The sequence below is a fragment of the Camponotus vicinus genome, unplaced genomic scaffold, assembly GCF_025532165.1.
Source record: "Camponotus vicinus isolate PSW18456_S1 unplaced genomic scaffold, iyCamVici1.0 SCAF_4, whole genome shotgun sequence".
NCBI lineage: Eukaryota > Metazoa > Arthropoda > Insecta > Hymenoptera > Formicidae > Camponotus > Camponotus vicinus.
The window spans coordinates 21,541,851-22,079,183 of NW_028141976.1; the positions used below are offsets into that span (position 1 = coordinate 21,541,851).

Below are 537,333 nucleotides of genomic sequence, written 5' to 3' on the forward strand. Positions count from 1 at the left end.
GCCGGTCAGGTAGTCTGAAAATTCCCGCGATGTGAATTCGAACACAGGAGGTGGATAAAGATACTCGGAGCGCGATATTGAACTTTAGACTGCTATCAAAATCTTCATTTCTGTTAAACATTTCTTTCTGCCATCGTGAAATGAATCGTAAAATATTTAAATTATTTATATATTTCAGATTTTAAAATAAAAAGGAATTTCGAATTAGCTTAAAAAATGATAGTTACAAAAGAAAATTCCCTCTCTTTTTTCACATATTATACATAAAGTTAAATTCTATTTAATAGCTATATATATTAAAGATTATAAAATAATTCTAAACTATTGGAAAAAATGATATGCTGTAGGAATAATCATTAGTTAACGATCAAATATATTCGAGAATATATTCGAATAATCATTAGTTAACGATCGAATATATTCGAGAAAATGCTCAAGATATGAAAGCTTTCTACGCTGATATGAGAAGTTTTGTAACGTTACGTTTTACAGTTAAAGACAGTGCGCAATGTATTATACTCGTATTTATACTTGCATAACGATGAAGCTGCCGTGAGTACGACCGGTCGGAAAGCCGTGTATTCATACCCAAGTACGCTCTTATGTATTTATGTATGAACGATATGCTAAGTGAGATGGAAGCTCCTCGGAAACGTCTATTATTCAACATAGTGAATTTCGGTTCAAATCTCGCGGATCTGTTTCGCGAAATGGAATGTATGCTCGGCGAATCTTTATTTTTCAATTTTACTTAATACATAATAGACGGGTACGTTTAACAAATAATAGATATAATAAAGAAATAGATGCGTATAGAAATACAGATTCAACTTGAATCGCTTAAGGAGAGATATACTTGGTTACAATTTTTTAACAAACGCTTAAGACGGTAAGCTTTAGCGGCCATAATAATTATAGCCAAATACAACGCAATAATTATGTGCATTTTGCTAAGGACGATAAAAAAAGAGGCACAAAACTAATTTAATTAACCGCTGAATTTATGGGATTGTAGGGCTTTGATAAATTTGACGTGAAGACGCGGCCCGGAGCTGATAAAACGCGACCGCGCGTATTGAAAGATTACCGTAAATGTCGCGCGATAAAGTTTACAGCGCGCGCACGCTCCGCTGGCACAAATTGCACCGGCGGATTTACATAAAAATTACGCGCGCCGTAAACGTCGGCTCTTTATGATATTGCGAGAGCTTTATTGCGGAGCCCCGGAGCTCGTCCGCGTTTGCGACGCGTTGCCCGCTCGCGCGACGATCCACCGCCCGTGCACGCGCCGTTAATTAAATTCTCATTATGACCCCCTGCACTTCCTTGCCCTTTTCCCTGCTCCTTCCTCGACGCGGAGCAGCATTTTACACGGTAAGCTATGCGAGTTACACACTCGCTCGCGCCACGACGTGTCATTAATAACGGCGTACCCCGCCAGTCGGTTTACCGACCGCTTCCTGCGAAGAATACGTCATTGTGCTTTAATGAGCCGCGCAAGCTGTACCCCGGTGACCGATCTTCGCGCTCGCCTCAATACATCGGAGGATGAATCAAGGCGGGCGATGCTGTGTTGATGCCCGCTTTTTAGTCCTCGCCCTTAATATTTCCCGCCACGCTTTCTCTCGCATGCCTCGCGACGGAGATTTATGTTCGGACGCTGTTTAGGATGAAATCATTCCGGCAGAAGGCATTTATGCACGTCATTTTCTCGCGTAGCTTTCATACCTCATGCCATTACTCTGTTTTCTGCATTTTGTTCGACTATGCGTTCGACGAGATTATATTACATAATATGATTGTACAAATAAATCAATGTCTTTGGCATAAAATAAAGATTATCGAACGATTTAAACATTCTGTGATATATCATGATCACTTTCTGATGAGATACTGTAAAGTCGATACTATTGAATTGCATTAATAGCGTAACAGTCGCGAAAAAATTTGATTCAAGATATGACTCGACATTCTATTTGATAGTATGAATTTAGTTTTACAAGCGGGAAATGATTGTCTATCTAAAAATTCAGAGATTTAATTTTGATTATAATTTTTTTCATTTTCATAGTGCATACGATAATTATTTTCAAGTGTGTTAAAATAAACTGAAAATCAATTTTGTCATATTTATTATAGATTCATTATTTCTCAATAAAATTTAAACCATCATGTTTAATAGAGAATCGAAATGATCTAATTCCAACAGCAGATAGAGAGATAGATCTATTCAGAAATTCAGACAAATTAGAGGAGTATGACGTATGATTGCAACTCATGCAATTCATCATTGCTGTCCACATTGTATATACATTCTTGTCATTAAAGCTATCAGATATATCGTATAATAGATTTCCCCTTGCAATCTTTCAAACCGATATGTGCCGGTTATATGTCTTCCAATTTTACTCACTGCATTTATAACGTGAATAAAAATTAAATAGGATCAAAGATATGGAAAAATTTAAATAGTAAATAAATAAGCGAATCGATTACTTAGAGTTTTCTGATATTCTCGAAAATTTAATTTGAACCAAGAAAGTTAATTAAATAAAATCGGAAAAAGATTTTCAAGTTAATTATCTATTATATTATTGGTCAATTCGTTTATTCACTTTTCGTAGTGGTCTAACAATAAGAGAAAAAGAGAAAAAAAAGAGATATTTTTAAAGAAAGTAGAATCATATATTTATAGGATAAATATCAACTCGTTTTTCTATTAATAATAAGCATTTTATTATAAATAAATAATGTTAATTTGAAAAGAGACGTATTAATGGGATGCAAATATTCATTCGTTGCGATATATACGAAAAAAACATTCTCGTTAGACATTATCTTCATGGGGATAACTTTAATGTTACGATATCTGCGCTCATAACTTTAACACTGTTATAATGCTTTTTATAGAGAATATCTTATATTAAAAAAATTTTAAATTATGTATATTTATATATTTGTATATGTATGTATGTATGTATAAAAAGTGCAGTTATTGCAATAGAATAACTCTATTAAGAAAATTAACCGATAATTTTTTCCTGTAAAGATAGATGGTCACGCATATAGCCGATCTATCTCGCTTGTCTGATTCTATTGTCCGTTAAAAGTCATCGAACGGCCAGTCAATTAACCAAATCGTCGTGGTGTGTAACGCGCTGGCGAATCGCTCGAAAGCTCCCTGCCCGTCGCATGTTATTTCATTACGATCGTTGAATAGTGCTTGATTGACCGCGGCGTGTTTGCCAAACGAATTCCTTTTGTAACTCGCAACGCGACTTGCCCATGCAAGAGATTTTTCGCCGCTTCCGATAGATACTCGTGGACAAATCATCGATTTTTTCCTGTTATTGCTTCTGTAGACGGAGCGATTAGAACGATTGTAGATTCGATGGCTATTGTATTTGCCCCAGAAAAATTCGATATGTGGATCGATTATTAATGCTGACATTGAAAAAATTTTTCTTTTTTTGATTTACAGATTTCCAATTTCTATCATATAGGAGGAAATTTTATCCTGCAATTTACAATACTAAAAGAAAATATGCGATTGATCAAATTTCTGCGTAATTATTTAATATTAAATTAATATTAGAAAAGAAATTTAAAAAATATCTTTATTATCGATAAACATTCGATATACACTATGTAAAGAGAATTTTCTAAAAATCTAGAAATCTAGAGTGTATACAAAAGAAATTCAAAATAATTACATATAAACTTGCGAATGAAAAGATTTGTTACCTAGGGTCCAAATTAAATTTACTTACAATAATGCATATTTCTATTCTTGAAAAATGAAGAAAATTAGATATGCGTGTTCTTTAGCTCTCGAATTTTACATTTACAACAGTTAAATTTTAAACTTTCCTGGAAAATATTATTTAATATTATAAAATATGGATGTTCTCACGGAGATGCATAATATCTTATGCAGAAAATTGCCATAGAAATATCAAGACGGTAGCAAATATAAAAGTTTAAGATTTAATTCCTGATTCAGTGTCATTTTCTTCGACGTGATATTATCTTCGTAACATAATAAGATAAATTGTCTTAATTTAATCAAGTTTGCGCGACTGTTCGCGATATTCACGAATGTCTCCATCTCGCGGGATTGGTCGATCGAATTCTTGAGTAACATCGGTTTCAGATATTCCCATGCTGCTTTCGTTATCCGAACAAATCTGTTTACGCTCGCGGCTCTTCGTCTACTTTGCTGTACAAACATCGTGGAACCGAGTAAACGAATAACATGACCAGGTATGAATAGTAACTCGTCGTAGCCAGAAGCTAGTAATTTTTGAAAATAAGAGCAAGACTAACCACATAGCACACGATCTTCATAATTACTCCGTCCAATGCTTACACAGATGCTAGATCAAAGGCCGTTTCTTTATCTCGCAAAACATTTCCCGACCTCCCGCGCTCATCGCGACTCGTTAGAAATCCGAAATAAGAAAGAAAAAAATAAGGAAAGCGAGAGAGAAAACGGAAGGAGAGAAATATGCCGCGGTAAGCCACAAAGCGTATTCGCTCGGAGACACGCCTTTTGCGCGCTAATGGCTTCCGTCGAAAATTACTCTTGGCATCTGACGTGGTTTCCTCACGCTCCGATTATTTTACCTTCCAAACCGCCTTCCTGGACCGATCACGATGTGTCCTACAAACTATCATTCTCTACTCAAAATTAAAGCGAAAAGCGGAGATTTAAAATAATCTGACAGTAGTGTGAAGAAAAACGATCACATTTTATTTTTATTAATTTGTAAAATTTACAAAAGCTTAATAGTGCAAAAATTTGTTTGCTTTATTTCGTCTCGTTTTGTCGGGAAACGTTGAATTATCCCCGTAGACGTGGGGATGGAAGGGCCCACCGGCTCCCTGCCCTCCCCCACGCCGAATAAATCCACGCTGTGAGAGATTTAGTAACACTTAAGGCGCGTGTACTCGTTCGCCAATTTGTCTCGGGACGGAAAGGTACGAGCGGTGTGTATACCGGGGCGCGATAAGGCAAGCCCTGAAATGCCTCCCGCTATATTATCACTATCGGTCAGTCTTATTTATTGCGCCGTGAGGGGCAGGCGTACCGCCGAGAAGGGGACCCGTATGGTTACTTCTCTCAGCGGGCGAAAAACAAATGGGGCCGCTTCTCGGCCCATGTCGAGACGGAATTGCTGCGAGTCGAGGACGGACGAAGGCGATTTTGCTCTAGGGAATGGTGTATTCTTAAATTCACTAGTAGCTTGTACAACAAACACGATGTGTTGAGCAACAGTTTTATTTTAATTCAACCAAAAGTTATCTTGATGGAGTATTTAATATTTGGCAACGAAATTAGAAGTTTTTCTACGTTTGATCGATCTCGATTTTTTTAATTAATTTGAAAATGTTAGAATAGCGTCTTTGATCTCTATTTTTGTAAATTAGTATAATATTGAGATATAATTTAAGTAATTAATAAAATCTTCGAATATTTCCCATAGAAGTTAAATTTTTTGTTTCGCAATTTTGGAAGTGACAATTTGGAAATACCTTACGAAGGATCAATCGAAATAGTTTCGACAGCAAGACTATCGACTGTGGTTATTGTCACGGATACTCGATAGTCCAACGACGCAAGTAATGTCGCGTGAATCGACGCCTTGGGACTAGCCGGATAACATTTTCATCGTTTCACAAGGCGGAAGTAGCTCGTCGGGGAATTGCTCGTCGTGTAACAAAAGAATATTCAGAGATCTGCACAAGATCCTGTAACTTGCGAGCGTGAGATACCGCGAAATTGCGTAAACGAGAGCGCTTGTGTAAATCGAAACGACGGGTTCTTGTTGTATCATACAATTCCGAATGTATGCGCGTCTTTGTTTGCACGAGAATCGAATGGTGAAAGAGAAAGAAATTTCCGCAATCGAGTTTGCAAGGATAAAATCGTTGCTTGGATAATTTAGATATCAATGTCATAAATAGTACCTGTTATTGCTAGTGATAAAAATTCTCGTTCAATAGAAACAACACAGTAGAACAAGCGCGTCATGTTCAGACCAGCCACGTCATTTTCTACTTAATTCTCTCTACATCGTGTTTAATGTAATTAGTGCTGATATTGACTTGTTGCTTGATATTGATTTATTAGTGCAGGATTTATTACATTACCGAAAAATAAAAATTCATCTTTAAGAAAAGTAAAATAGCTTAGAGTGTCATAAATGTCTCTTATTAAACGAGAAATGTATGATAAATAAAATATCTTAAGTATAATTTAAAAAAAGATTTAAAACAAAATTTAAAATTTCGATTTGACTCGGTAAAAGAATATGAAATATTTGTATCGCGGCTCTTTGAGAAAGCGTTTTCGACACTATCTCTCTCTACAGTGTAGTCTGATTGTACATCACATCTCGAATGTCGATGTGTGTGTGTACGTGTGTCGTAGTTTATTTTGCTTGAAAGAATTCTATGGCTTTGCAATCAATGTAATTTTCGTTTGTTACTGCACGCTGCAAATACGTCAGTTTGTTTATATGACTGTTATATGAAACGTTCTCTCTCTTTTTTCCTCCTATTATGAATGGAGTCGCCTTTTATTAATTATATTTCTCGGAATTAACGCTGGAGTACCATTGAAAAGTACTCGTTGACAAGCTTATTGTGCATTATTTGCACGGAATAACGCGTCTGTATGTTTTCTCAAATACTGCTTCAATACATTTCAGTATTTGCAATATTGCAAGCTAGAATACAATTGAAATTACGCTTCACAAGGGTAACAAAATTGCTTTTGGTAATATCTTTTGACATATTTTATTGTATGTTTATAAATATTAGGTAAAAGTTGGTATTTTCGTCATAACTATTGTTGCTCAAACAATGGCATTTTTCAGATTTCGTTTAATTCTATCCGTTTATTTTTATTTTATCTGCTTGTTGCTTAGTGACATTTTCGATGATGTGATCATAATTACAGTATAATAAAATATTATCATGACATGGTTAATTGTGTGAATAAAAAATTGAGTAAATTATTTTTATTAAACACTCTATATAAAATTTGAATTTTTATTTAATTTATAGAAAATTTAAACTTATAAACAAAATTTAAAAAATTGCTTTGATAATTACATTGCTTTGCGTATACGTATCTCTTGGAAATACCTGTTTTTTTATGATTTTGTACGTTTGTAGCATAATTAAATCTCAATATATGTATGCGATATTAATCGAATTTGCAAACAATTCGGGTCAACAATTTGCCTAAAGATGACTCTACTGATAAAAATACGATTAAAAGCATCGAAAATAATTGTGCGGCAGATATGCAAGAGCGGATGAAAATATTTTAAGCGCGCCTGGTTCGTCCAATTAAAATCCATGAGCATCTCTTTATGCTCGCTTTTGATTCCACGGTGGCTGCTATACTGCCCCAATGTCGCTGCATCCAAGTGTACGATGCATGTGCACGAATGCGTGTCACATTTCTATGCGAGATCTATGCACTCGTTTTTTGCGTCATATTTCGGTTTTCGAGAGGCCAGTTTGTAAAATACACACGCACAGAAACAAATTATAATAAAATCTGACGACAAAAAAAACAACGATGTTATCATATTTATCTCGTGTATCTGTATAAATTTTGTGACTATATATACATGTATAAAATCGTCAATCATATATTATAATCATATATATTGTATGCATTTTGAAAATTGCGACATAAAATATATTTTATATAAGTAAATTTATAATATGAATTACAAGATTCTCTGATATTTCTGTCAGAGGGAAAGGAGAAGGAGGGATAGTTTGTTAAAAATATATGAATAGTTGCATATATTAATAAAATAGATGAAATATGTATATATGCAATACTGTCATAATTCTCTACTTTAAAAAAAAATGAAACATATAATTGATTTTACTTGCTGCAATTTACTGTTTTTCATTCTTTTAAAAATATTTAGAATTTAATTTTTTCTAATTCGTTTATCTATTTACATTTTGTAAGTTTGTTATAATTGACTTGAAGTTTTTAATTATTACAGATGTGTAGTATGTGTATACTTGCGTTCGAAAATTAACGTAAATTTTAAATATGATGTAGATTATATTCATATCGAAGATGTGCCACTTCATTTCCTCTTTTTTTCTCTTTTCATTTTTCTCAACTCATCAGGATATATACGAGTGCGCGAGTAAGAGTCTCTCTCTCTCTCTCTCTTTCTCTTTCTCTCTCTCTTTCTCTCGACATATTTTTGCGAGTGTATGTTCAGCATAATGAGCGTATTCGTTAACAGAAAGAAATAGTGGCGATAGAAGTAGCAATTACTCGCATGCACATAATTCCGGCGCGATTCATTACCGAATCTCTTCGCAAGTTTTGCCATAGTATAATATAAGAAAAAAAATTCATCGTGCGTTTTTTTCACATAATTTACGATATTGCCGCATTATCTAGCGTACACGCCCAACTTCTCCAAAAGTATCTTAAAACATCTTAAAACATAGACTTATTAATTTGTTCAATCTACCATTTCTCATCATATCTTGTTAAAGATAATATCTTGTTGAAGATTTTTGCAGTTTTTCGCGTATAATCAAGTTGTTGATATGAACATTTTTTTTATCAGCGAGCATTTATTTATTAAAATAAATAATTTAAATTTTATTATAATTATATATTTGAATTGAATTAATTTTAGGCGCCGATTTGTCACTGTTTTGTATTATTTTGTATTTTTTTCTGTATTTTAGTTTTAATTTTTTTCAATTTATGATACTATACTAGAAAAAGAGAGAGTATATTTTATTATATATGTTCTATAAAAAAATATATTTATAGAGTACAATAATATTTCGTATATTATATTTCGTGACTTTTTTCAACTAAAAATATCGATAGATGGACGTTGTGCTCGATAAGCCGCTTTATTGATAGGGAGATTATGATGGTAATATTAATTACATGAGCAATATTTCATGATAATTTCACTGATCCTCATTGACAAATAAATTAACGCGTATTCTGATGTGGTAACTTTGTTAGTCTCAAATTTATTGTTTCAATAATTATAATTAATAATATAACGTATGGTCGTTTAAATCCAATAGTGAACAGATGGAAATTAAATATGAGATAGATATCTCAATGTATAATATATGAAAATTATATTGATCCCAATCTTTCTCGTGATTATATCTTTCATTGAATAGATTTGAAAATAATATATTTGAAAAAGGAATAACTGTATAGCTTAATAATGATTATATTTTAATTATAAAACAATATACAATATGATTTGTAAGAGAAAAAGATAGCGTACACGTAATATTGTATACTTTAATTTATTAATATTGAATATTAGTACACAAAATATCATACTTTTAATTCTGTTTTTCGTAAATATAAACCATTTTTAGTGTGATATTATTCTCCGATGTATTCATTCCGCCGACTATCTGTCTCCGTGTCGAGAGCAGTTTCGAACAAAAGTTCACACAAATTCGCGTCATTTTCAAACTATCGCTCTTGGAGTCGTAGCAGCCAAACGATCCCGTTCGTCGGCGAATAATGCATGCGTCAAATGCGTTCGGGAGTCGGTTGTTGACGTCTCGACGTGTGGATGAAAATATGATAGAGCTTCGTGTTAGCGGAATTGAATAACGAGGAGAGGAGACGAACGTGCGGGTTGGCGCACCTATATTCGCGCATCGGATGGTAACACTTAAAGCGGATGCTGCCAGAAAGCGCATAGAAAGCCCCGAAGCAAATAATAGTTCGTTTCGTTATGTACGCTTTGTGCTCGATATTAATCCTAAGCATTAAAGTGCTTCTGTATTTTTTAGCTGGATTTAGAAACACGCGTTCCACGCCAATAAAATAGCGAAAAGCAACAAGCTCACACAATACTTCTATTATTTAGGCACTCACCAGTTTTTTTTTTTCGTTTTAAGTATACATATTAACATATATTTTATAAAAGTTATGATAAGATTCCTTCGTCTCTCACACATGGAAATTTTAAAAGTTATCCATTAAATTACGTTTGAACTTCCAACTTCTTTCCAAGCCTTCAGTAAACCTACTTATATAAAATCCCTAAAATATATCAACAAAATAATAGCAACATGTGTTAGTATTTTTTATTATTCTTTAAATCATAAGCATGTTATCAGAATTTATAATTATTCTATGATTATTATAATTATTTATATTTTTTTCTACAAAAATGTTAAATTTTATTGAGTAATGTTATATAGTTACTTCGTAAAACTAAAGTTAATTATAAAATATAGTATTTGTCTTAAATAGAACTTTGTTTCTCTCCATTCTTTCAAGAACCGAGAGGACTACAGGTGCATCGACCTGTATCCCTCGCGGCGTTTGTGATTGTCCGACCGCGCATTTCGCGCAGGATGGAAAGCTCGATGTTTCGCCTTGTCGTTTCAGCTCGATAAGAAGTTTCTTTTCACTTACTCGTTCAATTTAAGTTGGTATACATTCACTGCATCCACTCTTAATGCTCCTTTGCTCTTTGCGAAACTCGCCGCTTCATAACGAAAAGTTTCATTATTCGCGCTATACTCTCGTTCTCTTCCTGCATTTTTTCAACGTCTTTCTCTCGCCTCAGATTTAATTTAATAATTACTCGGCTTTGAGGATTGTCTCTCGTTATTATCATCGACCTGCTTGATATGTTTGTTCGCTTGGCATCGCTCTCGCGCAAGTTTTTCCTCGATTCCGCGAGATCGAGAGTCCTTACGTCACATTTCCCTCGCGTATGTTGGATGCGCCAATTTTTAACGAACATATCTGGGCTTTATTTCGCGATTCTGTCTGCCACCGGTTGTATGATCCGAGACTTTCGCAATGAAACGCGAGTCGGGATTATAAGAGTCAAAATAATATGAGGAATTATGCGCCTAATAAAAAATACTGGATTATTGACGTTTTTTTAACTAGAAGTTAAAGAAGGCCACGATCTATCTTATTGTTCAAAATTTAATTTAATTTTTTCCTGAAAATAATTTAATTAAATTTTTTGAATATTCTAAAAATAATTGTAATTTAACTTTTTTAATTTTCCTATAAATAAATTTAAATTATTTTAATATTATTAATATTATTATAACTTTATTTCTAGCATTCTTAATTTTCTAATAGTTCTAGTATCCTTAGAACTATTGGGATATTAAGAAAGTCCTAACAGCCCTCCTTACAGGCTAAGCCAGTTTGCTAGGAACTTGTGATTATCTGAGATTTGGATAAGATGCTTCCTAATCGCATGCTCTAATCGAATGTACGATAGCATTCGTATTATTGCATGATGATAAAATAGAAGCTGTAAAAATTTATATATTAATTTTTTTATTTATTTAAATATCTTGTTACGTCTTCTGATCAATATTCTAGTCACCACATAAATTTTAATACGATAAAATTTTAAATTCATATAAATTTAATCGGTACGTAAAAGTTTGAAATTAAAATTAATAAATTAATAAAATTAATTACATATTATTTATTATGCAATAAAAATATGATAAATTCTATTCTTCAAATTTCGATTTTCGAATTTAAATACCTCTTTTTAAAATTTTAAACTAATTTTGATTTTAAGTTTTGCAGGAAGAGATATTATCGAAACTACTAAATTTCGAAGAGCTTTCTTAATATTTCATAAGTAATACGTCAAATTCAGAATTTTTGGTGTCGTAATGAAGTTACACGTTTGACGGATATGACGACCTCGGCAGGTCAATGCATCGTTGAATCTTCGTGAATAGGATTCTCCAGGTGGCGAATGAAATATTAATCTGTTTACGTGAGACTATGTGTACGTCAATACGTGCACATACGTAGACAAACATTCTATTGAGGTATTGACATATATAGCGACTCGTCCATTGCGCACTATCAACCAAAATATTCTTAACTGATAAATTTATATTAATCTAGTCTGATATAGAATCTTAGATAATTTTTGTAGGACAAGAAGAATAAAAATCTAAGTAATATTCCCCTGAATAGCCGCGAATCCATCGTCGAATTTGAATGTTTTATTTTGTTTGCCATGTAATTCCAATATTCGTACGCGTTGCCGCGCCATATAAATATTTCACCGGGTCAAATTATTGCTTCACGCTGGTTGAAGCTGGCTGCAGGAAAAACTAATTTTAAACGAGCATGTGTTTGAACGAGCCAGAGAATATCCGAGTACTCGATGTTTTTTAAGCATACGCGAGCAGGAAATGTAATTACAATGTTGATTTTAGTCTTTTTGACGTAAATGCTTAATGCTAATTAATCTGTAACATTGATCTTACGGAAAGGAATCCCAAATGCTTCTGATGTTTGCAACGTATTCGTATAAAATTACTTGAGATGTAGATAGAGAAGTAGAGAATATCTTAAAAAAATATTTAAAAAGTTTTCAAACTCTCTAATTTTAATTTTACATTCTTTTTCGAAGAGTGGAATAATTTAATTTATAAAAGATCAATTGGAGAAATTTGAATGACCACCTTCTCTCCCTCTTTCTCTCTCTCTCTCTCTCTCTTTCATCTTCGTACAAGTCGGAAGTTCATAGCGTAAATTTAAATCAGTAGTCGGCACCGTCGAGAGTTCCTGGCATCGTGAACGACGCCATTATCGGTATTCCGGCTGTCTTGGAGAAAGACGAAACGTAGTCATTGATTATGCTGCCAGCTGGGCCCACGTGTCTCGGCAGTCGCGGCCACAGGTCGAGTTAACATGGAACCAGGTCACGATCCCAGGATTGGAATCGCGGCGGCGAAAAGAAGAAGAGTGAACGGACGGAAGAATCGAGATCCGGATGACCAAGCCAATCGGTTCTGTCGAATTCTACGATATTCCTTCCCAAGGGCACTACTTTCGCACCGTCGTTCGTTTCTCTTCGCCGGAAAATTACATGGTGAAGCTTAGAAATAGCTTTCGGATTTCATTTTAATTCGTATTCTCTCGTTCATTTCATTTGGAACTATGACGAGTATTAAAAAATTAGTGAAACATTGAGTATGTGTGAACTAGTCGTCGCAGTGTTTTGACAGTTGATATTATAATTTAAATTTAAATTTTTTATTTTTGTTCTTTAACTTTCTTTTGCTTTTTTTTAATCATAAGACGATCGAAAGTTTTGTAATCTCAATATTTTTTTTTTTAGACGCTTCTCATAAATTACACTTTTAAAAAAAGATCTTTATTTTCTGACTGTCTTTGTAATTGCGTATCCCAGTTCATCACCATTAACGTTTCTCATCACGCTTCAACTCCGTTGAAGCGCGGAGTCAACTGAATGCCGTAACTATAGTATCCATTCACATCATCACCATCGTCGCGATCGAGAGCAATCGTCGCGAAAACGGGTCGTGATCTTGCGATTGAAATCGTCGCGGGCGGTCGTAGACGACGGAAAGAAGAATCGTGCCAATCTAGTAGGTGGACCTCGGCTCTTTTTCTTCGGAATACTGCGACCACTTTTGTAGCGCGGCAAAATAGGTATTCGTCTTTTCTCGATATCCAACTCCTTTTCTTTCTACGGAAAACTCCAATGACGGATACTGATCATAATACATATATATATATATATATATATATATATATATATATATATATATATATATATATATATATATATATATAGAGTGTATACAGGGTGTCCTGAAACTAACGCTTGATATTTTAAAGGCAGATTCTCTGGCCAATTTAAAAACGATTTTTCCTCAGCGAAAATGTCGCGGCACTAATAGTTTTCGAGTTATAAACGATTGAAAATAAAGAGTTTTTCGCAAACTAAGGCTTATGGGAATAAAATATTAATAAAGTCAGTTCTTTAGTTAATTTTAGGTAGAGTTTACTTTAATAGAATTTTAATTTAAGGCTTAGTTAGAAAGATACATGATGACAAAAATTGGGAATATGCAAAAAATAATGATCTCCCTCGACATTTTCGCTGAGGAAAAATCGTTTTTAAATTGGCCAGAGAATCTGCCTTTAAAATATCAAGCGTTAGTTTCGGGACACCCTGTATAATATATATAGTTTATATTTATTATATACAATTTAGATATATGCATATAAATTGCGATACTGTAGCCATTATTGAGAAGAAAAAGTTAAAGCGACTAATTCAAATTCAATAATGATTCATTCATAGATATTTGCAAGCCCAGATGTAAGGCAATCTTTGCTAATGTGTTAGTAATATGAAAAATTATAATTATATTTTAGAAAAATTCTTTCCACTTTGAATTTTAATTAAAATATGCACTCTACATTTATTTGTTTATTTCGTGTTTATTTTTCCAATTTTATTTTTATAATTATCTGCAATCTCTCAGCATACATATACGATCATACATGTTTGTTTTTACGTTGAGTTTATTTGATTAAGTTAATTGAAATTTGTTTTTTCTTAGTGTCGCAGTTTACTCGTTATCTTATCTCAAAGCAAAATCCTTCTGTCATGAAACATTCGAGACAGATAAGAATGTTATCTTATTTGCTAAAATCTTATCTGCTAAAATTTACAGTTGTCTTACCTCATAGCTGTGTCTGGAAACATGGAGAGAAGAGAGAGAGAGAGATACATGTGAATTTCTTAAGAACAGAAGGAAAAGAATGCTAAAGAATGCAAATGTATAGTGAATCTTTTAAGATTTAATATTTTATATTTGCAAAAATATGTGTATAAAATTCTCACAATTGAAGTACAGTTTTATGAGAACGATAAAGTAACAGCTCTTTGAAGAAGTCTTATTAACATGACTCGTAATTTATAGATAAAACTTGTTTAATGATAATATCTGTAATAGAATAAATTATACACAATACAAATAATATAAATATTATAAAAATAATAAATATTCAATAAATTAAGTATTTTATATAAAGGTAATAATAGACTGACAAGTAAAATAAATAAATAAATTGTGAAATAAAAAATATAGAGAGTATACATTTTAAATTTTAAATAATTTTAATTTAAAAATTATTGTGCGAATTACATGTATAATTTTATCGTTAAGCTTCCTATTAATAATCGATAACTAATTTCCCAATTTTTATTTATTAAGGTTAATTTTAATTCTGTGTTATATGATGCGATATGACGTGATCTAAAGCAAAAACATTTCACAAACATTTCATCATTCTTCATCACGTGGTTCATCTCTCCACGTAACTTGAAATTCCAGCGTGCATGGCATATCTCTCCGTGATTTCATCTTTTTGGGGAGCGCGCTGCCCATGAAACACTAGGTATATTTTCATACGATGTATAACACAGACAGAGGCACGCAATCCGAAATTCTCTTTTTCTCTTTTTCCCTCGTCGGCAGTCAAGTGTTGAACCTTTGCGCCTATCCGCATGAATATTTCACCAAGGGATGCGCGTTGCCGTGTGCGGAGACATAAATCTTTTCTGCGTCACTGTTGCATCGCACTCCTACAGGACGTGATCCGCAGACTGTGCAAAAAAAGTATCACTCACCACCGTGCATTCGACACCGCGTGTTGCTACGAATGGACGATGTTACACGGTGTCGAAAATGGACACCGGACCAAATGGTAACCGGAAAGTTACGAGTAGAAAAACGGGCCGCGACTCAGGATCTTTCTCCGCGTTGGAATATTCCGCCGACAGTTGGCCGTCTAACTCGGTTCAAAATCTCGTACCCTGTATCCGCACGTAACTCTGCAATAAATCTTTGCCACTCTAAGCATCCGCGCCGATTTATACATGCCATGACTGCTGTTAGTAATACCGTGACTCGTGGTTGACCACATGCAGCTTTATCTACTGCAAGAAAGGACGCAATATTTGATTCGATATATGTGCGCAAATATTATATAAACAATTTGAAAATTATGTTAACGGTAACAAAATCTTATTATCCTACGTTATTTTTTCTGCTGAAAAAGGCTTATATATCTTTTTATTAATTAAATTTTCCCTTTTTCACAATTTTGTTGGATCCATCGCTGAAAAATATTCCAACCTCTATATTTATCCCGACGAAATTATCACGATTTATACGTTATTATATTTGAACCAGTTTTCGCCCCTTCTGGTTCGACCAATAGGAATATCGCACAGGATCCACGAGGGATAGAAAATCGCCAGGAGCAGCGAATCATCATTCTCTTGTAATTGCACAGGGGGCAGAATCATAGGACGAACTGGAATTACATTAACCATAGGAACCATCGTGGCCTTGGTAAATCCGGGATCGTTGGAGTTAATTACTTTAAGACGTCGGGCGTAATTAACGGACCGCCTTTATGAATACCTGAAACATATTCTCATCCCGGAAATGCTCCTTTCGCAAACGAATGCAAAATTCAGCGCTCGGAAATCGCTATCGCTCCGTGTATAATGCTCATTATAACGCTTTCTATACTGAACAGGGTCGGTGAGAGTTGTTGGCGTATTCTTCACCGCGAGTTTCTTCTGTGTGCGAATCGCAAGGGGCGATTCAAAGCGATGATTCGTCGCGTCGTATTTCTCGTGAAAAGAGAATTCACGCGCGAATGCAGCCCCCATGTCTCTTTGATGCCACGCGTGAATTAATTCAAGCGAGACATTAATGAAGTTATCGCTTTGAGTAGTTTTGATTTTTTTTTTATAAATATTATACGATCTACTTTTTTACGCAATTTGAAATTTTCGCGTATATAATGGAAAACGCAATGATACAAAACTATTGCTGCTTTTTGGATCCGACATTAAATATCGGTCAATTATCCACGCGTACTGCATCATCGGCGTGTGCGATTTTATTTTTCGCACTGACGCCCAGGAAACAAAATTTCAATTGCAACACTCAACCACGAACCGACGTTGCGCTCTTTTAAATTTGTCTCATGATCGAATGGTTTTGCCCGCGACCGCGATTTTCCACGCCGTTGAAAGTACCAGTAGCGGCATGTGGAACGCAATGTCTATAGCGACGGCATTGAACGTTAAATGTATTGTTAAATATTTATAGATGCGTATACTCGTTTATCTTTTTTTTTATTACTGGTCGTTGAACCGCGCAATCAGATATTTGTGTCGAATCATTTGTATCACATCTTTAAATAACACGTGGGAGAATAAAACTCATTCTGCCGGAATCGTGAAATATTTTTCAACCAAAATGTCCAAAAAGGAATAAAATTTATGAAATACAAATCGTGCACAGACATCACCGTCGATTAGTTATTACGACGTTATATAGCACTATTTCTCCGATCTTTCGTAAAAGAATGGACCATAAAATCGAAGCAAGCTTTTATATTATTTCTCTCTCTATTATTTTTTATTGGCGAAAAAGGAACGGGAAAGGAGGCTAACCAGTAAAATTTTTTTGTTTAGCTTCGCCATTTCATCGATAAGCGATCGAAATTTAATTTTTTGTAATATATAACGATTATATTAATTAATACAAATACTGTGCGTATTTCTAATGCGATTCTAATGTCCACTATTATTTCATGAAACATTGATACATATCTTCCATGTAATCAAATATTTAGCGTGAATACGCTCTGCTTTGTCGATTTTCGCTTTCCCTTCATCATTGTATTATTCCATAATTGAATACGCCATTAGACGGTTATAACTAACGAGCCTAACGTGTTTTGCGCAAAACCAAACTGTTTTTCAGTATTTTTCAGCAGCTCGCATGGATACATGTAAGCCTCGATATTGGAAAGCCATTTGGCCCTTCCATGCGATTTCCGCGCGTCAATGTTCGCGAAGGCGTACATGAAAGTATACGGGATGCCAGGGATGTAGCAAGTATTGCGGATATAAAAGTTTTCATACTTTAAATCTGTTCAATATTATTTCCAGCGTACGTTGAAATGATGATATATACGAATATAAGAGGGATTCAAGCTTATTTCATTAATAAAATAGAAGGAAGGGATTTTTACGCGCGTTAAATAATAATATGATGCGCATTTTTATCATGCTTTTATCATAAAAATTGTGCTAAGTGTCTCGGAGGGAAAAACAAGCAGTTTATTTAAGGAAGATGAGGTAGGAAGATCCATGCTCGCGAATTCAAGAGCGCTTCGCGATGACATCAAATCCATCCTGCGGGAAGGAATACTTACTATAAGCTTATCCGCCACCTTTGATAGCTTGGTTTCCCCTGTGGGAACGCTTACCAAAATGCCTGCGGGAAATGCATTTGCGCACGTCTGTAAACTTCATGGCGCGGCGAGAAACCGCGAGGCTTCCAACACCTCTTTCGCGGAAAACGAATGCATTAAGATTTCAATAAGTTGCGGTTGGGGAAGCTCGTTCTAATTTCCTACCGTGTATCTGTATATACAGTCGCGAATCTATTCGTTTAAACTTCTTTCGTGATATCATCTTGAAAAGTTTATTCTTTGTAAAAATGAAATGTTGATTTTTACAAATATGTATCTTTGCAATATGTCGTTATTATAATAATTAATTTTTTTTTAAGTCATTCATGATTTTGGTGTAAGAAATTACAGGTATAAGATAGATTATTTTATATGGTTGATATACTATTTGTAATTTGATTATGTAAGTCGAGGCCAATTGTATTTTTAGTTTGTTCTTATTTGTATTCCCATAGGAGACTTGAGTGGTTTGGTAAAATCCCAGGCATTGGGTAGCTCGGATATCTCGAGTTCACTATTGTGAGCCCCTAAGGGAACAATAGGCAATACAATGGAGAATCCTTATAGAAAATAAATTTCAATAATTTTGCCGAGAAGGCATAAAATATAATAAAAATACGATAGGAATATAATAATATAACAAAAAATATAATAATGTGTATATACATATATAAAATAGGGAGTAAGCAAAAATAAGGATTAAAATCTTTAACTCACATGACAATACGTTATCGGATCCCCATTTTAGCCACGTTCTTTGGATGCCCCCAACCTCACGATCTAACATCAGCCATGTATCGTCAAACTTCGTGCCGCGACCGATTAAATACTGCCCGCAATTTCCACGGAAGTTGGACGCAATCGATAGCGCAACTAGTTGCGGACTTGTCGGGAACACGCGTGCTCATGTTGCCGGACAGCTAACGTAAATTCATTGTGTACGTTTCCTGAATGCTTTGAACTTCTCCCCATCCTTTATGGTTCGCATTAATTCCGACAAACGGGGATCAATATTAAATATTAAATATTTTTACGTCATTTTTTTATTATTGCTAATATAATGAATATATGACAATAAATTATTTAAAGTTTATTGCTATATATACACATACATCTATATATATATATATATATATATATATATATATATATATATATATATATTTTGTATTTTATCTTTTTAAATATTTTTTTTCATGAAAACAAGTTACATAGTGTGTCGTCCGTTTTCGAATATGAAATTAATTTTTTAATCGTCTCTCTCTTTCTCTCTCTCTCTCTCTCTCTCTACATACGCGAAAAATAGTTATATCGTTAAAATAATGGTGAGCAAATCAGACCCAGAACGTCGATTTAAATATGGAAATTGTTTCGGGCGGATGAACGTGTTGAGAATAAAGTACCGACAATATTTAATAAAATTCGATCACACCAATGGATTTAAATATTACTTTATAATCTATCGCACTGAATAATCTATCGAATTTGATGTTAATGCAGCATTTTGTATTATAAGTTTTGCAGCAAATGTTAGCAAAAGGCGCGAGAATAGACCGAGAAGTGAGCGCGGCGCGAAAGAAAGAGAACGACAAGTCCCGATATATATATGTGTCTATGTACAGTCCTTTATTCTAATTCACAAATACAATTTTTAATATATTTACAGTTTCTTGACTAACGACGAAGAAAGATCGAAAAATTCAAGCTGAATTTTGAATCCGCAAGCAACGGAGAAAATCGATTTATTCCGCGAGCGACGGAAAGAACGTTTTTAATATTCGAGAGCTAAATGATCGCGTCGGAGACTTTTCGACAAAAGGCTCAGTGCTCCGTGATCGCGTCGATTTATACTCAAGCCCTTCTCGAAAGATCCCGATTTTTCGTGAACTCGACGGTTACCGAGACAATGTTTAAATTGAGCGATCTAACGGGTTATTTGTTGTTGTTGGATCTTTCGAGAAGGGCGAGCGCTGTTTTCGGATATTCGCTGACAAAGCGATATCTCGCTATCGGCTGCCAGGGGCGCCGAACGAACGGCCGGGCCCTCGACTCTCCTTTTTAGTCGAGGGCCATTGCGAGAGTTTTAATTAATTTTTTGATGTTTTTGAACATTCCGCCCGCCTCGCCGAAGGCGTTTGGCGAAATTAGGCTATTTGCGGCAGTGGATGCGCTGCACGCAATGGGAGAATTTATTTTACAGTAGGAAAAAATTTCAGAATAATATTCTATATCTAATTAAAAAATTCAGATCCGTTACTCGCGAGATCGGATCTATTACGGTTGAGGTCCGTAATCCTCGCTGCTGTTGACGGGTAGCACTACGAGTTTCACTACCGGTCGTACGAACTCGGAGGCTGCGGTGCGCACGGTGACGACGCGAACTTGGCCGTCCTCTCCGGGGTGGACTTTCGTGATTCGCGCGAGTGGCCATTTCGTTGGTGGTGTGAGTTCGTTCCGGAGAAGACATAGCCGACCGACCTGGAAGCCCGCCTCTTCGCGTAACCACTTAGGACGGTGAGTTATGGAGTGGAGGTACTCCTTCGACCAGCGCTCCCAAAAGTGATCCCGCATTTTTTGCAGGAGCTGCCAGCGGGATAAACGAGTCGCCGGTTGATGCAGCAAGGACGGCTCGGGTACGGCAGTCAGGGCGGCTCCCACCAGGAAGTGTCCGGGTGTCAACGCGGCGAGATCCTCAGGGTCGTCCGAGAGCGCCTGCAGTGGCCGCGAATTCAGGCACGCCTCGATTTGAGCGAGGAGGGTGCTCATCTCCTCGTATGTTAGAGTGGCGTCGCCAAGCACCCGTCGGAGATGATGTTTCAACGACTTGACGGCGGCCTCCCAGATACCACCGAAGTGCGGCGCGGAGGGAGGGTTGAACTTCCACTCGATTTTCTCGGAGGCGAGTCTGTCGATGACCCAGAGACTTTCGGGGGTGCCAGCGGTGAAGAGAGCCCTCAACTTCGAATCGGCTCCCACGAAGGTGGTTCCGCAGTCACTACGGAGACTGCGACAAATGCCGCGGCGAGAGACGAATCGTCTGAGGGCCGCAAGGAAGGCCTCGGCCGTATAGTCCGAGACCACTTCGAGGTGTACTGCCCTGGAAGCAAGGCAGACGAAGACCGCTACGAAGGCCTTGTAAGAGCGATGTCCACGCCCCTTGGTGGTGCGAAGTTGAATCGGCCCGGCGTAGTCGACCCCGGTGTGAAGGAAGGGCCTCGCAGGTACCACGCGTTCTCGTGGAAGGTTGCCCATCAACTGCTGTGGGGTTGCCGCCCGCCATCGCACACAAATGAGGCATCGCGAGATAGCTCTTTTAACGATGGCTCGACCTCGTGGAATCCAGTATCGCTGGCGGATCAGAGACAATGTGAGCTGCGCTCCGCCGTGCAACGCTCGTCGATGACAGTCGTCCACGATTAGCCGGGTGAGGTGCGAATCCTTTGGCAGGAGGACGGGATGACGCTCGTCGTAGGCCAAGATGGAGTGCTTAAGCCGGCCGCCAACCCGCAAGAGGCCCTTAGGATCTAAAAAGGGACTAAAACGGACGAGTGAGTTTGATTTGCTGAGCGTAAGATCCTGACTTATTAATTTTAATTCGGCCTTGAATTTTTCAGATTGCACTCGCCGGATCCAGGAAACTCGAGCCTCCTCTATCTCGTCAGCAGACAGAGTCGTTCCGGGGGAGCGCCGGCGAGTGACCGCTGCACAACCTGCCTTCACGTTCAGCCACCGTCGGCACCAGGCTGTTACGCGCAGGAGTCTCTGCAGGGAGGAGAAACGCAGCAACTCGGCGGCCTCGCTCGTTGATGCCTCTGTTGCTTCGACGTGGACTCGGGTGCGCTTCTCAGGCAGGTCCTCCTCGATGTTATGGCTGATGGTAGTCGGCCACGCAGCGGTTTCTAACCTTAGCCAAGGTGGACCCTGCCACCACAGTGGGTGACTCAGCAGCGCACTGGGAGAGAGACCGCGGGAAGCGCAGTCGGCTGGGTTGTCCTGGCCAGAGACGTGATGCCACGTAGCCTCCGGGGTTGTCCTCTGGATCTCGGAGACGCGGTTCGCGACATAGGTTTGCCACCTGGTCGGGTGACCTCGAATCCAGCCCAGCGTGACGGTGGAGTCCGTCCACAGGTGAAGCGGTGCGGCTACGTCGAGGATCGCCATGGCGTGTTTGGCTAGGCGGCAGAGAAGGACGGCAGCGCATAACTCTAAGCGAGGTAAGGAAATCTGTTTGAGCGGCGTGACCTTCGTTTTGGCGGTGATCAAACTGACGGCCCATGAATCGTTTAATTTTGTCCTCAAGTACACGACGGCGGAATACGCGCGTTCAGAGGCGTCGGAGAAGCCATGGACCTCCAGGTGCGTGCAAGAAGGGTCCAGATTGATCCAGCGAGGTACTCGGATTTGCTCGAGTACCGGGATTTCCGCATGGAAGTCGACCCAGTTTGATGCGGAGACGTCGTCGAGCGGGGCATCCCACTCGAGTCCTTGAAGCCAAGTAGATTGGAAAGCGATCTTGGCACGGACCACGACCGGCGCCAGCCAGCCGAGGGGATCGAATAGTTGCGCCACCAAAGACAGCACGGATCTCTTAGTGACGGACTGCAAGGCAATGTGCCGGGTAGCGAAAGAGAAGTCGTCCGTAGCGGGATGCCACTGCAGTCCCAAGGTGGAGTGAGCCTCGTGTGGTCGCCAGTCACGGAGTTCGCGCTGCAACCGATGCTCCATCGGGATGGCGGAGAGGAGAGCCGAGTCGTTGGTCGACCACTTCCGGAGAGGAAAGCCGCCCGCCATGCAGATGTCGGACAGCTGTTTGCACATCTCCTTGGTCTCCGCGAACGTTGATGCTCCAGTCAGAATGTCGTCCATGTAGACGTCCCGTCGGAGTGCGGCCGTCCCCAGTGGATACCGCTCACTCTCGTCCTCGGCTAACTGCTTCAGGGTGCGCATCGCCAGAAACGGCGCACACGCGAGACCGTAAGTCACCGTGCTCAGCTGATACTCCGCTGGACTGTCTTGCTCGGAATAACGCCACAGAATTCTTTGCAGGTCCCTATCGTCCGGATGTACCAGGATCTGCCGGAACATCTTTTCTACGTCGGTGGCGAGGACGTATCGGTGTTGTCGCCAGCGGAGTAGCACGTCGGCGAGAGGAGGCAGCAAATTCGGACCCACCATAAGATGATCGTTTAGAGTTCTGCCCGAAGTAGCTGGCGTGGAGCCGTTGAAGACCACGCGCAGCTTCGTGGTGACGCTGGTCTTCCGCAGAACGCCGTGGTGAGGTAGGTAATTCACCGACTCATTTGATTTGGCGGCAGGAGCTATGGGTGACATGTGGCGCAAGTCCTCGTACTGCCGCATGAAGTCTGAATAGAGCGCGTGAAATGGAGGATCCCGAGTGAAGCGCCTCTCCATGCTGAAGAGAACTCGCAGAGCCGAAGAGCGCGTTGCTGAAAAGTCTGGCAGAGGAGAAACGACCGGCAGACGCACGACGTATCGGCCGTCGGCGGTTCGCGTATGAGTCCGGCGAAAGAAGTTCTCGCACTCCTGATCCACAGGCGAGAGAGCTACAGCGGCGTCAGAGAGCTCCTCCTGCTGCCAGAACTTCTGTACGAGAGCGCTTAGACTTTCCTCGGCCAGGCAGTGGTGTGCTAGCGTGCGACGCGGAGTGGCTGTTGCGCCGACGGCCCCAGATAAGATCCAGCCTAATGCCGTTTTTTGTGCCACAGGTTCCTGTGATTTGCCTCGCCGAAGTCCCTCCTGGAGGATGGTGGCGTAGACATCAGCTCCCAAAAGGATGTCCACGGGGTCCGCAGCTGAGAAGTCCGGATCGGCGAGCTCCAGTCCCTTGATGTGCGTCCACGCTTGACGGTCGGCCTTGATCCCGCCTTCATAAAGGGTGAGCCGGGGAAAGACCAAGGCGGTCACGTTTATTAAAGGCCCGTCGCATAGAGAGCGGATCTGGAGAGCGACCTGACCGCGCGCGAGGCCCGTCTGCTTGCCGCCGACTCCATACACCGCGACCGAGGTAGGAGATCGCACCAGACGAAGACGCTGGGCTAAAGCTTCGGAAACTAGTGAAGACTCCGAGCCCTGATCGACTAGGGCGCGCGCAGTGTGGACGCGGCCGAACCGGTCCATTACGCGAACGCGCGCGGTAGCAAGGAGCACCGACACCGTCGGCTCGGCCTTGCGTTGCGCTAAGTGCGACGTCTTAGCGACTTCGACCGACGGACACGCCTCGTGGAGAGTCGAGTGATGACGCGCGCGACACAACGAACACGTCTTCTGAGAAGCACACTCGCTTACCTTGTGCTTCCCGAGGCAGTTAAGACACAGATCGTTCGCCTCGACGTGACGCTTCCTCTCTTCCGCCGTCTTGTTCTGGTAGAGATCACAGAACATTATGTAGTGGTCCTGACTACACAAGGAGCAGCGACCTCGTTTGCTGTCCTGCTTTCGCGCGTGTAGAGTGCGGGTTTTCTGCGTTGTACTCGAACTCGACTTGGAAGAAGCGGCCTCGACCTTGACTGGCTGCAACGATTCCAAGGTGTGCAACCGACGATCCAAGAAGAGCTGCAGTTTATCATACGAAGGTGGATCGTTTGAGTCACTAATAAAATTCTCCCACTCGCGACGAGATCGAGGATCGAGAAGGTCGACAACCAGGTGCACAAAAAGGTCTTCGCCCTTCGTGATAGGGCGCCCAATGCTCTCCAGTGAGCCCACGGTGCTCTTTACGCTGTGGTAGAGTTTGCGCAGATCAATCACCGACTCGCTCTTCAGTTTTTGAAGTGACGTGAACTGGGAGATGTAACTGCGCACCAGGAGACGCTTGTTCTCATAGTAGGCAATGAGAGCATCCCACGCGCGCTCGAAGTTCTCACTTGTTGTAGGCAGGCTTCTGACCAATAATTCTGCCTCTCCCTTAAGGCACGCCTTCAGATAATGGAGCTTCTCAACTGGTGTTGTGAGGGTGTCCCTTCCGATTAGGGACTGAAAAAGGTCGCGGAAAGCTGGCCAATCCTCGTACTTCCCGGAGAAATGAGGCAGCTGGATCCGTGGAAGCGTAGTGCGAGGAGCCTGAGAGGACGGCTCTAGCGTCTTCGTAGCAGCTTCCTCGGTCTTGAGGCTACGCAGAAGGTCCAACAGCAAACCTTTATTACCGAGGTAGGCCTCCTCAGCCAGAGCAGGTATGTCGAGTTTTAAATACTCCGAATCTGCGATTTGGTCTAGGTGGTTTAGAAGCTCATCGTTGTGAGTGTCAAATTTGGTCCAGTACCTCTCCAAGGACTGCAGGCGCGCCTCCACGGCGCCCACAGTGATTCTGGCAGCGCCCAGCTTCATCAGGTTCTCGTGAGTGCGAGCGATTTTGCCGTAGAGATCCGTTGCGGCGGTAATTATTAACTCTGCCTTACGACTCATGATGGCTTGAATTTCAGGTGACTGATCTCCGAAGCACAGAGGAAGCACACCACTTTTCACTCACACGGCGTCGTATAAAAACCGGTCACGAAGATCCGGCTCGAAGGACCAGCAAATGTTAGCAAAAGGCGCGAGAATAGACCGAGAAGTGAGCGCGGCGCGAAAGAAAGAGAACGACAAGTCCCGATATATATATGTGTCTATGTACAGTCCTTTATTCTAATTCACAAATACAATTTTTAATATATTTACAGTTTCTTGACTAACGACGAAGAAAGATCGAAAAATTCAAGCTGAATTTTGAATCCGCAAGCAACGGAGAAAATCGATTTATTCCGCGAGCGACGGAAAGAACGTTTTTAATATTCGAGAGCTAAATGATCGCGTCGGAGACTTTTCGACAAAAGGCTCAGTGCTCCGTGATCGCGTCGATTTATACTCAAGCCCTTCTCGAAAGATCCCGATTTTTCGTGAACTCGACGGTTACCGAGACAATGTTTAAATTGAGCGATCTAACGGGTTATTTGTTGTTGTTGGATCTTTCGAGAAGGGCGAGCGCTGTTTTCGGATATTCGCTGACAAAGCGATATCTCGCTATCGGCTGCCAGGGGCGCCGAACGAACGGCCGGGCCCTCGACTCTCCTTTTTAGTCGAGGGCCATTGCGAGAGTTTTAATTAATTTTTTGATGTTTTTGAACAAAGTTCCTATCGAACTCAATATCTAGTCGATATCTAGCTGCTTGAATCGTGAGTCAGCTGCGCCGACGTTATAGCGTTATTAAAGGGAAACACACGATTTTTCTTATTTTCCCGCTTAAATTAAACCTGTCGATATAGACCTGTTTTGTAATCTATGTGTATTTTCAATATTTATATTGTAAAAAAGTTAAAAAAAAGTAGTTAGATAATATTTCAACAAAATAGTTTTTTAAATAAATTAGACTATATGTCTAGATTAAATTAAAGTACTTTTACATAGATACTTTTGCTGTTTTTGAAATATTTCAAATAAAGATTCTTGGTCTTGAAAAATTAAGAAATTCAAAACACAATTGAGGAACAATATAGATCTTTAAAATATAATATAACTTTTCGTATTTAATTTCCCTTACAATAAATAAACATTTTAATTATTAATCATCGGTTTATAATAGCACGTACACATTCTACGTGATATTAATATTTCATTGCAAAGAGATTGGATTGCGACATTTGATCCGCTATATATTCGAGCGATCGAATTTTTTTTACGTCCGTGATACGCATGTATTCACGATGCATAGCTTTTTTTCGTCACCAGATAACTCGCGAGCAGATTCGCGACGACGGCGGCTGCGAACAACAGGATGCGATGAGCCGATATTGCGCAAACCTCACGTCCGCGACGACCACTCAAATCGATATCTACGATACAAATCAAGTTTCGGTCTTGCTCTCGATGACGATGAGAGCTATCGGCTGCCGTTATTTCCTGCGGCCGTCGTACGATAAAGCAGTTACAGGCCAGCAATATCGTAAATACGATATACCCGGCCGCTTGGACAGCCGCTCGAATCCCAGGCTGGTTGGCGTTTTCTCTTTGCCGTTCCCTTCTAACGCGCGTGCTTTGTATAGAGGTTTTACGGTCGCCTGATCACAATCTCACGAAAATTGGGTCGCGCCGCGAGCCTACCGTTGTACTCGCTGTGCAATCGTCCAACCCTTTGAAGCACCCTTTCAATCCGGCGATTTGGCGATCTATCGCGCTCGATCGTCCGTCGGAAAAATTGCCGTTCGGTTTTGTCACCGTTGCGCTAATTGTTCGTTCGACGTAACAGTGGTGTGGCTAGTGATCGTGCTGTCAGGTATTTGAATGCTGACAGCATTCAACTCGCTTTTTTGTCGGAAAAAAATATACCTGTATTTATATCTCTCATTTATTTGAAATTAGAGAAAAAATAATATATTACAATAAGATTGTGTCTTAAAATTATTTTCAGACTATAATATTGCGGGCGATAATTTGAAAAAGAGAGGAAGAATCTGATATATTAGAGCCTTTTCAGCTTTCAAAATATTGGGTTGGCAACTAAGTAATTGCGGTTTTTTTTTAACAAAACAAAAGACAATTTTTTCATGGAACAAGATAATTTTATTTAATAATGTATTGTCCATTTTTATCAATGACCTCTTGCCATCTTTCAGGTAGCATCATAAATTCCACGTTCATAAAATTTTTGGTTTTTATCGGCAAAAAACTGAACTAAGTGCGACTTGACATCATCATCATTATTGAAATTTTTACCATTCAAGAAGTTTTGTAAAACTCGAAACAAATGATAATCCGATGGTGTAAGGTCAGGACTATACGGTGGATGCATCAAAATTTCCCACCCAAGCTCTCTCAATTTTAGGCGGGTCGCTAAAGATGTGTGGGGTCTGGCGTTGTCGTGATGGAAGACCACGCCTTTTCTGTTGATCAATTCTGGTCGCTTTTCTTGAATTGCATTGTTCAGTTTGGTTAATTGTTCAATGTACACATCTGAATTGATCGTCTGGTTGCGTGGTAAAATCTTAAAGTAGACAATTCCTTTGTAATCCCACCAAACTGACAACATGACCTTCTTTTAATGAAACCAATTTTGACACTGCCGTTCTTTTAAGGCTTCGTCACCATGCACAGCACATAACTTTTTGTGATCTTTCGATGCGCTTTTTCCTTTGCGGAAGTAAAAAAGCAAAATATGTCGAAAGTGTTTGTTTTGCTTTTCCATCTTTCAACCGATGCCAAATAAAAACTATACAACCGATCAACAAAATTTTTTCATAGAATGTTAATTGAAATACGAACTGTCAAACAACAATATGAGTTTGACATTTCAAATACGTGAACATATCCAAAATTCAACTAACACTATCTATCAATGAAACCCGCAATTACTTAGTTGCCAACCCAATGTTAAGATTTATCAAATAGATTTGGCAATGATTGCAAATCGTAATTGCTATTTAAATAGCCCTGTCGACACGTGTATGAATGTGTTATGAAGCTAATATATGCCGAGAAAAGAAGCAAATCGTGGATTTCGACGACAGAAAAATGAAAAAATATGAGTGACGATTGTTATACCTACATCGCGGACTGACATTCGCGCGAATGTAATAAAAGCAACCAGAGTACATACATTTGCTTATCATACATCGCGCCCTCGGAATGCGGGCGGAACGCGAGAAACGAACGCGCGAGCGTGTATAAAATTACGGCTCCAGGAAAAGAAGACTCCCCTTCACAGCCCCATCCCCGTGCCCCTATTTTCGCCAAAGCCCGTTCCTTTTTTCCTGCCGCGGAATTGTTCCCGCGATGGCGAGCCGGCTGATTTATTGGGCCGTAAATTACGCTAATGCACACTTTTTAGTCTCATGAGCGAGATTTAAGTAAACGAGAGAAAGAGACACGGGGATAAGGAGAACGGTTAGACGGTGAGAAACAACGTGGAATTATAAATGTCAAGGAATCGTTTGCGAAATTTGCAGATTAATAACGCGAATAATGCATCTCACGTCGAGCGTCCGATATCATTTAGGGATTCTTTTAGTGTTTATATAAATTTGCATGGTACAAAAGATGTATCAATAGTCATCAGCACTGACAGTTTTGACTTTTGTGAACGAAAATTCTAACGAACATATATTTCCATACAATTATTATTATTAATAATTATTATCGAGATAATGAACTATACTATACGAATTTATCATAATTCGACGTATTGGAAGTATGTGATATTTTCCCCTGTTGTTCGCTCAACGGATCATGCGCGAGATGAACGCGTCTCCGGTATCAATTTATAGGCGAAAAGCCATCGATCACCGACTGTGACCCGATTTCGATGATGGCACTCAACGAATATTATTCCGCTAAAGTTAAAGTTATACACTGTACTCATAATTAATATATATTCTGATCCGCTGATTATTTTACGCGGAAGCGAGGACGAGAAAATTGGATGAAGGAATGAAGCATGGGAGTCGCTAAATATATAGATGAATCGTTCGTTAAAGTAGCATTAATGAAGCCCTGATAAAATTTCGTGGACATCAACGGGCAACTGCGAAATGACAGGCAGAGATTAAATGCCATTTCCGACATTGGTTATTCACTGGCCAGCCACGTACACGCTCTATCGCTCTGTAATCGCCTTTCTCACGCCGCGCAGTAATATCGCGGTGATATTTATAGGGCGTTGCAAGCTAATTATTTCGAGCGATAGAGACGCTTATGTGGTCGTTTCCGGCCCGTTAATTAGCAGAACGCGTTCACTCCGGACGCGGCCGTCGACGCTGCAGGGTGCAGTGTGTTAATGGTGCCGTTGCGGTGAATGCGTTGTGTCAAACGGACCGAACAGACCGAAGCGTCAGAGTGACGGGACAGAGCCAGAGATTTACTTCGGATTTTTGTACATTTTGAAACTTATAATTGACGTCCCTCGCTTCATATAACGCTCTCGTGCGGTATGATGTACCATTTACATTTCTCGGTTTCATGGCGAAAATCCGTTTATTTTCACCCATAAAGTGATTTAAATCTTATTGATCCTTCTCTCGTCATTTATTCGACCAATTTAGCATTCGATTTTATTTAATTTCAACATAAAGTTGCATATAGAGTAAAAAATAAACGCATTTTTTTGAAATCAGTTTTATAAACTACATATGTATACATTTATGAATGGGAAAGAGAAACTAAATATATTCGCATTGACAATAACGCTTGTGTAGCCCATTGCACCATTTTGCGCGCGACTCGCGAATACCGCGACTCAATTAAGCTGCGTACAAGCGTTTTGAGGGACGAGGTTATTATACTAACGTGCACGCTGCGCACAACGGAATGAGTATCGCCTGATCAGTATCACGTGTTTGTCGAATTCTCCCAATGAGCGTCGCGTTATACCTGCCTATGATCGACAAATACAGGACCGTTGCTGCGGCTTTGCCACGTTCTATGCACCAGGGATAAGCCTCCACAAATAGTGACATTAATTGCCTACGCTGCGCCCTATTTGCATGCCATTATTCAGAATAATTGATGACTATTGGCCAGCGTATGCGTTGAAACTCATTACCATACTTAACGTCCGGCGCAATGGCTCGTAACCTCACTCGCAAAAAGATCTCGGACCTAGTAGATGAACGTCTCGATTTTGCCGCGCGTATTAATGCGTAATTGCGAAAAGCGGAATGCAATTATCCGAGGTTTGTACATTGGCGTACGTCCAATAGGATACCTATTGCAAGGACTCTACATTCGCCATTCAATAAACACAATTATTCATGACGCAATATCTCGAATTCGGATCATTAATCGTGCACATCATTATTTGTAAAATAATTTTATGAAATATTATTAATTAATAAATAATAATTCATTAATAGTAAATTAAAAAAAACTTCTTTTAGTTAGTGGATCATGTGAGCCGAACAATAATATAAAATAAGTATTAATCAAGGAGCTTTTCGAAGACATGTTTTGTCTCCGAACTTGATTTCTGCTTGTTTTTTTCGCACGTACGAAATTTTGCGTCTATCTCTTTCTTTTCTTGTTAAAGTGCCGAGTTGGGCTTAGTTATTGGGGCAAGTAATCCCATCTTCCTCTTGTACAGACCGATGCTTGCAATTTCGTTCGAAAGTTTCCGACGAAAGTTGCCTGGTTCTCTCGGTTCGCAGAGAGTACCTTTAGTTGTCCACAGGGAGCCGAAGATTTATGCGGATCGTGTGAGCCGAACAATAAGCTAGCGGGGCTTTCCGGCAGGTAGAATGTCGGGATTTAACGTTATCAGCCCGAACGCCTATTCATTACGTCAGCTCTCGTAGAGTACCGTGTAATCAAAATTAAATTGACCACACCTACCGATATTTATAGTTATTACAACCTATCCTCCTTCCGTGATGAGATACGGGATTTAACGCGCGGTTATGAAAAAGGTATGCTATATGTATGATGGAAATTACTTCGAAGAGCATGTTGCACCTTTCTACCGTATCGCGATTATTCGATAATGTATCATTATATCGTGTGTATATTGAGGATTATAGCATCATAATTTGTAAATGCGAATCTCATGACGATATTTGCGATGATATCGTCGAGTGAGATTGCTTTAAAAACTATTTTTTTGAAATGTATCTGTCCTATTAGAAATTCTTTAGATATATTAATGATATTTCTCCGTATCAAAACATATTTATTTCAATATTCACAATTTAATCGGTCTGTCAATTTTCTTACATCACTACGTTATTTCATACATGTTCTATTCGATCAGTGTCATAAGACAATAATCGACAACGGTAACGTCCATTGGAATTTGTGACATACGAATGATGGATACCTAGCCTTTCAGGGTTGAAGCATGCTCCGATAGCGACCAAGTTTTCACTCCGTCGGAAACTTCACTAGGTGGTCTACATTCTCCCGAAAACTTTAATTAGCTCTCAGAACCCCTTATCTCACTCGGAAGGAAATCTTTATGCCCGACTGCCGGAGAGCATCCGGTTAACAAATATAGAACGCCGGATATTTATTTTCGTACCCCTCGAATTCGCCAGAGTTGAAAGAGTTTCCCCGAACCACACGTGCATCGAGTTTGCGAGTCGATATCGACGAAACTTAACAATATGTAGATATGTGCATTTTCTATAGATCGCATTTGCTTGAGAACTTTCGAGCGTCGTGATTGCCTCGCGAAACTCGTCACGCGATTGAATCTTGAGAAGTTTCCGTAATAAGGAGAAGTCTAACGCTCTAAGAAAGTACGTCTGTAACTTTCTTAGCATTTTTTCTCAACGTGAAAAAAACATCGATTGTCTAAAAGGCGTTATAAGTAAAGAATTAATAAAAATGAACAAATTTAAATTTTAAATCGATTTAATAAGAATCAGTTTTTAATCAGTTAAAGATACGAGAAATTGTGAGAAATATGTGACACCTTTTATCGATCGAACAAACCCTAGTTGCAAGGTTGCAAAGATCCAGCATTAAAATCCGGTCTGAATGTTCTAACCAAAGCTCTTTTGGTATTTGCGGCAATTCGTTTAGGGCTCGGAAGGGCGAGACTAATGTTTCTAATGGACTATGTTCATTTATCAGATGACCTTTTCCGTCACGAGGTGGTTATGGTCAAAGGTACCAATTAGCAATGTCTTATGTTCATCTCATCATTTGTTCTAGTGAAAAAGATTTCCTTGATATAGCAAATAAATGAAATTTTATAACGACAAGTAAATAAATAGACAGATTTTCATACTCGGGCCTTAAACGGTGGCAGCGGTCTGGCAAGCTACCTATTTTCATTTCATATAGGTAGATATCGCAAAACCGGAAGTTTGACCATTACGCCAGAGAGGCAAAAAAAAAAAATAAAGAGAACTTTCGGGGCTGACCCGGTTTCGCCGCGGTAATTACTATGCGCACCCAGTACGTCTCCGGCTCTGACGTTTCGCCGATCCAATTCGCAAATTCTCGGCAAAACCACGAGCATGCATTACTTCGGTTAGTACCTACTTTCCATTTCAATATTTTCCGCGCGAATATTTTTTCTGGTGATATAAAATATTTTAACAAATTTTAGAGAAAGAGAGAGAGCAAAAAATTGATTAGTCATTTAAAATGCTAATGAGTAAATAATAAAATAAATAAAGAAAAGTATTTTTATACGCTTGTTATAAGTTTTTTTTAATTGATATAAATATTAATCTTTTCGATATCTTGCAAAATATATTTTTTGCGAAATTCAATTGAATTTGATTAAGCTAAATATGTAATAAAAATAACGTGGAAATGAACGACCGCAGTATATTATCTTTGCATTATCAACAGCTGGAGCTTGTAAATTGACAGCAAATATTTCATGCGTCATTTTCTTGCATGAAAGATTAATTTGGCATTAGCGACAAAGCTCGTGCGGAATCCACGAGGAAATCACAGAATCGTCGGCGTGTGTAAGACATCACGGTTGGAGGATTAATGATAAATAATCGAATACAACAGTTTCAGCAAGAGGAGACGTTTATCTGTGAAGCTACATCTGCGAAACTGTTGACAGTTATCACGATACCGAGCAGAATAATTAAGTAAAAAAATCATTCGGTCGCCCGATGGATGAAGATCAGGAATTACCTACGCTCATCCGAGATATATCAGGATAATCCGTCGTGTACTGCGTTATCCTGCTGGAATTCGCCGTTCGTGTCACGGTTTAAATACTTCCTGGACTTGTGTCATGACCGATATTTGCATGGCGTTTGCGACCCTGATGCCCGTGACGTGATGTATGTGCGGAATAAGCAAGGAGTGCCTGTTCCCACGTTTGATGTCGCAAAATTAGGTGGACTCTAGCTAATGAGCTGGTTGCCCTGCCCTTCGACTTATGGAAATGATAAGGGCGCGTTTATGTCACGAGCATGCGATAATCGGCGAAGGCATTTTCAATAATATTATTTTTCAATATTATTATAATTTAATATTTTGTAAGAAATTAAAACGAAAATTAAATGCGTGCATAATTAACGTTAAATATCAAGTATCAGCAAAGAGAAAGAAAAAGAGATAATTGTAATATAAATGATAATGACTGAACTGAACCGGAAAAGCGAGATATAATAGTTAGAAACTGTACTTTGGGTCGTTTTTAGATAAAACAAAAAGATTCCAGCATCTAGAAAAATTTCTCGATCTCTTTCGAACAAACACCACATCAGAAGTTCAACCAAGCGACAATAGATAACGCTAAGTCCACGTTTCTCTAAATCGTGCGAAAAACAAAATAAATCAGACCGATATATCTTAAAATTCAGGATAACGAGAGTTACAATACGGAGTATTCTTTGCACGTAAACTCGGATATTTAATTTATTGTAATGTATGCATTATTTTCATTATGAGCATTAATTGATGCTGCTAAGTTCGATAGAATTATGATAATGCAGAATTCTAATCTCGTGATTAGTATCTTTTATTCGAGTTAAGCATTAATAAGTAATTAATAAGTAAAAATATTTTTATATTATTTTACAATCTATATATTTTTTTTAATTTTTAAAATATTTTCCTAGTAAAACGCTTTTAATAGAAGGAAGTTGGAAAGAAAAAAAATTCGCAGATGAAAATAATAATATGATATAAAGAAAACATACGTATACCTTTCAAAATGCTTTTTGCAATAGTTTTTCGCTTATAGAAGCGAATGCAGTTTTGATGATCAAATAGTCATGTAAATTGCATATTGTTTATACGCAAAAATATGCGCAGTGTAAAGTTAAACAAACGATTATTTTCTGACGTCAGTCATCATCAATAATGCTTTTACACTGATTTTGAGCTTAACACAAGGTTGGCGTTCCATGTTTCCTATTTTTGCGCACACGGTTATGGTGTGCCGTATAAATTTCGGTGGATCGTTGGGCAAGCAAAATTTAAGGAGCAGAGCGCGGGAAAATTGCGAACAGACTTTCTTCTTGGAAAAAAATTCGGTCCATGAAATGGGTATCGTCGGTGTCTTGTGGGCAATTTATACATTATAAATTATAAATATATATAAATTATAATACATATTTATAAATTATAAATTATATTTTTTTATGTTTGTTAAATTGTTGGATAATTATTATATTAATGACGTTGTCCGCTCGCGCGTTTGTGTGTTTCTAGTCACTTTTATTTGTCACCCTTAAAACGACGAACAAAGTTCACCCCGCTGCCAGAACATTTCCGCCGGAAATGGTGTTGCCACAGGCAACTGAGAGATTTCTTTCAATCGTAACATCTGTCGCGATAATTTACTAAAGCTGGCGAGCAGCCGTTCGGAATTACCCTTGGTTATGGAAATATGGACTGTGAACGGCAAAAAATGGGCGATGCGGCATTTCTTGCTGATCTCAGCAGTCATTTTTCCAGTCGATTACGAACCAATAATGAGGAACTTTCTCTATTTTGTTCATTTAATCCACTTCTCCGATTTAATCGCTAGCATATCGTGCGTATTAGCATACGATAGTTATTTAAACTGTCAGCGAGTCGCGGAGAGCGAGTTAATAGGGATCGACGTCACGATGCTTGCGGAATAAATTAACTCGCAGACGGCACGTTTGCCTCTAGAACGTGCCGTTTGGAAGAAAAATTACACGGCTTCCGATTCGCTGCTATATTTACTGCGCGTAACTTCTCACTTTTTTTCTTTCCATCGTCGCTTAACTTATCGCTTAACTGCGCATGAAGATGGTGACTCTTATCGCGCGTGTTAGTACTTCGTTAACATAACTAAATGAATCGAACAGCGTCTGCTCTCCGATTTTATTACCAACACCAGTGATAAACGACTCCCGGTTACGGCCGCGTGCAGTAGAAAACGCCGCGAGTAGTCAGACTGACTGCGAGTAGTCAGACCTGCTAACGTTTAACTACCAGCATCATTTTCTACTTTGCTGTATTGAATTTATGGCTTCTATTGCTGTATTTAATATATCGAATATATATTAAATATTTATATTTATATTATTAATAACATTAATCGTGATTAAATTGTAAAAATGTGATTGAAATAAATTTGTATATAAAATAGCAAAATGTGATGTGATGATTAAAAAAAATAAATATAATATAAAAATTACAATTATTTTTGTTTGATTGTCGTAGAATGTTAGTTATGTTTTTTAAGTCATTAATTTGACTTAAATAATTTCTTCTATAATTAATTTTTGTCAAGAATTTCATCTATTTATTAATATCATTTATTTATTCTCTCCTCTCATTAGCTGCGATTAACAAGAGCGAATTACAGTTGCAAGCGCATTATATTAAATGAAGTGTTAACAAGTGCCTTATCTCTCTACCGCAACTTCAATGATGAAACTGCAATTTTAACAAACCGTTTCAAAACGGAATATTTTCCTGTCGATCGCGCCGACGTTGCTGTATGAAAGTATTGAAAGCTCGTGCATCACTACGCTCACCTCGTTCGCCTTTTGAAAATTAGCGCTTTACAGTTCCATGAAATTTAATTCAACCGGCATTACGCTTTACCACTATACCATTTGCCTGCATAAATCGTATATGACTGTTATTATTCTTTTATGCAAATGGATTATAGCTCATATCCGTTTTCTACATATTAATTTTTTACAAAACATTTATCAATTTTATATCTCTCTTTTGGAGCTTAATTGTTCTAATTCTAAAAAAAATTAAATAAATAAATAAAAAGAAAAAGAAGATTTCGCTCAAGTCCATACAATAGTTTCCTGAAGCATCGGGAATATTAAATTACGGTTTGCACGAGCGAAATTATTATTCTGTCTGCTTTATACCATCTCAGACTATGGAAAAAGCGAGGAATTTGCGCGGCCTGCTAGACACATGAAGGGTTAAAGCCGTGGCTGCACGTGATAAACGAACGTCATCGTTAGCGACTCGTCCGCCTCGCGCGAACGCTAGACGGCTATTTATTATGCGACATTTTCCCTTTCCCTGCCTTTCTCCTTATCGCAGACTTAATATATTATCATGAATGGAATCGTCTGATGCTTTTTCTCGCTCATCCGTAAGAGTGGATCGTCATCACCAGCATCGAGCATTACTTTTCGATAGAAACGAGGAGAAGAGTGTCGTTGTTGTCGTTGTCGTTGTCATTGGCATCGTTGTTAAAGAGGCACCCGCATTCGACGTCCGTAAAAATCACACGTCTATAAAACACCGACCACGATAATCGTTAGAAATTTAAACGAGCGCAGCGCGACGAATGGATGTGCGATCTTTTTCGAGCGTTATCGGAAGCTGTTTGCTTTTTTTATACAGCAAGCATTAATGTTTCTTTTGCCATCGTTGCTTCGAAATATTCGACTTCATCACGTAGGGATATTGAAACGTTATCCATATTTTTTAGAAACTCACGTCTCTTTGAAAATTCAGCGTGCATCGAACGTGAACCAAAATGCGTTACAATGTTTTGCATTTTAATTTACGATCTCTTTTTACGTTTTATACTTAAAATATGAAAGCGCAGGGGTGCGCTTTGCTTTCGGAGATTCAAACAGAATCTTCATTTCACTGGTCGTAGTATCTAGGTCGTACTTCGTGGAACTAAACGTATTTCCGCGTTTGTGACTCAAAGAGAGAGAAAGGAGAGAAAGAGGAGAAATAGAGAGGGAGACGCTTACGCTCGGTTCTCGGAAAAACGTTCTCCGGAGAGTGATGTGGTTTTTTTACGTTTTACGACGTTTTTAATCGTCTGGAACTCACTTTCCGCGGCAGAGCAAATAAAGGAAGAAAAATATCCCCCTTGCCTTGGTCCCATCTGGACGGATTTCGAGGACGTCGCGCAACGGCACGTAGCATCGCTCGCGAGCCCCGGGAGGTGACGGGGTCCTGAGCCTTCAGCGTCAACAATTTCCGTCTACGTTTCTACTTTTTAATTACACGGTCGCCCGGCCGCAGGCATTCGCGGCGAGGGATACTGTTCGTCGCGCTTGATGAGGCGCCACCAAGCCACCCTCCGGGCTTCCTCCATTCATCCTATTTTTGCGATCTTCCCTATTACGGAGATTGCGTGTCTCTTGCTTGTATTCACCCTTCGTTACGTATCTCACCCGTCGCCTAGCTAAGTTAACCATTCAGTCTTCCCCTTTGTTGCTCGTTGGATTTCTCTCGACATAGCAAACGTGACGACGCGATTCTCAGGCCCGATGATGTTCTAATTTTGCGTGACTGCCGGTTTGAGTGCGTGTGTTCCCGTATATGGGGTAAATAATATGCGCCCCTGCACTTTGCGAATGTCGTCAGTCACCGTGATGTCGGCGAAATGTGACGCGGAGTGGATCCACGTACTACGATAGATGCTTCGCCAGGCCAATTTGTTGAATACATGCTTTTAGAATTTTTCATTCGTCACAAGGAAATTGTTCGTGGAAGATTATACGGATATATAACTGATATATTGTGCACTTATATCATTTACAAACTGATTCGAATTTAATATCAAGTAGAATTAACGGAGCTTGACGGGAATCCGCGTGAATGAATCAAATCGTAGTACTCGGATTGTCAACAGCGTTTAAACGGACGAGAACAAACGAGCGAGTGTGCGGGTAAAGCGTCGAACGTGGGCGACACGAGATTTTTCATTTAAAAAGCACGCTAGTTACTCGGCCGTGATGCATTCGTTCGTGTGTCGGTAGACGATCTGACGTGAGCTGTGCTCGTGTCTCGTTAAACACGGCTGGTCGGGTAGCCACAGCAGCCTGGACTTTGAGCGAACGGACTGATAACGTATATACGCTTGTATATGTACGCGATCACATATATATAGTGCATGTACAGACGTGTATATCGGGTGATTCAGAGTTGCTGTTTATTTATATAACTTTTGCACGCAGTACAGAAGATGAATTGCAGAGTAGGGCAGGATAATACAAGCCATAAGTAAAGTTGAATGAAAGCATTTTTGCATATACCAGTTTGCATGCGCAATTATTTTTCCAGAATATAAAATATCAAATATTTTTATTTATGGAATAGCAAACAGTAATGTGCAATAAATTCGTTAGATTTTATAAATTTTTTTTTCAAAAAAATCTTACATATATGTCTCTTTTGCTAATTGTTTAAACAACAAGTGAAAAGAAATTGGTTACGATATGTTTTGTGAAAGAATGGAAAATAATTCATTTGTTTTTTTATTCAAAAGAAAAGAGACGTGCAATAATTCCGAATCACCCTATATCTACATGTTGGTAGCGAATCACCCTTCTGACGGTTGACAGAGTAAGGGCGATGTGCTTCGATATTTGTCAGGGCTGCTCGTGATCTGCCAACATCGTGCAGCGATGACCCAGTTATGGGGGCGCCGACCCTCTGTGCATTTATCCACACCCCTCATCTTCGCGAAAAGAGTGAAAGGCGTAAGGCTGGAAAGTGTATGGTTGAACATCACAGACGTCGATATTTGGCCGATTCGATATTCGGATGACGGAGCACCGCGCGCATTAGATATTCATAACGCTGACATATGCAATTTGTAAGTTCAGTAAATGATGGATAATATATAAAAATAACATTATTATATAAAATTATATTTTGTTATCGTGCGTGCACATACATATGCTTGTGTTACTCTTAATTTAATATTAATTATTAAATAAATACCAAGAGATATGAATAAAATTTTGTAACGTTAAAGCAATTAATACATACATTATTATCAATAAGTAAGCGATATTATTATAGCGCCGCGGAATAAATTAACGAAATTTAATAACGAAATATAATGAATTATCGTAATAATAATTATGTATTATAGGGTTGGCCATTAAAGTTGATTTGCGTTTATGCGAGCCATTCGCTTTAAGGGCGATGTAATCGTTGTTGTATACCGCAGTTACTCCTTCGTACAAACAGATCAGACTCGACGGTAATCCCTTGGATCGATATTATGTCGAAATGTTGGCATCGTATCGCATTCACGACGTTGATGGTCTCGTACGTATATTTGAAGCGCCGCAAACTGCTACAACGAAAGCGCCGCGTTTATATCTCTCTGATTTCTCTGCTCGCATTTGATCTCGTAAAAACAACGATGGCTCGCTTTTTTCTCTCTGATGATGACCGATGGCCAATCTACCACTTGTATGTCGGTCATGCATTTTTCGTTATTTATCCGGCTAGTTTTTTCGCGTTGCGATGATTAGCTGCATCGTCAAAGCAAGAGAATCTCTTAATTGAAGTGCGAAAGAGTCAAATTTCCGCTAAATGTCAAAAATGATAGCTGCGACAAAATGAAAAAAAAGGGTAAACGTCAAAAGCGCCAGTTCTTCACTGCAATATATAAGTCATGATATATTTTTAAGTGAATAACAATTAATTTTGCTCGTAAAAGAATTTCGTCGAAAATTGCTGAATGAAACATCCGAAGCGCGCGTTTAATGAAAGCACTAGTCTTGAAAAACGAATGCGAGGAGTTAAATAAAACAATAAAATTGTTTCGCAAGAAGCGTTCTTTCGCTGAAGAACAATATTGCTTTTATTTTTTAGAGATCTGCGCCATTTCTCTCGCTGTTAGCCGCTTTGCAGGCGCCCTTTCTTTCGCATACTTTCAATTGAATGCGGGACGATACGCATACTCGATAAAACAAAGATACTGGAAGGCAAAAGATCCGTTACCACGTTGCTGCACTTGAGAAGATACGGGAGATGCGATGAATTATAAACGAGATGAAAAGTGGATTGAGCGCGGATCCGCCGGTGTAGCATTTTACAATACGACTAACGGCAATTCATTCCGAATCAAATGCGCGAAGCCAAGCGCATTGGAAGTACATAGTCGAAATGTCGGCGATTTTCCAGTAATCAAATTATATTCGACAAGAATCGAGAAGTAAGTTTGCTCGATCAACACGCTTATGCCGATTTCTTCGTCGCCTACCCGCCTCTCGCGGTTTCCCGAACATAAAATACAGCCGAAGCGTCGAATCCTCCCGGGATTTTCCGGGCAAGGGAGAGGTGAAAAAGACGATGGGGTTGGTGTTGGAAACAGCCGACCTGAAAATCGCAATTTCTGCTCTTTTCATCGCTCTTTCCCTCTCTTCCTCGCTGCCGCCGAGCGATTCTGGCAATGGCGCTCTCGATCGACTGCCTCGGTAGATCGGCAAGATCTATCGTTCTCGAAAGTGCCCTTTGATACATCGCATCATATTACCTTGTCATAATGCTAAGAGTCGGTTTTCTCTTTTCTCCACGACACCGGGAAAGAAACGCGAAGGAAACCGTCGGTGCGAGCTGTCTTTGATGCAATACGCCGGAAATGATTCGGTTTCCTTTCAGTGACTATCAGCACGCGCGTGGCTCGCGTTTGGTGACATTTCCACTTGTCCTGTTTAAGTTGAAGAAGAAGTGCAAGCGATAAAACGTATCAATGGAAAATGTTTCATTCTTCGTCTCTATAACATCGAGAATTTAAAAGTTGATTATTCCTTTGTATAATAATTTTTTATTTTTATTTTCTCAATAATCACATTATAAAATGTGTAAGATATTATAATGTATTGCATATTATAACATAACATAACGCGTCAAAGAGGAGGACATCAAATATGATTTGATAACTTTCACGATTATGCAGAAACTTTCTCTCTCTCTCTCTCTCTCTCTCTCTCTCTCTCTCGGTTGTCGCAAACTCTAATGCGCGTCACGTTGTGCCGCGAAAGAAGCATCAGCATCAACTATCATGGACGTAGACGGAAAACGCGATCATGGTGGATGGATCGGGATATATATTTCTTCTTATTCGACTGGTTCGGCGACTTTTGCGAGCTGCGAGAGGGAGTCGATGAACGCTATTCAAGTTAAATGGATTCCAAGCTATTCGACGCCGTTTTCTCGAGGACATCGCTGAGAAGACGATCGTTTCTCCCTTTCCTTTTCCCCCTCCGACTGAGAAGCTTGAAGCTTTGAGAGTCGCGTCGATCGAAAGCCACGAGCTTTTCTCAGACCGAGGACTGATGTCGCTGTTTGGCTTTCGCGTTTTGCCGACTGGAATGGCGCGAAAGGAAAGCTCTTTCTTTCTTGCACGATCGTCTTCGTTTCCTCCATCCGTATGTCACAAGAGCGGAGTTACGGAGGAGCTTTACGGAAGAGACAGTCGCGCGCGACGTCTTGTTCAGGAAATTCCGAGCGGAAGCACTCGTCGTCGCCTCTCTGCGCTTTACAACGATTATCGCCAAAACACGCGGCGAGCGTCCAGGAGCTTTCTAAGCGTTTGCCCTCGGCGATATCAACGAGAAAGTATCAGTAGTGTGTCGACAAGACGAGCATTCGCAAAATGAATCGCTCTTGCGAAAGTCCGGTACCTCGAAAATTCACTTTGACTTTAAAACTGCTCACTTTTGTGAGGATACTATGTTTAAAAGAATAGACATGGATATATTTTATAATATTGTCATTTTACTTTATCTTTTTTTTATTATCCTGTTATAATTGCATAGGCTAGTTGTATCATTTAAATTGTTCTGTTAAATTATAAAAGTTTGTTTCCCGAATAAAGGCAGCAATATGATACTTTTCGGACAACATTGTATTATTGAGATCTTTAAAACTTTTCGGAGCTGCGCGTTCGGCAAACTAAAAGTTCTATTCTGATCACTTACATTTTAACCGGAAGTCAGACGCAACGAATACAACGAGCAAGCAGGTTTCAATTTAACGTGGCTAGGCGCGGTTACAATGGAAATGGGATAGCTAGATTGAAAATTGAATCGCGAGTGAAATGATAAATTGCAGCGAAACTTCCGTAAAAATACAAATTGCAAATCACGGAATTTAAAACACATAATATAAATGACTAGAGAGATATGCGTATATTCTGGTTTACATAATTTCAATTGTGCATCACAAGAGATTAAAATTTAAAGCGGACTCTATATCGAATTTTGATCTGTCAGAAGCTTAAGAATGTCTTTTATTCGTGTGCCGATAGTAGACAATAAATAATTGCATACGGCGCCGCTGCTTTAAATCTTGAAAGCATAATGCACTTTGATATCATATCAAAGCAAAATTACGCGACCGTTATTTCACGACTATGTCCAAAGAAAAGCTGTAATGGAAGAAACGCTGAAGCCCTTTGAAACCGTGCGAATACTCGTCACTTTTGTCGCTCCTCTGTACTGCTTTATTACGAGGAACGAGAAATCGAATTTACGAATAAGAAGAGCCGTTTGACTTTGCGTTCGGCATTATATCCAATTCAAGAACGATCTTTGCCCTCTGTCAATTTCGCGTTCGCGTTTCTCTTCGCATTCGAAAGAAATATTATGTTTCTTTTTAAAAAAAATTTTTCGTGAAAACAGTAAAAATATAATTTGACATACATATATATATATATATATATATATATATATATATATATAAGATATATTAATATCTATATAAGATTCAATACATGTATTTTCCCTGCATTGTTGTTATTAGTCAGTTCTATAATATATTGCTAAAAATAATCATTGATTGTAAGTGATTTCGCATGGAAATGTAAGGATGATGAATGCTAATAAAAACTAGTCCACGAGTCATTCAAAAAATATTTATCTAGTTTGTCGGTTTTTCCGAACGAGTAACTAAAATGGCAACGCGATGCAGGTTTGATTGCCTTCCGAGTTAACTGAGGCGGTTATAGTTATCCTTTGTCCAAAGTCGTAGTGCCATAGGCAATATCAGGGTCTCTCTGTATTGATAGATCGGTATTTGTAGTCGATCCGTATTTCATATAGCTAGCCGAAACTATCGGCGCTTTGTTGGCGGATACTGGCCAGGCTTAATAGAGCTCTCCGTCCTCCTGATACCTTTTGTTTCTCTGTGAGGTGGTAACAGTGCGCGAGAGAGTGACCCTGAGATCCTGTGGACATGGGAACATTGTCCATGATAATCTCGTGATTGCCCCTCGAGCGGCAATTACACCCTCGACATGAGACCGTATGGGATCTCAAGATTACGTTTCCATACGTGACGATGTGACGACCATGACACACTATGCGTCGCTTGCCGGGTGCAATGTTTGTTTCTGGACAGGCGTAACATTCTGGCCGTTGTGTTAAACTGCCGTGCTGACGTTTGCGTAAAATAACAAGCCTCACGTTCGTTAACAAATCCCAACTTTGAAATAATAGAACACATCGATGCGAACTGAATTCCGCGCGGTTGCATGCGTTACTTTAAATTACACGAATTTTACGATCGCGTAATTTGATAAATAATAAAAAATAGATAGATTTTTATACTTTGTGTAGAGAGAGGAAGGGAAAGAGGAACGGAGGGAGAGAGAGGGGAATAAATGAATGAATGATGATTTATCAAGCGCTCTGGGAAAAAGAGGGAAAGATAGATGCAAAGTTATTTTAAAAAGTTCTTTCAATTTTTTTATGGATATAAAATTATTTTGTAAAGTTACGTAAATAGAAGAAACATGGACAACATATCGAAAATAGCGGGAAAAATATTTCTAGATTTTTTGTCCCGGTATCGCCGTTCTCAAATAATTCAAGCAACGCATTGTTCTTGTAGTCAGTGCTTTGGAACGATTGGCAGATATGATATTCGGTTTGGAAAGTGTTAGTTCCGGTAACCGTATTCTCGATGCGCTCAGTATCGGGGACTATGAGCTATAAAATTTTATTTCGCTCGTTTTACAGTCACGAACGTGTAGTCTCGTTTTCGAGGAATCAACATACATTGCGCACTTCGGCACGCAATATCGCCGAAGACGTATTCGTGATATAAATTTCATTTTACGTCAATATACCGACGAATTTACGAGTCGCGTTTATTCGCGACGAGCGAAGTCCATAAAGTCGGATTCGCGTTCCTCGCACAATCATTCTTATTATTTAGCTACGTTTGTGTATCAAGCACTCAGATGAGTCGATAAATTTTACATTGTTGCAAACATAAACATTTATAAACATACGGAAAGCTCGCTCAAGTTAAGATCTTGCAATCGTAAAAATGAGAAAAATACCGTAATGCGGCAAATGACGTTAAAAAAGTAAACTAAATTAAATTTTATAGACCGATAACGAGAAAATGCATGTTAAATATTTTTAAATAGCAAGCATAACAAAGTCGATATAATTTAAAGTGTTTATAAAAAAAGAGAAAAATAAGAATGGATAAATAGAACATTACGGTATTTTTCGATAGATTTCGGTAAAGTATCTACGCACATTTATTTTTTATTACTGTTAGAGTTTTATCTGTATCACACTAATTAGTCCTTTGACTTGCTCGATGGCAATTAAGACATTAATTGCGGTTGGTTACTGATTTCCCCGGCATTTCCGTAGATTCAGTGTCCGCGCGTCTTTACGCTTCAGTAGCCGGTAACGAGGCGACACTTGCCAAAGCGATTTCTTTACCGTCTCGTGTAACTTCGTTTGATCATGTCATAATGATAAATGATGCTCTCAGAATTATGAAACTTGCATAGAATGTACGGAGAAAAAGAGACAGTACAGAAGCACGTAATAAATTAAGATGTTATTAAAATGTTCTATGCGATTTTATAAATATCAAAAAATATCAAAACGAAAAATGAATGTGAAAAACTTCCTATTTCTTTCGGATAATAATGGCTGAATTGTTGGAACCGAAGTCCTCAGACTGCAGTCCTCAGAAAGAAGTCGTATATATCCTCCACTTGTCGAACAATGAAAACCCTTTCTGTCTACAAAAAAAGCTACGTCGTAGATGTGGAAGCTGCGTGGAAGTTACGCGTTATTAACGTTATTTTGAAAAAATTTATTCATTACAATGGTCTAAAAATAGTGAAGAGCACGAGCAATGAAAATGTGGAATAGAGACACAGATCTGTGGAAACGGACGAAAGTTGAATTTCCACCGGATAATCTGCTCCAAAATATATATGCTCTTCTCTTATTTTCTTAAAGTTATATATTACGTACAAAACAGGAGGGAATAAATTCGCTTTTCAAGAATTAAAAAAACTTTTAATTTCCCGTCCTGAAAATTCAGTATCCGAAAATTCGCAATCCTCTGAGAATTGTGGAGACTCCTCGATTCTGCGGTTGTCTACGAGATACACGCCGAAGCTGGCGTCTCGTTCTCCAAGATTGTCGGAGATTGAATGCGACGTCGGAGGAACGTTTAATTAACCGGTGCTTCGAGTCTCGCACTCGCTTCGTTAGTTTGGCGAATTGTCGGTGTCGGTTTGCGGGAGGGAACCAAGTTTTTTCGCCTTTTCTCGGCGCGCGGAGTTTCGCTTTGACCAATTTTCCCCGATTCTCTCCCAGAGCATCATCTTGGAGGTAAGAAAATGCGTCGGGCACTGTGCACGGTATGCCGGCATATATATTCCATGGATATGTATACGCGAGGCGCGGCTTGGCACCTGAAAGCACATTCATGAACTCGAATGAGCCTGCGAGCTAGAACGTCGAGCTTGTTTATCCAACACGGTAAAAGCGTACGCGGGGCACCAAACGGCGCCGGTAGTTGTAAACTTCGTAACTACGTGGCTCCCGGTGGTAGCGGCTCGATTATTTATGTGGAGTGAGGGTTCGTTTGCTCGGCGAAAGAAACGCTTTAAACGCGGCAACAGTTTGGAAAGTTAATAACTTCACTGTGGAAACAACCGCATGACTGCGGTCGAAATGTATTTTATTTAAAGAGAATGTTTCAACGATGACGAAATGGTACATAAGAGCGGAAAAATATAAGGACCACGTTGTTTATTCTTTTTACGGACGAACATTGTGTGTACAATTATTTATGTAGCGAAAATAAATATTCCCGCTCGCGAATATTCGCATCCGATGGATCTTATTTCTCGAAACATTTTTCCAACTTGAAGTTTACCTTCTCACCCCGATACTCAGAATCCCGATACCGTTATTGTAGCGAAATTTCTCGGTTATCAGTCGAGATAATTGAGATGTTTTTATAATCCGCTCGCGCGCAGATTCCGGGTGCGTTTGCATCGGCGGTTATTTTCTTATTTCGCTCGATCTCGTGCCCTGAACTGCAGCTGCATAAATTGGCTCGTGAAAAGCATACTAACGCAGCTGCGCACGTTGTTGAATTTGACTCGAGGCTCGTCTCGTCGAGGCTGACGCGCGGCAAACTATAATCCCTCGAAGAGGAACAAGAGGCGAATTCACTTCTTTTCGGGCTGAGTACGCCGCGGAATACACGGATAGGAAAACCGCTGCTGCCTCTCGACAAGTGAACCGCGAAATTGAGGATTTCTACGCTGCTGTACCAGCAGAAAGTCTGCTACGAGCTCGCCGCTCAACGGTCCGTCTTTGTCATCGATGTAGACATCAGACTGAAATTCACTCACGAAAATCTCGAGGTACGCTTTGCGAACCCGGAAAGTCAGTCGGCCACGAATATACAATTGACAATTGTGTCGAATTAGTTATGCGTAAGTCACAACGAGAATATATGCCATATCTTTCAATTTCCTTCCATGGGAATTTCAAGCAAACTTGATTAGAAATAATTATTGATTTTAGTCGAAAAAAACCAATAATAATGCAATTAATTTATAACATTAAGCTGCATATTTTGAATATGTTGATGTCTAAGAAAAGTCAAGAAATTTAACGAAATAAAATATTGCATCTCTTTTTATCCTGAATAATTTTTTTGAACGCTATATAGTACGAAAGCAATCTCAATATGCGTGCTTTGAAACATTTTCTTTGCAGTATAAAATTCACGGTTGCTTTTCTTCTTGCTATTATATCAAGAGTGCTTATTCTTTCCGCTTTTAAGGTAGCAGCGACTCGAGCGGATATAACGCGTTCAATTAAGCACGCGCGTAAAAGTATATCGTGATTCCTCGGCGAAGCGAGCTTTTCTCGAGAGCTCCTCCTTTGAAAAATGATTACTCTGTCCAAAGCGTTCGTAATTAGTACGCAGTTCCGTGAGACGCCCAGCACCCAGCATTCGCCAGACTGGTACTTTAAGTCGTTTGAAAATTTACAAAGTACCTTTAATGAAGTTCTCGGCATCGCCTTCTTCTACGTCAAAGAAAGGACAATGAACGGGGACGACGAGGGTGAATGGGAGGATCGGGCGGCGTCGATTTTCTGCACATTTTGCGTTCGCTACATGTATTTTTACTCGCATTGCGAGTCAGTAGATCGGTCATAATGATGTGCATCTGTTCGAAAATTACAAGCCAGAGGTAGAATCGCGTCAGGTAGGGACCGTGCAATCGGATGCAACTGTGAACCCACCCTCGCGAACTTCGCCGCCCACAGTGTCCGGTTAAGTGTGTGCCCTATGAAGCGAGAAACCGCTCGGCGATCCGTTGGATGGCGCCGTGAACTATAAATTGTCATCGGTAAAATCAGATTAAACGGCAAGTTTACGAGGAACATGATAGCGACTCGATTTTGGGGATTCACACTCGATTAAACTAATTTTTAATCCGATCATATCACACGTACACTGCTGTAAAGTATTTAGATATATGTCTTTCATTTGAAGACAAACATCTCTTATTCTTACAATAATTCGTACTATTACATTTTGACGCTAAAAGAATCCCTCTTAATCGCTAAATATGTCTAAATTTTTATAATACTTATAATTTGGTGCGTCCTTTGAAAGTTTAATGTATATTATACGTCTCTATCAACTTTGCGAATCTCCAAGTTTTGCTTCTATATATGTCCCACGCGACATTTCCTTTTCAATTCAAAACCAAGGAGGAGACAACACGAGAGCAAGACGACATATGTTTCACAACTAGCGTAAACGACGCGACGCGATTAGCGGGCGACGTCATCGGCATGGCTTCCACATCCTATATGTAAAATCTGATACAGTCGTACTGGGACCGACTTCTCGGCAAGAAACAACGCATTTCGCTGCGAGTCCCGGTCTTTGTTTCGTTAATCTCGACCATAGCCCGTAGATAAAGCCGAGGCCCGCCAGTTACTCCGGGGTCGTTATGTCGAACTGTAGTGCAACAAGGGAGACGACGTTGCATACACACATATATATATATATATATATATATATATATATATGTATATATACTTATATACGTACACATGTATAATATATCGGGTGAAGCACATAAGCCCGAGACGTTGTTATGCCGCTGGCAGCCTCCTATTCAAAGCACTTACCCTCCAACCTCGCCTTCGTCACCTTCGTCGTCTTTGGTTTGGTCGTCTTATTAACCGCGTCCGCACCATCTTGCAGCTTCGCGAAACTGTCTTAAAAGTTTCACGAAGCGTAACTCGAGTCTCGCTCGAAGGGTCGCGTCGATTTATGGTTCATGAATGGCTGATTCATTTCACGCGGAGGAGCCCATGCGAAGTTATATAATGGCATTATTGTCGAAAATTTCTAAATCGTTTAACGGAAAACTATAGTGATTACGATGTATTTCTATGGAGAAATTTACACTTTGCAAAAAGACTTCATGAAACGTCATAATCACACGAATATCATACGATTATTCTTCGTTAGAAGAGTACTAACGCCAAGCTCAATTACATCGTATTCCATTTTATATAATTTTCATTTTGAATTTGGCGAATTGCCGTTGTCGACGACTGACGCTGCTGTACCACCGAGTTCGTTGGTGGTAATATGCAAATGACCGTAACTCGATGTTCCCTTTGGTCGTTTTCGGCCGCAGCTTTATACGTGTACTCAACGTAATACTGCTGCTGCTGCTGCTGCTGAATTTTCAGTATTTTTGTAAGTAGTCCGATTTCTGGGATTTTTCCAGTCGCCCACGTGTATCGCCGAAGTATTTTATGAAAATTACAGTTTATTCTCGCGTGTGCAACTCGGGGGAGATTTCCAAGGAAGATTCGGGCGATCTCCCGGCCATTTCACTCGCATGTTATGGTACCCGCTAAAAGCCATCCAAGCCCGTGTACTTCGTCAGTCTCGGAATCGATGTAAAAGCCTTGTGCTCTGCCGAGACGGCTGTGACTCGAGTAAACACGAGAGCGAGCATCACTTTTGTTTGTTTTCAATGTTTCTCTCTCATCATTTTGCAAAGTCGCTTCACATTTGTTTGATTCCCTGACACAAAAGATGTTACATCTAGATCTTTCGGGTGGATGTTCCTTTTTCTTATTACTCAATTTTTTCTTTATAATTAAAATTTTTTTACTGATTATAGATAATTAAATTATTTTAATATTTTAATGTGCTATTTTGTCAGTATTTCAGAGGAGGACGCATATTTTCTTAAAATACAGGTAAGAAATAATTTGTGGGTTCGAGTTAATGACCGGATGCGTTTTGATGAAAACGACGTGGATGAAGAAAAAGCCGCCATCTCATTCGCGCCGATTAAGATTTAATAGAGCAGTCGTGCTCGCTTCTTACTGGCATTAATCGACTTCCTTTCACTCAACACGTAATTACGTTTCTTTGAGCCTCGTGAATCAGACGGGACAGAACTCATTGTCAGTTGTGCCGATCGCAGCTTTCCTTTCACGAAGCAACATCTCGATAAAACAGGCTGCGGAAAAAAGTTTGCCCAGCGCTTCGCATGCTTCAAGAGCTCTTTAAAGGACGCTAAAGAAAGCTTATTGAAAGAAAGTTACTTCTCATTTAAACCCAATCTCTTTTGCGCGCAGAAGCGCATTCATCGCGTGCATGAGTCCCGCAAATCGGATGCCGACGTCAGCGTCATCATCGTCTTCCTCGTCGATTTCGAGGATGAGGACGATACTTTTAATCGACGACGTTGGCGCGTTTCGTTACGGTAATCGATCTCCGATCGCAACTGCGACAGAGCATTAAGTTGCGAGAGGCTGATTCGCAATCCTCTTAGGCTTCAGGTTCACTGCGTCGCATCTCGAGAGGCTTCCCGCTTTCGCATTTTGTCGAACTGCCGCTATTGTTAAAATTTTTTTTACTCTCTACGTGAACAAAACACGCGATGCAGGGCAGTTTAATCGGATTCGTTTCGCGCGTTTGTACAAGTGGATCATTGCGATTGTTCTTTTTGCGCAAACAGCATGTGATGTAACGAAGATTGTTTTCCCGCAGCAGAGGCCGAAAGCATGGGCGAATTTAACGTCCTGCTTCCTCCCAGTTAATGAATCTAATGAAAATAGAGGAATAAAAATTTTATTTCTATAGCAAAAAAATATATGCGTTTATGTATGCGTACGAAACGAATGAAAAAATTATGTAATGATTGTTTATATTTATTCTAAATCGAATACATACTTTCTGATTTCAAGTTGCCTATAATTTGATTTTTATAAAAAGAAATTTGATAAAAATACAAAAAATTTTTATTAAAAGAAATTTTTATTCATTTTTATAAAAAGAAATTTGATAAAAATAAAAGAGAAAACGATTATCTAAAAATGATGAATGAATAATAATCTTTATATGAGAAAGGAATTGTATATATGCAAATATTAAACTAACGTTTTATAAGTACAGTGTGTATCGTAATATTTTATATATTTAATTTATGCAAAATGTAATTTTTTTTTATAATAGATTTTATATACTATCCGAGCTTGTGTGTAGCAGGAAATTGCCTTTTTCATCACACAGAAGATTTTATAAACGCAACGATATGTAAATGTGCTTTAATTGCAGAATATGTATATTATTTGAAAGTTATGAAAACAGAATTATTCTCTACTTTGATATAATATCATATTTTTTCATGGAAAGGAATTAAAAGGGTTGATTTATCCGTCAGTAAAATTATCGAATCTAAATAATTATGCCTATCATTATGCAAGCGTATAATAGCAGACTATAAAAAGAGTATAATGTATATTTTATAGTTATTATTATCCGGCAGAATAAGAATTCGCGATTTCTCTAAGCAGAAGTATATGTGTTTATATTTAAGGAGCGCCGACATGGGAGCAATTACGGCGGTCGCGGCTGTCTAATAATGGCTGTATCTACTTTAATGTTCGTTGCTTCAAGAGCGAGCAATCGGTGCTTCGAAACTAGGAAATGTTTGGCGAACATATCGCATGAATCTTCGTTTCTTTTGCATAATAATCGAAATCTGACATCTCGATATGTATCAATGATGATATTTTATTTCGCATTGGCGATATTTTTTACTATTTTAGCTATTTATGAATATCTACATTTTCCGATTATTTGACAAAATATTGTTATATACTCGCATACTCACATATTCGAATGAACTGTATCTAAAAATAATTATATTCGCGATTGAAGCGACAGGCCTTCTTGTGCAATTTACTTCCGTTGTTTTTTTGAACACTAATTAATATTTTTCTTATCTAAAAATCACATATATATTATAATTTAAAATATATTTTTATATATTGAAAATTATATTAATATCAATATTAAAATATATTCAACTAGAAAAAGCTTTGGCTTTTTACTGAACCTTTTTCTGTGAGAGAATCAGTAATTTTCAGTGCTTCTTACAAGCTTTTTCGGGACGCATGTCTCTCTTTTCCCCCAAACTACATTCGCCCGAGTATCAATCATGTACCCATCGAGGTATTCTTGGCCAGCTTTTCGCAAGAATCTCATGATGTGTGTGTGTGTGTGCGTGTGTGCGTGATTAATGGTTAGCGGATAATCCACCCCTTGAATAAGGCGTGCCATCGTTGTTATAACATAGTACTTCTCTAATCACGCACGAATCGCTCGAATTGTAATTCGAAATAATTTTATTACGTCCATTTTGATGCAAATGTAATGAATAAGTTGTAACTTTTTGTCATATTATTTACATATATCTTGACGAAAAATTCTGGTAATATTATTTTTATTGTATTTTAGAATATACTATAATATATAATATATTCTAAAATACAAACAAAATAATATTATACCGGAATATCTACATCCTATATTTTCAGTTTATAATACGGCAAAATAAAATTACATAGATATTAAAGCATTTTTTGCTACAAATAAATTATAACATAATATACGTGATCTCTGGATAAAAAAAGTTTAATTAGTATTCAAAAAATGACGAAAGTAAAATGAGGTAAATTATCCAACGAGATCTGTTCCATCAATCGCGAATATATAATAGTTATTTTCAGGTACAGCCCACTCTCGTTGCGTTTGTTGTGTTTCTAAGAATGTGCGAGTGCATAATAATATTTTGCGAGCACACGCAACAAAGATTGCGAGATAATGAGCACGTTTAGCAGGCCGAACGATCGATCTCGCGCCGTTAAGACACGTTAATATTTGTTGTTTCGCTACTATAATTATAATTATCATACAAGAATAATCTCTTATATAAAAGTACATCTAATAATCGGATAAAAATAATTATAGCATTATCAACAATCGCGTTACCTATTTTAGATGCATTTGAGACTACTCGCGTTTGACGAATTTTTAAATATTTGATGAATTTACATCTTTAAGAAAAAGGATATTTTATATATTTTATATACATTACATTCGAATTATATGAATTACATTTGCATTTGCAAAATATTACGATATATTTATTTATATATTATTTATAACAATGTTCTTTTTGTAGACGTCATAAAAATCGCCCAGAAACATTCTGTTTCAATTCTTGTGTCTAAGAAAAATCAATCAAGTATTTTGTTTTTAAAACTCCAGTCAGGATTATCCGGTCTGTATTATTAGCGATAAAATTTATTTAGAAATTTACGAAATCTATTCTCCGATCAAATTCGCGGAATTTTCGGGCATTTTTATATTAAATGCAGTGTATATTATCTCCTTTATCAGTCCTTTATCAGTTTTATTATCTCTTGTAGTTTTATACTTTTTTGAAAATTCGTCGATGAATATTGAATTTGTTTTTTTTTTTTGGACCATTTGTGTGTATGTGTGTGAGACTTTGGGAAATTATTAATTATTTTCTAGTATATATATTTGACAAATAAAATTTCAAATATATCTGAATGAGTAATTTTATATAAGATATCTCAGATTTATATTGTTTTATGTATTAATTCTGTTAATACACGTAGGAATCACGTCTGCGGATTACTGACGTGCTGTGAATTTGGCATTTATCCGGAAGCACGGAAAAAGGAGGGATCCGTTCGGTACTGCAGGAAGCTATTACACGGATAGTCTATTCGAAAGAAGCCGATAGATCAGGGGAAATGGGTTAGTGCGCCGAAAAAGTACATCTAGCTTCGATGCCTTCGGCTGCTTTGCGGCCGATAGATCACCCGTCTAAGTGCACTAAAGTCCCTTCTCCTGGTTCGCCGGTTATTATGCGGCAAACTGCAGTGGCTTTTTCACGCGGTGATACATTTATCATGCCCGACGCCATTGCCAGGAAGCGTGCGTCACGCTTGCTAGAAATAACCGCGTGAATGAAACAAGACACGCTTGTTCGAGCAATGCGTCGTATTATGCAGCTGCAAAGACATCACGAGTATATATGCAGTACTTATCCATTTGAATTCCCCATATTCTCATATGAAATGGACCGAATATAGCATTTAAATCTCAATGGCAAATGGCGCCCCGTGAAAGACCACAGGTTTAAAAACATTCTGCTGTGAAACGCGTTTCATAAAGTCCGTATATTGTATTTTCCAAAAATTAAGAACAAATTTTATAGAGAGTCGCGCTTGACAGAGAGAAAGAGAAAATGGAGAGAAGGAGAAAAAAAGAGTTAATTTGTAATATGTCCTGTCGCATAGCATACCTCATTGTGCGAAGTTAAGAGATCGTCGCGGTTGAACTTCCATGTCACCGGGGAAAAAAGTTATCATAGCTCCCAGGATAGATTTCCATACTGAAGCGCAGATGAATGACGTCCAAATGGAAGCGGCGCGGTGGACGGCTGCTTTATGCTATCTCGCGAGCTTACCGCGATATAGAGCAGCAGTGCGTGGTATTACATACATAATTGATGCCTGGCTATTTTTCCCGTCGTAATATATCGTGGCGTAGCGCAGCGCAACTCAGTCTGCGTGAGGCATTACATCGTAACTAATGCGCCGCGATTTTTAACGCGCGTAACACGACGTATATCGTGTGGTGCGACATTTTCTCTCAGCAGGGGAGATGCCAAGTTTATAATGACTTCGTTAAATACACTAAGAAGATCAGGAACCTGGAATTTTTATCAACTAATTAGTAAGAATAATAATAAAGTCAAGTTGGTCGCGTGAATTAAAAAAATGCAATTTGAAGAAACTATTGAATATAAGATTCACAAACGTGTTTATAAAGTTTGAGTTATATTTTTCAAAAATTAAGAACAAATTTTACAGAGAAAACTGCTCTCGACTGAAAGAAAAGACAGAAAAAAATAAAATAAATTTTTTTATTTATCGTTATTCGCGATATTCATTCGACAATTGTACGTTTTAATATCTTCAAAATAAACGCGATTCAAATTTTTGCAGTTATTAAAATCCGTTAATATTCTTCCAAGTATTTTTAAGATTATAAATATTCTACTTTTTACAAACTAGTACATGATGTATCAGTCATCGCTGCATAAATGCATGGAAATGAGGTAATATTTCGGTTACGCCAGCCGTAAACGCCAACAATCCGTATCGATCACTACAAACTTTTCTCTCAATGCATCGACAGAACTGACATTGACATCGAAGTTTGCATCGATTTATTCATACACTACACGTTTATAAAATCCGCCAAATTTCTGTCCAAATATCTTTGAATAATACATACCAATGAATGCTTATCATCTTTTCACCTCTAAAGAGCATGCCTGTAAAGATATTAACATTTCTTTTTTTAATATTTAAGTCAATATGCACATGTACAGACATACACATAAATATTGAAAATATTTTAATATCTAAATAATACTCTCACGATTTTAAATATTGTGATATAATTATTGATAATGATATAAAACTGATATACATTTAAACTTTTGAAAAGTCCATCGAAATTTGTTAGCAATCAAGGTGTTAAGTTTTCAGCATCACGTCATAATAAAACCGAAGATATTTTGCGAACGAAACATGTAGAACCATAGTTATGACCGTAGTTGCCACGGTGATCAGGTTTTATTACGTTAACGGAAGAAAATGTCAGTAATAAAGGAAATTGGTAATAATTTTCTTGTAACGTCAGGCGGAATGAAACGCTCGCCGATAATAAGCGTAGACGATACTTCCGAATTGCATAGCGCGTCTCCCTTTGTTCACGTAAGCGAACATATCGATCTCGATAGTTCGATATATCGATCTCATTGAACCTATCATTAGGGATAAATGCTCCATATTTCTTTGTAACGTTTACTTTCTCGAGAAATAAGTATAATGTTTCTAGTAAATACTTTGTGCTCCGATGTCACGATAATCTTAAAAATGTTAACAACGTTATTACGAGTTATAGTAATGTGTACGTATATATAACTTTCTATTTTCGATATAAATTTTTATCGATCGTAATGGCAAAACTACCCCATTTTTCGAATTTTCTAAAAATTTCGCGCTACCGATTGGAGTGAAGAATTTTTTTTTAAACGGTCAGCACACACAGCGACCCGACGTAAAATTATTGCAGCGAGAAAAGCGGATACGTTCGACGAAAAAAGCACTCTGGAAAAAAGAGAGTGTTATCTCTATCAAAAGTTTAAATTGATTTCGAAGTTTCGATATTTAACAACAATATTATGAAATGTGTATAAAAATCGTTAAAACAAATATATTTTTACGTTTTTTGTAAAGTACAATATATAACATATCTATGCCGGTATGGATCGTTAAATCGGAGCTGACAGCTCGCTATTACTTGCTTTCTGGCTAGTCGCTGTTGAGCATTTGTTACAGCGGAGATTAATGTGACGGGTCTGAAAAATGCATAAGTAGCTAATTGCCCGTCGACGGTGAATACTTCTTCACGCGAGAGAGACGCTCTTCATCCTTTGCCGACTGCGGCTGCTAATGAGGCGAACGATTACACCGAACACGGTGTTTGCCCGGTTTCTTGTTGTGCGCCACGAAGAAATCTCGCGATGTAAGCTATTCCTTGAGAAGACGTTTGTCTTGGGTGCAACGCGCGCGACGATTCGGAATGTGGAATGTACAATTACAAGAATAACAGCACGGTTGTTTGTCTTCCCTTTGGATTCTTAAAATAAGATGATTACAAATACCGCTCATTTGGGGAGAATAGTTGCAGAGGCGACTGGAAGAACGTGTATGGAGAAAGTGGAGTATGTTTTTCTTCACGTAATTAGCCAGAGAGATCCTTTTCTGACGTAGAGATACCGAAGGGACGATCCTACCGAGATAGGAAAAATAATTAACCTTACCGTTTTAGCTTTACCGTCACATGAAAAAATCGAGTCGCAACGCGATTTTCGCGCCGTTTAAAGGATGTAATTAAAAAAACTCTCGGGATACTCTCATCTCGCGAAGTGGAAGACGCAGCTTCCTCTTTTTTTTTTGTTTGTAAGGACGTACGGGAAGCGTCGGAAGGGCGCTCAAGCGGAATTTAATTCGACAAAACAGCCACGCATACCGAGCTCGAGGAATTCGAATCGCCGGCGATTTTCTCCGAGTACATTTTTACGGAGTAATATACGACGGAAAGCAAGAAGAAAGAAATAAATGCGAATGAATTATGAATACCAACTGTTGTGAGATTATTTCTTTTTCTGCGACGTGTTTCAACAAAATTACTAAATTAGATCAGAAAAAAATCTGCCAAAGTAGATACGGATACTTAATTGTGTTTGTAAAATTATGGAAAGATAAACGAGGAAACTTGGAAGAGAAGAATTTCCAGTATAATTCATTTGTAATGGATATAATTTCCATTTTATCTATGATTAATATATATCACGTAATCGAAAAATATATAAAATTTATGAGATAGGTGAAAATAATCAAATAATGATATCGAATCTTTCTATTTAGTTCGAAAACTATCGGGATGAGAGAGAGAGGGAGGGTTTAAATTTGACTTTAAAATAATTTCTGTGTGTGGTAGTCTCACGGATATTGCGGTTTCACGGATAGACATACGGAGTGATATTTAATTCATGACTATTCACCAAACAGCAGCGCGGCAGTTGAGAAGTTTAGCGACCAGTTTCGAGTTTATATACGCGAATGGGAGCAACGAAAGTCAAAGCGGAACATTTGGTGTGGAAGAACGGTCTCAAAGTGAACTGCGTGTAATGTGCGACTTTGCCGCAAATTGCATAAAAGTATCTTCAGCGATGTGATATTGACAGATACACAAAACTCCGACTCCGTCGACTTCGATCTTGTTTCCATTTACAAGAAGACACTGAATAGACGATATTACTTTATAGCATCAATATCATTAATTAGATTGGCACGTTTTCAAAATTTTAAAACTGCATTATTTAAGATTGTATTATTTACTAAATTTGTAAGAAATTGGGTATCTTTAAACCTATTTTATTTTATATTTATCTACTTTACTCAATTCCGCAATTGTTATTTCTTTCTCTTACATTCGATAAAAAAAGATTAAAAATATATTAAAGTTGTTAAGTTTATATGTTTCACATCTAGAAATTGCGATTATCCATCCAATTTATTCGACGATAATTGTTCCACGACACAGTACATGCTTCCAGCTCTTCTTTTCAACGCGAAATTCATTTTATTCCACTTTGGTGCAGTGTCGGTGCAGCGGAATTGTCGTTAAAGCTCGCAATTAGAAACCTCATCGTCCCTCAAGACACAATCATGCTCCAAGAGCTTTCGTATGTTTCTTTTTCCGGATTGCGCCAGCCACAGCAGTAAGAAAGGGCGGCCACGTAAGATCGGCGCGTGACCAGGATTTTACGGAGTGCAGTGTGTCGCAAAGTTAAAGCGGGCATTTCAATTCGAAACCCCCAGCACCATCGACCATCTCGACTTCACCGGTCACGCTGCGCTTTGTCTCTGATTTTCAGTGAAAGCGTTCTAGAGTTATGAAACCTCCGAGACAAGAGAGGAACTTCGTATTCTTTCCGGACGGTGATTCAATATCTTTCGTGGCCGGGGGAGGGGGTCGTATGAAAGCAAGAGAACGGAGAAAAAGAGAGGAATGAAGAAAGGTGGGAATGAGACGGTGGAACGAAGGGCGAGGCGAGAATTGGATTTTCGCGTCTTCCTAAAGCTGACGTGATATTATCCATCGAGGGGGCGGGCACTTCGGGAGTTACTAGGATCAGCTGCTAAGTCCCTCTACGACGCGCGAGTTATTGCTATAGTGGTACAAAATGATTTCTTGGTTGGAAATATATAGACTTCGATCTTTCTTTTCTGTTCTCTTCTTTTCGCGGTATTACGTTGTAACGTGTATTACGCGGATGAAGTGTAGCCATAGCACGTTGATTAAAGCTGCAAATATTTGCGGATAAAGAGGAAATTTGTGTTAACTGATTAAGCACTGATGGAGCATATTATTTTTGAAACGCGATTTGTTAAGTAACATCCGCAATAAGATGTGTCGTTTATGGGAATGAAATATATGTTTTTTACTAAACCTCGAAGATAAGATGTAAATCATATCCATCGAATCAGAGTTTTCAATTTTATTTAAGTTATTTCCGTTACTTCCAACAGTACTTGTTATAACTCCAAGAAGCAAATCCAGGACTGAAGGAATTCATTATGCACGGCGCATTATTCTAAATTGAAGGTACGTATTACTCAAAGTAGCAAAGTACCTGACACTTTAACAGATGCAAGATCTTCAATGTTACTTCAATTGAGATGTAAATGGAAATAGTAATGGAAACGAAAAGTTAATTATCATATTGAAGATCGAAAGAGAAAGAGAGAGCCATATCGCGTGTAAGACCCTTTTTTCATATACTTTTATATCTTTTTTATAATAATTCTTTTAGTTTAAATATTATCATTCAAAAAAGACAAAAGAAAATAAAATTCTACGATGCGCTTAAACCTTTACTGTATTATTTTAAACATATCATTAGATAGTGAGAGATACCGAAACGACGTTAAGCAACGTAACGTTGTTATTAAATGCGCGAATTGGTAAGAGAATAAGGGAAAATAGCGAGAATGCATCGAGTGATTCCAAAGGTAAAACCCAAGGCACGTGCTGTTACTGGAACAATTACGGTGTCTTTGGCTTCTCTATAGGATTAGAAATCCTGCGCCCGGCCGAGCTTATACTGCGTGACTATTAACCGACTTGCAAATTGCCCTTATCCAGTTTCTCCGTTAAACGAGCACGGTCGACGAGGTGGCGATACATTCGTTCGCTCGCTCGCTCGCTGGGCGATATCCGGTTGCGATTAGTTCCATACCGAGGTCGAGTGCTATAGACGGATAGAATAATCCGATAATTCCATTAACCCGCATTGTAATGCCATAAAGTTTCGTCTTAAACCGCCGCGCGACCACCACCCTCATCAGCGGCGACCTGTCGCGCTGCTCGTTCCGCCGAAAATTACGTCCCGTCGTGTCGTGAACCATGTCAACGCGCATCGCACACTACAAGAGATTAGTATCTTTTCCTCTTATTATCCATCTCGCTCTTCATCATTTTTCGTTACAGCTGGTACAGCAATGGACAAGCATGCTCGAGACGACACCTCCGTAATGAGATGGAGATACATTTTGTTACGTTCTGTTAAATCGAATTTGCCTCTGGAATTTATTTGTGATATGTCATTCATCTTGTTCTTTAATACTTACAATTAGCGTAAAGTACTTTCCTAAACTAACATCATTTATTTTGATAAATTAAAATGATTTTTGATGAATTTAAAAAGATAGTTACTTATGTATTATATATGAAAATGAAAAATTTTTTTTATTTCATTTATTTCTTCTTCATAATAAATGTATATGTATAATAAATGTATAATGGACTTGTAAATCGAAATAAATGTCAAGAAGAATATCTTTAGAAATAATAGCGTAAAATCAATAATATCATTTCACATTGTATTATTTTTAAAAATGTAAAATATTATATTATTTAATATTAATTTTATATTTACTTGAGGCAATTGGTTTACAATGTAACTTCAATGTGAAATGATCCACAGCGAGAAATATTAGACTTAGAAGAGGAAGTCGATCGACAATTTACTCACCCGCGGGTCACGAGTGAGCAATCCTGATTTATGACCGAAACTAACCGACGAGCTTGGCTGAATCCTTCCTACCTAATTTACGATTAAATCGGCGCCATTGTACGTGGTCTTTTTCCGAAAGTATTGCTCCAACAGACTGTCTTGACGAACGTTCAAAACTGATTCTTGCAGATATACTTTTTCTGTTTATTTCTTGCTCGCTTTATTGAAGACATATCTGCAATGGCTAACTCTAAATATTTAAGTTTTGTATTCGCAAGCTGCACCAATCCGGAAACAAGCTTCGCCTTCTTCGAGCGAATTCAACTCGGCCAACTCGGTAATTCGTTCCCGGTCCTCGATCTTGCTTTTACTTTGTCGCGAGAGTCGCTATTTCTCCCTTGTTAGCCGGCAAAACTCGACGAAAAAGTTGGACGCGAGCTTTTGGTCGCTTATCAAGCCAAACGCAAAGTGGTTTGTTACTGAAATAAATTAAAATATAGATAATATATTATTAAAAAGTTTTTTTTATCTCAAATTTCGGAAAAATCTAATTTACAATTATTGAATGATGATCTAATTTAAAATTATTGATGATTATATATTTTCTAATATCTAAGAAATAGCACAATAAATAATATAAATAAATAATAAAGTTACTTTAAATTAGAAAAAATATTATATATATATATATATATATATATATATATATAATATTTTTTCTTATTTAAAATAACTTTATTATTTATTTATATTGAAGACATATAATGTCTTTTTAATTAATTTTTTAATTAAAATTTATACATATATATATATATATATATATATATATATATAAATAATACATGTATAAATTTTAATTAAATGTAAACAATCTTTCCCATTATCGGCAATGATGGACGTAAGTGGATTTTTTGCTTGTCGAGGATTGCATTCAATAAAATTACATCGATTTAAATCCGTGCCGGATTCGCGTTACACAGCTAGTTGAATTGCGATATTTACTTATATATATCGATTGCGCTCTCGCAGTCGCGCGGAATTACGTTTCGTTGTAAGCCACTGTTGCGGCAACAGCACGTAACGCGAGAACGAACGTCATTACGCCGTTATTTCATCGCGAATGACATATCGCGGCTAAGGGCGGCCGTTATAGCTTTGCCTTTCCGGCATCCGGCATCGAGGCGTGCGCCGTCGACCGCTGGTTTCACCACTGCTCCCATTCGTGTAACACGCTCTTACACGGATAGAGAGAATTGCTCCTCTACTATGTCGAGACGCAATTCTCATATGTGGTAGGCCGATTATTCGCCTTGCGCTTTGTGAATCGCGGATATTATATCCATTTCTCCGTGCACGGATTACGTGAGAAAAGGGTCAACGAGATGATGTATAAAGGATACGTTCTGGATTATCCGTACTTTGTTTCATTCATGGATTTCTTTCTCAGGGGAGGTTTTCTGAAATATTCTTAAATTATTCATATCTTTATTTCTTTCGTACTCTCAAGTATTATCATTATTCAAATATAATCTCTTCTAGCAGAGATCCAACTTACTTACCGTTACATATGACTGTAGCTCACTTGATATAAAGTTACTAATATTAGATGAGCTACAGTTACATGTAATTAGGTGAAATGCACGAGTTATGCCAGGTACTTCTTTAAGCGAAGGGATTACCGGCGTCTGCACTGGATTAAGTTTTTCGACCAAAAACGCGCATTAGCTTAATAAACGTGACGGTGTCCATAGACCGCGAAGTTGTGTTTCAGTAATTTACAGCTATTTTGTTTGCACGGCACGTTGCTCGCCACATAACGCGGAGTGTCGTGCATGCGCAGCGAAATTGTAAGTTAACTATGTAATTCGTTTACTAATTATCGATAATACCGTGCGATAACAATACTTATTATCCAACATTTTTGAAAAGCAGGTGATAAGGTAACGTCTAATTGAAAAAGCTTGATCAGGCCGAAGTGTTTAAACTACGTTCATTAATGTTATCATAATTAATGGAGCAGTGAAAAATTACAAGATATTCAGTAGTTACAAGATAATCGATCAGTATTAGTCGAACTAAGAATTTTTTCATATTCCTTTATGACGGAACTGCTAAAAATTACTATCATTTTTTTCCGTAAACTGCGTTAAAAAGACACTTTCTTGTAATAAAATTTTTCTTTCTATATCAACTGCGACGAGAATGAATTAAAATATGTTTCCAATTCAAAGCTCGCGAGTCTTCGCTTAATCACCAACGCAAGATGACTTGTTTTTATCCTGAAATGTACATTACGGACCTGACAAGTAATGTTGTAAATGTTTGTGCAAATGTTGTTTTGCTAATCTCATTGCGCGTTGCGCTTCGAGACGCACTGCGTCGAGAAACGATACAAGGATACGAGAGAGCGGATTAAGTAACTAGCACACTCTCTCTAATCACCAAAAGTACCGAGAGTGCTTTTAAACTTTTCTACTTGCTTCCGCAGTTATATCTTTATTCATATAAAGGTTTTTTCCTCTCTTTTTTTTTCTTTCACTTTTTCTCTATTAGACCTTCCATTATTCTAATTATATAGCAAAAGAGAATGGAGCGGTAGAAAGAAGAATCTCGTGAGATATATTAGTTAAAATAGAATTAAGCAACGACCGAAAATCCCTGCCGAATCGTGCTGCTGATCCGTCGGGTTTCCCAGCCGACTCATTATAATCCCGAGTTATCGATAGTAATTGCTTCGCGAAAAGAGATTCAGTATGTAAAGCCGGCAACCGCGAACGAATCTCTCTCTCTTTCTCTCTATAATGGACTTATTTCCGTATTTTTTGGTCTCGGGATTGAAGAGTGAAGAGATATTTTCGGCGATGAGAAATACAAAGTGCGTTTAATGGATTTGTTTTATTATTTTGCGTTTCGTCGAATCGATGTAACGCATTTTCGCATGCGGTGCGCGAAAACATTTCATATTGGATCTCGCGCTGTTTTAATCCGACAGCGATAAAATATTGAAGCAAGATATGGAATTTATGTGCGGCACAGTGGATATGTGTATATGGGTTGGGTGAAAATAAATACGGTACGCGCGCGCGCGCGCGCGCGGAGAACGATGTCATAAATCTACGCGCGGTAAAACATGCTTTGAACGTTTATTTCCGCGAATTTTCACGCCCCGTATTTAAAGCATCGAAGGAGTCTGAAATTTGATTATGAAATTCAATTCAGGCGTTACGACGCTTTCAAAATTCTGATTTTCATTCTGAACATTCTATTCTAAATTCTCGAATTTCGCGATTCACTTTGGGAACATCGAAATGTATCGTATGACCTACTTTAGCAATAATTTTCTAATAGTTAGTTCCTGGCTCTTGGAATATGCCAGATATAAATTTTCAAATGCAAATTTTATCCTCTGTTTATCTATTTATAAATATTAGTTAATTTTTTATTTTATATAACAGAAGAGAGATATATATATAAAAATCTTTAATTTAACATTTCGCATATTTAACTTAAATGTTAAATTTATAAAAATATAATTTGATTTGATTTTTATGGTGTAAAATATGATCGTAATTCGTTCTAAATTCTACATTACTGTATATCACATTTTTTATTAAGGCAGCTATTAAATGTGAGTCATCCAAGTGAAAGCATATATAGGAGGAAATATATATATATATAATTCAACATACTATAGAACTTTTGTGATATGCGAAGCTTTTTACTCCTGTAAAACGCGTGTTTTATACCGAGATTCGCCTAAAAATTTTCGCTCTGAAAAGTTTCTGAAAAGTGCAGTCGTATGCACGAGAGGAATTAATAAAATATTCAACAAAATACGGACCGCTTGAATCCAACCGCTCATCGGCGATGACACGAACACAGGGATAGAGGAAGAAACATACTCGTGACTATACGATAGAAATCTGCCTGCACTGAATTCACACATTTCCGGCATACAAAATTTATGAGCTAAATCCTGCAATCCAAATCGGAATCGTCATAAAAATCTTCCGTACTATTCGTTATCGCTTGAGAAGATGTCCATTATTTAATTTCTACCCGACACGCGATATAAATTTCCTAAAAATTTTGAACCGAAAAATTATATTTAAAGATATTTGCAATGATCGTCGCAGAATTTCGCGCAAGACTTGAATTTTTCTCAAAAAGACAAGTTGAAATACAGCGAAAATTTATGCATACACGTATCGAAAAGAAAAATTAATCTGTGGACTTTACTTATTAGTGTTTTACTTTAACTTTTATTTAACATTAGTACTTTGCTAGTGCTTATAAATTGAATCAGCAACGCATAGTGTTTTCAGTAATTATTATAATTATCATATTAACGTGTGATGACAATTTAATTCGATTTCCATTCCCTTATCGCATCGTTTCATATGTGGGATCATTTCCTCCTCGTCTCACGTGCGTTACGAACATTAGAATTTGGCTCATGATAATGTCATCTGGATGAATTTGTCTTCAAGGCGTCATCGTTATCATTATGTCACATATACATATTTATGGCATGTAAATATAAAAATTACCTTATTTCATATTTTTTATTCACGATTATATGAAAAAATATATTCGAAAACATAAATAAATCTCTCATATAATCTATACACGTAAATGGTTATATCTATAATACAACTATAAATGGTTAAGCTGGTACGATTATTGGTCTTTCAATTATTGAATACAATTTTAAAATCGGCCAATGTTTATTTAGCTCTAATCGTTATATTTAAGCCACATTTTCCACATAACTGTGTAAGCTCAGGTCCTTCGACGAATCGATTCTCACACATGTAACAGATCCTAAAATTGTTTGCATAGTTCGTTAAACATATTACCTCGCGAAGAGAGCGGGGTGGACTTCTCGAATTAATTATCGACGAGGCATTTCGTCGAAATACACGGTAGACGTGCGGTCGCTCGCTATTCGCGGCCGTTGCACGCGAAATGAACGCAATTAGCCGTTAATCGAGTGACTGAGATATCGCCGGAGTCCCAGTTTAATTCCGCTCGAAGTCGAAGTCACATTACTGCCACCGCATGGAAGCGGACCGTAGTGCTAGTTCACGCGGGCCACGTCAGCTGTCTGATAATTATAAATGACGAGTTACATTGACAAATTACGATAAATCGCAGTAATTTAACATTGCTTGCTCGAGGACATTAGGAGAGGGAAGAACGTCGCGAACCAACCGACTCCCACAATGAAATTCACGTACCAAGATAAGAAGTTTCAATCCAATTGGAAATTGTCTCCTCTCTCGGCCGATCTGGAGAGGAAGAAGAGCGCGATGATGATTATGTCCTTACCATCGATCCATCCGCGCAAGGATGACGTGCTTGAAGTGAATGCTTTCGGACAACAATGAGAACGGCGTCATTAGCGGCTTGCCGGAATTCGGGTGCGGTGTGTTCGCGAATTCCTATACGGGCGCATGTTCCTGCTGTGTCCAAGAAACCTCAAATAGAGATCCTTTAGACTTAACGACCATCGCGAGACGGCACAGTAATTGTAGAGAGAAATGAACGAGGAGAGAGGGAAGCTTACTGGAAAATCAAGGCGAAAGTGGAAAGCGCTGTAAAGGTAACTTTCCTGAAATTAGTTGAGCGAGTAGCAAGACGGTTTTCATCATCTCGCGTGTTCTTGGGAAATTATTTTAATTTCTTGATGTAATCTTATGATTGATATTCCAGTTGATTGGGTGCTAGAAAGATGATATTAAATTATTTACGCGTCTTTAACGCGCTTTTACGATTATTAAGTGTCGTCATACATTTCCGCAATTAACATTAACGCAAAGACACAAAGTATTCCTCGGGGCGAGCTGCCAAGGCTGAAGGGAGAACTTGAGGAGCGGGGCTAAGTGCAAAAGTACAAGTCGAGAACGCTTCCATACTGTTAGATTGTTTGCGGACGATAAAGTTAATGCCCACTAACGGTAGAATATGTTGCCATTAGTCGCCGGAGAATGAAATATCGTCACTAATGTCTACCATTTTCTGTATGTTTCGACGATTAGGTACCGCGGCTAATTTAGAAGCTCACTCTCTGGGCGATATCACGCAAACAGATGGAACGCTAACGAGAGACCCGTGATTTTTGCTTTCTTATGGCAAGTAGTCTTTGTATAGAACTGCAGGAACAACTTTCGAGTAGCATCGCGGACTCGCTGCAACATTTCGTTCGATATTTATTACATCAGATAGATATTAGAGAGTTTATATCTCGAAGGTGCTCTTTTAACTAACCGGATATCTTCGATGAATGAAAGACGTGAAGATTTCAAGAATATTTCTTTAAATCTTGGATGTTATTTACATACTCTAAATAGATCGATTTTATGGCAAACATTATCACCTTTTATTCCTGTCATATAGTTTAACGACTGTTATGTGAAAATACCATTTTGTTCCAAGTCCTCGCGATCCTTTGAATTCCCGCTCGGTTGGCATTACTATCATTTCGCAATAAACGCGGAATTGCGTCGAAATCATCGCCGTCGCGTAATGCACGATATGTAGAACATTCTCGAATTGCCGCACGTGTGTAGCTCAGAATGGCTCGTTCGCTAAGGAACATTCACTGGCTGTACGAGGAGAACGTGTCGGGCGTTCTGTTTCCGCAACTACAACTTCAGCATAGATCAATGAGCCTTCTTGGAGAACTTTCGATTGACCGCACCTGCTTAAGTGGCTCGTTCGCACTATAAGTGCGACAAGATCCTGATAATCGATCCGAAAGAAGCGAGATTCTGCCAAGAGTTTGCTGTAGAGTGCTGCAAACAATTCTTCGCCATTGCATAAGAACATCGATGTCGAAGAAATCGAGCGAAATGTCCGACGAGGAATGAAATTTCTCTCTGGACGATCATGGCAATGCTTTACCGGTCTTTGAACTCGTTTGAAGAAAGTTACGAAGATCTTCAGGTACAATATTCGTGCGATAAGCTGCAATAATAATAATAAATGCGTTAGAATAATTCTATATATTTTTCATATGATATAAAAAAATTTAATTATAATAAGTCAATTTTCTCTTCTTTTGTGTTACACTTTATACATTAATTAATTTAATATCGGATTATCGCGAGAAGTCGCTGTCGAATGATTAAGAATAATATGTATTCATTTGCACACATTTCATTTCGCCGCAATTTCTCGCATTTACATTAAATTAATTCAGATATCCAGTATAAAAAAGGAAGAAACCTGAATTAATATCAACAAATTAAATGTTTAATTTTATAATAAAATTTATTTTATAATAAATATTATATTACAATTTAAATTGCCCGGACCAAAATATTATATTTTTCATAATACATTTCTTGCCTTCTTACGGAATAACAATGAGGCAGTTATTTCATTGATACGTGAATTTTAATTAAATTAACGGATAATATTTGATATCAGGCTTTTTCGAGTTGTATTAATATCACAATTTTTATGTATTTCATTTGACTTATTTGAAACAACATTGGCACTTTATGTATAAAAACTACGCTTTTTATAGAAAAATAACTCTTTATTTTAGGCGGAAATGTATTGTATTTTAAACAATCGATTGAATAGAATGGCGTGTTTATTACATGATTCCATGATTCGCGCTAATAATAGACGCGATTACGAGGTAGCGTAGGCAACAAAACCAAACTATGTTAATTATTCAAGGCGCACGAAAACATCCTTGCATTAAACATGTTTCGAGATGCTGCCGCGTGATATCGTTAACTCTTAACTGATGAAACAAAATTAAAGGTCTGATAATGAACCGCTAAGCGTACAAGTGCAAAAAAGTCATATGAGATCCTTAATTAATGTTTACTTATTAATCTTGTCTATTTTTTTATATATCAAAAGTTTCTCATTCTCATTATGTTTCATTTTTCATTGCAAAATTATATTATGACAATTATATCTGTCAAATTTCGTTTAGCTGAAATAATCTCTTAAGAAAGTTAATTGAGAAAAATCCTTGGTTTATTACATCAGCAATTTTCTAAGAGATCGCATGTCAATTAAAAGATGTCAAATACATTCTTATCGCAATTTTTAACTAGGTTATCGTTAAAAGAAGTACTTCAGTTAAAGAAATTGCGCAACATGTATTCGAAGTTGTCCATGTCCCAACAGGCGCCAAGTTTCACAAGCTTTTTCTTCATCTTTTTCACCGTTGTCTATATCTATCTTCCTTCGATTAGAGAGGAAAGTAAATAAGCGGTAGTGGTTTCTTGAAATTTGACGTCTTCTGACTATCTTTCCTTCTCCCGCGACCCCTCGATCGAGACGTTTCGTGATTTCATTAAATTAATTTCGCTTGGTCGACCGTCGAAATGTGACTCCACTAACAGAAGATCCAATTCGTCGGCAGATGAATTTATTCGAACTTTCCGGAATTAAAGTCGATCTACTCTGTTGGTAGCCACGACGAAGCCTGCTGATATTCTCTCGCATAAATCGATATCAATATCGGTCGCTTATAGAGATGCTTGATCTCTTTCTCTCTCTCTCTTTCTCGTCGCGACTTTGGAGAAATTAAAGACCGTCGATCCGCAATACGAGATGAATGGCATGAGAGGCATTTGGATTTTGAAGCCTAGCTATCTCTGCGGCAATGACATCATTATATCCTATAATCTGTGGGATATCTTGTGAAAGTCGAGAAAAAGACGAAGAATTATTATACCGCACCGAGAAATATATTAGTGTAATCATTGATATAATCATTTTTACACAAACATTTCAAAAACTTATCGTTTAATTTATCACATATACAATTAATTTAAAATATTATATAATTAATTATGTATAATATCATATGACATATCAAAAATCCGTGTACATAATTTAAACAGAGAATAGCATTTGTCAGAAAGTGATTTCAGATTATCAAGAAAGTATCAATCTGTGATATTTTATCGTAAGAAATAAATTACAACTTTTATCAAAATCTCAATTAATTGTACGATTCAATTAACAATCGAAAACATATCAAGGCTATAGATATTAAGATATACGATTCATTAATGCAAAATTACATTATTACTGCCAGTTTTTACAAAATTAATTGAATTAAAATTTTATACAGACTTAATATACAATATACATATGTAGTATATATATCTTTCTCTATCTTTCGTCTTTTCTTCTTCCTGTTTCTCCCTTTTTCATCTTCTTTAACTTAATTTATTTTCATTTTCTTTAATTTAATTTATTATAAACTGTCAAACTGTCAAACTATCAAACGACACGAGTGAAGCAAATCATTCGAACGAGTGCAGCAATAAACGCACGAACGAGATAATCAACAATGCAGAAGAGAAACAACAATAAATACTTCGAGACTTTCGAATATCGACATATAACATGCTTTTTTTAGAGAAGAAAACTCATATTGTATTTTAGAACATTTTATACTGATTAAACAAATAAAATTCAATAAAACTGTGGTACCTAGTAGCGAACATTTTTCTCTCACGAAGTACTGTTCAAATAAAGTTTTGCAATAAATTGTATTATTCCATAATATAAGAAAATATTTTTTTGTATTGTTTTTATAAATGTTAAAGTAGCGAGAATTCATTTGAATGAGCGAGAATTCTCGCTAGAGTCTGCTTAATGTAATATATCATAGAAAATATATAATGTTATTATATTATATTACATATTTATAATGTTAAAGTAGTCACTTGTCCGTGTTAGTTTTATGTTCTTTGATTTATAATTAAAAACAATAAAAATTGTTTTTAAAATTGTTTTAAAAACAAATAATGACTTAATAAACCTCTTGTCCACGTCTTCGTTTTTTATCCAGAGAAATGCTTTCTTGCCTTAATTTAAAACCGTCTAAGAGAAGATGACGAGAAAAGATGCAGGTAGCATCGCAGATCTTTCCAAAAAATTCACCAGTAGCAGGGGATGCGCGATCAATGATGCTTCGAAAAGCTGAACGAATATTTGAAGTAATCTCTCTCGCGCGCGAGACGTTTCAATTATCCATTTGGCAGATTGCGACTGTCCGGTTGCTGGGTCATTCCAGGGAAATTGATAGGGCTCGTATGCAAATACATCATCTTCGTAAAGCGCATTCGTTCGGATATCGTTTCGCCGATGATAATGGTCTTGCTGTATTCTTTCTGCTATTCTTTTCTCGGATAAAATCGAATAGGATTTTTCACAATGTATATATTTGATGTTCGAGTTATTGCGAATAAAACAGAAATATATCCGCAATCTTCCTTGCGAATAGCACGATATCAGTGTGTTAGTGTCTGTTCGCATTTCACGAGATCACTCGAAAGAGATCGTTCTCGAGACAGGTGATGGATTCCATTTGAAGACTCTATTGCCATTCTATTTTGACGATGAATGATTTCCGCCATTATTTTTGTCGAAACAAATGAGCCAGATGGTATCTTAATGACGGTTTCGAAGATTAGAGTCTGATAGCTTAAGACAGAATAAAAATGGAAATATAGTCTTGTGGATATGTGTATTCAATGCCGATTGTATTCTTCTATATCTTTATATTTTTAAATTTTGCATACATGAATTTTAAAATATATCTTAATGCCCCTTTAATATGTATTCGATTATTAATTGGATCTTACAATTAAGTGAAATTTTGATATTAGAGAAATTGAAGAATTTATTTCTTATGATAATATCACAGATTGATATTTCCTTGATGACGAAGTTGCTTTTTAATAAATGTTATTCTCTGTTTAAATTATATATGGAGAGTTGTAATAGGTCACATGATATTATATATATTTTGTTACAATATTTTTAATCAATTATTTATTTTAATAATTGGTCGAATTGTGAAAGAAGATACGGTTGTTTACGAAGTCATAGTTTATTTACAATAATTGCATTATTCAATGAAATATGAGCTTTTGTTTTGATTATTGAAGTTGAGTAGAGATCTCTCCATCATATATGTGTGCATATCTATATCATAAATATTTCAATTTACCACACAATCAAAGCTTTTTCCGTTAAAATCTGTCCAATGCATACAAAATATATTTTATTCAACTCGCTTCATTTTATCTGAATTAAAAACTCACTTAAATCACTTTTGTGTAACGTATCTCTCATATTTTTAGTTATGCAAGTATCAAACTGTGGTATGATATGCTGTAATATTGATTGAGTGACTGATTTTTTATTTAAAGATATAAAATATGACATTTTTATGTCATATTACAAAATATGATTGATTCTATTGTTTTCATTTATATAATAACAATATTGATTTATATTGTCAATTGACAGAAAGTAATCTCAGAGATTCTGGAATAAATTTAATCTGGGAAAGAGAGAAGAAAAAAGATATCAATGTTTTGAAAGTAAATTGATATAGTTGCTAAGTAGTAGTATAATATGTAGTTGTAAGTAAAAAATTTACTCATTTATATATATATATAGAATATGTATACTTTTAAGTCAGAAAGGCACCAATCAAATTCTAATTTAGATAACAATTAACGATTTAATCGACAATGCAATTATGCTTGATTTTCGAAGATATGGGCTATGAGGGTAAACCGTATTACAATCTGATTTATTCGAGACCGACGCAGGCCATTGTTCTGATGATGCAGTGCAGAGTCATATGGAGAAATGCCGCTGTAGCTTCGAATTATGTGGCGATTTCATGCTGGTCGAAGATATGTCGGCCTGGTTGATCGAGATTAACACTAATCCTCATATACATTCGCGTAGCTTAGGATAACGAAATATCTTTACTCCAACGTGTTGGAGAGTTTGTTGAGAGGTGAGTAGAGGAAATACGATCCGGATATTAAAGCTGTCAAGTATCGTGTTTAAAAGAAAATTCTTCCGTGATGACGAATAAAAGGATGAACGTAGATGAACGGGCGGAAATAGTGGTCTGCTATCGACGCTTCGTCCCGCATCAGCTTCAGAAATCGCGAGTATCGACAACCGCAGTTCTGCGATTAGACAAGTTACGCCTCGTTCCAACGACCGACCCGAGACTCTCTCTCTCTCTCTTGCTCTCTCTCAGCTCGCCAGGGTGATAACGGTGGCCATAATTCGCGGCGACGTAACGCCGATAAGCGCCACGTGCCCTACATGATGGATTTACGCGAGGAATTAACCGCGTTAGCGAGATTTCCCGGGCGCAATTATCGAGCTTGAAATGGTCAAACACCTGATTGTGTCGATTATATCTTTTATGTACTTCAATTGTACATTCTCGAGTAATAAAGATTCAAGCGAGATAATAGACTAAACTAAAATAATTTTTTACATTAAATAAAATTAACAGCTTTTAATCATTTTCTAGGAGGAAATACTTCACAAAACAATATATATATTTATATATGCTAAAAAATTACTACTAGAAAACAATTATTGATAAATTATTAAAAAAGGTTTATTTTATCTAATGGCTTATATAAAATATTTTATATAATGGTTTATCTTATTTAAATTTGTTTTATTTAATCCACAAAAATTATATATAAAACCATTAAAGCATATAAAGGATTATGTAAAATTATAAAAATACATCGAATACTTATCAAATATAATATATATGCTGTCGATAGCAAAAAAGTCAAAGCAAATTTATCTATAGAATATATCAGCTTTTGTAACATTGTAGAATTAAAAAAAATAATATGTGCAGATATTAAATTGTTAGATAATATTAAATAAAAATATTGGACTTGTATAAAAATCGAATACCTTTTGTATGATGATCAATAAATTTAAACAATAGAGCTTTATATGAATTATGACATTTCATAATAAGCTCCTCCAAATTCCTGAATATTCCAGTCTGCAGGCTAAAGATAATTCTGCTCTCCCGATTCTTTATCCTTTCATATGGATGGCTTTTTATTATTGAATTCTATATTCTACCCTTCTTTCCTAGAAAAATTTTAATAATTTTTTGTTAAATAATAAAATCACTTTTGATCTCCCTTTTAATTCATATTCAAATATTTAACTTTATGAATTTCTATCGAGTATAATCATATCAAGAGAGTAAAAAATATTATATATTTATAAATGAATCGTTATGTTAATTCTTATAATAATATATATCGAAAAAAATTGGTAAGATTAAATTGATTTCTTAATAATTAAAAAAATAAATAGAAATATATACATATTTTTTACTTCAAAAAATGTTGCATACAAATTAATTTTAGGATCCAAGAAAAATTTATAAAACTTTTCGCTTCAAAGTTAAATTTATATATCTATTTATATATCTATTAAAAAATTTGTTAATGCAACGATGATAATATTAAGATATAACCATTATTGAAAATAAAAATATAATAAAACATATATGAAAAATTCTCATCTTTTTTGTTTGATACAAAAGTGATTTTATTTAATGTACATTTAAAGTGATATAAAAAAGATTTAACAAGAGACATAAGATAGTGCACGATTTCCCTAATTTGTTAATCTATTTTCTGCAAACTCCATCACAAATCCAGTTAAGAGCGATTTCGTAGTGCGGTGGAAACTCTTCGATCCCTTTGGCGATGCTTTCAGTGATAATGGACGTACCGGTGGATGTTTGCGCCGACAAGCGGGTAGTTTTAGTCTAGTCTACAAGTAGAACATACCCGACTTTCAACCTTATCTCGATTCTTACCTTTTCGTGGCCGGCAAAGTCGACGACACTGTACGAGCGACGTGATCTGCCGAAGTCGAAGACGGGGAAAGAAAAGAGGGCAAACATTTGCGGTCCCTAGAGTAAGCGGCAAGGATCGCCCCTCCCTATATCCTATGCTCGAGAAAGCCGAACGTCGACCTTTATTGACCACTCGAATACAGCATGATGCACTGTGACCAATTGACGTGACGTCCTTTTGGTCAGCACCATGGGACCAATCCGCAAATGTCAAGAGATCCCTTCGATCTCTGAAGATGCCGAATCCAATTGTGGCAATTTTAAAGTTACTATCTAATTCAAGAGATATTGACGCATAAAGTTTTATCTTCAATACTGTTCATCTTTATTAGTCTCGGATGAATTTGACACTAAAATTTTAACGATCGTGTTAATATTAACATAAAATAGACATTCAAGACGGTAGATGTGAACAGACGAAAATGTACGGGAGAATTCTGTTCCTGATTAATCGAAAACGCTACTGCGCGATTGAACGCGGAATTTACGCGCCCGTATTTTTTCAAGGTAAATTTAGCGCCGCGCCGTAATTAACGAGCACGAGATAGCGCGTGTAATTAATGTTGTCATTAGCGGCAGTGTCCAGCGTTTCTTCTTTCTGCGTCCCCGAGGAAAATCAGAATGGCACGAAGATGCGCTACTTGCGCTCTATTGAATATATATACAGCGAAACTTCCTCGAAATATAATGAGGCAAACTTTTTTGCATCTAGGCAACACTTTTGAGAAGAAAGAATTTTGCGACGTAATACACATAATCTTGTTAACGATGATCTATGATTTTGTACCTATATTTTTTCAAGAGAAAAGCAGAAAAGTCATATATTTATCTGACATGTGAATATTATGATATGAAAGAAATATGAAAATTATAAAAGGTATATTATAAAAAATATTATAAGAAATATGAAAATTATAATTGGATATTCTAAATTAATTAATTATTCAGTAAATCAGTTCGCAATCAATATTGTCTCGAAACAAAATTACAACGACTTGATAAATTCATATCAGTCAAAACGATCAAGATAAAGACAATCGTTTTATTGTGTGATATGTACATACAATAAATTTATTTACAAATAATACAATAAATTTTGACGTCGTAAGTTATTCGTTCTTGATGATATATGTTAACAAAATACTACGCTCTTACCAATTATTGTGCCGTGCTGATATTTGAAAACTCTTTGGTCACGGAAGTTTTTTTTCTCTTCTTTTAATGTAAATGGTAATGTTCTGTTTACCCTGCACAAATATTTATCCAAGAAACGTTAACGACGTTAAATAGGCAAATCGCGCGATTTTCGGCGATCGCGCTCCTGGTTTCATCATGTGTGTCGGGGTAAGTGTGTTTCTGTACTTCTCGCCTTATAGAAATATTATATTAACTATCACTAAAATTATAAAACAAATCGGCCGTGTCTTGCTGTACGACGAGCTTCCGTCCCCATGGTGCATCGCGGCTGGGTGTTCCTCTGCAACAGAAATTTTTATCGATTCGACATGGTGATCTCGGTACCTGAGCAGTGTGAGAATCATACGATTTTGCATATTTTTATAAAATCATGACAGATAGAGGAGGCAACATATGTGTGGCAGATAAAATATATACAAGGTATGTCATATATATATATATATATATATATATATATATATATATATATATATATATATATCAGTGCTTAGCTTTTAAATTATTAGCTGCGATGAAAAGAGAAAATATGCATGAAATATAAAAAAATAAAAATTATATATCTGATTTTATATCTGATTTTATATTTTGCACGTGTCAACACGGAATTCAAATAATCGCAATTGATTTTTTTATCAATCTTTTTATATTTTTTATTGTATAAAAGCTTATAATTACTTTATTTTTTCCTGTAGTGAAAATAGTAAATAATTCATTTGATTTCACAAAAAATCAATTACAAATTCTTTGCAAGTCAGAAGCTAATAATGCTAATAATGCATTGAATTAGTTAGTTTAAATTTTAAATGATTAATTCAAACGATAGTTACTTTAAACGATAAGTTAAGTTACATCAATCGCTGCAACGTGAATTAAAATAAGCTTTCTATAAATTACGTAGGTGGTTTTTATATGTTCAAACATATAATAAAAAATGAAACATTTGTGTATTAATAAATTTTAAAAATTTTGAATATATTATATATATAGTTAAATTTTTAGCGCAAAACCAGGCAAATGCAAAAGAATATTTTAAAAGGGATGCAATTTATCGAATTTTGAAAAAAATATACATGGCATAACAACATGTGAGTGATGAATAATGCTGATGATACGTGTGATGACAATAACATATCATTCGCTATACGCGTATCGTTATATATCGATGGACCATCCCATCCATCAACTGTTGCTCTATGTGTAATTAATGCTTCAAGTTTATAATTAATGTGCCCGTTCTTTGATTATGGTACGCCAATCATTCGTCACGCATTATGGAACAGATGAAATAATTAATGGAAAGAGATAAATAAATGGAATGAATGGTTTCGCAGTGAAATAATATTTCTAATTCTCATTTCTAGAATAAAATTAATTAATTTTTTCATCTGCATAAATTAAGTGATAAATTAAATCGTGGGATAGAAATGCGCAATATTTAGAGACGATAAAACAATTTGCTCAATTAACTTGTAAGCTTTACGTGAAGTCGCATCGTGCACTTGATTGCATGCAGCGCAAGAGGCAAACTCGTAAATTCCATCCGCTTGAAAAATATATCAAGTTACAAGCAAAACGAGAAAGCTCCTTCTTTCAGAATAGACGAAACAATCTGTTTTCATTTGATTTTATTTCGCTCGTAACTGGACGCGCTTGGAAATTGTGCGAGATTTCGCGCGAAAATCAGATTTTAAATCGCTTTGTCATCGCGAATCGACGCATCTCGCGGTGAGTGAATCGCGTTTGGTGAGAAAAACGAATTAAAAAAAAAAGAAAAACAAGATTTCGAAATCCATTGCATTTTGCAGCTTCATGTGCGAGAGATTTATTCGCGGTGTTTCGCGTTCGAGCAATCGCCGCAGCCATCGATTTCAGGCTTAACGCGCGACTTGCCAGGTACATTCGAAGCTTGCAATATTTACAGAGAAGTCAATCAATGTTACTTCTCCGCAGCTCTTCACGCAACGGGCGCCATTTCTCTCGATTCGTTGTAATTGCAGTAAAGCCGTTTGGATCCGGAATTTTTTCCAATTTACCGAAAGCCCACAAAATGCTGGTCAGAAATTGGAAAAAAAATTTTGCATCGACATGCAAAATTGAAAAAAAAATTACGAAGAAAAACAGGCTACTGTAAAATATATATAAGGATTCACTGAAATATAATAATAGTTTTATAACATATAATATAATATACATACAAAAACAGGAATATTTTAACATAAATTGATTCGCATATCGGAACATACATGTGTATATTTTTATGTACGCTGCTTATATATGCCTAATATTGTGTGTGTGTGTTTCCGTTGCTATATCATATATTCGCAATGTACATAAACTTCAACTCACCGTTAACAACGTGCACCTTTATACTACTGGGATTTGCGTTGCTCGGTTCACATTTATAGATCCCGGAGTCGCTCGGTACGGCTTTCTGGATCATCAAACGACTCGTCGTTTCGGGTCCTTTTTCCGTAACAAGACTGATACCACCGCGCGGCGAATCGAAATTGATAACCTGGTAAAAAAATCACAAAATATTTGTATTTTTATTTAAAATTATGAAAATATATGCTTGTATTTGCGATTAATTGAGGGATAAAAACGCAGTGACACAAATATGTAGGAGCTAATAACGAGGTAGATATTAAATCTACATACGTAATATAAATTAGTATAATATAAATAGAATTGCTCGTAGTGATAATAATATCACTCCATGTGCAATATAATTATGTGACTGAATTACTGCTAATAAGGAATAAATTAAATTTGAATAGTTTATATATTTAAAAATTGATATAAACAAAAATATAATTTTTAAAAAATATTAATATATAATTTTAGAAATAAATTTAGAAATAAAAGCTACTTCTCTTTTGAAACTTAATAATAAAACAATTCTGTAAAAAATTAAATTGATGGTCATACTTTTCCTTATGATTCACATGTCGGAAGTGAGATAGCATCTATCTGAACTTTACTACCGTAAGTTTTTGAGGATTCTGAGCTCTGAGACATTGTAGCTCCGGGCGAACTAGTAATAACGGAAATAAGAGCTAACGCTTCTTTTGATTCGTGTCGCCTAATATTGAACATGTAGGCGCGGCGTCGTATGCGTCTCATCCGCAATCATTCTTTCAAAGAATCCGCGCCTGTTTCCTTATATTTCACTGGAATCCCCGCTCTTACCGACAACGCAATGAAGCCTCTTTGGCGAAAGATAAAAGGCACCTTCCTCCAAGGTATAGAATAGTAGGTACGTAAAGAATAGGAGGGAGCACATATATACATTTCTTACATGTATTCCCTTTGAGGATAGACACGCGTAGTGGCACGCCCTGCAAAGGAAAAATATCTACCGCGTTTCTTCTTTCCGTTTTTCTCTCTCTTCCTCTTTCCTGTTTTCTCCCTTTTTTGTCTATAGAAAGTTAACTCGCTTTGTACTCCTTCATACGAGATGGTAGAATCGTTTCAATCTGTGTATCGTGTTACGGAATAAATGATTATCTGTGAATCGAAAACCGCGAAGGATTAATTGAAAAATAATTTCGTTCCTTGGCTGCTCCGTGCGCGAGCGATCTTCTATTTCGCGTTTTACTTTGATCAACGTGCGCGATAGTGCCTTGCGAAAATTGCGTTACCTGCTGTTTCATTCTAGTAAAAGCACGTAGAGTCGGTCTAGTGTAGCGCGTATCGATGGCGTACCAATATATCGGCAATCAGCCGAGAAATTATTGTTTTTCTTTTTTTATCGATTGGCTTATGAGAATTTTTAATCCGAGAGTCGCGCATACACGTACGAGCGTCTCATTAATACGCGCAGAATCAACTCCGTTTATCGATATCATACATGGAATTGCAAATATCGGTATTGCAAAGGGGAATTTGTAATTATCTCATCATCATGATAAAACCACGCGAACGTTACGCTGTAAAATTATTTTAACGAGTTCGTCAATATTAAAGAGTTCAGCGGCATAATGCATTCTTTGTGTACTGTGAAATGCGCGTTTATCATGTAACTTTTGTCACACAAAATGGCATTAAAAGCAAAATGCATTTCAGTATCGCGAAGAAAATATGCATCAACAGACTGTATTAATCATGCGCGTCTGTTGTCCATAGATGCAACAAAGAACGCGAGATGAATTATGGAAAAACAGAAGTGGAATCATCAAACCCCTAAAGTTTAAAACTCTTCAAGTGTACGTCTATAAAAATCTTAAGATTAATATTTGATTACATAAATTAAAAGATAATCTTACGTGTAAAAATTAAATGTGTACGGAATTGAATCCTAACGTCAGACTCTCAACCCTTTTTATCGGGATTTCAATAGAATTCTATTCTAAAAGTTTTACTACAATCGAGTTCAGAACTCAGAACAGTTAAAATTTAGAGGTTTTTCGCTTTTGTGGAAAATCCATCATTTCCCAGCGGTTTATTTGCGAGGGTAACACTCACGTCCGCATTATGACTCCAAGTCATCGTCGGTGGTGGTTCAGGAGCGTATTTTACGACACACGTCAGGTTGATGGTGCTGCCCTTATTGACGAAGAGATCCGGCGCTCCGACTATAATGGTTATCGGCTCTAAAACAAGAAGGGCGGTCAGCTTGAGTCTGTAGCTACTTGATCGTGCAGGTGAATCGGTTAAATGACCGTAGCCTGGCGATATAAATCTTGCCGTATATTCGATATTTTTATCGCGCGATACACAACATCGAGCCCGTTCTAAGGCGAGCTTTTGGGTCAAGTCGTGTCGATAAGATCCTCTCTTTGCCTGTACGGCCTGTTTAAAGTATCACGAGGGTCATTAACGATATATCTTCAAGGATATATGACCTCACATACACGCTCCACTTGAATATAAATGCGCGACGCACTTGTCCTTTTAGATGCTTACTTATGAGGCACTTCTTAAAGAATGTATTTATATGCGTTATTATAATATATATTATGATATATATTTGATACAAATTATATTTTTTGAAATTTTTGAATTTGAGATTTAGAAATTTATAAAAGTATTTGATCTCTAAGAAATAAAGTATACATATGTAACATATATTCGATGGAATTTTTACTAATATCTGAAAAAAGTTAAACATTGATGAAAGATATTTGTATCATATACTTTTGTATATAGAAAAAAAATAAAGATTATAAGCTTCAATTATATTCTTCTTATTATGTTAATTAAACAAGGTTTATATCGCATGCAAAGCAATTACAGAGAAGCTTTGATGCACTTTCTTAAACTAGCGGGAAACTTTCAAAGTTATATTGCATCGAATGAAACGCTTTGAATCAAACTCACATGTTACTGAGAAATTTATATCGAAATTTATGTCCCCTCCTCCCGTCAAAAAATAAATACGTGTCTTGGAAGTACGATTTTGTCTAAGAGTTCTGTCAATAAACTGAAAACTTTACCTTGAAGAAAATTACAAGTTTGCGATTCTCGCAGATAAAATCGTTAGAGTTATATAATATGATATTCATCGACTATATAAGCCTTTCTGTAGATTCAATATTTTTATCCCGAAAGCAAATTAATATTATACAATTATAATGTTATAAAAAGTTTACTTGCTTACCGACTATTGTTAGATACACGGGGTGGCCGATGGGCGGGGTCGTTGATATTTGGCACTCATAAATCCCGGAGTCCTTGCGCTGAGGATATCGTATCCTCAGAGTCCAATCCTCCGTGTGAGGAGAGTGTAGTGCCTCGAAACGTTGATCGCTGGTATAGGTGTAACGACCAACCGTTAACAAATGTATATCTCGGTGCCTCACCCAAGAAACCTAACAGAAGAATCATCGTTATTTAATACAATTCTTCGTCTTATGCGATTGATTATTAAATATTTAAAAAATGTTAATAATTAATATTTTTTAATATTAGATTCTCTTTTATTGTATATTATTAAAAACAGTGTAATAAAATGATTTTTGTGTATTATCAATCAAATTGTGAAATTAATCAAATGCTTAATCAAATTGTGAAATTTTTAAGACATTAGCATATAGTGTATGCTACTATATATTATGTAAATATGAATATTAAACAATTTATTATAACAATATCTTATAAATAACATTTTTCAAATAATTTTTCTTTTATTAAAAGTACTCATCAAATAGTGTTCACAACATTTTTATCCATAAGTGTCTCTAATAGATTGTATTTTTAATTGCTCATTATCAATTATAATACTAGTTTCATTCAAGATTCATTCAAATGACATTTTAATTTTTTTATAAACATTATTTCTAATATTTTTGTTCGAGTAATTTTTATCTTTAATATTTTCTATTTTTAATATTTTCGTCGAGAAAGCAGCACGTTGCGCCGCGAGAGAATTTTGGCCGCTGCTCAACCATTTGATATTCAAAAAGCTGTCAAAATATTCAATCTTTTTGATGACAGCTTTTCAACATATTACAAACTTTATAAACTCGAGAGAAGTATATTTTTTACATTGTTTAAAAACAGATATTTAGATTTTTTCACATCAAATGATAACATTATTCATATTCTATTAATTTTTTCAATATTTAAGCAATCAAATTATACTGTCTTCGCTTTGTCGCAATTTGCATAATAAAGTATATTTATCTGTCTTATGATATTGTCTGTGGTTTGCATAATACATCTCGTTTGATAAATAAATTAAAAACTCATTTGTTTGGTTAATATTGTCTTGTAATATTGTCTTCTTGCTGGTGAATTTTGACTGTTGCAATCGCACAATACATTGTAGATTAAAATAAACAAATTAAATTTGCCCAAAATTTGATTTACTTTATATTGCGGATAATGAATTTAAGGCACATAAGTTTTATTAGAGTTTTAGTGCACTCACAGTAAAATGCTCTAATTTCACCATGTTCGCATATAGAAAACGAGAAGCCAATAGATCATTAATGAAACTTCATTGACTGCATTCTCTTGAGTAGCATTTACATTTGATTGACCCTAATTAATCCTGGAAATTGGCGACAACCGCAGAACGACCGACATTCGCGACCGACATGATTGATTTTATTCGTTATTGATATTTTAATGATTAAAAAAATTAAAAAAAAATTAAAACGAGATTTCAACGAGAGATTGAAATATAAGTTGGTCCAACAAAGTGTATAATTTTATCAAATTGAAAATATATATAAATAATTTTGCTGATTGCGTAAGCAATATATTAATTGTTATGCACAAGAGCAAGTTACTTATTACTTATTATACATTAACCATATCATGTTTATCACTGCTCATTAATTTTTAATTTGGCAAGATTGTTGAAAATGCTTTTAGGCGTAATGATATTATATTTCTGCGAAAAAGTTAATGAGTTGTTCCAAATTTCAACTTATCGATATCGTGGCTCATAAAATACGTATCGAATAAACGTCAGCAGAATAATTAACTTTTGTCCTTTAATTCTAGATGAAATTAACTCTGTCATCATGCCAGTAAAATCGATCAAGCTAACGAGGTGAGAGCCATCGAATTCTCACCTCGTTTCGCATATTTTATCTCTTATGGCTCGTCGAGAATAATGCTTTCACGAAACATATTTTTCGATGGCATCCATTTTAATTATGCTTGCGCGAAAATTTTTCAAGTCGCCACTCGAAATAAGAGCACTTCAAAGTCCGTTTGAACATAATCAGGAGGGATGGATTTAACAAATTTCGTCAGGTTAAAAAAACAATGTTTCTGATGTATTATTTAAGCAAAAATATTTATAATTAAATATATAATTGAAATTCCTTTCATGATTTTTTTTATAACATCGTTTTACACGATTCAGTATAAACATTTAAACATGCGGATTTTTCCCTTATTTTTACTGGAAAAGGAGAAAGTATATATTTGCGCGATTGCAAAATAAACCGGACAACGCGCTTTTCGGATCATTTTACGGAAGCTTCGATGTATTAACTGATTGCGGGTTGACGTCCTCTCGACGAGAGTGACGTCGCCATGGAGAGATTCGTTTTGTCCTGGTTCATCCTGCATCCGGCACCTGCACCAGCTGGAGCTCTCGAGATGACACGACCGTGTTATTGGCATTAGCGTAGCCGGCTGAAAGCCAAACAAAATCTATCCATCCGGACGAAACGACGGGGTTGCCAACGTTGAAGAACGGGACGAGGAAAACAGAGGCGTCGCAACTGTCGTGCTGCGCGCAACTTAACACACTATGCGAATGTAAAATCGGCTTTTGATAGTCGGCTATTGAAATCGATTCTACAGACTCTGCCGCTGTGGGATTTTCGGTCGCGATCGTTTCATTGTATCTGGATTCGGCTGAATTCTCCGTCTTCATGCAGCTTTAAAGCGCGGCTTTTGCAAAATCGAAGGATTACATTCTTTTACGGGAATGACGCAAATAAAATCGATCGCTGTGTAAATGAAATTGGAAACTACGATTATCTCAAGATAGAAACAAAAATTTCTAAAAATTATAGAATTGAATTAAAATAAAACTGTAATATTAAAACAGCACTGTACACAAGTAAAATAAACTAGAATGTGCATTAAACTAAAGATATATTTCTATCTTACAGAATATCTCGTTCATATGGTGACCCATTCTACGGCAATATTGCGTTCAATTCAAGTTTCATATCAATAATAAAGTCATGTAATTTCCTAAATTTGTTTATATAAGGTGACATGCAGTTATAAACTACGATAGAAATTTTGTATTGTCTTCTTATCTCAGAGTTGAATTTCAGCATTCGCGCTAGTCCTCGCGTACTCGAGATGATACGTATGTGTCATTGGCATTAACTCCTGCAATGTTTGGCGAAATTCAACCTCCACAATAGTATATGATACTATGCGTGGCAATATCTCTCTACATCCCTGCATACGACTTTGAGATAAGCTACGGGGAGCGAAAATACAATTGCGCGATGCGCCAGAGCTCAACGTTATATATGAAAATTATATCCTTAGAGAAGCGTATATTTTCTCGTATTTTTCACAGTTTTCGATATCAAATACGAATATTGGTTAATTTGTTAATTTTTAATAAATGTATCAACTGTTTCGTTACACATGAATGATTATCTATGTAATATATGCGTATACATATAACATACATTATATATAATTTACATTATATATAATTTAATATTTTAATATATGTTATTAATATTAATAAATATTTTAATTATATAATATTCATAAATTTAATAAACCATAACAACGTTTGACCCAGGGTATAAATAATTCATATACAATGTTAATTTGCAATAAACTTTAAAGTCAATAATTACAGAACATTGTAAATTTACATAGCCTTTTTATATAATCGATCCTTTATTCATGAGCTTTCGTTGGTCGAAGAGAAGACTGTGATTGATCGACGCGTTCACGATATAAGGATACGCCGATTCTCGCACCTTCGAGAGAAAGACAACATCAGGTTCTTTGCAAACGCGCGATACGCTTTCTAATAATCTTGAGTGCTTTGAAGCAGCAATGCGCGTGCATTTACTAGCTACAGTAATAGCTTTTATTTCAGAAAATGGATAAAAACTTCAGAACATACTGACAATAGTAATTTGAGTTAGCGGTTGAAACAAAGTGAAAGCGCGCAACGACGCTCACTTTGAACGACAAAATTACAGAGAGGATTTGTATGACAATTTATGAAAACCCAGAGACTTAACTGTCTGAGGATCGCGCAGAATAATCTTATTCAGAAATATTTGTTAATTTTTATCAAGTTACTCATATTATATAGAATAAGCGCGTATTCCTTTAACAGGCACATATATTTGTTCGCTTATGTTTGTGTCAGTGTGCACTCTATTAAATAATATAATAATTATAATTATTAGTTTTGCACTTTTTGAAACATCAGCATTTTCCTCTCAGAACCGCGCGTGGTGTATCGACATCATCAATATCCCTCGTTATGAAAGTGTATTCAGTATATGTTTTGTTCGTTCCGTTTAATTTTGCGATCAGAGCCGCACGTTGACGCAGCGTTTAATTATGTGTGGCTTGAATATCCGTAGGGAGGGAAGCTCTTATATAATGTTCGATTAATATTCATAAATCATTACGGGAATCATCGTGTAACATCGGATGGCACAAGCACGGAAAGCCATAGTCCCTGTTCACGATTATGCGCTTCGTTTATAAAGATTTTATATTCCTCGTCGAACCCACCGTTAATCAACATTCCATTGTGGATATTTAAGCCGCGTGTTTTCGAAACATTGTGCGCGATCGCGAATTGTATTTGCATAGCGAACAGACTGTGTGATCACTAATTATTATCGGAAGGCCACGAAATGGATATTTGAAAATGCAAAAGATAATTATGGTCTGCCAATGATTGGCTGTATTGTTATTGTTTAAAATCGACAGAGATTAACACATGAAAACTGACTGGAATATCATATTTTTATTAATATCAAGCGAATGTAAAATATTATAACATTAAAAGTTAAAATATTAAATAATACTACAGAAAAAATAATCAATAAAGTAAATATTTTTGCACTCTCTGTTTTTCCTTAAACTTAGTCTGCCTTTAGAAAACAAATTTGTATAACGCAGACGAAAAAGACATTGCGGAAAAAAAACAACGAGAAAAGCATTTATTTTAACATAAAATTCTTAAACTCTTGAATTTTTTTAGAATTTATTATTTGCATCATATACCATGGAAATTATTAACATCTGTAGCGATGTTGATTCACTTTTTGAAGGGAAAATAAGTCGAATTCAAACCAACTTCAACAGATTACGGCATCTATACGTTTGCTAATGAAGATGACTGGTAACTTCCGCGATGTATTTGCAGCGGCTTCTTAGCCTAGATAAACAGCCGCTAATTATGCATCTTTGCAATCGCATAGGCAGTGGCGCTTGATCTTCCGGAGCGGATGTATGAGAGTAACGTCATATATCATAACAGATCCGACGTCAACAAAGTAAGCTCGAAAGGACGGATTAAGCGCACATCACAAGTGTAGGATGTAACGGGGTTTGTATAAGCTCGAATGACGAATGTTGCGATATACTCGCACTTTCCTATCGGGAGTGAACACTTTGACCTAAATTCTGCGATAACAAACCAAAAAAGAACTGCAATTGATTGAGCGGTGCAATGAAATAATGTTCTATCATATCTACTGTAACCGTGATATCAGATGATATTCTTAAATAAAAGTGATCAGTGGGACGTTCGATTTTTAGAACGAAGAAAATATGTATTTCTTAAAAATTAAAATTATGTAGGTTTTATACAAGTATGTGTAAGAGATTTAGATGTAATAAAACCTAAATAATTTTAATTAAAAAAATATATATATATATATATATATATATATATATATACACATATATCGATATACTATGAATACTATCGATATGAAATCGAATTGGTAGCATAGCAGCGCTTCTAAAAATTTTCAGATCGATTAATCGTATGTATGTAATCATACTACTTTGTACTTTACATAGTCAAATTGCTACATAGTCATCCAAGTAATTCTTTACATTTCATTTATTCCGCAGTACATTTGACCTATCAGAATTAATTGCGATGTCTAAATGTGCGATGGAAAAACGGCAAATAATATAAATAATTGTTAAACTGAATACGCGAGTCCCGTATGTAAAGAATGATTTAATAATATAATTGGAGAATATTATACTAGAGTTTTCAAAGCGATAATTCGTACATGCGCTATACAAACGTCAAAAAAAATTGCTTCCGTTCGTTATATGAAAAGAGCAGTTAATAATGTAAGAACATAAACGCTAATATCGTTTGCCTTTTTCATGAGACGCCTCGCGCTCGATGAAGGAACAGTAATGTTTATTTAATAACCCCATTTACATTGGATGAACGACACCACGGACTTCACGTAAGAAGAGCAATTTTACATTTCATCAGCGAAGCGCGCGTCCCATAGAAATGCATTTTTTGCATTGTACGAACGTGATTGTTGCATCATTACAATTAGATTCAATATAACGATGGATATAGGTAAAAGAGAGAGATTGATTATCGTTAGAAATAACCCAATAATCCTTATATTTATATATATAAATGTTCAAGATCGATTTTAGCAACTAGTTGAATACTATCAAATCTGTTGCGTGCTAAAACGAGATCAATGTACATAATGTATTCTCATCAAAAAGAAAAGCTTTTAGTTCCAAAATTAAAACAATTTCTTATATATTTAATACATTCAATCTTCTCCTTCTCAGCGTGCGCTGGTGTGAGTGTTACTTTTTTTACTTACTGACTTTCATATTCCAGTCGAAATGACAGTTTAACTTTTCATCGACCATTGATCGATTAAAAAATCGTCTGACAAGTTTCTCGGTGGCGAGAGACGAGCGAGTGAGCGGGCGAATCTGGCGACGTGACGCGCCGTTAAAGTATCCGCTACGATCGCGAAAGAAGGGTCGCAAGGTCGTTTATGCGGCCCTACCCTTAAATTATTCAACAGCAACGTGGGGTAGTTGGCCAGCGCGCTGTCCGCTTCAAGCTAAGATATAGCACCTCTGGTCACGAACCAGACGATGGATTTTCCGATGGCTTACCGTTCGATTCCCCAAGTTCTTCACCTTGCACACGAGATGCACCGTCTTCCCTACCAGTCCGGTGAAGTTTGATTGCATAGAGGTGTCGAAGTGGGGCCCGGTGCCCGGCGTCGGCCATTCCTCTAGGAAATCGGTTCGAAAGTTTCTTAAGCATGACGCTATACCACCTGGAAACAGAAGAAGAGCCTCCTATGATTGCGTTAATCTGTCGGAAATTTTATGACAAATTTTAACCTATGGTAATAAATAAATTTTAACCTATTTTATGACAAATTTTAACCTATGGTAATAAATAAATTTTAAACTATGATTCAGCATAAGAATAACGCTAATTCGTGGATGCCTGATCCTCTTTTTAACGCGAGCAAGCCAGGTTACGACCCGCAACGGAATAATTGAATGTCCCGTAACTTTTTATAACACTCTCGTGGATATTCCATAAGGATAGTTTGGAAGCCGGCGCCCATGAGATTCCCCGAGTATCCGCCAACTTTCGGTGGATTTACGGTGCATCACATTCTATGAGGCCACTTGACTTTCGAAGCGTTAGGCGGAAACTCAGGCATCAGACCGTTAACGTTCACCTGGCGCGTCACATTGGGGATAGTATGTAACATCAACGTCACGGATTGTCGCGTCACGTCAGTCGCGCATGTAAAAGTTCGCGTGGCAGTACGTGAACGGACCCATTTAAATACATCACATTATATCTTGACGTGACGGTAACGTTCCTTTTCGTGACGGCAGCGCGACGTTAAAGCCGGATTTCCTCTGAAATCCGCGCGATATCGTGCACACGTATACCGTATGTGTATTTTCTAGTTACTAAGCATATCACGCGTGCTATTTGAAAGATATTTCTCTCTTGCGAATCTTTTATCAATGTTACGCAGAACGGGGGCATGTACGGGAGGATTATTCTATTGAAATTCCAGAATAATTCCATTGAAATTGGTTTAGACAACGGAATTGCTAATAATAGCTGTACGTAAATTTCCCTTTATGCCTCTATCACATTATACATTGTAGATTAAACTATCGATAGTAATATTAATATTTTACGCAAATACGAAATACAAAATTTATTAAATTTGCAACTAAATACACATCTAAAATTTACAATATAAGAAATGAAAATATTTCATCGAAGCACGATATAGTTTCTTTTACAACGTAACATGTTTTTTTTCCATACTAATTTACATAATATCTCTTTGTCGAGAAAGCTGTATTTTTGTATTGAATATTTTTGTCAGAAGAAACAAATGTACGAGAAAAAATGTAAATTGACGATGCGGAAATTTTGTTGAAAATGAAAAAAATTCGAAAAGAGTTGCAAAAGTAGTCCTAGTTTCAACCAATTTTGTTTTCAGTCACTCTGGATTTCGTTAACTCTAGCAACGGGCGCCTTTGATTAACTACAGTTTTTGACCTAAAGTCGTTTCGCTACGAAAAATAAAAATCGACAAACGTCATTTGCAAAATAACGAATGCGGAAATAACGACTCTCTGCATTGGTCCATGCTGTTTTTTTTCTATTTTGCAAAAACCATCATTAGCAGTATGCGTAGCTCTGTCCCTGCAATTTAAATATTTGATTAAGGATCACTTTTCTCGCATTATACAGTTTTATCAAGTTATCGTTAATGTTTCTTTAACCGAATGTCCGTATAAATATTTTTGTTAAATTTTTATTAGCGTTCCTATCCCAGTTTTAAAACGATGCAATGTTATTTACTGCACGTATGCGTATGCGTCACACGTCTGTGAGACGCATAATTATGATTACTAAATATAATTTAATTACTTATCTTTCTATCTCTGTAATAAATGCATTTCAAATGCGTCTCAGTGAAATATTCATGCTGCTGCTTTTTGTATAAATAAGTATTTGCATATTTACGTTGCACATAATGTTATATGGAAAGCATATTTTTCCAGAGAAAAATATAAAAGAAGATGCGAATATGTGAATCTCTGGCATAATTTAAAATAATAAATATTAATGCTATTGCATGGTATTTTAAAGTAACTCTAACATTGCTTTCCGAACACTAATTGATAATAATTCCTTCATTCTCGTCTCTATAATCCGCATTCTTACATTCGTGATTCTTGATTAAGACGCAGAATTATACAGCTGCAATAGCGTAGATACTCGCGATGCACGCACGAACTACCACCAACTCCGAATTGCATTTCCGGATCAGCCGCGAGTGCGGCAAGCACTTTCTCAGTTGCGAATTATATTTCGTCAAGTGCTTCACAAAGCCAGACAGCCGTGCGCCACGAATTTCCGACTATGCGATGTAGGGCGAGTTCGCGATTAGTACGGAATTGCGTGCACTCTTGCTCATTGCCAGAGTTGATTTCAACAGGGATAAAGATACTTATTCTACTTCCTCATTGTCCTTTGTCAGCGACGATATTTTGAGATTCTTGTTGAGTTGTCGTAATTTAATCAAACAAGTTCCGTACGCGTTCTTAAGCGTTTCAAATATTTTGCTGTTTTGCACAAAGTAATATTTTTAAAAAGTAAAGGAATATTTAATGAGATAAATAAATAAATATATATATATATATATATATATATATATATAAAGAATAGAAAAGTAGAATAGGATAAAACATAATTTTGTTCGATTTTGATTACAATTAATGCTTATTCTCTTTTTCCCTTCGAGCCATCTTCATTTTCTTTTAAAATTGCATTTGCGTGAGAAAACTAACGCATTTTTCACGTTTTTAACATCACCGCAAGACAATGGTTAAGCCACGGACTTTAACGGGAGAATAGCTGCCGGGCTTGTAAGCGCTACGAAGTTTAAAGACGATGTCGATGTGCGCGTAATATCAAACTTCATCGATGGCGGAATTAAGCATAATCGCCGCCGGCATCCTCCGTTACTCTTCATGCCTTCAATTTCGTCCAACTTTTCAAAATACCGACCGTGATGTATCGCCGCGGATAATACAAAGTTTGTGAACAAATGGATTTTTTCGGCGTCTGATCGCGGCCACGTGCGCTTATTGCCATAAAACAATACCCGTCTTTCAAGAACGTGCTTGGTATAAGCACTTTCGTGACGTTAAGGTTCTACCTAGGTTCGCGAGACTGCCACTCATTGAGTCGTGGTTTCTTGCTGATGGAAGGTGGTTCCCTCGAACATATTCGATGCAGGCGAACACACACATTCGTTCTCCGTTCGCGAAATTAATTTTTCTATTTTCTTCCATAGAAACTTTATCGTGCTTCACGCAAGAAAAGTTCTCCTGCGTGCCTTCATTAAAATGTTCGAGCAAAAAGTGTACACGAATTGAAGTAACGATATATTTATTTTCGTGTCGATGTATTCAATTAGGACTGATGATTCACTTAAGACGTAAATTACGTTAGCTACACAAATATCTTTTTTGCAATTTTATCTGTAATTATTTCTGCAATGAGAGAGAGAGAGATTATTTATATGTACATATCTAAATATATTTTTTTCTACAAATCATATCTACGTATATATTTTCGTATTTATTCTTTTGCAAATACTTGTGTAGATCTATATGTCAATAAAATAAATATCTTTATGCACACATCACACTGTTTAGGATAATTGCTACAAATTAATTTTATGCAGTCGCTATTGCGTTTTGCACTCAAAACAGAATGTTCAAATATGCATATGCATATGTGTTTGCGTGTTGATGGACACATATTATTATATATATTAAAGGAAAATTATTAATAATTTTGTTTTATATGCAAATTAGATTATACGGATGTAAAAGTTACTGATTAGACACGACATTTTATATTTTATATTTTACGATAAAATATACAGTCATTTCTCATATGTCAAAACACATACGTTTTCATCGTAACGATGATTGTTATAATAGTTAATGCGAGATAGCAGATATTATTGATGATTTAAATGAATTTTCTGACGACGCGTGAAAAGCGATCGGATTAAAATCTCCTTAGAAGGGAATTACGTTGTTGACGCAATGGGCTTGCTATTGATTCGAACGACCGTTGGTGGATCGAGTTTTATGGTCCTTTTAGCCGAGAGGGAGCTGAAACAAGTTCACCCCTGATTATCGGATCGACCGAGAGACATTCTGTTATACTAGAAATTAATTTTGTCTTAAAAGGTGCGAGCATGAATTTTCCTTTTGTTACGTACGTTACCATGATTTTGGAAAAGTCAATTTATAATTTCTCTCTTTATTAACATTTTAATAACCGTTTTACATCGAAATTTGTCGTCCGTGATTTCACTAGAAAAATATTTCAGTAATATTTTCTTTTATCCGGATTTCGCGCTGTCGATAAATCGCTCAAACTTTTTTAAATAAAGTTTGTTAATCTTCAAACATTTGCATTTTTTTCTTTTCTTTCCATGATCAATCTTTCAGCTCTCACTTCTTATCATTCGCATACAATCAATTTTATCTCTTCGATGTCACTTCTTGTCTGTCAAATACACTAGGTAAATTCAGAGATCTATCTGATCGATTCTCAAGATAAATATAGAGATAGTTGAGGATAAAGATGCGTTTGCGGGACAAGCTTATCATAGGCAACGGATTATCCATGATCCCTTGCCGGAAATTAATTTCGCGCTCGAATCCACAGGAACGATTTTTGCGGGGATTCAATCATCCGCCCGTCGCTCGCATCATCGTCGTCTTCTCGATATTCCATGATAGAATTTTGGACGAAATCGTTTTGATACTACGGAGAGAAGCATATCACTGCAAACTGATCAATCCTGAAATTGGAATTACTTTAGGTTGTCAACTAATAGAAGAGAAGATAGAATGTGGGAGCTCGTGTGTGGCGATAAATCTATTAGTAACTTTCGCTTCTTTTCGATCACAGAAATATTAAATCGATGTTGTTCTGAGCTTGTGCGGAAATTGTAGATAGCTGCTCCGACCCAACGAGAATAGGGTCGAGTGTGTGGACAGCTTTACACGAACGTTATAATTATTTCAGACCTTAACGTTCTACGAAAAGGATCCGATGGTCGCCACTATCACGGTTCATTCGTCAAGCCAGAGGTAGATTCTTTCGGACATTGAAGGACAGTGGCTGGTTTGGTTAGCCGGCCGCAAAATCCTATTTCCCGTTGACCGTCGTTTTACCCTTCCCTTTCCCCTACTACCGGCTTTCCTCTCGTGGCCGGATAAGCCAACTTTGTTTCCTGGCACTCGAATCCCCTGTTCAGCGTTTTTTTTTTCTTTTTTTCTTTGTTTCGATGGGCAGCTAGCGCGAGAATCTGCAGTCGCATTTCGATGAATAAAGAAGAGAAAGAACACGAAAGTCGTTACAATTGCACAAGAACCTTCATATTGAGTATGTCTTTAACATTAGTCAGAAATATTTGAAAACTGGATGGTAATATAAATAAAAAGATCAGAGCTTATTTGTTGGTTCGTTACATCGAGCTGTCTGATTTATTTAAAGATTTGTCATAGATTTACCGTATTATTGATAACGATTGTTAATTATTATTAATAATTATTATATTAAGATAATTATAAATGTATATTTTATTCTAAAAAAATATATATAAAACATTAATTATTATTTATTTTGTTATTAAATAAATTACTTATTTTACTTTTAATTATAGCATCAAAAAATATCAAATATTTGCATGAAAACGCAATTTAATAATGTAAACATAATGTAAAATAATGAAAACCTTTCCGCATTGTAAATTGCATTGCAGTGAGAGAATGCAATGTCATATCATAAAGTTAACAATCATCGTTAACTTTATTTAATTTCGCAAATCTCAAAGCACAATCATATTCTAACAAACTTTTGCCAAACAATTAGAAAATATTCGCTAAACAGTCCGCAATTGTAAGAGGTTTTATAAATAGTCGAGTAATTTCGTATTTCTCAATTTATTATGTTTTTGATGAATCTTTTTCACTAAGACTCGCATTCTTTCCTTCGAAATTCATTATATAGATCTATAGTGTTTTAATTAGTTTTTTTACTTCGATTTTCCTGAACCGAATCTTCGAGCTTTAACGAATTATTCGTATATCTACACATTTTTCTATCTACATGTAGCCAACTTTCCAGTTTATATATCTATCTACCTGTTTATTCATTTATTTGATGTACTACTTTTGCTCGCCTGGAAGTTAGTAGACTTTCCGTCTTCCATCGAGCGCAAGCTGCATATCCGGGAGTCCCGAGATAGGAAGAAGATGGGGCATAAATAACTATCGTGAGAACTCTTCATGTCGCTTTTACTCCCGGCTATAATATATCTCATAACGTAGAAATATGAAGGTAGAAGTAGCGTTCACTTATGTGAACTCGCTACAAATTTGTCATCCGGCAGCTGTCAGTGTCGTCGTTAATTTTAAATCAATGAATCAAGAGTAGATAAACAAATCTCATTCTACTTTCTTCCTCATTCTTCATAATTCTTTTCTGTTTAAATCTTTCGTTCATCCTTTTAATTGTTTACCTTGCGAGCAGCTTTGCAAATAATATGTACACAATATCGTACCCACACATTGTTATTATTTCTGTTAAACAGTTGGGATAATCATTGACAAATATATACTCGTATTTCGGTGTCATTTCATTATGCCAGCTAATTCCATTAACAAAGTAGCACTAGATTAGAGTAATATGGGAAAAGCGTGTAGAATCTCGACTCCATAAAAGTCCGCTGTAAATTCTACGAGGTCAATGGCTGCATAAACGCATCACGTACACTGACACGTAGAATTTATGTGGCGTCGTTTCTACGCGAATGAGAACGAACATATGTCGAGAAATATCTACAAACATCGTCCTCGTCGTCGCAATAATCCGCGGTTACAGCGACGTTCCGGTTCGTTAAGTTTTAACATAACCAATATGTCTGCGTCGTGCGATACCTCTTCTTCCTTATAGAGTTAATAACGATGCGTCGTGTTGTCGCGAATCGTGAATCAAAGAGTGCTGCGAGTGCTGTTAATGAGTCGTTAAAAATAAATGTCTGAAGGGTGATGAACGGAAGCGCGTGGGCGCGACGTTTCTTTAGCGAGATCGTCAAAGCTCAAAGAGCGAATCAATTAATAGTGAATCAAGTAATTTATTTTTAATGAGAGATAATTGAGAAAACAACAAATATATTATAAAATTAAACTGGTATTATTTGTGAATTGTCGACGTCCTTTTATATTAATTTAGCTTGTCGCTTAATTTTTAAGAAAATTAGAAACGCGTGTTTCTCGTCACGCTATACATTATTCTCTTTTTTTTCAACGCGGTAATATAAATTGCACTATGTTCCGGCGCGGTTGAATTAAAACTGCATCTTTCGGCTTGGTGCTACAGTAGTTAACTGAAATTTGAATTTTAACGGCAAACTACGCCGCGATACGCGATTCATTGCCGTCGTTGTTTTTAATTACTCCATCACGTGTGAAAACAGATGAATGGACGCATGGCCGAGGAAAAAATCACGTCTCATGATGGAAAGTGCATAGAGTGCGATGGCATTAAATGGGGTTATGCTGTCATGTATTTTTCTTCTTTTCTTGTTTTAATCGAGCTGTGACAGTTGTCGCGAATGCGAATACGTTTGCGACATATGGGAGAATTGCCATGAATTTTCTCAACAATGTTGATTTCGTTCAAGAGACGTTCAAGAAACTCGAGCATGAATTCAGCGGCGAATAGGGACTGAAATTACATCTACGTTAATCCGCGTGTAATTCTATAATTCCGTCTCCTCGAAACTTTACCGATGAATCTAGTGCTTAAATTCGATAAATCTCAATGCAAGTCTTACGATTCGATAAATCTCAATGCAAGTCTTATCTCGACGATCTTTTGAATCGATTCATAATCGCTACTATGAGGTTTCTGTGTTTTTTAAATTTTTCATAGCACTAATATGCATAGAGTAACGTTTTAAATGTGCAGCGATAACTTTGGTATAATTTAAATGTCACTTTGTATTATCATTCAAGCGTTAACGACACCTTAATATAAATGCATATATATGCGTGACATTATCAAAACTGTGACTTGCAGATCGATTAAAGTAATCCATTATCACTGTAAAGTCGGCATTTTCATTTTACATATAATCCTAACAAGATGTTCACTACGCGTATTCGAATGAGATGAAAATTAGATTTGTCGCAAAATATCGACAAAGCAAATCTCATAAAACTGAAAATAACTTGGATAATGAACAATCGTATGCGTACGCTATATCGACTATAATAGGAATTTGATTCAAATTTTTATCAGCTTTGCATTTATACGTTTTTGCATGACCACTTCGAGGATATCTGATTATAGTTCTCGAATGAATGGTTTGCAGAATCCGTTCCTTTTTAAAAGTACTTTTTTATCGCTAGCGTACTGATCGTGAACTTTGTGAAATCATGCCTCTTGTATTTCTACGAGAAAGTTTGAGATATCTACGTCGTTTGCGCCAAGTGCCAAGTATTGGCGTATTTCCGAGAGAATTCTCAACCCTCCTGTTTCTAGCAAAACGTGCGGACACGTGTGCTCAAAGCGATATGGAATGTTAAAATAAAGAATATACAAATTCTTCGAAAGAAAGACACGTATGAATGATATCACAAAGAAACTCATAAAACATTTAAAGAGAAATGGTAAAATTAAAATAGTAAAAAAGTAAAAAGTATTATGTAGATTAAAAAATTTATATATATACATGAAATAATAAAAAATATGTAGAATAAATTTTTTTCTGCGTATAAATAATTTGCAACAATTACGAGCATCTTTATGATTTATTATAATGTTAATATTTATATCAAACAAAGGATAGCCAAGGACTGCGACAATTGTCTGTACTTTTCTCTCTACAATTATATATTTTATTATGCAAATTAATTCAGCCCTTGCCATTCCAAGTATAAAGTCTGTTATTATCTCGACATAAAATTCTGTTTATATTTTGTTAAAACTGATTATAATATGTATAACTCATTAAAATTAAAATTGCATATTGCACGATAGTTTTATGTTTCATTTCTCAATTTTGTAAATATTCAGCAAGTTTCATAATGTTTTTAGATAAATGCAAATAATATTTGATAACTGTTTATGTCAAGATATATATTTCCCGGAGATACACCATTATAATCTCTTGCTAAATTTTTCATTAAAATTCGGGTTAAAAGCAACGTATATTATTATATATGTGCATATATGTGTATGCAGATTGTTGTAGACACATCGCAGTCATCAACAAACCCTTGCTTTTGCATAGATGACTTGACTGCATTAAGTCACGAAACATTAATAGGGACGTACGTGCATGAGACTTGAACGTAACAACGTACAGGCGCTAAAGCCACGTAATATATCGCCGTTATTAAGTGCCTCAATAATTGCGTGTGCAATTAATGCGAATGCATCGGATATTAGCGCATCGATAGCGATCGAGAGAATCGTGATCTGTTTGATGTAGTAGTATTGTAAATCTCGATTTTCCTGATACATTTGAATACTCACTTAAACTCGTACGTAAACATGGTTAAGATATATATATATATATATATATATATATATATATATATTTTAACCATGAGATTACGTACGAGTTTATATATGTATGTATGTATATTTATTTATTTATTTATTTATTTATTTATTGTACAGTTAATCAATCTCTAGTACTCTTAATGTTTGCTTTTAATCGGAATACACAAATACAGATTTTATGTTAAATGCACGGATCGAAGCAATCATGTACAGTGTAAAACTATATTTTATTATACATAAATTTGTGAATTTCTAAAGTATTTTCTTTTTGTAATAACTTATAATTGCTTCGATTTTTAATTGTTTATAATTTCAACATGAAGTATAGTGCACTTACCAAAACAAATTATAAAACAGACAAATATGGGAAGAGAAGTAGACATCGCTTTTCCCCGGCGTGGTTCATTCACATACTGACTACTATACTATCTCAGATTACGCATTTCAGTCGTATTCGGGAAACGCTAATCAGCGATGATAATTTCACTGACGCATTTCACGTTTCGTGATGACTGTGGCATTCCCGGAACAGATAGAATCACTTCGTATCAGCGAAGATACATGCACAGCCACTCGTGCGCGAATGGATATCACGTAATTTCGCCTTATTATACTTTAAGCAGAGCTTTTTAATCAGTTCTCCCTCGTCGATAAAATCTCGTTAAGTCGAACAACGACCACTGCTTAATAATTCGCTCACTAGCACAGATTGATTCCACGACGATACCACATTCTTCCAATTATGGAGCGTTGTTAATAATGGCGTAATGCGGAAACGGATCGTGGTTTCGCGAATCACGTATTTCGCGCTAACAACCACATCGGTTAAACCAGAAAATCGGAATTTAACTAATTAATCTTTTTTTTTCAATTTTGTTATATTATTTCACGTGCACATCTCTGTCGGAAATTGTTATTGAATGACTGTGATCTTCGTGGAACAGCTTGTTTTTCACATCGCGGTGTCCCAGTCGCAACTTCTATTTTAATCGCGTTATCGGCCTTACGCGGCCTTAGATGACCCCCGTATCACTGTTATCACTCGCTCTTTTTCGATGCAGATTACTCCTATGCGATCCATATTGATCGATACAGGGACTGTTCTGTCCGACATTAGGCAGCGTCTTCGTGCTTCTCGCTACATCGACATCCATAAGATCGCTCGCGATGCATTAGACTGATCGTCGTTATTAATGCAATCTACACAACGCGACGGACGTTCCATCCATCATTCCACCGTGGTTATTTTCCCCGAGTACGCGGTACCACCGCATTTTTCTAAACTCGTAATTTCTCTCTTTCTCTCTCAAAGGATTGCCTTCGAACGATGCTTCAATAGCGACCGCAAATGAAAAACTCGAGAGAACTCTGCTTCCTTTTCCTTTATTTCTTTTATAGGCGTTCCTTGACGATCGGTGTATACGATCCGTTCGTTTTCACGACTGCAATTTTACGCCGTATAAAACGTTTCCGTTCGTCGGCGCGACGAAAGAGAAAGAAAGAATCCACCGTAGATTTTTACTGGTCTTTCAATTCTGCATCGATGCCGAGATAAACAAGGTTCGCTTGCACAATGGTAACGTTGTAGCACCCGCGAGACGAAGAGTTTTACGAGCAGCTTTTAACTTTAACATCTCCCCATCGGCTGCAGTCGTACAACTCTCAGTCGTGCTAGATGTGGTTTTTTCTACTGCGCCTTCCTCTCTCGTTGTCTGTTTCTCCTTCCGAGACTTTAGAGCGCTTCTGCACGAGTCTCACCAATGCCGCTGATAATTAAATGTAGATCCTCGAGAGACTGTCTTTAAATGTTCAAAGCGGTCCTTTCAGCATGAAGTTGAAGCTGCTTCACGCAAAATTTGCTTTCAGCAAGGCGAAGCGTTGCGGGACGGAATTTGCGATGAAATTTGCATGCGCTTCCGATCGATAATCTATCTTCTTTTTTCTTTATACCGGTTTAAGATTTCTTCCTCTATCTTCTTAACAAACTTTGTTATAATTTTCCAAGTGGGCAGTGATGGATTTATTGCTGGACAGTTATTGAACCATGATATCTTTGTGGTAATGAAAGACTTATTGTTTGAAATTTTGTAAATTTTCTGGAATTTTAGAATGTCAACGATACTTTTCGTTCTCTACTTTGATTTTATCAATTTCGATCGAACGGCACACACGAATTTTGGACGATTCTGTGGATTGATCATCCGCTCGACACCATCATCGCTTTCAGATACCGCTTCACTGTGTTTGCTTCAATATCACACTATCGCGAAATCGTGGACCATACGAATCCCACGGGACACTCATGCACTCTCTTCTGCCTTCTTTCCCTGTCTTCTAAAGTACGCGAACGACGGAATCGTTCAAATCAAGTGGAGCCGAAGAGAACGGAATAGTCGCACGTCAACCGATTCCGTCAACTTCGGAGAGCAACGCAAGGACGGAATTTGCGAGGCTGCGGTTTCATGTCGTCGCTATGCGATTTCGCGCACTCGTTCGTCGCGAAAAAGAGTTCGCGGATGAGAAGTCCTCGGGATAGCGAGCGGGCCCCTCTCGCGCGAACTTCACCCCCTAACACCACCGCCAACCACGGGAACGCGACGCGCGCGACGCAACGGGGAGAAGGTCGCGGCTCTTTCGAAACGGCGATGCTCCCGCTTCGAGGATAGCCGAGGGACTACATTGCGCGAGCGCCACTCAGGCGTCGAGCACGCAGCCGCCCCGTACAGCCCGTGGAACTGCGCCTGTGTGTTGCTCCGATCGTTTGTGTGGGTGGCCGTACGTGTGTACGTGTGGTCCGCGCGCCTGTGCGCGCGCGAGTTCCTCCCATATCCCTCGGTTGTATATCAGAACGTTTCCCCACCCCCGCGGGAGCCGCCACCCTTTTACCCTGTCGCCTATCTCGCGCGCATCCCTCTTTCCTTTTTCTTCTTCTTCTTCTACTTCCACTTCTTGTTCTTCTTATTCCTCTTCTGCGCCTTGTTCCTCCTCGCCGACTCCTTCCTCATTTCTACTCCTATCTCATTCTCCTTTTTTCCTCTTCTTCTCGTCGGCGCCGGAGAAAATCGCAGCTCCGGCCCGATAAGGACGCGAAAAAGCGCGAATCCGGTTATAACTTATGGCCGAGATAATTAAAAGGAGTTACAGAACGATAATGGAGTGCCGGCCCTGTCATCTTCTTACGCGACCTGCGAGCACCGGCTGATCGTCTATCCGTGCTGACTGGTGGTCGTTGAGGGTCACTCGTTTCTCGGAGCAGAGTCGCGAGTTTCAACGCGAACTTCCTGACCATTCTCTCTAGCGTACACATCTGCGATTCCGAAGACATATCGTCATCGGGCGCATTCGATGGGGAGGCCATTGCACGGATAACGATGAACGAATGGAAAATATATCACACGAATTTGATAATGATAAAAAAATTAAGTTGCTATCAGTGTATATAAAGTATACATAAGTATGTCTTTTTTGTACTCAGACTTCGATTCATTTTTATTCTCATATTTTTACTGACTTCCATCGTTTCGATTTTTCCCATGTGTTCGACGATCAATTTCAATCGTCTCGCCTTTTCTTGACTTTGCGGCAATCTTAGATAAAGAAATAGACACGATGTCGTATTCCTACTCCGAACGCCACATTGAACAGACGAGCGGAAAGCGGAACGGAATTATCGTGTTAAGGACTCGACGCGATCTGTTCAGCCGTGTTCGGCGTACCGACTGCAGTCACGTATCACCGACTACTTCGGAAATCCACTGCGGAAAGATCAATAGGCATATCCCGCGTGTCTTCAGCATTCCGAGAATACGCCAAGAATTCCGAGGATATTCCCATACTGTGTTCGAGGAAAATTAACCGCTTCGCGATCTTCGTCTCCTTATAATACGTATATTGACTAATGATTACGGGAGGATTCGTCTTCGAGCGAATTTCGTAAAAGTTCCATCGAAGGTTCTTATTAGGGGTGCGAGAATACTCTTTCATGAATAATGAATCCTCGTAAGAATCTAAGAACAATGAAAAAATCTGTCGTGGACGTAGGAAAATAATAAAATTTATGAAGCAATCGCTCAGGCAACCCTTGTCGCGAGGCACGAACAAACACGTATCTTGATATCTGTACTAAGTCTCGTATCTTGATCGGCTTCTATCGGGTATCGATTAGTGACCTACGACGATTCGATGCACCACGCGTGCTAAGATTAATTGTTATATCGATTTCCCATGAATTTTAATGCGTGCAGAACTCCGCAGAATAGTACTACTTGATTAGCATTCGCTTTGTCAGAGCTAAGAGCGCATTATAGCGCTTCCTCCGACGTGTTGTGAATATTGTCATCGACTTCAAGTGGATGTACCGCTTTTCTACTTCAGCCATTTTCTTTCATATCTCGCAAATAATTTTATCGTTTTGTTTTATTGAACCATTGTCTTAATTATGTTCTTAAATTCACCATGATTAAATCATTTTATCGTGATAAATTAAAGAGATAGATCGATTAGACTCATAGTTAATTTAAAGATAGACAATATAATTTTATAGTATATATTAAAAAGAGAGTGTATGTGTGTGTATGTATATTGTTTCCACTTTATTATCATAAACAAGTGATTTAAAGATAAAGGTATTTTTTGAATTTTTATAATGAAGCAAAAATTTATTTTGCTTTATCTTTACAGATTTTGTAAATAAAACTGTAAAAAAGTTTAATACATTTTAATAAATTTGCATGTTTTCATATTACTGGGTATCTCTTTGCGTTTATATTAATCGTCTATATTTTTAAATAATATAAACTTCGAGATTATGTGAGTTATTTAAATTCGTCTGCCTATGTATCATATGATACATAGACAGACGAACTTAAATAAAAAATATAAAGCTCCATGACGGATTTTCTCGTGAATTTTGTGTACGGCTTTTACAGTTCACACGGCTCGATTGTTGTCAATAGTAAGCTTATCGTTGACAAAAGCATGACCCATACGGACAGATCGATGGTTATATTTCCACGCATGTGAATTTTAAAAACGTTCATCACGATTTATTATTTGACACGCGATAACCAAACTCATTTGAATCTGCGAATACTTGCAATATTTAAATATACAAGCATGCATATCATTATATCATTCGCGCGTGTTATACTGTAAAAACCGATATTCGCAACAGAAGAATGAAAATTTGAATCCGCAACTTTCATAAATTTCAATTGACTGACGGATTTTGGTCGCCTGATGAGAAAGTATTGATAATCGTGATTTCAAGATGCAATTTTCACGTCCCTCACAAAGGACCTTCAGTATGGAATATCAATCAGTATGGAATTCACAATGTTATCCGTGTCCAGTTCAATAAGCATTTATCCCAAATTTCTGAATTCCAAGGGTATGACTGACCGACGACGTGGCAATGTACGATCGTCCCTTCCGTAACTTTCATACGGGCTTCTGGTCAAGGATCCCTGCGATAGACTGGCGAGTTACGATGGCGCGGTCGTAAAGAGAGATCAATAGACAGCGCACATCTGTGTGTGTTCCAGATTCCGTGAATGTTCCGAACAGCCGCACTGTTCTCTGCTTTCTCTCTCTCCTCCTCTGTCTCTCTCTCTCTTTCTCTCCTCCTCTCTCTGTCTCTCCTCCTCTCTCTCTCTTTCTCTTTCTGAAGTGGGCTCGTCAAGGGAACGTCTGCTAGCTTCGAGTTGCAGACAGGACCTCTTGCCGCCGATTCCGGACTATTATCGTCGATTCTAATGCAGCCCTTAATGCGACTCTAATGCTTTAGCTGCCTCTTCGTCGATGCCGAACGACGTTGAATTATAAGCCATTCGTCAATCGAGGCTTATAATCTATTTGCATAATCAAAAGAGATGAGCCATCATGTTTCGCTAATATAAATTTTGTTCACGTTACTTTATCTTTTTATTTGCTTTGCGAAAAATAGCAATGTGTTTATATGATTATATTTTTTCAAATAAAATAAAATGTTAAATGTAGAAATTTTTATAAATATTTTATGAATTAAATATTATAAAATTATATTTGTTTTTTGCGCACGTAAATTTTTAATTATTGCAAAATACGAGGCTGAATCCTGCACGCGAACGTAGCACGAGTTTCTCGTACCGTAATGTGTCAGTTGTATTTTGCAGCTATCATATCGGGCCATCTGGGACATTTAAGGATGATTTTGGTCGCTCTCGGGGAATGTTAATGGAATATCTCAGAGATGTCTACATATCGCAGCGCAATGTGCTCCCGGTTAATCTTGGACAGATTTTGCACGTCTAGAAACGTGCCAAACATCTCGTATCTTTGATCACTCTCTTACTTGCTCAGAAATCTCTCTATTTTTCGTAGAACGAGAAATGTGAGAGGAATATGTATGTATATGGTGTGCACATCAAATCGCGCAAATCGAAATCCAAAGGTTTTTGTGTGGAATGAAATATCTTGCTGGTATGCTCGTGTACGTGCCAGTAGCTAAACCGAGACTAGGTATAGAGCACGTACGAAAACCGCAAGGTTGACCGCAAGTTTCTCTATCAAGGAATTCGAGCATGCGTTTATGTAATCTATTTTAGAAGAAATGTATTTTATTCCGTATGTCATTAATCATTTATATGGAGGCAAATGTGATTGTGGTTTACGCTATATCTCACATGACACGATACATTAGCGTCGGTTGAATCGAAGATGATTGAAGAAAAAATAAAGTTTAAATAAATATGATATCAAATCATAAATATGATTACATAAGGATGTTTTTAAGTAAGATAAGAATAAGAGTCTTGCGATGCGATGATCAATATCAAAGAAAGAAAAATTATTATAGATGCAGATAGTATACGAAGTATATTTTGTCGCATATTTTTGATATTTACTTGATTAATAGCGTATTGCAAATATAATGAAAACATTGAAATAAAAACAGAATCTATTAAAAATATTCATTTTCTTGATTATTCAAGGTTTACGATTATTTAATGTGCCAGTTTCCCATAATATTTTTGTTTTTGATATATTTTCAATGGCATTTTATACATATTATTATACACTTTACTTCCGTCATTATGAAAACAAAAACTGTGCAATTTTTTTATGTGATACATGCTCATCCATTATCATTTGCACGTCCCATTAAGTATTTACACTGCTCAATATTCGTAAGTGACTCCGTTTTAGACCATTGGCACTGAAACGAAATCTCGTGAATCGTTTCGCAAGAGTTACCGTATATACTCCCCCAACATAGATCACTCATTTTTCTTATCAGCGTCGTGCACAAACTGATACACCCGCTTCCGCCGAATGTCGCGTAAACGTAATCCGCAGTCTCCATCCATTGTGACAAAATGCGTGGGCCAAAACGGGGCGAGGGGGAAAGTCACAGGCGAAAACCATCATCGATCGCGCTCTGCATTGTCGACGAGCGGCACAGTGAGCTGCTTAAAAAGAAAAAAAAATCGGGGGAAAATACGCCAGCCAGCGCGAGTTGCACCCTCTGCTTCGGAGACGACAACGACAACGAGGGTGCGCATGTATCGAGAGTCCCTGCACGCGATGCACAGTTCTCATGCCAGGAGGTAGATAGGTATGCACGAGCAATCGCGTGTACGTGATGCGTTCAATTTAAATTCAAGACACTGACGCGTATATCGTTCCGGGCGACGTGTACTCTACAGAGATCCGCATAGTAATTCCGCGGCGTTCATGATAAGGCCGGGTGGTCCTTTAAAGAAGTTTGCGAAAGATACTTGGCCAGTGCAACGGCTGGAGCTAACAAACTTGCGCTGTTGGGTCGATTTTCTATCGGGTCACGACTATTCGGAGGTCTGCCTCGTCTTGAGAATGAAAGCATCTTTCACCGGATAATTAGGCTCGCGGCACGCGCGACAGTGAAAGGCCAGCTTAAATTTGACTGGAGATTTGCGGTATCGTAGGTTAAATTGCGGATTATGCCGGATAATTAACGCTGAGTAATTGCGTAATGTAAAACTCGCGAATGCTGTGATTGAGACGCTCGTGTCTCCGTCAATCTTTGATGAAAACATGAAAGCGATAGTGGGTGTGAAGTTTTAACTATCATTATGATTCTAAATATCATACATATCAAGTATGATTATCCACTGTCATTTTATCGAGAACAATTGACATTAGGAAAATAATAAAAAGTTGATGCAACAATGATTGTCTTTCTATCTAATCTTATCCATCTATCACTTCCATTACCCGATAGAACTTCAGCGTACATCAACAATTAAATCAAAAGATAAATTGCGGTTTAAAATTCGCAAGCAAAAAATGACGAATAAATAAATTGATGATAATCGCTATATTCGATTGCGTAATTTTTAAAATCAAAACAATACGTGATATAATTATTATCGCTTAATACTTTAACAATAAAAATGTTTGCTCCGATGGAGCATTCAGAGCTTTTCACAATTGTGACTATAAATATAATGTGCGTGACGAATCGAAAGCGGATATGAAACCTAATGGTCGGTAAAAATAATCACGTTATCCCCACGCTTAATGGAGGATAACTAGCCCAACGATTTGACCAGATTAAAGTCCTTCCGCCGTGTGACAATTATTTTATTGACACTCTGAAATATTTAATATTTATTGACACTTTGAAATATTGAACACTTTATAATAGAAATTTTTTAATAATAATTTTAATGCTGTCGATTCTGTAATTTATATTTTAAATTAATTAATTTTGCGATATAAATGAGAAATCGTCGTATATAAGATCTAACATTTATATTTGACGAATAAAATTTATTTTATTTTGATAAAGACATTATTTATGTAAATTAATTTAATTATTATTACTTTATGCCAAATTTTTGTTTTCTGAGAAGAATTATATGATGAATTATTTTTAATTTACCGATCGCTACAATTATACATGGGTTAAATATTGATTGTGAATGAATATTTAATTTATCATTGTTTAATTTTACTTTGAAATTCTGCAACATTTACGTGATAAATAAGTAGGAAACTGAATATAGCAACATTATTTATATATCGCTTATTAATAAATTACTCTTATTTAATTTTTAATCTAAAATACTTATTAATAAATTAGCACCATGTTATCTAATTTTTGTCAGTTCAAGGCATTTATTTGAAATAATCATCTTTATGAATATTTTGTCGTCACTTACGATAAGAACTATGTCATCGTCTATTCAACTCGGGTGATTGACGAAGCAGCCTGATATAAGAAATATGAAATCTCTGATATACTAGCTAGTCATATATAACGAGTCAACGACACATAATATACAAATGCACATACCATATGGTCATTATGTCTCGAATAAGCAGCCACCTAGTTACACTGTACATATTGTACAGTTTATAATAGGCTTACCATCGATCGATCGATCGATCGGTCAATCGATCGCTCGCTTAGGACATAGGAGCTTGTGCCATAACCGATACCGCTTGCCGTCCGTAGAACCGCAAAGCTGGCTCGTGTTCGCGGTGAGAGCGGTGTCGTCTATCCGCGTTGATTCTATTTGAAGAACATGTCTCGCGCGCCGTGAAACATGCCGACGCTTTTCAAGCTGGTTCTTCCCCGAGATTTTATATTGTGTGTTTACCCGGTAGAATTTCTCTCCGCGCGAGGAACATGCGGAATTCGAAGCTACGCGTGGGAAGGCGAAGATGAAAACGGAAACGAAGAAAAGAAGACACTGGAGTAAAATAGAGCTTACATGTTCTAGGTCAGTCTCCTGGCATCTTGTTGCGCGAATAAGAAAGGTAAAATAACTCGTGGCAATAGCAGACGAAAGATTATGATATTTTATCACACTTATTTCGAAATTTTTACCGTTGCTAATATATCTCCATATTAGTATTGCTATTAAATGTGTCACATATCATGGAAATGTAATCGAAGAAAAAGTAAGATATAATAGAAGAGACACATACATACTAAGCATATATTTATAAAATAAAAATTTTCCGAAACTGGTTTGCGCAAAACTAAAAATTCAATAAGAAGAGAATTTCCTAGATAAGGTCAAATCTGTCTATCGAAATTCTAACGTAGGATACGCCATGATATCCGCTCGCGTATGCTACTATGTTTCAGTTGACGGCACGTATCCTTAGTTATTCTATCAGCGTCCAGAGGCACTTACCTCTTAGAGTTGAGGGCGCTACCCTTATAGACCTTTTTTTGATCCCGCGATTCAACGCCGAAAACGGTAATCTACGTAAATCCCTGCCTTAAAGTGGACTGGACTTGTGTTGCGTCTGGTTGTGTTCGTGAGCACATGTTCAGGCAATGGGTGTATGTAAATGTGCTCGTTGAATCTGGATAGAGCAATCTCCGTCATAGAAATCGATATTTTTGGAGCTGAAGATTGAGGTGACGCGAAGAAGCGAGTAAAAAATGAATCAAACTTTTACAAGTAATACATTTGTAAAATATTTATAAAATACACACACAGACACACAAATACATAATTTTTCTTTATTTTAAATTTCCAAGTTGTAACTGCTCGATATAACTTCTTGATTACTCTGTTGTTGAGAATTTTTTAAAGTTATCATTTTGAAGCTTCGGGAAGTCCTCATCCCCCCTTCGGGAAGTCATCATCCATTTCTAACTAAGGGTTGTCATGATGGTGGGTAGAGAGCAAAAGAAAACATCTTTTCCCCAAGAAAATGTACGTCGCGGTTAAGTTCCGAGCTTGAACTTCGCCTATTATCGTATATAATAAAGGGCCGTTATTTCGCGGCGTTCTTATCTACGTGACGGCGGCAAAATAAAGAGGCGTTGCTTAATTTCGTCCAGTAAAAAACCTCTGAAGGCTTTCATAAAAAACAGAGCAAAGTTACGTTGATTAGACATCTTGAGAATATGAGTTCGTTAAATTTAATGGTTTGTTAGAAATATAGAACTATGCATTTGATTCTGCTTTCTCTCCCTAATCATTCTAAATTAATGATTTAACTAATATATACATAATTATCTTTGAGACATAAATCATTATAATATTTATAAATTATTTAAATAATACGTCTCACACATGTCTACTATTTTATGGTTTTATTGCAGCTTCTTTTGGATATCACATATGTTTTATAAATTACCTATAAAACTCATTAAAATTGCAAACAATCACTTGATTAAATGATATCCAAAAATAATTGCTGTCTAATGTGAAATTATGATCTATATAGTACAATAACTTCTATAGTTATTATAAATACATCACTGGATTATTTTTCATTTCAGTACTGACTTCTATAAAGCCTTTTTATAAACATTAGTTAAATTAAATCTTTATAAAACTAATATTTATAAAAAGATTTTAGAGAAATCAAAATATACCAACAACAATTATTTAAAGATTATTAGGATATCTTTTTAATGATCAGAGAGAAAAGGTACTTTTAAGCGCTTTACCAAGAAAGGAATGACGCAGAGGTACGCGAGCGTAACTCCATACATTTCCGTCTTGTCAGAAACGCCCAGGGAAATTCGTCCGACCGCTAGCGGTGCGGCTTTTAATAATAAGATACGATATATTGTAAGCGTAATATAATGGCGCTCGTTGGATTAAATTAAAGAACGTAGCGAAACGTCCGACATCGAGTGAGCAGTGGTCACGACCTGGCCTGTCGAGGACATTACGGCGTCGTTTATCATCCGTCGCCCTACAATCGGAATCCACACGTATAACGTAGCCCGATCGATCGTTCAAATGGATCGCTTAAAGTCGGATCGCCCGGGATATTCGAGTGCGGGTTAGACAGGCAAAAAGCATGGAAACTGGAAACCCTCGGATCTTTTAAACGTAAATGCGGCAAAAAATTCGCTACATTGCGATCCATTCCTTCGAAACGCGAAGGGGTTTCTAGTTTGAAACTTTCCAGCCTGAGGCTAAGACAGGGAGAACAAGCTTTCTCAATAGATACTTGTTTCACTCCGTCGTTACTAAAAATAAATATAAAGTTACGACGAGTTAATAAAATATTCTAATTAAATTTTAATCTATTTTTTTATTAGTTGATAATTTTTTTCTTAGCGTAAATATTGAGATAAAGCATTGCATTTGCATTTTTAATATCTAAAATTTAATATCTAAATACTTTATTTCACGTGATAAATCAGTTGTACCACTAGTGGATTCTTTTAGTCTCTTATGATAGATGATAATACTTTTATAATGTTAAAAATTATTCGACACACATTTATTCATAAAGAAAATTTCAAGACATTTATCTTTTTTCGCAAAATCTTTTCCATGGAACATCGAGATTTCCAGGGTTTGGATAAAAAACTATAGAAATGAGGATAAGTAAATAATCCCTCAATTAAAGGACCTTTTTCTTTGTGGGATAGAGTCCGGAATCAATACGAAAGACTGTCTCTCGTGTGTGTTAAACCGAGCGTGTCTAATTTCTCCGTATGTCGAATACAAAGCCAAGCGCTAATTTTATTTCTGTGGTAGTGAAACTTTGATATATTCTCTCTTTATTTTTCTTCGTTACATTAAAAATAATACCGTTTATTTTAAAGAGAATTAAATTTTTGACTCAAATAATATATATCGTGCGTTCAGTAATATGCCAGTAATCTCGACAAAATTCCAAAAGCCTGAGAGTTACCGAGAGAAATGATATAAAGCTATTGAGATTGCTTCCAAGCTAGCACAATAGCGACAAGATGCTCCAGAAAGCATTCAAGCGACTGGATCCTCGCCAGCTCATCAGTAACTGCGTGAGGTAATGTTAAATCAAAAAGTTCAGCTCGTTCCTGGGCGAAAGTCCGGAAAAATTTCACGAGAACGAGCACATGCTGAAATTTCGATTCGCTGTCATATTTTGAATACAATGTTGCACGCGACGAGCTGGTTTTTCTTCCGTGCCATGCGCTGCGTTAAAAAGGCATCCCATATGGTTTTTCCGTTCCGAATTGCATCGGTTTATCGACTGCCAGCCGATAAATAGGCCGACACGGTTTTATTTTAAAAACATCGACGTTGAATAACATGGAAGAGGATATATAGTCGCTACGCGATAGTTTGAAACAATCACGTTAAATACGAGAGATGTGCGACAATATAGAATAACAGCTATTTATTGTGCAAAATTCAAATATTTACGCGTAGATGGATATTTCATCGTTACTTGATGAAGCACGCGACTGGAATAACTTGTATGAAATATTTGTTTTTAAATTGGCGTACACAAATTGAATGTACATTGGATAAATAGAATTCGCATGGAGAAAATTATCAACGAAACATTTTGAACGAGCAAAGTCTCTTAAATAGGGATAAGATGTGACAGCAAATTTAACTTAATCAAACTTGTTGGAATGTGTTTTGAAGAGATCGAATTAGCAGAATTTGTTGGAATTATTCGCGAAAAACGATTTGCGCAATATCTCATGCTCATATCATATTTCATGTCTTCATGTCTTGAATTCAACACGAATATGATCGATAATATTCACGCTCGGCACATCTCATGAGTGTTGAATTTTATTTCTATCTTATTTTTTTCTATATGTTTTAACTTAAGAATTTCAGAATAATATTGCAATATGAAATCTCTCTGAGACTTCATTGAAATTTTTGATGGAAAAATTAGCTATAAAGAAAACTGACTCGTTTTTTACTCGTGTTTCTTTAATATTATTATAATTTTTAATTTTTTGTTAAAATTATACACTTATATATAAATATATATAAGTTGCGTCCTCTTGTTTTTTATTAAAAGATAAAATTCATAGGATATAGAAGGTCGCAAAAATGCAATTCGCTAACTATATCAGCAAGCTGGAGGTAATTTACCGCATGTGGCTGAAGTTTTCAGCCCGTGCACCCTGGTCTAGTTGCGGTGACGGTTACGTCACTTCTCGAAAGAAGGACGCAAGAAAGACGGATCTCTCGCCCGTTGACTTTGTAATTTACGCCGTGTTTTCCTTCACGTCGCTCGCTTTTCACCCGTAGCGAAATAAATATTCGCCATGCAACCAGGACCCGGCGAGCCCGGTTGTTGCTCCTCGCTCACTCTCTCGAACCCGGGAGTTAAGGGTGTCACGGGGCTCCTTTTTATGCGCATCACGTCGCGGCGACCGAAATTTCGCACTCCTGTGCTCACCATCGCCAGCCAGGATTCGCGGACGGTTGTTTCGTACCGTATGAGAGTAGTGAGATTTACCGACGTTGAGGTTCGTCGTCCGTAGGCGATCTCGACCGCGACACGTTCTTGGGATTTCTCAGCTACCGTACTTCCGCGCTTTCTATATTTCTGCAAACACGTCTCCAGCTGCGCAAATAGAATTTTAAATGTCCGAACATATCGATAGTCCGAGCGGTCATTATGAGTATAAATTAATTAACGAGAGCAAATTCAGAAACTTATGATTTGGCAACTTTTATATCGAGACCATTGCTATATTTGATGGAGGTTGACGTTTAAACAGATAATTAATTGAGTCACAAAATAAGTGATTTGCTTCTACTATTCTTTTTTGAATCCGCTTCAATTTTTTTAAAGATTTCTTTATAATAAAAAAGATCTACTCCTTTTTCCTCTCTAAAGATTTTTAAAATTGAAAATATTTTATTTTGCAGCGTAGTTTTTTTGGAAAACAGATTACTTTTTCTATTAGAAAAGAGGAAAAAGAAAAAAACTTTTTTGTAAATGCAATGATGATACATGCATCTTGTTAGATAAGATTATTTAAAAAGCTTTTAACAAAGCATTTAACCAAGCTTTAACATCTCATCTCATAATTATTTTATTATATATAAGTAATAAAAATTAAATAACATTTGAAAATGTAAACTAGAGACATTATTGAAGAAATTGATTTAGTACTGACGTCATTAAGATTTCATTAACTCTATTGAAAGATGCCTCATTTAGTCTAATGATTCAAATTGGGTTCATTGGGACTCACCGAAAATCACTCAAATTGGGTACACATTGGGCTATTTGCTTACTGTAGATAATGTGTGTAATCCAATGTAAATTCTACACAGTACAGTTTACAATGTAAAGTAAACAAAAGGAAATGGCTGTTATCACTGCAACAGTATCGACGCAGCTTCTCAGTTGACTTGAGCAAGTCTCGCTGTACCATGGCGCGACGAGCAAAATTTTACGTTATTCTCGCCGTGAAATTCCCAGTGGTTGTTTCGCGTATGAACTGTGAGATTTGCGAATCGCCCGCGGTGGCAGCTCGTACCTACACATTTTCGAAATTTGCGACAAGCTGACTATTGCATGCGAACCTGGAGAACGAGACGACGGAGTCTTTCTGCAAATTGAATTAGGTGATAAGAAAATTGCTGTTTCTGTCCTTCCCTACGGCCAATTCTTTCGCATTCTTTTTCCCAGTCAAAGACACACATTGCGTTTCTCAGTTTTGTCGCACGTATTCAAAGATTTTGAGTGAACATATTGCACGACATATGAACAGACTAGATCGCACATGATTTTTTCCACAATCACGTGATTCTCATTTTATTGATTGTTTTTATTAACTATTACAATTAATTTTATTGACCGTTATTTCGCAAGAATAGAAGAACTTTTCAACTTTCCATAAAGTTTCAATTTTATTCGCTAGATTATTTTTCGTATATAAAAATAAAAAGAAAAGTAAAACAAATGTCAGTTGCGTTAACATCGAGCTAACTCAAATTTCTATTTTCTTTATTAGTATGCTTTACTTTCATAGCGATATAATTTTCAGAGAGAAATATTAAATTGCTAATTCAAAGCTTGCCAATCTAGATCGTCAATATAAAAATTTAAATCAACTGACTATCTTGTTTTTCTGGATTAAAGTTTCGTTGCAAAATACGATTTTCCGTACTCCCGATCAGTAAAACCATAGTTCCTTTTTACGTCGGCGTCACGTTTAGCAAAAAGGGACGTTATGAGACCAGTACGTGGAGGTATCGCCCCTAAGTTCGCACCGTGATCCGTGAATGCACCCGTAATTTCCTCGCTTTGCCTCCACGTTCCCTCAAAGCCGAGCTGCAGAGCGAGGTCATTCGATTTCCTGGGGTATGCATCCTGTAATTTCCACGCGGAAAGGGTGGACGTTATCGGCTCGATGGGGTGCACGCGTCGAAGATGCAACTAACGCCCACGTATATATAGTGTATTTCTCGAAAATATTTGAAATTAATATATCGATGTGAAATTAGATGAATAATAAATTAAAATAGAAATTAATGTAATGATGTAATAAGTAAATAAATGCCGCTGGCATGCACGCAGTTGCATGAATGCCGATAATTTTATGTCGATTAACTGTAATCGCATTAATCGTAATCAGTTTTCGGATGAATTAACAACGATGACTACCTCTTCAGCGGCAGCTTGCAAAATATTCAAATTCGATATTTGTTTCGCAAATTTGCGTAATGGCTTTACCGGGGAAAGAGCGTGCTTTAAAAATCGCCGACGTCAATGGATTTACGATCCTATGAGTTTCAGCCAATCAGTATTGCTTAAAGTCAACAATTAAATGTTACACAGCATCGACCTCGCCGGAGAATATTTTGTGCAATTTTATCGTTTCATGTGTTTTAGGAAATAGTCGAAAATGAGCTCGTTTGTGAAAAGTAAAATATGAACTATCGTTTACACACTGAGATTGTCAATACTGCGAGTATGTTTTACACAAACTAATTACAAAACGATGAATTTTCTTTCTACGATGAATTTTCTTCCTAAATGTTATCATTACCTCTTTTACTTTAGAAATAATGTGTGAAATATATAGAGCAAAAATCTGTATACACACAATGTCCTCTACCTGCAATTATATTGCGCTATAAGGTGCATTAATTTCAGTGATACAAGAGCTTCTGTTGAACGAATTTATTGCGCATGTCTCGTCTTTTGTATCTCTCGAAAGGATTATTTTCCGATTGCCTGTCTAGAAGTAAGAATCGACGAGAAAGAAGCGGCGACCTCGACGGACAAGATGAATGGCCGCTGTCTTGAGAATTCCTAGAAAGGAGGTATTATCCCGGAGCTTCCTAAGAAAAACATTATCCTGAGGGATGACGGGAAAAAATGTTGATACCTTGAATACTAAGCCCTGTTTAAATATGATCTATAATACTCTCTTCATTCCCACTTTGCTCGACCAATCCTCGTCGTCGAGGGAACGTGGTGATTTCTTCCTTTAGATGCTACTCGGATATCAGAAAGTCGGCAATATAATCCTTTCGCTGATGCAATAATCTTGAAAACACTGTATTTTGTCGCATCTTCATGTTTCAGAATGTTAGGAATATTGCTACGATATGTCATTGCTTTATTATTTTAGTGTCGTTGATAGTAGTTTATATTTTATTTTTCGCGCTAAAAGAACTATCGAGCATAGGTGCTTGTTTAATAAAATTCATGGCTTGTTTCTCTCGTTTAAAAGATTTAAAAGAGTTGTAAAGATTTATATACTTTACGTGTCGAGAGAATTAAATTTCAACGATTAATATTTTTAAACTGTGTGCAGAGAAAAAGATGAGTCAGCGCTCTTCTGGCCGTTTTTCGCACCCAAAAGCTAAGAGTAGATTTACCCTTCAGAGTGTCTGTTGTATATCTATTTAATGGCATCGTACATTATTCACAGCAAAAAATATACGACTTTACGCATTTTTTCTTAGAGGAAAGAATAAACGAGGTAAGAGGATACGTGAAAAGAGTATGGGAATATCAGTTCGGCTACGTCATCAAGATATTAATTCGAGGAAATTCTTACAATATCAATCGAGGATAATTTTGCGTTCCTATTGCGTATATTTGCAAAGCGAAAAATAGTTATATATCATTCGTGAGACACGCATCTTTACGATCCGGTTCATCGGTATGATTAATGCGTCGCCCTTAATCGATTCGGAATATTATTATTCCTCGATGCCTGCTCGCGGCAGCTTTTTCACCCTCTAATGTAAGAAGAAAAGAAATCGTGGAAGAAACTTCTTTGTTCGCATTGGATGATACTTCAAAAATTGTTTCGAAAATACCAAAATTGTTTGAAATACATCTCGTCAAAAATTTATAATAATTATAACTGTAAGTCCATTTCTTTTAAGGTATCGCGATCAACTATAGAAATATTTCTTGTAGAAAAAGAAAGGGAAAAAAGAGAGATTGGGAAAATATTTAATCCTACAGATTTTTCTACTCTTAATTGGCCAATATCTATAAATTTACGATGCGTAAAACATTCTATTGCGCGATACATTGTTTGCGACTAAAAATGTAGTGCTTTTATTTTAGTAAACAAAAAATACATGTGCCTCGGTAGCTTCAGTGGGCTTTTTTTCCTATCTGTCGACAGGTCGGCATCCATAAATCTGGGACGTGTAAAGCGTTTGCGATATAGAAGCTTTAGGTTGGCGCGTGGAGAGGAATATTTTGGTTTAAAAGAATTTGTTAAGCTTAAATTTCGTTTGTTGTATATCCCGAATGCAAAATGATAACAAGATAGACAAGTACAAAATGGACAAACTATAAAATAAATCTAGATATTCATGCTATTTGCCTAGGATTTTATAAATAAAAATTAACGATAAATTTAATACACAAGAAATATTTAAAAATAAATTTAAAATTTCAAGCGCAAAAATAGATTCAGAAATCAACGGAATCATTTCGTTGATTAACCGCGAGAATTAATTTTGCATAGAAAGGAATTGTTTCAAATGGTATATAATTATGCGAAAGATTCGTAAGTTGAGCCTTCGATATCTTCCTAAGATAGCAATTATGTAAGGATGCGAAATTGTATACAGATCCGTCCGAAATGGAATTATTCAAGCGACGAAATTGCAGTAACATTAGGATATATGTAAATGGATATGTAAATGATCGTTAAGGAGCCTATATGTTTGCGTAAAAGAGGTCAGAGGGTAACTAACTACGATATATATGTGCGTACACATTTGACGTACAACGAAACGTACATTGCGATGTGCATTAAGGGCTCCGTAGGGGCTCTCTACACAAGCTAAATTCCATAGAATGATCGATGTAATGCGTTCCGCTAGGCAACCACTGCAATGGATATCAATATTAATACAATAATTAGATACGTGACAAAAATCAAGAGACGATATATACAACATATGATAAAAATTTTAATCAAAAAATATAAATATTCTTTTAAGATCGTATATCAACAATACATGGATTATTAGAATTATTCGCTATGTATGCATTCAAGCAAGGTTTAAATTATATTGACATTTCGGCATTTGCGGGCAACAATCGGCTATATTGAACGAGACGTGAAGGTTTATGCGCTCTAAGCTGGAATAAGACCGGTAGGAGATATTGCTTGTATCCATGAAGCAAGAAAACTGAGAGCGAATAGTACATCGACACGAGAGCACGATTTCTATAGGGGTAAAGCAGGGAGAATAAAATTGCTTAATCATTCTTATGTTACATCGGCTCTTTTCGTTCTCACGCGCGAGAAAAACATCAGCAATGAAAATTCTGAGAACGCGTTTGCCCGACCGAATAAAGCGCTCTGTACGATCGATGAACGGCACGCTAACAATATTTCATACAACTATAGCGAACTCGGAGATGCTTGAGAACAGCCGCTACTCAGTGACCAATAACTACCTAACCAATTTCGAAACTTGCCTAATGCCCCTTGATATCAGTCTCCACGATATAGAGCTATATATAGCGTATCGAGTAAATCGCATCGGACGTGGCTGTATTGCTTATCGTATAATATTATACAGCAAGCTAAACACGTACGTAATCGGGAAAACTATATATATTATATATTCGAAAAAAAATTATTCAACGTATTAATCAAAACGCTTTTGATATTAAAAATATTTTCGATTTTTTCATTCAATGTTTGCTTTAAATCTCTTCTCTTATTTAGAAATGTGTTCGATTAAAACAACATGCGAACTATTATTGATTGAAACTGCGTTATTTAAATGTCTGACGAGCTCCCCAGTATATCTCTATACAAATTTCAGAAATAAACTCTTCTTGAAAGCGAGTAGAAACGATTCCGTTACGAGGCGCAAAAATCCGGTCGGAGAGTCAGAAGAAAAATACGGCCTCCGCCATTTTCGCGATTTACGCAGCACCCTGTATATCGGTCCCGGGAGAGACTCTCGCGAGGTACTCTCGTCGACGAGGATATACCTACATCTGGCAGTCGAGGAAGTGAACGAGGGGAGTCGTTTTACGCGCCCTCCCCCCCCAAGTTATTCCCCCGAGACCCTGTAACAAGGCTGCTATCATAAAGCGATCGATGTAATCGGCCTCACGGGGGCGGAAGGCGTTAGGCGCAGCCACCCTTCGCCGAATGGGGAGGGAAGGTACACCGAAGGATTCGATAGAACGAAAAGGAGAAGGTGATAAAAAGAGAGAACGTTAACACTGCTGCTTTTCGCGCGCCAGCCGTACCGCTTGGACGCTACTTTGCCTGAAATATCGCCATGATTAGATGCGAAAAATTCGTCCACCATAAATAACAATCAGGGGTTCCTCCACGACGTCATATCTCATTTTCCGAGCCTATTCAATCTATGATAGCGACGTCCGCGATGATTCTCGCTCCAGATCCTCATCTCCTGGTGATGTTCTTACTGTGTTGACAGAGAATCATTTTCACAAAATCATTATTTTCGCAAAAGTACTATGAGAATCGTGTTCTCTATCCACGCTACTGCTTACTTTGCAAGAGCACTGGAGAAGTTCCTGATAGTGCAAACTTCTCGTAGAAAAAACAGAGAATCTAGAATGTGTCGGAATCACAACAAGCAAACTATGTATTCCGAAAATTTCCTTAGTTTACGATAACATATATGTAGGACGAATATATTTAAAAAAAGTATAAATTTTTTACGTAAAGAAAAATATATCTACCTACTTCAATACTTCATTTATTAAGTAAATTTTTCTGATATAATGTGATGTTATTTGTATTTTATGGGTAATTAAAAAGATTATCTCTTTGATAGTATATCCGTGCAATATTTGAATAGCCAGTATCACTTTAGTTGTGCTATTTTGGCAAGGGATCGAAAATTGTTCCGATCTCCAGAGTGCTCTCGACTTTACGGCCATTGATCTGGCGTTACAAGCACATGTTTAAGCTGAAACTAGTGCCTCGGTTACACATCCAGATACATTACAAAACTCCGCGTGTGGATGGAAATTCGGGTATTACCGAGTTTCGTGTCCTCGCTTGGCCAACTTTGCGAGCGTGTAACCTATGCCTTTATTTAATCAAACCTTCTACGTCCTCGTTCCGTTTTTGTCCTTACCTATCGCGATACGAATCGTTCCTAATGCGATTATAAGGATGACGAAAAGAATGAAGCTAGCGCTTCGTGTTTCTTATGCAACTGCTGAATACGTTTAGATGCACGAGAGGACAACAAGCCGCTTCAAAACTTTGTTACAAATGAGATTGTCGAGCGAAGCGTTTCTCCAGATTACTTGGATGAATTTCAGTCCCTTCATCAAAATATCCTGCTTGTAACGCTTTCGAATCATGGCACAAAACTTTCCTTAGCCTCTAACAATCTAGCTCATTCATCATTATGAAACTGTTAAGTTAACGACCAATTAAGCGATCGTAGACGCCAAGAATATCAGGCACGTAGAAATATCTGCATTTAAGAGGAATAGTACTTAGGACTTTTGGAAGACGCTTCTCATCTCGTGTGCAACTTTGTATTCCAATCCCACTCAAGATTCAAATGTAGGCAATTAGAAAACAATATTGTCACCGTTTTATTAAATAATGTTTTTGTTTGATCGATTAATGACAATTATTAAATTTTATATCGATGATACATATTATTACTCAATATTGTTGTAAAATCTTATATTAAATCTTAACATTTGTGATTGCGTTAGCTAGCATTTATATGTATCGTGCACATCGGATACATCGTATACATGTCAATTTTGATATCATATGCGCGTATTCAACATAATTACGAGCGAGCTGATTTCCGGGAGGAAATACTTAACATCTTCACGCCGGTTGTTCATCTTATTTCGATCCGATGCAATCTATGTAAATATGCTCTCGTATAACCGAGTCGCGCCAACCTGAGACAGCAGTATCCGATAAGCACTGCCGCTCTGCATCCGATTCCAAATGGAAATCAATACCGAAACGAGCCTCACGCATCGAACTGTTCCGATTTCCCTTCCGGGCGCGGGCATTCATCATTTTACTACGGCGTCGCAATAGACTTTACGAATGAAAGATCTTTGGAATGAATCTTGGAACGTAATTGAAAGTCTGATTGCGAGAAACTGAGCGATTCGCTTTCTCAAGGGAGAGAAATTAAAAATTGTCCGAGACATTCCGACGTTTTAAATCGTTACGTTATTTTACTAAAAAGTAGATAACGCAATAATTGCGCTTTTGCGATTGTATTCCCGAGAGTTGCAATTTTTCTTCTATTTTCAACCCCAATTTTCTCACGTTTATGGTTTTTAGAGATTTTTCGATAGGTTTAATTTATATAGGAATTAAGCTTCTATTTTTTGTACTACATAGATAGTAGCAAACAATTTTCCATTTAGAGATTTAAAAAAGGAGTTTTCGGTAAAACTAAATAAAAGATTAAATTATTAAAAATGGATTTAACTATTTAAAGTATTAAAGTAGATATTAAATTAAAAATTGAGATTGAAAGTAGAAGAATTTTGACAAATTTTGACTCCATTGACAAAATAATAAAAATTAATCATATTCAAAGATTAAATTACAATTTTTTCCTAACATCATTAACTGATTAAATGTTATATTGAAAGTTATTGCAATTGATCAACAATTATCGCGAAGTAATATCAAAATGTGGGAAAAATAATTCATATCTTGAAAAAATAAAAAACAATGTTTATCTTTGCCTCTCGCACCATCAATTGCATTCTCGCGAGACCGAGCTAAAGTACGAAGGATATTTATACATAACGAAATTGCGTAGTTTGTAAATACGTTCGTCGCGATAAACATAACAGAGATAATTATTCGGCAATTTTCCTTCCTTTTCTGACGCTCTTATCGCGAAGTTTTAATAGCGATTATCACGCGGCGCATTTTTCCACCGATAAGTTGCTCGTTGCGTATTCGAGCACCGTTCTTCGTGCCGACTCCGTGACGGGAGTTTCGGCACACTAAACTAATATTTGCATAATCGCACTCTGAGCGAGCCTCTCCCACCGTTTATTCTCAAAGTTTAATTGTGTTCCTTTAATAGTTATATGACGGCGGGTGCGGCCGCGATATTACAACGAAATAATTCACGAGTGCGGTAAACATGGGCGCCGGCAGAATTACTTTTAGGGGGGTGCACTCAAAAGAAGATGCACTGGAAAAACGGTTTTTTCCCAGTTCATAATTATATTTTTGTTAACGTCGTTTATGTTATTTATTGAATTTTAATAAAGATTCATTACTGTGTCAGCGTTCATAGAAAAAGAGTGCAAGAGGAGACTGAATTTATTGATAATGTGACAAATGAATTTGGAAAGCAACCAAGACGGCTCAAGTTTTTGTTCAAACATTGATTTTTCTAAAATTGATTTCCCAAAGGCTTATTACAAATGTTAATTAATATTTAACCATTGCATTTTTGTTCAATTGAAAAAATTATCGATATTATTCTATATTACATGATTTTTTTATTGAATTTTTTCTCTGTCTCTTCCCCACTTATTTCATAGGCCAGGGCCAGGGGGGTGCAAGTGCACCGCTTTGCACCCCCCTCCCGGCGCCCATGGCGGTAAACACTTCCACGTCGACTGTCAAGCAAGAGTAATAATAGCATCGCGAACATAATATTCGCGATGCGCGTCGTGTGGAGTCCTATTAGGCCGGTTATCGATTAGCATCTGGCGGCGAATAATTCTCGACAGAAATTACGCCCGAGAGACGCGAGCTACATTTTCTACTCGATTTTATGCCTCTAAGCTCTTCTATGTTTCCGTAATTAACGTTATTATCCTCAGCGTGTACTTGGAGCGAGCGTCAAGTCGGCTTCTTTGACGTCCTTCGTTTGTTTTCCGAGCGGTTAAATTAATTTATACATGAATGTCACGAATGTGTCACATGCATGTTTCATGATGAATACATCTGACGAATGTAACTATCCGTTTTACGGACTATCCGCAAAGACGCGAAGCTGCTCGTTTTCACGGATATAACGTTAAATGCGAGTACTCGTTCCTCATACCAGTTTAACGAGATGCAATTTTCATTGCAGACAAACAAATCTCAAAATCAACGAGTCGTATTTAATTCTGAATTTACACGAAAAAATGCGAGCAATAAACTATTATATTTTCCATTCCATAAAATAAGACGAAAGCGGCTTAATGGCAATTTTGACCGATTAACTTGTTTAACACGATCAAAAACGTCAATTTAACAAAGTTACCTTGGGAAAGAGGTAAATTTCTCTCAATAAAGAAATCGACAGATAGATATAAACCACTGCCTCTCTCTTTCGTCGTTCTTTACTCTATTTCTCCAGGGTCAGGGACCCTGGAATTCAATTCATAATCCGATTTGGCGTCCGATCGTAAGGAGCAGAAAACTTTCGATTTATGACACGCTTAGGACAAAATCTTCCGAATCCACTAACCACCGTTCATTTCCTCCTCGCTCTTTTCCTCATCCGCGCGAAATATATCCTGCGATATGAGTAGAAATGCAATTTCCGCAAGAAAAATAAGGTTGCAAAGCTAAACTAGTTTTTAATTCTTTGTCCTGGCAATTACGGTAAAGAATTGAGATTATGTGGATGGCACCTGATCCACAATTGCACAGATAGTCTCAATTTTTCCATACTTGCTTTTGTGGTATTACAGTAATGCCTCGAGGCTCTTGCAAAGCTCGAGATTGTACCGTGTAATAAAGCAGCTCATGTTATTAATTAAATTAAATTAAATGTCATTAAGGTGCAGCGCGGTGAATAAAAAAATATTTTGAGTGAGTGAAAAAAAGGCGATGACAGAAACTTCGATCGATGACACTCCCCCCTATTCATCCGAGATGTATTTCTCAATAATCCCCTTCGCAACTTGGACGATTTATCTTTGATGTTTGTTGCCGGGCCTCGGTCGCGTACCCGGAGCGGGCAGCGTCGAGCAAACTCTGACGGGGTGGCCGATCCATTAATTAAGTTAATTAACTCCCGACAGGTAACACGCCGCCGCTATGGACGCCAAGTAAACTCTAATGTCGGCCTAGAAACTGGCTAGTTCGTTGGCGTTATCCCGCGCGTATATGCGCGATTACACAAGATTACACCAAATCCACCGCGGGTACACGCGTACTTTTGTACGCGCGTACGATAATTAATGCGCTCGGCTCTTTTCGCGCGGGCCTTACAGGCTCGAGGAAACGTCGGCTCCGATTATTCTGTGTTGGCTTTTACATATCGCTGTGGAAAATGCACCGTTATACATGGTTGAGCGTCAACACGCTATAGGGTACGCTACAACATATGATATTTTAACGCTGGGAATTTTGACGCTTTACGCATTTCACGTGTAATGCTACGTAAATTTTCCATTAATCTCCAAAAAACAGAATAGTTTCTGCTCATAAAGTGCACATTGCCTTTGTAAAAGTATTATAGATTATACATTTTCGTGATATTATTGACATAAGTATTTCGATAATTAAAATTTAATTTGAATCAACTGATTAGTCTTGAAATTGACTCAATTATCATTTAACTTTAATTTAAAACTCTGTTGTTTCGCTACTTTACGTAATTACACACGCCGCTGTTGTATTCGTGAGAGAGCCCGACACTTACGATCCACTTCCGCATACAATCGCGGTAGTATCGGTTCTTAGTTTCGGCAACTCATGGACACGAATTTGATCGCACGCGAATTCTATAGCGGTCGCGGTTCTCACGCCGAAGTTTCGCGACTCTGATTATTCGGTCGTGAAATCCTATGCCGAGAGATTGCGGACAGTTTGCGCTCGCGTAGTAGATATTTAAATGAGGACGCGTCTGAAACTTAGTCGACTTGACCACATCGGAGATCAAGGAGTTCTCAAAGGGGAGACGTGATTGTTACGCCAGCCAGCACTTGTCTGTATTAACGGCGTAGATATCCTCGCATAATCGCGACAGTTTCTGCGATAAGGTATAACATCAAGGCTAATTTCTAGTAGAACGGTGCTGCGAAGGCAATTGTCATTTGAATATGCAGAAAGTTACTGATTACCATATACTATAATGCAATTAAAATGATATGCAATAATTAATTTTCGTACTTCTTGTTTAAATAAATCCCGATGAACTTTGATAAACGTTAATCTTGAGAACAACTTTATTACATAAATATATATAATAACTTTATTATATAAATATATAATAAATATATAATAATTTTATTATATAAATATATATAAATTTTTAAAATGCAAACTTTCTCAGATTACAGATTTTAATATAATCCTAACTTTTCAATAATTTTTCAATAATTGAATTTTATTGTTCGGAATACTTTAAAATGTTGATTGAAATATATATTATTTTATTTATTTTTTACGTGTAAAATGTATGTATAAAATTTATTAAAATAAATTTGGAGATTTTATAATTAGTTGTTTACTATCAATAAAATACGACTGTAACAAAATATAATCTTTGATAAATTTTTAACGAATTGTATAATCAACGCATTTTGATTATGATTAAAAGTCTCAAATATTACCACGAAATCAATCATAACGGATTTTTGTACACTGAAGATGTTAATGAACTAACCGAGTCCTGCTGAGCATACAGTGTGAACTCAGTCGTGCGGTATACGTGCGATCGAAGAGCGATGGTAATCAAGCCTCGACGGAGTTAATCGCTCCGAATAGCTCGCTACTTCATCAATTTTTTACAAAAAAGACCAGTCGATCGATCGATCCTTTCGCGCGCGACAGGAACGCATTTTCGCACCGAAAAGCTGTTAATTTCTCGTCGTGTCACTTCGTATTAAAACGTGCTGCCGCGGTGCAATATCGCCGATTTATCAAATTAGTTACAGGCGGACGGACGCCGATAATGCCGCAAGATAAATATGTATGAACGCGATCAAGGAGAGCATTCATAAACAAATCGGTCCGGAGGATGGCGATGCAACTAGCAGCCGTTGCGTTGTCGTGCGTGCGTCGCGCGTGCAATTTACAACACAATGGCGCGGTCTAAACTGCAACGCATCGATGTTACTCTCTCTTTGGCCCGCTCCCATGTACTTGACCTCGTCACGCGTCACCGTTTTCCATCACCGAGCGTTTGTCAAAGACAAATACACGTCTGCAAAATTGTACGTGCATGTGCGTGCGTACCGGAGAGAATGAGCTAGCACGCATCGCGCGTATACGATCGTGCACGAACGAGAGGAAAACGCTATACACATTATTCGTACGCAACCAAATGATTCTAGCGCGAGATCCGCGCTTTTGTCTATTGAACTAATTTGTCGTATTGCTCAACTTTTTTGTTACGCTCGCTCGCCCGCTCGCTTGCTCACAAATTTATCGCGTCCTGCAAACGCGCGCGGAATATTCGTATATTTACATTGACGAACACTGACGAACGCGAGCGAAACTGAAGCACCTCATCGATCGGGTTTTGCATATCGCGGCTAGAAACGCAACAATTTAAATATGTCAAGAATTGTGTTTCCCATGCAAAATTAATTCAGTAAATGTTTACATTAGCTTACGCGGCACGGATCATTTTCATTTTGATATATATTGTAGAAGATACATGCCTAAATAATAAATACACGCTTAGAATTTGGTGGCGCTCTCTTTTGGTTCCCGAGATATCATGCGGTTTTTTTGAAATATTGTAAAAATAATATTTTTAGGAAAAGAAATTTAGTCCCAATGACCTTAACCTTGATATATATTTTTAAAATCATAATTCTCAGTAACTTTGAAAAAGTTTTCATTATTATTAAGAGCATTCATTATTCATAATTAAATATTCACTTAGAGATTGAAATATGCAAGTATATCGAATTCATTTATTTCAAACTTTCTTTTGTGCGGAAAATTCTGAACTATGTCGTAATTTTACTTTATTATAAAGTAAAGGAGGAGCGGAGTCTCTATACGTTTATTTAAATATTTATTTTTCATTTTTAATAATAAATACTTAATAAAATATTTAAAGCACTTGATTTCATCACGCATAACATATGTTGAAGTAAATAATCAATCAAGTTTATTTTTATCCATAATAATGGCTATATAGAAATTCGTAAAACTGTGTTATTACACTTATTTCCAAATTCTTAAAATTAGACAATGATTCAAAAACATGTTTACAATGACACAATAACGAGAAAGTGTTAACAGCTAAATATAAATAAAAAAAAAATAGAATATAAAAAGATAATATAAGTATATATAAAAATTATGATATTTTAAAATCGCATGTTTCAGGAGCCAAAAGAGAACGTCACAACATTCAAAATATATATTACTTATTATAGAAATGTATCTTCTACGATATATGTTAAAATGAAACTGATCAATCCTGCAAGTTGATGTAAATATTTATCATTAATTCTTCTCTAATTTATGAGAAAATCCTTAATTTTACTTTTCGCACTTTTTTGATCATCTCTAATAAACCTACATTTATAAGTCTATACAACAATTATCCAAATTCATACAAAGACATTCACGGTAATTGATCTCCTTCTCTACGTTTGTGATCAACATGCACAATTGATTCGAAATTCTTCATACTTGGATCAAATTCGTGACATTAATGCGTCAGTTTTTCTTTTTTTTTTTTTAACGTCCGGCCAGCAACGAGATATCACATATTTTGCTTGGATGCGAGCCGGGAGGCATTTCATTTTACGCGCGTGATCGCTCCCATTGATGCGTATACGCGTCCGCTGTCAATTTATCATTCTGAAATAGTGGGTCGTGATGCGGTGCAGTGCCGCAGTCGCGCCGTTCCTACGGGACCTGGCCTCATGACGAGAGACGCTAAACATGCGATTATGCGGTTCCATTATTATGCTGCCGAAATACGGGATCCGCAAAGTACGCATGCGGGCCATATACGGGCCGCCGATGATCCGTTTGGGTGTTTTTCATCACACATATATTGGATACAAGACTTGCTTGATAAATGAGTTACTATACGCTCGCGAAAATAAAATTAATATTGCGTCGTGGAATAGAATAATTGATGAATATGATTGAATCAATAATTTGTTCAACGATATTTAATTGACAAATATTTGTCCGTGTGAAAATTGATGCAAAATTATTAACGAAATTATTAAAAGAAATTGCACATACCAAGCATATTTTCGGTGTATCCATTGTAATTTGTATGAAATAATTTATTTGTAAAAACACGATAAAATATTTACCATGTCTTTTGCGTAAAAAAGATATATATCAGATGTATATTTTAGATGAATATTATGCATTATAAAATTATAGTCCGACAGTTAATAATTATAATAGAATCCGACATTATTGTCCGACGAATTGCCATTAATTGTCATTAAATTTATCGTCGATCTATCGCTAATGTTTTATGGCATTTAATTCGCAGAACCGATTAAGGCTTCCATCCGAATTAATCGCGTTCGGAAACGAGCGTCGTCGTTAGCCACTACGACGATTGCCGCCATAAAATTGTTGTTGTCCAATATATACGGTGCTCATGCAAATGTCACGATCATTCCAAGACGACCCGATATTGCGTGTAATGCGATTTTACGATGGAGCATTCTTTTTGCCTGACTAAACGCGACTCGATCTGCTTGCTCGATCTCAATATTGATTTTTTTCCTCAAGACAAAACGATTTACAACTCGAGTTATTATAGATGTTTTTATTAAAGAAAAGTTTATTGGCTTATTATTTTCGCAGAATATTTCTTAAACAAGCAAATTTTTACTTTTCTATGCGTATTTAGATTTAAAGGACGGATCTTTAATAATATAAAATAGGAATATATATATGGTAATAACAATATATAATATATTCATATTCCTTCTTAACAAAGAAGAGATCATTAATCGTAATTAAATTTAGATTATCCTATTAATTAATGCATCCTATTAATTATCATAAAACGAGATCGTAATAATATTGAATAATTTTAGAAATATGAAACGCGGGTCTATTTTGAAAAAAGAATAATAAATCAGCATAATTAAAAAACGAATGCATAATAAATGCATGCGTATTTTCTGAATTTGCAAAAGTAATATTTGCACATACTTTATTATTGTAATAATTATAAAAATTAATTATTATAGTAATAAATTTGCAATCATTGCAAGTTTCTCGATAATCATGAAAGAAGGTAATGTGATAATTGCTATAGAAGATATGATTTGCTATTTCTGGCATTTCCTCGATCAATCTCGAGCTTTGGAGAGAATACGCCAAAGATAGGCTTCATCGGCAAGTGGAATTACGAAGAGCACTTCTTGAGTAGATCAATTATTGATCGTTTCTCCAGAAGCGCGCTATACGAGCCATCTTGGTTGTAACGAGGTATACGTTACATTCATTAGCCCGTCCTCGTACATTCCAGCAATTTGCCGTTACGGCTTTCCGTAATCTCATTGGACGATTATGCAGCATTAAGAAGAAAAATTTACCGTTGCCGAAGCTGAAGGACTGAGAGAGGAATCAAGTTTGCCGAAACTTAAGAGAACGGGTTAAAAAACTCTTTGCACAACCCCACGAAAATCCATCTTTGCCCACCGCTGGCCGACTCCGAATCTCCCAGCTCCCCCTGGGAGTCGGCGTGAACCCCCGGACTGAACCTAGCCTAACCCAGTTCCCAGGGAACGTAGAGAATCCGCAGCACTTGAGTTTCAACCAACGAGGTAGATTTTATTGCGTTTGTGTTCAAATCGGATTATGAGTCTTCGAGTCACGATGGATTTAATCCTCGTTTTTTTCTCTCTTTGATCGATTAAAAATAAACGTAAACGATTAAATATAGCAAAACTTCGATTATGCAAACGAAGATTATTTCTCAGCGTAATGGTTCATTTACTTTTGCGTCAATTTTCGATTATAATGAAAAGTATATAAGTTAAAATTAAATGGCATTTTTATTACGTTTTTCTTTTTATTTTCAATTTTCATTAAAATATAAATATGAAACGTTTAATAAAAATGAATATTTATTATCTTTTCTGCGTAGACTGATTAAACATGTATTTAATATATATTTATACTTATATTATTATAAATTATTTACAAAGATAAAGATACATATATTTTCATAATAATCAAATAGAATAGAGAAAGATCAGTTTTTCTAATATAATGTATATATCTTTCAAATAATAAATAGTTTATTCTAATAATGATGTTTAATTAATAGGAATTCTCGTACATTATCAAATTGTAAATAAATACCGATATCATTCGTTGGAAAGCAATATAATAGATACCGAAGAGTCGCTCAAACTCGATATCGATAGCTAAATAATAATGAATATTACCAATTGTATTGCGTACGATGAAATATAACATGCCCTGTGTTATTGTAAGGCATATATTAATCGATGAATAATCAATAGAATATCGAAACCTATCAATGTATATTACTTCATAATGTGCGTTGCAAGGACTTTGTTCTAATTACCGTTCATCATTGCTCATTAATTTGTCAAATTAATTATTGAATTCCATTGTCTAATGATTATTTGTGCTGGACATTCAATGTAATGCACCGATATAATTTCCGAGAATAATAATGCGAGTTTTATTTCAAAATTTATCAATCTATTTGCCGTAATTTCCAATCTATTTCCACAAATTCCAAGGGCTTAAGAGTAAGTTTCGAGAAATTGAGTTAAGATCGTTACACGGCCGAAATCTTAAGATTCGGTGAATAAGATATTCTTGCTAACTTGATCGTTTCTATTGTTTCTAACAATTCAAAGTATACACAAAATACTTTAAGCTTAAGAAAGCTTCATTATAATATACATAGTAAAAAAAAAATTTGCACGTACATAACAATAATGGATATAATAAAATTATTGGATTTTGTGCTCTGCATGAATAATATATATAAGTTAATCTGAAAATGATGTTCCTTGATTGGACCGCAACACGAAGAATAAAGCTTTTATTCGATATGCACTCGCGCGTGAAGCATTGTGAAGCATTCTGATTATATCGAATACCTTATTTATTTCTCCGCATATAAAGCAGCATCTTGAAGAATTGCGTGTAGAATCTCTATAAAGTCGAATACGCTCGGCACCTTTTATTGTCGCGCATTGAACTTGCTCGTGTGTTTGATATAATGGAGAACTAATATCTAAACGTTAACTTGATACAGCAATTGTCGCACGACAAGAAACAGTTTACTCCGACAGTAAAAGTTTTATTTGCTTTAGAATTCATGACGATATAAAAGTGATTTGATTCTCCTAGTGGGAGATTCCCTTAGGAAAGGAAGGAAAGCGGCGACGCGATGTACTAGTGCGAAAGTGCCCGAGCTATGTAACTGCTACTCTGCACTTTGTAGCAGAGAGAGAGAATTACGCTGCGAGTGCAGCTGGAAACGCGAGAATGATATCAAATAAATTCTCTCAATGCGCTTGTAGAACTATTGTTCTACAAGCAAGATCTATGTACACGGCACGATTCAACGTTCATATGTTGTGTATAAATTCTTGTGTCATGTAATAAAGTAGTTCGCAATTGCCAATCTCCAATAAATTCCTTTTTCGCTACATCGAAAATTTAATGAAAGTAAAATAACCGTTTTGCGATTGCCGTTTCTGCACCGTTTGCAGGTAGTTAGGTCTTCAAAATTCAAGAATCGAGAAACTGGTAGAAAAGGTTAATACACGTTATATACATACATAGTAATCTGCACTTTGTTCGCATATTTTTATAATAAATCGATATAACATAATTGAGTTTTTAAATACTGTAACCTTTACTGAGAGAATTCTCATCAGTATCTCTCTCTATATCGTTATTTTATAAAATTGTTGCAATCAAAGTACGATTTTCGCAGTAACACTTTAAAGAGTATCGATATCATAATACGTATAATACGAAATAACGAAGAGCTAAATATGGAAAAGAATCATTTTCGCTATTAAATTTTATCGTCGATATAAAATTCACATTACTCCCACATGTTCTCATATCTGAGTTAATGTTATTACGAGATATAGTGTTTCTATGTGGCTAAAATCGATTTATCCTCGATTTCACGATCGCACCGAGAAAATGGTTGTAGAATAAACTGCAGTAAATTCCACTTTTGCCTGTGTGAAGAGTCTTTCAAGAGAAAAAAGTGATGTCGAATTGGCCGATCGGGAAACAAACGGACAATCCAGTCGCGCTTGATGGGCGACAATCGTCGTTGTTGTCTGCACCATCACTTTTTAGCGATGCAATCGTCTCTCCTCTTTTTCGCTCAAAGCGGACACTCTTTATTACGCTCTGCATCACGGTAATCGTTTGGTTTCATCATTCAGTTTCGATCAAAAATGCTCACAAAAAAGTGGCGAGTAAATACGATACGTTTGGCAGATATAGAATTGCACAATTTGCTTCAAATTATCCGTAAAAATCTGTATCATATTTATATATCTGTATTTTTATATTTGTGATATACTTATGTATGCTAATATTTTATTAAGTACATTGCAGCTAAAAAAATATTGGGAAGAAAAATAAAGGAAATTGCGAAGCGATCGAATCACTGTCACGAGTATATCACGATATTAATGTAAAAGAAGAAGGATTATTATTGTATCGTGATTACGAATATAATCCTGATCGTGTCTCAAGAAATGACGCTATTGCCATTTCTTAGAGGAATGATCGTCCTTCACTTCCCATTGATACGGGCGCCACATTCTGATTATATTCCATTATCGTTCGATGAACATAGATGACTGCCATCCACTCGACAATTCGCCATTACCGTCCCTTGTTCGATCTGCTTAATGCGTCCGTTCGAATCGCATTGATCTACATTACGCTATAATCATCGCGAAAACTTCAATCAACTCAGCGATTGCACTTAATTAGCTCATTTTGACAAAAAATGATAACATTGAGCGTGGCTGTGATTAACGATCGATTCGATTGCATTAATTCAACTTCCATCTCGGAAGTTATTTGCATAAATGTCGGCTTATACCTATTTCTCATGAGAGCAATAAAATAAATTCATATCATAATATCATCGATCGTCACATCATCGATTTATCGCGATTTTGATTGATGTATTATTATCGAATTAATTATCGAGCATTCTAGTTTCAATACGATATAATATTAATAGGATATAACTCTATGTTCGATATTTAAATTCATTAATTTATATACAATGATCACATGACCATATGAATTAATTTGCATTATAATTCCCATGTGTATCACGATAATCATAAGATGAAGAATAATATATATATAATGATTTCTTATTATCTATAATTCTTCATTTAAAATATATATTGATGGTCAATTTATGTTAATCATCATTACAGAAGCTGTACATAATTTATACCGTAATAAACGTATAATAAATTTGCTACATAAAATATTATTAAATAGTCATAAAAAATGAATATTATTTCATTCAACTATTCTTCCTCTCTGTTTTTTTTCCTTTTCTTTGTCTCTATAAAAACATAGATCGAATCTCTTTTGACGAGTATCGAAACCGTTTTGCCCGTTAAAGTTTTATACATAGAAGTTTGATAAGCGATGCTCTATAAAACTGTCTGTATTTTTCTCTTGGTTCCTCAGACTGAATACGCATGGTGAAGCAATGTATACTTTTCTTTCCCAGGTGGTTCGAAATAAGTTCGAAAGCATCAAACTGGCTCGACAAGTCACTTCGCCTTCCATAAGGTACGAGATGAGCACGTAGCGAGCGTCTCTGTCAGCGGATCTCTTACCTATCGGTCTCGTTTCCAGTCGTCCGGAAGAGGACTACGTTTTATGCGTTTCAACCGCGGCCGCCACGCTACTTAGGATGCAGATGCGTTCGATTTACGGGGATTCGATTTTTCCACACAACTTTGCGTCCGATAAATCCGCGATCTCCGCGATATTGGATCTCAGTGTTCGCTTTTGTGGTTAAACGCATTCGCCTCGTATTCCTCTTCCATCCCAACATTTACATACATTCTTATAGCAAAATCGTACAAGCGTATACAAGTTTCTACAACTTGAAGAACTTCAAGTTGAGGTGGATGATACCAACAACCGAAGCGGTTGTCGAGAACGTTTTCGAAAGTTGATATTACTCTTGCTCGTGGTAATATTATTTTATTTTTATCGCGTTTGTGAAAAAAGGTGAGGAGAGTAAAGTAAAGCAAGCGAAACTGCTTAACTCTAAGAGGAAAAATGTGGAAGATAAGTACATAAGTATATACTAAACTTTTAATTTTCGAGTATCTAGTTGATTGCAGATAATATTTTGAAACTAATTTTCAGTATTCAATAAAATTAACCCACTCGTATAACGAAGAAATATTTTTCTGTCGGTTTTATTTCGTTTCTTTACTAAAAAAATTATGCACAAAAATATACATGTTTTTACGCGGTTCTCATAATGTCGCATGTTTTCTTTTACGCGGAAGCAAAATAGCATTGTTATAGGAGTAAATTTCTCCTTGTATATTTAAGTAATGCAAATAGATAGGAATATGCGATGTACAGGATATGATATATTTTTATTGTACAGGATAGAAATATATGATAATTGTGTATATGAGATAGATAATTTCAAGCAATATCTTCGAAAATTTGTCTACTATGCTCCGTTGAACATCGCATTAAAATTTGGAAAAGGCTACAGGAAAGCTAGCATCGCTAATCTTGCTTTCTATCAGGTTTCGATAATAAACTTTCATAGGAGTTGGAAAAACAATTTTCTAACTAAAGATTATTTTTTTATTTCGAGAAGACTTACTCTTCATATGCACGATAGAAATTCTTCAAACACGATAGAAATTCTTCAAACACGATAGAAATTTAAAAAGTCATTATGCATATATTTATATATCACGAATAAAAATTAAAATATATAAATTAAAATATTTAAAATATTTAATAAGATATTTAGAATATTTTATTAAATAGAATTAATATTTTTATAAAATTTATGGGTCTTTATATTTCATAAAAATGTAAGTTTTATAAATAATATTCTTTAAGATCCTCTACGATAGAGAAAAAAATATTTTGTCAAAAATTAAGATCTGATGCTATCGATACATAGTATCCTGGAATGATCAAATTTTTGATTATTGTTTTCGAATACTAGAAACTGTACTAAAGAGATGTCAAAAATATATTTTTACAATTAAAAAATAATATTTAATTTTCTTCTTTGATTTTACATGACTTGTGATTGATTTATATTATTGAAAACATAAAGCATAAATTCAGATAAACACGCAGTTTAATAATAAAGAAATAAATTTTTCAGCAAGCAGGACGAATCGGATTGCTGAAAATCTATTTGCATTATAAACTTAGAGAATCTTTGGAGAAAAATGCTCTTGAAAAGACCGAATGTAGTAGGAAAAGAATGTCGCGAAACCAGCTTGCCAAGTAACTTTATAACGTTCTCCGAGTTAGCGATGCTTTGTCAACGAAGTTTCTAGTTTTTTTTGTTTTTAGGGCTTGTTTCAATAATATTTTTAACAAAAGTGACATTTATTGTCATTTATTTTTTAATCGTGATAATAAATATTTGACATCTTGAAATTTGGAATGTTCTTGAAGCGAAAATTTAAAATTTGCTATCAACAATAAATCTTCAGAAACGATTATATAATTTGCTACAATTAAGTAAGTAAATTCTTCTTTTTCTTTTTGACAGATGTAACATCAAAATCTTTGGCGAATCTTCTTTTCAATAAATAATTGTATGAAATAAAATTTTATATGAAACAACAAGAAACAGTCTCAAATTTTGAAGAATGTATTTAAGAGTGTTCGAATATTTTAGATTATAAACAGAACTCTTTTGTAGATCTTGATTCTCGATAAATTTCTTTTCTTCTATCACAAAAGCTTTTACAGAATATCATATAGTATTTTTGTTTTTTTGCCAAAAAACGCACAGAGACAACTAAAAATTTTTAATAGTTCACACGCAGTTTACGAGCCAGAATTTTGAATACTTTTTATTATGATTAATCAATAAAAAATATATAAATATATTTTTATTCTCTCAAGGCCCAGTTATATCAAAATTATTTTAAACAGAATAGATCACTGCAAAGGTTACTTATTGTTAGCGATGAATTCTTTGAAATAATAAATTAAATAAGTTATAATTTACTCACCTCACGATTGCTCCGCCATTGCTTTTCCAAATTTTTCTTATGTTCATTCCATCCTGCTTCTTCAAACACTCACGTTCACTATAAAAATATAATTACGATTGAGCACTAATTAGCAAAACACGACGATTGCGCGAAATTTTGCACGACATTTCCGATAATCGATTAGCGTAAGTAATGCGACGATACCGAGCGACTATCTGTCTCGTTTGACTCTCGACGCGTGAATGACAATACAAGGACTGCGTGTCAACAATAGCACACTATGTTGATATTCACACGAAACTCGAGCGCCGAATTTTATGACATACTATTTGTATATGAAATCGATTTATCATTTCGTATATCGCAACCGTGATTGTGACAAATACTACGAAAGATCTAATTTTTTATAATTATTTTCGAGAATTATTATAATAATACAATATAATTATTACAATAATTATTTTTTATAATTACTAATGCTTAACGCTTTTTGTCGAAGCATATCAAAGCACAGTTTAATCATTTAAAATGAAACAAAGCGATAGAGATTTGTAATTATAAAAATTATTGTTTTATTATCTCCCCGATAATTATTTCTTAAGATTCGGATTTAAATCGAGTTTTGAAATTTTTGCTGATTTAGATATAATTTGCTTATATTTTTTAGTTAAATGGTCATCGCTATAACATGTTATAATCGTTTATTGTAATAATTATTGTAGAAATGATCGCATTTAGAAATAATACACCGTAGCCGTTGCCTACTCGCTCGACTTTCGCAACACGAATGACAAGGTCACGTATGTTGATAGATGTGTATGTAAGAATAGCGACTCGTTTTTTGATGAGATATCAGTGCGACATAGTAGGCCTCACTACAACAAAAAGTATCGACAAAGGAAAAACAGGATCAACGCGTAGAGATGAAAATGATTATTTTTTTTTGCATTATATGCTACGAAAATCAAAGGCTAATATCGATTAATTGCTGCTATAATGAAACATTTAAGCACTATATAATTTTATACAGAATATTCTGCCCTTTGAAATTCAAATGAATCATTAGTAAATAATTAATATACACGATTTATCATTTCACACTTTAATCATTCAATTTTATATTTCGTGTGTTATTGTGTATTTTTAATTTCAAAAATAGCAATTTATATTTAAATTAGCGAAAAAAAATTTTAAATGAAATATGAAATATATTTGCATCCTAACATTAAAAAAATAATTATAATTCTAGATATGAGAATTAAACAATAATTTATGGTATAATCTTCTATCGTTTCAATTTCTATTTTAAATAATTGAATCACATGTGTGAAAGTATCTGCTTTGATAAAAGCAGTCACTTTGATATGTTAATAACCATGGGCGCCGGCAGAATTACTTTTAGGGGGGTGCACTCAAAAGAGGATGCACTGGAAAAACGGTTTTTTCCCAGTTCATAATTATATTTTTGTTAACGTCGTTTATGTTATTTATTGAATTTTAATAAAGATTCATTACTGTGTCAGCGTTCATAGAAAAAGAGTGCAAGAGGAGACTGAATTTATTGATAATGTGACAAATGAATTTGGAAAGCAACCAAGACGGCTCAAGTTTTTGTTCAAACATTGATTTTTCTAAAATTGATTTCCCAAAGACTTATTACAAATGTTAATTAATATTTAACCATTGCATTTTTGTTCAATGGAAAAAATTATCGATATTATTCTATATTACATGATTTTTTTATTGAATTTTTTCTCTGTCTCTTCCCCACTTATTTCATAGGCCAGGGCCAGGGGGGTGCAAGTGCACCGCTTTGCACCCCCCTCCCGGCGCCCATGTTAATAACACTAATTGTAGTAATTATAGAAACAATTATAATAAAGATGATTATAATAATTATAATAATTGTCAAAAATATAAGAAAATTAAATAGCTCTTAATAATTAGAAAATTAATATTTATCGAAACTGTTTTCAAAAAAGTAATGTAATGATATGCGAGTTGTGATAAAGCGACGCATATACAAGATAACGCTTTATAAGTTGTTAAATTTAGCCGTCACGCTATGGGTAGTTATTTATAGTCATCATAAACAATGATAGTAACCATAAACAATCGCATGTATAAAAGTATAAACACATAATATTACGATATAAACAAATATATGACCAATCAAATAACAAATATATAATAAATTAAACAACCCAGACAGCACACATGTCCAAAAGACATCTAAAAGACGACTTAAAGACGTCTTAAAGTCTTTTAGACGTCTTTAAGACATTTTTTGACCTTTTTGTGCTGTCTGGGAAGCTATAAATTACTCACATCGTTCGCGAATCTTTAATCTCTCATGTTGCTTCTTCATGGCATTCACTCACAAAAAATACGACTAATTAATTCGCGCGAAACTTTGCACGGCACTCCCGACGTTAATCGCATACATACGTTCTGTTTATATAGCAATCCACTTGACATTTTAAAACTTACTTTATCCAATTTTTACTTAATTCAACAATATAACGACTACCTTTTTGTTCGAGCCTAGACGTGCGAATGGTAACAAGGTGACGTATGTCACAGTAAACAGCGCGTTACGTCACAAGAGTCGTACGTCTAACCTCTAAGCTAGTTTGTCATTCGTGCGTCTAATCTCGAACGAGCAGGTCGAGCAGGTAGCCGCTTCATATATTGTTGGATTAAGTCTTTATAAACGTGATTATTCATTACGATTACTATAATTAGTGATTCATAAGCATGATGGCTATTTCGAAACATATACATATTTCGTACGATTTTTGTATCAGAAATAAACATAATACATTGATTTCTCGGGATTTATGTATTCGAAGTGTATCGGGTGCGCGATATTGAGACTCAATTTTACGATCCACCGTATCTTAACTTTATTTACGTAGAATCGCATGGTGTCAAGTGTTAAAATGTCAAGTGGATTGTTGTATAATAAGAACGTATGTATGTATGCGATTAACGTCAGGAGTGCCGTGCAAAGTTTCGCGCGAATTAATTAGTCGTATTTTTGTGAGTGAATGCCATGAAGAAGTAACATGAGAGATTAAGGATCCGAGAAGATAGCAACGGTGAGAAGCTATTGCAATGTGAGTAATTTATAACTTATTTAATTTATTATATACTTGTTATTCGATCGGTCATATATTTGTTTATTTCCATGGCGTGATTTCTCTGTTTTACATTATTATGTAATGCTTATGAAAAATTTAAGATTTTATTTTAAAATAACTTAAATTAAACACTTAAATAAAATATTTAAAATATTTAATAAAATATTGTAAATATTTTATTAAATAGAATTAATATTTTTATAAAATTTATGGTTGTCTTTGTTTTATAAAAATGTAAGTTTTATAAACAATATTCCTTAAGATTCTCTACGATAGAGAAAAAAATATTTTGTCAAGAATTAAGATCTGATGTTATCGATCTTTCGCTCTAAACTTCGAGATGATATGGCGTTTCTATTATTTCGCTTATATAGGAGTAGTAAGACTATGAGGTTTCTAACGCAGGGGCTCCGAGGGGGGGTGAGGGGCGAGGGGGAACCGCGGGCGGGGGGGTGACGTCACGGGGGGGGGTGACGTCACGCGGGGGGGGGTGACGTCACGTGCGGGGGATGATGACGTCACGCGGGGGATGATGACGTCACGTGCGGGGGATGATGACGTCACGCGGAGATGATGACGTCACGCGGGGGATGATGACGTCACGCGGAGATGATGACGTCACGCGGGGGATGATGACGTCACGCGGAGATGATGACATCACGCGGGGGATGATGACGTCACGCGATGGATGAGGGGGTCCGCGCGGGTAGGGGGGATCCGCGGCGCGAGCGATGGACGAGAGGGTCCGCGCGGGTAGGGGGGATCCGCGGCGCGAGCGATGGACGAGGGGGTCCGCGCGGGTAGGGGGGATCCGCGGCACGAGCGATGGACGAGGGGGTCCGCGCGGGTAGGGGGGATCCGCGGCGCGAGCGATGGACGAGGGGGTCCGCGCGGGTAGGGGGGATCCGCGGCGCGAGCGATGGACGAGGGGGTCCGCGCGGGTAGGGGGGATCCGCGGCGCGAGCGATGGACGAGGGGGTCCGCGCGGGTAGGGGGGATCCGCGGCGCGAGCGATGGACGAGGGGGTCCGCGCGGGTAGGGGGGATCCGCGGCGCGAGCGATGGACGAGGGGGTCCGCGCGGGTAGGGGGGATCCGCGGCGCGAGCGATGGACGAGGGGGTCCGCGCGGGTAGGGGGGATCCGCGGAAAGAAGACGGTGGTGTGAGAAGAATAGCGCTACGTGTGGGAAAAGGATAGCGTAAAGTGTGTGAAGAGGACAGTGCGACAAGGATGACACGTGACATCATCAACATGTGACAAGGATGGCGTCAACGTGGGACAAGGACAACGCATTATAAGATGCCACATAGGTGGGAGCAGGACGACGCAAAGGTAAGTGAGTGATAGCGACGAGCTTGTGAATGAGAGAGAACGATAATAGCGCGAAGAGAACGCATACGAAAGAGAACTATAATATCGCGAGAACAACGTGTGCGAGAGAGAACGATAATAGCTAAGATAACGCGTGCGAGCGAGAACGAAGATATCGCGAGACTTACAACTAACGCGAGACTTATTGTTAGAACGATAGCGCGTACGAAAGAGAGAGAGAGAACGATATTGCTATACTTACAACTAGCGCAAGAGAGACGCAAGGGATGGGAACGCAAGGAGAGGCGCGTAAATAAATACATTTCTTTTCAATACTAAATATAACATTTATTTTAAAATGTGTGTGTGTGTATTATACAATTTGTGTGTGTGTGTGTGTGTGTGTGTGTGTGTGTGTGTGTGTGTGTCTAATAAAATAATAATATAATAATATAAAATTTAAAATTTAAAAAATATAATAATAATAAGAATAGTAATATAATAATATAAAATTTAAAATTTAAAAAATATAATAATAATAAGAATAGTAATATAATAATAAAATAAAAATATAAAAATATAAAATACATGGGGAGGCCGCTCCTGCAACAGAAAAAGAGACATTTCATTAGCTTTATTTTAATAATTAATAATAAAAATTATAAAAAATAGATATACCTTAGCCCCCTGGGGCTACTAAGTCCTCCCACTCCTCCTCTTCTTCCCAATCTTCCTCTTCTTGGACCCATATCTCTTCTTCTATTTCTTCGTAGGGCTCTTCCCCGAAGAGCCGCCGCAGATCAAATATATCTCCATCTAGGCCCTCCGGGGTGTCGCCCCACACGTCTCCAAAATTCTCCCTCTCGGCCCGGCGCACCGCCCGCACCCACTGGCGGTGCTCTATGTTCATGAAGCCCGGTATGCGGACTTCATCCTGGAACTACATAAAAAGTATAATTAATATAAATACAAAATTTTTTACACTTTTTCACAAAATAATCACAAAACACTACTTACGTTCCACGTGAAAGTCATGTTGAGTGCTACGATACATAATATGTCCATCAATTTCGTCTTCCAGTCCTTGTACAATGATGCAAGATGATCCATTGTTTTTTAAACTTTTACACACTTCTTACTCGCGCACTTCTAAACTCTTTCTGATGAGAGAACGAGGTCTCGGCACGAGATTTTATAGCAGAGATGCGACATTATCACCATATCAAAAACGCGTCGTAAGACAAAAGTATACGCGGTCCCATGCAACTCTCAGCGTGGTATATAATATAATATTAATATTATCATATCGCTACTTTGTGAGGAGACAACGAGGTCTCGACACGAAACTTTAGAATAGGGACATATCATTATCGCTTTACCAAAAACGCGTCGTAAGACAAAAGTATGCATGATATAATATAACATTATAATGTGTCAACCCTGCTCGAACGGTCATCGAACGCAAACGAACGCTCGTCGAACGGTCATCGAACGGAAACGAACGCTCGTTGAACGGTAATTGAACGATCATCGAACGGAAATGAACAGTCATCGAACGGAATTGAACGGTAATTGAACACCCGTCGAACGGAAACGAACGCCCGTCGAACGGTAATCGAACGGAAACGAACGGTAATCGAACGGAATTGAACGGTAATTGAACGCCCGTCGAACGGAAACGAATGCCCGTTGAACGGTAATCGAACGGAAACGAACACCCGTTGAACGGTCATCGAACGGTAATTGAACAGTAATCGAACGGAAACAAACGCTCGTCGAACGGTAATTGAACGGTAATCGAACGGAAACGAACGCCCGTCGAACGGAAACAAACGCTCGTTGAACGGGAATGAACGCTCGTCGAACGGTCATCGAACGTAAAACTATATTCAATTATCAAATATTTAAATGTTTTATCATGTACCACAATGTAGTATCGAAATACAATATCTGTGGCAGCTGTGTCGCGTACGGAAACACGATACTGCACACGTACATAGATAGAGATGAGGAAAGAAAGGAGAGAATAAGAAAGACGATAAAAATATATTGCATCATCAATTTATTATAAATATGGATTCGATGAATCATGATGTTTCAACCACCAATTATAAATCTTAAATACATTTTCTAAAGCACAATTTTTTACATGATTTTCACAACGTACAGTATTCTTAACATCTAACTTATTTAAAGAAGCTACATCCTCATAATCTGCATCCAAAGTTTCGATAATCACATCGTTTCTTGCATCATTGTCCAGTATATCGGCTAGCCATTGCCGTTTTTCATGCCCTTTAACGTACACGAGAGGTGACGCATCATCATCCTCCCCCGTTGCACCCATCACCGCTGTCGTAATTAAACGTTTCGATTTCCAATATGAAACGTGTCCATCATTCCACGATAATCCATGGTGATTTTTCATCAACCATAAAACCTGACATCTCTCAGATTTTGTGAGCATGTGCCATGGTTCGGGACATGTAAAAATATAATGAGAAAGTACGGATCCCTTTCTCAGAACAGCAGCTTCCTTCACGACAAAATTTTTCCCAACGATAAATCCTTGTAGATCCACAAACGTTGGCACAGCCATGATGACAAGATCCGATCGCAGACTGATGTCGATCGTCAAACATCTCAATCTTTTATATTTTTTCATATGCAATGGAGGGGATATTTGCTGACTTATGTAATTTTGCGGACTACATTGGTCAATGGATTATATTCGACAACCCGATCGTGCAAGATGAGACAGTAGGCGGTAGTATTCGCCGGTATATTTTCCCTGCATTCAAACTCTATTCTCACGTCCACGGTAGCAGTTTTGACAGACTCGTTTTGTCGCGAGCAATCAATGACCGCGAGAGGACCGCAATGTAGAAACTTTGAAATGGTTAATAGCGTTGCATTATCATCGCATCCATAATAAGATTTGCGAAAACGAGAGTACATGTTGAATAGAACGGCGAATCTATTTTTTTCAAAATCTAAATTTAAATCATCATAGGGATAAAATTCCGAGTTTAAATAGAGTTTAACGTTGGTTAATTTGCAGTCATCGAATAATGTAACATCTTGTGACACTGAATTCTTTTTACCAGTTTGCAATGCAAAGATCACGTATCGTGGTTTCTCTAGCTGGGAGGCGGCTTTCACGGTCCATGAATGCTTAGTCGTGCTATGCAGCAGAGGAAATTCGTATAGATCCCAAGATCTGAAACTCATATTCAAGTATCGTCCGCTTTCCAACATTCGCAACATCGACAATTTATTAATCTCGTTCAATATTACATGAGGCATACGCCACTGTATCTTGAGTAATTCAATCTCTGCCTCCGACGATGGGTGTCCGAATAGACAATTATTATCGTTGCGCGAACGTATCAAAATCAATTCGTGACGAGCGTTAATCACAACGCGTTTATAATCTTCGCAAAATCCCAGCAGCATGTTGAGCGGTACACAATAGTTGAAATAATTTTTGTCACCATTGTACGTCAAATCCCACGCAGCGTTCTTCAAGTTTATACTTTTCTGGTGCGTTAGAGAGACATAATTTTTGAGCGTCGAAGTTATTCCAACATTTCTGTTGCGATCAATCTCTACTCCGTCGAGTTCGTATCGAAGCTCATCAAACATGAATGCGACGCAATTGTTTCCCAATACAACCTTCATTTCGTCATTCGCTTTACGCACATTAAACCTTCCCTCGATGTAAAGAAAGCTTTCGCACGGTAACGTGTACAAATCCTGATGTTGTATAGGTATTCGTATCTCGTCGCTGTATCCAAGCATCGTATTGGCGTACGGATTGTATGTATGAGTCTCAATCTTGACGATGCGATCGTCAAAGACTGGTTCACCTCCGATATTCAAAATATCAATCATTCTTTTCGTACGATGAATCCCAATGATTTTAAAAATTCACGATTCAACGCGCTCAGCTTCTTCTTAATGGCTATCTTATTATTGTCACCCGATACCGCAATAGTATTGTCCCTCGTAAAAGTATTGTCTCTCGCGTGCTCCGTTTCGTTCAGCACGAGCATACTATGTTTGTCGCCGCCGTATATGCAATCTTACGGTAATTTCCTCTCCTCGAAAATCGAGCAATCGACCTCTTTGATCCACAATACGTATTGTTAAATCCGTAATGCTCCGTACGATGATCGGCAGGTAAATGATCTGTGCCGGCGTTTCCGATATCTTATATCCTGGTGGTACGCTCGGTGAAAATTCATGTATTGTGTGTACGCGCATGCCATTGCTGTACGCACCAGTAGTCATGTTACATTCTATACGAATAATATTTACGTTTATAATATTAACTGGTTCGTCCGATTCGTACCACTCGCGAGGTTGCAATATACGATTCGATGAGAATCCAAGCAAGGATCCTACATTGTTGGGTTTGGTAAAGTTTATTCTGTAGGCACATTTGATTTCGCTCTTTAGCGTGCTATGATTGGCGCGGAGCGCTATTGGATATTCCTCATCATAATCGTTTTCAACATCTCTGGAAAGGTGTTCATCTTGCAAAATTGCACGTTTGAGATAGTCATTTATAGCGTGCAATTCGTACGATCCTTCGGGAATCGTAATTTCCTTGTCGTCGTTGCCAAAGTAAAATTTATTATTCAAAAAATTTACGTTTGGAATCGTATGATAAGTTTCAAAATCCGTTAATCCAAGCTCGTAATCGGCATCAGTCAAATCTATAGCGGGAAAATAGCTTACAGCGAGAACGCTGCTTCTGCCAGTCAACGTAAGTGTCAGTGACATGTCGAACGAATACTGAGTCATGACGATGGATTGTCAGGCTTTAAATTGATCGTCGACTGTTTGAAGAAATTTTAAACACAACTGTCCACAGATGCTCTGATTGTAACTTTGATAAGATGCATAATTGTATTCAATTTTCACTCGTCCGAAATATCGCACAAGTTCCTTGGGTGGTCGAAGGTTTCCAAAACTGTCGAAATATACGATACGATCTCCCCTCTTTGCGTACGCTACCCAATGAGTACCGGGACCATCAACGTCATCCAAATTGACGATACCGCTCTCGTTTCGTCGTACACTGCTTATTGGTAAATTATTGCGCATGAAAACACCTCTAAAGAACGGTATGTGCATACGTTTCGCCAATTGTTCCAATTGCACGTTAGTTGTCGCACCCGTAGGCATTTTTAATGTTTTTTCGACGTTTTTTTTTTTCTCTTAGACTTTGTTGAGAATCCCTGTCCACGCTTGTACGGAGCGAGATAAAGTCCGCGACCTTCCATAGCGCGATTGTGACGCTGCAACTCTTCCAGCTGACGTTGCGCCGCCTTGCTATCGTTTACCGCCTTTGCGATTCCCGCCGCACCGCCGGCCAAAGAACCGACAACTCCCAACAACGGTAAAAGTGGTAAAATACCACCGCGTTTCGCTACTGGAAGTATTCGTTTTTTCCTCCTCTTTGTCGTCGATGACTTTTTCATCCCCATGCCGAGTTTTGTCTTTGCCTTCATTGTCGCCCAAACAGTCGTAGCGGCTGCTCTTTCACCAAGAGTCGAATCCCTCGCGGTAATGCGTTCTCGCGCTCTTGCAGCTAGTATGCGATCCGCGACGTGTCGTTGACCGAGGTCGTTGCTTCGCGAGTAAGCAATGTCGTGCTCGCGACAAGCGGTGTCCAATGGATTGATGCCTCGATCGCCTCTAGCCAATCGTTTCTCTAATCGAGTTCCCGGGCCGCAAAACTGATAACCGGGAATATGTAATTCGATGGGAAGAGCGTTTATCGCACGATTTAAGAGACCGCTACCTCTTACGATTCTCGCTGACATTCGTAGCAATTTTTTATTAACGGTGGTGGACCGTCGATGTGTGTTCGCATCCACGGCTGATTGTAATGTCGCATGCACGAACGATATTGTCGAACCTCCGAATCAGCCTTTATATATTCTGGAAGCTTGTCCCACAATCGTTCCACGTAATCACCAAAATTTTGTAGTAAAACAATCTTTGGGATATACTGCAGTTGTTCGGCGGTAAGCCGGAAAATGTCTCTTTCATCCGACAGAAGGAGAAACATTTTGATACTGAACGGTTTCGAGTTGAGACACCTCTATAAATAGGTCTCCCCCCTCGTGATCATTCGCAAAATTGATTCGAAAGAGAAAACATGCGGTTCGTGCGACAAGCGCGGATAATCAAAGTATCAAATTTCGACGATAGACTAATATCGGAGAAAAAAGTACGCAAGCATGGAAACATGCTACCGACTACTATACGCGGTATCGTTTGCGGCCCTTCAAACTGCGGTAAGACAAACGTGTTGATTAGTTTGATAGAAAGTCCGTACGGTGTACGTTTCGAGAACGCGTACGTATACTCGAAATCGCTTCAACAACCGAAATATAGATACTTGGAAAATTTATTAGCACCTATAGACGAAATTGGCTATTTCACATTCTCTAATAACAGCGATGTCATTCCACCGAGCGAGGCGCTTCCGAATTCCATCTTTATCTTTGATGACGTGGCATGTGACAAGCAAGATACGATAAGAGAATACTTTGCAATGGGTCGACACTCGAGCGTCGACTGTTTCTATCTTTGTCAAACGTATGCCAAGATACCTAAGCATCTTATACGCGATAATGCGAATCTTTTGATTTTATTTAAACAAGACGGCACAAACTTGAAACATGTATACAACGATCATGTAAATACCGACATGTCTTACGACGATTTCCGCGCATTGTGTCAGAAATGTTGGCAACGCAAATATGGCTTCGTAGTCATTGATAAAGACAGCACGTTGATCAATGGACGATATAGAAGAGGATTTAATGATTTCGCGATACCGTAAAGCGATCAGTCGTCATCGACACATTGATCAAGCATCATGAACGACGATCGTGAAAAGATTGCGATAGAGATTGCAAAAATGAGCGAATCAATTCGCAAAAAATATCGCGCTTTGAAAACTGGTAAAATGGAGGAAGACGTTGCATTGGAAAGACAATTTAAGCCAATTACCGAACCTTTAAAACAGCTTATCGAAAATACTGTGGAATCTGATGCGCCGAAAATTGAACCATTGAGTTTAACGTTTGGAGAGAAGCACGAGGAAAAAATAAAAGAGTCGAAGCAAGGAATAAAGCGAGCACGGATAAATATGCCGATAAACGATTCGCCGATATATTCGACACCGAATCGATCGAAACGAAGGAAACAATTTTCTAATATGGCTACTGTTTCTACTCCGATAAAAGTACAACCGCGTCAAACAATACCATCCCCGTCCGTCGAAGAAATTTATGAGACCACGCCCGATTCGTTTGTAACATCGGTCCGACATGAATTAGAAACGTCCGAAGGTCAGAAAACGTTCCGAGATCATTTTGGTCCACTAGCGCAAAAATATATAGGAGCTATCATGAGTGTTGATAAAAATAAGAGTATGGATTACGTCTACGGTGTTAAATTTACCAGCGAAGGAATGATGCTCGGTGATAAACGTTTCGATGTGGACATGGAAGATAATATAATTATCGATGGAATAAAATATACGGGATCCGAAGGTATCTACGATTTGATTTTTAGAAAATTTCCCAATCATAAAAAATACACTCAAGACGATTTGTATAAATATCAAAGTATATTAAAAGCAACAAATGCGCATAAACGTGACAACAAAGTTAATAATCCTATTAAAAGTAACAAAGGATACAAGTACAAATATATAATTGCACCATTATTCCCCGATAGAAAGGTGGGAAGAGGTATAGACGCGCCGCACACCATGACGCTAAGCGACAACATGATCGATTACGTGCATTGGAACGATCCCAACGAATTGGTAGATCGTTTGCGATTGCTGGACGCCTCGCGTCGAGCCGGCAACAATGCTCACGACAATGAAATCTTGTCAATTATCGAAGAACTTCGCGAGGCTGGCATTATTATAAATTAAACTATGCGTCAACGATACATGTCATTCCGTCAAAGTTCTCGGTACCGAAATGTCGATTAATAAATTTGGATTATCGCTCGGAACGTCGAATAATTTGTACTATCAATGGAATGGATTATTGAGAAATTACGTTCGCGATAATGCTCTCTGCCAGACTACTACCGGCTTTGACGCAAGGTCGCGCAAGATTCAACGTGTAGCGCAACCGGAAACTGATACTGACGCCGTCAACAAACGATATGTGGATAAACTTTTGAGAGATCGACAGGGAGAAATTGAGCAAAAAATTATCACGCTTGAAACACACGTGCAGGCGCTACGAATAATGATGGATGAGATAAAGAATGTGCTGAGATATGCAACATCTGACTCGACACAGTAAACGAGACATACTAATATCGCAATATTAATTATGCCTCGATCAAACGTGCGAAAGAAGATAAACACCTCCGAAAAGCGACAACTTGTCGAGGAACTACATGCTCCGGCGAGAAGAAATTTTCCACGAAGACGCGTCATTGTATGCGGATACGACGATCTGTGGCAGGCGGACGTGGTCGACATGCGTTCGTATTCTCGACTCAACAAGGGTCATAAATACATACTCACAGTTATCGATGTGTTGAGCAAGTATGCGTGGGCCGTACCGCTCAAGAGCAAGAGCGGAAACGAAATGTCCGAAACGATCGCAAAGATTATTGGAGACGATAAAAGGTGTCCGAAAAATTTTCAAACCGACAGAGGAAAAGAATTTTACAACGCGAGTGTGCAGAAACTCATGAAGAAACACAACATTAATCATTACTCGACGTATTCCATTATGAAAGCCTCGGTCGTGGAACGATTCAATCGTACTTTGAAAAACAATATGTGGAAAATGTTTACGCTCAACGGAAATTACAAATGGATCGACGAGCTATCTCGACTCGTTGCAGAGTACAATACGCGAAAACATCGCACCATCGGTATGAGACCTGCCGACGTCACTCCAGCGATCGCCGAAAAACTTTTAAATACGGTGTATAGCAACGTAAAAATTGCGGCTCCGACAAAATTTAAAGTAGGCGATTCGGTACGCGTAAGCAAATACAAGACCATCTTTGAAAAAGGTTTCACACCTAATTGGACGACCGAAGTTTTTAAGATTGTCGAGGTGCAGAAAACTAATCCCGCGACATTCATACTCCAAGATTCGCGTGGAGATCCCGTCGCTGGAGGATTCTACGAATACGAATTACAACGCGTCGCTAATCCCGACGTATATCTCGTGGAAAAAATTTTGCGGGAAAAGGGTGATGACGTATACGTGAAATGGTTGGGAATGGATAAATCATACAACTCTTGGATACATAAAAATAGTGTATTATAAATATTTATTAAAATAATATACATATAAACTATATAAATAATTTAATATATAAATATTTAATAATATAAAAATATATAAAGTGTATTAAATATAAAAATATATACATGGTTATGTACAAAATATACAATTAATAATAAATAAAATATACATTTATTTACAATGGTATTCTATAATGTCCCCACGGTAACGTATCGGTGGTTTCGGGTACGATATACCGCTTATCGTCGTACGGACTCAGAGCAATTTTCGTCTCGCAGATCGTGTATACTTGGTGCAGTTTAGATCGTATACACGACTGCTGACGCGTCATTTCAATTTCTTCTTTCAAACACCGCATGTAGTCGTCAAACGTTATCGTTCTCGCAACAACGTTACTCTTGACACCTTTAACTTTCTTCGTGTCCTTTTTTCCATTCACTCGTAACGCGTACATCTTTGCTCTGAGCCCGACGAATTCGGTCATTATGGTACCGTTGTTTTCGTCCTTCATCAGGCCCGGTACCTTTTTATTTACAAGCGGTATACCATACGCATTATCCACTGCATAATCGCTCGTGTCGAATCTGATGATATCGCGCTTCATATTCTCATACACATCCGCGCACTCAATGTGATATATGAGACTATCCGTATCGGTGTACATTACCTGGCATTTGTCGCGATACATTGGCGTCATATACTCGTGATGAAACTCGTACAAACATGTCTTGGATATGTCGAGTATGCACATACCCACGTAAATCGGTTTGTAGAATTTCACCTCGAGTTTGCGCAATTCCACAGCGATTAAGTTTTCTGAAAAAACGCTTCTGCTGTGGAAATTTGGTTTCGCGATCATTGCCTCTGCGCCATACCGACCATCCCACTTTGTTAACAATTTAACATCGACACGATTGCGCACATTTTCCATCGTTTTACCAAACACTGCATTGTTCATTAATTTATATAAATTTTTTTCGAAATCATTTTTAGCCAATGTTCTAAAATGTGTATTTAATTCTATGTAATTTCGAAGCCACGGAGATTGTGAAAACTGTAAAATTCGATGTATTTTTGTTACGCGAAGACCGTGACGCGTACACTGCTGCAGGTTGCGATAGTGTATCACGTAACGCTTCTTATCGTATAGCGTTGCAAGCAGTTTAAATTCCCGCTTGCCAGGTGGTTTGTCGCGTGTCGGGCAAAACGGCAGGTCAGTGTGCGCATCGTGAAGATGTTGCGGGTACTCGAGGTCCACTTCGAGGACATAGCCTGTAGGCGAATCTAGCGTGATGGATGATACATCAAAATTGGTCACATCGTCGACCCATTGAAAATTGGCGTAAGGCAACGGTTGACACATTGCCCATCCGTACAAATTATTTACATCAAAGTACATCAAGTACGATGATGGTTTCGATGGATCGTACGACTCCATGTACTTGTTATTAGCGCGAGCGTATCTACCCGAACATTGACTCAGACCGCCGCGTATACCACGTTCGATGAACATAACCATGTCGATGTCAGTAAGCAGCTCGAACGTGATCTTGGTATGTTTCAACATGGCGTCCCACGTGTATCCGGGGAGAGTATAGTAATACGCGGGGTCGAGTCCGTAACTTTCGATACATTTATCTCGAAAGTTTTCGAAAATGTCGGCTAATAACAAGACATCAATTTTAAGATATAAATCGCTATATTCTCCTAGCGTTCGAATGGAGAATCGCGTCCAGATGTTCTCGGCGTGCGCGTAATCGCTCTCGGATACAGTGTCACCGGTCAAGGAACTGTAAAACGATTCGCGCGGTGGTAAACACGTATCTTGCAACCTCTCTACAGAGTCGATGTATTCGTACGGAAATACACCTTTTCGCGTTAACAAATTGAAATTTTCTGTTGATAAATTTTGAAATTCTGATTTTAAAATTTTGAGTTTATCTTTGTCCAAAAACGATGCCAATTTGTCGAGACTCGATGCGAGAAATTTGAATGAATCGATGAAACGTAATTTTACATGATTTTTTGATTCTTCATCCATACAAACATCTTTTGTAAACGAAATATATTTCTCTTTTGTTATCGGAAGTAACTCGATTTTCCCTTCGAACGATGTGGCTATTTCCTCGATAATGAAATGTGAATCATAACCGGATAAATTGTGAAAAACTATGGGAATACAAAAAGATTCTTTATAATTTAAATTGCAATTTGAGTGTGCTGGACCTCTGTACCGCCCGGTCAGATGGCAATGATCGCGAACGCGTGTATCGTCTTGCACGAACGGTTTTTCGCATATATGACATTGAGTGGCGCTATGGAATTTCTCCCACTCTTCGGACGTCAAATTTACCATGGGGACATTTGTTTTTAAAATATTTTTTACACGTAACGCTAAATTTTTGAGGTCTGCGGCGAACCATGCTATACAATCGGCGCTACGACGCGAATGATATGCCGATAAAGATTCGTCGTATGAACAATGTACATAATAAGCTAAACTAAATACTTGGTGATGTTGATATGCGTTTTTCTCTTCTTCCGTCTTGGCCAGAACGCATTCCAGGTCGGCGTAGACCACAAATGGAAGCCGCTCCTTCCGATTAAAGTTGTTGAACGATAACCACTTGTCCTTATCGCTCGGCAATCGGACAGCGCAATCATTCATCTTTCCACAGTCGACCGTATGCGACTGCAACTTGGTGTCCGAATTAAAATAATGCAGGCATCTGTAAAAGAAAAATTTTTTTAGATTTATATACAATTTGCTACATAACTTATAATTATTCAAATTAAACTTACCGATCGCAGATATATTTTGGATTCTTGTGTTTGCTCAATTGTGAGCTCACGAGCCGGGATAAATTCTTAATCCAAGTGAAATGTCCGACGCTGTTGTCGTCTTCAATGTACAGCAAGTTGATATGCTTATCCCGCTTCTGCTCCGTAAGACGCATCGGGACAATGCTGTTCTTGTCTTCGATGCTGTACACATTTATAGAAATGTCATTGGCAAGTTCAAAATTTTTTATTTGGTTCACAGTCACTGGAAACTCAATGTTCTGGAGATTCAGCACTGTCGTGTAATGCGGGTACGATGATTCCCGATTCGTGTCTCTTTCGGCGGGGTATAGGGCGGCGACCACTGTCCACGCGAAACACGCATTGTCTTTAGATTGTACATTAATCACCGCTCTTTTCAACATAATCTCCCGCGATAATTTGATGTGACACCCCGCACGCATAGGATTATACTTATTTATATTTACAGTTAAATTTAGTATTCGCGACAAAGCCCACCCGCTATCGCGTTCCTGAAACTCTTCCAGAGACGCTAGGGTGGGTTCGATAACACGCCGTTCGTACCACTCGCGTAAATCGGATGTGCGAAAGAGTTCATAGTTTCGCGTATTGATACTTTTGTTGGCGTGTTTATCCCCAGCCACGAATTCACCGTTAAATATAGTGTTCACTTTCACATTACAGTGTTTTTTCATAACGTCCTGCACATGTTCTATCACTATGTCTTTGGCGTCATCGAGAAATTGGCGAGGTTCAATGTGATTATAGTTTATCACCGCACCAGTCGATACGCGACTCTCGAACGCCGTATCAATCTCGCGCCACACAAGTCTATTTTGACGCGCGCTACATCCGGCACCCGCGTGTACGAAACGTCCACGTACCGAATTTTTCAACCCTTCGAGGCGCGCGATCCGAGCAATCAGCGATTGTCGATTTCCGATCGATAATCGCGGTCGCTTGATGCGACTTTGCTCTTCCAACGACTCGATGTATTGGTCGCATCGTTGTTCCCACACAATGTAATCTTCCAGCGAATCAATCAATGTGGATTGCTCTCGCAAATTTTGTTCCTCCATATTGTAACACACTTGCGAAATGCGCTTCCCAATGATAGTTCCGGATGTACTTTAGCAAAATTACTGGCGGGGCGTGCCTCTTGATCATGATTTATATACTGTCTCGTGCATATCATCGAACATTCTAGAATGATTTCATCTTAAAAAATTCCCCGGAATAGCGTGTGCAATTTAACCTTGATAATTTCATGTTTTGTCACGTACATTTGAAAAATCTGATGTGGTTGCATCGGGAGCAGCCGTAAAACGGCGCTTGATTTTAGCACATTTAGCTAAATCTTTGTCTAGGGGTGATGTGCGTTTTAACCTTGGCGGTTAATCTTTGTTCCGATGCACATCTTAACCTTGAAAATTTCGCGTTTTGTCACGTACATTTGAAAAATCTGACGTGATTGCATCAGGAGCAGCCGTACATCGACGCTCGATTTTAGCGCATTCAGCTAAATCTTTGTTCTGATGCGCAATTTAACCTTGAAAATTTTACGTTTTGTCACGTACATTTGAAAAAATCTGACGTGGTTGCGTCGGGAGCAGCCGTACATCGGCGCACGATTTTAGCACATTCAGCTAAATCTTTGTCTAGGGGTGATGTGTGTTTTAACCTTGACGGCATGATTTATATACTGTCATGCATATCATCGAACATTCTAGAATGATTTCATCTTAAAAAATTCCCGGAGTAACGTTTGCAATTTAACCTTGATAATTTCGCGTTTTGTCACATACATTTGAAAAATCTAACGTGGTTGCGTCGGGAGCAGCCGTACACCGGCGCTCGATTTTAGCGAATTCAGCTAAATCTTTGTTCTAGGGATGATGATGTCATCGCAGCCGTATATCGGCGCGACAAAATTTTAGAGGAAATTAAAATGTCGTGTCAGCAATAATCCCCTCTACATTGCAATTTGCGATACTATTTGAATTGATATTAATTCTAATACGATCAGTATTGCATCAATCGCGCGTGTGAAAGGTTCACTGAAGAAATCAACATGAATTTTTACGTTCCGATTCGAAACGGTGAAACTCCACCGTGTAAGAAGCAAAAATGTGACACGTAAGTTTCGATCTTTAAATATTTAATTATTTAATTTTTTTAAATATTGATCTAATTTATATATTTTTATAGCATTCAGCCTCGTCGTGCGACTCGCATACTTGGAAGAAGATACGCTCTAACCCCAACGTCGTACAAGTATTTGGACATTGGAATAAGCGTTGGAGCTGTGTCGTACGTGGAACTGATTCTCGGTGATAATCGAGGCAATCAAATAGTGTTGCCTTTTTCAACGTGGAATTTGTTGATGCAGAAGCAAGCAGACATTGAACAATTTCTACAATCGACTGCTCTCGCATTAAGGATTGGAGATTTATCGATCGAAATGTATCAATCGAAAATTGTAAAACTCACATTATGTGACAATTCTTTGTACATGAAACCACCGACATTATTACATTTATTTAATTTTGAAAATTGTATCGATCATATGCATAATTGGTTATGCGAGAATACGTATCTCGTAAATGAAAAATTTAAACAATTTGAAACTGTTTTACGACGTAACAATATTACTACTGTATGCGATGCTGTAAAAACGATACGTGATAGTGACGTCTTTAACAGCGAATCATTAATCGATTGCGAATTATTAACATGTGCTGTAAATGATATTCTTTACGATGCGTGCAATAAATAATTATTTTTATTCCATCTATGATTTTAATTCTTTCCTTCCATACGAATAAGAATAGTTATACTTTTCTCAACACGCTCCGCTAAAGATGTAGAGAAATGCTGAGGTAGATGAGACGTGATGCTCTAGTTGGAATGAGACAAAAGATATTAAAAGATATATAATGAAGAGGAGCCTGCGACATTAGAATATTATTTCTTTCGTTGTTCTGTGCTTGTCACAAAGTTGTGGAGAGTGTGTGAGGAAGAAAAGTGAACAAAATTATGTGTATTCCTAAACCATACAAACCGAGGTCCGATCCTCGCTTTTACTCTGATCTCCCGAGAATACACATTGCAAAATGTTTCTGGACCGAATCCTACCAACGTCGAAACCGACACTACTGCAAGGATTGTCGGTACGGATTTTATCGAAATTATGCATTAAAACATAATTATTTCCACGGGTTCTTCGAGGGACCGTTTACACCGTTTAGGTGCTGTCACTGCGGCACGGAGGTAACGGTGATAAGATCTGTCCTAGACTGCAAGGATTGTTACCAGGAATATTGTCATACGTTCCGTACCCTCAAGAGACAAGGATATGATGTAGATAATATGTCCATCATAGTATATAATACTGACCGAATGGAAATATGGAAGATACATTTTTTACCATCTGAACCTCCTAGTATAGAAGAGCAACGAGAGGAGTTGCTGGAACCTTATTACATGCTGCCTACTCAGAGCGAAAATTCGGCGACGCGTAACGAACTCTTCTTTCAAGAAACATAATTTGTAAGTAACTTTCAATTTATAATATATCAAAAGTTCTAAAATAAATTATTAAAAACTATTCAAATGTCTTTTTCTGTTCCAGGAGCGGCTCCACTCAGCCCGGCACATCGACCCCTTAGCATTCTAGGAGCGGCCTCCTCCTTAGCCCGGCGCACTCCCCCCAAATATATTATTCTTATTATTTTATTATTATATTATTATTATTTTTTTTTTAAATTTTAAATTTTATATTATTATATTATTATTTTATTAGACACACACACACACACACACACACACACACACACAAATTGTATAATACACGCACACATTTTAAAATAAATGTTATATTTAGTATTGAAAAGAAATGTATTTATTTACGCGCCTCTCCTTGCGTTCCCATCCCTTGCGTCTCTCTTGCGCTAATTGTAAGAATTTATCGTTCTCTCTCTCTCTTTCGTACGCGCTATCGTTCTAACAATAAGTCTCGCGTTAGTTGTAAGTCTCGCGATATCTTCGTTCTCGCTCGCACGCGTTATCTTAGCTATTATCGTTCTCTCTCGCACACGTTGTTCTCGCGATATTATAGTTCTCTTTCGTATGCGTTCTCTTCGCGCTATTATCGTTCTCTCTCATTCACAAGCTCGTCGCTATCACTCACTTACCTTTGCGTCGTCCTGCTCCCACCTATGTGGCATCTTATAATGCGTCGTCCTTGTCCCACGTTGACGCCATCCTTGTCACATGTTGATGATGTCACGTGTCATCCTTGTCGCACTGTCCTCTTCACACACTTTACGCTATCCTTTTCCCACACGTAGCGCTATTCTTCTCACACCCGTCCCCCCCACCCGCGCGGACCCCCTCGTCCATCGCTCGCGCCGCGGATCCCCCCCCCCCTACCCGCGCGGACCCCCTCGTCCATCGCTCGCGCCGCGGATCCCCCCTACCCGCGCGGACCCCCTCGTCCATCGCTCGTGCCGCGGATCCCCCCTACCCGCGCGGACCCTCTCGTCCATCGCTCGCGCCGCGGATCCCCCCTACCCGCGCGGACCCCCTCATCCATCGCGTGACGTCATCATCCCCCGCGTGATGTCATCATCTCCGCGTGACGTCATCATCCCCCGCGTGACGTCATCATCTCCGCGTGACGTCATCATCCCCCGCGTGACGTCATCATCTCCGCGTGACGTCATCATCCCCCGCACGTGACGTCATCATCCCCCGCGTGACGTCATCATCCCCCGCACGTGACGTCACCCCCCCTCCGCGTGACGTCACCCCCCCGTGACGTCACCCCCCCCGCCCGCGGTTCCCCCTCGCCCCTCACCCCCCCTCGGAGCCCCTGCGTTAGAAACCTCATAGTCTTACTACTTATAGGATTAGTTAATCATGCATAATAAAATATTCGACTATTAATATTTATTTAAGAAAAAACATAATTTTTCAGTATTAAACCGAAAATTATGGTTTCATCTCTTCATATTTCTGAAAATGCGATTGCGAGAAAATGTAATCGTTTTGAATAAATATTTTCTGTTAAAAATGTATTGCGCGTCGGTTTATTTTATATCTTTTTATCGATTTTATATCCGTCGATATTAGTTGACGTCGTGCAAGAAAACGATGAATAAGGAAACCGTGTAATCTTCAGCTTCGCGCGGTTTACAGTGTGATAACGGCGGATAGTTTTTCGGGTTCTCAATTTCCGCAGTGATGTGTACCTTAATGTCACATAAATCATTCTTCAAAGTAGTATTTGTAACAAAAAGTACGAACGCTTCAGATACTCTATATCCGATATCACATGCCGCGCGTTGTTTTCTTCATCCTTTACATATGATAAATTGTTCGCACGAGCAAAATAATTTTGCCTAGTAACATCATACATATTGCAATACAATAAATGTATATAACACACATATATATATGATATTTTTGCATATATATATTTTTTTTGAAACAAAATAAATTTCTAGGTTTTCTTTTATATATATCTTATAAAAATAATGATGAAATCGATCTTTTCATATTATATTTTCATAAAATTCTATCTTTAAAAATGAAGAATATGTGTGTGTATGTGTGTATGTGCGTGTGTGCGTGTGTGCGTGTGTGTATGTATATATACACATATCATTGTCATTTAAAAATTGAATTTTTATCTTGAGCGAAGACCAATTCTTATAGACATTCTTTGAAATACGGTTTTTATTAAACATTATTCCTTTAAATTTGCATAAATACATATTTAAAATAATCTTTATTTTCTTTGCTGAAGATTCTTTGTCTCTCGGTTATTCTTGCAGTATTAAATTTTCTGTATAAGTGATATGAGAGAAGATCATATATTGAATTGACATTTCAAAGTTTAGAAATGTATATAACTTTGCGAATTCGTAAACGGTTTCAGTTGATTTACGTGAATATGATTTATTTATATCTTTTTCGTACTGGGCAATTTGAATTTTATAGCGTCTAAGTTTATGAGCCGTTCAAATTTGCGATCTTTTTCGCGGCCATTCCAAGTTTATTAAGGCGAATGATACGTCAGTGACACTTTACCTGTAGAAAATTTCAAAACGCAATCCTTGTGTCAGATTATTTTCTGGTTCCGACGTTAATAGAAAAAATAATGTTGCAACAAATTTGCACCGCGCGTGAATACAACTTTTTAATTGTTTATTCGAGTTTTTTGTCACTGTCATGGAAATCCCTTGACTCTTTGTAGTGAATTTTATTTTTATATATTGTCTCGCAAATTTTCTCTCATAAATACTTAAATATTTATAAGAAATGTGATTTTTTTATCGATGGAAAATTACGTACGATATTACAAAAATCTAGTTTCAAAATTACAAGACTTTGACATAATAAAGATTAACTAAATTCTCTAAATAAATTATTATAAGCGTTCAAATAAAACGTCATTTCTTTCGTTCTTTTTCAAATAAGAAGAAAGGGAGAAAATTTCTACAATTTGAACAAGAATGAAACCGGTGTTCAATATCGATTCATTGAAACGATGATCCGAGATTCAATGCGCTCGACTTTCGATGGATGCAGCCGTCGCCGAGATTCGTAGCTCGTCTCTGACAATCGATCGATTTGCATCGCACTTTTCGAATCGTTTTGCTCCGCGATCGAGCTGGCTCTCTTACGTTTGGCGATGCCGCTCTGTAGGGATAGAGATTTCAGGAGCAGCGGAAGCGTTTTATACGCACATCGAAAACCGAACCATCCACCCGCCCTCGCAATTCTACTGCTCTCTTCGCTCTACTGCGAGTGTCAGTCCTCGGAACCAGCCGCGTCTAAGCTCTTGTACCGCTCTCTCGTTTAAGCCGTTCTCTATCTACGTTTCTCCATACGAACGCGACCGTCATTCTAAAATGAAACTTCAACCCCGTGCGACGAACTTCTGTAATTCGCTCTCTTGCCGTATTCCTCTTGGGAACGTACCGTGTCGAGAAGGAGTGGGTCGCTTGTCAGAAAGAGACGGGAAGTTACGAGTGCGATGCTGTCGGTATTCATGATTTAATTTAGGCATACCGATGTCTGTAACGCTCTCGAGACGAAAATACGATTATGCACGTAAATGTACGCGCATTAAGGATCAAACTTTTCTTCTTGTATCCTATTCTTCCTCTAATATATACACATTATATATATTATATATATATATATATATATATATATATATATATAATGCTTTTAATAAAATTTATTGCTGTTTCTCTCTTTCTCTTGCGTTGCATCTTTCTCTTTTCTGCCTGACTAGCATTTCCATGTTTGCCCGTAAAAGTCCAGTTTATCTTTTCACATCGCCTTTTCGTGTCTACAATACCGCTCTCGCTTTTTTTGGTCGCGTTTTCGTCGAGAGATAAAATTTCTACCTTCGCGAGCCACAAAAGAAGAAAGAGAGATAGCGAGGTGAATCTGCAGAGGATTCCGTGTTAGGTGAGGGAGGGACCGAGTACACGTACAGTGGGAGAAAAAGGCGATGCCGAAGATACGGCGGTGGTAATATCGCCGGTGGCGGTTTAAGGGTGTGGTACTCAGCGAAATGATAGAGGGGTCACGCGCGAGAGGAAAGCACACCATTGCACCGACGTTGCAACTCGGGGCCGCACGGGGACGTGGGTAATGCATACTAGGTACACGGCGTAAAATTTAATCCAATGAATTAATTATAAACTACGACGGAGACGCGTCTCGCGATCCAGCCCCGGCAATTACCATGAATATGAAACGCTTGTCCTTCCGTGCTCTCGCGAGAGACAACGCGCTCCTCGCTCTCTTTCTCTCATAATATCGATAATTTCATTTTGGGCGGGAGGGATGACGTCGCGCTTTCGATTAATTCGCGAAGGGCTGCGAACGCAGCGCGAGTTAAAGTTTCGCGTACCTGCGGCCTGCGTTTTCGGCCTCTGTGAAGACTCTTGACATGCGAATAAACTGCACCGGTTCGTCTGGCTGTGGAATCCGTTTGATGTAATTCGAAATTTCGAGCAATATGAGCTGACGCATTGATATGAATTCGAGTGGAATAATTGGGATTGTCGGGTAAATGGGTAACATAATTCTCTATCAAATTTGGACGAAGAGTAAGTTATCATTCCGTTAGTGATAATTGATGATTTATATGCAATTCGCATCATATAAATAATCTAATAGGCACCTAAATAATATTGCTTTATAATTATAAAATTTAGAAAGACGGTTTATAAATTAGTTTTTAATCGCGCTTTATCATACATCGTGGTGCTATCGCAGACACAAATATATTTATATTCTGTGAGAAAAATATACCCGATCGTAAATCGCGGTGAGTTTTGACATCGACGATTATTTACAGTTCAACCAAATGCATGCACTGTCGTTGAATTATATTCGTTGTTGGCTAAACGATAAGTGCGACGCATGCATTTCAAATACATCGTTCCATTTTTCTTTAATTATCTTTCTGTGTTATCAAGTAACACCCAACTGTGTAAAAAAATATAATACTATATTCTATATTATATCTATATATGATAAAATAAAACAGAATAAAGTCTCTTTTTAGATACTTCAAGATTAATTTAATAGTGTACTTCTATTATCGAAATTATGGGATGAATATCGAACGGTAGATTGAGAAAACAGTATATAAGCTAGCTATGTATCTAAAGTATACATATATATTTGTATATATTTCTCGCGTGCATGCACGTAGTTTCCGGGCTTTACATGCAATCGGCGTGCGTCGGCATGCGCAGCGTTCACGCGAGTGCGCATTATTTGCACACGCGAACACGTTTGTCGGAGTAGTGTAGAGAGTAGTTGCTCACATCCCGACGGAGTTTCACCGGCGGATATCCACGTATAATTGCATCTTTCGGGTGCTACGTGCAAGCCACGTCCTGAAAACCGCGTAAATCCGGTCCGGCAATTCCAATGCGCGACATACGCTCGATGCTATCTTTAATTGAAGAGCTACATTCTAACCGGCTGCATTGCTTCCTGCGAGTAATCTTCCCATTTGTACCCCTGTTTTAATTTTTTTGCGATACTTATGTACGAGTATTTGGAAACCTAGGAATTATAATACAATAATAAATTTTTGTATATGAATTAATAATAATTTAATTTATTAGGTATAATAGCATATTACAGATATAATAATTTATATTTTTTATAAGAATTAGTATAAGAGAGAAGGAGGAGGAGGAGGAGAGAGAGAGAGAGAGAGAGAGAGAGAGAGAGCTTCAAGATTATTATATATAATATAAACAGAAAGAAATACGAATATATATAATTTTATTCTAATTAAACTCTTCTTTTATCTAAGTTGTTTTTTTAATACTATTACGCAAGTTTGAACGTGATTTATCGATAATGTAATACTGATTGCGTCAATTTAAAAAAAAGTACAGTTTGGAGCTTAAAGAGAAAGTAGCAATTTTTACATTTTAGACATGATTAGCGATCAGCTTCAAAGGACGAAATCACACGAGCTGTCATGTGGTTTTGCGTCGTTGGTGCCATCTTTCTCTTGTGTAAACGTGCAATTTAAAGGAACGTTCGCGTTTATGCGACACTTTGAGAAAGAACCGTTGAGCACAAGCTACCCTCATACATGTTAGACTTTGTACCTGTAAAGGGAACAAATTTCAACATAAAATTGCCTTCAACATGACCCGCTGCTCGTTACTAAAGTGCTTTGAGCTGTACGCGTCGGGCGCAGTAATTTTTCAGGAATTTAATTGGCGTAATCGTGGTTCATAAATCACAATTTTTACTACAAGAAAAACAGCGAGGAAAATATATATAAAAGAGAGAGAAAAAGAAAAAGATAGAGAAGATAGAAGGAGAGAGAGAAAAAAAAGTTCGACCTTTTTTTAGCGAGATCGTATCTAATTTTTATCGAACATCTCGAATTAAACGAATTATTGCGCGCACAAGCTATATTACGACTATTTATTCTCTTTTTCTTCGTAAATCTGCTGTCTGCAATTTAGAATACAACACTACGAATAAACTATCGTTACCGAGGTTTCGTCCAAAAGAGAGTTGCAGTTATCGCGCAATTAAATTCTCATTGCAGTTTGCAATTCGCGATAAATTAATATCGAACACGACGGTCGTTAAAAGGCAATCATAAACGAAATAACTACTACATAAATTCAAAAATAAAAACAATGAAATATTTAAATATGAGATATTTAAGGATATTTAAAAATGATTCTCCGGAGACTTCAAATCAGTTTCATATATTTATATTCATAATTGTTTCTAGAAAACAATAGAAATGAAATAATTGCATAATAATAAAAACATATACATGTACTTTATATATGGAATGCATTTCGAGAAAACACTTCGATAAAACTATTCAAGATTGATCTTATAAAAATCATAATATGTTTATTATATATGTACATGACAAATGATATGTCTGTATCGTCGTTAATAATATCATTGAATGATATAGCTTGATAAAAAATCTAGAATGAAAAAGATTACAGTAATCGGAATCAATGTATTTGATTATTGAAACAATTCACATGTCATACATATGTACGTAGCCATCGATAAATTTAGAGAGATAATGTAACGCTGGTTATTTCTGATGAAGGTACGATATATTGTTAAGAATTAACAGATTTAAAGTGCACTGCAGCATATTTAATTTGATCCAACATTGGCTATCTCTGATTTTATATCTCTGATTTCATTCTGAGCTTCTCTCGGATAGATTATCTCTAATCGTCGTATCTTCTTTCAGCAATGACTATTATAGGAATAACTAAAAAAAAACCGTATCTGAAAGAATGTCACGAGTTCATCGTTTTTGAATGGAGACAATCAAAATTAACCTCTGATGACGTGTTCATTTTCTTACGTTAAGATGCGACATAGATATTTGCATCGTCGATTCAATAATTACATATATAACATGTATATATATCGATACATATACTCACACACATATAATCATGTGAGAAAGAAGTTATTTTTCTAAATCACGATCTCGTATATTCTGAATAAATTCCGGTAATTTCGACTCTTCTCTCTTAAATTATGTATACTTCCAAGCACGGTTTTTCTTAGCTAGCTACCTACTCGTTGTAGCGGTGGTTAAATGAAAGTGTGCTCAATCAGAGACAACCGTATACCTGATGCCACAAACGACATCTGCGTCCCATCGTCTCCACCGTTGCCTTCGGCGATATTGGGGAATCGCAGGGGATCCCGCAGCATTTCGTGATATTTATAATTTCCAACGCGCGGGCTAATTTTGCCCGGTCACGTAGGCGATGCCCATTGGCTGACGTTCCCAGATTAAATCTGGGCGTAGAACGCGGGAATATGGCATAATTGATAGTGGAGAGGTGTAATTCCATATCTACTAATTTGGTATGCTTCGAGGTATGCGCTTTTTATTTCGAGAATAACAAGCTGCTCAGGATGTTATGCCAAATTCGTTGCTATATCCGATAGCAGGGTGCGATTAGAAAATTAAATACACGATAATTAATATTTTTTATGCAAGATATTTGCATTCGAAGGAAAACGTGTGAAGTAGAGGGAAAACAAGAGAGATGTTGTCATAGTAACCTGGAAATTGCATTGCGGAAATATTCAAAGGGTGTTATTCAAATTTCTCCTTTGAACTGAAACTTACATGGTTGATAATGTATCGGCTTGTCGATATTATTGCCCAGCATTATACTAATCCATCTTATAATTTACTTCGCTATACCGCTCTATAAAATTTTAGTATAGATATTTTAGTGACTAAGAATACACGGATATTTATCGAAACATTAATAATTTGCAATATTATAATCTTATTAAATCTTATTAAATTATTATAATCTTATTAAAAAATTTGTCGTATTATGTCGTTACAATTACTCCGAAAATAGCCACGTGTGATGTTCAGTATATTTGGTGCGCAAACTATTTTTTGGCCTTATTTTTCCATTGTTCTCTACGAATAATCTAATTATTATATCATAATTGGTTTAACGATCGCGAGCTGATAGCGATGAGGTCCACTGTGCGGTCATGCAAATGTCATTAATTATTGCACTTGCACGAGGAATTGCAGTGAATTTCGTTAACAATATTGTTAATGGGGACACGGTTGTTGCACGCTCTGATATTTCGCTACCATAACTATTATTAATATTATCGTTCGAAACGCGCGTCGTTCCGGAGTTCACATCGGTGTTCGCGCGAACCACGATATCGATCCTGTCGATTTAACGAGTCTTCATTAGTCGGATTTTCAGACAACAAAGCAGCCGTCTCGTGGAACGGCACGTGATCGGGTTGACGAGCGCGACGGTCGCTCGGAGCTATGGAATTTCTTGCAACGCGAAATTTCAGAGCATCCGGTAACGAACTGCCATTATCAAAATTGTTTCTATCGAATCAGCTCGTGGACGATAATAGTAATTAAGTTGGTAGGCGCGTGCCGGAAATAGGATGTCGGTGAAATTTGTGGCACGCGCGAGTGATCGACTCTAATGCGTAAATTTCAGTAATGCTAATCAATATAGTAGTAGCCATTAAGTGATGATTAGTTAAAGAGAGCTTTCGATAAAAAAAAAAATAAATTCTTTGCATATTTGTAATATTAATCAACACAACTTTTCGTAATCAATATTTAAAAAATGGAAAAATTTTTCGATATCTGAATCAGATTATTTCTTTCATATCGCAAAACTCTTTTTTATCACGAATTTTTCATGAATTAACGCGCGTGAGTAATATTATGGGCATAAATAATCCAACTATAAAAAAATCCTATTAACAAATTTTTTTTATTGATAGATTTACATTGAAAATATGTACATAACAACCATCTTTATTTTCGTATTTCAGTGGATGCTAGTAAATAGACACTGCTCGCGCATATGGAAAATGCAAAACACACATTTTCCATATTTGCGGGTATTTTTCGTATGGTCTATATTATTTTGTGGAATAAAAGTAATCCATTCCACGCGCACGATGACCGTAGCCTCGGGTTATATTATCCCATCAGACATTGCATAGAATCCCATTTAGATTGTTACGAGTCATTTGCTTGAAAACGCGATCCTCAAAAATAAAGACAAAAAAATCGCATATTTGCATCATAAAAAATGCATGTCCAATAACGGGAAATCATATTCTCTCTCGCATGCGAGCTTTATCTTAAATTTTTATTTTGAATATCGAGATGGAAAAATTATGCGAAAGAGATGCGTAAAAATTTTAGAAAAATAATTCAGAAATTTATTCAGCTTTGTCAGTTCCGTGAATACAACATAGTGGTAGATATTTCGTATCGATTTTCGGAGGATATTAACTGGCTAATTTAGGTGTGACGTCAAGATTCGCAATGTCATTGTCAGTACGTTTGTTGCATAACATTTCGGTTAACTAGAATAAATATAACGCACATATTTCTCATTTTTGAGCATATTCAAAAGTTCTCGTCGATTGTTGTTCATTGTTGTGACGTATTTGTGCGAAAATAATTAAATACATTTAGTCAGTATTGATATTAATTTTTGCGATCGATATAATTCGTTAATCTTTGTATATAATATTAATTTTTCTATAGATTTTTTGATATTTTTATTACAAATATAATAATTTCCTGTATTAATATGTATTGATTGAAATTTGAATATACCATTTTAACAATCGAAGAGAGTTAAATTAATTGTGTACATCTGCGCTAATTCATGGTTTTTATAAATCTAACGCGCAAACATTTAGAGAAAAAGCTGTCAAAACTAGAATAATTGTACACTGAAAATACATAAACACGAAACAATGCATTTTATTTTTGTGGGGAATTTTTAAATCAGCGGGATATATTGACAGGAAATATATAAAATAATATTTGTTATAGATAAAATTTTGTTATAAAAATACGCGTGAGGGATAATAGATTTTCAAATCATAAAACACATGGTAGAACAATTCTCAATAACACTATAGTTATTTTACGATATTCATATAAATAAGAGAGTTCGATATTTAAAAAATATTTATACTTTGCCAATATATTTCTTATATTTTACGTTTTGACAGTGAAAATATTTATTGATGTTTGTTTGAATATTATGTCGGAATATTTGTGCGTATCACAAAATACATAACAGAGTTTAACTTTTTAAAAAGATTACGTAGACGATATCGAGGCACATCGTGAAACATACAATAGTAGCCTACAATCTTTGGTTGTCTACCAAAAATACTTTCCTTCGAAAGAATCTTCGAGTTTGGCAGACTCAAAATATTTTATTAACTATAGGTTCTCTCTCTTTAAAAGATATCTTTCAAAGATCAAACAGTATATTTCATACAATATGTATTTTCCTTACTTACAAATATTTACATATTAAAGTAAAAGACATAACTTAAGAATGCATTTTACGAAATAATTCTTATCCTGCTTCTCTCCGTACCACTTTATGAAAAGTACAGGGGACACAATTTGAGTTTTACTCAAAAGCGAAGGATAAACATCACGACTCGCTTTATTCCCACGAGTGGAGACAGTATTTTTCTTGGCCGATTGCACGAATGTCGACATGATTTCTCTTAGGAATCTATCAAAAATTAAAGACTTTGTTTTGTGTTTATTTCTATAAATAAATGTTTCGGCGACAGAGATATAAAGCAAATCTTAAACAAATGTTACGCTTATAAAATATTGAATTCAAGTTATTATAAAATATTCGATTTAGTTATATTAGATAATAAATAATCGCGTGTATGTATGAACAATAAAAAATTTCACAACAATTTTTCGAGTAATAGTTTTTTAGATAATTATCTTTTCTTTCGTATATGAAAAATGGAAAAATGGGCATTGAAAATGTATCGCGCTCATTTTGATTCGAGGAGGGTGTGGTTCTCGAGCGAAAAGATACTGTTTAATCGCAGTTAGAGTGCAATGACACAGTACGCTATTTTGCAGAAATTTCGCAGCGCCGTGTAATTTCGAACTGATTAGCGATTGCGTGGGGCGTTATCGCCGGTTATATACAACGGTGTTGCGCGGTTGGAAATTTTCGCGTTTTTCCAATAGTCCGTACCGACTAATGCGCTGTTTCTGCATTCGCGGGTATCGTTGTACTGGTACGAGTGCATACTGGGGTGTTCGCTGAGGTACAAGCTCAAGTGTCAGTGAACGTGCATTCGCAAATTTGCGGTTCTCGCACTCTGGAGTGCGGCAAATACGCGTCATCGAAAGTACTTCCGCCATTGCGTTCTACTCCCTAGCAATTACGGTTCCCCGTTATTATTATTATTATTATTATTAATATTATTATTATTATTATTATTATTATTATTATCATTATTATCATTATCATTATTATTATTATTATTATTATTATTATTATTATTATTATTATTTTAACGATATCACGATACGACACATTGGAATAAGCATACAAATATTTATACTGCTTACGATTAAACTGCCTCTCAGTGTTAAGAGACCAATGTCAGATTCTAATAATTGCATTTAGCATTAACCGCAACAGCGTTACGTAATGCGCTTGATTATAATCACTATAGCCGCGACGGTCATCGACGATCGATCGCGCCGTTAAATGAGGATGTTCAGTGGATCACGTCATTAGCGACTGATTTATTAACGGAAAACGCTCGCACGTAGCCGCGATTTAACCGGCGCATAACAATGGAAATCAGCGTTCTAAAATCACGATTCAACACTCTCCTCATTTCCCGTCATTGCGTAACGGAAAATTCATTATGCCGGTGAACTCGTAATCGCAAACATTATTTTTCATCCCTCGACGTCGCGCAGTCGAGCTCGACCGTAAGATTAATGTTCCCTTACGACGGATTCGTCATTACCCAGGCACTGTGCTCGGCGACGGCCGTGTAATTGGCCGTGTCCGGCCGCCGTCTTTCTTTTGTTTCTTTTACATTTATTACGGCGCCCCTGACCTCGCACTTCCACGGAGAATGGATTAATGCTTTCCCGCCGGGAGAGTGAATCTAATTGAAGGAGATCTGGAAAATTGACATCGCACGCCTTTTAACTCCGAACCGCTCGTCAAGCGTAGTTAACAATCTCGTAATTTCGGCTTTTCTCTCTCAATATCCTCCCTCGAGCGTATGAATTCTCCAGTCGCGAATTAATTTAAAAGAAAGACCAAGGTATATTTGTAAAAAAAATAAAACTTTTTAAATAAAATTACTTATATGTATTATTTATTTTATTTCTTATTTTTTTTTAAATAAAATTACTATAATTAAAAATAAAATTATTTTTACAAATACACTCCGTTACATGCCGTTTTATCGAAATATCTTTATTATCGCGTCGCACTATAGAACATTGCCGGTTTATGTCGCAGTTATAGTATTACGATCGATATAAAAGTAAGAGCGAGTTGTTCATCGCGGGTCCCTCGGGTATGGCACGCTTGCACCGAACAGCGCCTGCTACCCCCGCGAGCTATATTTTCGTTTGCATAATGACGCGCGAAAAAAGCTATTCATTTTCGCGCGAATCCGCGTCGAGAATTAATCGTCCGAAGACGCGCGATCGACTGTTTCGAGAAACGTAATGCGAGGAAAGAGAAAAGGGGTAGGTAACGAGCGAATTAATTGCCAAGAAAAATACCGCCGGTTAATTTGCGGTACGCTTCGCAAATTAATGCGAAGTGTTATTAATGATTTATTTATCCGCGGAACATGATCGCTCGTGCGGGAAAAATAACTATATCGCAATGAATGAGAAAGAAGCGCTCTTTCGATTCGACGCAGTATGTCAAACGAGCGCAGAACATCGTGTACATATATATATATATATATATATATATATATATATATATATATATATGTACGGTACCTGTCAAAAGTATTGCATTATTTGTATAAAAACAGGAAAGTCATTACTTTAATTTATAGATATTGATTTATAGATATCAACTTATCTTTTATTATTATTATTTTAAGTGCTTTAATTCGTAAAAATTAAAAACAAAAATTAAAAACAAAAATTAAAAACAAAAATTATAACAAATAATAACAAAAATATTAAATTTTTAATTCTTTAAAATAGCCTTTCTGGCCCTTTCAATCACTAGATCTTAATCCGATAAAATATTGTGGGACAAACTTGATAGAAGTACTCAAAAAATGAAATCTATCAAAAAACAGTTGTGAGACTTCCAATGCTAGAATCAAGTATCAATAACAACTTTAAAAATACTGTTGTCAAGAATACCAAAAGTGCGATAGTAAATCAAACGGAGCTTTTTTGAAAAATCAAGAATTTAATATTTCTGTTATTATTTGTTATAATTTTTAGTTTTTACGATAATGAAACGTAAAACACAATAGTGATAATATAATATAATTTAACAATATAATTTGATAATATTTATATGTCTTTGTTTTCATTAAAGTAATGACTATTTCCATAAATGATACTTTTGACTCGTACTGTATATATTGCTGGGTATAAATTACCTTCCGACTGAGATTTATCGTCGACCTGTGCGAGTGATGTTCTCGCATGAGAGGTAATAACAAGAGGAGAAAGGCGTTCTCTTCTCCTTGCTTCTTACACGGAATATCTCGTCGCGTCTTCTCCTACTTCTATTTAAACCGCGCGGCGTTGATCTTGCGTTCGCGCATCCACCAGCTTCAATTTAAAGGTTGAATAATTTCAGATACAAAATCGGGGGATATTACAAGAGTGAGAAGCTGTCAATACGCGTCAAGATAAATGTTGATTTGGGTTCTCCTCCTATTTATCGTTCTATTCTTGTTTTTGATTAATGTTTTAGAATTAAAGATGATGTGTTTATAAGATGATTATTCTTCAAAATCATATATATCCTTTTTAAAAAATTTGATATCTAAATATACGATTTGATATATAATAAAAGAAACAATGCTTCTAAGTGCTTTTGTTTGACGGATCTCAATTTCATTTTAACGATTGTTTATTTTTACAACATGGCAAAATAAACAATTATTTTAGACGAATGATAGATACCAATAGAGAGCTTCTACCGTGCTAAAAAATTTTTTGTTGTTTATTTGTAGTTTCTAAAAAAAAAATAACAAAAATATAGAACGCGAAGAATAATTCGTATGTGTTTTTTTTATATTGTTAACGGTGAATAATTAGTAACGAGGCGCATTAAGATCTTTCTGTCTCCTCCATCTCTTGAGAAAGTGGATATTATAGAAAATTGATCACGTCTGAGACTCCGAGCCAAAGTTTCCTTACTTAAAGTTTAAATAGGGTCTAATGCGTAACTTAGTGTTGGATCGAAAACAACGATTGGTCGAATCCAAATTTAAGACCGACTTTAAATTTAAAGTGGCCATTTAAAATTTAAAATAACACGTTGTTGCAGTTCTTTGGAATCTAGAAGTGCTTCGATGCGTCTTCGATAATTATAATTGATAGTTGATTTGCTAGAAACTTTTATCGAAATAAATTGAATGAAGAATAAACATTTCAATAATTAAACGCTATTTGACTTTCTTTACATGTTTTAGAATATATAATCATACGAGAGAACATATAATAATACCTATCATCTTTATTCAATTGCTAGATTCACGTAAAAATTTTCGAATATACAGGATGGCCCATGTAACTCTTAGCTTGATATCTCAAACATTATTATCGATTTTAAAGGTTTCTTAAATTGTGTTTTTGGGGTCTTGTATGGGTTCAATGAGCGCGGATAGGTCTTCAAAATTGAAAGGAAGTTGATCCTCAAGCTTCAGTTGTATGGGTCAGGTGAGGGTTAATTTTAAAATTTCAAATGGAAATTTACAAAATTACATATTTTGAATTTGAAAAAGAACAATTTAATTTTAAATTAAAAATTGTTTTTCCAAAACAATTTTTTGTCAAATGTTTTAAAAAATATAATGGTTTTTCTGAAGTTTCAACTTATAGCTACTTGAAATACTCGGGAATAATCACACAAAAAATCAAAAAGAACACTCTTATTTAATTTACTAAATGTCCAAAATTGTTCATTATGCATTCGTAAACATTTATTTATCTGAATTAATAAAGTATTCCCCCTTAATTTTATTTCATATTTTCTTTCGTTATCTGTGATTTAAACATAACTTTGTTTTTTATAAGAAATAAAAAAATATTTTTTATAAAAATATGCTAAGCTTCAGTGACTTCAGTGACTTATAAAATATTATCAAGTGTTAGGAATATTTTGTTAATTCGAATAAATAAATGTTTACAAATAATTATTTTTAAGCAGTTTTTAAGATATTAATCTGTTAAGAGTTATGGCCATCCTATATTTGCCCTTCAGTTTTGGATATTCTCTTACACTCTCTTTCTCTCTCTATTTCTGTTTTTGTTAGAGTATTTATAATGTATTTAAATTATTTGATTATTATTAATGTATTTAAATTACAATATATATATATATTTTTTGAAATAAATAAAAGTTATTTTTATTGAATGACGGTTTGGAAATCGTGCTCAACAGGAAATTGTTTACCAATATTGAATAGTTGGAAATAATAATGTGCGAGACAGGCGTATATAATTCCCAACGAAAAAATGATCTAAAATAAATACGTAACAATTTATTGTATTTCAAAAATACGAGGATAATTTTTCGATGTCTAGATTTTTCTTGAAAAAATCGAGATACGTGTACGGCCGTTGGTTTCTCGTTTTCATCGGTATCTTCATGCATTTTACAAAGAAAGAGAATTCTCGCATCGCGGAGAATTCGTCGTAGACATTGCAAACTTCTTAGCGTTTTTCGAGCGAGCGATCGTTCTGGAGCGAGTACTCGTTTTTCAAGCGAGTCGTTTTTCAAGTGATTATTATTATTAGTTATTGTATGTAAATATTAAAATAATTTAATATTTTAACAAAAAAGAAATAATTCTTAATAAATTTTATGCGCGGAGCAAGAAATTAAGTCGGCATATAATAGTGCAAGTTTTGATGAGCGTGATGTTTTGATTTCTTTATCGAATATCATATTTTTGATGTCGACAAAATGGGATGATTAATTGAAACAACGCTAGGCAATAATTAATGAATTTTTGATATTAATTACTTTAGACATTGTTGTAATTTGAATTCTGTTTGTATGTTACAGATCAACGTAGTTGACAACCTGAGAGGAAGAGGCTTAGGAAGAGTATCGGACATCAGCGGAGCAACTCTGTAATTTATTTATTAGTTATAGTAAGCGTACGCATATTAATTTGGTTTGTTTATTTGATTGAACAATTTAAAGGAGCGAAAATCAAAGAAAGAAAGTACTTTATATAAATTCTGAATCTAGAAGTTTCTATATACTATCTACTCAATAAGAAGTAATCTTTTTTCAGAATTTATAAAAATAATCTATTAAATATTTGCTTGCTATTATGAGGATTGAATATAAAATTTAATGCTTGCAATATTGCAATAATAATTCTTTGAATATTAATTATTTTGAGCGATATTTCAATTTAGATCTTTTATTTGTATGTTATAGATCAACTCATCGTATCATCAATATCATTAACTCCGCTGTGCATCGATCGGTGAGTGATAAACTTTTATTTTATTTCGAGGTAACGGATTCATAGATATTATAGATGTAGATTATAAATAAATTACAGATAGATCCATTACCTTAAAATAGATGGCTAGAACAAATTAGATTGAACAAACTTTAATAAATTCAATATTTTCGATATATGTAATTAACTTTTAATATCTTGTTTCAATATATATTGCAAGAGTAAATTAGAGCATAAATTTTAAAAAAAGAATAAAAGAATAATTAAATTTATTTAATTCATTGAATAACAAGCATATTAATTATTTTATTAATTATAATGGTAATAAATTATTTTTATAACACGTGCAGATTTTATCTTACTAGGCTATAAAGCCTATCTATCTATATTCTGAAACTATTTCTGAATCTATTTCTAAAACTTGTTTAGTAGAAACTATTCTTAAACTTTGCTATAACTGATGCAAAACTATCAACTAAATAAATTATATGTGATAAATAACATGAACATTTTATTAATTTTGTTATTATAAATTGTATACACATATATAATTCTAAACTATATTATCTATTAAAATTTGTAAAGTAATAACTTTAAAAATTTTAATCAATCAATTTTGATTGATATCTTGGTTTTATCAGTTAGAGCAAAAAGTTATATTAAAATGAAATGTTCGACAAACGATCATAAGATCTACATTATCGTAACAATGTTTACGTTTACGCGCCTGCCGACGATGATATTTAGTCGTCAAAGATAATTTGGTAAGCCGGTAATAGAGAAATTTTTCTTCTTCTCCCATGTCTAATAAAGATTCAAGTGGTTAGATTTAGCTACATAAATATGACAGAATCAACAAAAGGTAGATCTAATACTGGTCCGAAGAATTAATAAATTACTCAAAATATTTGCCAAAATGCATAGAATATACACATCTTATAAAAGTAAAGAAGTGTCATTGACAGAAGTTATTTTGATTTTTTACATGCAATTTATATTATTCATTTCTTAATATAAATTATTTTAATTTTCGTGATTATTCTTTTATTATACAGGGTGAGTCAAAAGTATGTTTTAAAAATTTGTGAGCGTGTTCCTGGATAAAAAGGAAGAACAAATGTTCATATGAACATATGGTCGCAAATGCTTTGTTGTCGAGATAAAAAACAAAAAAGAAACAAAAAAAAACAAACAACAATAACAAAATTGTAAACGTTCAAATAAAGCATTTTTTGATACTGCTGATTTATGTCCATTATCTCGACAACAAAGCATTTGCGACCATATGTTCATATGAACATTTGTTCTTCCTTTTTATCCAGGAACACGCTCACAAATTTTTAAAACATACTTTTGACTCACCCTGTATATATAAAAGTGAATATATATATATATATATATATATATATATATATATATATACATACATATAAAATATTAATATTAATCATGTAAAACAAGTAAAATAATAGAATTATAAATTGTAATATAAAATAAGTAAAATAGTAGAATTTTAAGTTATGTTAAATTTTTAGCGAGAGACTTATCAATATTTAAGAGATATTATAGAGCCTCGTTACTTTAAGCGCACGATATTTCGACTATATAATCCGCGATATTATAAATTGTCGATATTTTGTTTGTATAAAAAATTCTAATATATAGAGAAAGCATTTCATGCATATATTGTGTATGCATCGCTTTTCTCTTTAATTCCCAACTATGCATGACGATAACATCGAGCACGAGCCAACGTCTGTCAAGGATTGGAAATCTTTCGTTCCGGCGAGCTTCGATTCCTGCGAGACCGATATAACCACGTGGCGTGACTTAAATGTGAAAGAAAATACGCTGTGCTCGCACATGCTGAGATAGGTGAATCCATGTTCCCCGTGGAGATTCTTCCACTAGCGTTTCTCCGTCAATCCGTATTTATCGGACATATGGTCGAAAACTCGTGTATCTCGAACATCAAATGGGGATTTCTGGTAATGACATTCGGTACACAAAGTCTATCCTGGCTCACTTACAAATATCCTATGTTTTCCTTAAAGACACACGAGCCATAGCTTAAAGATATATTAATCTCGTTTAAAGAATATAATTCTGTCACATATAAAAACTAGCCTTTATGTTTCATAACTAGAAACTTTTGAAATATTTAATAATAATAAAAACAAATTAAATAGTAATTTATAAACTTCAACGTTCTATTCAAAGATAAACAAAATGTATGTAAAATTCGTACGTAACCACTTCCGACAAAGTGATCGATAAGATAGGCATGGTGGTTTCTTGTCTCGAATTTTCCGACAGAATCTCGAGAAACAGTTTTAAGAGCTAACTTATGGCGAAAGTTTGCAGCCATAGCCAAAGTACCCTTCACCGCGCTACTCTATTTGTCGGTTTGGAAGTACTGTTTCCGCGATCGATTCTATCCACATTACTGACAGCTGCAACCATATCGATAGCATATAAAATGTTTGAATATGTGAATACATGAAAATTTGGTTAAATATATAGGATTGCACACAATATAAGTGCAATAAAGAGCTTATAAAGAATATTTATCATAACTTGTAGTGGAAAATAATCTTTAACTAAATGATATAAACATATTTATTCGCTTATACAAATATCTAAAATTTCTCTTTATGTTTATAAATAAAAGTAGTAGCTTTAAACAAATGTTAAATTAAGCATCTATTTTCGGAAGGAAACTAATGACGTAACGTGTAAATATTTGATGTTCAAAGAGTCAATTGATGACAGCAGAAGCGTTTTATTATGTAGCAATTAAATTTGTTTTGCGCAGATTTGCACACGTAATTACAATTTGTAATTATTTCGAATCTCGTATAGCACTAAGAACACTCGAATCGGCTAATAGAATTCCACTGTGAATAGCGAACTGTGTCATTTTACTGAAAGCCATTGTGTCGCTTGACATTATTTTAACATTAATGTTTAATGTCTTTTTTTAATGTAAATTATTCGGTGTAAAAATTATTTATAATTATTTACAAAATATTAAAATCATTACTTTTGTACGAGGTGAGTAAATTCCGATCGATACTGTTAACATCTCTTAATCCTAATAATAATGTATAGTCGCCCAACAAATTAATCTGATATTGTACCATGCATACTGCAAAGTCATCGCGGCATTTGAAGTATAATAAATTTAATTATCACAGCATATATATAATTTCGTAATTGTGTTTGTTATCGCATAAAATTGAAATGATTGTTAAGCGGTATTCGCCAAGTATCAGATATGCATGCAAAATTCAATTAAGTACACATGTAACAGTTATTATGTAATCGAATTAACGTCTGCTGCGATCGGCAAATAAAATTGTAGTGAATAGAATTTTGCTTTCGATGGTAGCTAATATTATTGCTAGTATTTTTGCATTTAATAAAATTTCACCAAATTGGCACGAATTTTTCTTCTAAAAGATTGATGTGTAAAATGGGTATTAGTTATCGTGTAAATCACACAATGAGGGTCATTTATCGGATTATTTTTTTTCTTTTTTTATTTTTGTTGAAAATTCATCGCTATCCGTTTTATGTTGAGAAGATATTTTTATGATTGCTCATGCAATATTGGTACATAAATTCTATCGAATGTTTGCATTCCATATATGTGGAAATTTTATCAAATGTTTATATTCCATATATAAAAAGCAAAATATGTAAAAACTTGTTGTTTATTTTATTTATTGTCGTATTGTTTTTAAGTAGCATAAATGATTTTTCAGCTGCTTGTAGAACAGCATGGAAGAACAACTATAAATCTTTCCATCTGCGAAATTTAATTATATTTTGTAGAGAAATACTTCTGCGTTATAACGATAATTGTTTCATTAATGATTCTGTCTTATGCTGTTTTCAGTTTAATTCTATACTTAAATCACCGAAATTCCGGGGGTTTTTAATTAATTTTTCTGCTCATACACACATACACACACATACATTTACGACGTTTGCATAAAGACTTAATAAAAGTTTGTAATTGCATTTTTTATTTAGCTTTAATAACAATATTAACAACGCAACGTATTAATAAATGTTTTTCGTTTTTACATTCACTGAAATTTGATTGTAAATGCCAATAATTGAAAGTTAATTTTACGACAAAGTTGCCTCTGTCAGACGTTTTCTGAATGATTCGTCAATGGAATTCGCGACATGTCAAACATTTAGCATTCTATCGTACAAACGAGTCGCAGAATTAAATAAACCGAGCAGTACGTGACCAACATAGTAACTCATTTAATTAGTCGAAATAGTCAAATACCTGGATGTATTTTCCGACGATGTATCGCTTGAAGGGAGATCAGTCCAGCTGCTGGATCGTGCTATTTCACGAGAGATAATTAATGGCTACTTCAAACTAATAGCAGAGTAATACAATCACATGGCAAGGTTACAACGCAGATGGCCATTACTAGATTTAGGGCTGTGGATTAAGGCGGTTGTCGATACGACTGCATGTACTTTTAGGGAATGAGACAAATCATCTCGCATGCGTTGCTCGATAATCGCCAACATCAAAGTTTCTTTCTCTAATCAACAAATTTCATTTTCAATTTATTTGTTTACTATCTCTTTTTCCATCGACATGAAAATTTCTCGACAATATCGATTCTACGTAAATAAATAATTTTTTCGTTCTGATTTTTATATCAAGAATATCAATAGCACTTGATTTTATAAGAAATGAAGATGTTGACGGAAAAGGCAGCACATTCTTGGAATTCTTGAAAAAAAAAAAATTGTCTTATAATCGACCGACTGTTTCGTATTCATACCCATAATTTAGTGCTTATCGCGTGAAAGTTGAAAAACAGATACCATTTTACATGTTAAGTGCCCGCGACGCGCTGCATTTCGGATATGCATCTTCGGGATAAGCTTCTTTCCGTGTACCGCAGAACATAACCCGGGGACATTGCCGCTCGGAGCGTTCCAGAAATGGTCGAACATACCGGGCGACTTTTTTCCTTCTTGCTCATAAGACATTGTTGAAGAAGCTGACGCCGCGTGTCCGTAATCTCGGGCAATTTTTCAAAATATATTAATCTTTCCCTCTCGTTCTATTTCCAGCAATATTATTATATATAATCATGTAAGAAGAAACTTCTTTTTACGCAAAATATTGATTTACAAACATGGAATCCCGTCTTGCCAAGTGAATAATATTCTTATACCGATTGTTATCAATTTTTTTCCGAAGGCAATCATAATTATTTTTTTAATTTTACTCTCTACAAGGGAAATAATGACCGTTTTTCTGATCAAATTTTTTTTAAATTTTATATATTTCTCTCTCTTTACTTTTCTTTACTTCTCTTATGACTACTAATTTAATACATTTTTATTTAATTAAAATTTTATTCATATTTAAAGATTTAAATTTGCAGACAGTACATCAGATGATGTAAAAAAGAGGCATATTTTATAGGCCCGATTGTGTAGCCAAAAAACTTTGCCGGATGAATTTTGAAGCGTTACTGCGCTAGTTTATTCGAGGTGTAATTTCTGCGTATCTCGAACTTTTACATTTCCGTTTAATTTATGCACGAAATTATCTTTTTGTGGTTACCCGGTTTCCTCTGACTTGTAGTTACGCCGAGAAGACCACCGATCGCGCGAATAACTCTAGTTCACTCGAGCGTAAAATTAATTTTAATTGTTCGTTAATTAGTTCTTAGCTGAACTATGTGCTATATTCGAAAGCTCGCTGTGCCACGAGTTTGCATCCTTGTCGGCAAACCGAAACATTAATTCACCGTTCTGCGTTCGCTTCGTTATACATATAACCACATTAGGTGTTTGAGAATCCACGTGACTGACAGAAATAAGTGACGCACATGACGACTTGGTTGGTCTATTACGTAATACAATAATACAGAGGGATCTAATTATTGCACTCTCGCGTATGTACGTGACGTAAGCTGAGTATGTATCAAGTAAGTTTGATTTAACAATTTGCTATCTGTCTCCAAATTATAATTTATCTTTTGACAAGTGAAGAGAGAAGAGCACTTCTTGAATCCTTGCATTAAGATCTCTCTACGATTTGTAAGGCGTGATAAAATTCAAGATAAAATTCTATTTATAATTTTATGTGTCACATATATTTTAATATGTATCTTAATATTTTTTATTTGTATGTATTTTACATTTAAGTTTTTATCTAAATTACACAATACATAAAACTAAAAAATAGAAATCTATTTGTCTTGAATTTTATTATGAATTGCAAATCGTCTAAAGAGGTTTTCACTCGAGAATATTTCACAAGATGAGAAAAACTTGAAGAGAAAACACTTAAAAAATTAATAAAAAATAATTTATTGACTTAGCTTAATATGATGTTAAGCACAATCGCCATCACTTGAATTTATAAAAATTGAAATAAATAATTTTCTAAAGATCTATGGACTTTTCTTGCGATTGTAATAGTTTAAGAGCATAGTAAAAGTTAAGATGTGTATGTCGTTGTAGTCGATTATGTCATCTTCTACGTTCTCTAACGTGTCGCAAGTTTCCTACAGAAGTTTGTTGACATAATTCGGGTCAATCTCGACGGAGATGCGACGCGTCAAAGAGAGGCGTGGAAGGAAATCAAATTTGTTCCAACTGTACTCGATGATCGTTTTTATCGTGCAGTCAATTACATGCGGACTGTCTTAAATCTATCACATTAAATTTTAATAATAAATTATGATCAACTTAAATTTAATCTTTTCTTTATTAAATATTTATATGTGGAATTAGTTTCTAAAATAAATGATTCAAGTTAAAGGTGTTTTCACGAATTAAGCTTCAGAAAAGAAAGTAGATAACAATTTTAATGGGCTCAATTTTATGAAAGTTTTATAATTTGTGAACGATTATTCATTGTAATGAGCCATTGCAGCATTCGATATAACTACGTTAAGAGGATAAATATTTGATGTCATTGATAAATTTTGATCTCCACTGGTGATTGCATGCTTGCGTACTTGCGATACATAATGGAATGTATGCAACGCAAGCAAAAGCAATGTCTTAATTAGATTTACTAGTGATCATATATAGTCTGTGAAAAAAGTTATTTCTGGATTGCATTATTATAAATTCTTATTCATAAACTTGAAATTTTCCGCATTGAGAACAAAAGACTGAAATAATATTGAAAAATTAAATATAGTAATATAATAAAATGCAAAACATATATAATATTTTAAATCAGTTTTTCTCTCTTTCTATAAAAATTTGAAAACAATGGGATGAATTGAAAGAGAAACAGATTATCAATTTTTTCATCTCTTTTTCTTACGCATGATTTAATGTGAGCTCCACATATCAGAATTAGAATTGAAGCAGATTGCATTACGTTTTTCCGGATTAATTGTTGTCTGCGATTCGAGATGAAAGCAAGGAGAGCAAGGAAACAGCAGCAGAATAATTTACGTTTTATTGAGACAGCGACGTCGCGATTTTCATTGCATTAATTGTTGGAACGAGATCTCCGGCATGTAACAGACGGTCGCTGCAGCAACTATTTAGATATCGGCTATATAGACTGCTGTGTAAGCAACAATCTCGATTCTCGTCTCTATCTACATCCCCTGCATTTCTCTATTCGTCCCTGTCCTCTCTGCTGTCGGTTTTCGCACACTGTTAACATTCGATTCGCCACTACCGGGAATTAAATATTCATGAGCTCTTTACACGCTCCGAACGGGCTGCGCGGAACGTTACATCGTCCTCGAAACCCTCAAGAGATTTGGAAAGTTTTATTGCGTTGGCCCGACCTGCGAAACACTTTCGAGCGTTACGCTTCGAACGGAATCTAGAGACGAATGCAACGAGAGTCGTTATTGGACTTTGGTGCTTTCATCGAGGAATTGGAACTTTTGCGTTTTATTATGTATTCGGTGGCGTATTAGTACCTGCTCAGAAAACCGCATTGCGTAATTGTCGACAAATTCTTGCGCTTCTCATTTTTCGCGTCGCATCGAAAAAAATTTGTATATCGATAATTTTTATACTTCTTGGGATAATTATGTGCTTCTTGCTCCTAGGGATAATTATGTGATCGATGTTGACGATATGTACTGTAAATTACTGATATAATATAGAGAAGGAGGATTTTCAGTTTATCATGATGTAATTTTTGCATGCGTAAACTTTGCCTGAAATTTCTGCCTACACAATGCTTTCCAGGAGAACTTTAAAATATGATATTACAGTTCGAAATTCGAAATCAGCAAGCTTGTGCAAAACGGGATTTTTAAACTTGCGTAATTCCTGGGGGGGTTCTTTATTTCACTGCACTTTCTATAGCACATTTATTCTTTTGCGGTTTTTATTTTTTTCGTTCGTCGTAATTTTATCGGCGGTATAACGAGTTACTTCATCTCGGTTCTAGAAATTTTCTATTTATATAGCCAACAACCTTCTCTCCTCCTTCTTTCACTTTACGAGAATTTCCGATAAATTTTTTTTATATTAATTCGCACGCAATACTTTGCAATTAAATTAAAATCTCTTCCTACTCTATCTTTATATAAATAGCACGACGATGTATTAGGCAAAGTGAGATATTTTCAATATATCCCAAGGATAAAATAAATATTGATACGTAATCGGCAATCCGCAAGATATATATGTATATATTGGTAATGTTTTGCGAAACTGTATTAATTAAATTTCGCTCGATAAATTTATCGTGGAGAAAGCGTTTAACTTTTTTACATTCGCAATTGTGTGCGCGGTAACTAATTTCCATACCTCTGTACGATGCTTCTCATCGAAGCGCTTAAATCTCAATAAGTAAATGCGGATTGAATGACGGATCATCTGTCTCATGGATCAAACTGTCACCTCTCGTTTTACATATAAGCGATGAGCGCATCGAGACATTCAAATACCACCGAGAGTTATCGAGCGTTTAAAACGGAAATAAAATTGAATCCGCTAACACACGTTCGCATTCGACGATTGTAACGAACGAAAATCACCGCGATCGCGAAATTATATTCCAATCAGTATCCGATCGGGATTAATTTCATCGTAAAGTCGGCACGTAGATCGGCTTCCGTCGAGAGATGCAGGGTGAATGAGAAACAGAAGGAAGATAAAGGTGGTGGAGCACGAGCTTCGCCGAGGCTAGAAAGTGTGGAAATGCGGCGACGCGTAGCCAATATCGTGATGTATGTGTTTTAATTCTACGGCCAAGCCGTCTTTTATTTATTGGCTTTAGTTGCAGGATATTGCGACAGACTTCGTCACATCGTGCCCCACCTTTGTCATCGACACCCATCTTCTTTCTCTCTCTTTTTTCCATCCTTTCTTCTCTATTCATATCAGGATTCGTTCTCGTGCAACCGTGCATTAATTTTCTTTCTGTCCTCTTTGTTTTTTTTTTCTCTGTCTCTTTTTCTCTCGATATGTCCGCAAACATGTTCGTGAAATTTGTCCCCCGTCCAATAAATTTGTAATATACGTAATGGGTTGAGCGAGTGAAAGTCGATGGCTTGGTTGTGGCGAACGTTGCTGCAGTTTTTCTCCTTCGCGACGCTCTCGCTTCAACGAAGGTATCGAATCGTGCATAGATTTGCAAACAGGTTTTCGCACATTATGGATGTAAATGTTGAACAATACGGTTGTGACCTCATTGATGCTTGAAATCAGCCCACTTGTGGTCTCTGGATTTATGAAATATGCCGCATGCAAAATCGTATAAATCGGAAAGGAATAATCGATAAGTGACATGTATTATTACATTTATCATTTTAAATGAGTATCTATCATTGTGATTATATATATATATATATATATATATATGTATATATATATATATATATATATATATATATATATATATAAAAATCGCAATAATTATAGATGAATCGTAATGTACACACACACACAAACTCGCGCGCACGTACAAGCGGATAAAAAGAGAGTGACTTATTAAAATCTATAAATAGATTTTTCTCCCGAAATTTTTGATTTTTCATACTTAACATATCATTTAATCTTTCGTTTTACCTTTGTTATGAAATTGAATTAATTAAAATGAACACTATTTGAGAGATTATAGTAAACACAATATAAATGAAAATAAATTTATTTTAAATATTTTAAATTAGTAGATATTTAAATATATTAAGTATATCAATACATTTTTAAATATGAATCTTTGAATCGAAATATCTTCTGAGCTATTCATTTTTCATATAATATAATTTACACTAATACTTTTATGTGTAGAATAATAGGAAGGATTGATTAATGTTAAAAAAATAAATGGTTCGTTTAATAAAAAGGAGTTGACTTTGTTTCCAAAACAAAAGCGTGTAATATCTGATGTCCGCTTCGAAACAATTTAACTTCTGTATATGCTTTCTTGATTTGTTGCACTTTCAGAGAAAAATCCATAGATTATAATAGGTCACTGTATATATATATAATTAACAAATTAGAATTACATTTTCTGTCTCTGTAATAATGAAATATAATTTCTTTACAAACGAAACTCAATTTGGAGTTTAATTTAAGTCCTTGTTGCTTATTGACGAAGAACAATTCTCGCACACAATCTAAAGTAATTAACGAATATCTCGCAGAAAATGTGGATAATAATGAAAAAAATCATAAGTAGATAACGTGCGCGATGCCCGATTTATTAAACATATTACAAATCTTATCTTGGTGCCAGAAACAGAAAAGACAAATAAAAAGACATACTCAGAAAAGTTTGTCGTAGAAAGAAAGTATCTCTCGTTTCCGTTGTTGTGTCTCTAATCACCAACCTTTTCCCAGTTTCTTCTTTTCTTCGTTCTCGAATAATTATACATCTGCAAAGGAAACATCATATAATCTATCATGTAACATTTATGATTTGAGGTTTCGCAATAGCTTTGTACGTAGAAGTTGACTCGGAGCGAAACCACGAAAATTATTTTTAGTAAAAATTTAAGGATACTTGTAAATTTAATCAATTTATAAAATAAGGGAGTGCAATTTACCGATGACACACCTTTAGCCGCTATCTATCAACGATGATAACATCAAGCACGGGTAGGAGAATACTTGTGAAATCGAATAAACCGTGCACGCTAATTCGCGATCTAATTAAAGTTTCCGCGGACTTGACGCTATGGAGAGTAATAAGGCCGGCAGTGTTTACGCGATCGTGGCTGCCATAAAAGTTTCAGCGTTATGGATTAGCATAATAATATTCGTGCGGTATTGCGAAGGATAGGAGGGGGCTCGAATCGTCCAAGGGTAGCGCATAGTAATTCGCTTAACCACTTATATTTAAGTGCCCTCCGATGCATAATCCAATGAATTCTATTAGCTCGGGGTACGAGTCACGAGAAAAGGGGTGGCGATATCACGGGATGGATGAGCACTCTGTCGTTGTAGGAGAGCATGGTTCTTATTTCACGCATTCATTCGGCATTCATAGCCGACACATTGCCGCGCGACGCAGTTTCATTTAATTACAACGATAATAGCGCCCGTTCTCGTGACATGCTGTTATTAATCTTGGAAATAATAAGGTCGTCTTCGAACGATATGGTAATTCGGTTCAAGAGTTTATTGCACGACAAAATGCAGGAGTAATATTTTCTATAAACAAAAAAAATTAAAAGAATGATGACCGCGTGCATAGCTGGATTGTGCATTATTAGCATATTTTGAAATAATGTACAAACGTTGTTTAAAATCCACGTTGAATAATAATTTTCATTTCATGAAATTTATTCAATCGTGTATTATTTAATCCTGTCGAGCGTCAGAACAATATAGCGAATAGGCGATGCGCATACATTTGCGTAAATGCGCACATGTATTTAACAAAATATTGACGTTAAAAGACAGATATATCGCAAAAACAACATGGACGTTATTACATTTAGATTGCTCAGTAATAAAATTTAGACTATTTTGGCCGCAGAAGATTACTGGAAAATATGCAGTGACTGGACTAGGTTGATGGAAAGAAATAAATCGGCCGAGATTAAAATATGGAATATTTGATCGAGAGAACGTCCATTTTCCGTTCCGTTCGATATTGACGGTACTCTTTCGGTTTAATAGTTCCGTAATATAATTCCATTATGATTTTCCACACTACCGATTGCTTCAGAATTTCATTTTGTGCCCTTTCCGGTACTGCAGATCCGAATTCATTCCGAAACTATTGTTTTCGCGATTGTTTAATGGTAAAATTCGTCCTATATAAAAAAAGAAAGGAAAAATCGAAAAATACACATTTATTTGAAATCAGCTGATTCGAAAATTGGAGATTTTTGGATAATCGCTACACATTTTATATTTTATTCTACATTTTATTTCTATATATTATTAATGCTCTTTGAGCGGAAATTTAAAAGTAATTTCGCTGTTTAGTAACATGCAAAAAAAGAAAATTAAATTACATCGGTCAAATGTCGATATTGGTTTTTGAGATTCTTTTTATTTCATACAATAGAAACTTTCATTTACATAGTGGAGGGCTGCTAATTTCGTTAGTTTGATCCGTGGCATTACACGTATAGCGGAACCTGACAGACTGAAACCACTTCTAAGGCGGCTCGAGACCGTAGTGCAGCCACAACCACACACAACACACACACTTACATGTACACATACATACACATACATGCATAGTGACCGCATAAATCACGCTCATGCACGAGATGAAGCTCTGTGCCACGACTGACCGCCCCATTTTCTGATTTACGATCCCGAACTTCGTCCCTCGGCCCCTTATCTCGCTAGATATTTTCGGTCGGGAAAAAGTGCGGACCTGTATAAAGTCTAAAGTGCGATAGGATCGGAGAAAAATCTTATAGTGATCAATGTTCTAATAGCAATTCGTCGACCGTAAGGGATTTCGTCGTACGAGAGAGAAATCAGGTAATAATTCCTCAATTTATGTCTTCATGTAATTTTTTCCATGAGTTCTCGCGCATCAGGTACGACTCACTTAGTTATGAGCTGCGGTATATCATTTATTCTTATCGAAGAATATCTTATTGATAGCGACGAAACTGACAAATTATCGCGCCAAAATAACAATGTTCCATCTAATATTTCTAAAAGAATCGAGAGGTACACTGATAAATTTACATAGTACTTTATCGTTTTCATGAAAAAGTCGAGATTAAATTATGTCTTGACAGCAACATTTTGTAGCCGTTAAATAAGGTTGCGTAGCTTTTTTAGCGCGAGAATATTTTGCACACTGGCGTCATACATTTTTTTCAGGTTTATATATATATTTATTTAATTAATATTTTTTATTTTACACAAAAATTACGTCGGTATAATCCAGTCTAACGTTATGACGAAATAATATGGCGTTACGGCGAGAGTTATGTACGGTATGAAAGATCGCGTCTGTTTGATGTCACAAGCATTGTATCAGACTAATGCACGCGAGGCACGATACGTGTCACGCCGATGAATAACAAGATTAATGAAAATCTTAATCATAGGAACTTTGAAGTTAGGAATACAACGGCGCTTGTGCGCGCGAGTCTTTATTAAATATAGCCACGTAACAATGTATATATTGCTATGGAACGCTAGAAATTCAACCGAGCTGGTTATTACTCGTGCTGTATCACGATTACGTTTTCGGCATTGATATAAATTACAAAGCGAGTCACGCTCGCTTACTGAATATATAATTACAAAGATAATGGAATAAATAAAATATTCCATATATCATTGTCAGCAAGATTATTTGTTATTTTCCATAAAATATATATCGAAATAGACAAAAAGATAAGAAGCAAGAAATTGTAATGAGGAATAATAGATTTTTATATTTTTCACAATGATCTCATCATGGAAAAAACGCAACTTTAATTTCGATTGTTCAATCGATTTGTATGCATGTATCGTAACCGCTTCTCGATCGCACGATTCCAATTTCGCGGTAGGCGTATCGAAGTTGCGACAATATCTGTTCTGTCGGCGCCATATGGCACGCTCGTCGGATAACAAGACTAATGAAAATCTTAATCACCGAGACGTGGAATCCGGTCGGGTATGCGAAACGGTCTCATGTGCGTCTTCACGCTCGCTCGCGCGATCTCTCGCCCTCTCTTTCCGCCTGCGCGGTTTCCTTCCGGTTCCATTACTCCGGAATCGCGCGATTACGCGCCGCTTCCACGCGGAACGTTTTCCGGGACGACACTCGCAGCCAGCGTACAGGCGGCTTCGGCGACGGCGGAGGAGCTCGTACCAATTTGGCTGCCGTCGGTCCTTTTCCTCCCTTCGCGAGGAGTAAACGCGCGCGAGATTTCCGTCCTGCTTCCGTACGGTAATACTCTGGACAGAACGGAATCGCGCTTGTCAGCCCGGTTACCGCGAATAATGGATGCGACGGTAACTCACGTTAATGAAGCGTGCCATTTACATCTTCTCCTCCGTCTACCTTTGTCACCTCGCCTTCCTTCTCCACGTATTTCGTATCCGTTCCTCGGATAACACCTCGACTATCTCACCCACGCTTCATCCCCGTTCACTCATGTCAGCCGTTCCACGGATGAAACGTCTTCAGGGGTGCCTGCCGCGTTCAATTTCATCAGCCAGCTCGTACGCTGCTTCCCTTTCTTCATCGACGACAGCAACGACGGTTGCCAAGAGCTATGGCGAATTCGATTGGCGAGAAAGCCTATTCAGGACAATCGGCTCCGCAGTTACACCCATTCGTGATGCTCGAGCGGAGAAGTCCGAGGCTGAATGCTGACAGCGTTTGATGAGAGGGTAGCGCGCACTCCAAGGAATCACAGACGCCCGATGATCCTTGAATGCTGGCCCGCAAATTCGGACTGGTACGAGGATGTCCGCCGATTGATTGATAACACGCTGGTGGATATCGCACTGATGTTCGCATCGAGAAACGGGAAGAGGAAACGTTCGAGAGGATGTCTGTCGATCGACCGCGGATACGAAAGATGCTTGCCCTCTAAAATAACATCGTTGTATCTCAAAGCTTTTAACGCTCTCTTTATCGCACTTGGAAGAAATTTGATTACAAGAATATATAAAAAAATTGCGTGCTAAGTTATTTAATTCTATCATATAGTGTTTATCTTTAATTATATTTTTAACACTGGAATTCAAAATTAAATCAAACACGAGCTTCCATTCCATAAATATAACCGCAGAAACAGCGGGTTTGGAATCTATATCAAAATATTTATCGTCTAGTCTAGGAGTTGGACTTTTTTAAAAAAATCGAATTATTATAAGATCGTATCGAGTAAAATTCTCGAGTCTGTGTTAACACGTAAAACAACGTCTGGAATTGTACCATGGTTTTGAGAAATTCGACAGCAAGAAATGGGAGGACGCACACCGTAGGACGACCTCTTTAACTCTCGAAAAACCTTGAAAAGAATAGGAGAGAAAGACTACACAAAGAAGCCCTTCCTCGTTTCTTTACCTCGACTACGCCGATGGAGCGAGAAAACTTGCAGACTCGTTGGGTACTAATGGCGTCTCAGGCGTCGAAGTTTGATTCGAAGAAGGCAGTCCCTCGGGCGCAGGACACGACGCGACTGCGAAAATCCTTTCGGGCTGATAGCCGCGAAGAAGTTTGACTCGGACCAACGCGAAACGTTCGTGCCATACATAGAGACCGAGAAGCCGCTTCAACTTTTCGCGATTTATTTCGTTGCGATTGATGCTCTCGCCTAGAAAAGGAAAAACGGCGCGAAATTATTGGCGGTAGTCTCACGTCGCGATTCTCGATCAAGAGGAAAGAGCTTTCTTCGTTCGACTATCGCGAACTCGACCGGTTCGTTGCTTGCCGGAAATTTTGAGAACTCGCCAGCCAAGTTAAAAAAAAAAATTGGCTTATAAAATATATTTTTTTCTTCTGAAATAATGTCATTAATTTTAACATGTATTTAATATGTATTTTTACGAGATATATTATTCTTATCATAATCTTATATAATCTCTTACAATATTTATATCGTACATAGTTTCTTTACAATGTAAATTTGCTTGAAGTTATGATGACGGAAAACCTATCTCGATTAAAATAGATAATTCAATTTCCTTCGTCGGATGCTCAATCGGTTTAGGATTATTGAAATTCTATCCTTCCGCGTTTAATTTCCGTAATAAATAGTATAATATAGAGTGCTGTTTCGAGTATAATTTGCTTGCCTGAATATATAGTGGCAGTTTTGTAAAATTATTCGTCTCATTTAGTCGACACATAACGAATGAAAAGGCGAAGGAGGAATCTCTGTGGCTCGATGAACGACTTGGTAGATAGCATGGCAAATGCGACCTATACCTTCGATTTCAAACTATTCGTAGAAACACGCCGTCAGCGTGTCGGCGCCGCTCCTAGGGAATACTAATCAAGTTTTCCGACCATTCGTAATAGGAGAGAAATTAATTCCCCAACTCCGATTAATATCCGCGGAATACTGTGCGCCTAACAATTTCAGGATCTCTAATACGACGAACTGTATCCGTTGTTTCGATGACAATGATATCGAGATTATTCGGATTTCGCAAGCAAGCTCATTAAACATCTCATAGGAAATTTCAGAGGAAAGCAAGTGTAGTATCTGTTTATTAAAGTAATCCATGATTGTCGGCAAAATTAAAGAGACTTTTTCACATTCTATAAATACAGCGGCTCGTTTTAATTCATTTGAAAATCGAGTCACATCCGAGATTAATATGCGCAATGGTTCCTCTACGAAGTAGATCATTCGAAACATCGCGAGCTAATAATTAACGTGGAGAATCCATCGTTGGAAATAGCGAGCAATTCGATATTAATGTGAGTGATGGAATACATACATATCTTTTAATTAATATAACAGCCGAGTAACTACGAAATGGGGAAAATATAGAAATATTTATTTATTTGCTGTCTAATTAATGTGATATGTATGTTAAGATTGATGTTGGTAACTGTGTGATTCAACGAGACCATAAAAAATGACCAATAAAATCGAAATTTATGTAAACGACATTGCGACATTTACATAATTGGTTATACGTTGATATATCGTTGAAAAATTTATGAACATGCTGATTTTTTGAGAGAATTGTGCTTACGGCTATGCTTTTTTTCATATATTTGACATGCAGTAATTTAGATTGTCGAGCTTTTGCAAGCATATCGTAATTACTATACGTTCCGCAGTTTATATTAATGCTTATTACCGTTAGTAGCGGAGGAGCAATTTTCGATAATTAAGTCGACAATTCTCTATTTGCTTGCTGCATTATCAACGATTCATTCAGTTTCTAATAATTCAGTCCACATCTTTAATCAAATGTATATTCAGTATCTATATTTAAATTGGAATTAAATTATACAATAATTTCACTCAATTTTCAAGTTATATAAACAAATATATATATTATAAGCACAGTGCTATGTTATAAACGTGAACAGGGCAAATTATTAAAGGTAGCTAATAAAATTGACATTAATATATAAAATTTTATCTTTATTATTATCATAACAATGGGCGATTGTCACAAACAGGACATTTTTAAAATTTGGAAGAACTTGTTATGCAACTCTCGCGAGATCGAGAGAACTATACATCATTAGTTTAGCGAATGTCACGGGCTAAGGTACAGCAATACTCATGATCGCGTCTCTAAATGCAGTTAGGCCGGCGAATACATTTGTCCAGCTGATTGGCAGGTTGTAATTGCCGCTGAGTTCAATGAGCACACGTGGTCGGTATTGCAAACCAATCCGTCTATTGCACTTACAGGTGAGCGTTGCGCATATAGTGAAGCTAATAAAGCCTTGCAGTAGTCGAAGCTTAATCCTTTTTGCGCGCGCAGCTCGCAACGTGCCCAGCATTAAGAGCTCATCGTACCATGTACGCGCTCATGCGAAAACTTCGTTACGTAATCGCAATGTCAAACGCGTAAACCTGTGATCTTTTTTAAGTGAATATCTCGCATTGCCATTTTGCCCGACGTTGCGGAACGCGACGCGCTTTTAAAAAGCCCCATGAATCCCGTGGGAGAGATTGCCATAGCTAAAAATTGGAGATAGTCGAGCGTGAAGCTGTATATGTGTCTTCTATTGGATATCATGGAAGTATTACGAGAAATGTGTAACGCTATTGGACATCATGGAACGAAATAAAATACTACGTTTAGCAAATATTCGGATTTATCTTTATTATGATAATATTCCTTAAATTATAATAAAATACTCGAGCAGATTTTTAATTTTTATGACGTATTCAAATTTCTCATATCGAACATCATATTTATTATTAGAATGTACCTTGAAAAAAATATAAATTATCTATCATTGGAGAGAAAAGTGCCGCTAATCATAGGCATTCTGTACAGTTTGATTCTTCTCTTTAAAGCTTGGTTCGCGAAACAAGAAACAGAGAGAAAGAAAGAGAAAAAGAGAGAGAAAAAGAAAGAAGAGCATTCGAAGGGTCTTCCCCATCTTTTCGCCCACGACCAACTCATTTATCAAGTCGGCTTCCATTAATATCCAACAAAATAGTACGGTGATGCGACATCCCATAGAAGTCATACACGGTCATATCAAGGCGGGGATAAAGAATTCCACGCGCGGTCGCGCACGTGCGAGCAACCATCCTCGCGTAATCGTGCGCGTATCACGTGCGAATTTGTGATATTCGCGACGTGATTTCCATCGGAAGATTCGGCTCGCCTTTGTGTTGTTCATATTAATTTATATTAATATTTTATCGAGTTGATGCGATTAGTCTCAAGAGCGGTACGGCAAAAGCGGGTCAAGAACCGTATTATAATGCTTTAACGTCCTTTGAAAATACATACCATTTATTAATGCATACCATTTATATATACGAGCGAAAATACTTTACTCTTGATATTACGTTGTATAATATTACGCTTTGAAACAGAAAGGAAATATAACGTATAAACAAGCGTATATCTGAGAGAGATTTTTATGCGTTGTCGAAAATAAAAATAAATAAATTATATACGATTTAATATGATTACCAATTAGTAAAATGGTCGTCAATGATCATCAGATGACGATAAAAACTTAGCTTCACAGTTTAGCATAATTTTAATATTTATAGATTTTGCTCATATATAATATCTCTCGCTCAAATTTTTTAACTTTTTTTATTTGATTCATTATCCAATTTTTAAGTCATTATTTATTTATTCCTTTTTTTACAGTTGATAATATAAAAGATTCGTTAATTATAATAGGTTCGCGACAAACATATTTTAGAAATTTTTGGAAAAATCATTTATCTATTTATATTTGACATTATTATTCGATGATCCTATTTCATTTTATGTTTTATCTTGTAAATTACGAAACTAAATCTTGTTTTTCTCAAGTATCTTTATTCATCGGGAGTAAAGATTATTCCATACGATTAAAATCAAAAGGCTTTCCCCATCGGTCTAAAATATTTTTCAAAGAACAGCGATAATTACATAGATTATCGCTGAGCCATCATTAGCTCAGCGACACCGTTAAACTGTTTTAAAAAGACATGAGCGTGCGATGTTGGTACATAACGCCGAGATCCTGTTCGTAAAACGATAAGTGCAGCGCGAATGCATGGCCCGAGGATTGTTCGACGAGCGATAACTTTTCCCGATAATGGCTTCGATCGTCGTCGCCGTTCGGCCTCGTTCTACTTCTTCCTAGCGTTCAATCGCGGCGATGCGCCCGGGCGGTAGTTTGCGGATATTCGATCACGCTAATGCCCGACTATCGCGAGTTTTCCTCACTTAGAGAAGAGAGTAAATAAGATCGCGCCCGAGAAGACGAGACCAGACGAGACGAGACGGGGCGAGACGCGCAATGGGAAAACGAGTCTAGCGATTGACTTCCAAATTAGACGATGTGCCGCACAACACTCATCGATATTCGAAAGCAATTAAACTTTCCGCGGATTCCACTTTTTTTACTTAACCGTTTGCCCTTATCCCTCCTTCCTGAGTCGTGCCTCAAGTTTTTCTCTCCTTCTCCGCAAGACGGAAGAACGTCAGCCACCCTTTGAGAGGAGGATCTCGTTTAAAAGCCAGCATCCCTTTAGGTACTTAATTCGAACCACTTTCGCGCGAAGGTAGACGAGCATAGCCGATAAGCCAGGTTTCACGTAATCGCTCCATTCTTCCTCACGGATTTTTAAAGCTAGAGAGACCTCCGAGACGTTCATACGCGTGCGCCAGCACCGTCTCGAATGGCTTTTATGAATTTGTCGAGTGCCCTCTTGCATAACGAAATCCGATATCATTACCTCTTAGTAATCCTCTTCGGGTAATTTGATAGTTCCATTATCGTCATCATCACTATTATCGCGGTAATTATTAATATCGGAAATTCCTCTCATATAAAAGAGGTATCTAATTACAGCAAATTTTATTTGAAGGAAAAAATTTTATCGTAAGGACGAAAAATGTTTTGGAAAAATTACTCGACTCTCGTCGTTGTACAATCGCGAGAAAATAACAGGCATCGAAGATATACGATAACGATAAGGAACGTTCAGCTTCATTAAGCGGTCGGATAGGTAAACGAGAAGTTAATTAACGTTGTATTATCTAACAAAGTTTAGGAAACTCGCGGCTTCCCTCTCCAGTATCTAACGTAAGGTAAAGTCTACAAACTTCCGCGCGGATGGCTGCGGGAAGAAATTACAAGTAGTAGTAAGCGAGACAGGTATAGCATTTACCGCAGGATGATTGTACTGTTAATCAATGTATCCGACATTGCTAGTCGACTTTACGAGGAACTGCGACGTGTTGTTATGTAACGTAGAGAGCGAAAGACAGAGAGAGAGAGAGAGAGAAAGACAGAGAATGAGTGAACGTCATCTGATATACTCGAGAAAGGCGGTTGTGTCGAGAGCACGTTATAGAGCGGCTCTATAGAACGCGGCATCTTGTACATAATTGCGTACACATGGAAGTCGTACGCTTTCTCTCGTCGATAGAAAATGCCAGAGTTGAAATAACGAAGAATTTATCTTCATATTTAATTGACCACACACAAACGATCTACGCTCGACAGTTTCCGCATTTTAAGCGGAATGAGAAATTGCAAAATTTTGAATTAAGTTTCAAGCTTGTATGTAAATAAAAATTTTTTAATTATTTTCAAGCTACGTTTTATTATATAGCAGAGTTATAAATTGATATGCACAAGATATGCGCATATATCCATGTCCGTGATATATCTATATCACGTATGTTCACATTGCAATACTTTATCACACTGGTATCCTCGCGTCCAATCATTTGAATGTTTAAAAAGTTTCGATGTATGCTGACTATATAGCTTCTTTTAAAGTAAATTCAATTTGATCAAAAAATTGTTATTTTAAAAAACACCTGAATTTTAAATATATCATTAGAGCGAAACGTATGCGTATAGTTTATGTACAGTTGCATATATAATGCGACACGAGTGAATATCTCTCATTTTTTTAATGAAAATTCTTTCTAACTTCGTGTTTCTTAAGTTTATACAAGGTTCACACAAAAACTATTTTAAAATTTTTTAACATGCTTGCGCAAAAAGAGTGTAAAAAAGTTTGCAAAAGCGAAGTTACGCGAAAGTCTCATTAAAATAATAATATGTCTTGAAATCACTTGTAATGACTATAAAAAAAGCAAAATGTAATTAAATATTTATCATACAAAAAAATGTAAATTCTAAAATTTTCAATTTTTATATCAATTAATTTTTATTTCCTTTATATTATTTTATTTTTTTTATATTATATATATATATATATATATATATATATATATATAAAGAAAATAAAAATTATATATATATATTGTGTTTAATATATATATATATATATTTTTTTTTCTAGAAACTAAAATAGTTATTACAAGAAGAAAAACTGAAAATTAAAAAATAATATTATGTCTTTGGCACATTTGAAAAAATACAGGTATAATATTTGATTTGTCTATGCTATTATCATAAATACTTTTGCCTCTTATATCGCCCCTTTAACTCCCTGTAAATTTATTTTAAAAGAGAGACAAGAAAAAAGGATTCACGCAGCGCAGTTAAGAGCTTCCGTTAGTCTAAATAAAAAAACGACTCCCTATTATATACCTGTAGAAATGTATGAAAGACTTTGAAATATTCCAACAAAACGCGGATATTCCGGATACGTAATCTCGAGCGTGTGCACGACAAATCGAGTTTCTCCATTATGGTTTATCGTTTCACGAATCGAAATGGATCAATGGTACAGCACAGTTCGCCAATCGTCTTCTCAGTCGAATCGATATCACGGCAGGTTGAAATCGCGAACGGCAACGTGTACTTTTCTACTTCCGCCGAGCAAATGTTGACTCGCGCTTATTTTGAGTTACGTTTCTCCCGCGTCGCCTTGCGCACTTTCACAATTGCGAGCAAAGTTTTGATATTACTTAAACGAAAAAGAGTTACACAATCATTGTTTAGCTACTCATGATTTGCGATATGCGTTCTACCATCTCGGTATCAATTAATTTCTGTATTCAAGACGGGACTACAAAGAAATACAATAAGTCGATTAATTGATCAACTAAATAAATACAATAAGTCGATTAATTAATCAATTAATCAATATACATACATTATTTGCGTTGATCAGCGAGATATTCCATCTTGATAAAAGATAGAATGGCAAATAGAAAAAAGAAGAATTTTTGCAAGAAGTAACGTTGCAGTCAACGTTTCTTTAAGCCCTTAAGAGTTCTCCGAGTTTCAATAAATCCGTCCTTTCAGATTGTATTTTCAATTGCTCATACCGGCTTTCGGGTGGATGAAATCACACATATCGCTCTATTATGGTTTATCATTTCAGTATATTGATAAAATTGCAGGAAATTCGGTACGCGATATTGGCGGTCGTGCCATATCGGCCAATAGCGCTCACCATTGTTGCACCAAACTATACACGTTGGATTTTACCGTTTCCCTGAACCACGCAAATATGATCCACTTGTATTTTTCCCAGCTTCGTTATTTGTATATGTATATATAAATATATAGCGGCGCTTGTTCCCTGCGAAATATGCCAGTACATGCCAGTATGCGAAACTTTGAACGGATTTTGCGAGCATTTTTTTCAAACGTATCCTTCACAGAATAATGACACGCGTTAATCAAAATGCGTTGTCACGCATGCCAAGCGTATGTTAGCATCAGCTATAATTCATAATCCCACAGCAAAAGAGCAAATCAGCGAAATTAAATTTTTAAATTAGTTTGCATTAGCTCGTCGCGATAAAATAAGCTGCGAAAAACGTGTACGTATAAAATTAATTTCCTTCTTTTACATTTATTTTTTTCTGTCACAAGAAGTTTTTCTCGCCAAGTTTTTTTCTTTAATTTTTAATTCACGCCGTGATAATAATCCGTGGCGCAAATGGATCGCGATCGAGAACATGAAGCCAATCGTTGTAACTCGCCAACTAGTTCCGCAGTCAGTTTCGCCAAGGAATTAATAAGCACTATCGCGAAGCACCCCTCCGAGCCTTTTTGCTCCCCATTATCCAAGATAAACGGCAGTCCTTCGGCACGGTGGAGCATTCGATGAATAGAGTGAGGCAAAACTTTCGAATCGCTCTTGCATCAAATGTAATTCTGCGGGGGCGGACGTTTCTTATTCGCCCGTCGGGGTCCCCGTGCGCGTATTTCGCCGTTTTCTCAGATCACTGAGCAAATGTTGACCCAGTTTCGCCGTCTGATTGAACGTTACTCTGTCTTTCGAAAGTGCTGACTGGAATACACGATGAGCGAAAAGTTAGGGGCTGCGCCAGTCCGCAGTCTCTTTTTCTTTCGCGCGGAATCTCTCAGGATCACTGGACGCCAAGTACGAAATTCGATGAGAAATACCCGCTCGCGGTTGTTCGCTCGCGAATTTATATTTATATTTACAAGTAGCGAGCTTACTATTAGAAGATAAAGCTCGATAATGTGACACTGACATCTTTTTATGGAGCGTAGACATTTTACTTGGAAAATTGTGAGTAAATATATATTTAAAACTCCAACTTTCACAAATTAAAGCTCTAATTGCTATTCATTATACAATATTTAAATTTTTAGATGTTTGAAAATTGAAATGTGAAAAATAATCAAGCTAATGGTTTCTCTTCTGGTAGCACTGTATATATTATATCCGAGACATGAAAATATGTAAATTTCGAGAAGTTAACTTCACTTAGATGATTTCTATCAGCATTTATATGCTATAAAATGCATTTTACGAAGTAAGGTCGATAGCACTCTTGAAGGGTTAAAGTAGTCGCTCTCGAGGGAGCCGGCTAAGTTGATTCACCTCGTTTCACGAAGGTGCCTCTTATTACGCGTTACTGTACGAAGTCTTTACGAAGTTTCCGTAAACCCGTGCTAAGACACTGAGGGGAGGTCGCAGAGTCATCCGGCCGAATAAAGCCACGGCTGAATGAAATATAACAGAGTACTTACCCACACTGGCGAGAACCTGCAAGTAAACCGTAAGTCGGTGGACGATGCCGGGAGATGAATAACGTCCAAGCGTAGTGGATACGGCTTAATATAACTTTTTCCGTGTACTCTCGTTCTTCTTCCCGCGTATTCCTTTTCTTCTCATTTTGCCTTTTCAGCGTCATAAAGAGACGGATACGCGACAGCGCCTTCCTCGATTTAAGTAATTTGAACGCGCATCTGCGCGTCAAGTAATAGGATGCATCGCGTTTCTCGTGCCACCTGCCCGATATATTTCGCGTAATGCGATGAGAAAAGAAAATGCCAGTTCAGCCAAGATATATTTATTTACAAGAAAAATATATTTATTATAAATCCGACATGAGATATTTTTCTATTCTTAAAATTTTAAAAATTGACGGAATTACACATTACAGCAAAAATAAATAAATATTTATATATTGCACTATATATAAGTTGTACGTATTAAAATAAAAACTATAATTTTTGTCAGTTGTAGTGTTTTTTTTTTCAATTTATAATTAGCTAGATACGCAATATGATATGATAGATAGATATGCTTTATGAAATATGAATGATATGATAGATATGCTTTATGAAAAATGCTTTTTAAAAAATACTTTGTATAGTCAATATTGCTTCGGATAATAACTGCATAATGAGTTATTACATAATATTTAGTTTTTATTTCAATTTATAATTAACAAGAGAGATATGCAATGTATTTCTGTTATTACTATTGCATTTACTTTTAAATTTTATATAAGTTTTATATAAATTTTTAATATAAATTTAATATTTATTTTGTTTTGTTTCTTTTCAAAGAAATTATAGTCTAAACAAAATCACCTAAAGTGACTTTTAATTTGCAAAAGATTTGGATGTAATTAATTGGTTGATTTACATTTGAATTGCATGTCATTGAAATTGTGTCGAAATAATAATTAAAGATTCGTCAACAATTTATACTATTTCAATGTCAATTCGATCAGAATTTCAATTTCATTATTTAGTTTTCAACGTTATTTCGCCATCATATGAACTATAAATTTCGAACTGAATAAGAATATGTCGCGATCAACCGTTTGATTGCGATCGACAAGTTTGGAGTATAAAAGTAGAAAATTACAAAGTTATAAAAATAAATTTCACGTGGAATCTCGCCTTAATGATAAAACAAAAGCTTTTTATAAAAAATCCAAGATGGAGTTCGGTAAATACGTACTACATTTCACTTATATTTCTCTCATCGTTTTTCGTGTACCGTTAACAGTAACCACTACTACGCTATCGCCACCAACAATCGAATCTACCGTGGAATCCACTGTCGCCGATTTCGACACGACAGCGGAGGAAGAAGACAAAGTAGAAATGCCAAAAGTACCTCTGACTGAGCAGGTTATGGATCTCAACATACGAGTGAGCGATGTGCCTGACGTGGATCCGGAGTCGACGGACGTGCCGGATTCTAGCTTAGACAAGAACCGAGTGATTCGCGACGTGGCTTATTTTATTCGCGCCCACAAATTTCACGATTACGATCGCCGATATTACAAGAGCGCGGAAGAGGCCATAAACAGACCGTACGAGGAATTCCCGAGACCAGGTCTGAGATCCCTGCACTGGGAGGTGCGTAAACACTGCGAGGCGAGTTTCATCGAGTGCCTGAAATATCTCGAAAGGATCATTAAACTTACCGCCCTCAGGCGTGAGGATGACACCGTCACGATCATGAGGGAGCACAAATGGAACTCGGCGAACAATACCGAGCAGATTCTAGCCGCTCAAAGGGACTGTCAAATGGCCCAAAGGCGAGACAATCTCACTATGGTTCCATTTCAGGGTCCAATCGGCAAGTGTATCGATTTGCCGTGAGCATCCCTAATCACGCCGAAACATTAAGCTTAATTTACATATAGTGTCTATTCGTCCTAAATCGTCCTCTGGTTGAATAATCGAACTATGCGATTTGATCGTATCATTTACTCGCTCGAAATGGAGGCAAGATATTAATGTACATAGTTCTATCTTTAACGCTACGGAAGACTACGCATATCTTTCACATTAATTTGATGCGCTCGAGCTTTTATAAGCAATTAAAGTAATCTCGCTAATTAAGAGATTTCGTTCTAAATATCATAATCGCGATAAGCGTTCTAAATTCCTAATATTTATATGAAACCATATTTATTTTTTAAACTAAATCACACAGAGATATGTGGAAAAATTTTCTAAATTTTCGCTTGACATATATGTGTCACAAACATGCCTCAACAATTATAAATAATTTTCCCATGCAAAAAAATATATACGCTCAGTCTATACTATCAGTAAAATAATCGTTTAACTCTGATATAAAATGATAAGGCCAACGAGTTAATAAGGATAATACCTAATTATCTTACACGCACGTAAGAAGATCGTCGAATTTTCAGAACGCTTCCAATGGCGTACTACTGTCAGCTACTATATGTGCTGGTACACGATGTTGAGTGTTTCGGATTTAGCTACCTTTGGCGAGCCTTGCGACAATTACGCCAACTGCCTGGATGAATATGGCATTCATAACAAGGATCCACGAGCGGACGACACGAAACCGTACGCCTGCGCCCTGTACAGTTTCTGCCCGGACCATTGTTGCCCCATGAAGCACATCCGGTACATGAAAGACTGTTTCCAGTCGCAACGCAATCCTTGCTATGCTGAGAATCAACCAGGTGCGTAGATATGAATATCTGTCGCGTCCAAACATCTTATTTAGATATTTTATCATGGTGGTTGATAGTTAATTTCATATAATGTGCAATGATCATATCGTCTCGTTATATCGATAAAAACGTTGTTATTGAGCGCTAGATGTATCCTTGACATTAGAAATTAGAAAATGACACTTAGATTTTTATTAAGCACTTATACAGTTAATTAAAGACAAATAATTAATATCACAATCATAACTTTATAAAATTGTCCACTCGTTAAATGATATTATCGCACAATTATAGTGTATGTTGAGATAATCAGAAACGTTAAAATCACAAATGTGTTATGATGAAATATGCTCCGAAAGCATGTAACTCCACAGACGAAATTCTCGCTTTATGTACAATAAACATAACAAATCAGTACTTTAAATCTTGCCACACACCGAGCTTCATAAGCTCGTTTGCATTCCGTCTGCCATGCGTGCAATTAACCGCTTTTGGAGTCCTTCCGCTTTCAGAGATGCCGCATTTTGTTTGCAGCGCATCGAAAGTGCATGCTAAACCGGGACGAGAATCACGACTTTCACGCGCTCCGAGCGAATCAGATAAACGTGAGTTGCGAATGTCATCGGCCTGGGCACGAATGGTCCTCTAGATTTGGACTGTGTGTCGATGTAAATGAATGCATTCGCGGCACACACAATTGTACGCTGAACAACGAGAGTTGCCTGAATCTGCCCGGTCATTACGCTTGCATCTGCCGACTCGGTTATATTTATAATCCGGAAATGAAACAGTGCATTTACAGTCCGGACATTGACAGAGTGCTGAAGGGTACCGCGCGCGAACCGAAGATAGCAAAAGCGAAAAGTCTCTTCACTAAAATCGTTCAAACTATTACCAGATCCGCCGGAAATAGCTTTGTATATGTTTACAAGATCAACTTTTTATTAATTATAATCATGTTGATTACGCATAGTATCACGTAAACTTTTACGTAATTTCTTTTACTTATTTTAATTCAATCTTTTAATCCAATTTATTTTTTTTGCTTCCTCCAAAGTTATTCTTAAACTAAAAATATCTTTCACGTCTTATAGTATATGATACATTATTATGAATCCGTTGTGTTAATGAGTTATTGTTCAAGAACACGAATAATTTTGTCAATAGATATATTATACTTACACATTGCAACGTTTATTATAATGCATAAAAAATTTAATTTTTAATCGAGCTTTATCATATCTATAAATAATTTATAGAATATTAATTTCAAAAAAATTATAATTGTACATATAACTGATAGTTATAAATAAATAACATAAAAATATTTTTAAATATGATATAAATATAATAGAAATATATCCCTATATTATACATGTATATTTTCCTATATTATACATGTATGTATGTATGTATAAACATAAAATACATATAAATCTAAATAACGTAGTAATTGCAGTAAATATTTATCTCGCTTCTCCGTAATTTTAGTAATTTCTAAAAAATACATTAACATTAAAAGACTTTACTAAAGGATTAATTAATTACTTTCATGTAACAGTGGATGCAAGCTTTATTTAATCATTGAATTTTGTGTAGTTATACATAGTTATGTACGGAATTTTCGCGGTAATTAAATAGTTCCTAGAAAATTAATATAACACTATCATATCGGACGATAATGCATTTTGGTGAATACAAACAATTTGCAATATTGCGATCGCTGTCTTATTTAATGAAATTAGTGCGTAATTTACACAAGAGAAGCTCGTCAGTAATGTTATTGCAGTTTCTATTACCGAATTAACATGAATGCTACGAATAGTCGTTTAATAACAATGTGCATGATAATCTATATCAGCGCTATGAACTGTGCGGATATTACCTTTTAGAAATATCCGACTACTTACGATGCGCCACAACGTAGAAATTTGTATCCGTAACAACTCAAATTTTAATCTTGTTCGTGTAATAGCGCTTTTCCGTGTGTTTCATACGCTATCACAAACGGCTCCTCTTAACGGTTATTTGCTCGACTAAGGGAAAAACAATGCTCTCGAGTACGCCGTATCCCGTGCTTAGCATAACGGTGAAGTAAGCTCGGACCAGGCTAAACACTCGGAAGAAATATTTCGGGGAAAGAGAGAGAAAGAGACGAGAATTCTTAAAGATGTTAAAACTCGTGGAACAGCAATTATCTTTTGCATTAACACTTATTCTAGCGTGAATAATGCGCTACTTCTTGCTAATTCTGCAAAATTATTTCCAAAATTTATTTATTTATTATATTCCGCGGTTTTACATGGAACAATAAAAAATATTAATCAAATTATCGCGAACACGTGTATATTCAAATATGACATAAATATTTAAAATTCCGTCAAAACCAAATAATAAACAGCGATATTTGCTATGACATAAATGTTAATGTTACGTAGTTTTATTTCACCGCATTCTGTTGTACATGGATATTGTGTCATTTGCCAGTTTCGATGAAAATAAATCCATTGGTTTGTTAGATAACCTCGTGAATTAATTTATGTCGCGTTAATTAACCAACATTTAAGCAACATATCCCTGGAGCCAGCATGTTCGATGCTATGTATGTGTGTATGAGTGTGCGTGAGACATGTACAATCCAATTTTTACGGTATATGCATCCAGAACGAGATGAGTGACACGCGTTTCGTGCTACCTACTTTATCGTTTCCGTTACTATAAAATCCTATAACGTGAAAAAATATCGCCGACGAGGAGAAATCCGTGTGTGGAACATGTGCGTGGAATGCGTCCAAGTCGAGCGATAAAAAATATAGGCAGATCGAAACGGAAAAAAGGTCTGGCAATACTGTTTTATTCATCGACGCGTTCGAATGGCAGATTCGTCTTTTCGCCAAAGAAACTCCTCGCGCGATATAATACATAAATGCATAAAGCACGATGCAATTTTCTTTATTTTTTCAATTTTACATCATTCATCAAGGTACGACTGTCAAGATATAATCGTTGATTTTGATGTATTGGAACGGGAAAAATCGACGGCTGCGCATTCTGAAAAGCGATTGCCTTTTTGTATGCGAATTGTATAAATGAGAAATTGAGACGTAGAGCGGAACGTAGCGGAGAAAATGCGATTGCGTGGTCGAAAGGAAAGCAAGCAGTTAACGCAGTTAGCTGCTCGCGTTAACGAACGATTTTTTCCTGTTGCCCGTCTCGCAAGACAAAATGCGTACCAGGGGGATTAGGAGAAACAAACTGCCCGCAGGTTTACATAACTCGACCGAGTCGAGATCCCAAGAATCGCGATATCGCGAGCACTTTCATTCTATCTCGATCCCTGTTATATAAAGGCGCGCTAAACCGGTTCTATCCTCGTTCACTCACGCAAGCCGACGTTATGGTCGTACGCCTCTCTCGGTCAATACTCTACATCTAAATCCGCATATAGTTTCTAATTTACGCGTATTTACATTAATAATCATTAATAATAATTGCATTAATAATTTAAATCTGTCATGCACGAATTTTTGAAAAACTATCAAAGTACTTATTATTTTTGCATTCTATGCCTTATTAAAACAGCTGACTTTATATTGCCTTATTTGTTGCAGTCTGAAGAAAAAACTATTGTAACTTCGTGGAAATAAATTAACATATTATACATAGAAATATAAGAAAAATACATTGATCTTTTTATCATCAAGTCGATTGACGTAGTTATTCTGTTGTTAAAGTATTATATCTTGACGCTTACATGTTTTTATGATTATTTTAGCATGTATTATTATCATGCATATTAATAATACAATAGTTATAATTGAACTTTAGCACAGATAATATCGGGTGACTTGCTGCGTAACTCATCAGAAAAAGTAATTAACGAGACTGAGTAATTTGCGAGACTGTTTACGTTTTGCACGCAAATGGTATCATTACGTATATTAACGTTATTGATCAGTTTTTATGACATTCGGTAGCATCATCGTTGAAAAACCTGCGTCTCCTGGGTTTTCATCTGCGTGTAAAATTACGGTTTGTCCTAAATTGACTTGATTTTTCATTCGTAAACAGTGTGGCAAACGGCGCGATTCGTCGAGTTCGAGGATTGAAAACAACAGCGCGCGCGGACATGTATGAAACGAAACATGCGCCGAGACAAAAAAATGCACATATTCATACATGGAAATAGTGAGAGGAAAAAGGGGGAGACAGGAAGAGGAAAACGAAACCGAGTGCAGTGTAGCGTTACAGGGAAATCGTGCGTCGAATAGCCGGACGTGTCGAAAAACTGAACATTTCCCATGTCCTAGCTATTTACGCCAATTGACTATCGTAACATCAACGAATTACGTTAGCGAAACACGCCATTTCATCGCCGATATCACAAATGCCTTTATCTAAATAAGCTAATTTTCACAAAACAAATGTGTCCGACACTTAAAATGAGATATTACTTTGAAAGATAAGTGATAAGATCTCTTGTCTGCATAATCTTACGAATAATTCATAAGAAGGTAACTGTACTTTTTATGACATAAGCTTTAGGTTGTAACTGTACTTTTTATGACGTGAGTTTTTAAAAATTTTTGTTAAATATCTTAATGAATACACGTGAATAATTTATACAAAATATTCAATGAAAATTAAAAAATTAGAAATCCGATAAGAAAATAACATATCAGACACAAAGAAATAAGATCGCAGGTATATTGAGTTTTAGGCCATATTGGGTACAGTTACTTTAGATGAATATTAATGCGTTCTTTTTTTAAATACTTGTTTAATGAATGCGGAAACATTCGTTCATAATATTGATGATATTATACATCATTAAATCGCCGATAAAAAGTCTGCTTTTTTATGATTGTTAATATATCGATTATTATTTATTATGGGTCAAATATAAGATAAACAGATGCGTGTTGAAATATTTTTATCATTTGCTTATAAAGCAAAAATAAAAGGATATAACGTGATACTTTTATTTATTTCTAATGCAACAAGCGATCACAATTGAAGCTACGAATTCTATGCTAATTTAAGATCACGTAACTGACAATTCTGGTAAACGTTGCCCTCATTTACATCGTGATACTAGCGACGTCGATGAGGCGTCCTTGTACTGTCTTGCCAATTCGATCCCTTTGTCGCGGTTCATCAATCCACTTGCAACAATGAAGACACGTTTCATCAAATCTAATTGCCATAGTCTAGCCCAGCTTTATACATCAATGTTTCAGATATGTTGAAGATTGTTTATGTGAATGTGATTCATAAATATATAGTTTCAATTAATAAAACTAATTTTTTTTTAACTTGCACAAAGGAAACGATATTAATTACTCAAGAAAGTAATGAATTAATAAGACATACGATTTTTAATGTCATCACTACAAAAAAATGTGCACATGCATGTTAATGAAAAATGGTAACGTTAGTAAAAAATGCTTACTGTGCTAAACATTTTTACAGTGAAAAAAGCCAGCTTGGTATAAGACACATTTACAAAAAATACTTTAAATAGATATTATCAATTTTTATTTTAATTCATATACATATTATGTAGAAAAATTGAAAAATCTTGTAAAAATATTTAAAAGAAATTAATTATCAAGTATTTAAAAAGAAATTAAACCTGAAACATTCTAAATTTTAATGCGTCTAACATATTTCTTGTTGACATCTAATCTTGTATTCTATTCGTACATAATCGCAGAAGCTATTTTGTTGCGCATAACAAGGTTGAAGAATATTTTATCATCATATAAATGATCTCTGATTCATGTCATCCGACTTGCAAATTGCATGCCAGATCGAAGCGCAAATCCTTAACCTTTCTCTTTTGCGATACTATTATTATTATAAGTGGAATATTACTTGAGAGCGCCACGCGCTCCTCGCGGTACCGAAGCGGCTTCCTTTTCCAACTGGTCCCAGTCATTCACAATGTCTCTGTGCGAATGGTACGCGAATCGTGCGGTGCTCCTCACGGGAGTCACCAGCGAATTGGGACGTGTTCTGCTAGAGAAGATCCTGCGATGCTTGCCGAACGTCACGGTGTGCGTCGTTCTCAGATCCCAGAATGGTCTCAGCATCGAGGAACGCTTGAAGAAGATATTCGCGTCGCCCGGGTACGAACGGGTTATATCCCTCGCGTTCACCTCGTGCCTGTAAATCGCGCCGGTCGCTCGATATCGCCTTTGTGAGCATTAAATTGTGACCTGCGATTTCGGTCGAGGGCGTGCGCCGAATTTATTCTCGAGGACGTCGAACCGAAAAAGGCACTTCTCTTTTTCTCTCTCTCTCTTTACACCCGGTGGCTTTCCGCGGAAATTCCGGGAACGTGGTGTACCTTATGTCAGGAATCGATTGTGGAATTAGATTTTCGCGAATACTCATATGGCGACCGATAGAATGATATTCATTGGAAATTTTTTCCGAAAAGTTATTATTCTTATATTCACATAATTATAAGAAAACCGATGTGCATAAATTTTGAAAATTTTTATTCCGATTTACTTATGCAACAAAAATATAATTTTATTATCCAACATAATATCATTTACCATCCAAACATAAATTTAATTCTGCGTCAATATTAGTCGTTTCGAAGAGTGCATCATTGTATAACATATCAAAAATATGATATTCTCATATAAAGTGTCTCTCCGTTAAAATAATAAATTATGAATTCAAAATTAATATCGAAAATACAAAAACGAAATCTTTGACATCTGCAATTCGCATTGATAATTTCTTAAAAGAATTCTCTACTTGATAAACTCGCGACCGATATCAAAGGAGTGATTTAATTCAAAAGAGTGATGACAGAATCCGATACATTTAGCGGTCGTATTACGATCGTTCGGGCGAAATTACAACCGCAATAATAATGTCGAGACAAGAGAGAGGGCGAAAGATAGTCAGGCGCGTAAACCCGATTGCCTCGTTACGTGCTCGTCCATCGTAACGTGCATCGTTCGGATGCATCGCAAGATTCAACGCGAAGGCGAAACTCTGCACCGTTGCATCGTGCAGCGACTCCCTCGAGAGAAAGAGAACGGCTAAAACTCGCAGAGAGAGATTTATTTTCATTAGCACACGCCTCTGCGCTCCCTTTAGAAAGATTATGAAGTATACGCGATGCGGCGCTCTCCTCTCCTTTTTCTATCTTTTTCCTCTTTCTCGCCCTCGCAAAATCCGCGACCGCGCGGAAAATTCGTCCGCCGCGTTTTGAATTTCGCGAAATTAAAATCCACGCGAAAGGATTGTCTTCCCCTGGGAAATCGTAGTTACCATTGGATCGTTGCGTTCCTCTCCGCTTGAAAAAGAGGATCGCCCAGCGCGTAAATGAGAAAATGCAAATGGACGAGCAGCTCGAATGTTCAAGGTGCAACTACTTCGACGCTATTACGTTTGGCTGAAATCGCTCTCGGCTGCGGCTGCTTGCCGGATTTTCCACGTCTTATTTGCGACTCCTTCTATAGCCCCGTTTAAAATAGTTACGGTGCATAAATCTGATTGCATAAATCTCTGTGCAATGTAGTCGGGAACGTCAAGGTATTATGCTGTGTTTGCGTTTTTGTCCACCTAAATATAGCAAGAATCGGAGAGTATTCGAGAAATTCGCATATTATTTTTTTATTTCTCGAGTAAAGGTCACAAACATTAAAAAAACAAGCATTAATTATCATGCAAATGTGTTTTCATAATGAAATAGGATTTATAATGTTGTTCCTTTTTCACGATGATTAATTATTGTGTTTCATCATCCATAATTAATCTTCCTTGAGATCGCGCATCTTAATTTCTCTCGTTTATTTAATTAATTAATACGTTAATTGTATCTATACACTGTGAGAAAGCAAGGATGCGACTTCGCGTCGCGTAATTCAAAATTGCGTATCACTGGACCACTGCTTTACATTTTTTAACGGAGTCCATTCCGTGCGCTCTTTTCACGCCACGGCGCATCTCCATTTTGATAGCGTGGCTTGGCAGTAACTTCTAAAGCCGATTTACGTCACTAGCATTATTATCGCCCGGCAGGTACGAGCGACTGAGACAGGAGATGCCGGGCGCGATCTCTCGCGTGAAAACATTCGAAGGCAATCTGCTTTACGAGGAACTCGGCCTAAGCGACAAGGACAAAGCCTCGTTGAAGGAGGTTAGCGTGGCCTTTCATGCCGGTGGACCGTGCGAATACTTCATGGAATATTGTGAAGAATTACCGAAACTCAAGAGTATCTCGATAGCGTCCACTATTTTTAAGCATCGCGGCATGATAGCCGAGGCCATCCAACAGAACGAGAAGGTTCTTGAGTTACCAATTGCCTTAGTGCGCTTTCCTTTTCTCGGACCGGCTCATAAAGAACCTAAACCTGGCTTTATCGAGATTCTTCAAGGATCTACTGCCTTTATGGTTGGCGCAGGTCTTGCATACGGCAACTCGGAGTTTCAAGCTGAGATTATTCCGATGGACATAGCGGTGAACACGATGATCGCCGCCGCATGGGAAGTCGGCACGTACGTAAAAAAAGAAAAGATATAAATCATAAATTGATGTAAAAATATGTAGAGATAATTCCTATTCTTTCTTCTTGTGCGATTATAATTAAATGTTAAAAATGTTAAAATGTTTTAATTATTTTGTTCAAAATAATTGCATTTAATAATCTTTAAAGAGGGAAAGTTAATTTAGCAATTAAAATTTAAGATACTTTTAACTCTTGTTACTGCAAACTCTTTCCCTTTTATTCTTGCGTTAATCAAAGTTAATTTGCCGTTATATATTTGTGTGTTTCTTAGTAGTAAATTAATTTCTGCACTACTAATACATTAAAATATCCATTTACGTAAGAGCTAACAAGACACTCTTAAATATTACGTTCGTTTAATGTTTAATTAAGAAGAGAAAGTCACCGTTTACTAACGGTGCGCACGTGTAAGATGTTATGCAATTTTACGGAACAGCAATAATCAACATCGTCTAATTGCAAGACATGAAACAAGAATGTAGCGATATTGTTCTATTCTCTCACAATTGCGCAACCTGTGTATTTTCTTTCACTCTAAAAGCATGTAAAGGTTTTTACTCAGGAAAATAATTATCGATATTTGCGTTTCTCTTAATGAGATCTTGTTGCTGAAAGAAGATTTTTATTACCATGTATACTTTCATTACTACTTTATAGAGAAATATAAGTAAAGTGGTATCAAATATGAATAAAAAATTAGTATGTAAAAAGATAGCATTACTGTTATTAGTGTCGACCAGTTTTATCTGTCCATTTTTATCGGAAGCAGGGAATGCAAAATCAATGAAAATTAAAGAGCGTGATTCGATTCGAAAATCCGTACAAAATCTCATGCGTACGATGGATTAATACTCGATTTATAGAAAAAGATAACCGTGAAAAACGGTTAGTTTTATCAAAAAAATAAAATTGTTAATAAAAAAAGGGATAAAACCCTTCTCGCAATCCGTTGAAGTTTTTAACATATCACAATTGAAATTTGTTGTAGACACGGCTTATCTAGTTTTCCAATGCGAAATATTGGATACGAACAAACACGTTTTACATGTGCGCGCCGTTTCCGCGGTTATTACTGTTTTGCTCTCATCCAACGCTTTCGCTTCAATTGTCTAAAACGGAATTCGTTTCTTGCAGTTTTGTTTGAGATTCACCCTGCAATTTGCTAAAAGCATGGTTGCTTCTGTCTTGATAATATATCATAAGTTTCTCATATTAAAAAGATAAATTACCTTGAGCTCTAAGTAATAGTACGTTATATAACACGATTGTCAATTAATAGTTTAATAAAATCAATTTATATTAAATTGACATTTAGTATTTTTTTTTGCTAAAATGAAACAAATCAGTTAAACAATGTGCAATATCTAATCTATATAAAAAACTATATAAAAATATATTTTTTATTGCGTTGAAGATACAAAATAATCATTGCTTTCCAATTTTTTTATTTTATACATTATTTCTCTTTTGAGTTTGTAACGCAAACTCGGAATACGTAAATCTCGTAATTATTCGCTTTGATTTCTATGGCTTTTAACTAATCCATTTTAGCTGGAATTAATTTTGCACGTACTCTATTACAGCGCGTCGTTGAAATACTGCGATAGATAGCATTTTACTTAAATCAACGATTGAATAAATGAGAGTTTGAATTTACTACTAAGTTTTCAATGCTAAGAGCTTTAGAATCCCTGTTTTCTTTTGAATTTTTAAATCTTCCCAGCATTATATTTTCAGCTTTTGTAAAAAGTATGATAGGAAGATATATTTTTTATCCGAAAAAGACGGCTAATAGAAATTGTGCGCGCGAGGGCAGGTAATCGATAGTTAAATTGCACTCCATGCTCGGAAGGAGGATAGTTAAATTACATTAAATTGGTTTATCAAACCGAAGATATAAGCAGATTTTCATGTAAGATCATCGACGAGAAAACAAGTTCAGCGTAAAATGAACATTGAAAATATTTCGCAACGAAAATGTTGACTCATGAGAGAAAGGATTTCGATCGCAATCGCGCGCGATGTATCTTGTTGATAAAACTTCTTTTTTCTTTGCTTCATACGAGGTTTTAATTAAACAGCGCGCACAGTGAAATCCAAGTCAAGCTTCTTAAATTGCAAGTTTTATTTCAGTCAGCTTTTAACAAACGAATCGAATAAAACTCACAGCTATGTTTCTCTAGACTTTTTCCAGAAGTCTTACATTTGATAGTAGTGTCAATAGGAGCATCTCTTTGCTTTGTTTTAAGATATTTCCAAATGACTGAACTGCAAATAAGTTGATTGCGTTCACTTTACAAAAGCGAAGCGCTCTACATCTACCTCTTATACTTTTTCTTTCGCCTTTAGCGAAAGTACTGTATTCGTATTTGAAAGCAGTTACACTAGTCTAGAAATATGATTAATTATAATGATTAAAAATTATATTGTAATTAATTATAATGATAAAAATCATAAGAAAAATAAAAGTGCGCTATAGTCTTACTCTCTTTCTCCATCCGTATAAATTGTCATTAAATCGTTTAAAAACCTAAATTTAAAATGATTAACAATGCATACACATGCTTACACAATGCATATGAATAAAATCAAACACTCGAAACAAATTTTACAATATAATGCATTTTTTCATTCTCCGATTTCTGATTACTCAGATTTGTCAGATCGCTTACGTTTGCTTGAAAAACTTACTGGGAAATGTATACGTTAGCATCTTTATATTAAAATACAACAATATAAACTAGATGACTTGTAAAATTGATAATGCAAATACGTATAACAATTTACATACATTACTGCACAACTCTGAATAAAAAAAAAATATTTACTATACTTGATCGCAAATAAAGCGATTAATTATTGCGCATGCTGAAATGATTATACATGCCACACAGTGCGCTCTTTCATGTACGCTCTCGTTTTTGTTCAGATCCAACACTTCGAAGCCGGTGGTTTATAACGCGTTGACGTTGGGCTGCACGTGGGAGGATCTGATTAAGAATAACCGACGGGCCAGCTGGAGTTTTCCCTACCCGACTTTTGGAATTCGCGGAATGACATCCATCGGGCCGCTACACTGGATTTTGGTGCTGCTCCTCGAATGGTTACCATCCCTACTCTGCGACATAGTGCTCGGTCTGTGTGGCAGAAAACAGAGGTACGAGCGCGAAATTTATCGCGAAATTTCACGAGTCACGAATTTATCGTTATAGTTTCGTCAACGTCGTCGTTTCTGAGTAGTCTTGCGGAAAATTTAATGCAGCCTCATATTTTGACCATTGTCATAAATTTTGCTATAAAAATGTGAAAAACGTTTTGATAACGTCAAAATTTTTTTTCTCGTTTTTTTTTAATCGCTGTTTTGCAATTTATTGCTATTTTATGTAAATAAGCACGTAATTTGCTAGCTACTTATCTATTACGTAAATATTGCACTATTAGTCTTGTATTATGTGCTTCTTATATTAGATACTTGATCGCAGAGAGGCAAGGAATAAGCTACTCTTACACCGGAGTATTGTCTAAGTTTAAAGTTGGCTTCGCATAGCGCTTCTGCAACAGCTGGTAATATTAAATTTGCTTGCGATATTAACTTGTGCAGAGAATGCAACACTATTAAAGGCATTAAGTCATTTTCTAAAAGAACATAACGCGATATTACTTGGTATTACGACTCAATTTATAAGTTATAGATAACTTATATATTGCATTAAAATATGCAGCTTTAAATAGAAATTGTACGCTATTTCTCGCAACCATTTAACGAGAGATTTTAACTTCATACGACTCTATCTATTCTATTTATAGGAAATATTAGAATATTATTTATTATTAGAAACGTTCGTGTGATATATCCGTAGTTGAATATACGTTCTACTTTCAGCTTAATATCGCGACGACTATAAATTCGAGAGATCACGAAACGATCACAGCGAGTATTAAACCTCGATGCATTTCGGAGATAATCCTTCGCTGCATTGGCGAGCATTAAGAAATGGTTAAAGCCGCTCATACATGAAATTTCGAACTTCGCTGATAACTACTTTCACGATCGCGAGTAAGTTTCGACGAGGAGAGTTTGATCGCAATCGCGAATGCTATATTCGGGCTCTTCAACTTTCTGCGTTCACACATTCGCTTAACGCGCCGCAAATCGTAAAAGTAAAAGTTATCTGGAACTGAAATTTTAGGCACAAGCGACATAAACAAGTTCAGCGGTACTCGCTTGCGCGCGAGTGAACGTCGAGAGAAGGAAAATCGCGTCTCGAATGGAAAAACTCGTTTCCTCTATCGCGAAAGTTACGTCACTCGATGCCTGATTGCTTTGAGAAATGAGATTTGATGCCGCAATCGCGACGAGAAAACTTTCGGAAAACCTTGACAGAATGTCCCTTGGAAATCGCTTTTTATCTGCTCTTGGAAGATATTCGGACGTATCGACTACTTACTATTTACTTTGCAAGACCACCACATCCTCGCGATTATTTTTAATGAGCGTCTCAATAATGGACGGTGACCATCAATTAACTTTTTAACGTGCTTTTTTTTAGAAGAATTTTTTCGTCGATAAAATCTCAAGTAAATAGTTTTTATCGTTGTCATTATTTTTTTATATGCACAAGAAGATCAAGGAGGGGAAGAAAAATACTGCCGTTATAGATATCGTTCTAGAATTCATTTCTCAGATTGGTTTGCGAACGAAAATATTTTCCTTTTCTGCATTCAATTTGTCAAATATTCTCCTGATTTTTTCATTTACTCTCTCAGATGCGTACGTATCTTACGCGTTAACTTAACCCGAACTTTCTTTCTTTTGAAAGGCAGCTCTCTCATCAAGTTTGCCACGATTCTTTTATAATAAGTTGGATTGGATATTATATAGTTTGCGATGGGCGAAGAAAGTTTTTTATCATCCTGCTCGCGCTTAATGGTACTTTACGATCTTTTTTCTCAATTGTGATTGAATTGGCTATTTGAAAATCAATGTTGAATACATTTCACTCGTTCCACTGTATGTACTGAGTCTATATACATTCGCAAAAAATACGATTTTATCTAAATTGTAGAGAAAAAAATTATACTATGAAGGGAATGAAAAGAGATGCGAATAGTTGGGAGTTGAGAGGATCAGACGAGACGAGCATTAACGGTAGGAGGAAGAAAAAAAAACGATCGGTCCTGGAGATAAAACCTTTACTGCTTCCCAGGATTCTCGCAGAGCACGAGAGAGTTCGTAATGCACTTCGATCCCTGAAGCCAATTTCATCGAGACGGTGGTCAGTGGAGAGAAATCGCGTGTACCTGCTACAGCAACATCTCGCGGCGGCAGATCGAGATGTATTTCCGGTCATTGCGGAAGTCGACATCGAAGCTTATCTCCTCTGCGCTGCAGCTGCCACCCAAAAATCCTGCGTGAGCGAGGATAATCTCAAAATCATTAGGATTATTCATCAGTTCTTGTTATATGCGCCCGTAATATTCGTTGTTGCATACATCGCGTCACATACATTGCTGTCACGTGAATGAAATTTAAATATTTTTTTACATAAATAATTGGGATTTATATATATATATATATATATATATATGTATACAAGATACCTGAAATAGGCTTTTTAGTTTGCAAGAATTTTTAAAAACAAGATTATATCTAGACATCTTTATAATAGATTATTAAGATTAATAAGATTAATAATGTGTATTATGTTTATTAACATAAATTATGTTTGCACGATTATACTTATATACTGGACAATCTAAAGTTACATTAAGTTAGATTAAGTTGCTGTTCGATGGTTGAACCTTAATTTCCTATATTTTTGTTACACTGTAGTTTCATTCAATTTACTAACAGTATGCATCAACAATACTAATAATATGATATCTATTTATTCTATAAATCATTCACATTCGAAGTTTTTTCTGGTACAAAAAAATCGATAGTATCTCGGACCATTCATGAAGTATATAGATTTTAGAAATATACCCGGTACGTAACGCTTTGCAAATATTCGTGAAAGTTATGCGAAATGTCTACAGAGAAAATACCATTTGGGTGAAAGTTTCCAGGCGCCACAAACATCCACTTGCCTTCGCGCATATAGCAGTATCAATGAAGGCATATTTCTGCGCACGTTCTCTCTTATATAATATCTATGTTCTGACTTGCACTCATTTCATCGAAAATGATAAAAAGGAAACAAGGAATATAAATACATATTTGCAGATTTTGTATGTTTTCTCCTAAGAATACACACACACACACACACACATGCAGAAAAGAGAAATGAATTCTCTCGAAAACTTCTCGATGCACATAACAACGTGATATTAAGAATCTGTTTCGAAGATACATGCGCAAAAATGCAATATAATAATAATATTTTAATGCTTATTTCTAAAGCAATAATAAGAAAGAAAGAAAGATATATGTAAATCTTCGCTTTTATTATATATATTTTATCTGTACTGAATTTGATTTCACATAAAATCATAAAATATTGATTCACATAAATATGCGAAATTTACATTAATATATTAAAAAGAAAAATCTCGTAATTTAAATTTTCTTTCTTTTAAATTCATGCAAATTATCGTATAAATTCTTTTATCATTTTCGTAGTAATAATACAATTAGAGCAATGACCGTCTAATTCCGCGGAATATTCCCATCACTACATAATGTACGTCATCCGATTTTTTCCGCTTTCCGTTGTCAGCAAAAATTTCGTTCGCGTGACTAGCTCGTAGGAGCTTGAGCCGAGTTATGCTTTCAAAATCCTATTACGAGTTGCGAGCGCGAAATTTAGCAAAGAAAGTTGCGGATTAGTTTCGCGGGATATAATTGGACGTGGTGGGTGGAACTGTGCTTTCATAATAATAATTGGGAACGTCTATTCCGCGAAACGAAGTTTCTCGCTGTCGGCGAGAAGCTGAGCTGTGGATTGAGGAGCTAAAAAAAAGGTTAAAAGGGAGACTATTAAATAAAAAAGACAAAGTAATAGGAAAAATAGAAGAGAAAGAAAAAGAGAGAGAGAAATAAAATGGAAGGAATATAGCGGTATACATATTCAATTTAACTCTGATAGGTATGAATAAGATGTACATATCCGGGTAAATATGTACGTGATTGCTCCTCTGTAAAAGTGACTCATGCCAGCGTGTCTAGAACGATAGAATAGCTCGAAGAAAAGAACATCAAAGCAATCTTTGTAAATTCGTTCAATGTTTCTTATTTCCATAGAATTGTTTCGTGAAAATTCACAACTGTTCAGAAACATAGATGGAAAAACAATTTTTATTTACTCTATAACTATAGATAAAAACAATTTTTTACGACAACGTTAATAGATAAAGAAAAAACATTACGATAAATTGATTATATATATATATTATTGATAATACATATATGCTAACTATATACAATTTATTTTATATTTTATTAAACAATCTCTATATCTGAATTTTATAGACTTGTATTTTCCAATCGCTTCACGAATATTATAATATTATAATCGATCAATGAATGGTATATACTTTATTAATGTTTCTAAACTTTCTATTAATTATTTGTTATCGTCTCTAGTCGCATTTGTGCGATCAAGCGAACTGCAAGAACAAGAATTATCATAATTGGACCGTTTTAAGAAACGAGATTTTCTCTCTCTCTCTCTTCCGTTAGTGTCCCTTCACCATTTCGAGATTATTTACCCCAAAGGTCTGTAAAGTTTTCTAACAGCTGTTGCTGGGAGAGTCCTCTTCCTTTCCCGATCTTATTTCGCCTTCACCTGCTGCGCGAGCTCGAACAGATATCTTTCTTGCTTGCTGAAGTAGTTGAAACTCTCAAGCGGTAGTTATCCGATGTGTGCGAATTCCGCCGGAAATTTCGCCGAAAACTGAAAAGCCGTATTTCTTACGCGTGCGCACGTAATGAAGCGAGACTGGAATAAACGGAAGTTCTAAGACCACACAATGGTTCTATTCTTCTTTGCGATGATATACGATCGTGCTAATAGTAAAATAATTCTTTACGCGCAATATAATACAATATTATAATTTCCTAGTTTCTTTTCGCACGTTACATACTAATTTATATATGTACACTTGCAATATTTTTTTCGATGAATATCATTACTTTTATACATTGCAGAATTAAAAGGCATATATATAAGAAGTTTTAATAGACATAAAAATCATTTTATATTAACGATGTTTTATTACATATGAGCAAATTTTTATGTTGCATAAAACAAAGTTATTTCACTAACAATGATTCTTTCTTCCTATCAATTAATCGAAATTGGACTAGGAAATCGCAAGCGACAATTTATTACAAAAAAAATTATACAAGGATTATACGGCAGATACGTTATATGATAGACGTGCGCGGTAAACGTCATCAGCGCGAGAGATATTGCAGTAATAAACGTAAAGCGCATCTTCTTGGTCCGATTGTACCGCACGAGATTAATTGCAGCCATTCTATTTCCTTGGTAACGTCGGGGCTCGCGAGCTCGACCACGACGGGTGGATACAATGGTCGTGCATGGTTCTAGGATCAAGTGGAATAAGGAAAACGTAGGTCCAGCGTAGATCCGTCGAGGCATTATTCTCTCTCTTCTCGTCCAATTAATGGTGATATTTGTAGCTCGCACTGCGATGCGACTTAACCGTCCGCGATAAAATTCTCGAATGGGGGATGGAAAAGACTTGTCGCGAAATCGCGGCGATCGTGGAAACCGCGTACCATCGAGACTTGTTTCCCATGATCCAGTCTCTCGGTCCTTGGCACATCTCCTTGACTACGAAGCTATCCTTATGGCTATTGTACTTCTTAAAGAGTACAATAACGACGTCTATCCGGTGGCTCCTTCGAGGAGTTTTATCGCGGAAACGTATAATGCGGAACCGGAACGACCGTCCATAACGAATGCCACATACGTTTTGTTGCCGTTGCAGATGTACAATAATTCAACGTCGTGGATCTTCTGGTAACACTCCACGACAATCTGACCATTTTTACAGCATGGAACATAAAAACGGAGAAAGATTTTCTTGAAGAAATTTCGCATTCGTTTCGATACCATAAGAAAAGAATCTTCTTTTCATTGTAAACATCTCTTGGCTTGTTTTGCTTGGTTTGACGTTTCGAAATTTTTATATTAATATTCGAGAGTTAAATTCTTTTGGTAAAAAAAAATAAAAATTACAGCATCAAATTTTTTATCAATTATAAAACAAATCAATTATAGATGTAAATTAAATTGTAAAACTAAATTAAAATTAGAGATTCAGAATCGCAAAATAATTTAATAAAAATTGCTATTAATTATTTAGTAATTATAAAAGAATACACGGAAAGGGATGCATTGAACAATTCAAGAAGAAATAACATTTTCCAGTTGGAAAGCTATTTGGATATCTTCTTTGTCCACAGCGGAAGAACATTGTTAGAAGGTTGTAGAATTTATGTGGCGGTTAATTGGAATAAGGATACGAACAGGTTGCGATACAACCCGGCGTTGTTGTTGCACGGCTTTTCCTTTACAAGCGTACTCCAACCATCCTTAGTATCTTCCAATCTAGCAGATTAAAGGGCATAGATATAATCCGGAGCGCAGTAATTTCGTTGCCGTTTTCAGCGTATGCTCTCTCTTCGCTCTTTGAACAATCTTTATGCGAGCTTTAATAGCCCAAAACTTTGATAGAGTATCATAAATTCCTCGTGATGTTATTTAATCCAGCTGCAACTTAAGTATGAATCGTACATAAAACTTATTGTTAGTGTGACCAACGAGGGTGAAAGCAAATCGAGGAAAATGTGCGTCGAAGACGCAAACAAAGAACGACAAAGCGCGTACGCGAGGGAAAAAAAATGTGAAGGTATAGCCGACTGGACGGGGTATTCAGTAAAAAGAGCACGAGAGGAAATGGTTTTACTCTCGTAACAAGAGCGGAAAAGAGGAGCGGAGAAATGATTTACGTACGAGCAACAACTACCGTCCATACTTAAACATGAATGTGGTAACGATAAAAAAGAACAAAAATTACGAATGACAAAAGCATTTTCTTGTATAAAATTATTTCTATTGTGCTTTGAAGGAAAATATAAAAGACAAAGAATCCGATATTAATACAGTTCGCTATAAAAATCGACTTCAATACGTCAAAGTATGCACATACTCATTCATTTAAAAAATGATTATTATCCATAAAAAAATCCGTGAAATGCTTGAAGTGTTTTTGAATCGAACAATCGATTTTATTGTTGCCATATTTTTCAGCATGTCCGACTGTACGTGCAATTATAAAAGAAATATGAAAATCGCGATATTCGTAACATTAACGGTGTCGAATCACAGTTATTGTTTTGCATAATTATTATATGAATGGATGACATATTTATTATAACACTGATCACGTAAAATTTCAATTTATAATAATAATGGCCGGAGATATTCAGATTGAAATAATATTACATCTCACTTAGATAAATTTCGCGATTGTTTCTCTAAGTGGAAGTGCTTTCCTCAAATGAACATGCCGTGATAGCGTATTACGCTTCATCTACGCCGCGTTAAGCTAAGCTTTTCGATACTTTTTCCTCTCTTGCGATTCTTAGATAGTTTCTCCTGCCAACAACTTAGTCGAATGTTAATTGAAAATATTTTCTTGCGATATTGAAAAAACAATTTTTGCTATACGAGAATATATTTTTTTTTTTTTGATGGACACTACTTTTTTAGCAAGATTTACTGAACCGAAAGTATTTCTCGTAGCCTTTCTCGAGCAAAGTGAAAACTGATCTATCGAAGTTTCTAAGTAAACACACTATGATCACTGAAATGAGAACTTCCAAGACACTCGATTTGCGTGACTTTCTCACACGCGGCGATACCAGCTAGGGATATCCGTGTCGGTAGATAGATACACGATCTTAGTAGAGTAAACGCAGGGCGCAAGTTTGCCGGTACTTCCTAAGTAGCAGTTGATATACTGTGTACATACGTCGAATAATCTGAGATCTACTGACATTTAGCCGGACCGAAACATTTTCCAACAATCCAAAGCACATAGACGAAATTATCAGCTAGAAATGACCCTTTCGACTACCATTTACGAGATGAAATTTGAACATTATACATGGGAAACATTAATAATCAAATAATCAAATTCTCTTTTTCCTAACATGAGGAATAGGTTTTAATTTAATACATAGTTTTATCATTAAAAATATGCGTATTTATAGCGGTATTTATATTAGAGTGTACATAAAGTTTGTAAAAAAAATAGAAAGTATCCGTGTACATCATCATTATCGTTAATGAGCTCTTGTTAATGGCATATTAACATCTGGTTCTAAAGGAACAACCATAATATTAGTAATATTAGCATAGAAAGTAACCTGGAATACAACTTGGAATACTCGTAAATGTCTCAAAAATATTTGCAGACCTTTTCGATAGAAAGCATCATCCATAAGTGAAAGTTCTTTACAAATCACGACAAGATTATCGCGTAACTGAAACGTCCATCTAAATGCCGTGGAGATCTACCGATAAGGAATGCAATTCTTGTTTGAGAGTGATGTAAAATGGCAAGATATATACACGTAACAAGATATGTGATTTCCTGTATCACAATGCTCGATTAAAATATTACTTAGCTGCACGCTGAGTACAATTCTACGTATATTTAATCTTAACATTATAAAAATTATTAAAATCATTAAAAAAATACTGCGAATATCATGCGCAATATGTACCTATTCTGATCACATTCTGATCACATTCTATGAATGGAAAGAATAATGAAATTTTATTAAAAATCTTGGTAAATTATAGGCTTTAATACAAAAGTGGTGCAATAATGGTCATTAAAAAGTGCACTTTCTTTACTTTTTATTATGCGTGTGCACAAATATTTACGAAAAAACAGGTAAACATGTATATTACTATTGGCATTGCTTCGACCATTTTCGCGAGCATTTAACGTGCTTTACCGCTTCGCGTAATTCGCGTCCTCCGCATTTGACGAGAATTAATTTATTTCTATCCCACATTTCTCGCCCGCGGCTCAGGACGACCTTATGTAAGCGCGTTATGAGGCAAGTTTCCTCAACCTACTCGCGAACTTCGTGCGTGCGGCGAATGTCGCGGCAGTCGTGAGTTACGTCTGGCAATTACCGGCACTCCGAGCCATATAATTGCCATTATTGTATCTAGTATTATCCTTACACAGCTTGCCAAGAGAAACCACAGAACGATGCCTAACAGCAACGTGAGTCGTGAGTGGTTTTAGGATGGCGGGAAGTTCATCGTTGATGCATTAACAATGAGAATCTTAACAAACAGATTGCAAAATTATAATAGGATCGCAAGGATTTCAAGCTTGAAATTAAAATAAATAAATTCATTTTGTGGATTTTAAAAATGAACAAATTTGTTCCTAATTTGTAAATGTAAATATCGACAGTGCGTGCCAATTTCTTTTTATACAATTATACTGTCACTAATCATATGTTCAATATGGCTCTGTTAATTTTTTTTATATTGTTTGACTTTAAGAAATATTTTTTAAATAGAATTTCTTTCCGTGTTTTATCCATAATTCCAGAAAACTTTTTATTATTATTATAAATGAATAGTAAAGTTCAACATTGAAGAAATAATCAAAAAGATATAATAACGGAATTTGCGGGACATCTTGGTAAGAAGAATGGTACAAGATAGAAGCACATGTTAGTGATTTTCTTGTAAGGAAGTAGCAGTCGAGTACCGTTGCAAAGTTGTACAATAGAAGAACTATCGGCAGAGCGAAGTATGTGATTCGATCTCTCTGTGACATTTCTCAATATCCGTTTTATTTTAGAAGCGACCCCGCTGTCATATGGTAAACGAGAAAGACAGTTGGAAACTCATTTAAGCAATATCATAGAAACTGTCATTTATACTCGAGAGGAATTCACACATTGTATATCGCGAACTTTGAAATCATCGCGCGCAAGCTCGCAGTGAATTTCATCAATGTAAATTTATTAATAATATTAGAAATCGAGCATTTAAGCTTCATAACGTATGATATTAATTATTAATGTATGGAGTATTTTATAATAATATTTTTATCAAGCTTCTTTAAAAATATGCATGTAAGTTTTTTACATTTCGTTACATCACTTCATAGAATGTCAAATATAACGCTCTTTTTTTTTGCAATCGTAACGACTACGGAAAGCCAATACAATTTCGAACATTAAAGTCACCACGGCTTTTGTTTTTCACACTATTGCTTTTCGTTTGTTCTCTACATCACGACGATGCGAAATATAAAAATGCCGGCTGATGGCATACATATCTTGTTTTATATATAAAAATAAAAAGTGCATATTTATATTTATGCGCATACTACTATCTCATCGATACCATATTTCCATGATATCAACGCATCGCCGAGATTTGACGTAAATAAATGAAAAAAATGTGAAAAAAATATGGATGTATTGAGAAATCTTTGTATTGAGGATATTGATGATGCAGGTAGTAAACACGATAAAAAGTAGTTTTAATTAGAAAAATTCCTCTTTATTTAAAAATATTTAAATATAATAACACACACACACACGCGCGCGCGCGCGCGCGCACACACACACACCCACACACACACACACACACACACATATATATATATAATTAAAATATATATATATATATTTTAATTTATGATATTTGCTATCTGTTAATTCATCGCTTTTGAACGCATTTTACATCACATAATAATGCACAATTTTTTTAGATATATATAATTGACATGTTAATCGATAATGCTAGTGATATATATTTATTTTAATAAATAAATAAAGAAAAAAGTATATATATATATATAAAATATAAAAATAAAAAAAATATAAAAATATATATATATATATATATATATATATATATATATTTTTTTTTTTTTTCTTTATTTATTTATTAAAATAGATAGATCATTAAAATAGATATATTAAAATAGATATTACTACACTAGCATTATCGATTAACATGTCAATTATATATATCTAAAAAATTTGTGTATTATTATGTAATGTAAAAATGCGTTCAAAAGCGATGAATTTAATAGATAGTAAATATCACAAATTAACTCGAAATTCAGGACATTATAATACAGAATTAACAATGCTTCGCAATATACAGATAATATTTGTAGATAATGTCTAGTACATAAATGCAATTTTGTAACTCTTTCTCGGAGAAAATAGCGCTGCAAATAACCCGATAAATAAAGTGCATTACAAGACGCACCGTACTGGAACATCTCTCGCGAATAAATATGCGCAACAACGTAATCACAACAGAGTTAAATCTGCTTATAGCGAATTTGCAGTGAGTACGCGAAGAGCCCGTACTTCGTGGTGATTCATCATTCGCTACGGCGACTTCCGAAGGAGAATGATACGGAAAAGAAAAAGGGAAGAGGAGTCGGTGTTTATTGACCGTGGGGAATGCAACACGAAGGGAATGGCGGTGGCGGTGGAGCACCGGGCTCCAATTTTCACATCTGTTTGCCCAGCTCCGGTAGACGTTTCCTCGTTACGTAGGACGGAGAGACTGCCTTCACGCTTTGCGCCGCTTATGTACACTCTTACGATGCCAGTGTTTATGTATCATTTATGCGGTGTGCCAGCCGGGAAAAGCCATGCTTTCGCTCGAAGACGTCTTCTTGCATAGGATAAACGATACCTTTGCTTGCTAAAACATCATAGCCTCGAATATATTTTAGCTAAAAGATTAGAATTATCCTTTCTCACATGCGGACGTTAATAGAGATTCTTTCATTAAAATAGATTGATTGATAATTATTTTTATAATTATTCAAAAAAGGAAAAAATCATAGTACTACATTTAAATTCTTTGCGCGATGTTAAAATAACGATACATTTATGTTATTTACGTTATTTACTTTGACATTTCGCATTACCTCGAAGGATAATTAAATCATTCAACAATAGCACATCATAATAATGATAATAGCGGGTAAAAATTAAAATAATTAATTATTGTACATTAGCTGTACCATAGTCACACAATCGGTTTATTTAACGGCGACAAATTCAGCCAAAGGTTTAGTAAAAATTTAATTGAAATTAGTAATTTCGCTATTATACACGGCAAATGATTCAATTGTAATCCCCGTAGACTGCAAAACCGGTGCCGCGGACGTGTTCGAATTTCGAAGCCGCGTTTTGCGCCGTGAATCATTAACCGGTAACGTAACGAGGCGCATTCGACGCGAACGACGGGCATTACGGGTATCAAAATGCAGACCTTGTGACGCGATGCATCGCGCGTTATGAAACAAAATGAATCCGTTAAAAACGGAGCGCGCGACGCGGCGGAATCGCTCGGATAAACGGCGCGCGAAATATCCACACTCCGATGAAGCGTTAATGGCCCCATTGACACTAAGGCACGAATTAAACGACAGTGGCTGTTTCATCTCCGAGCGGAAATTAGTTTCGCCCATCTCGGTACGTGCCGGCGTCGTCGGCCCGGCAAGGGAGCGCGGATTGAGCGCGTTTTAACGAGAATGTTAAAGCGAAAATGCTTTATAGTCGCATTCAACGATTAACAGTCACGAGAAGCGCCATCGCCATTTGCTATTGCATTCTCGCGATTACGCGAGTGGTTATTGACGAACCGGATTTCCTTGCACCTGAATAGCGCGGGAGTATGCCGGATGTACATTATCCTCGTGAATCGTCGCCTGCTCGATGTGTCTGCGCGCAGAGGTTTTGGTTTAGGAATTAGTCAAGCAGAGAGAAGAGAAAATTGATAGGGAGAAAATTAAAAATATATAGGGTGTTTCTTAATAAGTGTGAAAAATTTTAGGAGATGATTCTTTGTCGAAAATTAAGGGGGGTTCTTCATATAAACATATACTCCTACATCCCTCCTTGTGGAGTTAATCTCCTCCAAAAATGGGGGTAAAAATTAGGTTTTTGTTTTTTAGGTTTTTAGGTTATTATTATAATTTTGTTTTTGCTCCAATTTTCCCAATATTTACTCTAATTTTATTTTTATTTTAAAATTGAACTTCTCGTAATTCGAAATCTATGCTATTTAGCATCATGCACGATAACGTATTTTATTTTTTTTTCTTGAAAACTACTGATTTTGTGAAAAAAATAAAAGAAATAAAAAAGTTTCTAAATAAATCAAACTTTTTAATGCATATTTTTAGATGATCATATTCCGGCCCATTAAAAAGTTCTAATAAAAAATTGATTAGGGGTTGCTAGTTTCATCTCCTTATAACAATACGGGGGGCTGAAAAATATATTAATAAATAACCTTTTTACTAATAGAAAATATCCACCTAATTTCATTTCTTTAACTTATTCCAAATTTGAGAAAAAAATAAAAACCTAATTTTTACCCTCATTTTTGGAGGAGTGTAACTCCACAGAGAGGGATGTAGGAGTATATGTTTATATGAAAAATTCTCCCCTTAATTTTCGACAAAGAATCATCTCCTAAAATTTTTCGCACTTATATTAAGAAACATCCTGTATTTACCATTCAAAGAACTCGAGAGAAATGTGGCGTGCTAATTTATCGAGGAAATATATTCTTATTCTAAGTTTCGAATGTGTATGTGTACAGATAGAAAAGAATTTCAAACAGAAAGTACAGCGCACAAACGCATAAAATAAAAGTTTCATCAAGTTTTCCACTTGATCCATCTTGTTAGATTCTACAACTTTTACATTGATAATGCTTTTCAACTGACGTCGGCAGCATAAAAGTTCAGGTTTAATGACGCGTGACATAGATAAGTATAAGTTGAACAAAATATCAACTGCAAAGAGGCGATCAAAATATATCGTTATTAACTTGTAACATTCAGAGTCAGATTAGCGATCCTCCAATAATAGATACATCTACAAACAAATCTGATGGTTTTATACTAATATTTAATGTTGAACCACTCATAAATTGTTGCTCTATGCGTGTACATCATTTCCAATGATATATACGCAATACTATTCCATCTGGTACAATAATTATTAACTAAGGGCGAGCAATCGATCGGGGCTTTCATTATTCGATGCCGTTAGCGTCGGCGAAATAATTACGTTCTCGATGCTAGCGACGGTGATGGTAAACGATATTGCTAGTCATTGTGTGACTTCCATTAAGAAAACTTCTTGTGCCACGTGAAATGGTCTTTTAATCATTAAACGTCCACCGATCGGCGGAAGAAAAATTACCGCGCACGGTCGTCAGTATAATCCGTGCATATCTTTGTTTCGCGTATGGCACGTTGGTAAAAAAAAAACCTGTAATATGTCTTTTTGCATTCAGCGGAATAACAGCGCCCTTTGTTCTGTAAGTACACGCGTTAAATTTTCGTGGCGAAGCACGAGGCAAAATTACAAACGCAAAGGCTAAATTAGCGAGATGTCGCGTGTAAATTGTCTGTGAATTTTCCTATTTAATGTAAAATGCATTTTAGTTTCTAGTCCACATTTGCCTTTATTATTACGCTACATATAATGAAAGATGATATGCGTATTATAATAATTAAACACGCGTCGTATTAATTACTTCAATTAAAATCACAAATTGCGAAATGATTCTCGATCGCTCTTATCATATTCGATTTCGCAAATGTGGTGCATCTAAAGGTTTACCTTCACCAAACGATGATTTTCGTTACTCGATACACCAGTCGAAGCATGTAACAAGGTATCGGTATTATCGACCTCATATTTCAATCTTATCTGCTCGATCGAGATTAAACCAAATCAGGCAGAGACAGGGACCACGTTAGCTCGACCGAGCAACCGTCGTTTACCGAGGAAATTTCAAGCTTCGTTGAATACTTTGAGGAATTTATGGGGCCGATTGGCCGATATCGTGGCAGATAAACATTGCTTATAAAATCTCCCTCAGAAATCAATGTAATTTTGGCATTTTCGGTCTTTTTCCCAGTCTAAAAACAAAATATGGAAGACTTCTTCTTAAATAGTTTTTAAAGCCTTGAAAATAATACATATATTAATTGTTTTTAATCAACGATATTATTAATTTGTGTAATTAGAATCAAATAATTCCATGAAATCAAATAAGATCGCTTCACGTGCATTTTTGCATCTAATTATTTTTACTTGTCAAACCTGACAAAGTAGCGATGTAATTCTCGATTTATAATTTAGATTGATATCTGACGCTGAGAGCAAGATAAAAAAGAAATAGGTGAATTTTAAATGGGAAATTTCTCGGAAAAACATCTGTTTTTATATCCACACTTTTTCATATTTTTCAATGATTATTTTCCTCTTCATTTCGAATAACGCATTCGAATAATAAAACCGGAAATCATTATACACGCAGATATATATATTAATAACGAAACGTATAATATTTTAAAGTAAATTTAAAGTAAATATATTTAAATCGATCTCTCTCTCTCTCTCTCTCTTTCTTTCTCTCTCTCTCTCTCTCTCTTGCAAGCCGCGTATGAGAGGGACGAGCGGTTAATTATGCCTAATTTCGGCAAAAGCTTAACGTACATGGCACACATACACAGGCACCTCCACGGTTATCCGCATAATATTGCTCTGTACAAGGAGAGCCATTTTCGACTATATGCAAACTGGTGGACGAAACGCTTAAATTTAATGACGCGCTTGCACCGTATCGCGGCCGTCTCCGCCGAAAATTTCTCCGGGCGTGCCTCGGGAACACGCGTGTAACGATAATAGCGAGACGCGCGGTTCATTCGTGCGTAAAAAAAGCTGCATGCGGTTTTTAGTGGCGCCCCTGGAGTGTACTCGTTCGCCGGAGGAGAGTCACGATGCGCATTTTGCCCGCGCGCTCATAGCAGTAAAATCGCATTGTTTTCGATATTGCGAGTACGAGAGGCGCGCCGAGCCGAGAACACGATAGCGCGAATCGCGCCACGCGTATAACGCATATATGCATATATACATGTACGTATATACGAAGTGTTATGCGCGCATACCCTACATGGGGAGCGTCTACACAATCCACGTTATGTACTCCGTTTCGCGCTATGCGGCTCGCTGCGTCTACCTGCACTCTCCCCTCTACAGCCTGTATCCCTCTCCGCATCCTACTCTTTGCATCGCCTCGTGCACAAATACGAATACAAATATAAATACGTACAGGCGCATTTCGCCTCGTTCGCTCCATTTTATTAATGGATTTTGATGGGAATGTTAGGAGAGGGTGTGGAGACACAGGAAGGGAAAACGATGGTAAACGTCGATGGCTCAACTTTTGAGTGTTTCTCCTCCAGAACGCGCATACGAAACATTTTCGCGATTTTTATATGTATGGTATGCACGTAAGAACCGTTTTGCGAATTATTCATGTAAGAAATTTTTCATTGCTACATCGATCGAAATTAATAATTCAATTTGCTGAAATTTTTCCGATGGTTACACGGTGTAAATAAAAATTAGCTGGAATGCAAAGAAAGCACAGATGCAGGGAAAGAAATTAGCTGGGTTTAACCCTATTCCATGATGATATGTATTCGCTCTTTAGAGTAATCAAGCGATTTTCATATATCTCGAAATAAATGCGACAGGATATTCCAGTAAAGTATTTGCAAATTAACCGTTTTCTCAAAGAGCACAAGCCAGAGCTTTTAAAGGTTCCCCTTTCAACCCGTCACTGCAAACCACCGGGAACCCACAGATCCGCGGTTACAACCACGTTCGTCTTTCGAAGAGCAACTTTTTATATTTGCGAGAGGAAAAGACGAGCTTAACCTATGTCGTCTTCAATGCTTTTACGTCGGTGTATGCTTGGGAACGCTTGGGAATATTCGAATAAGCGAAGCGTAAAGCTCGCGTACAGTTGCAGCAGGCTATCTAGGATCTTTAAGGCACCTCAGTTTAAAATGTTTAAAATAGTATATAAAAGTCTAAAGAGAGAATACTATTATTAAATAATGAAGACAAATAAGTACAATAATAATATTATTTTATTTATTTACTTTTAAGATTTTTCTCGGTTTAATATTTAAAAAATTGCTATTTGTGGATTAAAGCAAATAGTATAAATATCTAGATAAAATATAATTTAAAAAGAGATCATATAATTGTTATTACTTTTAATGGAATTTTAAAATGCATCATCAATATGAATTATACTCTTCCCAATGCAGATTTAAAAGTTTGTAGAGTTTTCTTGTAATGTGAATTTTTCGTTACGTATTATCGGAATTTAAAAGTTTTACGAAATAAGTCTGCCAAACTGTATGATGTTTCGTATAAATTTTGTATGCTACATTATATGTAGATGAGACTAGTGTCTTCGACCTTTATAAGAGACTCTATATCGTTCTCTTGTAGTAGGATCGATGAAGGAACGACGAAAGCGCTCCGGGTATCACGAGAACGGTACATGATTTATTAATTATGCGCGTATAAAAGTATAGCGGTCTTACATCATTCTTATACTCAAATTCATGATTTAAAATTAGTCGGAATGAAATGATTAAAATATTTTTTAGCGCAACAGATAACAATTACATACATCAAAAAGAGGAAAGTGAAAGGAAAAAACGATTGATGTAGTATAAATAATTTTGCTGCCAACTTTAATAGCGATTTTCGACATAGCTTAAGGAAGAATCGGCGTTAAATTCCACGAAATTTACGAGCATTTCATAGCAGACCATTAATAACGTCGTAACTACCGGAATCCGGAGTTTTAGTTTGGGTATGTAAGGCGTGTCCGATAAATATTTGAGCGCTGCGCCCGTTGCAACATTTGCGGAGGCAGATATCGAAACTACAGAAACTCCAACCGTTTCCACCCCCGCCCTTGCATTGCTCTATCTCTTACTCCTGTCGCTACTTACCGTATTCCTTGTATCGTTCTAAAGCCACCATGGGAATCCATTTAAATGTTTAATGGTCGTATTGCCATGAGGAAAGATTCGTTCTGGTATTAAGAGGTTCGTGTACATATATTCTCGCATTATATTTGTTACGACTCGAAGAAAATAATAATAGCCACGCCTGACTCGCTCTCGCCTGACTCGCTTGTTCAAAAGGGCGAGAAACGAGATTAAAAGACTCATTTGGCATTAAGTTTACAATATGATAATAGGATAATATTCAGCACTTATTTGTTAAAGTGTGAAGATACAATGCTTACTTTAAATAATGTATAAAGCTTTAAATAAAAGTATAATAAAAATCTTTTAATATAATTTTTTAAATCTTGAAAAATATCAAATAAAATTGTTTTCAAGATGTGATTTGTAATTTAATAAATTTCTACGAGTTCCTTTTATGAAACATTTGCTGCAAAAATTTTTTAAGGATTTAAAAAGCTTTTATATAATTTATTGCACGTAAACTCGTTGCGGGCATTATCTTGTTTAAACCAATCAGATTATGTGATAAATTTGAAATATTCTTGGCAGTTTTTAAATCATAAATCGTAATCAATAAAAATGCATTGAAATCGATTTTCCTCTTATGCGGTCGTGATTCATGTAACAATACGCGGAATTATTTACAACGTAATCCCGCATTATTCCCGCTGAGCGTGGAGGATCCTGTAAAACAAGGTAATATGGATTAATGTTATGCGCGTGGTCGGTTTAGGCACCGCACTTGTTATATATTCTTGTAACAAGGAGGAGAAGCTCTCGTGCCCACTGGTTAAACTCACGCGGTGAACCACACTTCAGATTTGTACAAGCAGTTCTCTGTTACCATTTGTTTGTTGGCTGCAAGAATAAATTGCACGTGTAGAAGAAATATTGTAGAAAACTACCTTAAAAGATGTTATTTATCCATATTTCATAATAAAAGATGTTGGACAGTAGAGTCGCGGTACGGTATGTTTTGCAAGGTTTGCCTTTTAAATTTTAATATTGCATTTTCTGATGAATTTCACGCGATCATACTTCTACAGTAAAAATACAGTTGGAATACACCATCTTTTGTCGTAAGTTCCGAATTTAAATACGAAACGTCTTGGTAACTGAGTCTCAGTTAAAATTCTATTAGAGTCCAGTTGAAACTTACTGTGCGGAACAATGTTTTGCTACTCATTTGCATTGTTAAAGACATAATTGGTTAGAGAATCTCTTAATCTTAAATAAATGAAATGAATTTATGCAAATGTCTGATACGTCACAAATTTATATCCTTGTCATTTCGTAAGATTTATGAGAATTTATTGCACGTAAATGTTTGTACATTTCTTAATATCTATTTTTTTTAAGACTAGACTTCCTAGGTAAAAGACAAATGATAAATTACAATCTAATGATAGATTAAATACGTGCAAATATTTCCTGATCAATCTATTTCAACTAATTTCAAAGGAGATCCCATTATTATAGCATTTTCCACGTAAAGCTTCTTTGTTGGCAATATACACCCTGACCAAATCTTGGGTCGTATCTTTGATCGTATCTCTGACGGCGCCCGAAAAGCCATGCGAGCAAATCGAGTGTCACCCATTTACGGGCTGCAGCTCTGTGGAAACGCTTAATTTACCGCCGGTGCGATCTCGAACGTTCGAGTGGTCCAGCAGTGTCGATAAATCACCGACTCGCGATTTGTCTCACATTCGAGAGAAAGTCCTACGACGAGATAGCGAAAAAATGAAAAAAAGATGGGCGCTGCTAATGCGAGAGACATAAGTGTCGTCTAGGGCCATCTTTTCTTTTTAACGAAGAGATTCGCCTCTTTAAATAATTTATTCTTTAAACAAATGCAAATTTTATAAAATGCCCGATAAATCATAGGATATTAAAACTTGTTGGGTGTCATTATCAGCAGAAATAATTTATTTCCAATATACTATTTGGAAATTTATTAATATAATCATTAATTAATGTTACATCTCATTATCTATTTCTTCTCTCGATCTGACTGAAGAAAATTCAGAATTTTCGCCCTCATTGATACAAATACAAAATTTTGTTAATTACGATAAGAGAGCCGCTCGATACTCGCGAGATTCGCGCAAACCGATTTCAACCGAAAATTCGAGAAAGGTTGGCAGCTTCAGGTCGCGATGCAAGACACACCGACAGGTAATTACTACCAGCTGATTACTACAGCACACTTTAATTAATGCGGTATTTTCGTTCTGCGCTACCGATACGACACGCGATAAACGCACGGCATACTGCGGATGAATGAATAAGTAACGCGAAGCGCTTCGTTTAACGAATTGATTATTTTGATTATTAAACGATACACATGCATTAAATTGGTATTTATTGAAATGCGAGCGGAACTTTTGTACGCTATTTATATTCATGACTTTCGTTTAGATTTCGTATACGTTACTAAGAATTAAAGCACTGGGATAAACCGTGGGAAATAAGATTATTCGGAACAAAAATTGGCTAGTAAAGTTGCACAGTGGACGAACGAGAGCCTTTGATCCTTTTCTTTAACTATAATTTAAAGGTGAAGGCGCCCAATTGGTAGCTGAGGCTACACTGAAACTACAGGACTGGTTCACTCTTATCACGAAAACCACCCTCTTATCGATCACTCGCTCGTATATAACCGTGCATATCTGGTCAGTAATTGCTTTCGACGATCGACTTGTTCTACGGTTCAGAGAAAACTGCGCGCGTTTCGAAAGGCGGACATTGTAGTAATTTATCTTCCAATTATACATTCCGTATTTTACCGCTTCAAACTATCTGGTTGTAATCTTTGTATATGGGTGCAATTAGTTTATGGTTTATCCGTCTAATGAACTATACAAGGTGTTCTCGAAAAAAGCGCTGATACGTAACTACATAATTTTATCACGCGAAGCAATTTGCATTTGACTTTTCTTGGCGGAAATTTAATTTGTACTCGTAGCTTAAAATCCGGTTTAGCGTAGAAACGAACGTAGGCCGATTAAGGTAATAACATGGCAAATAAATATCGTGGCACAGCAAACACATCTCCTTTCAATATATACTTTGATTAGATAGAGAGATATTTACTCTTCTACATATAATGCAATGATACATTCGTCTGTATTGCATCTGCTCTAATGAATTATAGCCATCAATATCCTACAAATAGCCAGATAGTTAGGTCATGGATAGTTAAATTTTTGACCATATTAATCGAACGAGACATTTTGGATATTAATCGATAACATTTAGTATTTCAAATAAAATATAAAAATCAAATCCAAATCAAGTCCTATATTTATAATAAATATAATCTAAAATAAATTGATAATAATTATTAATTAAATATCAATTAATAAAATTTAAACTTTGTCAAGAAATTAGTTAAACAAAAAATGCAAAAGAATGTTTAAAATTATTGATTTCAATTTTTTCGATTTTTGTCGAGCTCACTTTTAACAGACTTTTCTTTTTAATCCCGAGCCTTATTTCTTTATCCGATTCAACATTAACGGTATCAGTAATAGCCATGTCTCTACGATTCCCGCAGATACGATTTCATTACGTGTAATACTTTTATCCGCGACGGCCAATGGTTACGGTCACGTTAACGCACGTACCGGATCCCATGGGCTTGGGAGGGCCGTCGTTCGGGAATTCATCCGACGCGGCGTATGATCGCGTGCAAAAATCTCTCGCTCGATCGCGTGCCTGCACGTGCAACTAGCCGCTCCTGTCCAACTTTCCAGAAACTCGTCTCCGCATCGAGTGCTGGCAGGGATGGGTGCAGTAACCGTACGCCACCGACGGGCATCCCTTCGCGTGGATAGATTTCAGGATAGTGCAGGGACGCGCCCATTTCCGGCGATATCGGTTAGACGGCAGCGTCGAAAAGTGCATTTTTCTTTGGATTCTATTACACGTTTCTTGATGGAAAAACTCTGGATGGAGTATCTCGTATTGAATCTAAGTTGCAAATTGGTTTATCTGATTCAACGGTTTACTCCGTTCTGTCAATAAATCGATTTAGAAAATCCATTAAGTAATAATCGATCGATGTAATATGTGAATTTAACTAACATAAATAAAAGAATACGACCTAATACGTCACTTTAATTTGTTTAATATATATCACGATATGTCTGATCTGTTTAAAATATTACGATATCTATGACCTATCCGGCTATTTGTAGAAATATTTTTTGACTTCAATCTAACACGCTATTTTAATTTGTTTAATATATCACGATATGTCTGATTTGTTTAATATATCACGATATCCATAACTTAACTATCCGGCTATTTGTAGGAACATTTCTTGATATTTCCATTGCAATCATGTCTATCGCCGGCTAATCAAACTGTTCTCTCTCCAAATAGCGGTGCCAATAGACATATGTACAACAAACAGTTCCTGATCTGCATCATTAGCTAAATTGTCGGTTCATTAGGGATTTGATCATGCCTGCAATATAGACAGGTTTCGTTTGAATTGAGTCAATTATGAAAAAAAGCTATTTTACTTTTCTCTCAAGAGAAAATAAGTAATTTTGCTCCGATTAGATTTATTAGATGGATATTGCGAGCTACAACCTGGTTAGATAATGGTGGTATCGCAACGTTTAGCCATCACGATTGCTCATTAGATACGTGACCCGACGTCTATGACGTCTCTGGTGTCCGTGACGTTTGCGGCGCCTATAATATCAACGACGTCTATCGATCAAAGTGCAATGTCTAGTTAGAACTATTATGTAGATAACTGGCCACGCCAGGCTATCGTGCGTGTTAATTATGTATACCAAACGATTGATATACATATACATACATGCATATATATACATATATATATATATATATATATATATATGTATAAATTTTATATATACAGTAGCGCTCAAAAGTATTTTGACAACAAGAAATTCTTTGTTATTACGCGTTACATAGTGCTAAATAAAAAACGTTTTAGTTTATCGTTGAGTGTGATGTGATTGCAGGTCATAAGTAAACAACAAGTCTGAACTTGTTTGTTCACAGTAGGCGCTGAATGACAAACATTCCATATCTTGCGCTCAAAAGTATTTTGACAAGTCATTTTGTTTCGAGTTTTCCAAAGTGTCGGTTGTAGTATTACTTGATTTGTGTGTATATCAATTTATTGTGATTCTTTTAACATGCCGAAGCTTAAAGAATATTCCACTGACTTTAAAAAAGCTGTTATAACCGCCCTAAAACAAGGAAAAACACAAGCAGAAGTTGCACATAATTTTAACGTGTCTCGGCAGCTTGTTAGTATATGGAATAAAGTGTTCAATAAACGAGGGACTATCGAAAACAAGTCCCGAAGTGGCTGTCCGAAAAAAACAACTCCTACTATTGATCGCATAATAAAAAGACTATCCGCTAGTGATGTTCGTAAGTCGGCAGTAGCAATAAAAAACGAACTGAAAGAAAATTACGATACGGATATTCATGTTTCAACCGTCAAACGTCGTCTAATATCTTATGGATTACACGGCCGTCGACCCACAAAGAAGCCTCTTATATCTGCAAAGAACCAGAAGTTACGAATTGCGTTTGCAAAACGCCACAAACTGTGGACGAGTTCTGAATGGTCTAGTATTTTGTGGAGCGACGAAAGCAAATTTAATTTAGTGTCATTTGATAGGATTAAGTACATTCGACGTCCTGTTAACAAAAGATATGATGTTCGATACCAAGTGCCCACCATCAAACATGGAGGCGGCAGTGTTATGGTTTGAGGCTGTTTTTCACGCTATGGAGTTGGACCGCTAGTTCGCATTAAAGGGAATATGGATCGATTTATGTATGAGAACATATTAAAGACGCAAATGCTGCCCTATGCTAAAGAGAACATGCCACCTGGGTGGTACTTTCAGCACGACAATGATCCAAAACACAAGTCCAAGCACATAACCGAATTTATGAAACGTGAAAAAGTCAAGGTTCTCGAATGGCCAAGTCAAAGTGCTGATCTAAACCCCATAGAGCATCTGTGGGAGGAGTTAGATCGCAGAGTAAGATGTCAAAATTATTCGAATAAAGAGGCTTTATTTCAAGCTCTTAAGAAGGAGTGGGGAAAAATTCCTTTGGATCGAATACAGAAGTTAGTCGACTCGATGCCGGCTCGTTGTGATGCTGTTATAAAGGCTAATGGATATGCTACTAAATATTGATTCATTTAAAAATAAAGATGATGTTTAAGCGTTAAAAATTTTCATTTGATTACAGTGTCAAAATACTTTTGATCAATCATGTTCTTTATTTTTAGTTTGGTTTTGTAATTTTGTTATCAAACTACAATTTCTTTTACAAAAATATGTAGACAAATCAAGTTTCTTCCAATAAAAAATAGTTGTATATTTGTGTCTTCTATTTGTATTAAATTAGCCCAATTATTGTCCTTGTCAAAATACTTTTGAGCGCTACTGTATATATAGTTGTATACACATATATCAGAACGACTGCGCAGCAGCTTGCAATCTACTACTCAGCGGTCTCGTTAACGATCTAGATTTGAGCATAGTTTGGTATGCATATCCTATCGTGTTAACATTTCATCGGAATCTGAGTGTATGTTAGACTATGAAGTGGCTTAAGCAATCAAGCACTGTGATTGGTTACCAACATATTAGAGAAAATTGGAGATAATAACTATTTCATTAAAAAAATGACATACGTGTTATGCTTAGTGTTTTATCCATTTAATAAATAAATTAATAAATAAATTATAACATTTTTAAGACGAATTAATATATATATAATTATTTATTGTTTTAAGAATATATGTCATGTAATTCTCTTGCTCTCTTGCTCTCTTTCTCTTTTTCTCTCACTTTCTCTCTCTCTCTCTCTCTCTCTCTCTCTCTCTCTCTCTGCATAATAAATTTATTAAAAGAATTTTTAAGTAAATTTTTGAAGTAATTTCTTAATTACAATAAGTATAAAACGTAAGTATAAAAATAATCACACATATTTTTTTTTAAACTTAATATTTAATAATATATTTAATATTTATCTATATACATATACATACAATTAAGATATACGATAAATTCAGCATTATATTTTTGTATCATTCTGCATTATTACTTTTTTTTACACAAAAATTTATTTATAAGATAAAAATATAAATATAAAAATTTATTTATAAGATAAAAATATAAATATAAAAATTTATTTATAAGATAAAAATATAAATATAAAAAATATACAATATATCTATTGTTTTGCATCTCCTGCATTATAATAGTTAAAATTTTATTTTCTTAAGATCTATATTATTTTCTTAAGTCTATTTTTTTAAGATTTTTATCCGTAACTCAAACAGAAATACACGATGAAAAATACACTTACCAGCTTCTTCAATACATTTCTTTATAAGAAAATTCAAATTTTTATTTTGCTGATATCAGATACGTCAAATAAAAACGTGCATCCTTATCGAAATACGAATGAAGGATGTCTACGGATGTTTTCATCGAGAATAAGCGGGGATAAGAAGAGAGAAAAAGAGGGAGAGTGAGAGGACTATGCCAAGTATGGCAAATTTTGCATAACCCGAAGATACATTTCGTATACGTCTTCTGGTGCATAATACATGCATCAAAGTACATACTTTGGTGCCGAGGCGGCTCTTATAAGCCCCAGGCTTTCTCGAATTCTTAAGCTCTCCCGTAAAGTTGCGAGTTGTTACTGATCTCTTCTCGCACGACAGAGTTATGCCATCAATGACTATATTATCGACTATAGTTTGGTGCGCCTGAGCTGATTTCGTTCCGAGCACGACCCGAATTTCTTTTCGAGACGAATCGCGCGATGCTCTAGTGGATTTAGTATGCGCAATAAACTCATAATACTTTTAGGAGTAGCACACTTTTGCAGAAGTTGAATTTGTTTGTCTCTATCTCATGTCCTGTCGTAGATTTGTATGGTATTATATATATATATATATATATATATATATATATATATGTATGTGCAGGTTTCAGTTATAATAATAGCGTTGCAAACAAAAATCTCATTGAGAAAAATCAATTAGTGTAATACTGGTTTTTTAGTGAATTTACTATTTTAATCAGAAAAACTTAAGAAGCAAAACGCGTATTTTCATTAAAAATTGATAAAATACTAATCTTCGGTCATAATACTAATCTTGTCATTATTTTAATTAATGACATTAATTCAAAGAGATTTTAAATTGATTTAAGAGAAAGAGAGAGGAGAGAGGAGATAAAAAATATTTGTAAATGTTTGTGTGCATTAAATTATATAATTTATTATCTTTATAGCATAATGTTAATAATTGATGGATGTATAAGAGAAGTAAAAAACCTGTAATTTTACTCGGCGACCATCGAGTCCGAGAAAGTCGCAGTGTCAATTTTTATGGATGCACCGAGACAGTGTATGTACGTACGAGCGTGTCATCGAAAAGTGAACTGCATCGAGAACCAGGTTTTGCATAACTCGACTCCCTCGTCGTCTGGTCCATAATTCATGTGCTGGTATACATACTTCGGAACACTCTTATAAGCTCGCAGAGCATAAGCCTCTCCCGTGCACGAGTTCTTCGATTCTCGTTCTTCGAAGCTCCCCACAAAGTTACGGATAGTTACGAATCCATCTCTTTGCCTAGTTGTATGCAAGAGCTGCTCTGGGCAGGCAACCCATTGTGGCCGACTACATTATCGATTCTAGTTTGACAGTCGAGCTGATAGTTTCAAGTATGTGCTCGAGTCGGACTCGCGGTTGAACTGCAGCTGCTGCTGGTACTGGGGGTGGGAGAGAAGATATATACGTCTCAATTCGGAACATGAAACAAACCGACGGTTTTACTGAACCGTTGTAGCTACAACCGGCAGCCGCGCGTGTACGTTTCTCCGTATCAGAATATATACATACGATCGGCGGAGCTATGCAATCAATGGTGAACCACGCAACCGACGATGTGTTTGTTTCATGCACGAGTGATTGTGACAGTTGGCATGCACGAACTTTGGAGTGTTAACGCTCCGCCAGTATAACTCAAGACTGCGATTCGCGGTTGTTTCATCTTGTACTCCTACTATATCGAGATCTCTATACCACCAAATATAAACAGAAATAATAAATATTACAGACTACGTGTAAGAATTAGATTTGAAGATTGATAAGACAATTGTTCAAAAGCTAATCAAACGGAGCACAATAACTTACGTCGAGGTCTACTCCCTTTAAAAAATCTTGAAACTTGATTAAAGTCAAACTATGTACATCGAGAATTCAATATATTAAACAAGAAATATTTTCCGCAAAATTGACAATATTAACGGTTTTTTAAAAAAAGCATTAAAAATATCCCATTTTCTTCTCCTTCATTTTTTACGCCATACAATTAAGAGTTTAAATGTAATCTCGCGAAGGAGAGTTTCATCGGAAATTGCTCGCGCAATCAATCAGTTACAACAATCGCCGCAAATAATCGTTCGATGGAGGCATCGTATCCACGTTACAAGCGAATTATTGAGTTCGCTCGCGAAAGCGGCATTCGCGGCGGGAAAGTACACGCGTCGCAATGCCCGACCGTAATTTACCGTTTTCATGTTTTCCGGTAGTCATCGTAAACCTGTCAACCGCGTGCCAAGTTTCGACCGAGCGCGCACCCTATGACTTTCATAGGATACGTAATCACCGGCGTGATAACGGCTTTTGCCTTAACAACTTGCGGATCCAGCGCGAAAATTCTCGAAAAGAGAATGTACTCTTTAATAACTCTCCAATGATGTAATGGAAATTGCGATAACCCGCTTTTCAAAATGGCCGAGTGAAGCATACATTATGATAAGGTTGAATAAGGGTTGCGAACGCTATTGTTGATTGAAGAAAAACACTTTCTTGCAAACAATGATAAAATGGAACATCAGTTTATTTTTGAAAATGAATGCGTATTATTGCCTATATCTAGTATTCGTATTAATATCTTGTATAAAGTAATTATCGCGTTTAGTTCCACTCTCGTAACGAAGAGTTACGTGTTGAGATTATCATATCCCGTGACGATCAGCTTTTGATTGAAAATCACTCCGAGATTAGAGATACTTAAACACCTTGCCTGAGCAAATTAGTCTGATATCCCAGTGGAATTAAGGTTATCGTAACTTCCTGTGAACTATATTCCCAGGTGAAGGAAAGTTGCTTATTACACAGCCGACACTCGATCGAGATGCACGATGCTCCATTATTTCTGCCATAACAAGCCGCGCTCTGAGGATTTCCCTAATCCTCTTTAATCATCAACGGTATTAAATGTGATTAATTATCTTGATGTTCACGTTGGAAGCGAACGAGTAAAAAGAGGCATAAAAAAATCGCCGCGTACGACCGTAATGGTGCCGTTAAGCGCGCAAAATCCCGGTAATTAAAACTAGTGTTTATTATGTTCCAAATGAAAATGAAACACGTATTTTAGATATTTCCGCGAGCGCAATTACGTTAAGGAAGGAGTCGCGTACATTTGGTTTCTGTAAATTTCATCGTGAACATTTTGTCGGTAAAGTACAGCTCGTATGTCGACGAGATAAAATTATTTTATTACAGTTAAACTATTTTACTCTTTTCACACAAATTAAGCTGCGATACTAACTTGTCGTCTAAATTATATTTTAACATTATATGGGTATACATAATTGCGAAGTGCACTATGATTAATTTTCAAATTATTTTAATGCATGAATGTCGAAATCACTGCATATTACTTTGAATTTTATGAGTTGTGGCTGAAAGTTCCTTTGTAGAAAATTTATAATTTTCACAGAATTGGATATTTTATATATATATATATATATATATATATATATATATATATATATTTTTTTTTTTAAAAAGGTATTTCATATTATTTCATATTTTCCTAAAATTTGTATTAGATTATAGATTTTTTTTTTTTTAGAAAAAATGAAAACAAATTTCAAGAGATACTCAATTATCAAGAGATAATTAATTTTTAAAAATTGATCGTACATCGACGAGAGAGAAAGAGCCACCGCTTTTTCTCTCTTATGAAGAAGATATTTTTAATCTACTCTCTGTCGCGTTGCATGCGTCATTGACGAAAATTTCCAGTGATAACATTGAGAATTGGAAATTAGATTGATCCGGGACGCGCTTAAAAAGATAATAACGGCGATCGGAGCATCGAGCGGCGGGCGGACGAAAATGTTGAAGCGGCAAAAATGGGACGAGGAAATCGTCCGGTATTCTTCGAATTGTTCAAGATTACGTTCTGCAGCTCGTGCAGTTTCTACGGCTCCGTGGGCTTGATAAATGCTCCGGAAAAAAGGGCGGCGCGTCGGGATCTTTAATTTTTCACGAGGAAGGACCGAGGATTGCGCTGAATACAGCGGCCGAGTGGGGCTCGACAGGACGCAAAAAAAACGCGTATTCGATTTCTGTATAAATCTTGTTAATGATCGAGCATCGATTTCGCCAGCTTGCAACGTCGACAGTACGACGTGATGACTTATTGGCCGTAATATCTCCTCTGTCAAGGATGACTTTAGGATCGCACGCGAGCGGCAGTAATCTCGAGTTATTTCAACAAGGTGTAGAGAATCGATGTTAATGAATCTTGAAAGGGGACTTAATCATCTGCAAAATTATTCCAAAATGTTAAAACACTGAACTAACTCGTGGGGCGTTTGAAAATACGATACTAACGATTTTTCGATGCGCGAAACACATTTTCCGACGCGACGCGCGCAGCGGATTAATTCGTGCAATATTCATCGCAATTCTTTACGCAATTTATCACGCTTTGCGCGTTTTCGTTCGTTCGTAAGAACGAGTAACGACGCGACAAGACAAAAATGCCGAGCGAGAGAAGTTGACGGCGCGTTTCTCGCAATCGTGCCAATGCGACGATAAAGAAACGGGCGGAATGGAAAAATTCGAGATAAAGTGCCTTGAAGTCCGCCGGGTCCGATGGCAGAGGAGCGTCGAAAATAATGGAACAGAAGGTGCTCGCGGTCCAATCGAAACAACAATTTACCGGCGGCCGCTTTTATCTATAATAGCACCGGACGGAAACGCCGATAGAACGTGGAGGAGAAGGTAGTTCTATCGGCGCCCCAACCCCAACGGCCGGAGATTCCTGGGGCTTCCGGTACAAACGGATGGACGACACAGAATTACTCGGCGTTCCTCTCCTAAACAGGAGAGAATGGGGCTCGACGGCGAGATCGACGATCTCGAGAAACGGCGATCGTCCTGTGAGCTTTCTCAGCGTACTTCCAAGTATTTGCTTTCGAATCTGCTCCAGAGCGCATAGAGATCCCTGACAGAAGTAGGGCCACCAAGAGCATGCGTTGTATGTATGTGTATACATATGTGTGTGTGCACATGTCCTCACGTTCGCGATGTTTCGGGTTCGTGGACGAGGGATGACAGTGGGAAAACAAGCCGGTGTCAATGCTACGGAGCGGTGGGCGGTCATATGGTACGCGAGAAAGAGGGAAACAGATATCACAGAAGATTCGCTTCGTTTAACCGGAGCCGGCGCTGGACGACAGCCAAGCAGGTATCACACGGATGTTAGAGCTGTCCTTTTGAACGTCAGTTATGAGTCTTTCGAATTGCATCAAAGTTACACAATAGTTTCATCTTTTCTTTCCCTCTCTCTCCTTCTCTTTTTCTCTTTCTCTCTCTCGCACGCACGGCCGGAAACTAAAGGAAGACGTTGAACGACGAACATGTTCTCGTATCTTGCCACTTCTCTTTGTCTTTCTCCGCTTCGTCTCTTTCTTGGCTTCTTACGTACTGTATCGCGAGTCACTTCCGCCGTTTTCCCGTGGGAAAACTCAGTATTCTCAGCGTCCGACTCCTTCGTCTTTTGGCAATTTCTTTAAAGTACGATTTTTTTTGTACGGCTAAAGATTTATGAATGCCCGAACAAAGTTCGGATTTTTACTGCTGTATTTAGTGCAAAAAGTCGACCAGCATAATATATTATAATAGGATTTATAATTTTGACCGCGTTTTTTTATGGACTAGCAAAATCGCGACGTTATTATTATCATATCACTCTCATTAGGCGTATGAATAATATAGTGTGATTCAAAAGTATATAAAAGATAGTAAAAAAATATAACGAATATATGTATTGAAATCCAAGTATAACCAAAAACTCCTCTTTCTACTAAATAAACAATGATGTTTTCATGATGGTAGACGAATCAAAGGGAATTAATGTCATGCAAATCTATTTCAATAAACGTCTCTATCGGACCATTAAAGTTTTACGAGGATGCGTGTTACATTTATAGCGTGTCCGTGAGCGCAGGACGAAATCGGACGGCGAAATTCGCTCTAATAGATTCCATTATGCGTCTCTTTCGGCGTTTGATTCGATTTCGCAAATTTATTTTCGGTCGAACGCGATAGCACGGAGCACGTACAGCTCGTTACGCGCGGCAATATTTTCGATTCTCTCGCTTCCTGTCCGTGTCGCCAAACCCACCTCCACCAATTTCCTGGCTCGCGATGCATTCGAAGCATCAGGAAGCAGTTATGAAGCTACGTGCCAGCTTATCGAGACCACGCTTCGCCGCGGAAGCAATTCTCTAAGCCGCCAATTATTTCGACGACGGTAGGAGCGTTCATCCAGTCGATGAATTTTATACACAGAATTTGTGCCAGTGATAGACAAGACTCCCAATCTCAATAAAAATAAAAAAGTAATAGTTGTAATATTGATATTTGAAATTAAACTTAAAAAAAATATGGAATTTCAAAAATATAGAAATGTATTATGACTTTGTAATTGAATTATTGTAAAAATAAAAAATTTTTGTAACCTACAATACTGTTTCTATGTAACGTCAACATCGCAATGCAACCAATCGAATTCGGTAGGGATAAAATAAAGAAGGTACACTTCTAATAAAAAAAAAGGATTGCTGTCAGCAATCGCGATATGGAAGCTTGGATTTCACGCCGAAAACTATCGCGCTTTCAGGCACGATTGATTTCTTCCTCCGAAATCAAACGCCCTTCGCGCTCTCTACGCAAAAACCTCCCATTTGACTATCCTCTAGATTTTCTCTTTTCTTTCTACGATTGTCGGCCGTACAGGATGTACGTTCCACATTTTCTTTTTCTTTTTTTTTAGCCGACGGGCGTATGTCGATATCGGGAACGTGAATGGCACTGCGTTTCAAAGAAATGTGAAAAAAAAGGAAAGCCCAACCTGGTGAACGACGATTAACGAGCCGTTCCGCCGAATACAATCTCTGTAAGAGGGTTCTATAGAAAACGCGACTGTATAATGTGTCTGGCTTGTCTGTATCTCGAATCAAATTTTTTTTTTATTCGAGAGCGATGTGAGCGATTTTTGCTCGCGGTTTATAATGGCATCATTATCAAATCTAATCAGAAATATCTAGCACTTGATTATGTCATAAAAGTCGACCTTTCCAACTGCATCGAATTGATTGAAGCGAAGGGTGAAAATGTAAATATTTTTACGTGAAGAAATCGCGGAATAAGGAAATAAGATATTTAACACGATAATAAATAAGAGAATAATTTTTCAGTTACATTTTACGAATTGTACATGAATATTTTAAAATAGCTAAAAAAATTAAATAATATAAATTTAATAATTTTTAAGTTTTCAGGAAAGATCTTGTATTTAAAACTTTCGAATTTTCTATATTAAACACCCTACTCTACTATATTTTTTACATTTTATTTTCTAAAAGATCATTTAAAATTATGATCATTTTAAAATTAATCAAAATTAAATAATTTAATGATCATATTTTTACATGAATTAAAAATTTTATCACAAGCATCATGTATATATGTACATAAATTTTTCATAACTTTGCGATGATAAGTACACTGTGTATGCAATAACGAGATCTTTATTGTGTGTTTGCTCGAGAATACATAAGAAATAAATTGGCACTTAGCCAGATCTAGAAAGGAGATCGACGAGATAGTAATTAAATTTTCATCAAGAAGGAAAAGCGTCGCTTAAGTGCAACGTTACTCTTTTTCCCATACTCAGTCGTTCATACTTTATCCCATACTCATTCTTGGTCAACAAATTTTTGATTAGACAGCTATAGCGCAGTCTCTATCAGGGATAAAGAGAAAGAACTTTGTAGACTGATGCTTAGTGCTAAGTAGCACATACCTGCGTCGACTATTAACAGTAATCTGCTTTGAAACAGCGCTGTAACTTCTCTGCCGGCCGGTAATCTGGCGACATATGGCGTTTACCAAGAATGCTTGGATTTCCATGATCTGTAATATAATCGCCGCTAGCTTTCGGATGCACGTCGCAAATACAAAGCAGCAGCATTTGCACGAATAATTTCGACGTTATAATGCGCTCCCCTCGTGACATCCTACCGCAAGAGTCGCTATAGAAAATTCTAAAATAAATGCAGACGATTGCCAATTCAATGATTTGTGAGTTTTATCGAAAATCTGGATGCTATCAGAGAAGTTTTTATATTTTTAAATATTGCAATACCTATTTCAAACATCGTTTTTGTTTCGTTAATAGATACATATTGCGCTTCCATTTTTTAGTATTAATCAAATATATTTTTTTTCATACGCAGACTCAAGATATGAATTATATGATAGTGCACATATGTCATAGACATTATCGTGACATGATACGATATTGCCAATCATTTCGCTAGGCAAATTATATAGCCTTATTGACTTTGGGAACTGCAATAAACGTTCGCTCACGATTATTCATGCGATCATTTTCGCGCGTATTGACTAATTAGCGGAAATCGAATTGCACGTGGCAATTTTAAATTTTGCGACTAAATGCGATAATGCATTCAAAATTGAAATGTCAAAGGAGCTTCTGCAATTTTATATAAGCGCCAATATATAAATTGACTGAATTGCCTCGAATTGCTTAATGTATCGTAAAGTTTAACGACAGTAATTTGTATGCGTTTTCGGTTATCAATTTTTTTTAACAACACATGATTCAATTGCGCGGAACGATTTTACCGCGTGTTTGGGCAGAAAATAAATGTGCGGGTATTATATTGAGCTCTGATCACGGAGATAAAAGATTTGTCGTTATATCTCATTACCTTTACGTGACTCGAAGGCACAAAAACGAACGCTGAAACGTAAAATTCCAAGGCAGCGCGTGAGAGAAACGAGACTGCTCGAAAGATCGCCCCCGCGAAAGTACCTCGTTTCCTTTATAAATGAATTAGGTTACTATTGTCCAGGTTCTCGAAGATAATCCTATGCATGCCGTGTCGTGATCCAACGGTCACAGCTAGAGAATAAATCTCTCTCTCCACTCTAAATGCTAATGAGCCTTGCGTGAGCGATACTTTTACATCGTTTTAGGATAAACCGATGAGATGAGATAGCAACTGCACTTCATTACGTTTATTATTATATAAAAAATGCTCAAACATTGAGCGAGAAGTAATTCATAAATACATTTTCAGCGAGAATCTGTCTCACACTCTTTCTAAAATATTCAACAGACAGTTCAAATGATGATGAAGTTATGAAAAGGAAAATTCGAAGATGAAGCTTCATCCTTTGTTCAGATAAAGTTTTCATAATTTGCACGGTTGCCACAAATTATTTTTTATAATCTGTTAATATTATAATAATATTATAATATTATAATAGTAATCTTTACTATTATAATTATAGTAAAATGTTAATTATAATAAAAATTAATTTTTCACATGTTATGGAAATATATAAATTACTAGTTTGATGATTAAACTTAAAATTAAATGAACACTGATATTATAAAGAAAAGCGTTTTATTATAAGAATGTAACGCGAAAATGGATTGAAATTTATATATGAGACGCTCTATACATATCTTGTATGATTTATTTTAAGATGCAGCGAGAATATGTAATCATTGCGTCGAACATATATTGAATAACATCGATCCGAGTTTCGCGATGATATCGTAATTTATTTGTCAGAAATGTCGACAGAAACTACGTAAAACTTATTACATCGCACCATAATCGGCAAACATGTAAGCGATTTGTGCGCGCCGCACAAAAACTACTTAATTGTTTGCAAACTTGTGTAGCGTAACATTTGCATAACAACATTAAGCTTATTATGTTCGGAGCAAATCATCGGCTTGTCAAAATAGGATCTTGAGCTTCCGCTTCGTGTGATTCGTCGTCCTCGCAATTTCTCTATAGAGATATCGGCATAATCTTACGAGATTACAAGCTATTCAACATCCGCATAATTCTCCGGGATCTCGATAAATCCGCGAGTACGTGGCTCGATGATTAGTTCCAATTTGCTACTATGTACTAGCGAAAATATTAATTACTTGTGTCGACGTGCTTTTACGCATTTTTGCAGGGAATATTACGGAGAAAATTTATTTCAAATTTAATACTGAATTTTTTTCATAATATGTGACTGCAAGAATTTAAATAAATTAAAATTTAATGAAATGATTTTAAATTCCAGGATACATCACAGAATACAAAAAAAATAATTAATGTAAATTATTTTTAATAATTAATTCAATATATTAAAATATATATTAAATTATTATTATTAAAATATCTTTACTCGGATGAATTTTTCGAAATTAAATACAAAGTATAGAGGATCAAACAAAATTCATGTTATGAATTTGTCGAGATCACAAATGAGAAAAAATATGGATTCAGATCGTACTCTCAAATTACAGACAAATGATACTGAAGCGAGACTATTGTAGATAGTGGTAGCACGGAATGCGATGCCAAATTTGTATTGCACGATATCACCGCGTCCAGCTTATCGATAGTGTAATGCCGTTTGCCGTGAGAGGTTCAATCTGTGATCCGTATCCCTTTCAGCTGCGAGTATTAACGCGCTGTCGGCCTCATGATCCTCGCTCTCCCGGATTAGAGCTGTAAGTGGAATGTCCGCGTAAACCAGGAACAGTTACTGCCACAAAGACTAGCAACTAATGCCGCGACGACGGTCACTCTGACGACGGCATACCTACCGCGAAATTTCGCCATGGCATTTGCGGTGGTCGCACTAATGCGCTTAATTGTTACCGCATATAGGTGGACTGGATATCAGATTTCTTGGCAAAGTTAGTGGAGTATCGTGTTTACGTATTAAAACTGCGTTAATTGCCTCAAAATGAATAGTCATGTATATTATATTTGCGTCGTGTGCAAAGAAAAACGCGTGAGTCATAGTCACAAACAATCTAAAGGATTCAAAATTCCTTCGCAGTCATTAAAACTGAGCATTTTAATCTAACGAGTTTATTTCTAGGAGAAGAGAATGTATTCCGTTTCTGTCGTTACCTCGAGGTTCTTTTTACTTCTTTACTTTATTTAAAAGCTGAACATTTCTACGTTCGGGGTACCTACCCTCCTCACGAAGAGAAAAATATGTTGGAAAATTCAGTTTTGTTCAAAAGCTCGCCGATGATCTTAATACGAGATTAAAAGGCGTTTTAACGAGGTCGTCGTCAGGCGACACACCCAAGTGGCAAACACCTGCGAAGCGTGCTTCGCCTTCTGGGCGGGCCATACACAACCATTTGCAGCTGCATGAAAATTGCAAGATACGACGAAAATTGCTCCGTGCCCTCGCTCGAGCATCTTCTCGCGTATTTCGGTATTTACGAGCTTACGACTTGTGCGCTATGCCATGAACGGGGCATCGAAGGCAGCTGAATCGAGGCCTCTAAGACATCAATGATTGATACGATGTTTTGAAGGAAAGACATGCTTCTTTCTCTCTTTAATGCGCTATCTTTCTCGCGGAGTATTTCAGTGAAAATATCGTTCTGCATTTTACATTAGAATATCTTCGAACCGTATAAGAAACTTGCAAGAAACAACAAGAAAATGAAATAAAATAAAACGAAATAAAACAAATAATCGATGAGAAAGAAAATTTGGTATTCAGAAAATAGCTAGGTAAACTCCTAAGCTGGCTTTTGCGAAAGTTCACAGTTTTCTAATGATATAAATTGCAAATACAGTAAAAGAAAAAGGATAATCCACTTTGAGATTCAGAATGAGGCGAAATGTTCACCATAATTGTTGTAATGTCACAGAAAGAAACACAGAACCTTTACCATATACATATAATGATATTTTATTCAAAAATCCAAGCAGGAAAATTACAATAACAAGCAAGTAAATTTTCAACGATGGTAATAATATTATAAGAGGATAATAATCTTATAAGATGATGGTAATAATATTATATAAGAGGATAGTAATATTACGAGAAGGTAGTAATAAAACAAGAAATTAATGTTGTTTGTCATAAAGTTACACAAGATTGTAAGATGCTATCATAAAACTTTTTATAATGCATTTTAACCCTAATTATAATTTTTATACATAAAAAATTGCATGCTAATTGAACGATTTTAAAAATCAACGAGTGAATTAACAATTGTCATAAAGCGAAAACAGGAGTACAATCATAATACTTCCTCCGGCAATGCTTCGAGTATTAATATAAATGCCATCGCGCGTATATTGCCGACGCCAGCAGTAAATACCGTGGGTTTATTGGCAAGGAATGAAAGATTAAAAAGAGAACTGAAAACCATCGACTTCGTCATAATCGATGTAGTAATATCATATTAATATCCGGGCAGAATAGAACTTAAGTTTGCATGATATAAGAAAAATATTCTATAATAAAATCTAATCATAATGTTCAATCATCGATGATAATTTTGATTTATTCTATTAATAACAAGTATTAATTCGAAAAATTATTCTGCTATTTTATATTCTTTAATATAACATCGCTAGCTCTCATAATTTAATGTTTCAAAAATTTTTATTTCACAACATCAAACACAGTCGAACTATATTAGAATGTATTGTATGATAATCTCATGCTTCGGTTTTAATTTTGTAAACTAACATATAAATATTATCAACATATACAGCCGCTAGCAGCGAGCAATATGTATATTAAGCGGGATTATCAAACGCGCTAAAATGACAATCCACGAGTGGAAAAACATTACAAGCATTAAGTGCAATATCCGAAAACATTACAATGCTCGAAACATTTCTGAGTCAAGCCAATAAATTCTCCTTCAAAGCCACACCCGATGCCGTACGAGCGCCGACATTAAGTATCGAACAACATTCGTAATCTCGGGACAGGTTATAATAGTACTTTGTACTCTTACACATGCCCTTATCCTGCTAACAACTTTAATAATCCTGTAAACACGAACGCGTGACAACGGCGGTACAAAAGTCATCGACGGCAATGCTCGCAGTAGCAATGGAAATGCCGTTGCGGGCACCAACCCTTCTCACAATCAACCAGCCGACGACGCGACGGTGGGACTATGACAGCAGCGCATGATAGGGTGGCATGCGGGTGGGCGCGAGTCGGCATGGTTGGGCATCGCGGCGGGTGGGCGCGAGGGGGAGCGGTGGTGGTGGTAAGAGTTGACGTCGGTGGTCGGGGGCTGATATCTAGCTAAGCGCTGGCGCAGTTGGGTCGCGGTCTCCACCACGGCAGCATTTCGCCCACCGGTCTCTTTACGCACCTATCTCTCCCTCTTGCTCTTCCTACCCCCTTATAGATCTCTCGCCTGCTCCGCGATCTCCTCTCGCGACCCCTCGTGTCCCACCTCTCCACCTGCCGACCTTTCGCGAACGGTGCATACACGACACTGGATGCACGATACCCTCTGCACCCCCCTGCCCCTCCACCCTTCCTCCCTGCACCTGTACGTGAAGGTGTTGGCGCCGCGACGCGTTAGTGTGAGTGCGGTATGATGAATGAACGGCATTTTAGAGGGACGGAAGTAACGCGCGGTCCCACCTAGTCCTTTCGCACGATCGTACGTCATACATCGGCGTCGCCGGATCCTTGTGAAGATGCATCTCGCGCGAGAACTGTAATCGCCCACGTGGAAGTACGGACCAGCTGCTCTGGAAGGATTTAGTGGCGCGCCGGTTCTCTCTCTGTGATTACGGGAGACTTGTCGCTCGGTCATTCACAGCCCGTGACAGTTGATAGGAACGAAAAACGGTACATCCGCTGCTTGCGAAGACGAATTCGGGAAATGTTTCCTCTCGACAATGGACGATGCATTCCATAGTGTAATGGCAAAGTGCGACGAGCGACTTTAAACATTGCGGAGACGCGACGAGTGTGGGACTGATCGTTAAAACGCGATTGATTTATTAGGCATGAGTGTTTTATTTTTTACTATTTACTGAATGCATGTATGAATTCTTCACGCGCGAAGAGCGTGATGAATATAGTGAATGATAATAGAAATGAACACGTGGCCGCTTTCGCGTGGTCGATATTTTGTGAATATCTCGTGATGAATGTTATGCATATATAAAAATAGTTATTTTAAAATTTCAATTTATCGCGTTGATAAATTGTGTTTCTATCTCAGGTAATTTGACTATTTTTCGAGAAAATTCTTTTTGGTGTGCTATTTTTTTTTAAATTTATTAATCGTGTGAATATTATATTAATATTATGATATATACATATACATAACTAATATACATAACTAGTGATACAAGCGTTCCTTTATTAAAAATAATTATTTAATTAAAAATAACTATTTCGATCGCTTGTACGTATAATTAAGACAATATTGTCAGTATTAGCAAATTGATCTTACTGTCACTTCTTTGACAATGGTTCGACATTTTTGATTGGACTATTTATTCAACTTTATTGCAGCACGAGCAGTTTATATTAGTATCTATTTCGCATGCGGATGCAGATGCATTCACTGAAATTCAATGACAAGTGAAATTAATATCCCTGGTCGTGTTGTGTGCATACCAAATTAGTTCTGTCGATTATGATTTGTTGCCCACAGTAACAGCCGACCTGGTAATGGACGTGCGAATTCAATTGAAACCATATCACGTTCGTTTTCGATCGAGCATTCTGCCGCGCGTCACTTATTGTAAACTTAACGGGGAACCGGCAACATATGACGCGCATTTCGCACGTTGCATGCGTTTAATCCACATACTGTTGATTTCATTGCTCGTGCTTGACACGAAAGCAAATAGCACGTACACTTTTCAGTAACATACGAATAGAAGTACGATATCACGCGCGACACGATTAAACGTTCTCGTCTCTCGTTTTTGCTGCCGGCGCTTGAAATCGTAATCGCGGCGGAAGTAATTACTTTCCCGAGTAATTGCGCACACTTGCGCATGACGGTCCGTTGCATAATTTGGAAGAGTATCAAGTATATCGTTGCATATAATATGAGATGTTAATCTGATTGCTGAAACGATCATTTTCTCGCGTTAATTTATACGCTCGCGTGCTAAACTGTTGAAAATAATTAAAGATCCATATTTTATACAACTGTAGAAAATAATTAAAGACCCATATTTATGCACGGTTTTAATTAATCTGATGAGATTACAAATTTTATAACATTCTCATTTACTCTTTCATTTTATAATGCGGTTATTTTAACAATAATGATATTTTCGCAAAGATTATTATCAAGAGAAAAATACTCTATTTATAAATGTCGTCGTTATGCTTGTGAGATCTAATCGTTATGCAAAACATTGTGGATGACTGATAGAAACAAGTCGCCACCAAGTAATAAGTGTTGCAACTATTATAGATTGTGAGCAAAATGGAAATTCTTTTTTATCGTCAACTAGGAAGATACATCGCCTTTGTCGGATTGTTGCAACTTCGAAGAAGCAGTTGCTGTGAAATGTACCGAAAACGATGGGCTGTAAAAGCACTCGGAATGGATTTACAATATAACGGCAATGGGACCAGTCGGTACAAACCTTTCAAAATGATCTGCACTTTCTTTTTCTTCATGCTGCTGCACGGTAAGCAAGCGTTAAATTTTCTCTAGAAAATAATTTAATACGTATCAAATTGTTTACTTAAAAAGACCGACAAGAATCGAGCGATTCAAGAATCTTCAAATTCTTGCATAAAAATAATATGTATGAATATTTTTTTTAAATATATAAATGTGCAAATATTTATTTAAATAATCTATTAAAATAATTGTTATCACATAAAGAAAATGTAGTAATGAACTAAAACATCGCAAAACTTGATCGTGAAAGTGCATACATTTTGAATTTGACGAATTCTCAGTGCTCAGTTTCAAGTAAACAATAATCTGTGTAATGTAGTGTATATTATATCAGATACCCCATGTAATTTTTATAAAAATTCTTCCCCTTCCCTCCATCAAATAATGAATACGCGTTTCATCAAATAATGAACATGCGTCTCGTATAAACCAAAAACATAATTATTAAAAAATAAAGGTACGGAGTTAATGGTTGAAATGTAACACGCATACATATTTATTCGTGTAAAAAAAATGAATGCGCGAGGCAACAATGACTTAGTAAATGTTGTGGCAGAATAACAAGGTCGGAGAAACATGCGTGCAGCGCTTTAAAAAGCATGCATTCGACATCCTCTTTCGTATGGAGCAGCTTTTACGTAACGTCGTGAATCCGACCGCGACCATTAACAGAATTGCCACGAGCATATTTTTCCATTCGATAAACACTGTCTGGCAAACATGGCGAACGTTGTTGCGGCGCTGTGATAACATTCGGAGAAATTTTTTGTACGTTAAGGCGAGACAAGATCGATGTTACTGTATGTTCCGTATAGGATCATAAATCCTCCGCTCGACGGTTCTGTATTTATTCAACGTGATGATTTGTAGTAACAAGACGGATGTTCTAGCAGACCGCTTTTCAGGACATTCCATGTCGCCAATTATATTCCAATTAATACAAATTCGATTATTTCAATCGTGCCGGTGGAACAATAATTATTTATTAATTATTTGTTGAGTGCAATTCTCGACATATAATATTTTTATTACGTGCAAATTAATAATGTATTTCATAACTATTGATGAAATTATTATTGCACATCTGTTTACTACATCAAACTTCATAAATGATTCAAAGATTGCGGCATAACGTGCGTGAAGTCAGACAATTTTGCGAGCGTACTCTCTAAAAGTGAATCAGTGTATTATCACTGTAATCAGTGCTGTACTTATAACTGCTTGTAATTAGTGAGTATTTACTGTTTTTCAGTGATAATACACTGATTCAGTCTAGTGAAAGTAGTATATATACTAGTATATATACTAGTTTTACGAATTGAGAAAAATACTATTCGAAAAAGAGTAAAGATCTCGTCGCAACCGACTTGAAGATTTCAATTGCGTTATTTAGTCAGTTGCCATAAACGTGGACGTAGTAGTGTGGTTGCAATATTATACTAGAGACATGTCCGCGAAGCGACGTCTTTGCAGCCACGCTCTCCGGTCTGACTATTATCAGACTCCTACCACTAGTATCAGCGCGAGCTTTCCTTTGAGCTCCATACAATCTCACGCAAATCATTTTAATTACTGCATTTATATTATTTATGCGTTTACTAAAATGCATTATTTATGCGATTAAACTCTATTAATAATAATAATAATAATAATAATAATCTTATATTAATTAAAATAATAATAATAATCTTTAAATAAGTATACAGAGATAAAATTCGATATACAATAGTATACTGATAAATTGATCTGAGAATTTGAATCCTGACTAAGCATCTTTTATTTTGCAGTTTATTTTGATTGCATTCAATTTCATTTTTGTGTTTATATATATATATATATATATATATATATATATATACACAGGACGTTTATTTGAAAAGTTTCCACCCTATTTATTTGAAAACCGATTAATTTTTGCAAAAAATGTCAACAAGAATCAATTTTTTTCAAGGAGGATATATAAATGCAATAAATTCAATAAAGCCGCTTCATAGTTATCCTTCAAAAATCTTAACGTTGCATTGTTGAATTTATCGCATTTATATATCTCTTGAAAACAACATTGATCTCTTTTGATATTTTTTTGATAGTAAAAATTAATCGATTTTTAAATAAATAGGGTGTAGAAACTTTTCAAATAAATATACACACATGAGAGAGAATTTCTCTCTCTCTCTTTCTTTTCTCTCCATTTATATACATATGTGTGTAAAGCTCTTACTATATATATAATAAAGTATATAAAAGTACTTATAACAAAAAGTTCAAAAAATAAATTGACTTATCTACATTAATGCATAAGATTGTGAAAACATAAGATTGTGGATTATGATTATTTCAATTTTAATAATTTCCTTTTGCGCTGATTACACACACATCTTAGCTTGGATTTATTTTTTTTAATGAACCAATCTTTATTTTGTCTATTTTTATTTTCTTTTTTTTGTTGCTGATGAATATGCATATAATATTGATTTAATAATATAAAAAGATAATACTACGGAAACAGCTATAAAATGCATTTTAATAGCTTTCGTGTGTATACACGTAACATTACGTGCGTACATTAAAACTATATATGCTTCACTATATAAAGAAGTTGTAATTTTTTATTAAATAATGCACCATGTCGCGCACCATATTAAGTCTATTACTTCGTCTGCTATTATAGTACATATCTTCTTTAATGTTCTTTTGCCTTTTATTCATGTTTATGCGCTTCATCGCGCGTTATCTACTGTAACTCATACTTTGCGTGATCTGACATGCATTCGTTCCGCAGATATAATATAAAAGCGCGATAATATGATGTTCGCAACATCATATCCTTATTTTATGTAAAAGGAACGTTTTATGGACATTTAAAACCGAACCGAGATGTTGCTGAATATAATAAAATAATTGATTCTTTTAGAAAAAGAGGGAGAGAAGAAAATTTGCAGCTTTATTATGAAATAAATATGTCTAGAATTTTTTCTATTTTATATTATTTTTGCTCTTTTCTGTATTTTCTATAAACGTTTTAATCTAGAAAAATGATGCATATACGACATTGAATCTAATCATAAAATTTCAAAGCAAATTATACGCACATGTATATTCTGTGTAATATTATTACAAAATTTTTCCTACTATGTAAGCAACGCTACAAAAATGGATATACTGGAATGACTCAGTCAACATATCGATTCCTTGATACGCTTTGCAGCCGCAATTTTCAATCAGTCCAACTGAATGATCGCGGCCGAGTAACGTTAGTTACTGCACATATCCATTAGGAAATTGAAAATTATAGATGTTCCGCGTCCTGGTTTGGTGGCACGCGGCTTAAAATGAAAAAAAGATAGCGAATTTGTGTGCATGTGAGCACAAACACGCATACACATACGCATTCGCGTGTACAACATTCGGAATACTGTGCGAATAGTTGGTATGTCAATAAATTATTTTACATTACATGGCAATTTTCTGACTATTGTACGCGACAACTTTCAGTAATGCATCGGAATCACTTTCCTTCGCTATTTCCGCTTCCATAAATTGATTCTCAACACATCCGGAGTATTAAGCTCTCTCTCTCTCTCTCTCTCTCTCTCTCTCTCTCTCTCTCTCTTTCTTTCTCTGTCTCTCTTACAGATGATTCATGCTTTTGATCTGCTAAGAGACTTGCATTTATCGTGTCATCATAGTCGTCGAAGTTACCGACGTTAATTATGATCGGATGCTCTTTTTGAACAGCTGAGTCGGCTGTCGCTTAATACGATTAGCCATAATTTATACATGAGGCTGCGGTTAAGTATGCGGGACGTAAATTGTAAAACTCGATACCTCGCGACTCTCACATTTACTCGGGATTGATGTTTTATTCAAACGACGCTGCTTAAGATCGAAAGCCGCTTCGCTTCGTCGTAATCTGTAATTTTGTATTCACCTTCAATATTTGCGTCGGAGGATTAAGTTTAACTAACGACGTGATGTTTCCGTCACTGCGAGTAAAACGTTCGATTCGAGTTTGTAGCGTTCCGATTTCTTTCTGAGACTTTGAGCTTATATAGAAATAGCCTATGTGTACGATGCAATACACAAACTCGAGCTTGTGTTCAAGATATGAAAATGCGATTGCGTTCAAAAATTGCAAAATACATCATATCGCATGTGCATATATATATATATATATATATATATATATATATATATATATATATATTATAAAGATAATCTCAAGTTTTCAGACAACAATTCGAATGTATCATATCGACATCTAAATAATTAAAAAATGTTACATGTTATATGTAAAATGTAAGTATTATTTAGATAAATAATACTTCATTTTATATATGAAGGAAAGTTAAAATTTTTTTCTATGTAATGATTAATTAAATGATCACGATGCTTAAATACTCTAGTCAAATAGTTTTGTGTACACATTTAATTTAATCCTCTACACGGCTAAAAATCCCAAGTTATTCATAGAGTCATTACCAATCTTAAGAAAAGATCATTACTCTAACGGATTATCGGGCGTCGTCGGCTTTCGTCGTAAAGAGGCTAAATCCCTGGACTTCGCCACGATCCTGGACCGTGCTTTTTTACTTCTCCCGAAACCTCTGATCCGATCGGAAGTTCATTTCGAAGTAACGCCTTCGATAAGATCCTTACAAGTAGGTGCTTTGGTTAAGGAAGGAGCGACGGAAAAGAGAAGGAGAGACGATCTTTCGTTGACTGGTATTCAGAAATGCAAACTTTTTATTCGCGAGGCGTTTGCGAAGTCTGCGAATGTTCAATGTACGTTTTGATAATTCGCTGCATTCGTCAATATTACATCGAGCGCGTCGTGATTTGATGATCGATACAAACAATAGAATCCAACTTGGCGATTAATGGCGAATAAACTTGGAGAAAATTCGCCGCATTATATGAAAAGCGAATCGAATGGACAAAGAATCCTTTTTCCCATGCTATTAAGTTTTCTGAGTGGTTCTGCAAAGCCTTAGAATACGAATTTTATTCTAAGATACTTAATTAATGAGGGAGTCCGCCGGCTAAATGCGGTGCCGCAATTTAGCCCGCATATACGATCTCGCTGTGATCGATCTATTTCCACCATCGGCTCAAGCGCTGCAAACCCCTTCATTAAAAACTCATTGTTCGATTTTTAGTTCAAGTATAAGTGTGACACGTGTACGAATAAATTTTCTTTAGAGAGAAAGCGTTTTACGAGATTTTAATCAAAAGATTTATATTGCTTTCGACAATGTAACGCGGGACCCCTATTGTTTATGAAATTGGAACGGAAGCGGCGCGAGCGAAAGAATCATAAATTTTCACGTTAATAACATTTTTACGGCGCTGTAGGAAAAAACGAGACCGGTTAGCTGCCTAGGAAAACGGATTATACTTTAAGGTGCCTAATTAATTTGCGTCACTCGTTAATTAAATATGGTTTTATCAACTTGATTCTGCTATGCGCCTTTCCGAAATGACCCAGTTATGGACATGATTTTGTAGAAAGTTGATAATAAAACGCAAGATTAATCATCCCAAGGGAATCAAAACTGCAAGTTCAAAATAATTAAATCAACAGATTTGCATCGCAAAAAATTAACTGTTAAATTAATCACTTTATAAACTATAGAGCGTGATAAAGGCACTTTGCACGTTTGCATAACTTATGTTTGTAGAGAGTAACTCTCAGCAGCGAGAGATAACTGCACGTAATACATTTGCTTACAATGGTTAACCTAAGATAAAGGGAATTCCTAAAATATACGAGAGCGGGTAAACGTTCTTTGATTTATGGTACGACTAATAGATTTTCCGTCGAAGTGAGAATTCATCAATTCGCAGTAGCCGCGGTGTAGCACGTGGATCGATATCTGTTACATGTTATCACCGGCCAATCCGCCGTGCAAATATTTTTGTTTCCACCTTGTCAGGCGTTTTTCAAAAGTCCCGGCGGCGACGAGTGCACACATAGATCAGACTGAGAATAACGTTGTACGCGCAATATCCACCGGCCGCGTCATGATATATCAAAGCGCAATTTACGGTGCTGCTATATCGCCAATATCAAACGAGTTTTTTCTCCACCCTCCTCCGGCGGCGGACGGGGAAATATGGTTGCGCTCCGCCAACGAATCCGAAATTTATAACGGGATCAGCCGTGCGAGGCCGATGACGGTCTCTGATCGTAACATCCTTCATCGAAGGCGGCAAGATCACCAACGGGGAAAAATGTATGTGTATATATATATGCTTACTAAGAGAAAAGTGAATACCTCACATCTACAGTTCTAGCATAACTTCTCGCATTCAACAAGTGAAAGGACAGCACGATGCCGTGAAGCGATAAAACATTTCTATCTTCCAAAAAAGAGCCTTCATAATTGTAACCGAAAGTCCAAGAAAGTTTGCTGAAGCATTTCCTTGCGTTATGGACAGAGATGTAGAGAATGATTTAACGTTCTCCATTAAGCCATTGCAGAAGTTAATACGAATATTTTAGACACGCGGATAAGAAACTTGAAATATTGGTACTTGTACAAAATACCACTATAATATACTTTAGCGAAATGATTCGCGCTTCAAACCATCGGCTAATCTCAAACTGAATGATATCGAAGAAAGGACTCCATCATTCAAACGATACGAACTACTGTGCCATTAGTCTTTATAATGAGACCGCTCTTCTGGAAAGAAAGAAACTCGATTCTCTCGAATCGATTGTATTTTCCTTCCTCTCGATATCAATATTTTCTACTGCCTCAGAACATCTCAGTCTTTCGGCTTATAAGAAATCTCTCCATTTTATTTCCTTGTAAAGTTCTTCGTTCTTATAATTTACACGCCGATGTTTCATAATTTAAAATGCATACTATACTATCTATCATCTTCTCTTTGCAAAGTATAAATTTTAAGAGATACATTTTTTATATAAATTGAAATAATTAATTTTTAAATCATATCTAAATTTGTAATATAAACTCTATGGAAATTGCAATTGATAGTTGTCGATTATTTTATTACTGTTTATTCATTATAATGTATATTGGATTTTTTATAATATGTAGTTCTGGATTCATTAACGTTGTAATTTCGGATATTATTAGAATTGAAAGGAAAGCTTTTAAAGATATTTAAATATATGTGTTTTTTTTATTGAAGTACTTGATTTAAATATAATTAAAATACGAAATTGGAACAATGTTATAATAAATTAATTTTTCTGCAAGAGAATTTATCTAAAAAGTTTTATTCACGAAATATGTGAATAAAATAAATGGAGATGGAATATATGCAACATTTTTTATTGTCTTGAAAAATTTTAAATTAATAGATTATTAAAATATTAAAATTCACGTTTCAATCGCAATATAATTTCACCTATCGAAAACATGGATAAATAAAGATTATTTTTATGAATTTCGCATAAATCCTAACACATGGACACTAGATTGACATGATGGGTCGACGATCTTTTTTACATTATTTACGAAATAATGTATAATTCTATCTTTGCAAAGAGATACAATGCTAATGAAAACGAACAGAATTTGAAAAATGAATAAGAATAAGAGAAAGAATAGTCTAATGGAACGCATGTGCCTGAAAAGTTCCTTCTGATACTCATCGTTTTGCATAAAGTAAATTTATCAACGCATTTATTAAGATATGTGAGTAAAATTTGCGATATGCATTATATTGTCGGAATTTTTTGATGACAGGGAAATAGGCGATGCGAAAGGTAAAGCAAATCGATCGACAAGTAGAAGAGAAGAAGATACTTCATCTCGATATGCGTTTCTTTATTATTCTGTGAGGCCTGATACGAGCAGATGGAGGAAAGGAAAATTTACATGCCAAAGAGTTTACATCGAAAATACGATGCAATATTTCCTAGAAACGACGGATCTCCGTCGTCTCGGTCCCCCTTCGACGAAAATCAACGGTGTATATAGAAGTGGCTGTGCGTTATTCAAAAGAAACCGCTAGACTCTTTAGAAATTCTGCTGAAAAGTGGGAACGATATACTGCATTTAGCGTTAACTACGCGATCCTTTTATGAGCCATTCTCGAAAAACGAGCTTCCAGATCCAAGAAGAACGTTAAGCCGCGAGAGCCAAATTGCACTTCAGCAGCAACTTTTCAAAGTTTGTCCCGCAATACGTTGGATGTATATAAAATAACGGAAAGAATCTTCTTTTGTATTTCTATGCTCGCCCATTTAATTAAACGGCAAAGCTCTTAAGAAGCTTATGAGTTAAGATTGCCGGTACCTTATCGCGACGACACGTTTGCGGTTGTCAGCAATTTTCTTCGACTACCTACTTTCCAGACTACGTACCGCTTCTCAGTTCAGAATAATAAGGACTTTTTTCGACTTTCTAATGGCTCCTCGAAAAGATAATTTATTCACATCGTGCCGCGCTACGCGACACAGCTATTATTAAGAAAATTCTACGACGAATCGTCGAGACATGGATACGTCTCATGAAATTCTTTTCAAATCACCTTGGCAATTTTACAGATGAATAAGAAAAACATTCGATCTGTCGACGAAATAAGTCTCTGGTTAGAAAAGAATAAATGTTTAAAAATTTATAGAATATACTTTTATAGTAATAATATTATATTAATAATATTAATAATATTATTACTAATATTATATTATATAGTAATAATATTATATTAATAATATTAATAATATTATATTACTTTTTTATTTCTGTACAAGTTAGCAGATTTCCTGAAGCATATGGAAGCTAATCACTGCATTTTATATATTTAATAGGGTATTATAGAAAATAATTAAAATAAATAATTAAAGTAAATAATTAAAATAAAAATTTGCATTGACAAAATATTAAAATTTCAAAAAAACTATTACACTCTTTATAACACGCATGTAAATGAGCAACCAGACCGATCACATTGAATCACATGAATTTTGATTGAACATTCCTATCATCGAATAAAAAAAAAAGCTAATCATAGAACTATTCAGAAAATTATCGGCGTATGGTAGACAAATATCGATATTTCCAAATATCGATAATTAGTACTTTGTGCTGCATGTATCACACGGAAACGGTGACAATATCTATTAGAAATGCTAAAGAGGAAATGCAGGTGCACGTTCTTGCTTTCAACGAAGAATCGTTCCATTCATTTGTCTTTCTGATGAGGAAATCGCGAAGGAGCTTCCTCCTTCTTTTCTCTTACCTTCCTTCCTCTCCTCTGTCCCTCTATGCTATTCCGTCTAATTAAATCGGAGCTTCTTTGAGAGTCTTAAGCGTAACGTTTCCAATTCTACTTCGAGCTATTTGCTTCTGTTATTTAGTATTCTACTTCTTTGACGATGGCAACTTTGCTACACGAGTCGGATTATAGCCATGGAAATTATACTTGTTCGCTATTATTTAAAAAGGAATTTAAAAGGAATTCTGTCAATAATATACGGAAATGGCACGAATATGATATGCATAATTTGCAGTCTGTTATAACAAAGTCAAATAGACGACCAGACCATGTTGCTAAAAATCATTCCTTTCTTTAAGATTACTTTTGAAGACAAGAAAGTACGCAATATATCAATAATTGACAATTGAAGAAAGATATGATGAGTTTTTATTTTATATATTTTATATATTTTTATTTTATATATTTTACGTGTTACAAGTTATTTCTATATTATATTGTATTTTGCTGAATAGGCAGGTAAGAGATGGAGAGGAGAACGTATAACCACAACAGCGTGCGTTTATATAACATTCGTAAATAGCACTGTGAATTATCATTACTCTTCACAGAACAAATATTTGTTCTCGCGAGGCAGGCGAGGATCAAGGTTTCAGCATGCAACGGAAGCATACCTGTAATTGAAGAGGCAACGAAAGTAGTAATAACTGTGCGAAACACAGCTTTCGGAAACTTTGCTAATTGACACGACGAGCAAGATATTTCATTCGCGCACGCGTGTAAAAAAATAATAGCGCAATTATTTCTTTTTTTTTTATCTTTCAGCTGCAGCGTTGTTGTCGTGCCATATGAGTTGGAAGTTGGGGGAAAATGAAAATGGATCGCGCCTTCTGTTTTGGCACGGAGTAAGCTATTCCGTTGATTCGAAGGGACGGTGTTCGGAATGAAAATAGATCGATGTGCAAGACGAATATGCTTCGTTCTATCGATGAGTTCGCCGGTTAACATGCACCGTGCACTGACAATGATGAGTTGAGTATTTGAAAGTACATGGCGGATATCTCGCGAAAAAAAGGGGATTCCGTTGCGAGGCAGTTTCCATTGAATGAGCGACTATCGAGAAATACTCTGCTTCAGTGGAAGTAGATTCATGCGCAGAATTTAACAAAAAAAATTAAATATGAGTATTTTTTAATTAACTCATATAGTGCATATTTTGATTATTATTACTCTTTTTTCTGCATGCATCCTATATAACTTCTCTTATTCGTACCGGTTTTATTGGAAAAAAGATATATATTGCAATTTTATCTCTCTTTTACCGGATATAAACAGAAGAAAAATATCAAAACAATGTGAGTAATAACATGCCACAAAAGATTATTTATACGTAAAAAATCGAAATTTAGAATGAGAATGTACAAATAAGAAAAGCTTGCCATTATCTTACACGAATTATGTGTATATTTATCAGATATAGCACAACACGAAAAAATCGTTAAGCGCAAGCTCTCAATGATCTATTCGCGTGAACGCGAAATCCTTGATCCTTGATAAAAACCTCCCCTTGCAAACTTACCAAGGCACTAGACAATAGAAAGAAATTTAACAAAAGAAAAATCTCTCTCTACTTTATTTCGCGTGTAAAGAGAAAATCGTGATCAAAAGGAACATAACTTCCAGTACTCGATAGAATCTTCATGTTGCGGCAATTCCATTTCCGTGTACATAAAATGTCGTTAACATTGATGAGTTCCCGTCGAAAGCATCCATGTAAGTGCATTGTTGCGGCGAGGCATAAAACCGGTACAGAGATTCCAGCGTTCCTTCGGAAAACGTGCTCTGTAAGCTATGCTTTAATACCATTAACCGAATTTATTGAACAAGTGCGCGAGAGTCTCACTCCTAACCGAGATAACGTTATAACGACTAGCTATGTCACATATAGATCGACATCGATCATCGAGGCGAACGACAAAAATGCTACTATCGCATTTTATTTTCAGAACCGTTTGCTCTCGGAAGTGTTTGATTTATTTTTTATTGCATCCGTTTTATTACACTATGATGGATATAGAATATCCTTTCTAAGGATATTGATGGTATTGATCGTTCAATCAATATGTAGAAAATCGCATTTCGCATATATGCATGTGGTTCGCAAATATATGCGTAACAGTATTATGTAATTATGTAATTTGTGGAGGCTTTCTAATAGCGAATATTGCGCGCCATGTATAAACAGTGTGTATGTGTGGTGCATATATTCATTCGAAATATATTTCAATAATGGCATAAATAGATAATTTGGAATCGTGTGCGCCTTAGTGTTAATATTTTAGAGAAGACATTAATTTTCCATCATGTTTCCTCAACTTTTGTAAGATTAATATTGGAACTGTGCCAACAAGTGCACAGTATTTCTATGAATATGCAATTCTTGGGGAAAATTTTATAAAGAATGAGTTTTCTCGTCCTAAAGGTGACATTATATTAAATTCTCTTGTTTTTCTTTACAAATTATATTTATTAAATTTGAAAGCAATATTCACAAACCAATTTTTGCTCGCACTAACATTTTTTCATATAGTCATTCTTTCGAATACCGCAAAGCGAGATATCGTGGTATATTTTTCGTGGTATATTTTTATCAAGAAAAGCCCTTTGTTTTGATCGCATAAAAATCGTTTGTGATAATATCGGCGTGCGCGCTCGACATTGACGGGAACAAAATTAAATTTTCTTCCGTGAGATGAAAGAAGTAGTATGGAAACCATGTCTGCCGCAACCACCCTCCAAGAATTTTGTGGCAATGTCACCCTAGCGCGATAGAAAAGTCTCACAAGGATGCTATGTATTTCTCTATCTTATATTTCCTTCTTAAGAGAACGGAAATATATATCCACGCGAAATGTTTCGAGAGATTGGCGTGACTTCTCTTCGCCCTTCGTCCTCAATCCTTGCCAAATTAACTACCAACGCTCCAAATAGTGAGACCGGCGAATAACATAACAATATAGTGGAGGAATCATCTCTCGTCAGAGAATATAAAACAGCTTTATTCCGCAGTAAACGTCTCGAAATGCTTTTTAAGTTTGATTCAGAAACATTTTACGGATTTTTAAATTTTCTATTCCCTTCCATAGATTACAATAAAAGGAAAAAATGATAAATCTCTCTGATAAAACAATGTCGTAATCTGATAATTGTTCTCTCTCGGATAGCATGATAAAATTTTGCAAAAATGACTCACCGTATGTGATAAATGCAAAAAATAACGCTCTCATGAAAAAGTCCGATGTAATAAAAAGAGATGAATATCACTTAGCATGAGTACATGTTAAATATGGAAAAATATGCGCGCGAGTAAACAAATTAAATTAAGCGAAATATAAGCCACAAAGTATGCAGGTGATGTATGATATGTAGAATCAAAATTTTAATTAATTCAAGGTATTTAGCATTGAGAAAATAGAATTTGTTGTCTGTAATTTTTACTATATCTTAAAATTCTCGTTATAATTCTTGTTAAAATTTTAATTATTTTCTATCACATCATATAATGTTGAAATAAATATTTAGGGAAATAAAGCACGAGTGAACGAGATTTGTACAACTAGACAAAAAGCAAGTAACGCAAAAATCTCTAAAATTCTGCAGAAAAGAGAGAAATGCCAGGTTAGGTCAATCGATCCTTAAGTATTAAAGACGTATTAAGATCGCTAGACTCTTTGTTCACGAATGGAAAAAGCAAAAAAGTTCTTAATGAGAGACTCGTTTTATTTCTCGTAGGAATAGATTTATTTGATGTCTCGAAAGCTACAAACACCATCGCGATTTTTTGACGCGCTTATAAATGTAAAAGTTCATGCAATTATAATAATCGAGAAAAGCGAGCTTGATAGATTAAATAATACGTACTTATTTGATAAAAATGCGAAATTATTTATTAAGCAATATGTATATATATCCATTTAAAAAATTCATTTTTTTTAATAATTAGTATTCTTAATTTAGGTCAAAAGTAAAAATTGCTAACAAACAAAACTAACACGCTTTCTTTTTTACTGCATTTTTTCGCTTTGAATTTTTCATTATTAATGTTTGTTTTAACAACGAACATAAAAAATATACAAATAGTTAATGAAAATTATTTTGCTTGGAACATATCACGGTAATAAGAAGACATCGCTTACAAATATGTGCATAATTTACAATAAAGAGAATGCGTTCTTGTAAGAAATATGCATTACTTATACTAAACAATAGATGTTCATTTAAATTTTGTGAAGGGAATTTGATTACGTCGTCACATCCTATAAATTTTCCTCTAGATCGGCGGCTGTGCGAGTGGCTTAGAAAATACCTGATTGCCGTCATAACTCTAGGTAATTTTGCGCGTAAGGTATCCCCAAGGCGCGTAAGAGAGCTCGGGAGCAATTTCATATTAATATCAGCCCCTCTGTCTTCAGACGCTGTCTTGGCAAGCAACGTCACCTTCGTCGTCGGTTTGATTCAATCAAGCTCGGTCCTTTTCTAGATTACTCGTCGGCACTTTATGGCGCACAAAAAGCCATCCTCGTTTCAAGCACATGGAACGAGCGCTGAGTCAATAATCTTTGACCAACAAGCTCTCCTTTTTGTAGAAGAGATACATCTCTTTTTATTTTGCTGGAAGCTTCGGCTTTTCGCTACATCACTATGACGTTTCGATATTTTAGAAACGTCACTTATATTTTCTCAAAGTCGAGCTTGCCTTTAATGTATTTATCCGGCTCGAGAAATTTTCAACGTGACATCAAGTCACGAAGCTTTACATTGAATAACACGATATTTTCTTTAAAAATAAAGAAGCACCGATGTAATATTGTTCAGTATCATGAGCGAGAAAATTTTATGCAGAGAGAGATCAATATAAGTTCAAACAATAATAAATTTCGTGCTTCATCGAAACGTTATTAAAATGCAGACGAAGCATGTAATAGCGTTTTATTAGCAAGTACACGAGCATTGTTTACAATATCATTTAATAAATCGCTCTGAGTGCGAAATAAGAATATACGGAATATTAGAATGATAAACTTTGTTTTTTTTCTAATAGAACATTCATTGCTAAAAGATATTATTTGCCGTTTCGTCTATTTCTATTCAAGATTGAAAAATTGATTTGAAAAATTTTAATAATTAAACATGCGTATTTTACAGTATAAAATTTAAGAAAAACATATAATCAATTTTATTAAAAATACACGATAACGAAACTTAACATTTAGAAATTTATCTCATTACATTGACAGAATCAGTAGTAAAAGTCAACGTACAACAGACTGTTAGGTCGGAAACATGACAAGCTGCCTACGCCTCGCGAGATTATCTAAAATCTTGTTTTATCCAAAATTCTGGTCATTAAACACGCGATAATTCAGGCGGATAATGCACTCGTGCAGCAATTCCGCCGACTGCAATTCCACGCGTGCTGAACGTCTCTTCGTCCCCGCCGCCGCTGCCACCTCCGACCTGACAAGAAGAAGCCGCTGGAATAATTTACCAAGTACTCTCCACCTTTGTGAAGTGTAATGTAGAGTAATGTTTTACACCATTGCGGCTCACCCCTGTGTCGAGTCGAGGCGCGGCCACTGGGATAAAATGAATTTTGCAGCGTAAGGGCGTTCGTACATTCTTCATCCATCACGCGTCTTTTTGTCCCGTAAAATTGTGTAACGCCAATACAGTCAGGTGAATTGTACGCGAAACTCGGTATATTAACGACGGCATATAATCGACACAAACAACGAACATTATTATTTGTTGTTAATATATTGTGCTTTCTTTTTAATTGGTTTTTCAGTATCTTAAAGCTTCTTATGCAGATTGTAATTAAAATAAAAATTTCTCGAGTAACGATTATATTATGGTAATAGATTATATTATGAAATTTTATTATAATAATTAACAAAGAATATTCAAAGCAACGATAAATGTCAATTCGATAAAAACTCGCTTAGTTTACATTTGTTTTAAGTTAATGAAAGAGAATACAATTGAAAATTACATTTTAACCGCTTGTCTTAAGTCATTAATTTGTAACATATACAATTAACATGGCGATATACATCACGAGTGGAATGTATGATACGTTAATGGCATCGATAAAGACTATGTACCAAAGGAGGGAAACGTGAAGCAAATATCGATCAGGGCGCAAGAACGCCCGACAATTTTCCACACGCCCAATATCTTATATTTTCTTCTTTATGTCTTCGCGTACTTCATCGCTTTTCCATCGATATCGACGTCTTCTTTTTCTTTTTGTCCGTCGACCCTATCGACCGCGTTACACGTTCGACCACGACATGGGCAGAACTTTTAAAACTGCGAGTTAACTCTTTCGAGATCGTCTGTCTGCATTGCGGCCTGCAAAATATTAAGTTGCTTTTTTATGTTTGTCATAAGCTTAAAAAAATGCGTAGAATAAAACTTTGCGACTCTTACGTTACACAATTTCCTTGTACATTATCTACATATGTTACGTAATATAAAGTTATAAAGTTATATCATTACAGTTGAACTGTCTGCGTGTCAAATTTTCTTTTGCCATTTTTTTAAAGTTTTTCTCATTCTCTTGGAGTAAACTTCTACTAAAATATATATACTATAATTTCGTTAAGTGTTATCAAGTTAAGTCATATTTTAACTTCAGACATAATAATAATTTTTTATTGTTATTGATTGCAAATTGAAAGGTTTAATAATATAAATATAATTTGAATATAATAAAAATAATATATAAAATAAATTAGCGAAAAAATATTTTGTAATTAATTTTAAAAGTTTGTTTCGATTTTAATTCTTGTTAAAGTATAGTGGTCGAAATTGTTGTACTTAATGATTATAAAAATGAGAAAGAAAAAATAGCAGTCATTTATACATTTTTTAAATCGAAAATAATACGTTCAAATTCATCAGAGAATCAGACATATCTGAGATATTCTACACTCTATTATTGCAAAAGTTGAAATGAAATTACGCATGCGAGAAGTGAAATTATTTTATAACCATTCCACTCCGTTTTTCCGTGGTTCCTTTTGTCATAACTATATTCTACTTCGCTGAGTATATATTCCCGAGTGTGATTTTGGGGCTCTGCTCTTTCTCTCGTAAAACTGGGTTAAACCCAAACGACTGCGCTGCGTTTAGCTCGAATAAAAAACAAAAAAGTCGAGAGAGAAAGAGAGAAAAAGAGAAGGAAGATGGAGAGTAGTGCAGCGCAATCGGCCTATCCGTATGCACCATCAGGTCATTGCTTTTTAACTGCTTCGCGCGGCACATTGTGTTTCTTCCTCTCTTCGCAAAAACATGCGGAGAGTGATATCGTCGACGGTAATATCTCGTTGGTATTCTAAGAGATTAAGAGAAAGCGTTGTAATTGTCATATTGTCGTAATAATGCCGTCGTTATTTCGCGCGCGATAAAGCGCGCTATATCTCCACAAATTATGAATGATCGCTCAAACAAAGTTTCATCATGAAAATTTCACGACGTGTTGGAGAGAAGAACTATGAATCGAAGTAACGCTAATATTAATGTAATTATAGATGTGCCTAATGGCCGGAGATCGCATTTACTTTATGGTACTTCTCGATCGCGTTCGAAAAGCCGCAGAAGCAGCAGAGCCGCTGCTTGAAATTTCGCTTAGCATCGCGTTCGAATCTCTCGCGATTTCGGATGTTCTTCACAGTCGAATAAAATTCGTCGAGAGTTACGTAGAAAAGTTCGCGTCGTGTAAAGCGCGAATCACCACATCAGCCTGCTGGCGGTGTTATTTCCAGCTAGGGGAAACAAAAATGTGGTTTCGTAAACAGTCGACGCGTTACGAGCTATTCCTGCACATTTAGACTTGCATTTTATTTGCATTTTACTGTTAGTACGCTGCAGACTGCAGGAAATAGCGAGAAGCTGCGGACGATGTTGTCGCTTCGGACGCTGCTGTAAGCGAATGAGGACGATGATGACAACGACAAGAAGTAGAACGACGACGGCCGACTCCACTTTTGCGATGTACGTTTATTCCTAGACGCTCGTAAACATGCAAAGGATATACGAATATAAACGTCCAGATGTGGTGCGATGCGACCAAATAGCGCTGACGGTATCTCGATGCAAGGATTACTGTAATATCCGCGAGGTTCGAATTTGAGAATGCGACACGAGGATAAAATTGGATCGCCGTTGGCATTTTACGCTGAAAAGAACGTATTGATTCTCAATGTTGTTGTTACAGAGGAATTTTATCGAAACTGTATTTCGAGAAACCATGGGAGGAATGGTTAGAATAGTTTCTCCCTGCTTTCTCTCAGACTTTTTTATCGCTTTTTATTAGAACAAGATATCCGCAACGTGTCAATGAAAAACGACGATTGAGAAAATAATGCTTAGAAAATTCCGCGTATATTTTATATTGTTTTTTTTTTGTAAATAAAGAGCGTTTTTCTAAATTTTTAAATGAATATAAGAAAATGGGGAGAAATAATCTTAATAATTTTTATTTGGAGCAATGCGTGTCTTAGAATCAAAAAAGATTCAAATAATTTCCCTGATATGTCTGCCGTGCCGATATTACACATAGCTTTAGCTTGTTGGAAGTTTAATGAAATTCCATAGCATACTGTGCAATTTCGCACATTAATTGACATTAGACCACTCGCTGTAATAATGTCACGATACTCATACATCTCCTGAAAATATTTACATGTATATATATATATATATATATATATATATATATATATATATATTATATATATATATTATATATATATATTTTATATATATATATATATATATATATATATATATATAATATACAAAATTATGTGTACAATAATTTTGAATGCATTCTTTTTGTAACAGTTGTGGATAACATGAGGATGATAAATATATATAATGATAATATATATTTAAAGAATAAAAGCGCACAATTAGCGTATCATCTCTAATAACATTGCATACGTATCATGATTTATCTTTGTCAGACAATTCTTTGCGAAAATTTATTCTTCTCACTACTTGACTGAAAAAACTGCGAAATCTCCGACAAAATTCCTCTTATCGTTTTTTCCCCGAAATAAAAAATTCTATTATGTTTGCCATATATGCGTCACCGCCCGAGTAACTGGAGCATATTTTATAGACAGCAAAAACCGATATTCACCGATGTTACCATGACGGAACCGCGCGAGACTCGCAAGTGGCATTCGCTCGCGGTGCATTCTTCGCGCGCCCGGTTTCTTGCGGCGAGCCTTAAAATGCATACGAACCGGGAAAGAGACGGTGCATCCATCAACCTCAATCGTCGACGTCTGTTTTCACAGAATTTCTGCTGTACTTTCGAGGTCTTCGAATGTATGTACGTACATACATTCCGGATATTTCCTCGTACTTCGAGACCTCGCTTTACGACTTTTCCGTCTAGCCGCGCTTTTCCCATCACTTTTCCTTGTCGGCTCACAAGAGAAGAAAAAACGTAATTCCCGAGCGGCCCGCCAAGTCGTTCAACGACTTCTTTCAACGACAGTTTCTTCTTCCTCGATAATCTTTCATGATATAGCCCGCCAAGTAGTTTACAGATCTTCACTAGTCGACTATATGTAATTCGTTTAAGTTTCAGACAATGCTGAAATAATGCTGTCTCTGTGCATCATACATAAATATAATATGCTTCTAAAATATATTTCTCAAATATATACGTTGTTGATATACATAATGAAATTTTTTATTATATTATTTTCTAAAAGTTCTTTTAAAAATTTCGGAGAGTTAACCATGCGTGTCCCTCTTTGATATGTATGTTATCTTAAGAGAACGTTTTGTATAATTTAATAATATATAGTATATGATTTTACTTATTTCATTTATACTCGTGTTGATTTGTAAAACATTCTTATTTCGCTGTGACAGTTGTCATAAGCTTTGTAATCTTTTGGTAAACATCGTGAAAGAACATCACCCTTTCTCTTGGAATGCCATACTTTGTCGTGGAACATTCGATGTATTCGATGTATGTTTTGCTAACATCTTCTTAGATGACGCTCTATTGTACTCGAAGCTGTACATCTCTGACTTCTTCATTTTGCCTTTTACTTCTTGCTCATTTTTCCAACCACCTTTACTCTGCTCCTCGTCCTAGTTGTTTGAACAACGAGGGGTGGATATTATTCCCGCGAGATCTTTCTAGTCGTCTTACGACTTTTTCCGAGAGTAGTCTCTTTTTCAGGATGTAGCATGGTACTGGACGAAATACTTTTTGCTAAATCTTTCCTGCTGATATTTAATCTCAAAAAATGATTCGTCGACAATTTAAATGCTAAATTAAAATCTTTTTTTACATTTCCTTTACACTTCCTTTGCCGGAGAAATTTTAAAGCTTAAATATTAAATTCATATATATATAACGGATACATCTATTTATTTTGTTAAATTATTATTATAACATTCAGTAATATTCTTTATCAAGACATTAAAATGTTATTATGTTATAAATTATGTTATAGATTAATTTAATAGTATATTAATAATTAATTTGTTATTGTGCTATTATTCTCTCTACAGCGATTGTTTATATATTAAATAAAGCAAATTGTGCTTTAAAGTAAATTAATGTTGTTATACAGGGTGTCCCGAAACTAACGCTTGATATTTTAAAGGCAGATTTTCTGGCCAATTTAAAAACGATTTTTCCTCAGCGAAAATGTTGAGGGAGATCATTATTTTTTGCATATTCCCAATTTTTGTCATCATGTATCTTTCTAACTAAGTCTTAAATTAAAATTCTATTAAAGTAAACTCTACCTAAAATTAACTAAAGAATGTGACTTTATTAATATTTTATTCCCATAAGCCTTAGTTTGAGAAAAACTCTTTATTTTCAATCGTTTATAACTCGAAAACTATTAGTGCCGCGACATTTTCGCTGAGGAAAAATCGTTTTTAAATTGGCCAGAGAATCTGCCTTTAAAATATCAAGCGTTAGTTTCGGGACACCCTGTATATAAATACCAAATTTGAACAGACAAAAAGTGCACCCATAATAATAATGTATAACTAGTAAATATTACATTTATTTTTGTCCTTTGTTGCTTTTTGCCGAGTTTTTAATTTTTTAACTTAATGCTTTTTCCAGTCAAACGTGCCAAGCATGATTTAAAAATGATGCGAATATTATTTCAAAACAGCGCTATTAGCCATTATGAGAATATTTCAACAGGAATTATTTTCTCTTTCACAAAATATATTACTTCAAATTTCAGATAATGCACAGGAAGCGGAAGTTACTTCTTATAGCAAAATTTTATTAATTATGAATAGCATTATGAAAATTTTATATTAAAGGTGGTTCTTTTGTGTTCATTCAGTTGCTGCGATCAAAATACACAATAATAGTGATGCATATATTAATGTTACATAATGAAAAATTACAATTAAATTAAAAGTTTTCGCGGTTTTAACAGTTTCGAGCGAATGTGACTTCTCTCGCTCGAATAATGAAGTCGCGTCAATATGCTTCACAACGAAAACCATCTCATAGAGAACGTTTTCCACTGTTGGCAGCGAATCGTGTAGACATCTCTTTCCAGCGGCAGGCATTTCTCACGAAGCGCTACAGCCAAAGCGCATCGAAGGTTTCCAATTCGCGTGGTTGCCAACGCATAAGATGTAAATAATGTTTCGCCTCCGGTGCATTCTACATGCATCGAAAATCCGGGAGAAACGAGCGTCGCGCGCATCCGTCGACTCGGATCGTCAACGTCGGAACCGGCAGTCTGGCACCGATACATGCATTTCCGGAATTTTCAACAGCATACCGGCTCGCAAGAATTTTCACGACATATGTCTTTCGCGACGACGTTTCTTTCTCTTTCTCTTCTACTGTCTTTTTCTCTTAAAATGCATGGGACCACCCACTTTACCTTCCACTCGACCATTTTTCCCCTTTATTCGCTCCCGTTCCATCCAAGAGTTCCGGTTGTTTGAACAACGGCACGAATATTATTCCGCCGATTACGCGCGATTTTTCTGGCTGGGAAGTGCTCTTCGCGATTTTCGTCGCGCAGTTTGCCTATCGGTACTTTTTTTTTGGAGAATATATATATAACAGTCCAAGACAAATGGCGTCTCCAAATTCTTTAGTGCGAGATACTCGCGGATCGAGATTTTCATTTGAACGTTCTTTGATCTTTTTCTTGGACAAATTGGAAGATTTGATAAAATGTAGCGTCATATTTTGTAGAAGTGTGCATATATAATGCAGGTCAATAATAATTTGTAAAAATGCAGTTATGTAAATAATTCTCATGCTTTTGTTGAAGTTAATAATATATAACTATTATTAATGTATAATTATAAGATAAAATTTTGCATGAATTTTTGTTAATATAATTTAATTTGTTTTATCGCAGAAATAAAAAACTTATCGTTTAAAAGATGATCTTCGTTGGAAACAAGGGTACCGAAAAGTTCCTTCGCTTCGAAAAGATATATGCAAGTGAAAATACTTTTACAGCATCTCGAAATGGCAGAGGGATACGAATAATTCAACTGCTTGCTAAACCCCAGCTTTTGCCAAGTAACATAGAAATGGAAGGGGTTAATTTGCGAGTTTCATAGGATCTTCTCTTGAGGGCTCGCCAAGCTTATTACAGTAAATAGCTTAGACGAGGGTGCCCCGTTCGGCCTCCCCTGTTCAGTTGGGCCTTTCATTTCGCAAAACTCATTTCTATCTCTCTCTCTCTATCTCTCTCTCTTTCTCTCTCTGCTCCAGCCTAAAAGATACAGGGCGTAGAATCGTTATCACTTTATCAAAGTTAGATGCGATGCTCGCTCCGACAGAAGAAAGTGCTTTCAACCGACCGTATCGTTTATTAACGTTTTAACAGCCGCGCGCAACGTATATTGCATTAAAGTACGAGACACCGAGCCGATTAAACTGTTGCTGTGCCGAGTGAAAAAGATCGTTCTGCCGTGAACAACGCGAACGAGAACCACCCGCCTCTACGACATATTTAAAGTGCTCCGCGGTAATAGGATGGCGACGCGACGAAAAGTGAATTGGAAATAAACCTTCTTAACCCCTGCTTTCTTCGAATAAATTCGTTGGAAATTACTACATTCACTAGGTATCTCCTAATTTAATATCTCACTTATAGCTGTTTTCACGCAAACATAAAACCAGAAAAGCAAAAATCAAATATTAATTGAATAAGAGATATGTTTGGCTTAATAAATCTTAAATATTCCGCTATTCTTTTATAAGTACGATTACATCGTACTTATAATTCAGGCAGCAAAAGATTGAGTTAATAAAAGTTCACATTATAATTATTGGAGCGCGAATTTTTAGAAATGAATTTTGAGACCAGCACATCCGAAAAAATAAGTCGATGCGACGCTTATCGATTTATCGGAGTCAGCTAAAATTCACTTTAAAACGCGTTCTCTCAATCGGCAACTCGCGATGCCATCGAACTATCTTCACCCAGAGGGATCGTGATTTGAATAGTAATCAGCAGACGCGGTACGTAAGCCGCTAACATCTTCCATGCAAATAGACATGACTTCGCTCGTCCACGCATGTATGCGTTCCCGCGATTGTGTGTTAGACACATTCCCACGATCTGCGAATGCGGGAGATGTATCCACCCGGACGCGAGATTGCATTTGCCGCAGTGCGGGACGGGATATGTACGAGTTATTCAACGGTATATTTTTGAAGCTTTGTTGCCTGTACGAGACTCGCACAGACAACTGACTGCATCCTGTTCTTCTCTATTTAAAATTTCTAGTATAAATATATGTGCGTGACATAAATATACCAGGTGTATGCATTCTTTTCTGCCAGAGTCTAATTTCCTTTTTTTAACCTAGGTAGATGTCTCGTGAAATGATAGATAAGATAGATCAAGATTTAGAAAAATATTATATAATGCAACAGTTTTAATAGTTTTATTTATTCGAAATATGTCATTTTTGTATCCATCTTTGCATAAAAATTTTTTTAGAATGTCGGCATCAGCTGTAAAAAAATTAAAATGATCTTTTCAGAAGGCATCGCGTACGAATCGCGCGTTTCCATGGTGGATACTTTCCAAGAACGCATAATGCCGGAAATTGGTCCATACTTCGATACCACAATGACCTCCAGCATCACTGGCTTGGCCGGAGATACTGTTCAACTAGGATGTAGAGTAAAGAATCTCGGAAATAGAACGGTGAGTCTAAAATAGCTTTGCTTTTTTATAAATATTATACCTTGTATAATTTATTATGAATGCGGAGAGTGACGTACGAAAGAAATACACAAAATCAAACAATGTAATTATAATTACACGAAATTGATGCAATAAATTACGTATTATGTCGCAGCGTATTGAAATTACCACTCCGCTTATTCCAGAATTACATAAACAATTATGTTGCTTCCAAGAAGGCAAATCTTAAGCCTTACAAGTAGTAACTCAGATTTCGACACGGAATATCAGCAGGTGAACAGAACCTCTGACACGCCGCGAACAACGCGAGATAGGTTTGCTCGAATTAATGCAACGGATTCGGAAACGTGGAGGCGGGCAGCATCGACAACATTATCGAGATGCCGAGTAAGCTATATGTTCCGTTTGCAGAATTAACCGGTAAATTACAAGATGAAGATGCAACGAATATTGCGAATAATGATGTTTACACTGCAATTTGATGCGGAAAAGAGAACTAAGAAATAGCGGAATCTCCGACGAAAAATGAAACATCCGCGCTATTATTCCAGTTATGTAATTATCGCTGCGATTCCTGTAATATTGCAAACGTCAGGATCTCAAGTTTGCCTTGGACTTTCGTCGTTGATTAAGTTAAGCCAGCTTCGTCGCCCGTGCCGTAAGACAAATTTTTTCTCCTTCGCGGTTAAATCAGTGTGCTTCTAGTAGGTCGGTAAATTAACTTGAGGACGGACACGATCCTCGGAGAATTTATCTTCCACTCTAGAACCTTCGGGCGTCCTCGACCTCGAATATCAACGGTTCGTGGCACTACTCGAGGATTATCGTAGCGGTTAAGTAGAAAAGAACGATCTTTGTCAAACTACGTCTTCAAAGACTCGGTTAGGAGGTTACAGTTTTAATCCCGGAGCTCATTTCTATGCAAAGCTCGGTCTTTGCATTTATGTTAGCCGCAACTATGTGTGTACCGTTTAATATATTCGTCATCGTCGCTTTTCTCGATATCGTGTTTTTATTTGTAAAAATCCCGAGCGCGAAGGATGATACATTAGAAAAACATAACGCGAGTTTCAATCGCACGTTCTATTAAAATGGATGACATTAACGATACGATATCATACTAACGATACGATATCATACTAACATCATCCTTTACTGTTCAAATGTATACAGGCGTATCCATACATGCCCGCACACACATAAACGCGCATGAATTAGTGTCGCGATGGAATTGCGGTTGCTCGGTTGGACGAAATTACATCGAGGTTCTTTAGCTCGTGTGAAAACGCTTGGGAAAGGATTTGAAGAAGTCAAAAACGATGAAGCTACGTGAAAAAGTAACATCGCGCCGGCGGGTTGCCACGAAGAGAGAAATGGCAAGAATAAGCGCCACTTTAGAGATGATATTAACTCTGAAAGTCGGTCCCGCGCGTATGCAAAAAGATTCGAGAAAGAAGAAGCAGCAATCGTCGTTATGGCAGTCATGCGTCCATGGATTTTATCCGGTCGCATATTTTCACCGAAGCCGTGTTCTTCTCTTTCTCGTGCACATGCGCGCGCAAACGCGTATTGTTATATTTTATCACGCGAAAAAGTTTCCACGGAACACCGGCAAGCGAATAGACGATTACTTCTTTTTACGAAAAGCATATTAACTGTGACATCGGAACATTCGAGCGATAATCGTATTAAACCGGGAGCTCTTGCAGTTTATACTTCCGATTATATTCAAGCGCAAATGCGCATCGTGAGTTTCGACCTAGATTTAATTAACACTGCAATGATTAATCGCGCGACATATTATAATGCAGCGCGGAAAATATCATTATGCGCCGTTTCAATAAGTATTAATTAAATTAATAAAGCTTCGAATCCTTATATGTTTCTATATTTTTAGAAAAGGGTAGAGATTCACTTACATCACGTAGCCAACATTAATTAATGGGCATGACTTTCTGAAACATTTTGAATGCAGATATATAGACAAAGGTAGATTACTGAATGTTAAATGAATCACAAATTAGCATACAATAATATAAATTTATAGAGATAAGGGGTTAATTAACTAGAACTGAAATTATCTGCTTCCGTGGTTAGTTTTGCATAAATAAATGCTGGATATCTCTCGCTATGCGAAAATCAACCGACGATATTGTTTCCGGTTTAACCATTGGGAGATATTATAGCAGGTGCGATTTAATGAATATTACTATGGTATTCTCATTAAAATCGCATAGATATTATCCGTATGCCCGAATTACGTGCAGTTTGAAGACTCGTGTAATGTGTTAAATGGTAGAAGAAAAACCATTCAAGTTATTAAAGTACCGGGTTCGTCGTTACGGCGCAATTTCCGACACGTGAGGGAATTGCACTGATTATGGATGTTATGACAGCTTCGAGTCATCGGTCGGATTCTACTCTAATTAAAGGCTTCGAGAACTTCCCAGCGTGATTCAAACTTGGCAAATGTCACTTCGCACCCTCCTTTACTCGCACAAAGTTCGTTTTACAGTTATCGGATCGGTAACGATATAATCTCGTAGAATCAACAGGGTCAAATATATGTATTTTGATATAATTGATAACAGTGTAATTTAATATAATTTGATGATTTTTCAATTATATAATTAATATATTTTACATTATGATTAAACTTGAAACGTGTTTTATAACTTCTTACAGCTAAATAGAATAAATTTGCCCTATTTAATAAGTAATTGCAAAGTACGGGAGTCGTCGTTACGCGCCGAGATTGTAGTCATACATCACGAGGTTATATAGCATTAAACAAAGACATGAAGTATTCCAGCTGCGGCGAATCTACTGCACTCGTAAATTTCTCGGGGCTAGAAAAGGGAGAGTATAAAGTTTTATCGTCCAATCTTACGAGCAACAGGGCGCGAGGAGCGATGATAGCAAAACGCGTGGTACGCGATAACTCAAGATTTCTGCATTTAGATTGCAGAAATCCTGACATATATTTGCTAATCTACTATGAAATATGTAATCTGTAAATACTATAATATTTGAAGCACATTCATAACCATCACAGTTGTTTCTCTACTCGTCTTGACATTCTAAGAGAATCTAGAAATATATTTTGAAGATAAAGTAAGATATTTAAAGGCACTGATTAAAAATCGATGGTTCATTGCTTGTTTTAGGTTTCGTGGGTGAGGCATCGTGATATTCATCTGCTGACAGTTGGTACTTACACTTATACGAGCGATCAGCGTTTCGAGGCGATGCATAATAAACTTCATACAGATGAATGGATCCTCAAAATACGATATCCACAGCGAAAGGACTCCGGTATCTACGAGTGCCAAATATCCACCACTCCGCCCATCGGTCATCCTGTTCATCTCATTATAGTCGGTAAGTTATGACTGCTTTATAAAAAATGTCAGAGCGATAATTTCAACGATAATAGAGATGAATGAGAATTCGCATCGTAATTCAGCGGTTATCCGTTTCGATTAATACAGCGACTCATTTATCAGGATAAATTTTAAATAACGTTTTATTGTGTAAAATTGTTGGTTGCGCTAAAGCAATATTCTTTGCAAAACTACCGATTAAATATTAACCATATCATTCAACATGTGCGCAAATAAAAAACACTGATGGATAAAAAAGGATATTATTGACTTGTCTAAAATACTTTCTGCATTTACAAAGAAAATTCGATTTAATTTTTAAATCATTTTAATCAATCGTTTTAAATCATTTATGCGAATGATATAACATTCTTACATCATCTCCGAGTGATAGAGATATCTTTAAAATGATTTAATTATATGATTATAAACGTTTTTAGAGAAATCTGAAAAAGCATCGAACAAATTAAATTATTTAGCAAAAATAGAACACCTACATTATTGATAAAGATTTTATCAAATTTCCGAATAGCTATTTTATTTAATCTCACGATTTAGAAATTCGAGTTTAGTAACACGCGCATTTTTAGATTTATCACTATTAATCAAATTTGCAACGATCGTTGTTAGCATTTATCGAGACCCAATCATGTCTGAATAATTCAAACAGTGAAAAAGTGGTCGGAAAAAAAATGCAGAATCTCGTAACTTTTGATGCAAACTTTGCTAGCCGTTTTAAGTGCTGAAAAGAATAAAAGGCCGTGGCACGTGGCGAAAGTTACAAGTTAGTAGGCCTCGTGGGAACTACCAGACGAAAGAATTATAAATCAATGCAGGGAAGTTACTCCAAGAAAAATTACTAACGACACGTGTAGCAGTCAAACATGGATATTATCCACAACGTATGAGGTCGAGCAATCGCATTAATGCGTGCATAACATACGACGAGAAAAGTAAAAGTTTTACGATTCGTAAAGAGATGAATGTATATTTTGGAATATATAGATCTTGAGAAAAAGTAGATAAAATTTATTTTATTCATATGTGCATTACATATTAATTTTCCATCTAAAGCATTCTTGAAATGAATGGAACATTTATTCTTCCAAAGATCTATCTTTGGAAGAATATTAAAATATTATATATATAGATTATTATATTAAATTATTTTTAAAATTATTATATTAAATAATTTTTCGAATAAAGCCAAAAAATTTTTATTTTAGAATATCATTCGAACCAGATCTGTCGAAATTCTTGATCAAGATATTCTTTCGTTGATTCGTCAAACCTCAAGTTAGAGAAAATTCTATCGTGATTAGTTTTCGAGAGAAAACGTTGTCAAAGACCAACAGGCATTTCGCGAACACGAGTCACGAAAGTATCCAATTATCGTCAGGCTAATGAAGTCTTTTCCTCGAGAAAAGAGGGTGGGCTCAAGAAAGAAAAATCAATGGCTACTTTGCCAATGTACTTTCTTCTTGTGTCTATCTACCATCCATCACAATGCTTCTAGCTTCTTCTCTTCTCTTCCCCTCTGTCAGTCAAAGCTTGTCATTTTTTTGTTTCCTCAAATTCTCTGTACTTTCAACTTTCTTAGAGAGAAATTTTTAATATTTCTTGACTTCTTCAGCAACATTTCATGATTTAATTAAAACAATGATGATAATTATACACTTTATAGAACATCAAACTTAAAAGGCGAATTCAACAAGAATATGTATAATTTTCATTTTTTTTTAGATAGCCACATTTTAAAATCCGAAAAGATTGACGACTCTCTGACACTTCTGATACTTCTCCAGTAAAAAAGAGATTTTTTAAGTTTCCAGTTTTTTATATTTTCTTTCATATCTCCACCAGTCTTGAGAAAAAGACATCTAAAGATAATCACAGGATAGCCAGGAGTAAATGGCTGTCTAATTTGTTTGTATATGTATAGATATTTGAATAAAGATACATATGCAAGATAACAGCAATAATATAATCCAAAAAGAGGGATAGATTGCGTTCAAGCAATTGATCGAAGTGACGTGATAGAACTCTCACTCTATTTCCGTCCATTTAATAAAGACTCCAAGCGAACCAGACGACGCGAAGCGGATCGAAAAACAATAGTCGACCTTTCAACGGCATTCTTGGCACGCGATGTCCGTGAAATTGTGGGGACAAATTGAGCCTTTCCGGAAGCGAACGATTCTTCTTCAACATTGCGCTCGTCGCCGTTTCATCGCAATTCGCACCGACTGCCTGAAAAGGGACCGATCTCGCTTCCTTCTCGCAAGCCTTTTTTAACTGCTTCGTCTTTCTTTCCCTCTTCGTCTTCGGATCGCGTCGATGCTTCTCTGTCGCGATTGATGTCGTCGAGAACTATATCGTTTGACTTGAAAGCTCGATTTTTAAACGGTTCGACGTTTTCTGTGAGAGGCAACGGGTAAAGACCGTATCGAAAACTGCGAATGCTTGTCGGAAATTTCAAGAAAATACCAGTCGTGCTTACATCAATATTACGTGGTCTAGATTATTTTCATAAAACAATCAAATCACGCGCATATTATTTTTTAATAGAATTAAAACAATTTCAGAAAGAAATAATATTTTTATACACTATAAAATATATAATTATATAATAAAATATATAATTATATAATAAAATATATAATAAATATATTATAAAATATTTATAAAAATATATAATTATTTTTTAAATTATTTCTAAAAATAATACTGCCTTTTTGATTAGTAATATCAATTTTTCTCAACGATATTCCTAGAAACTAATTTTTAACTTGAATGTTCCTAATTGCACGAGAAGAAGCATTTATTCATTTTGACAATCTTCTTTAATCACTTGCGAGCGCGAGCGCTTCCATCATTTCTGTTATCAGTCGTATGACGATCTATATGCTGAACAGGCTCTCCGTTATCTGTATCAAGGCAGGAAACGGTTCGTTACGGATGCGAACGTTGTGCCGTTTATCGATGTTAACAGCCAGAAAGTCGTCTTTGTTGCCGGCCACCTTTTTTTCGCGGTATTACCTTCCTTTTATCTCGAGGTCGCTCACCGTTCCTCTTTATCTTCCTCTCTATCTTTCGCTTCATTTCATTCCCATCTAGGAGGGCAATAAAAGACATGAAAGTTTTATCTTTTCATTTGCGTCTTCCTTTCTCCCTTTCTTCCTCTCTCTGTCTCTCTCTTTTTCTTCCATCGAGTTTTTTCTATTAGACTGCAAGATCGTTTAATGACCAAACACAGATACTCGGTACGGAAGTACCACCGGCAGTGCTTTCGCTAAAATAACTTAAATAATTCGTTCGATCCGCAAATGAGTGATTTACATCCAGATCTGGTCTGGTTCTCTTAAGTCATCGTCAAGTATCGGCTTAAACGGAGAGGTATGTTCATTTTGCGAAAACAGAGAAACGAGTGTGGCAGTGTTCGCAATTTGCTTGCGTTATATCGATTGAACGACTGTCAACTTACAGCGATCGCGCCGACGAAATGCATAATGAATGAATCATTTACATCGAAAGTCATCGCGAGACGATTGTCTATCGTCGACATTTCAGCTATTAATATGATCATTTTTTTGAGCTTTTCCTTTGGCTGTTCTCAATCGGTTTTTAATCAATTGGGGGATCTATGATAATTCGAAATTGATTAAAATCAATGATTTGTAATGAATCGTCATTATATAATTGATCGATTATTTATTTTTTTCATAGGATAAAATATGTAATCTTTTTTGTAAGTCTTTTTAATTTAATTTATTCTGCTTGCAGTACTTCCCCGCAGTCATTTTCACGAAAGTCACTCACCGTAATATTGTAGAGACTTCCACTTAATTCTTTCTCTTTTCGCCGAGCTTGAGAATTTAATTAGAGATACTATTTTTCACCATAAGCTTCTAACCCACTATATTGTGCATCTCCCTTAGTGCTCATTAGAAACGCTCCAGAAGTGAAAATAATTCGAATGAATAGACGAAGATACTAGAAACTATTATCAAGAATGGAAACATCATCTATTTTGCTTAAAGTCCCATACAAAATTCATAAAATTTCGAAAATTTTATCCAATAATTACATTATTCCTTTTCTGCGTTATATAACTCAGGGACAATGATACATCGAGTATCGTTTTAGATTTTACTGTTATCCAAGTTCGGACGTTCACCTTCTTCTCTCGGTACCAGCGAGGCAATATAGCACTTTCGCCGTGAATCAATTTCGCGGCCGTCACGTACTCGGTCAAGTCGTTTCTCATTGACGTTAGCGGAAGTGAGAGAAAAAGGAGTCTCGAAATGTGGAGGAAAGTCTCAGCGAGACGAGTGGGCAGTAGTTTTCGTTTGTCGCAAACGTGCGTCGAAAGTTAAACCATGCACATGCAGCATAACGAATTTACGTTACCTCTAGTGTGTAGAAGTTCCTTAACCATTACTGAGTGGTCCGGCTAGCCGGGACATTAGACAGCTAATTAGTGTTCGCTAATTAGTTTTCGCGCAAACTAATGTCTTTTCGGCAGAAACCGCGCATTATCATATTGCGTACATGCTCAGTTACATGTTGTGAGATCAGATATCATATCGATAAAAATATTATACAGGGTGTTCTAAAAAGGTATGTCAAAAATGTAAGGAGATATAGTATTCCTCACACCTGAAGGATGAAAAAATGTTATATGGACATAGGTGCGGAAATGCTTATTTCAGGAGTTATGTTGAAAATACTGTTAGCTGTATTACTTACACAAGGAAAAATGTAGGATTAATTATTGTAGACGACAATCGTTTAATTAGGCTTATTTACATTTGGTTTTAATGTGACCTTGAGTATGTTACAATAAATGTTGAACATGTTCACCATTTTCCTGAATACAAGCAGTGACACGTCGACGCATCGATTCATGGACACGTTCAAAAATGTCACCAGTGCTGTTCAAGATCTTCGTGACCGTATCACTGCAGGTTGCGAGACAATCCGCTATACGCCAGGCATTTTTGAACGTGTCCGTGAATCGATGCGTCGACGTGTCACTGCTTGTATTCAGGAAAATGGTGAACATTTTCAACATTTATTGTAACATACTCAAGGTCACATTAAAACCAAATGTAAATAAGCCTAATTAAACGATTGTCGTCTACAATAATTAATCCTAATTTTTTCCTTGTGTAAGTAATACAGCTAACAGTATTTTCAACATAACTCCTGAAATAAGCATTTCCGCACCTATGTCCATATAACATTTTTTCATCCTTCAGGTGTGAGGAATACTATATCTCCTTAAATTTTTGACATACCTTTTTAGAACACCCTGTATAATAACTATCAACAATATTTTATGACAAAAACATTAATGTATTTTATGACAAAAACGTTAATGTATAAAAAATAATAAATATACATCGACCAAAATAATTAATGAACAGCGTACTTTGTTAAATGAAATTTCAAACACTTATAAACCAATATTCGTCATGTTGCAACGATAAAAAATGAAGTATATTAAATATATAAATATAAACTCATCATCGTCGTAATTCCAGCAAGTGATATTAATAACTGTAACGCGCGGTAATAATCGAGTATATTTCTTTACTAAGTTTCCGCCGTACAGCCACTGCGTCCTGAAAACGGTGAGAGACTGTCGCGCGTTCGTGCATTTATCGCGAGGTAAGTGCTAGAAATTGCGGCTCCCGAGTATGCGAGGGCCCTTTGAAAATTAAAGAGGCGCCGGCGAATCCATTAAACGCAAATTTATCCACCACCGTCCATTAAGAGACGCGATTACCAAGATTATCATGAAGCGCTGTCGCATGAAACTCGGTAGAGAAATAAACGCAGTTATCCTGGCATCGTGCAGTTGATTACACTTTCACATTTCTGGCGGACGCCACGTGTCCCAAACGAAGAGAACTCTTCAACTCAAAGAAGATGCTTAACAATCACTGACGGAAACGATTCGTAAAGAATGTATATTACTCGCACGAACAATAATAAATGCGAGCGGCTCATCTGGCTTAAATGATGCTCGTACATAATACTTGTCTCGGCGAGTATTCAATTTGATAAGCGAGAACTCGGTTTAGTTTATGTCTCAGAAACTTTGTTCTACTCTCTACCCGCTCCCGAATTAATGCCATCCACGCTGGCCGGCAATGCAAATATGGTTGGTGCTTCGTCGGTGACGAAGTAGTATATTCAATTTGTCAGAGTTTTGGGACGCTTCGGTCGCGTAGCTGCCGGTGGGTCAAACTACCGCTCGAAATCCTTCGTGCATACAAGTCCAGAGTGAAACCTTGTGCAAATCATACAGCAGGATTAGGAAATGAAATATATACGAGTGGAGGAGTTCTTGGAGAAAACTGGATCAAGATAATCCTATGGAGATCTATATTCAAGCACTGTACAGCGAACGATGATCGCGAGTACATCGAGATTCGACTCTCTAGAGAGTCATGAAATTTTGGATAGGAGACGTTTGCAAAATTTAATAGACGTTAAGTAGAGAGTGCAAAGATGCTCAAATGTAGCACGGAAATACTTCATGTTGAATTTCCGAATCGATATTATTACTTCTAACTGCGTCCAGTGCATGACACGTTAAATTATGTATATTAATTGAAAGAGAATTCTTTCATTTTATCTCGAAAACTCTCCTAGAAACAGGAGCGACAATCGCTCTTGCTTTTCTTCTAGCGAAATACTTGACAGCTTTACGCTCGTTTGTGCTAGTTTGTTTGTTTGTCAGCGTTACCGCGACTCTCAACTCCAGTAAGAGATATAAATTTCGCTCGGAATATTGTCTTCGTACGGTTTACCACCAAGTATGCGTACTATTAATCTCAATTTCAGTGTTTAGAGACGAGTGCACCGAACGCGCGGCGTAAGGTAATTTTTGTCGCGACGATAAAATCGTGATTATTGAATTCTTGCGTTTTATGTCACTCTCTCTCGCCGGTGACAAGCCTTAATCCTGGATGTTGTGCTCTGCGCGCGAACGCTCCACACGCCGCGGGATTGAAAACGCTTTAGAGTTTTGCTGGGAATTGCACGATATGTCGCGATACTTTCTCATAAATATTAATAAGGGCCTTGACAGGCTGCCAGACACGAGTTTTTCGATAGAATCAGCGTGTAATATACATATATTGTATCTGTATATTATGGAAAAGGATATTATGATGCGAAACATCATAGTTTTATTTCATTATTGATTAAACACGCATTGGAGCGTGATAAATATTTTGTTCCAGCTAGAATTTCGAATGAACGATGACTTGTCGCGCTAATGCATGTTTAAGCGGTTATTAAATGCGTGATGAAAAATACATGTCTCCCTGTGCTGCGTAATATTATAAAATATTCACCAGTAGTTTCACGGGGTTAAAGGAATCATTATGAGAACCGCCATATCATATCACGCACACATCGAACACAATGTCGGTTACTTGTATTTCGTTCGCGCGCAAAAATAGCACGGTGCACTTAAGTAACGTCCCGTAATTACAATGCCATGCATGGTAAGAGCCGAGGCCCAAGTATTGTTATCATGATGATCCGGCCGGCCTGTACTTTGTAATTACAGGCCGCTCTGCACGAGCTTGTCAGGAGCCCGGCCATAGCCATTAAAATTAAAGGTTTCGTATTTTCAACAGCGCCTCGTTAATTCGTCGCTATGATGGTTCGTATCGCGTATTACTAATAAATCGTTCGGCGCGCAATACATATTTCGCTTTCGCCAGGTTGTATCGACAACACGGTGATGTGTGTGATTGCGAAATAAGGGCGACGAGCGAGAACCGGGGGAAGAATCAACCGCGATTTAATTGCTTGCCCATCGGCATCCGTGCCGTCGACCTATCGCCCTGAATATTGCTCTTTTTTCCGGTTCGTAAGTTCGAAACTAATTAAAAGTCGACTGCTAGCGATTTCGTCGACCGTGTAGCTGGTAATTTCTCGCTCCAAGAGCAGTCGATTTGCTCCCATCCTATTGACAATCCCTATTATATTCGGATTTTTTCTCATCGTTATGTATTGATGAAATCATAGCCCAATTTTATTAATTTAAATTTTGTTTTTATTGAGCGGTTAGACTTCAATTACTAAACTAGTTTGTAAGTTACCAAGATTTTTAGAAATTGCAATGGGAATTACTGGTAATGATGGCTTTAATCATAGCAGAATCTTCGTACACACTTCTATATCGGTAAAGCTCTCTCTCCCTCTCTCTCTCTTTCTCTCTCTAGGAAACATTGCATAATCCTGTTTTCGTCGTTCCTTCGTACATTCAGGCACAAAATATGGTAAGAATTTCGCAGAGAAAGCAGAGGTTAATCCATATTAAAATGGATAACTATCTATCATACAAGACGATAGACACAAATGATCGATGCGTTTACGAAAAAGCAGAATTCTGATTTCTGAAATTTCAGAAAATAACTTGTCAGTTCGTGCAGCTTTTATTGAATTATAGACTCAGTAATATTAAAGAAGATATAAACTATATTACTCGTTCAAAAATTGCATTCGTCGCCGAATGGATTTTATATTTTCGTTCGAAATCTTTATGAAATGTGACATTCTAACTCCAGAAAAGTCATAACGATAAAAGCTTAGACTACGATCAAAAAGAATCGAAAATATCTGTTATCGTTATAGCGATATAATGGCAATGCAACTTTTAGTACAATGTTTAACCCGATTTTCGGTAATTCCTCTATCGTTAGACCATTGTAAGAACAACACAGTTTTAAATACTAAAGATAGATTCAAAAACTTGGACTTTATCTCAAAATATAGTCGGATAGTGCGGCGATAAACAAAAACAAAAGCTTGATATATTATGAGTATTAAAAATAAAATTCTCAAGATCCTTTAATTCTTTTTTATATTAAAATTTCAAATAAACTTACCGCAGCTGCATTAAAATGACACATTTGCCAATACCAATTTTTCAGAAACCGTTATATTATGATAAAATAGGCGGTCGAATCCACAAGCCGTAAATCGCACCTCCGTGTAGAGGAAAATTCATCCTCGCGTAATAACGGCGTTGAACTATTTCGAATATCCCGAGGATGGAAATATATCACCGCGCGAAAACTATTTGGCAGCGATGTGTGCCGCAATGATAATACCGATGACACTTTTATCGTGCTAAAGGTAACATAATCCTTATAGAGGCAATGGTATTTTTACGCTCTGATATCGCTATCTTCTTCATTCCTCCGAAGAAACTAAAAAGAAACTATTCCATGCTCTATACATAAATTATTTTCTGTTATTTAAATTATGCGATACAGCGCGATATTCATCTGTTATTTCATTTTTTTATTAATCTGCAAAAGATAATAATAAATTACATATCGGTGAGAAAAACACCATGAGATATATTCACAGTCGCACATGCATCTTTAGAGAAATAATTGCCGCTCGTAAATATTACGATAAAATAAATTTAAATTCCCATTTCCTTATCGTTCCGATTTCTACTTCAAATGGATAAATAGCTGTAGCGATATATCTGTTTGGTTAAATAACTGTTGCTTTTATACGCTTATAAATACGTTTAATATTGAGAGATAAGTAATCGCGCGAACTGATAGTAGTTAAAATTGTTTGTAGGGAATAATTACATTTTCTTTTGATACTTGGCAATCATGTGTGTGTGTGTTTTAAAAGATAATAACACGACGATATACGACTTGCTATATGTGGCAACTCGGGTCTCTCATTGCAATATTTATTGAGGTTTATTATAAGAATTATTATAATATTTCTATCTTTTAAAAGATCAGATTTTAATATTTATATGCAATATAATTTCGAAATAATTTATATAAAAAATTACTCTATTATACGCGATGAAAAAGTATTTAGGAATTTTATACATATAATCTGATGCCATTTTATTTTAAGCAGATTAAAATTTAAACTTAATAAAATCGAAATACAAATGGACAAAAGATTAAAAGAAAATAGCATAAAATTAGCGCTTTATAAAACAAATACGATTAGTAATTATTAAAATTACTTTTTAAAAATAATTAATAGTTATAATTATTTTTTATTTTAAAAAATAAATTAGTTAAATATGCAATATGCATATATAAACATATCTCGTGTTTCAATCTTCATTATTCATAAACAATAACTAGCACTGCATAAATGTTAATATTATTATTATATAGTATTAGTATACAAGGGAGATAATGTTATATTTATATAGAATAAATGTTATAATTATTACAAGTATTATTTGCATAAAATTCATAATTCAAATGATACACTGAGAAAAAGGAATTGTTGAATTAAATAAATAACTTTAGTTGACTTCTATTTTGTTAATTCAATGCTAAAATTGTCTAAATAACAAAAAATGTGTTTTAATTAACAAAATAAGTGATTGAGACACTTGAATCAATTAGTTGAATGGGTATAGTTGCATGAACACCATTATGTGTTACTGGAACTAAAAAGATATGTTGAATGAACTGAATCAAAATCTGAGTAACTGCACATATTGTTAAACTAAAAAATTTGGAAAAACAATTTTGATGGTTTGAAACAATCAAATATTCCATTTTATTAATCTTGTTCGCATGTTACGATGAACTAAATCTTCAGTTAGATACAAGATATATTACAACTAATAGTCTGAATCTTGATGTAACGAAATAATGATTTGAGAGAAATCATAAAACAATTAAATACAATTTATACATTTAGTTAATTGAATCAATTATTGTATTGAATTTTCTCGACATTGTTGTATCATTTCAAGACCAAAATTAATTGAATTAAATACGATAATATTCATATACTTCCACGAGCTTCACGCCTCGCCTCTAGATGGCGAAAAGGAAAACGCCTAACCCGAAAGTGACATTCATCTAAGACAATAATATAAGGCCGCGACACAGGTCCCACGAATCACGGCTTATCGATTAAAGAGTGATATTATAGCCGCATCTTCTATAGCTTTTGCAAGGAGCTCCAGAGCTCCATGTAATTAAGCAAACGGTTAATTTTTTTTTAATTCCATCATATATGTATCTATATACAGAGAACATTAAATCGATCAAGTTTTTGAGAAATGACATTAAAATAAAAATTTAGTAGTTAGCTAACTTGACGAAAAATTATTCTGTTTTTAATGGATATATTGTCATAAGGATTATATATTCGCTCAAAACATTGAAACATATACACAGAAGAACAACTCATTTACTTCGCCCAAACAGATTTCTAGTTCTCACTATATCTATTTCAGTTGATCTAAAATAATATTTAGTTCAATTAACTACTTTTCATTATTTCAAACAATTATGTAATCTTATTATTCGGCCTGTATATGCTGTTGGCAGCCCGTGACCGCCGGATTTAGTTAATTCAACAAAATTTTCAATGTTTTTACAAAATTTTTTTCTCAGTGTACATACATTTTTTGACATTAATTATAATAAACAAATTATTTAGTTTAATATCTTTAAATATTAATTACGATATACCTGGTATTGCAATAGTTAAATACTAATATTTGATATATATTCTATAATACATAATTTAAATATCTCTTTTAGTGTAAATTATTCTATACTTTAGGTTATTAATAATATATTTATATTGTAATATTTATTATATAAATATAAATATTGCATCACAAACATAATTAAATTAATTGATTTAATCTTTAATTGGTATCAAAATACGTCGAATTGTAAATAATTATAATATTATATAATTGTAAACACAATTATCGCAAATGCACATATAACCATAATAGGACATAACCCCCGTGCTGTAGCGATAACAAATTTCAACGTTTCATAATATATAAAAGCCTTAAATTACTCAATTTATCTAATAATTAAATATTTTCTCTCTAATTATAGCTTGAATTGAGAATCGATAAAATGAATTCGGTCATCGCTGCCGATAAAACGTAATGTTCGATAATCGCGCCGGTTATTCTTATGCGTATAACGACGAAGCAATTCGTAGGAAAGCATTGCTTAATCCGGTTTCGATAATCCTCTCATCATCGCCTGTACATTCGTAGCGGCGCGATGGCGGATAGACGTTTCCTAGAAAATGGAGCAGGATTAACGGTCCAGCGGAGGTGCTGCACGGACCGGAATAAAGTTTCGTTAGCTCAATATCGCGCCGAATGATTTCCGATTCTGGCCGGTAGCCAAGCTCCTTCCGGTCGGTTTAGCTGAAATAAAGGATGTCATATTGAGAATTTGAGGAAAGTAATGCTTGGCCGGCCGTGCCGGACACCATTGTAAGCCGCGCGCGGATTGCCGGGGGTCTGCTCGCGGCCTGGAAAACGCTATTCTGCGGGATTATCGCGGACGATAAAATCGGTACGTCCGTCGTCACAGTTGGGTATAACGCTTCCCGGGTTTGTTAGCTGATCGCGGTTTCAAAATAACCGCGAGCTTTTTTATCGAACATTCCCGTCGGGATTGTTTTCGCGGTCGAGGGGGTTCGATGTGTACCGCGAAACGTATCGCCCGATCAGTTCCATTGCTCGTTTGGTTTTGCTCGAGTAAATTGCCGATAAAGACGTCTGTAAAAAGCATTTATGGACGCAATGCCGCATGATCGTATAAATGTGATTCTTGAAGCCGCACGATTGATGAAAATGTATCTGAAAAAGTTTTCCTCTATAACATTGAATTGTATCTATTAGATACATTGGATGTGTATCATTATTCGAACAATGTCTTTTCTTAACGACATATTAATATTATAATGGAAAATTAATGTATAATTTGAGAATATATAAAACTAAACCGCATGCTTTTTAGGGACTTTAAAGCGAATAAAGAAAGTTATTCCTAGTATTAATATCAATTACAGGAGACTTTAAATTCTAAGACGGATGTGCTTTTTTCCAAGGATTCAACTATCTACTAGAATTGTTCCATTCTTGCCACGAGATAACACGATCGTTCCCGAGTCGAATTGGCAGCTACGAAAGTAATTAGAATTCCTAATGATCGCAAGTACGCTTAAGTAAGTGCCAGTAACAACGCATTATTAAGGTATAGATACTCGAGCAGCTTTTCTCCCGGGGGCTGAAACTTGAAGCAGCTATTCTAGTTAAGAATCTCGCCATTACCATCGCCTTTTGTGTAAATGGTTCTTGTTCGGTAGTTGAGCGGTAGTTCCCTTATAAGCGTGACGCTTGCCACGGGGAGTATCGTAATGCAAGTGAGCACCCTGGTTCATGGTTTCGAAAACGCGTTCCGATCGCGTTAGTATCCAACGGCTAAGGCGGAAATGTCGAGCTATCTCATCGTCGATCAAACATTAATCCATAAAATATACGTGTTTGGAATAGAGTAATAACTTATGTACTAAACTTGATAGTATCTTATCTATTAAACTTAACAGTAATTTGTCTGTAAAGAGAGATGTTGATTGCAGTGACATTAAATAATATTATGATATAAAGATAATATTACACATGTTTAAGAGGGAAATGCAACAAAACTTACACAACTGCAGCGTAATCTCCCAAACAATTATTTACTTCACCGCATTCGGACGCGATGTATATTCCCTTATCGTCGTTTTATCCTTCCATAAATGACGCGTCTATCGGGCACAATCGCACGCAACGCTCCGTCGGTGACATACTGGCGAGTGATGCGCAATCAGTATGACATGACGTCGGATATGCACGCGTGTCGTGCATACATATACTGTATACCTGGACACATGACATTCCGGACACAGTGGTCAGTGTCCACGCGGCCGACATCGATCGCTGAATTCGAGCGCAATCAATTTCTATCGGCAATGGCGCGAATGAAAGATCATTATCGGCGTAGGAATGCCGGACACGAAGGGATAGACGGGCGGGCCCAACGGCGACTCTCGCTCCTGACAATATGGCGTGTAACATATAGGATCGTAGTTCGTGTTACTGCGATTATTCGGTTTCCTCTCTTGGTCTCTCTCTCTCTCCCCCTCTGTTTGTCTGCTCCCTCCTCTCTCTCTCTCTCTCTCTCTCTCTCTTCTCTTGCTCCCTCCCTCTTTCGGTCTCTCTCTCCTTTCCTTTGCTGCAATCTCTTTCCCTCTCTCCCTTCATGCTGCCGGCAGTAATACATTCAGTGGCTGCACACACTCGTACCGGACTTGTCCCTTAACTTATAACTTATCCCTCGATATACCGTCAGCTGCGTATGTCTGTCAGATTAATGGCCTTGATCATTACAAACGTATGGACATCGGTCGGAGTGGTAACACGAAAAATGATCCGCGACTACGTTCCTGAAATGCACAGTTACCTGGCTATCGATGTAACTTATCGACTATTTGTGTTTTATACTGAAAAGATTATTATTAAAGAAAATAAATGCACCAATTGTAATGGATTGCATAGTCTGTGAAATAATACGGGTGATTTATTTAAAATAATGCAACATGCGATAATAATATGATTAAATAATTGAAAAATAAATTATGAAATTATAATATTAAACATATATTAAAAGGTGCGTATCATATTGTATAGTTTATGAAATAATGCGTATGATTTATTTAAAACAATGCAACAATAATATGCTTAAATAATTAAAAAATAACTTATAGAATAATATTAAGCATATATCACGTCAAAAGATTGTATCATATATTGATCTCTGAATTACAAAACAGAACGACCCTCTTTTATTCGATGTGAAACAAGCCATCTGGTAACGATACAGGAACGATAGTAGTATCGGATGACCCGCAATTTTCTTTTGGGAGGGGAAACTCTCGCCCTTTTATCCGAACGTATTTCGCAGAGGCAGAGGGTTTACTATCCCCCATGCTTGTTAGATTTTTTGCAGCCAACACGGCAGAGTGGTAATTCAATTGCGGACGAAATAGCGGTCAGCGTACGCGTGGTCCACTCTCGATTTATCTCTACCTTTCATTCAAAGGTGAAGCAACGCAGTGATCGATCAAAGATGGATCGATAGCTCGGTTAAAGATGAGCCAGCCAATTCGATTTAGCTTTTTCCGAAATTTCAGAATATTCCGCCGGCATAGCTCGCAGCTATCCGCGAACAGAGCAAAAGGATGCCAAGAGTACTTGAACGATCTTAAACTTAAGAGCGTTCTCGACGTTGAATATAATATATATCTTATGCATAACGCTCTGAATATATTTGCGCCGATGCTTGATCGTACGCTTGGATTGTCTTTTTGGTTAGAAAAACAAACTGATAAAAAAATGTCGTTTGTAACTATGTTGCAAATGTGGTATACAAAGTGATTATTATACAATAAATAGGCTATAATGTGATTATTATCAAATCTACATCGGTGTTGCTTTAAAAAAATTTTTCTAAGATTCTCTATACAACTCTGAAAATATTCACTTTTATAAAAACAAGAAATTTGTTAAAAACCGAAATTACAAATACAACTGCATTTAGTATTTAGTATATTTCGATTGTCTATGATTACGTGTTTTTAACTAACAAATAAAAAAACATTAGTTAAAACGATGTTTGATTCACGTGTCTTTTTTTGTCACAAATATCTTGATGATAATCGAAGGATGAGAATCGACGGTCGAATTTCTGGCGATTCTATTCAGCTAGACTATGTGAACTGTCAAAGTAACCGATCGTTTTCCCTAACAGGCGCTACCGTTTGTGAAGAGTCGTTGAATTTTCGAGATATCTGCAGCAGATCGTAAAACGAACGATGTCGCATTTCTCTTTAATGCTTGCAAGAAGCATTCCCCCAATTGTCCAGGGACGTATCTCTGGAAAGGAAATAAAGCTCTTTCGCCTAGAGCAAGTAGTCGACTGACAAATATGCACGACCGCGACTGTCCTGTACTCGAGCAGTGCGTCAACGAGATCTTCATTTTAGCGTAACAACGTTAACGTTAGTGTCGCAAAAACGTCCTCTCTTAACAGCTAACGATGAACTCCTCGTATTCTCGTTAACGTCGTATCTCAACGACGTTCGTGCTATATATATACCTTTCTCTCTCTGACTGCCAAATGACGAAACCAAGGAGAATCCACGACCCTCAGACCCGCAAGTTTGTCAAGTGGCGACGATGTTCTGCCAAAACCTGTACAGGCAAAGAGAAAATTACGCTTTGAAATAGATAAATTGAATTCGCAAAGAATACAAAGAGCAATCTTGTTTAATGAAAAAAATCAGCATCTTAAGAGAATTTATCTTAAACATGTTGGAAAATATGTACAATACCGCTTGATTTAAAACTTCAAGAACATCAAGATTTCTGATAAAAGTAACTCAAGGAAACGGAGGAAGCAGTTTAGCAAGGTAAACGCATAAGACTCCGAAATGGGTGTCGTACAAGCAGTTTTATTTAACGATAGCCTGTATCGTTAACTTGCAAATTACGTTTAACGCGGTAATCCTTCGATATATGATGCTGCAAAACGTTATTACACAGAATAATGCGCCACGCTAATAACACGGTGAGAAATACTTGGAATTTCTTCACGACGCAACCGCTTAATTCATTCGTTTTGTACTCCATCAGAGAAGTTAAATAGTCGGGGGCTTCGTGAGAATAAATGTCGACAATGCGAGCAACAAAAGTAACTCGTTTATGAAACAGTAATAAGCTACCCAAGACGATCGCGTTCGTTTTGGTATTCCCGGGGAGGAAATGAAGATCTCCCTGTGCCGCCGCAAACCGCCTGCTCGCAAGTCGGTCAGCAAACGGCAGAGGAAGTCTCGAAGCTGGTTTGTCAGATAATTGAGATCCACCAATGGGAATCCGAGAAACTCGGAGAATCTCGGCCGACAGACTGTAACGATCCTGTGTACCGCGGACGCGGAGATTCCGCCGAGGTAGTATTTCCAGCAACAAGATTTAATGGCGGCTCGTGGGAGGGATGGGATAAGGAAGAGACACATCGGCGCTACGTTTCTCGCTCGTTGATTCTTATGGAACGACAAAAATTCCAGACACGCAGTATCGCGCGGTATTACTTTCGCGGAAATTAAACCGGCTCTTAACGCCTCGAGATATGGTTAAGGCTGGTGGGGATATCGATATATCGGGTAGTTCTAACCGGTTCGAGAATAGGACACTTGAAAAGAATCCGTATATCTCGTGGTTCAATGATTTCTTCTCGATCGAATACAAAGAGAATTTCTCGAATAGAAACTCCCAGTCATCGTGAATTGAGTCCATAGGTACTTTTTTACGGAGGAACCTGTTTTCCGGGAAATAATGTGAATGCAATGCCGACCGCTCTTTTGCACGGTTATTGCATTTTATTTCGACAACTTTTTGCTCCTCTTTAAACGACCGCTCGAAAAAATACGGAACGAAGAATACACGAATGATAAGGGAAACAATCTCGCAACAATAACAAAAGTTATATTCAACTGTTGGTTTTTACTACAGTGTATTTTAAAAGGAAATATTAGTAAATCTTCACTACGAACATTCCTGTTTGCAATAAAATCACAATGAATGTTTGGAACATAAGTAAAACAACATTTAAGAACATTTTAGAAATAAGAAAATCTCTAGGAAAAATTAAAAATATTGTACATGCGACCCTACGCTTCATTGTAGAGCCTGTGACGGAAATAGCCGGTGGTCCAGATTTGTTTATCAACAAGGACAGTACGATAAACTTAACATGCTACGTGAGATACGCGCCCGAACCGCCGTCGACAATAATTTGGAGTCACAACCACCAGGTAAGCTTGACCTATGACCTGCAAGTAAAGTTCTTGTCGCTTGCTGAAAATCACCTGTCATGTTGCCATCAAGTCTGAAACTCACGTCATGAGAGACGTTTCAACTGAAATACATCAGAATTTCATTCAATGTTAGTTGTAGACCGCAAACGTCAACACAAACAGAAACATTTTTCATGTTTCTCGCGATCGTTAAAAAAAGTCTGTATTTCCGTTGGCCTGACGCGTATATCGATTATAGGTGGTAGCACGCTTTAGTTTCTTCGACCGTACGATATTTATGGAAGACGACGACAACGGCTTGCTTTTTCCCGTATTTCGACAAGGTGATGTATTTCTGTTCAAGCAATAGAATCACAATTAAAGGATTTGTTTGTTCGCGACAATATTCGTTTTATTCGTGGAATGAAGCAACTATTTTCGTTTGCAGCAATATACAAGTATCTGAATAACAGGGTTTCTCTCTCAATGCCACGAGATAAATCATTTGTTTAAGAGCAACACAAAAGTTCCTTGAGACGTGTATATTTTAAATCGCTTGAACTACAAGCAGGCAAAGACCTCGCGTTACGTTAGTTTTATATATTTTACTTTAAAAATCCTCACATTTATTTCTGTGAGCACACATATAACTGGAATAACCGGGACATCACTTTAAGTTGTATATTCGGAAAACTTATCTCGAAATGCGTTCTGCTACTCAAGAAAGACACCTACAGTCGCTCCACTTTTACTTCTTTCCGCAAAGTGCTTTGAATTTCATTTAGTCATGTCAGGAACAGATGAGACAACTCTTGTCTCTGTCTTTTTTCACAAGAAAGTAATTAACTTCTGCGTCGACTAATTATTCGTACTTATATTGTTCACGGCACTCGTCTTGAATGATAGATGTCGAATTATGTAGAGAAAAAGAAATAAAATTCGTAATATCATTTTGGCATTAATTGAAATTTCTCATTTATTTACACTAATACCTTTTATTCGAGTTCTCATAACTTTAATCTAGATGTTTATTTCAATTTTGATCTTCTAGATACGTAATATTTATTTAAAGATATTTTGTAATTACAATTAACTTAAAATCATCATCAATATCTTTTCATTAATGTGTGTATGTGTATCTTAAATTTATATATATATATATATATATATATATATATATATATATATATTGCATATACGCAACCTTTAATTAAACATAATTAATTCAATAACAAATTTTTCTAAAGTTTATTTAACTTTTTTATTTTACAAAATATTTCCTGTTGTAAAACCAAACACAGTTAGAAATAAAATTCCATGTCCATCTCTTAATACATTTTGTTTATATTTCATATATATCATATATTTCATGGATGTAGAAAATAGCAACAATTTATAATTCCCAAAGAGAATTCTTAATCTTCTTACTAAATTCTAGAAATCTTTGCAATATAATTAATGTGTATGCGTGAGACCTTCTCTCTTGCTTGCAGAATTATTGTAAATATCCAAATTTTAATTTGGACACAATATAATTAAACATGCACATTGTGTAAAAGTTAGTATTTTAAATGTTCCTGATGATATCTTTATAATTATATAATAATTATACGAGAGAGATACAACTACATATTTTATATTAAAATAGAAAGATCATAAAATAGGTATATTCTTATATTCAAAAAAGTCCTGGAAAAGGGGATTTCTGTCATTGCAGCTAACACATTCCTTCTTCAGCTTTTCCCACAGAGTGGCCTTATCCGCATCAGCTGGTCACGACAGAGGCAAGTAACCCGATGTGCTTTTTATACTCGTTCTTTCGCAGGCGATTAACTTCGACTCACCGAGGGGTGGCATCAGCCTGGTAACGGAAAAGGGGCCCGTGACTTCGAGTCGTTTACTCATTCAGAAGGCGATCGAGAGAGACTCCGGCCTTTACACGTGCTCGCCTAATAACACTCATCCTAACAGCGTACGGGTCCACATAGTCAATGGTAAAATGCCAATTTCGCTTAGGACGGGGGCTACGTGCAAACATCCAAATTCTTTTAAACTCTTTCTCGAGTAAGACATTCTTTAACCGAAGCAAACTAACATGTCGCAAGTAAACACGTTCGAAAGTTTAGCAATAAATTGTAATGACTTTTATCTTCTCATTGCAAAAGACAATTTATATAAAAAAGTTTTTAAATAATGTAAAATAAAATTTATAACGAAAATGATATTTATAATTCTGCAGAAAGCATATATATCATGTTTCAAAAATCATTTTTCTTGAGATTATCATGCTTGACGGATGGTATTAGTAGATACTAAAAGAAACACACTATCAAATGACTTTGGAATAGTTTCTAAGCTAGATCAGATGCAAATCGTTCTTTCGAGATACAAGCAATAGTATAAGAAAGGTGTCTTAAAAATACTTAGCCTGTGATCAGTCGAATAGAACGATGATAACTTTGTCCAAAGCGAGAGCCTCGCTCTCAACCCTGCGAAGAGAAACGTCACTTTAAATACCACCTGCTAAGAACCGCTTGAGCAAAGCGGCGTTATAGCATGGCGTTTGTTTCAGAAGAACAACCAGCGGCGATGCATCACGGGAGCGGCGACAGAATGGCCGCGACGTTGCTTCCGGTCGTCCTACTTCTTTGGATGATATTCTAGCCGACGCTATGCACTCCGGGTTGAATGTGCGCGAACTTAAGCGCAGTCGTCTAACTCCTACGAAACTAGCGGGCGGAGGTTCTGTTTCGCGGTTTTGTCTCCGGGAATTCAGCTCGCTGCGACGCGCATTCGACACATTCGCCTTGCGAAAGTAACGCGAATCTCACCCATGGTTCGCGTCGCGACGTCTCCCCCATTACATCATTAGAGCGTCAGGCTGACTAACAATAAAACGCATCCACGTTACGAGAAATTCAATTGTCATGTCGTCGTCTGAAAGATACGAACTGAAACGATAATATTAGAATAAATATATCAATAAATGATAGATTGATGCGATTACAATCGCTGAGTATATATTTCGTTCTATATGATCATGTATAAAACGATATAATTATATTTTTTGGAAAACGAGGGCGAAAATTTAGCTTAATATATAGAAGATTAAGATACAAATTAAAAATAATATTTTCGATTAACAAAGAGATTGAATTATCCAACGAAATTTTCTAATCATTTATTCAGTAATTTTTTTATCTCGTAATCAACAGACAAAAGTTATTCTACAATACTTATTAACACGATTAGTCGGTTTGCTGAAATTGGAACTATCGCGGTACTTTTAAGGCCATAATCATTTTGCGAAAAAGAACAATTTTAGAATCTTGCCTCGCTAAGAAAACAAGAAGTCTTTTTCTACTTCGGCGATGAGTCGCAAGTTCGTTTCTATCGTCTCTAGAATCTTTCCCCACTTTTCAAAATAAAAATCGTCTGCGAAGAAAGAACATTTTCGCAAAGATGGAGACTAGCCATACTAATATAACGCTTGACCTATTGTAAAAACGATCCAATAAACACATTCCTGAAATGATACTTGGGAAGGAAGGAAACAGCAATGAGAAAATTGCACTAATACCAAGAAAATCCGACTTTAAGGTGATATTTTTCAATATTAAGCAAATATAAAGAAAACGCTCTTTGCGCGAATTCTATGAACTTCGACAAAAAATTCGGAAAACGATTCGGATATTTAGACGAACGCAACCTCACGCAAAATTGCGTGATAATACGCGATGAATTTATTAATGTATCAAATGGAAGAAACACACGCGCTACACCGAACGCAATATGTCGGGGGTATTTCATTTATAATAAAATTTATCATCGTGTCTACCATTCCCACTTAACAGCCTTGAACACGAACACCGCGTTTCCGTTATTGCAGTTATTCAATTATTGAATGCATTCGGTAGACTGAACGTTCGCTCCACTCGTTGCGACTGTCAACAATGTCTCCTGCTGCGACTAGGGTATATATCCCGACGTAATCTTGTTATCGGATTATTGATTGTCGCGCATGAGACGAGTTGGAGGCTTTTATGCAAGTAGAATTTTATTAATTTATAAATACATATACATCGAAAAAAAGTTACTATACTACGTTATGATGTTCTAAAATTTGAAATATATAAGGTACGATAAAAATGTAACAGTAATGAAAACGCATGAGTTGTTTTAACGAAGACAAACAACATTAAAAAATGATATATATCATCATTTATATGGATATACGAAATATGGATATCGGAAATATTTACTGAAAGAACTCGATTAAACTGTTGCTTTTATTTGCCAATTTCCTTTAATGAGATCTCTCTAGCTTGGTTGCATTTTGAAAGTTCTTCAAATATTATATCAAGATTTTAACAAATATAATATTTTATGATTCTAAATGTTACAACATAAAAATTGTATTATATTAAACTGTATTACTTCAGAAAAAACAAACTTCGGAATATAATTAATAAGAGAGAGAACGCATGTATATCGCATTATGTGACGAATAGATGCTGCGTTTGCGCCTTGTATATATACATGAACCGATAAAACTCATTCAACTTCGGAAGTAAGGATTGACGCGGAAGGGGATGCAGGATTTTCGTGCAGGTACGTAAATATAACGGGCTTTTCCGGGCTTTGCGGCGGTACAACTTACCTATAGGAAGAAGGAAGGTTTATTTGCCGAACTTATAATAGTCTAGACTTCGAGACGGATTTTGTCCTCTTTATGGTTACCGGTAAAAACGTATAGTTCAAAAGTGCATTAGCTCTTGAAGATTCAAACTCGACGCGCCGAGATGATCTCGAGACTGTTTCGCTTTCCAACCGTAAAGGGGACTGCATTGTGTCTTCGCGTGAGCTTGGCAATATTATTGCATCGGAAATATACCTTGCTTCTTCAGGACCATTCGCGAGAAAGCTGAAATGGCTTCGATATCCCCGATCTTTGTCGCTATTAGCGTTCAAGGTGAGATTTTTCTTCTGTCAATGGGACCATGTAATCAGAGTGCATTGGTCCAATAGCGAATAATTCGCGTTTAGCAATTGTCGCCGACGTATATACGTAACGGTTCTATAGTTGCTGTATATAGTGAGTTAGAAATGTAATATTATAAGAATACTTCGGTGGCGGTCTTTAATCTAACTTATAATGACGCCGAAATTCGTTGTATTTCGAAGATCTCATGTACAATGTGTATATGTTTTTTTATAGATGCCGATAAATGTACGCGCCTAAGTCGATAAGGAGAAAAAATTGGAAAAGCGTAGATTAAGTGTTACTTGACGTCTTTCTCGATCGAAATCTTTTTCACAAACCTGCATATTTTTGCCGATTTAATGGCGAAAATACAGTGTCGGAAATTTTTATTTGCACGCATTTAATAAAAGAATGAGAAAAATTGATTCTAAAGTGAAGAATAAACGTGAATGCAAAACCTGCACATATTAGTATTATATACTGAGAAAAATCGTTTGATTGTATCAACAAGACATATCTGATAGAAGGCATTTTGGTTAAACCAAGCAGAAGTTATCACGATAAGACTCGATTTTTCATAACTAGAATGTTTAATAGATTTTACTATAAAGATTTTGTTAGTATTTTCTAGTTGGATCTATAAAATAAACTTTTTGTTATATTAATTAAACACAATTATGCGATATTTTTGTAAATTTAGTATTATTACCAAAAAAATTTGGTAAATTTAACAGGAAGAAATTAATGATACTCATCTGGTAATTCCTAAAGAAATTCTGATTCATTCATTTTCCAACAGACATACTGGTTGAATCTACCAGATTTCTAATCAATGCAACCAGATTTTTTTCTCAGTGTATAAATACATTATATAAATACATGATTAAGTGAATTCATACATTGGATCGCTTGGTAATTATAGATTTTTTTCTTAATGTTACCGCAGCTACTCGTTAACCATGTTTTCTTTGCTCTTGCATTACCGCTGACATCGCGTTTTAAAGGAGCAATTTTAATTAATACTTGACTCAACAGACGCTAATTACCTCCTTTTATGGCGCGAAAATTCTTTCACGCCTTTCTTTTCGCTGCTTTGTAACATAAGCCGGTCATCCTGTTCGTTAAATTTCACTTGCCGCGACCGTAACTCGTACCACATTCTTTTGCTTTTCAACCCCAAAGAATTTGTATTATACGTTTGCATTTACAAAATTGGAAGATATTATGTGGCACCGTTTATAATTTAATATTTTAGTAATATTATGTTTATAAATAAAGAATAAGACTACAATTAAATTGAAGATGATAAGCGTATATTCAATAAAAAATTTTACTTTTAAATACAATTTGTATAAGATTGATATAAAATCTGCTATGTAGTTTCGAAACTATAAAAATTTATTTATCTCTTTTTCTAACAATAAGATTGATTAATTATAATTTTATTTAATATTATTTATATTATTTTTATTTAATATATACATATACATATATATATATATATATATATATATATATATATATATATAATATTATATAAAATTATATTTATTATATTTTTCTAATTATAATTGTATTAATTATCATATATAATTATTAAAATAATAATTAAAATGTAGGTCATATGGAGAAAATAACTCACATAACTTCTATAACTTCTATAATGTGTGTCGGAAGATCAAGCTCAGTAAAAGCGTAAGTATCTTTAAAGATTTTACTTCTCTAATATTTTTATAAATATAAAATGCAGTATGTGTATTCATATATACATATTCGATCTGTAATTGATATGTAAAGTTCAGTTCTGCATAATTATTTCCATAATTATTATCTTCATATAAAGCGAAGCTAGGAGGAAACTTTCCGTTGACAGGCAATAATTTTCATCGCAAATGTAATTATTAACGCTCGTCGGATATTATATACCGTGTAGTTCATTATATGTGAATTAACAAATTTAATGACAGTTCCAGCATGCGTCATATCGCGATGCTACTGGTAGCAATGCATTAGTATAGTAGTTCCATCAACGAAGCATGCATCCAATCGGAAAGTCGATAGACTTTGTAACGTGACATGCGACCATACATTTCACTTCACGAGCGCTAAATATAATGTGTTCTTTTTTTATTTTATTCCCGAATGTATAAATTTTTTTTAAACAATAAACATAAATTTCAGCAACAGTAACAATAATGTGACGTATTTAACAGACCTTAAATCGAGTATCAAATCGATAAATACAATACTAGTCAATAAATGAATTGATAAGTATAACTATTTGTCACTAAATTCTATCAATTTTATATAGAATCCAGCAAAGAAAAAAAAGTAACAACACGAAAACGTAAAAGATTGAAATTATATTGTTAATTAATTAATCGATTCATAAATTATTACACTTTCCTATTATGAACCGATTGCGATTTTCTGCTACGGTTCGATGAGTTAATACAGAATGAGCGGTGTCATCAGCAGGACATGCATGATTCTAGCATAGATTTTCGTACAAATAGTGCGCTAATTCCGTCAGTTAGTTCTTGGTTAATACAATGGGTCAATTATCGATCATAAACCGACAAGAGTACATCGAAATATTCTATACGCGTAACTGATACTGGTAGTCAATAGCTGCGTATGTGTGTCAGTTGGCATTGTTAGAAATAATCATGTACATCGCGCATTGTCATAAGTATCCATATGAACGAACAGACTATAATGCATCAATCGAGATATGAAGAGGGCTATTGAAATTGTACCGCCCCAATTAATATCTAAAGCGGCAGATAACTCTCAGCCCCGTTTACTCGACATCGAATTCTGTGCGTTTCACACAGTAGCGTTCGGTGGCATAGCATTTCGAAGGTCTCTGAATGTTGTGATGGTTGTTCTGATTATTTTGAGAAACTCATCGCGGATAATGATAAGCAAATGTTTGTTAGATGCCTAATCCGGGCGAAAACTGAAGCACAAACCAAAGCTGAAATGAAATCAATATAAATACGCAAGATGATTGGACGAAAACAATTAGCGATCTCGTCATCTTACGTATTTATTTTAAATTTCAGTTTGATTATTATGTGCAGAAAAGTCTATCGTACTTATAAATATATAGTCAAATACATCAACATTGCACTAAAGTAACTGTACAAAAAACATGTTTTTCTTTCGTATTAATGCAAAGACATATTTACTGAAAATATTGTGAAATTTTAAATTCACGAAAACTAAAAAATAAAACTTATACTTTACAAGAGATTTCACATTTTGTTAGAATGTAATTATTGATATACTAAATTAATAATTCACACAGAGAAATATATTCTAAAATATACGAAATTTACTTAACATTTATTTTATTGATCAAACTAATGATTAATGTAACAAAAAAATAAATTTATAATATTTTTGTATTTGTAATAAATTTGCCTAGTCATTTAATACAACTTAGTATGTGCACGTGTGCAAACTATGTTTAATTATCTGACTTAAATATAACGTCAAATTGGATTTGCCGATCGACGAAGACAAACTTCGGTAAGTACTTACATATTAAGTAATTCAATCTCTGCTCTCTGTCGTTCGGTTCAACATAGATTTCACGATGAAATTATTCTGGACCAATGAAATTAATGCTTTTAGCAATTACCAGCAAACCGTATGACCAACAACGTACGACGTTCTCGTTTTGCTAAAGTATATGCTAAACATTGAAATCAGTATTAATAATCTTCCTCATTCGCCAGTATGGATCGCTGTACTTCATCTCGCTGCAAGCTCCACGGACAAAGCACTCGAGCGAAATTTCATTTAACTGCGAAATTAGGCACCATGGTTGAATTACTTTTCAGACGAAAAGCACTCGCGTATGGCAGTTTATCAAAACTAGGTACGGCTCTTTGACGCACACTCAGTCGATCTAATCAGAGTTGATGAAACATTAGAATCGCTCAGAACGTGGATTTAATGACCATAGGGAAAAGCGTAGCTTTAATATAGTTTTTTCTGGTAAAACTTTGAGACGATATTATCGAGATATATTTCCTTCGCATGAAATACGCGATAATTTTCACGAGACGTATGATCTACATTTTCCTCGATACAAATTTTATATTTCGCTTTATATATTTGCGAGATTTCGACAACGTGTGTCAAAGTTAGATCGAATAATATGGATTTTTGCGAAATAAATTATGATAATCCTGAAGGAAATTACATATTTCGGATTCTCACGATGACACAAAAAACACCCTCAAGTGCGATTAGCACAGAGAAAGAGCTTATCTTGCGTTCGCCCTTTCATGGAGCAACTTTTACCGTCGGACACGACGGATTTGTAAAGCTGAATTTAATTTGAAAAGTAGATTTATGTGCTACGCTGTGCTCTTCTTACGCCGAAACTGTTCCTCGTTTCTTAATTACGTCTCCAGATCTGTTCTTGCCATTTTACGATTCGCATTTATCACGAGCCTCGTAAGATTCCAAGTGAAAATATACTGCCGAGAAACAAGAGGGCGAAGGAAGAAGAAAAAGAAGAGAGAGGGAATTTGCGCAGCCGTTCGTTAAAACGTTTAATTTTATATGGCTCTTACGAAGAGCCACTCTGTGTAGCTCTCTCTACATTATTTATTTGCTCATGAGACACACTCTGTTGTGGCGATCAAGCGTGGTAAAGGCTCAACACGCTCCCAAACAAGCTCCGATTAATGCTTAATTACAAGATAGTTTTCGGAATTCTCTTTCACTCACTTTTTTCGTTTTCTACTTAAACATTTAAGTCTCGTTGGAGCGTATCGGAAGAACCAGAAGATAAAAGAATTCAAATAGGTCTTTCTTTCAGTAGTTTAAATTTTTTAAATCGACGATAAATGTATATGAAATTTCGCTTTTTCACACAATTAGATAAAAAAATTATTATATAAAAATATCATTTTTATACGTATATATCAGAATTCAAATAATGCATATTTCTGTTCGAATATAATTTCGCAAATTGCAGATTCGCAACTGTGATATTATGTATGTTATTACAAAAAGTATTATATTGACGTTATTATTTCTAATAAATTGTCATCGAAAACAAATATCTGGCAGAGCCTATTGAAGGTTCAATTAATTAATATTAACAACGCTACAACCCGCAATGCCAGAACTCGCTTACACTAGCTGTGACCTCAAGAGAATACATTAAATACCCATTACAAGCTGTACATTAACCGGTATCTTGGCGCCGAACCTTCGGCGACGTCGCTATAATCTGAGCGAGGTTTAATTACTGCGTCGTCAGCGAGTATCGAAGAAAAAGGATTGCACTAATCGGCAATTCCATCGGAGTGAAGAAGCAAACGGTATTATCTAACACAGCGGGATAAATCTGCGGGATCTACTCACTGGATGATCCTCGAGGGAACGACTTCCCGTTGTGCTCGTTGCCTTTGGAAGGTGTCATTACTTGTTCTCACGGCAGCGAAAACAACGAATAACAACGAGACTTATTTTTCTTACGGATCATTAATGGAGGAGAACAAAGTAAATGGAAGACTAGTTTTCTTCGAAAAAGGATAAACATTCGTAAAATATCTTATTATATTACGTTTATTCGTTTCGATCATCAATCAGCTGAAAAGATTTATTTTTAAAACCTTGTGTAAAAATTATCTGACATTTTATTAATCCATTTTGCTCTGAATCGTTGTATTGCAGTCAACGTTTCGCAAGAACGACGATGCATCACGGTTCTTCTTTCTTCCCAGGTTAGTCTTTCTTTTCAGTAGTCGCGATTTATTTGTTTTGCTATTTGTTGATGGATATCTACTGCAGTCTTACATCTGCTGCACATTTTATTCTTTTTACATAATGCAATTTTTGCTCTTTACAATGACTGCATTGTACAGAATAGGAAATATTTGTGATGCGTATGTGATGCGTATAATTTAATATTGCAAACGCCAACTCGATTGCTGAATAAATAATATAAAGTTTAATTTCAAAAAATGCACAAGAGAAATAGAGAGAAGAGACAGATAGAGAGAGAGAATGATTTGATAGTATATAGAATTAAACTCCATATTACACGCATGCGTACAAACGTCGATTAATAATAAAAACCGGCTCTCAATTTGGCATGATGATTTGCTATAGGCAAATTAAAAGAATAAAAATTAAATTCAAATATTTAAATGTCAGAGTGTGCTTTCATTTTTAATTTTTTTCGAATAAATTATTATATACCGACGCAGAGTACAAATAATATAACGTTATAATAAATGTTGCATTTTAATAACAGAATTATTAAAATGCAACATTTATTATAACGTTATATTATTTGTACTCTGCGTCGGTGTGTAATAATTTATTAGAAAAAAATTAAAAATGAAAGCACACTCTGACATTTAAATATTTGAATTTAATTTTTATTCTTTTAATTTGCCTATAGCAAATCATCATGCCATAACGTTATATTTTTGTACGTGAATAAGAGTAAAATCGTTATTTATTGCATACATTTTCCTAATACAATTTATATTGTTATAATATTATATTATTATAATATTATAACAATATATTATATTATTATATATTATATATTATATATTATATTATAATATTATAATATTATATAATACAAATAACGAATACAGTTATGAATACAATTTATATCATTCTAATATAAATTTTTTTTTATATTCTCATTTTTTTTAAATCTAGCTTTTGAAAGTGAGCGGAAATATATTTTACGTCTTGAATATATATATATATATATATATATATATATATATATATATATATCTCGCTATCCTTTTCTGTAATAAATAACTATCTCCTCTGCTTTTTTGTCAGAAAAAAAATATTCTTTCAAAGATTTATTCACATTTTGAAAAGTCATAAGTATCTTCCTGTATAAGGAAAGATTGTAAGAAACTCCGTTAAAACAGAAATCTGTAGAGTCGCGCTATACACATGGCATTGGTCCTTCGAAAGTACAACGCATATCCAACTTATCTTCATTCCATCACTGTAACTCGCCTTATGCGTCCATTTATTTCGAACATGTATTCGCTTTAACCTCGAGCAGGATTTTATTCTCCAGAGCTACTTCGACTTCCCTCTTTCAAGTAACGAGGAGCTTTTTCGAGCGTCCTGTGAATTATTTGCTGCTTGATGTCTCATCCTCGCACACTTTTCCCCTCTCTCGAGTTACTTCCGGTGAGAACTCATCAGACGTTCCAGTGCAGATTAAATTCACGCAAGTATCGGGGCTGCTACGGGAGATCGAAAGCGGGTAACTTTCATTAAAGCTCCTTTCCGACGCGGCTAATCGCATTTGTGGGCGAACCCCACTCTCATTCTGATCTAAATGCTCTTGGAATCCTGGAAAACTTCGGGACATGTTTGTATCTGACATTCGCACTGTCGTCAATCTCTCTTTACAGCATTTAACCAAGAGTTGTATATCGTTCGTATTTTATATTTAGCTGATTTACAGTAAAGACTAAAACGCTTATGTATAAAAAAAAATTGAAAGTCTAAAATTATGGAAGATCTATTTTAATACAATAGTATTTTCACGCGTATAAAATAAATTTCAAATTTATTATTATGATAGAAAATTTCCTAATAACATTTTTTTCTGTTGTTGTTGGCATAACTAGTATTTTTTTTATATCGTCGATTTAATCAAGAGTGCTTAAATTTGTTTTATTACTTATTTATTCATTTGGAATACAAAGCACATCTTCTGCGAAATTATATGCGAATTATCGATACGAGTGTTTGCACTCCTCGATGCTGTTTGAATTGTGGTTGTACCGTGGAAGAAGCATTCTCCCAGCCATTTATCAGCACCAGCAGCTTGCTCTGGCAACATTTACGACCCTCTTAATCCGCGGTTCCATTAACGCGCGGCATACGCCGTGGCGAAGTGTGGTGCATTAGGTTGAAGTCAACCATAAAACTCTGTGGGGACGTTTAACATCCATTGTTTTAGGTTTTAAGTTACACGTGGCGAGCTCACCTCTCCGGTGCTTGCCGTGGCACTAATTAAAGTCGCCGTTAAGAGTCATTACGTAGTCTCGTTGCATTTTCTTTCATAATAACCTTAATAACGCGTCGATAAACTGGAAGACTATGATTAATTGATCATTTTTACAATTCGATTATGATTATAATTTTTATGAAGAAGAACGATATAGAAAACGTTCATAAAGTCGCATTGAACAACCCCTATTCAGATTCGTTATTCATTTTCATAATGATTAATATTTATACTGTGATTAATAAAAATTAATAATATGTTTAATTATATAATTTAATATATGCAAAAACTATATACTGCACAAAAACTATCTACTCAATATTAAATTATTATTGAAAATATTTTAACTTTCGCATTTAAATATTTTCAAAAATAATTTAATGTTGATTATATAATTTTTGAGCAATGTTAAATTTCAAGTATTAAATTTCAAATATAATGCAATATAATTATTTCTTACTATTCAATAAAGAAAAAAGAAAGTTCAATAACTTTTTTTTAAATATTATTTTTGTTCGCAGTAGGAATTGCGAGTTCGCCGATGTTCAGCACGAAAAGCAATCTCTTTCAATTTTTCGAAATTCAACCGGAGGAAATAACGATGAGCAAACGAAGATGAAAGAGGAGACTTCACAGGAAAGGTTTGATGTTTTGCACGAGATTTTTCTCGTCTTGCAGACACGTAATGATCTTTTCGTCAGGAACAACCGCGGGTCGTTAGGAGCGGTGCAACCTTTCGATCTCATCGGTTAGATAATTGGTTGTTATTTTACGACGTGTTCTCGGTATATTCTATCGATGCTCCATACAAATCCTTCGTCAGTGAAGAAGGAACGAAGTTCAAGCACGTGTTTGAAAAGGCTTTTCTCTACCTACTGACAAGAAAACGAACGCAATGCTTCGCTATCCCATTTTGTCCCAGGCTTTTTTAACCATTTCGTGCTGACGATGCTTTAACGATCGTTTCCTTGCAAACGTGTATTTCCGATATATCTTCGATTGGGAGCGGTCACTCTTTTCCCAATGCGTTAATGCCCGAGATGTCAGGGAGTATCATGACATTCAAGCTTTATAAGATTCAAGAGAGTTGGTTTTCGCAGCATTTTCTCAATGAATTATTGCGAAAAATAAAAGAGTATATTCCTCAAGATTTAAGGTTGCTTTATTATATTTTGTTGTATTTGTGAAGAAGAGTAATTTTTATAAACGTATTTTTATAAAGAGTAATTTTTATAGCAGTGGTTATTGAATTTTTAATTCCTAATATTATATCTTATATTTTGAAATATAATCGTACATATTTACGATAGTTATTTTCTAAATATTATATTTTTACTCCATGTTGATTCTTACAAATGACATGTTATGTTGTGATACTCGAAAATCTCTCGAACAATATATATATATATATATATATATATATATATATATATATATATATATGTATATAAAAGATGAGTAAAAAAGAGTAAAAAAATTATTCAACTAATATAATTATATATATATATATATATATATATATATATATATATATATATATATGTGTACATAAAAGATGAGTAAAAAAGAGTGAAAAAATTATTCAACTAATATATAATTATATATATAAATATATTAGTTAATTAATTTTTAATTAAATAATCTTTTTCATTCTTTTAACTCACCTTTTTTCTCATTATATTAAATATAGTAAAAGGAGCTAAATGGTGCGCGCATAGCGGATATAATATTCTGGTTATAAATAAAATTTATAAAAAATTTTTTGTATCTGCACACAGCAAGATATCTCATTTGTTTTGAATATTATTATCTTCCATAACTGTCATATTTTTTTCGTACATTTATTTTAATTACTTTATTTACTCTATTTAACTACTTTATTTACTTATATTCCAAAAAATTGATATTTTTTTCTCATATTAATCTCTATATCAATTTTATTCGAAAAGCTTTTTCAAAATGTTTATCGCGCGTAAACTTTCGGCCGTAGCGCGGATAGAAAGATTTGATTGTACGCTCAAGTCATTTCGGCGTTTACTACTTCGTCATGAAAAGTGTGCGTTCGCCCTCGCGTCAGTATCGAGAAAAACGCTATAACTTCGAGATACTGCCAGCAATTCGTACCAAGTGCGGATGGACATTGCGCTAAGACGTTCTTTTGCTCCGCATATGGCTGTGCGCATCATAAAAACTTTTCATCAGCTAAAATTTGAGCGCTCTTAAAGCTTGACAGTTCTGATTTTGACCGTCGCAAGTCTTTATTCTTTAATTTTTTGAAAAGTGTTTCGAAGGACTGAGATATATAAAAATGATTGTTTTTTTGTGGTCAACATTTTTACCTTGGTACTAATCCATAATCTACATTAATAGAAAATAAATAAATATTTATTTTTTTTCTAAATTATTAAAACATATAAAATATTTAAATATAAAATATATAAATATTATTAAAAATATGATCTTTGTATCATTAATAAATACAATCTACAATTAATAAATACTATCTTAATCTTGATTATTTTTAATTATACTAGAAGATTATATTAAAGGAAATTATGTTTAATTACATTAAGAAAGCTAAAATTAATTTTTCTTCAACTAATAACTTCATTTTTTATCGATATTAAATTTTTTAAGTGTATACGTTATAATAAAAAAAAAAAGAGAAAATAATAACTTAATAGCACAAATACCTTTCTAATAATTACAGTAATTTAAAAAGCAAAATATTTTTAAAGAGGAATATATTTGTCGCGCAAAAGTCCTCAAATATTTTCCTTGTGCTCTCGTCGCGAATAATTCTGGCTTCCCCGTCATTGCGTAACCGTGAGAAAATCGCGCGACGTTCGCTACCCGCCGTCACTCGGCTCGACGACGGAATATGGCCGGAGTCGACTCTGTAACGTCGCATCGGAATTAGAGGCATATTTCGCCCTCAGGCGCTGGACCGGCTGACGGTGTTTTAATTAAGAAGGGAAGCCCCCGGACGAGCGCCGCGCAAGGGAATATTTCTTCACGAGCCATTGCAGTCGCGCGCGCTCTTCTCCACCCTTGAAACTTGCGGGATAGGAGAAGCGCGCGAAGGGACGCACTCCCTCGACGAGATAAAATTGTCAAGCGTGAGAGGGAGAACGTGCGAGGGCGAGGGCACTTTAAGCGTCCGTGGGCGCGACGGTAGTGCGGTTCGCCATTATATTTAGCGCACGTACAAACTCTTTGTTTCCTCGAGAGTTGGGCCATTCGTTTGTTCGTAACGCGCCCTGTAACGCTCTGGTGTACGCGGCGACGCGACGGAAGCAACGCGGCGAGATACCGCAAACGAAATGGCTCTTTAATTCCGCACGTTCGGACGATACGTATACCGCGGACTCTTCTTTTTCATTCACGCTAGAACCGCATGCAAGAATATATAAGATGACCACCGCGATGTGTCACCGCCGCAGGTATTTAAATTCCATTACGAAGTCAGATATAATACAGAGTATGTCGTACTTTCGCATATCAGCTTGATATATTGCTTCAAGAGGCAATTTTTCTTCGACGAAAACATAATAGGGCGAGAGAAAGACAAGTGGACATATTTTAACATGAATTTTGTATTTTTTCAAAATTACGTGTTTCTCTTTTTTTCTTTTCTCATTTCTCTAGTTTAAGACCATATCACTTTTCCACTTTACATGTGCTACTATAGCTCACGTTAAATTGCATCAAATATATTATTATTTTTCTTTCTTTGAAATCTTTTATCAAAAAGCTTATCAATCGTATATTTGTATGTAACAAACGATTTGCAAAAGCCCATTATAATTGCAGAAAATTTCTTTCGATAGCTGTCTCTCGAATAGCATAAAAGATAGGTAATGAAAACCGCAGAGTAACGTGCCGTCCGAATCGTATGCAAATATCAAACGGCCAGAATCAGCGGCCGTATCAACAGTCGACTTATTATATTCCGAATAATAAGAAGGGAGCACAGACAACCGTCGCTAGTGCCTTTAGCAATTCAAACTATCATTTGGACTTTGTGTTTTTCTCGGTTGCGAGCAGGCTGGAAGTGGCATCGCGACGCGCCTGGAGTTTCGGTAGCGGTCTGCATAGCCTGGAGGCTTCTTTCTCTTTCTCTCGCCTCTCTCTTGTCTCTCTTTCCAGAGTTTTGACGATTCATATTTAAAATATATTCAACATAGACTCCATGAAACTGCACGGATGAATGCTGCAGAAGGAGGCATATTCGGAGATAGAGAATCGCGAGGGACGCGGAAAACATTTTCAACAGGAGTGGATTTGGGTCTCTTGACCGCCCCCGGGTATGCTGATTTTGCTGTTCTCTTCAATTTTACGCGCATACTAGAGACACCAGCATATGACATAGAGCGTTATTCATTATACATACATTCAATATTTTTACATTTTTGAGAAATACAATTCTTTTCTGAGCCTCGACGTTTTAGAAGTTTGTATCTTGACTCATATTTTTTCTTATAATTATCTTTTATCGATAATCAATGTATATTTTAATTATTTTATTTTATTCTTATTATCAGTAATTTGATTTTTATTTGAATTTTATTTGAATTTCTATCGTGTCATCCTAGATTTAATAAGTCATCATCCTAGATTTAATAAGTAAATACGACTCTGTGCTTACGACGTGTGTCCTCATTTCTCTCCCTTTAGTTTTTCTTTTTCCCGCATTGCCGTTTCTTTGATGAGTCGTGGACCGTAGACGTCGTGCCACTTGCATCGTTATACTTTCAAAAAAGCGCGTCCTTGCATGCGGCGAATCTCCAACTCCCGTATCTTAAGCCATGACCTACATCGAGTTTGTTTCATAGCGACTTTTATAGAAGCTTTATCTTCCGATACAAAACATCGTATGAGTTAATAGCGTGATATTGTTACTGATTCATTTTACTTTGTTTTAATATTTATATACATAATAGACGTATTATAATAGAAATGTATTGGAAATTATTGTATTTTCACACAACATAAGAAACTGCGTTTTAATAATTAATAATCGCAAAGAGGGTTAATAAATTATTACTTTAATATAAACTTAAAAAAAACCCTTTTCAAAAGACAATTTTCGATGCTTTTCTGTGACGGACTTTCCGGAGGTGAGAAAGAAATTTCACTATATCAGATATCCGTCTATCGAGAAAATAATAAGTGAGACCGGTACATTATCATAAAGCGCTACTTCAACCTGGCTTTCTCAAGATTGAATTAAATCATAGCTCCTTCCTCTAGGACAACCGTGAAAGACGCTACGTTTCCTTGTTCGAAGAAAGAAACCACGGGAGATTCAGTTCCAAAGCTTTCTGTTCGACACGGCGAGAAAACTTATTGAAAATTGCATCACCATAAAATGGAATTAGAATCACGATCAATGAACTTCGAGCGTTCTCTACAAATGACATTGTGTCGGTCATTATGTGAAGCGAAACTAAATGAAATCACAGTCATCTTTTTTTATCTAACATATGTATGTTAAGATTTAATATAAAACTGCAAAGTAACATTTATTGAAAATTCGAAAATCTGACACATGAAAATGACGAAATTTTTACGATATAATAGTTAAAACGTTTCAGATTGAAATTTAGCCTTAAGCTCGACAATTATCATCCATATTTCATAAATTCTTCAATAAATTATGATACACTTAATAAGAGAATTTTTTTTAGATTCTTCGTAATATTATATATACCTATAATTTTTATTATCACAAGTATTACTTAAAATTTTTAATCTTTATGTAATATATTACTTTGATTGTCTTTATTGTATATTGTTTAATTATTTAAATGCGCATGCGCGATTATTGACCTTATAAAATAAAATATTTTCTTAACACTTTCTTCGTGAAATTTTCTTTGGTATAATATTGTATATTACCTTTTTATTATTAATAAATCTCAATAAACAAATTTTTATTGAAGAGTCAACATCAAATTTCAATCTCCAAAAAATTCTCTTTGAAATTATAATTAATAGGCTCTCGTTAATCTCTTCAAAAATTTATATATGGGAACGTTGCATTCGGATAAAGTAAAAGTGGCACATAAAGAAGGAATAATTGCAGCTGCATCTGTCACGAGATCAATTGAAATGGATCCCTCATGGATCATCGACGGGCAAGTGCACGCGTTCGTCAAACTGCCACGTGCAACACGGACCTGTCAAAATGCGGGCGATTGTTCAGGATAGCAGCTGCAGCTATATCGCGCAACGAGCGATACTCACAAAAATTTATTATGAGAACAAACATCTCGCGCGGGGATGCAACAAATGTAAATTTGTGCCGTCAGCTGCAGATGCAATTCACTGAGTTGCATGCCCGGCTGTCCCGAGCAATCGCCGCATGTGTCTACGTATCGGCAGATAGGGGAGCATATCAAACGGCGAAGTTCGCCAACAACGCGCAACAGCGGTACAATTTAATATTGCATAGTGCGAGAGTTCATGCTTGATCGAGCACGTTCATCTTGAATGCTTCTTTCATGTAGAATTGGAATGTCGGCTACATACATAAAAGAAGTAGTGCTTCCATTATTCTCTTCGTAAATGTGTTTGATGTTAGAAAAGCATTGTATGTAAACCATTAAAAGAGAGAAAGAAAGCATTATATTAGCTAGAAATTCTACAAAAAAAATATGCATCTTTATGCAATATATAAACCCTTATTTTTAATTGATTGGGAAAAATTTATATCTATATTTTGAACGACAATTGTACATATATATATTGTATAAATATAAGAAAAGAATTGACAAATATATTCTTCTAGTATCGTGTCACCTTTTTTGAATCAATAATCGAAATATCGACGTGTTATTCAAGTAAATACCAGGCGATTTGTTGAATTGTTTTGAAATTCGTTGAGTTTGTCGGTATGCGCCGATAATATTATAATGTACATGATGATAAACTCGATCTCATCGAATTGTACTCTACGCGCATTTGCATTATACGGTGCTTGGTACGAAATAAAGCCATGCGAATATTCGGTCGGATGTGGAGGCTCGTGCATGTTCCTGAGCGAATTAATTTGGGAACGATCGTGAACCACACTTGCTGCAAAACGTCAGTACTCTGAGTTATTACTCATACCGTGGTTACTCATTATTAATGACAGCATCGATAACAGTCCAATTATGCGAGCTAAATAATCGAGTGACACGCCAACATGTATCGTACTAATGAAATAAATCCTTCGCGTTTCCAAATATGTAAAAAGCGAAAATAAAAGTATATTTTTAAATATCCGGATCGAATTATATATACGTCATTACACTCACGGTTAACTCGTGAATTTGTTGAATATTATGAATTGTATATTACAATATTATATTAATTATTATTTTGAACTCAATCTAAATCCATCAAAGAGAAGAGATGTCAATAATAGTACATTTTGTATTATTATTGCATACAATGATAATTCTATATAGCTAACACTTTATTTTATAATAATGTATTTTATTGTATCATATATCATATTGTATTATATTGTAATAGTTTAATTTACGATCATGGTCGTGTAAAAAGAATACATATTATAATTCATTATTCTTTGCTCAATTTATTTCCAATACTTATTAATTTCGTGTATTGAACTATTATAATATAAAAAATTATATTACAGTTTATAGTTTATTAATCGACGGATTTTTCCGATAAATTTATCATGCATTATTTATCATGCACTATTTGTCATTTATTGGTGTGAATGCAGCTAATCTGATAAATTTACACTCAGCCACAGTTGCAATTCGCTCTCTTCGTGTCGGTTATAGTACATACATATAGTACTGATGTAGAAATGCAACCATTTAAGCGGTCGAAGTTGCATGCATTATTGAATATTATGCTACCGAATCGGATAACACTTTGTATTACACTTTATACGGACGTGGCGTAACGCAATGTTACGCGATGCAGAAGTCTACAATCATCGTTGCACTCGCGCATTTTTGAGTTTATTTGAATGCAGCTATGCAGAAAAGCATTTGATCGACGCTGCATGGTATGCTAGCTCGCAAATTTTTAAGCTTTGTCTTTGTACAAATGGTTTCTGCGTTGTAAATATACAGTTTTATTTGTTCATCAAAGCGGACAATCAACTCCAGTGTTCACTGTTAGTTGAATGTAGTTATTACAGTAAAGCATCAAAAATTGAAGCGCTGAGGTTATCATCGCGATATTTCCGTTAGAATTTTCATTAAAAACTTAATCATAATTTATTTCATAAGGGTCAAACAGTTTTAATTAATTTCAACTCCAAGATGAAGTAGCTTGTTAGTCCGCACAGAGGGATTACGATCTTTCTGCATAATTAGGACAATTAGTTTGACCACGAGTTTTAAAAAATTGTTGCTATCGGTTTTTTTGTTGAGAATTTTGTTTCAGAAATTAGTCGTTAGTAATCCCGAACATAAATTTCTAATGAACTGAGACTCCGTTAATTATTATGTCCCTCATTCGACTTTGCCAACGCGAAGTGCACGCGTACATTGTATATGCTGCAAAATTAGCAACGAGAAATGCCGTAGGTGTATTTTGCGTTTTTATTACATTTTGCGGAATGGTGAAAAAACGTGTCATGCCACGTTGCGCGCTTTATTAATTAGTCATTTTCTGCTAATTCCGCTCAAAATGTATTTCCATACGGAACGACTGTTCACATGTAACTGAATATGTTTATAACTGTGAATAGTAAATCTTCTTCGATAATATAATAATATGTATGTATATATATATATATGTATATATATATATATATATATATGTATATGTATATATATATATATATATATATATATATATACAGGGTGACCCATTTTAACTTAGGCAGCCAAATAACTCGAAAAATAAGCAAGATAGAGAAAAATGTTTTAGACAAAAGTTGTATGGTTTCGAGGGGGCCATAAGATGGTATCATTGGTTTGACCTTGAAGAGTCATTTGAAGGTCACGTGAAGGTCACTTCAATTTTTTTAAATGGAATACCCTATATATTTTTGTACATTCTTGTAGCTTATTTCGAGAGCTTTCCAAAACACTATAATTAAGTACCTTTCCGTTAAGTACTTTAAGAGTTATGATGCTTGAAATAATTTCTTAATTTTACATAAACCGTAAAATATCTTGTAAAATATTCATTTTTCGATTATCTTACCTTAATACTTTTATGTACAAAATAATGAGAGGAATCAATTGGTGTAAAGAAAACACATAGTTGTTTTTAAGAAAAAATATGGAATTGTTAATTGCAAATTACATATTTTTTCTTCGAAACAACTATGTGTTTTCTTTACACCAATTGATTCCTCTCATTATTTTGTACATAAAACTATTAAGGTAAGGTAATCGAAAAATGAATATTTTACAAGATATTTTACGGTTTATGTAAAATTAAGAAATTATTTCAAGCCTCATAACTCAAAAAGTACTTAACGAAAATGTACTTAATTATAGTGTTTTGGAAAGCTCTCGAGATGAGCTACAAGAATGTACAAAAATATATAGGATGTTCTATTTAAAAAAATTGAAGTGATCTTCACGTGACCTTCAAATGACTCTTCAAGGTCAAACCAATGATACCATCTTATGGCCCCCTCGAAACCATACAACTTTTGTCTAAAACATTTTTCTCTATCTTGCTTATTTTTCGAGTTATTTGGCTGCCTAAGTTAAAATGGGTCACCCTGTATATATGTATATGCACAATGACATACTTTTGCTACAGATTAAGTGAGAATTTTTTAATCCTTATATAAATCTTATATCTGAATTGAAAGTTTAACCATTTGTATATCCATAATATGGTATCAGAAGATCGATTTGATAATAAAATTTTAGGAAACAATCTTATTGTTAGATTATATATATACACACATCAGATTTATTAAAATATCTTAGCAAAAAAAATAATACATTCCTACAATATGGTAACACATTTCTAATAAGCATTACAATTAATTCTTCGTACTATATTTTCGTTACTATACTTTTAGCTTCTCTTCTTACTCTTCAAAATTGATAGTTATTTAGTTAACCAGTCGTCCCAGGTATTTTGACATTTGGGACTCACTTTTTTCGCTTCTTCGCATACCTGATTCACGTAATCAAAATATTTGCCCCAAGCGCAAATCTGTAGTTGCTTCTTATCCTCTATGCACTTGTAATACAATCTGCAGTCACATTCGTGACGCCATAATGTGGGGACACCATCTGGACACTCGCCAGGTATTATAGGTGTAGGTGTAGGTGTAGGTGTACAGTTGCATTCATCAGCTTCTCCCTTTATACATTTCTGTTCTATCGAGCTAAAATGTTGATCTTTCTTACACTCCTGAGCGATCCAGCCTTCATTTTCGCATGCGTAATATTTTTTACAGTCACACTCGTGTTTCTTCTTTTCGCCCTGAGTACACGTTTTGTTATGTACCGGACAAGTGCCTTTTACGCATTGCGACGAATCTATATCAAAGTAGTATCCTTCCATACATTCGTGCAAGATCTTCTGACAGTTTATACATGAGTAGTATCTATTACATTGGCATTCGTGATTGATAAGGTCACCGTCTTCACATTCGGTTCCTACTGCCTTACAATTTTTCCCTGGAACGCAAGTTTTTCTATCCTTGTCAAAAAATTGTCCGAGCGGACAATCGCGCAGGGCCTTTTTTTCTTTTTGCATTCGTAAAATTTAGTACATAGGTACTCGTGCGGAAGTAGATCGTCATTGTTAACACATTCGGTTTCCTCGCCATCCCCGGAGCCACCCCCATCATTGCAGTCGCACTCCGAGTTTTCGGGCTTAACGCAACCTTGCCATTTGTTACTAAAGTATAAACCGGTCTTACAGGTTTTCAAGATCTTTTCTTGATTTTTGCATTCGTAATAGTGACTGCAATCCTTTTCGTAATATATCAATTTCGGCGGGCAAGGATCCGCCGCCGGACATTCGTTCTCTGCTTCAAAAGTAGAAGATTCATTTCCGGCGATCACATATGCGGCGGCCTGAGATGCCAGGAAGACAATGACGATTAAGTATATTTCTGTGTCGAACAAAAAATATTGGGGTCAAATTGACTGTTACAAATGAAAAAATCTATTATTTACATATAAAATTCGAATTCGTGCAAAAAAAAATCTTGAGAAGTATCTCAATCAATTTTTCATAATCTTATTCTAGAAATTCATTAAACATGCTCACCCTGTCACTTGCTTTACTCGTTCTTGAAAAGAAGAGAATATCGTATCGTATATAAATATATCCTATTAACACGTCACTGTGATTCGTTTATAACTGTCCGAATTAAGGCGTATCCGCTTTTATAAATATGCATGGCGTTATCGCAAAATACAAGGACAGATTACCATATCTGTTAAAAAAGATTAGCAGAACTGTACTTATTTTTTATGGAATCCTAAATACATTTTCTCGAATTCTCATATAAATTTGCATAGATCCACAGAAAAAGACTATCATGTGTATTTAATAAAGATATAATAAAATATTTATTTTTGAATTAATAATAATAAATGTAACACGTTTCATACACAAATAAATTATTAATTTAAAAAATTTGTATAAATATTTTATAAAAGAATTACAATTTATACAAACATTTTCATATACCATAATATTTAAAAAAATATTTTCTTTATTTCCTTTATTGATTTGTACAATAATATAATTCATTTAAATCGCAAACTTTACTATAATTTTGTGATTTATCGAAATTTTTGAACTTGCAAGACATTCATCTAACATCTAGTAGCATTCAACTAATGCTTATAAAATATGTACGATCTTGATTGAAAATGTATTCTTTTTTAGAAGAAAGGATTATCAGTCTTATTACTCCGAAAAAGATATATTGCACAATAAAGCAATCTTTTCGTAATAATCATAAATTGATAAGTTTATGAAACATGAGGAAAGGAAAATTGAAATTATATTCATATATAAATTTGATTTCAATCAAGACAAGAGAAAGAATATTATTATATATATTCATCGTAATTAAAAAATATAAATAATGCATATATTAATTTTATATTCATTTTCGTATTACAAATGAATTTTGATTTATATAGTAATCGCGATAAAATATTTTATCATTAACTCCTTTTAGATACGGTAAATCCATAATGTGAAATAATTCGCAATATTATTTATCGAAGTATTAATCGGCTCACGACCGATGACAAAAGATGATAATAATAGAAAGATTAAAGTATTAATTCGTGATTCGGTTATAATATCATATCTATGGAAAAATCACAATTATACAATTGTGTGTATCGAAGAAGTAGAGACTTTTTAAATGAAATACTCGTGCGTAAATGGTTTCTAGTTCTTTTCAGTTTATTTTATTTTTTAATTCTTATGATAAAGCAACATAAGATTTTTGCTAAATAGCATTAAATAGACGATTTTAAGATTTATTAAAATCAAAACTTTATTAGATAAATTTGTTAAAAATATTTCAACTTGTAGCAGATTATTTATTTATTACTTGTTAGATTTATTTTTTGTTAAATTTGTAATAAATTCGCTTGTTAGATTCGTAACAAATTAATTTTCATTTATAATTGTTAAAAAACTTATCATTGCAGACAAAGATAAATTCATCATATATGTATAATTACCGAAAAAATTTTCAGAGATATGTATTATATTGAAACTTTTATTTCAAAAAAAAAAAGAAAAAATGACAAATATTTCTTTAATATACAGGGTGCCTGATTATTAAGTGATCAAACGAAAAGTGGTGATAGATTGGGTCAAACTGAAAAGAAAAGTCCTCTACCATATTGCAAAATTCGCAATAATTATTAAGTTATAGGCAAAAATGTCTCAGAGTATAAGAAGCGGTAGGCAGATCGCTTCTCATGCTTTCTTATAAGTCATTGGCTGCGTTCAGCAGAAAAAGCTGCTTTGCAACTGTTGTAAAATTCGTGAGCCTGATTGGTGTATGCTCTTAATTTTGACTGAATCTAAGAGCATACACCAATCAGATTCACGAATTTTACGACAGTTGCAAAGCAGCTTTTCCTGCTGAACGCAGCCATTGTCTCTATCACACTCGTCGTCTTCGCAATATTGTTCTCTCTTTCTTACGTGCTATCGTTCTCTCTCACGCGCTAATTGTAAATCTCGCGATATTATCGTTCTCTCTCACGCGCTAATTGTAAGTCTCGCGATATTATCGTTGTCTCTCTCTCTCGCACGTGTTGTTCGCGATATTATCGTTCTCTCTCGCTCATATGCTCGTCACTCACTTACCTTTGCGTCATCCTTCTCCCACCTATGCGCCATCTTACAATGCGTCGTCCTTGTCCCACGTTGACGCCATCCTTGTCGTACGTTGATGCCATCCTTGTCGCACTGTCCTCTTCGCACACTTAGCGCTATCCTTTTCCCACACGTAGCGCTATCCTTCTCACACCTTCGCACCGTCTTCTTTCCGCGGATCCCTTCTCCTCGCGGACCCCCTCGTCCATCGATCGCGCCGCGGATCCCCCTTCCCCGCGCGGACCCCTCGTCCATCGGTCATGCCGCGGATCCCCCTTCCCCGCGCGGACCCCCTCGTCTATCGGTCGCGCCGCGGATCCCCCTTCCCCGCGCGTGACGTCACTCCCCCCGCACCGCGGTTCCCCTCGCGCCTCACCCTCCCTGAGAGGACCTGGGTTAGAACTCTCCTAGTCTTACTACTTTTATATATATATATATATATATATATATATATATATATAAAGAATTTGTATGATAAATAATAAAAATAAATAATATTTCAGTGATTTTATATTCAATACAATAATTATGTACAATAAATATGATCGTACGAACTCTGTGTGAGTAGAAAGATAATAAAAGAGATGAAAAAATTCACGTATAGATTAAACAGCACCGATTGATCCGAATTGAAAGAGAGAGAAAAGAGAAATAGAGAGAGAGAAAGACAGAAAGAGAGAGAGAGAGAAAATGGTGGAACTGCTAAGCGTGAAAAAAGAAAGATACGTTGCCCTACATTTCGTGGACACTCAGCGATATCGAGTTGAGATATCGGGTTAATCGGAGCGGTGGAAATTTAATTAGGTAAGGATTCCGGCGTTTCATCGTATTACGCGGAATTTCAAGAGTGGGACTGCTCGAAGGGTCAAGCGGTTCGAGTGTCTCCATCGTAATGGAGAGGCTCTCTTCCATTAGGCAAACCGGACGTTGATTCAAGTTGTTCTTTTTCCACGTGAGGCACGGGGTCGCCAAACGCGGCGAGAGAAATGATTATCTGATCGGTGATGTGTACATGTGAGTGGACCGGAAGATAAGGGACAACAGGATTTTCCAGCAAATAGCTCCATTTCATTACGATTTGTATCCCCATTAAAGTTTGTCCAATTCTTCTGCAAGAAGTTCGACCCATAATTCCGTCGTTATCGTGTCTGCTTTATCGGTTAAACCAAAAATCGAGTTTTTCTCATTACTAAGGATAGGCACTTTATGCTTTTGAACACCTGGATTATGCCAAGAAAAAGTGCCTGATTATGCCCTCATTATGCGCGAGAATCTAGCGATTATGCGCCAATTATGCGTGTTAAATCCGCTATTTATGCGCAATTATGTAATCTCAGACTTTTTTGTTTTTGTATTAAAAATATTGCAATTTTTGCTTAAAGTTATTTATTTGTTTAAAGGGATTACATTGCAAAAAGGATTACATTATTTTCTTAGTTTTTTTTATTAATAAACACAAAGAATTAATTTTTTATGCAAACAAGTCTCTAACTTTATTATCTGGTCCATATATGGCAGCGCCATAGAAAAAATAGAGGAAAAGAAAAAAAAGCCTTTTTTCCCCAAATCCGAGTGTTTTAAGTGTAAAAACGGACTTTTTGCGGCCATTATGCCATAATTATGCGAGAATTGTATTATGCTGCGCGAATTTATTATGAATTTATTTGAATTTATTATGAAGAATTTATTATGCGTTATTATGCGATTGAAATCTATCAATATTAAGTGTGTACTATGCATAACTATCAAAATTAGAGCTTAAGAACAATTTTTGACACATTATGCTATTATGCTCAAAGCATAAAGTGCCTATCCCTACTCATCACTGAATTCTAAGTGACGATCGATATCAGGGGACAAATATTGTTAACGTGATTGTATGGCATAATACGATCCAACTGAAGTAAATATGTTGAATGTATTACAATGAAACTTATTGCAAACACTTTAATTTAAAAATTCTATAGTATATACTAGCATTTATACTGATATATATCTTGTCGCGCTGCACCATAGTTGCTATATTGTATCCTCGCGCAGCTTTTTTAGCTTATCTGTAACGCATGACACTGACGGATGACCATGGATATATATGATCTCTCCGTTCGTAAAGAATTAATGTTCTTTCTTATTCTCTGCGCTTTTCAAATTATATACATATATACTTATCACTTCTGTATCTCCTAATATCTGTTATTTATAATGCATTGTCTGTAAACTAGTCTTGCAGGAATATTGGTGGTATCGAATCTATCGTAATCGGTGATAGATTCGATAGACGCAACATAGTTGCAAAATAGTTCATTCACAATCGGCGGTATCGATTTCTTCAGTGAACCGAAACGAACGCCCGATAGGGATTTCGAGTATGCCAGTAACGCATTAAATTCGCGTTGCAATGGTACCGCAGTAAACTTGATTAGATTTTAATCCTGACGTTTCAACGCGCAATGCTCTCGCGCGGCATTATTACAATTTGCTTCGTTATACGAGCACGAGGCATTAAAGTCACCGTAAAAAAAAAAAATATATAACGATCATCGATTAAACTCATTAACGCCCCCGCATATATAAGCTGGCGTTATGAAACCGATCGTAATCAAAAGATAAGTATTTTTAAATTCTCTTTGTAGAAATATATCGAAACACCGACGTGTTTCGATGCAAAAAAAGAGATTTATTACTCGGCGCAACGGAGGTTTATGACAACATATTAATATTGTCATTCGCTACTTGATGCTATCAACAAGATTAAGTTGCCGCGTGCCATTGGAACGTAATATCGTGTTCAAAGACTTAATAAACTATAACAACGCTCGTGAATGATTTGTTCTACTCAATCGAAGGCGTACATTACATAGCTTAGCTCAAGTTCTGCGAATATAGGATATAATTAATATAGAATAAAATTTATAAATAAATTTATAAATAAAATAGTAACATATTATTTTCCCTTTCTCATTGTTTTCCCTTGAAAAATTTAATTCGTTATGTCGTTTTACGTCGCTATGTCGGAACGTGAGTGAGAAAAGCTCCTTACGTCTAAATTCCTTTATCCTATATCCTACAGAATACCAGCGTATTCGGTAAATCTCGCGACATCCGTAGACAGCCTTCGCGTCGGCGGAATTGTCGGAATTACTGCGTGTGTAACGTATTAATCTCCTACTTGGTGATTGTTATTTTTTCGACGATATCGTCGCATAAGATGTCCGATAGTATACTCGATTTTTTCTACTTCTTCCTGAATCGCAATCAAACGAGAGAGAAGAAACATTCAATTAATCACACAGTAATCGTGCGAATCTCTTACAACGTTATTATCAGAAATCTCTTATCGCAAACGAGCGTAGAATTACTTTTAAGCGACTTAATACTACAAGATTCACTCTGAAGCGATGATCTTGAATGCAGTAGCTGCTTTGTTTGCGTTTCTTCGCGTTGCTAAAAACTCGAACGACCCTCCAACGACACGCAGGCCAGGCTGCATGCCTGCTGCGCTCCTCGGTTGTTGCATCCGTCCACTATTTCTTTTCGTCGTGTAGGGGCTATTTGCGTGGCGGTCGGCCGTAACTCAGAGTTCCGTATCGCACCCGTAAGTGATTGATGTTGAAGGCGTTTCGCGCAGTGCGCAGACCAAGGGATAGAAACGGAGCGAGCGAGACAGAGAAAGAGAGAAAGAGAGAGAGAGAGTGAACGCGCGAAGCATTGCGGGTAATTACCTGGTCGGTAAACGCTGTGTAAACACCGACTATACTGTTTTCCCTCACCTCTGTTTCGTACTCTCTTCTCATGCTCTCTGCCTCCGGCTCTCGTTTGCTCTCTTTACTCCTTAAACACATACACATACATAAACACACACACATATACTCTTCCTTTATCCATCTATCCATCTCCTTCAGTCTCTATATTGTATGGCATGTGTGCGTTCCTTGTGTATGCTTCGTAAACTCGACGAATTTCACCGTCCGCATTCCGTTTACCTTGTCTGTTTGTTGCATTATGTCTCGAGATACATAACCCGTGATAGGCGAGGGTGATTGTGGAGAAGAAAGGGTAGTAATTTTCTTCCACGAGAGTTATAATTGCATCAAGAGGTTGATGACCACATTTTCCTCTGTCCATCGGTCTGAAGCTCATCAATATTATTTTAAGGATTTTTATAGCGACTATGTATAGGCCTTCTCTCTCTCTCTCCTCCCTTTAAAATCCTTAATTTCTCTTACAAATATTTGCCAGTATTGCATAAATTCAAAACTAGATGTTTGTGTTTTTTAATCTTTTGATTGTGTTTTTAATATTTAAATCGGCCCACCGGTTTTCACTGTTCTATCATTCTGTTTGATCATTATTCGCATTGCATAGTGAAATATTAAATTTTAATGTATAATAAACATTTTTTATTTTTGCATGCAGCTATAATTATAAGTTCCGCGTAGAATAAAACAGAATTTCAAATATAATATAAAATATAGAAAGTTTTGTACGATATAGAAATACTTAAGAAAACAAAATTGGAAAGATTTTCAAAAAATTATTGTCAAATTTTCAACAAATTTTGGCAAGAACAGAAAAAAGAATATGCATAGAAGATGTCAGAATCGAAACATTAGAACATCCAGCAACAAATTGTATAGAGATAAAAAATAGTACAAGAATAAATTAAATTTTGGGAAAGAAGGAAGAGGGAATCAACTGGATGAAGAAAATTGTAAAGGGAATGAAAGAAAATAAGATCAAAGGAACTCTAGAGAATAAATTTAGGAAATAAAATAAGTTCGAAGATTACTTAGAAATAATTAAAAAACTTATGCAATTATTACGAAAATTTAGCTATCAAATGAAATTACTAGATAAAGATTAATTAGGCTGAGAAGCATTGTTATATATGTAAAATTTATATTTTTATATGCACAACGTTAATACATTATATGCACTATACAATTTTTGTAAAACCTCTTTCAAAGAAAAAACAAGAAATAAATAAATATTTGTCCATCTATCTATAAATTCCGCGCGTTAACGGCTGTTTTAGCGTCTACGATATCACGTCGAATATAGTTGACAATCGTCGCGATGCATAAAGTCATATTTTACCGAATTTTATGCATCGGGCAACCATTTCTCCCTTGATTTCGACGCGTATCAGCGTGCGTTGAATAGTTGGACACGTGAAAACAAACTGTTGCCGATACGGTTTGAAATAGCTTGTTTCAAAGCGATTCCCTTTCGATGTACCGACTATCGCGTCGCCAACGTTTCATTGCATCCTTCGTTGCAAGTATCAAACAACGCACGCATAATTGCACCCGAATGTCACTAGTTGGTTAACACGCGACGCTCATTAAAATGCCATAATGTCATCGATCGTACACGTGACGATGTAGAACGTGGACTGGCTCAGAGAGCCGGACAGTCTCTATTTTAACCGGTCCGACACGTAACAGCCTGGTGTTTCGTAGGGCGGCTTTAAAGGGATTCAGTGGGTTTGCAGCGGACAGTTAATCCCCTCGCACAGCGGTCGCGCGAATACGAGTTCAAATGCACATTTGTTAGTTATTACATATTAGCGATCGTTAGATTAACGCGACCGAATAAACGGCGACGATCCATTCAATTAGCGCTAGTCCGTCGGTCCGTATGATTAATAACGTCGCGAATGTATTTATAAGCGATCGCATCAGATACGCCGCCGCAAGCATGCAAACGTCGCTATACTCGGGAAATATTGCGACACGTAAACCGACACGCGATCTGATTGATATGTTGCACTTTTCCAAACCTTAAAAGGCAGTGAACCGCATACTTGGCTAGTTTGTATGATATTAATTGAAATTATCGTTACGGATATAGTATAATAGATAAAATCTAAATACCAATAATATTATACGATATAATTAACGTTCATTAATTTTATTTGATTTTATTATGTTTAATGAGTAGATTAATTGAGTGTTTTAAATCTTTACTATTAATATGAGAAGCTACCAAAACAAATAAAATGCTATTTGACTCAAACTAGAAAATGATTAAAGATGACATTTAAAAAATCTAAGAGGCCTGAATATTCATAAAACATCTCAAATATATGTACGTTTTTCACCCATACATTGACGGGAATAATAACATATATGTTTCCACGAGATAAATTCAGCACGTACTATTCCACGAACAAACTTATGTGAGTACACGCACGTATCCGCAACGTGCGTGCAAATATTGTGGCCACGCAGCACGGAGTGGCAATTAGTAAAACACATTTGTAAATCAGCTAAGTAAATCGCCACATGTGTGTGTATATGTGTCCTGAATCGCAAACGTAGTTGGATAATACTAAAGAGCATTTATTGCTATCCCGCAAAATAGTACGCGACAGTGCAAGAAGATACGCACGGTAGGGTTTTTAATTTAGCGTTAGCGGGTGCGGCTAAAAAATAAATTAAAGACTATTACACAAAAAAATACGACTCTGATTACGATCATATCGTTTGCAGCGATAGAATCAAGAATTCCACGATTACATCTCGTAGTTGAATTATGTTCGCTTTTTAAATTGAGATGAGCACAGACACGTGCGTCTGACGTTGCGATAATAAAATCTCGCGGCATTAATATAATAGAGCGAACTCTCGATACGATCAATGATTTTTCATCCGGCGCAAATGTATCTTGGAAACGGAATGTAATTCCTGGAATCATAAAAATATGATCGCACCATAATCAAATCATGTCTGCTGCGTTGGCAGTGCCGGAAACAATAAATACCAGAAAAGCGTAAAACTACCTAAAATACCCCCACTCTCCTGTTTCTCTCGTAACGTTTTACTCGTTTACCGTGCAGTATTCTTACCCTTTTATTTCCCCCACTCCCCACCCTCCCTTTTATTTTCTCTATCGATCCCGTCGACCTCGTAAAATTCCCAGTGTATTACGGCACCCGTTTCTGTTTTCCTCAAAACACACTGCTCGTGAAATCGAGCGCTATATTCGGCCGCGTTTTACTTTATTACGTAGCGGCCATTTGGTAGCGTTTCGTCGAAAAGTAAGCTATTTCCATGTTGCCTTGTATTGAATATTTTAATTAAAACTTTGAAAAGTTCGTCAATTTATTGTATCGTATACGTGAGAAACGTTTAACACGAGCATGTTTTAACTGATGAATGAAAGAACTTAATTGCACAAATTAATTCTACAATAATGGTCAAAAAGAAGTATTAATAGAATATTTTATTAATCCTGCCCCAGAATATATCTAAGAAAGTCTTGAATGAAATTTATGTGTAAAAAATATCATCGTTGTTCTATATCTCTATGCAATAACAATACCTAGGCTCCATTAAACGCAGCATGATATAATGATGAAGGATAAAAATTAGATGATAGAATCGGATGTTATTTATAGTTACACAACGTACAAATATTTCGCAGAACATATCTGAAGGATCTCTTTGTTCTATTGTTACACTGCATGCATTGCCGTGAGCATCACAATTTGAATTGTCAAAGAATCATTTCATCAGATTGCTTTTTCCGGAATTTCTACAACGTACCGTGCTTTGCTTCTATTTTCGTTGCCATAATAACTCTGTTAAAGGTGAGGTTCGTTCTTTCGTTTTGCGCGAGCGCTCTTACAACGCGGAGGAATAATTAAATCCTCTTTGCATTTTCGAGTGGCGCGTGTCCGGGCATGTGCATGTACGTGTACCAGGTACATGTATCTAGTATAACGATAGTGTTCGAATATATCATACAGCGCGACGGGAGTTTGGTCGAATTTACACGAAGATGTCGAATTTACATAAAGCACAAGTTCATAGTCCTTCCACCATCGTAGCTTGGAATCGGCTACTTCCGCAATTTCTGCATTTAAATTACAACGTATTGTAGCTGCAGGACGGCAGTGATGGCGACTGTGTTAATGTTTTTACGCAGCTTCGCATCTAAATATTTTCGTATTATTACTCCATCCATATAATTCTGGGAGAGGATCGTCATCTTTTGCGGTAAACACGGAGAGAAAAATGTGCCGTCGTTTGCATGTAAATGCATCAGCGGCACGTTACGTTCGTTCACGCTGCGTGACTCGACGTTCCGACAACGACGCTCGTTACATCGTTCAAGCTCGATTCTGAGCAAGCCGTTTCTGTCAACACATACGGTATATCGCGCAACGTCGAGTATAACGATATTCACCTCGGTCGCATGTCGACCGATTCAATTTTTACGTTGTCCCCGTCGTGGGTGGTCGTTTTTGCATTCGCGTGCGCAATTGCAGTCATGGGAAAAGAATAATAGAATAATAATTGAATAATAGAATAATAAATAAGAATAATTGAATCTATCGTTTTCATGCTATATTCCTGAGGCATCGAAAGCTGTGCGCGATTCTTCAAATTTGGATAAAGTGAGTTACTTCTTGATACTGTGCATCATTGCGATTGATTCGATGCTCAGGAAAATTAATTTTTACGTACAAGCATCGTACACAGTAAAAAATAAAATGTTAATTATAATATTTTTCACATGTCCCAGAAAGTTCACTCTAAATTTTAAATTAAAATAACTCATTCGTCGTATGTTACTTATTGATAAACTAAAAATGTTAAATAATTGACACAATATTTTACATTTATTTTTGTGACTTTAAGTGTAATGTAAAAATAACGTACAAATTAATTAAAAATTATATGAAAAAATAGTTACAACAACTCGTAAGAATTGTTGTAGGACATTAACATAATAGTAATTATTTTAACTTAAATTATTTGTAATAAAAACATTTGATTTTAGTAAATTTGATTATTTTGTATGTTAAAGTTCAAGATTATTTCAAGATTTACTTTAACTTTTCTTGGAAATGTTAATTTGACTTTGAGACACGTTGATTGTTTAAAATGATTATGTTAAAAATACTCAAAATAATATTCTATTTCTAAGAGACATACAAAGTGTTAAGTTATGAAGTTAACATAAATGTAACACATGAAAACGTTATAAAAATAATAACATATATGTTGTATGTTAATTTTAAAGTACTAATTAAAAATGGTAACACAAGAAAATTTTAACATATGGAACGTACAATTTTTTACTGTGTATTTTTCTGCTCGCTGAATTATTACGAGTTATGAAATAAAATGTTCCATCGTATGATTGATCGGAAAAAAATTAATAAAACTTTCTAAATTGAATTTATTGACACAAATCGGATTCAGATCTTCAGTTCTGCTTTAGTTCTCAACCTAAAGAAAATGACTAAAGAAAAAATGTAATCTCTAGATGTCTTTTTCATGTGGCAGATCCGCCGCAATTCCATCCGGATTTTAAAATGCAGATAACAACACGTTGGTCGAAATTGCCATTCTACAAAGAACGTCGAGGTAAATCTCCTCGTGCGTCGTCAACAACGGGTACCTTGAGCCTTCTGCTCGATGTCGAGTTTCCGTTACTAACTCGGGGCGTCCATAGGAGCAAAGGGATTTAGATGCACCTTTGTATATCGATAGGGAATATGGCCGTTATGTCAAAGCGGGTTTGCATTGCGAGCGAGCGGCTACGTGAGCGGAATGAAATCGCCGCGACGCTCCGCGCTAGTCGATACCGCGTGAATTCAGATTCAACGGTCCAAAGCCGACATCGACGAGGTGTGCTGGCTGCAATGGGTTTCCGACGAATGGATCACCGGAATCGCCGATGATGGTTGATGGTCGATGGGCCACGATTGTAATCAACAGTGACGCGAGAGGCGACGAGTATAAATTCTTTATAGTTGATTATATCAATCAGTGATGCGCTTATGGTTCACTGATCGTAATATTGGATCGTAAAAATGTAGTCCTGATACGTTACGTGAGGCGATATCGTTTTATGTTCAGAAAACTCGCGTATGTCGCGAATAAAAGTGTAATTTGGAGTATTATTGATGCAAATTTAGATTAAGATGAATGTTTGTCGAATGAGATAGAGTCGTTTGAGTAAGTAAATGTCGGACCTTTTTTGCAACTTTAATTTCGCTTAATGAATGATGATGTTAATTTAAATTATATTTTTTATATAATTTATTTTATACGAGATAAAATGATTGATCGTGAAATAAATTCCTTGTCTTCACGCGATAGACTCACAGGATTACAAGAATTTACTGCAGGAACAATATCATTGTCTATTTCGTCCTGGCGTTCAAATGATACCGTTGACATTTAATATCCGACGATCATGTGACATTTTTGCGAGGTAGTTTGAATGACAGGTTCCGCTACTTTTAGCCACAATCTCTGCTCTTTCTAGAAATAGAACAAGTAGAAAAAAGAATTGTTGTGAACATAAATTTAAAATTCTGATGCATATTCGTAAAGACATTTGCGATCATATATCGTTACATCCTTTTTAAACGTGAAATAATACGACCTTCGTTCCAGTGTGAAAGAAAAATGATATTTCGTTTTGTTTAACCCCTATTACGTGGCTTTCGGGTGACCAGCTGATCTCCCTCTCGTGTGTCATCGTTCCCCTCGAGAGATAAATTTCACGCAGTTTCGTGCGTGACAAAATTTATTTCGAGCCAGGCAGAGGGTGCCTCACGCTGATAGGCAACGATTTAAGTTCAGATAGATAGTTCTACGGCAACAAGTGCCGGCAAAAATACGGGACGATCGTATTTTTATGTCCTTTTTCTTTCGATGCTGTCATCCCCCGTAGCGATTACAAAAGAGACATTTCCGAAGTTGCAGTTAAAAGAAAAAAAAAATACATTTGGCGCGCTTCATTCCGTAGTTGACGAATGTAGAATGAAATATTCAGAATACAAATGACACTCTGAACCCGATCACGAATGCTTCGGTTAATAAGAAAGTTCCTAAACTTTAATGCATTTAAATTGGCTTCGACCCGCCTTTGAACTTAAGCATTCAATTACGTACATCTTACACATCGACGACTGCAATGCTTCCCTCATTCGCATTTTAGACAGCAAATTGCCATACAAAAGTCATTAGTAAAAAATTTATTTTGTCGGATAAATGTAGCAGTTGTATATGAGAAAAAAAACAAGGAGAAACAAAGAAAACAAAAAGTATAAATAATTAATTTCTTCAAAGAAAAATTATTAAAACGATCTTCTTAGATTTCAAAATCGAATGCAGAATTATTTTTCTTGCATGATGTTGGTACCTTAATTATATCAAATTGTAAAAAATCTCAGCATCAATTGCTTAAAAATGTTCTTATTAAAAATCATGAAAATTATTTAATATAAATAGAAAGAGAGAGAGAGAGAGAAAGAGAGAGAGCATTCACTTATCTAAATAAATTCTCTTTATGATTGTAAGAAAAATTTGACAATTTAGGAGCAAATAGCTACTTGATGTTAGCGTTAGACTCCATTTCGATCTCAATGGATCTAAGACATCTAAGATGGATAAGAACGGAATGGTATCCTGACATGCAGAAATAATCGCGGGAATAGTTCGCCGACGGGAACAATTTCCAGGAACGGGAATCGTCGCACACCCCTGCTCGTTCCAGAGAGCTTCCCTCGGGTCTCCAGGAATCGTTCGGGATTTTAACGAGCGCCGATCTACCATGTTCGCGTAACGACGGGGACGAACGTATTTCTACAGGACGGGGGAGGCGGCGCGGGATTGCCAATGGATCGCTCGTAACATTTTGCATCCGCACCGGTGTGTGCCGATCGCACCACGAATGGCGGTCCGTTAGGTGCTTCGCTTCGCAGCACGGATCGTTTCGCGAGTCCGGTCACGCGCTCGCTTTACGTGACGACTCCTCCTCGATGCACCTCTAGAGATCTGCCTCTTCTATTCTCCCACGATTTTCAGTGCGGCACGCAGGTAATGAAGACATGCGACCGGGAAAAGAACCGACCCTGATCCGCGACTGATTGCCTCTCGATGCTCGGCGAATAACACTAAGTAACGGCGCTATGTACTCTCCCACACGTCGATTGTTAATTCATCTCGACGCCCGCGCCTCGTTTTTATAGGAGACGTGCCAAGCGCGAACGCCAACCTGATTTTTCTTCATCTCGCGCTCCAGTTTCCACATTGTTCGTGCAATCTATAGAAAAATGCGAACAGTATCGAGGGATTGACGCGTTCTCGCAACGAACAAGAGCGAACTCGTATCATTTATAAGTCTATTTTGAAATTGTTGAATATTTACGTTTTATTTTCATCTTTAGATTGACATCTTTAGCTTTCAATTATACAATTAGGTAAATAAGAGCTTCACAAATTATAATACCCATAATATTTTATCGATAATATAGTCTAAATAATATACGGTAATTATGATAGCTTAACAATGTTGGCATTATCCTCAGTGATGTCATTAAGTTTCGGAACGGCACGATTGGTATTTTCGCCTACACCCTATAAAATTAGAACTATGTATTCAACTAACACATTAGAAGCGTGTGTGTATGTGCCAGACCACCGCGATGTAATAGTATGTGTACGAGCGGGCCCTTATCTACGAAAGACGATAAGGACGCTTTTCGCTCCGACCGTACAGGTGATATGCACGCGCTTAACGCGAACGGTACGGCCAAGACAAGAGTGCCAACGATCGCATCCACCCCCGTAGTCGTATCTGATGATGACGGATCGCCTTTGATTACTCGGTGCAATCTATCTCATCGCCTTTCGCTCGCATCGCGACGCGCGTCCCTAGAAACCACGAGACGCGCCTCGCCGACACTCGGGTAATTACCCTCAGGCAAGTTAACTCGCTTTAACTAGGATAACGCTTATCGCTGTTTCTACCGGGTGTCCGACGTCGAGATCTTTTCGCTCTCTTTGATCGCAGCTGCAGCTCCCGATGCACCTTCGTTTCCTGCTCGCGCGAACTCTCTTGGGGCGTATTATCTCGAGTCGCGTTATTCCCCTCGTTTTCTCCTTGCTTCCTGGCATTCATCGCCTGTTCGTCTCTCCTTTTCTTTCTTTTCATTTATGCGGCTTCGACGCGATGTTCTTGTTCCACCTTCCGCGTCGCTGACAATTCAAGATATTTTAACACCTCGATTCGAACGAGCTTTTTACGGTTCGCTAAATGGCTTCGTTTTCGTACGAAAAATCGACCTGTTCGTTTCCCGTAGCAGCGTAGTTCGCAAACGGTCCTTCAAACAAAGAGACGCCCCGTAAGATCTATATTTTTCAAGTCTCACGTGCCACGAATCGCAAATTTAGCGGCGATTACTTGGAGCGCTGCCCGTTTATTGTAAACCTTATCGTGATGAATGAAAACGCCGTCACTGCGTTTTGATACGACGGGGGTCATTTAAATATAAGGCTTAGTAACGCACACGCGAGGTTTCTGTCGCTGATTTCCGCATCGACGACAAGATGAGGGATGACGGCTCTGTTATCGGTGTCTCGGCGATATCGATTTCATGTTGCTCGTTGGCACCATGTCTATAAACCCGAGTTAAATCCATGTCAGATGAAGGTTAATTCGAGGGTCGGCGGCAGTATGGGGCGCGACCGAATGCGAAGATCCCGTGAAAACAAAACGAGGGTATATTTAAATGCTCCTCGTGCGCCGATAAGATCCGCCTGTCGTTGACTTTGATTGCACTATTATTCTCTCGGCATAAACGGCCACCCCCGGCGCGAGGGAAAATGGTAATGAGCGACCTTATAATCGTTCTTATCTGCAGCGTATGCACGCGCGTGAATGTGCCCACACCCGGTAGATAGAGGGCGACAAGAAGGATCGCAGGAAGAAGGGAATTATATCAGTAACGGATGAATCGAGTATGAGAATTTTAAATGCGCCGCGTTACCAGATCCTGACATGAATGATTCATCGATTGGGAATCGACGTTCTACGTGCTCTCGTCTCGAAAGTTCCCTTTGTATAACACGTGGTGACCAATGACGTATGTAATCCTATATTAGTAATAATATAATACTTAAATATTTACGAATGAAAACGATCAATATCATGCAGCGTTTAACATGACTATAAGACAAGCGAAATATATGTTCGTTTATTTCAATTACAATTTTTACAATTTTTCGTCGAAAAGAATTATGGATTTTAGCTTATACGCGAAAGCGCATAAGTTGTAGTAAACTTCTTTTTTAAAAACGCTCTTGTTACGTGTTCGTCTCTTCGAAGAAACTATTTCCGAGATTCATCTTCTAAAATGATCTCACTGTCGTGACGTGAAACCCCGAGAGGTCAACGGTACTCGCGCTGGGTTTGCCGGACTCTTGATTGATCAAGAAGTAGAGCATTGCACGTCCATCCCCGGAGATGAAATATGCTTGTGCTATCCTACGAGAAATCTGCTGAGCGCAGAACGATAAGACTTAATAGTTATTACGGTTGTAATCTTATAATCTCAGTCTTATTAATAATAGCGCTGTGAAATTCAGCAATTATTCAAATTTCGAACATCTCAAGTTAATTTCAATCTACTTTTAATCTTAAAAACCTATTGTGTAATCACAATTTGAAATTAAAATTTAAAAATATATGATGTTAATAATATATGATTGTCCTATGTAAGTACGTTTCACATTATTGTAGAAAAATATACCAAAGATTATAATTTTCAAGCATTATGTTTTCAAGCATTCCTTCTTTAGGAGTAAAAATTATGTTAGTTTCTCATCAGCGTTTATTCTGTTAGCGTCTGATCAACGATAGCCTTGCACTACTACTGCGTGGAGCAATAGCGCAACACAGTCGACATTCGGTGTCATTCGTTTTTATTTTTCTCGCGTGAAATACGTTTATAGAGGGGACATATGGATAGCATACTGCCTTGAGTGCGCGACTCATCCATCGTCGTAAGTAACTGTAAACGAGTTTTCAGAAATACATGGACGTGCACCCAAGAGGAGTCGACTCGATGGTTGGCAGGTAATGGAATATCGAACAAGTTCGAAATAACAGCGCGTAATATTTCGTCGATACGCGAGATAGTCTTCGGCGAGTTATCCCAAAAAATATTATTCTTGCGAAATCGTAAATGAGCTCGTAATATAATGATAAAATTAAAATTAAATTTACACGAGAGAAATAATGAAAGTAAACGGCAATATAAATCGCAGCGAATCACCTTCTGATTTTACTGCCAAAAGCAAATATAAAATAATTGTATATTTATAATATATTTATAATAATTGTACATTTTTTACTATATTTCAATTTTAAAAACTATATTATATTTCAATTTTATTATATAATATATAATTATAATACAATTATATTATATAATAATATAAAATAAATCATATTATCACGCTATGCTTTTAGTTTTTATGTGATTCGTCTCTACTTACTGCGACTCTTTTGATCAGTAATATCGACGATATACAGATCGAGATGCACAATCGCGTCGACAAGCAGTTGATAAGCTGGGTCATGTGAATCTATAGCGGAGACGCGTAAACACGTGAGTTGCGCGATGTGTCTGAGTGATTCACGTGACTGAACGAATCAGCTGTACATGCTACTACGCGCATAGTAGCCGCCATGTATCTCACTTCCCTCAACGTCATGCAGCTGTGTAATTTTATGGGCAGCAATAACTTTGCGAGAAATCGACGTAATGGCATTCCGTTTGATAACTGATGTTTTGCCCAAAACACAATTTAAAGACAGAAAGTGCGTGATGTACACTTTAATTATTAACATTGCCAAATATTTAATTTTTTCACGAATTTATAACATCTATATATTAAAAAGAAAATGGCATAAGAGCCAACGCGCGGTAGTTGGAGCGCAGAGAAGCAACAACACTTCTTTCTTTTTTCAGTATTAGTTTATTAAAAAACACATTATAATAACAAAAAACGTTTTTTGTTATTATAATGTGTTTTTTAATAAACTAATACTGAAAAAAGAAAGAAGTGTTGTTGCTTCTCTGCGCTCCAACTACCGCGCGTTGGCTCTTATGTCATTTTCTTTTTAATTTTTTGATTACTTGAGCCAAATCTCTAATTATTAAATTTAATATCTATATATTTGCCTTTATTTACAATGTCTATATATTTATTGTATAATATCGTGTTGTGTGCCGGCACATATTATCTTCAAATTTTTGTTACAAAATAATGTGTGTCATAAAGTAAAAACATTTATAATGATAATTAAATGTAATAGATTTTATTAAGAATAATTCTTAAATTTTTAATTACATTTAGTGCTCCATTTATATATATCATAGATTTAAGAAATGTACGTCTAAAAAATGTGGACAACTAGAATTGATAGTTTTTCTTCGGTGAGCATTATACGAACGGGTTGCGTTTCGCTTATATATTTGTTGAATGTTGTTCATTTTTCGTGAAAGACATGTTCTGTGTTGGACAACACACAGGATGATCTATATTTGAAATTGTACGATCGATTTAGTAGCTGAAACCACACCATATGCAGCGCCATTTATCAAATAGCTTCTTGCAAGCAATGTGCGCTTTAAAACGATAAGAAGAATTCGAGTCGATAAAAACTACCATATATGTATCAGATAAAAATATGTATTCGATCAAAGAACCCGAGTCGTGTATTGAATTGAAGAAAAATTTTAATAATAAAAATAACAGCGAGCAGGTTTTAAAATATTTGCGTGCGACATCACTTATATTTTTAAAAATATATTTCTAAATAACATTATTTTAAAAATATTATTTAAAATCATTGCACATAATTTGCCGCGCTGTTTTTATATAGGAAATTTAAAAATTATTTGTTAGAAAGATTTGTTGTAAAGTTAAAAATATTTTTAAGAAAACAAAGATGGGAAATAGAATTTCAAAGCTTTTCTCAAATATTAGAAATACATTCATCTTAAAAAATATATTTTTCCGATATATTAAATTTTACGTAATATTGAATGTAAGAAAAGATAGAATAGATACACATATAGAAATATTTATATATTTATTGCATTCTAGCAAAATTCAGTCAAGAAATAAATAATCAAAATAATGGCATAGAAAATTGCAATGTTTACAATAAAGCTCGCACATTTAAGGGAAATAGCTAGAAATAGCTTCATGGTTATAAAACGGAAAGGCTATAACAATGATATATTCGCCATAAATGAGCATACACATGCACATTATATTCGCTTTAATTGTTATGTATAGCGATGCAAAAGGAAAATTTATATCTTACATTTAAATATAGCCTTTTCATTTAAATTTTAATTTAAATTGCATTATCAATATATATACAAATATTATCGTGTAAACCATAAAAATCTTATACCAATCATCCGTGAAAATATAAATATATAAATGCGAAGTGCGTGTAACGATTTAATGAATACTCCTTTCACAAGAATGCAAAACAGCAGGCAATGTGCAATCCGCCCATCGAACTTTCACTCGCTCGATTAATCGCACGCTCTCCCACGAATAATCACATCTTTTTTCAAGATCGCTCGCAATCCGCACGAAAAAACGGAAATTACGCGGCAAGGCCAAGTTTTCAGGTCAAGCATAGCCAAGTTTTTTGTCCCTTTTAATCCAAGCTCTACGATAAGGAGATTGCATCGAACGACCCATTATAAGTCACCGCTATGGCCGAGAGTGGCCTTTACTGCAGACGATTAAGGGGCAACTTCTTCGTTCCCCCATCGCGCATGCACATGTGTGCACGAAAATTGAATTAAACATTCGCAACATATATCGTCGTGGTTAAAAATATTAAATTTGATCAACAAACTTGCAATCAAAACTTTTTAGTAGATTACGTTCGTATTCGTTGAACAGTTTAATGTCGAAAGAAAGAAAAAGAGAAAAAGAGAATGATAAGAAAATTTATAATATTTTAATAATTTAATATTTTTATATATTTTTTCATATATATTATTTCTTGTGTAGTTGTGCATATGTGATCTTTCTAACAGTGGCATTATTATTGTCTTGTTTATATATCTGTTGATTTCATCTGTTGATAGTATTTAACTTTTCTTCTTATCGCAGAAATATATCATTATTTATTTACTGCTTGAAAATAGGGTATTGTATCTTACATAATTTTAAATATAATAATTTCAAATTTTGAGAGCAAAACTCTGTACTTTTTGATTTTAACCCTTTGCATTTCAAGGCATTTTTGTGATATCTTTGATGAATATAAATAATTTCATTATAATCGGTTGCTGTGTCCATTAAATTGTTTTTATATGTATCAAAATCAAAGTCATCTTCACTATCGAAAAATTCAAAATCTTTAAATTATTTTTCTTTTTATATTTTTTAATTGCGATACAAAATATGTACGTCGTCGTAGCGGCGCTTATGGAATGCAAAGGATTAACAATAAAATTAAATTGATATTTTTGAATATTATGCTAATATGTTGAGATATTGAGAAATTTTACGAAACAAAGTATCTGTAAATATAATAACATTCATAAAATTGCATAAAAAAAATATTGTAGAAAAAATAGATTAGTTTGACAGGCACATGTAGTCAGTCGTCGACCTTTGTTTCAAGATCGATACGACGCTCCCTACAGGATATATGTATGTCATGTGTTACATCAAACAGATTGACTCCCTTAATTTTATCAATCAAATTGGCATTTTTGGTTCACTGTTTGCTGGAGACGGATACATATCGTGATAAAGTCGTACAATACTATGATGGAACGCTTGTCACCTTATTCATCCATTTGTCTGTTCGTGCTCGTGACATTTCACAGCCAGCAAATTCATACTGGTTATCATGGTTGGTATGCAATTTGTACATTTAACTCGGTCAATTTTATCTGTATTTTTATGGTATTATTTAATTTTTAACGTTTATAAATTTCTAAAAATTTTAATAAAATTTGCTTCCACTCTCTGTCGTGTTAATATAAATAAAAATTAAAATTCAAAACTTATTCAAAAAAATTGTACCATGATTAATTGCTTCATTAAACTAAATCTTTTCCATTCCTTTTTTCTCTTAAAACAGCAATATTAATCATATTTATACATGATTAATACTACAATTTTTACATATAAAATAAAAAAAATAATTTCCAGAAAAATATGCATACTGATATAAATTTTAAAATATTAAAAATTAAAAACACAAAAAAATATAGAAAAAATGTAAAGAATAACGAATAAAATGTAAATTATATAATATGTATAAATTGAGTTATTTTTATAATTTTTTACAAAAAAAATTTCGATGTCAATATTTTTCCAGTATTTTTCCGTATTCTAATCAGCCTGTGCTATTTCGAGAAAGTCATTGCCATCTATCAGAGCTTTCCTCTTGTCGAGCATAGCGCGCACGCGAAAGCTATTTTTCGCGGTTTCGCGAGCAGCAAAGAGAAGAGCAGGTCGCGGTACGAGATGACCCATTGTACATCACATCTTTATGCGGACCTTCCTTGTCTGCATTGCGGTCGTAGCCACAGACATCGAAAACATGCTTTCTTTTCGTTACGAGCTCGATTTAAGAGGATTCTTCTAGATGCTGCAGCATGATAGCATCGCATCTTCTAAACTATCACTCTCTCATTTCACATCTTTTCAAAAAGAAACACTATTCTCAAAATATTTTAAAATATATAAACGAGAAAAAGTTGTTAATTAAATTAAATGGTTAATTGAATATCCAATTTTGTTAATTGATTGGCCAATAGTCTGAAACAGGATAAATAATTTTTTAAGGTTAAATACAATATGTGCAAATGACATTTCTCTATGATATAGTACTGCAGGAAAACTGCTGCGCTTACTACCATAAAATGATGATCTATTGTATGTGCTTGCCATGTGGCTTCATCTTTCTGTTTATTTGTCTCCTTTTCTATCTTCTCTCTCTGTCCCTCTTTTCTCTCTCTGCCTTTTCAGTCTTATCGTGCTCTTCCGCAGCGTACAACGACGAAATTGATACCGAGAGACTTCACTGTCTGTGACATTTTCACCTATACGAGAAAGCTTCCTGTATCCTTACAACAGAACTATGTCCGGAAAGACGAAAATGGAAAAATTATAAATTTGAAAATATTTTCGACTTTGTCACAATATCGATGTTTTTCTATGATAATAATTAATATAATTCTATTTGATTTCTTTGATGCCAATATGCATTTTTTATGAATTTATTTTTTTAAATAATATTTTTTTCAAATTTGTAGAATGGAGAATTCACTCTGCATATCTGTCATCAATTTTAAAATATGATGTATGTACAAATCAATTGTATGTGTGTGTGTGTATATATGTATGCAATAATTAATCGATCGCTACTTAATTGTATGTTCATTAATCGAAGCGTGTATAGAGAGAGAAAGCTAAAATTTGAATAGATATTTCGTAATATTATGGAGTAGTATTAATACTATTATACAACGTTGAAGATTAAATAATGAGAATAGCGAAATATCATCAGTATTTGAATGTATGTGATTATTATTCAGAAATGTTTTCTGGTTTATTAAATTTCTACGCAAATTTCTCATACAAATGGAAATTCGTATAACATTGTAACAAAATAAAATGTATAATGCGCAATATTGATAAGTAAAAGGTATATTTTCAAATTCGAGTATTATATATATATATATATATATATATATATATATATATATATGTACAATAAATTCGATCATAGAATAAAAAAATAAAAAAATTCAATCGCAGAATAAATAAATAAAAAAATTAATAAAACTGTAATAAAAACAAATATTAAATATGGCAATAACGATATTAGCATTAAGTTTACTTTTAATTAATTTAATATTGAAAGAACTATTTATTATTAATTATTATTCTGTGATTTTTGTTGTATACAACTTGTATAAAACTTCATAAATTTCAATTATTAATGATTATATCTGATTACACATTATTCCACATAAATAATCTTATATATATTTTTTAATTTATAAAATCATATAATAGTAAAATATATTTTGTATAATTAAAGAATGCCAATATTACCTATAATCACAATTAAATCTTTTTTCAAGGTCGTTACACACGTGCTACTAATTTACCAGATGAATACGAATTAGTAATACCACGAAAGGTCAAATCGGATGGAAGTTTTGTATCTTATCAAATACCTCATCATTTTGAGCGTTCGTTTTATCGAAATCAAACGATGCCCGACATCGTTCACTATCGTTTACATATTGGTCAGGAAGAGCATCACATCGAGCTGTATCCAAATTATCAACTCCTTGGACCAGGTGCGATAGTCGAGGAACGTCGAAAATCGCAGGATTTTTTAAATAATATGCGATTGAAGCGATTACGAGGCACGCAATGTCACTATCGAGCCCATGTGCGCAACCAATTGGAAAATAGCGCTCTATCCACTTGTTATGGACTCGTTAGTTGAATATCTCAATTTTTTCAATTGATCATAAAGTATTTTTATTGTATGATTGCGTTTATAAAATGCCAGGTTTAATTGATTAAATTCTATTAGTATTTTTATTGTTATATAAAGTGCAGGCAAAAGTGACGGAAAGCAATGGAAATTTTTAACTTTTGATATAGTATAAATAAGCTGTGAATTTTGAACAATTCATGATTCCATTATTTTATTCTTCAGGTTGGATATATCAGAATGAAACATGCGTGGTACATGATCGAGCCAGTTGCAGGATATGATTTTACTAAAGAAATAGAACAACCGCATATTGTGTATAAAAGAAGTCCGGATGACTTTCAGACTACTGCTATGCAAGATCTCTGCAACGTTATTAGTAATACATCCAGGATCATTGCCAAGCGTGCTTTAAATTTGCAGAAGAAACCGCTCGCAAAACTGAACGAGACCAAGTCATATACGTTAGAATTGCTAGTCGTATTGGACAAATCTTTATTAGATTATTATAGAAAAATGTCGTTTGATGTCGAAAATTATATACTGACGCTCTTCAACATGGCGAGTTAAAAATTTTCAAAATTTGTTACAAATTCATTTTTAACAGAGATTTTAAGAAGTCTTAATTTCTCAGGCTGCAGGATTATTTCATGACGTCAGTTTAGGTGTACACATGCAATTGACTATAGTGAGAATTATAAGATTAGAAGTGGAAGAAAATGAGGTAAAGTAATCAACAGAAATTTTTTTCTATCCCCAATGAACTATTTTTTCTTGTTATGTAATTTCTTCTTATATGCTTATATAAATAAAAAATATTTAGAGCTTCATAATTTGACTTTTGTGATTAAAATACCATGGATTTGATATTTTGTTAAATATATTACAGATGAATTTATCGGTAAATCAAGACGCGGACGCGACGTTGAAGCATTTTCAAGAGTGGCAATACACCATGAATCCTGGCGACGATTCTCACCCAAATCACCACGATTGTGCAATTCTCATTAGCAAGTATGCGCAGCACAGACAATCCTGTCAGAAATTCAATCTAATTTCAAGATTTACGGATATTCATCCTTCTGACGATGACTTGCCAGGTTAGATATCTGTCTCTCGAGGAACCTCTGCGGTTTCACTGGAACATCCACGATTGCTGGTACGTGTGATCCTTTGAGAGGCGCGGCCGTTGTCAGAGATGCCGGTCTGCCAACCGGTTATCATATAGCTCATCAGATCGGCCACACGTAAGCGTGTAATTAATTTCATCCGCTCCGACCTGATTAGATGCGGTGGGGAAAAGTTCAAGTAATTACACTACATCGTAAAAATATTGTAAAAGCATTTCTGCAGTATATATACTATCTTCATTCTCGTATGAAATATTATATTAAACAACCACATTAATTTTACAATGTTAACCTGATATATTATACGCGCGATATAATGTACGCGTGTGTATGTATTACATTAGCGCGGCAGTTTCCGTTTTCATAACGGATGTTTCATATACCTTCATTTCGACCGAGGGAATATTCTAAAGCGGATATCGTTCCGATAGTCGTTCCCCTCCGATTGGTTACGCCATTGACTGCTCCCTTTTTGCAGCCGGTCATGGGAAAAAAAAATTCGAAATAAATTCCTAAAGACCATTTCTTTGCCCGAGAGTGGAAATAATGGTATGCCGTGGCATCGTCGTAAATAAGTCACGGTCGAGGTCGTTGTTTAATGTATGAAGCGGCTCCTTGTCGTCGTGTACCCCGGAATGCCTTTTAAGAGCGAGTCCGGACGACGCGCGTGCCCCAATAAATATTCTACTCCGAAAAGCCGATTTTCTTTTTCTCATTACCAGCCTGGGTATGTCCCACGACGTGCAGCGGGAGAACGGTTGCCCCGGTATAGTTTATCACGGCAACGGATATGTGGAGACCACCGTTATGCATCCCGGCGACATGTACATCACGAAAAAATGGTCCGAGTGCTCTCGGCACTACCTGCGCTCGTACATCGAGTGAGCTTAATGCTTGTTGCTTTTTCGCTGGCGGCTTTATTAAAGTTCGTCGACAACAAAGCTGCTTTCCTCATCTACTCTGCGTGTATTATATAGGAATGGAGAAGTATAAAATGTCACATCTATGACTATAAATTTCAAATTAAATTAACAGAGCCTCAGTTGTTGTCTTCCTAAAATAGAGCTCGATGGTAATACGATGATGATATGAAAAGGTGAACGTAAATTGAAAAAATTATACATACATATATATATATATATAAAATTTTCGTAAATTATCCTTTAATCTTCAGACTTAATTACCAAGTCTGCTTTTAAAACATTAAAATGTTTTAAAAACGGAATTTATAAATGGAATTTTGACTCTTTAAGGAAATAAAGACTGAAATCGCTTTAGCAGATGAGGAATTGTCAACTTGACGTTGATGTACAACGTACGAATTCAAATGATAAGGTTTTAGAATAGTCATTGATTTCAGGCAAGGTTTGGCATTCTGCTTAGAAGATGAGCCGCAAGATCATCATTTTCCCGCCGCGGAAATGTTGCCAGGTGTAATGTATAATGGTGACGATCAATGCCGTTTACAATATCGATCAGACGCTCGACAATGTGATATGGGGATCGTAAGTCAAGTAGACTAAGAACGTAACCTTGTTAAAAAGTAACATCACGTCTCACTGCTGAGGATAAAAATGTTAAGTGTAATCAAGTCGTTAATGAATTCGATAACACTTATGTTATCGTATCAATGATTTGCGGATGCACGTCGCCCGTAAAGAGGCACCATCTGCTGTTCGCATCTACAAGTCTTTGCCTTTGCGGCCTACCTTATCCGTTTAGGAAAATATGCGCGCCGATTGCACACGGCGTTAGATAAGAGACCGGAGGAGTCGCGATATCGCGCCGAGATATCGCGATCGGCACGCATTTAATTAAAGCGAAACGATCTCGTTCTCGTTTTCAGACTTGCGAAACCCTCAGGTGCGCTATTCCGGGTAGAGGTTGCGTGTCTAGCAGGAAACCACCTGCGGAGGGCACCTTGTGCGGTGAGAAAAGGGTAAAAATTATCGCTTACGAATAAAAAGAGTATAAAGTAAGGCACAAATAACACCCCGGTATCGCGAGAATTGTGATAAAACGAAAAAGTAATAATTCATCAGTCCTAAGGGCCTATTTTTCATGATAAAAATTGCCTTTTCAATTTTTCCTTTCTTTTCTTTAATTAAATCCTCTTTATTAATTTAATTCTTTTTATGTGTTCCTAGATTGCAATATTATATAATCTTTAAAGAAGAATGGATAGAGTTCTCTTTCCAAATCTTAAAAATTGTATTTTAAAAATATAGTTCTCTCTCTCACTCTCAATGCTTTCTTCATGCCAAAGAAAGTTAATTTATTTCGAAGTTATTAAAAATTTATGTTGATTATACAGCTTTTGCATATATATATTTACTGTAGTTTCTTCAATACATTGCTTGTCAGAGGATTCATTTTAGAATATGATTAATGAACAAGTTCTTGTGTTTACTTCCAAGAGATTTAAAAGCATATCAAAGCGCAGATTCAGAAAAAGAAGAATTATATATTAATAAATTCAGAATCCTCGAAAACTTTATACCGAAAAATTATAATCGAAAAAGTTTAGATATCTCATGAAAGATATAAAATCAGAATAAACAAACTAAAAAAAGTCTATCTGAATCTATTATCGATCATAAATTGTACAGCCTTTTAGAATTAAAACCAGTCTTAGTCTTTAGTTAAGTTTTATTTGCCCTTAAGACAAATAAAAGGCAATCTTGAAAGTTGCAAATTTTCACTAACAATAAGATATTCGCTTAAAATACATTTCAAAGTGTATTTAGTTATAACATTGCGTAAATATATTGTAAACTTTTTTATAATAATGCTTTGCAAAAAATAGCAAACTTTATGCAGCTGTTTTGCACGTTATTTTCCTGTTTAATAAATAGAAAAATATTATATAACATTAATATACATCTCGAAAAATTTGTTTGAAACTTAAAATTAAATGGCAGAATATAGATATAATTAGTGTGTCAATTATTTCAGGAACAAAATAATTTTTGCTTCAACATGTATCTAAAGTTCATAATTTTTAGAAAACGAAAAAATCGACAACACATTTGCTGAAAGAATATACGAAACAAAATATACGCGGGGAACTTGGCATATTTTTCATAAAAATTTACGTATCGCCAGATAAAATTCGTTTTAAGTCACGTCACGGATATTTCGGAAATCAAAACAAGGCAAGTCGGGCGAAATGTTTTTTGCGACTGGTTAAAGATTTTGCGCGACTACGTGATACCGTAAAAGGGATTTTATCGAAACCGCCGCGAATAAAATGTAGATGCGCGTGAAATCATGATGATGAGGCGATAAACGATGTCTAAATAACAGACATCAACAAGATATTGAATTGGATGACAATATTAATAGTCGGGCGTGTCGAAACGTCAAACCTTGCAGACGGGAGTCATTAGCGCCGGTCGACTATCGTTTCGAGATGTCGGTGAGGTCGAACATTACCATTGAGAAATGAAGCTTGTCATAAATTTGGTCGGCGAGTAATCTCTAATTACTTCGTGCAAACCTTTCGAATAAAATCAAATGGTCGACACGCACGCATCGTAGATCGACTCAGCACGCCAAAACAAGCGATATGACTCTTATTTCCATTACAGATCTTACAATTATGCAAAATAAATAGACCAATCGCGCAAAGATATTTAATTTCGGAAATGAATATTTTAAATAAGTATATAAATTTAAATATATGGTAAATATATCGCGATTAAATAAACTATTAATTTACATGATAAAATATTTTCGACGAGCCAAGACATACTTGTAACTCTTTAAAATATAATCTAGAAAAAAAGATACTTAATATTTTATTTAAAAGAGACACTTGATATATTTCATTTAAATGATTCTACGTAAAAAACAAATTTTCATCCGATGAAATTTAGTAAAAATTGGACGAAGCGTAGGAGATTGCAAAGTTTAAAAAAATTGAAATCGAAGTGATAACATTGGCTACAAAAATAAATTGATCTACCTACATACGCAAAATTTTCAGTTTGTTTGTACGTCTCTTTCGCAACAGCCGATGCAATCATCGTGGAATGAAATAGACAAATAGATGCACAAATGTAGTTCGTGAAGCGAAGATCAATTATCTCGTCGTCGGTCGATGGTAGATTTGATGCGTTAGCATGTTATCGTGATATCAAGCTCATACTTTAATGCGAACGTTTTAAAGGGAAAAGCGAGGTAGTTAAATTCAAGTAGTTATTTCAATGAAACGAGAAATTATTCTCGAGAATTCGTGTAGAGCAATAAAAGAGAGAGAAAGAGAAAGAAAAAAAAATTAAAATACGTTGCATGAAGAATATGAATTTCAGCATTTCCCTAAACATATACATATTAACATATAAACGTTGAACTATTTACATTCGCATATCAATATTACCATTTCAAGCAGGCAGAATTGCGTGTATTATTTACAAATTTTCATTATTCACATCGAATAATTCAGTAATTCAAGAACCAAAAATACCTACAAAATTACTATTTTTAAATTGCAAAATTGTTATATTGCGATGCGGAAAGATGAAAATATTTATTATACCCGACAGATTTAAATAATTTTAAGTATACTTAAAACATGCAAAAACTGTAAAAATTGTAAAAAGACTCAATTATTACTCGGAGAATAATATTAGTGATTCTAATGGAACGAGACGGAGGTCTCGAAGAATATCTCCCGCACGGCATAATAAATTTTCACGTCGTGCTTTTAAAAGACGTACATTATTTAGTTCGTGCATAATACACTCCTCCGTGCCCGTTCTCCATGACGTAAGTTACTTCTAGTGCCGCGGCTAATGACTGTTATAGTGGTGTTACCGAATGAAATGTCTGATGGTGGGAGAACGGCCTGAAGTAAGAGACGGCGGTTGGGGTGCCTGGTCCTCCTGGAGCAAGTGTTCTCGTACCTGCGGCTCCGGTGTGGCATACGCCATAAGAAAATGCAACTACCCATCCCCATCCAAAGGCGGCTCTTATTGCGTCGGCGACAGGAAACGTCACAAAATCTGCGCCACGAACGTTAGTCTTGAGAGTGCGCGCAAATAGCTTTCCAGCAAACATATGAACTATTCCGTCATATGTGATAATCATATCTTCCACGTGATTTTCACTGAAATAAAAAATGTCATCTTAATAAAGAACTTGAAAGCATGATGAATGATAACGTTTACGTTAAAATAAAAAGAAGTATCACACTATCCTTCTTTAATAAAAAAGCTGAATAAAAAGCTTCAAATAAAGCTGTCAAAAAAGTAGAGCGTTTTTTAATGCTTAAAGCGATATTAATATTGAATAATTCTTTATAGCCCTGTGAAATCGGCGCGCCATCGTTTCGTGACATGCAATGCGCCGAATTCAACGATTGGATATTTCCGGAGGATGGAAAAGTTCATCAATGGATAGCATATAATCTACCAGAAAGTAAGATCATAAGTAATTTTTTTCAACTTCCTGTCAACTTTACAAATTATCTTTTATATCTAGACTTGAAGATGTCTGAAAATCCATGTGCTCTTTATTGCATGAGCGAAACGAACTTGGTGACCTCGCTGAGACCGAAAGTTATAGACGGTACCACGTGCTACAGAGGCATTCGAGACATTTGTATCGGGGGTGTGTGCAGAGAGATACCCTGTGATCTACATATGGAATCAACCGCCGTCGAAGACGTTTGCGGAGTTTGTCGAGGCGACAGCACATCGTGCACGTTAAAGCAAGGAACGTTATCGTTTATGGCTCAATCACGTAAGAAAGAACGCAATACTATAACTGATAATATTACTGTATGTTTTGTCAGAGTAAATAATACTCAATTATACAATACAAGCATAAAATATTCGTTACTAAACAACAAATATACACGAAGATTTGATTTCACATATTAAGATTTTTCTCTCTGCAAGAAGCTTCTTTAAAAAAGTTTCACCTTTCGAATCTCAAAGAGATTTTTTTTCTGAATTATTGAAACATTTGTATAATATTTAAAAAATTTCAATGATATTGAATTTTATATCAATACTTTTCAATGGAGATTTCCGCGCGAATATTTTTCCTCTCTTGAATTTTTTTTTAATAATTTTTTCAATAATTTTCTTAGTAACTTTCTTTCCCTTTTTCTCTCTCCTTTCGTGCTCGCTCGTTCTCTTTTTTTATTTCATTTCGAATTTCGCGACTTGACAAAAATACCGATAAACTTCACGTCATCGGCACAGCATGGCAAATAGAGAAGTACGGGGAATGGAAACTCTTTCGTGAATTAAAATTCCGAGAGAAGCATAAGGCGCGCGTTCAGTCTTCTCTCCCAGAGGAATTCTGAGCGGCGCTTTGAGTACCGCGACAGCCAAATAAATCTTTCCGTACTGCATGGCAAAGCGACACTGCACCGAAATTGGAATCTTGACGAATAATACTGCGAGGTAGCTTTTCGCAATAATCTCGAGTGCGAACTTTCGCGTTAAGGACTCAAGAAGATAACGGACATACCGACCGGCGCTAGAAATATCCGCGTCGAGGAGGCGGAACCGACAAAGTCTAGGATCCTGGTGCGCACTAAAAGCACGAAAACCGTGTTAATTGACGGGTAACTAATTTTTTTTCTACATTTTACTAATATTTATTTCTGTAATATTTTGAGAAAAATGATGCTAGTTATCTTCGTATAAGATTTATGGTCAAACGTTTCGAACATGTAGTCTGATGTTATTTTTCAATTTGTTTTCCGATCACAAAAATAACTACTCAATTAATTTATTCAATTAACGCGACGACGTAATTATTTCAGTAATCGCCTAGGAATGTTCGATGTGCCAGGCTCTAAGGCGTGGCTAGGAATGATAAGACCAAGGCAAGAAGCTTTAAACATACCAGGACCCGTCACCGAGGACTTGGTTATATTGGTATACATAATGAATGTATTCCGTTAATTAGACATTTTTCTCAGCAAATCGATAACATATCTCAGACAGAGTGTTTGAACATGAATATAAGCTATCAGCAAGAACGAGCAAAGAGAAATGCAGCTTCTAAGAACATTTATAATCATTATATGGCTATAGCAATCAACTGTTAATTTTCTTTATACGAATTTCGATTCTTTTCTAATATAATTTTTTTACTTATTTTTTTTCGATGCAACAAATAATAAAATTTACAATATTTTAAGAAATGACTAAGGATTCATTTTATTTCCGAAAACGTGGTGTGTTTCTCTTCAAGTTGGAGTAACAACTAAATTATTTTAAAAACTACATTTAAAAAAATATAGTTTTTTATCTTTTTCCGATATCTTCTTAACAACCATTAAATATTTGACAGGTTTTTCCAAAGGAGAATGTCACGTTGAAATACTCCTTAGGTTTGAAGCAACAAACTCCTCGCAAAGTCGAGTTCTCTTGGGATTTCATCGACTGGGAAAAATGTTCGGCAGGTTGCGGCCCGGGGGAGCAAATATCAAAACCCCGTTGCGTAGAAAAAATCGGTGGACTAGTAGATAATAAATTTTGCAGAAACATCACTAAACCAGACGCAAAAGTCAGATCATGCAATCAAGCTCCCTGCATTCCGCGGTGAGTCTATATCTTTACGACTTTCTTCACGTTTAAAATATTAATAAACATATATTTAATTATATAAAAAACATTATCTACAATCCTTTTAATTTCTTCATACATAATAAAGAAGCGAAATGCCAGTTACGTGTCGAAAGAGTTACACGTATGCTTCTTATGTAGATAGTAATAACGTCTACACACGTGCATCGCCCTTATATCATCATCATATTTCATTGATCATATCATGTCCACGCGTTGGACAGAATAGTCACTTTAATCTAGAGAAACTAACGAATGGACATGACACTATGCGATAATTGCTCCGCCGTCTCGGACTAATTAAGATCTTGCTCTTATCGTCGCGATTCCAGGTGGATCATTGGCGACTGGCAAGGTTGCACGCCGTGCACGCCAGGCTGCGAGAGAAGGCGCGCTGTCAAATGTATGCGACCCGTCGGCCGTGGCGAGCAGGATGCCGACGTGATCGAGGACAGCTATTGCCAAGGACCAAAGCCGAGGGAGTCGGAGTCTTGCGAAGCCAGCCGACGAAGACGAGAAGACAGAAGTGTCGCCAACGGCAAATATGAGCTCTCTTCCGCTCGCTCGAGCACGCTAACGCGACAAAACGGCTTCATTAAAGCCGCTCGAGAACCTGCTAAGACGCCTTTAAGCGGCGTCATAGAAGACCGACATTCGAATGATTTGTCCGTGTCGGTAAGACGGACTGGGAAGCCAACCAATCTCTCTTGTTTGATCGGCACCGGATATGTTAATGCACTTCCGAATAAGACGACGAATTTAATTCCACTAGACCATTCGATTCGAAATTCGACTAAGACGTATCAAGATCGCTCTCAAATGGATAAAAGATCAAAGAATATATTGAACCGTAAGAAGGAACAGATTAATGTAAGTAAGATCAAGAAGAACGAGGTAATGATCGATAAAGAGGACATACAGAACCTGACGCTCACTATTATTTTGGAACGCGATGAGAAGAATGTTATCATGAATTTTCCAAAGAATTTTAAACCTTATCCGCCGGAAAATAGCACGGAGTTTACTTTGGTTGGAATGGATGCCCTCAGATACATACAAGGAATTCAAGAAGAAGCTCATGCGTTTTTCTGAATCTCTATCTTTTGCGTAAAGGACATATACGATAAACTGAATTAATGATCGAAGAAAAAAATTCGTATTTGGGGCGGATGATTCGCTGTAATTGCAAAACACGAATGAATGACATTAGCAACACATTCAACAATTTTTTTCTACATAAAACTTTAAATTATAATTATACAATAAGTTTATATTTTCATATTTCTATTAAAAAATATTAATCTGGAAAATTTACATTTCCTATTTTAAACTTTTACAAAATTCTCTCAAAAAGTCATCTTTGGACACCTTGCGTCCCACTTCTCGGAAAGTAATATATCCAAGAATATATAGTCTAATCACACAACCATATCCGTAATATTATTTATTATATTTTCCGAACTAAAAGAGAGAAGAATATATTTATTGCGAGACGTTCATGTGTGAATATCGTTTACCCTTCGCTTCTTCGAAATGGCGTCTTCGGTATAAGCAGACAGAAAACGCGCGTTTAGCAAAGATGAATTTGTGTCGATTCAAACGATAGTTATGTGATCCATCAAAGAGACTTTTACGAGTCATTGAATAAAATCACGGCGTGTTGCTTTTCAGAGCGAGACATGCGCACGCGGAGATTGCCGATACTCGAAGCGATAAAAACAATCGTTACGTTATACGACCGAATTATGCTTACGGTGTGTGCTTTTATATAGGCGTATCGGATTTTAACGATCACAATCTCAGTCTACGCTGAATGACGATTGTAAAGAGTCGCAAGATGAATCGTTCGATTAAATCGGCGACGTTGTTTAAGTCCGGCTAACACGACCATAATTGACGGTAAAGCGGCAATAGAACTGCTAGAATCCGAAGATAATCTCTCAATATGCGGCGATATATGCGACGAAGATGACGGGCGATATAAATTATATACCTGAACGACGCCAGGAGGAAACCTTCCCGCGACCCACTAACCAGTCTCGCCATTGAGGATTGATCTTTCAGATTCATCGTTTATGTTATTTATGACGGAAACGATACTTTGTAATGCTTCGAGCAAACATTCTTCCCTCTTAATAGCCCGTATTCTGGTGATATCATGAGAAAATGTCTGGTGTACGACATTTTCTTGTCCTAATAAAGATTAAGTGGCGAAAAAACGCGCAAATCATTTATTTTTTTGTACTTGTTCCACACACATTTCGTAATATAAATATCTGTCTGTCCGTCTGATCGATTATCTGATCATATATCGTTTATTGTTAATAATATCTTGTGTTCGTCACGCTTTTCATACTATATTTTTTTATTTGATTTGACGGCCTTCGTACAATCATGCTAATCAATCATTGCGATGACGTGAATCAGCAAAGAGTAAGTTTTATAATAAAGTATACTCGGATGTTCAAAGTTCTAATGTAATCTGTTTAATACATACGTATTTATATATTTCTGAAACTTATACATATATGACAATTATATACGAAGATAACACGAGTTTAGTACGTGAACGTTTCATTTTCTATTCTATTTAACGTCTCTTTTCCGACGCGGTATCCACTGATTGATTAAGATCTTCAGTCTTCGTAGTAGAAGTGGCACGAGGATTTATTGTCAGATTATGATGAACTAACTGTTCGATAAGTTTGACCGCCTGTGAACCTTTGTAAACCTTCTGCTGACTCGTGTCAATACCAACGCCGACGAGATCGCCGGCTTCCTGGAACGCCTTGTCAGACAGATTAGACTGAAGGGACTCGTCCATGTAAGGCGCCTGCAGCAATATAACCTTCTCGATAGGTATCGAATCAATGATGATGGATCCTGGCTTCGGCGTGGTGAATTTCTCCTCCGCCTCGCAGGTGCGCTTACGCTTGTCCTCGTTTGTCATCGCCCAGTCGTAAAGAATCTGTCGAAAATTCCGAGCGGCGCTCGTCTCTTCGAGCTTGTCATCATCATGCAACTTGTCATGGCCCTTTTCCAAGTAATGGGCCAGACCGAGATCGACGAATCTGTCAATCATTCTACGCTGATCGTCCGGTGATAAGTTTACTTTTTCCTCCATATTTATGAGCTCATGTTCATCGGATTGTCGAGTTTTCTTGGGACACATCGTTCTGCAGGGTCTTGTACCTAGTGTATATTTTCAAAATCCAATCTCCGGAAATTTTGAATTTCTATCGCGAATCATATCTATACGTTTCAAATATATCTCGAACGCGAAAAATCACATTTGTATACCTATGCACTCTTCTTTCTGCCTCGGCACGCAACCTTTGCACGCGTCTAAATTTGCCTGCACATCGTCCTCTCCAGGTCGAGCACCAGGTCTTACACATTGAACCTTGCGACGTCTCATACCCTTCTTCCCATCACAGGCGTTACATTTACTCCATTGACTCACTCGCCATCTATATAATCGATCAGCGATAGATAAGAATTTATTTGCTTTATATCAGATTTCAAGCGAATAATAATGTGTGTAAATCGCTAAATTGATGTTTATGCGATACTGAGTTAACATTTTATTTATTGGCACACACATGCGGGCATAGATGTACGGTACTACATCATCGCATTAAAAAAGGAGTTAAAACGAGGCTTAAAACGAAAGTCAATGATATCGAGAAATTTTTATTGCAATGTACTCTATTTGAGACGTTGGGCAAAGGAAATATTATATACACACATACATACGTATTATTTTTATATATGTATTATTTTTTAAAATATAATTTCAAACAGAAAGTCTCTCTTTGCTTTATGTATAATTTGGATCTATTTATATTTTACAGATCACTATATTAATCAACTTGCGCATCGTATTGGTGAGTATTGAATCAATTTATATATACAAGATGTTTCGTGAGGAAATCGATAAACTTTTAGAATGTATTCCACAGTTTATTCCAAGCAAAAGAATTCATGTACACTATAGTTCATATAAATTATTAATTCAATTCAAAGATTAAAATATGAAGAATTTAATTTTTGTCAGTAACGCTGATCCTCTGTCAAGGCTTGCGTATAATCTCCTGACTTATCATCTCTAGATTTCCTTTTGTGGAATTATTTGAACACTCATGTAAACAATGACGGTAAACCAGAGATTCGTCAACAGTTAGTTAACAGAATAACAGATGAGACCACAGATAGCATTAAGCTTAACCAAATTAATTAATGACAATTTATGGTACAACAGTAGCATGTTTTTAAACAAAAAGTGGACATTTTGAATAATTAATATGATTAAGAAAATATAATTCATATAATACAAATATAAATGTCTAATATTTTTTATCTGTTATAATATTTATAAAATTGTCTATATCAAACTATTAATGAGTCTTTGATTTATCCTCATAGATATACACGAGACTTCAAACAACCTTACAAAAAAAAGTTTAGAGATGATAAGTCAGAAAGAGAGAACAGGCAGGGGATTAGCATTACTGACAAAAATAAAATTCTTTATATCTCGATAACTGCACTGAATTGGCCTAGTATATTAATTTTTTTGCTTGGAATGAACTTTAGAATTCTGGAAATTTGTCAGTTTTCTCGCCAAACATTCTGTATATACTTATATGTATCCTATATGTAAAATTTAAAAATATTTATTTTCTTATATAAATATATTTGAAGTATATTTTATTATCTTATTAATTTAAATGTTGCTTCGCTTAGCGAATTATTTTATCAAGTTAAATGTCGAATTGTTTTATCAAGTTAAATGATAAAGTGCAATTTGATCGATACTTTGACGTTAAACTTAATGTCTGGAACTTGTGACTTACTTTGCGGGACAAGGAGTTTGATTGCAAATGCGACTTTTTGCTTCCGGACGCGGTATACCATCACAGAAGTTGGGCGTTACTCGCCCGCCTTGCTCTTCGATGCAGGATGCTTCGGATATCTATGCAAATCAATAACATGTACGTCACATAAAAGCGGTCGCATTTGTGGTCGCGTCAAGCGCGCGCGCATTTAATGTTGTCACATTAATTACCATCGTACCACCGTCGCATTTAGCACTGCACTCTGACCATTCGACGAAATCCCACATATATTTAGGTTTATACGACACATTCATCGATCTCACATAATATTTATAATCTATACCGGGATTGTCTTGAGGATTGAAGAACGCATACTAAAAGATTTGCAGCCATTGGATAAATAAAAATGTATAAGCATTTACTATTTTTTAACAATCATACGATATAATAAAAATTTTTATTAAATAATTATTGTGATCACGAAAATATATTTTCTAATCTATATATTATTTGAACAATAACTATATGTTTCATCATTTCACGTATCGAGAAAGAGAAAAAAATAAAATAAGATATTTATGGATATAAATTTTATGGATATAAATTTTTGGTCGGTAAATATTTTGGGATATATAAATTTATAATAAAAACACGATATACATAACAGCATTAAACAGATAGTATTTGATTTTGACACGATTAGACATACAAAACCGATAATTATATCATGTATGATATTGAGATATTTGTTAAAAAATAAACTTATCATACTTGTATCTCAATATCTTCGGATATTGGACCTTTCATTTCTACTACTTCTTTGTCTGGCTCCGGATGCGTGTAGATAATCATCGTTCCAGCGCATTCGTAATCTCCGCTTTTAAACTCGCGGCTACATGAACGACGGCGTCATAAAAATATGTATATATAATATAATATATATATATATATATATATATATATATATATATAAAGTGCGGTAAACACACGTTTATCATCATTGCAAAATGTATCTGTGTACATCAATTTCCCAGACATTTGTCTGTATATGTGTGTATATGTGTATATGTGCTATAAACTCTATAAATTAAGAAGAGAACAAAAAAAGAGAAAAGAAGGAACAACTCTCTCGCGCGAAAAGTTTGCGAAAGCTCACTTGTCTCCATTGATGCAATATGTTTTATCCTTTTCAAGTTTCACGGCCAGTATATTCACGCTAGGTTTTCTCTCGGAAACTTGTATACTGCGAGCTCCCTTCGGTATTGTTACGATCTTAGTATACGCTGCAAAGAGAAACATACGATGTATCGTGAAAAAGAAAGTGAAACAATTTCGTATGGAAAGTGTCGCGCACAATCTAAAAATTTACCGCTTTGTGACACTGTTTCAATGAATTTGCCCTCGACCGGGCTGCACGTCGTTCCATCACCTTTACATATACCGCATTTATCCTCAATCGCGTCCGAGTTTATCACCCAATCGCATCCGACTTTCTACAGTGCGAAAAATTTATTACAAATATTTAACACGCCAAGAAAATGTCATATCATGCCGTTTGATAAGAATTAAAATAATCTATTCTCTCTAAAGAGATATTTATAAAAAGTATTATTTTATGTAAAAAATAATATTTGATTTGTAAATTTTATTCGTAATATTATCTCTTTTTGATATCAAGGTTTTCATTATTCGAGTCTACTGTGATATATTGTAGGTAGTTCTAGCGAATTTATATCGTTAATTAAAATGGTAGATTACAGTAGCCATGAACAAAACAATTATAAACACGTGTGTAATAAATATCAAGAGGTTTACCACTAAATTTAATTGCTGGAATGGAATGCTGGAACAATGCAAAGATTGTCATAGAAGTATTTAACACGCTATTAGTTATCGCGAGTACATTGTTAGTTTGATTATGCGTACATATTTATGCTTTGTGTTGCAAACATTCGGAAATAATTCCTGTTACGCAAGAATTTCAAATTTATGGGAATATTTTTATAAAATCGGAAGATTTAAAGACATAGAAAAAAATTATGAATATTTATGAAATTATTTTAAGAGCTTAAAAAACAGTTTTAATTCAAAATATTTATATGTATATATATATAAAATATTTATATATTTATAAATATTTATATAAAATTGCAAAAAAAGCATAGAAAAAAAATTGAGAGACTTTGACGTTTAGCTGGAGAATTTTATCGAATCAGCTCGACAATTTCAACGCGAATAGCATAGATTTCTCGGCCGAACCACTTTGCTCCGAAAAGTTACGATTTCACACCCTGCACGTTCCGGAAATGCACATATAATTGGTCCCAGCTTTGCAGGGTGTCGAATCGTTCGCCGTTGGCGAGATCTTCACGAATGTGTTCTTCTCATTGATGCAGTAGAGCGCGCAGGGTTCTAATTTCGCGTCCATGTACGGTTTCCATTGATGGAGCCCGTCCGTTAGTATCTCTTCGTTGTCGTGTTCCGAGCACTGCACCGCGCGGTACGGCGGTTTCGTCGGGTCGCAGGGCTGTGTAATTTAGTGCACAGAAACGTTACGGCGAATATGTGACGGAATTCCATGTGGAACAGCATACGGGAAAATTGCGACAGCGCGAGGGAATCGTCGCGCGTGTACAAAAAGAATTAAAACATTTTGGCAAACTTCGTTGCGGCGAAGCTCGCGGTAATGATAGTCTTTCTTTCCTTTTCTCTCTCTCTCTCTCTTTCTTTTTCTCTCAAACTGAATTTACGACAGCACGTTGCATTGTTCGCGTCACCTTTCGTATATATCTTACTGTTAGGAAACATAAAAATCCCATACGCGCGTGACGACGCGATGCTGTCAGCCACCTCACCGCGATAATCAAAATAAAACAGAGACACAGAGACCAGCATCGCGAGCGTAGCATGGAATTTGTAATTCGACCAGTAAAGTGTCGGGCAGGAATAATCACGCGGATAACGTCGAGTATCGCGGTGAAGCGAAACGCCCGAGTATTGAAGCTCGCGTGCGGGATAATGGCTCACGAGGAGCAACGAAAGAGAGATGCAATTTACCGTGGTATTGCAAGTGAAAAGCCTCTTTCTCTCCCCGATGCAGTATCTACCACCATTGGCCGGTACCGGCCGGTCGCATTCCCTCTCGGAATATTTCAGGCCACCGCCGCAAGTTCTGCTGCAAGGACCCATGGGACCCCAATCGCCCCATCCGCCGTGAACCGCGGCCGGTCGAGTGCCCATGTCCACGCATTTCTTATGTATGCACCACTGGATTTCGTGGATCGCACGCGCGCGCACCAACACACATGTAACAGCAAACTCTTTATATTACCTTTGTCCCGGGTTAGAAGAATGCGCAATATGTCTCGCGGGCTACTCTCCGCCTCGCGCGAATACCAATTTCCAGCGCGGTGGGTCGCGCGAAGTTTCCTGACACTTCAATTTATTTCCCCGGCGCGATTAAATCTACGTCCGCCGCTCTCGCGAGCGCGCCGAAGGCGACGAAATCTACATCCGCGAGGAGCGACGCGGGCGCGAGAGAAAGGTGCGCCGTTTAATAAATCTCCCGCTGTAGGGAGAGGGACAGAGAAACGTCCTTTTATTTCGCTACGTTTCCGACGGCGTTCCGGGACACGAATCGCGCCCTCGCAAATGGCTTTCGACGCGATCGCCATTTACGCTCGCGTTCGTTTAATAATTGATGTCACCTCGCAGCGAGACGTATTATTTATGTCGCCGGCAATATCTGCGGATGCATAAACAACGACGCTAAGCGACTGCTAAATAATCCGCGCTGGGAATATATTTCGCCGGGGAAACAGGTTCTACGTAAGCTGCGCGCACCTTGTTCTCACCGCATTTCGTACCATCAGCCTTTGGCGTCCCTAAGGAGTAGCAGCTCGTGTTGGTCAAGCACCACAAAGTCTCGCAGCCGGTCGTCTGAAATATATATATATGGTAGCAAAGAGCTCTGGTTAATGAGATTAGTCTGGAAGGAGTAGAATGAGACGGAGCAGCCCGAGCGCAATCTTTGATAGTATCATATTGTCGACAAACGTTACAATACCGGAATCTAACTAATGTTAATAGAGATAAATGTGTGCAAACACAACATTGACTAATTTACTTTAAAACAATTAATCGACGTGATCAACTGCAAAAAGTAATTAAATTTAATTATTGTAGCATTTAATTAAATTAAATAAAAGTAATTAAATTATCCAAGTAAATGATAAATGACCATTAAAAGTCACTTTATTTCCGACAAGCAAGTGATAAATGAAACGCAAAATGTAAATAATTGATATGACGGTAAAATTATCAATTTTAATGAGAAGAAACTTGAATCTCGCTGAATAGTAATTTGCAAGAATAATTTGCACTTGCGTTAATTGGATCAAAAATGCTAAAATACAAAAGTCGTGTAAAATCTATTAAAATTTTACATGAGATTGCGGGCACACTTTCGAACCAGGAAATAGCATGTCACATTGGAAGGTAGCATCGTACATCGCACCCGGTAACATGTTCGGATACTTTAGTTTTTCCGGAGGATTTCTTGGATTGTCCATTAAACATTCGCCCAACCCGCTCCTTATTCATAGAAAATGTTATAAAATTATTATATTAACAATTATATTTGTAAGATTAAGTATTGTATTAGTATACATGTGTAATGACCGTTTTCATAATTAAATCTTAAAATTTTTGACAAGCACTTTATCATTGATATTAATAAAGAACGAAGAATGGAATTTCATTTTTAAAAACTGAAATTATATATAATTTTACTTCAATTTGATAATAATGATTATAATGATTATAAGATTATTGATAAAAACTAGAGAAATGTGCAAAACTCAAAAGAAAGAAATAATATTTTAATCAATCAAAATATATATATCACATATATTCATAATAAAAAAATATTTTTTAAAAATTATGTTAAGCAACATATATGATAGTACGATAATTGCACGAAATTGTATATTATTGTATAATTAAAAATTTAATATTACTTATATACAAATTCGATTTACTCGAGAAAAGCTGTTATAAATTTCCTGCTGCAACTCGACCATCTAATGGTATATAAGAAAACAATAGGGGACATAATAAAGTAGCTATCATCTGTGTCCATTGATGGGCATCCACTAGTCTCGGGTTCATCATGAGAACAACCCATTCTATAAATTTAAATAAACTTTATAAATTTCTATAAACTCTAGACATTTTCTTAGCTAGAATATTAGATTAGAAGTTTTCATGTTAAAATATAAAACGTTTAAATATTGCATATGAATTACACATACATAAATACACATTACATACTAAGTAATTATATATATAATTATATATATAATTACTTAGATATTAATTTTAATTTTTTCAAAATCAATTGAATTAAAATTACACATACATACACACACATATATTATATATATATATATATATTTTTTTTTTCTCTCGGATTATATTACATAATGGAACTAAATATCGCACTTTCTGGTGTCTAATATACCCATAATTGTGATTGAAATGTATGACAGATACAGTACACGTGACCAACTTCGTGAGCGACTACGATGCCAAGTAGAAGTCCACTGTCTTCATTGATACAAGCAGCTTTTGCTGAATCGCAGGCCGCAGCGACATGAGCGAGACCCATCAAATCGCAATTGGTTTCCTCCGAGCAAATGTCGTATCTGAGAATACACTCGAATTTGTAATGCTATGCACGTACGATGGTTAAATCGATGCCTAGAAAAATTACCTCGTAACCAATACTGCGATATCATAATGATTAGGATGCGTATCATCCTTCGGATTCATTTTCTCCGCCCATTTCGCGAAACTTTCCAACGTTTTCTCGGCATTTGGACTAATAAGCAAATCTATCTACGAGCACACAGCATCAAGTTTCGATAAATCGGATATCAATATCACACATGAACAAATATCTTTTCATTCGATTAAAAGGAATTACATGCACACAATTTTTTTACATTAAAGAAATTGGATAGATTACTAAATTTAATATTCATACGTGAATCAATACTAACTCAAGTAATTTTTCACAAATAAATAAAATGATAATATTTATATTTACATTATCGATAATATTTACTATGCTGCAATATTATATTTTTCTCTCTCTCTCTTTTTTCTCTTTTCTTTTCTTATATTAAATACCTCTTTTAATTGTTATCTTATATTGTCCTCTTTTAATTGTTTATCTTATATTGTCGCACGTTACCTCCTCCTTCTCCTTCTCCAAATATATCATGCGTACTAAAACGACGTCTATTTGATTCCCAACGGAACTGTCATGATAAAAATCGGATACCATATTCATGATCGTCAAGAGATATTGTTCATAATCAGTGTTATTATGAAAATCAAGAAATCTCCGATCGGCGATTAATCCAATTTCTATATAACGATGTATGCTGTGCGTTCCTGCGGATATTGTGGTCTCGCGTTTCGCACCGAGAGAATTATTTTCCATTAGCTGCATCTGCCTTTTAGCCAACTGTTCCGCCCACGCCGACTCCCAGTTGTCTATTAAAGCGGGAATGAGCTTTCACAAACTACACGCTATTATTTGTCACTTGTTCGTAACTGTGCGAAATCCTCTCGCGTTACGGCTACATAATAAATGTCTACGCGACATGGTCTCGGAACTATATCACATCTCAAGTTGAATAAAATATTAAAGTAATAAATGGGATATGTTTAACAAAATGTCTAGCTTCGTTCAAAAAATTTTAAAGGCAACAAAAGGTAAAAATAAGAATAGAAATGACATCTGTAAAAAATACTACCGCTAGTTCCACAATGTCTTTTGGATACAGCATCGGTTTGTATTTTTCTCTCGTGTTGTGCATCCCGTTTGTAAGCTACGTGAATGTGCTGACCGTCCGCGTCAGGTTCTGCCTGATACACTGGCTCGATGAAGTACCGTCCATGATTAGTTTGCACGTAACCAGCCTGCGCGCGAGAGGAGTGTCACATTGTCGATAATAATAGCGATAGAAAATAAAATATCGACATTATTTACAACACAACATATTAGTTGATAGATATAAAGTTGCTATATTGCAAGATTCTAAATGCTAAAGATATAAAGATTAGCATGTTCACTATTTATTAGCGTATAAAATTATATATAAGTATCTAATATATTGTAAAAGCTATTTCCTTCTCACCATACGTTGCACATTAAAATTTACAAGTAATTAAAATAATAGAAGATTCTATATATATCAGATAAATTTTCGACATTTCGATGCAGATCAAAAGTTATATCAGATTAGAATTTTAAATTTAACATATAAATATCTTCAATATGATATATATGCTACATTATAATATATCGAAGACGTCATATAGAAATGAAGAATATCGATGATGAGTCAAGAGATATTATCGATATGATGAATATCATAGTGGAAAAGGTCAAATATGTCGCATTTTATGTGACATTTCATCTGTTCTGTTTATATAATATATATTTATAGAAAATTCTATATTTAATAGATCTACGAATGAGAATGTTTACATCAATCGCGTGATTTCATGTAACCGGCGAAATTATAGATGACAATCGCGTTTTCGACATGCAACTTTGTGTTTAATGGCATCAATTAGACATTCGACCTGTTTTTATCTCATTTGCAGTTTATTTATAATCATTTACTTTATACTTTGAAAATAACGAGTGACGGATAACTACCTTTGTTAAGAATATCTATCGTAATATGTTTATCGCTTTAAATATATGTTAAATTTGTAAATATTAAATTTACCTACAAATTATAAATAAATTTACTTAATAATTTTGACTCGATTTTTTCATGTTGTAATTGATTTCGTAATTCATAAAAAATATACCTTATGATAAAGAATCAATAGTACGTGCTCATAGCTGTCACGTGATTCTTACAAAATTGTTCGTTCTATTTTTACTACTATCCGGGAAAAGCTACGTCACGTAGTCAAACCGGCGATGCAATCTGGGTGAAGTGCAGCGCGCCACAACACAACACTGCATTTCTATTGCACCGATTGAGTGTCGGCATGTTACGCGACGTACTTACAAGACTGATAGTCTTTTATTACACACTTAGAATCAAATATCATTGATATACATAATGCAATCATACTGAAAAAATTATGTTACATTATATAATCATTTATTGCACACATCGATCAATTTATATCTCAAACGAAACATACTCATAAAGTTTGAGAGAATCAAAATTTGCAAAATTTTTGCAATGATATAAATACAGAAAAGTGTGCATCATATGCTTCAATTTTAAAATTTAAACTCGCCAAAATAATACCGCGTCCATTTCCATATAAACGTCTGACGATCTATATGTTTAAAGATATGGCATGTTACCAAAATAGTTTCTAGCATCGTCTATTGAGAGGTTTTGTTATAAATTGAAATTACATCACAAACTCTCGAACTCGCGAACTAAGTTTCGCAAACATAATAAAATATTAGAAAATGTTGTAACTCTAAAAAATTTCACAATATTTATACATATATATTGAATTTTGACAGGATTTAGAAATTTTTCTGTACAACCTTTCTGCAATATCTATTCGACTACAATCGCAATTCTCCTCTCGCTTCGTTAACATTAATCTCCCGAAGGAATCCGTGGAATGCATTATGTGTACCAACCACATGCTTGCAGTCACTTCGAAATTCTGTTCTATCTCCAGTAGCACTCATCAAAATTAATCATAATCCGTGCAGACCATGCGCATAAAGATTAAAACCCGACTCATAACATTATCAAATATCACGTCAACATTTCTTACTTTGATTTAACTTTTCCCATAAAAAAAAAATAAATGATCAATCTTAATCAATAAATCAATATTAATTATTTTATATATTTAAAGTATATAAATGATTATTCAATATATATATATATATATATATGCTTAATCATTAATGAAAAATATGCACTGCATTATTTACATTTACATGATGGTACAAAAATGTGTTAATTGCTATATATATAATGAATACCTACAGAAACCAATTAATTAAGGCGCAGCTGTAAATCCTCGAATAAATCAAAGTTCCCTTTATGGAAGGCCGCTTGTACTACGTATTCTACCATGTCAACGCGACGAAGCACGAACGTGCTCGAAATTCTTCTCTCGGTTCGTTAACACCGGGATTCTCGAAGGGGAGTTACACGCAAAGCGCGTATATACTATATACTAACCACGCCGTCGCACAGAGACAGGGCCGCCCTGGAATTGTCGTGGCCTCGAATAGTGCCGCGATAGTGACACTGTCGATCGGACGCCCTCCTGAATCTCAAGCCCTCATCGAGATTAGTGCTGATTCCGGCTCCCCGTGTCTCCACCACCATGTCGGGCGAGATGAATTCATGGTACGGGCTGAGTTCCACATGATGATCGATCCCGTTGAAGGGTAGCACCAGGTGCAATTTATCGATCGTCCCGAGAGATCGCTTGTCCCGCCCGCTAATCTCTCGGCGGTTATAGAAATTCGGCAGGGAATACGTGCTGAAGCTACCATCGTCAGATACTCGTCTTGGTATCAGAAGCTCTGGTCCGTGAATGTCTCGAGTATATCTTAATAATTCATTCGGAAAAAATATAGTCACTGACAACGATAAGGATGTCGCGAATAGCATATATACGAAATATTCAATTCTCTACAATTACGTATAAATATTCTTTCCTATTTTAAAAAATTGTTAGAAATTTATTTTTCATCATAATTGTCATTTTAGATCCGATAATAGTATCGGTCTCAGGTTTTATTGGCGGAGATTGCGAAATGTCAATACACTTACCTACCATGATACACATTTCCAGGCGCATTGGCGTATTTTTCGAGTATACCGCCATCGGCAATCACGGTGAAAAGCGTTAGAAATGCCAAGAGTACGATCATTATGACTGGCTTGCGCTAAATCAGCCTCAATACGTGCCTGAAGTTGCCGGATATCGTGAACAGCGTAAGAACGAAATTATTTCGAATATAAACATATATTCAATTAAACTGCATATATATATAATATACCGGAACTGAAAACAATTTATTTACGTACTGATTTAACTGGCGGCATCAATAACACAAAAAGCAATGATGCAACTGTAAATATATATATTGTAAATAAAATATTCACAATTTTATTTAATATTCTGATAGACCATTGTTTCGTAATTCATTGTTATAATAAAGTAATTTGAGAAAATAAGAGAGAGAGAAAAAGAGAGAAAATTTGTGTATGTATTGCGTGCTAAATGAAGTATTAATTTACAATGAAAATAAATGGTTATTTGATTAGAATCTATGTAGAGAAAAAGTATAATACCCTATCATAATGTAATTGCATTACAAATTTATGTCACAAATAAAACTTATTGAATAATAAGTAAAATATTAAAATATGATAAAGTATTAAAAAATTATAATAATTTTAATTAAGTATAATATAAATCTCATTATTAAATTTACAAACGTTTTTATGATTTACTATTGACTACATATTTTTATGACGTAAGCACAGAATTCATAGAAAAATAAATGAGGTTAATAAAAAAATTAAATTTTTCATAGCTTGCAAATACTACTTCTTACTTTCCGCTCAGGCAGAAAGTGATCTTTTATATTCAACATTTTATGAAATGTTCGATATTACATGCTCGTTATGTCACCTATCCAGGTCTTATTCAACAAACTCCCTCGTACATGACCGCGTTATCGGAAAACGGAACATAAAGCAACAGACGAATTGAAACCTGAAAATTCGCGCGAACGGTTCCGTACGACGTTTAGATTTTACAGAAGGATGAGTCGCATTTAAAGTTAGTACGTTATATTATGTGCGGATGTTATTATTCGCATTATTGACAACGATGTTCACTCAATTTTACGCTAGCAATAACAGCGTTTTGCATACACTTGTTGCATCTGACTCAATTCCAATGATAAGAAAAAAATAAAACATTATTGATATTAGAAAACGATTAATTTAAAAAACATCAAAATAAAAAATACAGATAAAATAATCAATGATGTACAAATATTGGAGAAAGTAAATAAATATTGAAAGTAAATAAATAAATTTCAGTATGATATACATATATTATTTTAGTTACATTTTTAATATCAATATTTTTTTCATAAGTTTGAAATTAAATTTGTTTAACCATATGTTCAGTTTATTACTACGAACAAATATTATTTCAAAAAGAATTATTTTCAATAATAAGAATACATTTAAAAAATTATTATAAAGATAAGTTTTCTTTTTACTTCTCAACCCGCCCATCCGATCTAACGGATAAATGTGTGCAAGTCTGCATATGCCCAATTGGACCAAATATGGACTGAATCGGCCTTCGAGAAATGGGTTATAATTTAATCTTATAGTTTTACTTTTCGATCATGTCAAACGCTTGAGCAAAAATAATCGATGCTTTGTTATATTAGATACATTCAAATGAAACATAAAAATTTTTATAGAATAATGACTTTAATCTATGTTTCGATTGAACATAATATATTAAAACTTGAGAATAGTAAATTAAGTAATTTCTACAGCCGCCGCTCTTCTATCTGTGCTAAGAATTGGCAAGAATAGTACATAGATAATCGATAGCTTTGCATATAAAACATAACATCATCAATTTCCGGGCCAAAGAGAGAGTAAGTTCGATGAATAAATTAAACAACGCGGAATCGACCAGTTAGAATCAGCGGCGCCATCGATCAATGATCGCAACAGCTTTACAGTGAAGACAATGAATAAATTACGGGATGATATCCTACAATCAGCAGCATCTATTAATGTGGACACTAAAAACCCGGATCGGATCAATCAGTCCGTTATATATAGTGGCTGTTCGCAAAATAAAAACGTTGGAGCATTTTTATTTTTGAATCCCAAAATACAAACAAGATAAGTACTCATTAAAATTAATATCTATAAAAAAATTTATTTTTTACATTAGCAAATTATCTCATGCAATGTATAACATTATATTGTATAAAAAATTATATATATATATATATATATGTATTGAATTATAATTGATATCAGGTTTTTTATGTTCATTTATAATTGTGTGTTATACTTCTTCTTTCTTCCATTTTTTATTTTTCACAATTATCGATTATCGCATGGATATCTTACTGTCATTGCTGTCTTACTTGTCATAAATCTTAATAAGAGCCGTGTATAAGCTTCGGAATAATAAATATATAGTATTTTTTACTCTTTCTTTTGTACTTCTTCTCTGTCATTTCGCTATATCAAGCAGATCTTGCAGATATATTCGTTCACAGATAAAAGGTGCGGATGGAAAGTTGCGGGTGGTCTTTTCACGCTCATCATTCCGGCTGTCGATGACAACCGGTCGTTGGCCGGTCGGATAATTAAAGACCTACCTGCGAGCGCCAGAAGGGGGGAAGGGGACGTGCTAAATTACCGGGACACGGTGTCTAGGGATGATGCCATGCGAAGGCACCCTGAGGCGATGCGACGGGCCTCGTCGATGCGACGTCATAGCTGGTGGCAATGAAACGGAAAACACGCATCGGCGTATCGAGAGTCACGGCCGGTTATTCGTTTTACAAGCGCGTATCACATATTGGCGACGTTAAACGACCGACGCCAAACGCGAGACGTAAGCGATGAGAGAGAAGGACAGAAGAAACTTGTCTCACCGTTATTTACGGTGGATCACTCGTGGATTTTGCATAAACAGAGCGAGAAAGAGAGAGATTAGGGTGTCCCGACGACGAGAATTTCCTTCCCTAGAATCCCGCCTAATTCTTGTTTATATGACATCGGGGCGCGGTCGAGCGCGACATGAAAAGGGAGTTGGAGAGAGTCTAGGGCGATTTATAAGTGACACTCGCGTAACAAGTAACCCGTATCTATTTATTTATTCAATTGTCTAATTTTTATTCTAATTTTTTATCGAGATTAATTACTGCATTAATTTCGAAAATTATCGCTGACATTTTTTCGATGCATTTTTCGCTCACGCGTTTTACGAAATTGCATTAATTCACATTAATATAATCACATAGATATATAGCGCTCTATATGTCGCTAAATATCGAAAAGTATTCCATGCGTCATGCACATGAATAAAAACTCGATACATTCGAGTACGCTTTCTCTACAACAGACTTAATCAAACGTACATCGATCGATGGAGAGTTAATTCAATGTTATGGCTGTTCGTTTGTCATACTCGAAGAAATGGAGTCTCTAGCATGCGGAGCTAAGTTTTACCAGAGTAGACAAAAACGGAAGATTCACCGCGAATATAGAATAGGTAGTCTGCATGTCTGTATTCTCGAAGTTCATAAGCGATTTCGAGACGCCGTCATTTCACCAGAGATAGTACCTAAAATGCGAGCAACAAATCAACACCGCTGAGCACGCCCCTCTTCCTCTAACCCGAGATCATAACCTCATGAATAATACGATGAAGTCGCGATACCATCGAATCATCGGGTATAAGCGCCGTAGAAGTCGCAGGCGCGACGACGCGACGGTGCTAATTAATCTGGCTCGGTAGTGGCTTTGCGGAACCAGCAAAGGATTTATTGCTTATCCGCGAAGTTGAATCAGCGAATTGAATCGCTTTGTTTGTGAACTGTCAATTGATTTCGACATGATGATCGCGTATTCATTATTAAAACGACGTCGCCGTCAAAGTTATGTTTGTAGCACTATGCTGAAGTCGTTGTAGTTCTATCGAAATCACTCAATGTATTGTTGAAAATCTATTACACAATTACCCGACGGTGACAACGAGCACAAGTCATCACAAGTTTGCATCTCGTCATCATTGTTAAGACCCCGAGAATTAATTGTCCTCGAAAGATATATGACTTTCTTGATAATAAGCAAGTAGCTGGTAGCTATTCGCACGTCCTACGAACTCGCGCTCACGTGGGCCGGCCATTTGTAGATTTTATAATTTATATGATTTTATAATTCATATGATTTCGAGAGCAATCCACTGATCAAGCATTGCACCAATAATGCATATCTATAAGCATAAATATATGATAATTATATCAAGCATATATAAAAGAACTGTTAAGTACTTTCTATCATAGCGCTACATTAAACAACTTCAAAGAAGATAAGAATTTTTAAGATCGATTTTCATAATATCTTGTACACATCCTTCTTATTTTCTTTTTTTTATATAAGATACATACACGAGGAATTGCGTAAAATATCCTTGTCATTCAAACATATAATGATATAAGATATAATTAATTCATATAATAATGCATATTATTTAATCAATTTATAATGTATATTAAATAAACATATTTTCTTCGACAGTTTCTGCTCAATCAATTATCAATCTGTATCGTATTCATTGAATGCTCGTAAAGAAACTATCTTTGAAGCAAAGACACAGTTTTTTGCGCATCTTGGTGTTCTTTAGCGGGAGATTGCTCTTTGGTAACGCTTTCGTATATAATCCCGCCGACATCACCGGTATCTCTTCGATGCTATACACGTGCGATCCCACCTCGCTTCCCATTTCGGCGTTACACGTCAGAGCTCCTTTGCGCGTGGGATGCCGATGGGCTCGATTTCAGTCGAGCGAACTCAATGAGGAGAGATACAATCCACTGGAGAGTGCCGGAGTATCTCGGGACCGCTTGCGAAATCGGAACGAATACCTCCGCGAGAACGAGACGAGAACGAGACGGGAGTACGAAGGGGGACGGTGGATCGAAAGGATTAAGAATGAACGTAACGATAAATTTATCACTGTCTGAGGAAGAAAGGAATAGCCGACGTTGCATACATATTAGAGTATCGGATCGGGAATGGAAACGCCTGTCACGTAAGATAGACGCGATTTTGCGATATCATGCTTCGTGTCTTTTCTTCATGCTCTACCCCAATCTCGATCCGTCGATTAAATGTACAGGATGTAAGAACAAAATTGAATACGAAGCGAAATAATTTCGTAAAAGATATAGATAGACAGTAACATGAAAAAGAGATGAAAACAAAAAAGTAGGTATCTTTTGACAGATGATTTAAAATATTTTTTATAGACATCAATTATCCATATTACATACTTTTTATCTTCCTATTTCATTAATTCCCGTGTTAGATCGATTTTTACTGGAAAAAAAAATTAATCCGGGCATTTTTCTTCCGAAAACTGCAAAGTTGGATTTGTGAGCCGATGGTGAAATTAATTTCACTGAGATCTCTATCTTTCACAACCGCGTGCTCCGGCTGCTGCACTTTTTTCTTTATCGTCGGCGTCTGGAAAAAGTATTACCGGCAGTATCGGCTTAATGGTTCCGTCGAGAGGATAAAACGGTATATCGTGCAATTAATCCGAAAGGATCGGCGGAGCGTGTCATAAGCGCTCGTAAACCCAGGAAACATTTTCTCGCGTGTCTTCTGACGTAAGAACGAAGCACTAATAAAAAGATATGAAAGGAAATTGCGCTGTAAGGCCACTAGTCAAAATGATTGATCTTGACAAACGCCGAAATCGAAGCGTAACGCAAGTTCTCTATTCGACTAACCTGAAAAGACACTCATGAATGATGCAGAATATAAGCCATTCAATAAATTCCATTATAATTCCATTTTTCCTCGCTCGCTGAAGAGATCAGCATATTTTCATCCATTTCGTGCAGTCCATTCCGGACTAGTCTGGAGAGTTATGGATTCGAGAACAAGAACGTACCACTTCATAGGCTCTCGTAAAATCAGGAAGAATCCTCTCGGAGGCGCGCGCGAGAAGAGTCGCGAAATGGAGAAGGAGCCGCTAGAACGAGCGAGAGAAGTAGAGGGAGATGGCAAGGCGGACGGAAGGCGACCGAAGGAGAGAGGCGTACAGAAAACGGGTCCACGGCTGGGTGGAGAAACTAGTCTCACCTAGTAGATCGCCCTGTCGCGGTGTGTGCTTTCGCGGGCGGCCGACAGACGCGAACGAGAGTAGGAGGAGGGAACGCGAGTTCCCTTCTACGCAACGCGAGAGAGAGAAGGCGGAAAAAAAGAGAGGCGAAAGAGCACGCACACGTACGCACGAGGATACACACGGTCACGAATGCGTGTTCACGTATATACGCATGATCGTTGCACATATGTGTGAGCACCAGGAGGAAACGCACGTACGTGCAGAAGAAGTCGAGAAAGAGAAAAAGAGAGAGAGAGAGAACAACTGGGGGAGAGACAGAGATGAAGTGAGAAAGAGAGAAGCGAGGGAGGCAGAGAGACGGACCGTGTGTATGTACCACCAGAAGAGTGTACCAGGCTACTAGTGTTGTGACGGCGATCGTGCCCACGACTTCTCCGGCGGGCCGGCATCCGCGTTCTATTCGTCTATCTTCCTCTTCGTCGTGACCTCCCTGATCTTCGGCGTCACGTCGAGCTCCCTTCTCACCCTCTGAAGGCCCCTTGGTGTCTTCTTCCTCGTTGGGAACGATTCCTCTTACTCTACTCTCAATATCTTTCCTTCTCTTTATCGTAGAGACTTCTTTCTGTCTCCTTTCTTTCCTTTCCCTCCTTCAGCCTCGGTACGATTCTGCGACACGCGCCTTTACTTCCGGCCGAAAAGTGAAGGCTCGGAAGCGAGCCAGTGCACTTTGCCGCGGCTGAAGGTATACCGAAGGTGTCGTCGTAAAGTGCGCGCGTGATCAAGCTTGGTGTCCACGCGCGTACGAGTGCAGGTGCTCCGGAAACACACGCCACGTGCTGCAGAAATGTCATCGCTGGGTATGTGACTTGCATCGCGATACGACGAGATTTCCATCATTTTTTACAAGCGGCAAATGTCAACAGCATAACGCGAAATATCTTTCGCGAATGACGTATTATATGGATCTTACGACTTTGGCTAACGAGCCGAGTTACAACGTAGCCACGTGTTCGCGCTGCATCCGCCTCGCGTGTGGAATTCCTAAGTTTATCTCCACGATTTGTGTCATATCCAGAACGCGTACTGGATTGTCGATGCAGAAAAGCGAGTCGCCGATAAAGGTGCTAGATCACGTCACACTGCCGCCTTCGAGGTTTCAAATTAAAATGGTCATATATGTGTGTGTGCGCTGTTTTTTTATAGTCATTGCATATTTTTATTAGCTTACTTTTATTGATTGATTTATAAAAAAGAAATGAATATATATTTTTTTACTTTCAAAATATACTTGATTAATGATATCACTTCTTTCATCAAATGCGAATTATATAATGATATTAAAAATCATCATCGTTGTGTCATTTCAAATGAATGAGTAAAATTCGTCTCGTAAAAGTCATGACAATAAATGATTTATTCTCTCTTTCTTCTACATTAAAAGATACGATAACAATAAATCACACACACAGTACAGTACAGTATGTTTGAGCAAATCCATTCAAAAAGTGACAAATTCCTAAATTCATTTTTTTACGTGATTGCATAATTTGCTATGCAGAAAAATCTCAGTGTCATCAATGGCTTCGTTTATCTTGCGCCAGATGAAAGAATAAAAATTGTGCATCACCGTAAACGGCAAATATTTTTTTGATAGATAAAGAGTTCTTTCTTCCAGTTGCGAATTTCATTGTGATGCACGAAAAAATAACGCTGTCCATAAATCTCGAAGAAATTACGTAAATGACATTCATCTTAAATCACATTTACACGTCTACTCGTAATAAACGGCTGCAAATTTTCCGACGGAAATTTTGCGTAACGTGAATTACATTCTTCTGACAGCGAGTCTTTTATTAGACGTTTCAAGTAAATTGCTAATTTATTTACAACATGTACAAGCATTTTCAACTTACGCGAAATGTGTAGAATACACTGATGTTACTGTGCACGTGTTTCAACCGTCCTAATCTTTGTAATTCGTAAAATTTTATTAGCTCTAATATCTCAAAGTCCTCCTGATCGTATTTCAAGAAATAATAGATATTAGTAACATTGTGTATAAAATCACCGTAATTAATCGCATATATCGATTCTTCGCTCGATTATCGTTGAAAAAATCGATGTTCAAACGATTTCCATATATCGTTTCGTATTATGAACAATATATGGAAATCGTTCACTTTACGTCCTTCGACCAACTTCCATTTTTCATCAAATTAATAATTTTCCACGAACGACAAAGATGTTTAGATTCTCGTATCGGTAGCAGTTACCCGCGAGCCGCCCGACTTGTTTTTCTGCGTTACAGAAAGCATCGCCCGAGGAAATGTATCGGGCGTTCCGGATCATCTGCGATTTTACATTGACATGTACGCTTAATGGAGCGAATATCGTATATTCATCGAACGCGACACGCCCGCGCGCCGGATAATCATGCGATCTTAATTGGTCATAGCTACAAATCATATAGCAGTGTTCTCAACAGTAAACAGCAGGAAAGTATCAAGATTAAATTTGTCGATTGCCAAAAATCAGTAATTTTTTCGCATGTGATAAAATTTCCGCTTTAAAAATCATCGCTGTTCTTAAATAAATTCCCGAGATTTTAAAGTCATAGATGCAGCCACTCAAGATCAAATTTACCTCTCATATGTGTAATTCGCGATCATTCAGCTCTGGCGCGGGAGAGAGCGCATTAATTAATCAAAATAGGTCAGCATTATTTGCTGAATGAAAACCCGCTATTTGCACATCGTATACCTTTCTTATAATGCCGGATGCAGAAAAATGGTCTTACTCTTACGTCATTATGTTGTTACACGTATCACGATAATGATAACCCGACAACGGCGGTACGTCAGCGCGTTCAAGGAGTTGCATATCAAATCGAAAGTCAACAAATTATGCTGCAGTTAATGAGAGACTTGTTTCGACTTCGAAGAAAGCCACGTAATTATTAAATCGTTAAGGAGGACCGTACACAGACAGGTACATCGCTTCTCGCGATCTCGCATGTGAGGATAATTTTCTGATGTTCAAATTATCGTTAACACTGAGTTCGATAGTTGGTCGCATCAATGATAATAGCAACAATCGTTTGTATTTCTAGGTGATCAGAATAAAACTTTGCATTTTTAACAGCGTTAAACAATATAAACAATGCATTAACAAATTATTTTAAAAGAAAGTTTAGCATATTTAATCGCAATTATCTTCTAAAAATCATTACTTAATCATTAAATTTTATTTATAAATTATTTGCAATGAAACAAATTTCAACAAATTCAGTATTTTTATATTTAAAATGAATATTGTGGTATGTGTGTGTGTGTGTGTGTGTGTGTGTATGTGTGTGTGTGGTGTATATATATATAATATATATAATATATAGTTTTTCGTAAATTAATATTAATCGTACTTTATAAATATTATCTAGTATATAAAAATTAGGTATGTTCGAGGATTATAAAGGAAACTTTAATAATAATATCACTTTGCTTGATTTAATGAAGATCTAACAAAAAGCTTTTTATATATGCTTTTATTCTATAAACTTCTGATAACTGAAATATTTAAAAATATTTTTATCATTGCTGTATAACGAATAAAAGAGATGAACCATATTCTTTATGTAAATAAACGTAAGTAATTCATAACGTTGAAGAAGTAACGCGAATAAATGTAATAATTCTATTTTATTTAATTACTTAAACTATACAAGACGCGCGCGCAAGTATTATAAAAATTTCTAGCACATTTCGCGTTTAAATAAACTAATATAAAGTTACTGCACTATAAATTTTTCCTATTTTCTCCATTTTCACCTTAGCCATTGCATTTATACTCTTAATTAAGAATTACATGCGTATTAATTTTAGTCTAATATTTATACTGTTATAATTATATTGTTTATCATTCAAGTACATTTCTCATTTGTGATTTATACGAAAATAATTTTATTTTATAAATTTCTATTTAAATTAATATAAAAATTCCTCACGAAAATATTTCAAAACACTTTTAAAGTCAACAAAATAAAAATTTTTAATAAATCATATTTTTTATTATTCTATTTAAAAGATTCCGACGTAAAAATTTCGTAGTAAAATCCTCTGTATATAATATAAACTACTAAATTATTATAAAAAAGGAGTTAGTTATTATTAGTAAGTTATTATTAATTAATTATTATTAGTTAGTATTATTTCATTAAAAGAGTCTTCAATATTTTAATAGATCTCTCTTTCATATTTTTGCAATTTCTAAGAAAGAGAGAAAGAGAGAGAGAGAGAGAGAGAGAGAGAGAGAGAGAGAGAGAGAGTGTGTGTGTGTATAATCTTATTTTCTTAAAAATATGCTGATATCATCACCACTCGTATAATAATAATACCAATGAGTAAACATGATTAATTTTAAGAGAAAGGAATATAAAATATAATTTTTTTATATTACTTCAATTTATCATTTAGCGAATAATAAAAATATATCCTAGTATTCGGCATTTTACTTTTATGTTTGCATAAAAAATCAACATAAATATTTATTTATAAATATCGACAATACATTCTCTCTCTCTTTCTTTTTTTTCTCTTTCTCTTTCCTTCTCTTTTTCTTTCTCTCTGCCAATAATCTTGCGATCAATACTTTATTAGAACTTATAATGATACATAAATCTAATAAAAGAGTGAATCTCTCTCTCGTTCGTTTACACTCGCGTGAAATCACTAGACCGCAGAATTATACGCATAAATATTATATGTATTTTTATTTTGTAAATACAAGTAAAATATCGCAATGCGAAGCATACACACACACACACACACACACACACACACACACACACTATATATATATATATATATATATATATATATATATATATATATATATATATATATATATAATAGCTATCGCTCACAGATAAAAATTATCATTAATAAAAATTTTATTTATATATATGGCTGCTTAGTTTATCAGAGATGCACGATGAAAATTATAAAAAAATACATTACAAACTTGATCATTTGAAACATGTAGATGTAGTTTTTTTATATTCGATATTCACAAAAGAGAAAGAACGCAAGAAATATTTTTTCTCAAATAATCAAGTGGATCATATGACGATTTTATTATTATTTACAGCAGTAGTAACAATTTACTTATTTTTTCGTTTTTCGTTTTTCCTTTTCGCGAATTTCGATATTTCCACGCATATATATCAATAATGACCGGAAATGGATTTCCTGTGATTGTTATTTTATTTTTTTGATTGTAAATTTTCCTCTTTTTTTCTACGAGGAAATAAATATTTATTCAAGACACAGCGCAAAATCGCCCACCTTCGAATATCAATTAGAGACATATATTCCGAGTTGGGCGCAGAATGTATGCTTATTCGCCATAGATTCTCACCATTCTCTGTGGCATTCGTGCCATTAATTTAACATTGGTGTCCTCATCTTATGTGATATTTTACAGGCGTGACAACTCAATCGAGACGACGCGAGATACTTTAAAACATACACCGCACTTATTAATATTCCACGGTTGTACTGTAAGTGTTTACGTCTGTTACTAACACGGCATACAATCATCAAGTACATGCTTATAATTTATGCACCGCAACATTCGCACTTGCTTTGAGAATAAGGGCAAATTCCCAACAGCTTTAATTAATTTTAATTATCGCGTGATGCTAAATTTTAAAACACAGGTTATAATATTGTTTATAACGTTTATGCGTTGTTTTTGATTCTCATCATAATATTGTGCTTTTATTTCTAGGACAATGTTACAATGTTGTTGCGTGTACTAATTTAAAATAACATGAAACTTTATACAAATTTTGCTTTTCATAGCAAAAAATATTATGACAAAAAACATTAAATATCAAAATTAATTATATTCACGAATCTTTTTATGATTTTTTTATTAAAATAAATTTGACCTGACTTTTATAATTTTCTTTTCAACGACTAGATTGTTAAAACATGTGTTGTCCTTATCTCATTCAATGGATCAGAAAAAAGATATATCGACAAATATTCATTGATATATGTCCATTCCTGTGCTCGTACATGCGAAGTCTATTTGTGTTCGAATTGACAGATATTCCCGCGAGACTAATTACCAATTCCGCATCGCATTAATGAACTTGCTTTGACTTTCCCCCACCCAATATATTATCTCGGCTGCAAATCTTTCCTGTGCTTTCACGGAACATCTAGTTTGATTTTAATGTGGAAGTGTCTCTTGAAAGAAACACAAATTACTCGTGTGGATTAAGTAATTTATGTGACGCAGTATCACCACATTCGTGCATTTCATCAAATATATTATAAAATCCGAACTTTACAGTTGATATTAATTAACCAGTTATTAAAAATCTATACTACAAATTATGAGTTGTCCTTGTCGCTGAAGTTATAAGTTATAAGTCTGCATGAATGCAAATCTTGACGTTCTCCTCATGTAGTCGAGATTATGATAACTATTTTTAACGGCTTAGCATATTTAAATAAAAATTTTAATAAGCATCCATCGACATCCTCATCATTTAGATTGCATTTTTTTCGATGGAACCTAATTCTATTGTCTGCGAGAAATATAAAAAATATAATATCTCAAATCGAACTCTGGCTTTAACACGGGTAAAAGAATTCAGTGGTTTGTTGGGTTCGATCGTTGGCATGGTTGAACGAATTCCAATTATCGTAACTATGGAGCGTCACCACAAAACGACCCTGAAGCTTAGTAGCTAACGTACCCAAGAAAATCGAGAAACATTATTATATACGAGAATAAGCCTCACGTATAAAAAATATGAGACAAAACTGATTCTTATTCTTTCTTTCGTAAAAATTTTTGTTTAGAACAGGAGATAAAAAATAAAGAAATATCTTACTTGTTTTATTCTAGTAGAAAGAATGTGCAATAAAATTCTCATTTCACCCCTCGTTCGACCTATAAGATTTTTCTGCCGGATCACGATTAAAGAGAGTTTAATTAAGTACTTTTTTATGAATTATCTTCCTATGATTTGCGCGCGCACGTAGCCGGAACATCCGTTAAACTCAACAAAGCTTTAATTTGTAATTTAAATCGCGGAAGTAACCCATTTGCTATGTAATGAGAAAATTTAATGAGAAATTCATACTGCGGTCATATGTGCGTGTTTCAGAATAAAGGAGAACATCGGCAGACATCAAGAAGATCGCGTTTCATTTTAACAAGAAATACGTCCAATTCAGCGCCAATCATGCGGTATCTATTATCCATGCTCCAAGTTTTAATCATCGTGGTGCAACACAATCCCGAAGCCCGACAACGTGTACCTAATGTCAGAGGTGAGTTTTATATTAATTATATATCTTTATTTATTGTCATATTAATACTTTGTCATATTAATTATGCGATTTAGCGGTAATATTGTAGCCTTGTTTAATGATTTTGATTTAACGGTATAGAAAAATGATGCCGAACTTGATATTTATTATCTGATATCGAGACTTTTCAATTTTGAAAAGAAATTCAATTTTTCGAAACCGAAAGAGACGACGATTCCGTCAAACAAATTCGAGTCACATGCAGGCTCACGTCCACTTTCTCGAGTTTCTTGAGAAAGACTCGCATGAAAAGAGCCCGCGGCGGGTTCTCGGGCAGAAGCCTTACCTTTGCGGGACGCGATCCTATTAAGAGTAAGAGCGAGTCGTACAATATAAGCGCGATGCTGGATTTTGCAAGCGACAAAGTAAAGAAGGAAGAAATGAAATAGCAGAAAGAATCGGACGCGCAATTCCTTCGAGTGACCAGCAGGATGTGCCGTAAAATGCTAATTCGCGACTTATTTATACGTCGGGACATCTTAATGGCTGTTAAAGGCTCATGCTGATTTTTAATTATGTCAATAAATATACTTCGAGCGTGTGTTGTGCAGTAGTGGCTTAGGCCGTTATGCGGCTCCATAAATTGATCGTCATTCAGTAATGCTCGAGATGCGACATGAATATTGTACCCGGTTTTGATGTCGCTACGCGATTTCGCTGATCTTATCGGAGAATATCGGCCAAACGCAAAGCCATCGGCTGGCATACAGCCAATCGACATAACTTTTAGCGCTGCTTCTGACGTGTTGTACCGTGCAAGAAATGCTGATTCCGCGAAGCTGCAACGTCGATGTTCGCAAAGTCTGCTAGTCTTAAAGCAATTCAACACTGCTAAATGTATATCAATATAGCTGATAAATTCAGATTTCGAATGCAGTTTACATTAATGTAAATACAATTATCAATATATTTATTCACGATGATAGAAGCGCAATTGCCATAAAATGAATTTTTTCATATCCAAATGAAAGATCGAATATATTAAAATACCAAGGACTGCAACTCGAAATTTATGGTCTTTGTCATAGTTTGGAATGTCTTAAGCGCCATTTACGCGATCCACTTACGTCGAATCGTTTGTCAACCGTGTATCCAGAAGTACGACATGTCGGAGTGATGGATGCGTTCTTTCTTTCCTGGGTTTCTGTCGTTCTGAACGTACGTTCGGCCGATAGACGAAACCCTTCTACTGTGAGCTACTTCGTTAATTCGTACATTGAACGCTTTCTCGGAGACAAAAGTCCTCCGACATAGTGACGCAGGAAGACGAATGTTACGAGCAAAAAAATAAACAAAAAAGATAGAAGTTGTTAAATACAAAAACGTTAGCAAGCTTCGAAAGACAATACCAAGAGAACAGAAGTAGTCTCAGCTCAATGTCATACCGAGAAGTTGGCGTTGCACTGAAAATTTCAAGTCCTTTTCAATGTAAATCGCTGTCGTCGGTAGCTTCCCCTAATGAGGCCGGTCATTGGTAAATATTTATACGTTTGGGCGAGGAAAACAATGGGAGACGTCGAATTACATGACTAAGAAAGGAAAAGAGAAAGAGAGGGAGAGAAACGTGCCGGACGTGCCGTTTCGAAATTACCTTCTCGTTAGGGGGTAGTTATTATGATCAGGGAAAATTACACGCCACGCGCGCGGAGGACTTGTTTACTGAACACCATGGCCTGAAACTCCGGGCCGAGTAACTGACAAGGGTAATTTGTCCGGCTCGCAATAACCACCGGCGTCTCTCTTTGGTGATTGCGGAATTATTAACTCGCCGGCGGTAACATAATGACGAGACATTAGTACGGTTTGCGCCTCATCGCGTCCATTACCTTTCTCTTTCTTTTTCTTCTCTTTATCTCTTCTCAATTTGGGAATTAACCGTCACATCGGCATAAAAGGGAGAAATTATTATTCCATTTGTGATCGTTTTCAATGAAGTGAAAAGTCCTAGAATCGACAAGGGATAAATTTGTCGAGTCGAGCTAAACCATCGGCCATATGTTGCTGCAATAAAGCGGGAAAGCGTTTCATTGTGAGCCGTAGGGACGTAATCAACTTGAGAGCGTTCTTTCAAAGTATCCTGAATGCGTTTACCAATCCTATAAAGATCACTCTCGAAAATGACGTATGCCTTCGCCGCTTTTGTCTTTGTTTATACACGTCACGTTGTGGCCGCCGTATGCAATCAATTTTTCGATTGAAAACATATTCGACCCTGCCTCTATCTCCGACTAGTATAGACTATTGTTTGAAATTGGTTTCCTCGGGATTGAATATGGAATCATAAAATCGTTTAGACACAGGCCGATTGGAATACATATAATTGTTCAGAGTAACCCAATTTAAATGTCAGCTACGCTCGTTACACAAATTCTAACACTTTTTATATCGGACAAACACGGTACATGAATTTTCGTCGGATAAAAAAACAATGCAAAATAGCCTAGCGCAATATTCTGATAAAGCAAATTGGAAAATGATTGGTAAATAAATATATGCTCGAAAATTCGAAAATAAAATTTCGACTGTGTTTTGGTACGTAAATAAAACGCTCAGGACCAAGCAAAATATTATAATTCCGAAATATTCGACCATCAAGAAAATCACGTATGCTTTTTTTTTATCTTCCGGTGGGAATCATGGACCTGCGATGGCGCCAAACGTTCGCAAAATCGACCATGAGGAGGAGAAGAACGTCTGAGTAAAACCAACACAACGAGGCGCCCATTCATAGCCTGAACACGTTGAAAAATCGTTCGCTCGTTCGCCGCATAAATGCGCACGGCTCGGCCGAACGGCGTGGGCGTCACGTATATATCTGTGGCGGTATATTATAGTAACGCGTACAACTTTGCAAATGCAGTGACGACGCATCCGAACGCACCTGTACAAAGACACACGGATGTATGCGTAGGCAAACGCTGTCAATGGATCGCGTTACAATCTTGTCACTCTCGTGTTAGATTTCTTTTCCTCTTCGTTTTCTCTTCAGCGGGTTTTGATCTCGGGCAAGACGATGATGCAACGTGTGATAGTGCGAAATGAAAAATAACTCACGTACGCACCTGAAAACGTGCAAAATCCAAAAACAGGCTGCAATAGTCACGTCACGTAGACACATCGCGTAGGCACCTCGGTGACAATGATCTCCGATTTTCGGAAACATCATCGCGATTTGTCTTTGGTTTTAATATTGCAGAGTTGTTCGATTTGGCTATCTGGGTGTCTTTAATAGTTGATCGTAGATTTGCATAATTTGCATCGAAGAAGTATGATAATACTGATGATATAAATTTCAAATAAAAAAGGTAAAAGGCAAATGGAAACATGAAAATATGAAAATATCGTATCTTTTATCACACGCTTATGATAATGATGTTTTTGGGTCAAATAAAAACTTTATGTGTGTTGAAACCACTTGCAAAACTAGTAGTCCCCTTTACGTTAAAGTGAATAATATAAATAAAAATAAAAGAATTGCTCTTCATTAACATCAAAGAAAAATTTAAGTCGACACAAGTCAAGTTTTTCTGTTGTAATTTCACGGCCAGTTCTTTCTATTCTTATTAACACATGTGATGTTTATTATAAATAAAACGTACGAAAAAGGTCAGCTGCATCGAATCTCTCGCTATAATAACCCACGCATATCTTTTTTACCTCCGTTTAACGTTCGCAATATAAATCATAAGAGAATCGTGCATGTATACCGACACAAGAGAAAGATTCAATGGGCGATACGTAATACAAACATTGCTTCGTAACCGGCCATTATGACAGGTACAGCGACGACCCTGCTTGCGACTTAACGCGATATTGTGCCCAGATGCGTTAGGTGCATCTATCTCTTTGCGAGATAATAAATTGCGAACATAACCAGCCATTTACTTTAGTACACTTATTCCCTGTGGCCGCATGCTACATGGACGTGCCGCCTTATCTCGGTAATCATTTCTGCGGAACAAGAACTACGAAGATATTTCTCTCAAGAACCGTCACGGTTCTGATACAGTGCCGGTGCATCGCAAGAATCCAGATATTTCCTGTAACTTACTGTATATTTTTGTTGTTCTGTATCTAAATCCACGAGTCACGAGCAACAGCGCGACAACAAAGATCTGGTTTATTGGAGAAATAAAACTTTATATACCGGTTTTAGGAGACGGTAAGGAGCGATTTACGATTTATTTCGAGCACGATGCGAAGGTAATTCGCAATATTTAATAATTTTATAAATAGAAACGAAAATGCGCCTTAAAGAGAGAAACAGGGAGAAACATTGAGAGGAACTCTGGCTCGATCAACACTTCGTTTCCGGCGAAATTTCATTCACGTCACGTTCGAGGACTCTCTAAAGTCTCAAATTAAATCAGCTATGCGTAAAATTGCAAGCGCGACTGTTAATTCATCTCTTAGCATATCCACGGAGGATGAAATATGACGCTACAGTTTGCACCGGTGCCGAGCAGAATTGCGCATCATATACGGTCTCTATTCCCCGTGGAACGCAGGAGAACATCGTCGTCGTCGAGTAAACTCGGATGTGCCATCGACACGTGAGAAATTTTCCCGCGTCGTCCGACTTGACATCGCTGTCACTTATCGAACATGTAAACTACCTGCCACTGTGTTTTCCGGCCAGGACAGTGCAATAACGGACTTCAACGGATTTCCCTAGGGCTTGCGCGTTACGATATCTCTCACGATAGAAACGATGAACTCCCCTCGCGGAGACTCCCGAAGACGACGCGTCGCACGCTTTGATCAACTTTATATATTACACCAGTTGCAGCGGTGCGAGTTATGCGCAGCGAATGCATTGTATTTATGAACAAGCAACTCACCTTTTAAAGTCGAAATCGTGGCGTCTCATCGACGGACGAATATCCGTAGAACGTGCGAGTATCCGTGGGTGAGTTCATGCCAGGTATCTCTCGAAAAAGATCACTCCTGCAACATGCTCCACAGCGACCGCGTGGGTTTTATTCGTTATTACTGATCGGCCACGACCCACGCTTTCGACAGCATCTTCGTCCTGTCTGCCCCCGCAGGTTCGAATCAGTCACTTTTTTCTCGTAAAAAGTATATGTCACTCCCGCTAATTGTAAGTGGCGAAATAATAGTAACTGCCTGTAGCGGCGTTTACGAGAGAAGATCGTTTCGCGACCTTGTAGTTGGCTCCGTGCGTAAATCACAAGAAAATATCGTTCGGAAAATTGATCGGGAATGAAAAAGTACCGATCGGTAAGGTGCTACTTTTCCTCCTCTTCTGAAAGCCAGTTTGCTTTTACGGTGAAGCTTCGAATTATACCGATAATCGAAACTGCGCTTCGTGAATTACGCGTCGTTGCGAAAGGATTGGATCCGTTCCAAATGCGACACCGCCAGTCAATCACCCTGACAATGAGATGTTTATGTATTCGTATTTTTCTCATTTACAAATATATATATTTGTCGTATTTTAACGTTAGACTGTCTAAAATCATTGCTTCAAATTTGATCCCCCCGATCGGAGATAATTTTTATAATGATTAGCCTAACGCAGTGGTCAACGTCCTCATTCGCTTAAAACGTAGAAAGTGTCGAACACACAGTTACAACGAAAGATTGCGCATCGAGAGTATCGCTTAGTCTGTATCCGCCCACGCACGAGCATCGATCCAGCGAGGACGGCGGCATTGAAGAATAATCCTGTCGGCCGATACACTAATACAGGCCACTCGCGTCCAATCTCCGCGCGAGACCACCGATCCGCAAAAATTAAATTCAATTAATTATGAACCGGCGTTATCGCGGATTCCTCCAAGACTGATCAGCATATCTGCTCGAGCGCGACCGAATCGCGCGATGAAACACGCACTGCGACGCGAGCAAATTTGTGCGCGCGAGTGCAATGCGCGCGGCTAAATTAACGGGGGCACAGACAATAATTAAGTTGTACCACTGGTGATTAATCGTCGTCTCCGGTCGACCTAACTACATTTCATCCCGAGCTAGGCCGTGCGACGAATATTGCCGTGCGATGTATGTAATGTGTTTCACGTATATACGCTCGAGCGTGTTTCATTACGCGGCAATCGGGAAAATTAAATACTGAATCGTCACGAACATAAGGAGATGAGGAAAATCGTCGTACGAACGACACGGCCATTTGGAATGATTATACCATAAATTGGATATTGCGTCTAACGATCTCCCTTATAATAGCAACAGCAACTTTTATGTATTATACTTTGGGAGAATTAGTATCGAGCGCGTATTTATTACGCTAGTATCCGGCACGTAGCACAAACTTTGTTATCACTCGTTATTTCGTTTTACCGATATTATTTGTTAAGGTTGTTTCCAGCCGGATATCGATTGGAATGTATAATCTCCACAATAATTGCAATTATAATTAATTGGTATAATATTAGATATTCCCATTATTAATTGCAATAATATTAGAACACGTATGTAGAGTATAAACGTTATCTCCAAATGCTACTTGTTATGATTTTACAACACACATAGAGAGGATTATATTAATCAAACAAATTTCAACCGCATAAAATATCTTAATTTGAAAATTATATCCAGACTCATCGCGTTTCCATGAAAATTAAGCGAGGCAATATCCAAACGATTTGTCAACCGGTTCAGGCAAATTCTTTAATGATCCCTATTGATCTCATTTGATCGCGAGGATAAACCACAAGTGCCGCATTAACCGCATCCGCGGGAACCTTGGGCGCGGCTTGTTTAATCAAAGCTATCTTGTTCGCCGTAAAAGCGAGACCAGCTGTTGTGGCTCGATAGTATGGCAAGCGCGACGAGTTTCGAGGCGTACAGTGCAACGTTTGTATAAAATCGAACAGCGATGTACTCTACACCTCGGATTTTCGAGAATACACTGTTGTTCAAGAACCATCTTGATTGACTGCGCGTGAAACGTTAACTCTTCAAGTAATTCGTCGAAGTGAGATACGTTGCATGTTAATTTTGCGAATCTGATGAACGAGTTTAATTACGTGTTCCCGATTTCCGCGAAGCACTGTCGCAGTAACTGACAGAAGTTTATTTCTCAAATCTAAAATTTTCTTTGTTTATGCTCCTCTTAACATTTTACACTGGGGGCCTATGATATCGTATAAAATCATTATTTTTTTATAATCCTGAAAGGGGAAAGCATTGAACCTCTGCTATATAATAAGTTGAATTAATTATTAAAATGATTAAGCATTCTCCTTTTAATTCCAACAATCAAGAAAAAAAAAATTTATGGCAGAGATTATATAAAATTTTAAAAATACTCGTAAAAATTTAGAAATTAAAATAAAAAATAACAAGCTATATATACATTTAGAAACTAAAATAAAAAATAGCAAGCTATATATACGTTTCACAAACGATCTTCAACCGGCGACATCGACATTTCGTATAATTTATTTTTTCTTTCGGGCAAGACAGTTCGTCCTCAGAATACAAGTAAATTTACTCAGCATCACTTACGCCGAATTTTAAATAAATGTCGTGAGTCGAAAGCAGTGTCAAGTTTCGACGTCGTAAAATCAACGATTAGATCGACCAGACCAAGAGCTACGGCGACGATGATTCAAGCCGACGAATACAAGAAATTCGTACTAAAGATACCACGTCTGTCTCGCTGTAACTCGGTTATATTTCCGCGTATCGTAACGACTTTAATGAATTCGATAAGTAGGTATATGCTAATGGGGACAGACGCACGAGAGGGCGAGGAGAGGAGAGAAGGCCCATTCTTGCGGGACTGCCGATGGCCTGCGAGATGGGCCCGGGAGTGAGTCATCTCGAAAGAACTGGTTTCTACCGTAATACCCAGGTATCGCCGATAAAGAATCATTCCGACGCCTAATAACTTTGGCTGCTGCGCCTCCGTGATTCGACCATAACAATCCGTGAAACCATGAAACCGGAATCGCGGTCATATCCGCACCCTTTCCAAGTAGGAAAGCGAAGGCACAATAATAAACTTTCGTTATATTGCAGGTACAAAAATCTTCTGACATAGGTAGAATTTGAAAATAGTTTCTTTCCTAGCGTATAAACTTATATAAATTCTATACACAGATATAATCTTCCCATCTAAATATGAATCTAAATATAAATATACATCTGAGTCTGCATATATGAGTCTATATTTGTACATATTTAACGTACATCAATCTATATTTATGTACGTATACTTGATACTTTATTTTTTCTCAAATTTTGAATTATACAAGAACGGATTACAAGAACGGAACGCGCATGCGTCGATCATACTTCCTTATTGATCGCAGCCACGAGGAGAACAGCGGAAGACGAATGTTTTATCGATTAGATCGTAGCAACGTCAATCTTTGCGTGAACGTGAAGTAAGCCGACGATACTGACGAAGTACAGGACACCGGTTCGGATCAACGGTAGGCGGACAAGCAGTGCAACGATAAATTATGTTATATCGGACATACGAAATGCCCTGCGTATCGGCCGTGCCATCGGCTCCTGAATTATCGCGTCGATCTGTAATACGGGATTTCCATACGCGCGGATTCCCATAAATTTTACAAGAGGGTCGATCTTTCGGCTACCTCTAAATCTGTCAGAATTCTTATGCGCAGCAAAACGGTTTCTTCCCGAGAATCGAGACACCGCACATAAATATAATATACACTGGTTAATCATTTCGATGTTTATAGTATTAAATCAAATAATTACTATCCACAGAATCCTTAACGAAAAGTATATTCTTATTACTCTTTTCTGTACAAGACGCGACCGCCGGAAAGGCAGGTAAGAGTGGCCAATTAATAACTCGCTGCATAAGTCGCGTATAATTACGTTAACCCGGGACAACGTGCATCATCAATTATATGCAATTTAAAGTCGTAGTAGTGGCAACATAGTGTGCTGCATACATATATCCGGTAAAGGAACGGCCGCGATCGTGCGTGCACCGAGACGTTTACAGTAGGTACAGCCTGTATGGGAGGTCCGAGTATCTCCATCCGATATCCCCACCTGCAGTTAACCCCGACCAGCTTGAGAAACGTACCCATTGGTCGCCCCACCATTTTTCATACTTTAATGATAATGGGATAATGATGATTACACCGTTCAACTACCTGTACTAGACGGCACCTCTCTTTCTCTCCCTCCCCCGTCTCTTTCGTCTTGTCCATTTACCTATCTAACCGCCTCCTAGCAATCGCCGTCAAGAAAGCGCGGAAAGCGGATAGATTGATCTCTGTGTCTTGTCAAGGCGACTTAAAGCCTCGCAATTCATCTCGAATTAGCCTGAGAATGGCTTCGAGAGACGCAACAGGATAAAATTTAATATCCATAATTATAAAATGCGACTAACAGAGAGTTATGCATTTTAATAAAATGACCAGCATTAGTTTTTCAAAACGAGATATTAATAGCACACACTGTTTTTTCGCAATGGTTTATACGCAATATCATAGTAAAGTGCATGCAACGCGTAAATGTTTTTGTTCACCTTAATGACTCTGTATCACGAGGCGATATGTCGTAGTCACGGCATGAATATATATCGCATCAGATACTTAAATAAATGTCGACATGTCATAGATATTTTAGACGCTGCCAATAATAAACCGCGTTAGATAAACGATGCTTCGTTGCGACGTATATCAGGCAGATGCCATTATATCGGAAGGTCCGGCTAACGAGGCTGATTGCTGTTTAATATTAATATAGAGGTGAAATTAACCCATAAATGATATGTCATCAAGCTAGAGATCCACCCACTGCGTTCTCGTTCGTGCGTTTCGAGTGCGTAAAACATCGTATGACGTTTCATGGCTTTAGAGCGCGACGGCGAGAAAACCATTAACCGCAGAAACTATTAGGCACAGATTGCCGAGAGCGGTATACGCCAATGACATACACCTACGTTTCAGTCGTAATCTCACGAGGTTTTGCAGAATTACGTAAGACATATGGAAATGTTAAATGTTGTCCCTTTTTCGCCCGCGGTACTTTGCTCTTTAATAAGTCATATCTAATGCTCTTTAATAACTCATATCTAATGTCGTTAAAAATACACGCTTCATTAGATTTTAATTTATTCAATAACTACGCAACAACTGCTGCTTGTGTACGAATACGCGGGGTGATTCTGATTACTATTCATGATCACCCCTTGTGACTTTTACGTATGGAAAAATAATTTTTCTTAATTAATTATAAATTTTTCTAATTATAAATTTTTTTATTTTATTTAAATATATTGTATTTTTATTTTTAAAAATCCTGATGAGTTGAACCTGAATAAATTCCAGACTTCTAGTAGAAAAATGTTAAAAATACAAAACTAGGCGTCTTCCGCAGACGATGCCCGTCGTTGGCATGCAGACGGGTAACAACGCTGTCAAGCGACTCTTATATGAAGACACATTGCCGCAGTTGAATCGCGTCTGCGTCCTCATCAGCGTGCTTTTCTTTTTATTCACCATGAACAGAGGTTAACTACAATTATTCCATTAAGCGTTAGATCATCAACAATAATAGTCAAGAATAGAAACGATCAATCGATAAGATGTGGCCAGTGGTGCTGCACTACCGAAGTGATTTGTCGTGTCGTCTGCTCAAAACACAATTTGACTGTGAAAGTAAACTTTATGCGAATTGGAGATGAAAAATCGAAGATTCGTTGCAAGATATAATTAGTGTAAACGGATATTATTGGGGCTGATGGCAGTCGATCTTTATCACTTATAATTGTAAAGTAACGATCTCTCATTTTTGTGTCGCATAATTTACATGAGAGGCTTAAAATCATTCGTTCTAAAACATTAGCAATGATCTTACCTTCTCGACTCGAAGATTTGTTATCCAAAATGATTTTGTGGAATGAGAGATTAGACCTAGGAAGAAACCTGATCGGTCGATCTATTAGGTCATCTATCTCATCGATGATAGCGGTGGTTAACGAGGGCGTTAATCGAACGTAGTAACTGACGCTCAAGCACATGCTAAATCTATCGTAAATTATTGCACCAGGTTTATGGTGCAATAAATGTAGGGCGTATGTTGCGCTACTGTTGTCACAAGAAGAGAATTAATCGCTTTTCGTTTTCCGATAAACATTTAATGTAGTTAGGCTGCTAAAGTTTCATTACCTCGAAAGATTATTCAATTTTTATGAGTTTGTTTTTTTTTATAATATAATAAACATTACATTTTAATGCCAAACAAAATTAACAGTAAACACTTGATAAATATGGCATATCATTCGACAATAAATCGACTAAAGTTTTGCTACAAAAATAATATTAAATAAAATTTTTGTAAGGCTGAAAAAGCAAATGCACTTTTTATATTTCTTTATGCATTATAATATAAAAATTCAGTTGTTTACTATAAATATTCGGTTATTAAAACACTATAAAAAAATCACGATCGGGATATTATATTTTTTATAATATTAATTTTTCTCACATACAATGGACTATGTATTTCTTTGTTTTCAGGCTTATATACTTTACAGCAACACTTACACGATCACGAGATTGTAATACCACGGAAGGTGAATCACCGAGGCGACTTAATCTCGCATAATGTTACACATCATCATCATCATGAGGACGGACCAATCGTTCATTATCAAGTGACAGTGGCTGGTAACGAGTACCACCTCGAACTGACAGCTACTGATAACTTCATTGGCCGTGCGATGGTTGTGGAAAGGAGGAAGCGGGATTTGCACGTCCGTAGCCCGGCGAAAAGTCACGGCAGCAAATGTCATTATCGGGGATTTATTAAGGGCCATCGGAATTCCCGTGTCGCCCTGTCTGCCTGCGACGGTTTGGTGAGTTACACTTTCGATTTTTTCAAGTGACTGTGTTTGCACCAACTATATTCGCATCACGTTCGCAATTGCTAATCGAGAATCTAAAATTTAAAGCGTCCCGATCTTAATTTAATTATGTGAATGTAATTCAATTTTATAATTCAGTATAAAAGCAAGAAGGAAAATTATAACAAATCGCATAAAGTTAAATTTTATTTTTTAATTTTACTTCCGGCAAAGAGAGAAGCTAATTATGTCTAGATAAATTACGCGAAAATCATTTGCAAGTTCCGTGATGCAACGTGATGCAATGTGTCGAATCACGTTAGAAACTTAAACGGAACGAGCGAAGTTTGAAATGATATAACGTGGCAAGTGCGATTGAATCGTCAGCTGCAATTTGCAGACGGAAGGCAACTTTCCTGTTGCGCTACCGGCGATCTAATGCATTCTCCGTGACTCGGAACCGCACGAAGAGTATAACGAGAGATAAAATCTGCACTGTCGACGACTGTCGAGCATTAACTATCCATATGTAGGAACGAGAATCGAGCGCGAGGGTCCTGTTGGTTAAATTATGAACTGTCGGATATGCACGCGGTGCAATCAGCATTGTATGTATATCTGCTTGGTTATGCTTGCGTCGGCGACCAGACACAAACTTTCGGATACAACTCAGTTCAACGAAATCTCTTTGTCCATGAAATAGAAAGAGAAAGACCCACACACGTTTGTGGGACTAAATGAATGACAACCAATATATCAAGCAAATAATCAGCGTTATCTTACTTGCAAGCGATCGCAAGACTCATGGTGTATCGCCCTTAAACCAACAACATACAAAACATGTTTTAGCTCGTTAGGCCTTTTCTCTACGGTGATTTGAAATCAATCATATTATACGCGCTTGTCTGCCATGCCATATGACAGCAAATCTGTAGCGAGTCGCAGCGAGTTGCTGCGACGGTAAGACAGCAAGAAAAGAAAATACATCTCGTGTCCTGCGGCCTTTAACTCACCGATGAAAGCAACAAGAGTGTGTCGTTTTTTTCCCTGCGCTTAAAAATCAGTTTATCGTGCAGATTAATTAATGGATCCGGTCGACAACTCACGGCCAACAGCTCGAAATCAGGTCGAATACTCTGATTGTATAGCATACGAGCCAATTTTTCAGGGGTGATTTATTGCGTATCTGAAATGCACTTCTTTTACGAATATCGCGACGAAGCAAACCGAAACTGTCAATGATAATTCAATCGGATAAGAGCAGCTCACTCGCGACAAACTTTTTTTCAAAAATTGTTCGCCGGTAGTGCTATTTGTTACTAGAAACCGATGAATTAAAATGTATTTACTTATAAAAAAAAAAGATAAAACCCACGCCAAGTACATTAAAAAGTATCCATACTTATGTATGCAACAAAAGTTAAAATACAAAAATTTAAGAAGTTTGTATATTAAATCTACTTGTGCCCTGTGCACACAAATAAGTTTCAACGAAAAACTTATTTTCTCGTTGAACTTACGCACTATCATCCGCGTTTAGCTCTTATGGCCTTTAAATTTAAGTTTATGTTTAAATCTACTACTTATTTTATATTTTGCGTTTTTTATCATAAAATAAGAATTTGTCATTCATCGATCGATGCATAACAGCGGAGTTTACTACGTAGACTAGATTGATCCAACCTTAATACGATGTTATAATGCCTTTGCACGGCATTCTTGAAATTAATATTAAGATGAACCATTCACGGAGCATAAAAATAAACGCGCAATATTTTTTGTACGACATTTCCGAACTCGGATGCACGACATTTTGCACAGCATTCCCGAAGCAAATAATTATTCACGGTATGATAAAAATAAACAAACGACGGCATTCTCGAACCAATTAAAGCGTTGAAGTGCGGATATCGATCAGAAACGTTAAAAATCGTTTGGATTCTTAAGGATAAATCTTCCAGGTATTGAACCCTCTATTAACATTAAAATACATTCACTTAGTGAAATAGTTTCATCAGGCGAAAATCCGATGCAATATAAATATACTTCCGAAAAACGATTACCGATCACCATCAATACACTTCGTTACAAATTACTTCCTTAATTAAAATAAACATTTTTTAATTAAATTACAAAATATATTTATATTATATATATATATATATATATATATATATATATATGAATTTTAAAATTAATTAATTGTACAAGCTAATAATTATTCGTGACTGTCACATTTCAAAGAAGGACGAATCGTTTGAGCCTGTCGGCTCGAACTTATTATTTTTTCATTGCGAATGTTATAGCACGAATACATAAAAAAATGCTAAGATGCGAACCTGAGTTAAAATTTTGTCTCTGTTTTTAATTTTATTTTTTTATATTTATTGATTTTGAAGAATTTTAATAAATTTCATTTATATAAGAATTATATTTTATATTGAGTTACTATACATAGTATTTCAAAGAGGCAGTAAATAATTCCATTTAGAGGTTTAAAAGAGGAGCTTTTAGTAAAATACATTAAATTATAGACCAAATAATATTTCAAAATAGAATAATTTGCTTAAATTATCAAAATAGATATTAGATCGAATATTGAGATCAAAAATAGGAGAAAAATATCGACTCGGGCAATGTAATACTCAGAATACATTAAATAGAATGTAATAATTCATCATTTTATAGCTCATAAAATTCATTTTCTTTGAAGTTTCTCCTTGGCGATATGACGCTTTTTAAATAAGATATACGCTCTTCATATGCGGTGCATGTTTCTAAAACACTTGAGATGTACGGAAGTGGTGTGTCGGCTATAACGAAGATTATACTGTTGTGAAAGTTGAAAATTTTCCGGAAACTGGGCGCAAAACAACGCACATTTTCTCGTCGGGCTGCCGCCACAACCCTTTTATCATCATCTTGAACTGAAATTTATGTGTATTAGTCTACGCGCCATAATTGTGCAGACTCCCGCGCCAACCGCGCGAGCCACAAGAAGAGGAAACATTTGCGCAAAGTTTCCCTCGCGTGAACATAAAATCGTGGTAACGGCACATAAACGGGCGGATGGAGGAATGCGAAGATGGGAAAGAGAATCCATTGGAACATAGTACATGGAGAAACAGAGAATGTATAGGAGCTTGTGAGCAAGCATCAGAGCAATTTGCTCGCAGCTTCCAGATAATGATTTAATTTGCCACGGCTTGGCAGATTTATGACGGCGCACCTAGTCGTTGTCCGCGTACGCATTATAAATTGCACACGCGTTTAAGATTGCTCCAACATCGATACTAATTTTAAATGTCCCATCGGCCCGGCAGCGCGAACCCTAGCAGAGTTCGTCTTATGGACGCCCGGTTCTCACGCAATACCGTGTAATTGCTCAATTTTCTGCAGGAACCTGGCGGAACTGCATATCTCGGCCGCAGTAATCGATCCTACCGTGGATATTATAAAGACACGAAATTTCGTGAAATCGTGGCGCTTCGCAATAACGCCACAAGGTAGATCTGCATCGAGCAGGTTCAAGTCAAGGTACTTGTATGCCGCAGGCAATATGGTAAATTCACTTTCCTACGCTAAAAATACTGAAAGTAGACACTGAACAAATTAACTCGATTTTTTTCTCCATTTAAAACAGAGAGAGAGAGACAGAGAAATTTTACGATAAAGTTAGAATATACAACATAGCCATTACGACGAAAATATGATGAATGCCAACAAAAATTAGCCTAAATTTTTGAGCAATAATAAATGTTTATATTGTCATCGATAATAAAACAGCTGATTTCGACACATACAGTTGCTTGATACATGCAACTCTGTTTACCAAGGTCTTACATAGTGTACCTATCTCTCACAGGTGATACTCGTTTTTATTGGCCATAAAATCTGCAGCACAAAGGCACGCGAGTATGCTCCCGTATGAGAGAAGGTGATTTCGACGCGTAATCGCTATAAAACTCGAGTCTACTCGTGCCACTTACGCTCGGTTTACGCGAGACTTAAAGTCCTATTTAGCAGCGGATCATATAAGCCGCGTTGACTTTAAACGATTAAATATTTTTTAACTTTTAAAATTGAGATTAAATCGTTGACTTTAGAACCAATTCTTATATTCAATATTAATTATAGCGATTAACGAACAACTTTAACTTTCCACCCTAAGTTCTTAAGTCATTTTACGGCTAGATAAAATTATCTCTGCAGAAATAAAGAATTAATGTAAAATGTTACATTGAAAAAATTGAATCATTTTTTACATATATGTCATCAACCTAAATTATATTTTAATACTATTATTAATATTTATTAATAATAGCATATTTTAATGCTATTATTAATACTTGAAATTTATTATGAGTCAAAATTATAAGCGCAAACATATTGATGAGAACACGATTAATTTAAAATTCTTAAAAGAGAGATGCGCACACACACACACATAAAATTCACGTTAAATGTAAAATCATACTTCATGTATTTATAATATCGAACTATTTAATTCTCAAATTTTCAAATTACTATGTTGTAAATGATGATGTGCTATTTGCACAGCAAATTTTTGTTTCGCTGCTGCTAATTATAGGACGTATAATACCTACTCGCCGATGCAACACTGCGAGCAATTTTCGTAATTGGTGATGATCTGCTCGGATCATGTATATCATCTGCTTTACGGATCTACGAGTATTTGCACGTGGCATAAACGAAACAATCGTCTCAACTCTCGTGGTGTTGTATTACTACGTTTGCACGCGTGTGCGTATGTACATATGTATGCACTCGAGAGGCCAAATGTAATTGGCGCCGATACATAATGTTCAGTAATTTCAGGTTTGTCTGATAATGGCCTTATCCCTTGGGTTAATCCCCCGATACAATCTCCACTTTGGTTGCGTAACGCTGAGTTAGAATTGAATCTAACACTGGTCATCCCTTCGTTGCTCTAAATATTGATTGCATATTGAAGTTTGATCAGAAGATCTCAAATCATATCTTATTCTTTTTATTTCGAAAGATTAAATGATCTTTTATTTCATTTTTGCTAATTAGTAAATTAAATTTATCGCTTTATAATATTTATATACATATCTGATGTGATATCTCTCTTAATTAAATTTAAAATTGTCTAAAAAAATAATTAAATTCTCTTTCTTTTAGATTAAGCTTTATTATTTTAACATTATATATGTATATTAACACAAGCAAGAAAGAGAAAGAGAGAGAGAGCAAAATTGAAATTTTATTTAAATTTGCGTTGAGTTCAAAATTTATAGTCTGATACCCTTGTTATCTGCAGAGCAATCGCTCTCGTGGTATCTCGTGGTATCGTATACTACGTTTCCCTTCCTATCGAAACGAGTGAAACGTGTATCGTAATTAATTTTACCCTCTGCCCTAAGTCAGTCTTTTATCACAATCGCGAATATCGCCATCGTCTCGCGAACTACAGTTTAAATTGTTTTTCACACGGAAATTTTATCGGGTACAATCGAGCTTTCTTTTCAACGATGAACAAGGATTCTGGTCTAAATGGGATAAACGGGGCGGATTTTACCCTCGTAACGTTTCAAAAAACGGATTCCTTAACTCGCTTATCTGCAAGTGCACGAACGCTTTATCGGCGCGAGAACGTGAGGTAGTATCATTGGACGAGTATCAAAGCCGAGATGTGTCTATTAAATTCCTAAGAATGATCGCGAGAGCCGATAAGATCGAGTCACGATGACTGCAAAAATGCACCATCTAGACATGCATCTTATATCGTATGACTCTTCTTGAACAAGCAGCATTTATCTAGATACGTATATCATTAGCATTATTCCACCTGAACGAAGGAAACGATCACTTCTTGCGCAATTAGTTTCATCATAAATCAACATATCGCAAACGAATCTAACAATGGCATCGCATTTTATATTTCGATTAATCGTGCGCAAGATTTACAATTGCTACTGTCATTGGATCTCGACAAGTATATCTTTCGCAATATTTTTTTTAGATATTTATTAAACGCTAGCTATGACTTGGAATTATGTTCTATATAACATTATTACGCATTATTTTATAATATTCTTTAAAATATTTAAAAAATATTATAAAATATTCCTAATAAGTAATTTAAACTTTATTTTCAGTCATAATAATATTCGCAGAGAAAATTTAATTGAAGAAATTTGATTTCTTTTTTGTTTTGACATTTTTTAATTTTTAATTTTAATATTTATTTTTATAACATTAAATTTAAGTTTAAAAAATCTCAAAATTTTTATTTTTAAATAATTTTGAAATTATGCTGTAATTAAAATTTCCATAAAGCAAAGACGAATTTTAAAATTCTTCAGAAATATACTTTTAATATAAATATTTTGCGACATATGTATATGATCACACGAATCGTGATTAATCGACTATATCGACTAATGTTATGTATTTAGAAATATTTTCTGTTAATGAGCAAATATTTTTCGTTTATTATACAAAATAAATCATGACACGTATAACTGCAATTTTACTCCATCAATAAGATCATTGACAAAAAAATTAAAAATTATATATATAATTAAATTTAAATAATATAAACATCGAAATATATTTATATAATATTTATAGAAAGTAAGTATAAAAGTAATATTTAAGAAAGTAATATTTTTAATTCGTTAATCAATAATTAATTAAAAGTCTTTAAAAAATTCAAACCGTTCGAAAAATGTCATACCTTCGAAGACAATATGTGTGTGACACGCTATATTATACGTATATTGATTAAATTGTTATTTTTAAGTTATATGTTATTCATATAAAAATAAAATTAATTAATAAAAATGAAATTATTAATATTTAGAAAATCTGTTATATATTTATTATAATATATCAAAATTATACATCAAAATATTTATTATAATATATCTTTGCAGTAAAAAGGTGCAATCAATAACATATTTCATAAGGATCGCGTCAAATTTGGTCTACCTAAATTTTTCGTATTTCTTTCTTTCAGAAAATGCACAAATATTTTAGAAGGAGATTTTTTATTATACTCATTTTCATCTTAGAACGTGAAACAATATTTATAAATCTCTTCGTTTTTTTAATTGCAAATTTTAAAAAATCTTATTTTGAACTTGTTTTTATATTGTTACGTAATATTTCTATCGTAAACGTTAGTATATACTTTTATAATGTTTTTTGAACTTATTTTATTTGGAATAATAAAAAAATGACTGCATTTCACTTTTCCGCACTTTCTATTCGCGCCAATTCCCAAGTTGTAACTGTATAAAAAAAAAAGAATCGTTGAAAATAATTGTTATTGCGAAGCACAGCGACACAGCCTGGGGCAAGAAATATCGGCTCCTGCCGCGCATTACTCACGATCCGCTGAGACCGAGTTCGAAACAACTCCTTGAAGACTGTCCCGATGAATTATTCCGCGGTTACCCAGAAGCGTCCCAATGGACGAGGAATTGAAATACAAGCGGTATCGCGAAAACATTACAAATTCAGTCTTTAGCGACGCTGTTTTCCGCACGAATTTATCAACTAACGCTGCATGTGATATAATTGAATCGACGAAGAAGCTATACATTAATTTTTGGGAGCTTATTTTATAAGAGAATTATTGCAGAAAGAAATATTTCAGCCAATTTCCCTTACTTACAAATGGTATTCTATCGCCTGCATAGAGATATCCTACACAATAATGGATCGCCACCCGTTGCCGCATTTGGCAAGACGGTCACTATATCAGCAACAGTAACAGCTATCGTGTCAATAATTCGTGCGGTGGTAATATATCGCCGTCATATATCTTCTTTACAACCGACATGGACGCAACATGTGCACCATGAGTATAAACGGTCAATGTGACCCCTCTCATTATCGGTATCGCGCTTTAATTTATCAGTTTGCTGCACTCTGAAAATATTATATGTACGTATCGATTTATCGGATAAATTTGGTAGGCTCGAATCGTCGTCTCATCAAACCAAAACAATTTTCTGCCCGTTCGTCATTCTAACAGACGGCTATTAATGTCGGCAATTAATATATATATATATATATATATATATATATATATATATATATATATATATGTATGTATCGTTTCATCGGAACCGATAGTAATCAGTACGTTCATTTGATTTATCATAAATCCCATCTAAACTAAAGGCGTTGATGCTCAATACGAAAAAGTAAAATATCATCGGCGCGAGCTACGACACGTAGAAGTGGAACCCGAGACACAAAAGGGGACGATATAAATCAATAGGTCAATTAATTCCGCTTTCGCAACAAAGAGCGATTTGTCACCGCGAACCAAGCAAAAAATGAGAATGATCGTTATTGCGGCGCCAATGACAGGCGGCTGGGAGAGATATCGGCTTTAGCGCGGCATTATTCACTATATGTACAATATATGTGACGAGAGGCCCGCCATGCCAAGCGAATATACCACGGCCGCTGGCCGTTTTCTCACACACGAGTATATCCCGTGGAATGGAAAATTGAAATACGATTGGAGCCTCGGTAAAAGAAAAAAAAAGAATCATGGCCGCGAGTCCAACATAATACGTAATACCATAAACCGCGGCAAATATTTACGACTATTGCTCCTGCTATCTGCTCCGGTAGCGAAAGTTTAGAAGGCGTCAATATGGTACCACGCAAGAGCATGTGCAGGCAATTCGAATCAATGTGCTCGACAGTAGGGGAACAGGTTCCAGACTCTATGCGCGACGCGTACAAGCACGTATACACGGTTAACATATAATTACTGGTAATAGGTAATCAACGGTGAGTTGCTCCTCTCCATCCAATTAATGCATATCTATTCCCCTGGATCTAAGCAGGACGATGGGTGGTCCTTATTGCTTTCGACAATTAGGACTTAATGGCGTACTTTACTTTTGTGCCTTTTGGCGAGAAAAAATGATAAAGCAATTAAGATCGTGGACATTTTATCAAAAGAATATATATTCCGCAATATTTGTAGATAACATCTCGTAGACTTAAGAAACCCGGTGTAAGGAGCCGGTAAGAAGCTCGATCTCGTGATAAATGGTGCAACCACTTTGTGAACACGCTTCCCGAATATATGAAAGCTGAACGAACTTTCGGTATAATTCAACTTCGTTCCAGTATCCTCGCAGCCTATCGATCGCAACATCTTTTAAGTATAAGATAAGATAGAAAAGAGTTAATACATATCGAATCGCGCAAAACATTCGATCATTTTCTACGATCAATGCTTTAATCAGAGTGCATTAAGACGAAGTTACTCGACTTCGTGAATCGATTGAGTATTTTATGATGCCATTAACGCATATATATATATATATATATATATATATATATATATGCGTTATATGTATATATATACATATATATATAAGCTTGCCTAACTCTCCCTACAACCAGATTTCGCCAAAATGCACATACATTATTAATTGTTGAGGATTATGGGTGGTGCAGTCGCCGCGCGCGGGCGCTTTTTTTTAGTCAACATCTTCAATCTGTCCCCCATGAAAAACCAGAACCAGTACACAAGCACACATAAGCACACACACACACACACACACACACACACACACACACACATATATATATATATATATGCGGTAACCATCATTATGCACCACCTACGCGGGAAATCCGGGACGACTATTCTAATGAAAGTATAAATCATGTTTCTCCGCAGGAAGCATTTATCGTCATCGGAATCATAGTCTTTCTCTCCAACCGAATTCTTTTTCTTGCCTCTCGAGCCGGACATCCGGTTTCATCTTCGATCTGCCAAAGAACATGATACTTAGTCTCTCGACTCAGTCATCTGGAAAATCCGTTACCATGTTTCTCGTGATAAAATGTCGGATTGGCATCAAACGTACAACGAAGACATTATTGCGCATTACTTAGTACACCCTGCACGTTCATAATCTGGGATAATGCTTTAAAGCCGACAGAATCACATATCTCGAAAAGCTTAATCCCGTCAAATTGAGCGATACAAAACGCTACGTGTCGCAATAATCACGAGATCACGACGCGCTATCCCCGCATCTACCCTCGCATCCCTCATAAAACAGCAATTGACGTGTATGGCTATTAGTACGGCTAAACTATTACACAGTGTATCGTATATCCTGTTTAAAATATTCTCGTGGAAAAATCATCACCCTCGTCATCGTGGAATTTTCACGGTATAAAATACAAGCGAGATGGGGAAATACATATGGAGAAAGAATGAAAACAAAATTCCGTCTTCATAAAGAAAATATTTTTCTTGAGTCCGTTAATCTTGTGATTTTTACCTTGGAAGAGATTCCAGACATATTAACGGAACATAAAGTGTCTCTCGAGATGGAAGAAATTGCTGAGAACAGTGATTGAAGGAATCATCTAAAAGAGAAGAATCATGTGTGGCTCTGTCAGGTATAATCTCGTTGCTGGCTTCGTATTCTCGATTCAACCTTGCTCGTCTCTCCCGCGGTATTATGGTGTTGTGACAGCAGAACACACCCATGATAGCTTATGCGTCTTTCGCATTCAACCATCGATTGAACAAAGATAACTCGCTGGATAAAAAGTCTGATGTCATTGGCGATCTCTCGTACGTGATTGCCGCGTGCATAACTCGTTACATGGTCGTAATGGTTGCAATTGACATTTACAATAATTTATCGGCGCGTTATTAAATTCCCTGTTGCGGCAGGAGGGCATAATCCCGGTACTAACAAGGTGCATATTAAGCAAGCGCCGCGTATAACCGCGTCGTTTACGTGGAATCGTTTGAATTTCTGAAATCGATGCCAAAGCCCGTATAAAGTGCACTTTCCGGAATTAATTGCTATTTACGAAATAAACTCAAATGCCCGAGATGTGCATTGCAACCGAATAAATTAAATAGCGTGTAATTGAATTGAAATTTCTGTCATAATATTCGGACTCAATCTACATGCAGACACGCAACGTTGCGTTTAAAAGGAATGTTCCAATTCGCTGGCATGGAATATCGTAATCAAGTATTAGCAAATTTTGCATTCACTAACAATGGAAATTTTTATATCTCGAATGCGAATGTAAATGCCAATTATCGGTGCCATAATTGAAATGTATCATAAAACGAATAAACTTAGCGAAGCGCAATGTATTCATATTTCCATAAATCGATGAAACAAAATTTTTGCTGTTACGATATTTGCGTAATACAATACTCAAAGAAAATTTGTAAACAATTAAATTTTACTATTTAAATGATATCTTACTATTTAAATGATATCTGCTATTTAAATGATATTTTACTATCTGCTATTTAAATGATACTTTAATAATAAATATTAGAAACAAAAATATAGATTTGTAAAAAAGACATTCGCGCTTTATAATTGATCATATAAATTTATTATATAAATTTGTTTTTATTTAATATACGAAATACGATATTTTACTCTATTCTATGCAACTTGTCAGAGATTATAAAAATTTAATTATTAAATTTGGTGCGCATTCAAGGTACAAAATTATTATCAACACCACGAATTATAATTAACCGCCGCTAATTCAGGCACCGAGATCAAGCATTTTCGCGGATTTCGATAATTAATTTCCCTCGGCGATCACTGCGATTAACGGTAGTGCGATAATCAACGGACCTCCGTAATAGCGGCAGATCGTATCGGCTTTGCCAACCAGGCAATTCTAATCGTCTTTTACGGCTGTCAGCAGCGGTCGAGTCGTGCGACAAGCGCGGTAGATTATTCACGTGTGCGCAACAATCGCCAACGGGGGAGCCAATGCGTGCTTAGACATAGGTGCAAATATGCATCATAAAAGCGGGGCCGTAGGCTTCGTCGATCGCTAAACATGAGTGTCGGCGTGTCTCGATGTTGCGACCGCCCATCGGTATTTCCCGTTGGTCGCTCAATAATAATTTATGCATACACAACGGCAGCGTATGTCCAGTTTGTGGGGTAAGATCGCCTTGACGATGATCGGTAAACCAAGTAACGTAACAAACGACGCCACGAGATATGTACGACGGGGTACATACATGACTATGATCACGATCGACGATGGTCCCGCGTGCGATTTTATACCGATCGAATTCGCTTTGTTGGACTCTTTCAAGACCGCACAATGGCCGCGTTAACGCGTGGACGGAACTTTTCGCGCGCAGTAGATTTTTCTTCATATGCGCAGCACGACCACCATGCACGACCACCTCCTACCCGCGGATCGGCATTTGTGCAATCGTCACGATCGATTGCGTCGCCGATGGAGTGCGGGTGTGCGTCGCACGATTAGCAGCGAACTGGCTCGCGGTAATTTATGTCAATCGTTTGCAACGAGTTGCGCGCCAATTAATGATTTAATCCGCGATCCGGTCGTATCGGAGAGTACATATATATATATGTGAAGCGGCTTTATAATATTTTATGTAATTATAACGATGCATAATTGATCGGCGCACTTTACAAATCGGAAGCTACTTTTGACAAGTCTGATATGCTTCGTTAATTCTATTCTGAAAAAGAAATGGCGAATTTATAGTACTGTTTCTCTCGATTCTGCGTGTCCACGGCAATTAGAAAAGGCGCAATAGATACGAACGCGGGACAGTTCTATTGCAGCACACTGTTGCAATAGAAATTCCTCCTCCGCCGAGGACGCGACTGTAACATAAACTATCGTAAATTATCGGTCGATATGCGGAATTAATCGAATCCCGCAAATATACGATACATGTCGCATATATTCTCCGTTGGCCCATACAATACGGTTCAATTAAAAGAAACGTTTGAACAGCTTCCTGGTAAATGTCATGTTACTATAAAGATATATTTATTTGTCGCGATTAGAATCGTATTCAACTAGGATAGTGAATTCTCAGATACTAATACCAAAGAATGTGCAATAGATCGTAACACACAATCGATAACATTCTTATATATATCCTGAAACATCCAATTTGCGAAAGCATGAAAGCTAATCAATTTAGTTATGTATTAAAGATAATTATTCGAAAATATTTAAATATTATTACTTTATTATTTTTTCGCATATTAATTTTTAGAGAAGAGTGAAATTCTTAGTTTGACTTATTCACTATAGATGAATTATGAGATATATTTTCGATAATTTGAATTTTTGCAGAGAGAACCGTTTTGACAATTACATAAAATATTCCGAATGCAAAATCCGATAGCGGATAGAAGTTGTAGTTATTAAATTAAATTTATCAATTGACAGATATTGACAAATCGGAGATCTTCTCAACTAAAGAATGAAATATTGCATGGGTGCAACTAACATATGCGCCATAACTTTCAATTATTTTATTTCAGCTAAGAGCACACGGTTCGATCTACGTTCTATGTTATATTTATCAATGTTCGAACATGCACTCTGTATTTTCAATAAATAAATCCCGGAAAAAGAATCATTCGCAATTGTTAATCTTTTGTAAAATAAATTTTTTAAAAATAAAATAAAATAAATTTCTCTTCAAGTATATCCGGAATAATGAACAATTGCAATTATGTCGTTCAACCTAATAATAATAATGAAATATATTTATAATGTTCATTCGTTTTTTAAAATTTCCTTGAATAGCAAAAGAGTTAACAAAATTGACAACAAAATGTCCTGTCCATCGTCATCGTCAAAGCCATCGCGATAACAAATCACTTCTTATATAGCCGATCAAAGTTTGTGAGCATATAAAAGAAGAAGAGAGAGAGAGAGAGAGAAAGATGCAAAATAAAACGAAGATGACGCGACAAAGGGAAAGAAGATGAAGGAGAAGCGGAGGAGGCAAGAACGCCATGAGGACCCATGCCGAGCCGAGTCACGACCGGATCTTTTTCGCTTTGAGATCCTTCGACGACGAGGCTTCGCTTCTTCTTCTTCTTCTTCTTCTTCCTCTTCGCCTTTGTGAGACTGGCGCCGTGATTTTTCACGGTCTGCGTCGAGGGCTAATCGAAATAGCGAGCGCCACCTCGGTCCGGCTATATTTAGCCCTTTTACCGCCTCTCTCGCTCCGCTTCACTGATCGTTTTATTTCGCCGAGACACGGGAATATCTGCCTCGTGACACCAATGATGATGATATGGCACAAACAATCCAGATCAAGTATTAATATATACGAAATTTGATTCGATTAATACAGATAAAATTTCTAATAACCAAAAAAGTAAAAATATAAAAATGTAAAAATGGTTTAAATGATACAAATCAAATAAGAAGCAAAAGAAGGCTAAGCAAAAAACGCAGGTAATGGTGATAGTAATAATATATTATGATAGAAACTTTATAAAGTTGTTCCACTTACATACAATAAGAGGCGCAAAAATATATGTTTAAAGTGTGCTGTCGATGACGTTTTCGATCCTGCTCTAGATCCTTTTCAGTCAAATAAAATTTTAAATAATATTATTTGACTTTGTGAAAAGGACCCAGAGTAGGGTCGAAACGTCGTCGACAGTACATTTTAAATATATATTTTTGCGTTTCTTATTGTATGTAAGATAAATAATTTTACAAAATTTCTATCATAATATATTATTAACATCACGCATTATTACCTGCGTTTTTGGTTTCTAGCCTTCTTTTGCTTCTTATTTGATTTCTAACAATGTTTATGATGCTATTATGTATTATATCTTCAACATTACCGTATCATGGAATTAAGAAATTTATTTTTATAATATATTGTAGATATAAAAAAAATTTTGTTTAATATTTAGTACTGACTCTTACAAGGTACAAAAAAAGCGAAATAAGCGAACTAATATATACATATATAAAGAGAGAGACAAAGAGAGGAAAAAGTTCGTTTTATATATATCTTTTGTAATTATATGAAAACTTTGCATTATTTTAAAAGTTAGCCGGGATATGCGAATCTCGCTCCAACTTTTAAATCTTCCTTAATTTCGAAACCGTCTTCTCCTTTTTTCTTTTTATACCGATCACACGAACCTTCGAAATACTTGTTCCATGACGCTTGGCGCGCCGTCGGAGGTCCGAGCTCTAACACCTTTAGAACAAGAAATAGAATAATGCCAACCGATGTTGATCATGCTACAGATTAGCACGCCCGCAGCTACGCTACGGCATTAATCACCCGTGGCCACTGACAAGTCTCGCCGTTTCCTGTCAGATAGCGATTGATGGCTAAAATAATGAGCGGCAAGTTCCAATAAGTTTTACATTAACGTCTCTCTGTTCTCGCGATACCGAGCGATATCGAACGGTGTCCTTTCCACGTTGGAGCTGCGCTTACATTTCATGGGAACTAAGCATAATATATACTTGGCAACGTACGCTGATATAAACCAACTCGGTAGAAACTCAATTTCCAAGTGCTTAAGAAGAGAAGCATACTTATATAATATTAATATCTAGTTGCTACCTTGCGCTGAATACGCACTATCTCCAGTCCAGTAGCGCTTCGCTTTCATAACTTCGTTTATGATCTCGTATATCGTATTAATATTTTCGCATATCGTCGCCGTTGGGATGATATTCGCGCAAAATTGCGAAGAGATACGCCTCCGCAAGTTCTCTATTATTTCTCGTGCCCGTCAATCTTGACTGTGCCCACACTGAAGCTCACGATTTCATTTTAATTACAAGCGTAAATGTAATTACACGCTAAATCAATAATAATATTAATAATAATAATAATAATAATAATGTATATAAAATATGATATATAAAATTGCTGAAATACACACGATACTTAGATCTTGTACGATAATCAGTTTCATGCTGTAATAACGATGATTGATGTACTATAAATTTTCCAAATACATTTATATAAAGTTTCGATACTAAGCGCGCGCTTGATTATGCAAAAATAATACTTAATGACGAAATAACACGCGCGAAATTTAAAAATACCGAGACGCAGCTCGCTGAAGGGTTAACAAGTTTTTCAGGATGACATACGCGCCACTTTCGAGCTAAACGGCCCATTCGTATACGGCATCGCCGGGAGACGTCACGACGAGAATCTCGGCCGGTGTACACCGGTCTCTGTGTGTCTGAGTAACATGAGACCCGGTTTTGTGTTTCAGGCGGGTATGCTGCGCGGCGACCACGGCGAGTTCTGGCTGGAACCAGTCGCCGTGTCCCTGGAAGAAAAACGCGGCACGTCGTCGGCCGACGAAATGACGACCGACGATTTAGGCGCCGGTGCCCGCTCGTCGGTCTGTAAAGGCCCCACGGCCCCCGGGGGCCGGCCTCACCTCGTCTTTCGGCGCTCGGCCGAGCAGCAGCAACAGCAGATCGAGATCGGCGCTGGCGGCCGCAGCAGGCGACGGCGCAAAAAGAAGAGGAAACAGGAGAGAAACTGCGGCACCCGCGGTGAGAACAGACACCTTCTTCTTGTTCCTATTTCGACTTTCGCCCGCGCGTCCTACAACCGCACGCTCCCCCGCACGCATCGCCGTCCTACACCTCTCGTCCTCTCGCCCTCTCCTGTAATATGTATCGCATGTATTTATGTGTCTGCACGTATAATGTAATTGGACGCACCGTGGTACGGAACGTGGGCGTGTCATCGACGCCTTGTCTCTCCTTTATTTTTCGCCGACGATAATATCCGAGCAGGAAGAAGGATAGGGTGGGCGAGAGAAAGAGTATAGTCTTGCGCGCAGGAATATTGAAATATATAATAGTAATAGAGAGGATTATAATGATCCTAAAACTAATTTCTAATCGAAACTAATCTCTCATTCGACTGCACAATAATACTAGTTTTATAGTAGCTCCGCAATTTAATAACTTGTAAGAGTTTCTGCATATATGTGTAACATAATGTGTAAAGTAGCGAAAGCATCGATAATCGATTTGTTTACGATTTGTGAATAATATTGCGAAACGAGTTGATTAACCCGACCTAATTCGCCTGAATCGTACGAATTCCGAAATTACTGGCTCGTAGTCTTTGGCACAATTTCAAGATACGATCTAGCCACCCGTTTTGACGTTCCCGCATTTCAGCGGATGAAACGTGCACGAGCGCGCCGATATAGAGAACTAAGATCGCTCGGTTGATACGTTCCTTTATATAGTGAAGCGCACGAGGGGATAATCCAATTCGATGCAAACCCATAATTAACTACAATGAGTATTCATTTCGGCAGGCTTGCCGATCTATCGAATGGACCAAATGAAATCTTAATTGCAGCCCTACAATCTGCCAATTTGCATAAATCAGCCGTGTTAAAGCGCTCCACAGAGTAGAAGCTACTATCTATTTCGATCGATTGACAAGAATTGCGCGTATACTTTAGCACTTTTTGCAACGTTTAAAATCGTTGACTCCGCAACAAATAAATTGACGGTAAAAGCACAGACTAAAAAGAAAGATTAGCAACTACATTGATCATGACAGCACGTGAAATATCCGACAGAACCGCGTCGATTGACAGAGACGCGGCTCGAATGGCAAACTCAACCAGGCCTCGTCCAAGTTCAAGGCCGCGGGCGAAGGAAACATCATCAAGCAAAACGGTGGCATCGTTCCAAGAGATCGATCAGTACACCGCGTCATGTCGAGGTTCTTGTCGTCGCCGACACGACGATGATGGCTTTTCACCAGGATGGCGATGTGGAAACTTATCTCCTGACAATCATGAACATGGTGTCCGCGCTCTATCTTGATCCCACTATCGGCAATTTCATCAACATCGTAGTGGTCAGAATTATTCTCGTTGAGGAGGAAGACGCAGAGGTACCTACGTTATCCTTCAAATCGCTTTTACTCGTTTTTAATTAGCGCGATATATACATAATGATAGTATTAAGATGGAGCGATTACTCGAAATCAACTATTCTGTCCTAGCAAGGGTTAGATATCGCGATAAACGCGGATAGAACTCTATATAATTTCTGCAAGTGGCAGCAGAAACTAAATCCCGGCGATGATTCGCATCCGAATCATCACGACGTGGCGATTCTAGTGACGAGAGAGGACATTTGTTCGCGTGCAAATACCCCTTGTAGCACTTTGGGAGTGGCTCACGTTGCTGGTATGTGCCAACCGGATCGTAGCTGCAGCGTCAACGAGGATAATGGGATCACGTTGGCGCATACAATCACGCACGAATTGGGACATAAGTAAGCAAGAATGACTGTATCGATATAAAAAGAACATTCAATATTTCTTTATAAAATATGAAATATTAAATTGAACGTTTTAAGATTAATTATATATTAATTTTAAATACCTATCGCATATTTAGTTTTGGAATGTATCACGACACGGAAAAAATCGGCTGTAGCAAACGTGAAGGCGATACTTTACATGTAATGACGCCAACTTTTGAAGTCGACGCTGTTGGAGTAGCTTGGTCCAGATGCTCTAGAAGAGATATTACGAACTTTTTGGAGTAAATAAAATATATCTAAATAAAAAAATCTATTTAACTTCTTTGGGATTTTACAATTTTTATATTTTCTACGCAACAAAAACAAGGAAATATAATATGAATGTGATTTGCCGAATTTTTCAGCCAAGGAAAAGGCGATTGTTTAGAAGATGAACCTGCGGGTAATGACTATGCATATCCGGATTTACCGCCCGGTGCAATGTATAATGCCGAGCATCAATGCCGGTTGCAGTTCGGCGTAAGAGAAGCTTCTGTTTGTTCTCCATTGCAGGAGGTAAATAAAGATCATCGATAATAAATTGCCAATCTGATCTTAACCGGCCCGATATAACCACGATTTAAAGATTTATGACTGTTTATGATTCCAGATTTGCTCGAAACTATGGTGCATCGTAGACGGTTCTTGCACTACTATGCTGCATCCAGCAGCTCCGGGAACACATTGTGGGAAACACATGGTAAATTCAAATTCTCTCAATGATAAAATGTGTTTTTGTAAAATATTTTTGCCATTATTTAAATCACTATTGAGATTTATTTAAGAAGACAAATGAATATTACACTGAAAAAATTGTATTCTCAACTTAAGAATATGCCACTTATCTTTAGAATATATACTAAAATAGGCGCCAAGAGGAGATCCTCTTGGCGCTATATTCTAAAGATAAGTGGCATATTCTTAAGTTGAGAATACAATTTTTTCAGTGTATGAAAATATTAAAGACTCTTTTAAATACATTTTTGCATCGCGCTTTGTAGTGGTGTCAAAATCAGGAATGCGTGCCTATTGTCGATCGACCGCGGCAAATCGATGGCAGTTGGGGCGAATGGGGATCATGGAGCGAGTGTTCGAGAACTTGTGGTGCCGGTGTCTCGATAGTCGAGAGGAAATGCGATCATCCGGAGCCCGCACACGGCGGAAAGTTTTGTATAGGCGAGAGACGTCGTTATAAAATCTGCAACACGCAATCTTGCCCGGAAGGTACACCGAGTTTTCGCGCGGTTCAGTGCAACAACTACGACGGTAAAGAATATAAAGGAAAGAATTATACCTGGCTGCCATATTTCGATCAAAGTAAATAAACTTTTAATTTATTTGATACATGCAATTTTTATCCGCGGTCGCATATGTAATTCCGAAATCGAAATTCTAGATCTTTATGATTTTTCAAAATGTACATTTATCAATATGCATCATGTGCGAATTTTCTCAATTAAATATCTATAAATTATCGATATTAAAATGCACGCATTATATACGAACGATTATATAGAAACGAGAAAACAAAATTATTTTATGTGGTAAAGTAGAATGTAATTATTTAGATTATTCAACATGTATTATAAATTGTAAAACGAATTAGAAATATCTAAATCACGTAATGATTTAAACACGCGAAATATTTATAATGATTTATCACACGAAGTTTGATTTACATCTCATTTAGCGGAGCCTTGCGAGCTTTATTGCACTGATACAGAGGAAAGCGTAATCGTCCCTTGGGGAGAGGCTGCTCTCGACGGTACGCCATGCAATGTTGGTACCAGGGACATGTGTATCGCTGGCATATGCAGAGTCAGTGTTCTTTAAAAAAAATTACTTTCAAAATAGGTCTAAATATTTCAGATATATTTTTAAATTTAGATCTCTCATTTAATGCTTAAAAAAATTTTAAGCATTAAAAAATTAAGATTTTTTTTTAGAAAGTCGGTTGTGATTGGATGGTGGATTCTGATGCTACGGAAGATCGCTGCGGTATTTGTCATGGCGATGGTACTCAATGCGAAACCACCAGTGGTGTTTATGACAAAAATGATGGTCCCGGATACAAGGAAGTCATTGTTATTCCATCCGGTTCGCGAAATATTAAGATCGAGGAGATCGGTAACAGTAAGAATTATATCGGCATCGGCGTGCCGAATTCCGACAAGTATTTCCTCAATGGAAAACGGTGCGTATAACTTAGATCTCAAAATTCTAAACTGTGCGTCAACGTAGGCAGATCGAGAAATTTAAATATAACTGAAATTGCAAAATGAAATTATAATCTTATATCGCGTCGCTTGCTTGCCTAAGTTGTATGTATATTCTTATCAGACAATGTAAAAAGTTATCACAGAGTGATACTATTACATTTTGATGAGCGAAATTTTCGTAATATTAATATGAACGTAATCTTAAACTCTGATGAAATTCTGATTGGACAGGCAGATCACTTTAGCGGGCGAGTACGAAGTCGCCGGGACACCAGCTTTGTATGAACGTGATCGAGATAGAGAGAAGATTAGAATTCCAGGACCTATTAAAGAAGACATTGCAGTCTATGTAATATATTATCTCAATAAAATACATTTGCGGCGCGCAATTTCCGTGATTGAAATTTTTCTATATATATTACATGTCAAATTTGAAATTCGATGATTTAATAAAACAACTTCCGTTTGTTGGCTGTCATTAATATTTATCAAACGTTATTATTTTAGTTAATTTATAGAGGTCACTATCGCAATTTTGGACTACGTTATGAATACACCGTGCCAAAAAAGAAGCCTGATCGAGCTCCAGAATACTCGTGGATATTTTCCGATTGGACTCTTTGTACGGTCACTTGCGGTGGTGGTACTCAAACTTCCCACGCAATCTGTCACGAAAGGAAAAACGGTATCGTTGAGGACTATTTCTGTGACGGCATCGAGAAACCGGAACCAAAGTCGCGCGAATGCAATTCGAATCCATGTCCCGCGAGGTAAACTCTAACTTTGAATCCGATAAAACTATTGTAACAAAATTCGAAGAACTTCGAAGAGAGAGAACATTGTTATCTCATAATAAGAATTTTCGAAACGGTTGAATAAAACTTTATTCAATTTTCGATTGCCATCTTTTCTATATTCTTACTCTATGATGGAGAAATTCTTTCTATTGATTCAACCTTATAAAAAACCATAATTGAAAACGACAATCTAGAGATTTTCTATGTAGGAAATTGTATTTTATTATATAAAAAATATGTGTTGTGTGTGTATAAAAGAATTTTGCAACATTTTAGGTGGTGGGTGGGCCCATGGCAAATGTGTCCTGTTACATGCGGCGAGAGCGCGCTGCGTAAAAGATCAGTAATGTGCGTATTCTCCGGTGACGGTACCGATCGATCAGACTTGGCACTACCCGATCGCGATTGCGATAAAAACATACGACCCGAAGAAGTGGAACCGTGCCCAGATTTACCGCCATGCGGGCCCACCTCGGAGATACCGCTATTCGTGTACGCCGACAACAAGGATATGTCATTCTATAATATCAGTCTGAACGAGCAAGACGGTATTACGATAGTCGACAGCCTCACTACCGAGGAGCCAGAGATTCTCGAGTTCGACAACGTCGTCGACGAGAACCCGGACAATTCCATGTACAACACTAAGTCGAAGTGGACGGTATCGAAGTGGAGTCACTGTTCAAATGGCAAGAGAAGCAGGAAAGTCACATGCTCCGTTCCGGGCGATTGTAATCCGGATAACAAGCCAATCAGCGTCGAGGATTGTTACGGTGGAAAATGGATCACCGGTAAGCTACAGATCGATTGGTACGATATATACAAAGACAGTGTGCGTCTTCTCTTTTAATATACATACGAACAAAATTTTTTCTAATTATAAAATAATTATATAATATTACAACAAATATTTTATTTATTTAAATTTTAAATAAACGAAATTTTTATAACCGAAAGAATATTATAAAATATCTAAAATATATTTGTAGAATTTTCATTAAAAACGTTATTATAATAAAATAACGTGAGAGTTAGTGACATTTCTGAATAATAATAATGAAAGATGACTATTTTAAATTTCATTTATCAGATGCGAATTTCTCAAATTTGTTAAATATTTGTTAAAACGATCTGTAAAGCTGTCTATTAATTGTAATTCTAGGAAATTGGGCAAGTTGCAACGCGAGTTGCCTCGTAAAGTCTGGAATTAAACATAGAGAAGTACAATGTCGTGATCGCGCGACAAACTTGCTATCCGACGATTGCAATTTCGACAGAAGACCGTTTGATACAAAGCGCTGTTATTATCGACGGCAATGCACCAATGAGAAAAATGGTAATTATATCTACATAGTTAAATTTTATTCTCAAAAGTCTTCCGCATGCATTTTCTATAAAATTTTAGTTTTTCATATAGAAAATTGTCGTATCTTCCAAAATTTATAATTTTAATATGCTTTGCTAAAATTTTGATAAAAGACTTTCAAAGAGAAATAGAAAGATATATATATATATATCTTTCTATCTCTCTTTATATATATATATATATATATATATATATATATATATATAAAGATATATATATATATATATATATATATATATATATATATATGTATGTATATATATACACATACATATATTTGCGACACATTTGCAACATTATTTTCAGGTGTATCCACAAGAAGTTTTATTGCGTCCAATAGCATTAATAATATTAATAATTATACTCCTCGTGTCAGATATTTAAAAGTTAAACTCACATTTGTCGCACTATAGTAATTGATGTTGAATAGAAGTTTGAGGCAATCTAACAGAATAGTAATAGAGTTGAGAGAATTAGAACATGTAGCCGCATGTAATTCTAAGTTATGCTGGTTAGGTTATAGAGCGTTTGGCTTGTCCAAAGTTACAGAATATGCTCTTATCCGAAGGCGTCGAGAAACTAGAATTTACACGAGAAAACCGCGGTTCTCGTAACGACTTGCTTTATGAGATACGTCGCTCGATTTGCATGTGCATATGAGGCATCCAACCCGCGCGCGCGCGTATAAATACTTATTATAAAGTCATCTAATTCTTATAACAAGTATCATTAGCATATGCAATGAATTCTAGAGATTTGCGTACCAAATTTTAACCAATTGAATTTTTTCACTTATCGTCGGTTTTCTTTTTCAAAATGCATGCAAAAAAGTTTAAAACATTGTCTAATTTTTTTATAATGATGTTTAATGTATGTTTGAATTTAATTATTATGTACTTTTTCTTCATGTTATAAATTATTATATTTATATCGCGGATGACTAATATACATATATATATATATATATATATATATATATATATATATTATCTTTTTTCAGATTGCAAGGATAGTATAGTTCCGTCGTGTGCAAACTACAAACGTATGTGTGATACATCATCGATTGTGCGAGAAAAGTGTTGTGCCACGTGCATGAAACGACGACGACATGTCCGCCACAATAGACGACACATATTTGCCAAATAACAAAACAGAGTTGAGAAATAGCAAGTGCGAAAGTATTTTAAAATTTTTAAAATGCACATATCTCTCCGTCTGATTTTATTCGTATTATTTAAATTAAGATAAAAATATAAATTAAAATTTTTTACGTTTAACGTATGGCAACAAAAATTAGAAAAAAACTTATAACAGAGAGTGATATTACGAGATTATATTTGTAACTTTATACTATTGCGTGTATGTATGTATATGTATATTTTGTATCAAGATGTAATCATACTTATGCCACGTAGATATACCATTTACTTATCATCGTCTATCCGCCTTAGATAATTAAGATACTAATTGAAAAACGTTGCAAACGCTAAATATATATACTAGATGTGATATTTTTCAGGAAAAAAATCGATTACAAAATAAGAAACTAATATTATTAAAAAATTGCTGCATATAATAATAAAAATAGTTATTATGTAAAAAATGTTATTTAGTGAGTTTTAATCAATATATTATGTCTAATATTGTTAATTTATTTAAAAAATATTTTGTGAAATAAATAATTTTCTAAATATGTATAAATTTTAACTGAATTTTAATGACTTGCAACGCTTTTCTATGGATTAATTATCATCACATAATGAAAAATAGCTATAGCTTCAATAATTTTAGAATCTTCACGAATACGTAACACAAGAAAAAGAAGTCTGGGATGTACAATTATTTTAAGAATGCGATTGCCACATCGTATCCGATGATTTGATATAAGTTTACTATTCAAATATTTAATTGATATAAAAACGTTTATACAGAACTTAAATAATATAATTTTTATATGCACTTGTTTATATCATGATAATATAAAATCCGTTTTTCTGTATACTGATTTAATCAATTTAATCAGCAGCAAGAATAAAATAAATTTTGTAATAACTATTAATTTATTAACACATTAGATATATATGATATATCTCTCTTTACGAAATTTTTATTACTATTTTTACTAATTTATATTTTGTATTTGTCTAAAAAAATAAAGTTTCTTTGTTCTTTATTTTCCTAAAAAAAGTATATCTAAAGGTATAAATATACTTATAGTCTTTGCAATTTAAATAAGCTGTTGCAACTATTTGCAACAAACATTTCGAAAATAGTAATATTTAGTACTCACCGCTGTGCCGAATTTCTACAAATTTCGTCAAATTTCAACACTATCCAAATATCAGCCATTGTCTGTAAATAATTAATAAAATAAGTTACATTATAAAAAATCGATCAGGACAAGCATACTTTCCAAAAAAAATATACGTTGATCGCAACATATATATATTATTAATATTGTTGTAACAAATTACAATAACATTGTAATATTGCTGCAATATTCTGTGCTGTATGGGTATATATATATATATATATATATATATATATATATATCATATACTTATTTTTCATTCAATTTAGATAACGATCACATAAGTAGCAAAAAAACAAATGGATGTTACAGTTTACTTAGATTTCTACAGAGTTTAAGTGTTTAAATCTACGTACTCGTCACAATGTAATAACGTTTCGCGTTTGATTAACAATCGAAATGAAAAAAGAGTGAAGATTTACCTTTTGGAGCTATGTTTCCACTTGGCAATTGCGTAATACTTGTGAAAATTATCTATCTTTGTTTAAAGTTCAGCAAACAATAAGTAATAATAATGGAGTGACTCCGCGATTGTGGAACTTAGCTCAAGCACTTATGACTAAACATTGATGTAAGTGAAGTTCGCACCGTTCGTTTAACTTTTCGTGCAACCGTTATCTTATTCGTTATCTTTCGCGGTTTATTTTGAGATTTACAATTAATTAGACTATCTTCGCTTATTAACTAATAAAAGAAAAAAAGAACTCACATAAAAGTGACCTGTTGAAACTCCTTTTTGCTCGAGATTTTCCATATTTATTCTCAATTTGCACACACACGCGACGCACTACTTGTTTCGAATCGCCATTTGCAATACGAAGGCGCGCAAGTTAATGCATATATCTACCACAAGAGGCGCTGCAGATTATCTCTGCTGTAAGGGTGCGTTCAAAAATACTCTTCCTAGAGTAAAAGCAGAGTTTACTTGACCAATCAGAAGAAACGGAGCAAAAATTTCTTCTTCCTGATTGGCCAAGTAAATATTACCCATGTAGGATTTCCGAACGCATGTTGAATGGATAGTCACAGAGAGAAGACTGAGAGATGTTATGGCCTGCTTTTAGGCGATCCCTGAAAGCGATACTCCCTCTATGGACATTGAAAACGTGGACGTGAACTACAAAGCCAATGTCCATGAATGTTCTCAGAGGGTAATATATAATGTGCACAATTTCTGGTTTTGTTCCGTGCTATGTGCACGAAATGCCGGTAGCACCAGTGCTGTATAACAAGATACTTATGTATGTAAATTGATAGTAAATAAATTATTCAATCGCGAAAGATAACAACAATCCTTTCTTTTTTTTTTACGTGCGGAAAATGCTCCTTATGCACACCCCGGCGGGAACGCTAAATAGGTAATCTTAGGGATAATCATCTTAGGACCTATTTAGCGGTCCCGCCGGGGTAGTGTTGGGCTCTCACATACATAAAATTTCGTATTACATAAAAGTACATAAATTTCGTATTACATAAGTACATAAAATTTCGCAAAATAATTCGTATTACTATAAAAATTATTGAGTGTTAATAATTTAATTTTCATCCTTATATAAATAAAATACCTGTAAAAAAAAACACTCAAAAAATATTGACCCCTTAAAAATTCTTAATATTAATAATATAATTATTGAAATATTTATTAATCTGTTTTCCCTAATATTATTTAAACCTACATTTCCTGGTTCTTTAAAAGATACATAATATATATTAATCACCTAAATTAATCACATAATAGCCCTAACAATCCTCTACTTCTTGAAAGGAAAATTAAAAAATCTTAATGATCACCTAATAGCCCTAACAATCCTATTTCTCGATTAAGTGAAATTATTCGAGGAAAGCCTATCTCTAATCACGTATATTTTAATTACGTACCCTAATTACATTCTCTAACCGCGTGAATAAATGTCCGACATTACGTACTATTGTACGTAAGGAAGCTTTTCTTCAGGCCAGTTGAACTTACTTTTCGTTGATCCTGGCCACTTTCTCGCTCGATCTCTAATCAGAGATCGAAAAAGGAGATAAACACTTCTTCTTTTGCCGATTAATTACCGGCAAATAAGCGTAAATATTTCACGCTCATCGTAACGATCGCTCGATTTTACGATCGTTCGTTAAATATTTGAATATAATTTTATTTTAACTCAAATAAAGCCAAATTACTACAAATTTCTGTATATTATATTTTCTAATAAAATATAAAATTCATGTGTGTGTATAACTTTTATCATATTACAAATTATTTAATTAATTAATCATTTGGCTTTATATTAAGTTAAAGTAAAGTTTAAAAACAATATCTACAAACAAATTCTACGATGGATGAGTTATAAGAAATTAGAATAAAATAAATGCGCGTTATAAAAATAAAGTAGTATCAAAAATTGATAAAATTGATAAAATTATTAATGCGTGCTGTTTATTTAATAAATTAGACAAAATCTTTACAAAAAAGTTTTTTTTTCTTGATTCTCTTTTTTTAATTAATACTTCAATATATCTTCGCAATAGATGCAAAGCATTTCGAAAAAATTTATTAAAAGTTATTTAATTTAATCTATCCTAGCTCATCCATTTTAAGGCAACGAATTTACTACAATCTACAATCTACATCTACATCTACATCTACAATCTCTACGAATTCGTTACCTTAAAGTTAAATAAAAGTTTTTCTCACTCACCGGCACTGATGCGCAACAGCGGAGTTATCGAAGCTACGTTGTCTGTAACATACAAATATAAAATTCATTTATAATAATGTTCACAAAATGTAATCAATATTTCAAAAAATTTTTATCGTTCGGAATTTTATATCCGATGTGTAAAATAATAAGCAGAGATAAACACGTGTGGAAAAATTTTATAAATTTTTGAAACTGCTTTTTAAATCGAAAGTTTTATATGACTTCCATAAAAATCTTTTTCTCTAATTTTCTCTTTAATTCATTTAAATAATAAGACCGAATTATTATGCGTACAATTTATACCAATTGATATACAAATAATAAATATTCACCATCAGGTTGCTCCGCCGATGCAAGATGCCTCTCCCAAGCCTCCTCCTCCTCTCATGTTGTTGACGCGCGATACTTTTAACGGCACTCCCGCACTCACGAGCGATATTTTTATATCGCTATTTCCGCTATTTTACGCGCGATACTAAACGGCACTCCCGCACTAATTCGGTACGATTAAAAATTTGGTCGCGCGATGTATATATTTAATATATATGTATATACTTTGTACGACACTCTTGGTTTCGGTACGAGCGAAAATCCCATTTCATTTCACTACAATCAACTTCGAGCCAACAGGTCGGGAATGCAACGATACAACGAGCAAAGACTAGGCCCGAATCGGAAAGAAGACGAAACGATTGACGGAAATAGAGGAAAATGAAGTTCATCAACTCTTTTTCGCGCATAATTATCCTATCTCGTATCGAACCTGGACCCGCTAAGCATGATTTCAGGTGCTCCGCCCGGACATATTATGCCTCCCGCGGTTGCTATATGCTACACCAGGCTAGTAGACGGCAAAAGAAGAGGATACCCACATTTTTTAAATGCTAACATTCAGCAAATTTAGAAAATGGGGAGGCAACCCCTTTAACCGAGCGAAAATCGTGCCTAGGAGAATCCACTCGACGGAGTCTCGACAGGGTTAACACACGTAGTGCGTGTGGCTGAAGACGAGCAAAGAGAAGGGACCCATTAACGACCATTCCGAGCAATCGATCGAGTTCTAACTAATTCGGGCCGAATCACTTGACGAAGCACGAAGCGCGAGTGTACGTTGCACAGCAACGTGTGCAAACTCGAAATCCTAGTTAGTTGGCATCGGAAGTAGAGACTCGTGACAATAATGAAATTGGGATTTTTATACGAAAAGTCCAACGCGGAAGCGCGAAAACGCGACGACGCGAGAATACTACAACGCGAAAACGCGGTAACGAAACGCCGCCGTCCGCGACACGTTGATGGCACCGACGACGCGAAAGGGTACTTAGCTTCCCCTTCAGGCTCCTTAAGATTTATCCTAAAAATTTAAGATAAACCTCAAGGCACCATCCAAGTACTAAGCCCTCCCACCCCGACAAGGTGTACCCAATGGGAGGGTTATATTATATATATAATATATTTTGTGGAACTTATTTTGTAATATACTACATAAATTTAAATTCGCAAATATAAACGATAAATAAAAATATAAAGGATAAGAGAAAATATATTACATAAAGCAATGTTCAAAATAATTGATTTTAAAATTAATTATTGCGCGCAATTAATTTTTACATTTTTACTTTTAAATAGATATATTTTAATATTATAAATTGCGTAATTACAAAATAATTTATATTTTTTCGACATAAAGTTTTAGTAATACGATAAATAAAAAAATTTCTATTTTTCTATATGTGAAATATTTAAATAAATATATTAATATGAAATATTTTATAAAACATAAAGAGTATCTGAAAATATTAATAAAAAATTTTATAAATGTTTTAATCGTTTTAAAATAAAATGGAATATTTTTTATAAGGATATGTATTATATATGTTACAATTTAAAATCACTATTAAATCACTATCAAAGAAATAAAACGAGACGTGAAATATGTATATTTTGAACATATACTAATGATAAATAATTTATATATTGTTGCGTCCGCGGAACGATATATATCGAACGTGCGCGACACAATCGGCATACGCTGACGCTCGTGCACTCGTAACTAATAACGCGATTTAAGGTGCACAAGAATTTTAATAAACCGCGAGTAACATACAAGAATTCAGAATAATCGTAAAACGGATCACAAATAGACGCGCGTCCGCACAGCTCGACAGCTGGGCTCAGACAGTCGTTGTTTATAACAACATCTTGACAACGCGCGCGGAAACGATCTTCTTCGAAAGAATTCAATGGGTGACGAATACATTCAGCGGGACGGGACGTGGGGACGCAACAATATAATAAATAATGAATGTGATAAATAATTTATATTAATGACTTACATCATATCTCTTATTGGTCCATCCATTTCCAAAACCTCCTTCTTTCTTTTGCTTTCTTCGTTTTTTTCTCGTGGCACTTCAATCCTCCTTGCACTCATTTGAATTCCTCGTTGCACTTACACTCATTCACGAAAAGTTCCTCGTTGCACTTGCAATTATGTTCAGAGAAAGAATTTGATAATATATGAAACGTCTCATATCACTACTTCACTGCTCAAGAGCCACTGAGCGAATGATCGTAAGTCAGAAACATTACCGCGATACTGTTTATATCGTCAAGGTTGACTATGTAGAGAAAGAATTTGATAATATGTGAAACGTCTCTCACGTCACTACTCAAGTTTACTGTGAAACGAATGATAATGAAGCCATGTAACGTATTAACAATAGCGCGATACTGTTTATCAAGGTCGAACACGGTGTTATTGATAATTCTCTCTTTGCCGAAATATTTTCTGTAATATAAAATATTTGCGTGAGGAATATTAAATTATAGAAGTATTTTAATTTATTGATTAAGATTAAGATTAAGATAACATCGATGTGATTATTTAATATGTTGGATTCCTATCACCTTAAATCGATTCTCGATTATTGTATATTGTTTAATTAACCAGGATTGAGAAAATTTAAAGCATTGGTCGAAATATATTTAATTCTAATATTGTTAAAAAAATATTATAAGCATATAATAAGCATCGATGATCAAAAGATCATAATATATTTAATTCTCTTGTCACCTTTCATGTATCCCCTGTTTCAATTTTTATTCGCAGTAATGAATGATTACGATTCGATAATATATCGAAATATTTATCGTTGCGATACAGCCGTTTCATGTCAAAAGTTGTCATTTATCAAAAGTTAATTAATTTTTAATTATTAATATTTATAGCAAATTATGTTTCGATACTAATCGTAATCGTGTTTAGTACAAAAATTACAATATACGAAGTGTTTCTCATCACTACTTTATTACTCGAGAGTCACCGTGCGAATGATGACAAAGCCGTAATGTAGCGCACTACTGTTGTTATATTTTATATTGCCAAAGTCGAACACCGTGTTATTGATAATTCGTTGCCGAAATATTTTATACATTATAAAATATACATTAACGCAAAATATTAAATAACAGAAGTATTTTAATTTATAGATTAATTAATCGATTATTTATTAAACAATTAATTAACATACGAAGCATTTTGCATCACTACTTTACTGCTCGAGTGTCACCGAATAAATAATCAATTTAATCAATAAATTAAAACACTTCTATAATTTAATATTCCGCGTTAGTGCATATTTTATAATATATAAAATATTTTGGCAACGACTTATCAATAACATTATGTTCGATTTTGGCGACGTAAACAATAGGATGCTATTGTTTGTATGTTATGGTTTTGCTATCATTTATTCGGTGACACTCGAGCAGTAAAGTAGTGATGCCAAATGCTTCGTATGTTAATTAATTGTTTAATAAATAATCGATTAATTAATCTATAAATTAAAATACTTCTGTTATTTAATATTTTACGTTAATGTATATTTTATAATGTATAAAATATTTCGGCAACAAATTATTAATAACACGGTGTTCGACTTTGGAAATATAAAATATAACAACAGTAGCGCGCTACATTACGGCTTTGTCATCATTCGCACGGTGACTCTCGAGTAATAAAGTAGTGATGAGAAACGCTTCGTATATTGTAATTTTTGTACTAAACACGATTACGATTAGTATCGAAACATAATTTGCTATAAATATTAATAATTAAAAATTAATTAACTTTTGATAAATGACAACTTTTGACATGAAACGGCTGTATCGCAACGATAAATATTTCGATATATTATCGAATCGTAATCATTCATTACTGCGAATAAAAATTGAAACAGGGGATACATGAAAGGGGACAAGAGAATTAAATATATTATGATCTTTTGATCATCGATGCTTATTATATGCTTATAATATTTCTTTAACAATATTATAATTAAATATATTTCGACCAATGCTTTAAATTTTCTCAATCCTGATTAATTAAACAATATACAATTTAATCGAGAATCGATTTAACGTGATAGGAATCCAACATATTAAATAATCACATCGATGTTATCTTAATCTTAATCTTAATCAATAAATTAAAATACTTCTATAATTTAATATTCCTCACGCAAATATTTTATATTACAGAAAATATTTCGGCAGAGAGAATTATCAATAACACCGTGTTTGACCTTGATAAACAGTATCGCGCTATTGTTAATACGTTACATGGCTTTATTATCATCCGTTTCACAGTAAACTTGAGTAGTGAGGTGAGAGACGTTTCACATATTATCAAATTCTTTCTCTACATAGTCAACCTTGGCGATATAAACAGTACCGCGGTAATGTTTCTGACTTACGATCATTAGCTCAGTGGCTCTTGAGCATATAATATTATAACATCTATGCACCACAGAATATTACAGTTACTTTGCGACAATGTTGCAATATTACAAATTGTAATGTAACACATTACAGAAACATTGTAGAAATATAAATTAACAAAATATCAGTTAGATATTAGGAATATGATATTTATATTTTAGAAACATTTTAAAACTATAACACTCTAATTTTTTCGCACCTCCCAATTGCGTAGCCCAATTTTTAGGGTTCAAAAAGTGTTCCCTATTTTTTTTTTACTAGTGTATTTTATACGTAATATTATTAAATGGTTGCAATAACATTGCATTCTTTCAAATATATTATACTGCAATGTTGTTATAATATATATTTCATTGCAATATTACAAAAAGTGAACATCTTAACGTTGTCATCTTATAACAATAACTCAGCAGAGTTTCGCAATCGATTTGCAATATTGCAATGTTTCAATGAAATTATTCTTCAATATATCTGCAACCTTATTGTGCTGTATGGATATTTTCATTTGCTTACCACGTTTGCTACCACGTGTTGAAAAAATAAATCTTTCATCAGCCGGCCATGTAAAAGTTTCCTCATATTCGAGGTATCTCAATGTCAAGCGAAACTTGTATGAAGTTCCCGATTGTAAATTTTCGATATGGTATATTAATTCTTTGCTATAATTCATTTGATTACCATTCGTTGTTTGCCACTTTTCTGTTGCAACGTCTTTGTACTCTAGTGCAGAAGAGACCGTCAGATTAATGTTTGAGATCCATGAAATGTCCATGCTATTTATGTTGGCCTCATTTAAAGTAATATTGTTTAGTTCTGTGTATATGTGAACGTTCTTGTTTAAACTCTCGTTGTAGAAATCGCTGAAATTGAATGGATACACACGCACGTATATCCAGTAATCTTGTACTGGTAGCGACAAGTTAATCTTTGTGAAAAATCTGCCGTCTGCCATACGTTTCGGCACATTGATAAATTGTTTGCTTTTTTGTTGCGTGCTGTTCCAATGCACTTCGTAGGTCACGGCTATGCAGTTCACTTTCTTGGGTGGCATCCAACGAACTACTGCTATAGTAGGCGTCAAAGCTAGAACACTTACGTTTTCTGGTGCATTAAGCTTGCCCGAATTAGTTTTTATTGATATCACATTCGAATCTAATGGATTTATTGATAATTGATCAAAGTAAAAATTGCTTAAAGTAAACTTCAATTTGTACTTCGTAAATGGTGTTAAGTTCTGAATCTCGTAATATCGCTCGCACGTCCGCATATTGAATTTTTCAGACTTGTTGAGATTGTCGTCTAAACAGCTTACGGAAATAGTATATATAGTAGTTGGTAAATTATATTTTTTGCATCCACTCTTTACAACCGGCTCCGGAAGATTTACAATGATGCTGTTTGTCGTTGCAGTCACAGTCTCAAAATTATAAACTTTTTCGTCAGGTGTCAGACATCTTATTGGAGGATATGATTGAGAATATTTATCAAAAGCGTAAATTGTAGAAGACAATAAATAATCTTCATTTCGGTCTGTTAATATCTTTTCAACATATTTGTCTGCATTTACGCTCTTGAGACTTGCATATTTCTTTTTCAAAACGTAGAGATGGTAAACCGTATAATTAGTTGCTAAAATGTAAACGTATGTTTCGTCAATCGTTATAGATCTGAATCTTATGTCATCACTTATGTTTTTCTTGTTTAAAATCGTATTACACATAGAAACTTTAATGTCTGTCACAATCACGTGATCTGCAGTTAACCAGTAAATTAACGGCTCCTCATTATTCATGTCATCAATTATCGTATACTGAAGTAAACTTCCTGTAAGGCAAAAGTTCATAAAAGACGAATTTATCTGAACAATTTGCTCATTTTTTTCATCGAGATGATATTTTATCATATCGTATTGTTTATTTATCAAATTGTACGATACGCCATATAAAATTCTAAAAAATATATAATTATTTTACTCATAAAACATTTTAACAAAAATAAAAACTTATATGTAGTAAAAATTCGAAATTTTTATAATTAAATAATGACATTTCTTTTTACTTATGATCTTAATTATAAAACCACGTAAAATTATAGAAAAATTACAAATTTGCATAAATCTTTAATAGAAAATTAATTTTTCAGGTGAATGGTAATAAACATACCCCATAGACGGTAATATATTCATATTTCCAGTAATAGCTTTTGTTTTCATAATCTCATCAAATTTAATTATGCCATTTTCCCACATTGTTAAGTCGAACTTTACAATATAGCTTGGCTCTTGAAAGTTAATTATAAAATATAGATTTCTTGCTACCCAGTCAATCCAGAGACCATATATTTCTTTATCATAGCTAGCCATTTTTGTGATATCAGTTTCATTAATCTTCCATGTCATAAGGTCATGTCCGGTATACCAATAAATTCTATTTTGTTGTATTGAGTAAGAGAAGTTATATACACTGAAAAAAAGAGCCAACTACAATTGTATAGTAAAGAAATTATAATTGAGATTTCTATTTTTATAGTTATTACTATAATGTTGATAATAATAAACTTGTGCATAGCAATAATAACTTTAATTTTATAAGTGTCAAAAATAATTTGATAATTATAACTATTTTTTTATCAGTATACGTACTATTCCGTCAATCCGATTTTAATGTTGTTTAAATCCAGGTCCCATATTACGGTACCGTTATACGTTTGGATTAATAATTTAGATATTGGATTTTCATGCATAGTTGACACACGGATTTCCGTGTAAGGACCAGGAATAACTTTATTATGCGCACGTACTCGGAAATAATATGTCGTGTTAGGTTTTAGATTGTGAACTATGTGCTCCATTTTTGTAGTTGTGATATTTTTATCGTCACAGATTTGAATCTCTTGTAAGTCCTCGATGAAAAAACATTTCACTGTGTATCCTTGTATTGCTTCATCGGTAAAGTTAGGTTGATTCCATCTGTAAAAGAACAACAATTCAGTCTTTTATATTTAGTAAAATTATAACAGAATTAACCTCTTTATGTCGTTGAATTTAAGGAAAAGAAAGAAAAATGAAAGAATACAAACTGAGAATTTAGATTTTTTACCTCAATGTCACAGAAATATCGTTTTTTGTGAATTGATTGTCGAATTGTACAAATGCTCTGAGAGATGTTGGCTTGCTCAAACTTTCTAGAGATTTTAAGATCGTACATATTAATATAATTATATATAAAATTAATATATAATAATTAAGTGAATTATCTCAGTAAATCAGAAAGAATAATTCAATGTGAAAATAAAGAATAGAAAAAAAATAAATGTATATTATAAAATTAGTACAGTATTGATCTATAAAAAAATAAAATAATATAAAAAAATTTTCCATCATTTAAGAATTAGAAAAGTAATTGTTAATCTACAGCAAAAACCAATAAATAACTTTTAATAAAATGATAAGTTATAGTCTTCGAAAAATTCCTATTGCTTAAGAAGTATAATATTTGCGACAGCGTTAAAACAAAATGGCAAATTAATAAAATATATATTGACTTTATCTTAAATCATGAAAATTTTTATAATATTATGTTTATATTATGATTTTCACAATATTATTTTTACAATATTATGATTTTCTATTTCTTTTTCGACAGAATAGAATTTATATTTTTTTCACTACTAGAAGATATTTTTAGATTTTATTTCCATTCTCATTTGAATTAAATTATATTTACAATATTTTGTCGTAGATTTTATTATTAATGTCACTTATACATTTTTTGCAACTTACTGTTAGGTTCTGGGGTGATTGAAATATTTGCAAGTGGAACCTCACCGACTTCTCGCTCACTTCTCATAGTCATATTATCAGAATGACTCATCCAGTCAGATTTGAAATTTAGTATATGATGATCACTTTTCTCGGACATTGAAATATCCTTCATAAAGTATAACATACAAAAAGAATTGAGTGAGTACCGTTGGAGCAGAAACGCGATTATTTCTGGTGCTTTTAATGATAAATTATATATTATAAAATTAAACGAAAAATTGCCATTCGTTTTTTGTTTGCTTAATAATACCGGTTTGATGTATATCATTCCTAATTGATATATATATTAAATACGATGTAGTTTTATTTATATTATAAAATCTACTTTTTAATTTTTTTTAAGACATCTTGTATAAAAACAAACATATATATCAAAAAGAAGATCAATCAATAGGTTAACAAGAGCCAATAAGGGTTTATAATAGCTACTTTTAGCAAATAATACAAGTGAAAGTGTAGCTCTTGGCAATTGTTGAAACAATTTTGTGCCTAACAGTTTGATTCTTTCATGATAGGTTAGATAACTCTTCTCCAATTTTACCGTAACTCAATTATTTTTTTCAAAAATTTGTCGTTATTATTAAAGTTTGATTAATGTTTGTACTTCAAAAATAAAAATGTTAAAAATACTGTTTCTTTACAGTTATTAAATATTAGTCATAGAAAGTTATATATATAAATATAATAGTTATATAGATTCTTTTATCTATAACTTTATCAAATTTCTTCTCGATTATTGTTATATTTTTAACACAAATTCTGGAAATGATAGTATAAACCGATGCCTCGATAAGAATATGTATATATAATTATATATCATTGGATATATGTGTATGTACAATGAAAATTAATATAAATTTTAGCATCTAGCAATTTTCTAAATTGATTTTATAAAATGAAATCTACATTAGTATAAACCTTACACTATATATCAATAAATATTATTATAAATATCTAGAAAAATAAAGAAATTTTAGAAATTGAAGAAAAATGACATAAAGTCTGTTCATGTGTCATCGTATATATATATATATATATATATATATATATATATATATATATATATTAATGTAACGGATATATAGTAAGCAGCAAACTTTATTAATTTTAAAAATTGTTATTTTTAGAAATAATAATTATATATATATATATATATATATATATATATATATATATATATATAGAGAGAGAGAGAGAGAGAGAGAGAGAGAGAGAGACAATAATACAATCAAGTTTTAATATACCGTTTTAATTAAACTTAATATATTATACTATATAACACATCCATTTATAAATAAAATTCCGAAACTTTATACATCCTTTTTTTACAACACACGTTTTCTTTTATGTTGGATAGTTTTATTTTATTTTATCGTATTATATAGATAGGGAGAATATATATAATTTATTATCATTCGTTTATGAATTACTAGCTGGAATAACGTTCAATTGTTTATTAATCAAACGAAAAATATCTCTTACCTGCGTGAAATTTAAATCCGGATAAATGGAAACATTTTCTTTCTGAAGGCTGTTTGAAGTGGTATAATTTTTCGGCATAAACGTGATAGTTGCTCTTGTCAGTACTAAACCTTTCAATAAAATACATAAAATTCCAAATATAATTTGCATTTTTTGTAAATGTTTGCACTCAATCAGTTCCCGTTGAATTCTTAGTTAGTTGTTTTTCTCACTCTACTAATTCTAATGTGCTAATCGAATTGATATTAATTCATATATATACACATCATTCGTACGATTGTGTTACTACGTATGCTTTTTAAAATCCACTATTTGTACACAATTACACGTTTTCTGTGATATTCATATGATGCAGTTTGAATCAAGCGACAAGTAACGCGATAGCGTTTCTTGACTAGCGAGCACAATAATAACTGACTTCGAATGATCAATCTGATCACGTGTTGCCATGACGTCTTATTAACTACATTCCGTTTGTAATTTATTTTTCTCTACAGTACGATACTCGGCGTTATTTCAAAAAGAATTAAAATCTTTAAAAATTGTTTGACAAAAAAGTTATATATGTATAAAACAAAAATAGTTCTATATATAAATAAAAATAATTATATGTATATATAACTGTTTAATGAATTTTATTAAACTTTTTATATTAATTTATTTCTGAGTATCTTTTCTTTGGCATAGGAGAGAGGCGATTATTATTTAAAAGATATTCTGATTATAATGAAAGTAATAATGGATTTAAAAAAAGTGATTTATACGTTTTCTGTGACATTCATATAATGTAGTTTGAATACGTAACGCGGTAGTGTTTTTACACTAGTATAAATAAATACAAATTTACAATAGCATATAAATAACTAAAATAAATAAAATAATTGTACGAGTTATTATTATCGTCCTTTGCATTGAATAACTTTATAATATAATAACGTATATAATATAATTTTACTTAATATTAACTTAACATAATATACTTAATATAATATAATATAAAAACTTATAATATTAATTACTTTATTATTTTAATTATACTGTTGTAATTTTATATACAGCAATCTTTATATACACCAGTGTGCATTAGTGCATCCAATTCAATCAAATTCTCTCTTTCTCCCGCTATAAATCATCAATTACTTTATTTCCAAAAAAGTGTTATAAACACTTAATTACGTGAAATATAATTGAAAATAATTCTGTGATGCTCCGGTCTCCTTTTGTGACATATATTCAGTCCATTCATATATTAAATGATATACAACATTTTTATTTCAAAAATATCTTTATATTATTAAAGAAACATTCTACATAGAATGTTTTAAACAAGTATTTATATAATGGTCTCTTTTTAAATTCATGTATAATAATAGACGTATTTTCAAATATTTTACAAATTTATAAAAATTTATTCGCTCCAACAATGATATATGTACGTACAAAAATTTATATGTATAGTTTGAAATAGGAAAAAGCTTCAAAACATAATATAAAGAAAGCTTGAAAAGAAAATTACAATTGTGTGTTAATATTTATGAATTTACAAAATAGTTAATACTACATTAAAAAGTGCAGATCTTATATAATATATAAAATACAAAAATACACATGTTAAATGTCTAATAAATATCGTAAAAACAAACGTTCCAATATTAATACATGCATATCCATCTACAATTTATTCCTCATTAACTAAAAGTTATGTATATCAGTTAGATAATATAAATATAATATTTACTAGATTCAATAAATCTCTTCTATGTCACTTCTTAGAACTATAATATTTTCGAGACAAAATTTGATGTATGATTTAATTTTATTGCATTGCAACAACACAGCATTAATATTGGACAGTTAAGTGGACAGTTAACCCTTTAACTACGGCATTGTCAATAGATGATTAAACATTTTATGGCTGTTGTCAATAAGTAACTTTAAGATATGCTATGATGCGAAGATTGTCCACACAGCACATTATACTAAAAGATAACGAAAAGATGTCTTTTTTAGGTTATCTTTTCGACTAAACGAAAATATGAAGACATCTTTTCGCTTTGTCGAAAAAGATGACATAAAAAAGACATAATAGTATGTGGCACGTGTTTCTTCGCTTGCCGCTACGCGGCGAGCCATTCTTAACTTATCTCGTATTTAATATTTATTACGAAATGTATATAAAGAATTAGTAATTAATATAAGATCTGAAGCATATTTTTGCCTTTTACGAGCAGTAATGCCAGAAAGAGAATACTGCTCGCACGCATCAATCAGAGAGAGCCACCCCAGACAGCACAAAAAGGCCAAAAGATGTCTTAAAGACGTCTAGAGTACTTTAAGACATCTTTAAGTTGTCTTTTAGATGTCTTTTGGACATGTGTGCTGTCTGGGACATACATGTGCTACGCAGAATGATTGTATGCGTGTGAGCCGCATCCTTTTCCTGACATTACTGTTTATCAGTTTAATTTCTGACAAATTGAATTTAAAATAATTTATTTAATAATCTGGATTCCTTGTTGGGATTCAGAATATTCAACAGATTACTAAAAATTTGGCGGATAAATGGGAGAAATAGCCCATTTATTGCGTTTATTGAAGTATTCTTACTACCGAGTGTCGATAATCTATATAGAATGAATCAAGTCATCATATAGACAAGACTAAAAAGTCACTGAATTCGGGTCATGAGACGACTTTTAGTCATCTTTCCGCCGACTTAACGATGTCAGTAAAAGATGTCTGTGACAAAAAATGTCCAGTTTTAGTACTACTTTTAGACGACTTGGTGCTGTGTGGGTATAATTTTAATATATAGTAAGTCATTAAATATAATGATAAAATATATTATGTATATACTTATCCCGAATAATGTAATAATTTATACAGGATAACTGTTATAAATTCAAAAATTCAAAAATAGTTATATTATTATATTTATATATTCACAACTAATTATAGAGGATATTATTCGCGTTTCCTCTTTCGCTCATAAATTTTATAATTTTACAGTTTGTAATTATCGGTAATGTCGAAAATTAATTATACTTCCATTTTGAAAAAATTATTGTTTATACATATATATATATATAATCGCAATCATTAGGTTTCGCTTCGATTACTCAAAAACACAAATTAGATATATCATTATATTACGTTGTACAATCATGAAAACGGATGTGATATTTTTTAATAATCAAGATTTTATGGAAGGTAAGATTAAAAAATTTCTTTTATCTTCATTGATAAATCTAATATTAAGATTAAACCTGAAAATAACAGAATCAATTTAGAAATATTCTAGAAATATTTTTCCTACATTAAGATTGATCGAATCGTTCGGAAAAGAAGATAAACATTAATTTAATTATAAATGGTATCGGCTAAACAGTATCGACTGGACTCAGTAAGGCATCTTCTATGTTCTTTCTTAATGCTATAATATTTTTCAAACAAAATTTGAAATTTGGTCTAGCATCCGCTGTACTCCAGCAACGTAGCATCAACTGGTACAATATTGACGGACAGTTAAGAGTCATCGGCAACCTGTCTCCAGCACATACATAATTTATCACTTCTTCATTAGTCTTGCCAATATAAGGTTGCTCACCCAACGATGTAATTTCCCACATTAAAACACCAAATGACCAAACATCGCTTTGAGAAGTAAATATTCCGTTTCTCAAAGATTCCGGTGCCATCCAGCGAACAGGAAGCACATTTTCTCCTTTCTAAAATATGATTTTAACAAAAATTTAATTTTCTGGCTCAAGTTGTTCATTTAGAATAGAATATTTGCAAAATGAAAAAAACTCTTATTTATCTCTTACTTTTTATAAATATAAACAATTTATTTATACTGAATATTATTCAAAAAATGTACAATAATATTATGATAAAAAAATGAAAGTATTTTAAAAGGAATTAATTTTTTATCATTAACTTTATTTAATAATCGTATTTACCACGCGATAATAATCATCCTGGTAGATATCTCTAGCTAGTCCAAAATCTCCAATTTTAATGACACGATTCTCGCGATTTCTCGAAGATACTAAACAATTGCGACACGCTAGATCTCTATGTACGAAACGCAACTCTTCCAAGTAGCAACAGCCTCGCGCAACATCTTCGCACATGGCGAGTAAATCCTGCAAACGCAAGGCATGCAAATCTGACGCTTGCAAATTTTGACAATCTCTCAAATATTTTAACAGATCACCAGTTTCCATCAATTCCAACACTAGTAATGGAGAATCCCCATCTACACAAATGGCCAACAATCTTAATATATGTTTATGTCGAAAGTGACTCATAAGCTTGGCTTCTTTTAAAAATTTCTTTTTCTCATTGGAAGAAGCATTTTTTCGCAGCGTTTTTATTGCAACGGATATCTCTGTGCCCGATCTTTCTAAGTTCTTCACATTTCCTTGAAATACCTGCAAAATATTTGATACAAATTTAAATATGTACTTCACTTAAATATGTATAGATTAATGTCAGGTATCATTATATTTTATTTTATATTAAATAATTCAACAAAAAATATATAATAAAGTACATGTATGTTGTCTCATCTAAGTTTTATATTACATATAATCTACTATAAAAATTCATATAATTTATGTCTTTATTAGGAAATGTCTGTTTTCTTGATCTAGAAATTAATTTGAAACATTGCTTGAAAAAACTAATTTTTACCTCTCCAAATGCGCCGCTACCAAGACGTTTTGTTAATGTGATATGTTTACGTTCGATTTTAGTTATCGCATTTTCATCCGGGTTATAATGTAACATAGGACTGTAAAGCATATTCAATTGAATGTTTTGGCAAGGTACTTCATGTAGAATCGCTAATTCCATGTCGATCATTGTTGAAGGCAAAAATTGCTTATTATTATTTCTGCGTTGATGATATGCTGTTATAAAATTTCGATTTAATTATGTAATAATATGCATTATAAAATTTATCGATTTTTAGTAAATTTATTAATTTAATTTTATATATGTAAATCACTAGTAAATTAATAGTTCCAATAAATCTCTAGATATTATATCAGATACACTACCGTTCAAAAGTATTTGGCCACCTAGGTATGTTCAATTCTGTTGCGATTTGTCTATTACTCTTTCCGGCCTTATGAAGTCCGACAATTATGCCTCTCTTCTCTTCAGATAATTCCTTTTTATTACCATTTTAATATCACGTGGAAGAAAAAAAACAGAAAATTATTTTTGCAAAATATGCATCGAGAGATGTGTTTTCTGTTCAAATGGCAGTAGATAACTGACGCAAATCTATATCCGTTACATTCTAAAATATCAATTAAACAAAAAAATTTCATGAAACACGCGCCTTTGTAGTAAAAACTTAAAAGTATTCATTCTAGGAAAAGAGCCATAAATACCTTATTTGGCTTTGTAGCTATCTGTTAGTAAACATGAAGTGATATTTATAATACAGCTATTGAGAACGACTTTCCGTTAGCGCATAAACAATAAACATCGATGAAAGGCAATAGACACAATTTCGTTTTCGAGTTTTCTCTTAAATTAAGGGTGGCCAAATACTTTTGAGCGGTAGTGTATATATGTATATATATATATATATATATAATCTACAATTTAAGTTGATACTTATATCAAATATACTTACAACAATAAAAGTAGCAGATGCAGATTATAGTAACTATAATGATAAAACTTAACATCAATGCTAGATAATATTCTGTCTTTGTTATTCCAGGAGTGTTCGAAATATCATCTATATTACGCAAAAATATAATTTTAATATTTTCGTGTGTGCGTTTTATTTAAAAACTTATATCTACTAATAACGTTATTATAAATCAATTAATAATAAATGAATAATAAATGAATAATAAAAAAATAATAATAAATTAATAATAAATATATAATAATAAATTAATAATAAATAAATAAATTTTTTAAATTTTATCAGTCTATTCATATATAAAAAAATAAGCATATAATATTATAACATCTATGCACCACAGAATATTACAGCTACTTTGCGACAATGTTGCAATATTGCAAATTGTAATGTAACACATTACAGAAACATTGCAGAAATATAAATTAACAAAATATCAGTTAGATATTAGGAATATGATATTTATATTTTAGAAACATTTTAAAACTATAACACTCTTTAATTTTTTCGCACCTACCAATTGCGTAGCCCAATTTTTAGGGTCCAAAAAGTGTTCCCTATTTTTTTTTGACTAGTGTATTTTATACGTAATATTATTAAATGGTTGCAATAACATTGCATTCTTTCAAATATATTATATTGCAATGTTGTTATAATATATATTTCATTGCAGTATTACAAAAAGTGAACATCTTAACGTTGTCATCTTATAACAATAACTCAGCAGAGTTTCGCAATCGATTTGCAATATTGCAATGTTTCAATGAAATTATTCTTCAATATATCTGCAACCTTATTGTGCTGTATGGATATTTTCATTTGCTTACCACGTTTGCTACCACGTGTTGAAAAAATAAATCTTTCATCAGCCGGCCATGTAAAAGTTTCCTCATATTCGAGGTATCTCAATGTCAAGCGAAACTTGTATGAAGTTCCCGATTGTAAATTTTCGATATGGTATATTACTTCTTTGTTATAATTCATTTTAACATCATTCGTTGTTTGCCACTTTTCTGTTGCAACGTCTTTGTACTCTAGTGCAGAAGAGACCGTCAGATTAATGTTTGAGATCCATGAAATGTCCATTGTATTTATGTTGGCCTCATTTAAAGTAATATTGTTTGGTTCTGAGTATATGTGACCGATCTTGTTTAAACTCTCGTTGTAGAAATCGCTGAAATTGATTGGATACACACGCACGTATATCAAGCAATCTTGTACTGGTAGCGACAAGTTAATCTTTGTGAAAAATCTGCCGTCTGCCATACGTTTCGGCACATTGATAAATTGTTTACTTTCTTGTTGCGTGCCGTTCACTAACTTCCAATGCACTTCGTAGGTCACGGCCACGCAGTTCACTTTCTTGGGTGGCATCCAAAAAACTACTGCTATAGTAGGTGTCAAAGCTAGAACACTTACGTTTTCTGGTGCATTAAGTTTGCCCGGATTAGTTTTTATTGGTATCACATTCGAATCTAATGGATTTATTGATAATTGATCAAAGTAAAAATTGCTTAAAGTAAACTTCAACTTGTACTCCGTAAATGGTGTTAAGTTCTGAATCTCGTAATATCGCTCGCACGTCAGCACATTGAATTTTTCAGACTTGTTGAGATTGTTGTCTAAACAGCTTACGGAGATAGTATATATAGTAGTTGGTAAATTATATTTTTTGCATCCACTCTTTACAACCGGCTCCGGAAGATTTACAATGATGCTGTTTGTCGTTGCAGTCACATTCTCAAAATTATAAACTTTTTCGTCAGGTGTCAGACATCTCATTAGAGGATATGGTTGATAAAACTTATTAAAAGCGTAAATTGTAGAATACAATAAATAATCTTCTTTTCGATCTGTTATTATCTTTTCAACATATTTGTCTGCATTTACGCTCTTAAGACTTGCATATTTCTTTTTCAAAACGTAGAGATGGTAAACCGTATAATTAGTTGCTAAAATGTAAACGTATGTTTCGTCAATCGTTATAGATCTGAATCTTATGTCATCACTTATGTTTTTCTTGTGTAAAATCGTATTGCACATAGAAACGTTAACGTCTGTCACAATTATGTGATCTGCAGTTAACCAGTAAATTAATGGCTTCTCATTATTCATGTCATCAATTATCGTATACGGAAGAAAATTTCTTGTGCTAAGTTGAAGTGGACAAAAGTACATAATAGACGAATTTATCTGAACAATTTGCTCATTTTTTTCATCGAGATGGTATTTTATCATATCGTATTGTTTATTTCTCAAATTGTACGATACGCCATATAAAATTCTAAAAAATATATAATTATTTTACTCATTATAAAACATTTTAACAAAAATAAAAACTTATATGTAGTAAAAATTCGAAATTCTTATAATTATATAATGACATTTCTTTTTACTTATGATCTTAATTATAAAACCACGTAAAGTTATAGAAAAATTACAAATTTGCATAAATCTTTAATAGAAAATTATTTTTTCAGGTGAATGGTAGTAAACATACCCCATAGACGGTAATACATTCATATAAGTAATAGCTTTTGTTTTCATAATCTTATCAAATTTAATTATGCCATTTTCCCACATTGTTAAGTCGAACTTTACAACATATCTTGGCTCTTGATTATTTAAAAAATATAGATTTCTTGCTACCCAGTCAATCCAGAGACCATATAGACCTGTATCATAGCTAGCCATTTTTGTGATATTATTTTCATTAATCTCCCATGTCATTAGGTCATGTCCGTTATGCCAATAAGTTCTATGTTCTTGTATCGAATAAGTGATGTTATATCCACTGAAAAAAAGAGCCAACTACAATTGTATAGTAAAGAAATTATAATTGAGATTTCTATTTTTATAGTTATTACTATAATGTTGATAATAATAAACTTGTGCATAGCAATAATAACTTTAACTTTATAAGTGTCAAAAATAATTTGATAATTATAACTATTTTTTTATCAGTATACGTACTATTCCGTCAATATGATTTTAATAATGTTGTTTAAATCCGTGTCCCATATTTCGGTATAGTTATACGTTTGGATTAATAATTTAGGTATTGGATTTTCATGCATAGTTGACACACGGATTTCCGTGTAAGGACCAGCAACAACTTTATTATGCGCACGTACTCGGAAATAATATGTCGTGTTAGGTTTTAGATTATGCACCATGTGCTCCAATTTTGTAGTTGTGATATTTTTATCGTCACAGATTTGAATCTCTTGTAAGTCCTCGATGAAAAAACATTTCACTGTGTATCCTTGTATTGCTTCATCGGTAAAGTTAGGTTGATTCCATCTATAAAAGAACAACAATTCAGCGTTTTTATATTTAGTAAAATTATAACAGAATTAACCTTTTTATGTCGTTGAATTTAAGGAAAAGAAAGAAAAATGAAAGAATACAAACTGAGAATTTAGATTTTTTACCTCAATGTCACATTAATATCGTTTTTTGTGAATTGATTGTTGAATTCTACAAATGCTCTGAGAGATGTTGGCTTGCTCAAACTGCTTTCTAGAGATTTTAAGATCGTACATATTAACATAATTATATATAAAATTAATATATAATAATTAAGTGAATTATCTCAGTAAATCAGAAAGAATAATTCAATGTGAAAATAAAGAAAAGAGAAAAAGTAAATGTATATTTTAAAATTAGTACAGTATTGATCTTTAAAGAAATAAAATAATATAAAAAAATTTTCCATCATTTAAGACTTAGAAAGTAATTTTTAATCCATAGCAAAAACCAATAAATAACTTTTAATAAAATGATAAGTCATACTCTTCGAAAAATTCCTATTGCTTAAAAAATCAGAAGTATATTATTTGCGACAGCGTTAAAATAAAATTGCAAATTAATAAAATATATATTGACTTTATCTTAAATCATGAAAATTTTTATAATATTATGTTTATATTATGATTTTCACAATATTATTTTTACAATATTATGATTTTCTATTTCTTTTTCGACAGAATAGAATTTATATTTTTTTCACTACTAGAAGATATTTTTAGATTTTATTTCCATTCTCATTTGAATTTAAATTATATTTACAATATTTTGTCGTAGATTTTATTATTAATGTCACTTATACATTCTTTTGCAACTTACTGTTAGGTTCTGGGGTGATTGAAATATTTGCAAGTGGAACCTCACCGACTTCTCGCTCACTTCTCATAGTCATATTATCAGAATGACTCATCCAGTCAGATTTGAAATTTAGTATATGATGATCACTTTTCTCGGACATTGAAATATCCTTCATAAAGTATAACATACAAAAAGAATTGAGTGAGTACCGTTGGAGCAGAAACGCGATTATTTCTGGTGCTTTTAATGATAAATTATATATTATAAAATTAAACGAAAAATTGCCATTCGTTTTTTGTTTGCTTAATAATACCGGTTTGATGTATATCATTCCTAATTGATATATATATTAAATATGATGTAGTTTTATTTATATTATAAAATCTACTTTTTAATTTTTTTTAAGACATCTTGTATAAAAACAAACATATACAGGGTGTTAAAAAAGTATCGCATACGCTCAGTGCCATCCGATAGAGAAGAAGAATTTAAGAAAAAATGTCTAATACAATTTTTCGATCCCATGAATAATTTCGCCGCAATTAATTATTGTAATCAGTTAATCAGCGCGGAGCTACAAGAGGAAGCCAGGGGCGAAGCGCGCGAAGTCTGCGGCGCGATGGCTACCGCGCTCATACCATGCTCTCGTACCGAGCGGAGGGAAAGTACTTGCGATCTATTTATTTATTTTACTCACCTTCTTTTTGATAAGAGTAACAAAATAATTTACAGGAACAATCATCACGTAAAAATTCGCGTGATTCTAATATATCACGATACAGACTTTGTTAATTTAATGAAAAAATTTATTTTTAATAAGTAAGAAGCGAAAATTAATCCTCTTTAACTCATTTTTTAAAATGTTAACTGAAAATATTAATTAAATTATCTTGCCTTCTTACTTATTAAAAATAAATTCTTTCATTAAATTAACAAAGTCTGTATCGTGATATAATCACGCAAATTTTTACGTGATGATTGTTCCTGTAAATTATTTTGTTACTCTTATCAAAAAGAAGGTGAGTAAAATAAATAAATAGATCGCAAGCACTTTCCCTCCGCTCGGTACGAGAGCATGGTATGAGTGCGGTAGCCGTCGCGCCGCAGACTTCGCGCGCCTCGCCCCTGGCTTCCTCTTGTAGCTCCGCGCTGATTAACTGATTACAATAATTAATTGCGGCGAAATTATTCATGGGATCGAAAAATTGTATTAGACATTTTTTCTTAAATTCTCCTTCTCTATCGGATGGCACTGAGCGTATGCGATACTTTTTTAACACCCTGTATATCAAAAAGAAGATCAATCAATAGGTTAACAAGAGCCAATAAGGGTTTATAATAGCTACTTTTAGCAAATAATACAAGTGAAAGTGTAGCTCTTGGCAATTGTTGAAACAATTTTGTGCCTAACAGTTTGATTCTTTCATGATAGATTAGATAACTCTTCTCCAATTTTACCGTAACTCAATTATTTTTTTCAAAAATTTGTCGTTATTATTAAAGTTTGATTAATGTTTGTACTTCAAAAATAAAAATGTTAAAAATACTGTTTCTTTACAGTTATTAAATATTAGTCATAGAAAGTTATATATATAAATATAATAGTTATATAGATTCTTTTATCTATAACTTTATCAAATTTCTTCTCGATTATTGTTATATTTTTAACACAAATTCTGGAAATGATAGTATAAACCGATGCCTCGATAAGAATATGTATATATAATTATATATCATTGGATATATGTGTATGTACAATGAAAATTAATATAAATTTTAGCATCTAGCAATTTTCTAAATTGATTTTATAAAATGAAATCTACATTAGTATAAACCTTACACTATATATCAATAAATATTATTATAAATATCTAGAAAAATAAAGAAATTTTAGAAATTGAAGAAAAATGACATAAAGTCTGTTCATGTGTCATCGTATATATATATATATATATATATATATATATATATATATATATATATTAATGTAACGGATATATAGTAAGCAGCAAACTTTATTAATTTTAAAAATTGTTATTTTTAGAAATAATAATTATATATATATATATATATATATATATATATATATATATATATATATATAGAGAGAGAGAGAGAGAGAGAGAGAGAGAGAGAGAGAGAGAGAGACAATAATACAATCAAGTTTTAATATACCGTTTTAATTAAACTTAATATATTATACTATATAACACATCCATTTATAAATAAAATTCCGAAACTTTATACATCCTTTTTTTACAACACACGTTTTCTTTTATGTTGGATAGTTTTATTTTATTTTATCGTATTATATAGATAGGGAGAATATATATAATTTATTATCATTCGTTTATGAATTACTAGCTGGAATAACGTTCAATTGTTTATTAATCAAACGAAAAATATCTCTTACCTGCGTGAAATTTAAATCCGGATAAATGGAAACATTTTCTTTCTGAAGGCTGTTTGAAGTGGTATAATTTTTCGGCATAAACGTGATAGTTGCTCTTGTCAGTACTAAACCTTTCAATAAAATACATAAAATTCCAAATATAATTTGCATTTTTTGTAAATGTTTGCACTCAATCAGTTCCCGTTGAATTCTTAGTTAGTTGTTTTTCTCACTCTACTAATTCTAATGTGCTAATCGAATTGATATTAATTCATATATATACACATCATTCGTACGATTGTGTTACTACGTATGCTTTTTAAAATCCACTATTTGTACACAATTACACGTTTTCTGTGATATTCATATGATGCAGTTTGAATCAAGCGACAAGTAACGCGATAGCGTTTCTTGACTAGCGAGCACAATAATAACTGACTTCGAATGATCAATCTGATCACGTGTTGCCATGACGTCTTATTAACTACATTCCGTTTGTAATTTATTTTTCTCTACAGTACGATACTCGGCGTTATTTCAAAAAGAATTAAAATCTTTAAAAATTGTTTGACAAAAAAGTTATATATGTATAAAACAAAAATAGTTCTATATATAAATAAAAATAATTATATGTATATATAACTGTTTAATGAATTTTATTAAACTTTTTATATTAATTTATTTCTGAGTATCTTTTCTTTGGCATAGGAGAGAGGCGATTATTATTTAAAAGATATTCTGATTATAATGAAAGTAATAATGGATTTAAAAAAAGTGATTTATACGTTTTCTGTGACATTCATATAATGTAGTTTGAATACGTAACGCGGTAGTGTTTTTACACTAGTATAAATAAATACAAATTTACAATAGCATATAAATAACTAAAATAAATAAAATAATTGTACGAGTTATTATTATCGTCCTTTGCATTGAATAACTTTATAATATAATAACGTATATAATATAATTTTACTTAATATTAACTTAACATAATATACTTAATATAATATAATATAAAAACTTATAATATTAATTACTTTATTATTTTAATTATACTGTTGTAATTTTATATACAGCAATCTTTATATACACCAGTGTGCATTAGTGCATCCAATTCAATCAAATTCTCTCTTTCTCCCGCTATAAATCATCAATTACTTTATTTCCAAAAAAGTGTTATAAACACTTAATTACGTGAAATATAATTGAAAATAATTCTGTGATGCTCCGGTCTCCTTTTGTGACATATATTCAGTCCATTCATATATTAAATGATATACAACATTTTTATTTCAAAAATATCTTTATATTATTAAAGAAACATTCTACATAGAATGTTTTAAACAAGTATTTATATAATGGTCTCTTTTTAAATTCATGTATAATAATAGACGTATTTTCAAATATTTTACAAATTTATAAAAATTTATTCGCTCCAACAATGATATATGTACGTACAAAAATTTATATGTATAGTTTGAAATAGGAAAAAGCTTCAAAACATAATATAAAGAAAGCTTGAAAAGAAAATTACAATTGTGTGTTAATATTTATGAATTTACAAAATAGTTAATACTACATTAAAAAGTGCAGATCTTATATAATATATAAAATACAAAAATACACATGTTAAATGTCTAATAAATATCGTAAAAACAAACGTTCCAATATTAATACATGCATATCCATCTACAATTTATTCCTCATTAACTAAAAGTTATGTATATCAGTTAGATAATATAAATATAATATTTACTAGATTCAATAAATCTCTTCTATGTCACTTCTTAGAACTATAATATTTTCGAGACAAAATTTGATGTATGATTTAATTTTATTGCATTGCAACAACACAGCATTAATATTGGACAGTTAAGTGGACAGTTAACCCTTTAACTACGGCATTGTCAATAGATGATTAAACATTTTATGGCTGTTGTCAATAAGTAACTTTAAGATATGCTATGATGCGAAGATTGTCCACACAGCACATTATACTAAAAGATAACGAAAAGATGTCTTTTTTAGGTTATCTTTTCGACTAAACGAAAATATGAAGACATCTTTTCGCTTTGTCGAAAAAGATGACATAAAAAAGACATAATAGTATGTGGCACGTGTTTCTTCGCTTGCCGCTACGCGGCGAGCCATTCTTAACTTATCTCGTATTTAATATTTATTACGAAATGTATATAAAGAATTAGTAATTAATATAAGATCTGAAGCATATTTTTGCCTTTTACGAGCAGTAATGCCAGAAAGAGAATACTGCTCGCACGCATCAATCAGAGAGAGCCACCCCAGACAGCACAAAAAGGCCAAAAGATGTCTTAAAGACGTCTAGAGTACTTTAAGACATCTTTAAGTTGTCTTTTAGATGTCTTTTGGACATGTGTGCTGTCTGGGACATACATGTGCTACGCAGAATGATTGTATGCGTGTGAGCCGCATCCTTTTCCTGACATTACTGTTTATCAGTTTAATTTCTGACAAATTGAATTTAAAATAATTTATTTAATAATCTGGATTCCTTGTTGGGATTCAGAATATTCAACAGATTACTAAAAATTTGGCGGATAAATGGGAGAAATAGCCCATTTATTGCGTTTATTGAAGTATTCTTACTACCGAGTGTCGATAATCTATATAGAATGAATCAAGTCATCATATAGACAAGACTAAAAAGTCACTGAATTCGGGTCATGAGACGACTTTTAGTCATCTTTCCGCCGACTTAACGATGTCAGTAAAAGATGTCTGTGACAAAAAATGTCCAGTTTTAGTACTACTTTTAGACGACTTGGTGCTGTGTGGGTATAATTTTAATATATAGTAAGTCATTAAATATAATGATAAAATATATTATGTATATACTTATCCCGAATAATGTAATAATTTATACAGGATAACTGTTATAAATTCAAAAATTCAAAAATAGTTATATTATTATATTTATATATTCACAACTAATTATAGAGGATATTATTCGCGTTTCCTCTTTCGCTCATAAATTTTATAATTTTACAGTTTGTAATTATCGGTAATGTCGAAAATTAATTATACTTCCATTTTGAAAAAATTATTGTTTATACATATATATATATATAATCGCAATCATTAGGTTTCGCTTCGATTACTCAAAAACACAAATTAGATATATCATTATATTACGTTGTACAATCATGAAAACGGATGTGATATTTTTTAATAATCAAGATTTTATGGAAGGTAAGATTAAAAAATTTCTTTTATCTTCATTGATAAATCTAATATTAAGATTAAACCTGAAAATAACAGAATCAATTTAGAAATATTCTAGAAATATTTTTCCTACATTAAGATTGATCGAATCGTTCGGAAAAGAAGATAAACATTAATTTAATTATAAATGGTATCGGCTAAACAGTATCGACTGGACTCAGTAAGGCATCTTCTATGTTCTTTCTTAATGCTATAATATTTTTCAAACAAAATTTGAAATTTGGTCTAGCATCCGCTGTACTCCAGCAACGTAGCATCAACTGGTACAATATTGACGGACAGTTAAGAGTCATCGGCAACCTGTCTCCAGCACATACATAATTTATCACTTCTTCATTAGTCTTGCCAATATAAGGTTGCTCACCCAACGATGTAATTTCCCACATTAAAACACCAAATGACCAAACATCGCTTTGAGAAGTAAATATTCCGTTTCTCAAAGATTCCGGTGCCATCCAGCGAACAGGAAGCACATTTTCTCCTTTCTAAAATATGATTTTAACAAAAATTTAATTTTCTGGCTCAAGTTGTTCATTTAGAATAGAATATTTGCAAAATGAAAAAAACTCTTATTTATCTCTTACTTTTTATAAATATAAACAATTTATTTATACTGAATATTATTCAAAAAATGTACAATAATATTATGATAAAAAAATGAAAGTATTTTAAAAGGAATTAATTTTTTATCATTAACTTTATTTAATAATCGTATTTACCACGCGATAATAATCATCCTGGTAGATATCTCTAGCTAGTCCAAAATCTCCAATTTTAATGACACGATTCTCGCGATTTCTCGAAGATACTAAACAATTGCGACACGCTAGATCTCTATGTACGAAACGCAACTCTTCCAAGTAGCAACAGCCTCGCGCAACATCTTCGCACATGGCGAGTAAATCCTGCAAACGCAAGGCATGCAAATCTGACGCTTGCAAATTTTGACAATCTCTCAAATATTTTAACAGATCACCAGTTTCCATCAATTCCAACACTAGTAATGGAGAATCCCCATCTACACAAATGGCCAACAATCTTAATATATGTTTATGTCGAAAGTGACTCATAAGCTTGGCTTCTTTTAAAAATTTCTTTTTCTCATTGGAAGAAGCATTTTTTCGCAGCGTTTTTATTGCAACGGATATCTCTGTGCCCGATCTTTCTAAGTTCTTCACATTTCCTTGAAATACCTGCAAAATATTTGATACAAATTTAAATATGTACTTCACTTAAATATGTATAGATTAATGTCAGGTATCATTATATTTTATTTTATATTAAATAATTCAACAAAAAATATATAATAAAGTACATGTATGTTGTCTCATCTAAGTTTTATATTACATATAATCTACTATAAAAATTCATATAATTTATGTCTTTATTAGGAAATGTCTGTTTTCTTGATCTAGAAATTAATTTGAAACATTGCTTGAAAAAACTAATTTTTACCTCTCCAAATGCGCCGCTACCAAGACGTTTTGTTAATGTGATATGTTTACGTTCGATTTTAGTTATCGCATTTTCATCCGGGTTATAATGTAACATAGGACTGTAAAGCATATTCAATTGAATGTTTTGGCAAGGTACTTCATGTAGAATCGCTAATTCCATGTCGATCATTGTTGAAGGCAAAAATTGCTTATTATTATTTCTGCGTTGATGATATGCTGTTATAAAATTTCGATTTAATTATGTAATAATATGCATTATAAAATTTATCGATTTTTAGTAAATTTATTAATTTAATTTTATATATGTAAATCACTAGTAAATTAATAGTTCCAATAAATCTCTAGATATTATATCAGATACACTACCGTTCAAAAGTATTTGGCCACCTAGGTATGTTCAATTCTGTTGCGATTTGTCTATTACTCTTTCCGGCCTTATGAAGTCCGACAATTATGCCTCTCTTCTCTTCAGATAATTCCTTTTTATTACCATTTTAATATCACGTGGAAGAAAAAAAACAGAAAATTATTTTTGCAAAATATGCATCGAGAGATGTGTTTTCTGTTCAAATGGCAGTAGATAACTGACGCAAATCTATATCCGTTACATTCTAAAATATCAATTAAACAAAAAAATTTCATGAAACACGCGCCTTTGTAGTAAAAACTTAAAAGTATTCATTCTAGGAAAAGAGCCATAAATACCTTATTTGGCTTTGTAGCTATCTGTTAGTAAACATGAAGTGATATTTATAATACAGCTATTGAGAACGACTTTCCGTTAGCGCATAAACAATAAACATCGATGAAAGGCAATAGACACAATTTCGTTTTCGAGTTTTCTCTTAAATTAAGGGTGGCCAAATACTTTTGAGCGGTAGTGTATATATGTATATATATATATATATATATAATCTACAATTTAAGTTGATACTTATATCAAATATACTTACAACAATAAAAGTAGCAGATGCAGATTATAGTAACTATAATGATAAAACTTAACATCAATGCTAGATAATATTCTGTCTTTGTTATTCCAGGAGTGTTCGAAATATCATCTATATTACGCAAAAATATAATTTTAATATTTTCGTGTGTGCGTTTTATTTAAAAACTTATATCTACTAATAACGTTATTATAAATCAATTAATAATAAATGAATAATAAATGAATAATAAAAAAATAATAATAAATTAATAATAAATATATAATAATAAATTAATAATAAATAAATAAATTTTTTAAATTTTATCAGTCTATTCATATATAAAAAAATAAGCATATAATATTATAACATCTATGCACCACAGAATATTACAGCTACTTTGCGACAATGTTGCAATATTGCAAATTGTAATGTAACACATTACAGAAACATTGCAGAAATATAAATTAACAAAATATCAGTTAGATATTAGGAATATGATATTTATATTTTAGAAACATTTTAAAACTATAACACTCTTTAATTTTTTCGCACCTACCAATTGCGTAGCCCAATTTTTAGGGTCCAAAAAGTGTTCCCTATTTTTTTTTGACTAGTGTATTTTATACGTAATATTATTAAATGGTTGCAATAACATTGCATTCTTTCAAATATATTATATTGCAATGTTGTTATAATATATATTTCATTGCAGTATTACAAAAAGTGAACATCTTAACGTTGTCATCTTATAACAATAACTCAGCAGAGTTTCGCAATCGATTTGCAATATTGCAATGTTTCAATGAAATTATTCTTCAATATATCTGCAACCTTATTGTGCTGTATGGATATTTTCATTTGCTTACCACGTTTGCTACCACGTGTTGAAAAAATAAATCTTTCATCAGCCGGCCATGTAAAAGTTTCCTCATATTCGAGGTATCTCAATGTCAAGCGAAACTTGTATGAAGTTCCCGATTGTAAATTTTCGATATGGTATATTACTTCTTTGTTATAATTCATTTTAACATCATTCGTTGTTTGCCACTTTTCTGTTGCAACGTCTTTGTACTCTAGTGCAGAAGAGACCGTCAGATTAATGTTTGAGATCCATGAAATGTCCATTGTATTTATGTTGGCCTCATTTAAAGTAATATTGTTTGGTTCTGAGTATATGTGACCGATCTTGTTTAAACTCTCGTTGTAGAAATCGCTGAAATTGATTGGATACACACGCACGTATATCAAGCAATCTTGTACTGGTAGCGACAAGTTAATCTTTGTGAAAAATCTGCCGTCTGCCATACGTTTCGGCACATTGATAAATTGTTTACTTTCTTGTTGCGTGCCGTTCACTAACTTCCAATGCACTTCGTAGGTCACGGCCACGCAGTTCACTTTCTTGGGTGGCATCCAAAAAACTACTGCTATAGTAGGTGTCAAAGCTAGAACACTTACGTTTTCTGGTGCATTAAGTTTGCCCGGATTAGTTTTTATTGGTATCACATTCGAATCTAATGGATTTATTGATAATTGATCAAAGTAAAAATTGCTTAAAGTAAACTTCAACTTGTACTCCGTAAATGGTGTTAAGTTCTGAATCTCGTAATATCGCTCGCACGTCAGCACATTGAATTTTTCAGACTTGTTGAGATTGTTGTCTAAACAGCTTACGGAGATAGTATATATAGTAGTTGGTAAATTATATTTTTTGCATCCACTCTTTACAACCGGCTCCGGAAGATTTACAATGATGCTGTTTGTCGTTGCAGTCACATTCTCAAAATTATAAACTTTTTCGTCAGGTGTCAGACATCTCATTAGAGGATATGGTTGATAAAACTTATTAAAAGCGTAAATTGTAGAATACAATAAATAATCTTCTTTTCGATCTGTTATTATCTTTTCAACATATTTGTCTGCATTTACGCTCTTAAGACTTGCATATTTCTTTTTCAAAACGTAGAGATGGTAAACCGTATAATTAGTTGCTAAAATGTAAACGTATGTTTCGTCAATCGTTATAGATCTGAATCTTATGTCATCACTTATGTTTTTCTTGTGTAAAATCGTATTGCACATAGAAACGTTAACGTCTGTCACAATTATGTGATCTGCAGTTAACCAGTAAATTAATGGCTTCTCATTATTCATGTCATCAATTATCGTATACGGAAGAAAATTTCTTGTGCTAAGTTGAAGTGGACAAAAGTACATAATAGACGAATTTATCTGAACAATTTGCTCATTTTTTTCATCGAGATGGTATTTTATCATATCGTATTGTTTATTTCTCAAATTGTACGATACGCCATATAAAATTCTAAAAAATATATAATTATTTTACTCATTATAAAACATTTTAACAAAAATAAAAACTTATATGTAGTAAAAATTCGAAATTCTTATAATTATATAATGACATTTCTTTTTACTTATGATCTTAATTATAAAACCACGTAAAGTTATAGAAAAATTACAAATTTGCATAAATCTTTAATAGAAAATTATTTTTTCAGGTGAATGGTAGTAAACATACCCCATAGACGGTAATACATTCATATAAGTAATAGCTTTTGTTTTCATAATCTTATCAAATTTAATTATGCCATTTTCCCACATTGTTAAGTCGAACTTTACAACACATCTTGGCTCTTGATTATTTAAAAAATATAGATTTCTTGCTACCCAGTCAATCCAGAGACCATATAGACCTGTATCATAGCTAGCCATTTTTGTGATATTATTTTCATTAATCTCCCATGTCATTAGGTCATGTCCGTTATGCCAATAAGTTCTATGTTCTTGTATCGAATAAGTGATGTTATATCCACTGAAAAAAAGAGCCAACTACAATTGTATAGTAAAGAAATTATAATTGAGATTTCTATTTTTATAGTTATTACTATAATGTTGATAATAATAAACTTGTGCATAGCAATAATAACTTTAACTTTATAAGTGTCAAAAATAATTTGATAATTATAACTATTTTTTTATCAGTATACGTACTATTCCGTCAATATGATTTTAATAATGTTGTTTAAATCCGTGTCCCATATTTCGGTATAGTTATACGTTTGGATTAATAATTTAGGTATTGGATTTTCATGCATAGTTGACACACGGATTTCCGTGTAAGGACCAGCAACAACTTTATTATGCGCACGTACTCGGAAATAATATGTCGTGTTAGGTTTTAGATTATGCACCATGTGCTCCAATTTTGTAGTTGTGATATTTTTATCGTCACAGATTTGAATCTCTTGTAAGTCCTCGATGAAAAAACATTTCACTGTGTATCCTTGTATTGCTTCATCGGTAAAGTTAGGTTGATTCCATCTATAAAAGAACAACAATTCAGCGTTTTTATATTTAGTAAAATTATAACAGAATTAACCTTTTTATGTCGTTGAATTTAAGGAAAAGAAAGAAAAATGAAAGAATACAAACTGAGAATTTAGATTTTTTACCTCAATGTCACATTAATATCGTTTTTTGTGAATTGATTGTTGAATTCTACAAATGCTCTGAGAGATGTTGGCTTGCTCAAACTGCTTTCTAGAGATTTTAAGATCGTACATATTAACATAATTATATATAAAATTAATATATAATAATTAAGTGAATTATCTCAGTAAATCAGAAAGAATAATTCAATGTGAAAATAAAGAAAAGAGAAAAAGTAAATGTATATTTTAAAATTAGTACAGTATTGATCTTTAAAGAAATAAAATAATATAAAAAAATTTTCCATCATTTAAGACTTAGAAAGTAATTTTTAATCCATAGCAAAAACCAATAAATAACTTTTAATAAAATGATAAGTCATACTCTTCGAAAAATTCCTATTGCTTAAAAAATCAGAAGTATATTATTTGCGACAGCGTTAAAATAAAATTGCAAATTAATAAAATATATATTGACTTTATCTTAAATCATGAAAATTTTTATAATATTATGTTTATATTATGATTTTCACAATATTATTTTTACAATATTATGATTTTCTATTTCTTTTTCGACAGAATAGAATTTATATTTTTTTCACTACTAGAAGATATTTTTAGATTTTATTTCCATTCTCATTTGAATTTAAATTATATTTACAATATTTTGTCGTAGATTTTATTATTAATGTCACTTATACATTCTTTTGCAACTTACTGTTAGGTTCTGGGGTGATTGAAATATTTGCAAGTGGAACCTCACCGACTTCTCGCTCACTTCTCATAGTCATATTATCAGAATGACTCATCCAGTCAGATTTGAAATTTAGTATATGATGATCACTTTTCTCGGACATTGAAATATCCTTCATAAAGTATAACATACAAAAAGAATTGAGTGAGTACCGTTGGAGCAGAAACGCGATTATTTCTGGTGCTTTTAATGATAAATTATATATTATAAAATTAAACGAAAAATTGCCATTCGTTTTTTGTTTGCTTAATAATACCGGTTTGATGTATATCATTCCTAATTGATATATATATTAAATATGATGTAGTTTTATTTATATTATAAAATCTACTTTTTAATTTTTTTTAAGACATCTTGTATAAAAACAAACATATACAGGGTGTTAAAAAAGTATCGCATACGCTCAGTGCCATCCGATAGAGAAGAAGAATTTAAGAAAAAATGTCTAATACAATTTTTCGATCCCATGAATAATTTCGCCGCAATTAATTATTGTAATCAGTTAATCAGCGCGGAGCTACAAGAGGAAGCCAGGGGCGAAGCGCGCGAAGTCTGCGGCGCGATGGCTACCGCGCTCATACCATGCTCTCGTACCGAGCGGAGGGAAAGTACTTGCGATCTATTTATTTATTTTACTCACCTTCTTTTTGATAAGAGTAACAAAATAATTTACAGGAACAATCATCACGTAAAAATTCGCGTGATTCTAATATATCACGATACAGACTTTGTTAATTTAATGAAAAAATTTATTTTTAATAAGTAAGAAGCGAAAATTAATCCTCTTTAACTCATTTTTTAAAATGTTAACTGAAAATATTAATTAAATTATCTTGCCTTCTTACTTATTAAAAATAAATTCTTTCATTAAATTAACAAAGTCTGTATCGTGATATAATCACGCAAATTTTTACGTGATGATTGTTCCTGTAAATTATTTTGTTACTCTTATCAAAAAGAAGGTGAGTAAAATAAATAAATAGATCGCAAGCACTTTCCCTCCGCTCGGTACGAGAGCATGGTATGAGTGCGGTAGCCGTCGCGCCGCAGACTTCGCGCGCCTCGCCCCTGGCTTCCTCTTGTAGCTCCGCGCTGATTAACTGATTACAATAATTAATTGCGGCGAAATTATTCATGGGATCGAAAAATTGTATTAGACATTTTTTCTTAAATTCTCCTTCTCTATCGGATGGCACTGAGCGTATGCGATACTTTTTTAACACCCTGTATATCAAAAAGAAGATCAATCAATAGGTTAACAAGAGCCAATAAGGGTTTATAATAGCTACTTTTAGCAAATAATACAAGTGAAAGTGTAGCTCTTGGCAATTGTTGAAACAATTTTGTGCCTAACAGTTTGATTCTTTCATGATAGATTAGATAACTCTTCTCCAATTTTACCGTAACTCAATTATTTTTTTCAAAAATTTGTCGTTATTATTAAAGTTTGATTAATGTTTGTACTTCAAAAATAAAAATGTTAAAAATACTGTTTCTTTACAGTTATTAAATATTAGTCATAGAAAGTTATATATATAAATATAATAGTTATATAGATTCTTTTATCTATAACTTTATCAAATTTCTTCTCGATTATTGTTATATTTTTAACACAAATTCTGGAAATGATAGTATAAACCGATGCCTCGATAAGAATATGTATATATAATTATATATCATTGGATATATGTGTATGTACAATGAAAATTAATATAAATTTTAGCATCTAGCAATTTTCTAAATTGATTTTATAAAATGAAATCTACATTAGTATAAACCTTACACTATATATCAATAAATATTATTATAAATATCTAGAAAAATAAAGAAATTTTAGAAATTGAAGAAAAATGACATAAAGTCTGTTCATGTGTCATCGTATATATATATATATATATATATATATATATATATATATATATATATATATATATATAGTAACGGATATATAGTAAGCAGCAAACTTTATTAATTTTAAAAATTGTTATTTTTAGAAATAATAATTATATATATATATATATATATATATATATATATATATATATATATATATATAGAGAGAGAGAGAGAGAGAGAGAGAGAGAGAGAGAGACAATAATACAATCAAGTTTTAATATACCGTTTTAATTAAACTTAATATATTATACTATATAACACATCCATTTATAAATAAAATTCCGAAACTTTATACATCCTTTTTTTACAACACACGTTTTCTTTTATGTTGGATAGTTTTATTTTATTTTATCGTATTATATAGATAGGGAGAATATATATAATTTATTATCATTCGTTTATGAATTACTAGCTGGAATAACGTTCAATTGTTTATTAATCAAACGAAAAATATCTCTTACCTGCGTGAAATTTAAATCCGGATAAATGGAAACATTTTCTTTCTGAAGGCTGTTTGAAGTGGTATAATTTTTCGGCATAAACGTGATAGTTGCTCTTGTCAGTACTAAACCTTTCAATAAAATACATAAAATTCCAAATATAATTTGCATTTTTTGTAAATGTTTGCACTCAATCAGTTCCCGTTGAATTCTTAGTTAGTTGTTTTTCTCACTCTACTAATTCTAATGTGCTAATCGAATTGATATTAATTCATATATATACACATCATTCGTACGATTGTGTTACTACGTATGCTTTTTAAAATCCACTATTTGTACACAATTACACGTTTTCTGTGATATTCATATGATGCAGTTTGAATCAAGCGACAAGTAACGCGATAGCGTTTCTTGACTAGCGAGCACAATAATAACTGACTTCGAATGATCAATCTGATCACGTGTTGCCATGACGTCTTATTAACTACATTCCGTTTGTAATTTATTTTTCTCTACAGTACGATACTCGGCGTTATTTCAAAAAGAATTAAAATCTTTAAAAATTGTTTGACAAAAAAGTTATATATGTATAAAACAAAAATAGTTCTATATATAAATAAAAATAATTATATGTATATATAACTGTTTAATGAATTTTATTAAACTTTTTATATTAATTTATTTCTGAGTATCTTTTCTTTGGCATAGGAGAGAGGCGATTATTATTTAAAAGATATTCTGATTATAATGAAAGTAATAATGGATTTAAAAAAAGTGATTTATACGTTTTCTGTGACATTCATATAATGTAGTTTGAATACGTAACGCGGTAGTGTTTTTACACTAGTATAAATAAATACAAATTTACAATAGCATATAAATAACTAAAATAAATAAAATAATTGTACGAGTTATTATTATCGTCCTTTGCATTGAATAACTTTATAATATAATAACGTATATAATATAATTTTACTTAATATTAACTTAACATAATATACTTAATATAATATAATATAAAAACTTATAATATTAATTACTTTATTATTTTAATTATACTGTTGTAATTTTATATACAGCAATCTTTATATACACCAGTGTGCATTAGTGCATCCAATTCAATCAAATTCTCTCTTTCTCCCGCTATAAATCATCAATTACTTTATTTCCAAAAAAGTGTTATAAACACTTAATTACGTGAAATATAATTGAAAATAATTCTGTGATGCTCCGGTCTCCTTTTGTGACATATATTCAGTCCATTCATATATTAAATGATATACAACATTTTTATTTCAAAAATATCTTTATATTATTAAAGAAACATTCTACATAGAATGTTTTAAACAAGTATTTATATAATGGTCTCTTTTTAAATTCATGTATAATAATAGACGTATTTTCAAATATTTTACAAATTTATAAAAATTTATTCGCTCCAACAATGATATATGTACGTACAAAAATTTATATGTATAGTTTGAAATAGGAAAAAGCTTCAAAACATAATATAAAGAAAGCTTGAAAAGAAAATTACAATTGTGTGTTAATATTTATGAATTTACAAAATAGTTAATACTACATTAAAAAGTGCAGATCTTATATAATATATAAAATACAAAAATACACATGTTAAATGTCTAATAAATATCGTAAAAACAAACGTTCCAATATTAATACATGCATATCCATCTACAATTTATTCCTCATTAACTAAAAGTTATGTATATCAGTTAGATAATATAAATATAATATTTACTAGATTCAATAAATCTCTTCTATGTCACTTCTTAGAACTATAATATTTTCGAGACAAAATTTGATGTATGATTTAATTTTATTGCATTGCAACAACACAGCATTAATATTGGACAGTTAAGTGGACAGTTAACCCTTTAACTACGGCATTGTCAATAGATGATTAAACATTTTATGGCTGTTGTCAATAAGTAACTTTAAGATATGCTATGATGCGAAGATTGTCCACACAGCACATTATACTAAAAGATAACGAAAAGATGTCTTTTTTAGGTTATCTTTTCGACTAAACGAAAATATGAAGACATCTTTTCGCTTTGTCGAAAAAGATGACATAAAAAAGACATAATAGTATGTGGCACGTGTTTCTTCGCTTGCCGCTACGCGGCGAGCCATTCTTAACTTATCTCGTATTTAATATTTATTACGAAATGTATATAAAGAATTAGTAATTAATATAAGATCTGAAGCATATTTTTGCCTTTTACGAGCAGTAATGCCAGAAAGAGAATACTGCTCGCACGCATCAATCAGAGAGAGCCACCCCAGACAGCACAAAAAGGCCAAAAGATGTCTTAAAGACGTCTAGAGTACTTTAAGACATCTTTAAGTTGTCTTTTAGATGTCTTTTGGACATGTGTGCTGTCTGGGACATACATGTGCTACGCAGAATGATTGTATGCGTGTGAGCCGCATCCTTTTCCTGACATTACTGTTTATCAGTTTAATTTCTGACAAATTGAATTTAAAATAATTTATTTAATAATCTGGATTCCTTGTTGGGATTCAGAATATTCAACAGATTACTAAAAATTTGGCGGATAAATGGGAGAAATAGCCCATTTATTGCGTTTATTGAAGTATTCTTACTACCGAGTGTCGATAATCTATATAGAATGAATCAAGTCATCATATAGACAAGACTAAAAAGTCACTGAATTCGGGTCATGAGACGACTTTTAGTCATCTTTCCGCCGACTTAACGATGTCAGTAAAAGATGTCTGTGACAAAAAATGTCCAGTTTTAGTACTACTTTTAGACGACTTGGTGCTGTGTGGGTATAATTTTAATATATAGTAAGTCATTAAATATAATGATAAAATATATTATGTATATACTTATCCCGAATAATGTAATAATTTATACAGGATAACTGTTATAAATTCAAAAATTCAAAAATAGTTATATTATTATATTTATATATTCACAACTAATTATAGAGGATATTATTCGCGTTTCCTCTTTCGCTCATAAATTTTATAATTTTACAGTTTGTAATTATCGGTAATGTCGAAAATTAATTATACTTCCATTTTGAAAAAATTATTGTTTATACATATATATATATATAATCGCAATCATTAGGTTTCGCTTCGATTACTCAAAAACACAAATTAGATATATCATTATATTACGTTGTACAATCATGAAAACGGATGTGATATTTTTTAATAATCAAGATTTTATGGAAGGTAAGATTAAAAAATTTCTTTTATCTTCATTGATAAATCTAATATTAAGATTAAACCTGAAAATAACAGAATCAATTTAGAAATATTCTAGAAATATTTTTCCTACATTAAGATTGATCGAATCGTTCGGAAAAGAAGATAAACATTAATTTAATTATAAATGGTATCGGCTAAACAGTATCGACTGGACTCAGTAAGGCATCTTCTATGTTCTTTCTTAATGCTATAATATTTTTCAAACAAAATTTGAAATTTGGTCTAGCATCCGCTGTACTCCAGCAACGTAGCATCAACTGGTACAATATTGACGGACAGTTAAGAGTCATCGGCAACCTGTCTCCAGCACATACATAATTTATCACTTCTTCATTAGTCTTGCCAATATAAGGTTGCTCACCCAACGATGTAATTTCCCACATTAAAACACCAAATGACCAAACATCGCTTTGAGAAGTAAATATTCCGTTTCTCAAAGATTCCGGTGCCATCCAGCGAACAGGAAGCACATTTTCTCCTTTCTAAAATATGATTTTAACAAAAATTTAATTTTCTGGCTCAAGTTGTTCATTTAGAATAGAATATTTGCAAAATGAAAAAAACTCTTATTTATCTCTTACTTTTTATAAATATAAACAATTTATTTATACTGAATATTATTCAAAAAATGTACAATAATATTATGATAAAAAAATGAAAGTATTTTAAAAGGAATTAATTTTTTATCATTAACTTTATTTAATAATCGTATTTACCACGCGATAATAATCATCCTGGTAGATATCTCTAGCTAGTCCAAAATCTCCAATTTTAATGACACGATTCTCGCGATTTCTCGAAGATACTAAACAATTGCGACACGCTAGATCTCTATGTACGAAACGCAACTCTTCCAAGTAGCAACAGCCTCGCGCAACATCTTCGCACATGGCGAGTAAATCCTGCAAACGCAAGGCATGCAAATCTGACGCTTGCAAATTTTGACAATCTCTCAAATATTTTAACAGATCACCAGTTTCCATCAATTCCAACACTAGTAATGGAGAATCCCCATCTACACAAATGGCCAACAATCTTAATATATGTTTATGTCGAAAGTGACTCATAAGCTTGGCTTCTTTTAAAAATTTCTTTTTCTCATTGGAAGAAGCATTTTTTCGCAGCGTTTTTATTGCAACGGATATCTCTGTGCCCGATCTTTCTAAGTTCTTCACATTTCCTTGAAATACCTGCAAAATATTTGATACAAATTTAAATATGTACTTCACTTAAATATGTATAGATTAATGTCAGGTATCATTATATTTTATTTTATATTAAATAATTCAACAAAAAATATATAATAAAGTACATGTATGTTGTCTCATCTAAGTTTTATATTACATATAATCTACTATAAAAATTCATATAATTTATGTCTTTATTAGGAAATGTCTGTTTTCTTGATCTAGAAATTAATTTGAAACATTGCTTGAAAAAACTAATTTTTACCTCTCCAAATGCGCCGCTACCAAGACGTTTTGTTAATGTGATATGTTTACGTTCGATTTTAGTTATCGCATTTTCATCCGGGTTATAATGTAACATAGGACTGTAAAGCATATTCAATTGAATGTTTTGGCAAGGTACTTCATGTAGAATCGCTAATTCCATGTCGATCATTGTTGAAGGCAAAAATTGCTTATTATTATTTCTGCGTTGATGATATGCTGTTATAAAATTTCGATTTAATTATGTAATAATATGCATTATAAAATTTATCGATTTTTAGTAAATTTATTAATTTAATTTTATATATGTAAATCACTAGTAAATTAATAGTTCCAATAAATCTCTAGATATTATATCAGATACACTACCGTTCAAAAGTATTTGGCCACCTAGGTATGTTCAATTCTGTTGCGATTTGTCTATTACTCTTTCCGGCCTTATGAAGTCCGACAATTATGCCTCTCTTCTCTTCAGATAATTCCTTTTTATTACCATTTTAATATCACGTGGAAGAAAAAAAACAGAAAATTATTTTTGCAAAATATGCATCGAGAGATGTGTTTTCTGTTCAAATGGCAGTAGATAACTGACGCAAATCTATATCCGTTACATTCTAAAATATCAATTAAACAAAAAAATTTCATGAAACACGCGCCTTTGTAGTAAAAACTTAAAAGTATTCATTCTAGGAAAAGAGCCATAAATACCTTATTTGGCTTTGTAGCTATCTGTTAGTAAACATGAAGTGATATTTATAATACAGCTATTGAGAACGACTTTCCGTTAGCGCATAAACAATAAACATCGATGAAAGGCAATAGACACAATTTCGTTTTCGAGTTTTCTCTTAAATTAAGGGTGGCCAAATACTTTTGAGCGGTAGTGTATATATGTATATATATATATATATATATATAATCTACAATTTAAGTTGATACTTATATCAAATATACTTACAACAATAAAAGTAGCAGATGCAGATTATAGTAACTATAATGATAAAACTTAACATCAATGCTAGATAATATTCTGTCTTTGTTATTCCAGGAGTGTTCGAAATATCATCTATATTACGCAAAAATATAATTTTAATATTTTCGTGTGTGCGTTTTATTTAAAAACTTATATCTACTAATAACGTTATTATAAATCAATTAATAATAAATGAATAATAAATGAATAATAAAAAAATAATAATAAATTAATAATAAATATATAATAATAAATTAATAATAAATAAATAAATTTTTTAAATTTTATCAGTCTATTCATATATAAAAAAATAAGCATATAATATTATAACATCTATGCACCACAGAATATTACAGCTACTTTGCGACAATGTTGCAATATTGCAAATTGTAATGTAACACATTACAGAAACATTGCAGAAATATAAATTAACAAAATATCAGTTAGATATTAGGAATATGATATTTATATTTTAGAAACATTTTAAAACTATAACACTCTTTAATTTTTTCGCACCTACCAATTGCGTAGCCCAATTTTTAGGGTCCAAAAAGTGTTCCCTATTTTTTTTTGACTAGTGTATTTTATACGTAATATTATTAAATGGTTGCAATAACATTGCATTCTTTCAAATATATTATATTGCAATGTTGTTATAATATATATTTCATTGCAGTATTACAAAAAGTGAACATCTTAACGTTGTCATCTTATAACAATAACTCAGCAGAGTTTCGCAATCGATTTGCAATATTGCAATGTTTCAATGAAATTATTCTTCAATATATCTGCAACCTTATTGTGCTGTATGGATATTTTCATTTGCTTACCACGTTTGCTACCACGTGTTGAAAAAATAAATCTTTCATCAGCCGGCCATGTAAAAGTTTCCTCATATTCGAGGTATCTCAATGTCAAGCGAAACTTGTATGAAGTTCCCGATTGTAAATTTTCGATATGGTATATTACTTCTTTGTTATAATTCATTTTAACATCATTCGTTGTTTGCCACTTTTCTGTTGCAACGTCTTTGTACTCTAGTGCAGAAGAGACCGTCAGATTAATGTTTGAGATCCATGAAATGTCCATTGTATTTATGTTGGCCTCATTTAAAGTAATATTGTTTGGTTCTGAGTATATGTGACCGATCTTGTTTAAACTCTCGTTGTAGAAATCGCTGAAATTGATTGGATACACACGCACGTATATCAAGCAATCTTGTACTGGTAGCGACAAGTTAATCTTTGTGAAAAATCTGCCGTCTGCCATACGTTTCGGCACATTGATAAATTGTTTACTTTCTTGTTGCGTGCCGTTCACTAACTTCCAATGCACTTCGTAGGTCACGGCCACGCAGTTCACTTTCTTGGGTGGCATCCAAAAAACTACTGCTATAGTAGGTGTCAAAGCTAGAACACTTACGTTTTCTGGTGCATTAAGTTTGCCCGGATTAGTTTTTATTGGTATCACATTCGAATCTAATGGATTTATTGATAATTGATCAAAGTAAAAATTGCTTAAAGTAAACTTCAACTTGTACTCCGTAAATGGTGTTAAGTTCTGAATCTCGTAATATCGCTCGCACGTCAGCACATTGAATTTTTCAGACTTGTTGAGATTGTTGTCTAAACAGCTTACGGAGATAGTATATATAGTAGTTGGTAAATTATATTTTTTGCATCCACTCTTTACAACCGGCTCCGGAAGATTTACAATGATGCTGTTTGTCGTTGCAGTCACATTCTCAAAATTATAAACTTTTTCGTCAGGTGTCAGACATCTCATTAGAGGATATGGTTGATAAAACTTATTAAAAGCGTAAATTGTAGAATACAATAAATAATCTTCTTTTCGATCTGTTATTATCTTTTCAACATATTTGTCTGCATTTACGCTCTTAAGACTTGCATATTTCTTTTTCAAAACGTAGAGATGGTAAACCGTATAATTAGTTGCTAAAATGTAAACGTATGTTTCGTCAATCGTTATAGATCTGAATCTTATGTCATCACTTATGTTTTTCTTGTGTAAAATCGTATTGCACATAGAAACGTTAACGTCTGTCACAATTATGTGATCTGCAGTTAACCAGTAAATTAATGGCTTCTCATTATTCATGTCATCAATTATCGTATACGGAAGAAAATTTCTTGTGCTAAGTTGAAGTGGACAAAAGTACATAATAGACGAATTTATCTGAACAATTTGCTCATTTTTTTCATCGAGATGGTATTTTATCATATCGTATTGTTTATTTCTCAAATTGTACGATACGCCATATAAAATTCTAAAAAATATATAATTATTTTACTCATTATAAAACATTTTAACAAAAATAAAAACTTATATGTAGTAAAAATTCGAAATTCTTATAATTATATAATGACATTTCTTTTTACTTATGATCTTAATTATAAAACCACGTAAAGTTATAGAAAAATTACAAATTTGCATAAATCTTTAATAGAAAATTATTTTTTCAGGTGAATGGTAGTAAACATACCCCATAGACGGTAATACATTCATATAAGTAATAGCTTTTGTTTTCATAATCTTATCAAATTTAATTATGCCATTTTCCCACATTGTTAAGTCGAACTTTACAACATATCTTGGCTCTTGATTATTTAAAAAATATAGATTTCTTGCTACCCAGTCAATCCAGAGACCATATAGACCTGTATCATAGCTAGCCATTTTTGTGATATTATTTTCATTAATCTCCCATGTCATTAGGTCATGTCCGTTATGCCAATAAGTTCTATGTTCTTGTATCGAATAAGTGATGTTATATCCACTGAAAAAAAGAGCCAACTACAATTGTATAGTAAAGAAATTATAATTGAGATTTCTATTTTTATAGTTATTACTATAATGTTGATAATAATAAACTTGTGCATAGCAATAATAACTTTAACTTTATAAGTGTCAAAAATAATTTGATAATTATAACTATTTTTTTATCAGTATACGTACTATTCCGTCAATATGATTTTAATAATGTTGTTTAAATCCGTGTCCCATATTTCGGTATAGTTATACGTTTGGATTAATAATTTAGGTATTGGATTTTCATGCATAGTTGACACACGGATTTCCGTGTAAGGACCAGCAACAACTTTATTATGCGCACGTACTCGGAAATAATATGTCGTGTTAGGTTTTAGATTATGCACCATGTGCTCCAATTTTGTAGTTGTGATATTTTTATCGTCACAGATTTGAATCTCTTGTAAGTCCTCGATGAAAAAACATTTCACTGTGTATCCTTGTATTGCTTCATCGGTAAAGTTAGGTTGATTCCATCTATAAAAGAACAACAATTCAGCGTTTTTATATTTAGTAAAATTATAACAGAATTAACCTTTTTATGTCGTTGAATTTAAGGAAAAGAAAGAAAAATGAAAGAATACAAACTGAGAATTTAGATTTTTTACCTCAATGTCACATTAATATCGTTTTTTGTGAATTGATTGTTGAATTCTACAAATGCTCTGAGAGATGTTGGCTTGCTCAAACTGCTTTCTAGAGATTTTAAGATCGTACATATTAACATAATTATATATAAAATTAATATATAATAATTAAGTGAATTATCTCAGTAAATCAGAAAGAATAATTCAATGTGAAAATAAAGAAAAGAGAAAAAGTAAATGTATATTTTAAAATTAGTACAGTATTGATCTTTAAAGAAATAAAATAATATAAAAAAATTTTCCATCATTTAAGACTTAGAAAGTAATTTTTAATCCATAGCAAAAACCAATAAATAACTTTTAATAAAATGATAAGTCATACTCTTCGAAAAATTCCTATTGCTTAAAAAATCAGAAGTATATTATTTGCGACAGCGTTAAAATAAAATTGCAAATTAATAAAATATATATTGACTTTATCTTAAATCATGAAAATTTTTATAATATTATGTTTATATTATGATTTTCACAATATTATTTTTACAATATTATGATTTTCTATTTCTTTTTCGACAGAATAGAATTTATATTTTTTTCACTACTAGAAGATATTTTTAGATTTTATTTCCATTCTCATTTGAATTTAAATTATATTTACAATATTTTGTCGTAGATTTTATTATTAATGTCACTTATACATTCTTTTGCAACTTACTGTTAGGTTCTGGGGTGATTGAAATATTTGCAAGTGGAACCTCACCGACTTCTCGCTCACTTCTCATAGTCATATTATCAGAATGACTCATCCAGTCAGATTTGAAATTTAGTATATGATGATCACTTTTCTCGGACATTGAAATATCCTTCATAAAGTATAACATACAAAAAGAATTGAGTGAGTACCGTTGGAGCAGAAACGCGATTATTTCTGGTGCTTTTAATGATAAATTATATATTATAAAATTAAACGAAAAATTGCCATTCGTTTTTTGTTTGCTTAATAATACCGGTTTGATGTATATCATTCCTAATTGATATATATATTAAATATGATGTAGTTTTATTTATATTATAAAATCTACTTTTTAATTTTTTTTAAGACATCTTGTATAAAAACAAACATATACAGGGTGTTAAAAAAGTATCGCATACGCTCAGTGCCATCCGATAGAGAAGAAGAATTTAAGAAAAAATGTCTAATACAATTTTTCGATCCCATGAATAATTTCGCCGCAATTAATTATTGTAATCAGTTAATCAGCGCGGAGCTACAAGAGGAAGCCAGGGGCGAAGCACGCGAAGTCTGCGGCGCGATGGCTACCGCGCTCATACCATGCTCTCGTACCGAGCGGAGGGAAAGTACTTGCGATCTATTTATTTATTTTACTCACCTTCTTTTTGATAAGAGTAACAAAATAATTTACAGGAACAATCATCACGTAAAAATTCGCGTGATTCTAATATATCACGATACAGACTTTGTTAATTTAATGAAAAAATTTATTTTTAATAAGTAAGAAGCGAAAATTAATCCTCTTTAACTCATTTTTTAAAATGTTAACTGAAAATATTAATTAAATTATCTTGCCTTCTTACTTATTAAAAATAAATTCTTTCATTAAATTAACAAAGTCTGTATCGTGATATAATCACGCAAATTTTTACGTGATGATTGTTCCTGTAAATTATTTTGTTACTCTTATCAAAAAGAAGGTGAGTAAAATAAATAAATAGATCGCAAGCACTTTCCCTCCGCTCGGTACGAGAGCATGGTATGAGTGCGGTAGCCGTCGCGCCGCAGACTTCGCGCGCCTCGCCCCTGGCTTCCTCTTGTAGCTCCGCGCTGATTAACTGATTACAATAATTAATTGCGGCGAAATTATTCATGGGATCGAAAAATTGTATTAGACATTTTTTCTTAAATTCTCCTTCTCTATCGGATGGCACTGAGCGTATGCGATACTTTTTTAACACCCTGTATATCAAAAAGAAGATCAATCAATAGGTTAACAAGAGCCAATAAGGGTTTATAATAGCTACTTTTAGCAAATAATACAAGTGAAAGTGTAGCTCTTGGCAATTGTTGAAACAATTTTGTGCCTAACAGTTTGATTCTTTCATGATAGATTAGATAACTCTTCTCCAATTTTACCGTAACTCAATTATTTTTTTCAAAAATTTGTCGTTATTATTAAAGTTTGATTAATGTTTGTACTTCAAAAATAAAAATGTTAAAAATACTGTTTCTTTACAGTTATTAAATATTAGTCATAGAAAGTTATATATATAAATATAATAGTTATATAGATTCTTTTATCTATAACTTTATCAAATTTCTTCTCGATTATTGTTATATTTTTAACACAAATTCTGGAAATGATAGTATAAACCGATGCCTCGATAAGAATATGTATATATAATTATATATCATTGGATATATGTGTATGTACAATGAAAATTAATATAAATTTTAGCATCTAGCAATTTTCTAAATTGATTTTATAAAATGAAATCTACATTAGTATAAACCTTACACTATATATCAATAAATATTATTATAAATATCTAGAAAAATAAAGAAATTTTAGAAATTGAAGAAAAATGACATAAAGTCTGTTCATGTGTCATCGTATATATATATATATATATATATATATATATATATATATATATATATATTAATGTAACGGATATATAGTAAGCAGCAAACTTTATTAATTTTAAAAATTGTTATTTTTAGAAATAATAATTATATATATATATATATATATATATATATATATATATATATATATATATATATAGAGAGAGAGAGAGAGAGAGAGAGAGAGAGAGAGAGAGACAATAATACAATCAAGTTTTAATATACCGTTTTAATTAAACTTAATATATTATACTATATAACACATCCATTTATAAATAAAATTCCGAAACTTTATACATCCTTTTTTTACAACACACGTTTTCTTTTATGTTGGATAGTTTTATTTTATTTTATCGTATTATATAGATAGGGAGAATATATATAATTTATTATCATTCGTTTATGAATTACTAGCTGGAATAACGTTCAATTGTTTATTAATCAAACGAAAAATATCTCTTACCTGCGTGAAATTTAAATCCGGATAAATGGAAACATTTTCTTTCTGAAGGCTGTTTGAAGTGGTATAATTTTTCGGCATAAACGTGATAGTTGCTCTTGTCAGTACTAAACCTTTCAATAAAATACATAAAATTCCAAATATAATTTGCATTTTTTGTAAATGTTTGCACTCAATCAGTTCCCGTTGAATTCTTAGTTAGTTGTTTTTCTCACTCTACTAATTCTAATGTGCTAATCGAATTGATATTAATTCATATATATACACATCATTCGTACGATTGTGTTACTACGTATGCTTTTTAAAATCCACTATTTGTACACAATTACACGTTTTCTGTGATATTCATATGATGCAGTTTGAATCAAGCGACAAGTAACGCGATAGCGTTTCTTGACTAGCGAGCACAATAATAACTGACTTCGAATGATCAATCTGATCACGTGTTGCCATGACGTCTTATTAACTACATTCCGTTTGTAATTTATTTTTCTCTACAGTACGATACTCGGCGTTATTTCAAAAAGAATTAAAATCTTTAAAAATTGTTTGACAAAAAAGTTATATATGTATAAAACAAAAATAGTTCTATATATAAATAAAAATAATTATATGTATATATAACTGTTTAATGAATTTTATTAAACTTTTTATATTAATTTATTTCTGAGTATCTTTTCTTTGGCATAGGAGAGAGGCGATTATTATTTAAAAGATATTCTGATTATAATGAAAGTAATAATGGATTTAAAAAAAGTGATTTATACGTTTTCTGTGACATTCATATAATGTAGTTTGAATACGTAACGCGGTAGTGTTTTTACACTAGTATAAATAAATACAAATTTACAATAGCATATAAATAACTAAAATAAATAAAATAATTGTACGAGTTATTATTATCGTCCTTTGCATTGAATAACTTTATAATATAATAACGTATATAATATAATTTTACTTAATATTAACTTAACATAATATACTTAATATAATATAATATAAAAACTTATAATATTAATTACTTTATTATTTTAATTATACTGTTGTAATTTTATATACAGCAATCTTTATATACACCAGTGTGCATTAGTGCATCCAATTCAATCAAATTCTCTCTTTCTCCCGCTATAAATCATCAATTACTTTATTTCCAAAAAAGTGTTATAAACACTTAATTACGTGAAATATAATTGAAAATAATTCTGTGATGCTCCGGTCTCCTTTTGTGACATATATTCAGTCCATTCATATATTAAATGATATACAACATTTTTATTTCAAAAATATCTTTATATTATTAAAGAAACATTCTACATAGAATGTTTTAAACAAGTATTTATATAATGGTCTCTTTTTAAATTCATGTATAATAATAGACGTATTTTCAAATATTTTACAAATTTATAAAAATTTATTCGCTCCAACAATGATATATGTACGTACAAAAATTTATATGTATAGTTTGAAATAGGAAAAAGCTTCAAAACATAATATAAAGAAAGCTTGAAAAGAAAATTACAATTGTGTGTTAATATTTATGAATTTACAAAATAGTTAATACTACATTAAAAAGTGCAGATCTTATATAATATATAAAATACAAAAATACACATGTTAAATGTCTAATAAATATCGTAAAAACAAACGTTCCAATATTAATACATGCATATCCATCTACAATTTATTCCTCATTAACTAAAAGTTATGTATATCAGTTAGATAATATAAATATAATATTTACTAGATTCAATAAATCTCTTCTATGTCACTTCTTAGAACTATAATATTTTCGAGACAAAATTTGATGTATGATTTAATTTTATTGCATTGCAACAACACAGCATTAATATTGGACAGTTAAGTGGACAGTTAACCCTTTAACTACGGCATTGTCAATAGATGATTAAACATTTTATGGCTGTTGTCAATAAGTAACTTTAAGATATGCTATGATGCGAAGATTGTCCACACAGCACATTATACTAAAAGATAACGAAAAGATGTCTTTTTTAGGTTATCTTTTCGACTAAACGAAAATATGAAGACATCTTTTCGCTTTGTCGAAAAAGATGACATAAAAAAGACATAATAGTATGTGGCACGTGTTTCTTCGCTTGCCGCTACGCGGCGAGCCATTCTTAACTTATCTCGTATTTAATATTTATTACGAAATGTATATAAAGAATTAGTAATTAATATAAGATCTGAAGCATATTTTTGCCTTTTACGAACAGTAATGCCAGAAAGAGGATACTGCTCGCACGCATCAATCAGAGAGAGCCACATACATGTGCTACGCAGAATGATTGTATGCGTGTGAGCCGCATCTTTTTCCTGACATTACTGTTTATCAGTTTAATTTCTGATAAATTGAATTTAAAATAATTTATTTAATAATCTGGATTCCTTGTTGGGATTCAGAATATTAAACAGATTACTAAAAATTAGGCGGGTTAATGGGAGAAATAGCCCATTTATTGCGTGTATTGAAGTATTCCTACTACCGAGTGTCGATAATCTATATAGAATGAATCAAGTCATCTTTTAGTCATCATATAGACAAGACTAAAAAGTCACTGAATTAGGGTCATGAGACGACTTTTAGTCATCTTGTGATCAAATGGTGATTCGGGAGGGGAGGAGCGATGAGTGTGTTGGCGCGCGGCGAAGGCTCTTCCCCTCTCCAATCACTGCTTCGCCGCGCGCCGCCATTATGTTACAATGAGACCGCCTTCACCGCCACGCACCTTTAGCCACGCGCGTTGGCCGATTTTCTTTAATTTATTTCTCGTTAATTATTGCGAATATTGCATAACTGTACAAGACTTTTCTTCTAATTTTGAGCCAATCTACCTTAATTTTTTAAAGTCATGCTCACTTTCATGACACCCTGTATAAATATAACATATGCGAGCGTCTTGCGTTACAGCACTCATATTACCGACATTTTATGCACATAGCACGGAACACAACCTGAAATTGTGCACATTGTCACAGATTAATAGACAGATCGCCAATGACCTGGATAAAGACTGGACCGGCATTTCTCACTGATTTCAGCGCCATACCGTAGTAGTGGCCAATGCAGTAACTACTAACTACGTTCTCAAGATGAAACAGACAGATGAGTTAAGTCCCTTGCACAATGCTAGGCAACAGGCAATAAGAACAGAAATAGTATCTATTCTCTGCTCCTATTGGCAAATATTTTCTGTTCCGCGTATTTATTGGTGAATAGTTTCTATTCCTTATTTCTATTGCCTGTTGCCTAGCATTGTGCAAGGGGCTTTAGTCTGACAAAGACTAACAATCCATCGCTCTGACTTTGTCTCACCAACGATGAGCTTCTCGTGGACCCGTGCGGCGGCAAGCATGAGGTGTCACCTTTCGCGCTTTTATACTCGGCAAGCGGCAAGTCACAAACGATTCCGAAAGAAATCGTAAAATATATATATATATATATATATATATATATATATGTGATCACTCAAGAACGCCAGAAGCTTGTGAGCTCGCCGCGATAAGGCAAAACAATTGCGTGTCGATTTCATTGTGCGTAAATCTGTTGAAACGCGGCGCTTTAATTCTTCCGATGCTTCGCTTCTTTAAAGATCTTATCTTTTCCCGTTTCAAAGATCTTTTCCGCGAACAAAGTTTGAAAATGTATTATTTAATTTTTACTTTATAATTTGTAATCCTCGATAATTTCAAGAATTTTGTTTAAAAATTATTAATTTTCTATTGCCAATTTGTTTATTTTTTCGCTTATTTTCTCACATATTTTTTTCCATTGCACTTTTGCTTACAGTTTTCAATAAACAATTTTAATCAATAAAGTCAATAAACAATTTTTTATCGTAGTTACTGAAAATTATTATTGGGAATTATATACTTGTGCAGTAATCTGAATAATCTATAATTTTGTCGAAATTGTAGATTTTTTAAAAAAGTCACGAAATTCGCGGAAATTGCGTGCTTTCTCGATATTTTCCGTTCACGGTAGGCAGTTTGTTTTCGATTGTTGCAAGCGTTTTTCTTGGATTAAAATAGATTACGACAATGTGTGAAGAAAATCACAAAATATTCGACAGATGTGCATATAGAAATAGTAATAATGTCATATCATAAAATTGTAAATTGTTTCGTTTCCTCAGAAGATTGATAAAAAATTTGACATTTGTATAAGAAACTGCGGTAAGTAAAAATACAACATTTTTGAAAATATGTACTAAACATATTTGATTATAATAAAAAAGGTAAACTTTGTGAAAAATAAAGAACTTAAAAATTGCACTAAGAAATAAATGGGCTATGTGAGCCATACGGATGTAAGGCGCGTTATATCGAAATTTAATTAAAGAATTGAGAATTAATTCCAAAAATCTCCTTTAAAAGTCTTGGAAATGTCCAAACAAATTTATCGTGCCTCATGCATATTTAAAAGTTATATCGAAAAATTAAATTTCGATATAACGTGCCTTACATCCACGCATAGCTCACTTAACCCATTTATTTCTTATAGTTTATTTCTTATAGTTTAATATAAGGAGCTTTTAAATTCTTTATGTTAAAAATGTCAAGTAATTTTCTTTAATAAAATTTAATTAAAAATTTTGGAACACCGTGTTGAGTAATAAAATAACAAATGTATAATGTGCAAAATATTTAAAAAGATTTATTTCACATTTGAAATAATATTTTTTAAATAAAAAAGCATTTCATATTTAAAAAAATTTATTCTTAATATTTAATAAATTTTATGTATATGTAAACTTCTCTCTCTCTCTCTCTCCCCCTCTCTCTCATACACACACACGCACGCATAAATTTAACGCATAAGAAAGATTTTGTTCAACTTGCCAAAATATATGTTTATAAAATAAAACAATATAAACGCAAATGTACAATTAATTACATGTGATTCAGACGGAGCAAACAGAACAGCTTTTAATAATTGAACAATTTCTTGGCAACGCACGGCATGTGAGCGGCAGGAATCGGGAAAATATTATTAAAAAATTAATATTACTTGATTACTCAAATAATCAGTAATCAATTTAGAAAATTTTTTTATTTGGATAATTAAAGTAGAAAATTATTTAATTACTTGGATAATCGGTAATCAAAGTCAAAAATTATTTGATTATTTAAATAATCAATAATCAAAATAAAAAATTATTTGATTATTTGGATAATCAGTAATTAAAGTAAAAATTTCAGTAATCAAACTTAAAAATTTTTCAATTATTCAGTAATTAGGGTCAGATGTTCTTTGATTATTTAGTTTTTAGTTAATCAAAGAACATCTGACCCTAATTTGATTATTTATATAGTTAATCAATGAACATCTGATCCTATATAATTACTGAATAATTAAAAAATTTTTAAGTTTGATTACTGAAATTTTCACTTTAATTACTGATTATCCAAATAATCAAATAATTTTTTACTTTAATTACTGATTATCCAAGTAATCAAATAATTTTTTAAATTGATTACTAATTATTCGAGCAAACAAGTAATATTAATTTTTTAACAATTTTTTGTCCATTTCTGGTGAGTGGGTGCGAGCGAGGGCCAAATCTCTCACCTCTCATTCGTCTCATAATCGATTAGCCTGGATTCGCACCAGGGGCAAAGTCTGTTGGTAAAATCAAAGGAATTTAGCCTGGATTCGCACCAGGGGCAAAGTCTTTTGGTAAAGTCAACGAAGTTTAGCACGGACTCGAACCAGGGGCAAAGTGTGTCGGTAAGGGGCAAAGTCTGTGGCACAGAAATAGCGGTCCAGTCTTTATCCGGGTCATTGGCATCTGTCTATTAATCTGTGACATTGTGTTAGGGCCTGAGCAGAATGGCTGCCTTAAGATTTTAAGACTATGTTTTATGCCTTAGGTCTTTGTCTTAGGTAACGCACAATACTGTGTGTTATGTCTCGAGTCTTATGTATACGCGAACGTTTATTTCTTACAAACGTTACTTAAGGGCCTAAGCAGAATGGCTGCCTTAAGATTTTAAGACTATGTTTTATGCCTTAGGTCTTTGTCTTAGGTAACGCACAATACTGTGTGTTATGTCCCGAGTCTTATATATACGCGAACGTTTGTAAGAAATAAACGTTCGCGTATACATAAAACTCGAGACATAACACACAGTATTGTGCGTTACCTAAGACAAAAACTTAAGGCATAAAACATAGTCTTAAAATTATAAGGCAGCCATTCTGCTCAGGCCCTAAGACAAAGACCTAAGGCATAAAACATAGTCTTAAAATTATAAGGCAGCCATTCTGCTCAAGCCCTTACTCACTGAAAACATTCGTGAATTTTAGCAGAGAGAAGACTGAGAGGTGTCATGGCCTGCTTTCAGGTGATCCCTGAATACCCTATACTCCCTCTATGAACATTGAAAACGTGGACATGAACTACAAAGCCATGAATGTTCTCAGAGAGTAATATATAATGTGCACAATTTCTGGTTTTGTTCCGTGCTATGTGCGCGAAATGCCGGTAGCACCAGTGCTGTATAACAAGATACTTATGTATGTAAATTGATAGTAAATAAATTATTCAATCATGAAAGATACTGTAATATTCAAAGATGAAATAAATATTTTTCTATATTCATTGTCATATTTATATCTTTTTATTTACAAAACACAAAATGCCTGCTGCGGGATAAAAATATTTTTAACCGTATTTCTATCAATCTTCTTAATTAGCAGTAAACTGATCTTTGATATTTATCAATCATTTTTTTAATTATTTAAAAATTTAATTATTAATACATGTATAGAATTTGTCAAATTAATCATTGATTCTTCTGAAGATTTTATAATTAAGACTCGAAAAATATAGATGTTGTAAAATATTTTAAGTCTCTTCCTTTATATAAAATATAAAGAATTCATATGTTCCATTTTAATATAGCTAACATTATTTTTATATATTTTTATTATAATTTTCATACCAACATAATATTTTTATGCTTAATATAATATTTTTATGCATAATATTTTTATGCTAAATACATATTACAAAATATATGACAAAATATAATACAAATTTAATATAAAATATAATTCGAAATTTAATACAAAATAATTTATTACATGGAATAATTTATTACACGAAAATGTCCAAAATATACGTATAATATAAAATTTACTAAAAATTTTTACATAGCCCAGACGAGACTGACTAACGAAGATTAATTACGCGACATTTATTATTAATAATAGATATGCAATAATAGAATTTAATAAGTTTTATATAACGTAAATAATCGTGATCAAAAGAGTCATTAATAAAATTATTGATCGTTTCTTCGATTGTAAAAGAAACCCTGACGAAAATAAATATCGGAGCGTAAGTCGAATGTAAGGACAGAGTAACAGAAGTGTAAACGAAGCTTCTAGGAGGCGTAAATGGAAACAACGAAACGTAAATGAAGCGTTAACACTTCGTTACTCTTCTGTTACTCTTTCCTTACATTCGACTTACACTCCGATATTTATTTTCGCCAGGGAAGTATTTGCATTACTGGCGCATTTTGTATAGATTATCAAAGGAAATATTCAAATGAAAAGATAGAATAAACTTCGAAATCAACAATTAAATTACTAAATAAATCGCGATTTAAAATTCGCGAGAAAACGCGACGAATAAATAAATCAACAATAATCGGAATATTCGCGATTGCAAGATACGCATAATTTTTATAATATGATAATCGAAACTGTCAATAGACACGCGTGCGATATAATTATTATCACACAAATGATGACAGACGAAAATATTTTGGCAAACATTTGTGATCCGTATTGTTTATAAACATAAAATTCACTGTCCGATTTATTTGCGATTAATACGCGACTTTATACAAATTTCACGATTGAGAGTAAAATACATATCCTATTTCGCGCATGATTAGCTGAATAAGATGAAATGAGCTCTATAAGCTTTAAAATATAATTAAAAAACGCGTTGTGGTCACGTTTAATAGAAAATAACGGAACGAATGATTTTCAAAGTCCCTCTAATAATCGATGTAATAGTAGAGTTTAATGAGATTTAAATAATGTAAAGAATCACGATTAAAACAGTCATTAATAAAGTTATCGATCGTCTTTTAAATTATAGAAGAAAATATTTGCACTACCACACTGATAAAAAAATCGATGATAAAATTGACTATAATTGCATGGTAAAAAAATTATAGTTAAGATACTCATTTTTATAGTAAATTTTACTATAATACTGGTAATATAAACTATATACGCATGATACCGAGAAACAATGAAACTTTTTACTATAATTTATAATAATTTCAAATATCATATAAGTAAAATATGAAAGAAAGGAATGATACATATAATTTTACTATTCATATAGTCATTGTAACATTAATAATGGTAAATATTACTATATTATTATCTTTCGTTTAGATATTAATATAGTAGTAATAAATGAAAAAAATTATAATAACAGCTATATCTAAATAGTACGTGGAACCTGATGAATAGCACATTTAACAACATAAAACTTATTATTTGGAATGATTGTATGTGGCACATGTTTCTTCGCTTGCCGTTACGCGGCGCACTACTCTTAACTTTTCTCGTATTCAATATTTAGCATAAAATGTATATAAAGGACTAGTATTAAACACGTAAGATCTAAAGTATATTTTTTTCCTCTTAGCAGTAGTGCGAGAAAGAGGATGCTACTCACACGCAGGTTCTCGGATTGTATGCATGTGAGCATCCTCTTTCTGACATATCACTGTTTATCAGTTTAATTTCAGACAAACTGAATTTAAAATCTTTATAAGATAAATCGCGACTCGAATTCACGAGAAAAGGCGACGAATAAATAAGTCGATAATATGCGGAATATTTGATCGCGATACGTATAATTTTTATAATATAATAATCGAAGCTCTTAATAGACACGTGCGCGATATAATTATTATCACGTAAATATAGAAAATCGAAAATATTTCGACAAACATTTGAGGTCTGTAATGTTTGTGAATATGCAATTCACCGACCGATTTACTTGCGAAATTTTATAAGATAAATCGCGATTTAAAATTCGCGATAAAACGCGACGAATAAATAAATCGATAATATTCAGAATATTCAATTGCAGATACACGAGTGAGGGCCTGAGCAGAATGGCTGCCTTAAGATTTTAAGACTATGTTTTATGCCTTAGGTCTTTGTCTTAGGTAACGCACAATACTGTGTGTTATGTCTCGAGTCTTATGTATACGCGAACGTTTATTTCTTACAAACGTTCGCGTATACATAAGACTCGGGACATAACACACAGTATTGTGCGTTACTTAAGACAAAGACCTAAGGCATAAAACATAGTCTTAAAATTATAAGGCAGCCATTCTGCTCAAGCCCTGACATACCGGTAATCCGATAAAAAGAGGAGCGATCTTAAAAATGGAGAATGATTAAACATCTTGTTTCTACATCAGATTTCGCAAGATCAATCTGCGAAGAAAAGTTAAGTGATCCATTGAACGTTGGGAACTTCATTGTAGGAGGGAACGAATCCTGGGTCTTCCGGACTATTCCCGATAGCAATATAATTTCAGTAATAAATCAACGACAATTATCCCTCATCATTACCTTCAATTCACGAAATTGATATGCACATCAGAAAATATGTTCTTCCATTATTAAGAAATATATTTCTTTATTGATGGATATAACGACCTTTTTTATTGAAATGTGATTACGAACGATTATATTTATAAATAATAAAATACATACATTATTGGAGTTTGTGTTAAATGTGCGAACATATATAATTTGGGGTACCGTTCGCGCGCGCGAGACGAATCGAACCCGATATCAGCAAGATTTAAAAAATTTCAATTTGAACAGTGTGCAAAATAAAATAAATCAAATAATTTTAAACAATTAATTCTCTAGATTCTTATTCTTATAACGTTTAAATTAATAATTTCTTTTCTTTTAATCAATATCTTACTGATATAGGGGTACCCATTCGATTTGTCTCGAATTTTTTAAGTATTCGCACACTTTATGTAACATTCATGTATAATTTCGCTTATATATAATATATAACATTATTAAAAATTATAAAAATATTTTGGATACGTGAATTTGTGCATGTATTTTATTGTACATATATATATAAAATGGTATATACCTAAAGACTAATATTTCAAAATGACGATGGATGTCCAATACCTGCAAACAGTTTCTTAAAAGAAACTAAAAATTAATGTTAATATCCACCCAGCACCTAGAAATAATTTTTCAAAAGAGACAAATTATATTAATTATATTATATTAATTAATATTATATTATATTAAATTATTATATTAATTTACATTATATTAATTATTATATTATATTACTTAAAAATATATTCGTTCGTAATCATTTTTATAAAAAAAATTATACAAATTAATTACAATATGAAATTACTTGAAAAATTAAAATTTATACACGCTATATCCATATTTAATTTATTATTAAATCTTTCTGGCATTATATATATATAGACAATAATAATACCAATCCTAATAATGATAGAACATTTTTAGAAAAGAAAAGAAAAGATACATTTCTCTCATCTAAATATATATTATTTAAATTAATTCGACGTTAAAGAAGCGTATCGTCATTGAATTACTACCGAAATCATTGCTTTTGGAAATTGCCAGGAAAACCTGGGATTAGTTCCTTCAATCTTACAATAAAAATTCCCAATTTTTAACAGGGCACTGAACTAGACGTCGCGAATGGATCTCACAAGAACCGGTGAGAAATAATTCTCCATGATCAAAATCGTTTCGACTCCGGCAGTACGAGTCACGCACTTTTATTAACGTTTATTTAACGGAAGGAACAATGATAACTCTTTTATTAAAACCACAATCTCGTCTAAGAACGCGAAAAAGAACGCGAGAAAAACACGGTGTTTTTGTAACGGTAATTTATTAATTTATTTATGAATATTTTCCGATACAAAAAAGAAATTCATAAATACAAATATAACTGAAAAAACAAATTATTAAATTCATAATAATTAACTCGCGATTCTATAATATCGAAGGTGATCATTAAATTTTGTGAAGCTAATATTTAATCGTTGACTTATCACATCGAATCTTCACATCGAATTTTCACTCTCTTATTCGACATTTCTTTATATTTAATTAGCAATATTTAGGAATATTATCTGACGAGAGGGACAGCGATAAAATTCTTTTGTTAAAATGATAATCTTGTAAAGAACGCGAAGAGAACGCGGAAAGAACACGGTATTTTCGCAATCTTAATTTAATAATTTATTTTAAGAATATTCAGTTCCGCGCGATATGAAATTCATAAATAAATAAAGCTAACGGAAAGCATATCATTAAATTTATAATAATTGACTCAATAATTGATTCTGTAACGAACGTCCGTCAAATTTTATAATGCTTATATTTAATCATTAATTTAGCATCGAATTTTTACATTTTATATAAAAATTTTCCAAATTTATTAATGACTCTTTGACATGAAAATACAAACAGTTACTCTTTTATGAATATTCCAAAAATATATACTTCAGAAACAAATACTTTAATTTAATAAATTACTGTTATGTTAATTACTATTATGTAATCATTATACGTATACTTTCGATAATTTTTCGTATAATTTACATAAGAATTTACAATCGTAAATACAAAATTTCATATAATATAATTATAGTCATAATTGTATTGTATTTTACAATTAAAATATCAATGTTAGATTATAATTAAAATACAATTATAACTATTTATAATTTACAATTTACAATTTACAATTTACAAATTTATGATGCTATCAATATCAAATAATAATATTCCATTTATTCAAATATTTAATAACATCGATATAATAATTTGATATTGATAGCATTAACATTTGGATTTAATATTATATTTGATTTAATACACATATATTTTTAAGTTTTAAAATAAAATATAACATGTTAAGATTTCTTAAACGTTAATAATTATGCAATTTCTTTAATATTTCTGAAGATAATTTTGATAATTTAAATTTCACTTTTAAAACATGTTATATTTATTTTTACAACGTTTTTAAAAATACATAAATTCAACTTAAAGAAAATAATTTTAATTTACCCCTAGGATTATTGGAATATTAAAAGAAAGAATGAATCTTACTTAATAGCTCTAACAACCCTACTATTAAAGGATTCTAATAATTTTAATAGCTCTAACAATCCTACTATTACAGAATTCTAATGATCTTAAGAGTCCTAACAACCTTAATATTAATAGAAGAATTCTAATGATTTTACTTAATAGCCTTAACAACCCTACTTCCTGATTAACTAAAATTATTCGAGATTTGAGGAACCTATCTCTAATCATCACCTCATCTAATCATGTATATATTTTAGTCACGTGCCCTAACCGCGTGACCTAACCGCGTGCCCTAACCGCGTACCCTAACCGTATTCTTCAGGCCAGTTGAACCTACCTTTCGTTGATCCTGGCCACTTTCTTTCTCGATCTCTAATCAGAGATCGAAGAAGGAGATAATTACTCCTTCTTTTGCCGGATAATTACCGGCAAAAGAGCGTGAAATATTTACGCTCATTTAGTAACGATCGTTCGTTTTCACGATCGTTCGTTAAATATTGAATATAACTTTATTTTAACTGAAATAAAACCAAATTACTACAAATTTTTACAAATTTCTATAAATTATATTTTATAATAAAATATAAAATTAATGTGTGTATTTATTATATTACAAATTATTTAATTAATTAATCATTTGGCTTTATATTAAGTTAAAATAAAGTTTAAAAACAATATCTACAAACAAATTCTACGATGGATGAGCTATGAGCAATTAGAAGATAAGTGCGTATTATAAAAATAAATTAACATCAAAAATTGATAAAATTGATAATTGTTAATGCGTGTCCTTTATTTAATAAATTAGACAAAATCTTTACAAAAAAATCTTTTCTTGATCTCTTTTTTTTTAAATTAATATTTCAATATATTTTCGCGATAGATGCAAAGCATAAATTCGAAAAAACTTATTAAAATTATTTAATTTAATTTAATTAATTTAATTAATTTAATAAATTTAATTAAATTATTTAATTTAATTTATTTAATTTAATCCATCATAGCTCATCCATTTTAAGGCAACGGAACATTCTACAATCTACATCTACATCTACATCTGCAATCTCTACGAATCCGTTATCTTAAAGTTAAATAAAAGTTTTTTTCACTCACCGGCACTGATGCGCAAAGCGGAGTTATCGACGTTAGTTGTCTGTAACATACAAATATAAAATTCATTTATAATAATGCTCACAAAATTTAATTAATATTTTAAAAAATTTTTATTGCGCGGAATTTTATATCCGATGTGTAAAATAATAAGCAGATAAACACGTATGGAAAAATTTTATAAATTTTTGAAACTGTTTTTTAAATAGAAAATTTTATATGACTTTTATAAAAATCTTTCTCTTTAATTCATTTAAATAATAAGATCGAATTATTGTTCGTTTATAACAAGTTAACGATTTATAACAATTAATATATAAATTAATATATAAATTAATTAATATATAAATAATAGATATTCACCATCAGGTTGCTCCGCCGATGTAAGATGCCTCTCCCAGGCCTTCTCCTCCTCTCATGTTGTTGGCGCGCGATACTTTTAACGACACTCCCGCACTCGCGAGCGATATTTTTATATCGCTATTTCCGCTATTTTACGCGCGATACTTAACGGTGTCCGCACTATTTCGGTACGATAAAAAATTTTCTATTTTATCGCGCGATGTATATACTTAATATGTATATACTTTGAACGGCACTCCCGGTTTCGGTACGAGCGAAAATCTCATTTCACTTACGAGAATCCGCTTCCAGTCAACAGGTCGAGAATGCAACGATACAATGAGCAAGGACTAAGCCCAAACCGGAAAGAAGACGAAACGATTGACGGAAATAGAGGAAAATGAAGTTCACCAACTCTTTTTCGCGCATAATTATCCTATCTCGTATCGAACCTGGACCCGCTAGGCACGATTTCAGGTGCTCCGCCTGGACATATTATGCCTCTCGTGGTTGCTATATGCTACACCAGGCTGGTAGACGGCAAAAGAAGAGAATATCCACATTTTTTAAATGCTAACATTCAGCAATTTAGAAAATGGGGAGGCAACCCCTTTTACCCAGCAAAAATCGTGTCTAGGGGAATCAACTCCACTCCTCGACAGGGTTAACACACGCAGTGCGTGTGGCTGTAGACGAGCAAAGAGAAGGGACCCATTGACGACCATTCCGAGCAATCGATCGAGTTCTAACTAATTTGGGCCGAATCACTCGACGAAGCACGAAGCACGAAGCGCGAGTGTACGTTGCATAGCAACGTGTGCAAACTTGAAACATCCCAATTAGTTGGCATCGGAAGTAGAGACTCGTGACAATAAATGAAATTGGGATTTTATATGAAAAAGTCCAAAAGTTCCGCGAAAACACGACGACGCGAGAATACTACAACGCGAAAACGCGGTAGCGAAGCGCTTGCCGTCCGCGGCACGTTGACGGCACCGACGACGCGAAAGGGTACTTAGCTTCCCCTTCAGGCTCCTTAAGATTTATCCTAAATAGAAAAATTTAAGATAAACCTCAAGGCACCATCCAAGTACTAAGCTCACCCAGCCCGACAAGGTGTACCCAATGGGAGGGTTATATTATATATAATTTTATATATAATATATTTTGTGGAATTTATTGTGTAATATACTATATAAATTTAAATTCGCAAATACAAACGATAAATAAAAATATAAAGGATAAGAGAAAATATATTACATAAAGCAATGTTCAAAATAATTGATTTTAAAACTGATTATTGCACGCAATTAATTTTTACATTTTTACTTTTAAATAGATGTATTTTAATATTATAAATTGCATAATTACAAAATAATTTATATTTCTTAGATATAAACTTTTAGTAATACGATAAATAAAAAAATTTCTATTTTTTTTATATGTGAAATATTTAAATAAATATCTTAATATGAAATCTTAATATGAAATATTTTATAAAACATAAGAAGTATCTGAAAATATTAATAAAAAATTTTATAAATGTTTTAATCATTTTAAAATAAAATGGAATATTTTTTATAAGTATATGTATTATAAAGGGTGTCCCAAAAGTCCCGGAACGGTCGAATATTTCATAAACTATGCACTTTAGAAAGAAATGTTTCAGACAAAAGTTGTATGGCTTGAAGCCATAAGATGGTATCATTGGTTTGACTTTGGAGAGTCATTTGAAGGTCACGGTCAATTTCTTAAATAGAACCTCCTATTTTTTATTGCATATTCTTGTAGCTTATCTCGAGGGCTTTCCAAAACACTATAATAAAATATTTTTCCCTCAAGTACTTTTTGAGTTATAAGGCTTGAAATCATTTCTTAATTTTACATAAACCGTAAAATATCTTGTAAAATATTCATTTTTCGATTACCTCACCTCAATACTTTTATGTACAAAATAATGAGAGGAATCAATTGGTATAAAGAAAACACATAGTTATTTTTAAGAAAAAATATGTAATTGTTAATTGCATAATTTTTTTTCGAAACAACTATGTATTTTCTTTACACCAATTAATTCCTCTCATTATTTTGTACATAAAAGTATTATTAAGGTGAGGTAATCGAAAAATGAAAATTTTACAAAATATTTTACGGTTTATGTAAAATTAAGAAATGATTTCAAGCCTTATAACTTAAAAAGTATTTGAGGGAAAGATATTTTATTATACTGTTTTGGAAAGCCCTTGAGATAAGCTACAAGAATATGCAATAAAAAATAGGGAGTTCTATTTAAGAAATTGACGGTGACCTTCACGTGACCTTCAAATGACTCTTCAAGGTCAAATCATTGCCACCATCTGATGGCCCCCTTCAAGCCATACAACTTTTGTCTAAAACATTTCTCTCTAAAGTGCATAGTTTATGAAATATTCGACCGTTCCGGGACTTTTGGGACATCCTGTATATGTTACAATTTAAAATCACTATTAAATCACTATCAAAGAAGTAAAACGAAACGTGAAATATGTATATTTTGAATATATACTAATGATAAATAATTTATATATTGTTGCGTACGCGGAACGATATATCTCGAACGCGCGCGATACAATCGGCGTACGCTGACGCTCGTGCACTCGTAACTAATAACGCGATTTAAGGTGCACAAGAATTTTAATAAATCGCGAATAACATACAAGAATTCAGAATAATCGTAAAACAGTGAAGTAGTGATATGAGACGTTTCATATATTATCAAATTCTTTCTCTGAACATAATTGCAAGTACAACGAGGAACTTTTCGTGAATGAGTGTAAGTGCAACGAGGAATTCGAATGAGTGCAAGGAGGATTGAAGTGCCACGAGGAAAAAACGAAGAAAGCAAAAGAAAGAAGGAGGTTTTGGAAATGGATGGACCAATAAGATATGATGTAAGTCATTAATATAAATTATTTATCACATTCATTATTTATTATATTGTTGCGTCCCCACGTCCCGTCCCGCTGAATGTATTCGTCACCCATTGAATTCTTTCGAAGAAGATCGTTTCCGCGCGCGTTGTCAAGATGTTGTTATAAACAACGACTGTCAGAGAGTCTGAGCCCAGCTGTCGAGCTGTGCGGACGCGCGTCTATTTGTGATCCGTTTTACGATTATTCTGAATTCTTGTATGTTACTCGCGGTTTATTAAAATTCTTGTGCACCTTAAATCGCGTTATTAGTTATGAGTGCACGAGCGTCAGCGTATGCCGATTGTGTCGCGCACGTTCGATATACAGGGCGATCCTGAAAAACGTTATGTCTTTAAAATGACGTATTCCTGACACCATTCTAAGACAATTTTTCCTTTACCAAAATTTGATTTGAAGCGTAGTTTTTGAATTATGAGCAAAAATAGTTAATAAATCACGCGTCGGGTACAGAAGGCAGGCAGGAGCGGCGCGGCGTGCCGCGAGCGCGGGCGCAGCTGACCGCCCGACGGGTGATTATCACCGCATGAGTCGCTAACTATTTTATCTTATAACATAAAATTATGCTTTAAATAAAATTTTGGTAAAGAAGAAAATGTCTTAGAATTACGTCAGAAATACGTGTTCCTTAAAATAACGTTATTTTAATAATGAAAAGTTGTTCCGGATCGCCGGCCGTCCGACGTTGCAATCAGTTGATTGCTACACGCGATGTGTGTATGGCGGAGTGTGTGCGTGAGAGAGAGAGAGAGAAAGAGAGAAAGAGTGAGAGAGGGAGGGTAGGAGGGACAGACATTCATACACACGCACGCACTTTTTTTCTCGCTCTCTTTCTCTCTTTTACGCAACACTCATACACTCTCTCATTCAGTCTCTCACTCACACTCTCTCGGTCACTCACTCACTCACTCACCTGCTTACTCACTTGCTCACTCACCTTGTAGCAGCGTAGCGAATCTTCATGCTATGTATTGTTGTTATCTGCTGCACGGTTATGATTGCTAGAGATGCGCGACACATCGAAATTTTTTCGATTATTAGTCTCACACTCGATTGACACAATACAGATTACACGATAACGAGCTTACTGTTTATTCACTCACTATTGATTTATCGATACCAAAAATTACTTTCAAAGAAACGCGGATGCAAACAGCACATGACTCGACTTTATTTATCGTATTACTAAAACTTTATATCGAAAAAATATAAATTATTTTGTAATTACGCAATTTATAATATTAAAATATATCTATTTAAAAGTAAAAATGTAAAAATTAATTGCGCGCAATAATTAATTTTAAAATCAATTATTTTGAACATTGCTTTATGTAATATATTTTCTCTTATCCTTTATATTTTTATTTATCGTTTATATTTGCGAATTTAAATTTATGTAGTATATTACAAAATAAGTTCCACAAAATATATTATATATAAAATTATATATAATATAACCCTCCCATTGGGTACACCTTGTCGGGGTGGGAGGGCTTAGTACTTGGATGGTGCCTTGAGGTTTATCTTAAATTTTTAGGATAAATCTTAAGGAGCCTGAAGGGGAAGCTAAGTACCCTTTCGCGTCGTCGGTGCCATCAACGTGTCGCGGACGGCGGCGTTTCGTTACCGCGTTTTCGTGTTGTAGTATTCTCGCGTCGTCGCGTTTTCGCGCTTCCGCGTTGGACTTTTCGTATAAAAATTCCAATTTCATTATTGTCACGAGTCTCTACTTCCGATGCCAACTAACTAGGATTTCGAGTTTGCACACGTTGCTGTGCAACGTACACTCGCGCTTCGTGCTTCGTCAAGTGATTCGGCCAGAATTAGTTAGAACTCGATCGATTGCTCGGAATGGTCGTTAATGGGTCCCTTCTCTTTGCTCGTCTTCAGCCACACGCACTGCGTGTGTTAACCCTGTCGAGATTCCGTCGAGTGGATTCTCCTAGGCACGATTTTCGCTCGGTTAAAGGGGTTGCCTTCCCATTTTCTAAATTTGCTGAATGTTAGTATTTAAAAAATGTGGGTATCCTCTTCTTTTGCCGTCTACTAGCCTGGTGTAGCATATAGCAACCGCGGGAGGCATAATATGTCCGGGCGGAGCACCTGAAATCATGCTTAGCGGGTCCAGGTTCGATACGAGATAGGATAATTATGCGCGAAAAAGAGTTGATGAACTTCATTTTCCTCTATTTCCGTCAATCGTTTCGTCTTCTTTCCGATTCGGGCCTAGTCTTTGCTCGTTGTATCGTTGTATTCCCGACCTGTTGGCTCAAAGTTGATTCTCGTGAAATGAAATGGGATTTTCGCTCGTATCGAAACCGGGAGTGTCGTACAAAGTATATATATATTAAATATACGCGCGACCAAATTTTTAATCGTACCGAATTAGTGCGGGAGTGCCGTTTAGTATTGCGCGTAAAATAGCGGAAATAGCGATATAAAAATATCGCTCGTGAATGCGGGAGTGCCGTTAAAAGTATCGCGCGTCAACAACATGAGAGGAGGAGGAGGCCTGGGAGAGGCATCTTACATCGGCGGAGCAACCTGATGGTGAATATTTATTATTTGTATATCAATTGGTATAAATTGTACGCATAATAATTCGGTCTTATTATTTAAATGTATTAAAGAGAAAATTAGAGAAAAAGATTTTTATGGAAGTCATATAAAACTTTCGATTTAAAAAACAGTTTCAAAAATTTATAAAATTTTTCCACACGTGTTTATCTCTGCTTATTATTTTACACATCGGATATAAAATTCCGAACGATAAAAATTTTTTGAAATATTAATTACATTTTGTGAACATTATTATAAATGAATTTTATATTTGTATGTTACAGACAACGTAGCTTCGATAACTCCGCTGTTGCGCATCAGTGCCGGTGAGTGAGAAAAACTTTTATTTAACTTTAAGGTAACGAATTCGTAGAGATTGTAGATGTAGATGTAGATGTAGATTGTAGATTGTAGATTGTAGTAAATCCGTTGCCTTAAAATGGATGAGCTAGGATAGATTAAATTAAATAACTTTTAATAAATTTTTTTGAAATGCTTTGCATCTATTGCGAAAATATATTGAAGTATTAATTAAAAAAAGAGAATCAAGAAAAAAAAACTTTTTTGTAAAGATTTTGTCTAATTTATTAAATAAACAGCACGCATTAATAATTTTATCAATTTTATCAATTTTTGATGCTACTTTATTTTTATAACGCGCATTTATTTTATTCTAATTTCTTATAACTCATCCATCGTAGAATTTGTTTGTAGATATTGTTTTTAAACTTTACTTTAACTTAATATAAAGCCAAATGATTAATTAATTAATTAATTTGCAATATGATAAAAGTTATACACACACATGAATTTTATATTTTATTAGAAAATATAATATACAGAAATTTATAGTAATTTGGCTTTATTTGAGTTAAAATAAAATTATATTCAAATATTTAACGGACGATCGTAAAATCGAGCGATCGTTACGATGAGCGTGAAATATTTACGCTTATTTGCCGGTAATTAATCGGCAAAAGAAGAAGTGTATCTCCTTTTTCGATCTCTGATTAGAGATCAAGCGAGAAAGTGGCCAGGATCAACGAAAAGTAAGTTCAACTGGCCTGAAGAAAAGCTTCCTTACGTACAATAGTACGTAATGTCGGACATTTATTCACGCGGTTAGAGAATGTAATTAGGGTACGTAATTAAATATACGTGATTAGAGATAGGCTTTCCTCGAATAATTTCACTTAATCGAGAAATAGGATTGTTAGGACTATTAGGTGATCATTAAGATTTTTTAATTTTCCTTTCAAGAAGTAGAGGATTGTTAGGGCTATTATGTGATTAATTTAGGTGATTAATATATATTATGTATCTTTTAAAGAACCAGGAATTGTAGGTTTAAATAATATTAGGGAAAACAGATTAATAAATATTTCAATAATTATATTATTAATATTAAGAATTTTTAAGGGGTCAATATTTTTTGAGTGTTTTTTTTTACAGGTATTTTATTTATATAAGGATGAAAATTAAATTATTAACACTCAATAATTTTTACAGTAATACGAATTATTTTGCGAAATTTTATGTACTTATGTAATACGAAATTTATGTACTTTTATGTAATACGAAATTTTATGTATGTGAGAGCCCAACACTACCCCGACGGGACCGCTAAATAGGTCCTAAGATGATTATCCCTAAGATTACCTATTTAGCGTTCCCGCCGGGGTGTGCATAAGGAGCATTTTCCGCACGTAAAAAAAAAAGAAGAAAGGATTGTTGTTATCTTTCGCGATTGAATAATTTATTTACTATCCATTTACATACATAAGTATCTTGTTATACAGCACTGGTGCTACCGGCATTTCGTGCACATAGCACGGAACAAAACCAAAAATTGTGCACATTATATATTACCCTCTGAAAACATGCATGGACTTTGGCTTTGTAGTTCACGTCCGCGTTTTCAATGTTTATAGAGGGAGTATCGCTCTCAGGGATCACCTAAAAGCCGGCCATGACATCTCTCAGTCTTCTCTCTGATGCAACCTATCTTTCATTCATAACAATACGTAGGCTGCGTTCATTTTGACGCTTTCAGTGCTGAAAGTATCGTTCTATCTTTGTTTGATATTCGATGTGCAATAAAGACAAAATGATGCTCACAGCGCGAGAGCGTGCAAAGCGAACACAGCCGTAATCTTTACGTACTTACGCATGCTTATTTCTTTTGACAATTTAGGGCCGGTATTCATAGTCCGTTCTTATATTTAAGATCGTCTTAAGAACCCATTCAACCAATCAATGACCGCATTGCAGCTATTTGATTGGTTGAATGGGTTCTTAAGACGATCTTAAATATAAGAACGGACTATGAATATCGGCCTAGGAATGATTTATTCTACGAGAAATTTCGTATAATTGCAAGAAATTATAAATAAAGTTTTAGTTGGTTTGAGAGACATAGATGCATAATAGAATAATGTTTATTTATTGCACATCACATAATATAGTTTGAGAAAAATGTCTGCAATTATAGATGACAAAGTTGTTGCAGGTGCAAAGAATTCAAATACGATCAAGGAAGATCCGATTGTAGCATTAACAGTATGTGAATTATATTTTTTGTACAATTTATTTAATTTAAAGCGTATTACTGTTGTATATATCTGCTAGTTGTAATTGATTTTAGGAAAAAGTAAAAGCCTTGTATCTCTTTCGAGATCGTTACTTTGAAACACATTCTATCAATGAAGCAATAAAGAAAAATACTGATGTTGAAAAGGAAATGAAAGACACACTGAGCAAATTTGACGAGTGTAAAGGATATGAGATTGATGGCTCACGTGCGAAGTATTATTATTTAAAAGGAAGAGCTCTAAATGTAGTGGATCGTTTTATTCCACAGGCAGAGGAACTTTTAAGTAAAGCTGTGAAATTAGAACCTAAATTAATAGAAGCGTGGAATGAATTAGGGGAATGTTATTGGAAGAATGATGATATAAAACAAGCCAAAAATTGTTTCACTGGTGCCCTGCAACATGTATATTTTCTTTCTTTTCAGTCTCTAAAAATGTTTTATTAGAATTTATAAGAATTTATTATATATATATATATACTTTTTATTTTCTTCAGGGTAGGAACAAAGTATCTTTGCGAAATTTATCAATGGTGCTTAGACAAGAACAAACTTCATCTATTGATGAACGGATAAAAAATATCCAACAAGGAGTTGAATATGCTAAAGAAGCTGTAAGCCTCGATACAACCGATGGAATTTCTTGGGCCATACTAGGAAATTCTTACTTGTCTTCTTTCTTTACAATTGCACAAAACCCAACTACCTTACGTCTATGCATGTCAGCATACATACAAGCGGTAAATTAGTCATGAATATTTATTCATTTTTTCTCATTTAATTATATATCATTGTATATAATATATACAACATATTGTTCTTTGAAAATTGAAACTGTTGTTTTCTTTTTGTTAGGAGAAAGATATCATTGCAAGAAGTAACCCGGATTTATTTTATAATAAGGCAGTAGTAAGTGTTGATTAAATTTTGTAATCTTTATTTAATGTTTAATATTTTTTAATTGTTTAAAACTATTCGAAATTTGTTTTAGGCTCTAAAATATCAAGAAGAATATAACTTAGCATTAAAATCATTTGAAACTGCAATGGCACTTGATCCATTATGGGAAACACCACGCAACAAACGAGATGAATTACTAAAATATCTTAAAGATATCCAAAATTCAATTAATTACAATGGACATGTAAAACCGAAAAGATTATACCAATTAATACGGGTAGTTATATGATAAAAATAAGAAATAATTACTAGAATATAAAATATTAATAATTGTAATATGATTTTGGTATAACAAACATATTTATAGGTTTATGATTAAATATAGGCACTGGATATTAAACATTTAGGACCATACAAAAATGGATCATATACATCCGGAGAAAAATCATTAAAATTAGATTTAATTTCTTTAAAAGAACTAGCTCTTGGAGTAAATACCGAAAAAGTTGTATTTGGAAAAGTAGTTTGTTGGATACAAGACTCGGATTGTGTTCCATTGTAAGTATTTATTCATGTCATTATGTATGTAAAAAAATAATCTTTTTATTTAAAATATTTATTAAAATAAATAATTATTTATTTTTATTTAGTGCTTTTTGTCTTGTGGATGAGCAAAAGACCTGTATTGTTGTTACTGTATACAATCTAGCTAAAGGTCGAGGAGTTACAGTTGGGGATTCTGTTGGTATACCAGAGCCTTTTGTCATACATCAAAAATTCTCCTATATGAATAATGTTAGTATTGTAAGAACATTTTCACAAATCGGATTTTATCGAATTTACATTAATATATTTTTCCTTTATTTTTAGGAATTTGACTATAAATCTATTCGTGTTGAAACTCCTATTATACTCGTAGTTAATGGAAGAAAGTTGGGCAGAGAACAACAAGCAAGCGCAAATTTGCATAGTTATAAAAAAACAGATTAAACTGGATGAACTACTTGGATAATAAGTTGAATAGATCATATAATTAGTCCTTAATAATAGATGATTTTTAAACTTTGTTTTTGAATAACAGTCCGCGAATAGCTAACAAATGAAATTAATCAATACATTTAAACTTTTTTATATTTTATATATATATATTTATATTTTCAAACAGATATATTTCAAACATTATATTGGCAATAATCAAAACTAATAATCTAGAATATATGTTATATCAATTTCATATTTTATAAAGCTGTCGTAAGAATTTTAGGAAAAAAAGATAGACATATATTTTTCTTTCATATAGCTATAATAATTATGCATAAATATGGTTTGCACAAATAACAAACAATGTATCTGCCAATTTATAGCGTGATAAGATCCATATGTTTTATATTTAAATTCATGACTGAAGGGAAAGAGAAAGAACATTGAGCAAAAAAACATTGTAATATTTTATTGATATATTTTAAATCGTATTATTGTGTGTGTTTGGTCTTTATTCATTATATGTAATATAATTAAATTGTATAAAAATACTAAAAATTGTATAAAAATACTAAAAATACTAAAATATAGAATGCTAAAATATTTTTGTTATAAATTTCATAATTTTATACAATTTTTGTTCATATTTATTAAATAACATATTAGAAAATTTATTTTGTATAGAATCATATATGTTCGTCATAACATCACTATATTTTCGACTATATTACATTTCATTTTTATTATTACATTTCTCATATGAAATATCACGTTATTAGGCTATTTATTTTAAACACATAAATTAAAATATGTATATATATACATATACACACTTTTTTTATAAATTAATATATCTTTAATATAATAACAATTATAAAAGATATTAATATTTTCAATATTATTTCTTAAATTAATCATCTTTTCAAAAAAATATATATTTAAGAATTTTATATTCAGCTATATTATTAAATATATTTATTTGCCTATTTGTTTATTCGACTTTAGTTTCTAACGTGATAAATTGAATATGTTACATTTATTGTTAATCATTGCCTATTACTTATCTGTGTTCTTACATTATACTTAATATATAATATAATATACGTATAATATTTACGTAATAATATCGGCGATTATTATTCTCTTCAATAAAAAATATTTATTAAAGAATGTTATTCTGTCTTTATTAAAAAATATTATTCTGTAGTTATTCGTTATTGTATATATAATAATAATACTTCGTTATTCTGCTTCACAAATTTATAATATCTGTATAGTATCTATTCTATAGTCATCACTATTTTGTAATATTTTACTATTTTGCAACTTCTCGCTATTCGGTAACAGAATAGATACAACACTAAAAAATCGATCAGCGTTTCATATAGATTAAAAATGTATGCTTTTAATTGTTAATATAATTAAACTTCATCAAAAAAAATATTATAAAATGATAATTTTATACTTTGTTAATTTTAAATAGTAGAAAATAATATTCGTGTTAAACTGAGAGAGGGAGAGAGAGAGAGAGACGTATATTTATTTTTTTAGCGCTACGAAATACCAAGAAAGAGGATAGTATGTAGTTCAAGTGCATTTATGACATTCGATTGCATAAAAGTCAAGCTGATCATGTATCTATATACAAGCTGTTCGATTCAGAATATGTGGATTTTTAGATTTCACTAATGATTGCCCAGTGAGAAAGCTAATATCAATTCGATGTCGAATCGATATCAATACCGTCAGAATATATTAATGTGCCACATAGAATGCAAACATCAACGAATTTTTAAATTTCGATCTTTTCTCAATATATCTCATCTGTAAGATTTATGTTTTAAAATATAATTAAGAATCGCTTCAAACATTTTTTTACTCGAATTTATGAATATTTTTGAACGTAACTAAGCTAATTTTTCAAAAATTGTTATAATTAGTACTAAAGCTTGTAAAATCAATTATATTTTAAAACATAAATCTTACAGAGATACATATATTGAGAAAAGATCGAAATTTGAAAATTCGTTGATGTTTGCATTCTATGTGGCATATTGATATATTCTGACGGTATTGATATCGATTCGACATCGAATTGATATTAGCTTTCTCACTGGGATGGGGCCTATCCCTCCTTGGGGCCTAATTCTTCTTTGTTTAATCAATAATACATGAATCTCAATTGTATCAGAAAGATGTTTTTATATTTGCACCATAATATAGAAACGGATATTATGATATAAAACTCTAATAAAAATTTTTACATATAACGAATATTATTATTATCATCGTTGACCTATTTTTGTATCTGCAGACAAAATATAATACATGACCTTTTCTATTTTCGTCAGATAATTGCGCTAGCAGCATTTTGTTTTATTGTAATTAAAACACACATATGAATATTATTCTTTTTATTAATTATTTTTTGCTCTATATAAAAAATTTTTTCGTATTTCCGGCTTTTTTTGACTGGAATTCTGGGTAACATACATCCCACGTTCTATAAAAATATATTTTAATATTTAAGTCATTAAAATCAATAGATCATTTCAAAAGATATCGCGATTTTTCATATAACGTCTTTGAAAAATGATATCTTAAATTGGGCGATCATATGAACATGAAAGAAATTAATTAATGCTACTAGTGATTAAAATTATTTAGAAAATGAAAAAATGCTTCTTGAAAGAAGATTATAAAAAACCAATAGAATAAATCTTGAAAGTCGAAAGTAGGAAACAGCGTTTTATACAGATATGTTAGAAACGTAACGCAAGATATGTCTTTAAATAATATAAATAGTAATACGAATATATTACTTACCGCATATTATTCTCCGCCTGATTTTCCATTTCCTCATGGCACTTATACTCACTAACAGAAACGCGATTAATTATGTGATTAATCGTATACATCACGACTTTGCACGGCACTCCCGATCGCGGAATAATCACACGAAATACGTACTTTATTATATTATAAAAGAGCAACACAAAAAATACGATTACATTATTCAATATACAAAGCTAAAACCATGCGTCACTCGCTACAACAAAGTTATCTCTATTATTGATATATACATATCAACAATAATAATGAATCGTGAAATCAAAGATTAGAGTAATGAAAAATTGTGATATAATAATTGTTTAATTAATGATTAATTTATATATTTATATTTTAGGAAAATTTAAAAGATCAGACAAAATATATTTAATTATAAAAATTATTAGAAAAATAATTATTATCCGTGAAAATCGATAGTCGAAAAATCGTAAAAAAAAACGATAATTTATAATTTTTATCCCTCTTGCTCGCGCACGCGTGCTTTGATTTTTACTTACAACAAAATAAATAATCGCGCTTCGATAAAGATTTATTATCACAATGTCGTTTTTCAAAAGTTAATTAATTAATTATTAATTGTAATAATCGCGAATATATTTCGATACTAGTCATGATCGTGTGTTGAAAAGAAGATAATTCAACAATATATAAAATGTTTCGCATCACTACTTTACTGTTCGTGTGTCCTCACGCGAATAATAACAGAGCCGAGACATGTAAACATTAACGCGCTGTAGGTAGATCGCAAAAAATAAACACCATGTTATTATGAATTTGTTGCCGAAATATTTTACATGTTACATTTACGCGGAATATGAAATTATACAAGCATTTTAAAATATAGAGTAATTATTTATTAAATAAAATGATAAAATAATTGATAATTTTGAAAAGAATTTATTATTTTATTACTCAATTCTATATGATTCATTTTCTGCGTGTTTTTCATCAGAATTGTATTTAAATCTTCAAAAAAACAAACGCGATAAAACATCGAACGAAATATGTAGAAAAGATATGCCTTCTTAGAATGATATAATATGCGAATTATTTAATACTTCGAATTATTAAAACTTTAGAAAATAAAAGAAATACATATATATATCTATATAAAATCACAACCATAAAAAGCCTGTGATTGAAGACTCGAAAATCAATCGTCTCGTATTCTATTAAATATCATGATTTTAATACGATTTCCTCTATAGTTTGGACGTAATGAGAAAATTGCAAATTTGTAACTCTACTGATTCTTAAAGTAGAACATTTGTTGTGTATTAAAAATGCACTTGCGCTAATATTTTAAACAATGAACAAATTTTATACGTTATTAATATACATTTTATAACACTTTTGATTTTATATTTTATTGATTGTACTATAAAAAGATATTGCTTTGTCTTTGAGATTATTAAAATAGAAAAAATATTTTATTCAGATATAAAATAATAATAACTAAATAATAATGATATATTTAAAATACCATATTCATTTTTTGCATGAAATTATAAAAGAAAACATCTTATTTACATCATGAGTTTTTCAAAAAAAAGGAGAAGGAAGGAATTGTTCGTAATGTTATAAACTATTTTGCAATATTAATAGGTTGATTTGTTATATAATATAATCTTCTATAATATTGGTCCACAATAATCGTAATATAAATTTGCTAATACATACGTCGTTTTTTACCAATTTATCTAAACAAATGTGACAAAGATTTTCTGATTTATAAAAATAGGAGCTATTATAAAATACGAACATATCTGAGAAAAAAAAATGATTCATTAATTTGATTTCATTGTACATACAATGATATCAAGTTAAATAAATGCAAAACGCATATAAATCTTTATATCTAAAATATCTAAAACATCATCTCTTTTACATATCAATATCATAGATTAATTTTGACTAAAGAACTTACAATATTTTTCAGTCAGATTGTACGAATAATAATTGTGGTATATTAAAAATATTTAAAGGTGCTTTCTAATATGATTACAATAATAAATACTTATTTATAACAATAACAGTATTTATGCAGGTTTATATCATTGCATATACGTAGCAGAAGGATATATTTTCTTCAACAAAAACCTGTAGAGTTTTCGTTGATGAGTCGTGATGGTCGCTAAATCGTTTCAGCGGTTCAGCTGATCCGAAAAGACTTCATAGATGCTACATGCTGAAATTAACATTGTTACTCATATTTTCACGCCGATATGTCGTCTGACATACGTGTGACACATATTCTAAATATTTCAAGTTTATCCACAATTGATACGTATTACACTATCACATGTTCACTTCCCAGAGTTTGAAATAATTATCGATCACTTCCATAAACCATTCGCGTTTTTTTGAATCCTTGAAAGCGGGTGCCAATGTCCGCAATTGCAATTGCAGCAGCGCCTCATCGCCCAACAAACTGTTCAATTGCCTAAGCAATGTCGTATCACCGTGCAATTTCAACAGGCTGGCATAAGTGAAGATGTAATATTGAACCCGAAGACGTTGCACGGCCCATGCTTCTGCGCTACGATTACCACTCGCCGATTGTATGGAACCCATGTGCTCAGCGTACCAAGGCGAAAAATAGTTACTCAGCTCGAGAGCCGACAGTTCTGCAACTCCTCGTGTTTTCAGCCGTTCCTTTATTCGCGAATAAACCTGAGGAGTGTAAACGAAAACCTGGAAAAAGAAAATATTTCAAGTATTTCGTCATACGTCTTTCTCAGATAACATCATTTACATATTTAGGACAACGAGATGTTTTATATTTTAGCCGTTTCCAATAACGAAGATCAAAAATTGAATCTCCAGATTGCGGCATCGCGTATTTCAAGCAGAAAGTTTCGTAATTTTACTTTTACTGACATTGACGCGATGACGTAAACTACTAGTGAGAACTAGGTTCGGAATAATGAGGCGTTTTTGTGCAGTTTTTACGCTTAAATGGAAATAAAAATGCCGCGCGTCTCTTTCTCTTTCCGTTGCGCGAGAGAGCGTATGATAAATGAGGCTTGTTTCACTTTTATCTAACCGAGACTGCATCGAGACTGCATTCTTCTTATGGTGAGCCGATTGCGACAGCGATCAGCGGACCGCATAATTAAGGAAGATGCATCGATGCAAAGAGACAATATCATGCCCGTTTTTGTTATTATTATAATATTGAACCGATTAATGGCAATTTTACTTAAATATACCTACATAACGCGGTAAAGTGAGACTTTTACTTCCAAGGGATACATTTTTCTAATATTTGTGAGAATATTTATTAATCATACTTTTTTTGCTAGAAGAGCAAATCCAGCTTGTGATATGTTTTGAAAAATGATTCGTGTATTACTGTTCGAAAGAGATTCTAGAGAATAGAAATTAAAATAGAAAGTTTCAATTTTTATTGTTATTATTTAACTATCATCTCTAAGTGTCTCTCGTAACTTTCCTGATCGCTGTACCTGATAGAGCGAATTCCCCGTGATGTAAGAAGCGATGTAGTGCGAACCGAAGTTCCTGATGAATCGCACAACACTCGCAGTGTCACCGACCGTGACGTTCTCCGTCTGCCGCAACACAAAATCATCGAGGACGAGGGTCTCGGTGTCAGCGAGTCGTTGATTATCACGGAATCTGGCGACGCGCACTAGAACGTAACAGTGATCGCCCGTTATGAAGGACGAGTTTATACCGAGATGCCTGGCTATCGCCGCCTTCGACCAGCTTCCAGTGAAGGCGCGCCACGGCCTCTCCAGTCTTTCGAAAGTGAAGTCACGGAAGTATGCTTGTAGAAGCTGTCTGTAAATACACAAATACATTTATACAAATAATCAAAATAGACATACATTATTTATTTCATTCAATAGGTGCCATAAAAGTCTCTAAAATTATATTTAATTTTAATAATTGGAGCTTCCCTTATATCTTTTAAAAGGGCATCGAATATTGTAATTACGTGCCTGATATTGTCGCAGAACTCCATGTGGAAGTCACCGTCGAAAACGGCGGTATTTATTTTTGCCTGACGCTGCTTGGACGGCAACGGCGTGGCATTTTTGAAGATATCGAGGGTGGGCTCGCGGAATATCCAAGTTTCAGAATCGTTACGTGGTACCACTCGCATGCTGATACTCAGATAGCCGTAACGACTGAAAACATTTACGGCACCGCCGAGCCGCGGTCGCTGCGACCTGGTGACGTGGTGGCCGATCAGGAGCGCGAGCGTCAACGCCAAGAGGAAAAGCCGCGTGTGTGACCACATCTCTTGGCAGCTGCCTAGGTCAGTGATACCTGAAACACAGATCGCGAATAGATATGAGATGTAATCAAGTCCTGAACTTTTTAGCGAGCGAAACGTGTAACATTTAACCTTTTATAAGATATTTAAAAATCTGACATTCTTAACGCAATATTTCATATCTAAAGAATCATTTTATCCTGCTGGCTATCTTTATATCATACGTCCATGAATGAACGTTTCCTCGTGCCATTTTCAATTCAATAGTAGATAGCAGAAAGATATTCTTTTATATCATTAAATCTTACTACACCAACATTCGCATCTTGCAACTCTGGGATACTGAGAAGCCTATCTTAGTTGCGAGAAGAAGCTACCGGTCTCCGACCGCACATGCACGTCTCGGCGCAAGAAATTGTTACCGTGTTGCAGCGTGCTATCTTGCTATGTAGGTCTAGGTGCGCGTCGTTGAGGCGTTTGCACGAGCGAAGTCCGTGGCCTTCATCCCCACTTGCCTTATACCGGACGAGCACCTTGGTCTACCTGACACCGGTGTTCCGTGTATCTGAATCGTCTCATTCTCCCTCTTATCCTCTGCTCATACCTAGATTCCCTAATTCGCTTCTTCTCGCCGATCAGGAATAACGGTGAACGCGCATGAATTTCTTCTATGCAATTGGCAAAGGATGGGTCATCATCCCGCATCCCTCATCGCGCTTCAAAACGGAAACATACACCTTGCATTGACATTATAATGATGCAAACACAATTATCATGAATATCTAAACCTTGACACACCGATCTTGAATTATGCTTTTAGAATGAATAGCAAAAATAAAGAGATAAAGACACTTGTATGACAGTATATAGTATCAAGTGATGCTTATTATAATATAATGATGCATTGATATTTGTTCATAGTTAGAATTTGCATGTATAATGCTGCTTACTCCGCAATTTGAATTTGTATAGAAAGTGTGTGCAGTTGCACGAGTTTCATGAAACATAATGCCTCGAGGATTGTAAAAGCGAGCTGACGGTTGTAATTAACAACAATACCGCGAAGCACTTCAAATTTTGTGAGATTGCACTTTTATGTAGCAAACCTTAGCACGTCTCGGATATAATTTAATAGAATTTCGGATAAATTCATAAAACACACAGAACAAAGAATGTTACATTTTTTTGAAAATATATATAATTTTATCGAAATATTATATTTATACTGAAATATAATTTATAGTCATCGTTTACATCGATTACATTTGATATAATATGGATTTTTTAGAAAATATAAAGTGCATTATTTTTTTTGTCTCAAAAAAATAACTGTTTGATGAATAAGAATTGCAAGCTATTTGAATAATGAATAAAGTACTGATATTTTGAGATACAATAATTTGATAATTTAAAGCTGTGTTATCGAGAAGATTTGATATGTTACTATTAATAAAAATACAATATATTACAAGTAAAGAAATTTAGATAACATGCTACGAATGAGAAAGAACAACGAATTATTAAATGAGAAATAACAACGAATACTAGTTTCTTCCTGCACTTCATGACAAACGATTTTAATTCGTGTCTTTTAATATTTCAATTTAATTTAACATATTCGCTCGTACATAATGTAATACATGAGATGCGCCGATACGCACTCTACGTTTGAAGTCGCCAGAATCAACGAAGGTCCAAAGTGCATGCGAGTGAAAGTGAAATTAAACGCCTACCATTCGAATGGACACTTCTTCCTCGCGGATACGAGCCTAAAAAAAAGAAACTCATGAAGTCATAAGAGATACATGACATGCTTCTTCTTGCAGGAATAATTTAAGATAGCATTAAAAGCAAAACACACAAGAAAATAGATAAACATCGCGTAGTATGCTATCGATGTTCAACGAAATGGAAGAGGAGAATGATGTGGTTCAACAGGAGCGTAACTTGCTTTGGAAATCTCATCAAGGGTGGTCAGAGCTGGAGACGGTTAGAACTCTTCCTTTGCCCGCAGGGATACGCCGACACGCGCGGTAGTAATTAAGTTTTCTGTCGTTTAATCGAAGAGATGAAATTACTTGTCCCAGCAAAGGGAACGAATCTGATGGATTAGATTTGGCAGGAGCAACAAAGTCAACTCTCAATCATTCCTTCTATTAATCAAACAATCAATCTTTGAGGAACATTGAGACATTCTTTAACTTTTCAAGCAGAAAAACACGCGAAATTTCTCTATAATATATTTAATAGATTATTTATTCGTGTGATGAAAATTATTCAACCTTTCTAACAATGGGCTGCATTTATGCCTATCTGTGAATAATGTTATATTTGTAACGGACCGTGAAATGCGGTATAGTAGATATAATAGATGATCGTGATAGAAATTAATTTAACGTTTAATAAAGCTTCGTGGGAGCGCATAATAATTAATCAACCATCGGTAATAATTAATAGAGACCGTGAAGTTAAATGACGTTTATCATGCGATTGCACGAGCACGTGCAATTGAACGCGCATTATACATCGACGTTTAATTGACATAACGAGTGCGCGATAGCCCGATTGAACTACGCGGTTTTTATCTTTCAAATGACACGCGTACACGCCCTAATTCGTCTTCCTCGTTGTTACCAGGAATTGAAGCGATTGCAGTTTTGCACAATGCAACTCAGCAGTCCGATTTAAATTAATCCCCATGATCAGCGAATCGCATCGCATTTCTATTGCGTTCGCTCTACAGTTTGTCAAACTGCTTAATCGCATACTCTGGTAAACTTTGACATTCCTATACGATCCTGTCTTCTTTGTCCTAGTGGCCTTTGAAGCTCATGAGAATACCATCGAACCGTTTAGCGTAAAGTTATAATTATGTAATAGGGCTCAGGTGATTTTTATTTTCGCGTAAAAAAAAAATAACTTTGCGTGGGTACTCCGATTAGGTTGATTGTTTTATTAATTTTATAACGATATTAACATATAAGGCGCGCTATTTATGTGTTTAACTATTTTATAGTTATTACTTATATAATTACAACTTATTATATATATATACGTTAAAATAATTTAATATATAATTCTTTCTAAGTAACATTTTTTAATAATTTCATTTAATTAAATGTAGAAAATATTTCTAAGATCGTTTCTCAGCTATTTTATTTTTGATTGCTAATTATCATAATATTTCATACAGCATTTTAAAAACTTTTTTAAAAATACTGTTTTAATTAAATATGTCTTTTAATGTAGATGTATTATTAACAAATGTTAGCCAATTTTTTTATTGCTATTTAGCAAATAGGCTTTATCATAAATGCTTTCAAAAAATAGCAGAAAACAAGTTTTTGTTAAAAGACATACATTTTTATAGATATAAAATCTGATAGTATTTCATATATTACTACCTGCTTAAGTTACACAATTTTTTTTATAACCGTATTCTCCATATCACTACACATTTCTAGTCAACGCAGTGAAATTAAGTCACGCTGCGAGTTATTTAGCGCACATATTTTGCTCCATTATTGCAGTAATATGATGTCAATGTAATGAATATGAAACTTTATCGCTATTATAAGTGTTACTTCCGCAACAATAGGCTAAATTTCGTTTCGAGTTTAAATGATTTCATACCATCGGTACCGAAATGTACAAATCTGTAATAACTCATTTGTAATAGGAAGTCATTTATCGGTTTATCGCAAAAAAGATCGCTCTATATACCTAGATTCGAAGTTGCTAGCCACAAATGAAAGTAATCATACATATTCATGAGATTATGATAAAAGCAACGAAACGAAAAATGTTCCTCGATTGTTTCTATCGCTGCGTTTATGTCAATTGTATTAAAGACATTAATTTTGCAAAAGTGGTGAATCTCGAAACAATTTTTCTGGCGTTTTTTTTACATTATATAATAAAATATTTTATAAGAATACCTTTTATTTGCAAATGTGATCTATTTTTTAACAATCATTTTAATGTAACATGTATAGATGCAATTTTTATTTTATTACAATCTATCAAAATAATACTCCTGCTTAATAAATATTTATTGAATGTATTTTATTAAGGATTTGTATAATATTAGAGACTTTAGAGAGAGAGAGAGAGAGAGAGAGGCCAGCGAATAATATATCAATCAACGACTTTAAAGAAGCCTACAACAACAAAGAAAAACTAAGTTACTAAATTAGTAAAACGGAAGGAACAAGTTCCGCTTTCGCCGTTGCTTTCAAGTATGTGAGAGTGGTTTATCAACTCAACATGATTAGAACTTGAAAACAAATTTCCTTTATAATAAGTTACTTTCAATTTAAATTATAACTACTTTCAGTATAAAATAATTTTACCTAATTGATTAAAATTAAACGATCAACTATAAAAAAAGAATTATAACATTATTTTTTACATGTCACGGCGATTGTTAATTGCATATTTAGACATAAAATTTCAGAGCGATAAACGCTTTGACAAATACTTATTGTTAATGTATCAAATAGAAAGTTATGTGAAATTTAATATTGCTTCACTATCATAAACCGGCGTTTCTGTACAACCAATTGGTGCATCGAACGGCAGATAGTATATTGTGTAATATGTATACATAAGTACCTGCAAGATATTATACGGACAATATCTCTTATACGTATTTCTTAAGTAATCAAGAAATGTTTCCAAAATATGACTCCTGAGAATTTGTATTTATATAAATAAAATATAATAAAGATATACTCTAGAATAAAATAAAGATTATATAAATACAATATAAATACAATAAGTATAATACAATTTAGAATAAATAATATAAATGAAATATTTTTTGAAACATATATTCACGCAATGCAACAATATTAGAAAATTATATAATAAAGAAAATTATATAATAAAGAGACTTAGCGCATATTATAAAGTCCATAATAAAATATACAAAAAATTAGCATTTACTTTGATAGAGAAGTTGACGTTATCAATTATTCAATGTATTAAATAATTTTCTAATTGTCAAGAATTTTATACAGTAAAGAATATTTTCTTTGATTTTCTTTCATTAAACGTTTGGTTTGTGTATGCATATGTACGTCTCTTGTCACTGTGATGTATTCACATCATTCACGACCAAAAGAGCTTTACAATAACAAGACAAACGTCTCATCTGTTATTGCAAATGCGAAAGATAAATCTGATCGTAATATAATGAAGAGGTTATATAACTCTCAGGAGAAATAAAAAACTGCATGTGTAGAAATTTCTACTGCGGTACCTTTTCGAGAAATCGATAAAATTTAAGATGCAGACGGAAGACACGAGCTCGATAAGAAATTGAATGGTCCGCTTGTCTCAGTTTCTTATTAGCATATTATTACCATTACGTCCATGGTGAATTGCTGCGACAAGAAAAATCTCGGTCGTAGGATAATAATTGAGCGTATAGCCGGTTGCTATTCACTTGTCGGTGATATACAGCAGTGCAGAAGTCAATGGGGAAGAATTATTTAAGTAGCCTCGCGGTGCGTAACTTGAAAGGGGCACGTTACGTCGTCCTATTAAACGCAGGAAACGCGATCACAGAGCGTCGAATGGTACATAAGGAACCGCTTTGAATCTAATTTAAGTAGACTGACACAAACAGACTAACTAGCGGCGATTAACAACAGAAAAACAACAGATTAACAACAGAAAATTCCGATGGAATCGAACGCAATGGTAGAAAGCATCGTCAACATAAAAAATTTATTGCGAAATGTAGCATCTGAATTTAATCTCGTGCTGCTATTATGGTAAAACTACGAGCATTGGAAAACTTCAGGTGTACTGAAGTAAATATGTCCACTCGCTTGTTAGCGGAACAAGTTCTATAATTCTATACCATTTTGAAAGGTAGAAACAATATTTTTATATTTAAAATACTGATGAGAAAGAGATCAAAATATACGATTACGAAATATGTGCACACATACAAGCAGAACGATGCATTATTTATTAAATAAATCAGGAAACTTCTCATTTTAATTGCAATTTTAATTTGTAGTTTTTCAATGCACATTTCTTGCAAGATGATATATTCAACCATTAGTCAAACACATATGCATATTTTTTAACAACTTTTAACTGAAAAAATTATTTTCCTACTGTAAAATATAAAATATTTATTCTTCATGCAAAAACTAAACTATAACTAACTGGGTATATAGCCAGTTGATCTTATTTAGAACGAAATCTATATAGTTCAATCTATAATTTATGCATGGATCGGAAAATATTGCACAACTATTTTGCACGTGTACAAGATATCAGATAATTGTCCGGCTTTTTTATTCATGCGATATTTTGGCAAGCAGTCACGTCGTCGTTGCTAATTTCGTTAAGCACTATCATTTACATAAGAACGTGACTCAAGGTCTCAAAAACATATTATGATTATTAATCCATTATACGAGATCATCGAGGTCGTGATAAATTCGAATTATGACGCAAAACTTCCATGTTTCCATCTTTCATCACTTCAATTACTTAACTTTAATTATTATTTTTAACTATAATTGTGCATCTTTTACAATGACATGCTGATGAAAGATTAAAAATTTATATGAACATATGTACATGTATAAATTATATATTGAAATAATTATATATAAAGAACAAAAGCAGAAAAAACTAAAAAGATATTTATGGAAAACATCTGGAATAAGAAAACGCAGACAACATACCCTATCAGATCATATAAGTTTATTTTATTTCCGCTGATCGGCTTTCCCCTATATCGCAAAGGTTCCCTCACTATGATCGCTAATTGTTACGGGTCATTGACTATACTAGAATAACACAAAGCGCACGGTTCGCGCGTGCCATTTCTTCTTTTTCATTGTACATTTTTAATGATAACTTCATTTTGCTTCACACGAACTATCAAAATTAATAGTTGATTTGACAGTCGCAATTAATAGTTAATAGACAAATATCATATAGACTTATAGACAAATGTATATATGAAAAATTATAATTTATATATATATATATATATATATATATATATATATATATATATATAAACTATAATTTTTCATTCTCTCAACAACTGTCAACTATTAACCTTTGCGAACCATAATAGAGATAACAGTTGCTCGATGCTCTGAATATAATGCACAATGCAAATTGAGACAATCAATTAGCATTGCGGAAAAGTGGCAATAATACTTGCGAAAATCGATTTAACATGCCTTTTTAAGAGAGGATACTTATTAAAGGACACTAGAAGATAACTCCACTTTTTAATGTTGCCATTCATCAATTGTACACTTGTCGCGGTTATTTATTGCACTATATTTCTTTATCCTAATTAATTTTTATTTTTATAATTATTTTATATAAATTTTAAAATTGACAATAAATCGAAAAATTTGTTACGATTTTTGGACTACTGATTATGCTGTCGTTAACATGTGACGTAATTGATTAATATAACGGCATTTGTATATGATAATGCACGAATATATCGTTATCCACAGCTTGCAGACTCTTTTATCAAACAACGTATTTTTTTTAGATAGTAAAATTTTGCCACGTTTGCAAAGCAACTTCAATTTAATCAAATGTGAGATTCTTCACTGTTGCGTGATATCGATAAGTCTTCGCACGAGCAACAGTCAACGAATACAATTTAGCCGACGCAGCTCATTTTGCAATTTATAATTTATCTGGATATAGATATATGTACATGTAGACATTTCTGCGAATAAGATTCAATTAAATTGCGTTTCCGATTATTGAATTTCTAGTAAAAAAATATTACCAGGATGTAAGTAAATTCTACAAATGCTATAAATTCTCATTGATGTTATTTTACAGATAATCACATTAATTTACATATATAGATATTATCTTGCGTCATTACACACAACGTAATAAAAACAATAACTGTGTGTGTCATGCTTAATTATACCGAATAATGTATTAATGCAAGTCAGAAATCTCGAAAATTATGTTTTGAATATATGATAGTGACTAGCCATTCGTGTAATGTGAATGTGTAAACTGGTTTAACATGTATTCTGTGTCCGCAGATTTAACATGATGCCATCATGATTTAAACCCATCGAAAATAATTATTATCTAATTTTAGTGCCTTTTCATAATTAAAAAGCAGTGCAACAATAATCGAAAATTTGCTTCGCACAAACAATGCTGGAGATATTGTGCTGTTTCTTACTATCGTATCACCAATATGTGTTACGCAATAAAATCGCCTCACTCGCGGATGCGGTCAATTACACGGTCAACGACAGTCTGACTTTTAACGCAAGTACATCAGCCTTCTTTTTGCGTAAAACCAATTCTGTGTGCGTCGCGATAGAGGTCATTCACTCGACTGACGCATGCATGTAAATTAATCTGGTTGTCGCATATAGGTCTGTAAAGCAAATGTTTATCTTTAAAAATGCATTAACAGATACAATACGAAACATACTTACCTGTGTACTTTACGTAGAAATATTACCATCCTCTTTTTAAAATTTGATTTAATCAAAATTTATTTCTTTTAACATTATTAAATATTATTGTTAAGATTTTTATGCAATTATAATCTCATTGTGAATAACACAGTGAATATAATAAATATGGTGAAGAAAGAATATTAATTACACTTTAAATTCTGTGAACGTATCACCTACCAAAAACTTTATTCCATCGAAATTATTCAGAGAGACAGAAATGAATAGATTTTTAAGTTCTCAGAAAAATTCACATGCATAAAATGTACGTCGCATGGTTAAATCAAGGCTTCTTTCCATCTACCCTATGTTTTTATTGTTTTAGCAAGAAACCAGAACGAGTAAAACCAGATTTTTAAGAAATTGCGCGATCGAAGGTTGTTATTTTTCGCCGCAAGATGTTATTACCATCAGGTACATGAAAAAGTCTTTCTTTTATATCCGCAAGATTCCTCCTGACATTTGCATAGGTATGTTAAATACTCTACAGGATCGCACGTAGATGAGATACTAAAAGTATTGCGTTCCCGAGGACTCTCGTACTTGATTATATTATATATATATATATATATATATATATATATATATATATATATATATATGATTGACTTGATTATATTATGACTACTTGATTATGTGTATATATATATATATATATATATATATATATATATATATATATATATATATACGAGTATAATATAATCATGCAGAAAATATCTGAAATGATAATAATTCTATTTAACTGTATAACATTTTTCCGTAACCATTTTTAAGCGTAAGATTAGAGTACAGAACAAGTGGATAATGACTGAGCTTTTGTAATATATAAATTAAATCTGTCGGCAACTTGAACAAAGACTTTTCTTACATATCAAGGAAATGCAAATTGAAATCTATAAATAATTACCTTCGAATCACGCAATATTTCAATCAAAAGTGATTTGTATATTTAGATTATACTTCTTATGTTAGTCGACCACATTGCTTGTACTGTTATTAATTATTATCTCTCTATCTGTTGTATATTGCAGAACAACTCGTTTTTCATCTCCTCATTTCCACCAAACTAAAATATTATATTTTTTTATGTCTGCATGCATTTCCACGAATGTATTTATATTCTATTTTTTGCAAGGAATTCTTTTACTTTCCTTCGCTACATTAACAAAAATATATTTTCAAACTTATATACAATGTATTAACCACAATTTAAAATTATAATGTTAATCAAATGCATCGGGAATAATTATTTCAGGATTTATATTTATTATTTTAAATCTCTGTCCGAGTTTCCTCCCATTTTTTTCAAATTTTCCTTATATTCTTTTCCCTTAACTATACCATATTTTATGTATCGGTGATTTTTTATTTTTTATATAATATATTTTAAATAATGTATCGTCTGCAAAATATTACAGCTGTTTATAAATGCTTCTCTAGGGATTCTTTCCATCTATTATTATTCCGAGAGGAAAATATCACGAGTTTACGCCGCGCCAACGAATCATATACCTTACATAGAGATCCCCGTGACATTTATGCCAGAAACGGCGACTGCATCTTCGCGTTGCAATGTTCTACCAACCGGCGGAATGCGTCTTCTCAAGCGGTGACTCTGGTTGCGACACAAAATCAGAAGGTAACGAAAGGATCTCGTGCAACATAGGAAACTTGCGAGGATATCATCGATATCATTTTTTATCGAGTGTGTGCATATTAATATTATAAAAAATATTTATTTCTTCTTTTTAAAGAAAAAAGAAAACGAAAATTAATTTATATAAATTAAAGACATATCATTTTTTATAATTATATATAAATGTAACAAAATGCAATCATAAGTAATTATAAATTTGATTATCTGTTGATTAATAGTTGGTAAATTACTGAAAGAAAATTCTTGAACCAAAATTTCTTGTCATTTCCAAATTTATTATATTGCCAGAGCACAAGAACTATATAGATTTCTTTTTTAATATTACGAAACTTGAAGACAAAAATATCTTTGGGACATTAACTTCAAGTCACGAGAAACAATTCTGCTGCTTTGATTCGTCCAGAACGTGAACGCTGATAATGCAGAATACGAAACGTTTGGGCATGAATCGACAAGTATTCTCGATGAAGCAAGTCCTAGAATTTTGCTTAAATCGAAATATTCTCTGTTGTTAATGCTCAAAAAATGCTTTGACGTTTTACAATATATAATAATGATATAAAATCACAACGATTTTGATAGAAATAAAGATTCATATTTCTTGAAATATATTTTATACATCGATTTAATTCTTATAAAAATTGTAAATTGTTTTCATTGCATCATATTAAAAAAATTAATTATGATATTACTGACCGGTTGTTAAAATATAATAAGTATATAATAAGTATATAATTAATAATAATTGCACGAGAGCTGTAAGTCGTCACAAATATCATACTCATTAATTCGATTTCTCTTGGTAAGATTCTATGGCGTTCAATAGCCGCGCGACACATCGCTAGGAAAACACGATGACATAGGTAAATCTTTTAAAAGTAAACGAACTGGACTTCAATGCCAGAAACTCTTCCGTAGAATATTTTTAGCTCTATCTGTCCGCTAGTAGCATGTGAGCTTAATCACTTTCACCGCAAATATAATCATTATAAATATGATTGTTGTATTCATTAATATTCACTATCTTGACTTTGGTCAGTCAGAGGTAGAAAAAGTACAATGTGTGATTGTAGCATGTTACTTCAACATCATGACAATTGACGCATTATTCCTTATTACTTTTATGATTAATGAAAAAAGTCTGCAATCTGCATAATTGATTCGCGATTTCCTGGCAGATACGATAGTAGCGCATTTGCTTCAATAAGCGTTAATCATTTCGCATTTCCTATACAGTGACATATGTCCGCGAGTGTCCTTAACGTAAGCAACAAAATAATTTATAACTGACGTGATATAAAAGCAGATGATAATATTTATGCCCAGCGGGCAATTGAAAACTAATCATTTCTTATTTTTCTCAGACTTTTTAATAATTGAGATAATGTCACACATATATACACACATATACATATAAATATTATACACACATTATACTTTCAATATAGATTTACCTCTGACGTCTTATCACAGAATAGATATATTTCTTTGAAAAGGCTTTTTAATATTTTAATATAAGCGATTATACATATCGATGCGAAGCGATCGCGTGCCCAATGCCGAGTAATTAAAATAATGAAATCCGGACACAGACAAGGGCGTGAGCTGTGTGTTAAAATCAGTAAAAGTAATCTAAGAATAATCTGCTTTAATAGCTTGAAAGTTTACGTGCGGCAAGTATTCTGATTGTGAAGCCTTGTAACACTCAGTAGCACTATTATAAGCCTTGTTCCTGGTGGAAAATATGGGTAACTGGCATAAGGACGGTCACTCGCGCATTCGTGCACGTGTTATGATACAACCGCAAGTCTGACAATCGCTTTTTATTCCGGACGTACTGGCATGATATCGCGTGCTCGACTTCGGTGGAGTGTGAAAGTGCGTGCATGATACGAGTGATAAACGTGGTGAAAACTAACAGCTCTAAATGGCGTAGTCGATCGCGCGTTTTGTATCCATATAAAATTCATTCCTCGCACCTGCGAGATGATCGATTAAACCTATGAGTAATAAGATTGCTCATAACGCATAGTAACTCTTGGCAAGTTGACTCAGTCTTGTCATTCGACTTCGTTACAGCCAAAGACTGATTTGATCCAGATGCTAATGAGAGTTTTAAATGTTAAATTTATTATCAAAGACAGCACTTGAAAGATTTATTTGAAGAATAATTTTAGATTTATAAAGAATCATAAAAATCATGATCAATAGCAATCGATTTCTAGCGTTCTAATTTCCACTAGCTTAAATCTGATAAATAACTGAAATGTACCGTACTTTTAACGTTGGGCGAGGTCTATTATTGACGGTGATTATAACGTATATGATTGCGCGATTGTACATGTGTACAAACGCTATTAATGAAATTCTCGCGCAAGTAGTGAGATACATTCTAATATTAAGTACGTAATTTCAGTAATAACGTATATAATCGTAACAAACAACGCGAATAAAAAAGACGGTTAATGCGAAATAAAGAAAGGCAAGTACACAATATCTTACTGTTAGCTATCCTGCTATTAATGTGATCTATTTTCACGTTATATTGTTAGTGGACTATATCAAATAAAAAATTGTAAGTGCAAAATATACATATAATCGCACATATGTCAGTTATTTAAAAATATATGGGAGCTACTGAGATAAAAAAGTTTCATCTATATTTTTTTCATCTTGTAGTAAATTTATTAAATTTACACATTCATTATCCATTTCATCATTTCCCCGCAATATCCTTTTATTATAAAATAAAAAAGACGCGTATGACATCACTTATGTTGAAAAATACTTAAGTAAATTTACTATCTTTTTTTTATAATTTAGTAATAATTCATGTACGTTTTTTAGCGATATGCATCCTTATGTTTGAAGGTTTTCATCAAGGACTTGGTGAAGCTGTTGTTAATTAACTGTAATCAGGTGAGCAGCATCAATACCATGACCTAAATATTCCTATAACACTTATATAATGCCAAAAAAATAGATTTCTACTGTTACTAGTTATCGAATATATTTGAATAATTGGCATTTATCAAATCTAAAAATCTTTATTAAATCTGCTTTTATGTAAAACATGTAGTTCACATTATGTTTTTATCACACGTTATTTCTATAAATATTTTAATGAATTTAATCTTTCTCAAATTCTCAAATGGAAATGAGTAGTAAAATGATAATATGCAAAAAAATTGTATATTAAAAAATATTCATATTTTCTAGTGATAAAATATATCAAGTACACATAATACTCTATTATATCTGTTTAATTGTCAATTACGCAAACTGATTTATGTACATTATCTATGCGTTCATTTTCTTGTCTGCGTTCGCAAATACATATGATGGAAAGTTCATTGAAATAAAATCATTTCGCGATTGTGTATGTGCAAAACATTAGTCTGACGAGATCGTCGCGGATCTCAATGGTATAACTAAACTTGTAGTTCAACGATATCACCGATCAGCTCGTTTATCACGAAGAATCATTTGAAGATATTCTTATTGAATTTATATAATAAAACGAAGTACTAACCACGTGGCAAATCAACTTAATACGCAATTCACTCCTTGACTCCTTTACTATACGCGAGCAAATGAACCATTCGCTTCGGCATCATCGAAAGTAGTTCAGTAACTTCTGAAGCAAATCAAGTGCAACAAATCGATCTTTTTCACATACTTTTTTCACATCACTATGTAGATTACTGATTGCAACAAGAGTCAAAAACATAAAGAGTTGAAAGTGACTATTGTGTAATTCTACCGACATGTTGTGTGACATAAACACAATGTTTATGTATTAGATTATAAAATTAGAATATAAAATTTATTTATCTATATAAATCACATTCCCATGTAAATCACATTAACGCAAGGACTGCGTTAAATATGTGGTGAGTATACGAACGAAAATGCACAATTTTATGTAATGTTATTTTTTGAAGAAAGTGCTGTTAAATTATAAGCAATTAATTACAGGCATCGGTGCAACAAATTCTGCTTTAGGTATTCACTCGATATGCTCATGTATCGTATCACAAATCAGAGTATTCACATGTGTTTAGCATATGCAACTGCTGAACGATAAGGAGGATATCCCTTCGTTGTAATTGATTGCAATAAAAATCTACGACGCGAAGCTTTTTGCGCGAGTTTATAAATAAATCGCTTAGTAATCCTGTCTGGATCGTTTTATTAGTCTGACGCATAAATGTGCGTATGAAAGTACGTCGTAGCAGACAACTGTACTGCTTTCACGTACTGAAGGTTGTATTCGTAATTAGATAGAGATGCGCTAATCTGTCTAGCATTTTTACTTTTTGTTTCTGTATTCGATATATCGCTTTTTTGAAATTTTTTAAAACGAATTTGATAAGTCTACCAATCGTGATTAATACAATGCACATTCTTGTTACTTAACGTTATTTGGCAAAAAGTAACTCGATAAAAAGTACTTGACAACTGACCGAAGGTTAATGTTTTCATAGTGCGAGGATATAACGCATTAAAATTCTTTTGAGATCGAAGCAAATCATGCGGATGACTAGAATGAATTTCTTCAGCTCCCTAAGTACAATGAGTTCAAGGCTGCTATGCCGCAATCCAACTTTCTGCCGAGACTACCTGTCCTCTTCGGTCAGATACTGATTGCTAAATATTTTGTGCTTCATTTCTCCTCCAATGCACGATGAAAATGGAATACGATTTTTTAAGCATCCTTTTATTAACGAAATCATATATATTACGTATAAAAATGGAGATAAAATTGCATATATTGATATTATTTTATCTAAATCTATTATAATAAAAATAAATAACAAATTATAGTAACAATTACGAAATAAACATTGAGTAATATCTATTTGTTTATCAAGAAAACATTTATCGTCTATAATTTCCATAATTTACATTGATTAGAGACTCATGTTTCAATGCGATACAATTAATTATGTTTCCTTGTTTAAAAAAAATTATAATTAAATGCGAGAAAATCTAATCTCTGTCGGCCTGAATTTATGTGACACTTATTGCGCAATAATGCAAATAAATAGACAGCCATCACTTAAAATTATAATTTACCGCATCATGAGTCGTTCCCTATATATTGCATCCTATTTAACTTATCTTCATTAAACCCCTGCGTTAATGATGAAGCGAAAAGTCATAGCATAGCTAATCATAAGTAAAGTCTGCATTTTTTAAATATTTTATAAACCTTTTTTTCATAATTCCTTAATTATATCATTTGTACTTTTATTTTTTAATATTATGTTATATAAATTTTATATTTTGTGTGTATCATAAATATATATGTATATATATGTATATATATCTCACAAATTGTATTAGAGTTTAATGATTTGCGATTGCATAATCACAAATATACGAGCAAGCTGCTCGTTGGCCGATGAAACAAACGGAGCGGATTAAATTGCGATTATAGTACAAATAATCCGGATAGAATTTTGATTAATTTTGAAGTGCCATATGAGTGTTTGAATGAGCATGATGTTGAATAACACATTGGATAAGTTGATATGCAATGTCGGAGCAGCGAGTTCGCACGCATACCTATGCATATTTATTATCAATAATAAATTCTCTGCAAAAAAACTTACTTTACTATAGCAGATGCCGATCTTTTAGTCTGAATCGACCTTTTAGTCTATTGGCAATCGATGGAGGTTTATGTTATATTCAAGATATTTCATCGATAAAATATTGTAAAAAAATTACTATATCTTTTGCATGAATTTTTTAACTAATATTACACACAAATTAATTTTCTTTTATCACTTACATAATTGTGTCTAAAAGATCCAAAACATATTTTACGAAAATTTATAGATTTTTTATTTTTATGTATATAAAAGTTTAAAAGATTTAAAATAAAAAATTAAATTAATAGACTTTTAACGCAAGCATTTATTTTGACTGAAAATCTGAAATTTCATATAAGTACAATCAGAATAAAAACGTTTCAGGAATTCAAGACCAAGACATGAGCGGAAAATTAAAGTTGATTCGTCCACGGGACAAAATACATTCTTATTTACATAAAGATTGCTCATTTTTATGATTGTTTTTCTGTAGATGGCCACAATATTGACAATTGTGACAGAGCGATAATATTTTATTAATATAAAAATGACAATTAATTGTATTATAATTATACAGTTTGATATATTTAATCAATTTATTTTTTTACTCTCAAAGCAAAAAAATTATGTGCTCGTTATCATAATTAATTTAATTATTGATAATAAAGCCGATAAAAATTTATGTCATAAATTGAAATTTGTATTGTAAGCATGTATTTCTCATTTAAAAATCTTAATATGATCGATTATATAAATCGTGATTAATCAGAATCTTACCTAAGCACTTTAAGGTTTCCCCATCTCCGTTACTTCAATTTGTTTATCCGAAACTTTGCACAGCCAAGTGTCATGCGGTGTAATTTAAAGCATCAATGGTCATCATTATTGACTCTTCAAACGGCCGGATGTATCTGCAAGTCAAATGGCTTCTCCCTACGATCACTGTTGATCCGACACTCATAAATATCAATCGACAAAAACACTATTGAATTTTGAAATTAACTAAACCGCTTAATGCAACCCCGATCGTTCTATATATAATCGATTTTAGATCATCCGATTAACATATTACGTTACTCACAAAATCAACCATCACGTATGATAGTACACCGATCGATCTATGCCGGGATGAAATCTTGTCGGCGATCTTTCGCGGCTGCATCCATCTCTCGACCTGTCGGTTTTCGGTCGATCGATAACACGAACCGGACATCGAGCGTTTCCGTTCCCCCTTATTCGCCCTGATTTTCGATACTTCTCTCTTTCTCTCTCGCGGGAGACAGATGCCAAAGATTTGCACGCGGCGACGCGCTAGATCAATCGATCAATCGATCGAATCAACGGATAACCACCGTGTCCTTAGCTTCGTACGAGCGTGTAGGCGCCGTGCTCGAAGGGGGTTTTCCCGGTTGACGAGATATAGAAGGACACTGGCGATCTCACCGACGATCGATCCGATCGATCGATCTCGAGCGCGATCGACGCGGCGTTTTACTCGGGGGTCTTTCTCGCGCTGGGCCCCCGATCTGATCGTGGACACCGAACGTCTGCGACTGCGGCTGAAATCTCGAATCTATTCGCGGCAAGCAAGCAAGGGAGCGAGTGCCCGCGAGAGAGCGCACAGCGTGTGCAAGCGTGGCTTAATGCACTATATAGATACGCACGCATCAAGTGCGTGTGCGTGCGTCAAATGTGTGCACGCGTGAGTAATCGGTGATGGTGGGGAGCATTTTGCTTCACTGTGGGTGGTAAATCAGATAAGAAGGATTTCCCTTCCTGCGGGCCTCGCAGATTCCCGGATACAGACTAATCATCTTCCCAGATTTCATTAGTATTGCTTGATAATTTTTGATATTTTATATAGCTAATAATTGCAAAGTTATATAATTTAAGATATATTAATTATGGAAAAGAAATTATATATATGTTATTTTTTAAATATTTGTTTTATTACTCGTCTTATTATTTTTGCTATATATCTTATTAAAAGGAATTTTTAATATTTTATTATAATATTGAAAGTTAATATATTACTAAAATATAATATTTTATAACGTTTTATTATAATCTTTTTATGCATAAACCATTTCGAATAGCCTTCACTTAGCAAGTGGGAGAGCGATGCTAATTATTCTGTCAATTATACCCTACACACGCATGGTAGGTGAAGGCGCCTTTCTTGATCCGATTTATATGTCATTTTCCATTTTCGTCTATCAATAAGTATAATTCGACTCTGTCAGTTTTTTTATTTGAAAAAAATTGCGTTTAAATATATATAAATATCAGCTTGTAATATCAATACAGTCAGGATTATTGTCAGGATTAAATTTTGATTGTCTACAAAAAATACAAAGAAAGATGACAGAAAGAAAAGAAAAATAGGAAAAAATTAAAATATATATATATCGTTAAACGAGGAAAAGTTCAAGAAAACTAATGAAACACAATAAAATTATCACTTCTCTCACACATGTAGACAAATGTTCAATTTAACATTCCTGAACTAGCCAATTAACTTTTTAACGCGATATAAATTAACAGATATTTAATAATCGTCTAGATTAGACTTAATTGATGTTTTGTAAAATTTGATAATGGTAATCTGTTTCGTAATGTTTGAACTGATTCGCGCCGTTTCATTACCTACTAACTTCCTTCTTACGATAATGCCTCTTCCTGCCGTTCCTTAACAATAAAGCTTAATTTGCGCTATCTCTAGCGTTCGTTTCCGTTCTCACGTTCATTTGCTAGCAAATAGATTCAATTGTCTTTTCTTTCTAACACCTATGCTAGCGCTTAGTCTTATGTTAGTGCAATCGAACGACAAGGAAGTTTAGAGTATTCTCACTGACAAGCAAGACAATTTTTATTAGGATCGTCTTTATCGAATCTGTTTATTTCAGATCCGGTTGTTACATGTTACGCAAAGTATTACATGATCACGAGTGTTGTACGTGAATGGCATTTACATCGAGAATTTCACAGGCTTGCAATTGTGTCAATGTTTCATGTTGTGTCGCGAGATGATCCAATCTTAAAGATTCTCTGTTCGAGTGCATTCTTTAAATTTAGATCTGATTCATTTAGATTCATTTGCTCGAATATCAAATAAAGATTTATTTGTATTTAAGTCTAAATATCGCATAAGTAATTATTATAAAATATAGTTATTTTTTTAATATTAGTTTTAATGTTATATCAAATGATTCTAATATAAAAATTTGATGAAATTTATCGAGACACAAACAAGTCAGTTTTGATAAATGCGACAAAAATATCCCGTCTAGATAGACCTACATTTCCTAATCGTAAACAGAAAATATATATAACCGCAACAAAGAATTGGTATCTCCAGGGTTAATAACGCATCGCACGAGTCTGCCCATAATACACTGCATGATCTTCAGATTGCGGTTACCACTATTTTCCACTTGGTACATAAGCTGAACCGCAAAAACTACATTCACTGCGAAATATTCCCTTCCAGCAATCCTCCATATTATACTTACATATATATGTAAAACATCGAACAGATTGGCTGAATTACTAGCTTATAATGTTTCTTATTCATTGCGAGAGAAATGAACAGTCACAGAAACTAAGCAAGGGTGAAGGTCATGGATATCAACATATATATGTTTCTGAACACGTACTCGTATCTTACTCAAGAAAACTTGTACTACATATAAAATCCAGTACAAGTTCATCGTCATTTCTTTATATCCATAAACTTTTCCTATTTTTGAAATTGACTTCTATCGAAAAAGATATTATCATTAATAGTTAACAAATTATAAACAAAGATATTAGAATATCATGAACGATTAAAAAATTAAAAATTTTACACAATTTTAGCTTTAGGGATGTATGATAAGAACTTATCACAAATTGTTTTCGTGTCGATTTTAATTTGTCTAAATTGTAGTTTATATATTAATTAGAAACACATTATGTGTTAGATATTAAAAATATACTATAATAAAATAGATGATATGAACAATTAAAGTTTTACTAAATTAAATTATAATTGCTTTTATTTTTCGAACATTGTTTTCCGTTCGTGACAACCGAGTGTAAAAAATGCAATAAACCACTTACCTTTCTTGCAAGATAAATGCATTTCAAGATTTCGCAGCTGCGTCCGCCGCAAAACGATGCGGTAATTATAAGTCACAATAGCGAGGAAATGAGTGTGAAGAGGTCGTGTAACGGACTGAAGATGCAAAGACTGCATACTGCGTATGTGAAACTCTTTTCCGCATAGCATCTTTATATCCTAAGCAACTTAGGAAGAGCGCGCTTAAAACCGATAAAATTATATAATTATATTCTCTAGGCTATAATTTTTGAAAATTTTACTTTTAGAAAAATATTTTGAAAATTTCAACATAATTGCCGAATTGATTATTATTTAATTATCTGCTTCTCATATTAAAAAGTAATAAAAAAGTCATATTAAATTCTTTGATAAAAAAACTTAAACGTTTCAAATAATTTTCAAATATCAAATTGATTATTATTTAATTATCTGTTTCTCAAACATCATATTAAAAAGTAATAAAAAATAACCATATTAAAATCTTTTTTAGAAAAGTAATGTTTAATTAAATGTTTCAAATAATTACATTTTTTTATAAATGCCTATAAGAATATAAATAAGTTAATAAAATATAATATACATATATAAACTACACAATATATAACTAAAAGTTATGTATATTTAATATGCAGATTAAATTTATATGTGCATTCAAAAGTTATTAATTTCAAAAGATCGCTCATTTCACAAGAATATCATAAATGCACGTGTGCAACCAAGTGCACCTATTTACCAGATTATAGAGGAACTTAATGGAACCGGTTGTGACCTACGGGCAAAACTGTATGAGTATATTCAGCCTTGAAAACGGATATTATCATGAATATAGTATCTCATTAATATTTTATGTTCATGACTTCTTCGACATTGATGATATCGTGCAAACAAAAGTCATTTCATAATAATTCGTGATCGATTATACACGTTTGCAGGATATAATGGCACCAATATCACATTTAAGAGATGTTCGTGAACAAATTATAGTAGATAACGAAATAATTAATAAATTAAGATAAAATGATTAGTATATTAAGCAAAAAATTTTATGTGAGAGGCTTTATTATAATTTATCACTTATTTTCTTAAATTCCATGCTTTTTACTCGATCTAACAAATTTGTATTTTTTAATATTTAGCAATAGAAATATTTATTATTTATGAAAGGTAAAACAATATTTCTTTTCCCAATTTTTTATAAAGAATTATCAAATTTATTTTATTTTATTTATTTTACCAAGCCATTATTTTCATTTCCTAATCGCATTACACAACTCTTCTTCTACATATTCAGATCTAGAGATCCTTTCTATCATCGACTGGTTAGTAGAGGGCGCCAAAAACTTGTTCACCTCGAAGAGTTATCTCTTGAGGTTTATATATTTTTCTATATGCACCACATGCAGTAAATATCAATATTTATGTTGTCGATATTTGATATATACAAAGATTATTTATATTGTTATTTTTGTCTTGTTGTAACATCAATATATTTTGGAATAAATATGAGATTGATTTATATATATCATATACATTTGCTGCAGTAAAAATAAATGCTTAATGGCATGCAAATATGCCATCAATCTCTTCGAAGTCTACATCCTCAAAATGGCATAACTGTGACCAACCCTCATGAATAAAAATTCAGCCTTCGCATAATAAAGAGATTCTCGCAACTCGGCCACTTGAGTTCGAGGAGGGTTCGCTACGTACCCAACGTGCGAAACATGAAAGTCATTCACATAAAATATGTATACGATAATCGGCTCTACACGCTTATCATAAAGCAACGCACCAACACGTGAGCATAGGCGTCTCTACAAAAATGACTTTTGTAATATCATAAAATATCTTAACGAGTTTAAAATTGGCCCACCTAACATTTTTCATGTATTGATAAGTATATTAAGCGCATATGAACATATTAATATTATATATATGAACATACACACACACATACTAAAATTAATATTACAAAAATAAATATTATAAAATAATCCATTTTAAACATTATTCATTTTATTTTCGTGTTGTTATTTTCAGAAAAAAGTTTAATTTGTAAGATCTTTTGGAAGTTGTATATCTCTGCCACATATAGATATTCACATATTTCAGAAATATAACATAAAGACGCAAATTTAATGTCGTTTTTAATATTTTGCCCCCCATCGCGAGCCCGTGTATGGTCGAAGATATCATCCCCTGGAAATGTAGAGAACGAAAACGGAAGGCGGAACAGCGCGGTTGCTCCAGCTGGCCATGTCGAATCTTTTCAGTAGCGGGGGTCACGAAGGGCCTGTTTCAACCCCCTCGTTTCTATCGCGACGCAGTCCATCATCATCGTCGACGACTTGTCAAGCTCATTATACTCACCGCGTCCCTGGTGATCATTATTAGCCAGCGCAAAGTGTGGGCCCGCGGTGCAAACTGGAGGCGACGTAACGCAATTCACCCCGTGTACGCATGACGGGATTGATATGGGGGGTGTTTGCACAGGAGGAGAAGGGCTATCGCCGCAGTGACGATGACGGCGGCAACGGTGAGTCGAAGCGTGACGCAGCGTGACTCGTTTATTCGCCATGGCTGCACAATGCACTCGTCAGTGGCGTAATCGGCTTGCATTGCGTTACTTTGTACTGTGAGAGCGCAGGCATCTTACGTCGCCTTAGGCCGCCAGCAGAGCAACTTCAACGGTGGCGACTTCTGAAAACTACAATGTCTCAGATGGAGAATGTATTGCCTGCATATAACATAATGCTTTGCCCTTGTATGCTTCAATTTTCTCCATATTAAAAGTAAAACCTTCGTAATTGTTTTATTTATTTTTAATTACTCGCTGTTTGAATTTTCAATTAATATAATATAAAAAAATTTGTAAAATCATTCCGTACTCAAGATTGAAATATCAAAAGATTGAAATATTTATGATATAATAAAAGATTTTCTTTTTGTGAATCGCGCGCGATGATAGACACTTATAGTTTTCTGCAGGGCTATGCGAGAGCATCAACGCAGGCTTTGGTGCTCCCACGATACTGATTGATTACGCGACGACCGCCCAGCAGCCTCTCTCGCATCGTCGGCGTGGCGGCCGCTCGTTTTGTATATCGGTGAAAGGGAAGCCGATGCCTTTTGATACGGACGATGTTGGCCACTTGTACGAACTCATCGCTGCCTTTGATTCCGTCCTTCATAGTAATGCTATGCATTTCGAAGAGTTTCGTAGGACGGCGAAATTTTAGTATCACCATACTTAATATTTTAGCATACTTATAGCATACACCTATCTTTTTTACACAACTCTGTGCAAATACACTAAAAAATTATATATAATTTTATTATTCTCAATTTTATAATATATTGTTTACATTCTTAAAGATATTGTCTCGTTTCTGGAAAAATAGATATCTGCGTATTTTTCACAAAAACTTTTATCATTTATGTAAATTTATACATGTATCAATAATTTTATAATATACACCTATAAGTCCATTTTTTTATTTTTGCGAGAGCATTTTACAAAATATATATATTATGCATATTATATATGTATGTATGTATGTATGTATGTATGTATGTATATATATATATATATATATATATATATATATATATATATATATATATGTATATAATATATTAACATAATATTATACATATATAATGCATATCTCTGCTTCCAATTTTAACTTTATTGTTATTTTTGTTTGATGAAATATGTATACGTTTTATACATTTCATATTTCAGGGGTGCAATCCAGATGATGAGAGATACCGCACCGAATTTCCCTACAAGAGAGATTACAATTGGTAGAATCAATTCTTTGTGACGCCTCTCGTCATCCTGCACGGGTCTGTTACGCGATTACAATTAGTTGCGTCCCCCCTATGTATTCCCTGATTACATCAGTACAAAGCTTGGGGACAATCGGTACGTTGTTGGCATCGGCGTTCATAAGCTGTTTTGACCATAGGGATAAATTGTATCATTTCCCGCAATATGTCGGAAAATATTATTGTAGTAATAACTAAAAGAAAAAAAATATCGTGCAATTGTCGACGCAGCATAAATAATATTTCATAAAAGTCATATCAAATCGATATCATTGTTAAAATCAAATAAAAAGAAAAAAATTTCTATGCTACTGTCGTTGTATAATTTTTATTTTTCTTCGTAATTAAATTTTATAAAAAATGAACAAAATATCACGCAATACTCAATAAATTGTATTCTGCTCTATACTGGATCATTCTGAAAATATCCACGTGTTTATTCAACGAATAGTTTATTCGCACGTCACAACTTACACGAGAAAAGAGTCGACGAAAGAATCAGGAAGAATTGTCATCTCGAAAGCATATCGCTCACGAAGACATCGAACAATATCGTCCTCACGACGAGTAATACCGTTCGTTCATTCACGGTGGTCTCGAAAGTGCGACGACGATTCATCCTGACTGCGCGATTCTTCCGTTTTCTCCCGGCGAAAAAAGGAATTTGACGAAAAAAGGAATCAATAGAATCGCTACTGTCCGGCCGAAGAGTTCGGCTTTATCATACTCACAATAATTTTGAGAGCGATGCAGGTGAATCAGTTCATAAAGGCGTCGTATTTCTTTATTGAAGCAATTTTTCGCTAGTGACGAATTGTAGGTGAGATTCTTGAAGAAGCGCGCCTAGCATTCAATCCGAACCCCTCGGAAAGGACGTAGTCCCATGAGAGACCATTTGAACCACTGCATTTTGCGCCCAACAGACTACGGTAATTGTAAACTCGGACTATATTGCCACTCGATAAAGAGGACATTTGTCAAACGTATCGATGAGCGCTTCATATTGAAAAAAGGTGTAGTTTTCATATAAAATTTAGCTAGTACACACTTGAATATTCTGATATATTTGATATATTTTAATTTTTATAAGTCAAATTGCTATAGTTATGTAAAAAATATTTTAAATATTTCATAAATTATCTATTGTGGATCATTTTAAATATAATGTATTAGAATAAACAAGAAGTTTTATTGGAAATAATTATTTTTTAGATTTTACTTGTTTTAGATATTATCGTAAATAACTTTTAACGGCTCATGTGTTATCATATAATAAAAACAAACATGATCAATTACAAAAGAATAATAATTAGTATGATAAAAAGTATGATAAAAAATTAAAAGCTCACTAAACGGCTTGCATTATCGATTACGTGCGATGATAGCTTAACAAAGCGTCTATGGTAATTATCAAAAATGTTAAGTTTATAATTATTTTTCTTTCTTTTTTCCAAGGAACTGAAAGAATTAAGGGAACTCAAGGAATTAAGGGTCAGGGAGCTCCCGTGTTTCAAAAAGATTTGAAGCGACCCGCTGAGTTTCTCTCTCAGGAGAGCTGCCGTATGATTGCCAGCAATGAACCACTACTAGATCATTTGTGTTGGTCTCTCGGATAGTAGCCGACTCCTCTCGTGGACGCCAGTCCGATGCCAGGTTTTCGATCCTAATACATCGTCATCCATAGAGACGAGACCTGCACGCTCACCGGCAGGTCATTCGTTATGGTTACCGTCGGCCTTAGTGAAATCTTTGTCCACCGCGCGATCCGATCGCCGATGCGATAAACATTAATGAGTATTGATGTTGGAGCGCCGATCGAGGTCGTGATCATCGTGATATCGCGAACGGTGGATCTTTTATGACATAGTGATTTCTTCGCCCGATTCAATCGCTCGCCAAGGCAATTAACTGTCCTATCGCTTTGCTATTTGATTCTAATGATTGCTTTATGTTGCAGGATATGTCACTCTTATATTGCAAATGGTATGATTGTAAATACTTCATGAAAACATCTATATATATTTATAGAATTTGGAATAACGTAAGATGATGATTTTTAATGAAACTTGCATTTAGCATTTTTTTTCTTAATTATTTTGCAAACATGTACGATTTTATCGTATCAAATTGAAGAAAAAATTGATATCAAACTTTTATTAAGTTTAAAAAATTTCTAGACCACAAAATCTATCTCATCTGATCGATTTTCATCAACTGAGTCTCAACCAAAAATGTTTATTTCGCTTCATCACTTTCTTCATTGCTAATCGACTTCGTCACCTCCGGCCGACAACGATTCGTATCGCGGGAGAGAATAATCGAGTGGCATTTTTACGCTGTTTGCAAACTGTATCGTCGGCGGGAGGTCGAAGGGCGCAATCTAGAGGGGGTGTTTCATAAGGGGGGCCCACGCTATCGTGATGAGTATCGAGACGAGCAGTCGAGAGTACGATAGAGCTAGGGGTGCCGTGGTACGCAATTCCACCCTCCGCGTACGATCCTCGGACGATGGTGCGTATGTGAGTATACATATGTTATGATATACGTGTAGGAGTACGTTCTCACACACGTTCGCAGGTCGAGAGGGTGCATTGCCATTCGTTCTCGCAGCCGCGGTGAGGTAACGCGTAAGATGACGGGCGGCGAACATCAAAGCGGCCGACATCTTTCAGAGACCGCCACTGCCTCTCTCCCTCTTTCCTTCTCTCTCTCTTTCTCGTTCTCGTTACTCTCGACTTGCGAAGCTGGTTCTCTCTTTCTTCGCGTCTCCCCCGTGTTCGTCCTCGTTTATCTCGCTTCTCGTCTGAATCGACGACTCGGCGGAACCCACCATCGCGCCGCGTATGTATCGGGCATTCATTTCAGTAACGAGCACGAGAGAACGGGGGACGTTAAAGTGCGTGGTAGGCAGCCGCAATGCATACCGGCACACTCTCTCGGCTCTTTCGTTTATTTCTTGATTTCCCGCGCTCCCATTTATCCGGCTCTTACTCTTTTATCCACATTCATTGGAGACGTCTTCTCGTGATTCTTATCACATCAAAGGCTGGCATTATGCTACTACGACTACAACGTTCACGTCAATCAGATATCTTGTGTAATTTTATATTTGCGATATACACGTGAAATATAACAATTTTACGTTAGTCACCGACGCAAAATCATAAAATTCAATTAAGGGTTATTTTTATTTGATCTTTACATGTTCTATGCATCATTTCTCTCTTGTTAGAAACTGATACCTCTTTTAGTTAAGTAACTAAAAGCTCTTTTGGTATCTTGGCTTAAATCCTGTGAAGCAGAAAAACGAACTCGGACTCGGAGAATTATAGAATGTAACATTGACAATATTGCGGTCCACAGACATCTTTGTTTGCCCGATCTTTTTGTGACAACGTTGTGCCAAGTTGCTGGTCAAACGTACCGCAACCGTGTTTTACCGGGAGCTTTAGCCTTAGGTAGTATCCGCAAATTTTTCGAAATTTCTGAAAACCATGGGCTGAGAGACGCCTTTTGTCATGTGAAGATCATCTTCCGTGGCAAGGCCCTTTAGAATCAGATAGCAGGTCTTATGAAGTGCCAATCGCAAAACACTCGATAGTTTTGTCACTTTTTAGTCAGAAGGATTAGACCCGGCAGAAAGAAACTAGAAAAAGGAATTATAGGTATCCAAATATCTAAATCTCGGCTAATAACGAGAACGTATTCATTGTAATATCAACTCCGGTCTATTTCCCATTTTGAGGGATTTAAAGTGTTTCTGGCATTAGCGGCGATTTTTCAAACGGTTTCATAAAGCGAAAACGAAATTATTTCCATCGTATCTATTATCTTGGAAAGATTTTATTATTTAAAAAGGATTATAATGTCAATAAGGGTTTAAGTATTAAGTATGATACATAATCTGATTAGTTTTTGACAAAATAAATATATTATCCATTTTAGTTGTTTTTTTTTTAATATCCGAAAGATTCAAATCTTTTATAATTTCTATGCGTATACATAAATGTTAAAAAGATATATTTTACATTAATGTTTATTTTCCACATAAATTGCAGGAAATAATCAGATGTGTTTTCGGTATGTAACTTTATAAGATAAATATGCACTTTTATCGGTATTAAAAGTGATAGTCGCCACTAAAGTTTTTAAACACAATTGTACGTGCTAAATCACTTTGTTTTGTTTTTCCAGGACTTTTTACAAATCAATTTTGAACTAAGTTTTGAATACATCTCGTTGTTTAAATAATTACAGTAGAATTTCCAAAGCGCGCGCGTAATTACGACTACAAAAATTAATATCATAATAAAAAAAGAAAAAAATAATCATGGTATATACTCTATTTTATATATATAAACTATTTATTTAATTTATAAATTTCTTTATTTAATATGTCCAAATTTTTCTCTATTTTATAAACGTTATCGTTTGGATGTGAACAAATTTAATAGAATTCTAGATACGAGAATGTACCCCCCTCCCAAATACTTTATACACTATAATGATCCGTTGACACAATGATGGATCGTCTACTTTGACTGGACAGGTAAATGTGCTTTCACACTAATGCGCTGAAAGTATATAATCGCTGCGGCACGCGGGTACAATAACAAGGGTCAACAACTCCATCAAATCTCAGAAGTAGTGTAATGTAAATTTTGGCTGTAATCATAAATGATAAACAATGAGAAGTATAAAGGAAAGCACTGTATAACGTATAATGTATTCTTTCCAAGAAGTAAAAATCAAATATATATAAAGCTATAAAGATAAGAAGTAAAAGAAGATTAGGAACCAAAGACGCAGATAATGGTGCGTTGATAATAATAGTATATTATAATAAAAACTTTATGTAAAATTGTTCTACTTACATACAATAAGAAATCTGGCACGCGGGAATTTCGTAATACGCCCGCGACTATCAATTTGATAAGTATTATGACAATCCGACCACCCAAATTGTACTGCTTGATTGTTATAATACTGATACGTTTGGCTCAAGTTTAAAATTCGAAAGAATTAAATGAGCATAATATTATGTTTTTTATAGATGTTTTTAAAAAGATATGTATTTTCGAGCTAAAATATTTCAAGTTTATTCTTCGCGATATATTTTTAGATATATTTTTTTAATTTTATTTTAATTATATATATTTAATAAGTAAAAAAAATTTTAATATGTAAAAATGGCTCAAATGATATAAATCTGATAAGAAGCAAAAGAAGGCTAGGAACTAAAGACGCAAGTAATGGTGAGTGATAGTAATAATATATCATGATAGAAACTTTGTAAAGTCGTTCCACTTACATACAATAAGAAACGCAAAAATATATATTTAAAGTGTGCTGTCGACGACGTTTCGACCCTGCTCTGGGTCCTTTTCAAAGTCAAATAAAATTTTAAATAATATTATTTGACTTTGAAAAGGACCCAGAGCAGGATCGAAACGTCGTCGACAGCACACTTTAAACATATATTTTTGCGTTTCTTATTGTATGTAAGTGGAACGACTTTACAAAGTTTCTATCATGATATATTATTACTATCACTCACCATTACTTGCGTCTTTAGTTCCTAGCCTTCTTTTGCTTCTTATCAGATTTATATCATTTGAGCCATTTTTACATATTAAAAATTTTTTTACTTATTAAATTTATACGATTAAAATAAAATTAAAAAAATATATCTAAAGATATATCGCGAAGAATAAACTTGAAATATTTTAGCTCGAAAATACATATCTTTTTAAAAACATATATAAAAAACATAATATTATGCTCATTTAATTCTTTCGAATTTTAAACTTGAGTGCCAAGCGTATCAGTATTATAACAATCAAGCAGTACAATTTGGGTGGTCGGATTGTCATAATACTTATCAAATTGATAGTCGCGGGCGTATTACGAAATTCCCGCGTGCCAGATCGATTCGGTTGAAGAAGGGTGAACCGTCACAATAAAAGGTCTTTGCACGAACAGCTAGGAGTTAAGTCGTGGATAATAATTACCGATCCCTCGTTAGCGCCATCAATAGACGGTCTCGCCCACCTGCCCACGTTATAATAATATAAGCCGCCTCTTTTGCGGTCGGCAGCTCTCGCACGTGCCGCCAGAACCTCCTTTATTCATTTTCTGCCCTACGTTTCTCACCCTCTCACACCCCCGGCTGTCAGCACTCTATCGAGTCCCGATCCGTTTCTCAATATTCCAATACACAGGCGTTACGTCAGAGATTTATTTGAGAGAAAATCCTCAGATAATCTGATAGCTTAATTAAACATATACATATAATAGTTTTAAATATAGTCCCGTACGCGCGTAAATAAAAATGTATATATGTAACTTGATTTTATTCTTTAATCATTATACACACCCTCTTTTTTTTCTCTCTCTCTTAAAAGTTTTATTTTTCGATTATTCTTTTATTAGTAAGATAATCTCGATGATATGTGATATTTATATATAGATATTATATATCCTACGAATATATGAAAGTGATGAAACTATGTATGACTATATATAAGAGATGCACGATTGATATACGATGCAACAGTTGATTATTGCAGGCTATTGCAGAAGCCTCTTGTCTCGAGTCGCCGACTTAAAGCACCCTTTTCGCAATCCGTCTGATATTCCCTTTGCAATCGCGCAGGTATCTCGGTCGGTTAATTGCGTTATTCAGAAATGATCAATCAGCAATTAGCGATCCACTGTCCAGCGAAGAACGCCGGATTGCTGCTACCCTGCGTTATGAAAGCCACTCCAAACATACAACATAGAATTATGGAACCCGTACAACCTGAATAAGGTGCGTTAACCGTATCATTACAATTCTTAATCATCGCAATCTTAATTTGTAAAATCAGATTACAAAATAATACGCAGAAAAGCGAGTAATCATTTTCAGTGACAGCAGTTATTTATAATATTTTTTTAAATAATATTTTTATACTTTTACATTTAAAGTATTTTCTTTATAATTTATATTTATATTTTTTCTGATCTTTTTTAAAAAATATTCTATATAATTTATAATTTTCTATATAATTTATAGTTTTTATATCTTATAATATTATTAAATATATACATAAGATCTCTTATCCATACATTCTTTAACATATTTTTATTTTTTAATACTTTTATGAAATTTATTTATTATGTCCAATAAAAATCTTTTTGTCATTGGAAAAAGAACTAATCGCAGTTCTTTTTATATATAATCTTTTCTTAGCGTCAGAAACATATGATAAATACATGCTTCATTCTATAAGTTGCATGTCTGAGAATGGTGGTCGATGCAACCAGTTCCATGCGTTCTCCAACGCCAATTTGCGACGTCGCAAGAAAGGAGACACGGCAGAAAAAGAATTATTAGAGGAAAGAAACTTGGCAGAGAGAGAGACGGGTAACACGTGATAGCGCATGACGAAGGCATGATGGATGAGGGGGCGGCTAGTTTACGTGATCGGGACATGATCGCTCGCAGACGGGGTGGTCCGTTTGTCCACCGCTGCTCCGTGTCCGTCTTTTCTCTTTCTGCCTTTCGAACGTATGTCTTCTCTCCCTCCGCTCGTTTCCTCGTCCTGCCACCATCTTTCTCATCGCGCGTACACCAGAACGCGATCGGTCGCACCCCTGTCACCGGACTGAGTGATCTCGTTGTCATACTGCTTAGAGTCGACAAACGCGACTGCAAGAAGGATTCGCATATAATCTCGCTCGCTCGATGTCTCGTGCACAAACTTTCCAAGTAACATTTCCAAATAAGATTTTCATATCGTATTTTGTCATCTTATATCACTCCATTATTGCACATTATTGCAATTAAGACTTACAAATATTTTAACAGGTTAATTCGTAGAAAAAAACAATTTTGCATCCTTGTATTTTAATCGTTTTAACATATCTTCTTCTAGAATTTATATTTTGATCGATAAGAAAAATAATTTCTCTTGATTTTTAATAAGACCACCGATGAGCTCGACTCACCGGAACCTGTATCTATATGAATCGGTTTTCTTTATATCAATTTGGGTCTCGGAATTACCTGTCTCATTCCACCTTCAACTAATGCCCTTCACAATGATCTCCGAAAAAAAGGAGTCGGGTTTCCTCTTTCCTTTCCCTAAGCGCAGGTCAGTTCGCGAAGTCACCGTTGAAATTCATGCGGACGTTGAAGACGGACGTAGCAGGGCGCGGGTTTCTCTCCACGTCTTCCCGAGGACACGAGCTCCCGAGTTTGACGAGGGCACGAACGAACGAGAAACCAGTAGCCTCTCGTGGAAGCACCCCGCTGACCTCGTCCAATTCCCTCTTCGCCGAAGATTAGATGCACAGTGATGTTCTGACATGAGGAATGCTTTGCGGATGCCGAGAGTCTTGGAGCCTCTCGGAGGAATAAGATCCTGTCTCTTCTGCTACCATATCCCGCGTATTTTTTTCCATTTTCGATGATGTTAATTCTCGATATATCTGTCACGGCGGGAGGGAAGCCCCGCGAAAGGAAACGAGGCATCTAATTTGAATGCTACTATATTAGTTGTTGCCAGTGATTCGATAATGTAGATGAAACTGCGTTAGTTTATATGGCGACTTTTCAGGAAACTGTTTGTGCCAGACTTATAAATACAAAGATGTTTTTGCAGTAAATACCAAATATTAATAATTCAATGCATATATATACAGCTATTTTCTGAAATAAAGATAATTTTAAATTGAAATTAATATAAAGATGATAAGTTGTTTCTTAAAATATACATGTATGTACGTATGTAGATATATGTAATAATTTATTTTTACACAAGTTTTATAAATTAATGTTCGCCGCGTTTATTTTTGATTAAATTAATCTGATTAATTTAATCAAAAATAATAATAAAGGCCTCGTGTTGATTGATTTAATTTCCAAATATTATAATACAATGACTCGTAGAAGAAATTGAATAGCCGAGAATGTTACGTTAATGTTCTACTGTACGAACAAGTGCAGAGGAAAAAAATATCCATGCAGAAAGAAATCCCAGGACCATCGATTCTGCTTCTAATGCCTTGGACATGCGTTACTATCCAAAATCCAGTGAGATTGAGGGATGTGCTTCGATAAATGCTGTCGTGTAGATTGATTTAGAAGATTCTCACGGACGGTTTCACTTGTCGAGCCGTGGAGAAAACGAATCGGATTTTTCATCGGATGTTTCAATATGGTTGATCCATTTCGCGCAGATGACAATCAGAGAGCCAATCATTCCGTAGAGAATTAGAAAAAAACAAACGGTTATATTGACGTCGTCGATTATACATTACGATTGAATAAACGAACATACTCTCTAAGATTTCTTCTATTTTCGCGCAAATCGCCCTTTATACAATCTGCCTTGTATCTTTACGCGTCACCATGTATCAGACATTTCTTCGATATTGGAAATAAATGATCTAACGGAACGTCATTTCTTGGTAAGACCAAGCCAATCGTGAAACGTTTCTTTCTTTTTATATAAACTAGAGTATAATGTGTCTTTTCTCTTCCATAAATGGGAAATAATAAGACAAGTAGAAAAAGATGACAAAAAATAATATATCTAAAATTTTAACAAAAGCTATTTCATATTTTATATTTGCAGAAATATTACTTATTAATTATTTTAAGCAATTTAGGAAAGCATAATTGATAATAAAAATATTTTTATAAAATATTATGATATAAAAAGACGGATTTTTTACAACAATATAAAGATCGAAAAAATGCATCTATGTTAAATATATATATATATATATATATATATATATATATATATATATATAAAGTTTATAGTACACTACCGCTCAAAAGTATTTGGTCACCCTTATTTAAGAGAAAACTCGAAAACGAAATTGTGTCTATTGCCTTTCATCGATGTTTATTGTTTATGCGCTAACGGAAAGTCGTTCTCAATAGCTATATTATAAATATCACTTCATGTTTACTAACAGATAGCTACAAAGCCAAATAAGGTATTTATGGCTCTTTTCCTAGAATGAATACTTTTAAGTTTTTACTACAAAGGCGCGTGTCATGGAATTTTTTTGTTTATTTGATATTTTAGAATGTAACGGATATAGATTTGCGTCAGTTATCTGCTGCCATTTGAACAGAAAACACATCTCTTGACGCATATTTTGCAAAAATAATATATAGATAGAGAAGATATAGATAGATATATAGATAATATATATATAGATAGATATATAGATAATATATATATAATATATAGATTAATATAAATGAATGATTTTTATTTATTTATAGTCATTTAAACATAATTTACCTAGGTGGCCAAATACTTTTGAGCGGTAGTGTATATAAAATATATAATTACGTATAAAAAACATTTATTCGTCTACACATAACATACGATAATCGAAGGAAAGAAAGTACGTGGAATCTCTCTCTTTCTTCCATAAACGTTATATATGCGTATTAACATATCGTACAAGTTAAGATAATTGGTCGTACAATCGGAACAAATATTATTTCTCCGAGCAGAGTTGCGAGGGAGGATTATATTTGTATGATAATACTTCACACTCGACTGGCTTTCTGTAATGGAAGAGGGATCTATGCATTGGGGGAGCGCGCCCAGTGAGTCGACTTGCTATTATACGATGTAATCAGGACTCCATAAATATCGGCGCTTTCACCCATCTACCGTTAAGGATTCGGATAAGTGCTATGTTTTATAGACGTGTTACGCTGATCGTTTTAACGAGTCGGGATAATACAAGAATAATGACCATGAATACTTGCATGATCGTCGTTTCTTATGCATAAATCGTGAAAAGCACCGGCCATTCTATAGTAATGATAAAAAAAAGAATATGAAGAACACAGAATTTGAAGAATATAATGTATAAACAAGGTACGTCTATATAAAAAATATGAAATGTTAATTATTATTCAATTTATTTTATATATTAATTATGTGTTTTAGGTATTTTATAATTTCAATATATACATGTATAAGCACACATAGCATACATGACAGCGTCACGTAATCCTGGTAGCTCCAAATTCTTCGAAGATGACACCGTTGTTGCTTCCTCAAGGGTGCCTTTGTACAGAGAGCCGCGACTTTCAAGAAACTACGTCTTACGTCGCAGGATAAAAGGCAGAAACAAATCCGCCACCTCTGGATGTGAGAAACTGTACGATAGCTGATGCTTGTCCTGGTAAGCTGTCTAGGAATGCGTCCCTCTCGCTCAGTCCTTCATTCTATTTCAATCAGCTTCTGTCTCCCTCTCTCTTTTTGTCTCCTATTTTCTCTCTTTCTTTTTTTCCTCCTGTTCTCTGTCCAATACGGCATTCGAGAAGCCTTCATCAGGCTCCAATATCCAGGCATATCGTTTCGTCTGGCACTCTGTCGGAGGTAGATCAAATCAATTTCGATCGCGGCGCGTTGTGCCCGACCCTTTTCTAACTTTTTGAGATGTCCGCGTTAATATCATGCCGCGTGAAGTAATATTATTCACCGTATGATGCGTCTTCTCAGCTACCAAACCAGTTCAACCACAACTGCATTTCTAGAAGGTTAAACTAAGAGGATAACTGAATAGGTATTCAGAAATATTGAAATTTAAAAAACCGGATTTTTATTACAGAAAATATTATGTCAACATTCTTATTACGTCAATATTTCTTATCTTCTACTTAATCTGTAACTAATATTACATGTGAATATTATTTAATCTATAATATATTATATATAATTAAATAATAATAAAATTATTATTTAATTAAGTTGAACATGTTCTGATCGATAAGTGCAAGTAATTTTAATCGTTCTTTTCTTATTCATTATTTTTTATTTCAATAGCAGTTTATAAAAAATTTAATGTATTCCCCAATGTAATGGAGGTAAATATAGGCATTCATATATACGGGATTTCGAAGCTAGATACTCTACGCATCATTCGGCACGCACACAAACCCACAGACACGCATGAATTTACGCCTAAATCCGAGCCAAATTGTGTTGGTAAACACGGGCATTGTTCGCGAAAGGAAAACCGCCGGGACGCGTTTACGTCACGCCGCCTATTCTGAAAAGTAATCTACACCGTATTGTCGCCGAGACGAAGCGCGCGCCCGACCATCCACGAAAGACTTAGCGCCCCTCTCCCTCCTCCCCATCCAAGCTCTTTTCGCTCTTTAGCGGAGGCTTTAGCCCCGCGATATTCACAAGGACGCCGCGGCACGATCTGTCACGGGCATCGGAGAATCGCGGTCGGATGATCGCGCGTAAGCGCGTTATTCGCAGCGGCCTTTCAGACCTCGGCGGTATCGTTGCCTCTTACCCGGGGGGTTAGCACTCGATAGGTGGGGGTAAGTCCCACCACGTCGGCATCGGTCGCCATCATCACTGGGATTATCTCCGGGCCTCTCGGTATCCCATCTCTGTCGCCGCTCTTCTTCCCTTACCTGATCGCGCTCTCTGAGAATTTAAGCGCTACCCGCGCGAAATGTTGCTCGAAATAGTAACAGACACAATGGAGCTTATTTATATCCTGCATTTGCGTCCAATTGCAATAGTTTGATTTTTCTTCAGTTGCTTAAGAAAAATCTTACATTCGACATTTTCGCGGGCATTTTTTACAAATATTACATATTCGATTATGCTCATCGTTTTACATTTACAAGGATGGTTTACCTCAAATTGTAGAATTTTAAGTTTCAATGAAAGTTTTAAGAAGTTTTAAGAAATATATTATGGAGTTTCATCGATATATTCTAAAAGTGTGTAGCTAAGAAAGAGTTTGAATATATATTTATATTTCATTTCTTTTTTTTCTTATAAATTTAGTAGCGTCTGAAAAGATAGTTTGACTTCAAGTACAAATTCGTTTTACGAACTGCTCAATGTTTCGAGAGAGAAATGAATATATCTTCTTTAATATTTATTCTTTTATAAACTTGAGTAATATAAATAATTTTTGATTTATTCAATTTCAATTTTCTAACTTTACTAAATTTCTATAAAAATTCACAAACATATTATATCAAATTAATATCACCTTAAATACATTTTTAAACTCTGTACCACAGTTAACTTACTAGAATCCAGAAAATATCATACCCCTTAGAGGACCAGAAGGACAAAGATATAGACACGCGCGGCTTTTTGGCCGTTTCTATCGCGCCGCAGCTGTAAAACGCATACCATCGGCTCAGTATCCACGATGCCTAATTTTCGAGAGTATGTTCGGGGGTGAGAGGGGGTCAGGAACCACCTGGAACCCCGGATCAAGGGAGTGAGACTATTCGGATGCGCCGAGCCGTGCAACGAGCCCCGCCGCGAAATAAGGGATGCTCCTCCACCCTGTCCCCGACCCCGCCGGTTTCGACAGTGCCGTAATGCGGTAACCTTCGTCGTGTTCCTGGCTCTCGACTATCGCTTTTTGCGACGGGCACACATATACACGTGTAACTAATACCGAGACGTCGTTTGGGGTAGCCTTTGCCCGAAGGGTAGAACCGAGACTTAAACGCGAGCATACTTACCGCATGTTGCCATAATGAGTCGCGGGGTCGAGTGCACCGAGGAGAGAGAAATGGGAGGGTGAGGTTGGGTCCCCTGCCTTCCCACCACTCCTGCTCTCTTTTCATTCAACGCCGCAAAGAGCGGCCGATGCCTCTAAAGGAAGATTAAAGTGCCGCGATCCTCGGCAGTTTGTTTATCGGCTTTCTCTTCCTCGCTTTCTGTTCGCGTCGCCTTTTTTCCTTTTTCGCTATCATCTTCTGTGCTCTCCTTCCTTCGTCTTTGCTGCTCATCGTGCACTTTGTGTACGCCCGATCCGTTATTACGAAGTAATAAAAAGAGCGATTTTTTTCAAGCAATCTTTGAGCGTTTTTAAACTGGAGACGATAATATAATATTGATATCCTGCAGATATGATTGACTGAAAAATCTTAATCAGTATTTATCCAAATCTTCATTTAAAACTTTGTTGTTTAAGTTTTCTCTCTTCCTTTCTTTTTTTCTATCATTATATTGTATATGTCAATTTTTATCAATCATATTTATACATTCTGTACAAATGTAGCGTGTATTCTTTCGCGATGCATGTCAATAATATTTCGTTTTTGGCTCTAAAATCGCTGCAAATGCAATTTATTAATGTATATTTCTGCAGCATTGCTCGACAACTGTACCGAGTTACTTATTCGTCCCTCACAAAGCGCACGTAAAATCACCTTTGTATACCATAGTACGCAGTATGTACGCGCTGGATGTACAAGGGTTCAATCGCGGTTTTGCGAGGGGTTGGAAGTCGGCACACGGAGGGACGCGGCACAGGGGATGTTTCGGAGAGTAGGGCGTACACACACCGGCGGAGGGAAAACATGGTGGCCAACTGGTTGCGGCATTCATCAGAGGCGGTGCTCCGCGTACCTTTTGAGAGATCTCGTCTTTTTTATCGTTTTCCGTGCACACGCGTACCTCGAGGTACGAAGAGGGACGGGAAAAGGGAGAAAGGAAGAGAGAAAGAGAGAGAGAGAGAGAGAGAGAAGGGGGACGCGAGTGGCTCTCTATGAGAAAAACTCTCCATTGAAACTATCGACGAGAAAGGAGCCGCCTCCGTGTCGGCTCCCTTTGCGCGATCCGCTTCGATCCTTGGACGAGGAATCATCGGGAGGTATTTACACCTTCTTTACGCCGAAGAGCCGCACGCAGCGCATTATCGTCCGGCTCTGCTTAATCATGCGTGGCGCGCGCGCCCTGCCATTTACAAAGCTGCACGTATGTAATGGTAAACGTCGTCACAAAGAAAGCGCTTTTCTCCCTTAGCCATGCGTACGTCGTGAGACTCTCGCGTAAATATATCTTTGAAGTCGCGTGAAGAAGAACGTACTATCAATATCTGAAAAATTGCGTAATTATAAAGCTGTACCGCATTCGCATCCCTTTAATTACGATCGGTGATAATTGAATCTCTAGCGTCGATCTTTACTCCTACGAGAGCCTTTTATATTTAATAGTCGGCAATTTCAAAAGATGACAAGATGATCCGCCCCGAAAACGATACGCATATTCTCGCAAGTTATCGTACCTCGCGAATGTTCGCAGATGAACGCGAGAAAAAGCGACGGCATGGCGTTTGCATCGCGACGGACGGTCCGAGGGAAGAATGGGACCAGGCAAGCCGCGCGGCGCGGATCAGAAACGAGGCGAATCTCCCTCTCGGATGTTTCCAATTACATTTACGTCTCTGCTTTCCTCCCTTCCGCGTCTTCCTTCTCGCGCCGGTGTCTGATTACACCGCGATGTCGGGCGCCCCGTTCGCCGCAAAGAGATGCACTTGCTCTCCGCGAGGCCCGCGTCGCCGGGCGCCGAAGCCTGAAATCAGAGAATAATAAAATTCACCTAACGCCGCCGTGTTTTACGGGTCCCCGATTTCCGCGTAACGAGCGTAACTCGTAGAAGGGCGAATGTGGAAAGTAATCCGATACATTTCGACGGCGAAAGTTTCGCGAGGGTAA

General features: G+C 34.8%; 18 protein-coding genes and 1 pseudogene across 41 annotated transcripts; 7 read left to right on the forward strand and 12 right to left on the reverse strand.

Annotated features, from left to right (window-relative positions):
• Window positions 1-20,431: 20,431 nt before the first annotated feature.
• Window positions 20,432-25,579, reverse strand: LOC145970678 (uncharacterized). The gene has a single exon (XM_083097548.1). The coding sequence runs from the start codon at window positions 25,577-25,579 to the stop codon at window positions 20,432-20,434; it is 5,148 nt and encodes a 1,715-aa protein (XP_082953674.1).
• Window positions 25,580-55,085: 29,506 nt separating this feature from the next.
• Window positions 55,086-303,101, forward strand: LOC145969900 (zwei Ig domain protein zig-8-like). Of its 8 annotated transcripts, none has more exons than XM_083096214.1 (8): window positions 55,086-55,220; window positions 172,305-172,372; window positions 172,689-172,737; window positions 275,581-275,747; window positions 278,915-279,128; window positions 296,718-296,845; window positions 298,653-298,821; window positions 299,400-303,101. In XM_083096214.1, the coding sequence occupies exons 4-8, from the start codon at window positions 275,610-275,612 to the stop codon at window positions 299,489-299,491; spliced, it is 741 nt and encodes a 246-aa protein (XP_082952340.1). In that variant the 5' UTR covers window positions 55,086-55,220; window positions 172,305-172,372; window positions 172,689-172,737; window positions 275,581-275,609; the 3' UTR covers window positions 299,492-303,101. The 8 variants fall into 8 exon arrangements, 7 of the variants coding, with proteins under 7 accessions (XP_082952340.1, XP_082952339.1, XP_082952338.1 ...); XM_083096213.1 differs by lacking the exon at window positions 55,086-55,220 and adding an exon at window positions 138,216-138,676 and having other exon boundaries at window positions 172,305-172,393; XM_083096212.1 differs by lacking the exon at window positions 55,086-55,220 and adding an exon at window positions 138,216-138,676.
• On the reverse strand, window positions 75,874-135,633 carry LOC145970070 (zwei Ig domain protein zig-8). 2 transcript variants are annotated; one of them, XM_083096495.1, is made up of 6 exons: window positions 135,576-135,633; window positions 88,643-88,809; window positions 81,648-81,858; window positions 80,513-80,640; window positions 78,395-78,563; window positions 75,874-76,328 (listed from the first exon to the last, which is right to left on the reverse strand). In XM_083096495.1, exons 2-6 carry the CDS (start codon window positions 88,718-88,720, stop codon window positions 76,222-76,224), a joined length of 693 nt encoding a protein of 230 aa, XP_082952621.1. In that variant the 5' UTR covers window positions 88,721-88,809; window positions 135,576-135,633; the 3' UTR covers window positions 75,874-76,221. The 2 variants fall into 2 exon arrangements, with proteins under 2 accessions (XP_082952621.1, XP_082952620.1); XM_083096494.1 differs by lacking the exon at window positions 135,576-135,633 and adding an exon at window positions 98,527-100,865.
• LOC145969846 (uncharacterized) lies at window positions 140,424-141,955 on the reverse strand. 2 transcript variants are annotated; one of them, XM_083096125.1, is made up of 3 exons: window positions 141,029-141,955; window positions 140,690-140,951; window positions 140,424-140,614 (listed from the first exon to the last, which is right to left on the reverse strand). In XM_083096125.1, exons 1-2 carry the CDS (start codon window positions 141,119-141,121, stop codon window positions 140,691-140,693), a joined length of 354 nt encoding a protein of 117 aa, XP_082952251.1. In that variant the 5' UTR covers window positions 141,122-141,955; the 3' UTR covers window positions 140,424-140,614; window position 140,690. The 2 variants fall into 2 exon arrangements, with proteins under 2 accessions (XP_082952251.1, XP_082952249.1); XM_083096123.1 differs by having other exon boundaries at window positions 140,424-140,951.
• On the forward strand, window positions 146,910-154,920 carry LOC145969845 (uncharacterized). Its single transcript, XM_083096122.1, has 2 exons — window positions 146,910-154,266; window positions 154,339-154,920. Exon 1 carries the CDS (start codon window positions 146,910-146,912, stop codon window positions 147,978-147,980), a length of 1,071 nt encoding a protein of 356 aa, XP_082952248.1. The 3' UTR covers window positions 147,981-154,266; window positions 154,339-154,920.
• Window positions 149,327-156,485, reverse strand: LOC145969844 (uncharacterized). Its single transcript, XM_083096121.1, has 2 exons — window positions 152,131-156,485; window positions 149,327-152,057 (listed from the first exon to the last, which is right to left on the reverse strand). The coding sequence occupies exons 1-2, from the start codon at window positions 153,207-153,209 to the stop codon at window positions 149,504-149,506; spliced, it is 3,633 nt and encodes a 1,210-aa protein (XP_082952247.1). The 5' UTR covers window positions 153,210-156,485; the 3' UTR covers window positions 149,327-149,503.
• Window positions 160,780-163,704, reverse strand: LOC145970749 (uncharacterized). Of its 2 annotated transcripts, XR_014438589.1 has the most exons (3): window positions 163,317-163,704; window positions 161,607-161,792; window positions 160,780-161,232 (listed from the first exon to the last, which is right to left on the reverse strand). XR_014438589.1 is itself a non-coding variant. In XM_083097672.1 (2 exons), the coding sequence occupies exons 1-2, from the start codon at window positions 163,542-163,544 to the stop codon at window positions 161,658-161,660; spliced, it is 363 nt and encodes a 120-aa protein (XP_082953798.1). In that variant the 5' UTR covers window positions 163,545-163,704; the 3' UTR covers window positions 161,533-161,657. The 2 variants fall into 2 exon arrangements, 1 of the variants encoding a protein (XP_082953798.1); XM_083097672.1 differs by lacking the exon at window positions 160,780-161,232 and having other exon boundaries at window positions 161,533-161,792.
• LOC145969959 (uncharacterized) lies at window positions 196,593-201,158 on the forward strand. 3 transcript variants are annotated; one of them, XM_083096301.1, is made up of 4 exons: window positions 196,593-196,760; window positions 198,498-199,076; window positions 199,660-199,941; window positions 200,467-201,158. In XM_083096301.1, exons 2-4 carry the CDS (start codon window positions 198,596-198,598, stop codon window positions 200,913-200,915), a joined length of 1,212 nt encoding a protein of 403 aa, XP_082952427.1. In that variant the 5' UTR covers window positions 196,593-196,760; window positions 198,498-198,595; the 3' UTR covers window positions 200,916-201,158. The 3 variants fall into 3 exon arrangements, with proteins under 3 accessions (XP_082952427.1, XP_082952426.1, XP_082952428.1); XM_083096300.1 differs by lacking the exon at window positions 196,593-196,760 and having other exon boundaries at window positions 198,278-199,076; XM_083096302.1 differs by lacking the exon at window positions 196,593-196,760 and having other exon boundaries at window positions 198,278-198,853; window positions 199,644-199,941.
• On the forward strand, window positions 205,852-214,694 carry LOC145969899 (putative fatty acyl-CoA reductase CG5065). The gene is made up of 4 exons (XM_083096206.1): window positions 205,852-206,063; window positions 207,982-208,458; window positions 211,399-211,626; window positions 213,677-214,694. Exons 1-4 carry the CDS (start codon window positions 205,879-205,881, stop codon window positions 213,993-213,995), a joined length of 1,209 nt encoding a protein of 402 aa, XP_082952332.1. The 5' UTR covers window positions 205,852-205,878; the 3' UTR covers window positions 213,996-214,694.
• A 16,615-nt stretch (window positions 303,102-319,716) lies between the features above and the next one.
• LOC145969766 (peritrophin-48-like) lies at window positions 319,717-323,162 on the reverse strand (annotated as a pseudogene).
• Window positions 323,163-341,646: 18,484 nt separating this feature from the next.
• Window positions 341,647-355,490, forward strand: LOC145969897 (A disintegrin and metalloproteinase with thrombospondin motifs 7). Of its 3 annotated transcripts, none has more exons than XM_083096203.1 (16): window positions 341,647-341,871; window positions 344,117-344,481; window positions 344,707-345,042; window positions 345,116-345,205; window positions 345,371-345,495; window positions 345,582-345,728; window positions 346,334-346,492; window positions 346,972-347,116; window positions 347,458-347,550; window positions 350,421-350,630; window positions 350,918-351,032; window positions 351,096-351,356; window positions 352,071-352,191; window positions 352,393-352,507; window positions 352,926-353,176; window positions 353,533-355,490. In XM_083096203.1, exons 1-16 carry the CDS (start codon window positions 341,784-341,786, stop codon window positions 354,290-354,292), a joined length of 3,381 nt encoding a protein of 1,126 aa, XP_082952329.1. In that variant the 5' UTR covers window positions 341,647-341,783; the 3' UTR covers window positions 354,293-355,490. The 3 variants fall into 3 exon arrangements, with proteins under 3 accessions (XP_082952329.1, XP_082952331.1, XP_082952330.1); XM_083096204.1 differs by having other exon boundaries at window positions 341,788-341,875; XM_083096205.1 differs by lacking the exon at window positions 347,458-347,550.
• On the reverse strand, window positions 355,478-368,041 carry LOC145969896 (A disintegrin and metalloproteinase with thrombospondin motifs 7). Its single transcript, XM_083096202.1, has 18 exons — window positions 367,893-368,041; window positions 367,293-367,668; window positions 364,863-365,028; window positions 364,295-364,599; window positions 363,812-363,936; window positions 363,597-363,743; window positions 363,078-363,224; window positions 362,484-362,631; window positions 361,882-361,977; window positions 361,096-361,305; window positions 360,329-360,565; window positions 359,408-359,531; window positions 359,195-359,321; window positions 358,810-358,930; window positions 358,269-358,412; window positions 358,057-358,175; window positions 356,501-356,670; window positions 355,478-356,392 (listed from the first exon to the last, which is right to left on the reverse strand). The coding sequence occupies exons 1-18, from the start codon at window positions 367,991-367,993 to the stop codon at window positions 355,791-355,793; spliced, it is 3,465 nt and encodes a 1,154-aa protein (XP_082952328.1). The 5' UTR covers window positions 367,994-368,041; the 3' UTR covers window positions 355,478-355,790.
• A 5,960-nt stretch (window positions 368,042-374,001) lies between these two features.
• On the forward strand, window positions 374,002-417,772 carry LOC145969901 (A disintegrin and metalloproteinase with thrombospondin motifs 7). 3 transcript variants are annotated; one of them, XM_083096216.1, is made up of 17 exons: window positions 374,002-374,834; window positions 381,158-381,323; window positions 392,858-393,195; window positions 409,272-409,560; window positions 410,613-410,932; window positions 411,044-411,318; window positions 411,444-411,590; window positions 411,714-411,864; window positions 411,959-412,048; window positions 412,350-412,665; window positions 413,039-413,166; window positions 413,295-413,542; window positions 413,799-413,916; window positions 414,075-414,337; window positions 414,641-415,155; window positions 415,527-415,700; window positions 416,731-417,771. In XM_083096216.1, exons 2-17 carry the CDS (start codon window positions 381,236-381,238, stop codon window positions 416,874-416,876), a joined length of 3,606 nt encoding a protein of 1,201 aa, XP_082952342.1. In that variant the 5' UTR covers window positions 374,002-374,834; window positions 381,158-381,235; the 3' UTR covers window positions 416,877-417,771. The 3 variants fall into 3 exon arrangements, with proteins under 3 accessions (XP_082952342.1, XP_082952341.1, XP_082952343.1); XM_083096215.1 differs by lacking the exon at window positions 374,002-374,834 and adding an exon at window positions 374,900-375,098 and having other exon boundaries at window positions 416,731-417,772; XM_083096217.1 differs by lacking the exons at window positions 374,002-374,834; window positions 392,858-393,195 and having other exon boundaries at window positions 381,238-381,323.
• Window positions 417,773-425,919: 8,147 nt separating this feature from the next.
• Window positions 425,920-431,176, reverse strand: LOC145970679 (proto-oncogene tyrosine-protein kinase ROS-like). The gene is made up of 6 exons (XM_083097549.1): window positions 430,819-431,176; window positions 429,295-429,442; window positions 428,612-428,696; window positions 428,155-428,481; window positions 427,676-427,975; window positions 425,920-427,462 (listed from the first exon to the last, which is right to left on the reverse strand). The coding sequence occupies exons 1-6, from the start codon at window positions 430,966-430,968 to the stop codon at window positions 425,920-425,922; spliced, it is 2,553 nt and encodes an 850-aa protein (XP_082953675.1). The 5' UTR covers window positions 430,969-431,176.
• Window positions 431,177-433,851: 2,675 nt separating this feature from the next.
• LOC145970766 (proto-oncogene tyrosine-protein kinase ROS-like) lies at window positions 433,852-443,366 on the reverse strand. Of its 2 annotated transcripts, XM_083097702.1 has the most exons (10): window positions 443,010-443,366; window positions 440,618-440,765; window positions 439,924-440,011; window positions 439,463-439,792; window positions 438,990-439,283; window positions 437,317-438,773; window positions 436,472-436,579; window positions 435,517-435,734; window positions 434,781-435,254; window positions 433,852-434,546 (listed from the first exon to the last, which is right to left on the reverse strand). In XM_083097702.1, the coding sequence occupies exons 1-10, from the start codon at window positions 443,157-443,159 to the stop codon at window positions 434,199-434,201; spliced, it is 3,615 nt and encodes a 1,204-aa protein (XP_082953828.1). In that variant the 5' UTR covers window positions 443,160-443,366; the 3' UTR covers window positions 433,852-434,198. The 2 variants fall into 2 exon arrangements, with proteins under 2 accessions (XP_082953828.1, XP_082953829.1); XM_083097703.1 differs by lacking the exons at window positions 439,924-440,011; window positions 443,010-443,366 and having other exon boundaries at window positions 440,618-440,697.
• A 2,676-nt stretch (window positions 443,367-446,042) lies between these two features.
• LOC145969903 (proto-oncogene tyrosine-protein kinase ROS-like) lies at window positions 446,043-455,558 on the reverse strand. Of its 2 annotated transcripts, XM_083096221.1 has the most exons (10): window positions 455,202-455,558; window positions 452,809-452,956; window positions 452,115-452,202; window positions 451,654-451,983; window positions 451,181-451,474; window positions 449,508-450,964; window positions 448,663-448,770; window positions 447,708-447,925; window positions 446,972-447,445; window positions 446,043-446,737 (listed from the first exon to the last, which is right to left on the reverse strand). In XM_083096221.1, the coding sequence occupies exons 1-10, from the start codon at window positions 455,349-455,351 to the stop codon at window positions 446,390-446,392; spliced, it is 3,615 nt and encodes a 1,204-aa protein (XP_082952347.1). In that variant the 5' UTR covers window positions 455,352-455,558; the 3' UTR covers window positions 446,043-446,389. The 2 variants fall into 2 exon arrangements, with proteins under 2 accessions (XP_082952347.1, XP_082952348.1); XM_083096222.1 differs by lacking the exons at window positions 452,115-452,202; window positions 455,202-455,558 and having other exon boundaries at window positions 452,809-452,888.
• A 2,676-nt stretch (window positions 455,559-458,234) lies between these two features.
• On the reverse strand, window positions 458,235-467,751 carry LOC145969902 (proto-oncogene tyrosine-protein kinase ROS-like). Of its 2 annotated transcripts, XM_083096218.1 has the most exons (10): window positions 467,395-467,751; window positions 465,003-465,150; window positions 464,309-464,396; window positions 463,848-464,177; window positions 463,375-463,668; window positions 461,702-463,158; window positions 460,857-460,964; window positions 459,900-460,117; window positions 459,164-459,637; window positions 458,235-458,929 (listed from the first exon to the last, which is right to left on the reverse strand). In XM_083096218.1, the coding sequence occupies exons 1-10, from the start codon at window positions 467,542-467,544 to the stop codon at window positions 458,582-458,584; spliced, it is 3,615 nt and encodes a 1,204-aa protein (XP_082952344.1). In that variant the 5' UTR covers window positions 467,545-467,751; the 3' UTR covers window positions 458,235-458,581. The 2 variants fall into 2 exon arrangements, with proteins under 2 accessions (XP_082952344.1, XP_082952345.1); XM_083096219.1 differs by lacking the exons at window positions 464,309-464,396; window positions 467,395-467,751 and having other exon boundaries at window positions 465,003-465,082.
• A 21,143-nt stretch (window positions 467,752-488,894) lies between these two features.
• LOC145970806 (tetratricopeptide repeat protein 5) lies at window positions 488,895-491,852 on the forward strand. Its single transcript, XM_083097801.1, has 8 exons — window positions 488,895-489,126; window positions 489,212-489,562; window positions 489,655-489,897; window positions 490,013-490,066; window positions 490,149-490,334; window positions 490,443-490,615; window positions 490,708-490,852; window positions 490,928-491,852. The coding sequence occupies exons 1-8, from the start codon at window positions 489,043-489,045 to the stop codon at window positions 491,045-491,047; spliced, it is 1,356 nt and encodes a 451-aa protein (XP_082953927.1). The 5' UTR covers window positions 488,895-489,042; the 3' UTR covers window positions 491,048-491,852.
• A 3,642-nt stretch (window positions 491,853-495,494) lies between these two features.
• On the reverse strand, window positions 495,495-518,114 carry Tsl (membrane-attack complex domain containing protein torso-like). 5 transcript variants are annotated; one of them, XM_083096612.1, is made up of 5 exons: window positions 514,965-515,469; window positions 514,661-514,794; window positions 497,854-498,184; window positions 497,356-497,692; window positions 495,495-496,582 (listed from the first exon to the last, which is right to left on the reverse strand). In XM_083096612.1, exons 3-5 carry the CDS (start codon window positions 498,153-498,155, stop codon window positions 496,187-496,189), a joined length of 1,035 nt encoding a protein of 344 aa, XP_082952738.1. In that variant the 5' UTR covers window positions 498,156-498,184; window positions 514,661-514,794; window positions 514,965-515,469; the 3' UTR covers window positions 495,495-496,186. The 5 variants fall into 5 exon arrangements, with proteins under 5 accessions (XP_082952738.1, XP_082952737.1, XP_082952735.1 ...); XM_083096611.1 differs by having other exon boundaries at window positions 514,661-514,825; XM_083096609.1 differs by lacking the exons at window positions 514,661-514,794; window positions 514,965-515,469 and adding an exon at window positions 517,985-518,114.
• Between the last annotated feature and the right edge of the window lie 19,219 nt (window positions 518,115-537,333).

Excerpts from the sequence above, each read along its gene's own strand:
- LOC145970070 (XM_083096494.1), bottom strand. The coding sequence starts at position 98,572 with ATGTCTACTTCTCTTCCCATATTTGTCTGTTTTATAATTTGTTTTG. Across the intron at positions 81,859-88,642 it reads AGAACTTGGGGAATCGAACG|GTTTCTTGGGTGAGGCACCG; the intron begins GTAAGCCATCGG and ends TTCTTCTGTTAG. Across the intron at positions 78,564-80,512 it reads CTTGGAGTCATAATGCGGAC|GTTATCAATTTCGATTCGCC; the intron begins GTGAGTGTTACC and ends TTTTTTTACCAG.
- LOC145969896 (XM_083096202.1), bottom strand. The coding sequence starts at position 367,993 with ATGATCGTACTCTTGGCATTTCTAACGCTTTTCACCGTGATTGCCGAT. Across the intron at positions 363,937-364,294 it reads TGGAGAAGGAGAAGGAGGAG|ATAGATTTGCTTATTAGTCC; the intron begins GTAACGTGCGAC and ends GTGTGCTCGTAG. Across the intron at positions 358,176-358,268 it reads AATGCGACGGTGGTACGATG|ATATCCGAAGCATCCTGCAT; the intron begins GTAATTAATGTG and ends TGATTTGCATAG.
- LOC145969897 (XM_083096203.1), top strand. The coding sequence starts at position 341,784 with ATGATGGAACGCTTGTCACCTTATTCATCCATTTGTCTGTTCGTGCTC. Across the intron at positions 344,482-344,706 it reads TATCCACTTGTTATGGACTC|GTTGGATATATCAGAATGAA; the intron begins GTTAGTTGAATA and ends TTTATTCTTCAG. Across the intron at positions 352,508-352,925 it reads CCGAGGACTTGGTTATATTG|GTTTTTCCAAAGGAGAATGT; the intron begins GTATACATAATG and ends AATATTTGACAG.
- LOC145970806 (XM_083097801.1), top strand. The coding sequence starts at position 489,043 with ATGTCTGCAATTATAGATGACAAAGTTGTTGCAGGTGCAAAGAATTCA. Across the intron at positions 489,563-489,654 it reads TCACTGGTGCCCTGCAACAT|GGTAGGAACAAAGTATCTTT; the intron begins GTATATTTTCTT and ends TATTTTCTTCAG. Across the intron at positions 489,898-490,012 it reads TGTCAGCATACATACAAGCG|GAGAAAGATATCATTGCAAG; the intron begins GTAAATTAGTCA and ends TCTTTTTGTTAG.
- Tsl (XM_083096609.1), bottom strand. The coding sequence starts at position 518,006 with ATGCATTTATCTTGCAAGAAAG. Across the intron at positions 497,693-497,853 it reads GAGTTCTGCGACAATATCAG|ACAGCTTCTACAAGCATACT; the intron begins GCACGTAATTAC and ends GTGTATTTACAG. Across the intron at positions 496,583-497,355 it reads CGGGGAATTCGCTCTATCAG|GTTTTCGTTTACACTCCTCA; the intron begins GTACAGCGATCA and ends TTCTTTTTCCAG.
- LOC145969902 (XM_083096218.1), bottom strand. The coding sequence starts at position 467,544 with ATGCAAATTATATTTGGAATTTTATGTATTTTATTGAAAGGTTTAGTA. Across the intron at positions 464,397-465,002 it reads AATCACCCCAGAACCTAACA|AAAGCAGTTTGAGCAAGCCA; the intron begins GTAAGTTGCAAA and ends TAAAATCTCTAG. Across the intron at positions 463,669-463,847 it reads AAAATCATATTGACGGAATA|TGGATATAACATCACTTATT; the intron begins GTACGTATACTG and ends TCTTTTTTTCAG.
- LOC145969899 (XM_083096206.1), top strand. The coding sequence starts at position 205,879 with ATGTCTCTGTGCGAATGGTACGCGAATCGTGCGGTGCTCCTCACGGGA. Across the intron at positions 206,064-207,981 it reads AAGATATTCGCGTCGCCCGG|GTACGAGCGACTGAGACAGG; the intron begins GTACGAACGGGT and ends ATCGCCCGGCAG. Across the intron at positions 208,459-211,398 it reads GCCGCATGGGAAGTCGGCAC|ATCCAACACTTCGAAGCCGG; the intron begins GTACGTAAAAAA and ends GTTTTTGTTCAG.
- LOC145970678 (XM_083097548.1), bottom strand. The coding sequence starts at position 25,579 with ATGAGTCGTAAGGCAGAGTTAATAATTACCGCCGCAACGGATCTCTAC.
- LOC145969903 (XM_083096221.1), bottom strand. The coding sequence starts at position 455,351 with ATGCAAATTATATTTGGAATTTTATGTATTTTATTGAAAGGTTTAGTA. Across the intron at positions 450,965-451,180 it reads AATGTATTACCGTCTATGGG|AATTTTATATGGCGTATCGT; the intron begins GTATGTTTACTA and ends TATATTTTTTAG. Across the intron at positions 447,926-448,662 it reads CATCTGCTACTTTTATTGTT|CATATCATCAACGCAGAAAT; the intron begins GTAAGTATATTT and ends ATTTTATAACAG.
- LOC145969959 (XM_083096300.1), top strand. The coding sequence starts at position 198,428 with ATGGAGTTCGGTAAATACGTACTACATTTCACTTATATTTCTCTCATC. Across the intron at positions 199,077-199,659 it reads TCCATTTCAGGGTCCAATCG|AACGCTTCCAATGGCGTACT; the intron begins GCAAGTGTATCG and ends TCGAATTTTCAG. Across the intron at positions 199,942-200,466 it reads CTATGCTGAGAATCAACCAG|CGCATCGAAAGTGCATGCTA; the intron begins GTGCGTAGATAT and ends TTTTGTTTGCAG.
- LOC145970679 (XM_083097549.1), bottom strand. The coding sequence starts at position 430,968 with ATGCAAATTATATTTGGAATTTTATGTATTTTATTGAAAGGTTTAGTA. Across the intron at positions 427,976-428,154 it reads AAAATCGGATTGACGGAATA|TGTATATAACTTCTCTTACT; the intron begins GTACGTATACTG and ends TCTTTTTTTCAG. Across the intron at positions 427,463-427,675 it reads AATATATTACCGTCTATGGG|AATTTTATATGGCGTATCGT; the intron begins GTATGTTTATTA and ends TATATTTTTTAG.
- LOC145969845 (XM_083096122.1), top strand. The coding sequence starts at position 146,910 with ATGAACGACGATCGTGAAAAGATTGCGATAGAGATTGCAAAAATGAGC.
- LOC145969844 (XM_083096121.1), bottom strand. The coding sequence starts at position 153,209 with ATGGAGGAACAAAATTTGCGAGAGCAATCCACATTGATTGATTCGCTG. Across the intron at positions 152,058-152,130 it reads CCAAAATATATCTGCGATCG|ATGCCTGCATTATTTTAATT; the intron begins GTAAGTTTAATT and ends TTTCTTTTACAG.
- LOC145969846 (XM_083096125.1), bottom strand. The coding sequence starts at position 141,121 with ATGGATCATCTTGCATCATTGTACAAGGACTGGAAGACGAAATTGATG. Across the intron at positions 140,952-141,028 it reads ACATGACTTTCACGTGGAAC|TTCCAGGATGAAGTCCGCAT; the intron begins GTAAGTAGTGTT and ends CTTTTTATGTAG.
- LOC145970766 (XM_083097702.1), bottom strand. The coding sequence starts at position 443,159 with ATGCAAATTATATTTGGAATTTTATGTATTTTATTGAAAGGTTTAGTA. Across the intron at positions 436,580-437,316 it reads AACACGTGGTAGCAAACGTG|ATGATATTTCGAACACTCCT; the intron begins GTAAGCAAATGA and ends TGCGTAATATAG. Across the intron at positions 435,255-435,516 it reads GTAGCGGCGCATTTGGAGAG|GTATTTCAAGGAAATGTGAA; the intron begins GTAAAAATTAGT and ends AATATTTTGCAG.
- LOC145969900 (XM_083096207.1), top strand. The coding sequence starts at position 252,082 with ATGGAAATTCTTTTTTATCGTCAACTAGGAAGATACATCGCCTTTGTC. Across the intron at positions 275,748-278,914 it reads AGAATCTCGGAAATAGAACG|GTTTCGTGGGTGAGGCATCG; the intron begins GTGAGTCTAAAA and ends TGCTTGTTTTAG. Across the intron at positions 298,822-299,399 it reads ACGGGTCCACATAGTCAATG|AAGAACAACCAGCGGCGATG; the intron begins GTAAAATGCCAA and ends CGTTTGTTTCAG.
- LOC145969901 (XM_083096215.1), top strand. The coding sequence starts at position 374,925 with ATGACGTATTATATGGATCTTACGACTTTGGCTAACGAGCCGAGTTAC. Across the intron at positions 412,049-412,349 it reads CACATTGTGGGAAACACATG|TGGTGTCAAAATCAGGAATG; the intron begins GTAAATTCAAAT and ends CGCGCTTTGTAG. Across the intron at positions 415,701-416,730 it reads ATGCACCAATGAGAAAAATG|ATTGCAAGGATAGTATAGTT; the intron begins GTAATTATATCT and ends ATCTTTTTTCAG.
- LOC145970749 (XM_083097672.1), bottom strand. The coding sequence starts at position 163,544 with ATGGAATTACACCTCTCCACTATCAATTATGCCATATTCCCGCGTTCT. Across the intron at positions 161,793-163,316 it reads GATGTCGTTTGTGGCATCAG|GTACAAAGTCTAACATGTAT; the intron begins GTATACGGTTGT and ends TTCCCTTTACAG.